This window comes from Schistocerca gregaria, chromosome 2 (assembly GCF_023897955.1).
Source record: "Schistocerca gregaria isolate iqSchGreg1 chromosome 2, iqSchGreg1.2, whole genome shotgun sequence".
In the NCBI taxonomy this organism is placed as follows: Eukaryota; Metazoa; Arthropoda; class Insecta; order Orthoptera; family Acrididae; genus Schistocerca; species Schistocerca gregaria.
Genome location: NC_064921.1, coordinates 693634641 through 694211356, shown reverse-complemented (window position 1 = coordinate 694211356; position 576716 = coordinate 693634641).

Below are 576716 nucleotides of genomic sequence, written 5' to 3'. Positions count from 1 at the left end.
ATATAACTAGTTCCCGGTTCTTCCTACAAAGTGAATCAAGAACCCTATCTAGCTTGGGCAGAAATGCTCTTAAGTCAGAGTTAGGGGACCTATAAACAACAACAACAATGAGAAGTTTAGCTTCACTAAATTCAACTACCGCTGCACAACATTCAACTACCTTCTCAGTGCAGTGTCGTGATATGTCTATGGACTCAAATGGAATACTGTTCTTTTACATACAAATTCACTCCCCCACCCCACAAGGAACTCCTTGAGAAACAGCCAGCTAATCTGTAGCCTGGTAGAGGAAGCCTCTGAATTGTCAGGTTATTTAAGTGGTTCTCTGATATACCAATTATTTCATAGTCAACATCTATAAGCAGTTCGCTACCATTATCTCTAATACCTCTTACATTTTGATGAAATATGCTAATTCTTTCTCTGCTTGGAAACATTACACCCTCGGAAGATGAGCCCTTAGTTAGAGGGACTTCCTTTAAGTAGGTATACTTATCAGCTGACTTCAGTCTAAAAATGGTGTACCTCTAACACCAACTACAACAGGAATTATTCCATGAGTGACACCACCACCGCCACCACCACCACCACCACCACCACCACCGCCCACTACACTGTCACCTATAAGCTTAGCCAGCATTCTCTCCCCATACCTATTGAGGTGCACGGCATGCCTAGTGAAACCCAATCTACTGATAGACCCAACTGGCACCACTGAGATGTGACCTATGCCCTCTGCCATCAGCGTCCTCCCCAGCCCCACATTAACGCGCGTAACAGCCGCATTATGGTGAGGTCGATCATAATGCTGAAACAGTTGCACGAAGTGCACATTAGTGCCACCAGCTTGAGTAGCTATCTTTACCGGGTCACCCTCTACATCGTATTCCCCACCCCTATCGAGACTGTTCCCTGCTCCACCCACTATCACTACCTGATCCTCCATCGTAAAATTCCTACATAACTCCCCTATGCTGTCAGTCACCTGAGCCAACCCTGCACTGGGCTCCACAATGCTGGTGACCTGGTACTCACTCCCAACACTTCCTGCAGCTGCTGGCCCACACCTCTACCGTCAAAACTACCTAGTAGCAGAACCTTCTTTCTGCGAGACTTTGCGACTAACCTAGGCCTCCTAATTTCTGAGGACTGCTGCATGTTCCCTACATCTACAGCTACACGAGGCTACCCTCTACTCAACTCTGACACTGGGTCATATATGTTGCATGTACGCAAAGTAAAACTGTCTGAATACGTCCTCTTCCTAGCTGCCTTCTTGCCAATTGCCAGTTCCTATTCCCCACCACCCTTCACCCTCCTCAACCTAGTTCCTCCTTTGCGCATTGTAACTTCACCTGAAGGGCACAGATCGTACCCTCCTGCTCCTCTAACAACTTATTTCTACTACAGATTCCGCATTCCCAGGAGAAGATCTCACTAAAATGACCACTGGCTTCCCCATTGCATTCCCCCCAGTGAAAATACTTCGAACAAATGCCACACCGTAACCCACTACTCACAACATTACGACAGAGCCCACACTTCTTACTCAAGGTAAAATTTTACGGTTTCGGAAAAAAACTATACTTCTACGTTACCAAAGTTCAGTTACATCAATAGAACTATTTATAGAACTAACAATTATAGTCTCGAAATTCTCTGCCTGTTAACAAAGCAACTACTCGTATTAATACTACTACACAACAGCTAATACTAATACCAACAAAATTTCACAAAATTATTAGCTAAAATAAAAAATTCAAGCGGCCACTGGAACACTAAGTGAAGTTAAAACACTGAATGAAAATTTTACTGAAATATTTCACTAGAAACAATAATAAACGTCAGTTAAAAACTAAAGCACAAAATTTACTAAACGACTTCGACGCACAGAAAACTCTAAAAAAACACAGCGAGCAAACGATTACAAAGGTATATTAAGTCGTTATTTCGCCACATACGGATGCAACTCGGCTGAAAATTATTAAGTTTAATAAGTGAATAACAGTGCAAAAATACGTTTGTCAGTACTTAGCTTTATAACCTCTACAACTGCTGTGCAAGCCGCAAAATGTAAACACACTACTGAGGCGCAACGCTTAGACGAACCATTGATGCATGCCTTACATTTAAGCGATCCTCGAACATGTGTTGTAATTTTAAGTTCGGTATTTAAATGACATATGCCATTACGTATCTATAGCATTAAAGATACTGAAATAGATTGAAGACAACAGCAAACAATAATTTTTATTAATTGTACTAATGAACAGCCTCAGTTGCACCGTTTGCTTAAAAATTTACCTAGGTTTCAGTCGGGATAACTCCACCTTCTTCAGAATAACAATATCTATCGTTTCTCCATAGTGGACTTCGTCAAGCTAGACTACAAGTCTATAAATTATCTTCAGAATATAAAACTTACCTGGCACTGCCTCGGACGCGCTTCGCGACCGCGATGCGGCAGCCACGAGAGCTGTACTGGAACTGACCATAGCGTCATGAGGCCAGCCTAGGCGAACACAATACCTTGCGCCTGCGCGTAAACTGTATGATAGTTACTTGTTGGGACAAGACATGAACTTAACTCCTGACCTTGAATTTACTAGTAAAGTGAAATAAAAGGTATAGCTGAGGAAAAGGACATATATGTTAATCTGTACAGAACGTACTTAGATCGACTGTCTTAACATTTATGAAGCATTCATGGGTCATGATATAAGGAAGACATTATGTGCTTACAAGGTATAGCCTATCTAGAAAAATTTTTGTGTATAAACATGAAGTTTAATCACCTAAATAGAACTTGGGTGTGGGAAGGTTAATATAAAGCCAACATCGTCATTATTACTACTAGGTCTAGAAATTTTTTAAAGATGTAATTGTCAAGCACTTGCTTAGCTATGGTTACAACGCATGACCATCCTATTGACATAGCACACAAATGGTCATGATTGAACTTATGAACAAGTCTATATAAAAACTGTTACATCCGGCAACATGGGCGTTATAAAGTTGATGGTCATTATTCAAGATTAGTATATTTGACATGAAATGGTCTAGAATCAAGTCAAAAACTAATGCACCTGCCTGATTGAGCTTCTTGGTGAACTTATGGTTATGAGTTGCAGAAAACACTATAGTAGGGGATAATGTGGTGGCGACGGGGTACTCAATTTGCCTTCAAGGAGGTGATCCAAACACATACTGTAAACACTGTGTGTGGACCACTGCCACTTAGGGAATGACAGTGGAACTATGCTTAAAGCAAAAGTGTCACTTGGCGAATATAGATCCAGCCAACACACTTAAAACTATTGACCGACATAGGTCAATTGTGCTCTAGGCTAAAGTGTGACTTGGCGAACATCGCTCTGGTCAACACACTTCATATAATTGACCGACATAGGTTAATATGTACTTAGAGAACTAGTCTTAATTGTAGGAGGATGACGAAAAATAGTTAAATTATGATGAGATTTGGCGAAAACGCTCCAAGGACACCTTTAAGCGTCATTAAGATCAAATGAAACTGATCCGGCTAGTCTGAACCAAAACTTCGTATCCAGTAGATTGTGGCAAGGTGACGTTACCCTCTCGTGATACTTATATGGATATTACTGCTATTAATTAAGTTAATACAATGTTGTGTATGATTAGGTCATAGCACCACTGCGGCCGAGGAAGTTATTATCCACTAATTGAATCAAGTGTTGAAACCGTTCTTAACTCTAGAACATGCCAACCGAATATCGGTTGACCATCTATGTGCATGTTCAAGGTGTTCAATACGCTAAGTATTAACCATTTGTGCTGTTACCCTTTATAATACTGAAATATTAATTAGGAAACAGAATATTCATATATAAATAATAGACAACTTCATAGATGTGTCCAGAAATGTATGGCAATTCTATTTATTAACAAGTGCAAACAAAACAGCGTCACTCCCTAATTCGTAAATGGATAATTAGGAAAATTGTGCTGTAAGTCGACGGTATTTAAAAAGAAGTTCATTGCGCAGATTCTCAATAGCAGAATTGTGGAATTGTATACAAGAAACATACGATAAATAAAAAGGCCTGTATTCTATTTCTCGAAGTAGCGCAATATTTTTCAGTACGCTATAACCATCAAATAGATGAATTTTGGGCACGAGCCAATGAATACATAGGTAAACAGAAAGAAGAAATCGCAGCACGACATATGAATATCTGTCACATTTGTGGAACTGGATTATTAGCGGTAGTCAACAACGAAGGAGCAGTAATACAGGTTTGACACCCACATTCTGCGAACGTATTATTAATAAAACTGACATCATGTCTACACCAGCTGATACCCAGTTACTTTCTAAAGGGCTCAAATTCAATGTTGTACCTGCGATCACAAAACCCTAAGTGGTAGAAGATCTTAAATTAGGTTTAGAACGTGCAAAAGCACCGAAGAATGTTCGAACACGATTAGCCTATGAATCCTGTAGATTCTTGGAAAACGAACTATCAGTTGCTTAATCAAAACCTTACATGTATAGAACAGTAGAAAGTATTAATCGTAAACTGCAGAAAAATAGCGCTTTAATTACAAAAGCCGATAAGGGGAATTCATTAGTCATAGCGTCCAAAGCTGAATATATGGAGAAAAGACAGGCATTTTTAGATCAAAATGATATTACGCCCATGGATTCTGATCCTACTCAAGCATTACAGAAGGAGATAAGAACAGGTTTACAGAATACTATTAAATTGATAGGAACGTTTCAAAAGAAATGGCTTCTGAATATGAACCCGAAGCCGCCCATACTAAGGAGCCAGTTTAAGGTTCATAAAAACTTCCACCCCATCCGTCCGCTTGTGGACAGTATGAATAGTGCGTCCCATTACTGGCCCGGTGTCTACACTATAAAATCAAAGACAATTTTGTCCTCGCGGAAAATTTACTCGATCAAAAATTCTGCCGAGTAGGTTAATAAATTAAATAATGTAATATGTCATGCCACATCAAAGCTGGCTTCCTTAGACATCACCAGCCCCTACACAAATATACCTGTAGATCAGTATTTAAAGTTTTTCAGTGCAACTGTAAGTAGGCTGTTTAAGTTTTTTATTGGTAACGCCGCCGCCACGTAGCGCTCTGTATGAAAATCACTGGCTGTGCCGTGTGCAGTCTGTGGCTGGTTTGCATTGTTGTCTGCCATTGTAGTGTTGGGCAGCGGCAGCTGGATGCTAACAGCGCGTAGCGTTGCGCAGTTGGAGGTGAGCCGCCAGCAGTGGTGGACGTGGGGAGAGAGATGGCGGAGTTTTGAAATTTGTAAGAATTGGTGTCATGAACTGATATATATATATATATTATGACTATAAAGGTAAATACATTGTTTGTTCTCTATCAAAATCTTTCATTCGCTAACTATGCCTATCAGTAGTTTGTGCCTTCAGTAGTTTGAATCTTTTATTTAGCTAGCAGTAGTGGTGCTCGCTGTATTGCAGTAGTTCGAGTAACGAAGATTTTTTGTGAGGTAAGTGATTTGTGAAAGGTATAGGTTAATGTTAGTCAGGGCCATTCTTTTGTAGGGATTATTGAAAGTCAGATTGCGTTGCGCTAAAAACTATTGTGTGTCAGTTTAAGCACAGTCTTGTACAATTTTTCTAAGGGGATGTTTCATATGTCGACCCTTAGCCAAGGATACCTCACTGGAATCTTCAGATTTTTTCTTGTAGTTTGTGTAATTAATGTAGATTTGGTTTATTGCTAGCACGTAATTGTAGAGAGAATCTCCTTTGTAGTTGTAGTCTGTCATTGTTGTACAGTACAACAGTTGTAGCATGCATGTAGAGTTGCACCAAGTATTTCGCAGCTGCGCTTGCAATTAACTAGATATTATTTTCTATGTTAATGTATTCTCTTATTTTTGCTCTTCAAATCGTTTTTTTTTTCTGTGTTGTCGTGTGAAATATTGTGAGGATAATGGAGTGTGAAAAACGTAATAGTAGGCTCCAAAGTAAACTGAGAAATGACAGTGAAGACGAAAGCAATGTGTTAGCGCCACCGAGTAATGAATTAACTAATGTTCAAAGTAGTAATTTGGTAATTGTACATAGGGAAATGGAGCGGGCTGCAAACAATGGTGTAGACAGTGAAATAAGTAGTGAACAGGGAACAATTATCGATCGATCAGTCGGCAACAGCTCGCCTCAGGATTCCGAAATGACAGGACACATTCTTGCAAATACTGTAGATTCAGGTTTTGAGTCCTCACCGCTTTCTCAAATAAGTCAAGACACATTTTCGGTTTTTCAAACTGCGAATATTGCCGGTTCAAATGCATTGCCGAATAGCACTAAAGAACATGTTTCAGACACCAGTGCATTGTTATTACAATTAATGCAACAAATGGGACAAAAGCTTCAAAACTTAGACACAATGGAACAAAATCTTCAAAAGTTAGACACAATGGAACAAAATCAGAGACAAACACAGCAAAAGCCTCAAAAGTTAGACACAATGGAACAAAATCTTCAAAAGTTAGACACAATGGAACAAAATCAGAGACAAACACAGCAAAAGTTAGACGCAATGGAGCAAAAGCTTCAAAAGTTAGACTCAGTGGAACATACGCTTGAACAAACACGTGAAGATTTAACTACTGAATTACATAAAATCAAATCTAAATGTCAAAAAGTCTGTAATGACGTAAAAACACAAATTTGTGAGCATTTCCAACCTATTTTTTCGCGGCATGAAAATGCATTACAGAATCACGAAGCAGCCATAAAAGAACTGCAAACAATTGTTCATGAAAATCATGAGACCTTGCAAGCTAAAATTGACTCAGTTGCATCTACCGATTCGGTTACGCAACTTGCAAAAACTCAAGAAAACTTAAAGGACACAGTAGATACTCTGAAAATTGGTTCAGAAAGACACATGGAGGACATTAGTTCATTATCAGAGAAAGTAGTTGAACTTTCGAATCAGCTAAATAATTTATCTACGAAGGTAGATGATAATCTGAATGACACAAAACCGGTAGTCTTTAATGACACAGAAGAGTTCGAACAAATTAGGAAATTCAAACAAAATCAGAATCAAATTAATACGCAACACCAAAGAGAAATCCGGGAAGTACAAGATCAGCTGACACAGGAAATACAAGAATTACGTATTTCAGAGGACACTCGCACTCCAATACGGGAAGAGGGACATAAAAATACGGAACTGCCACAAAATAACAACACAGGGCACATTGGAGATTATGGAACAAATTGGCAAAGTACACCGTATTTTGAGATGGAACCGCCGAAACGACGTAACAATGATCGATATGCGACCCGCCGACACGATGATTTTGACTATAAGCTGTTCATTACTAAACGTAAATTCAAAACATTTAAGAATTCTGTCAACGACATTCATCCACAAGCGTGGCTCCATCAAATCTCTCATTGTTTTCCTCCCAACTGGTCACTAGAGCACAGATTAGAATTTATGTGTGGCTATTTAGAGAATGAACCAGCTGTAAGAATGCGATCGGTCATTCACGATTGCCATAGTTAAGGAGAATTTTACCACGCCTTCCTCTCAGCATATTGGTCTCAAGCCACACAAGACCGAGTAAAACAAGGCATCATAATGATGAAAAATTTCGAACAATCTGAATTTTCAAGTCTTGTGAAATATTTTGAAGACATGTTACATAATAATCAGTATCTTTCAAACCCATGCAGCCCGTCAGAACTCATCCGCATTTGCTTAATCAAATTGCCTGAACATTTACGGCATATTATTTTGGCAGGCCGTTGCAAAGACGACATTGAAGCTTTTCAGGGACTCTTACAAGAATTAGAAATTGACACTGACAATCGCGGAACGCGAAAACAGGAACACAACAATTACAGGTCACATCCGTCGCAATTCCGCGATGAAAGAAATAATAACTGGACACGACAAGGCTATTCTCACAACACAAATCGTGACCAAAACAGACACCACCCATATGACAACCACTGGCAGAGTAATAGTTACAGAGAAAGATCGTATTTCCGTAGTAATGAACATGACAGAGACAATCATAGAAACAGACAATATGGCAACCAGAACTATTATTATCACGGGAGACAGAATAACTTCAGACGCAAAGGTCCACCGCGCAGTGATAATTCAGGGAGAAATTCTCCACCACATGACCGACAAACAAGAAATTACAGGAACTACCGACATGACGACAGACGATATAATCATAATGACAGACCGGAAATCCATCAGAACTGGCGTGCTTCGAACAGGGTAGGGCCCTCTCGGCAAAGTGAATTTGTAGAATTTAGGTCTCCTAATCCCCATAACGACGCGCGCCAACAAAGAGGTAACAGACAATGACTCGCACCGCAGGCAGCCACGTGCGCCGGCTGGCTCAGAGAAAAATAACATAAGACGCTAACCTTGAGAAAAATTTTAGCGTTCCTTACCGACGTACACAACATGATAATTGCTTTGAAGTTAAAACTCTGCGAACTAGAAAGGATAAATGATGGCACCACATTTCACATGTAAAACCGTTTATTGAAATATAATCTGCTTTTTAACTTTGTCTTTGCCATAAAACATTTCACTTCACATTTCTAGTATGCTTTGTCACACTGAGAAACTGTTAACATGCAACAATGTTTTGAAGTTAACTATACAGTCTAGAACCTAGGGAACATTTTTAAACAGAAATTACGAATGAATTTTATAGTGAACAGACGACACAGTGTTGTTATTTGTATATTCTTGCTTGTTAGTTGCACGATTACTTAACGACTATAAGGCTTACATACTTAGAACATATACTGTTAATGAGATTTTAATGCAACATTTTGGTTTACTTGAAAATAAATTCTGGATTTAAAGTACTTTCTGTGAGATACAAGATGACTCAGTGGTTACTTTATGTGACAGCTACACGATTTTATCACGACGCTACTAATGAGTGACAATTTACAATGTTGCTTTTGCGCTTTATCTGTTTTATATCTGCACAATTTTTCTGTATTATTCTGGAAAGTAAAACATGTTTTAGTAGTAACTTTGTGGTATAGCTACAATGAGACAGCCTTTTCTGTAGCACAACAATACGTTACAGTACAGTACTTACTTCATCACGGCAATAAGCGTAGTAACTACGATATCTATACGCAAAGCATTTCACTTTTGTTTATCATGAGGTAAGTACATTGACTTCTGTAGAACTTAGCTTTCGGAGGACGATAACTACGACACTTCCACAGAGATTATCTTACAACACGACGCACAGTTTAGCGCTACAGTACGCGTATTTGAGTGACTAATTTTGTACTTAAAACATTTAATTTTAAAGATATTTGAAGTACAATGATACAAAGGTTTTCTGTGATACATTTCATTCCATTGCTGTAATCTGTAACAGCTGAGGATATAATTATATTAATCCTCAGGGGGGTACACGCTTACTTTGTGTAGCATGTGTATGGCAAGCGCAAGGAGCCCTAGCTAATATGGTATTTGCTTATACAAATTTACACATTGGTACCATATTTCTCTAACACATAAATTACACAGCTATCTGATCATTTAACTGAGAGAAACAAACATTTATTATACTACATCAGTGACAGATGTTTACGTATTTACACAGTTGGATAACTTCACACTTACGAAATTGCATTTTGTCTGTCTATGTGAAATGTTCATATTTTTTCGGAACCATTGTGACACTATGAGAGCTTTGAATGATGTATTTGGTATGGGATCATGATTTTTAAATTACGTTTGAGGCAGATGACACTTATGACATGAGCAGAGAATTTTTTTTAGGTTTTGAAATTATTGCTGAAAGCTATGACGTTTTTGAGATTTGACTGAGGTGTTATGATGTTATTATTACGACGACGATGTGAATTATGCTGCTGAGGTATGTTTAAGCTGATGCTATGTGAGGAATTTGATTATACTATGTATTTCTTATGATTAAATATTGAAGAAGTGTCAACAAATATGTATATGTGTAATAAAGCAAGGAATAATGAGTACTGGTTAGGGACTCTGGTTTGTGCAAAAGGTTGTTGGAAACCAAGAATCGTACTTTAAGAGTTATGAAATGTATGTAAATGCGTGAATGTATTACAATGCCGCTGAAAATTTTTTGGACACTATTATATTGAAAGGATTTTGTTTCTACAGATTTGTAACGCAAGTTCTTGACCTGTGAAATTTTTTATATGTGACTGTCACTGTAGCGGAAATTGACGTCGTAAATTTTTCAGTAAGAAAGGTAAGTGACCACCTGCACGTAATGCGTCGTGGGCACCCAGCTGCGCGACAGGCGCCTGGAAAAAAAAGAGGCCATTATCCTCGCTATTGACATTCCTTTGTAGAAAGCATCGTAAATACGACACCCTCAAACTTGAAAACATTATTACACTGTAGAGTTCTTAATTTATGATATTTATTTAAATGAAATGATGAGAAACGTTTCATGTCTATTGTCTTGCTAGCTGGAAGATTGTTTACTGCATTATGAAGTGCCTTATGGCTAGCGAATGACGTTTCACGCCTTGCTTTGCCTATTTTGTTTAATATCTAGTTTCGTGTTGCAACGCAGCATTGTTTAAATTATAATTTAATACATGTATTAATATAACTACTTTCTGTCTACAGACCCAGTAAAGAATCATTTTATGATGTACTTCCTTAGAAAAGAGGGCACAAATATACATTTCCCTTCACAGGACTTGCAAAAATAATTTTTTTTACGATTTGGTAACTTATCTGCTAGCGTATGTTCTAGTGATGCATCACTCTAGTGTTAAGGTGTGACATAGGTATTACACATTTTTACTGTAATATTTTTTCTGCTTCAGCTTTGTCATGTTTAGGTATAAGTTATTACATTTATTGCTGCTTGCTTTGCTTACTTGCATTTTTTTATCATTGCTGTTTGTGTTAATTGTTTTGTGCTGCTGCATTGCCTCGTCCCTTAGTTTAGCATATGAGCTCAGTAGCTTTAAGTTAGCTTAAGAGGGGGTAGACTGTATAAGAAATTGTTTTGTGCTGCTGCATTGTCTCGTCCCTTAGTTTAGCATATGAGCTCAGTAGCTTTAAGTTAGCTTAAGAGGGGGTAGACTGTATAAGAAACTAACTATGATGAATTAGAAGAAAAGCATTGAGAAGCTATAAGGAAATGGTTTGGCCAAAAAAGTAGTGTACAGTGGAGAAAAACTAGTTTTGAAAGAGGATGTGAACAGAATACAGAAAGCAGGTTTAGATAGGACTTTTTGGGAATAATGATGAACTAAGGGAGATCTCTATGCAAAATACTGCAGTAAAACAAACCCTGTCCTTTCCTTTCGTACTATCCCTCTCTGTGTTTATGTACCCTTGTGTATTTTTCTTTTTCCGGTCTTTATGTGTTTAGCTAATAAGATTTATGTTATAGAATTTTTCAAATACTATGTTATTTTCTTTGTAAATATGTTCAGACATTATTTATTGTGTTTTGTTTTAATGCTCATGTGTGAAGTTGATGTTTCAAAAGTTATTCTGATCTTTTATGTATGTACTTATGTCGTAATTTTTGTAACACTGATGTATTTGCTATTCCGATTCTTTTGTAAAGCCTATACTACTGCAAATGTTATCTGTATTGTTATGTTCTTTAAAGATGTATTTTGTACCTTTGTTATTGCATTCTTATGTTATAAAATTGTAATTGACACCAGTTCATCAAATTAAGTAACTTGTAAATTACATTTCACTGCACACGTTTCTGTTGGTCATAGTATATGGACAATATGTGAGAAGTAGGGACTGATAGTGTTTGCACGTGTGTTAATAATTCAGTAAGGGACTGGATAACAGCATTGCTGGTTCTAAGGACATTTCAAAAACAATTTTTGTGAGTGCACAAGTGCTGGTTATGGACTTGCTATATTATCCGCAAGACTCTTCAATGGTGATTGTGCGCCTGCACAGTCAAACAGATGGCTGCTGGCCATCTCTACAAGGACTACAGTGGGTCTACACCTTTGATGACCCACCAATACCATTATTTCTACAAGGTCTATAGTGAGTTTGCATCTCTGGTGGCCCACCAATACCGTAATCTCTATCAGGACTACAAGGGGTCTACTCTGTGATGACCTACCTACCCATATTCTTCAAAACTTCGACTGACTCTGCTGTGGGTTTGCTCTGTTGTGGCCCATTACCTGTCTTCATGTCAAGAATCAGCACTGTTTTTCCATTGGAAGGACAACACTACTTCTTTAAGACTGCATGGAAATCAACTACTTCCGTGTGCATTTTCTTTTACTACACAGACTTTGAGAAAAACACTGCAATTTTACTTTGATGAATGATCAGTACTGTCTTTATGGACTGTGAGAAAATTTTAGCTTTTGACCAACATTGTATCGATAAGTGTGTGCATTTCACTTCCTTGTTATTCTAATTATGAAAAAAATTTTCAAATCTGTATTGGCCACTGCCCAAAACAATTTGTAAATTATTTTGTGGGGAGCATGGGGGCTATGTAAGTAGGCTGTTTAAGTTTTTTATTGGTAACGCCGCCGCCACGTAGCGCTCTGTATGAAAATCACTGGCTGTGCCGTGCGCAGTCTGCGGCTGGTTTGCATTGTTGTCTGCCATTGTAGTGTTGGGCAGCGGCAGCTGGCTGCTAACAGCGCGTAGCGTTGCGCAGTTGGAGGTGAGCCGCCAGCAGTGGTGGACGTGGGGAGAGAGATGACGGAGTTTTGAAATTTGTAAGAATTGGTGTCATGAACTGATATATATATTATGACTATAAAGGTAAATATATTGTTTGTTCTCTATTAAAATCTTTCATTCGCTAACTATGCCTATCAGTAGTTAGTGCCTTCAGCAGTTTGAATCTTTTATTTAGCTAGCAGTAGTTGTGCTCGCTGTATTGCAGTAGTTCGAGTAACGAAGATTTTTGTGAGGTAAGTGATTTGTGAAAGGTATAGGTTAATGTTAGTCAGGGCCATTCTTTTGTAGGGATTATTGAAAGTCAGATTGCGTTGCGCTAAAAACTATTGTGTGTCAGTTTAAGCACAGTCTTGACCAATTTTTCAAAGGGGACGTTTCACAACTTGCGTTTTTATAAGAAATTAAAAGATGTTGAATTTGAGGAGCTCATGAATCTCCTGCACATTGTTCTGAAATATAATTATTTTTCATTCAATGATAATTTATAATGCCAGCCATACAGGTTAGCAGGCATTCTTTCCGAGGTTTTTATGAACGCGATGGAATCTCAATTTTTTGCAGGTAATGTAGAAGTAGCCAAGAAAATACAGTTCTATGCAAGATACGTAGATGATATTCTATTGGTAACTGATGGGTTCCAAGAAGACATAAATCAGATATTTTTAGCCTTTAACGATCTCCATGAGAAAATTAATTTTACTTTTGAGAAGAAGTCACCCAATAGGACATCGAACTACTTAGATCTGATGGTATCTATAGCAGATAATCACATAGAATATGACTTGTTTAGGCAATGTACATTTTCGGATAATATTATATCTGCTGATTCAGTGCACCCGCTAGCGCATAAAATGGCATTTCTTTATTCTAGCGATGTTGCTTCCTTTCTCCGCAGAAGCCTTGGAACACGAATTGATAACTCTTGAAACAATAGCACGAAATAAAGGATATGAGGCCAAAATTGTGAGACGGCTCTATAACGAGACGTAAACAGTAACAGAACGATGACAGCTTCCACGTTAGGCACCGACCCAGATGTTATTCCGTCTGCCATAATACTTATTCCTTTTATAGGCAAAGTTTCGTATGAAATCGTGCGTCTTTTGAAAACCAGGCATTTAAGACAGTTTTTCCACTAATAATAGTCTCCAGAAGAATTTGATTCATAGTTTAAAAAAGCTTAAAGATAAATTGTCATTATCTGGAGTATACAAGATCATGTGTCGCGAATGCCCTAAATTTTATTTTGGCCAAAGCCTTATTAACAAGGTACAAGGAGAATATTCCAACTAAAACTCGAGATTGCACACGTGGTTCGACATTTGTAGGACATTCAGTGCAATGGGCTTATGCACCCAAACACCTCCCACCGACCCCCCCCCCCCCTCCCCCTCCCTGACCCCCACGATACTCAGCTCTTGCATAGTGAAGTAAAAGGTGAAAGGTTAGATATTTGAGAGGAAATGCTAATTTTTAAACATTCACTACATGACATAAACAACCTTCTTAACGAACAGCTGCAGCTGCGAAGCAGAAGCTTCTTTGAAGGTTTACAACCATTATTTCATCCACTGTGACGTTGATGCGGGGTATGCTTTACCATCGCCAATGTCTGTACTCCCGTAGGTTTAATAGATAGGTATATTAGATTGACACCGTAAAAATTTTTGGACCCATCTATGAAGTTGTCTATTAGTTATATTGGAATATTCTGTTACCTAATTAATGTTTGATTTTTATATAGAGTAACAGTGTAAATGGTTAATATTTAGCGTATTGAACACCTTGAACATGCACACAGATGGTCAACCAATATTCGGTTGGCACGTTCTAGAGTTAAGAACGGTTTCAACACTTGATTCAATTAGAGGATAATAACTTCCTTGGCCAATAGCATGTAGGTGTAGTAACCGGAATGACGATTACCAAGTCACTACCCCTTTACATAATATAGGTGCTACCACATAATCCTTCAATATGACCGATTGTAGTCAATACTATGTATATGCGACAGCAGTGGTGCTATCACCTAGTCATACACAACATTGTATTAACTTAATTAATAGTAGTCATATCCATATACGTACCACGAAAGGGTAACGTCACCTTGCCACAATCTACTGGATACGAAGTTTTGGTTCAGACTAGCCGAATCAGTTTCATTTGATGTTAATGACGTTTAAAGGTGTCCTTGGAGCGTTGCTCGCCAAATCACATCATAATTTAACTATTTCTCTTCATCCTCCTACAATTTAGACTAGATCTGTAAATACATATTGACCTATGCCGGCCAATTATATGAAGTGTTGACCAGAGCGATGTTTGCCAAGTCACACTTCAGCTTTAAGCATAGTTTCGCTGTCATTTCCTAAGTTTAATGGCAGTGGTCTCCAGGCTCGAATTATGATGGCAGTGGTCCACACACAGTTTTTACAGAATGTGTTGGATCATCTCCATGAAGGCAAATTGAGTACCCCGTCGCCACCACATTATCCCCTACTATAGTGTTTTCTGCAACCCATAACCATAACTTCGCCAAGAAGCTCAATCAGGCACTTGCGTTAGTTATTTACATGATTCTAGACCATTTCAGATCAAATATACTAATCTTGAATAATGACCATCTTCTTTATAACGTCCATATTGCCGGATGTTACAGATTATATATAGACTTGTTCATAAGTTCAATCATGACCATTTGTGTGCTATGTCAATAGGATGGTCATGCGTTGTAACCATAGCTAAGCAAGTGCTTAACAATTACGTCTTAAAATATTTTCTAGACCTAGTAGTAATAACGACAATGTTGGCTTTATATTAACCTTCCCACTCCCAAGTTCTATTTAGGTGATTAAATTTCATGCTTATGCGCAAAAATTTTCCTAGATAGGCTATACCTTGTAAGCACATGATGTCTTCCTTATATCACGACCAAAGAATGCTTCATAAATGTTAAGACAGTCGATCTAAGTACGTTCTGAACAGGTTAACATATATGTCCTTTTCCTCAGCTATACCTTTTATTTCACTTTACTAGTAAATTCAAGATCAGGAGTTAAGTTCACGTCTTGTCACAACAAGTAACTATCATACAGTTTACGGGAAGGTGCAAGGTATTGTGTCCGAATAGGCTGGCCTCATGACACTATGGTCAGTTTCAGTACAGCTCTCGTGGCTGCCGCATCGCGGTCGCGAAGCGCGTCCGAGGCAGTGCCAGGTAAGTTTTATATTCTGAAGGTAATGTATGGATCTGTACTTTTCGCTTGACGATGTCCACTATGAACAAACTCTAGACTGTTATTCCGAAGATTTTTTTTTATCCCGGCTGATACCTAGGTACATGTCTGGGTAAACGGTGCTACTGACGCTGTTCATTATTAAAATTAGAATTAATATTTATACAGTTGCTGACAGGGTCGCGAAATGTTGAAGATATTTAAATAATTTTTATATTTGTTCCGTTTTCACTTATGCTTTTCGTAACCGTGGGCACCGAGAGCAACGATTGAGCCCTAAAACAACAACAACAACTATAACAACAACTAACAGTTCGTCTCACAGAAATGAGGACAGTTGTATAGAAAAATAGAAAGTATTTATCCAGTTAGAAATGCCAGACGGCAAACGAATTTTCCACCATGTAAAGTCACACTTTCAGTTGTTTTTCAACTTCCTGCATTTTCATATTGTGAGCGCACTAGAACTACCTGATCTTTCATTTAGTGTTAGTTCAAAGTCAGATCAAAGACATGTGTGACGTTTCCAACCGCATAAGTATTACAAATTTGATTTATTTTATCGGACGGTTACTTTCCAATAGCAGGTTGCACTGCTTCAATAGAACGACTGAACGCCTTTATGTTAGCCTTAACTCCAGACATTCTCATGTCGGGGTAACAAGGTTACGGCTGGTTATTGTTATTGAGTACCAAACCATTTAACAGACTACCTGTAAACAGCTCTGTGTTGCAGCATGTTTTTAGAAAATGTTTTACTGAAATGACTTTTTTCTTCTTGTACGTAAATGTAAATATCGTGTGACTGGGGCCTACCACCGAGTAGACTATTCGCCGGGTTCAAGTCTTTCGATTTGACGCCACTTCGGCGACTTGCGCGTCGATGGGGACGAAATGATGATGATTAGGGCAACACAACACCCAGTCCCTTACCGGAGGAACTCTCCGACCCAGCCGGGAATCGAACCAGAGCCCTTAGGATTGACATTCTGTCGGCTGACCACTCAGCTACCGGGGACGGACTTTTCTTCTTATTATCCCTAGCGTTTATCCCGTCTATTGCGAGGTACGTTTACCCAGGATTTAACAAATTATTTTTCTATTTCTTAGGGGGAGACGGTGGCAGAAATAATGACAAATTTTCAAATTATTTTTATTTGCTTGTATGACAGTAAATTTAATTGAGATTATTATCCCAAATTTTTTCCTTGAAATTCGGACTATAAGTGGCATAAAAAATTAAAAATCTAAGCAGTGTAATGCGCCAGCGTACCAAATGGAGGAAATATTTTATTGCAGAATTTGGCTTGTGAACCTAGAAAATATCGCTTTAGAAGGCTGTGTTTTTTTGTATACATAACAGCAGTGTTGTAAGGAAGGCTGTGCGGCCATTTCTGTTCAAACAATGTGGTATAGAAGGCTGTGAAGTGTTGTAAACAAGTTTTGTGCTGTTCAGTGGAATTCGAGTGACACTTTATTTATTGTGCCATTCTTTGTGCAAGGTTGAATCTGATGTTCCCTTTTTACAATGCCTAGGCCTGGTAAAGTATTTAAAAAATATAATAGGTCCCATATTTTCAATATAAAGCGAAAAATCTAGATTGAGGTTTGGGTCTGACTTACAGATGCAAGCATTAGCTTGTCTCCAAGTGCATCTAAAATAAAACTTCAGACAGGGATTGGATCAGAATAAAAAAATGATGACCGTAATACAGTTTTCAAAATTGTGGATCTGGAAATGGTGGCAGAAGCACTTAGAAAAACCTGCAAGTGCTCTGTTTGTGGAGGACATGTGGATTTGGTTGATGATGGAAAGAGAGAAGGTTTGGTTTGGACATTGCACATTTTGTGTTAAAACTGTGATGCTGACAGACCATTCAAGATATCAAAGGTCAGTAATAGTAACTATGAAGCCAATGTGAGATTTGCTTATGGACTAAGATGTATTTGGGATTAGAAGAGATGGTGGAAACCTTTTTTGTGGTTTTATGAACATGCCTGGTCCTCCCCTAAAATATTCTGCAATGAATACTGCTCTCCTCAATGCAGTTGCAGAAATATGTGTTGAGAGCAGGAAAATGGCAGTCCAAGAACATTGTGAAGAAACTAATAGCAGCGATATAGCAGTTTCCTGTGACAGTTCCTGGATGAAGAGGGGGTATACTTCACTGCTTGGAGTTTCAACAGCCATTAGTGTCAGCACTGGAAAAGTATTAGACTTAGAGGTGATGTCTAAATATAGTTCTGCATGTTCCTTACACAATAAATATATTGATGCAGGTAAAGAAACAGAATGGCAAGAAGCCCATAAATCTGTTTGTAGCAGAAATTATGCAGGCTCCAGTGGTGGAATGGAAACTGCAGGTATGAAATTCATTTTCCATAGATCTTTGCAAAAGTGTGGAGTAAGATACATACAGTATTTAGGAAATGGAGAATCTAGTGCTTTCAAGAATGTAGTTGAAAGTCAGCCCTATGGAAAAGATTGTACTATTGAGAAACTGTAGTGCTTAGGCCATATTCAGAAGAGGATAGGTGGACGACTCCGAAGACTTCTTGCAGACAATAAAGGCAAACTACTAGAGGATGGGAAGCCACTGGGAGGTAAAAACAGACTAATGAAGAGTAGAATTGACAGTCTACTAGTCTATTATTGTGCTGCAATTAGGAGTAACTTAACAAGCTTGGACAGTATGAGGAAAGCAGTATGGGCCATTTGGTTTTGTTACTTGCCGACAGACACTACACCTCAACATGGCCTCTGTTCTAATGAACAGTGCAAATTTTTGAAAAGCAAGAAAAGTGGGGAAACTTCTACCCATAAAAATAACCTTCCTCATGAGGTTGCAATGGCCATTAAACGAACTTTTAGAGCGCTAGCTTCACCAAAACTGCTAGAAAAATGTCTACATGGGAAAACACAGAACCCAAATGAAAGTTTCAATGCTCTTATTTGGAAAAGATGTCCGAAGACTGCGTTTGTTTCCAATTTGGTGGTGAAGATTTCTGCTTTGGAAGCTGCAGTAGTGCTTAATGATAGGAATGTGGCAAGACTTCACATCCTCAGCAAGTTGGGCTTTCCACCTGGAGTCTTCACTGAGCAGATACTGCAGATCATTAATAAGCAAAGAATCACGAAGGCGGAGACTTCAATCCAGATCATACAAAACATTGCTAGGCAATGGATTAGAGAAGCTAAAAGAGCTGTAGAGGATGATGAGGAAGAAATGGAATATGGATATGGGCAGTTTTAGCTAAGGTATGATAGATTTTTTTTCACATTTCATCCAAACTTTAAAATGATTTCTCTGCAACTTAAGGTACACTGCTTTCAGGAAAACATATATCAGAAAGTACAGGAAAGTTTGCACTGATATTTGGCACACCTATTCTTTTACTTTGAAGCAATATTTAAGTGGAACTTAATTTTAATCGAGAAATTGTACACAGTTTTGTGGTTGATAATATATTGAAAAGTTTGCTTGCAATAAATGTTCGAATCCAAAATATCACAGAAAATAATAGCATTAATTTACTAAAAAGTTACTGTACTTAATTGTACACCTATTAGTGTAGATCGTTTTACCACTAAAAAAATTTGCCAAATTTGCCTCTAAATTATGAAAAAGTGTACCTTAAAATAATAATGCAATAAAAAATTCAAAATTATCTCACTGCATTCGATTGTTATTAAAAATTCTGATTTTTTTAAGAATCATATTAGATCTCTATCCATAAGTGTGCAAAATTTCAATGAGATTGAACAAAAAATGGCAAAGTTGTAGATTTACAAAAATATCAGTGGAAGACTGCCACGGTCTGCCTTAACTTTGTGGCTGCATGCCTTTCCTAATGGTACAGTCGTCACGTTAACCTAGGAAGGAGAGTCGTATGTGTCAGCGATCTATGACTCCTGTGAACTCTGCTCTGTGTCTTATTGTACTGACTAGCGGCGCGTACCTCCGCAGAAACTGCACGTGCCCTCAACAGACTGTAAGACAAAGTACACTCAGTTCTTCACTGCAGATGAGTAAAAGTTCTTCAGGTCACGGTCAGGCACTCTTCGGATGGTATTAAAGTGATAAGCTACTGGCGTATGATCTCCACAAACTCAGTGCACCTTTACTTTAGTATCTACAGGCTGACAATTATTGATCTATATGCAATAAAATCGCCATGACTTCTGAACGATTTGCGTTACGACATCCAACCTGCACGGTTGGCCGCGGGGCACGATGGGAATTAGTATGCTGGTTTAGCGACGAAGATGAGTTTCTTCTGAAATGGTTCCTCAATAAGTATAATTGGCGCATTTGGGGGACAGAGAATCCGCATTTCGCGTTCGAGCAGTCTCTTCACTCTCACCGGGTGACTGCGTGGTGAGCAGTGTCCAGTGACGGAATAATGGGTGCGATATTCCTTGATGGCACGGTGACTACTGAGCGGTACGCAAAGGTTTTGGAAGATGGTTTGATCCCCATTCTCCAAAGCGACCCTGATTTCGAGATGATGTGGTTCTTGTAAGATGGACCGCAACTCATCAGAGCAGGAGAATGATGTCCTGTAGGAGTATTTTGGGGACCGCATTCTGGCTCTGTGGTGCCCAGAGGTCACTGGCATGGTCGCCATATTCTGCGGATCTGAACACATGCAACCCCTTTGTGGGGCTGTATTAAAGACAAGATGTACAGTAATAACTCCAACAGCCATTGAGGAAGTCATCGACAGCATCGATGTTCCAGCGCTTCAGCGGGTCATGCAGAAGTTCGCTATTCGTCTGTGCCACGTCATCGCCAATGATGGCAGGCATATCTAACATGTCTGAAAATTCGAATATCTGTATTGACGTTTGCATGTTAAATAAAACGTGCGCACATCATAGGTTGTGACTAATTTGCATTTTTTTGTAGTTCAATAATTGTTACCCTGTAAATACTGAGGCCACATTATTCTTTCTTCGCCGCAGTGAAAACAAATTGGTTTTCAAATATTCTCTGATCCGCGCAATTTTTCGGAAGAAATACATTCTAAGACAAAAAAAGAAGAAAAGAACGCACCACTAAGGAATAATCCGAATGGGACGAAAATACACTGATACTCTTAGGTGACAGAAGTCATGGGATAGCGATATGCACATATACAGATGGCGGTAGTATTGCGGACATACGGTATAAAAGGGCAAAGCCCTAGCAGAGCTGTTATTCGTACTCCGGTAACTCATGTGAAATGGTTTCCGGCGTGATTATGACCACACAACGGGAATTAACAGACTTTGTAACCAGAACTGTAGTTGCTTTTAGAGGCATGCGACATTTGATTTCCGAAATCGATAGGAAATTCAATATTTCACGATCCATAGTGTCAGGAGTGTACCAAGAATACCAAATTCTGGCATTACCTCTCACCCCAGACAACGCAGTGGCCGATGGTCTTCACTTAACGACTGAGAGCAGCGGCGTTTGCATACAGTTGTCACTGCTAACAGACAAGTAACACTGCGTAAAATTACTGCAGAAATCTGTGAGAGACTTACGGTGAAAGTATCCATTAGGATAGTGCGGCGAAATTTGGCGTTAATGGGCTATGTAAGCACACGACCGACGTGAGTGCCTTAGATGCGCAGTCGGCTGGGAAAGCGTGGGGAGAGTGGCAGTGGCGAGGGATCGCTCAGAGCGCTGCAGGGGAAAGTGCCATCCTAAAGCTAAGCCCAAGCACCCAGTTTTCGTAAATATTAAGTGTGGCACCTCCACACCCAAACTTCCATGGTAACCGTAAATAAAGATCTACTGTCACCTTTGCTTTCGTTAGTATCTAAATAGGGTTCCGCAGAAAATGCACTGATTCTTTTCGCCCGGCTCATTAAACATTGGTAAATTTCAAAGAAGCGTCATGAGTGGCGAACTTTTAGTGAAACCTACACATTTCTCTTATTGCCATGTCAAAATTTACTTCTTTTGCCAAAACACAATGAACTTTACACTGTCCCACCTCACTAACATGTTATGCGTACACAATCGTGAGAGAACTGTGAAACAATGGTTTATTAAGTTTATTAAGTGAATATGCCAAACGTCAAGACTGGTAAACCAAAAACCAATAAGTGTACCCTCAACAAACGAGTAGTCCGACGCTTTTGAAGTCACACTGTTGGTGCAGTAAGAAACTCACCACAGGCTCCCCGTTCTAAACTACTCGCAAGTGAAGTGAGTCTCAGGAAAGGTCCCGAGTACCAACCACACACACCAGAGCTTCGGCCAGAAGTCTTCTTAAGAGACCATAGTCCAGCACCCGAGTCCCTTGTACCACTCCAGAAAAAAAATCCGTTTTCCCGCAAAGTGCATGATCGACACCGCCTTCACGCCGTCTTGAGCCAATCACAGCGCTCTAGAGGCGCTAAATATTGCCTCCCACACGATAACACAAACTCCTGTCGAACCAGGGCAAGAGTTAACAAACCTGCAACACTGGAAAAAAAAAATAAACCGCCAATTACTGGCTTTTTTAAGTTTTCGCAGAGGGGGAAGATGTTTATCTCCAAAGTAGTGTTGCGCAACAAGCAAACAAACACAACCTTAACGGTCTTGATCTGAATCAGCTGCGCCTTGGAGCTTGTTAGTCCTACCTATGAGATGTAATAAAGATTCTATCTCTAAACGTTTCTCAGACGCCAGACTTTTCTATACAATCGAGGCGGCCTATGGAAGTGGGTCACAGGCCTATTTGCTGTATTGGCCAACACGAAAACTAGTGAATTTTTATTACACGTGGCTCTGCACACAATGACTGGTTTACGACTCCACTGTGTAAATGCATTCCTTCAATCATTTGCTCCAAGCCCAGGCTTCGGCTGGCGCCAATGGTGATATCGTGGCATTGTTCTCCAGGAGACCTGTCTCAGTGAGGGGCTGCACTGTCTGTCCCGTATGGCTGTAGTTCTGTATGGCAAGATTTACTGAGAGATGGGCTCGCCGCCAATTGCTTCCAACTCCCAACATGTCGTTATTACACGCTAAGAACCATAAAAATACCTCATGATTTTAGTGCCCTAGTAGGCTCCATCAACGTCTGCTCAGGCTGTTAACTTTCTAGAGTCTCCCTCAACGTGCATCAGGTTGTAATGAAATCTGTAATAATTTTCCATATGCGAAAAAAGGTTGAAAGAGTAACTTGTCTTCCCTCAACCTCTATTTTTCATTACACGTTTCTCCATGCAGTGTCTTACTTTCACACAAATGTCACAGCAGTTATGAGCATTAACAAAATGAGGGGCACATCATCATGAACTTGACACATAAAGCTATAAGTAAAGCAAAAATTAAATTCTTTTTCGAATAGTTTCTGTATAATGGTTTGAGAAAAATTACAGGGGGTGCGCCACAATCCTGTCATCAGTGACCAGCCGAAAGGTGGGGAACACTTACTGGCTTCCCCTTCTGAACAAACTAATGAACTTACCCAGCACTTTGGACGAAAGCTGGTCACTGCACATTGGCCACCATATCTCGCATGTGCTATAACAGCACAACATCGCCTGCAACACCTCTCTTGGGCCCGTGCCCATATTGGTTGAATTCTAGACGACTGGATAACCATGGCCCAGTCAGATGAGTCCCTCCTTCAGTTGGTAGAGTCTGAGTGTAGAGCAGAGCCCATGAAGCCATGGACCCAAGTTGACAAGGAAGCACTGTGCATGCTGGTTTTGGACCCATCATGGAGTGGACTGTGTTTACATGGAAGGGAGTGAGTCCTTTGGTTCATCTGAACCTATCATTGACTGGAAATGGTTGCCTTCGGCTACTTGGAGACCGTTTGCAACCATTCATGGCCTTCATGTTCCAAAAGAACAATGTCATGTCACAGGGGCCACTTGAATCCCATGGAAAATTTATGGGACATAATCGAGAGGTCAACTTGTGCACAACATGGACAGCTATAGAGGCAGCATGACTTAGTTTTCTGCAGAGGCTCAATGGCTCTGAGCACCACGCAACTTAACTTCTGAGGTCATCAGTCGCCTAGAACTTAGAACCAATTAAACCTAACTAACATAAGAACATCACACACATTCATGCCCGTAGCGGTCCCCCGGATCCAGACTGTAGCGTCTAGAACCGCACGGCCACTCCGGCCGGCTTTCTGCAGAGGAATTTCAACAACTTGAGTCCATGCCACGTCGAGTTGTTGCACCACTGCAGGCCAAAGGAGGTCCAGCACAAAAGTGGAAGGTCTCCCATCAAACCTGGCGGCGCCGGCCGCGGTGGTCTAGCGGTTCTATGCGCTCAGTCCGGAATCGCGAGACTGCTGCGGTCGCAGGTTCGAATCCTTCCTCGGGCATGGATGTGTGTGATGTCCTTAGGTTAGTTAGGTTTAAGTAGTTCTAAGTTCTAGGGGACTGATGACCACAGATGTTAAGTCCCATAGTGCTCAGAGCCATTTGAACCAAACCTGGCGGCTTCCAGTCGGTGGGCGTGGGCCAGCTGCAGGATCACTTCAGCCACAGCGAACAATCTGTCTGCGTGGGGCTGCTAATGGCTAGTGTTGTGCAGCTGCTCAGCCACTTACAAGCTGGGGCGTCTTCGAGTGCAAGAACCACTGCGGATTCCCGCGCGCTCTGGCGCACCCTGTCTTGGTCTACACAGTCGTGCTCAGATGGTACACAAGCTGCTGCGGCCTCCGCCCGTCGGCACTCCTGCTCAACTGCCGGGGTCATGACAGGCCGCTGGCCGCCTGTTGCGTCAGCGCTGTCGCGCCCACTGTCGTCAGCATACGTCCAGGGGGGCATTGCCACTAGCGAGCGTTGCTACGAGTGTTGCACTCTGTTTGTCAATAAATGTGTGACTAATAATGAAGTTCTTATAAGCGGCCATCGGTCATCATACTGACAACAATCCACTCAACCTCAACATAACACTGCCACTGTAGAGGTCACCTGCCCAAGGCCTCTTCATACACGAACCGTGTTCTATTTGTTGAGTGGGAGCCTTTACAGGAGTGGATTGTTTTCTAACAGGAACTCACACTGCATTTGGCTAGCCCCATGTAAGCAACTGAAAGTCGTCATTTGTTAAGTATAGCTTTCTGTTTCTACAATTGGCTCAAATGGTTCAGATGGCTCTGAGAACTATGGGGCTTAACTTCTGAGGTCATCAGTCCCCTATAACTTAGAACTACTTAAACCTAACTATTCTTAAGGACATCACACACATCCATGCCCGAGGCAAGATTCGAACCTGCGACCGTAGCGGTCGCGCGGTTCTAAACTGTAGTGCTTAGAGCCGCTCGGCCACCACGGCCGGCTGTTTCTACAATTCCTTTCCGTTTTCGAGACACTTAGGTTTTATGCCAAGTTTGTTCTTCCAAATTTAGCTGAGAAAAATTGAACCGGCCGCGGTGGCCGTGCAGTTCTCGGCGCTTCAGTGCCGAACCGCGGGACTGCTATGGTCGCAGGTTCGAATCTTGCCTCGGGCATGGATATGTGTGATGTCCATAGGTTAGTTAGGTGTAAGTAATTCTAAGTTCTAGGGGATGATGACCTCATATGTTAAGTCCCATAGTGCTCAGAGCCTTTTGAACCATTTGAATTTTGAGAAGAATTGGAATTGATGTATGCTAAGGTGTTGTTTGGGGCGAGAAACAGTGACAATGACACCACTTTTGATCCATACGTGATTGTTTGTACTTATTGTAACACATCTCCCAAGTACACTTCTTCGTCAAATGCTCTTGACAAAGACGACAGTGAGGGAACGGGAAGTCACGTTTTTAAATATTATCTGTCACGTCAATTATAACTACATTTAACAGTAGATTAGCTCAATTTTTCCAGATAATTTCCTCTGTTCGTGATGTGTTGCATATACAGAGTGGTCGATTGATAGTGACCGAGCCAAATATCTCACGAAATAAGCATCAAACGAAAAAACTACAAAAAAGGAACTCGTCTAGCCTGAAGGAGGAAACCAGATGGCGCTACGGTTGGCCCGCTAAATGGCGCTGCCATAGGTCAAACGGATATGGTTCAAATGGCTCTGACCACTACGGGACTTAACATCTGTGGTCATAAGTCCCCTAGAACTGAGAACTACTTAAACCTAACTAACCTAAGGACATCACACACATCCATGCCAGAGGCAGGATTCGAACCTGCGACCGCAGCAGTCGCGCGGTTCCACACTGAGCGCCTAGAACCGCTAGACCACCGCGGCCGGCGTCAAACGGATATTAACTGCGTTTTTTCCAAGTAGGAACCCCCATTTTTATTACAGATTTGTGTAGTACGTAAAGAAATATGAATGTTTTAGTTGGACCACTTTTTTTCGCTTTGTGATAGATGGCGCTGTAATAGTCACAAACGTGTAAGTACATGGTATCACGTAACATTCCGCCAATGCGGACAGTATTTGCTTCGTGATACATTACCCGTGTTAAAACAGACAGTTTACCAATTGCGGAAAAGGTCGATATCATGTTGATGTATGATCAAAATGCCCAACGGGCGTCTGCTATGTATGCTGCTCGGTGTCCTGGACGACATCATCCAAGTGTCCGGACCGTTGGCCTGATAGTTACGTTATTTAAAGAAACAGGAAGTGTTCAGCCACATGTGAAACGTCAACGAAGACCTCCAACAAATGATGATGCCCAAGTAGGTGTTTTAGCTGCTGTCACGGCTAATCCGCACATCAGCAGCAGACAAACTGCGCGAGAATCGAGAATCTCAAAAATGTCGGTGTTGAGAATGCTACATCAACATCCATTGCACCCGTACCATGTTTCTATGCACCAGGAATTGCATGGCGACAACTTTGAACGTAGTATACAATTCTGCTACTGGGCGCAAGATAAATTACGGGACGACGACAATTTTTTTTTGCACGCGTTCTATTTAGTGACAAAGCGTCATTCACGAACAGCGGTAACGTAAACCGGCATACTATGCACTATCGGGTAACGGAAAATCCACGATGGCTGCGACATGTGGAACATCAGCGACCTTGGCGGGTTAATGTATGGTACGGCATTATGGGAGGAATGATAACTGGTCCCCATTTTATCGATGGCCATCTAAATGGTGCAATGTTTGCTACGTAATGTTCTACCTATGTTACTACAAGATGTTGCACTGTATGACAGAATGGCGATGTACTTCCAACATGATGGATGTCCGGCACATAGCTCGCGTGCGGTTGAAGCAGTATTGAATAGCATATTCCTTACAGGTGGAATGGCCGTCGAAGCGCCATACTATGGCCTGCACGGTCACCGGACCTGATGTCCCGGAATTCCTTTCTGTAGGGAAAGTTGAAGGATATTTGCTATCGTGATAAGTTCACAAAGGTACATGTATCACATTGAAACATCCGAAAGAAAATGTTCAAACGTACCTACGATTTGTACTTTAATTTAAAACACCTACCTGTTACCAACTGCTCGTCTGAAATTTTGAGATATATGTTTGTGACTATTACAGCACCATCTACACTCCTGGAAATGGAAAAAAGAACACTATGACACCGGTGTGTCAGACCCACCATACTTGCTCCGGACACTGCGAGAGGGCTGTACAAGCAACGATTACACGAACGGCACAGCGGACACACCAGGAACCGCGGTGTTGGCCGTCGAATGGCGCTAGCTGCGCAGCATTTGTGCACCGCCGCCGTCAGTGTCAGCCAGTTTGCCGTGGCATACGGAGCTCCATCGCACTCTTTAACACTGGTAGCATGCCGCGACAGCGTGGACATGAACCGTATGTGCAGTTGACGGACTCTGAGCGAGGGCGTATAGTGGGCATGCGGGAGGCCGGGTGGACGTACCGCCGAATTGCTCAACACGTGGGGCGTGAGGTCTCCACAGTACATCGATGTTGTCGCCAGTGGTCGGCGGAAGGTGCACGTGCCCGTCGACCTGGGACCGGACCGCACCGACGCACGGATGCACGCCAAGACCGTAGGATCCTACGCAGTGCCGTAGGGGACCGCACCGCCACTTCCCAGCAAATTAGGGACACTGTTGCTCCTGGGGTATCGGCGAGGACCATTCGCAACCGTCTCCATGAAGCTGGTCTACGGTCCCGCACACCATTAGGCCGTCTTCCGCTCACGCCCCAACATCGTGCAGCACGCCTCCAGTGGAATCGCGATAGGAGTGAATGGGGGACGAATGGAGACGTGTCGTCTTCAGCGATGAGAGTCGCTTCTGCCTTGGTGCCAATGATGGTCGTATGCGTGTTTGGCGCCGTGCAGGTGAGCGCAACAATAGGAACTGCATACGACCGAGGCACACAGGACCAACACCCGGCATCATGGTGTGGGGAGCGATCTCCTACACTGGCCGTACACCTCTGGTGATCGTCGACGGGACACTGAATAGTGCACGGTATATCCAAACCGTCATCGAACCCGTCGTTCTACCATTCCTAGACCGGCAAGGGAACTTGCTGTTCCAACAGGACAATGCACGTCCGCATGTATCCCGTGCCACCCAACGTGCTCTAGAAGGTGTAAGTCAACTACCCTGGCCAGCAAGATCTCCGGATCTGTCCCCCATTGAGCATGTTTGGGACTGGATGAAACGTCGTCTCACGCGGTCTGCACGTCCAGCACGAACGCTGGTCCAACTGAGGCGCAGGGTGGAAATGGCATGGCAAGTCGTTCCACAGGACTACATCCAGCATCTCTACGATCGTCTCCATGGGAGAATAGCAGCCTGCATTGCTGCGAAAGGTGGATATACACTGTACTAGTGCCGACATTGTGCATGCTCTGTTGCCTGTGTCTATGTGCCTGTGGTTCTGTCAGTGTGATCATGTGATGTATCTGACCCCAGGAATGTGTCAATAAAGTTTCCCCTTCCTGGGACAATGAATTCACGGTGTTCTTATTTCAATTTCCAGGAGTGTATCACAAAGCGAAAAAAGTGGCCTAACTAAAACATTCATATTTCTTTACGTACTACAAGAACATGTAATAAGCAATGAGGGTGCCTATTTAAAAAAGACAGTTGATTTCCGTTTGACCTATGGCAGCGCCATCTAGCGGGCCAACTATAGCGCCATCTGGTTTCCCCCTTCAAGCTAGACGAGTTGCATTCTTTGTAGTTTATCGTTTGACGCTTATTTCGTGAGATATTTGGCCCGGTCACGATCAATGGACCACACTGTATAATGGTGCATAGGATTTAACAGTGTACTACATGGTTATAATTAAAGTGCAGCTGCTCACAAAAGTGCATTGTGGACTATTATTATCGTTTGGCAGCATAACTTGCTAGATACGTTAAAGCGCCAATGCGGAACCGGTTTTTGCTCGAAAATTAGTCCCAATTTTGGCCATCAGATGCAAATAGAGCACTGTACACTGTATGAGGTCCACGCTCTCATTTGAAAAGCAGTAAAAGTTAATAATAAAAGCAAAATTAGGTCTTTCTCAATTTTTGACCTTTTCTGCGCTCGTGCCGTTCCTAATCCATTACGTATGGAAACATTTCTATACGGTTTTCTTTTTTTCTTGCATTCACAGCGCCAGATTTGCACCCGATGGCCGACGTTCAACTTTCTCCCCCCCCCCCTTCCCCTCTCTTTTCCTTTTTTTCTTTTTTCAGTGGGAATCAGTTCCGCGTTAAATCATGAGCGATAATTACAGCCACCCTTGCCTCTGTGACCCGGTAGAACCACTATTTACTGTTTGAATTTCCTGTAACACCATGCGAGACTTCATATTTCAGAAAAAATTGTTGCTACTAGGTATTGTTAGTTATTATTTTTGAAATAACATTTTGATACTTTACCATGCTTCCTAAGTTTCAAAAAAGAGCTTTAGTTCCGCTGCTTCATATACGATCTTCTAATTTAAATTTGGCACAACGATCGCGTTTTCGGCTTATTATACTATTCTCTCGTAAGGAATGCGTCAGTGAATCGTACCGTTTAAGAGAACACTGTCATCGAGTCACACATGTTTAAATATTCGTTGTGTATAATAAGGCAGGAAATTTCAGTACGCACACTATCTGACACAAAATGTGAAGTACTCGGAGAGGGAGGAAGAAACGAAATGAAACTTCACGGGTTCAGAGGGTACCTGACGTCATTTCCGTAATTACAGAAGCGTGTCATATTTACAAAGAAATTGACAGTATGGGTTTATATCAATATTAAGTTGCACCGCCTCTGGTATTCTCAGGAAAGCTGGCCAGTAGCTACTGAAACTGGTTCTTGATATAAAGGATATTGTTAGCGGAACACCTTTGATGACCGAGCTGGTCCTCAAAGTGTTCTGCCGGTGATAGATCTGCGGGATCTTACTGACCACGTTTAGAGACACGTGTCATGTGTGGAGGTGCATTGTCCTGTTGAAAAACGGCACCCCGATTCTGTCGCATGAAAGGTAATACGTGATGACGCTGCTTCTCCGTGACGTACTGTTGTGCTTTCAGAATTCAGTCAATGACTACCATCCGTGACCTGGAGTCGTACATGATGGCTCCCCGTACCATGACCCACGATTAGCCCCGCTGCGCCCCTCTGAAACACTAGACCAAAGAGACCCCTCCACAGCTCTCCACTATACTCGTCGACGATGGTTTTCCGGAGTAGTGCAGAACCGTGATCCATCACTGAGCACAATGGTACACCATTAATCAGCAGAGTATAATCCCCATCACAGCATCAGCCCTGAGTCTTTTGTGTTGCAGTGCCAACTGCAGCCCGCACACCGGACTGTAATTCCTTAGTCCGGCTGCTGGTTTTCATCCAGCATTGTGGAATGACACAGGATATTGCAGGAAATGCGTCACTTGTTCTCAGGTAGCAGGCGCAGATGCGAAGGTGCATTTATGTGTTTTGTGCACAAAACAGAGACCGCCCTTTGTGATTGTCAGTCGTGGTCGACCAGAACATAAGAGTAAGCCGGTCCTCACATTGGCACTGAGTCCAACATAGGGCCATTGTTACATATAAATGTGGATATTGCACGATTCGACCAACCACTCGAATGCATACCCACAACGAAGCCGCACTCAAATTCTGTCTGAGACGAGTTCACCCGTTTCCTTCACACTGGTTACTCAACCTCTGATACTGTTCACGCCCCTTTAAACCCTGTCAAGCATGATAACAATTCTGACTTTGTGAGATTTGAGTTTCTCCTGGCGTATACAATTTTCAAACAACTTACGGAAATTCAGCCAGGTAATATTTACAGCGACCGCCGATACTTCCGCCCGGGTACACCCCGTCATTTTCAAGGCACAAACTGCAACGGACGGGTTACGTACAGGAAAATTTAAAACCTCGGTTCTTGGGGTATTTCAGGAAAGGTAACGCACAAACACACACTGAACGCTAGTGCCACCAAAGATAACCAAAGTCAGAGGTACCGATAGGGAAAGTCTACGAACTAGCAAGTGAGCTAACACTGACTCTGTCCCTATGTTTTTTTGAGACGGGAGAGAGCAGGATTTCTAGCAGAGTTTAAATAGAAACCTCCACCCCTGTTTCAAGGTTACTCGCTAATTTAATCTCAACAGCCTCCTTAATAACACTGTCCCAATAGCTGGACGTGCATGCCAGTATCTCGGTATTGTTATATAACATAGGGTGACCAGTATCCAAACAATGCTCGGCAATAGTAGGTCCACTTAGCAGCTGCATCGTGTGTGCCGTTTATGCTCAGTACATCGATCCTCCACGGTCCTGATAGTGTGACCAATATATGGCATGCCACAGCTACAAGGAATGCGATACGCACCCAACTTACTCAAACCAAGATGATCCGTAACAGAACCCAAAAGCACTCTCATTTCAGAGGGAGGTCGGACAACACATTTCACATCGTAATTCCGTAAAATACTGTTGCAGGTGCTTCCTATGTAAGGCAAAAAGGCAGTAGAATTATTTGGCGACTCAGCATTATCATCAATCACCGATGCATAGTTCGTCGACAGGGTGACGTACGTTCAGTCTGTCTTTCCCTACAACCATTTTGACTAAATGTAGCTTCAAAATGGGCCAGATCAGCTAGCAAAGTCTCAGTGTCGGAAACGACATGTGCCCTGTGTACCAAGGTACGAAGTAACCGTTCACGCTGAGCTGGATGGTGACAACTACCTACCTTTAAATGTAAGTCTTTACTCACACTGAATTTTATTTACATTATATAACAATACCGACATATTGGTATGCATGTCTACCCATTCTTGTGAACAGGGATGGAGGTGTTTGTTTAACCCCTGCTTGGAATCCTGCTCTCTCCCTTGTCAAAAAACAGACGGACAGTATCACTGTTACTTCACTTGCTAGTTCGTAGATTTTCACAATCGATACTTCTGAGTCGGTCATCTTTGGTGGCATTAGTGTTCAGTGTGTGTTTGTGTGTTGTTTCCTGAGTTACTCCAAGAACCGAGGTTCTAAATTTGCCTGTACGTAGCCTGTCCAGTGCAGTTTGTGTCTAGAAAATGGTAAGGTGTTCACCCGCCAAAATATCGACCGTCGTTGTAAATATTACCTTTCTGAATTCCCGTAAGTTGCTTGAAAAGTCTAACGTTCTGTGGTGGCCGTTCTACATGCAACAGAGGAAGCAACTATCATTATACACATACCCGAGTGAGGTGTGTAAGAGAAGAAGTTGTACTGGCATCCGAACATGTCTCCTGATTGCTTGATTTTCTTTGTCAGTCTGTATATGTGATGTATATTAATATCAGCTTACGACATGTTTTCGATAGAACTTAGTACTTAAAGTTCTGCGTTATTATACAAAAATGACAAAGTACTCTGTCTTATTATACAGAAAGACTATTCAATTATGTATAAAATAAGGACAGTATTCTCTTGAACGATGCATAGCCGCGCTTCATAGTGAGCTATCATATAAACATGTCATAGAAAGTCGAAATAGCGATCGTGGTAAATAAATAAATTTTATAATACGGTGTCCTTTCTGGAGCAGTCCGTGTAGTTTTCACGCCGTTGTCCGATGCGCAGTTGCCTATTAATGGATGGAGATCGGTAACTGCTATTAATCTCTCTTCATTATTAACGAGACAGGTACTGTTTCGACTCCATATTTTGTGGAAATCAGCTAATATTAATTCATTCATCCACTATTTCAATTGTAAAAGTGTTACAGTTTTACAGTTTAGCTCAGGTAATGCACAACGCTTTCTCAACAATTTTCAAGTAGTTTGAACAATTCAAAACATTCTGACTTTCATAAAAAGCTATAATTAGAAAAGTGTCGCACAAAATTTTCAAAAATGCTTGTTCAAATTCAGGTTGTATTTCACCCAATAATACGGGTAAAGCACACCAAATTTTTAGCGAATGTGCATGACATGTTGGCTGAGATACCAGAACTATTTTATTTCGCTTATTATGTATACTAACCACAATATGCCTTAAAAGACCAGTTTTAACAATATGCTTCCTAATAAAAAAATTTATTTTTCTGTAATTTAGTTGAAAATTCAATAAAATTTCGGTCTGTTACATATGAAAAGACAATTATAAGTAATGTAAAAAAATTGTTCTTACCCAAATTCTGAAACGCACAACTTTCTGGTAAATTGTTAATCAAGATGTGCCTCCGAATATTACTGAAGGATGGTCGTAATAGTGCTGCGTTTCTTCATCCTCAAGCTTCCTCTTGGCATACTTTTTGGTACTTTCGTTTCATTGTTGAATGCATATTAATTATATTTACGTCCGTTTACTTCGGCGAAAGAAAAAATTAAAATATTTTTGTTGCATGAGATTACTAGGCAGATAAATACATTTTACACTGAGTCGCCAAAGAAACAGGTATAGGTATGTGTACTCAAATTCAGCGATATGTAAGCAGGTAGGATACAGCGCTGCGGTCGGCAATGCCTATGTAAGACAGCAAGCGTCTAGCGCAGTTGTTAGATCGGTTACTGCTGCTACAGTGACAGGTTATCAAGATTTAAGTGACTTTGAAGTGATGTAATAGCCGTCGCACAAACCATGGGACACAGCATCTCCGATGTAGCGATGAAGAGGGAATTTTTCGGTGCGCCATTTCACAAGTGTGCCGTGAATGTCAGGAATCCGGTAAAACATCAAACCTCCGAAATCGCTGCGACCGGAAAAAGATCCTGCAAGAACGTGACCAACGACGACTGAAGAGAATCGTTCAAAATGACAGAAGTGCAACCCTCTTGGAGTGTGCTACAGATTTCAGTCCTGTGCCACCAACAAGTGTGAGGGTGTGAACGATTCAACGAAACATTATCGATATGGAGCCGAAGGCCCATTCCTGTACTCTTGATACTACACAACACAAAGCTTTACACCTCTCCTGGGTCCATCAACACCGACATTGAACTGTTGACGACGGGAAACTTGTTTCCTGGTCGGACGTGTCTGGTTTCAAATTCTATCTAGCAGGTGGACGTGAAGGGGTAAGGAGACAACCCAATGAATCCATGGACCCTGCAATTCAGCAGGGAGGCTCTGTAATGGTGTGCGACGTGTGCAGTTGGAGTGATATGGTACACCTGACACGTCCAGGTCGACTCTGACAGATTATACGTACGTAAGAATCCGGTCTGATCATCTGCGTCCATTCATGTCGATTGTGCATTCCAACGGACTTGGACAGTTCGAGTAGGACAGTGCAACACCCCACATGTCCCGAATTCCTACAGAATGGCTCCAGGAACACTCTTCTGAATTTAAACACTTCCGCTGCCCACCAAACTCCCCAGAGATGAAGGTTATTGAGCATATCTGCGACGCTTTGCAACGTGATGTTCACAAGAGATCTCCACCTCCTCGTACTCTTACGGATTTATGGACAGCCCTGCAGGACCCATGGTGTCAATTCCCTCCAGCACTACTTGAGACCTTAGTCGAGTCCATTGGAACGTCTCTGTGAAATCGTTTCATAAGACGCTTGTCGAATTCGGTACAACTTATTCACTTTACTACCTGATTTTAGCTCAATTCATGAACTCTTCCAGAAAGACGGAGCACTCAAATTAGGCCTATTGACTATTAAATGTGTGTTTTAATGTGAGGTTTCGGTTTTGCTTTGTGGGAAACGCTGAGTTGGTCATCGTCTGGTGGGAGGAGACGATGTTGCTTCTCGTTCGAAGGAAAGCACAGGGTGAGCAATTTAGGTTTCCAATACCTGAACAGAGAAGTTTACCCATCTTAGTCGAAGGCTGTGTCGAAGACTGTTTTGGTGTGTGAGGTTGGTGACGGAGGGCTACCCCTGTGGTAGCTTCCGCTGTACGGGGAGCTAGGTAATTTCGAGAGAGAAAGGGGCACTTTTCGGTGAACGCTTGGTGAGTACGGATCGTAGCTCTTAAGGGGGGTTTCAGGTGATAGGAAGCAGGTTGAGTCAGGACTTCGTTATGTTTAACTGTTGAAATACTTAAAAACTTCAGCTTAACTAAAGCGTATGAAGTGAGTTATTTTTTCGAATGTGCCATAATTATATTACTTTAAATAGGCGATTTTTGGTTGTTTGAGTTAAAAGTGTGGCAGTTACTTTGTTCATTATGATCAACGATGAAGTAGAATTTCAAATGGTAAATCTGATTGGGAAAAGATGGTCAGGATCACTTCAACCGTACGTGCGTGTAATACTGTGTCGAAGCGAGTATGATTTTTAATAATTTTTAGCCTTACGTTTTGTGGAAGTTGCTTTTGTCTTTGTGTGTCGATTTTTTGCCACGTGTTTGGTAATCAGTGACCCTTCTGATCCACCGCGGCATCGCAATATGATTTATTTTAACGGTTTGCTTGTTTCATGAGCTATAATTTCTGCAAGAATATCTGTTCTTTCGTGTGCTTTCTACAAAGCAGCCCAACAGTTTGATTCGGAATGCACCAAGTGCTTTAGTCGGCCGCATGCAAGCAGCAGACGCAGTTAGTATGTTGAATAATTATCGCACAACCTGGTGCATTGGTTAAACCTCAGTCCAGAATAGTGCAAGCGTAAAATCGTAATGCGAATCTCACTGAGGCATTTTAAGGTATTAACGCAAAGAGGATGATAGTATCATTGTCTCTCATCCCCGTTTTCTGTGTTTCTTCTTGCTGTAGTAAAGTGTGCTCTGTTGCATTCTCACGTAATTCTTACTTAAATATTTCGAGTCAGGCACCAGTTATGTGTAGTCAGGATGTGCAACCAAGTACCTATATACAATAAATAATCTAAGTGAAAGATAAATTCTGTGGTGTTGATTTTACCCAATTACCCCGATTTCCAATCCTGAATTAATCAATGTGCTTCATGCACGATATAGAAATTTGCATACTTCTAATTAAATTGTTAAAGTAAATTATTAATTAAACTATTCATTTTCCAACTCCGTTATTTCTAAATGATTAGGAAGGGCTTGGGCTAGTGGCGACCCAGAATTTCTGAATTTTAATCATTATTTGTGTGAGAGAAGCAACTAGAAATGCGAGATAACGATATGGCTCGATGAGAAACGTCGTAAATATAGTAATACGTTACACCATGCCAGGTAGTGTTGCGTCAATGTTGCGTGCTCGCTGGGGCTCTACACGATATTAGGCAGGTGTACCAGTTTCTTTAGGTCTTGAGCGTACTTAACCGAGTATATAATTACTTATAACAAATTCTGTCTCCATAGCAATGCAATTCTATATTTAACTCATGATTTTGTGTGTAATTCGAGGGGGGGAGGTTAGGTTAGTAGGTGATTGTGATACGATTTCATAGTCAGTTATTGACTATCAGAACATCTTTTTTGATAAAGGGAGTCGGAAATGTAAACAGTGTGATGGTGCAGATTACCTGAAAGTAACTGCACAGCAAACTAGTATGAATAGTTTAGGATCCATTTGAAACAGCATAACTGCTGACGCAAAAATTTGAATCGTGTCTGAAGAACTGATAGATAAGTTCCTCTCACTAGTATGGATTGCTTTGTTTCTAAATTAGTTACTCTTCTATTTTCTTTTATCGAATTTCATGAATGTGTGTCACTTACAGTAATTTTTGCTGGTTAATCGGCATCTAGACTCACAAAAATCTGTAGGATTTAGGCGACAAACTTCCGGTAGGACATAAACAAAACACTTCACCAAAATAAAAAAAGAAAATAAAAAAGAAAAAGAAGGGGCAAAGTTGATCATTTACAGAAACTGCAAACTAGTATTGTTGATTTTCTGTGATTTTTTGTAGCCTGTATTAAATAACTGGATATTTGCTTTATACACGACATGGCCCTTAAGTTTAGTATATGGCAGTAATTTTTCTTTCTAATCTTAATAAAGTACACATAAGGAGAGAATGGTACAAGGACAATTCAAAGACGATAAGAATTGGAAGTGCAAAAGATGATATTAGCTTAAACTGCTTGGGATTCGCTAATGATATTGCTCTCCCGGCCAACACCGTTCAAGAAGCCAGGCAACAAGTGAAATCACTACAAGAAACAGCAGAGAAAGTAGGTCTTAGAATATCATTTGAAAAAACAGAGATTATGCTAACTGATCCACCACTTGCAAACAAAATTACAATAGGAGAACAGGAAATCAAAATTGTTGATAAATTTAAATATTTAGCGAAATAATAACATACAATCTAAATGAGAAACCATCATGGCAGAATAGAATAAAAAACTGAACTACGCAAATTACATTACCAAAACTACACACAACAATAAAAGCCTATCTATAGATGCAAAATTAAAACAGTACAAAACAGTTAACAGCCAGGAATAACGTATGCAGCTGAAACTATCTTCAAAACAACTAATACAGCAGAAATTGACAGAATACTGAAAATCGAAAGAAGAATAATTAGGACATGTATAAATAAACAGTATGAAATAAATGGACATCGGAGAATAGCATCAAATGAAACAGTAGATAAGAAAATAGAACAAGTCTTGAGCACGTTCAGGAAGAAACGCATCACATTCTTTGGACATCTGATCAGAACTCCAGAAAATAGAATTAGTAAAAAAAAAAAAAAATACAAAAATTGTGGAATAGCAAGAGCGATATTAAATGGATGACAGAAATTAAGGAATATATAAAAGATCTCCAAATTACAGTAGATGACCTAAAAAACAAGACAGAGAAAACCAGAATGCTGCAAGACCCGCAAACCAGACTACAAATGAAAATCAATAAAAGGAGTAGAGGAAGAGTGGTCCCAGATGACGAAAGAAAGAAAATATCTGAAAGAATGATGAAATATTGGGGAGACAGAAGAGCAAAACACCTTTCAAATAAGAATAGACTCTAATAATTATATTACCTAAATATCATATTAAATTATTATTGAGCCAAATTGTATCCCTATTTAACAACTTGTTTACAACTTTGTATTTTTGACCAGAGTGGTCCAATTAGGGCCATAAAATAAATAATAGTAAAAGTACACATTAGTGTAATCAGGAAAGACTACAGAGTAAGGTAATAAAAATGATTTTTCCTCTGTCCTTAAGTACTGTCAGGCATCCCGCCCCTGACAAATGAGTCGGCGACCAGCAGACGTGGCCAGAGTGTGGGCGGCCGACTCGAGGCCGCCTCTGCAGGTGGTCGCTCTGCACCACGGGCCGCCTCCCGCCACCCGTGGCCGTAGCCCTCCTTCTGTTCTCGGCGTTTCCCTTTGGGAATTTTATATTCAAATTAGCAGGCCCGCCCCTCCTCGCAGTTTAATTATACGCAGAATTTTTCACGGTCGGTTTGCACGGCCGGAACTCGGCCTAGGAGGGCCGTATCTCAGCGAAAGGGTCCGGACACACGCTGCGCTACTGCGTTCCGGTGCTAACCGTGCCCCACGGCCACGCAAGCGCTGAGCTTTTCTCGGCAAATAACAACACAAAAGAATACTCTATGCGATTCTACTTCGAAAACAGAACCAGTATCTAGTACGAAAATATGACAGGGAAAAAACAGTCAAACTGTAACGTCCCCTTAGAAAAATTAATGAATTACTGTGCTGATAAACTCCTTACGTTATTTGATTTTCAAACAGCTGAGCAAAACTGAACGTACTCAGACATTTCTCATTTCGCTCTTTACCAATTCTGATCAACACTAACATGACACACAATATTTTTTAGCGCAACGCAATCTGACTTTCAATAATCCCTACAAAAGAATGGCCCTGACTAACAATAACCTATACCTTTCATGAATTCTTACCTTACAAAAATCTTCGTTACTCGAAGTACTGCAATACAGCGAGCGCCAATATTGCCAGCTAAATAAAAGATTCAAACTACGGAAAGCACTAACTACTGATAGGCATAGTTAGCAAATGAAAGATTTTTATACAGAACAAACAATGTATTTACCTTAATAGTGTTCAAAAGTCATAATATATATATATAAGTTCAAATTTACTGTACAGATCATCCGTTCTCAAAACTCCGTCATCTCTCTCCCCACATCCACCACTGCTTGCGGCTCACGCGCGGCTACGCGCTGCTAACAGCCAACTGCCCAACACTACAATAGCAAATTCCAACAATGCCACCCAGCCACAGACTGCATACAGCACAGCCAGTGATTTTCATACAGAGCGCTACGTGGCGGTGGCGTTACCAATATAAGAACCTAAACAGCCTACTTACAAAACGTAATTATAACGAAAGATTTCCACATTGTCTTTGTTTTAGTTACAATTAAATATTAATAACAGAATTTCTATACCATTGCCAATTAGTACTTGCTCACGGCAAACATTTCAACCACATAAAATTTTTCTAAATATATGTACAGCTGTAATATCTCTAGCTTAAAACTGTCTATAATTTCTTTTTCGCTCATCATTTCAACTCAGCGTTGTTTAAATGAAATTATTTTCCGTCTCTAATTCAAGAAGTGCCTCTTGCTATGTGGATTATTATGAAGTGCGAGTACCCCATTTCCATTTAACGAATTATGCCCAACGCAGATTTTTACTATAGCAGAAATGTGGCCATTTGTCGGTCTACACCGGAACAGTGCAATTGTGAAACAGGCAAACTACTAGGATGTTCTAACATATGTTATGATAGCCAGTGTGACAGATGGCTGTCATTCGAAAAAATTATTTCGACAGTGACTATGGTGCGAATAAAATATTACAATTCTTTCCGTTCCTTTACAGCTCCTTCCTATTCTTTTTTACAAATTTTTCCTTTCACCGATTTTATGTACTGCTGAAAACTTCGTTTTGTGGACACGATTTGAAAATTCTCGTACGTGGACGTCCTCAGGCCACATATACTTTTTTATAAATGCTCCCATCTTAACTCAGGAATCATGTAACTGAGAAAAATAAACGTTTCTGTAATTAATTAAGCCTATGTTAGTGAAGAAAAATAGGATATTTATGAATCATGAATTAATCAATTTAGTATATATGCTGCTTGCTTTCATACTAAACATATTTAGTGTCCATCACATTATGATGGCAAGTAACTCAATTTATCACGTGACCAGGATAGATCATGCCCTGAAAAAATGTTAATGTGATGAACATTAACAAACGTAAAACAAGGGTAATCCAGTGCAATTGAATTTTGCCAACTGATTCTGACGCTGTTAGATTACAAAGTAACACACTAAAAGGGGTCGATTTTGCCAATAAAATAAATGTTGATGGCCGAAGTACAGAGGATATGAAATGTAGGCGAGAAAAAAAAAGAAAAAAGCATTTTAAATGAAACAAATTTTATTGACGTTCTTCATGTCTACATATTAATTTCTCAACATAGTCACCACCGCGACGACCACATTTCTCCTAATTAAAGACCAGTTTGTTGATACCGTCATTGTAGAATGTTTGACTTGTTGACGTACCAACAACTTCACATCTGCGGTCACCGCTTCATTACTATCAAAGTGATGTTCTCAAAGGTGTTCTTTAAGATTTGGAAACAGCTGAAAATCGGGTGGGGCCCAGTCGGGTCTGTATGGAGGATCAACGACGGCAGTGAACGCAAGGCCACTTATTGTTACAGATGCCGTAGCACCTGCATGTGGTCTGCCATTGTGATGCTGAAGGATAGGGTGCTCCGTGTAAGAACGAACTCTTCGAATTAGGAACTCGGTTCCAGCATGCTGTTTCTCACGCTCTAGCATAGTTACGTTACACTCCGCAATGTTACACGCTACAATTTGGAGCCCTCTAGCGGCAGAGTTCTGCAAATATGTAGACATGAAGAGTAAGTACGTAGAGTGATAATAAAGTTTGTTTTATGTAAAACACTGTAATGGTTTTCACATAAAAAATCAGAGGCATTACTTTTCAGCACGCTCTCTTAAGTCTTAGGACAATTTTCTCAACAAATTTGACTGAAGTGTAATCTTGTATGGAAGCGAAATGTGTAAGGTAAACGATGTCGACAGGAAGAGAAAAGAATCTATTGAAATGCAGTGCCACAGAACAATGCAGAAGACTTGATTGGTAGATCAATAACTAATGCGGAATTACTGAATCGTATTGATATGAAAACTAATCCATGGTCCAGTTTCAATACATTACAATAGAATGAGGTTTTGGGGTAGATCAAGGTTTCACTGCAGTAGTATGTTCAGTTAATGGATTTAGGCTGTAGTAGTTATATAGAGGTGAAGAGGTTTTGTTTGTGCAGGATAAACTAGCGTGTAGAGCTCCGTCAGTCCAGTCTTCCGACTCAAGAGAATACTGAGAGCAATACATACATACACACACACACACACAGACACACACACACATTGATGCACATGTTTTCACAGCACTAGAGACCCACTGATTCTGTTCTGTCGTTTAACATGCCACATCTGTGACAAATTCCAGGTTTTTCCTACATCCTCGGTCTGTTCCCCATTTCACCTTCAGGCATGGGTAATCTGATGATACGTTTCGAGTACCACTCAGTGTTTCAATTGTTCATTCATACGACCAGAAGCCAAAAAGTTTTAGAACTTTGTTCACTGAACCCTAGATCACTAAGCCCTCGTAAAATTTACGATTGAAGCTGGTACCGATTCGTAGTTTCCGCCAGTCTGGTATTGTGAACATGGGGAGTAAAGCAGGACACTTTGTACTTACTTTGTGTTTGTTGTACCATTGGAGAACTAATCATTCTAACGAACTAGCGCGTAAACTATAAATTATGACTTCTTTTGAATAAAATATGGAGTAGTAAACTTTATGAGGGTTTAGTAACAGTGTCACATTTCACCCCCTTTAGTGTTATAGGTTTAATGTGCTTGCAAGAAAGGATGTAACGGAGAAATGACAAGGCAAGAAAAAAAATGTTTCACTCTGCAGCCGAGTGTGTGCGGTTTCTGACAACCTACAATTTTCTCGTTAGCTCGAACATATAAACAAATCCAGAAATGTGGATGAAGCGAAACTATATTAGAATAATGAATTGAACCAGATTAGATTAAACATGTATGTCTGGTAACTGGGCTCACCCAATTTACGATCTCATGTCTGTAGTGTGTGTGTGTGTGTGTGTGTGTGTGTGTGTGTGTGTGTGTGTGTGTGTGTGTGAGTGTGAGTGTGTGTGTGTTTGTGTGTGTCTGTTCATTTTTGGGTATGTATGTCCACATATTCTGCTGTATTCACAGGAACTGTTATTTATTACACGCATTTATGTGACTGAGGTCAGTAAACTGCGTGAATTCAGAAGACACAAAGCCCACGCCTACTACAGTAGTACAAGTTTATATGCCAACTAGCTCAGCAGATGATGAAGAAATTGAGGAAATGTATGATGAAATAAAAGAAATTATTCAGGTAGTGAAGGGAGACGAAAATTTAATAGTCATAGGTGACTGGAATTCGTCAGTAGGAAAAGGGAGAGAAGGAAACATAGTAGGTGAATATGGATTGGGGGGAAGAAATGAAAGAGGAAGCCGTCTGGTAGAATTTTGCACAGAGCATAACTTAATCATAGCTAATACTTGGTTCAAGAATCATAAAAGAAGGTTGTATACATGGAAGAATCCTAGAGATACTAAAAGGTATCAGATAGATTATATAATGGTAAGATAAGAATTTAGGAATCAGGTTTTAAATTGTAAGACATTTCCAGGGACAGATGTGGACTCTGACCACAATCTATTGGTTATAAACTGTAGATTAAAACTGAAGAAACTGCAAAAGGGTGGGAACTTGAGGAGATGGGAGCTCGATGAACTGAAAGAACCATAGGTTGTAGAGTGCTTCAGGGAGAGCATTAGGGAACAATTGACAGGAATTGGGGAAAGAAAAACAGTAGAAGAATAATGGGTAGCTTTGAGAGATGAAACAGTGAGGGTATCAGAGGATCAAGTAGGTAAAAAGAAGAGGGCTAATAGAAATCCGTGGGTAAAAGAAGAAATATTGAATTTAAGTGATGAAAGGAGAAAATATAAAAACGCAGTAAATGAAGCAGGCAAAAAGGAATACAAACGTCTCAAAAATGAGATCGACAGGAAGTGCAAAATGGCTAAGCATGGATGGCTAGAGGACAAATGTAAGGGCGTAAGGGCTTATATCACTAGGGGTAAGATAGATACTGCCTACAGGAAAATTAAAGAGACCTTTGGAGTAAAGAGAGCCACTTGTATGAATATCAAGAGCTCAGATGGAAACCCAGTTCTAAGCAAAGAAGGGAAGGCGGAAAGGTGGAAGGAGTATATAGAAGGTTTATACAAGGGCGATTTACTGGAAATGGAAGACCATGCAGATGAAGATGAAATGGGACATACGATACTGCGGGAATAGTTTGACAGAGCACTGAAAGACCTGAGTCGAAACAAGGCCCCGGGAGTAGACAACATTCCATTAGAACTACTGACGGCCTTGGGAGAGCCTGTCATGACAAAACTCTACCATCTGGTGAGCAAGATGTATGAGACCGGCGAAATACCCTCAAACTTCAAGAAGAATATAATAATTCCAACCCCAAAGAAAACAGGTGTTGACACCAATCCCAAAGAAAACAGGTGTTGACAGATGTGAAAATTACCGAACTATCAGTTTAATAAGTCACAGCTGCAACATACTAACGCGAATTCTTTACAGACGAATGGAAAAACTGGTAGAAGCGGACCTTGGGGAGGATCAGTTTGGATTCCGCAGAAATGTTGGAACACGTGAGGCAATACTAACCTTACGTCTTGTCTTAGAAGAAAGATTAAGAAAAGGCAACCCTACGTTTCTAGCATTTGTAGACTTAGAGAAAGCTTTTGACAATGTTGACTGGAATACTCTCTTTCAAATTCTAAAGGTGGCAGGGGTAAAATACAGGGAGCGTAAGGCTATCTACAATTTGTACAGAAACCAGATGGCAATTATAAGATTCGAGGGGCATGAAAGGGAAGCAGTGGTTGGGAAGCGAGTGAGACAGGGTTGTAGCCTCTCCCCGATGTTATTCGATCTGTATATTGAGCATTCAATAAAGGAAACAAAAGACAAATTTGGAGTAGGTATTAAAATTCATGGAGAAGAAATAAATACTTTGAGGTTCGCCGATGCCATTATAATTCTGTCAGAGACAGCAAAGGACTTGGAAGAGCAGTTGAACGGAATGGACAGTGTCTTGAAAGGAGGATATAAGATGAACATCAACAAAAGCAAAACGAGGATAATGGAATGTAGTCAAATTAAATCGGGTGATGCTGATGGAATTAGATTAGGAAATGAGACACTTGAAGTAGCAAAGGAGTTTTGCTATTTGGGGAGAAAAATAACTGATGATGGTCGAAGTAGAGAGGATATAAAATGTAGACTGGCAATGGCAAGGAAAGCGTTTGTGGAGGGTAAAAATTGTAGAGGGAGACCAAGAGATGAATACACTAAGCAGATTCAGAAGGATGTAGGTTGCAGTAAGTACTGGGAGATGAAGAAGCTTGCACAGGATAGAGTAGCATGGAGAGCAGTGACAAACCAGTCTGAGGACTGAAGACCACAACAACAACAACAACAAACTCAAATTTATCTTCTTACATCTTGGTGAAAAATTTCATTATTATAAAGGGTGTAGCAAAAAGAATTATCCGATTTGTCACCTATGTCTTTCGGAAACTAATAAATATATACAATGAATTTTTATTATGAACGGGTAACTCAAAAATTCTTTTTCATACCTTTTCATAGGTGTTCAATATGCCCCCCTTGATATGCACGGCGTATGTCCGTGTGGTATTCAGATTATTCCCACACTGTAGTGAGCATGCGTTGAGTTACACCTTCCACAGCTGCTGTAATGCGATGCCTTTTATAAATCCTTACCAGAAATTATCACGTACAGTCAGGTCCGGTTACCATGGAGATCAATAATGTAAGGCTGAATCATTTGGTCCATTGCGACCGATCCACTGTTCAGTAATTCTTTGATTTAAAAATTCCCGCACTTCCAGATGGCGATGCCCCGTACGGTTGGTAAATGAAGTCTTTCGAATCAGTCTCTAACTGCGTGAAAAGAAACTTCTCAAGCATATGACGGATGCGTTCGACGTCTGTGTCAGACACTCCAGGACGGTCCGGCCATTTGCCTTTATACAAACAAGCTGTTTCTCGGAATTGTTCATGCCATCGTCTGATTTTCTATGCTATAGAAGGATCGACACCATACCTAGTAAGGAAGTCACACTGAACAGTTATTCCGCAAAACGTAGAACGCAAAACGCTTTCTGTTGTCCCGACACCATTTTTACTAGAAGTGAAGTGGGCGTACACTGCTGCTACCTAGCGCGAACCATGTAAAACTCGAGAGTTTGCTGTTTCCAACAGTGCGTTGTTGACGAACATAATAGATTGATTTTTTTTTAAGTCGGATGATTCTTCTTGATACATCCTATATAAGAATGATTCACTCCAAGAAGAAGGCAGGTTGCAAAGTGTAGCGCCTGATCAACACTCGATATACCTGCCATATCACGCTATGATTTGATTACTTTTACTTATTGATAATCAAATGTGTTGAAGTTCACATTGATATGCCGTTAATCAGTAACAGTGTAACATTTCATCCATCACGAAAGCAATGATTTTCCGCACGATGTACCATAAGAGGTACATACAGCTATTCGAGGAATGAAGAGAGGGTACAACGGAGAAATGACATGACTAGGAAGAAATCTTTCACTTTGCAGCGGAGTTTATGTTGTTTCTGACAACCCACGAGTTTCTCGTTGGCTCTCACATATAAACAACACGCTGACAATTATGTGAATGACAAAGACACTTTACGATCACTTTGTATTCGATTTCATTCACTTTCCTTACAAGTTATTCATTAATAACTACTTAACAATGCATCAATGCATCATAAACTAGAAAATGAAGGCCATTCAGACACAAAAGGAAGAAGAGAATATGTAACAAAAGGATTTACGTAAACAGCAAAATACGTTTTAGGTAGAAAATATTCAAAAAGAAATATAGCTCATATGTAACCCAGCAGCTTTTACAGAGGAGACCAGAATTTTAAGCAAACAATAAAAGTGGATTTATGGAAAATTTTGGGTTAAAACTGTCTGTAAATGTCTTCGAGAATATGAGAGAAGATATAATGAAAATTTATTTCTAGAAACATTAAAACGATGAAAATGTAACGAATACAACATTGAAACTCGTGTTGATAAGAACCGCGTTTTATGTGTTAATAAGTGTGATGTTCGCGGAAAAGTATCAGTAACGTAATATTTATACGTACAAAAATATTGGCTAAACTTGCTCTCAAAGAGTTAATTAATTTGGTTAATCTCTGCTGTGATCAAGTCCAGTAATGATATACGTATAATGAAATAGCAGTCAGTATCCTAAGCGAAGTATGCAGACAACGAATGTATTCGAGAGGACAAAAATCTTATCAAATTTGCCGTTAGTGACCTCTCTCACAGCAATATCATACGTAGAGAGCCACAAATATTTTGATTAAGAGTAACATGACTTCGACTCCAAGCGGAGCACTACAGTGGAGAGTTTGCTGTCGCTGTCGCTGTCGCTGCATTCACTGTGGGAACAAAGGAAAGGTGAAAATGCCCTACACGAAAGTGTAGCGCGCACTATCTCTTACCTTTGATCTCAAAAAAGCAAATAACAACTTGTCGTGTTTCTTAAACAGTTAGGCGAAATGATTTGGAAAGCCAAAACGTAGGGCTCTGTTAGTTATGGATTGTCGGAAGTCAGGCCCTGTCTGCGGACAGACCAGCCCGCGCTTCCAGCGCAAAGGCTCAAAAAGTAGGGGCAGATCTACACTCACACTAGGGCACAAAACTCAAATACGTGACCGACCTGTCGACTAACGCCAACACTTGCTACGAAACGGACTCGCATATCGTAATTACGACCGATTCAACACCGGGAATAATGACGCACATGCCCCCAGTACCAAACGCGACGACGCTTCCGACACTGTTACCTAAACCGACCAACGAACTGATGCCTCCGCCAATGCCAGCAACCACCGACGGCAATGTCCCTGACAAAATACAAGGCGGTACCACGGATGACGAAGGCAATCAGGACCCGAAACGCGAGCGCACACGCAAAGCAACAAACACGACCAGGCCTAAAACAAAAAGGAGCGAACCGAAAGCAAAAGCCCCAAAACCAACACACATAGCAAAGACGAAACCGGAACAAACCGAGGACACTCAAACGGAAAACACCGCACAAACACAGGACGACCATCCCACACAAACGAAAGGTGTTGTCGACATAGACGACAAAAACAAAGAAGAGGAGGACAATGGCGAATGGCAGACTGTGACAAACAGAAAACAAAGACGCAGTTCAGTAGCCAACACACAGGAAAACACGCAGACCACCACACAAAACTAAAAAGAACTGAAAATACGGTTAGAAAGCCTAAACAAGCAGGAAGCTCAAAAAACTCTATACAACGAATTAAAGAGACTAAACATTTTGCGATACGTAAATAACTTAGAAGTCTACAGAAACCAGACAGCCATAATTACGAGTAACTATCCAGACATCTTAACCGTAATTCAGAACACCATATGCACACACTACAGACCTGAGGCAAGAGTATCGCAATTGAACAAACCCAACAAGTAATCTGCACAAAAAACAAACAACGAGCCCTCACTGAGCGTAGTCATAACAAAAGTAGGCCACGAAATAACATAAGAGGACACTGAAAAAGAACTCAAAAACATGCAACTCGAATTCACAAAGGTGAAACGAATAACATCCCGAGAATATGGGAAACCTATTCAAAAGTTTCACGTCATATCTCGCAACAAAGAAACGATTGACTACCTACTAAGCAAATTGTTCTGCAAATTTCACCCAGTAGAACAATCACATGTTCCACCACCACAGCCAGCACAATGCGCCAAATGCCACACCTTCGAACATAGCACAGAAAATTGTAAAAGCAAACCACTGTGCAACAGATGCGGAGGAACACATCTGATCGCAGCTTGCGAACAAAAACCCGACAAACCAACCTGCACAAACTGTTCCGGAGAACATCTTGCCACAGACCTGAAGTGTCCAAAAAGACCCAAAGCACCCTTATCAATCGAAGCAACAGCGAAACTCACATGCACCGATGAACCGACAGGAGCAAACCTCACAGAAAAAGACAAACCACAACCTGTAGTCTGCGAAGATTTCTTGAGAGCAACAACACTAGCCCTAATAAACATATTACCAGACCGCAAAAACCTAGTCATAAGCGCAATGCGAGAGATATCCAAAACCTTCTTCAAGCGCAAGATTTGTGTGTCACAAGCATGGAATAAGATACATTTTAGTATATCACCAGTAAAGAGCACAAACGGTGGAAACACCGATATAATCAATCACGTTCGCAGGTCTAAACAAAATGGGGACGAAAATTGCGTTCGTTAACGCGAACGGAATCAACACAAAGAAACCACTCATAGAGCGGCAGATACTGAAAGAAGGTATTCAGATTTACGGTATCTTAGAAACAAGGGCAGGGCACGCCCCCATCAACATACTGGACTACGTGTGCTATTGAAAAGACGCGGTAAACGAGGCGAGAAACAAGGGGTGGGCACACGGAGGAGTAGCCTTACTACACCACAGGAAACTCGCAGCAATACAAATACCACTACCAGATGAACACGAAAACCAGCAAGCAATCATCATACAAATAGCATGCAAAAACAAGAAAAAACTATTCTTGGCAGTGCTATACGTCCCTCCCACAGAAGAGATACCGAAAAACCTGATACAGTACATCAGCAGCCTAGGACCATGTATAATTTTAGGGGACCTAAATGCCAGATCCACAAATCTCGGCGACCATAGGACAAATAGAAATGGGACACTGCTAGAGGAATTATTAGAAGAAAACCGCCAAATACTGAGACTATCTAATGAAGAACCAACCTTCATAAACCACGCCGGCTACTCCACACCAGACCATGTAATCATATCCGCCAACATATCAAAATGCGTAAGTGACATATAGATAGGGGAAGGGATCGGAAGTGACCACATACCAATCCACATAAATACAACACTAATAGCACCAGAAAAGACGAAACCATAAATAAAAAAGTACAAAGACAGAAGAAATATAGACAGGAGAAAATACCTAGACCTCATCAACCAGAACCTAAACATAACTAACGAAGAGATAGATAACTACAAAAAACTATAAAATCTAAACGCGCACATAACTAAGGTGATAGAAGACGCAGTGGAGACAAGTGCACCAATACGAAAAATAATCGAGGGAAAAGAAGCAATACCAACACATATCCTAACACTACTCAAACAAAAACGACAGGTATACACGCAATTCAGACGCACTAAAGACCCTACTATTAAAAATCAATGGAATAAGCTAAACGACCAAGTAAAACACCAACTTAAACAGTTTAGGGCAAGAAAACTGGACACAAAAATACGGAACCTAGACCCGCAAAACACAGTTGACTTCTGGAAGAAATTCAGACGACTGACGAACCAGAAAGAGGCACACGAAGCACCACTGATAATAAACGACGAAATCACGACGTGCAATAAGAAGAAAGCAGACGTCTTCCTAGGAGCGCTAAAAGACGTATATGCACATCCGCAAGATGACAAATTCGACAAAGAACACGAAATAAAAACGGAAATAGAAACAAAAACAGAACTGGAAAAAACAAATTATACGACCTACGATGAAGATCAGACAGCACTACTAGTAGACATAACCACACAGGAGGTATAGCAGGCCATAGCAGGTGGTAAAGTCACTGCCCCCGGCGCTGACGGCATCACCAGACAACACCTAAGAATGATACCACCACAAACAATAATACCACCAGTACAGAAACTCTTTAATGCCATAATAAGGCTCAAAAAGACACCACAACAGTGGAAAAAAGGGCAAATACGAATGCTACCGAAACCACAGAAACCGAAACACGATCCAAAATCATATAGGCCGATAACGTTACTGCCGGTGATAGGAAAAACATTCGAGGCGATCCTAACACAGAGAATTCAGAAATTCGTGGAGAAGAAAGGCATATTACCAGAAGAACAAGCGGGCTTTCGTAAAAATAGAAGCACAATTGACCCAATAATAAGATTAGTTAGTAACAGTGTCGAAGGAATAAACACGGGTATGGTCTCAACAGTACTGATGCTCGACATAGTACGAGCTTTTGATAAACTATGGCATGCAGGGCTACTAAAGAAACTATTACAACACAACATACCGAAAGAAATAGTGCAACTAATAAACAACATGATTACGGAACGACAGATCACAATAAAAGTCGGAAGCACTTACTCTGACACACTAATACCCAAAGCAGGGGTACCACAAGGGGCTATTAACTCACCCCTACTTTACAATCTCTATACAGCCGACATCCCAAAACCGACCGGAATCAACGAACAAATAGCCCTGTATGCCAACGATACGGCGTTCTGGTGTCAAGCGTCAACCACCGGGATGATAACGACAAAAACAAACAGATACGTCGAAATATTAGAAAAATGGCTAGCAACATGGAGGATCCGCCCAAATCCTACAAAAACGCAAGTACTGGTAATAAGACACAGATACCTGACCAGACACAGACCCCAAAACCCAGAAGATGTGAAAATATCGCTATGGGGACAAACGATAAAGCCAAGTCCAACCGCCAAATACCTAGGTTTGGACTGCGACAGCCTACTAAACTGAGAGAAAAATACAACGAAGAAAATAAACATAGCGAACTCCAAAGCAAACAGAATATAACTACTCAAACACAGGAACGGAGGAGCAAGCACAAGAACAGTCCTGCACTTGTACAAAATGTACGTAAGGCCAATACTGGAGTACGGAGCGCTAGTGTGGGGTGGCACAACCACACAGTGCAACAGGATAAAGGCCACAGACAGAAGAATGTTAAGGAAACTAGCGCAAATACAATACGAACCAACGACAACACTTCACAATACACTCCAAATAGACTCGATAAAAGACAGAATCAAAAAACAAATGGCAACATACGGAAATGACAGATTAACAACTAATCAAGACACTAATCACGACAATACCATACCATCTAAACGCACCGGCATATAAATACCCTTATCCACCTCACATTATAGCTATAGCAATTGAACAAGAATACCCAGACAAACATGAAGACACAAAAGCAATAACGGAAAACAGAGATCTGCCTCGACATCTAATAACAGAATAAAATAAGACATAGAAGGAAACTTTAAGGATTTTCATCCGACTCCAGCTGAGGTTTCCAAGGGTTTCCCTCAGCCGTAAGGCAAATGCCGGAGTTGTGTATTCTCCCCAAAACAAACAAAGAAGACAAATAAGAACACATATAACCAATAAAGGTAAACAACAAAAGATAAACAATAATTTAGATCCCTACCCCAAATTACAACAAATAAATTGTGCCACCACAGAAAAATGTAAGATAAACTAAGGCTCCAAACGGGCAGTAAGCCCTATATGAGCTCACCCCACCCTTCCGGTGGTGGAATGAAAATTTAAAAAAAAAAAACCTTGGAAAACCACAATTACACATTAGTATATTCGATATTGGATCAAACTATTCTATAATGTAACAAGAAATGTTAGTTTTACCTGGTTATTTAAAATTTCTTCCCGTAGGTCCTGTATACAGTAATTTTATACGTTGGTGCCTGTTCTCTTGACCTTGCAGGAAACTAAAGAGGGGTGTAAATGCAATACAATGAGAGCCACACGGAGTAAACGATGAATACGTGTCGTTTGTTCGGATGCCTTCGCCAGAAAGAGTGAAGACCGACACCAAAATATCTGCACATACAGTTAAAACTAACAATCGCATAGGTTGTTATACTACAGAAGGCAGACGGCTCTCTAACAATTAACAAACGGAAAACTGTCCAAGTATTAGAAGATTTCTTTAAATGTTCGTGTATGTCACGAGACGGATCACAAATCAAGAATGCAATGATTTCCCGCATGTAGTACCATAAGAGGTACATACGAGGAATGAAGAAAGAGAAGGCACCGGCAGACGATGGTATTTCGGTACAAATTATTATAGCTGAGGAAAAAGTTATACAAAAGACAATGTTCCAAAACCACAGTAATTATTCCTCTTACAAGAAAGAAGGACATGTCACCATGGACTGTAGTCCTATAACTACAAATTTCAATTGAAACGTTACAAAATTAACAAGCACACGTTGAACATAATAAGTAGCTATGGCACAGTGGACCACTTTCAAATTTGAAAGAAATGCTGTTTTTCAGTACGTGCTTGAGGAGACCAAACAGTTCAGTTCATCAGTCTCTTTCTCAGCCCCCTCCTCCCCCCCCCCCCTCTCAGGATAGAAGCAGTGTGCCCATCGTGCCAGTGTATAGAGCAAATTCTGAAAGCAAATGTGCGAAAGCGTTCTAAAGGTCTCCTAGTGTTTTTATAAGGTGGGACTTGTGAAGCATCACGGTATTCACCTAGCTGAATGTGGGAAAACGCGTTGTCTGTAATTTCTAATCAAGACACTCTTTCCAGCTCCAGTATCTACCTATTTTTTCCATTCAGTGTTTGTTTTGTGCTGATTGTGGCCAATGTAACGCGCAAACCGTCCGTAAGCCTAGGTCTGCAGTTGCAGCCCAGGAAATCGAAGAACTCCTTGGCGGAACGACTCAACTGATGCAGCTCCAAACCTGTCTATCGGCATCATCTGCAGCATTGCAAGCAACGCCACAGTAAGCAGCCGCGTGGGGTAGCCGCGCCATCTCAGGTGCCTCACGAGGCTCCCCCCCCCCCCCCCCCCCTTCCCCCACCCGTCGGAGGTTCGAGTCCTCCAGCGAGCATCGGTGTGTGTGCGTGTGTCTGTGTGTGTTATCTTTAACGTAACTTAGATTAAGCAGTGCGTAAACCTAGGGACTGATGACCTCAGCAGTTTGGTCCCATAGGAACTTGACACAAATTTTCAATTTTCCACAGTAAGCACCGTTGTTCGTGCACCATAGTTCTCGGCATTCGACGCACAGCAGGAAGACTGGTTTGAGTACTGTGCCTAGCTCGACGCCAGCTTCACAGCACATCATATTGTAAGTTCGGACAGAAAAAGCGCATTTCTAGCGACGGGAGGAGTCGCAGTATACAGACTGGTCTGCTACGTTTTTGCTGTCACCCGCCCAGAAGGTGTCCATTCATTCATTCATTAATCCTCGTTTCATAGATCATGAATACGACACTTCGCAGAGAAGTGGAACGTGTCACTTTAACATAAGTTTTCTTTACACAAAATAATCAACCTGTTTTTGTTTTTTCGTTTTTTTTTGTTTTTACAGTTACTACTTCATATCTAAGAATTCATCTATTGAGTGGAAGGAGTTGTCATTCAGAAATTGTGTAGTCACTTTGCAGCTTGCTTATCGCAACGCGAGAATGAAGATATATACAGGAGTTTCTGTGACAACAGAACCAAGTATGAACTGCAGGGAAAGCCTAAATTGCACAAGTCACAACAAATCTATCAGCTTATAAAGGTCATGATATCCTAGTTCTTGGTGTTTACAGCACTTTCTGCAACGGTATGTATACACTTTCATTCACAGTGTGGTATTCAAAGGACAGCCAAAACATCTTTGGCACTCAGGTATTCAATCTTTCTGGATTGCAAATGACAGCAATGTACTTTCTGTGAAAATTTCTTTACCAAAGGACAGTGTTTCAAGACTTTGTGCGGAATTCGGTGAAGTTTCTCGGGACGCTTTACCCAAAGAAACCAATTTTGACGCCATATTACAATTAAGGGAAAGGCATAACCTCCCTTTTATTGGGCGTGGACCACCCCTCAGGGAATTAGAGATCAACTGACACAAAACTTACTGAACTGACAGAAAAAGGCGTAATTCCTCCAGAAGCAGCTAGTCGATGGGCATCTCCTTTAGCAGCCATCGTGAAGCCTTGTGGTGAGTTAAGAATGTATCCTCATTTCAAGTTAAAGGTGAATCCCCAAACAGTGACTGGCCTATTTCCGTTATCACGGCCTGATGAACTGACAGAGAAGGTAGGACAAGGTCAATTCTTCTCTAAAATAGACTTGTGGAATGCCTATTTGCAGATTCCATTGGCCGAGCTGTGTCATATTGCTTTTTCAGTACATAAATGGAGTTACCTTCTTGGACTCGGGTAGGGGCGCTGGCACCGTATCGGATCAGCCCAGCGGATTACCGACGTCAGCCAGTGTGCTGCCCAGCCTGTATGTGATTTCTTAGGCGGTTTTCCACATCCCACTAGGTGAATACCGGGCTGGTCCCCACGTTCCGCCTCAGTAACACGACTCGCAGACATGTGATCACGTTCGCACTATTACATGGTTTACACGAGACACAGACAACTGGGGTACATTCATTCAATCCTGGAGGGTATAGGGTGACAGCAGAAAGGGCATCCAGCCACCCATTAAAATTAACCTTCCCAAATCCGACTCTAGCCGTGTCGACCCTGCGCAACCGTGAGATAAGGGACCAGGGAAATAAAGAATAAAGAAGATGAAGTTATTTAAGTTTTTACGTTTGCCTTCCCACGATTCCTCAGTGGCTGCTAGTTTTCAGCAGCAACGGTAGGTAACAGTTACAGCTGAATAGTTGCTCTTCCAAACAGCACTCAATACGAGCAAACCAGTAGCGCCTTTACCTGCGGTTACTCGTATTGTAGGTACTGCGGCTATGCAAGGCTGTGTTTAAAAAGTAACTCGATGTAGTCAACGGGTAGAGCAGCGCAGTCTGCTTTCGTGCGTCGCAGCTAATTCGCTTCAAATAATAACCTGTAGCTGTGATCCTGCAGTCAAATAGTCTATGCATTTCAGTCTGTCGAGCGCTGTTGGTGACGGGGTGCAAACTGCAGACTGAGGAGCTACTTGACTGAGAAGTAACGGCTCTGGCCTCGCAAACTGCCATGCGGCCGGAAGAGCGGTGTGCTGACCCTATGTCCATCCATATACGCATCCAGTGATATCTGTGGCCTGAGGATGACACGGCGGCCGGAGGGTAGCGTTGGGCTCGTATGGCCCGTTCGTTTAATTTAATAAAAGAGGTCCTAAGGTCTGTAATTGATGAAGACGACACCGAGTTGTGATGAATAATGTTTATTCAAGAAAAGACATCACAGACAAATGGGAAGTGGCCCTACAATATTAATTTAAAACACAGAGACAAAAGACCCTTATAGAATGCAGTAAAGTAACATTAAGAGCGTTTTGGGAATGACAGGAAAATTCCCAAACTAAATAATGACGAATGTTTGTTGTTGTGGTCTTCAATCCTGAGACTGGTTTGATGCAGCTCTCCATGCTATTCTATCCTGTGCAAGCTTCTTCATCTCCCAGTACCTACTGCAACCTACATCCTTCTGAATCTGTTTAGCGTATTCATCTCTTGGTCTCCCTCTACGATTTTTACCCTCCACGCTGCCCTCCAATACTAAATTGGTGATCCCTTGATGCCTCAGAACATGTTCTACCAACCGATCCCTTCTTCTAGTTAAGTTGTGCCACAAGCTCTTCTTCACCCCAATCCTATTCAGTACCTCCTCATTAGTTATATGATCTACCCATCTAATCTTCAGCATTCTTCTGAAGCACCACATTGCGAAAGCTTCTATTCTCTTCTTGTCCAAACTAGTTATCGTCCATGTTTCACTTCCATACATGGCTACGCTCCATACAAATCCTTTCAGAAACGACTTCCTGACACTTAAATCAATACTCGATGTTAACAAATTTCTCTTCTTCAGAAACGCTTTCCTTGCCATTGCCAATCTACATTTTATATCCTCTCTACTTCGACCATAATCAGTTAATTTGCTCCCCAAAATTAAAACTAATTTACTACTTTAAGTGTCTCATTTCCTAATATAATTCCCTCAGCATCACCCGACTTAATTCGACTACATTTCATTATCCTCGTTTTGCTTTTGTTGACGTTCATCTTATACCCTAGTTTCAAGACACTGTCCTTTGCGTTCAACTGCTCTTCCAAGTCCTTTGCTGTCTCTGACAGAATTACAATCTCATCGGCGAACCTCTAAGTTTTTATTTCTTCTCCCTGGATTTTAACACCTACTCCAAATTTTTCTTTTGTTTCCTTCACTGCTTGCTCAATATGCAGATTGAATAACATCGGGGATAGGCTACAACCGTGTCTCACTCCCTTAACAACCACTACTTCTCTTTCATGCCCCTCAACTCTTATAACTGTCGTCTGGTTTCTGTACAAATTGTAAATAGCCTTTCTCTCCCTGTATTTTACCCCTGCCACCTTCAGAATTTGAAAGAGAGTATTCCAGTCAACATTGTCAAGAGCTTTCTCTATATCTACAAATGCTAGAAACGTAGGTTTACCTTTCCTTAATCTAGCTTCTAAGATAAGTCGTAGGGTCAGTATTGCCTCACGTGTTCCAATATTTCTACGGAATCCAAACTGATATTGCCCAAGGTCGGCTTCTACCAGTTTCTCAATTCGTCTGTAGAGAATACGCGTTAGTATTTTGCATCCGTGACTTATTAAACTGATAATGACGGAGGACTAGCGTAAACCAAGTCTATTTCGTGATCACAATACACGAAAATTCACCATTTCAATGTAGTTCAGAGTTCAACATGATGATTCAGAAATTAACATACGCGGTACGAAGAATAGTAACTCATACTCTGCCTATTCTCAGTTCCCTACAAGAAAGCAGCAAAATTTGTCTTACTTTGAAGCACATTCAGACCTCTCGAAATAAAAATCCCTTCGAAAGATGGAGTGCTGTATCGGCCATTCACTGCCCAGGAACAATCACTTACACGACCGAATCATGCACTTGACACTAGAGAGATTTGAATTCTTGCAGAACCTGCCACGAAGTATCCAGAATCACTCCCTTGATCTCTTCACAAGAAAATTCACCGTCTCCATTTGACTCCCGTGATGTTTCACTACTAACTGCTCTTCTATTGGCTGAAGGACATCCCCATAAAAAAGACATCTTCATTAAGCTCTACACTCATGATTTGATTCAAGGTCATAACTTCCCGGATCAGACAAATATATTATAAAAATATTTGAATAATGTTGTTGTGGTCTTCAGTCCACAGACTGGTTTGATGCAGCTCTCCATGCTACTCTGTCCTGTGCAAGCTTCTTCATCTCCCAGTACTTACTGCAAACTACATCCTTTGAATCTGTTTAGTGTATTCATCTCTTGGTCTCCCTCTACGATTTTTATCCTCCACGCTGCCCTCCAATACTAAATTGGTGATCCTTAATGCCTCAGAACTTCCTCTACCAACCGATCCCTTCATCTAGTCAAGTTGCGCCACAAATTTCTCTTCTCTCCAATTCTATTCACTACCACCTCATTAGTTATGTGATCTACCCATCTAATCTACAGCATTCTTCTGTAGCACCACATTTCAAAAGCTTCTGTTCTCTTCTTGTCTAAACTATTTATCGTCCGCGTTTCACTTCCATACATGGCTACAATCCATACAAATCCTTTCAGAAACGACTTCCTGACACTTAAATCTATACTCGATGTTAACAAATTTCTCTTCTACACAAACGCTTTCCTTTCAATTGCCAGTCTATATTTTATATTCTCTCTACTTCGACCCTCATCGGTTATTTTGCTCCCCAAATGACAAAACTAATTTACTACTTTAAGCATCTCATTCCCTAATCTAAATCCCTCAGCATCACCCCCATTATCCTCGTTTTGCTTTTGTTGATGTTCATCTTATATCCTCCTTTCAAAACCATGTCAATTCCGTTCAGCTGCTCTTCCAAGTCCTTTGCTGTGTCTGACAGAATGACAAAGTCATCGGCGAACCTCAAAGTTTTTATTTCTTCTCTATGGATTTTAATTTCTACTCCGAATTTTTTTTGTTTCCTTCGCTGCTTGCTCAATATACAGATTAAATAACATCGGGGATAGGCTACAACCCTGTCTCACTCCTTTCCCAACCACTGCTTCCCTTTCATACCCCTCGACTCACTGCCATCCGTTTTCTGTACAAATTGTAAATAGTCCTTCGCTCCCCGTATTTTACTCCTGCCACCTTCCGAATTTGAAAGAGTGTATTCCAGTCAACATTGTCAAAAGCTTTCTCTAAATCTACAAAGACTAGAAACGTAGGTTTGCCTTTCCTTAACCTATTTTCTAAGATAAGTCGTAGGGTCAGTATTGTCTCTCGTGTTCCAAAATCTCTACGGAATCCAAACTGATCTTCCCCGAGGTCGGCTTCTACCAGTTTTTCCATTCGTCTGTAAAGAATTCATGTCAGTATTTTGTAGCCGTGGCTTATTAAACTGATAGTTCGGTATTATTTACATCTATCAACACCAGATTTCTTTGGGATTCGAATTATTATATTCTTCTTGAAATCAGAGGGTGTTCACCTGTATCGTACATCTTGCTCACTAGATGGTAGAGTTTTGTTAGGTCTGGCTCTCCCGAGGATGTCAGTAGTTCTAATGGAATGTGGTTTATTTTCGGAGCCTTGTTTCGACTCAGGTCTTTCAGTGCTCTGTCAAACTCTTCACGCAGTGTCATATCTCCTATTCCATATTCATCTAAATCCTCTTCCATTTCTATCATATTGTCCTCAAGAACATCGCCCTTGTATAGACCCTCTATATACTACTTCCACCTTTCTGCTTTCCCTTCTTGGCTTAGTACTGTGTTTCCATCTGAGCTCTTGATATTCGTGCAAGTGGTTCTCCTTTCTCCAAAGGTCTCTTTAATTTTCCTGTAGGCAGTATCTATCTTACCCCTAGTGAGATAAGCTTCTACATCCTTACATTTGTCCTCTAGCCATCCCTGCTTAGCCATTTTGCACTTCCTGTCGATCTCATTTTTGAGACGTTTGTATTGCATTTTGCCTGCTTCATTTACTGCATTTTTATATTTTCTCCTTTCATCAATTAAATTCAGTATCTCTTCTGTTACCCAAAGATTTCTATTAGCCCTCATCGTTTTACCTACTTGATCCTCTGATACCCTCACTATTTCATCTCTCAAAGCTACCCATTCTTCTTCTACTGTCTTTCTTTCCCCCATTCTTGTCAATCGTTCCCTAATGCTCTCCCTGAAGCACTGTACAACCTCTGGTTCTTTCAGTTTATCGAGGTCCCATCTCCTCAAGTTCCCACCCTTTTGCAGTTTCTTCAATTTTAATATACAGTTCATAGCCAATAGATTGTGGTCAGAGCCCACATCTGCCCCTGGAAATGTCTTACAATTTATCTGCATTTCCATTATATAATCTATCTGAGACCTTCCGGTATCTCCAGGCTTCTTCCGTGTATACAACCTTCTTTTATGATTCTTGAACCAACTGCTATGATTAAGTTACGCTCTGTGCAAAATTCTACCAGGCGGCTTTCTCTTTCATTCCATACTCCCATTCCATAATCACCTACTACGTTTCCTTCTCTTCCTTTTCCTACTATTGAGTTCCACTCACCCATGACTATTAAAGTTTCGTCTCCCTTCACTATCTGAATAATTTCTTTTACCTCATCAGACATTCCATCTCTTCATCATCGACAGAGCTAGTTGGCATATAAATTTGTACTACTGTAGTAGGCGTGGGCTTCGTATCTATCTTGGCCACAATAATGCTTTCACTATGCTGTTTGTAGTAGCTTACCCACACATCTGTTTTCCCATTCATTATTAAACCTACTTCTGCATTAGCCCTATTTGATTTTTTATTTATAACCCTGTATTCACCTGACCATAGGTCTTCTTCCTCCTGCCACCGAACTTCATTAATTCCCACTATATCTAACATTAACCAATCTATTTCCCTTTTTAAATTTTCTAATCTACCTGCCCGATTAAGGGATTTGGCCATCCACGCTCCGATACGTATAACACCAGTTTTCTTTCTCCTGATAACTCCTCGTGAATAGTCCTCGCCCGGAGATCCGAATGGATTATCTTCGGAACATTTTGCCCAAGAGGACGCCATCATCATTTTACCATACAGTAAAGCTGCATGCCCTCTGGAAAAATTACGGCTGTAGTCTCTCCTTGCTTTCAGCCGTTCGGAGTACCAGCACAACAAGGCCGTTTTGTTTAGTGTTACAGAGCCAGATCAGTCAATCATCCAGACTGTTGACCCTGCAACTACTGAAAAGGCTACTGCCCCTCTTCAGGAACCACACGTTTGTCTGGGCTCTAAACAGATACCCCTCCGTTGTGGTTGCACCTACGGTACGGCTGTCTGTATCGCTGACGCACGCAAGCCTCTCCACCAACGGCTAGGTCCATGGTCCATGCGGAGGGGAGAGGGATTTAAATAAATAAATATCATAATCACTCGGTTACACACAGATTTTTCACAATACTTACAAATAAAGGTGTGATCATGAATAAGTAAACCAGCATTCTTCCGCAAGAGGGCTCACGTTAAATTACAGCAGATTGTCGCCAAAAACTACTTCAGCCTTTATTTATGTCTGCTTGACAGAAGCGTCCTCTGACTCTCTTTTCAATTATGGTGTCCGCTAACACATGCGGCTGACCACTTTTAAATTATCACAATTTTTAAAAAGCACTTTCAGTCAGCATTTAAATAAGCCTACTGGCAAAATAGTAAACTGTTCATTAAATAAAAACACAAGTATAACAAAATGTGAGGTACTGATTCTGTGTTCATTTTCTGTATAAATGCAGAGAATACTATGTTGTGATGAACATTTGCATAATGAAAAATGTATAAAATACGTCGTAAATCAATAAATAAAATACATACAAATACGTAGCTTTCAGGGATGATAGCTATACTTCAGTAATATCAACTGAGATAACGTTTGTTGAAATCGCATAAGGCCATTAAAAGTGGTTAATTCAGAAGATCATTGTGAAAATGTTGATTCGCTGTAGGATATTAACTTGTATAGTTCTAAAGATTTTGTGATATTGTTGTGTCACTGGATGTGCCTCATTTTTCTGAGATCACAAATGTATTGATATTTACATTAATTTTGATGCAATTATCGTCGAATCTTGAAGAGCTGTAACTTGGCCATCTCTAAGTGTGTCTGACATTCCTCCATTTCGTGGAACATATTTTGCACAAAAGCAGTGCGAGTATCAACAGTCCAAATTCCCAGCTCTGTGGTTTACCCGTTTCTGGCTACGCGCGCATTCTCTCTTCGCCTGGAAACGTTTAGCTACCCAGGCTGGCCCTGCGTTCAACCATGCATCAAATTCACCTTACCTCGTAGCAGTTCTAGGCGGACGATTAGATCGCCTAGATTCGCTTGACGTTACAAAGCATTATCTTAAACAGCTGACTAGCTGCAATACCTTCATGCTTGAATTGCTGTATGATATTGTAGTTTTGGAATTATCTCGTCTGAGAAGTTTGTTTCAAGTTACCTCTACTGCTGGTGTCATGTACAACAAAGAACAGTGTTATTCTCAAACCGAAATTGAGGACTTTCGACACGTAAACAACGCTCAGTGCATCTTCGCAGCCTCATTTAACTACAATTCGTAATCTCCCAGCACACCTCATCGTAAGTGAACAAACTGCAGTAGGGAAACTCAGCTGCTACATTTGTCTCATTCCAAATGCAGCGCAAACTGCAGCTCCGTTCCTCAGATTATGTAGGAAACGTTTCTTTTGAACGTTCGCAGCAGTGTCAAAGTGACCTTCACTGTTTGAAGGAAGCTATGTTGAGCGGTACCTGCTTAAAACATTTTCATCCCACTAAGTCAGTCATGATCCCACTATTCCAGTCGTGCTGGTAGTCGATGCTTTTCATACGGAACTGGCGCAGTGGTTTCGCACAGAGCTGGATCTTGTAAGGTGCCTCTTACGTGAGGAAGACATTTTTACCAGTTTTAGTAAATTATTGTCTGTTATTGATGTATTCAGGAAGTAGTCCGTAGTCGGCCATGAGTCTGAGAGCATTTCCCACGCTGGCTGGCTAGGTGACGAAGCGACCATATGTCGCGCGTAGTGGGGTGGGGCTCGGCGCTGGACCGTAGCAACAAGCGTTAGCCTGGGAAATATACATGACGTTAAGTACCGCCATCTTGGCGCCAAAGTCACCGATTTTGTTTATTTATATTTAATAATTAAAGTCATTTATGACAACATGAATACAAGGAGAATCCTCTGGATGTTTAAAACTATGTCTATCTATCTATCTATATCCGAATCCCGCTCCAGCTACTGCCAGGTCTGGGTGCTGATGAGTCCTCTCCATTTGGTTGGGTCCTCCCACCACTTTTCTTCCTCCACTTGCTGCCAGGTCACACCTCTCCTTTCTACAGATATTCTCACTCCTATTTTCCACCGTGTTCTTGGGCGCCCTCTATGTCTTTTCCCACCCATCTCTAGTTCTTCCATAATTTTGGGGAGTCTCTACCCATGCATCCTCTTGTTATGCCCATACCATCTTAATCTCTTTCTCTCAATTTCTTCTGTCATACTTTCTTGTTTAAGGTCCTTTCCAATCTCTACACTCCTTACCCTGTCCATTCTTGTTTTTCCCTTAACTGCTCTGAGAAATTTCATTTCCCCTGCTTGCAGTCTGCTCCAGTACCTTTCTGTCAATGTCCATGTTTCTCCACCATAGATGACAATAGGGATGTAATAATTCTTATACATAAGGAGCTTTGCTCTTTCTAAAACTTCATTATCCCAAATCAGGTGTTTTATTGTTTAGTAGAAATTGCCTCCCTTCTGTAACCTCCTATGAATTTCGTTATTTATTGTTCCATCCCTAGATATTTCACTCCCTAAATAAGTGAAACTTTCTACCACTTTGAGGGGTTCTCCATTCAAGGTAATATTTCCGTTGATCCCTTTCTCTCTTCCTAATACCATTACTTCACATTTATCTCTTATTTATTTTTAATCCATACCTTTTCATTATTTCCTTCCACGTATCAAGCTGTAACTGTACATCTACCTCTTTATCAACCCATGTTACCATATCATCTGCAAAAATCATCTTTTTGTCTTTTTCTTTTACTATATCTGTAACTGCCCTAATCATTCCCTCCATCACAACATTACAGGAGATAGAATACTCCCCAATGGTGTTTCTAATTCTACAATTGTGTCCTCTGTACATTGTCTTTATAACATTAATGTTTCCATCTTCTATATCTATCTTCTACATTTCTTCCCAGAGTCTTTCCCTGTCAACTGAGTCATACGACTTTTCTATGTCTATAAAAACCATTATCACCCTTATCTATTAAATGGAAGAAATCCGACGGCACGACCCACCAAGGCGGATCAAGGAAGGTCCGACTTAACACTCACAAATTCCGGGTAGAAATGCTGACCAGTCATACTGTAAGTCACATATACCACACTCTACGGACTCGCGGCTAAGCTGAGTAATAACAGTATCAGTTTAGAAGCGAGGGGATCTTGCAATCTCCAGACAGAGTGATTGTCGTGATCAAGGCGTGTGTATTCCTGGTTATGACAGCGGCTGCAACTGGCACGCTGCATCTGTGCGGCGGGCTAAATATTGCACTGGCCTACGTCCAACGGAAGCAAGTAGTGCTGTGTTCGCCACGCACCCTAGTGGTGGCAGGGGCGCCGCCCGTAGGCGAAGCGCGCGCCGCTTGCCGTGGCAACAGCTGTCGGTGTTGCCCATGAAAACAGACTGGTGTTGTTGTTCTCTAGAGAAGTTGGTGAGTGGCTTCCGAAATCGAGTTGCCAGCAGACTGGCTCTTCGTCAATCCGCGGAACTTGAATTGTGCGTTGGTGGGCTAAGTATCCCAATACAGAAAATATTATTTTAACGTTCCTGTTCAATCGTTGTAGAATGAGCTGACAAAAGTCATGGGAAGCATTCTAATTACGCTTCGGGCCTCCTTTTTTCCCGGTGTAGAGCAGCAACTCGTCGTGGCAAGGACTTAACAAATCGTTGGAAGTCCTCTGCAGAAATATTGAGTCATGCTGCCTCGATAGACATCAGTGATTGAAAGTTTAACCAGTGCAGGATTTTGTGCACAAACTGATCTCTCGATTGTTGTTGTTGTTGTGGTCTTCAGTCCTGACACTGGTTTGATTCAGCTCTCCATTTTTACCCTCCACGCTGCCCTCCAATGGTAAATTTCTGATGCTTTGATGCCTCAGAAAATGGATGGCTCTGAGCACTATGGGACTTTACAGCTATGGTCATCAATCCCCTAGAACTTAGAACTACTTAAACCTAACTAACCTAAGGACATCACACAACACACTGTCATCAAGAGGCACATGCCTCAGAACATGTCCTACTAACCGGTCCCTTCTTCTTGTCAGGTTGTGCCACAAACTCCTTTTCTCCCCTATTCTATTCAATACCTCCTCATTAGTTATGTGATCTACCTACCTAATCTTCAGCATTCTTCTGTAGCACCACATTTCGAAACCTTGTATTCTCTTCTTATCTAAACTATTTATCGTCTACGTTTCACTTCCATACATGGCTACATTCCATACAAATACTTTCAGAAACGACTTCCTGGCATTTAAATCTAAACTCGATGTTAACAAATTTCTCTTCTTCAGAAACGCTTTCCTTGCCATTGCCAGTCTACGTTTTATATCCTCCCTACTTCGACCACCGTCAGTTATTTTGCTCTCCAAATAACAAAACTCATTTACTACTTTGAGTGTCTCATTTCGTAATCTAATTCCCTCAGCATCACTATATTCCATTATCCTTGGTGACAATTGTAATTTGTGACATGACACAATGTCGTCCATAAAAATTCCGTCGTTGTTTGGGAACAAGTTGTCCATGAATAGTTGCGAATTATCTCCAAGTAGCCGGACCTAACCGTTCCCAGTCAATGATCGGTTCATTTCGGCCAGAGAACTCAGTACATCCCATGTAAACACAGACGACGTCATTATGGAGCTACCACCAGCTTGCACTGTGTCTTGTTGACAGCAACATCCCATGGCTTCGTAGGATATGTGCGACACTTGAACTCTACCACCAGCTCTTGCCAACTGAAGTCGGTATTCATCTGACCAGGACACGTTTTCCAATCGTCTAGGGTCCAACCGATATGGTGACGAGAGCAGGAGAGGCGCTACAAGCAATGCCGTGCTGTTAACAAAGGCACTAACGTCGGTCGTCTGTTGCCATAACCCATTAACGTCAGACTGCGCAGCACTTCCCTAACGGATACGTTCGTCGAACGTCCCGTTTGATTTCTACCGTTATTTGACACAGTGTTGCTTGTCTGCCAGCACTGAGAACCCTACGCAAATGTCTCTCCTACCGCTCATTAAGTGAACGCCGTCGGTTACAGCGTTGTCTGTGATGAGGGGTAATGCCTGAAATGTGCTATTCTCAGACCACTCTTGCCACGGTGGGTCTCGGGATACTGAGTTCGCTAACGATTTCCCACATTAAATTTCCCATGCATCTAGGTCCAACTATCATTCATGGCCATTCCTGTCGTGCGGTCTTAATGAAGTGGGAAAACTTCCCACAAGAATCTCGAGATTACAAATGACAACTCCCCCAATAGCTTCTCTGTCCCACGGCTTTTATCACCTCATTACAAAGTCGTATCAGAGAGCGCTTTAGTGCCCCTGTTTCTTAAAAGCAGGAACGTAAGAGACAACGAGAGACCACTCTGTTTTTATCGTCACTGTAGAATGTTTGACTCTGTTGTCGGAGCCACAGCATCACCTCTGCTGGCACCACTTCATCACTATCCAAATGAAGCCCTCGAAGGTGTCTGTAAGTTTTGGAAATAAGTTAAGATAGGTTAATGACATCGTTCTTGAGAAAAACAAGTAGCTCTTTACCCACTGGAAGTGTTGAGTGCTATTGGCAAGGGATTTCAAATTTATTCCGTATTTCTAGATTTCTAAGAGGCTTTTGAAACTGTACCACACAAGTGGCTTGTAGTGAAATTGCTACCTTACGGAGTATCGTCTCAGTCATGTGACTGGATTTGTGATTTCCTGTCAGCAAGGTAGCAGTTTGTAGTAATTGACGAAAGTCATCGAGTAATACAGAAGTGCTTTCTTGAGTTCCCAAAAGTAGTGTCTGCCCTTTGCTGTTCCTTATCTATATAAACGATTTAGGAGACAATCTGAGCAGTGGTCATAGGTTGTTTGCAGATGACGCTGTGGTTTATCGTCTGGTAAAGTCATCGTAAGATCAAAATAAATTGAAAAACGATTTAGAAAAAGTATCTGTATGGTGTGAAAATTGCCAGTTGCCCTAAATATCGAAAAGTGTGTGGTCATCCTCATGAGTGTTAAAAGGAAGCCGTTAAACATCGGTTACACGACTAATTAGTCAAATCCAAAGGCCGTAAATTCAAATAAATATCTAGGAATTACAATTATGAACTGCTTAAATTGGAATTAAATGTTGTTGGGAAGGCTAACCAAAGACTGCGCTTTATAGGCAGCACACTTAGAAAATGTAACAGATTTACTAAAGAGACTGCCTACACTACTTTTCTCCGTCATCTTTTGAGATACAACTGCGCGGTGTGGGATCCTTGCCATATAAGATTGACGGAGTACATCGAGAAAGTTCGAAGAAGAGCAGCACGTTTTGCATTCTTACAAAATAAGGAAGAGAGTGCCACTGAAATGAATGAGGATTTGGAGTGGATATTATTGAAACAAAGACGTTTTTCGTTGCAGCAGAATCTTCTCACGAAATTTCAATCACCAGTTTTCTCCTCAGAATGCGAAAATGTTTTTTTGACGCCGACTTACACACGAAGGAACCGACCATCATAATGAAATAAGGGAAATCAGAGCTCGTACGGAAATACATAGGTGTTCGTTTTTCCCGTGCGCTGTACGAGATTGGAACTACAGAGAATTATTGTGAAGGTGGTCCGACGAACCCTCTGCCAGGCACTTAAATGTGATTTGCAGAATACCCATGTAGATGTAGATGTAGGAATAGTATGTAGAGAAATATTCAAAAAAGTTGGTATTCAGTGAAAGTAATAAAAAGAAGAGTGCCATTATAGTTTTAGTGGCTGATCAGACGCTAGACATTGTCCCAAATTTTCTCCTTGCTGTCATATCATACGATGAAAATATTCACAGAAATTCTAATAAATTAACTTAACTTCTGATGGCTCTGCATTAACGCAGTTTATTATCTGTTGCGTAGATGCGTCTGAGGTAGTAGCACTTTTTGCGAATACACCAAAAATGAGCACACATACGCTGTGCACGTGTGCTGTGGATCAGGTGAGCTCATTTGTCAGACATACATGTATCTGCCACTCTGAAGAGTACCCCTCGCTCTCCCTCCCGCCATTCTGGCTGGGCTTCTTTGCGGCGGCGGTCAGCTGCCGGCGGCTGCGTGCTGCAACCGCAGGGGAGGAGCCGCCGCTTTGTGGCTGCCCTGTCCGCTGTGCGCTGTCCGGGACACGGCTGTTTGACTTGGACGCCACGCTGTGTTTATAGAGCAGCGCAGTGCGGTGCGTCTGTGACTGCAGCGGAGTCCTGCAACACTCTACCTCTGCTGTCACACTACTGCCACAGGATCCGCAGATACTGCCTGCCTCTCCTCAACATGTTTACAAAAAGCACAAAATACCACCTCTTTCACTGTTTTAATTATGCGTGTATTACCTGTGAAGCCCACTGAAGCCATAGCCAAAATGGCCACAGAAAAGATGCGAAGAGATCAAAAAAGGAATGATCGTGGTAGGACTGTCTCAACACCTAGAAAAGTCGAAACAAACTTCGGTACAATTCAAATCAAGGGAATTTATGAAACCATTTAGGGAAATAGGCAATAAAACAGCTATTCAAGCTAGTTTGTAGAATCTATGTGACCGCCTACGTATCATCAACATGCTTTCGGAAAAACATCCACACTGTTTCGAAGATAGCAAAGGCAGATAAGTGTGAGAACTATCGCAGAATCAGCTTTACAGTTCATACATCCAAGTACTGACAAGAATTATACACAGAAGAATGGAAGAAAAAACTGAGGACCTGTTAGATGACGATCAGCTTGAATTTAGGAAAGGTAAAGGTATGAGGGACGCAGTTCTGATATGGCGCATGCTAATAGAAACAAGACAGCAAGAAAATAAACATACCTTCATAGGACTTACGTATTTAGGAAAAGCGTTCAACAATACGCAACGGTGCTAGGTGTTCAAAATTCTCAGAAAAAACGGAAGTAAGCTACAGTGAAAATCGGTTGATTTTAAATACGTACAAGAACCCAGAGGGATCAGTGAGATTTGAAGACCAAATGGAATGTGCTCGGATTGAAAAGGGAGCAACGCAGAAATGCAGCAATCATTCCTGCTGTTTAATACTGTACATCAAAGAAGCAATGATGATGATGAAATCCCATACTCCTTGACAGAGCATAGGAGAACGATACGGGAGACCCGCACCGCCATACCAGGCTAGGTCATGGAGGAGATGGTTTTCCATTGCCTCCCTCCGACCCTAATGGGGATGAATGATGATGATGATGAAGACGACACAACAACATCCAGTCATCTCGAGTCAGGTGAAAGGACAGCAATAAAAGAAACGTTTAATAGTGGGATTAAAATTCGGGGCGAAAGGATATTAGTGATAATATTTGCTGAGGACATTGTTAACCTCACTGAAACAGAATAAGATTAATAGGATCTATTGACTGGAATCAACAGTCTACTGAGCAAAAAATACTGACCCAGAGTATGTCGGGAAAAGACAAAAGCAATCAGTAGTAGCTCAAATAAGAAAAGCGAGAAACTTAATAACCAAATGTGCGAGCACGAAATAAGCAAAGCTAAGGAAATCTGCAACCATGGAAACAAAATAACCCCTGACAATGCAAGAATGGCAAAGGCGGCATTCCTGGCCTAGAGAAGTCTAATGATATCAAATATGTCATAAATTGAGGAAGAAATCTCTGAGAATGTAATTTTTAGTCCAGTACTGAAAGGTAGTGAATTACGGACAGTAGAAAAATCGGAACAGGCGACAATGGGAGCGTTTGAGATGTGCTGCTACAGACGAATGTTTAAAATTAGATGGACTGGTAAGGTAAGCAATGAAGAGGTTATTCGCAGACCCGGCGAAGAAAAGAATGTATAGGAAACATTGAGAAGATGGACATGTGTTAGGTATCAGGAAACAACTTCCATGGTACTAGAGGATGTTTTGATAACGTGCCACTGTAACAGCAGTAACCAATGTAACAAATGCGTCAGACACTTGTTGTCTTATATACGCGTTGCCGTATTCTGCCTGTTTACGTAACTCTGTATCTGAATACGCAAGCCTGTACGTGTTTCTTTGGCGCTTCAGTGTATATAGGGCGGAGAAAAGTTGTGTCACGAAATTTTAACCCTGGACAGCTGATGCCTGTAGGAATCAAAATTACTAATGTTGTGTAGGTCGACAACGCACAACTTTCGAACTGCGGATTGGCCGCGGGATTGCCCTATTGGCGGATGCTCTGGACAACACATGATCGCGAATGCTTTGCCGGAGATCGCGACGTATCCAAGACGGTGTGAAACGACAACCATAGCGTTGCCCATCAACCGACGAACGGCAAAAGAGAAATCCCACGGCCAATCGAAGCACGTGGCGCCAGGTTTGCTTTGTTTAAAAATTGTGCCTTGTCGACTTACACAACATTAGTAATTTTGGTTCCTACTGGCATCAGCTGTCCAGGGTTAAAATTTCTTGACACAATTTTTTTCCACCCTGTATATATACAGTTGTGAATGTTGCTTAGCTTTATTTCGTATCTCGATCATAAACCAAATCTCCGTATCGATCAGAAGTTCACAAGCAAGAAACGCTACTGAAAACATTTTCGTGGCAAAAGAGAGAAGTGGTTGGTATCTTCGGTCCGAAGACTGGTTTGATGCAATTCTGCATACTAATGTATTCCGTTGAAGTCTCTCCAACTTACTACAACCCACATGCATTTGAACCAGCTTTCTGTACTCATGCCCTGGGCTTCCCTATAGTTTTTACCCGTGACACTTCTCCATTACGAAATTGACGATTTCTTCATGTCTCATAATTAATTTCCACATCATATCTTGATTTAATTCGACTACATTACCCATGTTTCACTAACGTTGAAGTTCATCTTGTTATCTCTTTTCCAGGCAACACCATTTCAATTCCATCCTTTTCCATCTTTGACAGAATTACGAAGTCATCGACAAACCAGTAATTTTTAATTTCTTCTCGTTGAACCTTAATTAACTTTCCAAATTTTCCATGGACTTATTTGCAGCTTACTGCAGAGATAGATTGAAAAATGTTGGAGACAGGATACAACGCTATCTCATTCCATTCTGAACAACTGCTTCCAGTTGACTTTTGCGAAATATGTGAGAAAAGTAATGAGAGTGACAGCACTGAGAGCGACCTGCAACTCCGTGTTGTTCTACTTATGTAGACTGGTGTGTTCATCATCTCCAGATGCTCAGGTCGAGTTTCAGCTCCCTGCAGCCATCTCGTAACGTTTGTGAGCCTCGTCAGTGAAGTTGTGTGTTACGGAAATGGAACAGCGGATTTTAGAGCAATGTTATGCGGTTACGTTTTGTGTTAAACTTAGGGAATCCGCTAGTGTGATCTTAGAAAACCTGAAACAGGCCAATGGAGAATGTTGCTTATCAAGAGCAAAAGTTTTCTACTGGCAAAAATCAATTTTGGAAGGAACTTTAAAAACCGACAAAAAAGTTGAACAAGTTGAACGCGTGCGTGTTTTACAAAGAAATCCTCGGAATGTTCAAAGAATGGGTGAACCGAGTAAGTTCGAACATTGCAGACGAGTTGATAATAATAATAATAATAATAATAATAATAATGGCGTGTGACGAGGGCCTCCCGTCGGGTAGACCGCTCGCCTACTGCAAGTCTTTCGATTTGACGCAATTTCGGCGACTTGCGCGTCGATGGGGATGAAATGATGATGATTAGGACAACACAACACCCAGTCCCTGAGCGGAGAAAATCTCCGACTCAGCTGGGAATCGAACCCGGGCCCTTAGGATTGACAGTCTGTCGCGCTAAGCACTTAAAAAAAAATCTCATTTTGTTCGTGGCATCTGCTCGGGGCGGACGTCGTAAGACTACCGTTTAAGTTCGTTATTGATCGATTAACTCATTTTTCTTATTACAGAGAGTATCTAACCCTCTGACCAAACACGCTGAGCTACCGTGCCGGCTACCACTCAGCTACCATGGGCGGACAGACAAGTGGATGGTGCCTCATGACAATGTCCCATGTCACACTGCCTTTACCGTCACGGAATTTTTGACGTCTCATCTGATCTGAGTCGTTGTGGCTTTTTTCTTTTCGCGAAACTGAAAGATGTCTTAAAAGTACGCCATATTGGGACTCTGGAGAACAGTCAGCTGAATGTAACCGGCATGTCTGAGGCTGTAACAGTTGAAGCCATTCAGAGCTGCTACCGAGACTGGGAACGACTTCAACAGTGCATAGCTGCCGAAGGGAATTTCTTTGAAGCGGACAATATTGTTGTTTCAAAGGACATAGAAACCTCGGTAGGTAAAAAATCAGCCACTTTAATTTTCGCACACATCTTGTAGAACTTCTAAAATAAGTCGTATTGTCAGTACTGCCTCGTATGTTTCAGTATTAATCCGAAATCAGAACTTCTCTTCTCCGAGGTCTGCTTAAAATTCGTGCCTTTATTCTGTAGATAATTCGTTTCAATCTTTAGAAACCACGGCTTATTAAACTAATGGGTCGGTAGTATTTACAACTGTTATGAGTTCTTCGGAAATGGAATTACTACATTCTTGTTCAAGTATGAGGGTATTTTACCCTCTTCATAAATCTTGAATGACAGGTGGAATAGTTTTGCCATGGCAGGCTCTAACAAGGGTCTTAATACACACATCAAAAAAGGTTTTGCATCACCCCTGTTCCCAGAACTCCTGAAGATAGACGCTGACTGTGGATATTGTATGACAGGCACAGTCCCTTTTACCGTTCTGAAATCTCACTGAAGCCGCCTAGAGATGTAAACAACCATTCATGAACAGCGACCATTAGACGGAGGGGTTCTGACACCCGATCTGTTCCAGTCATTCCACCAGGAAGGAGGTACACGGCTCGTGTTGTCTGTAGTTCAACCATGGCTAGACGGTCAATACCGCGGTTCGATCGCGTCCGCATTGTTACTTTATGCCACGAAGGGCTCTCAGCAAGGGAAGTGTCCAAGTGTCTCGGAGTGAACCAAAGCGATGTTGTTCGTACATGGAGAAGATACAGAGAGACAGGAACTGTCGATGACATGCCTCGCTCAGGCCACTCAAGGGCTACTACTGCACTGAATGACCGCTACCAGCGGATTATGGCTTGGAGGAACCCTGACAGCAACGTCACCATGTTAAATAATGCTTTTCGTGCAGCCACAGGACGTCGTGTTATGACCCAAACTGTGCGCAGTAGGCTGCATGATGCGCAACTTTATTCCCGACGTCCATGGCGAGGTCGATCTTTCCAACCACGACATCATGGGCTCAAAAACATGCCGAATGGACCGCTTAGGATTGGCATCACGTTCTCTTCACCGATGAGTGACGCATATTGCTTCAAGCAGACAATCGTCTGAGACGTGTTTGAAGGCAACCCGGTCAGGCTGAACGCCTTAGACACACTGTCAAGCGAGTGCACCAAGGTGGAGGTTGCCTGCTATTTTTGGTTGGTATTATGTAGGGCCGATGTACGCCGCTAGTGGTCATGGAAGGCGCTGTAAGGGCAATACGATACGTAAATGCAGTCATATCAGCAGCATATTGGCGAGGTATTCCTCATCATGGCATGTTCTTCAGACATAAAACCTATCGTACATGCCTGGGATAGAATGAAAAGGACTGTTTATGGACGACGTGACCCACTAATCACTCTAAGGGATCTACACGGCCGTTGAGGAGTGGGACAATCTGGACCAACAATTCCTTGATGAATTATGCCACGACGAATACAGGCATGCATCAATGCAAGAGGACGGGCTACTGGGTATTATTGGTAACCGTGTGTAGAGCAGTCTGGACCACCATCTCTGAAGGTCTCGCTGTATGGTGGTACAACATGCAGTGTGTGGTTCTCACGAGCAATAAAAAGAGCGGAAACGATTTTATGTTGCTCTCTATTCCAATTTTTTGTACAGATTCCGGCACTCTCTGAATCGACGTGATGCAGAACTTTTTTTGATATGTGTAATTCTGAGGGAATGTTGCATACTACAGGAGGCTTGTTTCTACTCAGGTCTCATAGTGCTCTGTTAACCACACAAGGTGAATTATTCATCATTTTTATTCATGCGTGTGACTGAAACATCGCTCTGCACTGTACAAAAAGCACTCAAGAACATGGTATTTTTTCATAAATAGTTGGTTTGCTGAAGTGACGATATTGATTGTTGATGCTTGCGGACATACACGCCCACTACAAAGCTTCATTACTGTCAGAAAATACCTTTGAAACAAGAAACACTTTTTAACAGCTGTTACCCTCTCAGCCGTCGGTCTGAATGATGTGTCCCTCCTTCCCATTAGTCTCAAATTTACCCACATTTCATAACTAAGAGTTACCCTTTTCCCCCTGTTTTTAAATATATCAATCGGTAGTACTGGAATTTCGCCTCCTGAATGTAGCTTAAAATTTTCTAAAGAGCTTCTCCATACGGTGCCCTCTTTACTTCTGACTACGTCAACTACTTCGCTGGGCCACTAGTTTTGAAGTCTTATTTTGTAATAGCACCCCCTCAGCATGATCCATTTCAGTTCAACTCCATCCCATTACACCTATTTTAGTTTTGTTGATGTTCTTTTCATACATTTTTTTAGCACACATCCTGTTACGTCCAGTTAAATTTCCAGCCGTTTGTCGTCTCTCACATAATTATACTGTCATCTCCAAGAAATTTAATTTCTCTTCTAAATGTCTGCTCCATTTTTTCACTTTTCTCCAGCACCCACATTGAGCTTCCTCCAAGCTGACTTGTGCCATCGGTTTAATTCCTATATAGTACAGTGATCTTAGTGCTTCTGCAACAATACTTATGAAACTGATGGTAAGGTAATAGTCACAACTGTTAGCCGTTCTTTGGTATTGGATTTATTAGATTCTTCTTAACATCGGTGGTTTATTCGCCTGTCTGTTGTATTCTGCATGCCAAGTGAAACAGCTATACCATGGTTGGTTCACCCAAGTGTCTCGATAATTCCAAGGGGAAGTCATCTACTCGTCCTGTTTCGTCTTGCGTCATTCTGTGCCCTGACAGTTCTTCTTCCAATAACGTATTCCTTTTCCCATCTTCATTAACTTATTCTTCCCTTCTCATAATTTTGTTCTCAGTGTCTTTTTCCCTCAGATAGCGTTCCACCTCTAAGCCTTCAATTCTTTGTTTAGTCCTGGCTTGTTACCTGACATCTTGATGTCCAGGTGGCTGCTTCTCTTTTCTCTAAAAATGTCTTTAATTTTTCTATATGCGGTGTATGTCTTTCTTACAGTCATGCATACTTCTACAACTTTGTATTTATGCTCTACCCGTTCCCCTTTTGCTATTTGGATGACTAGACAAAATCATTCTTTAGAGGCTCATATACTTTTTCCTTGCTTCACTCTGTGCATTCTCTGCTTCCTTCAATTAAATTCGGTAACTCGTGTATAGTGCAAAGCTTTCTACTGTATCTTGTCTTTTCGCGTATTTTATCCTCGGATGCCTTCACTATTTCATCCCTCAAAGCTATCCATTCTTATACTGTATTCTTTTCCCGTCTCTCAGTCCAAAAAATGGTTCAAATGGCTCTGAGCACTATGGGACTTAACATTTATGGTCATCAGTCCGCTAGAACTTAGAAAAACTTAAACCTAACTAACCTAAGGACATCACACAACACCCAGCCATCACGAGGCAGAGAAAATCCCTCACCCCGCCGGGAATCGAACCCGGGAACCTGGGCGTGGAAAGCGAGAACGCTACCGCACGACTCTCTCAGTCCATTGTTGACTGATATTCGTTCCCGAATTCTCAACAGCCTCTTGTTATTTAAGCTTATCCTAGTCTCATCTCCTTAATTTCCCACCTTTCTGCAGTTTCTTCAGTGTAATGCCTTTTTATAACTAATGAAGTTTGATCTGAGTCCACATCTTCTTCCGAAAATGTTTTTCAGTTTATTATCGTCATATGATTTCTAAATCTCTGTCTTAGCATTATATAATCTACCTCAAACCTTCTGGTGTCTTCAAGTATCTTCTATTTGTGCCATTTCCTTTCATGATCATTACGCAAGTGTTAGAAATTTTCCGCTATTGAGCTCCAGACAATCATCACAGGGAAACTTAGGTTTCCTTTAACATAATGAGTAATTTTTTATGTCAGAATAGAGGATTCCAGTCTCTTCATCATCTCTGAAACAGTACCACTGTTGTGGTGTGTCGTTGTTTTATGTCTTTCTTGGCTATGGTAATACATTCATTGAACAGTTCATAGTATTATAATCGCGATGCTATTTCCTTGCTCGCTATCAGACTTACATTTTCCCTATTTATTTGTGAATCTTTTGATATACTTGCCTCCACTTGACCAGAAATCATGCCCTTCCTATCCCAGCACCTCACTAATTGCCACTAATCCTTAACTTTCCACTAACTTTCACCTACTTATACGTTTAAGGGATTTAACATTTCACACTATGCGCTCAAACCGTGAAATAGATTTTTTGTGATGACGATAATTTTATTCCTGAATAGCCCCCGTCTGAAAACTGTTTTACCTCTGAAATATTTCAGCCAGGATAATACGGTCATCATTAAACCACACACAAGTCCTGTGTCATATTTGTAATGCTTGTAGTTTCCTCTGCGTTTCAAACCAAATTACATACATATTATGGCCGTGATGGCTAATTTGCCGGACCACATCAGTTATCCAGATTTTACCGCGCTTACTACTACTGAGAAGGCTTCTGGTCATTTTTGCAATCATATTTTGTCTGATCTCTACACACATACTTAGAAGTGGTTTCACCTATAGTACGCCCATCTCTATCATTGAGGTGCACGCAATACCAAATCGTGACAGGGTCCATAGTTCGTAGGAGAACTTGTAGCAAATGTGGTGCAAAACACTTACATAATTACTTTTGTTGTTTAACTAAATAATTTTCGCTGTTAAGTGAACCCATCTGCAAATGATCCGCTCGCAGTCATATTTAAATACGAATTATGCTAAAAAGCCTGAAAATTGTGTAATTCTACGTTTCTTACGATTTATTACATGAAAAAGTTTATGTACTAGTGTTATGGATGTCAGAGATGTACGGGAATCATACGAAAGGTAGGCCTTTCATGAAAAGGAAACAAGATCAGCTAGCTGTTACAAAGTTGAAAAAAACCATAGGGTCCTTCTCACTGTACAATTTATCGAAACCATCGGAAGCCTAATTTACAGTGATTAAGTCCTGTACGTAGATTTGACTCCAGTATGGTTATAATTCTCCCACTTGGGTCATATGTGCATCATATTTAAAAATCGAGCTTCGAATTTGTTAAAGGGTTGCATTTATACGCTATTTAAATTAAATAAATTGGAGTTGAATTATTAAATACTGCTTTCTATCTCATAGCAAATCGATTTTGCACACATCACTTCTATCATATAATTTATGTAACACAGCTTTCTGTCGCTCTGCCGTCCATCCCCTCTGTCTTTCTCTTTCTTTCCCCCCCCCCCCCCTCTCTCTCACTCTCTCTCTCTCTCTCTCTCTCTCTCTCTCTCTCCCTGTCTTCAAATACAAACAAATGCCTTCCCCCTCCCCCTAGCTCCCACCTGCCTCACACACAAAGACAGAGAGAGGTGTATAATATTTTTTATCATCTAAATGAAGTGTATCATGTGTCTATGATTCTTTGCCTACAGCTGTCTTTTGCACGTGCCAAGTTGTCAGCATTTCATTACTTATACAGGAATATACCTTGATTGTAACTGCTCTGGCACAAATGTAAATTTCGTCATAGTTGTATACGGACGTAAATACTGCATTGAGGAAAGTGACTGACTACCTCTGACAAGCATTCTACATATCTCAAGTGGCTATTTTAACACAACTTCAATTGAGCGAGACATTTGTACTACAGTTTCTCTGTCAGTTTTGGAAACGGAAAAATTAATTTCTCTGCCAGGTCCTCCTCTAGCATTCTGCCCACCTCCTCCCTGTCCAGCTCCTCCCTCCTCTCTCTGTAGACTTCCTCTGCAACTTTTATCCACCTTCTCTCATCCCCTCTCTATTTCCAACACCATTGTCTCAGTCCATCTCTGTTATCCTCTCCCTCTCGTCCATCTGCTCCTCTCCGTCTTTTGTCCATCTCTTCCTCTCCATCTAACACTCCCATCCCTCTTCTTGTAAGGAGGCAGATTGAATGAATGTCATTTTTGCACCTTACACGAGAGATTTTGTAAGTCATAACAAGTAGGTGAATATGTCACCTGACATACTTCAGTGATAATGAGTAGATATGCCTACCAAAATGTACAGTATATAATGTAAAAGGATGACACTCAATTCTACAGTATTAATACACCAAAGTACAACACAACGCTTCTAAAATGGGCTGGTGACTCGCGGTGAGAGAGACAACGAACGCGCCGGGCGATACATCGAGGAGTGCAGGTAGAAGGCCATTGGTGCTTGCGATGTCGAAATTCCTTACAAAACTACATTGAGGGATTTTCAGACGAATACAAACAGACCAGCGACACAGTTGGTCATGTGAAATGCTCGTGGTATGCTAGTAATGTACGCGTGTAACACTTAGGCGTCAGGAGTGGGCACAAAATGTCCGATTGGCTGAAATAAACTCGGAAGGAGTAGAAATGGGCGATACTTCGACGCAATTCAAAAGTAGTCCATTTGCAATTGGCAGATGTAATTTAAACAAGATGAAAGGAACGCTCCCATTGGTCTGAAAAAGCCATGACGTGAAGCACGAATGGAAGCATGTGGGGGACAGTTTGCTATGAAAGACACAAGACTGGAAACTTCGTGGACTCTCCTCTGAACCAGCGTCAAGTGTTGAACAGGGCGCATCACGCTCTGTACGACACCGAAAGAGGAATTTTGTGTGAACACCGCGTTCACTTTGGCTGACATTCGGCTAGAAATTAGTTGAAAACTCCTTGAGCTCCGATAGCGGAGAAAAGAAACAGCCATGTAGTTAATTGTACTTGCGAGAACTGGGAGGGAATTTAAGTAGACACGCTGCACCAATTAGGCACACGTATATCGCCGTATTTTTCAGACTAGGGATGAGTCCATGTTTTCTCGTCCAGCGAGAAATATAGGACAGTTTCAGCTGATGAACTCCGTAGAGATTTTGATTAGCTTTTAACAGGATTTTCAGAGGTTGAGAGCAGCTATGCAGCCGACAGCTGCTGGCAAACGCATAAACTTGTTAATTCATCAGGTGGCGCCCAGTGTGAACTCGAGCAACCTTGAGCAATCTTTTGCTCATCCTGTCACAAAAACTAACCATCCTCCGTAGATTTGCTTGTCATCCTAAATAGTACCAAACTTAGAACTAGAATCGGATGATTTGTTGTAATCTTGGCCAATATCATGGTGTAGTATTAAGAATAATCTTGCAGAGAACGTTCTATTTAAATCTGATATTGTTGTGTTCAGGGTTATTTCTACGGAAAAGGAGGTAATGGGTTAGACTGGCAACTGTCCTGTTAGCGTCATGTCACAATGTAAAGTCGTGTACTTCTTTTAACATAATTGTGAAATTGAACAAATTGTTTACATCTAAATACCGACTAGCTCTGTCATAGAATAAGAGTTTACTGCTTGACCCAATAACTTCTTCTATAGACGCTAACGCACTCACAGGGTGTTTTTTCTGATGTCTGACGAATGTCAAAAGGAGTGGAGTGTCAGACTCTACACGTCAATATCCACCTCCCCTCTCTCCGTGCCATCCCCTCACCACTCCTCTCTCTGCCAACATCCTCCTCCCCACTTCTCTGCGCATTATCCTGTTGTTGGAGATTGGTGGTTTAACCCCAACAGTATTTCTTTGATGATAGTAGATGACGTATTAACCAAACGTGAAGGAAATCGATCCAGGGACTTAGGAGATGTTGAGCAAACTCATATGAAACATATATTGCACTTACGTGTCGGATTGTCTGCTGTTTTACTCCATACGACTCCTGAGGAAATGTTAATTTTTCTGTGGTATTCGGCTGTGTGGTGGCTTGATCATAGATTTCGAAACACGGTGACAACGTTACTGACTGGCTACGGTGCTCATTCTCGTGATATGATTCACACACTGTAAAACATAAATAAGAGACGAACATCAACAAAAGCAAAACGAGGATGATTAAATGTAGTCGAATTAAATCGGGTGACGCTGAGGGAATTAGGTTAGGAAATGAGACGCTTAAAGTAGTAAATAAGTTTTGCTATTTTGGGAGCAAAATAACTGATGACAGTCGAAGTAGATAGGATATAAAATGTAGACTAGCAATGGCAAGGAAAGCGTTTCTGAAGAAGAGAAATTTGTTAATAGTGTGATGTATGATTGTAAAGATTTAAGTGTCAGGAAGTCGCTTCGGAAAGTATTTGTAGGGAGTGTAGCCATGTATGGAAGTGAAACGTGGTCGAAATAGTTTAGACAATAAGAGAATAGAAGCTTTCGAAATGTGATGCTATAGACGAATGCTGAAGATTAGATGGTTGGTCACATAACTAATGAGGAGCTATTGTACAGAATTGAGGAGAAGAGAAATTTGTGGCACAACTTGACTAGAAGAAGGGATCGGTTGGTAGGACATATTCTGAGGCATCAAGGGATCGCCAATTTAGTATTGGAGGGCAGCATAGAGGGAAAAATAGTCGAGGGAGACCAAGAGATGAATATACTAAACAGATTCAGAAGGATGTAGGTTGCAGTAGGTAATGGGATATGAAAAAGCTTTCACAGGATAAAGTAGCATGGAGAGCTGCATCAAACCAGTCTCTGGACTGAAGACCACATCAACAACAACAACTTTTAAAAGTATTCCAACTTAACTAAATACAGCAAATAAATAACAACAGTTCGTCTTCGGGATGTTTTACTTCACCCCTTCTCCCCTACATCCTCACCTGTAGTCGTATTAGTGGATAATATTCTCACAGTTTTTGATACAAATTGTAACACTAGTACCTAGAACGTTTGGTTGAAATTGCTCCAGCTGTTCTTTTGGTATGCTTAAGCTCACAGTCCTTTTCAGATAGTATGTAACCAGTAAACACAGATTCTTCAAGGAACTGAACTGCCCAGTATAAAACAGCATTAAACTTCTGCTTACTTTACAAGTGAGTTAAGGCATTAAATATTTTACGTTAAGTATGTTAGCGAAAAAAATTGCAAAATATTGGAAATTATGATAGGGTAAGCAGAAAATAAATAATAAATGGAAATTTAATGCCTGATGCAGCCGTTTCACTGCATCAAGAACGAAATGTAAGCGATAAACTTGTTTCTTTCTTCATTTTGTGGGAGGTGTCACCGAAAAAATGTTTATTAAAGGTTTGAAATTAGGTGCCTGGCTTGTTGTAAATCGCTAAGTGCTCTATTCTAAAATGCTCGACGAATAAAATCTCGGTACTTGCGCACGGTATGCTACGCACATATTTGACCCCGAACCCAGCCCATTTCAAAGGTAGATGGTTCTTAACCCAGCAGTGCCTCTTTCCATATAACAAGTGATTTGTGTGCGAAGTTTGGTTGAACTTCATCCAGGAGTTTAGGATACATACATATGTTCATCGGAACATGTTATACTTTTATGATACACTTGCCTTTTAGCTGCCTCTTTGCCTGTACATGTGTGTGTCACATTTATTGCACGCATCTCCTTTTCCCTCCTTTCTCTAGCCATCTCCTCCCCATCTTTCTGTCTACTCTTCCTGCCCCTCTCTCTGTCCATCATCTCATCCTCACTCCCTCTGTATAACTGTATAACTCCTCCTCCATATCGCTGTTCATGTGCTCCTACCCCCTCTATATTCCTCCTTACCCATTCACTGCCCATCTCCCCCTCCCCCCTCTCTCTCTCACTCTCTCTCTCTCTGTCAGCCTGCTACTCAGTCTCTCTCTTCGCTACTCTTTCCATGAGTCCTTTTCCACTCCCTCTCTGCCTACCTCCTACCCCTCCCTCTATCTGTCCATCTTCATCTCCCCTCTTTCTCTGTACAGCTTCTTTTCCCTTCAAATGTCTATCTCTTTCCCTTCCCTCTCTCTGCCCATCTCATCTCACCTCTATCTGCGCATCTCCTCTGCGCCCCTCAGTCAGTCGACCTTCTCCACTCCCTATCTCTATGTTCATCTCCTACAGACCCCTATGACTATCTCCCCCTCTCCATCTACTGCTTCCTTCCCTTCGCACTGTCTATTTTCTCCTTCCCTGCAGTCAGCTCACCTGTGTCAATCTGCACAATACCCCTGTAACGCATTATAATCCACACACTTGACATGTCAATCATGCATTACAACCTAAATGTCAGACGTTACCAACCATTTTTCATCCCCCCCCCTTTGGAAGTGATACAGTACACCTCCCAGACAATAAATAGTACGGTAACCAAATTCGTTGAAATCGATCCTCTGATGCAGTAGGAGATGTGGAAAACACATACATACACACACAAGTTTATCAATCACTCACCTTTCCACGGTATATAGTCAGCAACCATTCACCATCCACGCTGCAACAGATCGTTCATAAAAGTATTACTGCATAGATAGCAAGGCGAGTTCTGACCAACGTACCACAAACTCATGGTGAATTTTCCTATATTCCGAAAATACTTCAATGAAGGTAATCAGTTGCACATTACATTTAGCAATAGTTAATCGTACGTGTGTGGCAAGAAGTAATGCTTGATTGTTCAGTATTCTAGGAGTATGTTCAGTATATTTGTTTCGATTTGTTACCATTGTAAAATTCGCAAGTATGAGCATCATGGTTGCCGGTAAACAAGTTTATATACAACAAGCAATGCTCAGTTTGGTAATTTTAGTGAAGTGTCTCAGCAATATATTCGCAAATATATCGATAGTAATTCATGTTCACAAGTATGTAAACACTATGGCACAGCAGTTTCCACTTGTTTGTAAATACGGTGCACTTCTGAAAAAATACTTTAGTCTCATTCTTCACAACATTCCAACAACATAGTAATACAGCATTACTAGAAACATTAACATTTTTCGCCTAACTCGATTTACATTACAATACAGCACTGTCCAACTCCTTACGTGGTTCATGATAAACGCTGGGATGCTGGTGACAATGACCCGCTCCGGTAAAAATGCCTCGAATCAAAGTACAAGCGCCAATGCGCTTCAAATATTGTGTAATGTAACATGACATTAAACTTACATCGTTTATTCTTCACCTTCCTCATGAGTATAATTCCAAGGTGAAAACAACCGTCTTCACAGGATTCCAGACTTACGCTTCTGGTTGTATTAACACTCCGGCACCTTATGGCATCTCCACTACTCACTAAATGTACTGATATTAATCCGATAATATATTTCCGGTACCATTGGGAGCAGAAAGTGACAAGTATGACTCAACATCCTTTCAGTTTGGTAGCTATGTGGGCTCTAATCATTAACAAGTGACTCAGCTCAGAATGACACACCTGAAGAATCTTTTGCACACACTCTGTCGCTGGACTGACGCTTATACCAAGGTTAAATGTGATTTTATACGGTACTCATGTGTCTCGTTGCTGGTACCTACGGATTTCTATTCTGCATAAATGCAAGCCAACTTGGTTGATTGTGTCATCGTCATCTCTTTCTCCTTGGCAGGAGACATCCGATCAGACTCTGCTGATGCTAGGGCTTCAGAACTAAAGAATTGTTCCTAAGTCATGATCTGTCGTGTATTTAACAAATAAATAGAACACTTTTACAATCCCGTTGCTTATTTTCAGGTGATCAGTGCTTTTTCACACAGTTAGTATCTCCACACAGTTAGTATCTCTTGTAGTGAACAAGACATGTGTCTGTCGACTTCAACAACCGAAATTCCAGTGAGTGATACATTAGTCTATGCATAACGTCGTCTGTTCGCAAAACAGTATAAGAGGAAATTCTTAAACGTCATTGCAGAATATCACGCTAATATCACAGCTGGAAGTTGCTGCACCCATGTCTCCGCTTTACAAATCGAGAAGGATTCGCCGCCTGGAGACGTCAGAGGTCATTCAGTGGTGTCTCCTGGAGTGACTAAGTTTTTTGTCCAGTGTTTTTGTGCCTTGATGCATTGCACGAAAATATTCTGAATCTGACTTACCTGACACATGACTTGTACAAGGGCAACCAGGAGCACGAAGGTGGGTCTTCCTAAGGACCAATAAAGAAATTGTAAGTCTGTGCTTATTTGTTTTCTTATGGTATTATTCTTGTCTGACAGGGATCCGCAAATGTTGAGCACATTTGAGCTATTTTAGCCTTACTTTATTTCTGTTTCATAAAATTAGCGTAAACTGAGCTAAAAGGAAAACACTAGACAGCCTACATTCTGTGAGATGGAAATTGTGTTCCACATGGCTGAAGTGGCTGTATGTTGGCTTTCCGAGGTGGCGTTAGAGAAGCATTATGCCATCAGCCACAACTAGTGTGACAAACGACCTGAAAACTGTTGCACATTAACTGCTGTGTGTACGGTTCTTCAGTTCGAACCAGATGAGTCTTGAAAGATAACACTCCACATACTACACTTTCCTAGCAACTTTTACGTCTTAGGTAACCTTCTGGAGCTTGTTGAAGTACAGAGTGTAAAGGCTAACAATAGAAAAGACACTTTAAAGCTTGTCATTCTGGAGCAAAGTAACTCCTTAGGGACACAGACCTAGAATCCAGGAACGCCTTTTCTCAAGGAGACAGACGTAGAGAACATAGCGCAACAAGAAACGGCCATACAGTCCGCAGAATCTGCACAAACAACACTCCTCGACTACTTTGGTAGTTTCCGGAGACGCAAAGATGAGCCTCTAGGAAAGCCGAACACGTTCGCAAGAAAAACGCGGGCCATTACGAGGCCAGCGGACGTAATAATGGCGACTTCGCGGACGGCTGATGAAGGGCTGGGCCGGCTCATTGCGTGCGTTCGGCACGCAGCCCGCAAGAGTCGGCGCCCCTCTGTGTCCTGCTCTGCTACCTGCCTCGCCTTGCCGTCGGACGTTCCCTCCTGTCGGATGTCGAACACTTGATTGGTGCGTGATATACCGGGTGATCAAAAAGTTATTATAAATTTTAAAACTGAATAAATCACGGAATAATGTAGATAGAGTGGCCAAAAAAATACAAAAGTTCAAAAACTGTCCGACAGATGGCGCTTCATCTGATCAGAATAGCAATAATTAGCATAACAGAGTAAGACAAAGCAAAGATGATGTTCTTTACAGGAAACCCTCAAAATGTCCACCATCATTCCTCAACAATAGCTGTAGTCAAGGAATAATGTTGTGAACAGCACTGTAAAGCATGCCCGGAGTTACGGTGAGGCATTGGCGTCAGATGTTGTCTTTCAGCATCCCTAGAAATGTCGGCCGATCACGACACACTTGCGACTTCAGGTAACCCCAAAGCCAATAATCGCACGGACTGAGGTCTGGGGACCTGGGAGGCCAAGCATGACGAAAGTGGCGGCTGAGCACACGATCATCACCAAACGACGCCCGCAAAAGATCTTTCACGCGTCTAGCAATATGCGGTGGAGCGCCCTCCTGTACAAACATCGTACGTTCCAGCAGGTGTTTAAGAGCCAGGCTGGGGATGATGCGATGCTGTAACGTATCGGCGTACCTCTCACCCGTCATGGTAGCAGTTAGAAGACCAGAATCACGTATTTCCTCGAAGAAAAAAGTTCCGATAACGGTAGATGTGGTAAATCCAACCCTACTGTGACTTTCTCGTCGTGCAATGGAGTTTCCACGACAGTTCTAGGATTTTCGGTAGTCCAAATTCTGCAGTTGTGGGCGTTGACAGACCCTCTTAGCGCGAAATGAGGTTCGTCCGTCCACAACACGTTACTCAACCAATTGTCATCTTCCGCCATCTTTTGAAACGTCCACTCCGCTCCACTAAATCGCCAGGTAATAGTTCATGATGCCGATGGATTTTTGTACGGATAGCATCGGAGGGTACTCCTAAGTGACAACCAAACAGTAGTGTTTGGAATGCCGGTGCGACTGCACGAGCGCTGACTTCCCCGTGCATAGACGAACCCGCTACAGTCTCCACTTCTTCCTGAACTGTCTTAGCAGCATTAAGCCCTGTGCTCGGTCGGCCACTACTGGGTCCATCATCTAAACAACCTGTGGCTTCGAACTTCGAAATCATTCTCGCCACAGCCGCATTTGTCAACGGACCTTTACTCGTTCGAATTCCTATGGCGATATTATCCTAAGGTTGAACTAGCACATTACCCATTCTGATAATACAGCTTCACTAAAAGCGCCTATTAAGGTAACATCAACAATCTGCGACTGCTGGCACATCTGATTCTCTCATTACAGCTTCTTTTATACACGATTGTCATGCGCAGTCACTGACGTTCTGCTGTCCAGCGCCATCTGCCGGACATTTTGTGAACTTAGTTTTTTTTTTTTGTTCCAATAAAACCCCATGTCTTTCTAAGCATGTGTGTCAATTTTTATCTCTCTATCTACATTATTCCGTGGATTATTAAGATTTCAAATTTATACTGACTTTTTGATCACCCGGTATGTTGACTCTGGTACAAATCGGTCTCAGAGAGAGCCAATAACGTGATTATGCCATTGTTTCTCCTTCACAATACAAGATAAGAAAATTGAGTCTGAGATAAAGAGAAGTAAAAACACAAGAGTTTGTCTTACAGTCATTGTGTTACCTACGGTATTTTTCGTTGATTTCTTATTGAAAATGCTTCACAGTTAATAATTTATGAAAGTCACATAACGTGATCTGTCTTACGTAGACCCGTTCCTACGCCACGGGTGGTAGCCGCATGGTTTTAGGCGTCACGTCATGGACTGCGCGGCCACTCCCGCCGGAGGTTCGAGTCCTCCCTCGGGCATGGGTGTTGGTGTTGTTCTCAACATAAGTTAATTTAAGTCAGTTTAAGCAGTGTAAGTCTAGGGAACGATCACCTAAGCAACTTGGTCCCTTACAAATTCACAAGGTAATGGCAAGGAAAGCGTTTCTGAAGAAGAGAAATTTGTTAACATCGAGTATAGATTTAAGTGTCAGGACGTCGTTTCTGAAAGTATTTGTATGGAGTGTAGCCATGTATGGAAGTGAAACAAGGACGATAATTAGTTTGGACAAGAAGAGAATAGAAGCTTTCGAAATGTGGTTTTACAAAAGAATGCTGAAGATTAGATGGGTAGATCATATAACTAATGACGAGATACTGAATAGAATTGGAGAGAAGAGAAGTTTGTGGCAATAAATTGACTAGAAGAAGGGATCGGTTGGTAGGACATGTTTTGAGGCATCAAGGGATCACCAATTCAGTATTGGAGGGCAGCGTGGAGGGTAAAAATCGTAGAGGGAGACTAAGAGATGAATACACTAAACAGATACAGAAGGATGCAGGTTGCAGTACGTACTGGGAGATGAAGAGGCTTGCACTGGATAAAGTAGCATGGAGAGCTGCATCAAACCAGCCTCAGGACTGAAGACCACAACAAGAAAAAATTCACACACACACCCGTTCGTAAATTTCCCTTTTAAAAAGATTCCAAAAATGGCCATGAACACTATGGAACTTCACTATGGGACTTAACGTCATCAGTCGCCTAGAACGTAGAACCACCTAAACCTAACTAACCTAAGGACATCACACACATTCGTGCCCGAGGCAGGACTCGAATCTTCGAACGTAGCGGTCGCGCGGTTCCAGATTGTAGCTCCTAGAACCGCTCGGCCAACCTGGCCGGCTAAAAAGATTCGTATATATAGTTATCTGCTTACTACTAACTGGCAATCAGTTTTATTGAAAATAAGCACTACTTCTGCCAGTGGGTGGGGCCATAACTAATGTGCAGTAGCAATCAATCTTACTGGTCATAGCCGCTCGGACTGGCCGTGCAGTTTGAAGCGCCATGTCACGGATTGCGTGGCCCCTCCCACCGGAGGTTCGAGTCCTGTCTCCGACATGGGTGTGGGTGTTGCACTTGGAATAAGTTAGTTTAAGTAGTGTGTAAGTCTAGGGACGGATGACTATAGCAGTTTGGTGCCTTAGGAACTCGCACACATTTGAACATTTTACTGGTCTTACCCCTGAAATGAATAGCCAAAAGCACGCAGTTGAATCTTTCTGACCGCCTGTCCCACATGTCGTAGACTCAAACGGCGTCAAACTTGAATCATAGACTGAAAGAAAACACATTTACGTAGTTGAATATGCAAAGGCATATAGCTCAGTCTGTTACCAAAATGCAAGGTTTCGACCATGGCACAGATACGACGAGGATTACAGAAGATTATGCAGAAGGCGACTAAAATCAGTAACAAAAATTTCAAATTAATCTCTATTGACATGAAAATATCATAAACATTGGGGTTGCCGATCACGGACAATGTAAGAATACACATGGCCGAAAAGTAAAGACAGGAATAGACTCAGAGGGCTATAGACACGGGTTCCCAGGTAGATGCCGTGTTTCTTGACTTCCGCAAGGCGTTTGATACAGTTCCCCACAGTCAATTAATGAACAAAGTAAGAACATATGGACTATCAGACCAATTGTGTGATTGGATTGAAGAGTTCCTAGATAACAGAGCGCATCATGTCATTCTCAATGGAGAAAAGTCTTCAGAAGTAAGAGGTATTTTCAGGTGTGCCGCAGGGGAGTGTCATAGGACCGTTGCCATTCACATTATACATAAATGACCTTGTGGATGACATCGGAAGTTCACTGAGGCTTTTTGCAGATGATGCTGTGGTACATCGAGAGGCTGTAACAATGGAAAATTGTACTGAAATGCAGCAGGATCTGCAGCGTCTTGACGCATGGTGCATGGAATGGCAATTGAATCTCAATGTAGATAAGTGTAATGTGCTGCGAATACATAGAAAGAAGGACCCCTTATCATTTAGCTACAATATAGCCGGTCAGCACCTGGAAGCAGTTAATTCCATAAATTATATGTGAGTAGGCATTAGGAGTGATTTAAAATGGATTGACCATATAAAATTAATCGTCGGTAAAGTAGATGCCATACGGACATACATTGGAAGTATCCTTAGGAAATGCAGTCCGAAAACAAAGGAAGTAGGCTACAGTACACTTGTTCGGCCACTGCCTGAATACTGGTCACCGGTGTGGGATCCGTACCTGATAGGGTTGATAGAAGAGATAAAGAAGATCCAACGGAGAGCAGCGCGCTTCGTTACAGGATAATTTAGTAATCGCGAAAGCGTTACGGAGATGATAGGTAAGCTCCAGTGGAAGACTTTGCAAAAGAGATGCGCAGTAGCTCGGTACGGGCCTCTGTTGAAGTTTCGAGAACCTACCTTCACCGAGGAGTCAAGTAGTATATTGTTCCCTCCTACGTATATCTCACGAAGAGGCCACGAAGATAAAATCAGAGAGATTAGAGCCCACACAGAGGCATACCGACAATCTTTCTTTCCATAAACAATACGAGAATGGAAAACCGCTATAGAGGTACTCAAGGTACCCTCCGCCACACACCGTCAGGTGGCTTGCGGAGTACGGATGTAGATGTAGATGTAGAATTATAATTACAAAATTGACTGGCCTGATTCGACCTGCCACGAATCACGAATTCCTGTCCTGTTCCAATATCTTTATCCCGGAGTATGACTTGCATCTACGTCCTTAAATGTGTGCTAGACGAATTGCAAACTCTGTCTTCCCCTACAGCTTTTTCTCTCTACAGTTCCCTTAGAGCCATGGAAGTTATTACCTCATATCGTAATACATGCCCTACAGTCCTGACCCTGCTTTTTGTCAATGTTTTCCATGTTATTTCTTTTCACCTTATCTACGGAGAATCTTATCATTCCTTATCTTCTCAGACCATCTAATTTCCATCGTTCTTCCGTGACATCACGTCGCAAACGCTATGCTTCTCTCCTGTTCCGGTTTTCCCACAGTCCGTGATTCCCTGCCATACAGTGCTGTGCTCCAGTGGTATATTGTCAGAAGTTTCTTCCCCAAATTAAGGCCAAGTTTGATTCTACTAGGCGGACGTTTAAATTTCAATTCTTCGACGCCGCCTCCCCTTCCTCCTGCTAGCCTCCTTCAGCTATGTTTGGAATTTTTTGGGGTTAACTAAAATCCTCGTCTGAAAATGAACTAAGTATTGTATTTCCTCTTAAGTGTAGGATATGATCTCAGCTCTGTGATGTCTTCTAAGTTCGTCTTCGCGGATATATATCGTCTGGTACATCTAAAATCTGGGATTGGTGTCTCGTAGTTGACAGTCTGATTCTTCTTCTCACAACTTCGAAAGCGCCACAAGCTGTAAGCTCTACACCGCCTTTAATTTCATTTTAGTTACCTGAAGAGCTTTTTCTGTTGGGTGTATTAGATATGGCAAGAAGTGCTAAATAGAATGAGACACAAAATATTCTTCTTGAGCGTAACTGAATTATTAATAATAAATAAATTTATTTTCTTCAGAAGTCTCATCCTGAATTCGTGCAGAGAGCGGATGTTGGTATTACAGACCTAAAATTTCTGAATATATCTTTTATCACGTTCCTGTTAATCCAGATCATTGTAACTTATTCAGTTCTCATCCCACAGCTTGAATAAGGAAGTTCTGGAAACACTGTTTTTATTTGTGGAATTTCTTCATTGTAATGTGTTCTCCTTCCACATAAACTATAAATTCTTCGAACGTTGCAACTTTATTCTAATTAATTTGTTTCCGAAATTTTACAAGCAGCCAAGAATAACCGTTATATTTCATGCTGGGTTAAAACTCCTGTAAGTCCATACATATTTTGGATTTCAAAGTTCTGCTGATAACAGATAGTCTTTCTCGAGTCGAGTTCATCTTAATGCGATTTCGGCAAACAATGATAAATGCTAGAACGTCAACCACTTTGTAGTCGCCACAATACGGGTCGGTCTTCAGTTTAAGCTTGTATAGATTTCTCTCGTTAAAACTTTCTCATTTACAATATCATAACATATAGTTTTTACGTCTGATGTGAGGATAGTGTTTATGTTCTGCCAGATATTTTCCCGTTTTTTATTGGATGTTTGAGCTATTTAGGATTTTTTAGATGACTCCTAGTCAGTGAGATCCATTGGATGATTATAATTAAAGTTTACCTATTTAACACGTCATAACACGGAAAATAATCACTGTATGAGTACCGGACTTCCTAGCATTAATGTTAAGAACACAGGGAACAGACGTAATGCAGAATCAAGTCGACAGAAACACTTTTAATGTGTTGCTACGGCACACAATACCATTACATACGGTAGTTTTGCTGCTACAAAAGGCGCTTAGTATGTTGCCGATCAGTGTCCAGAAGAGTCTGAAAGCTCAGGATTGCATTCTGCACAGCAGAAAGAAGCATGTCCAGAAGTATGCTGACTACATTCCTTGATATGCTACGCTTCAAATCAGCACATTTGTAAGTGTTCCCCTGGTAAATCCTGTCCTTCAGGTAGCCTCACAACCAGAAATCACACGGAGTGAGATCAGGTGATCGTGCTGGCCAAGCATTTCGGAACGATCCGCTGATAATTCGATCTTTTTCAACTGTTTCAGAGAAGCAGGTGAACTTCGCGAGCGATGTGCGGTGGGGCCCCATCTTGTATGAAAACTGTTGAGCTCAACACGTCTCTCTCCTGTAGGACAGGTATGACATGATGGCCAAGCATTTCGCAGCAATGTTGACCAGTCAAGCTGCACGTCTTTGGTCTTCGAGCGCAAAACTGTTCAAAAAAAAAAAAAAAAAGAATGGGCCGCTGATGAGCGTAGCCGTGAAGTAACACCATATGGTGACACGTTCATCACACAGGAAATTCATGCACAGTGATTGAAGGTGAAGATCACCACACCAGGCAATTCTGCGTATTCACCTCACCCGTCAGAGAAAAATGAGTTTCGACTGTCTATACGATGATCCAGGGTCAGCCCTCATCAAATTCAATCCTTGCGGGAAAGTGGGGAGCGAAGTCAACACGTCGTTGTGCATCCTCTGATGCAAGCTACTGTACGGTATGGATCTTGTACGGATACCATTTGAGAATGGTTCGAAGCACCTTCCGTACAGTGGAGCATGGGATGTTCAACTGTAATGACACAGAACGCGCACTGCCTGACGATCGGGAATTGCGTGCAGCGTTGTCTGCCATACCAACAGCGATTTCATCAGCCATCTATGGTGAAACCGGTCTTCAGCCTCTTCTCGGAGCGACACCCAGTTCTCCAGTTGATTCGAACTTTTTCATCATGCTCTGCACAGAAGATGCAGAAAAAGAACCCTTCCGTAATCCTTTGAGCTGGGGATATTCTCTAAGTGCAGGTGCAGCATTACTGTTGTTTTGATACCAGGGCTTCACCAATAATGCCCTGCTCTTTTTGTTCAAGCTCATGTTGACACATCAACAAGTGCACTGCGACTGGTCCGAAGTGTGAGACTACGAATTACGCTGACTGACCACGGCGCATGGTGGCCATAGTTGGAACCGGACGATGGCGTTGTGACGCATGGAAATCATGCACCGTATGCTCTGCACATTAATGCCACGAAATTTGGTACTCTTAGAGTTATTAGTTACCGTGTTATAAAGTGTTAAATATGGAAGTTTGGTTATAAGTACCTGGTATAACGCGGAATTGACATGTTGATGAGGGGTTTCTAGGAGATAACTCATTTCCGTACATTATTTATTAACATACTCTAGATGGGCATTAACGTGTCCCACGCTTAGTAGCACCGTATGGGTTTTCATGGTTAGGTCACTGAACAGGTGTCTGCTCATGCCTAAGTGCAACATTTTAGAAATATGTTTTATAAACATTGTAGTACACTGCGAACGGACATCCGTGCCGCCTAATTTACCGTTAGTACGAGCCAGAGTTATCGTATGATGTGAGATTTTGAATACTTGCCCCTCTATACTTAGCAATATACAACCGCCATATCTGATACGCAATGTGGGAAGGAATTGCTATCACAGCTGCAACGTTGTACGTCTTGCTGGCCATGTAAGTACTGATAAATATCTCTCTATGCAAACGATGTAGTGACCTGTTTGCATGGTGTTTCAGTACGGCTCTTAACGCATTGAACTTATACGCTCAGTTTAACTTAGTCATTGTAAAGTGTCGTTTGGGTTTGATTGGGTGGTTCAAAAGAGTCTAAGCACTATGGGACTTAACATCTGAGGTCATCAGTCCCCTAGACTTAGAACAATTTAAACCTAACTAACCTAAGGACATCACACACATCCATGCCCGAACCAGGATTCGAACCTGCGACCGTAGCAACAGCGTGGTTCCGGACTGAAGAGTCTAGACCGTCTCGGCCACAGCGACAGGCGTTTCATTGGAGGTGATGGCTTAAAAATATGAAATTTTAACAGGATACATATATACATTGACGTAAGTAAAGTCGTGGGATGATAATATGCACAACACAGAAGGCGATAGTGTCGTGTACAGAAGGTATCAAAGGACAGTGCATTAGCGGAGCTGTCATTTATACTCACGTGATTCATAATAAAAAGTTCGTGTCGTGATTATGTCTGCACATGGGAATTAGCAGACTTTCAGCACGGGACGTTAGTGGGAGCTAGATGTATGGGACACTGCATTTCCGAAATCGTTAGGGAACTCAATATTCCGACGCGCACAGTATGAAGAGTGTGCCAAGCACACTACATTTCAGTCATTACCTGTCAGCACGCACAACGCCGTGGGCGAAGGACTTCACTTAACGATAGAAAGTACTACAAAAGTGTATGGCCGGAGCCGAAAGCATGTTGAACCTTTAACTGAAAAAAACCTTCAAGTAAAGATGGAAATTTCTGAATATCGTGAAAAGTGATTCACCTTTCTGGCAGTTCGCATAGCTGTTGCGGCCAGATCTAAGCATTCTTATAATCTGAAAATGGTGGCTGAAGTGGGAGCAGATTCAGTAATTGGCGCTGTACCCGCGACTTGCATCTAATTTCAGGCGGATTTTAGCGTAATGAGAGCCCTTCGCTGCCGCAGTGAATTCCAGGCAGCTAAGTACTACTCGAGGTGGCGGCTGGCTGAAGGGTAACATTCTGCCGTCTGCTTCCAGTAGGGAAGACTCGGTTCCCTGCGTTTTTCTGGCGTCATGTAATTCTGTAAGATGGGCATGCTATTTTGATTTTTGTAAGTTATCGATGTGTACATCTCAGAGTGAGCAAGTTATGCTACTGTTAAACAGTCTCTGGTCTTGTTATGGCACAGTCTTTGCCTCTGCGCAGTCTGATACATTCTTAGTTGGTGTGGTAGACGATGGACGCATTGAGTGGTGCTATGTTGATTTGTGATCGTATATGTTATATGAAAACACATTTATTGTAAAGGACCAGGAGGATGAATAAGATCTATATGTTGAAGGCGGAAAGAATACAAATTTGGGATAATGTTGTTAATTTTTGAAGAAAAGAAGTCTGAGGTAAAACTGCAGCACTATGGAGCTAGTTTGTCGAATCGATTATTGTCAGCTAGTTTACTTTGATCACTTGCTCAGAGATGTGAGAAAGACCACCCCACTTCCCTGAGCAGTGCACTAACATGTTAACTGATTAAGCTGTTTGGCTTTTATAGAAACTCTCTGTTATTATTGTATACTTTTTAAATCACTGTTCACATTGTTAAGCATAGTATTGTTTAAACCAATGCTATGTGTAACAGCAAGTGAAATTTTACTCTGTATTTTTGAATACATACATCATTCTAAAATCGTTCTCTTGGAATATCATTTCATAGGAATAATTGCTCCGCCCATTTAGTTGTTTAAAGATGGTTTATAATTACCACATTGCTCCATATGGTATGCAACAGCTGAATACTGTTTGAAAATTTTACGTAAAAATAGTAATCTAGCTTAGCCGCTGCCTGCTTGCTGTCTGCTGTTGTGCTTTCGAGAAATCTGCAACAGCGTTGTCAAGACGAGAGGTAAATGGAAAATGTGATTAGGGCCAGATAATTGTTTTACTTCAATTGCGCACTTAGTATAAAGATAAGTTTTATTGAGACCAGTTACAGTTCAGCTCATTGTAGGTTCTGTTTAGTCAATGGTTAGCACATGATTTTGAGTTGGATGACAGTTTGTGGGTACACAGTTTTGGTAGTACATAGAATTTTTATAGAATGGGAGGTAAGTTTTGGCTACATTTTATACAGACACATACACAGTGCGGGAGTTTACAATTTTGATTGACAGAATGGTAAACATTGAGAGGTCCACCAGGCAAGAGGCTATCTTAAGAGACGCTGGTCCCCTTCCGTTATTCTAATTTTAGGTAGTTTATCAGTTGCGAAATTCATAATACTTGGCAATCCAAAACTGCGTCAAATTCTCTCCCTTTCAAAAAAAAAAAAAAAAAAAATGTGTGTGAAATCTTATGGGACTTAACTGCGAAAGTTATCAGTCCATAAGCTTACACACTACTTAACCTAAACTATCCTAAGGACAAACACAGACACCCATGCCCGAGGGAGCACTCGAACCTCCGCCGGGACCAGCCACACAGTTTATGACTGCAGCGCCTGAGATCGCTCAGTTAATCCCGCGCGGCTCTCTCCCATTCTCTGTGAATGTTTGCGTACTGGCCAATTAGGATGGATGTTTGTAAGCTCAGTCGCGTTACTTACTTCCACTTCTAAATTGTCCAGGTTAATCAAGGGCAGCTATTATTTTCATTTCGTTAAACGCTCGGTTTTCGCTGGGGCCTGAATGCAGTGGCCATGTCTTCATGATTTTCGGAGACGCTCTAAATTTTTCTGTCCCTACCTTCCACTGTTTCAGATGTTATCTTAGCTTCTTGTGTATTTCGACGAATTCTGCATGCGGTTATGTTCACAATAGCCTGTATTCCAGAAGTCCATCAGAACACCATGCATCCCCAGACCACGCAGATCGCTAGAAAACTCTCCGTTGTCTCCGCACAGCCTAGAGATACAATAGGCATTGTCACTTTTGTTTAATTTTGCGCAATATCGGATTACTTCAAAGCACTTTCCAGTTTGATGGCATACTATGGTTCCTTGCACATGTTCGTGCGCCTTTCCGGGGATTTTACTGGGGCTCTTTCCCCTGCTGGGTATATGACCAGCAGCGCATCCTCTCGCTTGCAACCAAGTGCAAGATGCTTTCATAGTGGCTTCTTACCTAAGCGTACTTGTAATTGAACATAGGAATATATATTGTGAGAGTTGATTTATATGTCCTGCTGCGTAGGTTGGCTACATTGGTTGCTGTGCTATGACTTCCTGTTTTTATTTTAGTGCAGTGCATGGTATCATCTAGGTTTTGTGAGGTGCATTAGAGCTTGCGTTGTGTATATTTGGACTTCTTACTAATTGAATTGTGTTTCTCTCAAATAACTCCACCAAAGGGAATATTTAAGAACAGAAGAAATAAGGGAAATAGATTCTACACAACATGTTCTGCTGGAAGTTTACATCCATAGAAAGAGGTTAGGGCAAGCAACATCGAACAAATTTCTTCGCCACCAAGTGCTTCCAAGAAAAGCTTGTGAACAGTGATGAAGTGTACATTGAAACCAGAGTAAGTGATATCAGTTTAATATTAGGTACGAGTGCACTAAAAACAATATTTGATGAAACTACATTCTGTATGTTGTGGAGAAATAATTTCTGAAAATGTGTTCAAAAGAAACATTTTCATTCTTAGTTTGTAATTGTCTTCTTCGAGTTGTGAGAGTAAGAAATAATTCTGGACATCTGAAAAAGTAAAAACAATAACCTTTTTGAGCTGAACGTCAGATATTACTAAGGGGCTTAGATGCATCGGTCAAGGCCCTAGGGCGGAAAAACTTTGTGTGCTCTTACGATCTGTCAGGCCACCCTGGCTGATGTTTCAAGAGACACAGATGCTTTTGGGGGAACAGTAAAAGTGACCGCAGAAGAATCAACGAAATATGCAACAGTGAAAGCAGTTGAAGAAAACGGTGGTAACAACGGTCTCTGTAGCATTTGACCGTTGATTGACATGGAGGCACAAAAGTGGTATCAGTTATGAAAATAAACAACTGTGTGAACGCAGCTGTCAGAAAACATATGAGGAATCCAGTGGAGATCGTAAGTGCCTCATCTGTGATGATCTTTCAGCGTCTCAAGAACAACGTGAAGTTCACTATGCTAAATTCATTGGTAATGGTGACTCCAGTTCACTCAAAACAGTAACTGACGGTAGGCCCTATGATGACCAAAACCGAAAAACTTAGAAACTGTTTGTAATGTGCAGAAACGAATTAGTACCCAACAGCGTAATATCAGGCAGAACGTTTCCAGGACAAATCTTGGAGATGTGAGACTATTAGAGGACGTTTGACTGACAAAACATTCAAGTAGATAAGTGAATACTATGACCAAGCGATTTAAAAGAATACCAAAAGCCTGGAAGAAATATAGTAAGCAGTATGCGCAACGTTTTTCCACAAGACATCAAGAGATGAGAAAGCACAACACAATTTGTGTTCACTTGACTGACGTAAATACCGCAAAGCTGGTGGCACAGGAACCGAATATACGCATAGAGACTTAATACTTGAAGTAGTTGGAGCTAGCACATTCAGATCTTCTGAAGGAATTCCTCACAGGAAAAACTCCAAATTAATCTTGCAGCAATGTATTTTTGGGCTTGGAAACGCTGAAGATTAGAGTCAATGATGCTGTGATCACACTCAGTGATGGAATTTCAGGCAGACGCCGAAAGCGACTGCATATGTTTGGTCCTCAAGAAGATAAATATTGGACAGATGGAGACATTTAGGCTCTCTCTTATTCAATAGAGAGTTTTCCTTTGCTTCAACTTTCAAGTGCGATTTCTGAAATACTATTTTTTTTAAATGTTTCCTATTATTTCAGAAACTACGTAAGCTCAGGTTATGAAATGCTTACCTCTTATTGACAGAGGTATTATGTTTATGTGGATCTACAATGGTAGAATTCGCAGTCATAGTTTGATCATTAAAACACTTTTTAAAAAAAATACATAAATTTTTATGACCTTAATTAAAAATTCAAATCTTGATTCCTGACAAAATTAGAAACTTGATGGTACATTAGTAAATATGTAAGACATGATTCTGTATCCTGTCAGAGTTTTGTTTTATTGTATTGAATGGTTCCTGTGATAGCGGGATACAAAGGTGTAAAAGTTAACATTATCTAGATAGATTACTGATATTTTCCTTAATTATAAAATGTTTTTATATTCACATCAAACATTCGTCACTGGTCGTTCTGTGCAAGCTCCCATTTGGTATGGCTCAAGTATCTTCCCGAAGAGTTGTTTTATACCGGTATTTATCACGTGGGTTAAGATTTTGAAGCCAGAGTTCAGCAGATTAATCGAGCTAAAGTCTCCCATTATGGTGCGTTTTGCCTTTTTGGTAATGAACACAATCATGCCTGCAGTGAATTCTCCTGGAAAGGCATAATCTGCCAACAGTTCGATACACATTGTTGTTAGTTCGTGGCCGTTAACGTTCGAAATTTCGTATGAAATTCGACTGGTAAGCCACTTACTCTGGCTGCTTTGCTTCATAGAGACTCCGTAATTATTGTTTTCATTTCTTTCAGAGGTGTTTTCTAGAAGCCCTTCGTTATCCTTGAGACAGACTTTGTCTTATATATCGGAGGGAAATGCATCATCCATAGTCACTGATTCAGAATAGAGATTGCCTAGTGCCACCTAAAATTGCTTACTTTCATTTTGGTCATCATAGCTCCTTGGTCATCGTGAAGGTGTTCATGGATTTTCTGTTTGCCACATTTGGCCTCCATTGTCATATGGTATACTGAAATATTTTCTTTATTTAATCAGTTGTGAAAGACGCTCCCAGTTTTTTGCCTTTCGATGAATGTTGTACCACAGCAGTAATTTATGCTTTGGTGCGTTTTATTCGAAGAATATTTGCGGCCAAATTTTTTAGTTCATTATATAAGTCGCGTGGGCATAAAAAATAGTACTCGCCCGTCTGTTTACTCAAGTAAGCTTTTATTCTACCAAATTGAACAATACATTTAACGCCTGAGGATTAGCAATTTGAATTTACCATATAATACGCCTTAAATACATTTACTGGCAACGGAGGCATTGTGTCAGTGTCGCTATGAATGCTTGACGCAATTCTTTGGCCTCCAAGAGCGACACGTTTAGTTCCCAGATACCTCGCCTCAGGGACCATTACTGTTTGATATAGTTAGCCATGATTTGATAGACACAAAGGTCCAAAAAATTAATATCTCGCAGTCAACCACACTATGTAGAAAGTTTGTAGTGTTGCAAATTTGTTTGGAGGTGCTGCTGACGTTCGTATAGCCTAAAAGACCATGGTAGGAGTCTGTTAAATCTAATACTGTCGTTAATACACCCAGGCCTTCAAAGAAATCAAAAGTAGGCCACTCACCTCTACGGCGCATGACTCGATTAAATTACATCGATTAACTTACATTAATTCGAATTTCCGTTACTGAATTCACTATTTCGATACGAAACAAAACGCTTGTGCCACGTATTCCTGCGGGGCTAGTCTGGGCACGTACATGTACTAAGAGCAGGTCGTGTAGTTTTACCGCAATCCCTCTGCCATTTTTGAGTATACTCAGTGGTGGCATGGTACTCCCACCGTATATGTATATTACTGCTGCCCGCAATCCAGATATGACCAATTTTATTTTTAACCGCTTCTTGAAGCACAGCTATGTCCACATCGGCTGCATGTAAATAATGTCGTAGGCATCTCACCTCGACATCTGATTAAAAATGTGTCAACATTAATAGTACCTGACTTATGTGCTTGCATGAATTTGGGTTGTCTGTTCCCGGTATCGTCGGACCAGTCGTTTTGTCAGGAAGGTTGGTGTCTCCCGAATCAATAATATTCACTGTCTTGTCTTCCACGCTCATATTAACATCTTCATCAACGGTGTGATGTTGTCTTATCCCGACAATCCATGTCGAAATTACTTGTGCTGTATTTCTTAAGCACCTTCTTTGTGTATCCCAGTTTCATCGCTGATTCCTGTGTTTCATCGAGCATTTGATTAGGCATCCCTTTTGATTTCGCGGGCTGCTGCCATTGATAATCTATGTCAGCAGTCGACTGTCCTGCTAAGTGTTGGATCTCCACTGGATCTTTTTTCTGGATTGGCGACTATACTTGATGGGATCACTGCCTCCGTTGTCGCATGAATACTCAAGGAATGTCCGTCTAATAGGTCTGCGTACGGTGTATCGTAGGCTCTTTCTCCCGGGTCTTCATTCCGAAATTGTTTTTTGTCGGATTCCTACGCCTGTCGACGTTGTATCGTCACTGAAATCAGCCAGTTAGGGATTTCCTGCTATGTTGTTTACCACTGCTTTGAGTGCAGCTGGACCATTGTATTCGGCCGAGGTAGTCCTTCGCTTGGCGCCGGCCGATCTATTAGTATTTGCGAGTATGTTATTCTCTCTGCTTCACTGACAAGTAACACTACCCATGTGTCAGTCGCCGTTTCCGATACACTTCGAACATGTTGCAGACTAGATCAAAATATGAAAGACGCATTTTTTTATACGTGCCCGTACGGCCGTTGAAGTGGTGAAAACCCTCCCAAAGAAAGCGCGGTTGTTATCTTTCTGAGTATCGTCGAAACAGTAGGAGATATACTAAAAATATTGAAACATAGTTTCCGTGGTCGCTACTGTACTTTGCAACAGTGCTATCACATCTTTAAATATTTTGATCAATTTCGAAATCCTCCCCTCGCCTCACAATTTTTGAAACGGTAAAAAGTTTATTTGTGGTAAATCTCTTAGTATATTTAACAAGAAATTCAACCATATATGATACAGTCACATCCAGAAGTCGCAGTAGTGAGATATAAGTTGGAAGTATCCCTACATACCTCTGTACGGGCGCTCTGCCCACCGTACGAACCTTGTCATACATGGCAATGCTGTTGTTTGGAATTTCACAGTGCAACCATGAAAGACGGGCTCCTGAAGAATTTAACTGAAACAGAAAGAATCGCTCTCTGTCCGAGTCCCGGAATAACCAATGTGGAGGGGGCGAGAGGCTATTCCTGTTTTTTTTTTTCATGGCCTTTGTTTCATTTTATTGCTATTTGATTTGTTTAGTTTCTTTGATTGTCTGGTTTTGGTATTACGTTTGACATCTACTTTGTCATTCTACAGTAAAGGTTGTGTTGCATTATCTTTGACAGTCAGTACAAAAATGAAGGGACGCCGTATTATCCATTGCAAAGAAGTGCTTCGTACAGATATACATTGTGCACACGCAGATCTGACTACTGCAACATTATTGCAAAATTTACAGAATGTATCATAATGTTTAAAGCAATAATTAACTGGAGGTTCACATTTATCAGATTTTTCTGCGGTGCATCCGCTCTTGAACCACGCATACCTAAACATGTTCACAAAGCGGGGGATGAAAACTGATTATTAATTTAAGATTGAATTTTCGGGATATTATTACTCAGGTGCAAATTTACATCTCAACCTTATAGTAGGATTACATCAAAGAACTGTTTTAGAACATTCTTCCGCGGTCTGAATGTGTAAACACCAAGTGGCTGGATTACATCTGTTGTTTCAGTAAGAATCGCTTCAATTTTTACTTACTAATTACCTTTGTCTCTGTTTGCTAATTTCTTTTCCGTTTGTCCTGTCCAGGAATCCAAACACAGAAAAGATTGTTCACCAACAGTAGGTAAGTAGACATCCGCAAACTATTTAATGGCGAGATCTGATGTTAATTTGCCAGATGTTGATGCAATGCAACAATATTATCGTCTTGGCACGTTGTTGAACAATGAGTCCAAAGTGACCACCTGTTTGCTGCAGGAATATGACTATCTGTCTCGCGTGTGTATAACACCACTTGTAGATAGGATTGGCTGTAACGTGCCGTTGTGGGCTAACAAGTTCAACGTTTGAGCGAGACACTCAATTTTTTGTGTTCCTTTAAAGGATAGGGTACAACCTGCGTGTGTCTGCAAATTAAATCTGGAATTGTCCGAATCGTCAACGCCGTCCTCTCCTAATGAAGCAATGTTCAACTTTACTTTCGCAACAAGTGCATTGGCTTGTTCTACTAATCGTTCTTTATTGGTTAATTGTTTTGAGTGAGAAATTTATTAATCTTTCTGCAAATAATTATATGCATTACTTTAAAATGGTGAATCCATTTCAACATTTTTGTTATATCTCCTATCTTTTCGACATTTGCTGAGAAAGATGACAGGAGAGTTATCACCTCTTCAACGACCGTGTGGACACGTATACAATAGTACGTGTCTCACATCTTGATGTATACTACAAGAAGTTCGAAACTATCGAAATTGGAGAGTGGCTTTTAGGTGAAGTTGCTTGTGAGTCGGCCTTGCAGTTGCAACGTGATACGGGGGCATCCGAGTTTTAGGCGTCCAGTAGAGCCGCAAATTGTGCACGTCCGCGATTACCGTCGCATATCACTAAGGCCTTGAAGTCTGTACTCATGAGAAAAGAGTGCAAATGATTGCCTAAATCGTTTTTAACATTCCTTCCTCCATTTCCAACGCCTAAGTTTTTGTAACCTAACAATTTTTCGGCTGTTATTTGTTTAACGTTGTCGAATGGTGATAAGGCCTGTCAAATATATTCGAACTCCCTTTAAAATGGTAGCTTAAACACTCGAACTGATTGGAGACTCAGTCCAGCTTATCAGATTGCACCACTGACAACTTCACCTTTAGAGTTTCGTGGAACCGCCTGCCTGAGTTTTTATTCGAATGCAAGTTTCATCGTTTATTTGCTTTGCATACACAGTATTGCAGAGAAAATCGTGATTTCAACCAACAACTTCCAAATTGTTTCATGGTTTTTAATATTATCCTGTGCACTATCAAAATGTGTTTGTTTATTACTTATGTCATTATCTACAATATTGGCACAAGAGCATATGTTAATTACTGTCTCTTAACTCTTCCTCTTTTTAACAATCTTACTTTTGTCGTGTTCTATTTCATTGCTGTTTATTATCGTAATGCATTTTGTACGTTATAATCTCATTACGAACTTCAACTATTGTATCCCCCTTTATTTTCGCTGTTCATTTATTTCAAAATTGGTTCAAATGGCTTTGAGCACTATGGGACTTAACATCTATGGTCATCAGTCCCCTAGAACTTAGAACTACTTAAACCTAACTAACCTAAGGACATCACACAACACCCAGTCATCACGAGGCAGAGAAAATCCTTGACCCCGCCGGGAATCGAACCCGAGAACCCGGGCGCGGGAAGCGAAAAACTACCGCACGACGACGAGCTGCGGACTTCAGTTATTTAAAACTTGTGTATGCCGACATTAGCGACATCTGGTCATCTTACAACACAAACATCTTGTACCTACTGTACAGCAGCTTGAACCGTTGTTATTCATATATATTTGACGATGCTGGTGCTGATGCTGCATTTAACATTTGGCGATACCACTATGGCTACAGTACATTAGGACTTTTATTTTATAAAACAGGTATGCCTCATCATACTTAAAGCGCACAAATGCATATATTTGTCAGTAGTACTTTTCATAATGCTCTATTTATTCTTTTTAAACTGTAGACAATCTGCGAGTGTATTTATGTTTTCCCATTGTTTGCTGCAGATCTGATGAAGGTCTTTATAGACCGAAAATGGTAATCTGTTAACAAAAAAGTTTGTGACCATAGAGGTAAATTAAAGGAAACTTCCTCATCTTTCAAAGCAAAGTTATTGTGGAACAAATCGACAATTTTCGATGTTCATTTCCATACGAAAAGAAAACTTTAAACAAAACTCCCTGTATTTCCTAACCATAATGTGAGTGTAAAGAGGATAATGACAGATTCCGTCTGTCAGCGTTCGCCAGCTCCAACGCGCGTTGCGAGCACGGCGAAGCGTCCGCCCACCACCCCTGCAAACGGCGGATACTTCTCGACCACTACCAGACTACTGAGAAAGAATGCGGTTAGCACGGACGTGCACGTGGGCCAGAGCACGTGTCGAATTCTCGATTACCCTTAACATTCGAGTGCAGGGCACGCGGTTATTAACTAACCGAACTCAGGAGACCATAACACTCCCAGAAAGTGTGCTTCATTCTGACATAAGTGCACTACTGGCAATTAAAATTGCTACACCATGAAGATGAGGTGCTACAGACGAGAAATGTAACCGACAGGAAAAGATGCTGTGGTATGCAAATGATTAGCTTTTCAGAGCATTCACACAACGATGGCGCCGGTGGCGACACCTACAACGTGCTGCCATAAGGAAAGTTTCCAACCGATTTCCCATACACAAACTGCAGTTTACCGGCGTTGCCTGGTGAAACGTTGTGATGCCTCGTGTAAGGAGGAGAAATGCGTACCATCACGTTTCTGACTCTGATAAAGGTCGGATTGTAGTCTATCGCGATTGCGGTTTATCGTATCGCGACATTGCTGCTCGCGTTGGTCGAGATCCAATGACTATTAGCAGAATATGGAGTCGGCGGGTTCAGGAGGGTAATACGGAAGGCTGTGCTGGATCCCAACGGCCTCGTATCACTAGCAGGCGAGATGACGGCCATCTTATCCGCATGGCTGTAACCGATCGTGCAGTCACGTCTCGATCCCTCAGTCAACAGATGGGGACGTTTGCAAGACAACAACCATCTGCACTAACAGTTCGACGACGTTTGCAGTAGCATGGATTATCAGCTCGGAGACCCTGACTGTGGTTACCCTTGACGCTGCATCACAGACAGGAGCGCCTGCGATGGTGTACTCAACGACGAACCTGGGTGCACGAATGGCAAAACGTCAATTTTTCGGATGAATCCAGGTTCTGTTTACAGCATCATGATGGTCGCATCTGCGTTTGGCGACAGCGCGGTGAACGCACATTGAAAGCGTGTATTCGTCATCGCCATACTGGCGTATCACCTGGCGTGATGGTATGGGGTGCCCTTGGTTACACGTCTCGGTCACCTCTTGTTCGCATTCTACATCTACATCCATACTCCGCAAGCCACCTGACGGTGTGTGTCGGAGGGTACCCTGAGTACCTCTATCGGTTCTCCCTTCTATTCCAGTCTCGTATTGTACGTGGAAAGAAGGATTGTCGGTATGCTTCTGTGTGGGCTCTAATCTCTCTGATTTTATCCTCATGGTCTCTTCGCGAGATATACGTAGGAGGGAGCAATATACTGCTTGACTCTTCGGTGAAGGTATGTTCTCGAAACTTTAACAAAAGCCCGTACCGAGCTACTGAGCGTCTCTCCTGCAGAGTCTTCCACTGGAGTTTATCTATCATCTCCGTAACGCTTTCGCAATTACTAAATGATCCTGTAACGAAGCGCGCTGCTCTCCGTTGGATCTTCTCTATCTCTTCTATCAACCCTACCTGGTGCGGATCCCACACTGCTGAGCAGTATTCAAGCATTGGGCGAACAAGCGTACTGTAACCTACTTCCTTTGTTGTCGGATTGCATTTCCTTAAGATTCTTCCAATGAATCTCAGTCTGGCATCTGCTTTACCGACGATCAACTTTATATGATCATTCCATTTTAAATCACTCCTAATTGACGGCATTTTGAACAGTGGACGCTACATTTCAGATGTGTTACGACGCGTGGCTCTACCCTTCATTCGATCCCTGCGAAACCCTACATTTCAGCAGGATAATGCACGACCGCATGTTTGAAGGTCCTGTACGGGGGTATCTGGATACAGAAAATGTACGACTGCTGCCCTGGCCACCACATTCTCCAGATCTCTCACCAATTGAAAACGTCTGGTCAATGGTGGCCGAGCAACTGTCTCGTCACAACACGCCAGTCACTACTCTTGATGAACTGTGGTATCTTGTTGAAGCTGCATGGGCAGCTGTACCTGTGCACGCAATCCAAGTTCTTTTTGACTCAATGCCCTATCGTATCAAGGCCCATATTACGGCCAGAGGTGGTTTTTCTGGGTACTGATTTCTCACGATCTATGCACCCAAATTGCGTTAAAATGTAATCACATGTCAGTTCTAGTATAATATATTTGTTCAATGAATAAAGGTTTATCTTCTGCATTTCTTCTTGGTGTAGCAATTTTAATGGTCAGTAGTGTAACACAAATAATATTGATAATCATAGGTCTTTCCAAAGACGTACAAGAAAATCAGAAAAAGGCTTGAAGTTGGCTCTTTGCAGTTGGTAGTAGATGCACTTGTGAATCAGAACTATAGTGTGGAAGTGGCCACACAAATTTGAGTCAGCACCCGGAGCTGCTGTGGGAGCGGGACATGTTGTTCATACTTGCCTTTGTTGTGAGAATGGCATCAGTCATCTGAGTGTGTTCATGCTCCCTGAAGAAGCAGACAGTTCCGTGCCGTCAGAGAGATCGGTGGAGGCAACAACTATGACAGGTTATGGTCGTCTGCCAAGTGCTCAGTTTACAGAGGTGAACAAAAATTTGTAAATAACATAAACACAACACATTGCTATAAGTAATAAGGCCTAGAAAACTTTCCGGCATTCAAGACAGCATCCAGTCGTCTCGGAATGGAGAAGTACAGGTCCTGTACGGTGTGCGAGGGATCTTGTACCATTCCTCTTTAAAACAATAATGGTAATTTCTGATAACGATGATAGAGGTAGATAGCGATCACAAAACCTGCTTCCCAAAATAGACCGCAGAAGCTCAAAATTGACACATGACAACCACTAGATGGCTGTGATGGCCAGACGAGATTCTGTAATCCATCCTCGTGCTCACAAAAGCACTCCTTGGCGATGCGAGCTCTGTCACGTCCTGCCTTCGTGAAATACAGCATTACCATTGGTGAACAAACATTTTACGACGGGATGGGCTTCACCGTGCAAAAGGATCACATAATCCGGAGCAGTAATGCGACATTGTAGAGTAACCATGAGGTTGCCCGCCCGACTAGCAGTGCGGTCCAAGGCGCTGCTTCCCGAACGGGATGCGCGTGTCGGTCCCCGGCACGAAACCGCCCGGTGGAGGTCTGGTGTGCCGGCCAGCCTGTGGGTGGTTTTTAAGGTGGTTTTCCATCTGCCTCGGCGAATGCGGGCTGGTTCCCCTTATTCTGCCTCAGTTATACTATGTCGGTGATTGCTGCGCAAACACTGTCTCCACGTACGCGTACACCATAATTAGTCTACCACGCAAACATCTGAAGTTACACTCGTCTGCTATGAGACGTTCCCAAAAGGGGGGCGGGGGGGGGGGGGGTGGCGCCGCCGAACCGCACAATAACCCTAGGTTCGGTGTGGGGAAGCGGTAGGGTGGGTCGCCTGTTGTGGGGTTATGAACCACTGAGGGCTCCAGCGGGACGAAGCCTCTAGGTCCCCGGCTTAATACACAATACACCCATGGGGTCAATGGAACACCGCAATATAGTTGCCTAAGTCGTCACCGCCCACCCGAAATGTTTCACTCTTGGAACGATGAATCGGCCATAAATTGTGGACGGCGTCCAATAAAATTCATCCGACCAAATGACTTTGTTCCACTGTTCCACCGTCCAGATTTTGTGTCTACTTTCCACGTTTTCCTGCCACAGTCTCTTGTATCACTGATGAGTACTTTTAGAATTCCAGCTTGTACTGAAATTCCGGGCTTATGAAGACCACTTCGGGCTATTTTGGTGCTGACAGGGTTCGCTAGTGTGACATTCAGTTCTTTTGCCTCCTTTTGCAGCTGTCCCCTCTTATTAATCGTCGCAATTCTCCTCAATAACCGTCCTCGGCGATGACTCGGCACACATTTTCCTCCGCGCTGACTTAGCGGATGATGTTTTTCTCACTTTTCCCTGTATGTGGTGTAAATCTTAGATTCTGTGCCTCTTGAAACACCAAACATTCGACTTCATTATTTTGTTATCGAAGCGACCACCGTACGAGCACGAAAAATTTATCGACGTTCGAATTTACTTACCTCCGACGTACTGTACTCACAACTATAGAATGCCGCTATGGCCGAGCTGTTCTAGGCGCTTCAGTCCGGAACCGAGCTGCTGCTAGGGTCGCAGGTTCGAGTCCTGCCTCGGGAATTGGTGTGTGTGTGATGACCTTAGGCTAGTTAGGTGATGACCTCAGATGTTAAGTCCCATAGTGCTTAGAGTCATTTGAAACATTTTTGAATCACAACTACACTCTGCACTAAGCAAGACTGACGCAACGCATTCAGCACAATGCACAAGTGTTGTTCGAAGTCAGACACCACAGCACAGCCTGCAGGCTCGGCTAGCATATGCACTTGTGTTCATGTATGTGTTTTTCACTGTGTTTCCATATGTTTGTCCAATGTGTGGTTGGATGTTAGCTTTTTGTTGCAGTGGAGGTTGTGTTGCTAGCATGTGTAGTCTGTCTGGTGTAGGGTTAAGATGGTGATTGAAGTTGGGTATTGTTGTATTTCATGGCAAGCTAGAGACTCTGTACGTCATTATTTTCTGTGCCCCTTGTAATGTTAGTTCTAGCTGATAAATTACTGTGTGTTCTTAGTATATCTTCTGAAGCTTTTACAATTTTATTACTGTTGGGTGAGTATATTTTTTAGAATTATAGTTTCATTTAAAGTTAACTGATTTAAAGATCGAGCTCGAGTGTTTGGATTTTTTTATTTACGCATGCGCTCTGGTATCGTAAATTGTTGGTAATAAAAAAAACATACAATCAGAAGCCTGCACTTACAGAATCCCCAACCAAATACCACTCCCACACCATGGTCCGCCACACTTTTACGACTTGATATTGTGTCTGAATGCTCCATCATGCCCCTCCCCTTCCACCCCTCAGTATTGTCTTTGGTCTCCACAGCAAGTTTAGGTAAGACGTAATTCCACCTATTTCGCCCATTACTCTATTGTTGGTGCTGTCCATTACGTATGTACTTTCCTGTTAACCCTCATTCAGAATTCGCGATTTTTCTCATGTTAATGTTGGATCACTTCTCATTTCACGCCCTTTTACGACACCTTTTTACTGTCATTTTACATTTCATTTTGATATGGAAAAGACGTTTTATGCATTTCCTGCGTCCTTAATGAAAACTATTTTATGTCTTTTCTGTCTTTAATAACAAAGCTCATTCTAGAATTGTCTACTCCTTATTTGGATTCACGTCTATAAAATTTTATGAGAGAAGCGTTCAAGTCTATAAAGAATCCATGCGCATGTGCTGTACAGTCGTTACTAAAGTATGCAAATGAAAATGTAAAACTATATATATTTATTGCAAATTCTACTAGGTCTAAAGCTTTGCTTCCGCCGTTTCTTCTTCAAGTTCGGGCCTTTATTATGAAAAACTTACAAACAAAATTACGATTCGTGGTATTGCCTATCGCTGGCCACTGCATTCTCGCATCTTTCGTATAGCATACGAATCTCGTGGCGGAAGAACTGGGAGTCTTTTGTGGTGGTCCATGAATCGATAAAGTCTTGCAAAAAAAAAAAAAAAAAAAGTTGAAATGGGTGTGAAATCTTACGGGACATAACTGTTAAGGTCACCAGTCCCTAAGCTTACACACTACTTAACTTAAATTATCCTAAGGACAAACACACACACCCATGCCAGAGGGAGGACTCGAACCTCCGCCCGGTCGAGCAGCACAGTCCATGACTGCAGCGCCCAAGACCGCTCGGCTAATCCCGCGCGGCTTCAGTTTTGCACTTGTTCATATGATTGGAAGTGCTGGTCAGTCAGACAGTACGCCACTGATCGAAAAAGGTGTTAGTCAGAGAGAGCAACGTGTGGAGAATATGGTGGGAGGGATAGGACTTATCATTCAAATTTTCCCTGTTGATTTTGACGGGTTTTGCTACATGGGGTCGAGCACTGACCTGTGAAAAAATACCTTTACGTGTCTATCGCTGTATCGTGGCCGTTTGTGTTTGAGTTCTGGGCTCGAACGCATCAATTGGTTTCGATAATGATATCCTGTGACTGACTTCGTCTGTTTCAGTAGCTATGAAAACGTCCTGTCTTCCACCGCCATGCCGGTTTTCGACATCAAAATAACCCTTCTTAAGGCGTTGAAAACATTATCTCCACGTTCATCCACTAATAGTTCCCTCAACATTGGTCTTACCAAGCATATTAACAGCCACAACCTTACGTTTCTTCATGTTAAAACAGAACATTAAAACTTCCCTCAAATGGCAAGAAATGGGTTCGTAAGTTGTACGTAATCTAGATTAACCTGATGATGTAATCACAAAACGACTAACATATTTATGCCACTATGTTTACAGATGCCAAAGCTTATTGTATTGCACCTATGATCAACCACCCGAACCGCACTTGTTGCTACTGCCGCCTATTGCTAAACGGTGGAAGCAAAGTTGTACACCTTATATGTTACCAAAGTCTGGGCCTGTCATATTACGAAGAGCGCGTTTATCTCATGGTAGGAACACCTTTTCACTGGCGTGATTGTAATCGCCAATATGCACGTATATGTGGTACGATTACGTGTTGTTTGATGTTATACAATGTAATGGTTTTCATATGGTTCAAATGGCTCTGAGCATTATGGGACTTAACAACTGAGGTCATCAGTCCCCTAGAACTTAGAACTACTTAAACCTAACTAACCTAAGGACATCACACACTTCCATGCACGAGGCAGGATTCGAACCTGCGACCGGAGCGTTCACGTGGTTCCAGACTGAGGCGCCCAGAACCGGTCGGCCACACTGACCGGCGTAGTGGTTTTCCCCTTGTGATCTGGTGTCTATATTTTCTATCTCTATTCATAGTGTTTTTTAGTATGTGTGTTGATTGTCGGATACTATATGAAAAACATTTATCCTATGTTTACTTTTTGTTCGTCTCGCGACAGATTCGATTATGGCACTCTGTGGAAACGCGGAATTTTTGTGAGTAAATAAAGTGCGATCGAGACATTTAGTTTTGCGTAAGTGCTTCAGTATAACGCAGACACCTATAATGACTTTATGTCTTCAATTATCATCGTGTATTAGTTCTCATATCAGCCTTTAAGTCAATTCGTGACCGATTTCCTAAATCAAGGTATGAATGGTATAGCCGTGAGTGAAAATATTCTGTACCGTCAACATTTAGTGACCAGATCTTACGATATAGCAACAATGTCATTTCCAGTGTAAACGTTGCGTCATGAAAATTATAGACTACAAACTCTGTTTCTCATATAACTTGCTGTACATTCTGTTTCCGCCGAAAAGCTGACTAATTAATATAATATCTTATTAAAATAATAGCGACGGTGGTTTCTTAGTATAACGAAATTTAAAGCCGGTGAGTAAGCGAAAGGTTCCTGGTATAAGCACATATAGCAGTTCCGTTGAGCACTTGAAGCTTCTGGAAAAGATACGAATTATTTACGTTCATCTAAAGAACTGACAAGGCAGTTAGTATTTTAACTTTTTGCTAAATTTAAATCAGGATACAATGAGCAAACGGCCCTAGCTTCTGCTCCGTTACGTCCCAGTTGTTGGCTACGATATGTGGACGACACATTCGTTATCTGGCCTCACGGTGAAGCGGAATTGGGCAACTTCCTCCAGCACTTAAATAGCCAGCACAAAAATATAAAGTTCACACATGAGACTGAAAACAATGGTACCTTGCCATTTCTGGATGTGGAAGTATATAGAGCTGCGGAAGGTAAACTGGGACACAGAGTGTACCGGAAACCAACTCAAACTAATCGGTACCTGCACGCTGAGAGCCACCACCACCCAGCTCAAAAGTATTCTGTTCTGCATACGTTAACTGCCCGAGCCTACCGGATAAGCGATGAAAATAATATCAAAGAAGAATTAAAGGAGCTACAAAACACGTTTCGTGCCAACGGCTATGATGACAACATCATAAGAAAGGTAGCTAAAACTAAAGGGAGCAGAACACGAGAAGAAGGCAAAGAAGAGAAGCTTCCACTGGTACACTTACCATATGTAAAAGGCGTCAGTGAACGGCTAGGCAACATCTTCCGCCGACGAGGTTTCAGACCGATTTTTCGAAGCAGTCACAGGATCCACGAAATGATAGGTTCCACCAAGGATGCAGTCAACCATCTTAACACTGCAGGTGTTTACGAACTACGGTGTGAATGCGGAGCTGCCTACATAGGAGAAACAGGAAGACCTATCAACTTACGAGTAGCAGAACACGAACGCTACGTACGACTACAACAACACAATAAATCGGCGATAGCGGAACACCACCGTGACTGTGGACAACCTATCAGGTTCCAGGAAGCACGAGGACTGGCGAAAGAATCGTGGATGCAAGAACGCAAAATTCGGGAGGCGATCGAAATTATTAAGCAGCCTGACAACATCAACAGAGAAGATGGCTACAAACTCCCAGCGTCCTGGCTGCCGGCCATCCCAGTCCAACGGGCCGCGAGCGGCCGCGGGGCAGAAGCTACACGGGACACGGACGTATCTACACAAACAGCTGTAGAGCAACTGTCAGTCCACTTCCGCGCACAACAGGAGGAAAACTTGCCGACCAGAAGCGGAACGCTGATTGGCGGTCAGCTACCAATCGTTGACGACATGGATATCCACGAATAGCCCCTTTCCTTCCATCTTCCCTTACGTCATGACGAGCCAATCATTTTAGAGGGCCAATTAAAATTCTACAACTGTGACGTCAGACATCGATAGTCTGTAATAAATAGTAGCACCTACCCCATGCAAAACCAGTCGTGCCCTGAGGAAGGCCGTTGCAATTCGGCCGAAACGTCGGTTTTAATTTATTATTGTTGTTAGTTTTTTAGAAATGACGCGGCATATTACCCAGAAGAATTTTAATCACAATTATTGTATTATTTATCCATCATACACATATTGATGTCCTGTATACTACGTATTTGTTCCGAAGTACCCGGACAGCTGTCCGTGGGATATGTTCATCCTTCTCCTTTGAGATCACCGGAACTCAGCTGGGGACACTTTCAGTGTCTGTGGAGGAATGGGAGCCCATTCAAGAGACGAAACCAGGGCAGATAGCGGTGCTGGGGGCTGGCTTCTGGAGCGAAGCCGACTTGATGACTCATGCAAAGGTGTTCCACTGGATTCAGGTCGGGACTCTGGGCCGGTCAATCTATTCCAGAAATGTTACTGTCCACAAACCACTGCCTCAAAGATGCTGCTTTATAACAGGATGCACTTCGTGCTGATACAAACCGTTATCGTCTCCGACCTGATACTGCACTGTACGCAAGGCACGTTCCTCTAACATGTGTTCATATCGTTCCTCATTTAGCGTTTTTTCTAGAGTAATTAGGGGAACACGCTCTAAACACGAAGAACACCACTGCACAAGGTTTTTCTGCGATGGGCTTACAAACTTTCACTAGTGGTGGAGAAGGGTGAATATATGAATCTGAGGTAAGAAACCGGGTTGAAAGTTATAAGCGGAATCGTTGTAATATCTCCGACTGTGTGTTATACACGTACCGGTTCTGTTGTTACTAACACTGGGCTGGCATCTCCGACGAGTACTTTGGTGTAAACGCTGGGATAATAACTCAACTAATCCAATACAGATGGTTTATAGTATACTTTTATGAGCGATCCTGGTATACCATATCTGTGTTGACGTGCTCTGCAATCTTTGTTTATAAGTTGAAGTAATAGCGTATCTGCCCTAACCAAATGGAGTTGTATCAGGTGACGAAACTTGCAAACATGACTTCCGCGTAGGGGAGAAGCAGAGATACGTGAAGGTTGTACATAACCAAATATCCACGTAGAGGATATCCTGTTCACAGCATGTGTTCCAAGACTGGTGCAACGATTAAGTGAAAGAGTACAATTGGTGCCACAATACTACAACCGAGGATGACGACGAGCTACATGGACTGCCGACTTAGAAGATGCAGTGATTGCTCGAGTGAATAAGATGGCTGTAATCATTATTGATCAGTTCCATGTGAATTGAGCGTTACGTGGAGTACTGTGTGCCAAGTTTTACGAGAAATGAAGCTGCACCAGTGCTATCCACAGAGAGTGCGCACTTTCACTGCGGCTGACGTGTTCAGCCAATGGTTCCTGCAGCGCCTTAGAGTAGACCCTCAATTCTCTGAGTATAAATGTTTCACGGACGAAGACTTTTCACAGGAAACGAAATGCTAAATAGTCACAATAGTTAAATTTGGGCAGATGAGAATCACCGTTGTGAAGAGCCATCAACACAGATTATCAGTCAACCTGTATGTAGGCAGGCATAGTCAGTGATTACCTAGTAGGCATGTTTCTTAATCCTTCCCGCTTTAATGGACCTGTGTACACTATGTTTATCAGAGACATACTACCGAGGTTTCTGGAATATATTCCACTCGATATACGCCAACGACTGTGGTTCCATCACAATGGCGCCACACATCACTTCGGAGGTTTAAGTAGTACTAAGTTCTATGAAACTGATGACCTCAGATGTTAAGTCCCATAGTGCTCAGAGCCATTTGAACCATTTTGAACGCCCGTTGAGAATAAAGAGGCTCACTTGGCAAGAATTCTCGCTGCGTGCGAGAATGTTCAAACAGCACAGGAGATATCAGAACGGATACGAAAAAAGTATGCGCGACGATGCCATGAGCATACTGACTCTGGGGAAAGCCGTTTTGAACAAATATTACAAATGTAGCAGCTTAAGGAACTTGTACAGATAAGAGGAATTACTGTATCGCATACTTAGGATCTGCTGTCCCTCTCACATCAAGCTACGAGCGTCGTTACAAGTCCATCAATAATGCAAATTATCTGGAAGTATTAAGTGGGAATTCTGTAAGTCATGATTAGTGTTCGGAAATTGGAGCTCCTACTTTGAGCACTGAACGAGGCTACGGCTGAACTAGGATCTGTTGCGTCAAACTGATGCATCTATCGTAATTACATGAAGTTGTCATAAGTTGTCGGTTTTTCAGTAGACGAGCTTTAAATGCTATGTTGCTGTCTTCTTGTGGAAAACTTTATATTTGCCTAGATCGCGAGGAAGGATACAACGATTACTAGTTGCGACGAGTTATATGGCGATCTTCAGATCATATAAGAGAATGCAGTGTCTACATTGGCCATTACAGCGAGACGCTTTGTCCCTGTCACATTTACAATTCTAAACACAAAAAATTATAGTTACGTGGTGTACATGTATTGTAATTACAATTCCTGGGTTTAGAGTTATAAACATGGTTGTGACAATGCTTTCCGCTTTAATACCCCATACCTTTAATACCTTGATAACAGCTTCCGCTCTCGCAGGCATACGTTTAATCAGGTGCCGGAAAGATTCTTGGGAAATGACAGACCATTCTTCACGTAGTGCTGCACTGAGGAGAGGTTTCGATCTCAGTCCGTGAGGCCTGGCACGAAGTCGGCGTTCCAAAACATCACAAACGTGTTCTATAGGATTCAGGTCAGGACGCTGTGAAGGCCAGTCCGTTACAGGGATGTTATTGTCGTGTAACCACTCCGCCACCGTTAGTGCATTATGAACAGGTGCTCGATAGTGTAGAAAGATGCAGTCTCCCTCCCCGAATTGCTCTTCAACAGTGGGAAGCCAAGAAGGTGCTTAAAACATCAATGTGATAGTGCCAAGCAAAACGACAAGGTGTGCAAGCCCCCTCCACGAAAAACACGACCACACCATAACATCACCGCCTCCAAATTTTACTATTGGCACTACACACGCTGGCAGATGACGTTTACCAGGCATTGGCCATACCCACACTCTGCCATCGGATTGCCACATTGTGTATCGTGATTCGTCACTCCATACAACTTTTCTCCACTGTTCAATCGTCCAATGTTTACGCTCCTTACCTCAAGCGAGAAGTCGTTTGACGTTTACTGGCGTGATATGTGCCTTATCAGCACTCGATCGACCATGAAATCCAAGTTTTCTCACCTCCCACCTAACTTTCATAGTACTTGCAGTACGTCCTGATGCTGTTTGCAATTCCTGTGAGATGGTCTGGATAGATGTCTGCCTATTACGCATTACGAGTCTCTTCAACTGTCGGCGGTCTCTGCCAGTCAACAGACGAGGTCGGCCTGTACGCTTTTGTGCTGTACATGTCCCTTCACGTTTACACTTCACTATCACACCGGAAACAGTGGATCTAGTGATGTTTAGGAGCGTGACAATGTCGCGTACATACGTATGACACAAGTGACACCCAGTCACATGACCACGTTCGAAGTCCGTGAGTTCCGCGGAACGCCCCATTCTGCTCTCTCGCGGGGTCTAATGACACTGAGGTTGCTGATATGGAGTACCTGGCATTAGGTGGCAGCTCAATGCACCTACTATGAAAAACGTATGTTTTTGGGCGTGTCTGGATACTATTCATCACATAGTGTATATGCAGTGAGCCCGCCTTTGACAGGGAGAGGATGATATATCAGAGGTAGGCATGTGGAAGGGAGACAAATGGAAAAATGTTGGTAAAATCTTTGTGACTTCAAAAGTAATCTTTATAGCTGTTAATTGGTTTATCCTACTTTAAGACAAGATGGTCAATGATCGCATGGAGAAATGTTTCCGGTTGCCTACAGAACCATGATTACACCCTTGCATGCAACCACACATTCCCTCCTGTACCAGCTACATGTTCACAAGTTCACTACCCTGCTGACGAGGCTACTTTTTGCCTCTTTAAAATTAAAGGCACTACTCCTGCTGTAAGTATGTAAACAGTCGTCTACGAGATAAGGAGAGCACGCCGCTCGTTAAAAGGGAGATGCGGGGAGTAACTTAAATATGCACAGACCCCACTGCATCGCAATCAGGTACCAAGCCACCCAGCTGCGGAGTTGTGCTGTCACAACACGTTATTGTTATGACTGTTTTTCTCCCGCTTGCTGTACCAGATGCATCAATACTTGTGCTGCATGGGATTTATTTCATAGGCCACATCCTTAGGCATCTAGGAGTAGTTGATTTGGAAATGAAGGGACATTGAGAGTAAAATATGCACATGGTGACCAAAGGCTACACACTGGAAGAATATTCAAATGGATCGGTGTTGTAGTAGTTACGTAAAGATCGAGAGACTTGCAGAGGATGGACTAGCGCGGAGAGCCCCGTTACACCGGTTCACAGTCTAGAATCTGCAACAAGTTTCCCATTAAGGTTGGTCATCTTTTCTTCCTGTTTCGCTGTATTTTATGATGTGATTATCTCCCACAGAGCTATAATAGCGACGTGACGACTGCGGGTTTGCTTCCACAATGTTTCTTTTTTCTGATGCACATGGCAGTTTTACTAAGAGCATCCCACGGTTCTTAGTGTCATAAATTACTGTATTGATACGTTCTATTTATTTGTAACTACAATCGGCCAAATAATTGTAACCAGATGAATACCAAGTGCTGCTAGATAACTATTTATTCCAATTCTATTATTGCCCCTTCTCCCCTGCCGGCCGCGGTGGTCTAGCGGTTCCGGCGCTCAGTCCGGAACCGCGCGACTGCTACGGTCGCAGGTTCGAATCCTGCCTCGGGCATGGATGTGTGTGATGTCCTTAGGCTAGTTAGGTTTAAGTAGTTCTAAGTTCTAGGGGGCTGATGACCACAGATGTTAAGTCCCATAGTGCTCAGAGCCATTTTAACCTTCTCCCCTACTCTGTCCATCTCCTGACCCCCTCTCTGTCCATCTCCTTCTCCCCCTGTCTCTGTCCACCTCCCCAACCCCCCACTCCTCCTGATCCACTGTCCTTCTGCTCTTCCCCACTCTCTCTGTCCATCTGCTCCTCCCCCTCTATACATTTGCTCCTCCCCTCCCTTCCTTTGCTCCTCCCCCATGTATCCGTCTGCTCCCCCCCCCCTCTCTCTCTGAACCCACCTCCTGGCAGCATCCTCTCCTTTCGCCTGCTCCATATTGTAAGTGGGTAACCTCTTTGACAATTAGTGCACTGAGGTTGTCTGCAGTTTTTTGCTATATGTCCCTGTCGATCGCACGTAAAACATCGTACTCCTGCTGAAAATACATTTCGGTTCTCCTTGTATCTGGTGGCAATGTCTATTTCTTCGAAAGCCGTCGTCACAGATACAGCTTCCTCAAAATTTTTAGGAAACTCTACCCTGACACAACGGGACGTTTTAGGAGGTAACCCACGCAAAAATCTATCCAGAGCTCTATCGTCTGCCTCTTGTAAAATAACTTTATTTGCTTCATCACTAGTTGTCAACTGATAGGTGTTAATATTAACTTTTCTAATCGGAACTACAAAACTTTCTAACGACTCGTTTTGCCTCTGAGTGATAGTGTTTAATTTTTCCCTATAAAATCTACAGCTGTTCTGTTTTTGAAAACGTTTAAGTAATCCTTTCTTCAATTCCTCAAATGTAGGAGCATTCTGTAATTCTTCATGGTAAAATACGTGTACTTTAGCCTCTCCTATTAATCTTAACTTTGTCATTTGTCAGAGCTGTTCATCTGACCATGATCCTAACTTTGCAGCTGTTATTAAATCATCAAAAAAGGCTGTTATGTCCTCGCCAGGTTTACCTGAGAAAGGAGTTACCAAAGCTGATGCTGAGGAATCTTGGGTGGGAGGGATAGAACTGGTTTGCCTAACCTAACACAACTGTTTAAATAATGCATTATTATCATTTTTAAGCTGTGCTATTTGATAAACTAAGCTCTGAATAGCTTCCTCAGTAGAAACCGCTTGTGGTGCTGACTCTGACTTAGTACGATTTCGTGTAATCACTTTACAAATTATTAGTTTCTAAACATTCATGGTGGTGTCTGTTTGTTCTATATCGTGTCTCCCTACCAATTTCGCGCAACGACGCTCTGAGCATGTTTTTTAGGGAATTAACGTGGGACCTGTTGCTGGTAAGGAGACGCCAGACCACACATGACATGTAGAATTCAGAAGAGTTCAGTGAGACTAGCGATGATATAACCAAATACTAAATGATCTCAGCGTCAGCTCCACTGCACTCCCTGTAAAAGAATCTTAATACTAACTAAATCTAGTGGAAGGGGTTCAAGGCTTTCCTATTTTTAGTTAGCTGGTAAAATAACGTCGAAAAAGCAGATAAGTTTACCATTGGAAATTTTATTCTACTCACAAAACATTGTTTACAAATTGCACTATTCATAAAAGCCGGCCGCGGTGGTCTCGCGGTTCTAGGCGCGCAGTCCGGAACCGTGCGACTGCTACGGTCGCAGGTTCGAATCCTGCCTCGGGCATGGATGTGTGTGATGTCCTTAGGTTAGTTAGGTTTAAGTAGTTCTAAGTTCTAGGAGACTAATGAAAACAGCAGTTGAGTCCCATAGTGCTCAGTGCCATTTGAACCATTTGATAAAAGGAAATGTTTTAATACAGGATGGTAAAAACCAACTGCGTTCAACAAAAATGTGAACTAATATTCCCTGAATGGGTTTCCCAGTTCTACAATCGAAGAATGACCTATGCCATATCACATCTATAATCTAGGTTTAATTTAAGTTTCACAAAAGGAAAAACTACCAAAATGGTCTACAGTGACCCTCAATTATCATTAATTAGTTATCTAACTTGTCGTAAATTACAGTGGCTGATGTGGCTTCTCAATACCTACACTCCTGGAAATTGAAATAACAACACCGTGAATTCATTGTCCCAGGAAGGGGAAACTTTATTGACACATTCCTGGGGTCAGATACATCACATGATCACACTGACAGAACCACAGGCACATAGACACAGGCAACAGAGCATGCACAATGTCGGCACTAGTACAGTGTATATCCACCTTTCGCAGCAATGCAGGCTGCTATTCTCCCATGGAGACGATCGTAGAGATGCTGGATGTAGTCCTGTGGAACGGATGCCATGCCATTTCCACCTGGCGCCTCAGTTGGACCAGCGTTCGTGCTGGACGCGCAGACCGCGTGAGACGACGCTTCATCCAGTCCCAAACATGCTCAGTGGGGGACAGATCCGGAGATCTTGCTGGCCAGGGTAGTTGACTTACACCTTCTAGAGCACGTTGGGTGGCACGGGATACATGCGGACGTGCATTGTCCTGTTGGAACAGCAAGTTCCCTTGCCGGTCTAGAAATGGTAGAACGATGGGTTCGATGACGGTTTGGATATACCGTGCAATATTCAGTGTCCCCTCGACGATCACCAGAGGTGTACGGCCAGTGTAGGAGATCGCTCCCCACACCATGATGCCGGGTGTTGGCCCTGTGTGCCTCGGTCGTATGCAGTCCTGATTGTGGCGCTCACCTGCACGGCGCCAAACACGCATACGACCATCATTGGCACCAAGGCAGAAGCGACTCTCATCGCTGAAGACGACACGTCTCCATTCGTCCCTCCATTCACGCCTGTCGCGACACCACTGGAGGCGGGCTGCACGATGTTGGGGCGTGAGCGGAAGACGGCCTAACGGTGTGCGGAACCGTAGCCCAGCTTCATGGAGACGGTTGCGAATGGTCCTCGCCGATACCCCAGGAGCAACAGTGTCCCTAATTTGCTGGGAAGTGGCGGTGCGGTCCCCTACGGCACTGCGTAGGATCCTACGGTCTTGGCGTGCATCCGTGCGTCGCTGCGGTCCGGTCCCAGGTCGACGGGCACGTGCACCTTCCGCCGGTCACTGGCGACAACATCGATGTACTGTGGAGACCTCACGCCCCACGTGTTGAGCAATTCGGCGGTACGTCCACCCGGCCTCCCGCATGCCCACTATACGCCCTCGCTCAAAGTCCGTCAACTGCACATACGGTTCACGTCCACGCTGTCGCGGCATGCTACCAGTGTTAAAGACTGCGATGGAGCTCCGTATGCCACGGCAAACTGGCTGACACTGACGGCGGCGGTGCACAAATGCTGCGCAGCTAGCGCCATTCGACGGTCAACACCGCGGTTCCTGGTGTGTCCGCTGTGCCGTGCTTGTGATCATTGCTTGTACAGCCCTCTCGCAGTGTCCGGAGCAAGTATGGTGGGTCTGACACACCGGTGTCAATGTGTTCTTTTTTCCATTTTCAGGAGTGTATATAAAGGAAAATCATCGCGTTTCAGATCTGTTCTTCAAGTGGCAAATTCGAATACCATGAGTGCGTTCATAACCTTTTCGGTGTTTAGGCAGCGTCAGGGCGACAGCGGCCGGCCCAGCAGCCATCCAGCTCGCCGTCTCGGAACTAACTCGCTCTAACTTCTCCTTACTACAATTTATCGAAGATAGTTTAAAAAACTATCTGGCTATGATTTCATCTGACCAATCATGGTCTCAATGTTAACCTTAAGTCCGCCTACAAAAATTCTGTCTATCCAATGAGAAACGTTATACTTTTTGTGGTGCGGATATGTTTTTAAAGTTTGCAACGTAACAGAGACGCTAAAAAGTCTCACGCTAAAACCTGCAGCTGGTGTGGTCCTTTTAGCGTTATTGTAAGATCTATACTGTTCTTCTGGAGGGATCTATCTTTTAACATGGGCTGGGGGGTGGACCTTGACGTACCTGAGACGTGAAAAAGTCTCACGCTAAAACTTGCGGGTGGTAGTGGCCCTTTTTGTGTTATCGTAAGATCTATACTGTTTTTCTGGAGGGCTCTAGCTTTTAACATGGGCTGGGGGGTGGTCCTTTACGTAACAGAGACACGACAAAGCCTTACGCTAAAACGTGCGGGTTGTGTAGTCGTACAGGTAGGCTGGCGGCGTGGGTGTCCAGCCCCTCCCTTATCGTAGGGCCTTCTAGCTTAACACGGTTCTGCTCTCGGCTTCTGTCGTCGTTTCTGCCCTCGGAACTGCGTCTGCCTCACGGTGGGAAGGTACGACATGCATTTAGGCATCCTTGTGTTAGTCTGTGGCATTCCATTTGCTCATTCGTTACTTGTATTACTTTGGTTAATTTAATGTCACGATTTATTCGGAGCTATGTGACATACTAGTAGATTTGCTTATTATGTCAATGTTTTCATGGAAGGTGTTGGATTTACCTGACACCTTACAAGTTAGACAACCTTTCTACACTGAATTGAAAAGATGTTTAAATATATTCGACAAACTATTCATATTATGGTAGAAAATACATTTCTAAATAAAGAAGATATTACGACTGCTATGCAAATCTCTATCCTTTCACACATTAAACAATACTAACTGTGGACCTTTAGTGACTGTCATTCACACCTCATATTGAACCAAGGGTTTTTCCTCTGACACCAAATGTGACTGGGTAACCTCTTTTGATGCTAGTCAATTGTCAGCATGAGCATTACTGCAAACGGCATTTGATTCTAAAGCATTATGTCAAGGTGAAAAACACTAAATAAGTAACTTTTTCTCTCTTAACAATATGTGGGCAGGGTGGGTTCTTCCTTGGCTCGGGTATGAGGTAGAATGAAACAGCATTTTTGCGTAAGGTAACTTTTATTTAAAGATTCGTACAATGGTTTCCTTGCTGGATTGTTCTGGCTGGGAGAGTGGCAACTGTGTCGTTTGCGAAGCCTTCTGCTGCGTGAGCGGCGGCGTCTGATTATGCCTGGCGGTGTGTATCTCGTGTCGCTGTTTCGACCAGTTGACTGGAGACGCGCATCGTGAGGTGGCCCGTTTACTTATTGAGAACGAAGTCGTGAATCGGGTGGTGATACCTTGGATGTGGCGTCCCAGTGTTTCTCTTCTCTAAGCGGCCGCGTGTGTTGTGCGTCGGCCAGCGGAGCGGCGCAGCGGGGGAAGACCAGCGTCCCGTACTCTAACTACGGACTCCAGCTTGCCAGTCTTCAGTTGTCAGATCTTCATCACCAGCGCACAGGTGACTGCTGATGTGTGGCCGTCACCTTCCTGTTCTCACGAGTCACCCGGGTACATAAAAATCAGTCTTCAAATACCTTCTCACTTCTGTCTTCTGGCGGCGAGGCTGCTGCTTGCTATCCCATTACAGCGGCGGACTTGGTGCTTCTGTGTACGATGTAGTCTCTTCCTGCATGACGGTCTTCAGCACTGACTGAACTGTACTGGAACTGAACTCGAACTGAACTGAAAACTACTGTCGGGCCCACTGCGTGTCGCGTATTTATTTACTCAATTTCACTGGAGGTGAACGACTTCACGGTCAGTGCCTCTTCTGTCACGTTGAAAATTTTCTCGAAGAATATTCTTAATGTCGGTCATTGGCTCTTGGAATGTAGGCGAGGGCTTTTGATCACGTGTGACAATTGAGAAACACGTGAGCCGGTCAGGAGGTCCCCTGACGGCTGAATCGACAGCTTCCGCTTATGTGGGGAGGGCGATGGCTTCTCTTGAACGTGCTGACTTGCAAGCGCCGGCCGTTGCCACTGCTGCTGTGCCCGCTGTTTGCCAGTGTGTAACTCTTCTAAACTAAACTAAGTTTTTTATTTATTTTCTAGTTTCTACTTTAGTTCACATTGATTTCACTAATTTATTTACCTATCTTAAGTACCACTTAACAATATCATCCTCCATCTCTCTCTGTCCATCTCATTCTGTCCCTCTCTTTTTCCCTTTCCGTGTCCATTTCTTCCTCTCCATCTCCCTCTCCATTTCCTCTCCCCCTCTCTCCTTCCTCTGTCTACCTGCTTCTCTCCCATTTCTCTGTCCATCTCTTCTCTCTTCATCTGTCCACCTCTCCTCTTTCCTTTCTCTGTCCATCTCTTACTCTCCTCTCTTTTTGTCCTTCTCCTCCTTCCACTGTCTGTGTCCATCTCTTCCTTCCCCACCTCTTTCAGTCAATCCCTTAACCCCTACTCCAATAGGAGGTTGTGGTTCTTACACCAACAGTATTTCTATCCAGATATGAAGTAATTTTGCACCTGTGGTCTAGGGGTAGCAGCGACGACTAGTAATAAAAACTTCCACAATCCCGGCTTCTGCACCCATCATTGCTTAAATTTTGAATAAAAATTGTCAGCAATGGCGACAGAAGACTCCAGCATAAGAATGCACCCTCATTCAGCCAACGCCTATATTAACAGCAGCAGAAAATAGTATAACGGGGTAGGATTCAAGAAATGGTTCAAATGGCTCTGAGCACTATGGGACTTAACTGCTGTGGTCTTCAGTCCCCTAGAACCTAGAACTACTTAAACCTAACTAATCTAAGTAAATCACACACATCCATGTTCGAGGCAGGATTCGAACCTGCGACCGTAGCGGTCGTGTGGATCCAGACTGTAACGCCTAGAACCGCTCGGCCACTACGGACGGCAAGGTAGGATTCGTTATGAATGGGAAGCTAGGGCAGATAATCGTTATTTGTGAATAGTTCAGTGACAAGGCTATTCTCGTCAGAGTGGACAACAAACTAACGCGCCGACAACAATAGTTCAGTTATGCATGCCGACGTCGCAAGCACAGAATGAAGGGGTAGAGAAAGTACCTGTGTAATTCAATATGTAAAGGGAAACATAAATCTAATAGTCACGGGGCATGGGAATGAGTTTGTGGGGAAAAGAGCAGAAGAAAGGGTTACAGGAGAATATAGGCTCAGTTTTAGGAATGAGAGAGGAGAAAAAGTAATTGAGTTCTGCAATAGGTTTCAGCTAGTTACTGCAAATACTCCGTTCAGGAATCTCAAGAGGAGGGGGTATACTTTGAAAAGGCCATGAGATTCGGGAAAATTTGTGTTAGGTTTTATCATTTTCAGGTAGATACCAATATCAGTTATTGGATTGTAATGTGAGGTAAGTGACAATACAAGGAGTATTCAAGTTTATGTGTAGGGTGAACGAGACTGGGGATATATCCTCACACTTTCAGAAAAACATCATACACAATTCCGAAGAGTGCAAGAGCAGTCAAGTGCAAGAAATATCGCACATTGAGCGTAACAACTCTTGAAGCTGTTGACAAGAAAAATGTACAGAAGCCTCTAAAACAAATATAGGATCTGTTAGGTGACAATCAGTTTGACTCTGAGAAAGGTAAAGGACCCAGAGAGGCAGATCTGAAGTTGCGGTTGGTAATGGAAGCAAAGCTGAAGAAAAATGGAGACACGTTCATAGGATTTGTCGGTCCCGAAAAAGCGTTCGACAAAAGTGACGTAATATGTTCGAATTTCTGAGAATAACAGGGAGATGCTATAGGAAAAGACAGGTAATATACAATATGAACGACAACCAAGAGAGATCAACAAGTGTGGGACACCAAGAACGAAGTGCTCGATTTAAAAAGTACGTAGTTTTTCACCCCTACTGTTCAATCTGTACATAGAAGAAGCAGTGACGGAATTTCAAAGAAGACTTCAAGTGTGAGATTAAAATTCTTGGTGAATCGATATCAATGATAAGATTCATTGATGACATTGCTTAAGCTGAGGAAGAAATTTCTGAAAATGTACATTAGGACCGCAGCATTGTGTGGCAGTGAAACATGAACTGTGGGAAAAGAGGAACAGAAGGGAATCGTAGCTTTGAGATGTGGGGCCACAGATGAATGCTGAAAATTAGAGTGACTGATAAAGTAAGCAGTATGGAGGTTCTCCGCAGAAACGGCGACGAAAGGAACGTATGGTAAACACTGACTAGAAGGTGGGACATGAAATAGGACCTGTGTTAAGACTTCAAGAAATAACTTTCACGGCACTATAGGGAGCTGTAGAGGGTAAAAACTGTAGCGGAAGACGGAGTAAATAATTGAGGATGTAGGTTGCATTTTCCACTTTGAGATGCAAATGTTGCCACACGAGAGGAATTCGTGGCGCGCCGCATCGAACCCTTCGAAAGAATGATGACTCCAGAAAAGTAATAGTGTACCATGTTTGGTTCAAATCGATCTAGGAGTTAGTAGGAGTGTTTTCATCCGCGGCTTTGCCCGCATACGTACATGTGACATAAATTTCACACATATTTGGCATGTTTCATATGCATTTGTACTCATACTCGTATTGCACTTCTATCTCTAGCGAATTTCACCTTGCAGTTTCGTCTTCATTCAGACCCTTGTTTATGTCTCTCTGATCATGATGCACAGATAGTCAGGATAAATGACATAGTGCTTTACAGTGTGGATACACCTCAGTGGGAGTCAGTTAGAATCACTACAGGGTAAATGTTATTAAGGGGTTTACAGGAAACAACCTGTGATGAAATTTATAAACAACCAAATGTTAACATAAAATTTAATCTATTCCATAATAAAGTCATATCATTATATGAAAGTAGCTTTCCGCATAAGCTAATCAAAAGGAACATTAAACAGCCACATAAGAAACAATGGGCTACTAAGAGGATAAAAGTATCTTGTGAAAGAAAAAGGGAGATGTATCTTTAGGCAAGAAAAAACAAAGACCCTGCAGTAGTTGAACACTACTAAAACTACTCAAAATTACTATGATTGGTTATTTAAACAATCAAGAAACATGCACATAATATCAGAAATCAGTGCGTATGACAACAGAGTTAAGACCATGTGGAATATAGTGAAGCAAGAGACAGGACAACCAACCACAGAGGAACGTAATATTACTATTGAATTGAATGGAAAGGTTATAAATGACAAGTCCCAGGTAGCAAATGTATTTAATAAACATATCTTAAACATAGTAGAAAGCATAGAGACCAACAGTTCAAGAGAAAGATCACAGCAATATGTTGAAGAAGTAACTACCATAAAATTATGTCATATGAATGTACCATCAAATTCTACTTCTGAAATTAAGAGGTCATACATTCTCTCAAGAGCGAAAGCTCTTCTGGTTTTACTAGTATTGCCAATAGAGTGTTCCCATATAATTGTAAGTATGGTATTGTTCGAAATATGTATTGCATCACTAACTGAAGGCATTTTTCCAGAGACACTAAAATATGCTGAAGTTGAATCCCTCTTCAAGAAATGTGATAAGAAAGACATAAGTAACTACGGAAATATTTCACTGCTGACATCATTTTCGAAAATGTTTGAGAAAGTGATGTGTTCTAGAATAGTATCTCACGTTGGTTACAATAATATATCCAGCAAACCACAGTTTGGGTGTCAGAAGGGTTGCTGTACTGACAATTCCATTTGCATGTTCACGCACCAGATATTACACGCATTAAATAACAAAATAGCACCGGTAGGTATTTTCTATGACCCATCCAAGGCATTTGATTGTGTGACTCATAGTATACTCCTAGATAAAATGAAGTTTTATGCGACCTAGGATATAGCCAACCAATGGACCATGTCATATCTAACCATAAAAATTCAGAAAGTTGTACTTAGTAGTAATTCAACCGACATAATCCAGCAACATAATTCTGACAGGGGAGAAATCACGTATGGGTTTCCATAAGGCTCAATCTTAGGTCCACTACTGTTTCTCATAAATGTAAATGATCTACCATTTAATGTACAACAAGCAACCTTACTTCTTTTTGCAGATGACAGTAGTATTGTAATCACTCCCAGTATAATCACAGAAATGGAAGAAATGGTGCACAAAGTTCTCAAAGGTATCACTGACTGGTTTTCTGTGAATCGTCTCACCTTGAATTTCACAAAGTCACGTCATGTTCAGTTCTGTACCTCTAGGGGTACTGTACCAATGATAAGAGTAACATATGATGATGAAATAACACATAGGGTGGAAACTTCAAAATTCTTAGGTGTAAAAATTCTTAGGTGTCCATTTGGATGAGAATTTAAATTGGAAGAAACATATTATGAAAATCCTAAAACAACTTAGTTCAGGCACATTTGTACTTAGAATCATAGCAATTTTTTTTTTGGGGGGGGGGGGGGGGTAGATAAATCAGTAAGTTGACAGATTTTGCTTATTTTCATTCAGTAATGTCATATAAAATAATATTCTGGGGTAATCTAGGGTAACTCATCTTTAAGAAAGAAGGTCTTGATCACCCAAACACGTGCTGTAAGAATAATATGCGGTGATCTCCCGTGGTGATCTTGTAGACATCTGTTTAAGGAGTTGGGCATTCTGACTACTGCTTCACAGTATATTTATTCCCTCATGAGCTTTGTTCTAAATAATCCACTTGCGTTCACAAGGAACAATGAGATACATAATTCTAATACTAGAAGAAAAAAATGACATTCATTACTCAATATTAAGTTTGTTTTTAGCACAGAAAGGGGTGCACAACGCTGCAACAAAAATCTTTGACCACCTATCCAGTGATATAAAATGTCTAACAGGCAGCAAGGTAAAATTTGAAAATAAATTGGAAAAGTTTCTCCTCGACAACTCCTTCTATTCTCTAGAACAATTTCTATGTTTGCAATGTGAAGAAGGTGGTAGCTAGGAATTGCTAACTCAAGCTGTACATCTTGTATTCATTTAGAACGAAAAAAATAATACTTATATGGTGATGTTTAGAGTACAAATTAATGTGCATTACGAATGTAAAATGACTCGTTACACATCATGACGATTTATCGTGAAAAATGATCCATGGAATATGAAAGTAACTAACTAACTGACGTCATACTTCCTGAACTATACGCCATATAATGATATAATTTAACAGGTGTATTGAATGGTATATGTGGATATCGTCTGCTGAGTATGTCGCGAATACTGTTGGAAGTACTGAAAAAATAAATTAAAACGTCATGCCTAATGCGGCAGTTTTACTGCATGACCAACGAAAATGTAGCAAGCGATAAAAGTGTTTCCTTTGATCATTTTTCGGGTGTTTTAAGCGAGAAAAAGTTTCATAAGGGTATATAATTGTGTGAAACGTTTGTTGCACATCACTAAGTGCTCTCATTCTGAAATACTGGTCAACAAAGTTTGGGTATTCGCGCGTCGTATTGCTACACATCGTTCCTACCCCCACCTCACCCTTTTGATAGTCAGGTGGATCTTAACCGTCCAACGATTCCTTCCAGACAGAAAGTGATTTGTGCAGCAAGTTTGGCTGAAATTAGTCTAGTGGTTTAGAAGATGTTGTGGAGCACACAAACGTATATAAACACATACATCCATTTTTACAATGTGTATAGATATCACATAATATAACTCGTTTTCCTAACCGTTAATTGTTGCGCAAAGCGTTTCATCTCATCATATGCTCCTGAAAATTTTAAGTGGTTTTTTTTTTTTTTTTTTTTTTTTTACCAAGCAGTAAAAGCAACTGGTAACCCGAGTGCCGTTCTTAATGTTTTACCGCTACAAAATCTACTGATCACTGACGACTGTTCTCATATGTTCACCAGAGTTTCACACTTTTTTAAAAAAATCTCCTCCGACGATAGGCCAAATAATGTTCCCAGACAGCAGTTGGTAGCGATGCGTTTCCCACTTTGAGCTAACCGCTTCGCCTGACGTCAATCTGTGTAGTAGCCATCGGTTGCTTATCTCAATAATTAAAACCAGTTTACGTAAAGAAGAAGAAAGAATACAACGGAAAATTTGTAACTCTTAATTTCAGAAACAGAATATAAACATTTTCTGCAGAATCACTGGTTTACTAGACTGGACTCTCATTCTGGAGGACGCGGTTCAAATCCCTTCCGGCCATTGAGATATAGGTTTTTCCATGACTTCCATAAATCACTCCAGGCAAAGGTCGGGAATGTTCCTATGAAAGGGCACGGCCGACCTCCTTCCACATCCTTGAATCATTCCGAGGTAGTGCTCCGTCTCTAATGACTGCGCCGTCGACAGGTACGTTGAACTCCAATTTTCCTTTCTGCAGGAACTAAGAACTTTCAGCAGCGACGCCTTCTCGGCACGGCAACCGATACGGCCTGCTAATATTTCGCCGTCAGCAACAAAACACCGACGTCTAATTATGTCAGGTACCGCGAATTAATCCAGCTGCAATGAAATCTTTAATGAGCGTGAGTAATAGTCCGGGCGGAGGGCGGAGCGTTCACTGACTTACGACCGGGCGCCGCCTTGCGCTCAGTCATTGCAGGCTCCAACATCTCCTCTTCGCTCTGCTTACGCCTTATATCCTCCTTTTTACACTCTTTCTATACCACATCCATTTCCTCCTGTCTGAAACTGTGTCTTCTTTTCTTGTTCAAATGTTCAAATGTGTGTGAAATCTTTCGGGACTTAGCTGCTAAGGTCATCAGTCCCTAAGCTTACACACTACTTAACCTAAATTATCCTAAGGACAAACACACACACCGATGCCCGAGGGAGGATTCTAACGTCCGCCGGGATCAGCTGCACAGTCCATGACTGCAGCGCCTTAGACCGCTCGGGTAATACCGTGAGGCTCTTCTTTTCTTTCTATTGCCTGTTTGTTTTAATTATTCCTCATAGCGGGTTTCTTATCTCATAATAACATACTCAATTACATGTAGTTATGTTTCTTATTTACCGGAATTACCAATAAACTTTCAGCATGTTGTGGAAAAGCATTAGCCACTATTATCATTGTCTTACGTCGGGAACGAAAATTTAAATATCTTAAAATATCTTCACATACAGCGTACTATTTTAATATTTCCTAATTAATAACATGGATCACTAAATATAATCGCTTACAGCGAAGGTACTACAATGGTACATCAATTCGCACATAACAATCTTCGTATTTATGCCGCTTTAATAAAATACAAGTCATGTAGCTTCCCTTAACAATTCACCTGTCAGTTTAATTAAATTACTTCCTCAAAATAGGTATTAATCGTTTGTTACAGCATGTATGCTGGTTTTAATCTGTTATTTGCCAGTTACCAACTGCGGTGTGTAGTAGCTCAATTTTCTTTAACTGTCTTCATCCAAAAAAATAGTGCTCAGAAACTGCTTGTAAAGACACAGATCTTCTTCTTTCTATTGGCGTCAGACTATTCAGATGCTCTTACCATGTCAGGAACTTAACACCAATTTTTACAGAATTTTGACTCAAATGTGTCAACACAAATTCATTTAACATATTGATTACCGTCATTACATGAGAGACATCCAGTTAATGTATTCAAAATTCTCTGACAAATAAAAAGATTGGGCCAGTCGCGTACTTTCGTTACATAATTTCTGTTTTCAAAAAGAACCAGCTTTCGTACAAAAAGAACTCCTATTGTATTTCAATTAGCATCTTATTGGACGAGAATTTCAATAACTTACGCGGTCAAAAGCCACTAAACAATGCCGGAGCCAACATTGCACATTGTCTTGATTCGGATTAAATTTTGCGATGGAAACGTATTTAAAAATTATGTTTGAAGTAAATTTCATATATTAGAATTAATTTTCAGATTTCCATAGCTTTTGAAGTATGATTTCACGATGAGAGCATTATAGGTACGATAACTTAAAGTAAAATTTATATTTTTTGCAGCTGCATTCTTTAGAGATAAAATCTAAGGTCAGTATAAATTATAAACGAGATGGTGAGCTTTAGTTGCATTCCATCGCTGATACAACGGTCAAAATTCTAATTATACATTTAGTATTTTTGCACTCGAATGCAGCGAGAACGAGAACAAGAAGAATGATCACTTGAACCCAAACTAAATCAAAGAATTTCTTAAAACTCAGAGATGGTCGTTAACTTATTTCCTAAAAGATGAATCGAGAAGATTCACATCGATGAATAGATGAACTAGAGACAAGTGCTGTGATGGAGGAAACAAACCTCAAACAAATTCTGTTCAAACGTAATGCCCGTCAGTGGCACCAACGTTACTGTCCGTACACTCATGGATGACACAGAAACTGAAATTGAAGGTAGAAAAACAAAAGTACAGATGATGAATTCCATTTTCAAATGTTCCTTTACAGTGAAAGACCGAGATGTATTGTCGCATTTTACTACTCGCACCGCTGCAAAGACGAGACAGTGGCTTTCAGAAGCAGCTGAAATCGTAAATGTTGAACAAAACTCCAGGACCCGATGAGATACCTGTCGGATTCAGTAAGGAATCTGCATATGAATAAGCCATGGACCAAGGCAGCCAGGAAGACTTTGAATTTCTTTATTTCCGAAAAGCGTTTGGTCCGGTGCCACACCTAGCTTCCTTGACAAAGATACGATTATATAGGGTATCACATAAAACAAACAAAACTTGTAAATGCGCTGATGCTCTCTTGGTTGGCAGGACATACGTCTTAACTCACATGGGATCTGTGACAGAGGTAGAAGTAACTCCAGATATGCTACAGAAAAGTGCGCTAAGACATTTGGTGAAACCGGAACCGTTAAAGGGTAACTTTGTTGTCCGTACGTCTATCTGTCTTTCTGTTTGTCCTACTGTTGAAAACCCTTTTCTTCATAAACGGTTATACATATATAGTTGAAATTTATGTCACTTACTAAGGTGTATGTTATATTGAAGTCAATGAAAGCAAAAGATATGATTATTTATGTGACATATTTTGATACTCGCGCCTTATTCATCAAATACATCATATGAATGCGTGGTGTCTGTTCTTTCGGACATGTCTGAAAGACCAGACACTACGTATTCATATAACTGATCCGCCTCGATGGGCAACGAATCGACAACCTTAAGTACAGATGCTCCTGGCGCAGCAGCACCTTTTGCTGCCATGGACCAGGACGTGGGTCTCCCTCCCGGCCTCACTTCTCAGAATCCACTGCCACCACCAACTAATATGGAGAAGATCCTTCCTACCGTTGTTTACAATCCCACGAAATACATTCAACTGAACACTGAACTACAATGCCTTATTGTGGAAAAACCATGAGCCATATAACAGAAAGATCACGTCAAGTACCCGCTTGAAACCATAGAGGATTATCTCCAAGTCCTCAAGTTTATAACGTCCAGGGCTATGGACTACTACACCCATCATGCTTCTGGCGACAGCCGAACAAAAATCGTCATCAAAGACCTTCCTTGAGAAGTTACAGAATCAGATGTCAGTTCCTGGGCCCTTTGGTCCACCAATAAAACAAGAGAGTCCCTGAGATCCAGAAATTAATACCTATGCCCACCCATGTTGCCTCCCTTATTATATGAGAGGACTTTGAACGCATTTACCAAATCAGATATCTCCTGTACACCAAGGTGCGTATTGACTCATATGAAAGCCGCAGCGGCACCACCATCTGCCATAGATGTCAACGTTTGTGCCACACTGGCAATTACTATTCACTGCCTTTTTGGTGTAGCAAGAGTACTGGTTGGCTTCCGTCAGAGGAGTGCAAATTCCCAGCCTCAGAAAAACCCACATGTGCCGGCTGTTTGGGCACCTCTCACAATCCCCACCATCTGGCTTCCTGGAAGGGTTGTCCTATATACCAGAGGGCTATAAAGTCTCCACGCCCTCCATGAACGAAACCAAGGACGAATCGACCGCCCACGCCATCACGGGACTGCGTCCATTTCCGTGTCTTATAGAGTAGATCCGACGACCATCCCACCACTGATGCTAATACCCCTGACGCTTCTGCGACACAGGAGCCCCATCCAACTCCATCACCTACGACCACAATCGCTGCTGCAGCTCAGTCTCCTCCTGCTCATTCGTCTTCTGTGACGCATACCAACGCCCACCAAGCTGAATGACTGTCTGTGGCCTCCTCCTGCCTATTTGCTGAACTGCCACAATCCTCCACTACAGCACCTTCTCCACCAGACACCACGCCCACCCCTGCCCAGCCTAGGGTCAACAGTCCACCCAGGATGTTCCTCCACTGGTGGAGACAGATACTTCTTTCCGGGATGACATGCAAAAGATGATCCAGGTCATCTCTCTGTTAACATGGCACCACGTCAGGGCTCTCATTCGTGAAACAGCTCAAAAGATCCGTCAGTTGGAGGATGGGCTCACTGAGGTCATCTCCCTTGTTGAAGGGCTGAGCCAGATTTTGTTATCATGGCAAATCGGACACCACAAAACTATCAGCCCCCTCGGGATCTAGTTGCCTGTATTTTTAATGCTAATGGCTGTAAAGGTTGGCGACTGAATTGAATGCTTTCCTCTAAGACCACTATATGGACACTTTACTTGTCTCAGAAACCCAACTGAAACCCACCAGTGATTTTCACCTCTGCAGCACGGTTTGCTATTGCACTGACTCCATCGCCAAGGTGGGGGCATCGCAAGTGTTTCTACATAAGTCACTCATCCATAATCGTGAGGTTCTCTAACCACTCGAACATATAGTGGCAATGGCAGTCACTTTTTTTGCCTGCCTTGATGCTATAACTTTTGCTGTGGCGCATTTGAGCCCTTACCTACCACTTCTTGAAGCTTTCCTCCGTACCTCCACATCATTTGACAAACTCATTGTTGGGGCAGATCTCAATGACAAGCATCTCTCGTTGCTAATCCCAATGGCAGACTCCTCCTTGACCTAGAAGATCCTCTGGCGCTGTCGGTCTATGGCCCCTACACTCTCAACCATATACCACTCTGCTCTGACTGCAGCTGGACGTCCTGGATGTGGCCATTTACAAGAATATTTAGATGCAGTCTTCGTTTGGAACGCTCCACGAACTGGCATCTGAGTGTGACCCCATGCTCATGCACCTAACTGATGTTACTCTGGCTTTACACATCTGTTCTAACTTGACCATCATGGACTGGGATAAATGTTCCAGGATGCTTAATAACGCCACTACGCAACATCCTGACCTAACAACACCTCCCAATTTGGTTAGTGCTGTTGATTACCTCACCACAAAAATCCAAAAGGCGATGAAAGCCTCTACTTCCATTGTGCCATGGGGTTTAAACCCACTCGAAAATGTGCCTCCCCTCTTTTGTGAACTCGGAATTCAGAAGAACAACTACTGGAGGTATTGGAAGCCATTTTGTGATCCTTAGGACAAGCATCACATGAATCATCTCCAACGTGAATGCTGCCACTGGCTCACTTATTGGAAAATGGAACAATGGGAGGACGAGACGTCCACCTTCCTCCTCCAACATAAATGTGAATGGGCTTTTGTCCAAGACCTGTGGTGCTCCACAGTGAAGACCAACCGCCCCATCTATGCAGTGGGTGGCTTAAATTATGATGCCCTCCATGTGGTAATTACTCTGGCCAATACATTTGAGGTCCAGTACCAATTGCTCATGCAGGACCTGACACCTGAAGTATTCAGACAAAGATCGCCTCTGACTGCCCCTCACCTTATCTCCGGCAGAAATCCAATGGATCCTCTGGCGGAAGCGTGGGCAGTCGGCTCCAGGTTTGGATGGCATCTTAAATGAACACCTCCACTGGCTTCTGCACAAGCCATTGGTATTATTTACCAGCATCCTGAACCACTGTCTCACAACTGACCTTTCTCCCCCACAGTTGAAGTAGGCCAAAATGATTGCATCGCCAAGTCCTCGAAGTATCCCACTGTACCTATTAATAACAGGCCCATTAGCCTTTTGAATACCATGTTGAAGGTTCTAGAATCATTGATCCTCCACACCATTTCCTAGCCTCTGGCGGTGGCTGGGACAATCAGTCTGGAACAGTTCGGATTCGCTTCCCACTTGTCAGCCAAACTCGAATTCCTAAGGATGATGGAACATGTCAGCAAGGGCTTTAACTGCACCATGTCGACGCCAATTGTTTTCTTGGATCTGCAAAACGCATATGACAAGATCTGGCAGGACAGTCTTGTGAAAAAAATGCTGACACATACGACCATCCTTGAGATCTATGTGAAGATTGTGAATAATTTCCTCCACAATAGGACTTCCTTGGTTACTCAGCAAGGTCAGCACTCCAGCTTACGTCATATGTCGATGGGTACCCACCAAGGCTCTGTGTTGGCTCTCATGCTTTTAACATTTATGTTGACAGCATGCCAGTCCTCACACACTGCCACCTGGTGCAATACGCCAATGATACGGCGCTCTCTACCAATGGCTGCAACAAACAACAGCTCACTGCTCTCCTCTAGGAGACAGGTGGACGCGATAGTGACCTGGTGTCATTCCAAAAAGATTGCCCTCAATGCCACCAAAACTATGGCAGTCTGTTGCACGAAACGGTGACCCATTTTCCACCACAACATCACTATTGCAGGCGTCCAGGTCCCATGGTCCCCTGATACCAAATACCTAGGTGTCTGGAAGGATAGAAAACTGCTCTTCCATTGCCTTGCAGAATATGTGATCTAGAAAGGACTCAGAGTGATAAAAGCATTGCACTCAATGTTCACCATCAGGGAACTGAACCTCGACACCAAGCTCCATCTGTTCCATATGGTTGTCCATCCTTTCCTCACCTATGGCTACAATGCAGGGCTATGATTAGTGTACACTGGATGCACACCCTCCAGCACCAGCGGAATAAGATGATTTGGTGGAGCCTGCATGCTCTTCCCCTCACGATGGTAGTTACCATTGAAACGTCCCCTTTATGAAACGTCCCCTTAGAAAAATTATCCAAGACTATGCTTAAACTGACACACAATATTTTTAGTGCAACGGAATCTGACTTTCAATAATCCATACAAAAGAATGGCCCTGACTAACATTAAAATATACCTTTCACAAATCACTTACCTCACAAAAATCTTCGTTACTCATGCTATTGCAATACATCGAGCGCCACTCCTGCCAGCTAAATAAAAGATTCAAAATACTGTAGGCACTAACTACTGATAGGCATAGTTAGCAAATGAAAGATTTTAATACAGATCAAACGATGTATTTACCTTAATAGTATCAAAAGTCAATATATATATATATATATATATATATATATATATATATATATATATATATATATATCAGTCCATGATATTCAATATTAGAAATTTACTATCTTTGTCCAAAACTCCGCCATCTCACTCCCCACATCCACCACTGCTGGCGGCTCACCTCCAACTGCGCAATGCTACGCGCTGTTAACATCCAGCTGCTCAGCACTACAATGGCAGACAACAATGCAAACTAGCCACAGACTGTACACAGCACAGCCAGTGATTTTCATACAGAGCGCTACGTGGCGTTACCAATAAGAAAACCTAAACAGCCTACTTACACCATCCACGAGGAAACTGACATGGTCACTCTCAGGATGTCCATGTGAGAGGAGGCAAGGCATCTCTATGCCAAAATATAAGCCATATACGACACAGTCGCTGACTTACAAAATTTTGGCACTATTCCTCCCCAGCAATGGCACCAACACCCTGTTCCTCTCACCCATCCTTGAGGGCTCTGAGTCTTACCATGGCTAACAATGGCAGTGTTATGACCATTAATGAAGCATTAGTGTTGACTTGACCACTCGATGGGTATCGACCTCCATAAACCACCACTGTTGATATCTGATGTAGTTCATAGGTAGTTAATATTTGCCTATGACCTCAACTTCCATTGTCGGAAGGTGGTATGGGACTTCAAGTGCCACCACCACACCTTCAATGTGCACTAATATGATGTCTTTGGAATAACATCATTGTCGAATGGCAGAGTTTTACTATCCACCAAGACAGTAAGGCCGTGAGGCACCAGTGAAGCTATATTTCAACCTCCCACGAAAGAAAGAGAGACGCCAGAAGGCAGTTCGACACGCCGTCCGGACTTGTAGGCATCTATCATCTCGGTCGTAACGTCCACGTGATTAGTCTGCTGGTAGTCCAGTATCGTCAGGAGTGGTAGCGTCGGACTGTGACTCAAGAGTGTCATATAAATGTGGTCTGGCCTCCCTGGACAGCTTTGTGGTAATGACGTACCGACCACCCTGTTGTAATTATGTTTCCGTCTTTTCTTTGGTGGGCTCTCCCGAGCGATGGACTTGGGAGGAAAACATTTCATTTTGTTGACCTTCTGTTATAAGATCCGAAGTGGGATCGACACTATGTTTCTTGCTGAAGTTGTGGTTTGTTTCGACTACTTTGTCGACATTAGCAACGTTCTCATTTAATGGTTTTTCTCAATAAAAAACGGATTGAGGATTATCGTTCGCATTTTATCTCTGCTACCGCAGATATAGCACTCCTGACGGAGCTTGTGGATCTCCAAGTTGACCTGCCTTAAATCGAAATGACCACATTGTGAAATTCATTTATCTTCTCACCTTGACAACTGTCCAAAGCTTTTTGTGTCACAGTGTGTATTGGATGCGATGCGTCGTCGTCACTGAGACGGAGCTGGGCGCTCAGTACTACGTTTTGTCCCGCCATCTCATCTCAGAGTAGCACTTTGAACCTACAGCCTCAGTTATTTTCTGGGTGTATTCCAGTCTTTGTCTACCTCTACTGTTTCTATCCTCTACTGCTCCTTCCAGTACGGTGGAAGTTATCCCCTGATCTTATCACATGCCCTTATCATCCTGTCCCTTGTTCTTGTCAGTGTTTTACAAGTGTTCGTTTCTTCACTGATTCTGCGAAGGTTTTCCACGTTCCTCACTTTATCAGTAAACCTAGGTTTTGGCATCCTTCTGCAGCATCACATCTTAAACTCTTGGATTCTCTTCTGTTCCGGAGTTCCCACGGTCCATGATTATCAACCGTTTATTACTGTGCTCCAAACGTACATTCTCACAAACTTCTTCCTCGAATTAAGAATTGCGTTTGATAGAAGATTTCTCTTGGCCAGGAATGTCCGCTTTTCCCCTAATATTCTGATTGTTATGTCCTCCTTGCTTCGTCTATCACAGGTTATTATGTTTTCAAGGTAGCAGAATTCCTTAACATTGTATACTTTGTGGTAACCAATTCCGATGTTCATTTTCTCTCTATTCTCATTTTTCCCTACTTTGTATTAATTTCATCTTTGTTCGTCTTACTCGCAATCCATATTCTGCATTCATTAGATTCAACATTCCATTCAGTATATCTTGCAACTCTTCTTTATATTCAATGAGGATAGCAACATCATCAGCGAATCTTATTATTGATATCCTTCCGTCCTGAATTTTAATCGCACATTTTAAAACTTGTTTTCTTTCCGTCATTGTTTTTTGGTCTATAGACTGAACTGTAGGGGCGAAAGACTGCAGCCCTGTTTTACCCTGTTATTAATCCGATCACTTCACTTTTGATGGATTTTACTGTTCTCTCTTAGTCCTTCTAACTATCGTATATAGCCCTCCTTTCCCTATAGATTACTCCGATTTTTCTAAGAATACCGAATATTTTGCACCATTTTACGTTGTCTAACTCTTTTAGTTCCACACACCAAAAATCCCATTATTAACAGCTACTTCAGCCCCGCCTCCTTGGTGCCCCTAACTTTCTAAAATAAAAGTGACCGTCATCGAAAAGTTCAACATTTTTTACGTTGTGCAGTATATTGTTCTTGTCAACAGCTCACATACAGGGTCTTTCAAAAAGGACTTTACAAATTACAAATTCATAATACACTCCTCGAAATGGAAAAAAGAACACATTGACACCGGTGTGTCAGACCCACCATACTTGCTCCGGACACTGCTAGAGGGCTGTACAAGCAATGATCACACGCACGGCAAAGCGGACACACCAGGAACCGCGGTGTTGGCCGTCGAATGGCGCTAGCTGCGCAGCATTTGTGCACCGCCGCCGTCAGTGTCAGCCAGTTTGCCGTGGCATACGGAGCTCCATCGCAGTCTTTAACACTGGTAGCATGCCGCGACAGCGTGGACGTGAACCGTATGTGCAGTTGACGGACTTTGAGCGAGGGCGTATAGTGGGCATGCGGGAGGCCGGGTGGACGTACCGCCGAATTGCTCAACACGTGGGGCGTGAGGTCTCCACAGTACATCGATGTTGTCGCCAGTGGTCGGCGGAAGGTGCACGTGCCCGTCGGCCTGGGACCGGACCGCAGCGACGCACGGATGCACGCCAAGACCGTAGGATCCTACGCAGTGCCGTAGGGGACCGCACCGCCACTTCCCAGCAAATTAGGGACACTGTTGCTCCTGGGGTATCGGCGAGGACCATTCGCAACCGTCTCCATGAAGCTGGGCTACGGTCCCGCACACCGTTAGGCCGTCTTCCGCTCACGCACCAACATCGTGCAGCCCACCTCCAGTGGTGTCGCGACAGGCGTGAATGGAGGGACGAATGGAGACGTGTCGTCTTCAGCGATGAGAGTCGCTTCTGCCTTGGTGCCAATGATGGTCGTATGGGTGTTTGGCGCCGTGCAGGTGAGTGCCACAATCAGGACTGCATACGACCGAGGCACACAGGGCCAACACCCGGCATCATGGTGTGGGGAGCGATCTCCTACACTGGCCGTACACCTCTGGCGATCGTCGAGGGGACACTGAATAGTGCACGGTACATCCAAACCGTCATCGAACCCATCGTTCTACCATTCTTAGACTGGCATGGGAACTTGCTGTTCCAACAGGACCCACCCAACGTGCTCTAGAAGGTGTAAGTCAACTACCCTGGCCAGCAAGATCTCCGGATCTGTCCCCCATTGAGCATGTTTGGGACTGGATGAAGCGTCGTCTCACGCGGTCTGCGCGTCCAGCACGAACGCTGGTCCAACTGAGGCGCCAGGTGGAAATGACATGGCAAGCCGTTCCACAGGACTACATCCAGCATCTCTACGATCGTCTCCATAGGAGAATAGCAGCCTGCATTGCTGCGAAAGGTGGATATACACTGTACTAGTGCCGACATTGTGCATGCTCTGTTGCCTGTGTCTATGTGCCTGTGGTTCTGTCAGTGTGATCATGTGATGTATCTGACCCCAGGAATGTGTCAATAAAGTTTCCCCTTCCTGGGACAATGAATTCACGGTCTTCTTATTTCAATTTCCAGGCATGTATTAAGGTAAATACATTGATTTTTCTCTATCAAAATCTTTCATTTGCTAACTATACCTGTCATTAGTTAGTGCCTTCAGTAGTTAGAATATTTTATTTAGATGGCAGCAGTGGCGCTCGCTGTATTGCAGTAGTTCGAGTAACGAAGATATTTGTGAGGTAAGTGATTTGTGAAAGGTATAGGTTATTGTTAGTCAGGGTCATTTTTTTGTAGGGATTATTAAAAGTCATATTGCGTTGCGCTTAAAGTATTGTGTGTCAGTTTAGTGTTGATCAGAATAAGTAAAGCGAGTAATGTCTGAGTACGTTCAGTTTTGCTCAGCTGATTGAAAATCAAAAAAATTAAGAGGATTATCAGCCAGCACAGTAATTCATTCATATGAAACGTCCCCTTAGAAAAATTAATGAATTACTGTGATGTTCAAAATAAGTAAAGTGTTGATCAGAATAAGTAAAGAGAGTAATATCTGAGTAGATTCAGTTTTGCTCAGCTGTTTGAAAATCAAAAAAATGTATGAGGTTTATCAGCATAGTAATTCATTCATTTGAAACGTCCGCTTAGAAATATTAATGAATTACTGTGCTGATAAACCTCTTACATTTTTTTTAATTTACTCAGCTGGTTGAAGTGGACGTTCAATCACTGGCACCAACAGCCTGCTTCTAAGACGACTGTAATTGACAAGGAGAGAATCTCGTCTCTGGTGACTACCGGTAAGCGTCTTTTTACAACCAACAGCATTTCACCGTGTTAAATTGCTGCCAATCCTTAAAGATACGTTGGAGGGTCCGCGTTATGATGAAACAAATCCAGCGCTGGTCATGGGAATGCCCAAACACGGTACCTTCTTTCCACCATATTATCGTAGCTCCTCGTGGACCTTGAACGCTGCGCTGTTTCCACACAACCAACAGCCACATTATGCACAACATTCCTGCAATGTCATGGTGAGCGGTGATGGATTATACGACAGCTTCGTACTAGTTCTTTGTAATCTACAGCGCTCCAGTGTGACCAGTGCTTTGTCCAATGTACTTTCAGGAAACACCTCGTAAACATGTAGTTTATGTTATTTGTCGGAAAAGTTATTTATTGCTATCGCCAGTCCGCATTCAGTACACTCTTTACTCCAACCGTTGCCGTTACTCTGCTGCTCGAGTAATAAAGCTTATGTGCTACTTATAATGTCTCATTTTTTCTAATATAATTCCCTTAGTTTCATTTGACCTAGTTCAACACCGTCCCATTACCTTCGTTTTAATTTCCTTTGTGACTACCTTTTTAAGGCACATTACTTTTAAATGATCTTCCACGTCCTTTGCTGTCTCTGACAAAGTTACAGCTTCAGGAAACTTCAAAGTTTTCACCTGCTTTCCCTGAGAATTAATTCCTTTCCCATTTTTCACCTTGCTACATCCTCTTCTCACTCGCTTCTAAGTTAGTACATCTGTTTTTTGACCTTTATCAGTCTTATTATTGTACTCCGGTGTCTGTTCAAGATATGGATATGCTTTCACTCCCTATGTTTTGTCCTTAATAATCTCAGACTTTTCAAGTGCTCTACTCAATATTGTCAACGTAAATGTGATCAAGCTTAATGACGCATCATATAAATAAATATCAAACATGAAATCATAGTTAGAAAACCCAACTCGATTTACTAGTAACTGTATTGCACCACAAACACCACAAGCACCACGATACGAGGGCGTGCAGCAAAGTAATGCATCCGAAACTTTTATGTGAAAACTCGTGTGTCTTTTTTTTAAAAAAAACGTAATTAATATTCTACATCTCTATATCACATGTATATATATTTATTTGTCAACATATTCACCCTGGCGACGAACACATTTCTCCCAACGGCAGACTAGATAGTTGATACCATCGCTGTAGAATGTTTGACTTTGTTGAAGAAGCCACAATCTCACCTCTGCTTGCACCGCTTCATCGCTGTGAAAGTAAGGTTTTGTTAAAATTTTGGAAACAGTAAAAACTCGGATGTGATCAAGTCGGGACTGTGTGGATGATGATGGATGGCAATGAACCCAGAGCGCTCGATTGTTATAGGTCGCGCAGGGTTTGTATGTAGTCTGGCATTGTTGTACTGAACTCTTCGAACTGGAAAATCGAATACAGCACGCCGTTTCTTACTCACAGACATAGTTACGTCACACGCCAGCATGTTACACGCTATGGTTCTTAGCCCTCTAGCAGCAGACGCTGCAACTTGCCTCAGCGGAGGCAAAAGGAAAACTCCCCATCGACTCCCCCCCCCCCCACCTCCTCAGATTTAGAGGTAAGATGACCCACTGGATAGCCCGTCAAAAAGTAAACACAGATCAAGCATGAAAATAGGAAAAAGGTCCACTAAACTGTGGAAAAAGAAGCAAAATACAAAGTGAACAGTCCAAGATTAACATGTGCAACATCTAGCGACCTTGACTGATATTGAGGTCACGGTTATGTGGTTACGCTCTTGGAGCGTGAATGGGAAGATCCGGGTTCAAACCTCGCTTATGCTCCAACTTCATCTTTTTTTCACAAAATTATAAACTGTCCGCCCGGTCATTGACTTGTCTGTTCTCTGTATTCAGTTTTGTGGCAGTGTCTTGGTGTGAATTTCGCTTGCAACAGGGACGTGTGACGGAAGGATCTCCGGACGTACGTATCTCCTATTTGTTTTACAGAAGTAACACATGCTGTGGCTCTTACGTACCGTTTTGGATGTTCTGACACTTGAATCCCTTCGTTTTAACATAGTTCATCCGCGTTTGCCTGTTGTTTTCATTTCTGTGAGAGGTCTATGAGGCATCTAGTCTGCTCTCACTATTCATCATATTTACTCGCACCGGTAATATAATCTCACCACATGACTCATATTCTATAACCAATTCATAGTATAACAGTTACCAACACTACAGAAGGATAGATACGTCAATGATCGGACGGACAGTTCATAAATTTGTGAAAAACGAGAAATGGGTCTCGAAGGAGGTTTGAACAAAGGTTTCCCTCCTTGAAGTTTAACATCGCGAGCAGACACCCACGACGCCATATTCTTGCAAGTCGCTCGATGTTGTACAGCTTGAGCTTGGACCGTTCGCTGCTTCTATTTTGCTTCTTTTTTCAAATGTCACTACACCTTCTTCTCGTTTGCACACTTTATCTGTATTCAGTTTTTGGGGGACTATCCACTGGGCCGTTTTACCTCTAAATCTGAGGGGGATGCCATGTGGAGTTCCCCCTGTGAGTAATACATATGACATGTAAAACTTCAAACGATATTCAGAAAAGGATATAATAATTCGAAGCCATTATTTTTCAGCACGCCCTCGTGGGTGCCGAGACTGCATCTCGTCTGGGGCGTGTATACCACGTTACATCTTCAGTGAAGTCCCAACCACACCATTGTCCTCAGCTGTGACCAACTAACTTCATCAGACTCTTGACCAGACGAAGGTTTTAAGGCAAAGTAAAACTCAAAACACCCCTCCTCTTTTCGCATCTAGTGGCGTCAGTAGCTTTTGTTTGAGTTTTTGCAACATTTCTGTTCTTTGACACTGTACGCGGCGATAAATCATGAAACGTTTTCGTAAACGAATTGCAATAATTCCAACTTGGCGATGGGGTGCACTGGCACCTTCATATAGGGTTAGTTCAGCCCACATGGCCAACCTGTCCCGCTGTTTTTCTGTAAGTAATCTTAGAAAACTTTGACGGATACAGACAGAATACACTTTAAGGTGAAATATGGACGCTCTCCATAAAAAAACTTAACTATAAAAACAGGTGGCCTTGGTGAAGCTAAATTACATTATAACACTCCACATATACAACGCAGAAAGAAAGTAGGCATTCCTTAGCAGATAAGGATGAAGACGATGAAGATGTCGTATCTGTTAGGTGTCTTAAACCATTTTCTCACAGCAATCCAGATAATGAACAGATTCAGTGCAGAAGCTGTAAGCGTTCACTTTGGTTGTATATTTAAAATGATGTGAAAGGACTCTTTTACGAGTATCTGAACATTCAGACATTCAGGCGAAGACTGATAAAATGTTGGACGTACTTTTCTGTCCGACTGTTATTATAATATTGATCACACAATTTATGACTGTAGGTTTTATTTTAAGCTGTAGGGAGCTGTATTAAAACAAACTATGAGCGTTAAAGATGATAAATTTTCAATTAAATCATTGACGTTAAGTGTTAAATGGTATGGACTGACTTTGCACAGTTGCTGGGCCAACACGCCCTAAGGGTGGACAGGGCTGGGCCAGGTGGTGTTACTGTATGACGAACAGTCAGACCCCTCTACAACTTAGTTGTAAAAGTGCTGCTAATATATCTACATGGACACTCTGCAAATCACACTGAAGAGCCCGTTTGAAGGTTTATCTAACCACCTTTACACTAATTCCCCATTATTCCGCTCTCGAACAGCGTCCGGAAAAAAACGAATACCTACATCTTTCCGCGCGAGTTCTGATTTCCCTTCTTTTATTATGATGATATATCCTCCCTTTATAGGTCGGCGTCAGTATAATATTTTCGTATTCGGAGGAGAATTTTGGCGATTGAAATTTGTTGAGAATATCCCGCCTCAACGACAAAGGCCTTTGTTTTAATGATGCTCACCGCAAATCATGTATCATGTCCATGACACCCTCTACCCTATTTGTCGATAATGCAAAACATGGTCCTCTTCTTTGAACTTTCTCGATGTACTTCGTTAATCCTATCTGGTTAGGATCCCACACCACGCAATATTAATCGAGTATAGGAAGGACAAGCGCAGTGTAGGCAGTTCCTTTAGTAGATGTGTTCATCTTCTAAGTGTTCTGCCAATAAATCGTAGTCAACAATTTGCATGTGTTCTTTCCAGTTTAATTTGTTCTTAAGTGAAATTCCTAGTTATTTAGTTGAATTTACGGCTTTTAAATTTGACTGATTTATCGTGGGATCGAATTTTAACAGATTCCTTTTAGCACTCATGTGGATGACCTTGAACATTTCATTATTTAGGGTCAATTGCCTAATTTCGCACCATACAGATATCTTATCTAAATCGTTTTGCATTTTTTTAACTCTTCTATTGACTTTACTAGATGGTACATGGCAGGATCATCTGTAAGCAACCTAAGACGGCTGTTCAGATTGTCTCCTAAATCATTCACATGGATAAGGAACAGCAGAAGGCCTATAACACTACCACTGGGAGCGTCAGAAAGCACTTCTGTTTTACTTGATGATTTTCTGTCGATTACTGCTAACTGTGACCTCTCTGACAGAAAATCACGTAGCCAGTCACATAACTGAGGCGTAAGCACGCAAATTGATTACAAGCCGCTTGTGAGGCGCTGAGTCAAAAGCCTTCGGAAATCTAGAAATACGGAAAAAATCTGACATCCCATTTCAATAGTACTCAACGCTTCATGTGAGTAAAGAGCTAGTTGTGTTTCACAAGACGGATGTTTTCTAAATCCGTGTTGACTGTGTGTCAATAAATTGCCTTCCAGGTAATGGTGTATTGACACACAGTCAACATTATGTTTGAAAACAATATACAAGTCTGTTCCAAAACCCTTCTGCGTATCGACTTTAATGATTTGGGCCTGTAATTTACTGGATAACTCCTATTGCTTTTCTTTAATATTGGTGGGACCTGTGAAACTTTGCAGTCCTTTGGTACTGATCTTTCGTCGATCGAGCCGTTGTATATGATTGTTAGGTATGGAGATATTACATTAGCATAATCTGAAAGGAACCTAATTAATATACAGTCTGGAGCGAATAACCTGCTTTCACTAAGTGATTTAAGTTGCTTCACTATTCCGAGGATATCTACTTATATGTTACTCGCAGCTGTTCGTGATTCGAATTATGGAATATTTACTTCGTCTTCTTTTGTAAAGGCATTGCGGAAAGCTACGTTTAGTAATTCATCTTTAGCAGCACCGTCATCGATAATATTTCCATCGCTTTCTGGTAAACAAGGCATAGATTTTGTCTTTCCGCTAACATATTGTACATAGCACCAGAATCTCTTTGGATGTTCTGTCAGGCTTCGAGATAAACTTTTGTTGTGGAAACTATTATAAACATCTCGCATTGAAGTCCGCTCTAAAGTACGAGCCTCTGTAAAAGATTGCCAGTCTTGGGGAGTTTGTGTTCACTGATTCTGCAACTGAGTTCTGACCTGTTTTGTGTATCAAGAAGGATCGATTCCCGACGTTTGTCAAATTTTTGTATAAATCTCTTACTCGTTGTCGATACTATTTCTTTGAATTCAAGCCACATCTCATCTAAACATTCTTAATTTGGAAGACGTGGTGACTGTCTCTAAGGAAGACGCGAAGCGAATTTTTATCAACTTTTTTGAACAGCTGTATTTTACGCTCACTTTTGGAGGATTTGTGAGTTACAATATTTAATCTCGCTACGACAACCCTGTGTTCAGTAAACAATGTATCCGTTTTGACGCTCGTTATTAGTTCAGGATTGTTTGTCGACGAGAAGTAAAGTGTGTTATCACAAGTGTTTATGATTCGAGTGGGATTATGATTTAACTGCTCGAAATAATTTTCAGAGATTGCGTTTAAAACCATTTTGAATGATGTTTAAGGCGCACCTTCGGATTTTAACATGTAATTGTGGCCGACATATCGAGGGTAAATTGAAGTCGCCTGTAATTATGATTGTATGAGATGGGTACATGTTTCAAATTAGACTCAAGTTTTCATCGAATCTTTCACCAACTGCATCATCTGAGTTGGGAGGTCGGCAAACGGAATGTATTACTATATTTTTGCAGTTGCCAGGATTGACTCTAACTCACCGAAACTCTTTACTACCCTTCCTGAATACCTTTACGTTCTTCGCAAAAATTACGGCTGAGCTTATCTCCGGCTTTAGCCAGCTTTCAGTGCCTATAACTACACTCCTGGAAAATGAAATAAGAATACCGTGAATTCACTGTCCCATGAAGGGTAAACTTTATTGACACATTCCTGGGGTCAGATACAGCACATGATCACACTGACAGAACCACAGGCACATAGACACAGGCAACAGAGCATGCACAATGTCGGCACTAGTACAGTGTATATCCACCTTTCGCAGCAATGCAGGCTGCTATTCTCCCATGGAGACGATCGTAGAGATGCTGGATGTAGTCCTGTGGAACGGCTTGCCATGCCATTTCCACCTGGCGCCTCAGTTGGACCAGCGTTCGTGCTGGACGTGCACACCGCGTGAGACGACGCTTCATCCAGTCCCAAACATGCTCAATGGGGGACAGATCCGGAGATCTTACTGGCCAGGGTAGTTGACTTACACCTTCTAGAGCACGTTGGGTGGCACGGGATACATGCGGACGTGCATTGTCCTGTTGGAACAGCAAGTTCCCTTGCCGATCTAGGAATGGTAGAACGATGGGTTCGATGACGGTTCGGATGTACCGTGCACTATTCAGTGTCCCCTCGACGATCACCAGAGGTGTACAGCCAGTATAGGAGATCGCTCCCCACACCATGATGCCGGGTGTTGGCCCTGTGTGCCTCGGTCGTATGCAGTCCTGATTGTGGCGCTCACCTGCACGGCGCCAAACACCCATACGACCATCATTGGCACCAAGGCAGAAGCGACTCTCATCGCTGAAGACGACACGTCTCCATTCGTCCCTCCATTCACGCCTGTCGCGACACCACTGGAGGCGGGCTGCGCAATGTTGGGGAGTGAGCGGAAGGCGGCCTAACGGTGTGCGGGATCGTAGCCCAGCTTCATGGAGACGGTTGCGAATGGTCCTAGCCGATACCCCAGGAGCAAACAGTGTCCCTAATTTGCTGGGAAGTGGCGGTGCGGTCCCCTACGGCACTGCGTAGGATCCTACGGTCTTGGCGTGCATCCGTGCGTCGCTGCGGTCCGGTCCCAGGTCGACAGGCACTTGCACCTTCCGCCGACCACTGGCGACAACATCGATGTACTGTGGAGACCTCACGCCCCACGTGTTGAGCAATTCGGCGGTACGTCCACCCGGCCTCCCGCATGCCCACTATACGCCCTCGCTCAAAGTCCGTCAACTGCACATACGGTTCACGTCCACGCTGTCGCGGCATGCTACCAATGTTAAAGACTGCGATGGAGCTCCGTATGCCACGGCAAACTGGCTGACACTGACGGCGGCGGTGCACAAATGCTGCGCAGCTAGCGCCATTCGACGGCCAACACCGCGGTTCCTGGTGTGTCCGCTGTGCCGTGCGTGTGATCATTGCTTGTACAGCCCTCTCGCAGTGTCCGGAGCAAGTATGGTGGGTCTGACACACCGGTGTCAATGTGTTCTTTTTTCCATCTCCAGGAGTGTATTTGAGCATCAGTGCTTTGTTTTATCATTTGGAGCTCTGGTGCTTTTCCAACATCGTTACGACAGTTTACAACTGTTCACAGACGGTTCCTAGGTCTACGTTATTCCTTTGTTCTACGTGCACCTTTTGAGACTGCTGCTATTTTGTGTTTCCCGAGAACCTCTAAACTAAAAAAAAAAAAAAAAAAAAAAAAAAAAACACCAGTCCACACCACACAGCTTTGGCGTGTAGTGGACCCCTGATCTGTTCAGCGGAACCCGAGACCTACCCACCCAATGGCGCAGAACGTCTGTGCCTCTGATTCAGACCGTCCGCCCGGCTCTGTAACACAGGTCCCCAATCAGTCCTGTCGACTATGCAGCAAATGGTGAGCTCTGCTTTCATCTCGCAAGCAAGACTGGCAGTCTTTACCGTTTCTGATAACCGATTGAAAGAAGAGAGAATAACTTCTGATCCAAAGCGACACACGTCATTGGTACCGACGTACCTAATTAACCTGACTTATCACTGGGGTAGGCCTGCCATCATTTAAATTACCGATCCCAGACAAAAACATCGAAAGCCTCGGACATGCGGATCGAATCGGATTATTTTTCCGGACACAAACTGTTTGTTGGCCAGCGGCTACGATGTTCCTCAGGTAACGGGGATATCAGGGTGGGGGGGGGGGGGAGGGGGAATGTTTCATTGCCTGCATTTCGGTGCTAATAATGCCAGCGGGTGCGACCATCCTACTGATCAACAGATATAAGTTACACATGAGAGTGAAAAGGATTTGCAAGGTGCATTATAGAGACGTTCATATTCGGACGTAGTGCTAAACTATGGAAACAAAAATTGATGTCAATGAAATCAGTTTTATGCAGTGCAATAAGTAGAAGGCAACTGACATTTAAGACATACAGCAGACTGGCGGGCGGGGCGGTGGTCGGGGTGTATGTGATCGCTCATTCTCGGAGGCTTCCCATTGTCTCAATAAAGCAGTATGGAAAATACAGGGTGTTCCAAAATTGTCTTTAAAACTCCGTTCGCACATATTTCAGACATGGAGATAGGCAGACAAAAAAATTTGTGCAAATGACTCTGAGCACTATGGGACTTAACTTCGGAGGTCATCAGTCCCCTAAAACTTAGAACTACTTAAACCTAACTAATCTAAGGACATTCACAATGCCATGCCCGAGGCAGGATTCGAACCTTTTTCTTTTCACCTCTTCCACTTCAGGCGTTGGCCCCTATCACCCATACTACCCCAAAAACCTATCTAGCCTAAAAAGAAAAACAAAGCAAGTGCCACCGCCACTTTCACCCTAATGCTAACTAGGACGGCCACTCACCACATTTCAGGTTCCGCCCACGAAGAACAAAAATGTTATATGCCTCTGAACATTTTATTAAAAAATAAAAGGAGAAAAGAAAGGGTATAATACTTTTTTATTTGTTGCTCATTTTGTTCTTTATTTGGTTCTTGCGTATTTATTTGGATTCATACGCAGGTCTCCTGTTCTTTTTTTATTTATTTTTATTTACATAGATATCAATGAGCGAACAGACATAGTTAATCAAGCCTGAAAAACTAAAACAGAATGAAGAGAGTAAACATAAATAATATGAAAATAAAGCTACCACTTCGTAGTTAGGCTTCCCAGCGACTGCGCCCACTCATCAAGATTGTTCAATATATGATCGTTTGCATTTCGTTCTGACCTCATCTGCCACTGCCTGTAACATTCCAGCTACACGGCGGGCTGTGAAGGGCACTCCATAGATAGTTTGCGATGCATTGTCAATATCTGGTATGCCCGGAAATAGCATGATGTCTTTCTTGCAAATAGAGCCAGAAGTCTAGGAAATTCTTGCGTCCATCACGACAGAGGTAATGGACCGCATGTCCCCGTATCCAGGTGACGGAGTTGGTTCGAGCCTTGGGGTAAAATGTCTCATCCGGAAACAATAACATGCCTGCAGATATATGCTGCGGCCTAACTCGCAAGAGATAAGCCAGCATCTGCCGCACGAGGTGGCAAACCCGTTCCGCCTCTCCACAGCTGAGGCGGTGCTCGTCAGAATCTACTGTATTACAACCCACACAATTGCGAAATTCTGCCATGTGGATATTGTAGAGACGTTCTTGCGTCACCAGCTTCCCATGAACGACTACGTACCATTGGGAAACAACTTCGGAATCAAGCATGGCATCGTGTACAGTCTTGCACACCACGCGCCACGTACGTAAGGATATTTTAGTTCGACCACATTTAGGGGGCGGCGTTGCAGAATGTCATGATACAGGCGTCGAGTTGTGGCCATTTGTGGTGTCGTGAGCGCTACACTGTAATAACATTGTTCTAAATTGAAATATCCTATATAAAAGAGGGGAGCTGGGGTGTCCTGTAGTGGCACCGGCACTCTTAGTGAAACAGGTCGTAGCGCCGTCAGAAGCAGACTCGTGAGGCCCGTAAGACAACGACGCAGCAGACATAAATGTGAACTAATATAGAGGGCAATGGCCCTATCATTGACGTTGACTAGGCCGAGACCACCTTTTTCCTTGACGAGGGTAAGAGACACGTATCTGATCTTCGGTAACATACCAGCGGTGACGAAGTATCCCAGCGCTGCCATAATGCTACGAGCCAAGGGTTTCGGAATGGGTAGCGTTTGGGCGACATGCGGTATGCGGGACGCAAGGTATACATTGGCATAATACACCCGCTGAACGATGTTGAGGGATCGCAAGCGCTGATTTGCAATTCCGGCCCAAATTTGGTGAAGAAGGCGTCGATAATTGGGCATCGTCGCGCGTCGCATGTCGTTCATGAAATCTAAGCCCAAGCAGCGGACAGTATCACTGAAGCGTAAGGGAGCAATGTGTTCCTGCGGTAGCCCAATCCCGATGCTCATGGCGACAGACTTGTCAACGTTGATTTGGCTACCAGAAGCTGTACCGTAGATTGCAATCCAGTCCAAAGCCGCGACCATACCGTCAGCTCCATGTATGACGATCATCAAGTCATCCGCATAGGCGGTGCAGCGACAGATGGAGCCGCCGAACTCTATCCCAGTGAGCCTGTCTCGGAGACCACACAACAAAGGTTCTAAGGCCAATGCAAATAACAATGTTGATAATGGACATCCCTGTCGTACTGATCGGCGGATCGGCATGGCTGCCGTCATTCTTCCATTAACAAGAACGCGAGAAGTAGCCCCATGCAGAAGGCGTGTCAACACTGTGACAAAGGGGTCGGGGTATTCCATGCGCCGTAGAACGGCCGTGAGGTAAGTGTGGCCCACACGGTCAAAAGCCTGGCTAAAGTCGATAGACGCCAGGGCTGCCGGCAAACGTCTCACCCGTGCAAGGGAGATGAGATCCCTGTAACGACGTAACGCAGTTCTGATGTTGTTGCCCCTCCCCCCCCCCCCCCCCCAAGGACGTCTGATCGATGGACAGGACGTGCAATAGTGTGCCGCGAAAAGATCTTGAACCTTCGATCGTAGCAGCAGCGCGGTTCCGGACTGCACCGCCTAGAACCGCGCGGCCACAACGGCCGGCGCTGTGTTGAAAGTTTCAATTGTCTAGCTTATAGGGAAACTAATTTAAAATCAACTGCAAAATTTGTACCGCAAAAACTAGACAATAACTGGCATACGTAAAATATCCTCGGTTTTCTTGCTGCGTCAATTCGGGATAAAGTCTCAAGCTTTCGACGATATCCTCCACCGTCATCGTCAGGAGCAACTGACTGTCTTCACTGCTGCTGTGGTAGCCTTTTTATATCCCGTGGACGGCTTCTGATTTGTCGGCTTGTGATTGGTCTGCGATTTCGTACTGCTGTCGCAGACGGTGTCAATGTGTGCGCCGGTCGCGCCACCGCTACCCTTGGAACGTAAATATATAAGTGCCGTTGCGAAAGACTTCGTTCCCACATAAGCGACATAAGAAAAACGCGTTAAAAAGTGATTGTTCATCTATATATACACACAAATTTACAGTGCGGCAGCTGATATTAGACTTTTAAAACCAACAAAAAATTGACATTTAATTCCACCGGTACAAAAATTAGTATGTCAGTAAGTAAATACATACTTTGAATGTGGTTTACTTTTATAAATAGACTTTTTATTCAAATCTCCTTGAAACTCTCCCGCCCCCACCCGCTGCCGCGCCTGTATTCCCACGTCCCACCCGGTCTCCACCTCTCCACCCTCCTCACCTTCTCCCAAGGTGGCTTCCACCAGCTCCCTCTCCCTGATGATGACCTCCTCCCCTCCATCTACCCCTCCTACCAACTTTGATCATCCCTCCCTCTTCCTGTGTTTGCTCCCTGGGCACCCTCCCACCCTTCTCTCCCTCTTCCCTCCCTCCTCCATTTCTCCCCACTCCTCCCCCAGGCTTCCCCTCCCCTGTCCCTCTCCTCCTCCCCCCATCTCCTCAGCCATTGGCATCATTGTCCTCCCCTCTCCCCCACCTCACCCTTCTTCCCCTCTCGGCATGTCCCCAGACTCACACACGCTACGTGGACATTCGCGCGCCGGAGATCATCGCCATCAGTGTCTCGTGTGTGCCGTCGTGTTTAGTGTTCAGTGTTCACCGTCACACTCCATCGTTCACCAGTGCCATCGACATCTTCACTGTTTGTCAACAGTTTGTAGTGTGGATTGTCATCGAGTGTGAACGGCTTCATGTTTTTTATGTTGATGTGTACTGCTTTTTCCCTGCCATTTTGTTCCAACCCATGTGTCTTCTCTGTTTTATCATTGTACTCTCTTTGGCTGAAGAGCGGCGTATTCTGGTATTAAAATCACAATAGAGGAAAAAAATCACCTTGAAATAAGGTACTTTATTAGACTTTAAAATGTTTTCAGTCTTAGTCATGTTCCATGCATAAGTGTGTAAATAAAATCACTCAAACCCGATGAGTGAGTGAAAACACTTATATAACTAGCATGGCCGCTGAGACTTGTTTTATTCAGTTGTTTCATTCAATTGAAAAAACCGACTGAACATAAAACAATCGACTGACCAATCGATTGTAAGAAACAGTCGAGTGTCTCATCAATAAATAATCTCACCCTCTGTTATTTCCCGGATCTCGGGAGGTTTCCTCTGAAACGGAACAAGGGACTTCATCTGGCTGAGGGACAGTGTCAGCCACAGACAAGTAACCGAACCTTTTTGCCAGGCTAACTGGGGAGGCTTTTCGTTCGGCCCGACACGGAGTCTTTTGCAGCCCGCCACTCCACGAGGTAATTTCCCACTCGGCCATGGGTGAGCAGTCAACCTCAATGTAAGCACAAACTGGGCTGGCCATCTGTGTTGACCGGTCGTCGAACTCGTGCGTCGTGCTGGCCATCCATTGGATACACAAGGCCGGCCCACAACAGCGGTACCCTCCACTACAGCGTCAAGTTGTAACAGAAGCCGTCACAGGCTGAAGCTGAGAGAAGAGTGTCACCAACTGAGCTCGCATCATCACATAGCAATGACAGTCCCTATCCACATTAAGGATCGTGGAGAACTACATTACCCAGCCGGCCGCTGTGGGCGAGCGGTTCTAGGCGTTTCAGGCCGGAACTGCGCTGTTGCTACGGTCGCAGGTTCGAATCCTGCCCTGAGCACGGATGTGTGTGATGTCCTTAGGTTAGTTAGGATTAAGTAGTGCTACGTCCAGGGGATTGATGGCCTCAGATGTTAAGTCCCGTAGTGCTCAGAGCCATATGAACCATTTTGAGAACTACATTACACAGACAAACAAAAGAGTATCGACACGGTCTACAGAAGTCTACTGCAGACACTGACGGAAACGCAAAAAGTGTGTCTGATAAATTAGATTAACTCTACTGTAGCACACACGTGAGACTAAAGAATTCACTCATTATTAGGGACTTGTAAAATGTCACACAATCCTTTTACTTTCCAACACAAACGAAAACGCGTGGACTCTGTGTATTAAGTGTTAAATTAACACGAAAAATTCAAAAACTGAACTACTAAAGTACACAGATGAAACTATATAATTCGCGCCTGGTTAAGAATTCTTTAAAATGCCCCAAAATTGGCTACCTCCTGAAAGTTCCCCTTAGAAAAATTGTACAAGACTGTGCTTAAACTGACACACAATATTTTTAGCGCAACGCAATCTGACTTTCAAAAATCCCTACAAAAGAACGGCCCTTACTAACATTAACCTATACGTTTCACAAATCACTTACCTCACAAAAATCTTCGTTACTCGAACTACTGCAATACAGCGAGAGCCACTACTGCCAGCTAAATAAAAGATTCAAACTACTGAAGGCACTAACTACTGACAGGCATAGTTAGGAAATGAAAGATTTTGATAGAGAACAAACAATGTATTTACCTTAATAGTGTTCAAAAGTCATAATATATATAGCAGTTCATGACATCCAGTCTTACAAATTTCAAAATTTCGCCATTTCTCTTCCCACATCCACCGCTGCTGGCGGCTCACCTCCAACTGCGCAACGCTACGCGCTGTTAACAGCCAACAGCCCAACACTACAATGGCAGACAACAATGAAAACTAGCCACAGACTGCACACAGCACAGCCAGTGATTTTTATACAGAGCGCTACGTGGCGTTACCAATAAGAAAACCTAAACAGCCTACTTACACTCCCTATTGCTGTTTGTGTCTCGGCCGGCGGCTGCTGGCTGAAATAATGAACCAATGTTTCCTCGTAAAAAGGTGAAAGGAAACATTTAAAATACAACTTGCAAAAATCAGGAGCTACCTGCCATAAATTATGCAGTCCAAATTTATCTAGATGTTTTACTGAAACTTTAGGAATGTGTGTGTTACGTAAAGCAGGCTCAGTGATCGGTGCCTTCCCAATGATTCCTCCAAGATCAACTTGATGTCATCAGCTAGAAACCAGAATTTTTTTCTGTCACTTATGAAATTACCACCATCTGACAGATATGCAAAGTCATAGATGTATGATAGTGGAAGAAGCACTTACAGGATTTCAATAATTAAAAAAAGATTACTTAGACGAGTCAATGGGACAGGAATTTATTGAAAATTTACAGATGGCTTAGCCTCTTTCGTAGCTCTTAATTGATTTTGAGAATTTCTCCCGCAGTGATGAAATGGGAAGATGGCGTGCCGCCTCTGGCTATGAGAAGAGTGAAAGAATGGTTGCACCGAACTGTATATCAAATACATCGAAGGAATTATGCTCTCTACCAATAACTAACTGCATTTTTCCTCCTAGGTGTCATATGGTATCAAAAGAGAGGGCTTGAACTTCAAACATACCTTTTAAGGTGGCAGTATTGTAACAGGTAGTGAGAATATGATCATCGGTAAGCGATCAGTTTTTGTGTAATTATTACACATCACTCTTCTAAAAAAGTAATTATTTGCTTAGTTGTTCCGAACACATACTATCACCATTTTATAAGAACTATAATAGCTCTAAATGCATTGTATGAGATTTAATCTTCAAGCGCTAGCAGAATTGAAGAAGTCTGCATGTGCAGAGCATTAATGAGCGTCATTATGGTTGTTCTGTAAACATAATAACTGATTAGATAAAGATGTACGTTCATAAACCCCTTCATCCGCCATGGAGCTACAACAAGAACTGCGTTATAGGCTGCTCTTTATGTTTCTCTGCAGCTTACCCATTTGAAGTTAATGCAGATAGAAATTTCACAGAGCAACGTATCATATCAAGACGAATAATAACTCGTAATATGGTAAATGTCAGAGTGAGTTACTGAGGGTTTAGTTACGTATCTCGGCGCTGAGTTGTAGAGAAGCCACTAAAGTAAGAACCTACTACCTTCTAGCGAGTAACATTCACCCCTCTTTTCAATTTACTTGCCTCGAGGCCTGTCGTAAAAAATACAGTTTCAGCTCTTACCACCAAGTGTATATTGCATTCTCTAAGAGCCCCTTGCAAGATATAGCAGCATATGAAGGCGAACAGACCACTCAGCGATCGGTTCACCTTCTGGCTGATTCTAAAAACGTGACATATTCTTATCTTAGACCAATAGGGGTATTATGCAATTAGGAATAGAAAATACAGGAGGAATAAGAAATGTTTCAGGAGCTGGTAGTATAGACTAATTCAAATCAAAAATTCAATGTAGCAGTTGATTAGTTTTTATTGACTTAAATATGCTGTTGATAACGGAGGTAATATTTAATTTGGAATGTTGGTACTACAGTTTCAAGAGGTTTAGTTAGCGACTGACATTTCTGTCTCAATGTTTGAGTTGTAAAGATTTGCTTGAATTTACAAACTGAATTTTAGAACTGTGACTGTGAGCTGTTGGCCACTTCCACGGTAACCTTCGAACACGACGCAAGTTTTCAAAATTGCTGGGTCTACCAATATGGTATTTGTATAGGGGTTTTGTAATGGTAGATAGTGCAGTACACGACTTCCTAATAGAAGACTACCAGGTTCAACAGTGTTTACTAGTTATTTCACAAAACTACGCGAGACTGATACGATAACTAATAGTCATATCTTATCTGAACGTGGATATCAAGAGAGTGTCTTTGAAGTGCAAGACAGTGTTCTGTAGACAGTCACTGAACAAACATACGTAGAATGTCTATACGTAAATAAGAATACGTCAGACATTCCGTGTGCATTGCTCCAGTCATTATCATTTACAGTGGATTCAACGCCTTCGAGAAGGTGATGAACGTAATCTATTGGAATATTGTTATTGGCTAATTGCAAATCGCCGAGAAATAACATAATCCTATTTATTAATGAAGCCACTTTGGGTCATAACAGAGTAAACGAAACTCGTAGCTCACATCAATGGTCCGACGGAAAATTATATGCCTTTGTGGAGACAGATTTTAGAAATTTCGATAAGGCTGTGGCGTGAGATGTTAGACAATCAGTTGAGTGGGCGTTTACTATTATCGCAACGTCCTAAATGAATTTTCAGCATTATAGGAAGAGGTTCTCTCGGCTACAAGGATGGGTATGTTCTCCCAGCATGGCAAGGACGCTGCACTTTCTAGTCGCCACACGACACAACTACTATATCTAACATTTCTCGGAAGGTGGATCGGCAAAAAGTTTCGTGGCCACCAAGGTCTCGGGCCGTCAACCCCATTCGACTTTTGCCTATGGGGATGGTTCAAAGACGTAGTAGACAAAAAAAAATGTGAACACGAGAGACAGTTACGAACAGTTCTGCTCTCATAAAAGAGCGTCAAGAAGCCCTCACGTGGTGTTACCAAATTTAGAAAGTAGCTTAAAGTTAAGGGTGATGTTTATAAAAATAAATTTTGACTTAATGATTTGCCTATGTTACAACTTCAGAGAGTATTTGTGTTAAATTCTAAGAGCAGTAGCTCCGTAGCCATTAAAAATTACAAATATCGTGAATGCTTCATTCGACTTTGTCTGTACTACGACCTTCAAAAACATTTAGAAGAGATCCGGGAAAAGTGGTCATGTCGAGCAAGGGGGCCATTGGGTTTCCTCTGGGATGGAAAATGGAATCGAGCGTTTGGCGTCATTGGCCGGGAGGCCCCTTGCGGGGCCGGTCTGGCTGCCTTGGTGCAGGTCGTATTACATTCGACGCCTTATTGGGCGACCTGCGCGCCGGGTGTGTATCAAATGGCGATGAAGACAGCACAACACCCACTCCATGAGCGGAGAAAATAGCCGACAAAACCGGGAATCGAACACGGGCCCGTAGGACGGAAATCCGTCACGCTGACCTCATTTATTTTTTCCTTCAAATTGGTCGTTGTGTTTCGTCGTTGCGTACGTCACATGACATCCGTTGAAGTTCATTGTTGATCCTTTCACTCAGTTTTTTTTATTACAGAAGCCAACCAGCTGTCTGACCGAACTTGCTGAGCTGCCGTGGCGGCGAGCACTCAGCTATCGGCGCGGACTCCTCGGGGATACAAGGTGTTGACATGATGCGAGAAATGGTTTAACGTGTTATCTCTGGAGGGCCGAGACACACCTTGTAGTCAAACGTGTTTCCTGTATCGCTCCTCGAAGTTATAATTAATATTTTTCGTGGATTTTAGTCATCCTGACGTAAGGTAAGTGGTAAGTTTGTACACTCCTGGAAATGGAAAAAAGAACACATTGACACCGGTGTGTCAGACCCACCATACTTGCTCCGGACATTGCGAGAGGGCTGTACAAGCAATGATCACACGCACGGCACAGCGGACACACCAGGAACCGCCGTGCTGGCCGTCGAATGGCGCTAGCTGCGCAGCATTTGTGCACCGCCGCCGTCAGTGTCAGCCAGTTTGCCGTGGCATACGGAGCTCCATCGCAGTCTTTAACATTGGCAGCATGCCGCGACAGCGTGGACGTGAACCGTATGTGCAGTTGACGGACTTTGAGCGAGGGCGTATAGTGGGCATGCGGGAGGCCGGGTGGACGTACCGCCGAATTGCTCAACACGTGGGGCGTGAGGTCTCCACAGTACATCGATGTGGTCGCCAGTGGTCGGCGGAAGGTGCACGTGCCCGTCGACCTGGGACCGGACCGCAGCGACGCACGGATGCACGCCAAGACCGTAGGATCCTACGCAGTGCCGTAGGGGACCGCACCGCCACTTCCCAGCAAATTAGGGACACTGTTGCTCCTGGGGTATCAGCGAGGACCATTCGCAACCGCCTCCATGAAGCTGGGCTACGGTCCCGCACACCGTTAGGCCGTCTTCCGCTCACGCCCCAACATCGTGCAGCCCACCTCCGGTGGTGTCGCAACAGGCGTGAATGGAGGGACGAATGGAGACGTGTCGTCGTCGCTTCTGCCTTGGTGCCAATGATGGTCGTATGCGTGTTTGGCGCCGTGCAGGTGAGCGCCACAATCAGGACTGCATACGACCGAGGCACACAGGGCCAACACCCGGCATCATGATGTGGGGAGCGATCTCCTACACAGGCCGTACACCTCTGGTGATCGTCGAGGGGACACTGAATAGTGCACGGTACATCCAAACCGTCATCGAACCCATCGTTCTACCATTCCTAGACCGGCAAGGGAACTTGCTGTTCCAACAGGACAATGCACGTCCGCATGTATCCCGTGCCACCCAACGTGCTCTAGAAGGTGTAAGTCAACTACCCTGGCCAGCAAGATCTCCGGATCTGTCCCCATTGAGCATGTTTGGGACTGGATGAAGCGTCGTCTCACGCGGTCTGCACGTCCAGCACGAACGCTGGTCCAACTGAGGCGCCAGGTGGAAATGGCATGGCAAGCCGTTCCACAGGACTACATCCAGCATCTCTACGATCGTCTCCATTGGAGAATAGCAGCCTGCATTGCTGCGAAAGGTGGATATACACTGTACTAGTGCCGACATTGTGCATGCTCTGTTGCCTGTGTCTATGTGCCTGTGGTTCTGTCAGTGTGATCATGTGATGTATGTGACCCCAGGAATGTGTCAATAATGTTTCCCCTTCCTGGGACAATGAATTCACGGTGTTTTTGTTTCAATTTCCGGGAGTGTATATTTATTGTGGACACGGATATGACTTTCCTTTTTAATGAAATTGTGTTGAAAGTGTCATATCCTGACTACATAATCCTACGTTAATTACTGAAATTTCGGCGATGCTGTTAGAGAGCATACGGGCAAAGTGGTCGTGTCGGCGGTGACTTGTGGCCACTTTGCACCCCCTCCCTTCCCCCCTTCCCCCCCTCCTCCCCCCACCGAAGGCACCGATAGTATAGGAGGAGAGAGAACGTTACTCACAGGAAGTCCTTACAAGAGTGATCTAGAAAAGAAAAAGGAAACACCAAGAAGGAAGAACGGAAACCAGTCGAAGAGAACAAAGTCAGAAGAAAGGAGGGTACAAAGTGCAGGAAACCCAACCCTAGAAGCGCTATTTTTAACGACAACGATGAAAACAGAGAGTGCATGTACTGCGAAGAAAAATTTTCAAATTTAAGGACAGAAGAGCAATGGACTTTTAGCCAGTTGAGTTGTCTCTGGGTCCACGAACACTGAACAGGAGGTGAGAAACACAGTTTAACTTTATTTGTGCAAAAATGTAGAAAATTTATTTCGAACCATGTTTTACAATAAAATATATTTTGTTCTTCATTAAACCGGTTTTTTATTCATTATTTTTGTGTTTAAAACTATGCATCGGGCAAGGTGGTCATTTTGCCACTTTGTGGAAGCTGAAAATTGTTTAAAGTACTTAATTTGATTTTAAGATAATTAAACTACTCAATATTTTACTTCAGTAGTTGCAGATTATAGTCACTCATTTGTATGCTTTTCGATGTGCTTCTGGTCAGCTTAAAAATTGGGAATTGTTTAGCCTGGCCATTTTGCCCAGTTGTCCCCTACTATTCGCTCTAAAACGCCTTGTACTGCTGCAATAAATTCAATCCAATATGAGTCAAATCGTCGCTTAAAACTATTAAGAATAATACAAAGTTATTTTAGACTTTGCTGTTACACTTAAAACGGGCTGATTAACTTCTGCATAGAAAACGAATGCATCACAGAAAACTTCAAGCTGATTCGATTTGTATACAAAAAATTTTCTTAACAAAAAGAAAAAGGATATAAAATGCAATGGCGCTGTTTTTCGTCCTCCATCTTGGATAAATTAAGAAACCTATATCACGAAAGTAGCATAATGAATGGCCTGAAAAACGTGGTAATGTAGACAGTCGTCCCGCTTTCCGTAGATTTGGGTACACTGTGTCCAACATAGTAACGAGCACTGAGATTTTTGAGATTACTCTTTTGACGGTGATGTATCAATGACAGTGTCTCACGTTTTCCGAAGAGTCAACGTACCAACCAGATTCATACTTTCTGACGCTGAGGTTAATATAATCCAAACAACACACCAAGATATAGGAACATCCTTTGAAGTGTCTCGTCTCAGTGATGTGAATTCAATGGAGGGCGAGGTAATCACAGCTGGACACAATCCAAAAACAAATTGAAACGTTGAAGTTTAATTTGAACCTTTTCATTGTTAACAAATGCGACATCATAGAATATTTTGGGATTACCGCCACCGATATTTCATGGATATCTTAAAAATTCTAAGTGCGCATTGACTATGTGCTACGACTGAAGCAACGATAGATGTTCTCTGAACGTGCTGTACAAGTGGCAGCCACTATGCCCGTACATCGCCAGGGCCGAGGCGACTTCGAGCCATGATCTGAGGTTACAAGATGTAAAAGTTGTGATTTCTTTTCTGCTTCTGAGGCCAGAGCAAATGCCTAATTACGCATGTCGTAGTTTTAAGTTATCTCAAAGCCAAAAATATCCTTAACAATTCGTAATGAACGTCGCATAGGTAAGAGGGTGTTGGCAGCAAGATACCATATCGGTTAATGGCGATATCATGGACATGAAAGAAGGACGGCGCCCTTGTGTGTGGGTAATCTACTGCACAACCATCCCGCCCAGAATTTGTGAAATGAGAAGCACATAATTCATCTAGGTAGTCCTACAATTGAATCACCCAATCACCCACCATAACTATGAATCTTCAATATTACATGTCAACAGGGAACTTTACAACTACTACGTCTTAGAGTCAGGATGCCCAAATTTGCAAGAGCTGAACAACATAAACTGTGTTGAACACGAAAAACAAACTACATTTTGAACATTTATATGTATTTACAGGAGCGTCAGAGTCGAATTTTGGTCTCAGTTATACTGAATGAAGTACGTTCAGTGAAGCAACTGATGTGTGTAATTGCTCGCAGATCTCCTCAGCACTTAGCTATGTCACAGCTATTGGTCATAGTAGTAGCCGTAGATTTATTCACCCGTAGATCTCTCTTTACAAGGTTATTGGACATGTCAAAATATCCACAAGGTTAGACTAATTTAAAAGAAACTGATTCGTATACATAAATATTTACAGACTTCTAGTTAGAGAAAATGACAATATTTACTCCTGGTATACAATATTTCTTTTACAAATAACTTATTGATTAATGTAATATCACATTGTTCAATGATATCTCACAAACAGTTGTAAGACGTCGTGGTCTCCTGACCTTCACTGCTTCCATATTCCGCACATAAAGACGCTTCATTCGAACACAAACTCGATAAGATAAAGTCAATGTTGTATGATTTCATGTAAACGATATGCTAATAACAAGTAAATCGCAGGTGCGCACCAAATTGCAATACTCGGGACTGGCGCACACACACACATTCAAGACATGACAGTCACCAAAGCTTTTAGTTCGGGAGAGGCAGACCACACGCCGGGGGGCCGGTCCATTCAGAGGCAGGATTCGAACCTGCGACCGTAGGAGTCACGACGTTCCGGACTGAAGTGCCTAGAACCGTACGGCCACCATGGCCGGCGTAGAGCAGACAGCATTTGCCTGAGTGAAACGGAGAACTGCCCCATGTTCGGCTTAAAAGCAAATTCCGCTACATTGTGTCGGAGCGCCCAGCATACGCATTCTTTCGAAACATAGCACGCAGTTTCATAGGTTTTCACAGAGAGACAGTAAACGTCAAACGCCGATGCTCCAGATATCCAGATTGGTCGCCTTAAACGAAACGTCATTCTCCCGTTTTAGAAGAGCAATGCTGATTGGCAGACGATATTCCTGATGCCTTGAGCTGAAGGATTAATGGAAGAGACCAATAGACATACCCCTCCACGTCTGGCCTGGAGAGAGGCCTTTCCACTGTTGCTCTCGGAGCGAGAACACATAATGAGAGCGTGTGCGCTCGTATGTGTACTTATAGAGCGAGGAACAAGTCTCTCCTCAGTACTTTACTAGGAGAGCACCTCTGTCGAGAGGGAATCAGAGTGCAACTCTATACTGAGTCCTTGCGATTAAGCGTTGTTCACTGTGTTGGCCACCAGACTTATTGAGCGGTGTGAACGGACAAAGTTATAGTTAAACACCTGCAAGCGAATTTTTAGTGGGATCGCGCTGGACTGGTTACCTGAGCGGTGTACCACGCCAATAGTTAGACTAGGGGCGAATAGAAGTCGTTGACTTCATCAATGCTTACGGTATTGTGCGCTACAGCTGTTGCGAGCCCCATATTTCCTCCACAAGTGTACACTTCACTGCATTTCACACACGACAGCCTCGACCGTACCTAGCAACATTCTAACGGATAATTATTCAAGTTGAGTAGGTGTGGCTCTCAGCCATTCTGCCAAGTCAATAACAATCTTAAACTTTATATAGAAATTTCATTAGCAAATACCATCCTTAAGAGGTAATTTCACATTCCGAAAAGAACCAGCAAATAACTTGTTAAATTCATAACTAAAAGTTCCATTGTGATTTCTCAGAATTTTTGCAAAACAAAAAATCGTTAGTTTCATGTTTTTCTTACACTAACTAGCACTACTCCCGTACCCAAGTATCTCACTAGTTACGTAAGAAATTTTGTGAATTTTCGTGTCATTTCCTTACAGCGAACGACTCCAGAAGATATTTATTGCTGGAAGATTTCAGGCATTTCTCTTTAGAACGTTAGGGGCGTCTGTCTGACTTCTGTAGTAGTGTGTGTGTGTGTGGGGGGGGGGGGGGGGGGGCAATTGCATCTTGCAGGTGCCACAGGGTAAAGGGTACACCTCACATTAATCCGTTGACAGAATAGCACACACACGTCGCTCACACAGTTAATGCATACTGCACACTGCACATTGAAGCCCATGAACATTTTTAAAATCATTGAACATGTTCAGAGTTACGATGGAGCTGTCGATTTTGCTGATCACTTGAATGTATTACAATCAAGAGTCATGAACACGTTCTTTACTGCAATGTTCGTAATACGTTTCGTTCACCAATTAAACCCTTGAAATTTCAAGCCATGTCACAGACCAAGCAGTTGGTGCATTAGATCGTCAAAACGTTCTCAACTGGAGAGAGATCCGACGACATTTCTGGTCAAAATAGTGTTTGTCAAACTCGAAGACAAGAAAAATGGAAACTGTCGCAGTGCGTGGCAGGGCATTATCTTGCTTAATTGTAAACCCAGAATCGCTTGCCGCGAAGGAAAACAAAACTGGGCATACCGCTATGATACAACGGTGCTGCGGATGACAACCAAAGGGATTCTGCTGTGATATGAAATGGCAACCACGACCATCATACCTGGTTGTCGAGCTGTATGGTGTGTTACAATCAAGTTCGGATCACACCGCAGTCGGGGGCGTCTCCAGAAATGTCTTCACTTGTCATCGGGGCTCATTTCGAAGCAGGACTCATCACCGAAGATAATTCGGCTCCAGTCAATGAGATTCCAGGTCGTAATGATAAGTGAAGGCGTGTCTGAGGACGTCCCGGCAGCAGGGACTGTGAATTGTCACTCGGCATGCAACCCTCACAACCAAGAGTGATGGTCTGGGGTGCCACTTCTCTTCATAACAGGACGCCTTTGGTTATTATCCGCGGCACGCTTACTGTACAGCGGTACGTCGACGACATTCTACGTCCCGTTTTGCTGACCTTCGTGGCAAGCCAGCCAGGACGTACATTCAGCAAAGTAACGCCCACTCGCACATGGCGAAAGTTTCCACTGCTTGTCTTCGTGGTTGCCAAACCCTACCTTGGCAAGCAAGGTCGCCGGATTTCTCCCCAACACTCGGAGCATTATCGGCACGGCCCACCAACCATATCGGGATTTTGATGATCCAAAGCGCCAATCCAGCACGATATCCATTAAACTCTATAAACCAATGACAAGCCAAGTAACTGCTATGATAAGGGCCAGAGGTGGAACAGCGCGTTATTGACTTCATCAGCTTGTCAAGCTCTTTGACTTGAAACAATCCAACTTTTCTGAAGTTGTAATTGTTAGTTTGACTGTGCATGTACGTCACACCTACCAATTTACGTCTGATTCGGATAACGAAACGTTCCGTACGCGCCAATGTCTCGTTTGTTCAAGTGCTCTGCAAACTATCGAACGCATTACCATACTCTTTCCTAAGTGATCATCTTTAAAACAGAAACAGTGAAAATATATATCTCATGATGATGATGAACAGCTTTTGGTAGGGAGTATGCCTTTACCGCACGCGGATGAGTTCTTCAATTCTGCGAGACATCCTCTGGAAAAGATCATCTCAGAGTATGAGGTCCCAGTCCTCAATGGCAGCTTCAGTGACGTCAGGTGGATTCGGACGCTGTGCAATGGCCACCTTTAACAGGTCCCATGCATGCTGAAGATTGCGCGGCTCAATACGTTCGGTTGATGCATCTTCGAATATACCGAGACACTGGTAGATTACGGTGCTGTCTTGCATTGTCATCGACTAGGATAAAGTGTCACCTTCTTCACGTCTATAGGGCGTTACAATCACTTGTAGGGTCAAATTGCCATAGACTGGAATTAGAGGGGTCCACCGTCCCATTATTATTGCCGCACAGAACGTTACACTTCCACCTGCGAAAGGACGGACTTCCTGAACATATTCGCGTTGCTGGTGTCGTCTGCCGCTTCTATAAGCCCTAACATGTCTAGTATCCGGTCGCAAACCGATTCTGATCTTGGCAGCAAACACGACATTACTCCATTGTGCAATGTTCCACTGTGCACGTGCAAGAGCACAGATCCTTCAATTGCGTCTTCTGAAAAGAAGACCACCCTGGTGCAATCTTCAACGCACTCTTTGATCTGAGATATGAATCCTTGTTGCCCGAGAGAAGTCATTTCCAATATTCCTGGCAGGTAATATTGGGAGCCTGCGAGCCGACAGTTAGAGGAAACGATTGTGCATTGGTGTTGTCATACGAGGATGGCTACTGCGAGGTCTATCGTTCGAAAAAAAAAAGGTTCAAATGGCTTTGAGTACTATGGGACTTAACTTCTGAGGTCATCACTCCCCTAGACCGTAGAACTGCTTAAACCTAACTAACCTAAGGACATCATACACATCCATGCCCGAGGCAGGATTCGAACCTGCAACCGTAGCGGTCGCGCGGTTCCAGACTAAAGCGCCTAGAACCGCTCGGCCACTCTGGCCGGCTCTATCGTTCGAATTTTCTGTCTCTCTGTACTTTATCCACACCTTAAGCACACCAATTTGGGTGACATGTAACAGATCGGCAACATTTTGCTGAGTATGACCTGATGAAAGTGGAGCCAATATTCTGGCTCTGTCAAAGTGTTGTATGCCTCTGCGTGGCATGTTACTGCAGTTCTGAACACAAAGTGAATGAAGCTACTGTTGATACTCGACTGCTCGTGATGTGTCGCTGCGGCAGCGGTATGTTCACGTGACTGGTAAATGGCCACAAAGCATGGCAATAGTAAACATTATTCAGGATATGTGTTCTAACTGGATAATGCATGAATTGCCTACGTCAGTGAAATCTCTAGTATCGTAGACTGCATTTTACGACAGTATTCCAAACTTTTGTTGTAGAGTGCATATATCAGTGTGCACTGTATTTCGTTTCTGCGATTAATCTTCATAATAATACTAGCTTCTGACAAAGTTATCAGCATTTAGTGTTGCTATACGAGTGAAAGTTTCGCCTGCTAAATGTGAGTCTTTGTTCACCCTCGTATTTGCTTCATAACGCGTGATCTTAGTAATATGTTTCAATGATGGGCATCTGTAATTTTAAGTGGCTTATAATTCAGTTCTTTCAACTTTAAATTATGTTTTATATACTGGGTGGTGTTAAGTATTTTGGCTTGGTTGTAAGACCTCGCAGTTCAGCCGTGGAACTCTAAATGTGGAAAAAAGTTACACTATTACAAAACCGTCGAAGATTTTACTACAAATTTTATTCGTGCTAATGGCCTTGTCACCGTACTAAGACCTGTTCACGTTAGATGACCGACGTTAAGCACTGTCGGGCTTGGCTAGACTTTGGATGGGTAACCGTCCGAGTCTACCGAGCGCTGTTGGGAAGCGGGGTGCATTCAGCCATTGTGGGGCCCCACAAAGGGGCTATCTGATTGACGAGTACCATCCCCAGTTACGAAAGCTGACAACGGCGAGAAGAGCTGTGTGCTAATCGTATGTTCCTCCATATTCGCATCCAGTGACACCTCTCGGTTGAGGATGACACGGAGGTTGGGTTTTCTGAGGCTTGCCCGGACGGACTTCAATTCATATTTTATTCAAAGTAAGTCATAATTTATAGTCTATCCACTAAGTAACTTCAGTTATAAGGTCTCCAGTGTTATTTCACATACAAAATAAGTACAAAATGCACCTATTACCGACAGTACTAGATAGGCGAGAACCGCGAATTGGTACCAGCTGCAATTGTGAATTTTACGAGGGTTTAGTAATCTAGCCTACCCCCATGAACCATGCACCTTGCCGTTGGTGGGGAGGCTTGCGTGCCTCAGCGATACAGATGGCCGTACCGTAGGTGCAACCACAACGGAGGGGTATCTGTTGAGAGGCCAGACAAACGTGTGGTTCCTGAAGAGGGGCAGCAGCCTTTTCAGTAGTTGCAGGGGCAACAGTCTGGATGATTGACTGATCTGGCCTTGCAACATTAACCAAAACGGCCTTGCTGTGCTGGTACTGCGAACGGCTAAAAGCAAGGGGAAACTACAGCCGTAATTTTTCCCGAGGACATGCAGCTTTACTGTATGATTAAATGATGATGGCATCCTCTTGGGTAAAATATTCCGGAGGTAAAATAGTCCCCCATTCGGATCTCCGGGCGGGGACTACTCAGGAGGATGTCGTTATCAGGAGAAAGAAAACTGGCGTTCTACGGATCGGAGCGTGGAATGTCAGATCCCTTAATCGGGCAGGTAGGTTAGAAAATTTAAAAAGGGAAATGGATAGGTTAAAGTTAGATATAATGGGAAATAGTGAAGTTCGGTGGCAGGAGGAACAAGACTTCTGGTCAGGTCACTACAGGGTTATAAACACAAAATCAAATAGGGGTAATGCAGGAGTAGGTTTAATAATGAATAGGAAAATAGGAATGCGGGTAAGCTACTACAAACAGCATAGTGAACGCATTATTGTGGCCAAGATAGATACGAAGCCCACACCTACTACAGTAGTACAAGTTTATATGCCAACTAGCTCTGCAGATGATGAAGAAATTGAAGAAATGTACGATGAAATAAAAGAAATTATTCAGATAGTGAAGGGAGACGAAAATTTAATAGTAATGGGTGACTGGAATTCGAGTGTAGGAAAAGGGAGAGAAGGAAACATAATAGGTGAATATGGATTGGGGCCAAAAAATGAAAGAGGAAGCCGCCTAGTAGAATTTTGCACAGAGCACATCTTAATCATAGCTAACACTTGGTTTAAGAATCATGAAAGAAGGTTGTATACGTGGAAGAACCCTGGTGATACTAAAAGGTATCAGATAGATTATATAATGGTAAGACAGAGACTTAGGAACCAGGTTTTAAGTTGTAAGACATTTCCAGGGTCAGATGTGGACTCTGACCACAATCTATTGTTTATGACCTGTAGATTAAAACTGAAGAAACTGCAAAAATGTGGGAAATTAAGGAGATGGGACCTGGATAAACTGAAAGAACCAGAGGATGTACAGAGTTTCAGGGAGAGCATAAGGGAACAATTGACATGAATAGGGGAAAGAAATACAGGAGAAGAAGAATGGGTAGCTCTGAGGGATGTAGTAGTGAAGGCAGCAGAGGATAAAGTAGGTACAAAGACGAGGGCTGCTAGAAATCCTTGGGTAACAGAAAAAATATTGAATTTAATTGATGAAAGGAGAAAATATAAAAATGCAGTAAATGAAGCAGGCAAAAAGGAATACAAACGTCTCAAAAATGAGATCGACAGGAAGTGCAAAATGGCTAAACAGGGATGGCTAGAGGACAAATGTAAGGATGTAGAAGCTTATCTCACTAGGGGTAAGATAGATACTGCCTATAGGAAAATTAAAGAGACCTTTGGAGAAAGGAGAACCACGTGTATGAATATCAAGAGCTCAGATGGCAGCCCAGTTCTAAGCAAAGAAGGGAAGGCAGAAAGGTGGAAGGAGTATATAGAAGGTTTATACAAGGGCGATGTACTTGACGACAATATTATGGAAATGGAAGAGGATGTAGATGAAGACGAAATGGGAGATACGATACTGCGTGAAGAGTTTGACAGAGCACTGAAAGACCTGAGTCGAAACAAGGCCCCCGGAGTAGACAACATTCCATTAGAACTACTAACGGCCTTGGGACAACCAGTCCTGACAAAACTCTACCAGCTGGTGAGCAAGATGTATGAGACAGGCGAAATACCCTCAGACTTCAAGAAGAATATAATAATTCTAACCCCAAAGAAAGCAGGTGCTGACAGATGTGAAAATTACCGAACTATCAGTTTAATAAGCCACGGCTGCAAAATACTAACGCGAATTCTTTACAGACGAATGGAAAAACTGGTAGATGCAGACCTCGGGGAGGATCAGTTTGGATTCCGTCGAAATGTTGGAACACGTGAGGCAATACTGACCTTACGACTTATCTTAGAAGAAAGATTAAGAAAAGGCAAACCTACGTTTCTAGCATTTGTAGACTTAGAGAAAGCTTTTGACAATGTTGACTGGAATACTCTTTTTCAAATTCTAAAGGGGGCAGGGGTAAAATACAGGGAGCGAAAGGCTATTTATAATTTGTACAGAAACCAGATGGCAGTCATAAGAGTCGAGGGGCATGAAAGGGAAGCAGTGGTTGGGAAAGGAGTGAGACAGAGTTGTAGCCTCTCCCCGATGTTATTCAATCTGTATATTGAGCAAGCAGTAAAGGAAACAAAAGAAAAATTTGGAGTAGGTATTAAAATTCATGGAGACGAAGTAAAAACTTTGAGGTTCGCCGATGACATTGTAATTCTGTCAAAGACGGCAAAGGACTTGGAAGAGCAGTTGAACGGAATGGACAGTGTCTTGAAAGGAGGATATAAGATGAACATCAACAAAAGCAAAACGAGGATAATGGAATGTAGTCAAATTAAATCGGGTGATGTTGAGGGAATTAGACTAGGAAATGACACACTTAAAGTAGTAAAGGAGTTTTGCTATTTAGGAAGTAAAATAACTGATGATGGTCGAAGTAGAGAGGATATAAAATGTAGACTGGCAATGGCAAGGAAATCGTTTCTGAAGAAGAGAAATTTGTTAACATCGAATATAGATTTATGTATCAGGAAGTCGTTTCTGAAAGTATTTGTTTGGAGTGTAGCCATGAAACATGGACGATAACTAGTTTGGACAAGAAGAGAATAGAAGCTTTCGAAATGTGGTGCTACAGAAGAATGCTGAAGATTAGATGGGTAGATCACGTAACTAATGAGGAGGTATTGAATAGGATTGGGGAGAAGAGACGTTTGTGGCACAACTTGACTAGAAGAAGGGATAGGTTGGTAGGACATGTTTTGAGACATCAAGGGATCACAAATTTAGCATTGGAGGGCAGCGTGGAGGGTAAAAGTCGCAGAGGGAGACCGAGAGATGAGTACACTAAGCAGATTCAGAAGGATGTAGGCTGCAGTAGATACTGGGAGATGAAGCAGCTTGCACAGGATAGAGTAGCATGGAGAGCTGCATCAAACCAGTCTCAGGACTGAAGACAACAACAACAACAACATAGTAATCTAGGGTTAAAGATAGTCCATTTCGACTGTGTATTCACAGCCACCACGGCTGAATAGTAAATCTTACTTCTTTTCTTCTTATATAGGGTTAGAATTAAGTTTGTCAATGATAATTCACTATCTTACAACATTTTTTCTAATTTCTTGAATCCATGTTGAAATTTCATAACTTTGTCCCGTAGAAAACGTATCAATTGAATATGTGCAGCACATCGCTCAAGAGTCACACTGCTCACGCATGTTTTAGAATTCACTTTTTGTAAGTAATTTTCAGCAGTTAATGTAAGTTTAATGTTCATCCAACACTCCAAGATCATCCGAAGGTGGAAACGTAAATTAGCATCTGGTTACTTCTGTCATTAGAAATTATTCTCTCATGTTACAAGAGGTAACTGCTAGTAAGATACTAGAGCTGGTTAGACCTATAATATGCACCATTATCACACTCTGAGGTCTTGTAGCGTGTGGGTTTACAGTTTCCTCTACATATTCAATGGTCAAGTGGTATTACGACAGAGCTACTTTCCTTCGTTGTTGCGCTGTGTAGAAGCTTTGTCATCTTATTACCAGTGAAATGTCAGATCGCGTTAACTATAAATCATATTCTCTGTTTGACGATTTACATCAGGGCACAAGCAGTGCTTATACTGTTGTATTAGTACTTCAAGTAGGAGTAGGAGCTTTCGAATGAAATATATTGATAAATGTTACCCTTTTCCAGGATGGCGACAAAGAGTTTCTCGGAGATCAGGAGAAGAAGGCGCGGAATATCGTTAGATGAGTACTACCACTCAATTACAAGAATGACTTTCATTAAAAAAAATCGTAAAAGGTTACAGTAAAGTAGAATTCCTATATAAATTAGTTAGTTACGTTAGTTAGTTAGTTACGTTTAAGTAGTTCTAAGTTCTAGGGGACTGGTGACCTCAGATGTTAAGTCCCATAGTACTCAGAGCCATTTGAACCACTTTTGAACCGGGGCATGAACTGTAATCACCTGAAATAGAAGGACACTGACAGGCTGACTCAAAAAAGACTGACTTTCTCAAGAAAAGACCAAATCTCACAATGCCTTAGTACACAAGAAACAAAGAAGATCTCTGATTATTAAAAATCAAGACCGACGAAAAATTGGAGAGAGATTCAGGGCTCAAATAGATATTGACAGACGGGATGAACTAGGAAGGAGAATCAAAAGCAACAAGAGCTGCTGCGTGGACAGAGAAGGGCAAACAAAGCCGCTCATAAAACTGAATGAAATTTCAGTGCAAGGGAGAGTTTTGGTTGCAGCCACAGGGAACACTATTAGTGTGGTTCGAGTCGCGCAATGAATAACTAAGTAACTAAAATAAGTACTTACTCCAGTCCAACTTCTCTCAATACATCCATTATTCCGTAAGGAGATGATTAAAATTAAATCTTTTATTATGACAACATTTCTTTCATATCCGTGAAAAGGGTCTCCGCCTGGTAATATCGAGAACCGCGAAAATGCAGCCGCCGGTTGCAGTAGCTAGCCCGGATACAGTGTACGAAGCAGTCATGCCTGAATAACAACACACGCGGACAAAGTTCGGTAATTAAAATGCGTACATATACACATTCTCGGAAAGTTGCCGTGCAAAGTAAACAGCGGCAGTTGGCTCATGAATGTTTCATGAAGCGGCGCCGCCTGCGGTGCACCCGACGGCCTGCTGTCTGCAACAAAGCGCGCCTCACCCACTGTGCTGTACTCCACTGTACTATGACGCAGCGAGGGGGGCGCGTAACTCCACTGTGTGTCTGTCATCACAGCCCGCGGGCAGACTTACGACGCCGCGCCAGCAGCATGGCGACTGCGACTCAGACTTGGTGGTCACGAGTAGCACAGCACCCGCAGATGGTGTGTTGCAAATAAAGGGCCACCGTTTGCGCAGTGCATAAAGGAACTACCTCAAAACCGGCATTTTCTAAAATACTGTATCTGGAGTAACAATCTACGGAGTCCGAAATAATGAACGTAACACCCCCTTAACTTAGCAAATAAGAAAAATCTTCACAAGGATTTAAAGTCACTTGGTTTTGTACAAAACGATGTGCAGTATTCAGGAACACACATTTTCAATAACTTGCCAGCAGACATGAAAAGCTTAACAACCAGTGAAATTCAGTTTAAGAGAAGCCTAAAGGATTTATTGGTGGCGAACTCCTTCTACTCCATTGATGAATTTCTCAGTAGAGCCAACTGATATATATATATATATATATATATATATATATATATATATATATATATATATATATATATATATATAACTTCGGCACAATTTCAATGCAGTAATTTCAATGCAGTAATGTGTTCATTGTAAATAAGTGTGTGTATGTGTGTGTGTGTGTGTGTGTGTGTGTGTGTGTGTGTGTGTGTGTGTAAGTCCAATCTAACTTCTGCATCAGTTCAGTGCAGTAATGTGTTCATTGTAAACAAGTAGTTACTAGTTGTATTACACGTTTATTACCTCATACATAAATAAAAACTTTTTTTATTTTAAATGCAATGCATTAGTATTTGTAAAAAGATCTTTCATATAGCGTTCATTAAAAAATGACGACCAGGCCACTTGGGACCTGTGGAATGGTACATTAGCTTTTTTGTTTGAGTTGTAAATATCTGTCATGTATTGTTGTTTTTCTGACATGTTCTACATCCTGGAGGACCTCCTCAGGACGGATCAATTGGAATAAAAGTAAAAGTAAATCTAATCTAATATAATATAATCAAACGACTGAAAAAAATAGAAACGATGATTTTGGCAAACTAACACGCAATTTAGTTTATTTTTAAGAGTGAAGTAAATTTTTTTCTTAGAAGAAGGGTGATACGTTTTAACAACTTCTATAACTCTCGCAAATACGAGTAGAGTGATGGAACGGTGGTTAATGTTCACTCTGAAATTTTTCACAAAAACGTCCATGAAATAGACTAAAATAGAAAGTGAAGGTGTCCAGAAGCGGTTGTTTCGCTATAAACAACCTCAAGGAGGCCTCACATACCAAGCTTCATCATTTATCAAGCTTTTATTTTTTACCTGTTTCCACAGTGGCTGTTCACTGACACATGAGTCCCTACATACATTTGAAATACTTAAGGTTGAATAGCAAGTACACTGTTTTTGTTCTATTGATCTTTACTTCAAATTAGTTTTCGCTGTATTGGGCCAGCTTCATTTGTTTCTTGAAGATGGAACAATACGCCGAAAATTAGTTCGAAATAAACAAAAATCTGTAGAACAAAAATAGTGTACCTGTTATTCAACCTCAATTGTGGAGTTGTTCTACTAAGAAGTAACGGAGTAATCCACATATAAGGCCTGAAATATTTTTAACCGTCTAGTAACACACTAGAAGTGAGCATACAGTTCCATTTACAGCAGTAGTAGGTAATAGTAGGTAGTCGCATAAAGCAGAGCATGTAGTAATTACGTTTGATCTTAGTAACGCAGGCTTATTTCGTTGCTGCATGTAACGACGTTGCTAACCGTGAATGCCAGACTAAGCGTTGTTTACAGTAGAACAGCGATTCGTATCGCCTTGCCATTCAGTTTTAGCATATTTCCCGTATACTTCTACGAAATGTTTCAACGCTAACAATCAGTGTACTCTTCTTTTCGTGATCTTTATATTACCCATCAAAAGTATATTGTTCAATTAAAAAAAACATATTTACATCAATATCTCCACTAACACAACAGTTGACAATATAACAAAATATATACTGATCGGTGTACTATCATTTTCAATAAAAGTGGTATTATGTATTTCGTGCCTCACTTAAGATCATTCACACAATACTGATAAATAATTGAAAAGTAAAAGTACAAGAAAAAAATTACTACAGTCTGTAAAAATGTGTAACACACAGTGGCGAAAAGGCTTCAAACAACTACGCGAAACTCGCCTTCACAATGAAAGGAGTGCACCAGAAAGAAGCCTTTAAACTTAGTTTTTAAAATTGTAGATTTATGTTGCATGTTTTTCTGTTATTCTGCAAGAATGCTGAAAATTGCATCACCTTTTTGTATAATTAGGAGAGAAATATTGACTCAGTCCTGATTTTTTCTTCTGTGTAGCCTTGTCAGGTGGTACCTGTCAGACTATTTGAAGATACGCGCCTCCACATGTTAAAGGCAAGGTATCAGTTAGCGCAGTTCTTCACAGACGCTTGGACATTAAAGCAATTCGTTGAGTAGTCACAGAGCTCGTGGAATCGACAACGAGTGAGCAGCCCTCGCCAGCGTAAGTAGGCGTCGCGGGCCCTCGTGGCCAGAGGTGAAATTCTGAGTGTTGTGTGTATGAAGTCTTATGTGAACGACCCATAGTGATCAAGTTTTTCCCCTAGTGAGCAAAGGCTTGAAACAGTGAGCAAGCGCACTGCTCTGTTCTGGCTTCAAGTTATGCATAGGCTGACCGTTTTCTGGGCGAATGTTGTAGTTCAGCAGGCTTGCTATCATTGGGATGAAATAGGGATGGAAAAACCTTCCGTTAAAAATGGTTCAAATGGCTCTAAGCACTATGGAACTTAACATCTGAGGTCATCAGTCCCCTAGACTCAGTCCTACTTGTACCTAAATAACCTAAGAACGTAACACACATCCATGCCCGAGGCAGGATTCGAGCCTACGACCGTAGCAGCAGCGCGGTTCCGGATTGAAGCGCCTAGAACCACTCGGCCACAACGCCCAACCCTTCCGTTAAAACCGTACCGGTATTTTAGTTCTGCCTAACTGGTATTTTTCGCTATTTGTTTGTTCTCGGTTATAGCAGGTACTTTTCTTTCTTACTGACAACCGGGTATGAGCCCGATATAACAATTTGTCATATCAGTGGTGCTACAATTTTGTTTTTTAAGTAAAGCTTTTATTTGTAAACGAATATCATAGGAAGTCCCGTGGCTTCTGAAAGATTTATGTTTTCCTTGAATGATATTGTTTCTGATGAAAGAAGTCAACTAACAGAACAAGGCTTTACAGAGCGAGTATTTTTGAACAGTTTGGACTATAAATATTGGCCAATACATTAATCCATTATTGAAATTTTAACTATTGTCAGATGATTGTTTCCTGGTAAATATCATATTTTCAGTGCTGTACAAACTGTCCATTTGAATTTTTTGAAATAGCATAACTTTTTGTTTTTTTTTTCAGTGAAAAATCTATTGTATTAAAATTACCATTAAAAATTAAAGATATCTAATATATCTGAGTAAAAACGGGTTTTTCATTCGAAATAATTAAAGAAGAAGAACAAATTATACGCCGTCCGCGGAGGCCGAGCGGTTCTAGGCGCTTCAGTCCGGAACCGCGTGACTATTACGGTCGCAGGTTCAAATCCAGCCTCGGGCGTGGATGTGTGTGATGTCCTTAGGTTTGTTAGGTTTACGTAGTTCTAAGTTATAGGGGACTGATGACCGTAGATGTTAAGTCCCATAGTGCTCATTGCCATTTTTGAATGAATTTAACACAAAAGCTAATTGTTTGTCTTTTCTACCAAATAATAAAGGAGAAAGAAGTTATGGCAACGATAATAAATTAAAAACTTAACAGTTCGTTCATTATTTACTATAAAAATAGAAAGTATCTGATGTGCTGCCTGTGTCTACATAATATGACTTTATCTGCTTGTAGCCTTGGAAATGGACAGCTTAACACGAAAAATAGAGTTCTCCAAACTTAGTTTTCACCATTTAACACTGACTACTCGAAATGCCCAAATAATGGTATGATTCTCAGTTGCAAGATGTTTTTTGAGCACAGATTTAAACAGTGGGAAAATGATGGTGAATATTGATAGTATTCAATCTCACATTATATTTTGAAACAAGATGCAAATATCTGACGGACCAAGTTTTCATTTATTTAGGTATTTGAAATTTTGATTCTATGTATATTCAAACACATAACGCAAAAGTCTGAGGGAACCTTAGAATTTTTCAGTCTTGTTATATGTTCAAGTTCGACAGTAATAAAAAACCAAAAACTGGTCATGCCAGCAACAGAATATTTTGAGCGGCTTCGACAGACGAGTTACACTATAGATGAAAAAAACGATATAACCGCAAATCAAGTGTTTCAGCGATAACCGCCAACACTAGGAGGAGACCGCATGATTGGGCGTGGAGCTGTTAGTTACCTCCGCGTTCTGTCCTTTCTGTAGGACCGTTATATCGTTTTCTTAACGGAGAGTTGTTAGAACCAGTTGAAATGGTGCAGTGACTGTCAGAAGTTTTCTTTTTCCAATCTACAAGTTGGATCTAAGTTCTTGAAAGTACTTAAATCGACATAAGACGTCTATTAGAGCTATAAGCGTAGCGAAAATTGGAACTAGGCCTCATGGGTCTAAGTGAGGCTGGCGATCCTTGTGTATATTACTAATCGGCTAACATGATGCAAGGTACACGGTTCACGACCTCAAACTAAGGTTGCCTAACTAAAGCCTTTCAGGACCAACCAAAATCTGATTTTTCAATATTTCATACAGTTATCTACCGAATTTCAAACTATAAAAGGCTGTGATAATCTACTCATTGAGACGTATTAACTGATGTTAAAACATAGTAGAACGAGCATTACAGTTTGTAACTGTGTCTACGTCATGTTGCATCACCCCGCATCTCGTGGTCGTGCTGTAGCTTTCTCGCTTCCCGCGCCCGGGTTCCCGGGTTAGATTCCCGGCGGGGTCAGGGATTTTCTCTGCCTCGTTATGGCTGGGTGTTGTGTGATGTCCTTAGTTAGGTTTAAGTAGTTCTAAGTTCTAGGGGACTGATGACCTTAGATGTTAAGTCCCATAGTGCTCAGAGCCATTTGAACCATTTTAATGTTGCATCGTATCTCACGGTGCGCAAATTCCGCAGACCAAATTCATCAACAGTTTCAGAATGAGACGACTTCCAACAAAGAATAGACGTAACTTCATACCTCTGCGAAAGACCTTTTCTTCCTGATAACCCTCACGTAATGGTGGATGGAAGAAAGTTTATCGCTTGCTTACAGAGCGTGCTGAAAAGTAATACCTCCGGATTTGTTATGGGAAAACTCTTTAACCTTTAAAATAAAACCAACGTTATTAACATTGTACATTTCTATTCTCCATGTCTACATATCTGCAGCCCTCTGCCGCTACAGAGCTTCTAATTGTAGTATGTGACATGGCGCTGTGAACGTAACTATGTCTGAGCGTGAGAAAGAGTGTGATGTAATCGAGTTTAGGAAGCGATTAGTCCGTCCACAAATGGACCAGCCTCTCCTTCTGCTTGACAATGTGAGACCACACAGCAGCGCTGCACATTTGCTACAGTTCAACGCCTACGTTTCACTGTTACCACTCATCCTTCATACAGCCCCGACTTGGCCCCATCCGATTTTCACCTGTTTCCTTCGAGAACTTTACCTTGGTAATGATGAAGCGGTGCAACGAGAGAAGAGGTTATGCCCCCGTCAACAAAATCAAACATTCTGCAGTGATGGTGTCAACAAACTGGTCTCTTGTTGGGAGAAATGTTTTCGTGGCGAGGGTGACTGTTGAGACATAAATATGGAGACGTGAAGAATAAAGAAGTAGAATGTTAATAACGTTTCCATTCTTTCAAAACCTTGAAGAGTTTTCACATAGAAAATTCGGAGGTATTACTTTACAGCCGGCCGCTGTGGCTGAGCAGTTCTAGGTGCCGAAGTCCGGTACCACGCTGCTGCTACGGTCGTAGATTCGAATCCTGCCTCGGGCATTGATGTGTGTGATGTCCTTAGGTTAGTTAGGTTTAAGTAGTTCTAAGTCTAGGGGACTAATGACCTCAGATGTTAAGTCCCATAGTGCTTAGAGCCATATGGGCAATTTTTTTTTCTTTTTGCAGCATGGCATTACATCGTCGCTATTCATGCTATAAAATTTCAGCATCAGGCATCAAGTTTTAGTTTATTTGTTCCTTAAAACTTTCTCTGTTAGCAATCACATCTTGCACACGGTATCCACATATGCCACTGATAATACCAGCGAAATTATATCATTATACCACACATACTTCTGTAGAAATGACGTGATAAGCATTGAAATGCGTGGGAAAAAAAGGGTTCAAATGGCTCTGAGCACTATGGGACTTAACTTCTGAGGTCATCAGTCTCCTAGAACTTAGAACCACTTAAACCTAACTAACCTAAGGACATCACACACATCCATGACCGAAGCAGGATTCGAACCTGCGGCCGTAGCGGTCGCGCGGTTCCAGACTGTAGCGCCTAGAACCGCTCGGCCACTCCGACCGGCATGCGTGGAAAACTAGCTGCTCCTTAAAACCGAGTGCAAATTACCCAGACTATAATTATCCAGTGTTTGAGAATGTGAGCCCTCTGCCACTTCCAATAAACTGTAAACATTATTACCAACCTTTCCTAAGCTTTCCTCGCTTACATGCTTAAGGTCAAATACTGACACTTTAATACATTTGCAAAGTAATCATACGTTTCAAGATGTTTGATACGGTTGAGGTTGACTGTTTGAAATACCTGGGTTGTGGGATTTACTGTTTGGACTAATTTGAGAGTGTAGCAATCCTCAAGATTAGTGCGGACTCGCCAATAAGGGCTGCTAGTAAATCACGAGAGCTAAACGTCACCTATGTTGCCTTATGCGCCTCACAATGATAATATTTTCGGAGCCTGTGGAGTCCAACCGCCGTCGTGTGTTGGACTTCGGAGAACTCCACTGAAGCTTCTCTTACTGTGTACGTTTTTTGAACAAGTTATTCTTCTTGCTTACTTTGTCCTGTACCTTTACATTTGCTCTTGTGTTCATTGGGGCTCTGCGTTACATCTCTGTTCAATAGTTTCCTCGTTTTCAGTATCTTGCTGAACTACATTGTCACAACTGCCTGCAGGCTATGACATTGTTCTGCAATATTCGAGACAATACGGAGAGCCTTGCCTCTGCGGATGGGAAGTTACGCAGCTGCTCCCGTAGAAGTGAATAGACTCACCTAATACTGGATCGCGAATGACGCAGGGGCGGGAGAATCAATTTCTGCCCGTGCCGCCGTGCTGCTAGGCTACTCTCGCGTCGCCGGTTCCTCTTTTCTCGAGCGTCGCGTTTGAATTGTTCCCGGCGGGCGCGACAGGCCACAACGGCCGTATGAAACATTCAGTTCGACGCCGTCGCCAGGTATTGATAACGCCTGCTGCTGGTAAGACGTGAGGCGTGGGGGAGAGAAGACGGGGGGGCGGGGAAGGGCAGACGAGAAGCAGAAGGCGGTCGGACGCCCGGCCGGTCGCTACGCTATCGCAGCCTTCACGCCTCCGTGGGCAGAGCGATGCTACGCGCCTTGCCTAAACATGAGCAGCCGCCGCAGCAAGCGCCATCTGGTCGCCTCCCTACAACGCCGCCGCCGACGCCGCCCGTGTCGTAGCTCCAGGACCGCTTCTGCCACCGCCTGTGTCACCGTTCCTTATTTCTGTTTCCATATGTTGTTGCTGCGGTCTTCAGTCCCAAGACTGGTTTGATGCCGCTCTAGATGCTGTGCGACCCTGCGCAAGCCTCTTCATTTCCGAATAACTACTGCAAACTACATTCTTGAATATGCTTACTGTATTAATCTCTTGGTCTCCCTCTACAGTTTTCTCCTCCCACACGCCCCTCGATTATTAAACTGGTGACCCCTAAGTGACTCAGAATGTGTTCTATCAAACGATCCCTTCTTTTAGTCAAATTGTCCCACAAATTGCGTTTCTTCCCAATTCCATTCAGCACCTCCTTATTAGTTACGTGACCTACCTATATAATCTACAGCATTCCATTTTCCACTTCCATAGATAGCTACACTCCATGCCAGTACTTTCACAAAACATTTCATAACACTTCCATCTATATTAGATGTTAACAACCTCTTTTTTCCTTTTCTTGGCATTGCCAGTCTACATTTTATATCCTCTCTACTTCGGCCATCACCAGTTATTTTGCTGCCCGAAGAACTAAAAGTGTCTCGTTTTCTAATCTGATTCCCTCAGCACCGTATGATTTAATTTGACTTCTTTTGATTTTGTGAATGTTCATCTTATATCTTCCTTTCAAGACACCGTCCATTCCGTTCAATTGGTCTTCCAAGTCGTTTGCTATAGCTGACAGATTTAAAATGTCATCGATAAACCTCAAAGTTGTTATCTCATCTCCATGAACTTCAGTTTCTACTCCTAATTTTTCTTTTGTTTCCTTTACTGTTTGCTCAATGTGCAGACTGAATAACATCGAGGATAGGCCACACTCCTGTCTCACTTCTTTCTCAACCAGCGCATCTGCTTCATGTTCCTCGACTCTTATAATTGCCGTCTGGTTTTTGTACAATCTTTAAATAGCCTTTCGCTGACTGGATTTTACCCCTGGTACCTTCATAATTTCGAAGAACGTTCTCCAGTCAATGTTGTCAACAGCCTTCTCTAAGTCTACTAATGCTATAATGTTGGTTTCTCTTTTCTTAATATAATTTCTAAGATAAGTCGTAGACGCTGTACTGTCTCGCGTGTTTTGACGTCTCTCCGGAATCCCAACTGTTCTTCCCCGAGATCGGCTTCTACCAGTTTCTTCCATTCTTCTGTAAAGAATTCGTGTTTGTATTTTGTAGCCAATACTTATCAAACTGATAGTTCGGTGATATTCACATCAGTCAACACTTGATTTCTTTGGAACTGAAATTATTACATTTTTTTTTTTTTTTTTTTTTGGAAGCTTGTGGGTATTTCGCTTGGCTAATATATCTTTCACACCAGACGTGAGAGTTTTGTCACGCCTGGCTCTCCCAAGGCCGTCAGTAGTTCTCACAGAATGTCGTCCACTCAAAGGGCCTTGTTTCGACTCAGGTCTTTCAGTACTCTGTCAAATTCCTTTCGCAGAATCATATCTGCTACCTCAGCTTCATCTACGTTCGCTGTGATTTCTATAATACTGCGTTGAAGTTCAACCCTCTTTTATAGACCCATTTCACCATTCAGCTTTACCTTACTTGCTTGGGACTGGTTTTCCATCTGAGCTTTTTAGCTACTCCTCTTTTGTCCAAATGTCTCTTTAATTTTTCGTAGGTGGCATCTATCCTTCGATGAGTGAAATATCCTTTTAAATCCTTTCATTTATACTTTTGCCATTCCTGATTAACAATTTTGCACTTTCGGTCTATCTCATTTTAAGACGTTTGTATTCCCTTTTTTTGCTTCATTTTCTGCATTTTTATGTTTTATAATTGTATCAGTTTAATTCAGTATATCCTGTGTTATCCAAGGATTTCTGTTAGGTCTAGTCTTTTTACACACCTAGTGCTCTGCTTTCTTCACTACTGCTTCTCTCAAAGCTACCAATTCGTCTTCTACTGTATTCCTCCTCCCTGTTCTAGTTAATCGTTGCCTTATGCTGCCTTTGAAATTTTCAACAACCTCTGGTACTTTCAACCATCTCCTTAATTTCCAACCTTTATGGATTTATTTAGTTTTAATCTACTGTTCATAAACAACAAACTGAGTCAGAGACCACATCTGCCCCTGAAGTTATTCAGATAGAGTGAATAATGATAAAAGATTGTGTTGTGGGAGGATGGTGGTCATTGCTTGTTACTGAATCACTTTCCGCCTTGCCGAAAACGCCGGTTTTAACATGCCACAATACAAATTTTTTTAATAATAACAACAATAAAATACACAGGGTGATTCAGCTGCCTCTACCTATGGATTTTATGCAACCTGCAACACCTTCAAAAACCAAGCACGAAATATTAATATTCTCTCGGTCGCTGTGTGCACACTATTAGGCTTACAGAAAAAATGAACAGGCCTTTTTATAGGATATTTAATTTAGTTAGATTTTATACTGGGATATATTTTCGCTGGAGGCCACAGTTCTCAAGTCACTAAAAAAAACTTCTTTGAACGTCACTTTTCTTAAGTATTTTAAAAACTACGTCCTCTAGGCAAAACGTACCTTGCTACAAAATTTAACTGCATTAAATTTTCTCCAAAATAGTCCAGTTCATTTTTCCCCTAGGACTAACAGTTCGCATGTAACGAACGTAAGGATATGAAATTCATGTGCCTGGAATTTGAAGGCATTTCGGGTTGCGTTAAACCCATAGGCAAGGGCAGCTGAATCACACTGCATAATATACTACAGAATCAGAATTTCAAAGGACTTAAGTCAGGCCAGAAACAGATAATGATAGATTTAATTTAACTAACGAAGAACAGTGGACACAGCATTACAAGAATCTATGGTGCTGTGGAACTACTGCAGTAAAGACAAAATGTATAACAACCTATTATAACAAGACAGTTCGTTCAACAACCATGTATGAGGTTCAACAGGTTAGACAAAGTCCATAAAATTGTTCTTGGTATGTGACCACATTGTCAATAAGTAAATTTCTTCCGACATGGCAAACGGCCTTCCTCTGAGCGTTTTGCTTATTGCTGAATGAGAAGAACTTTACTTCTTACGTACTTGTGGAAGGTATTTAAGATGAGAAGGAAGGGTTTCAGACGTCCTTTATTAATGCTGATTTGTTAGTAGACGTCTCTGGTTGGCATTTGCTTTATTTGTTGCAATCGGTGAATGCGGGCCAGTGGGAAACGGGTGGCGCTAGCGCTGTTTACTTGCTGCCAAGTGCCGACGGAGGCATGCGAGTAATCCTTGTGCCTATGGCTGCTGTGGTCTCCCACGTGACTGGGTGCGTTATAGATAGCTGTTATCGCTAAAACAACCGGTTTTCGGTTATTCTTGTACGGCAGTATAACCTGACCGTCAAAAGACTCAAAATAACAGCTTTCTGAAATAATACATTTTCGGTTCTTGAAAATTAGGTTCGGAGAGAATAAGCTGGATGGAAAGACTGAGTAATGTAGAAGTATTGGAAAGAGTTAGTGAGAGAAGGCTCTAAGAGAAAGGAAAAAGAACTGGTTGGGACATTCATTGAGAAGGGAGTGCTTGCTAGCAGATACTTTGGAAGGATTTGTTTATGGGAGAAGACTGAGAGGAAGAAGAAGATACAAGATGATAGACGACATAAAGGGAAGCGGAAACTATGCAGACCTGAAGAGGATGGCAGAAGACCGGACAGCCTGGAGACCTACCATGTGAAAACCTGCCTTTTGGCAGAACACTGATGATGATGACGGTTCCTAGAACAAACGTAGAAATCGAAAGAAGACTGAAAAATTTTTACTTTTTCGGTTTCACGATACATAGAATAAAAATACTGAATAAAACAGGCAAACGAAATAAAACTAATCCATCCACTTTTCACTGACTTTCTCAAAAAGTAATAAGTGTTTGAATAGTGCAAAAATCACTTAACTTCTGTTATTGATTGTAATTTTTGAAACTCTGCTCAAAAATAATATTGTAATCGAGGATCATACCACTATTTGGGCATTGGGAAGTCAATGATAAAGAATGAAAGGTGAGGTTGAAAACCGGTGTTTTATGATTTAATTCTTCTGTTTTCAATGGATAAGGCAGATAAAAGCGTATTATGTAGACACAGGCAGCAGATCAGTTGTTTCCTAATTGTATTGTAAACTAGACTCCCCCTTATATGACGTTGCAAGTTTGTTGTGGCATATCAAGTTTCTCATCTTTTAAATCAAATGGAGGATTACACTCCACTGTTACCAAGTTCTGCAATATATTTCCTGATCAGGTATAGTGCCTTTCTAGAATACAACTGACGCCCGAAGACGACAGAAAGAAACTGAAAGGTAAATTACGTGTTCAAATGTATTCGGACACCTGGCTGAAAATAACAAATACATGACCCCCTCCATCGGTAATGATGGAATTCCGTATGGTGTTGGCTCACCCTCAGCCTTGACGACAGCTCCCACTCTCGCAGGCATACATTCAATCAGGTGCTGAAAGTTTACTTGGGGAATGGCAGCCTAATCTCCACGGAGTGCTACACTGAGGAGAGGTATCGATGTCGGTCTCTGAGGCCTGGCAGGAAGTAGGTGTTCCAAACCATCCCAAAGGTGCTGTATAGTATTCAGGTTAGGACTCTGTGCAGGCCAGTCCATTCCAGGGATGTTATTGTCGTGTAACCACTCCGCCACAGGCCGTTGAATATGAACAGGTACTCGATCATGTTGAAAGATGCAATTGCCATCCCCGAATTGCTCTTCAACAGTGGGAAGCAAGAAGGTGCTTAAAACATTAATGTGGGCCTGTGCTGTGATAGTGCCACGCAAAACAACAAGGGGTGCAAACCCCCTCCATGAATAACACTATTACGCAATAACACCACTGCCTGCGAATTTTACTGTTGACACTATACACGATGACAAAAGACGTTCACCGGGCATTCGCCATACCCGCACCCTGCCACTGGATTGCCACATTGTTTGCCGTGATTCGTCACTCCTCACAATGTTTTTCCACAGTTCAATCGTCCAATTTTTACGCTCCTTACACCAAGCGAGGGGTCGTTTAGTATTTACCAGTGTGATGTGTGGCTTATGAGCAGCCGCTCGATCATGAGATCAAAGTTTTCGTACCTTCCGCCTAACTTTCATAGTACTTGCAGTGAATCCTGATGCTGTCTGGAATTCCTGTGTGATGGTCTGGATAGATGTTTGCCTATTACACATTCGACCCTCTGCAAAAATCGGCGGTCTCTGTCAGTCAACAGACGAGGTCGGCCTGTGCGCTTTTGTGCTGTACGTGTCCCTTCGCGTTTCCACTTCACTATCACATCGGAAATAGTGGACCTAGTGATGTCTGGTAGTGTCAAAATCTGGCGTGCAGACGTATGACACAAGTGACACCTAATTACCTGACCACGTTAGAAGTCCGTGAGTTCCACGGAGCGCCCCATTCTGCTCTCCCACGATGTCTAATGATCACCGAGGTCGCTGATATGGAGTACTTGGCAGTAGGTGGCAGCATAATGCATATAATATGAAAAACGTATGTTTTTGGAGGTGTCCGTATACTGTTGATCACATAGTGTAAGTGGCTGTGTCACCAATACGTGGCCTTCTCGAAACATTGTCTGTTTGACGCACTCGTCCTGGTGTTCCTCCACCGCTAATTGGTATGTTGTCTTAGATGAATGTATCAAACATGTTCAGACACCCGTGTTCTAATCAGCCGCCCTGTCTCACCTACATACACTAGTGCACACTCACAGCCGATTTCGTAGACTCCAGCAGTACGTAGCTTGTCGACTGCTTCTTTCGTTGTGCCCAGAACATCCTTTTCTTTGTTGCCGCATCGGAAAACTGGCTTCATACCCGCACGGCGGAGAATTTTGCCCGCACGTTCAGTGACCGCTTGTAGGCATGATATAGGGCACTGTTTTGTTCTTCCCTGTTGCTTTCGTCCTTTGTCACCATGGTTTGTCGATCATCTTCACCCCGTAACTCACCAAGTCAGGATTGGCAGTGCAACAAAATGTTTGGAGAAGCCGCGTACTGCCGAAGCAGGCACTTATTTAGCCGAGGAAAATTAGAGAGGAGACAGAAATAGCAGAGCGAACCGCCAGTATGAATAGAGAAGACGGGTAACAGACGATCAGCGTCTTTGCTGCCAGCAGTAACAGCGCTACGGGACGACAGCTTTCACTAAGCAACCCACACAGGCGCCTGCGAGACCGCAGGTACACAAGGGTACTCGTACGCCTCAGCCGGCACCAGGCAGATAGTAAACAGCGTTGCTGCCTCCAGTTTCTCATTTGCATATTCTCACCAGTGGCAATAGTTAGAGCAAACGTCTGTTTGCACCATTTGCGATAAATACAGAAGACACCAATAAAGGACGTCTGACAACCCCTTCTTCTCATTCTCAATGTCCTATCAGATTATGAAAACAGCTTTTTCCACTAGCATGCAAGAAGTAAAATTCTTCTCATTCAGCAGCAAACAAAACACCCTGAGGACGGCTATTTTTAACAGTGGCCGAGACTTTTGAGAAATGTTACGTGCTGACAGTTTGGTCACACACTCTGAAGAATTTCACAGGCAATGACAACGGCAGCAGAATCCTATTTTTATAGTTTGTGATCATGTTTGAAATCCCCCAGAAGCTGTGGCGCAGACAATAAATGCTGAACTTATTAAGTAAGAAGAGTCGTTGTACGATTAATACTGCTACATTTATTTAATGCATGCTGTTGAAGTTTAAAAATCTCTGATAATTGGAAAGTAGCTGAGGTAATTTCTATTTTTAAAAAGGGCGAAAGAAATGTGTGTGACAATTACAGTGATTTAAGTCTCACGAATATAAAACTCATTCAAAAGTAATAAATAATCTCTTGAAGCCAACGGCATATGTATGTTTGGATGAAGGGAATCCTGTAATGTCTGAATACTCCATTAGTAGTGTAGCGCTTGACACAGTCACGTCTATTATATATTTGGACGTAGCATTGCAGAGCGATATCAAGTGAGACAAGCATGTAATGGCAGTTGTGGGGAAGGCGGATAGTCGTCCTCGGTTCATTGGCAGAATTTTGGGAAGATGTGGTCCATCAGGTCGGACTGAGGGAGGACATAGAAGCAATTCAGAGGCGGGCTGCTAGATTTGTTGCTAGTAGGTTTGGTCATCAAGCGAGCGTTACGGAAATGCTTCAGGAACTCGGGTGGGAGTCTCTAGAGGAAAGGAGGCGTTCTTTTCGTGAATCTCTACTGAGGAAATTTAGAGAACCAGCATTTGAGGCTGACTGCAGCACAATTTTACTGCCGCCAACTTACATTTCGCGGAAAGACCACAAAGATAACATAAGAGAGATTAGGGCTCGTACAGTGGCATATAGGCAGTCATTTTTTCCTCGTTCTGTTTGGGAGTGGAGCAGGGAGAGAAGATGGTAGTTGTGGTACGAGGTACCCTCCGCCACGCACCGTATGGTGGATTGCGGAGTATGTATGTAGATGTAGATGTAGAAGGGAGAAGTGGGTTTGGTAAAGGACGCTCCTAGAGCGATACTGTTTTTAGCATAGAGATAATTGTGTCAGACAAGACGAGAGGTCAATTTGTTTTCAATGACTTCAAAATAGCCTCGGAAACAGTCATTAGGAATAAACTGTGGACAATAATGGACAAGCGAGGATACTCCACGCATCTTATGCAGGTAATAGTAAGCATATATGAAAACACGAAAATAATCGTTAACAACGGCACTTCAGAAAGAGATAAGTATGCCAACCGCAACAATGCTCCCTGGTGCATGTGACTTCTAGAAATCTGTTCAAGTGATCTAAAAGTGATTCAGATTTAGGAACACAAAATTCGTCACAGAGTTAGGTTTAGAAGGAAGGTTTTAGATTCACTTGTGCAGAGAGAAAGAATAAAGGAAACTGCAGCAAAGTTTTGGAAGTTCAGAAACAACAGCATCCTGATAGAATGAAATATTCTTGGTAAGACCGGAAATTAAATCAGAAGTAGTTATTTACGTGTGTCATAGCAGGCTAAAATAGACGAAAATAATATATCAAATATGTTAATATGGTAACAGTAATTGCTGGTCTTATCGGAAAGATGAAAAGGTACTAGTACACAGGATAGATAATTAAAGAAAGTAGCTTAGAAAATATGTCCTATCTGGAAGAGTTTACATAATGGAAAAGGTGTATGAAATAAGGAAAACATTTACAATAAAAAAGTAATGCTAAGAAAAACAAAAATGCAACCCAGTAGTGAAACCAGAATACCTCCACCCAAGTGACCCATTAGTACTTAATTATAGATAAGACAAATAAGAAATATTTGCGAGAAGATTCACGAGGCCCATAACCGCTTTACTGTAATTTTCTTTATACGTTCTTATTACTACTCAGCTTATTGAAAATGCCGCCTATTATGATATATGCATAGTTATGCGTTTCCTGAGTTCAGGAGACTTAAATACTATCGAAATTAAGAAATGGCCCTGAGCACTATGGGACTTAACATCTATGGTCGCCCGCATCTCGTGGTCGTGTGATAGCGTTCTCGCTTCCCACGCCCGGGTTCCCGGGTTCGATTCCTGGCAGGGTCAGCGATTTTCTCTGCCTCGTGATGGCTGGGTGTTGTGTGATGTCCTTAGGTTAGTTAGGTTTAAGTAGTTCTAAGTTCTAGGGGACTGACGACCATAGATGTTAAGTCCCATAGTGCTCAGAGCCATTTGAACCATTTGAACCATCTATGGTCATCAGTCCGCTAGAACTTAGAACCACTTAAACCTAACTAACCTAAGGACATCATTCAACACCCAGTCATCACGAGGTAGAGAAAATCCCTGACCCCGCCGGGAATCGAATCCGGGAACCCGGGCGCGGGAAGCAAGAACACTACCGTACGATCACGAACTGCGGACCATCGAAATTCAACGGCAGGTTAGTGAAGTACATAGAGGAACCGTTATGACCGCTGGGATGCTTCTAAAATGGCCTAGAGCATCTTTTGGAACACTGATATATTCGCTGTACAAGCTTGTGAATCGATAAGATGCAATACATCGATTTAGTTCTTGCTTCCTAAATAATTATCGACGTATTTGTGATTTCTGTATTACTCCTTCTTAAAATTGTGAAAGGCCAAATATAAAAAAAAAATTCCTTATTATATTTCATTAAATTTACAGAGTGATATGTAACATACATTTCTGCTTATAATGTTTGAGAAAACATTTCAGCCTAACCAAATTCACTTTCATTTTAAAGTGTATCATGTTGTTTGACGCACATTTTTGTAAGCTTAATATTTGTTACTAGTAATGGCATACGATCGTACATCATGGCGATACATTTCCTATTTATTTTAGCTTGCGTCCGACTATCGCGGATTCCATAATACTGCTAATCATTAATAGTTTTATTGATTCAGGTTTCATCTCTTAGGTAACCACTTGACGTCTTCTGAGCTGTCTTTGGACCATGACTAGCTGTTGCCACCTCCTACACAGCGCAGGCCACGTTGAAATAACGTGTGTGACGGGATATTTCTACCTTTCGATTCTCTATTATAAATAAAACTGATTTTCGTTGTATAATTCATGTATCGTCTCACATTTATGTTTTTTGCTGGTACATCCATAATAATTACAATTAATTGCACTCTTATTATTAACTTACGTCACACTCTATAACCATTGACTGCAAATGACGTTATGAGACATACGGTGGGTGTAGTCTCCGCTCCATACTTGCAAGCGTATCTATCGGCACTATATGGCGGGCTGCTCCTCGCCAGCTCTCTACAGCCATAATCGCGGATAGGTTTCGAAGCATACTTTAAATTAGTTGCATCACTTAAATTAATTTATACCCAAGTCTTGTCCTCTGAAACTGGGTATCACTCTTTTCACAGAGTTTTAATCGTCTGGATATGATCGCACCATGTTCGATCTCGTTCACATGATTAAGAAATTTTAATGTTTGGAAACTTACAAGCGATCCTAAATTATTTTTATTTAAAAACTTTTGTTGCCTAAAGTAGTTAAAGGTGGCAATTGTCACAATGAGAAACGAAGTGTTTGACCGTCGGCCATCGCTGATGATATGCTGGAGCCAGTCGCTAATAGATTTCATCGTTGTCTCGTGACTTTCCTCTCGTTTCAAGAAGTTTTCTGAATGAAACTGTGGCAGAACAATTACAATATCGGAAGTTGTGCACTCGCGTACGCGGCAGATTTCTATCAGGATGAATTTCAGTAGCTGGTAACACGATAACGTTAGAATCACAATAACGGTGGAAATTACGTTTAAAAGCAGTGAAGACCAAGGCGTTCATGTAGAAATGAGGCTGTTGCAATTACTTTTATTTTCTCATCTTACTTTACAAAGACACTTACTTCAAAACTGCTCCTAATTTATAGAGTAATGAAACGAAGAGAAATTATGATCATCATTTTTTGGACTCTATGCAGGCTAGATCGCTAAAAGTTGCACTTTGTACTGCCTAACAAAAAAATTGAAGTATGCAGAAGGAACTGAAGAAATAGCATAAAATCACGGATTGAGAGAGTACATGGTTTAAGTGGTTACAAAATCGAGTGAAATTTACAAAGGAGTTTCAAGTATGAGCCAGCACATCAATTTGACGTTGGCTCCACTCTGGCCTGGTTCCATGCTGAGATTTGGTTGGCAAGGTTGTCATAAAGCCACCGTATACTCTCCTGATGCGACCAAGCCGACAACTGTTGTAACGGATCCTTAAAATTTTGGACGCTCGAATTCGGACGGAGTCAAAATTCGAGCTGTTTCCACACAAGTTCTACCAGGGAAGGTTTTGGAAATATTGCTGGTCAACGGAGTACCTCAACAACACGCAGAGAGTTTATAAAATGACTTTTTTTAAATAATAATACCAATATTTATATATGTAGTTGGAGAGAGAGAGAGAGAGAGAGAGAGAGAGAGAGAGAGAGAGAGATTGATTTTTAATTGTTATTTTTTACTTTAAATCGTAACTGGTACCTCAATTTTGGTTGCTGCCTTCTTGAATGATCAGCTTCTGCACCAGTCGGTGACGTATTACAATTTGGAGGAAGTTATTGCTCTCTAAGGTTTTAAAATACAACTTGGCGGTATTGCGGATAGCTTTGAGCCCAAGTTTTCGTAGCTTTTCATTCCTAATGGATCACCGTTGTACGTAAATAAGATCAAACTTAACTATGCTTTTCGTGAGAAAAGGAGATGGCTTAGCACACAGACTTCCTTCAAACTACACGTCCTGCTACATCAAAATTGGTCAGTGGAGTTCAGCACCATACTATTGTACAAGAACATAATCCAATTACTGTAATTAAGAAATTATGAGAGGTTGTTACTTATTGAATCAAAACTATAGACAATCCATTTATTTAACTATATTTTAGTGAACTTTGTACATTTACAATTCTGTAGATTGATAGACGGCAACGATAGTGAAGTTTACCTCCTTTTCCAAAAACAAGATTTTTCTATTCTTCACTTCTAGAAAATTTGTATACATAGATGTTTGGCAACTCTTACACATAATTTACTCGGTTTCATCACTAAAATATCAATTTTCATTAAATGTAACAATACGTTCTGAGCGACGGTCTAGCAACACGTCCTCTTTCCACAAGATACAGATTAACAGTTCTCTTTTTTTTTATAAATAAATTGTCTTTTTTTAGAGTCCATACTAAAAGATTCGAAACTACTGTCGTTGCAGGGATTGCGCACTAAAGAGTTTCTTGCTGTCCAGCTGCGCTTCACTTCACTTCAAGTACGTTTTGAATCACATTTACATTTACGGTATTTACATACATTCCTGAGCTTCTCAGAGTAAAATCAGGCACAAATTAGTTAAAGACAAAAGCAGTGAGGCACACATAACATTACAAGTTCATAGAGATATACGTGTTATGGGGGGACGGGCATTACCCTGTTGGAAAATGAAGCCACAATATTGACGCATGAGAAGTAACACGTGAGGATGCAGGATGCTGGTGTCGTACCGTTGTGTCCCAACTGTTCCCTCATTCACTATCAATCGTGACCTGAAGTCATAGCCGGTGGCTCCCCAGACCATGACACCGGGAGAAACACCGCTGTGCCTCCCCCAAACACTGAAAAAGCGGGACTTACCATGAGGTCCCCACCATACTCGTCAACGATTGCCATCCGAGGTAGTGCAGAAACGCGATTCAACGCTGAACACAGTATGACTCCATTAATGAGCAGTCCATGCTTCCCGGACACGTGATCGCTTCAGACGTAGCCGTTTATGCTGTACTGTTAACGATAGCCTACACATTGGACGGTAAGTCCTAAGAGGTGTTGTTAGTCTCCCTGGAGGGGTGAGGAATGACACCGATTTCCAATGAGACCATTAGTTGTGCTGGGGTGGAGGGCACAAACGTATGGCTGTTACGATAAGATTGGTGCAGAATACTGAGATCCTAAGGGTGGTGGTCAGAAACGGTTGACCGTATCTTGATGGCGACTATGCCTGCCGTCTCGGTCCCATTCACTCCAACAACATCGAGCCACTGTCACATCCGAATGCTACAAATATCTGAATATTGTCTGATTGCACCAGGCAGGCGAATGAGGACCCACAAAGAGGCCCATTTCAGACTTTGTCAGGTGCCATTAATGCTGTCTGACACAAGGATGCGGCATCTCCATGTCCTCCACAGTGATCAATAAATATTCGACGTTGTTTACGCCCAGTATATAACCTATAAACACGAAAAACACTAATGCATTCATGTACCGTTCTACCTGCTGTAGGTAATTACAGTTCTAATGGTTGATACACTCATATCAGATATGTATGAGTACGAGGTTAATTGACATCCGGGTGCTTAACTCTTTTCGTCAGGCAGTGTACTTAGTAACATCCTTTCACAATTAAATCAGAAGCTGCTAATTGGAGTAATTTATAAACCTCCAAACGTCGGTGCCATGTCCTCCTTTCAGTCTGCCCTGTCCTCACTCGTGACACAGTATGAACACATAATCATTATGGGCGACACAAACATCGACTTACAGTTAAAATCTCCCTCTGCCGAAAAACTAAGGCAACTGTTCCACTCCGATGATATGAGTTTAACTCCGCTGGACCCAACTCATCACACGCCACACAGCCACACACTCATAGATATAATAGCAACAAAGCGACCAGATAAAATAATCCGCGCCAATCAGTCATCCGCTCAGGGACTCTCTGCTCAAGACGTGATATTCTTAAATTACTCAGTGCATACTATCAAAGAAAAATCTCACCTGGTAACCTACAGAAACTTAAAAAATGTTGACCATGACGCTCTTCAAAAGGACTGTTCAGACATCCCTTGGCATGATATAAGCAATGAACCGACTTTAGACGGAAAAATTCGGCAATTATGTCGAAAAATTATTGCACTGTATGATAAACATGCTCCTCAACGCACTGTCAAGGTAAAGAGAGCTCCCGCTCCGTGGCTCACCACTACATTACACCAGTTAATGAATAAACGTGATGATGCACATAGGGCCTTCAAGCGTAACCCAACTCCCGAGGCATACGAAGCTTATAGGAAACTCCGAAACAGAATCAAGCAAAGCGTGAGGAATGCCAAAATCAGACATGCCCGCTCTGTCGTATGCTGCATATCAAAACCTGCTGCACTGTGGAAAAAGCTGTGCAGTTTCGGTATAGGGAAGCGAAGATCTGACGCTGTTTATGAAGCATCTGCAGAAGAATTAAACGATTTCTTCTCAACAGCTGTAAACTGCCACGCAGCGACAAATTACCAGCCCCAAGATATCAATCTCTCGAGAGACAAGTTTTTTCTAAAACATGTCACTACCGGCACAGTACACAAGGCAATTATGAGAATCTCTTCCGAGGCAGTAGGAAATGATGGAGTGAGCATTGGCATGATTAAGAACGTCGTAGACACTATTATTCCGGTTATCACAGACATCTTCAACGCGTCTCTTGTCAGTAGTACATATCCTACTGAGTGGAAGCAAAGTTTAATTCAGCCTATACCCAAGACTGACAACCCTAAGTCGCCAGGAGACTACAGGCCGATCAGCATACTACCTGCAATATCTAAAGCCCTAGAATACATCGTCCATGAACAGCTGACGGATTACCTCAAAACTCATAACATCCATGACGAATATCAGTCAGGCTTTCGAAAGCACCATAGTACAGCAACTGCATTAATCAAAGTAACTGATGACATTAGACATGCTATGGACAGACGTGAAGCTACTATCCTAACACTGCTTGACTTTAGCAAGGCTTTTGACACAGTTGACTTCGATATATTACTAATTAAAATGAAACAGCTGAATTTCTCAAACAGCGCAATACACTGGTTCGACAGCTACCTCAAAAACAGAAGTCAACAAGTCATTTGTGGGTCGGAAAAGTCATCATGGAAAAGAGTGCGCTCTGGAGTTCCCCAAGGCTCCGTCCTTGGTCCACACCTCTTCTCACTGTACATTAATGATATTTCTTCAGTGATTCACTCCTGCACCTACCATCTATATGCCGACGACATCCAACTGTACATAAGTGCAAGCCCCAAAAACATTGCTGGCGCAGTAGCGAGTATGAACGCAGATCTTTGCTCTGTTTCTTGATGGGCACAGAACCTAGGTCTGAAACTAAACCCCAAGAAATCCCAGGTCATACTTATATCTCATCCAAAGTTAATCAGCCGGTACTTTCGCGAAACAGTCCCTACAATACTCCTCAACGGTACCCAACTACCATACCAAGAAACAGTAAAAGACCTTGGAATAATCTTGAATGAACACCTAAACTGGGAAGAACAAACAGTCACAGCTTGCCGGAAATCGCTCTCCTCCTTACATGCAATTCAAAAATTTAGAAAAATATTTCCAAGCCATGTTAAAGAAAAATTAGTCCAAACACTAGTCTTGCCTAATCTTTACTACTGCGATGTAGTTCAACACGGCACAAATAGTGAAAATTCTAGATGCCTCGAAATAGTGATGAATGCTTGCGTTAGATACGTGTGCAATATTCGGTTGTATGATCATATCAGTGCTTCATACTCCCAGCTAGGTTGGATACGCCCACATAAGGCACGCGATCTCCACACGATGTGCTTACTTCATCAATTTCTTAGCCACTGGTGCCCCCAATACTTATCTTCTCACATTAAACACCTATCATCATTCCACAATCGCAATACCAGATCGGATACATCTAGCATCTTGGTTGTACCTTTACATAACACAAAACCTTTCTCCGTGTCATTCTCCATCTCAGCCATACGACTATGGAACGCACTCCCTTGTGATCTGCGTCTTATCCAGAACTACTCAACATTCAAGAGGGAACTCAAAACTTACATATTAGGGACGGTACAGCCACCATTGTTGTGCCCCTCCCTTCTCTTTCTTTCTCCTCTCCATCACAGCTTAGAATTTTACCATTCTATTTCTCTTCCTCTAACCTATCTACCTCTTATATATCTCTTTCACCCCATTCTATCGTCTTATGTCTCTGCTCGATGAGAATAACTCACAAGCTGCAAGAATATAACGAGAAAATTCCCAACTAACAATGGAACTGATATTCACAAAAGAAAAGTATGTTTACTTTCATATACATAGTCACTATTATTATTATTATTATTATTCTTGATTGTTATAATTATTTTTTTATTGTCATAATTATCATTGTATTACTTTTATAATCTCTATTTTTTCTTTAACATCAATACTGCTTAATACGTTATATGACCTTAATGTTATGTAGAAACTGTAACTCGTTCAATCTGAGTATGCCTGGTTAGATGTAAGAAAGGGCCTGAAGGCCCTAATCTTGCCAGGTAAAATAAATGCATAAATTAAAAAAAATAACTACGTTTCCGTCTATACCTATACTCCAAAGGTACGTTCGCTTGTGTAATGAAGGGTAACGATGCCAATTTTTTTTTTTTTTGTCTCCTTCCCTGTAACAATCTCTGTAAGTCTACAAATGCTAGAAATGTAGGCTTGCCTTTCCTTAATCTATCTTCTAAGATAAGTCGTAGGGTCAGTATTACCTCACGTGTTCCAACATTTCTGCGAAATCCAAACTGATCTGCCCCGAGGTCAACATCTACCAGTTTTTCCATTTGTCTGTAAAGAATTCGCGTTAGTATTTTGCAGCGGTGACTTACTAAACTAATAGTTCGGTAATTTTCACATCTAGAAACACCTGCTTTCTTTGGGATTGGAATTATTATATTCTTCTTGAAGAGTATTTCACCTGTCTCATACATCTTGCTTACTAGATGGTAGAGTTTTGTTAGGCCTGGCTCGCCCAAGGCTTCCAGTAGTTCTAATGGAAGGTTGTCTAATGCCGGGGCCTTGTTTCCACTTACGTCTTTCAGTGCTCTGTCAAACTGTTCACTCAGTATCATATCTCCCATTTAATCTTCATCTACATCCCCTTCCATTTCCATAAATTGTCCTCAAGTACATCGCCCTTGTATAGACCCTCTATACACTCCCTCCACCTTTCTGCTTTCCCTTCTTTGCTTAGAACTATCTAGCTTACACAGATAATATCCTCGCAAAAGGACATTGCCGAAGCGTGTAACGTTCGTGTTGGAGCAAGAACATGGGGATAAGGATGAATATGATTAAGCAGATGACTGTAGACGACCATAAATTAAGTTTGCAATTATTATACCTATTGCAGTATACCTCGGCAACCTACTGCTATAGGTATTTCCTCTGATTTCGCATTCTACTCAAAATATGTCGGTACATTGTGAACTTAATTGCCGCACAGTTTTTGCGACCACTTTGCACAACAAATATTATTTTGATAGGGATGTTAGGTGCCGTAGTATGGTGTCCATGGGTTTCAGGCGTTTACTCGATGCGACACTAGTGCGAAATAGGAAGCGGGACACAAAATAAAAAAGTAAATATTTAAAGATGGTGCAAAAACTACAGGCTATGCACGATGTCCTCAACATAGCGAAGTTTTACGTAGGTGCTTGAAATGTTAATGTGCGTGATCACGCATTGGTATCTAGTCATACGTATCATGATACGAGGTCTTTGAATGATGCAGCAGTCTACATGGAACCGTTTGAGTTCCAAAATTGGCTGAGATATCACTAGTGACATATTAAGTTATTCATTGTGAGTTTCCCTGCTCTCTGCAGATCCGAAAGCGAGAAGGACGGCTCGTTCTTCTTCTGTCTCGTACAAGCGTAGTATGTGTGGGCCTTGGCAACTCTTTCCCTCCACGTTGGCTGTGTCTCCTTTCATTCGGTGCACTTGACATTGTACAGTTATGACACCAGTATCGACCACACGTTTCAGCAAGCAGCTACACGTAGTCCTAACACCTGGGCGCTTGTGAAACTGTTCATTGGCTGTTGTTAAAAGGGGGCTTCTCTCCGAAATATTTTGCACCTGCAGATGCTACCAGGACGTACGCTTCACTTCAAATGCAAGTCACAGATATGGACTAGAACAGACTCGTTAAATCAAACGCATTCTGATTACGTAAGGCGCATGATAAAATATAAACAAAGTATAGCCAGGATGATACCAGATGCAGAAATTAACGAGTTAGCGCAAAAAAATTTGCAACTCTTATACTGCACATTTTCATTCCTTTTCTGGTTTCGCCGTTGCGAAGTAGCTCTAGGATTTCCACTATGACGTATGCTTGATTACCTTACTGAACCTGTCACTACACACTTTTTAAATTGTTACGGATAACTTCAACATTTTCGTAATGTTTCTATTTTTTATTCCTAAGCTCGTATACAGCTGTTTTTACTTACACTAGGCTTTCAACGTGTCTCTGTATTCCTGGATAAATGGCAATCTAAATTCATAAGTTCTATGAATGCGGAATAACCCACCCCGCACATACAAATTCTCATTTTTGCGTATTCGTATAATGATACTACTTTCTCATTCTGACAATCGTCCGTTATATTCCTTCCATATCGATTCGTCGACTTGAAATTTTAACCGGAGTGTGTACTCTCTCTCCGTCGTTCATATTGCTTGCATCTCTTATTGAAGGACTGTGACAAGACGCTTCCGTTTAAAGTACTTGTGACGATGACTGTGGTCTACCGAGTCCTATTTTACGGTCTTTGCTGTTTTCTTTGTACGTAATCGATATTGAAATAAAACGTATTGTACCTTCTGAGTGCTGTCTTTTCGGAACATGGAAGCTATACTGGTGTGATAAACTGAATGAGAGTATCTTTCGCATGTAACATAGCTCAATGATACTTAGACTATATGTAGAAAGAACTGATACAGTACAAGGCAGAAGATAAATGAAAGAAAAACGCAGAGAGCCAACAGAAGCGACTTTAATTCACACAATAATTTTACTGAAGTCACCGTGATTCGAATTGGTCCCCTGGACATTGCAAGAGGCGGGACGTCGTTCTTCAAGGACTGCCAAAGACTTCTTGTGATAGGGCGTTCCATTAGTCCATCATCACGGTTGACAACCGTTGTACGGTCGTTGTTGCTTGTGGACTTGCTGCACAACGTCTTCCCAAAGCATCCCACGCGTGCTTGATGGGATTAAATCGTGGGAGAGCGCAGGCCAGTCCACTCACCGAATATCCTCTTGTTCCAAGAGCTCTTCCAACTGCACTGTTCGAAGCGCTCGTGTATTGTCATTCATACAAATGAAATCAGGACCGAATACAGACCTGAAAAGACGTACATGTGGGAAGAGTACAGTGTCACAATGCGAGGGGGGACCCAGAAGAAACCGGACTCCGAGGGTGCTGCCACTCGTAGACGTAGTGCAGGGTCCTCAGGCTAGATGGTGTTAGTTAAGACCTTCATGAAACAGCTGCGCAGACGGCGTCAGTGTAGAGCTGAACGTGCACGTATGGTATTGTGTTTCTCTGACTGTTGGCGGGTTACCTCTACGAAGTTGTTATGGCAACTTTAACCCTTCTAATACCGAGTATTTTTTGTTACACTGAGTACCATTGGGGTCTTTAGTGACCCCAACAGAATTTATTTTTTTATTAAGGGTAGCTTTAATAATGGTAGGATAAAATCACATTCCTTATTTTTCCACAATCTAAAACATGGTGTCAGTGACATTAAATTAAATTAAAATGCATATTTTTAAATTATTTGTTTCCGTGAAATTTACAAAATATTCTCATAAAACAACAAACACTTTTGATTAAATTCCGAACTGAAATTGATGACACATTACAATTACAGCAATAAATTACAGAGTCGTTTTTACACACAGAACATCCACATTTTGAACATTTATGGGTGAATTTTATATCCTCAGACCTTTTTTTTTTGTCTGTACTGTTGATGGAAGTACTGCAGAAATGATTTTGTCTGGCTTTCTCCCGACGAGCTGCTTTCCTAATTCTATGAGAAATGCCTGTCTCTTGTAGTTGGTCCTTTCTGACCAGTCTAGTGTAAGATGTAGCCATATGATAAATGCATTCCTTGCACTGATATCAATCATGTTGTTAAAATAATACCATTGGCCACCTTCTGCTCACCCTCTTTGTAGTGTACGTTCTAACTAGCTTGTCCATGGTATCTGCTCCTGATTTTATTTTATTATAATCCAGAATCATTGCTGGCTTGCATTCTTCACGAGCTTCCATTTCCTTCCTTGAATGCATTGTACTGAGCAAAGTTACAACTTTTCCCTTTTTCGGACTGTATGAAACATTTGAAGCATGCTCTTGGAATCCAAAAATAGATGAATATTTGACTCGACCTTTGGTCTGAGTGAAAGCTTGTGGTAGTTCTCCTTTATTTTTTCTAATTGTTCCTAAGAGTGTGAGATTGACTTTCAGAAGTTCTCTCGCCAAACAAAAGCTAGTGAAAAAATTGTCAGTTGTTACATTTCTGCCACTGTTTTCTAAGCCTTTCACCATACCTAAAGCAACTCTCTTGCCTTGACCAACTGCACGAGATTCATTTTCTTGTCGACCAGTGTAAACTTGGAAATTGAGAACGTAAGACGTTGCACTATCACATACAGCACATAATTTAAGCCATATTTTCCTGGTTTTGAAGGAATGTATTGCCGAAATGGACATCTACCATGAAATGCTACAAGTCAGAAATATGTGTTACTTCCTGTTCAGGCTTGACATCTGCGCTGTCCAAATCTTCTTCTGAACTTCCGTCTGATTGAGGAATATCATCTTCTAAGACGACAATTTCTCCATCGCTGCATGAGACATCAGAAACTATATCGCCGATATCACTACTTGATTCTCCACATAGAGGATTATCGTACAGTAATATTTCAAGCACTTCGTCTTCGGAAAGGTGACGAGACATTTTCAACTAAATGCAACACATACATTAGTAGTCTCCACGTGTATGGAACAAATAACTGTCGGCTTACAAAGTATTGACAACAATCACACATTAGAACAATATTTACAAGAATAAAACAAAGGAAATACAGCAACAGTTACGGGTTCAATGCAGCATTATTGGGTAATAATACAGCAAGAATCATGAAAGAAGGTTGTATACGTGGAAGAACCCTGGAGATACTAAAAGGTATCAAATAGATTATATAATGGTAAGACAGAGATTTAGGAACCAGGTTTTAAGTTGTAAGACATTTCCAGGGGCAGATGTGGACTCGGACCACAATCTATTGGTTATTGCCTGTAGATTAAAACTAAAGAAACTGCAAAAATGTGGGAAATTCAGGAGATGGGACCTGGATAAACTGAAAGAAGCAGAGATTGTACAGAGTTTCAGGGAGAGCATAAGGGGACAACTGACAGGAATAGGGGAAAGAAATACAGTAGAAGAAGAATGGGTAGCTCTGAGGGATGCAGTAGTGAAGGCAGCAGAGGATAAAGTAGGTAAAAAGACGAGGGCTGCTAGAAATCCTTGGGTAACAGAAGAAATATTGAATTTAATTGATGAAAGGAGAAAATATAAAAATGCAGTAAATGAAGCAGGCAAAAAGGAATACAGACGTCTCAAAAATGAGATCGACAGGAAGTGCAAAATGGCTAAACAGGGATGGCTAGAGGACAAATGTAAGGATGTAGAAGCTTATCTCACTAGGGGTAAGATAGATACTGCCTACATGAAAATTAAAGAGACCTTTGGAGAGAAGAGAACCATGTGTATGAATATCAAGAGCTCAGATGGCAACCCAGTTCTAAGCAAAGAAGGAAAGGCAGAAAGGTGGAAGGAGTATATAGAAGGTTTATACAAGGGTGATGTACTTGAGGACAATATTATGGAAATGGAAGAGGATGTAGATGAAGACGAAATGGGAGATACGATACTGCGTGAAGAGTTTGACAGAGCACTGGAAGACCTGAGTCGAAACAAGGCCCCCGGAGTAGACAACATTCCATTAGAACTACTGACGGCCTTGGGAGAGCCAGTCACGACAAAACTCTACCAGCTGGTGAGCAAGATGTATGAGACAGGCGAAATACCCTCAGACTTCAAGAAGAATATAATAATTCCAATCCCGAAGAAAGCAGGTGCTGACAGATGTGAAAATTACCGAACTATCAGTTTAATAAGTCACAGCTGCAAAATACTAACGCGAATTCTTTACAGACGAATGGAAAAACTGGTAGATGCGGACCTCGGGGAGGATCAGTTTGGATTCCGTCGAAATGTTGGAACACGTGAGGCAATACTGACCTTACGACTTATCTTAGAAGAAAGATTAAGAAAAGGCAAACCTACGTTTCTAGCACTTGTAGACTTAGAGAAAGCTTTTGACAATGTTGACTGGAATACTCTTTTTCAAATTCTAAAGGTGGCAGGGGTAAAATACAGGGAGCGAAAGGCTATTTACAATTTGTACAGAAACCAGATGGCAGTCATAAAAGTCGAGGGGCATGAAAGGGAAGCAGTGGTTGGGAAAGGAGTGAGACAGGGCTGTAGCCTCTCCCCGATGTTATTCAATCTGTATATTGAGCAAGCAGTAAAGGAAACAAAAGGAAAATTTGGAGTAGGTATTAAAATTCATGGAGACGAAGTAAAAACTTTGAGGTTCGCCGATGACATTGTAATTCTGTCAGAGACGGCAAAGGACTTGGAAGAGCAGTTGAAAGGAATGGACAGTGTCTTGAAAGGAGGATATAAGATGAACATCAACAAAAGCAAAACGAGGATAATGGAATGTAGTCAAATTAAATCGGATGATGCTGAGGGAATTAGATTAGGAAATGAGACACTTAAAGTAGTAAAGGAGTTTTGCTATTTAGGAAGTAAAATAACTGATGATGGTCGAAGTAGAGAGGATATAAAATGTAGACTGGCAATGGCAAGGAAAGCGTTTCTGAAGAAGAGAAATTTGTTAACATCGAATATAGATTTATGTATCAGGAAGTCGTTTCTGAAAGTATTTGTTTGGAGTGTAGCCATGTATGGAAGTGAAACATGGACGATAACTAGTTTGGACAAGAAGAGAATAGAAGCTTTCGAAATGTGGTGCTACAGAAGAATACTGAAGATAAGGTGGATAGATCACGTAACTAATGAGGAGGTATTGAATAGGATTGGGGAGAAGAGAAGTTTGTGGCACAACTTGACTAGAAGAAGGGATCGGTTGGTAGGACATGTTTTGAGGCATCAAGGGATCACAAATTTAGCGTTGGAGGGCAGCGTGGAGGGTAAAAATCGTAGAGGGAGACCGAGAGATGAGTACACTAAGCAGATTCAAAAGGATGTAGGTTGCAGTAGGTACTGGGAGATGAAGAAGCTTGCACAGGATAGAGTAGCATGGAGAGCTGCATCAAACCAGTCTCAGGACTGAAGACAACAACAACAACAATACAGCAAGAGAGCATAGGGGTCGCATTTGACCCCAATGGTATTCAGTGGTTCTTTCGTGATTTTCTGCCATACTAAAGATTTTCAAAAAGTTATAGTAGTGTATTATGAACCCATTACTTAATTCAAGAAAAGTCCGAATTTTTCATAATTTTTAGCAATAGGAAATAAGGCATATTTTACAGAAAATTACGGCCTGGGGTCATTACAAACCCCACGGTATTAGAAGGGTTAAAAGAACAAAGAGTGTGTGTGAAATTTTGTTTCCTGCTTAAAACAAATGCAACGGAGACACACCAAATGCTTCAGGAAGCTTTCCAAGAGGACGCTATGAACCGCACACGGTTTTTCGAGTGGTTTGGGCGCTTTAAACGTGGTAAGATGTGTGTTGAAGACCAAGCTCGTTCTGGACGCCATTCAACATCGCGAAATGAGGAGAACATTCAGAAGTTCCACCAAAAGGTCAACGAGGATCGTCGCCAAACGATCGGCCGAATTTCAGCAGAGACAGGAATCAGTTGGAGATCGTGCCAGCGGATTTTGTGTGAGGATTTGCACATGAGACGTGTTGCTGATAAATTTGTTCCGCGCCTTCTCACACAGGAGCAAAAAACCATCCGCATGAATGTGTGTCAGGACTTGAAAACAGAGATTGCACATGATCCAAACATCTTGAACAAAGTCATTACAGGGGACGAGAGTTGGTGTTACGGGTATGACCCAGAAACCAAGCAAGAGTGAAGCCAGACCAAAAAAAGCAAGGCAAGTGAGGTCAAATGTGGAGACGATGATGACTTTTCTGATGTTCGTGGAATTGTGTATCGGGAATTCCTACCCCCTGGCCAGACTGTTAACCAGCACTTTTACTTGGATGTTTTAAGGCGTTTGCGAGAGGATGTGAGGAGGAAACGCCCGGAACTTTGGCGATCAGGTGACTGGTTTATGCATCACGACAATGCTCCAGCACAAACGGCCTTACTAGTGACCCACTATTTGGCATCTCAGAGATGGTCTATCATTCCCCACGCTCCGTATTCGCCGGAACTAGCCCCGTGCGACTTTTTCCTGTTTCCACGAATGAAAAAAAACGCAAAAAGGGGTGCGTTATGATGATGAGGAGGGAGTAAAAACAGCTTCGCAAAGGGCACTGGACAATATCAAACTTGAAGAGTTCCAAACATGCTCCCAACAGTGGGAAAAGAGACTTGACAGGTGCATGTAATTGAGAGTATTTTGAAGGTGACTGAAGTAGTTTTGTAAAAAGGTTCACCAATGATTTGTTTATGAAAACAATCCGGTTTCTTTTGGGCCCCCCTCGTAACGTTGCCCATTGAGTGTATCGTGTTCAAAAATTTAGAGCTCAGTGCGACCATGCAACTTTATGCCTCCACACACCATAACACGTGCAGTAATAAAACAATCATCTTCGACAATGTGACCGGGAGAATTAATGTTCCCACCACTCACTATATGAGGGTATGTCTAGCATTGTCCAACATGATGGTTTTGATGGTGCAGGTGTTAAGTTGTAAGGAGTTATAATGTTGCAACGCGTACTGACCTCCAAATCACTGGACGAGGAACAGACACCTGTGAGCGTTATTATGACACTGTACTCGTTCTCGAAGTGCGTTGTTTCAGAGGAGCAGTCAGCACTGACTTGACTTTCGTGAATGGCAGTGCTGGACCGCGTCGAACTGCGCTGCTGCAGGAGCCTGCAACACTCCTGATTAGAATTACGTCGATTGTTATTAACCGAAATAACATCCCAGCTTTAATTTTTATTCGACGGCGACCTGAAAGATAAGAATTAATCAAATTTAACTGCTACAGGAGTTGTTGATAATCATAAGCCGAACAGTTGTGGGCCAACAGCCCAGTTGAGGGCCACCAGCCAACCTGTCTGTGTGTGTTAGACACAACGGACCTGCATCTGCAGTTACGGGCTTGGGAGCGATTTCGTGTGACAGCTGAGTCACACTGGTGGTTATTCCACGCACCCTGCCTTCAAATTTGTATATGAGTTTGGTGATTCGGTCTGTTGTGCTGCCATTCACTAGCAGCGTTCCGGAGCGTGTTTCCGAACAGGACAGAGCTGGCCCACGTACCGCTGTTATTACTCAACATGCTCTGCAGAGTGTTGACACGTACCCTTCACCAGCTCAATACCTGATCTGTCCACGATTAAGCACATATGGGACATCATCGTACTGTAAACATGAAATGATTTTATGGCGTTGGCAGGGATGCCCGATGTGGGGGAGTTCGGCCGCCGTATTGCAAGTCCTGTTTAGTTGACGCCACTTCGGCGACTTCCGAGACAATTGTTTTTTATTGTTATTATCGTGTGCATCAATTACAGTAATACACATTTAGCAAAAGAAAGAAATATGTATAAAAATGAACATGTAAAGTTATATATAGTGCAAAAGTTTTAAAACGGCTCAGACTGCAACTAAGATGTTGATGGACTCGATCCTGCGGAGTGCATTGTGGGATGTTTAATGGAGCTTCTCAATGCCACCAGGAAAGCGTCTGATTGGACAGTCATTCACAATGTGGCTCATTGTTTGGGTGTCACCACAGTCGCACACACTGTCACTTGAAAAGCCCGACTTGTGCATGTTGTATTCGCACCTACCCTCTTCAGTCCGATATCTGTTTAACTGCACCCACACCTCCCTTGGTTGCTGGAAGCCTGGAACTGGAACTGTTGGATTGTCTACAAGATCGTGGTTTCGGGTTCTTGTAGCTTGCCACTCACGTTTCCGCTCTGCGTCCTGGTCGAATCCTGTCGATAGCATTTGGACTCCGAGTTCATATGCTGGTCTTCTGGATTTGAGGCGTTTTCGGGGAAGTGGTAGGAAATCGTCATATAGAAGGATCGAGTTGTTTTCAGAAACCTTCTGACAGAGGTTGTAAAGAGCAGCCTTCCGTCGGAGGTCTGGTGGACAAATGTTTGAAAGCAATGGTAGCCAACAGGTAGGTGTAGAGCGGACTGTACCACTAATTACTCTCATAACTGAGTTCAGTTGGACATATACTTTCACATTGCGAGATAATGACGATTAAGAGCAGACAACACCCAGTCATCTCAATTCAGAGAAACTCCCTGAACCCGCGGGAATCGAACCCGTGACCCCGAGTGCGAGAAGCGAGAACGCTACCACAAGACCACGAGCTGCGTACTACTCCAACGTCATTCAAAGGAATATTAACCATCCCTGTATTAACCGACCAAATGCATCAGGTATGGAACTCCGTCTCATAAACTGACATCCGGCACCTGTACAAGATAATACATACACGTTTCCATGCTTGCATTCAACATTCTGGCGGTTATACCAGTTATTAATTTACAAGCGCTTCACATTTGCAATGGCGAACCTCGGGCATACAGCAACATGTGCTCTTGCAGTATTAATCAAATAAATACGTTAACTAGACAAATGTAAACCCGAAATTTCATTATTCTACATAAATTATTTTTTGATGATTTTATTTTTTGTTTGTCAGTGTATAAAGCCAAGGCGAAGAGACACATGATACTCATTTGTTCTACTAACTGTTTCGAATAGACTGAGGATATGCTCAGTTGTACTAAACCCTGTGTTAAACAAAGCTTGCAAGGTGGGTTGAACCAGGTCAAGTGTAGCAATTATACATCGATCAGCAACAAAATCGTCTTTCTTCACACATATACTGGAGCTACCGTCTGGACAAGAATGATGATAGCAGTTGACCTCTACACCATTGCAAAAATTTTACACACATTTATATTTCTATGTAGAAAAAGAGTTCCGCGGATGCGAACCGCACAGTTCTTTACGGCAGAAGTATGGGCCGTGACAAGAGAAAGCTGCGATTTATGATATACGCCCCAGCAGGCCACGTACAATTTCTGCGAGGTGATATATCTGCCTCGGCTATTTCCCCAGACACTCGTAACGGCGGACTGTCGGGCTCGCCGCGCGCCTTGTAGCGCGGTACGGACCTGGCCGGCCCTAGAACCACAGCTGTAGCCGAACTCCGCCCAATGACCCCATAAAAGTGATTTACATTACGGGTCAGTAATTCTGCACGTGCCAGCTCTCAGGATCCTAACAGCATAGAAGGTTGTGTCAATATTTTAAAGATCCTAGAGCTCAAAGCGGAACTTCTCTAAGATCCGATAAGTTTGCTCAACACTTCCATGCTTAGAGGCCGGTGCAATGTATAATCATATTCCCTGACGTTTCGACTCCGACTGCGACAGGAATCTTCGGGTACAATATGGCAACTGCAACAAGGGCTGGAGGGGCACCTGAATTTATGGAACTCTATAGAAGGCAGCACCATTCGTCACGTCAAGCCGAATGCTTAATTGTCTCTGGCTGACGTTATCATTCTCGATTAAAATTAATCATTAGTCATTCTGTTGGCACGAAGTTTCCGTGAAATTACTATTAACAAGTAATTACAACTGCAAATTATACTGTTGAGTGGTACTTAAGATAGGTAAATAAATCAGTGAAATCAGAGTGAAGTGAAGTAGAAATTAGAAAATAAATGAGAAACTTAGTTTAGTTCAGAAGAATTACACACTGGCAAACAGCGGGCAGAGCAGCAGTGACAGAAGAGCCAATGACCATGAAGTCAGCACGTCAGGAGAAGCCATCGCCCTCCGCACATAAGTGGAAGCTGTCGATTCAGCCGTCAGGGCATCGCCCGATCGGCTCACGTGTTTCTCCATTGTCACATTTGATCAGAGGTCCTCTCCTACATTGCAAGAGCCAATGACCGACGTTAAGAAGATTCTTCGAGTAGCTTTTCAACGTGACAGAAGAGGCAATGACCGTGAAGTCGTTCACCTCCAGTGAACTGAAGTGAATAAATACGCGAGACACAGTGGGCCCAACAAGAGGAGTAGCTTTCAGTTCAGTTCAGTTCCAGTACAGTTCAGTTGGTGCTGAAGATCGTCGTGCAGGAAAAGACTACATCGTACACAGAAGCACCAAGTCCGCCGCTGTAATGTAATAGCAAGCAGCAGCCACGCCGCCAGAATACAGAAGTCAGAGGGTATTTGAAGACTGATTTTTACGTACCCGGATGACTCGTGAGGACGGGATGGAGACGGCCTCACATCAGCAGTCACCTGTGAGCTGGTGATGAAGATCTGACAGCCGAAGACTGGCAAGCTGGAGTCCGTTGTTCGAGTCCGGGACGCTGGTCTTCCCCCGCCGCGCCGCTTCGCTGGCCAACGCACAACACACGCGGCCGCTTAGAGAAGAGAAACACTGGGACGCCACATACAAGGTATCACCATCCGATTCACGACTTCGTTCTCAATAATTAAACGGGCCACCTCGCGCTCGCGGCTCCAGTCAACTGGGCGAGACGGTGACACGAGATACACACCGCCAGGCGTAATCAGACGCCGCCGATCACGCAGAATGAAGGCTTCGCAAATGACACAGCTGCAGCTCTCCCAGCCAGAACAACCCAGTAAGAAAACTGTTGTACAAATCTTCAATAAAAGTTATCTTATGTAAAAATGCTGTTTCATTCTACCTCATACCCGAGCCAAGGAAGAACCCACCGTGCCCACATGTTGTTAAGAGAGAAAAAGTAATTTATTTAGTGTTTTTTCACCCTGTTATAAAGTTTTAGAATCAAATGCCCTTTGCAGTAATGCTCATCCAGACAATTGACTAGCATCAAAAGAGAAAACCCAGTTACAATACTATGGACCGTATCTTTTCCTATTTTCCATATAGATCTAACTATGTTCTCTCATTAATAGATTTACTGAGTATCCTTATAGATTTAAATAAAAGGTATCGGTAAAAATAACTTTAAAGTTTGTAGTGGTAACAATCATTAACTGATCTGATGATCGTTATTAGGTAACTGAACCAAACAGCCGATCAATTTAAGAAGGTTATCAGGGAATCCAAATTGATTATACCTAGAAATTCAAAGCCGTTTGATCGCACAACGAATCTTTAAGGGCCGCTAGTTACATAACTTGGAATTTTTGTTATATGGGCATTAGGACTTTTCCAAATGTATCTTTTTGTATGTAGCATTTTGTTTGTTAATTTGCTATCTCTGTAGACTTCCGCAGAGGCTATAAAGTCGCAGTTACAATTTTGGAACTTGAATGAGGTCAGCAACCAAAACTGTTAACACATACCTATGCAACGGTATGAGTGTGACGTCATCATACCGCTGATTATGATCGAGGAATCGCGGCCACTGGGTTTCGGAGCTTTTCCTTAGCACTAAGGATCAAATCTTGTCTGATCTTAAACGTCTTTCTTTCCTGTGAAATTTGTTTTTGTGTTTTTTAGTTTGTATAAGCTCACAGTAGATAGAAGCGAAGTATAATTAGACCTCGATAAAACCGTAACGTCGGAGGTAGCTATTTTTGCACAGAGGCAAGTAGCACACTACATCGTAAAAAATGTGAAATGTTTTCTGAAAGAACGCCAGCTGACTATCTGTCACACTCAGGAATCGCGAAAAAAAGGAATAAAAGCGAGAAAATCTGAGACAACATACGAAATCTACCGACTGACATGATACGTTTCGCATGTAATATAAGGTTCTGCTCAGCTTATCAGGTAAGTTTTGCATGTTTCTACATATTTTTCACATTTTCATTTAACATATAATCTTCTAATAACATAAACGCAACATGCTAAAGCATAATCGCCCTCAAGAACAAGAAAGGTCTTGTGACTACCTAGATACACCTCAAAATTGACTCACAGGACAGGGGGGCATAATGCACCGTAATAAAACTCAAATATTAGTGACCGAAGGGGTTGTTTCAAATCAGATATTCAAATGTGTGTGAAATCATATGGGACTTAACTGCTAAGGTCATCAGTCCCTAAGCTTACACACTATTCAACCTAAATTATCCTAAGGACAAACACACACACCCATGCTCGAGGGAGGACTCTAACCTCCGCCGGGACCAGCCACACAGTCCATGATTGCAGCGGAAGGCATTGTTTCAAGATACTTCCACGGTATAGTGATGTATGCAACTACAAAACACGATTAAAATGAACTTGTCATTTGAAAGCTGTTGAAGAAATTCCATTTCGTGTTAACGTAAGGCATTTATACCCACGCTAAGAAATAAGCGCAGCCGGGTCACTGGAAGCATATAAAATTAGATGGTGAGCCAAATAGTAGTATAATCTTGAATGTGCCAGCAGTCAGCAACATTGGGGGTTGGGTTGTTTTGGGGGAGGAGACCAGACAGCGAGGACATCGGTCTCATCGGATTGGGTAAGGACGGGGAAGGAAGTCGGCCGTACCCTTTCGAAGGGAACTATCCCGACATTTGCCAGAAGTGATTTAGGGAAATCACGGAAAACCTAAATGAGGATGGCCAGCAACAGTAGAATTATGGGTGCAACAGCCAACCACTTACAGTCTAAAAGTTTATTCGAACCTTTACCTCAGTTTTAACAGATATAAACCTGTCATCCTCAGAAGAAGAAACAAAACCTAAAACTAGGAAAAGATTACAACCAGTACATGAAATTCTCATGTATAGCAAAAAGGATATGAAAATTTACATACAGTTCAAACACAAAAAAACTTACATGTTGTAAATTGTATGAAAAGAGGAAAAAGCTATAAGGCTTAGTCAACAGTAAAATGATGGATATAAAATTTAAGGCAGACCTGCATCACACACACACACTCACACACACACACACACACACACAGACAACTAACAAGACAAAAGGGGCAAGCCAGCAGGAAACTTACACCCACGTGGCGTTCACATCAGAAGAGATGCCTAGCACAAAAGGTAGCTGACGTATTAATAAATATGAATTAAAATAACATTATATATATATTGGCCACGACATCTTGGTAGATGATGACTGCAGTGTCTGTGTGTTTATGGGTTGCATTTTTCCATATGACTTGTCAGGCCAATGGCAGCACGGCATCTCTTGCCGCAATTGTCACAAGTGTATCTGGCTGCTGAGGCAGGAGCAGTGGTAGCATTCCGAAGTTTTTTCTGCCTTAACCTGTCTAACAAGCCTTCATCCATACTTCGACATTCCAGATGATATATCATCACGCCACTCTGGTCTCGTGGTAGCCCGTGGCACCCATCTGTTTGTGTTAATTCCAAAGCTCTCCATATCTCGTTTACAGGAGTCCTTGAACCTCAATACAGGACGTCCTACAGGTCTTTTGGCTATAGAGATCTCTCCAAGCGTCGCCTCACGTGGTAATCTGTCAGTATCCATACGGTGGACGTGTCCCAGCCAGCGGAGTCGTCTCTGCCTTAAGATAGCTGAAATACTGTTGCAGATAGTTTTAGATAGCACTGCTTCGTTGGTCACTCGGTCCTTCCACGTTACTCCAAGGATGGATCTCAGGCAACGCACGTGGAAAGCATTAAGACGACGTTCTTGTTCGGCACAGGTAGTCCATGTTTCCTATGCATATACTAGAATTTTGGTGGTCAAAGAGAGTTTGTTGTTTTTCCAAACACTTGTAGAGAGTTTGCCCAAAGTTGTCGCAGCTCTTCCAATGCAGGCATCAATTTCCTTGTCAACAGACATGTAGATCCAATATAGCACAAGTTATCTACGACTTGCAGAGTAGTGCCATCTAGTGTGATATTCGGCTTTGTGTTAGTGCCCTGAACCATAATTACGGTCTTACTGCTGTTTACACTCGTCGAGAATAGGTGGCATGCGTGACTAACTCTTGATACTAGCTCCTGCAGCTCTTCTGCGGAGTTCGCAACAATTGCATCGTCATCAATATACAGGAGTTGACGAGCGGCTATCTCATAATGCTTTGTCTTACTCTTCAGGAGACTGACATTGAAAAGCCTTCCATCTTTCCTAGTATGCAGATGTACTCCAACATTGCAAATCTCGAAAGCCACTTGGAACAGACCCGAGAGGAAAATTCCAAAAAGTGTAGCAGTATGCCTAAGATTCCAAAACTGTAAAAAATCGTACGAACCTGTACAAATGGGGAACAAAATTATGACGCACGTTCAAGGAGGATGTTGACAGATAGCATCTGTGAGAAAAATAACATATCGAAAAAGCGCGGAAAACTCGGTAGATCTGCCATGCCAATGTAAGAACAAGCTGAAAATCATCGAAAAATTAGCTGTAATGGATTACTTATTCTTAATAATACATTAAAGTAGAATTGAAAACGTGCTTTAAAATTTGAAAATTCTTTAGCAAGTCCAGTTTCAAACACTTCTCTTCCATTGTCTTCCTGAAGCCGACCTTTGTGACCGAGTGGTTCTAGGAGCTTCAGTCCGGAACTGTGCTGCTGCTACGGTCGCAGGTTCGAATCCTGCCTCGGGCATGGATGTGTGTGATGTCCTTAGGTTAGTTAGGTTTAAGTAGTTCTAAGTCTAGGAAACTGATGACCTCAGATGTTAAGTCCCATACTGCTTAGGGCCATTTGAACCATTGTCTTCCAGTTTACAAGGGGAGTGTACACACTGTACGAGATGCTGAGCACAAGTAGAGTCGAAAACATCACCTCCTTCTTTACCCAACAAATATTCTTTGAATCTAACTTTGACTGCTCTTCCTGCCTGTCCTGCACAAAGAAACAGGGTCAATAAGTACACTTTATTTTATAGAAGCCAGAAAGAGAAAATGGTTCGTCATGTGCTTTAAGAAGTTAATTTGTTTCCGAGACTGTTGTGAGCAGGAAACGAAACTTTACAGCCATTTTCTTAGTTTTAGTATAACCGAATACGTGAAATTACTCACTGACACGAAAAGAAATTAGCAAAATTCTTAAAAAATTCGTCTGTGACAAATAATGGCATTACCACAAATTCTGTAATAGGATACAAGAATGATACTCTTTTTAAGCAGGAAGAAAAGGTCTTAAATATGATGTGAAGCGCAGACTTAATCATCGCATTGTTATTAAAAAACTGTATTGTAGACCTAAAAATTTGCCTTGATAATGCCAAAAAAGACGTCTCACCAAGTTAGGATTGCGAATGTGTGATGTAATATGTTGGCAAAAGAATGTTCTTTGAAAGACAGCACGCTGCTATAGAGCAGACGATAATTAGCAGTATAAATCCGAAAGTTAAGAACGATGATGCTTTAGTAATTAAATCGAATGTAGGGAGCGCTGCAATAGTTTCTCATAGGAACGAATATATAACTACAACTATTAGATATTTTCAGGAAAATAACATGGTAGAGATTTACAGGTAGTCGACCCGCTACACGGGTAATGTATCACGAAGCAAATACCGTCCGCACTGGCTGAATGTTACGTGATACTACGTACTTATGTGTTTGTGACTATTACAGATCCATCTATCACAAAACGAAAAAAGTGGTCCAACTAAAACATATATATTTCTTTACGTACCACAAGAATATGTAATAAAATGGCGGTTCCTATATTAAAAATAGTTGATGTCTGTTTGACCTATGGCAGCGCCATCTAGCGGGCCAACCGTAACACCATCTGGTTAGCCCCTTCAAGCTAGACGAGTTCCGTTCTCTGTAGTTTTTTCGTTTGATGCTTATTTCGTGAGATATTTGGCCCGGTAACTATCAATGGACCACCCTGTATAAGGTTGTAAGGCTGGTGACGTGGTTAAAAGCAGCCAACGCACTGATGTTTGTTCATATACAGGGTGTTACAAAAAGGTACGGCCAAACTTTCAGGAAATATTCCTCACACACAAAGAATGAAAATATGTTATGTGGACATGTGTCCGGAAACGCTTACTTTCCATGTTAGAGCTCATTTTATTACTTCTCTTCAAATCACATTAATCATGTAATGGAAACACACAGCAACAGAACGTACCATCGTGACATCAAACACTTTGTTACAGGAAATGTTCAAAATGTACTCCGTTAGCGAGGATACATGCATCCACCCTCCGTCGCATGGAATCCCTGATGCGCTGATGCAGCCCTGGTGAATGGCGTATTGTATGACAGCCGACCACAATACGAGCACGAAGAGTCTCTACATTTGGTACCGGGGTTGCGTAGACAAGAGCTTTCAAATGCCCCCATAAATGAAAGTCAAGAGGGTTGAGGTCAGGTGAGCGTGGAGGCCATGGTATTGGTCCGCCTCTGCCAATCCATCGGTCACCGAATCTGTTGTTGAGAAGCGTGCGAACACTTCGACTGAAACGTGCAGGAGCTCCATCGTGCATGAACCACATGTTGTGTCGTACTTGTAAAGGCACATGTTCTAGCAGCACAGGTAGAGTATCCCGTATGAAATCATAATAACGTGCTCCATTGAGCGTAGGTGGAAGAACATGGGGCCCAATCAAGACATCACCAACAATGCCTGCCCAAACGTTCACAGAAAATATGTGTTGATGATATGATTGCACAACTGCGTGCGGATTCTCGTCAGTCCACACATGTTAATTGTGAAAATTTACATTTGGATCACGTTGGAACGAAGCCTCATCCGTAAAGACAGCATTTGCACTGAAATGAGGATTGACACGTTGTTGGATGAACCATTCGCGGAAGTGTACCCGTGGAGGCCAATCAGCTGCTGATAGTGCCTGGACACGCTGCACATGGTACGGAAACAACTGATTCTCCCGTAGCACTTTCCATACAGTGACGTGGTCAACGTTAGCTTGTACAGCACCTACTTCTCTGACGCTGGCATTAGGGTTATCGTCAACTGCACGAAGAATTGCCTTGTCCATTGCAGGTGTCCTCGACGTTCTAGGTGTTCCTCAGTCGCGAGTCATAGGCTGGAATGTTCCGTGCTCCCTAAGACGCCGATCAATTGCTTCGAACGTCTTCCTGTCGGGACACCTTCGTTCTGGAAATCTGTCTCGATACAAACGTACCGCGCCACGGCTATTCCCCGTGCTAATCCATACATCAAATGGGCATCTGCCAACTCCGCATTTGTACATATTGCACTGACTGCAAAACCACGTTCGTGATGAACACTAACCTGTTGATGCTACGTACTGATGTGCTTGATGCTAGCACTGTAGAGCAATGAGTCGCATGTCAACACAAACACCGAAGTCAACACTATCTTCCTTCAATTGGGCCAACTGGCGGTGAATCGAGGAAGTATAGTAAATACTGACGAAACTAAAATGAGCTCTAACATGGAAATTAAGCGTTTCCGGACACATGTCCGCATAACATCTTTTCTTTATTTGTGTGTGAAGCATGTTTCCTGAAAGTTTGGCCGTACCTTTTTGGAACACCCTGTATATAGATATACAGACAAAAATATCTGCACTTACACCCGTTACGGCCTGTCTTGAGAATAGGGCGGTCCGGAGTGGCCGATCGGTTCTAGGCGCTACAGACTGGAACCGCGCGACCGCTACGGTCGCAGATTCGAATCCTGCTTCGGGCATGGAAGTGTGTGATGTCCTTAGGTTAGTTAGGTTTAAGTAGTTTTAAGATCTAGGGGACTGGTGACCTCAGAAGTTAAGTCCCATAGTGCTCAGAGCCATTAGAACCATTTTGTATTGAGAATGAGTTCGGTCCTATCACACTCCAATGCTGCAAACTACAAGATCAGCGTTTCCTTCCACGTGTAGGGTGACAACCATAGTATAACCGGCTCGCTGGTGGATGCAAAACGAAACTGTGAATCTGTTCGGCAGGACGTGTTCGTTGCTCTGCCCCGGTCTGCCTCGCCTCGCCTCGCTTTGCACACATAAGGCGGCAGTAACGTTTCATGGAGCGTCGCTACAGTCAATTTAACTTCAAACAGCAGGCGGGATGTTGCCGGAAACCATAAAAGCAGCCGCCGCAGGCCCTCTAAGTGCGCACTCCCAGCTTCGGGGCGCCATGCGCAGACCGCCCTCGTTCCGCGGAACGCCTCATACGTGAGCCCGGAATGCACGCCGTCTCGGCGATTCCTTCCGCTTCATAGGCGTCGACACACGTGTCGCTACACAGTGCCCGTATGCTTCGTAACCCGTTTCCCAAGTGAGCCCAGAAGCGAACTTCAAAGACAGGCATAAGCGAGGAACGATACTTCCAGCTGTGTAATGCAGCGGACTATGCGATAAATTGTTGTCAAAGCTGTTTTTTCCCCGGGAAGTATTCCGAAAGTAAATGAACGTGCTATGTCTTAAATCATCGCAGATCACCAAATACATATTGCCTTGAAAAGTCATTCTGCAAACAACATGCTGCAGACACTCATTGTACTCAGCAAGAGCACAAGACGTTATCCACAAGACGTTATCTCGATAGAAGTCTATGTTAGAATTCACAAAACTGCTATATTTTCTCTTATCTCATTCAACTGGCATCAACTTTTTCCTTAGAGGAGGTCTAATAACTGCGAAATTCCGGGTGCTTATAATTAAATTCTCTCTATTTAGCTCGTTATAACACGGAAGCTAATTACTGTACGAGTACCAAATTTGGCAGCATTAGTGTTCAAATCATGGGAAAGAGAAATGATGCAGAATCAGTTCAACTGAAACACTTTTAATAAGCTGCTACGGTACATCATACATTTACATACTGGTACCACCACAGCTACGAAAGGGGTCCAATATGGCGGCCATCATTGTTCAGGAGAGCCTGGAAATGCAGGATTGCATCCTGCACTTTTCGACCCTGTAAGCGCAGAACAGGGAATCGGTGATCATAAGGCCATTGCAGCATCCCTGAATATGGAAGTAAATAGGAATATAAACAAAGGGAAGAAGGTTTATCTGTTTAGCAAGAGTAATAGGAGGCATATTTCAGACTACCTAACAGATCAAAACAAAAATTTCTCTTGCGACACTAACAATGTTGAGTGTTAATGGAAAAGTTCAAGGCAATCGAAATATGCGTTTTAGACAGGTACGTGCCGAGTAAAACTGTGAGGGACGGGAAAAACCACCGTGGTTCAACAACAAAGTTACGAAACTACTGCGAAAGCAAAGAGAGCTTCACTGCAAATTTAAACGCAGCCAAAACCTCTCAGACAAACAGAAGGTTAACGATGTCAAAGTTAGGGTAAGGAGGGCTATGCGTGAAGCGTTCAATGAATTCGAAAGTAAAATTCTATGTACCGACTTGACAGAAAATCCTAGGAAGTTCTGGTCTTACGTTAAATCAGTAAGTGGATCGAAACAGCATATCCAGACACTCCGGGATGGTGATGGCATTGAAACAGAGGATGAAACGCGTAAAGCTGAAATACTAAACACCTTTTTCCAAAGCTGTTTCACAGATGAAGACCGCACTGCAGTTCCTTCTGTAAATCCTCGCACGAACGAAAAAATGGCTGACATCGAAATAAGTGCCCAACGAATAGAAAAGCAACTGAAATAACTCAACTGAGGAAAGCCCACTGGACCTGACGGGATACCAGTTCGATTCTACACAGAGTACGCGAAAGAACTTGCCCCCCTTCTAACAACCGTGTACAGCAAGTCTCTAGAGGAACGGAATGTTCCAAATGATTGGAAAAGAGCACAGGTAGTCTCAATCTTCAAGAAGGGTCGTCGTGCAGATGCGCAAAACTGACGTCGATCTGTTGTAGAATTTTAGAACATGTTTTTTGCTCGAGTATCATGTCGTTTTTGGAAACCCAGAATGTACTCTGTAGGAATCAGCATGGATTCCGGAAACAGCGATCGTGTGAGACCCAACTCGCTTTATTTGTTCATGAGACCCAGAAAATATTAGATCCTTTGCTGTATGATTATATGATAGCGGAACAAACATTTGTAGCAGTTACTTCTGAAGTGGAATGATAATATAAAATTAATTGTTGGTAAGGTGGGTGCCGGGTTGAGGTTCATTGGGAGAGTCCTTAGAAAATGTAGTCCATCAACAAAGGAGGTAGCTTACAAACCACTCGTTCGACCTATACTTGTTTATTGCTCATCGGTGTGGGATACGTACGGGATCGGGTTGACAGAAAAGATCCAAAGAAGAGCGGCGCATTTCGTCACAGGGTTATTTGGTAAGCGTGATAGCGTTACGGAGATGTTTAGCAAAGTCGAGTGGTAGACTGCAAAAGAGGCGCTCTGCATCGCGTTGCAGCTTGCTGTCCAGTTTTCGAGAGGGTGGGTTGCTGGATGAGGTATCGAAAATATTGCTTCCCCCTAGTTATACGTCCCGAGGAGATCACGATTGTAAAATTAGAGAGATTCGAGCGCGAACGGAGGCTTTCCTGCAGTCGTTCTTCCGCGAACCGTACGTGACTGCAACAGGAAAGGGAGGTAATGACAGTGGCACGTAAAGTGCCTTCCGCCACACACCGTTGGGTGGCTTGCGGAGTATAAATGTAGATGGAGATGTAGTGAACCCTGCCCTTCAGGTAGCCCCACAATCAGTAGTCACAGGGAGTGAGATCAATCGATAATGCCGGCCAAGCATTTGGAATCAATCGGCTGATAATTCGATCGTTTCCAAATGTGTTTAGGAGAAGCAGATGTACTTCATGATCGATGGGTTGTGGAGGCCCCATCTTGCATGTAAACAGTTGAATTCAGTGCCTCTCTCTCTCCTGTAGGGCGCGTATGATATGCTGGCGAGGCATATAGCAGTAACGCTAGCCGGTCACACTGCACGTCTTTGGCCCTTGAGCGCCAACTTGTTCAAAAAAAGAATGGGCCAATGATGAACGTAGCCGTGAAGCTATGCCATACGGTGGCACATTCACCGTACAGAGGAATTTCATGCACGGTGACTGGAGGAGAAGACTCCTACACTCGGCAGTTCTGTGGATTCACCTCACCCGTCGGAGGAAACGAACTTCGTCTGTCCATAGGATAGCCCAGAGCCAGACGTCGTCAACTTCAAACTTTACGAGAAAGTGAAGAGCGAAGTTAACAAGTGGTTGTGCGCCCTGTGGTGGAAGCTGCTGTACGATACGGATCTTGTACGGAACTTTTTGCGAATGGTTCGAAGCACCTTCCGTACAGTGGACCACGGGATGTTCAACTGTCGTGACACAGCACGCGCACTGCCTGACGATCGGGATTCCGCGCAGCGCTGTCTGCCATGGCGACAGCAATTTTATTAACCACCTGTGGTGAAACTGGTTGTCGGCCTCTACCCGGAGCGACGCCTATTTCTATATTTGATTCGAACTTCTTCATCGTGCTCCACACAGCAGGTGGAGAAAGAGGACCCTTCCATAATCCTTTCAGCCATCGAGATTCTCAAAGTGCTGCTGCGGCGTTACTGTTCTTTAGATAACAGAGCTTCACCAATAATGCCCTGCTCCTTTGGCCCAAACTCGTGTTGACACGTCAGCAAGTACACTGCGACTGGTCAGGTATGTGCGTCTATGAATCACGATGACTGATCACGGCACCTGGTGGCCATAGTTGGAACTGGACGGTGGCGCTGTGGGGCACGGAAATCATGCACCCCATACTCCGGACATTAATGCTATCAAATTTGGTACTCTTACAGTAATTAGTTTCCGTGTTGTAAAGAATTAAACGGTGAAAGTTTAATTATAACCACAGGTTATTAACAACTAATTCTGGCTCTTTGCTTCTTACCTACACACATGCGTGCAACATATCAGGGACACTCAAAAATTTTTACTTTCACCTCAGTAAAATAAATTTACTTCATTACCTTTAGCCGGCCGCTGTGGCGGAGCGGTTCTAGGCGCTTAAGTCTGGAACCGCACTGCTGCTACGGTCGCAGGTTCGAACCCTGCTTCGGGCATAGATGTGTGTGATGTCCTTAGGTTAGTTACATTTAAGTAGTTCTAAGTCTAGAGGACTGATGACCCGAGATGTTAAGTCCCGTAGTACTTAGAGCCATTTGAACCATTTGAATTATTGCCTTTCTGCTTGTTTGTATGTACACTGCCTAATCAAAAATTCCAAGCATCTATTAGTGGAAACTGATAACAGGTATATCTCTCATTCGCCTTTTTGACGGCATGAACTTTGTGCTGGGGACACTTTCAGTGAGGGGTCTGAATGCCTGTCGAGGAATGGTAGCCCGTTTTTCCTGAGGATTCGTAACCACAGAAGGTAGTAGTAAGAGATGCTAGTATCTGGAGATAAGTCGACGTTCTAACTCATCCTGAAGATGTTGCACAAAGGTTCAGGTCGGGACTCATGGCAGCCCAGTTTATTTTAGGAATGTAGTTGCCCATAAATGATTGTCTCACTGAAGCAGCTTTGTAACGGGATGTAGTGCCGTGTTGATCCATTAATCGGCTACTAGGTGTTCTACTACTGCATGCAGTTCACAACGCTGTGAAATGTGTACATGTCTTCCTGCATTTAGCGTTTTCTTAAACACAGTGAGTTCCACGCCCCAATCTCGGAAACCTGTGCCATACTGTAACACCACCTCCTCCATACTTTACAGATAGCGCTATATATGGTGGCAGGTAAAGTTCTTCAAGGACTCGTCAAACCTAAACCCTCTATCGAATTTCCACAGGCTATAGCCTGAGCCTTGATCCCAAATCACTCCATTCCTTTCATCCATTGTGCTAACACGTCGCTCTTTATACGACCTCAACGGTACAATCCTCCAAATTCTGGACGTACATACTGACGAAAACTTGAACTGGATGAAGCGGACTACCGAGTTTCTCAAACAATTACATTCAGCTACTTTGTAATCCGTATAACAGCTAGTCTTCGAAACAAACAAATTAACCTTATGACCCATTTTTCACATTTCGACTCAATAACGTCGTATGGAGTAATTTTCTAGGTTATCCTACAACTTAGAAAAAATAAAAAAATATTGACTGCACAAAAACAAGCAGTAGTAATAACAAGTTTTGTTCACACAAAGACGTCATGAGGATACACCTTCAAGCAGTTCTGCATTTCAACTGCGCCGTCACAATATACATATTCGCTATTGAAATTCGTCATAAATAATACAACCACAATTTGAAAACAAAAAATGATTCAAATGGCTCTGAGTACTATGGGACTTAACACCTGAGGTCATCAGTCCCCTAGAACTTGGTACTACTTAAACCTAACTAACCTAATGACATCGTACACATCGATGCCCGAGGCAGAATTCGCGGTTCGCGCGGTTCCAGACTGAAGCGCCTAGAACCGCTCGGCCACAGCGGCCGGCAATTTGAGAACAGTGATGTGTACTACACTACAGGGAAAATGACCTCTGTTAGCCATTTTATTTATTCATCCTTGTATCAGATACACCTTCAAGCATATGCACATCGGATGGTGGTAGTATCGCATATACAGCGTACGAAAGGGCAATGCACTGGTGAAGCTGTTATTTGCACCGAGACGATCCATTGAAAAGGTTTCCGACGTGATTATTATAGCATGACAGGCATTAACAGGCTTTTAACGAGGAATGGTAATTGGAGTTAGACGCATGGGACATTCCGTTTCGGAAATCATTGCGAATTTAACGACCGAGAGTAGCGGCGTTTGCGTAGAGCTGTCAGTGCTAACAGACAAGCAACACTTCGTTAAATAAACACATAAACGAATGTGGGACGTATGGCGAACGTATCCGTTAGGACAGGGCGGCGAAATTTGGCATTAATTGGCTATGGTAGCAAACGACAGACGCTAGTGCCTTTGCCAACAGCACGATATCGCCTGCAGCACCTCATATGGGCCCGTGATCATACCGGTTAGACCCCAGACGACTGGCAAACCCTGGCCTCGTCAGATGAGCCCCGATGTCAGTTCGTATGAACTGATCGTAGGCTTCGAGTGTGGCGCAGACCCTACGAAGCCTGGCTCAGGTTATCAACAAGGCACTGTGCAACCTGGTGGTGGCTCCAACTAAATCGATCATTGACTGCAAGTGATTATATTCGGCTACTTGATGACAAATTGGAGCCTTCATGTTGCCAAACAACGATGGAGTAATTATGGATGACAATGCGCCATGTCACCGGTTGGATTGAAGAACATTCTGGACCATTCGAGCGAATGATTTGGTCACATAGATCGCTCGACATGAGTCTCATCGAACATTAATGGGACATAATTGAGAGACCCGTTCGTGCGCAAACTCCTGGACCGACAGCACTCCTGCAATTGTGGACGGCTGTAGAGGTAGCATGGCTCCGTATGCTGTATCTGCAGGGAACTTTCAGCGACCTGTTGATTCCACGACACGCCAAGATGTTGGCATTCGCCAGGCAAGAGGGTACATGCATGTACGCAGGCATGTCCGAAAGACATCACAGGCACTTCAGGATAGTATACACTACTGGCCACTAAAATTGCTACACCGAGAAGATATGCAGATGATAAACGCGTATTCATTGGACAAATATATTATACTAGAACTGACATGTGATTACATATTCAACCAATTTGCGTCCATAGATCGTGAGAAATCAGTACCCAGAACAACCACCTCTGACCGTAATATCGGCCTTGATATGACTGGTCATTGTGTCAAACAGAGTTTCGATGGCATGTACAGGTGCAATTGCTCATGCAGGTTCAACACGATTCCGTAGTTCATCAAGAGTAGTGACTGTCGTATTGTGACGAGCCAGTTGCTCGGTCACCATTGACCAGACGGAATCAATTGGTGAGAGATCTGGCGAATACGCTGGCCAAGGCTGCAGCCGAACATTTTCTGTATCCAGAAAGGCCCGTACAAGACCTGCAACACGCGCTCGTGCATTATCCTGCTGAAATGTAGGGTTTCTCAGGGATCGAATGAAGAGTAGAGCCACGGGTCGTAACACATCTGAAATGTAACGTCCACTGTTCAAAGTGCCGTCAATGCGAACAAGAGGTGACCGAGACGTGTAACCAATGGCACCCCATACAATCATGCCTGGTGATACGCCAGTATGACGATGACAAATACGTGCTTCCAATGTGCGTTCACCGCGATGTCGCCAAACACGGATGCGACCATCAGGATGCTGTAAACAGAACCTGGATTCATCAGAAAAAATGACGGTTTGCCATTCGCGCACCCAGGTTCGTCGCTGAGTACACCATCGCAGGCGCTTTTGTCTCTGATGCAGCGTCAAGGGTAACCGCAGCCATGGTCTCCGAGCTGATAGTCCTTGTTGCTGCAAACGTCGTCGAACTGTTCGTGCAGATGGTTGTTGTCTTGCAAACGTCCCCGTCTGTTGAGTCAGGTATCGAGACGCGGCTGCACGATCCGTTAGTCTGTTGGGATCAAACACGGCGTTACGTATTACCCTCCTGAACCCAACGATTCCATATTCTTCTAACAGTCATTGGATCTCCACCAACGCGAGCAGCAATGTCGCGATACGATAAACCACAATTGCGATAGGCTGCAATCCGACCTTTACCAAAGTCGGAAACGTGATGGTACGCATTTCTCCTCCTTACACGAGGCATCACAACAACATTTCACCAGGCAACGCCGGTCAACTGCTGTTTGTTTATGAGAAATCGGTTTGAAACTACCCTCATGTCAGCACGTTGTAGGTGTCGCAACCGGCGCCAACTTTGTGTGAATGCTCTGAAAACCTTATCATTTGCATATCACAGCATCTTCTTCCTGTCGGTTAAATTTCGCCTCTGTAGCACGTCGTCTTCGTGGTATAGCAATTTTAATGGCCAGTAGTGTATATTGCTTTTGCCTATAAAGTAGCCACTGCCAACGCAGTTCGTCGTTGACTTTTATCTTTGGCGCAGAATGCTGTACACAGCATTGCAGCATGTGTTGAGCAGTTTGGTTCCCTCCACAATCACATGGACCATCAGCTTGATCAGTACAGCCCCGTCTTGCCAAATTAATCTTTGACCTGCTAACTCCGGATCGCAGTCTATTCAGGGTCTTCCAAGCAGTCCATTTCTCCGGTCAGGGTAAGACCGGTTGTAGCCCACCATAGTTCCAATCTAGCTTTTTAACAACGGTTCCATGTGGCATCGATGTTGCAAGAACACTCCTGACCTCAGTTTTAGCGGTTGCGGTTCGTGAGCATATAAAATATGCGTTCTCTTCTGCTTGACTGACTTTCTTTCTTTCGTCATTCATAGCTATTTCTGCACGTAATGCGATTCTTGTGAGGTCATAAAGCCAATCGACTGGAGTCTATTTCAGGAAACGTGTTACGATTCTCCAGGTGTCACTGAGAGTTATGTCCATTAGAGTTATGTCCATTATTAAAGGTGTCACTGGCTCAAAAAGAAGTTCAGTATACAGCAACGAAAGTTTTTAGTCATTTTCTCAATAACAGGTAGCAAAGCAAGTTTTAAATCTACCCTGGTATCATTTCCCGGCAACTCCTTCTGTTACTAGGACGAATTTATATTTAAAAATAGGTATCCTATAAAAGAAAAAAACAGCCCTACTTTTAAATGTATTTCTATGAGTATTTTTTTAAACTATTGTTTTCATTCATATTGACGCTAATAGTGTGTACATACACCGTACACTGGCTTGTGCCACAGCATTTCGATAAAAGATCTACGAAACATACTAACTGATGAACTCGTTTGGCATTGGCTATGGAAACGTGCGGCTTATGAAGAGCTATAGGAACACGTTTATCAGAGTTGGCACATTATTGAGCTAGCTAGACTGCTGGTAACAAGTTAGAAGTTACGATTGAGTCCTTCTTCTGATTTCTTGTAATTCTTTTACAGCCGTCCTTCGCAAAGCTCAACGACCCCACTTCGTTCGTCAGTACAAGAGGACTGCCTGTTATTGATTTAACCGTGGTTATTCCTTCATGTTTCCACTTTACAGTCACATCACCAGAGGTCGACGTGCACCGCTTTAGAAGAGTTGTCCCTGATGGATTTCTTACTCATGTGACGTCTAATGACTAGGCCACGGTCGAAGTCACTGAGCTCTCCCGATCCACTCATTCTGCTGCTACCGCTTCCCTACTGACAACACAGTAATCTCCTCCTCCCATTATACTGGAGGACCCACCTGTCGCGACATCCAGTTGTCGATTTCGAATTATGTAGGCGTGTTCTGATACTTTTGAACGGATAAGGAATTTTGGCGGAGCTTACACAAAATACACTCAGCTATAGTCCAACGTTTGCATTACGCCAACCAATGGCTGAGACATTCTCCATAGCGTCACTGGTAACAAGAGGCGTGATGTTAGAGCTACAATTCTCACTGTAAAATCACCACGCTAGACGAGGGTGTTGTATAGCTTGTCGAATGGTTAGAATATCTCCTGTTGTTGCGTATTCCTCCCGTCCTCTTTTATCTTCACAATTCTGCTACCTTACACTCCACGTTGTTCTCTTTGGCTCTTTAAATGTATAGGCGTTACTCTTCCTTTAAGTATGTAAAAAGTGGTCTCCAAGAGGAAAAGCGCTCGCTTCTCGTTAACAGAGAATATCTATGGAATACCGGTAATATGAGCGAAATTCCCGCCAAGGCTACGGTTACCAAGAAATAAAAATATGTCGCATTGGTGTATCGTGTAGTATAAGCAGCAATCAAATAGTTTCCGTTGAAGGAGTGTATCCAGTGTAGCGCGATTCCAACCTACATACAGGCAAGAGATTCGTGTAGTATTGGTTTCTTAATGAACTGCGTGCGGTAAAGGCGGAAACGTGAACTATAGCGACGTTATTATCAAATGCCCCTAAAAAAAGAAGCAACGTGCTGTTATTATTTTATTCTACATGGAATAATTTCTGTTTCAATATAGGTAGCTTGTGAAAGACAAAACACCGATAGGCATCCATCGGAGAATGAAGAATGTGTATGGGATAGCATGTCTGTCGACAACCACCGTTGTGGAAGGATTTGCGATGTTCCGTGGTGCTGGCCGGCCGTGTGGCGGAGCGGTTCTAGGCGCTTCAGTTCGGAACCGCGTGACTGCTACGGTCGCAGGTTCGATTCCTGCCTCGGGCATGGACGTGTGTGAGGTCCTTAGGTTAGTTACGTTTAAGTAGTTCCAAGTTCTAGGGGACTGATGTCCTCAGATGTTTAGTCCCATAGTGCTCAGAGCCATTTGAACTATTTCCGGGGTGCTGTTTCATAAAGCGCATGTCCCCATATGGCAAACGTCGTAATGCAGTAATTACGCCAAGTCAAGTGGAAGACACCCGGGTGCCAACCCTGTAGTCACGATCTCTAGCCGGCCGGAGTGGCCGTGCGGTTCTAGGAGCTACCATCTGAGGCCGAGCGACCACAACGGTCACAGGTTCGAATCCTGCCTCGGGCATGGATGTGTGTGATGTCCTTAGGTTAGTTAGTTTTAATTAGTTCTAAGTTCTAGGCGACTGATGACCTCAGAAGTTAAGTCGCAAAGTGCTCAGAGCCATTTGAACCACGATCTCTACCTATGCGATTATCACTCCTTCGTTCCCTTAAGAAGGAACCTTAAAGGTTGACGATTCCTTTCCCACGAAGATATGCTGCAGGCAGTTAAGGATTTCACGGTTTTTCACCAAAAGCGTATCTCCAACGTGGTGCATCGGTGGGATAATTGCCTCCACGATCACGGCGACTTCGTCTGATTGTGGGATACCGATTCCGGATTTACGGCATTCGAACGAAAACATGTTGATCACCCCCTGTAATCAGTTTTCTATGTTTGGAGGAGAAGAACGCTGCCATAATCTATGCAAAGTTGATGTAATTCTATGGCAATAATGAACCATCATATGATATGTAGGTCGCTGCTCGCTGGGTTCCGTAACTGTTGTCACCAGCTGAACAATGTTGCCGTGCCGAAACATCAGCGGAAATGTTGCAGCTGTATCGTCACGCCAATACAAATTACTTTTTTAGCAGCCTAGTCACCTTGAGCGAGTGCTGGTTGTATTACTTTGAAACAGAGAGAAAAGATACGATAACCAAGTGGAACATATGGATTCGGTATCGCTCAAACAGGCGATGTCACAATCATCACTGACCAAGTTGATGCTGAGTGTTCTACGGGACTACCGTAGTGTGATACTACCTTATTATGTTGATGAGGCACGAACTGTAGTAGGAGCACACTACCAGAATCTCTGTCGAGGTTACGGCAGGCTGTTAGAACGACGTGACGCGGGAAGATGTCCAAAAGCATGTTTCTGTTACACGACAACGTCCCAGCACGTTCAGTACAGGAGAAGTGCAAGACTTCAGCTACTTTTGCTATGAAGTTTGTCCTCACCCACCGTATTCACCAGCCATAGCACCAGTGCCTCTTTACTCTTTCTTCGGATGAAGTAATCATTGCGTGACCTGTATTTACGAGTAGATAACTTTCGAGGTCGAATGATTCCTGAACAACCGAAGTACAATCATTCACAGTCAAGATAAGCAAGAAGTCATTCGTTATTGGGAAAAGAAGCAGAAGGACTACACCAACTTTCACCAAGTTCCAATTTCGCAGATTAATTTTAACTTCAGGCCGTTCCTCGTACGTAAAGCGAGTCCATCTGAGAGCCTTACGTGGTGCGCATTGAAGCAATCACATGTGTAGCTAAAATACACGACCAGACACATTAACGTGACCATAGCCAATGTTCGACGACGACGTGATATAACCACTCACAGCACTAACTAGGCACCACTGGCAGCGTAGAATATCTAAAGCGTGTCGGTGGGGATTCGGAAAACAGTGGAGTCGTTGTCGTAATGCGGAAACGGAACGATACATGTAACATCCAAAAGGTCATGATCATTGGATTTCGGGCCAAAAGTGGAAACATTTCCGAATCGGCTACGTTTTTAGACTGTTCACGTGCTACTGTGATTGAAGTATATCGTGCTTGTCAAATTGGCGCAATCCAGAACCGGCGCCGAGGCAAGTGTGGTCCATCACGGGCAATGTAATAGACGGGTGGACGACGGCTGCGGAGAAATGTGCAGAGAATAGACGTGTAACTGAAGAGGAACTGACCGTCCAGACGAGCCAAGGGGCTACCATTACTGCCTCTTCAACGACCGTTCAGCAAACGTCTCTGTGTATGGGCCTCCGCAGCAGGCCTTTGGTTCGTGCACCTTCGAACAGACGGCCGTTGGCGTTGACGGCCTGGTAACAATCGTCTGATGGGTCCAGGCCGGAGGAGATAGCGATGTGGGCTGGGGATTGTTCTCGTGGCATTCCTAGGCTGATCTCGTCATTCTGGAGTGCACAATGGATCACCCCAAGTAGGCATCTATCCTTGAGGTCAATGTCTACCGCTACATGCAGGTTGTTTATCCTCGGCACGATGGCACCTACCAGCAGGACAGTACAGCGTATCACGCACGTTGCGTTGTGAGAAACGTGCTTCGAAGAGCATGAGGATGAGTTTACTGTGCTCCCTTGGCCACCAAATTCCCCGGTTTTAAACCCAATCGAGAATCTGTGTGACCACGTCGATCGGGCTGTTCGCGCTAAGCAGCCTCAACCGAGAAATCTAGCGGAACTGGCCACGGCACTGGCATCAGCATGGCTCCACATCCAAGTCGGTACTTCCAGAATGTCATTGACCTCTATCTGCAAGTCCTCACCGCAAAAGTTGCTATTCACATTAATATGACTGAGCAGTGTAAATATCCTTAACGTTCATGATCTAAAAGTAAGAGTGTAAAATTTTAATGTGAAACGTAACTTTCACATGATGTATCAATGTCAATTAAGATAGGTCGATGAATCTTGGACGATACACAGAAAGAGCAGCTGAGGTAAAGTGTAGAAATTGACAGAAATACGCAATGAGATGAACAGGAAATATACTTTTACTGAAAGACAGTAGTTACACTAACGTAACGGCAGTTCATTATAATACTCTAGATGGTATAAAAGGCTGTTAGTCGGGTGTGTGTTGTAATCCCCCGTTCGGATGTCCCAAAGAGGACTGCCAAGAGGGGGAAAGGGGGCGGGGGAGCACGACAAAAGATGAAACATACAACTTATCGACAACATTCTGCCACTCGGAGTTTGGGATGTCAGACGTCTGAAGGTAGTAGGAAAGCTGGAAAACCTGAAAAGGGAAACGCAAACGATCAATCTAGAACAATAGTGGTCAGTCAAGTGAAGTGGAAAGAATACAAGGATTCCTATTCAGACATGTATAGGATAATATCAACAGCAGCAGAAAATGTTATAACGGGTGTAAGATTCGTTATTAATAGGAAAGTAGGGCCGAGAGTGAGCTATTGTGAACAGTGAAAAGTTCAGTAATAGGGACGTTCTCATCGTATTCGACAGCAAACCATCGTCTACAAAGACAGTTCAGATATACAGGCCAACGTCGTCAGCAAGAAGTGAAGGAACAGTGACAGTATACAAGTACACTCCTGGAAATTGAAATAAGAACACCGTGAATTCATTGTCCCAGGAAGGGGAAACTTTATTGACACATTCCTGGGGTCAGATTCATCACATCATCACACTGACAGAACCACAGGCACATAGACACAGGCAACAGAGCATGCACAATGTCGGCACTAGTACAGTGTATATCCACCTTCCGCAGCAATGCAGGCTGCGATTCTCCCATGGAGACGATCGTAGAGATGCTGGATGTAGTCCTGTGGAACGGCTTGCCATGCCATTTCCACCTGACACCTCAGTTGGACCAGCGTTCGTGCTGGACATGCAGACCGCGTGAGACGACGCTTCATCCAGTCCCAAACATGCTCAATGGGGGACAGATCCGGAGATCTTGCTGGCCAGGGTAGTTGACTTACACCTTCTAGAGCACGTTGGGTGGCACGGGATACATGCGGACGTGCATTGTCCTGTTGGAACAGCAAGTTCCCTTGCCGGTCTAGGAATGGTAGAACGATGGGTTCGATGACGGTTTGGATGTACCGTGCACTATTGAGTGTCCCCTCGACGATCACCAGAGGTGTACGGCCAGTGTAGGAGATCGCTCCCCACACCATGATGCCGGGTGTTGGCCCTGTGTGCCTCGGTCGTATGCAGTCCTGATTGTGGCGCTCACCTGCACGGCGCCAAACACGCATACGACCATCATTGGCACCAAGGCAGAAGCGACTCTCATCGCTGAAGATGACACGTCTCCATTCGTCCTTCCATTCACGCCTGTCGCGACACCACTGGAGGCGGGCTGCGCGATGTTGGGGCGTGAGCGGAAGACGGCCTAACGGTGTGCGGGACCGTAGCCCAGCTTCATGGAGACGGTTGCGAATGGTCCTCGCCGATACCCCAGGAGCATCAGTGTCTCTAATTTGCTGGGAAGTGGCGGTGCGGTCCCCTACGGCACTGAGTAGGATCCTACGGTCTTGGTGTGCATCCGTGCGTCGCTGCGGTCCGGTTCCAGGTCGACGGGCACGTGCACCTTCCGCCGACCACTGGCGACAACATCGATGTACTGTGGAGACCTCACGCCCCACGTGTTGAGCAATTCGGCGGTACGTCCACCCGGCCTCCCGCATGCCCACTGTACTCCCTCGCTCAGAGTCCGTCAACTGCACATACGGTTCAAGTCCACGCTGTCGCGGCATGCTACCAGTGTTCAAGACTGCGATGGAGCTCCGTATGCCACGGCAAACTGGCTGACACTGACGGCGACGGTGCACAAATGCTGCGCAGCTAGCGCCATTCGACGGCCAACACCGCGGTTCCTGGTGTGTCCGCTGTGCCATGCGTGTGATCATTGCTTGTACAGCCCTCTCGCAGTGTCCGGAGCAAATATGGTGGTTCTGATACACCGGTGTCAATCTGTTCTTTTTTCCATTTCCAGGAGTGTATATTCTCGCATCTAGTTTAAGATAAAGCTTGAAATTTAATAAATGAATATTATGTTAAATGTAAAGTTCCTTTGAGACAATTATTGCGACGGTGGCAGTTGAAATGGCAAGGCACGAGAACAATTTGCTTTCTCCACAGTATCGTCAGTGCCAGCCGCCTTATTCTGTGAACGTGGAAATCTGAGTGGATTATTAGTGCCTATTAAATGATAAACAAAAAGCTGCGTTTAACATCTCTTTAATTTTCTTTAGAGGACTGAGGATTGTCGATTGCCATATCCACTCACATATGTTACTTCTTTGTGCTAAAGATGTTACAAACCGCCGTAATAATTAATCGTATTATGCTTCCACAAGATAGTGGCTAAGCATGTTACAAGAAACATCAGTCCGCTACGAACATTTAACGAGAACTAATCTCTGATACTACCCACGACTTCGCGGAAAGGAATATATTTGCTCGAACAGTGATTTTAAAAATTCACCTCGATGCCTTGCTGAGTGTCGCAGAGTGCCCCGTCTAAAATCTATCGTAATAAAATTACTTTTGGTACGTTTGAGTCTCTAAAATAATAATGAGATGTTACAGTATAGGACGGGTAGTTAATTTAGTAAAATGGTGTGTAATCTGATAGTCATGGGGGATAGAGGGAAAGGAACAGAGTACAGGGTTACGGGAGGATATGCGTTTGAGAGTAGAAATGCAAGAGCAGAGAGGCTAATTGAGTTTAACAATAGTTTAACAATACATAGTAATAGCGAATATTCTCTTGAAGAACCGCAGGAGAAGGAGATTCAATTGCAATACACTGGGAGATACGGCAAGAACCCAACCAGATTACATCATGGTGAGGCAGAGATTCCAAAATCAGATACTGGATTGTAAGGCGTATGCAGGAGCAGATACAGACTTAGATCAAAATTTGGTAATGATGAAGAGTAAATGAAATTTGAGAGACGAGTACGGAAAAATCAAGTAGAAGTAGATTACTAAAGTAATGAGGAATGTAGAGACGCATTTGAAGTTCGCTAGGGATGACACAAGGAATACCAAAATTTCCGTTTCAGTTGTAGAGAAGTGGACATTTCTGAAAGGGACAATCACAGATCTCTGGCAATTAAACGTAGGTACAAGGAAGGTAATTGGGAAGAACCGTTGGATAATAGAGGAAGTAAATTAAGGGACTAAGAACGATAGGGGCCCAAAGCACAGAAACGAAGTTTTGAGAGAAACAGATGTCATTGAAAATCAGATTTATAGAGAAATCACAATTTCGATAGATCGGAGCTGTTTTTTTAACTATGTCTCAACATACTATACTTCCTATGAAAAATAATTTTTAATGTTAATTCACTAATTTTCCATATGTAATCTAATGACAATAGCGTCTTCTGAAAGCTATAAAGTTTGTAATTAATGTGAAAAAAGAACAAGTACTAAATGCACCACACACACAATTACTACTTATTCCAACACTTCCTGGTTCTTGTCATTATCGTTTTCATTATCAGATTCAGTGACTTGAGATTCAGATAAAACTATCCATACCCCTCCGATTATGAGTCATAACTACAACGTACGTTATATAGAAACTAAATTATGTTGTCATCCCTAGATAACAACTGCACAAGACAGAGCAACAAAATTACTCTTAGTGCTTTGTGCTCATATCGAAATGAATATCCGAGAAATCGGCGAGGCAACTTCTCATGATTGTTTGTATACACATTTTGGGGCTGCAGATGTATATGAAATTGGTTCACCATCAGATTAGCACATGAAGGAGCATGCTACAACCACAGAAAAGATAACGGTATGCTTTAGATCCTTTTGGTTCTCAGCACCTAAATTAATCGACGAAAGAAAGAAGTACAAAAGTTGTTCAGGCAAAGACAGGAATGCAGTAATATAAATCCCTTAGGAATAAAATAAATGGAAAGTGCAGGGCAGCCAAGGTGGAATGGCAACAGGAAAGATGTCAAGCCATCGAAAAAGAAATGATCGTCGGAAGGACCAACTGGCCATATAGAAAAGTCAAAACAACCATCGGCGGATTTAAAAACAAGGGTGGTTACATTAGGAAATCGGTATCCAGCTGTTAAAATCAGACGAGAGAGCAAACAGCTGGAAAGAGTACATTGAAGTGCTCTATGAGGAGGAGGATTTGTCTGATGACGTGATAGATGAATAAATTAAAGGTGATATGGAAGAGATAGGGGAGCCTGTTTTGGGATCACAATTTTGAAAAAACGACTTGGAAGATTTGCAAATCCAAAAGGCACATAGGATAGCTAGCGCTTCATCGGAATTTCTAATATAGTTGGGCAAAGTGGCAACCTAACTATTCATGGTGGAAGGTAGAATTCATGAGACTTTCGGAGAAGTATCATCCACATAATTCTGAAGTTCAACAATGGCGAGAGCAGTCGCACAGTCAGTTTACCTGCTCATGCATCCAGGCTGCTAACAAGAATAAACTACAGAAGAATGGAAAAGAAAATGGAGAAACTGTTAGATAACCATAATTTTGGTTTTAGTAGAGGTAAAGGCACCAGAGAGGCATTTCGGACGTTGTGGTAGATAATGGAAGCGAGACTGAAGAAACACCGTTCATAGGATTTGTCGACTTTGAAAACCGTTCGACAATGTAAAACAGTGCAAGATGTTAAACATCCTGAGAAAAGTAGGAGTGAGCTACAGGGGAATACGGGTAATATACAAGAACCAAAAAGATATAATATGATTGAAAGACCAAGAACGAAGTGCTCGGATTATAAGGGATGTACAACAGGGATGTAGACTTTTGCCTCTTCTGTTCGAATTATATACATCGAAGAAGCAATGACGAAGATAAAATGAAGGGAATTAACATTCTGGGCAAAAGGATATCAGTGATAAGATTCGTTGATGACACTGTTATCCATAGCGAAGATGCAGAAGAATTGCCGGTTCTGCTGAATGCAAAGAATAGCTTCATGACCATAGAGTATGGACTGAGAGTAAATCGAAGCAAAATGAAACAGATGAAAAACAGCAGATATTAGAATAGTGAGATCACGAAGCAGACGGAGTAAAGAATTCTGCTGCCTTGGAAGTAAAATAACACATGATGGACGAAACAAGGAGACATAAAAAGGAGACTATCACACGCGAAGAGGGCATTCCTGGCCAAGAGAAATTTACTGTTATCAAACATAGGCCTTAATTTGAGGAAGCAGTGTCTGAGAATGTGGGTTTGGAGAACAGTATTGCACGGTAGTGAAGTATGGACTTTGGGAAAACCGAGACAGAATAGAATGTAACCATCTGAGATGTGGTCCTTCAGAAGAATGTTGAAACTTTGGTGGACTGATAAAGTAAGGAATAAGGAGGTTCTCCACAGAATCGGCGAAGAAGGGAATATATGGCAAACACTGACAAGACGGAGGTACACAAAGGTAGGATATGTGTTACTGCACCTGTGAATAACTTCTATGGTTCTAGAGGGAGCTGCAGAGTATAAAACTGTAGAAGAAGACAGACGTTGAAATATATCAAGCAAATAACTAACGACGTAGGTTGCAGGCGCCCCGCTGACATGAAGAGCTTGGCACAGCAGAGGAATTCGTGGCGGGCCGCGTAAAACCAGTCAGGAGACAGATTGAAAAAAAAAAAGACCTTGGTTGTTTGATAAGGCGTTGCATTCCTTCACCAGCGCAGGTAAAATCTGATGGACCGTCGTTGGTGCAGGTAAAGATGCTGCAGTACGTCTCCGCAATGCATCCATCAAGTGCCACACGTGCTGGATGGCTTTGAGTCGTGGGGCGTGGGGGACGGGCAGGCCAGTCCATTTGCCCACTATCCTCTTGTTTCCAGAGCTGCTCCACCTGCGCTGTTCGAACGGTTGCGCATAGTTTCTCAAAAAAACGAAGTCAGGCCCGAACGCGACCCTCAGAAGACGCACATGGGAAATGAGTACATTTTCACAGTAACGTTTATTGTGTGCGTATATTGTTCAAATATTTGGAGGTTAGTATAGCCTTGCAACGTTATACCTTCCTACAACATAACATACAGACTACCAAACCGAACATGTTCGAAAATGCTGGAATTGCCCTGATATGGCGAGAAGTTGAAGAACGACTACCCTCATATGAAGACAGGTGGAAACAAGTGATGCACTCAGAAAAACGGTCGGAAAATGTGCGTTTATTGGTCCAGATATTAGGGTGTGAGGAAGCATGGGGTACAGACCTGCAAGTCTTTGAACGCCGTATACTCAACAGTTACCGTTTTGGTGACACTGCATTCCTTCCCGAAGTGCATCTTTCCAGGGACGCATTCAACCCTGACTATATTTTTATGAATGGCTCATGGAGGCAGAGGGTATTAGGCAAACATGGCCTGACTTTTTTCCTCAACTTAAATCGCTACGAGCACTGGATGTGTGAGGAGAGATGGTGCGGCATGTCCACATGCACCATCGACCACCCAGCAGTTGTCGACCGCTGTGGTGGGGGCAGATCGACGACTTCTGAGGTGGATGAAGATATTAATCTAAATGGCGACGAAGGCTGATGCGTTATTTTCTCCTGACGGTGATACCTCAACGGTAGTAAAGGCGGAGAGGATGGACCTCATACGGCGGATCTAGCGGACGAGGAAACCCCCAAAGCAGAACAATAATCTACGTCATGTCTGACTTGTAAACAAGTTGCTTCGTGCTCATCGCCTGTATATATGTTGATGATTGCTCTAAAAATCAGTGGCGTCTGTCACCAAAGTGGTCGGCTACGAAAGGCTTCTGTTCTCATATCGGACTGCCTGTTAAGACCTACCTAGCGATTCGACCAGAGGTGTAACATCCAACCAAGGGGTTAACACCCGTTCCTAATTTACTTTAACCTAAGACACGACGGTACAGGCATACTCCAGCTATGAAACTATCCTTCAATCAATGGCACCAGTGTGCAACTAGGCCATCGGATTCTGGGTAGCCCAGAAGACCACGTAAGGAAGGGTCGAAGTTTCCTACAACTTGTCGCATCCATCTGCTAGGCACATTGAACATCACCACTTTTGTGAGGACTGGCAAATTTAAACAATTGACGGATGTATTAAACAGACGCAACATACTCATACTAATACTTTAGCAAACCTATTTCGGAGATGAGAAGGCATTTAAAGCAGAAGTCAACAGGATTTGCAAAGGAAAAGCGGCCATAAACAATAAACAGGAAGCCACTATGCTTGGAGCAGCTTTCATGGTCGACGGAATGTAACATAATCCATTAGAGCATGTATCACTTCTCTCGTTTAGATCAGCAAACAATGACTACACAATCATCAATCCATGTGGACCTACAAAAAATGACAAAAATTCGAACTATTTCTGGAAACATAGAAAACAAGATATAAAAAATTCCAAAACTAGACATACGACTACTCTTAAGAGACTTCAACGCACATATCGACAGAGAAGGGAAATACAAGACAACAGCAGTAAACCTTCCTACATACAAATACACCAATAAGACTGGAGAAAGCTTCATCAACTTCTGCAGACCATTTGACTTAAAACTAACGTCAACCTTTTCCAGAAAAAAGAGAGAGAAGACCTGGTCTTCTGCTAGTCCACATTTAGGCCCATATCAACTGGATCATGTTGCAATAGCAAAAAAAAACTTTTTAACAGAAATAAAAACCAAATTTCAAACAAAAACTTCAAAATTAAAAAATTCCGTAGAATTGAAAAAATTCCATCAAATGATAGGAACAAATTCGTCAAAAAGCTTCACACAAAGAACATAGAAAGTTGGGATGAGTACAGTGAATCAAAAATAGAAACGGTGAGAGAACTTGAACAACCACGAAGAAGATAGAAACACTGGTGTCGGCATCGGTATTTGACGGAGCGACAGAGCCTAGACTAAAAGCCTGGAAAACATGGAACTCCGGCAAAAGGGAAAGAGGCTGGAACAAATTAACTGATATCAGGAAACAGACATCAAAAATTATTCGAACAGAGAAACGAAAATGTGATAAAATAAGATTAGAGTAAACAGATACAAATTCAGACGGGACAACACTAGGGACTTCTACAAAGTTTTCAAAGGAAAAATAATGAGGTACAAGCCTGTGAGCCTACACTTCAAAGACTCAACAGTCTTACTGATTACCAACAAGGATGAACAACTGTGAGTTACTAGCAAAATACTTCAAAAAAACCTTCTCAACTGAGAAGAACACGACACAACGTCTACTTCACAGACAGCGTCAAAAGGAAAATGTACCTTCCGAACCACCGTCACTCCATCAGATTGAACAATACATATATCAGATGAAAAATAACAGAGCGCCAAACGAAGATGGCATATTAGCGAGATGTGAAAACTCGGAGGGAAGCCGGCAGCTGAGATCATTTAAGAGGTTATTAAAAATTCGTGGGAGAAAGGGAGAGAACTGGCCGACTGGAAGCAAGCCATAATCCAACCGCTACATAAAAAGGGTGACAGGACAGACCTCAACAGTTATCGAGGCATATCTCTGCTTTCAGTCACCTACAAAATTATATCCAAAGCTCTGCTGAATAAGATTGAAGACCAAGCAGAACCCACAACTTGCAGGTACAAACGAGATTCAGAGAAAGTAGATAGTTCCCATAGTAAATTTTTGACCTCTCAGGATCAGAACAATGCGGCTCTTAACACGATCATCACATTCAGTGATTTCAAAAAAAAAAAAAAAAAAAACTACGATTCTGTAGACAGACAGCATTCCTAACGCTGAAAGAAGCAGGTATCGAAAAAACCACCAGACAATTAACTGAACAGACACAAAAACAACTTCAAAAGTGACATTCCCAGAAAAAGTCTCCGAGCCTTTCAGAATAAACACACGCAAGGCTATCTTCAATCTGGTCTTAGACAAGATCATGAGAAAGTATGATAAAGAACTACAAGAGAAAAACATGGAAAGAATCCATCTAGGACAAAGAATAGTAAGATCTCGCTTTTATAGACTGTACAACAGTAATTTCTAAAGACAAAACAGATGAAAAATAATGATAGAAACACTTTACGGTATTTAAGCCAAAACCGCATTACAAATATAGTATGAGGAAACGGAATTCATTGAACATAACCACAGAGAAAAATATATACAAACACAACACGAAACCACAAAAAGGGTTGATACGTTTAAGTATTTGGAAGAATGGATATAATCAAATGGATTAAATAACACTACTAGCAAAGAAAGATCAAAGAACATAGAATTATCATACGAGCTCACCCAAAGTAATAAAGGATCATTATCATTCCAGGTCAGAATTAAACAGCACTATGTAACAGTAACTAAGCCGGAAGCACTTTACGGTTCTGAATGAGAAACACTGAATTGGAAAGGTGAACAAGCAGAACTAAAAACTAAATAAAGAAAAATATTCAGTAAAAATTTGGGACTACAAAAGAGTAAAGATAACAACTGGGAGAAGGAATAGAAATGAAGATCCATACAGAAACACAGAAACGAACACACACACAATAAGGAGGAGGAGATTTAATCCTGGTAGTTATATTTGTAGAATAAATGACAACGGGCAAACGAGGAAGATTTTTAATTTCACTTCAAAATTTAAAAAAAAAAACACCATGGGATGGCTGGAAGAGACAAGAAGGGCTTTGGGGCTACTGATCAGTACTGCAAAATTTCATGCCCAACAACAAAAAGCACAACCTAGGAGGTTGGTGTCAAATTAACAGAGGTAGGTCATCATCCAACACATCAAGAAGCTCTCGGAAGAAAAACGTACACTCCTGGAAATGGAAAACAGAACACATTGACACCGGTGTGTCAGACCCACCATACTTGCTCCGGACACTGCGAGAGGGCTGTACAAGCAATGATCACACGCACGGCACAGCTGACACACCAGGAACCGCGGTGTTGACCGTCGAATGGCGCTAGCTGCGCAGCATTTGTGCACCGCCGCCGTCAGTGTCAGCCAGTTTGCCGTGGCATACGGTGCTCCATCGCAGTCTTTAACACTGGTAGCATGCCGCGACAGGGAGGACGTGAACCGTATGTGCAGTTGACAGACTTTGAGGAAGGGCGTATAGTGGGCATGCGGGAGGCCGGATGGACGTACCGCCGAATTGCTCAACACGTGGGGCGTGAGGTCTCCACAATACATCGATGTTGTCGCCAGTGGTCGGCGGAAGGTGCACGTGCCCGTCGACCTGGGACCGCAGCGACGCACGGATGCCCACCAAGACCGTAGGATCCTACTCAGTGCCGTAGGGGACCGCACCGCCACTTCCCAGCAAATTAGGGACACTGTTGCTCCTGGGGTATCGGCGAGGACCATTCGCAACCGTCTCCATGAAGCTGGGCTACGGTCCCGCACACCGTTAGGCCGTCTTCCGCTCACGCCCCAACATTGTGCAGCCCGCCTCCAGTGGTGTTGCGACAGGCGTGAATGGAGGGACGAATGGAGACGTGTCGTCTTCAGCGATGAGAGTCGCTTCTGCCTTGGTGCCAATGATGGTCGTATGCGTGTTTGGCGCCGTGCAGGTGAGCGCCACAATCAGGACTGCATACGACCGAGGCACACAGGGCCAACACCCGGCATCATGGTGTGGGGAGCGATCTCCTACACTGGCTGTACACCTCTGGTGACCGTCGAGGGGACACTGCATAGTGCACGGTACATCCAAACCGTCATCGAACCCATCGTTCTACCATTCCTAGACCGGCAAGGGAACTTGCTGTACCAACAGGACAATGCACGTCCGCATGTATCCCGTGCCACCCAACGTGCTCTAGAAGGTGTAAGTCAACTACCCTGGCCAGCAAGATCTCCGGATCTGTCCCCCATTGAGCATGTTTGGGACTGGATGAAGCGACGTCTCACGCAGTCTGCACGTCCAGCACGAACGCTGGTCCAACTGAGGCGCCAGGTGGAAATGGCATGGCAAGCCGTTCCACAGGACTACATCCAGCATCTCTACGATCGTCTCCATGGGAGAATAGCAGCCTGCATTGGTGCGAAAGGTGGATATACACTGTACTAGTGCCGACATTGTGCATGCTCTGTTGCCTGTGTCTATGTGCCTGTGGTTCTGTCAGTATGATCATGTGATGTATCTGACCCCAGGAATGTGTCAATAAAGTTTCCCCTTCCTGGGACAATGAATTCATGGTGTTCTTATTTCAATTTCCAGGAGTGTATTTTAGCTTATACTGAAGTGACAGAAATCATGTAGTACCTCCTAATATGGGTCTCGAATCTCCTTTTGCCAGGCGCAATGCAGCCACTCGATGTGGCATTGACACAACAAGTTGTTGAAAGCCCCTGCAGAATTTTTGAGCCTTGGTGGCTCTACAGCCGTCCACAGTTGCGAAAGTGTTGCCGGTAGAGGGTTATGTGCACGAACTGACCTCTCCATTATGTCCCATGTTGGGCTCTCTAGGTGGCCAAATAATTCGCTCCAACTGTCCAAAAAGACCAATCATGACAGTTGTGGCCCCGTGACACGACCCGTGGTCACCCAAAAATATTCCATCGCTGTTTGGGAACATGAAGTCTATGAATGGCTGAAAATGGTCTCGAAGTATGCGAACATGACCAGGGTTGAATCCATTCCATGAAAACGCAACCCACACAATTATAGAGCCACCACCAGCTTGTACAGTGCATTGTTGACAATCTGGGTCCATGGCTTAGTGGGATCTACGCCACCTTCGAACCCTACCATCAGATTTTACCAAGTGAAATTGGAACTCATCTGACTAGGTCACGGTTTTCCAATCGTCTGGGGACCAACTGATATCGCCTCGAGTGCAGAGAGGCGCCGCAGGCAATGTCGTGTTGTTAGCAAAGGCACTCGCATCGGTCGTCTGCTACCATAGCCCATTAACGCCAAATTTCACCGCTTTGTTCTAATGGATACGTTTCACATGAATCACCTGAGTAAAATTACACAGCTGTGCCAATGCACTTTCCATTTACATCTTGTGTACTCGATTCTTCCACCAGCTGTTTATGTGGATATTGCTATCCCATTCCGAGCGGTCTAAGGCGCTACAGTCATGGACTGTGCGGCTGGTCCCGGCGGAGGTTCGAGTCCTCCCTCGGGCATGGGTGTGTGTGTGTGTTGGTCCTTAGGATAATTTAGGTTAAGTAGTGTGTAAGCTTAGGGACTGATGACCTTAGCAGTTAAGTCCCATAAGATTTCACATACATTTGAACATTATTTGCTACCCCATTACGTGTCTGTGCGTGTGTTTGTCAATAATGTTCTCATTCCACTTTATCTACAAATCCACAATGCAGTACTTTATGTAAATTTCTGTCTCATAAACATAATTACCACCTGTATGGTGAACTGAATTACGAGAACAGACAGCTGTTGTGCTAGGGGCAGGGCGCTCCTGATGTCAAGGCGATTGGAACGGTTGATGATATACATCACAGGGATGTATTCAGACATTGTATTATCCACATGTCTGAGATTAGAGTACAGCATGTGCCAAACATGCAATAGCAACGCATTTAATCATTGCCAGATCGAGGGTGCCCAATGTGTGAGACGCCTTCTCTGAATCAGGAGACGCAAATAACATTGCACGTGCCACTGTGTCACATGTGAATCATTAGCAACATGGTTCAGGGGCAGCCTCTACAGCCTATTCAACACAGGAGAATTACAGCTGATCTACAGTCAAACGAAAGCACGTCCTTGCCATGGGATCTGGAAGACACCTCCCCTTTCTGTATCTCTGGTCATCACTCGTTAAAACACAGACTGGTGTGAGTTCTAAAAAACCACCATTGGACAATGGAAATATAGAGAAACGTCTCCAGAAATGAGGAGAGTAAGTGTACGTGTCAACAAACACGCGGAACAACGGGTCTCACTTGTCAACATGGCATTATCAACTACATAACGTCAAAGTAATCGCGTGGCCGAGCGTGTCTAGGCGCTACAGTCTGGAACCACGCCACCGCGACGGTCGCAGTTTCGAATCTTGCCACGGGCATGGATGTGTGTGATGCCCTTAGGTTAGTTAGATTTAAGTAGTTCTAAGTTCTAGGGGACTGATGACCTCAGAAGTTAAGTCCCATAGTGCTCAGAGCCATTTAAACCAAAGTAACCGCAGTTTATTTGGTCAAACGTCACGTTCTCATGGCCCGATTGTACAATAACGCCGTACATGTATAGCATTACTGACTGACAATATAGCTGCTATATCAGTTGCTGAGCTTCACTGGAAACAACAGGCGATGGATAGTGTGATATAGATCCCTAAATACTTCTGTGAAGCCCAGTACTGCTATCTTGCATTGGGGTCGCTGACTGCGGCCTGTTCTGCAACAGAGTACGGTCAAGGCTTACCTTTCGGAGGAAGTTTATTTATACTGGTAGATACATCGTTCTCCGTCGAACCTGACGAGCCTCGTCGATTTCATGATACACGTAGCACTTGCACAGCCATCACAAACTGTTCATTGCCAAAAATCTCTAAAGTCAACAATTTTTTTCCTTTCCCTGAATAAGAAGTGCTACAGATAAGTCCTCTTTAACTTATCACCGATTATATTCGCCATGTACTGTAAAGAATCCCTCTCAGACCCTCAGAAAAGAAAGACATTGGTATTCATGCGGTACAGTGGTAGTTGTGGATGATAGTATGTATGTATGTATGTATGTATGTATTAAACCGGAGACCAAGAAACAAGGGAGAGGCTTCGTCCCGCCGTAGCCCTCAGTGGTCCACAACCCCACAACAGGCCACGGCAGTCCACCCACCCCACCGCCGCCCCACACTGAACCCAGCGTTATTGCGCGGTTCAGCCCCCAGTGGACCCGCCTGGGAACGTCTCACACCAGACAAGTGTTATCCCAAATGTTTGCGTGGTTGAGTGATTATAGTGTACGCATACGAGGAAACGGTGTCTGCGTAGCAATCACCGACACAGTGTAACTGAGGTGGAATAAGAGGAATTAGCCCCCATTCGCCAAGGTAGATGGAAAGCCGCCTCAAAAACTATCCACAGGCTTACCGGCACACTTGACTACGACATTAATCCGCCGTGCGGATTCGTGCTGGGGATCGGCACGCCTTCCCTCTCGGGAAGCAGCGCGTTAGGCCGCGAGGCTATCCGGGCGGGCTGTAAATGGTAGTAGAGGTTATTTCATTGTAAGTTTTTCATCCACGAGAAACTCTGGAACATTCATGATCTTTGCACATGCAATAAAAAGTGAAATAGTCCAATTATATAACTGCTGTGCCCGCCAGCGGGCATGGTAACATGTACGGAGCGGGCAACACATGGCAAAGCCAACTTTGAGAAAGGCGCGACATAGTTATCGTCAGATGCCATGGAGAGTGTACACAACGTGCACGACATTGAGCTTCTATCTTACGGCACGCAAGTATTTCACAAGTGCATATCTACGGGTACATATTGTCATTTGACCATCGCACATATTTCTGTGTGGGGGACATAGTGATAGGCATCGCTAGCATAGAGATGCAGTTGAAAGAATTGGAAACAAGTAAGTCGCAACGTCCGGATGGAATCCGAGGTCGGTTCTACAAAGAGTGTTCTACCGCATTGGCCCCTTACTTAGCTTTCATTTATCGCGAAACTGTCGCGCAGTGCAAAGTCCCAAGCCACTGCGTAGAAGCGCAGGTGACACCTTTACATGAGAAGCGTTCAACAACTGAACAGCAAAATTACATACCAGTGCCCTTTACATCAATTTGTTGCAGAATTCGTGGACACACAATGAAGTTCGTTGAGACGGAAAAACTTCACTCCACAAATAAGCGCGGTTTTACAAAGTATCGCTCGTTCGAAATTCAGCCTTTCACCACAGATCTTGTGAACCATGTATGAAGGACACCAAGAGAATTCCATACTCCTAGATTTCTGAAAGTGTCTGACACAACGCCCCATTGCAGACTGTTAATGAGCATACGAGCAATCGGAATTGGTTACCACATATGAAGGGCTTATTTAAATAGTGGTACAAGTCCATCTTCGTTCATATTGAGATACAGAGTCATAAAGTTAAATGAGATCTGAAAAATCTGCAGTTGAGATACCAGAAATATTCAATATGGCTTGTTGCTAGATGTGAACCTTTCTTTCTGTTTGTTTGGCTCATTAATTTCAGAAGCATTATAGACAAAAAAGTGGAGGTAATAGACTTGTATCAATATTGAAATAAGCCCTTCATATCTGACTGGGTCGAAAACCTCTTACGTAACAGGACCCAGTCAGTTGTCCTCGACGGCGAGTGTTCGTCAGAGACAAGATTATCGTCAATAGTGCCCCAGGGAGTTGTGACAGGACCGCTGTCATACTCTGTATACATAAATGATCTGACAGTCAGGATGAGCTGGTGTCTACGGTTGTTTGCTGATGGTATTGTGGTGCATGGGAAGGTATCACCGTTGAGTGACTGACGTTTGATACAAGATAACTTACACAAAATTTCTAATTATTGAGACGAACCGCAGCTACCTGTAATTGTAGGAGAGTTTAAATTAGTGCAGATGAATAGGAAAAACAATCTAGTAATGTTCGAATGCAGCATTATAAGTGTACTATTTGAGGCAGTCAGCTGAATTACATATCTAGGTGTAATGTTGCAAAGCCTTATGAAATGGGACGAAGACATAATTATTGTAGTAGGCAAGGCGAATGGTCGACTTCTTTTAATTGGAAGAATATTAGGACACTGTGGATAACCTGTGAATGAGACCGCATACAGAACACTAGAGCGACCCATTCTTCACTACTATTGAGGTGTCGGGATACCTAGATGACTGACTGAAGGAAGACATTGAAGCAATTTAGGGGCGGGGTGCTAGATTTGTTACAAGTAGGTTCTGTCAACTCACGGATATTACGAAGATGTTTCGGGAACTCAAATAGAAATCATTGTAGGGAATGTGATGACCTAAACCGTTAAGAAAAATAATTATCAAATCTGAACTGTGAAGTCATCCAAAATACTAGTTGGAAAACCACACTCTTTGTTATACTTCTCAATTGGTCACGATCCCACTTTGTTTATGAACTGAAAACTCTAATATTCACGAGAAACTGCCCTGAAATTAAACTGAACCAACAAAATTGTGTATATATTCTTTGAAACTTCAAAGGAATTAGAAAAAGTGACAAAATTTCGTGAATCACACACAATACTGTTAACAATCGCATGAACAATGGGGGGTTTCAACACACATGTACCCACTTTTGAGTACAGCCAGTGTCTCTTAATACTACGACTCGTAGCAATACAATATCAAAAAACTTTTATTACTCGGTAAAGAGTCACTACGTGATTTGACAGCTGACATTTATAATTCCCGCTCACGTCAGAAAAAGCGCCAATACGGCAATAGCAGCTTTTACATTATTGGTCAGAACGCAAGCAATTATGGCAGTTTCCGTAATTTTCGCGCGAAGCCATATTTCGCGACAAAATACTCTTATTAGTTACTGTCATATATCTAGTCTCATAACAATACATAAAACTACATAAAATAACTACAATAATTTTAACATGCAAGGAGAATTAGTCCTAATGAGAGGAAGAAGTTTATATTTACTGGTGTTTCAACAATGACTACCAGGTAACTTTTAATTCACTGATTGTAATTTTATTTTCGTTAGCAGAAAGAATACAAACTAAACAAAGAATTTAATTAAACATTCTGTAATTCTTATACTTTTAATACAGAAAGAAAGTTTCTAGGTCAGGTGATAGCGTTCAGCGAAATCCCTTAACTTTTGTTGCATACGAAGCGATGCGTTAGGCAGCACGATGTCGGCGGGTTGCGATGATGAGAGCAGGATACAGGCAGTTCCGCTGGTTAATCCTCTCCGGCGAAACGCAAATTAAGTTCCGGCACAACTGTATCATTAACCCTGTGCTGGTTAACAAACCACAAGACGCCAGTACACGAACGTTGTTGACATGTCCTCTCTTTCAAAGTACATGACGTAGACATCGCTCGTTTTTACACTTTATGCACTGTCCGTGTCGCTATCGTCCATAATTACGCGGTTCATCACATTCATATAGTCTTAGTCACAAATACACAGTTCTAAGAATTGTTCATGTATGTGAAGCACACCGTAAACAATGTCCACTCTGTTCTCGCATTTCAATCTTCGACAACATCACTGAAAGCCATTTATTTTGCACAGTTAATACAATGTGATATAAAACAGTTCCACCATCCAAAACCAATACCAGCAAAGTTCATTCGAATAAGGGCACAGTTCGTATCGGCCACAACAAAGTAATGTTAGCGGCACTTTCACAGTCCGGTTTATTTGCACTTAAAGTTCGCTGGCGATGGCATTACATACCGCAGTGGTAAAGAGAATTAACAATCTGCTAGTTCGGTATCACTGTCCATACAATTACGTATGCTTTTCATGGAACACAGTACTGTTTTTCCCGCGCACGCTTCACAGACACGCCATCCACCATCCCCTCTACTATGCAACAACCTTTCGACTCTCGATATCACTATCGCTGTCCCCTGTGTATAGATGTTATATCGATATCGTAAATTACATCAACCTTTATAAATGTTATTGACTGCTTTTTTCACAATTAGTAATATCCCAAAAGAGAACCTTAGAAACTTTACCACAGGTACAAAGCAATAAACATATTTATCCATTGGCAAACGAAATAATCACAATTACATCTTTACATTTAAAAACCACAGTAGAATGTTACATAATCACAATTAGAAATGCCCATATGAACAAAAGAAAAAGAATAGAAATCCAAAGAAAATCACGAAAAAAAAATTATATCCGTAATTAGCAATGCCCTCAACAGGAAGGCGACGTTATTGGCAAGGAACGCTGTTGAGAAAATTTGGAGAACCGGCATTTGAAGTTGAGTTTAGAAGAACTTACATTAAGGACCACAAACATTAGAAAATTACTGTTCGTACGGAGGCATACAGACAGTCTCTTATCCCTCGTTCTATTCGCGACTGGAACAGGCAGGGATATGACTAGTACCAGTACAATGTCCCCTCCGCTGCGCATCAGGTGGTGGCTTTCGGAGTATCAACACTGGTGTCCAAAATTAAATATACAAACGTAAATTTTGCAGGGTTGCCTTCATTTTACCATCAAAACAGCATAAACTGGTGGTAGTAAAGTAGAAACAACGTAAAGAATACAAACGTAATCAACTTATGGGTCCAGAAATCGTGGCCACGTGTCCTCCAGATGCGAATCCATCGAGAATCACTCTCCAGATCAAATCAGCATTCATCTGTGAAAAGAACATTGGCCCGACGTTCGATCGCACAGGTGGCATGTTGACGGCTCCACTCTAGACGTTCCCTGTGAAGACACGGCAGAGGCAAGCAAACCGCAGGTCTCCAAGAAAAAAGGCCACTCTGCTGAAGCCTTCTGTACACCGTTTACCTCGATACAACACGTCTAGGGGATGCTGCGTGGTCAGATTCCAGTTGCAGTGCGGTACAAAGGCTGTCTCGCCGTGCCCTTACAGCCAAATAATAGTCCACTCTTTCTCATGTCACACCTGGCCTGCCCTGTTCTGGTCTCTGGAATACAGTTCCGGTCTCTATAAACTGTCGTCTCATCGGAGAAACAGCAGAACGATCCACATTAAGCGATCGGCCCACCTCAGTTATGACTCTCCTGCTTCCATTCTTCCCATGGCCCTCCACAGCATAGAGTCTGTAGGCGTTTCCTATGTGCCATACTGCACAGTGTGTGACTTTGTACACAGCGATAGTGGGTGCGGGAACACCCTGCAGACACTAAGCCGATTGACAGATGCCTTGACGTTTTTTGTGGCGAGGTTGTACGTCGATCGGAATGCCATCTTCCGTGCAGAACACGATCGTTACGGCACCTGTTAACAGTTCCTATGATCATATCGTGAATTAGACACAGGACGGGGAAACAGTAGTTTGTTGCTTTGATTTTGGGCACCTGTGTACGTAGTTGTACATTTAGACAGACATAAAAGAGGAAGCTCGGCTCTACACAGAACGAGAGTGCGTAGCAGCAATTAGTACGATAGTATGAATACTGTGCTTCAAGACAGCATCAGGACATACCTACAGACACCACCGATAAGAGTCCAAGCTTACATTCAGCTAAATATACAGGTAATCATTCACTGGATTCAGGACTACACCAGTCTTCAAAATTAGATCATTGCAAATGAGGTTTTATGAACTTCGCCACGCATTATCTTGACACTCAAGATATCTAATGTATACTTCCTCTTATTAAGTTATTGTAATTCCAAAGTTGCAAGTTCAACTGCGCTCTCATTTTTTGCCCACAATACTTTTGTTTTCTACGATCGTGAGTTTATCTTTGCAATATCAAGAGTCTGCAGTATTATCCTGTATGGTCAGCTTCGATTAATCGAGGCAACCTCTTTGAGTTATCTCTCTGTGGCACCATGGAACCGACGTTTTATCGTTGATGTGCTACTGGGGTCCTCAGCCAATGATAAATGTGCAGCATTGTCTGACCACGAAGACGAGTAGTTTCGAATGGGCACTCGCACTTCGGAGTTCCGTTTCCTGTCTTCGGCGTTCTGGTTTCTGCTCGTCTGGTGTGTTACGGCTCAGAATGCTGCAGTATTGCAGACTTCACTTGAGGTCTTTACAATTAACTGGTGTGGTGGTTAACAGGCGATGTGTAGGACACTTCAGTCGTGTCATCAAAATATTCGCAGTTATTTTGCAATCATTCATCGTACAAAACTTGTGGTGAATTATACACTGTCCAGTCTCATTAATGTAACCACTGGCTATGTCGACCCCATCGTGCTAAGACCACTCATAGCTGGTAGGCGGTTTCACTAGCAGTGGAGGGTATATAGCTTGTCGGGGGGGGGGGATGGAACGAGGCGTGAACATCAGTGAAGTCATTGTCGTCATGCAGAATTATCTGACCTCCAAAAGGGTATGATCGCTAGCTTTAGGGTCAAAGGTGGAAGCATTTCCAAAAGAGCTAGGTTTGGTAAGCAGTTCGCTTGCTGTCGTGGTTAAAGTACACCGTGAATGGAAAACCGGCGTTATCCAAAATTGTTGCCGATACAATTGAGGTGCACCGCTGTCCATAGATGACAGGCGTGAACGTGGCCTGCGCGGATGTGTACGGCCGAACAGGCGAACAGACGAGCAACTTTCCGACAACTGACCGCCTAGATGAACCAAGGGGCTACCAACAGTGTCTCCTCAACGACCGTTCAGCGAACTTTGCCGCTTATGGGGTTCCGCAGCAGGTGCCTGTTTAACGTACCTATTCTGACTGTTGTTCCTCAGCGACTAAGGCTGGAATTTACTCTCCAAAACGGTAACTGGAAGTCCACTGAGAGGCGACAGATGACCTTTCCAGGTGAATTATGTTTTATGCTCCACCGGACATATGACCACCGGCACGTAAGGCGTGAAACGTCCGAAAGAAAACACCGTGTAACAGTCGTCGTTATGATCTCCAGAATATTTTCTTGGGATTCCCTAAGTGATCTCGCAATTGTAGAAGGCACAATGGATTAAGACAATTATAGATCATTTCCATCCCTACATGCAGTTTATTTTTCCTCGGAATGTTGGCATCTACCAGTAGGACAAGGCAATTTATCATAAAGCTCGCAATGTACGTACATGGTTCGAAGAGTACCAGAATGATTTTACCCTACTCCCCTGGCCACCAAACTCACCGGCTTTAAACCCAGTCCAGAATCTGTGGGACCACATCTACGTAGCTGCATGCGCCATAGATTCTCAGCAGAAAAACGTAGAGCAGTTGTCCATGGAACTGCACTCTGCGTAGCTCCACATACCTGGTGGTACCCTCCAGAACCTCACTGAATGTCCTGATGTTCGTCTAACACTGTTCCGTGTTGCGAAAGGTGGTTATTCAGGTTTCTGACAGGTGGTGGCATTAATGTTAGTGGACTGTGTAAAGGTGAACTAATATCTTTTCGCGTGGCGACCTATCACTCCCCTTTCGTAACCTCGAAGCTCATTCTTAATATCGAGCAATATCATTTCAATCCATTCCACTAGAAATTCAATCTTATCAACCCCCTCCTGCACTATTAATGGTTTACTGTCGTTTTGGAAGACGTACTATATCGAGAACTTGCAATATCATGGTTTTACTAGAACATCAGTTCATGTTACGTTTACTGATAATCCATGTTGTCTTTGTGATATGTCTGCACAGTTTGAGAACAATACCTGAGATAGTGGTAACGCTTTTGTTCATTATTTAGCTCAATCAATGTCTTTTCTTTATTACTGAAAACAGCATATGGCATGCTGGTATATCGCCACTTTTTATACACCATTTGTTACAGTTTTCGTCATATCAGTAATTATAAGTTTCCAAATAGCCAAATAAATGTAGCGCATGCTACTATTTCAGTCTATTAATAATAAACATCCCGTTCTTTTGCATGAGAGATTTACAGATGAAGAAAGGTAGATCATCGAACGCTGTACTGGATTGCAGATGCCTTTTGAATGATAGTAATATGTTTCGTGGAACACATGATAGACGTTGGCTATTTTTCAACAATATGTACAGATTTTGTTTTTAAATTACGTAATTATCTTATTGGTTTAACGAATAATTTCAGTACTAGTTCTTCTGGAGTCAAGATTCAGTGAATACAGATAAGAGGAAACATCCTCATAGCGTCGAGTTTGGCTATAAGCTTAAACTAAGCACATTATATAATTTTTGGATGGAATTTGATCAGATCAGTGATTACCTGCTATTTGATGTTCAGGTACATAGTTTGCAGAACTTTGGAACACGTATTATGTTCGAGTATAATGACTTTTCCGGAGACTAGAAATCTTCTCTGCTGGAATCAGCATGGGTTTCGAAAAAGACTATCGTGTGAAACCCAGCTCGCGCTATTCATCTACGAGACTCAGAGGGCCATAGACATGGTTTCCCAGGTAGATGCCGTGTTTCTTGACTTCCGCAAAGCATTTGATACAGTTCCCCACAGTCGCATAAGGAACAAAATAAGAGCGTATGGACTATCAGACCAATTGTGTAACTGCATATTGAAGAGTTCCTAGAGAGCAGAACGCAGCATGTCATTCTCAAGGAGAGAAGTCTTCCGAAGTAAGTGATTTCAGGTGTGCCGCCGGGGAGTGTCATAGGACCGTTGCTACTCACAATATACATAAATGGCCTTGTGGATAACATCGGAAGTTCACTGAAGTTTTTTTGCGGATGATGCTGTAGTATATCGAGAGGTTGTAGCAATGGAAAATTGTACTGAAATGCAGGAGGATCTGTAACGAATTGACGCATGGTGCAGGGAATGGCAACTGAATCTCACTGTAGACAAGTGTAATGCGCTGCGAATACACAGAAAGAAAGATCCTTTATCATTTATCTACAGTATAGCAGGTCAGCAACTGGAAGCAGTTAATTCCATAAATTATCGGGGAATAGGCAAGAGAAGTGATTTAAAATGGAATGATCATCTAAAGTTGATCGTTGGTAAAGCAGATGCGAGACTGTGATTCATTGGAAGAATCCTAAGGAAATGCAATCCGAAAACAAAGGAAGTAGGTTACAGTACACTTGTTCGTCCACTGCTTGAATATTGTTCACCAGTGTGGGATCCGTACCAGATAGTGTTGATAGAAGAGATAGAGAAGATCCAACGCAGAGCAGCGCACTTCGTTACAGGATCATTTAGTAATCGCGAAAGCGTTACGGAGATGATAGACAAACTCCAGTGGAAGACTCTCCAGGAGAGACGCTCAGTAGCTCAGTACGGGCTTTTGTTGAAGTTTCGAGAACCTACCTTCACAGAGGAGTCAAGCAGTATATTGCTTCCTCCTAAGTATATCTCGCGAAGAGACCACGAGGATAAAATCAGAGAGATTAGAGCCCACACAGAGACATACCGACAATCTTTCTTTCCACGAATATTACGAGACTGGAATAGAAGGGAGAACCGATAGAGGTACTCAAAGTACCCTCCGCCACACACCGTAAGGGGGCTTGCGGAGTATGGATGTAGATGTAGATGTAATTACAGAAATACATTAGCGTTGGGCATGAGTAACGTACGTGTGTGTGTGTTCTGTTAGTATTTCTTCAATTATTTGTTTTCTAATTACATTTTCAATTGTACTCAGCGGCAGGAAGATTCATGCAGCGTAGCTTAATAGGGTAGGGCTTTAATTATCTATTGGTGATAGCCTTTATTAACACAGTACAAAGCTCACAAATAGTTGCTGTTATGTGTTTACCATAGTCTGCCTAAACCTATTTGACCCCGTGCCGAGGCTATATAGTAGATGCACGCATGGAAAGCATCCCGTAACTGCAACAGTTTCCGGTGATAGGGGGTTCCCTTCCTCCCACATTTATGTTGGACACCAAGACTGTTTCCCAAACATAATGACTGTTTTAAGTGATGAATTCGTCGTGTCGGCGAAAGCAATTAGAAATCCTCGCTTCAGTGCCATTTAAACAGCTTGTCGATTGGTCTTGAAAGGGAGTGATCGTTTTCATAAACGGTGTTTTTAACCATATAAACTCAGTCGTCTGTGTTAAGTAACCGACCATATCCTGGGGGTGAGTAAAAAACAGATAAAAACTGGTAAGGTACGCACTGCTTTTATTGTTTCCGCAATCATCTTTTGTGAAAAAGACTCTGGAAAGCCTTCATTCACTTGCAATCACTAACATAAAAGCGCAGGCGAGGCGACACTTGGACATAAACCCGCTATTGGTGTACGAAATAACGATATAATTAACTGAAGAATGTAGCCAATACTGGCGGTTTTAATTGAGCTGTACTAGCTAAAGATAAATCTTTAATTGTTTCAAGCCTTCTTAATACCACGACAAAATGTAGAGTAGATCGTGTAATATTGTCTTATACTTTTCCAAAAAGAAATTAATTTCATCTGATTGTATTTACTGAGATAGATGAAGACAAATCAACCTCTTTTACAACAACCCGCGCTGTAGAGCGGTGCAGTGCTGTGTGCTTTTCATAACATCATGCTGTTTAGTTCCCTTTTACTGACATCACAGACAGTTTTTAAGAAAAATCTGCGAAAGCAACGAATATTAATCACCTACAATATAACTATAGTACCTGAGATAACCTGTTCTATTTCAGCTCACTAACAAACTTATTTGATACCGCTCCCCGGTACTGAATACATTCCTGGAGTTTCACCAGATTTTGCGGGAATAAATGTGTTTAAGGCAGAGCTTTCTGTAGTCCTAACTTTAAAGACAGTGCTGAATTAATTAAGTCCTCGTACCACCACTCGTACGAAGAAATTAAATCACATCAATCGTTAAACATGATGCTCTTTCCTGATGTCACTCACGTGACGTAATATATCCTCCATGGTGCCTCCATCCAAAATGTCAAGCAATATAGTGGACTAAAAAAGATAATTAGTCTCTTGATAGTTATTACCTTCTAAAGTAGACACCAAAATTCATTACCCAGCACCGCCGTCACAAAATGCACAGCCTGTACCAACGGACTCTGGATTCAGTGGTACAGGCCCTCAGAAATCAGAAGTATGTCGAGTAGCAACAGGTCTTGGTTCTAGCGTCCGTGGTTTTATACTGACACAAGACGGCCAGAGATCACCGTACCTTCAGCGTCAAGTTCATTAGGGGGAAACTACAAACTCGTACTACGGAAGCCTACGGGACGAGGTTGGCCGCAGGTTGATTGAAGTTATCCTGCGAAATCCATATTTCTAGTTCAGGGAAATCACATAAAATCCAAGTACGGATAGCTAGACAGGAAGTTGACCGCGATCCTTCCGAACACTAGACTAATGTCTCACGACTTTTACTGAATTTGAGACAGCTGAGGATACAGAAAACTTCCAGTGACCTTTGAAGAAGCTTTCTCTGATCACACTGCAGTTTTCCAAAAGTGACAGTTTTATCAGCAGCTACTTGGAAGACTTCACGGCAAGCAAGTGAAAGGCGTATATTGGAGACGCAGCTAGCTTCTGCAGACATCCTCGCATTCATTTATATCATTGTCGTGAATGGAATTTCCTATTAGGCATTTGAGGAGGAGTGAGTGTAGATGAGGAAGCTTTTGGGAATCTTAAATCTGGACAACCAATGGGGTGTGTATAAGAGTTGCGTAACCTTTGTTAATTTCATGAAAACGTGGTGTGTGTTCTTTCGGACATGTCCGAAAGAATAGTCCTTTGTTAATAGCAAAATGAACGTTCGAGTACGAAAGTGTAACGTAATAAGACTGATGCTGTTCACAATATGCGGGGCATCGGAAAATGAATTGCTGAAAGTGGTCACCTCTCACTAGTAGTTGAGCATAATTTATTGTGCCTTACAGAGCTGATGTGCATAACGCGGAATGTTTCAGCCCGATGAGCAGATATTAGTAGAACAACAGTACTAAATGGAGCTCTTTAATTACGTATGCACAGGTAGATAAAGAAAACGTTTTCAGTTCAAGAAACAGCGTAACATGTATTTTTTTCTAGTCAATGAGAAATCTTTCAGGTGTGTTCAACGCGGTTTTCAGATTTCATAAGGCAAAACTCTTACAAGAGGCAATGTTATTTTGCACCTGTATCTGTAATGTCAGTATAAAGAAACTGTTGAACGATAACGGAGAAAAATTGCGGAACCATGGATTACAGAGGATAATATCAAAATTGTAAAAGCGTATTTTATAATAACCCCGAAGAAGATCATTTCTAGCGCTGCAAAGCAGCTGGGTAAGCGCGAAAACCTTAGGTTGAATGTGCACCCTAGTTTGCGCTTCTTGTGTCAACCATTGGAATCGTTCATTGCTGCTCTAGCAAATAAAAACCTCATTGGAAACAGATTTTTGAACTATTGAGCTGTTCCGAGGATGTCTTCTCCAAGTGGGATTGAACGAGGATTCGTTTCTGGATGTCTAAAGTTTCTTTTTATTGCAGGATATTTCTACGAATGACACAAGCACCTTCGTTTGACTCAATCACCGATGTGCTTACTGCCTGACCATACAGACTTGAGTATTACCGGAAATCCAACACTGTTTGAAACTACGTCGCTCACTAAACTATTTGTTAGGCATTTGTTTCCCGGTGCCCGGGTCGTGGTTCTACGCAGGGTAGGCCTATATTTCAGCGACCTCGTAGCTGACGAGCGAGATGGCTGTCAAGATCTTGAGCTGACCGCCGAACCCCTATTCTAGTTTCAAATGAAAATTTCGTTTCTTGTTTATGAGGAATTTCAGCAGTCATATTTACGTTGTCCAGAAACTTGGAACTTGAGTCGCGATATTAGTATTGATCCATGTTTCGTGATTATATTGTAGGATGTGCTCAGCAAAAACTGATGTGATTGGTACACATGTAACTGATATTCACTGCATCTATTCTGCGCTCAGATGCGAACAGTGTCGAGTAAGCAGCTACTCATCACTGTATGACTGGAATCCAGGTATCGAGAGGAGGACCACAGTTCAGATACACGTCCAACCAACCAGATTTAGGTTTTCTGTGATCTCCTTAAATCACTGAAGGCAAATGCCGGGGATGGTCCTTTGATAAAGGTACGACGGATTTTCTTCCCCATCTTTATGTACTCCGAACTTGTGTTCCGTCTCTAATGACCTCATCGTCGACGGACCATTAAATAGTGATCTTCCTTCCTTCCTTCAGCTACATGTACATCTACATCTACGTGATTACTCTGCTATTCACAATGAAGTGCCTGGCAGAGGGTTCAATGAACCATCTTCATGCTGTCTGTCTACCGTTCCACTCTCGAACGGCACGCGGGAAAAACGAGCTCTTAAATATTTCTGTGCGAGCCCCGATTTCTCTTATTTTATCGTGATGATAATTTCTCCCTATGTAGGTAGGCGCCAACAGAATGTTTTCGCAATCGGAGGAGAAAACTGGTGATTGAAATTTCATCAGAAGATCCCGTCGCAACGAAAATCGTCGTTGTTTTAATGGTTGCCACTCCAATTCACCTATCATGTCTGTAACACTATCTGCCCTATTTCGCGGTAATACAAAACGAGCTGTACTTCTTTGTACTTTTTGGATATCATCCGTCAGTCCCACCTGATGCGGTTCCCACACCACACAGCAATATTTCAGAATAGGGCGGACAAGCGTGGTGTAAGCAGTCTCTTTGGTAGATCTGTTGCATGTTCCAATGTGCTGCCAATGAATCGCAGTCTTTGGTTTGCTCTACCCAAAATATTATCTATGTGATCGTTCCAATTGAGGTTATGCTTCTCGAAATCATCAGAACAGAATCATTCAACAGGATGTATAAAGTAGGTCAAAGAGAGGAATAAACAGGTAAAAAATGAAAGAAAGTAAATCTCGATATAGATTCGAAGTTTTGAGGGTCCATTAACTAAAGAAACACTGCGGTTTTATTTTTCTTTCTTCTCATGCAGCCTATTGTAACGTTTGTATCGCCTCCAGATGGAGTGCATTTACGCACAATATACTTAATAAATCATTTTTAGGTATTTGTCTTCCAGAAAACTGTTTTATTGTGTTCGCTCACATCGTTACACGATTTGGTGACTGATACTCTAGTGTGACACTAAAGAGCTACATGGCTTTTAATCCTTCTAATTATAGTAATCTTTCAGTTACCCACACATAAAGCAACCTGTCTGTCATTACATAAAAACATTATTTCAACAAAATAGTTTTAAATTACCTTTTAGATATTAAACGATGACAAACATGTTAGAAAACCATCAAAGTGTGCTTCTCACATTAACGCGCACTGATAATAACCAATGTCTCGCTTCTGAGAATCCATTGTATTGCGTTGCGGTTAGTAGAAAAGAGTAAATGGTCTTCATTCTTAGTGAGCCTCTTTCAGTGCAATGACATAGCATAGAAAACGTCTGGACCTAAAATGATTTCCTGCCACGCATTCGAAAGCATTAAATGTATGATAAACCCTGTCGCGTTTGTTGTGTAGGACGCAAATATGCAGATCCTGTCAAGATTTATCTTAAGACAGAAAAGAAGAAAATTAAATTTTACATTATCAAACATAAAGTTGGTGGTGGGCACGCCAAAGGCCAGCACGTATGACTCTAGCAGTCGCGATGTGTCGCATCATGACAGGGGAGTGTAATGGGGCCGAGGACAGTATAGGAACTGTCCTGTTCCCAAAAGGTTTCCGGTGGCAACTGTAAAATGATATAGTTTTCCATGATTTTTTTATCCTCAATTTTTAAAACATGTCTGTTTGCTGTCCCACAAACGTGTTAGATGGCTTTGCTCAAAAGGAACGTAACAATTGTACCCAAAACAGCAATTTTTTATCATCGGCTTCGTTCAGTGTAAATAAGTATTGTAGACATGACAGCAAGGTGTCGCTGAGAAAAGTTCCTACAATTAATTGGATTCCAGTAAGGAATATTGAACATTCGGAAGATTTAATACGTTGGAAGTGAACTAACCGTATATATATGATGGCTCTGGTAGACAAAGGAAGGTCCAGACATCTGTCCTCGTGGCTTCGGGTGGCAGCGGCGTATGCGTTCCCGCATGGTCGGAAACATCAGGCGAACAACAATTTCTCATTGTGCGGCGACCACAGCACAAATGAGGTTCAATGATGTGGGACTCTATGAAAGAACAGCACGCAGCCTTTGACAAATCCGCATGAAGAACAGACGGAAGCGTGTACATGTGGAAATTCCTACACCAACGGCCAATCAGACAGGGAGTAAAGAAGACTGCGTGTGACGTCGCATTAATCAGGTATATTCGATGATTCTCTGTATGGACGGCTTTATTTTTGTTTTGAAGCTCTCTCAGAGACGACTCTTGTTACGTCTGGCCCTCTCTGTGATGCTTTTACTTTGGATATCACACTCACACAAAGTGTTCCGAATTTGTAAATTAATACGAGGGTCAGTCTAAAACAAAACAACATGAGCTGCTGTTTCCTCCCCGCCCCTGTATCATAACCCTCCCTAATCGTTAAAAACCATGCAACGGCCAAGATCACATAAAATGTTTCTTTTCAGACAACCAGTTCCAACAAACGTCGCTGTCTTCTTCAGGTCTTAAAAATCTTTAGTTGTAAAACATGTTCATTTTACGCTGAATCTCACGCATAAAATGTCAAGTGGATGAAAATCAGCACGTTATAAAAGGTTCATCATCGCTAAAATACTTAAAAACGTAAAGCATTGTGCAAAAGGCCAAGCCCATATAGATATTACTCACAGATGCTTGTCACATCATGCAGATATGATACACAATAGCATATCTGTTTACACATGCTGGGCCATAAGTAGATGTGCTGCTGTGTACCGTGTTTGTGTGATGTAACAAGCATCTGTCAGCAGTGCGTATACGGACATGGCCTTTTGCACAAGGTGCTTTATGTTTTTGAATATTTTAGCGATGACAAACCTTTTATAATGTGCTGATCTTTATCCACTTCACATCCTGTGCGTCAGGTTCAGTGTAAAATGAACATAAATAAGTTACATAAAACAGCAACCAATCACTTTTTTGAATAATTATGTTTTATTCTATCAACAGGCTTTAGAACTTTTTCAGCTACGTCTTCAGATGTTTCTGGAAGTTACATTTTCATTTTTTAATATAGTTTTGGTTGTAAGCTACAGAAACCATCTGAAGATGAAAATGAAAAAGTTAGAAAACCGGTTCATGAAATAAAACATAATTATTCAAAAAAGTGACTGGTTCCTGGTTTAAGTAACTTATTTACATTCAAATAACATTCACGAATTCTAAAATATCCGTAATGGACAAGCTTAATATTTAAAATGAACATGTTCTGCAATAAAAATATTTTTAACACCAGGAGAAGGCAGCAACGACTGTTGAAACCGGTTGTCTTAAATAAATAAATATTTTATGTGACCTTGGCAGTTAAATGGTTTCTATCTATTAAAACAGAGCGCCCTTCAAATCCTCAAAATGAGAAAATTCAACCTTCCTAATCTTGGCACCTGTATGGCACTAAGGGCGAGCAGGAACAGTCATGTACTGTCTGTTTGTTTCATTTGAAATGTGTGACAAAATCAACGATCCCAGAAAGTGTGAGGTTCATAGAGTAATAATATTTCTGACTAGGAGAAAGAAAGTTCACAACGTTGAAACTTACTGACAGATCACCAGATTTTATGCGAATGGGATGACTTAAGTTTCACTTAGATGATTTTTAGCTGTGGCTAACGTACTCAAATGTATTGAAAAGCCTTGCACTTCCCTGAAATTTTTTAAAAAAATGGCTCTGAGCACTCTGCGACTGAACTTCTGAGGTCATCAGTCGTCTAGAACTTAGAACTAATTAAACCTAACTAATCTAAGGACATCACACACATCCATGCCCGAGGCAGGATTCGAACCTGCGACCGTAGCAGTCGCTCGGTGCCAGACTGTAGCGCCTAGAACAGCACAGACACTCAGGCCGGCTCTGAAATTTCAACGTCAGCTCATTATCAAATTGATATTGATGATCTTGGCTATAGGAAAGTGTGTGTCAAGTGGGTTCTAACTTTCGAGAGAATGAAAGGTGACAAGCCACTGGCCAGTTTATAGCACCGTCTACAGGACAGGTGAGACAGAAAGTCTCTGGTCCATAAGAAGGAACTCCGTCAGTGGGTGGTAGTGGCTAGAAGCTTGTCGAAAGAAGTTCTTTATCAGAAAAGTATGTTTTGCCTTACCTAAAAACGTGACAATACTGCCCTCACCTTTTTAATGTTCAGAAAAAGTAAATGACTAGCCTTCGTACAGTATTTTCACAGGCCCTGTAATATGAGGATACTTGGTGGCTGAATAAGCCCCGATCAGTCTCTTAGTATTGACATCATGAGGACGGAAAACTTACAGGGAGGGTTTTTTTTTCAGAAAAGAGAAGAAATTCAGTTCATTGGCTTGTTGACGTTTCACCTTTTCTTGGCCCAATATTTTGACAAAGAAACAATTACACCTATGGCAGGATTTAGTAAGTTTTGAGAGGACTAGTGGACGCGTTTTGTTGGCAACAAGAGGGGACCAAGAGAAAACCACATGGGGAAAAATCTCAGACAGAAAACAGTGCAAGAGTTGCAGGTGCGACATCTTGTGATAGTGGCACCTGGTGTCCAGTGTTAAGAGTCCTCAGGTGCCTGATCTTAACGCTGAACCTAAGACAACGGAGGAGTGGTGTTTCCACTCAGTTCACTTTAAATTCAGGGTTATGGGAAGGTGTCGTCTACAGCTCTGACATATTAGCAAGAACAAAAGCTTGTGGTTCAAATTCAAGACTGGTTTCACTGTCTCGTATTCGTCAATGCTTCCGCAGATCTTTGGTATTCTTGGGTTCCTGTTGCTGTCATACAGTCACGGTCAGATCCAAGATTATTATGTAACTCTACCTCATTTAGTAACTTTGCCATGCCAGAGTTCTGGTTTGCAATTCTCCTCGGAAAATACACCATTGTTAAGTTCAGATTCTCTCTCAGTGATAAATATTATGTAAATCCTACACCTCCCCCCCCCCCCCTAGATTCACTGCTAGGGCTTAATTAAATGGTATCATTAGTAAATATGTTCTGTACATTTAATTCAATACAGGGTATCAATGCTGTGACTCATTGAGTATTAATACAGATTCAGTTAAATTTCACTTTCAAACAAGGGAGTGTTTTGCAAGACGAACACAAAAGCTACAAGTGGGAACCGCACTGACTTTTCTCACTAAGTAGGAGGAGCTTTTTGAGCCACAATGTTGCTGATGCTGAGAGCTGGGCTTCTCTTTAAATTCCAGAAACAAACCACCAACCACTGGAGTGACGTTAATCACGAACTCCAATAGCACTAACGAAGAAAAATAAATTCTGACCACCATAAAAGTTGTGGCCGCAATGATGGAAAGATTTGAAGATAGAAACAGGTAGAACGTCCGTTCCGGGGTCACTCACACTGTCGGCCGGCCCAAGTGGCCGATCGGTTCTAGGCGCTACAGTCTGGAACCGCGCGACCGCTACGGTCGCAGGTTCGAATCCTGCCTCGAGCATGGATGTGTGTGATGTCCTTAGGTTAATGAGGTTTAAGTAGTTCTAAGTTCTAGGGGACAGATGACCTCAGAAGTTAAGTCCCATAGTGCTCAGAGCCATTTGAACCACTTTTTTTCACTCATACTGTAAGACAAACATTTTAATCTTATCATGCAGGTGATTTACGAAATCCAAACGGCACCACATGGAGCAGTCAGTTCCATAGCGCTGGACTCTTGACTCAGCAAAATGGAGATTAAAGATCTACAATGGAGCGCAAGGTTGGTCATTTCCAACAGAGAAACCCTGCAAAGAGAATTACTCGCACTTTCACAAGACATACACATTGCTGCCGCCTCAGAAACTTGGTTTGAACTTTATTCATTGTTTTCGCTCCCAGGCTTGCACATTTTTCGGGAAGATAGACATGAAGGAAAAGGTGGTGTTGCACTGTTTTTTCGACCATCAGTTCCTGCTTCACAAGATATTTCTAGCATACACACTTAAGAGTCTTTCAGGCTGTAGTTGTGCGCACTCGCTTCAGGACATCAGATCTCTCCTTGGTGGCGATATACTGTCATCCAAGGATCAAAATCGAAATTTATGAGTGGCATACGTTGTTTGCTCAGCTCGATGCCCCTTTCCTGTTCTGTGGAGACTTCAGTGCACGCCATACGTCCCGGGGTTATAAGACGAACGATCGATGTGGAGTAGCTGTTTTGTACACCATAGATGAATTCAGTTTATTTATTCTGAACAACTGTTGCCAAACTCACATCCCGGCGTGTGGAAGACATCACCCTGTGTTCTTCTAATATCTCCCAAGAATTTAAGTGGGAGGTCTGCCCCTACCCGCTAGGGTCTGATCATTTGCTGTTCGAATAACCACGATAAATGAGAGTGATCCACGTCCATATATGCCGTCATCAAAATTGATCATCGGCCAATAAAATTGGGTGTCAAATAAAACATGTATCAAGGATCAACTTCACGCAAGTTTACTTCATGAGCCACAGACGAACGTCACAATTCGTTCATTTCCATAGTAAATGAGACGGCTGTATTTCCCAAATACCAATTCAATACGATCTGGAGGCTGAAAGGTCTCTCAGTTCCATGGTGGACAATTTGATAAACGAAAGCTACCTTACATAATCTATAAACAAGAACGGATCTGTTCGAATTTTTACGAATACAGATACGTGGCCGCTACTGAACTGTTTTTGAAGCAGTGGAAAAGAATTCTTGGCAACAGCTTTGTGAGACACTCACCAGAGAAACTCCGTTTTCCCTGGTTTGGTCAACCATACGTAAATTCCGAAACAGGTCCCCGTTGAGTAAAGTTTTTTTGGCTGGCTGGATGACTTCGCATAAATCATGGCGCCCCAATCGGTCATCCCTGAATCACTGCCAACCTCTGATGGCGCTTCTCCGTCGTCCCTGGTATCGATGCAGTCCTTACTAACTCCATCCCAGTTCTCTTAAGAGATGCCAGCAATGCTGCTCCAGGATTTTACGACATACGTTACAAAATGCTGGCCGATTTGCTTAATGAAGCCTTTGGCATATTGCTCGACATCTATAATCATTTATGAGAACTAGGTAACTTCCCAGACGATTGGCGCACTTAAGTCCGGCAAAGACCCACATTTGGACAGTTCACACCGTCCCATCACTCTTTCTTCTTGCGTGTTTAAAACATTAGAAAGGATCATGAAGCTCCGTTTGGAACTGTGGTTTGAGAGGAAGTCCCTTCTGCCCCGCTGTCAATACGGGTTTCTGAAAGGAAGAGCGACCACAGACAGCCTGTCTCTTAACTATCGACTTAGAACGTGTTTCTAATGGTTAGCCTACGGCATTTTTTTTATATTTTCGGTGTGTATGACAGTGTGGACTCGATCGTCTTGATAAGGAAGCTCCAGTCAATGAGCGTGCCAGCTCTGACTGCCCGCAGCCTTTACTCTCTCCTACGGCCAAGTGTAATCTGTCAGACAATACTTCACATGGACCGCGTCTGATGTACAGAGAACTGCTGATAGGCTCCATCTTAAGTCCTATTTTTATGCAGTTTGCTCGTCAGACCTTAGCAGAATTTTCGTTCTTTCAGTAAAAGTCCTTACGTACGCCTATGACATCTGCATGTACACGTTTTCTCTCTGCTTGAGGATAACGCTAACATGGTTGGATCGAGAGGCGCACGTACTGCATTCGAGGACGTACAGCAGTGGACTGAATCTGGCACATGCCAAATCTTCGCCGGTTGTCTTAGCGCGACAGAGATCATCGACAACAAAGCCCGAGATACAGTTAGGGCCGTTTCTATTCTAGTAACCAGCTCAGTCAAGTGGCTTGGACTCTTTGTTGACAGCAGATTGACATGGGCAAGGTATTGGAATGTCTCCTTATGAAATTATGAATGACAGTGCTGGAAAACCTCTTACGTTATTTGATTTTCAAACAGCTGATCAAAACTCAACCTTCTCAAACAGTGTTCTCTTTACTTATTCTGGCCGTCACTAAACTGACACACAATATTTTAGCGCAACGCAATCAGGCTTTAAATAATCCCTACAAAAGAATGGCCCTGAATAACAATAACCTATACCTTTCATGAATCACTTACCTCACAAAAATCTTCGTTCCTCGAACTACTGCAATACAGCGAGCGCCAATACTGCCAGCTAAATAAAAGATTCTAACTAGGCACTAGGCACTAACTACGGATAGGCAAAGTTAGAAAATGAAAGATTTTGCTAGAGAACAAACAATGTATTTACCTTAATAGTGTTCAAAAGTCATCATATATATATATATATATATATATATATATATATATATATATATATATATATATAATCTTTACAAATTTCCTTTTTCTGGCCGATAGACGACCAGATCGTCCGCTTAGAGCAACCTCTCAAAACTCCGGCATCTCTCTCTCCACATCCACCACTGCTGGCGGCTCATCTCCAACTACCCAGCGCTATGTGCTGTTCACATCCAACTGCCCAACACTACAATAGCGAATATTTCAACAATGCCAACCAGCCACAGACTGCACACAGCACAGTCAGTGATTTTCATACAGAGCGCTACGTGGCGCTACCAACATAAAAACTTAAATAACCTATTTACACTATGCGGAATATCTGATTTCCAACGTTGGTCGATCCCTCAGTATCCTAGGTTCGGTATCTTGCGTATGGTGGGGAACCGATGTTACAGTTCTACTCAGTCTTTACAGTGACATAGTTCGGTCTATAATGGATTATGCATCACGTTACATGGCAATGCTTCGCTATCTCTACAAAGCAGGATCGATACTCTGCAGTATCATGCCATAGGCATCTATCTTTGGGCAATGAATTCTTCATCTGTGAATGCGTTTTGGAGGATGCAAGGGAGATGCCTCTTCAATTCCGAAGGACTTTCGTGGCTCAGAAATTCATCCTTAGCAGAGCAATGCAAACAGTTCATCCTCTTCTCCAAAATATTAACTGTTTCATTGAGGACAACCGGTACGTCGATCGGGTTCGAAGGAGGAGGGTACCCTTCCTAGTTCAACATTTCAGGCAGCACAGATATTTATACCCCTTGTCTTAAAAGACTATCTGCCTCCTGCATTTAGTTTGGAACATGACGTACTAAACTACCAGCCCACAGTCTTATATCAGCCCAGACGGTCGGATCGAAATTTCATTACTTCTACTGCGTTTCCCATTTGACAGCATCAACGTGACGCTCATCTGTCAAAATATTGACTGACAGCTCCTAAACAAGAGAGAACACCGGTTTTGCTTACTTCTGCGGCGATCAACTATCTTGGGCTATGTTTACGCTACCGATGGAAGTCAGAATCTTCGTGCAGGTGTCCTTGCAGTTAAGGAAGTCTTTTAATATGCGGCAAATCAGTTCCACGATATACTTTTCGTCTCGGATTCGAGGAGCGCAGTGGAAAACCTGGAAAAGCAGCAAGGGGGTTCCAAAACTAATCGTTGTGTACTATATGTAAGTAAGCAACTCTATCAGTGTGAATGTCCACATAAACGTGTCTGGTTATTATATATTATGGGATACTCTGGTAACTCATGTAACGAGATGGAGGACCACCTGGCAAAACAAAGTGTAACTGATGGCCAAACTTACTACAACTGCCTTCCACATATTGATTTTGTTGCTGACGTGAGGAAAAGGTTTATCAAGAAGGGTCACATACGTAGGAGATCTTACAAGAGTTCAAAGTAAGACTGTATGCCGCAATACAGCCGAGTATTCCGCGAACAATCTGGTTCTAGTAAATCAAGAAATCCAGACGTCATACCACTACCATAACGCGCATCCGTCTTTGTCACGGCTGTTAACTTTCACGTCTTTATGGGATGACGTTCAGCCATCTCCATACTGCAAAGACAGCCCAACTGAAATTGCAGACTTCAGCCATGTGATATTACGACGTTCACGCTATGACAAACAACGCCGCAAGTTTCTTAACGTCTTGATCAGAATAGGAATTCCCAACCCACATCTGTGACAGAGTTGTTTGAAAGCTGACCACAACAGACTATGTCAGTGTTGCCAAGAATCAGATTGCCTTTATAAGACTCAAAAACTCCAATTTAAGAAGTCGTGATCTATGGACTGCATTGAGTGCGTGAATAGATAGATTGTACCACGAAGTTTACCTGAAATTAATGTAATTTCTAATGTGTACGCTGAAAACGTGATATTGTGTACCAAATCTGTAATGACTCACTTCTCTGACTAAAAGGTTGATACTGAGGGCCACTAAATTATATAACTACTGCGACATACATCCTTCTGAATCTGTGTATTGTATTCATCGGTTGGTATCTCTCTAGAATTTTAGACCCTCTCCCCCCTCACACACACACACACACACACACACACACACACACACACACACACACACACACACACACTCTTCATTCCAATACTAAATTGGTTATCCCTTGATGCTTTAGAATGTTTGTAGTCGGACTGTGCCATTAATCTATTTTATCCCTAGTTCTATTCACTACCTCCTTACTAGTTACGTAGCCTACCCACCTAGTTTTCAGCATCCTTATGAAGCACAACATTTGAAGTGCCTGTATTTTCTTATTATCCAAAATGCTTACTGTTCATGTTTCAGTTACTACATGTTTCATGGCTACATTCTTTACAAATATTTCCGGAAAAGTTTTCCTAACACCTCAATCTATGTTCGATGTTAAGAAATTTCTCTTGTTCAGAAACGCTTCTCTTGGGATTGCCAGACTACGTTTTATATCCTCTCTATTTCGGCCTTCATTGTTTATTTCGCTGCCCAGGTAACGAAATTGACCCGCTGCTTTGTCTGTTTTCCTAATCTAATTCCCTCAGCATCGCCTCATTTAATTAGGTAACGTTCTATTATCCTTGTTTTGTTTTTGTTGTTGTTCATCTTACATCCTACTTTCAAGAATGTGTCCATTCCGATTAACTGCTCTTCCAAGTCCTTTGCTGTCTCTGACAGAATTACAGTATCTGCAAAAAACCGCAAATATTTTAGTTGTTCTCCTGAACTTTAATTCCTACTCCTAATTGTTCTTTTGTTTCATTTACTGATTGATTGCTCAATGTACAGAGCGTATAACATCGGTGATGGGCTACAACCCTGTCTCAGTCCCTTCTCAAGCACTGCTTCCCTTTCATGCCCCCCCCCCCTCCCACCGCTCTAGTAACTGCCGTCTGGTTTCTGTACAACTTGTAAATAGCCTTTCTCTCTTCTGCCTTTGCTACCTTCAGAATTTCAAAGAAAGTATTACAGTCAACACCGTCAGAAGTTTTCTCTAAGTCTCCAAATGCTATAAACGTAGGTTTTCCTTTCATCAACCTACCTTCTAACATACGTTGGAAGATCAGTATTGTCTTACATATTCCTGCACTTCTCCTGAATCCAGATTGATCCTCCCAGTGGTCGGCTTTTACCAGTTTTTCCATTCTTCTGTAAAGAATTCGTGTTAGTATTTTGGAACCATAACTTATTAGACAGATAGTTCGGATATACACTCCTGGAAATGGAAAAAAGAACACATTGACACCGGTGTGTCAGACCCACCATACTTGCTCCGGACACTGCGAGAGGGCTGTACAAGCAACGATCACACGCACGGCACAGCCGACACACCAGGAACCGCGGTGTTGGCCGTCGAATGGCGCTAGCTGCGCAGCATTTGTGCACCGCCGCCGTCAGTGTCAGCCAGTTTGCCGTGGCATACGGAGCTTCATCGCAGTCTTTTAACACTGGTAGCATGCCACGACAGCGTGGACGTGAACCGTATGTGCAGTTGACGGACTTTGAGCGAGGGCGTATAGTGGGCATGCGGGAGGCCGGGTGGACGTACCGCCGAATTGCTCAACACGTGGGGCGTGAGGTCTCCACAGTACATCGATGTTGTCGCCAGTGGTCGGCGGAAGGTGCACGTGCCCGTCGACATGGGACCGGACCGCAGAGACGCACGGATGCACGCCAAGACCGTAGGATCCTACGCAGTGCCGTAGGGGACCGCACCGCCACTTCCCAGCAAAGTAGGGACACTGTTGCTCCTGGGGTACCGGCGAGGACCATTCGCAACCGTCTCCATGAAGCTGGGCTACGGTCCCGCACACCGTTAGGCCGTCTTCCGCTCACGCCCCAACATCGTGCAGCCCGCCTCCAGTGGTGTCGCGACAGACGTGAATGGAGGGACGAATGGAGACGTGTCGTCTTCAGCGATGAGAGTCGCTTCTGCCTTTGTTGCCAATGATGGTTGTATGCGTGTTTGGCGCCGTGCAGGTGAGCGCCACAATCAGGACTGCATACGACCGAGGCACACAGGGCCAACACCCGGCATCATGGTGTGGGGAGCGATCTCCTACACTGGCCGTACACCTCTGGTGATCGTCGAGGGGACACTGAATAGTGCACGGTACATCCAAACCGTCATCGAACCCATCGTTCTACCATTCCTAGACCGGCAAGGGAACTTGCTGTTCCAACAGGACAATGCACGTCCGGATGTATCCCGTGCCACCCAACGTGCTCTAGAAGGTGTAAGTCAACTTCCATGGCCAGCAAGATCTCCGGATCTGTCCCCCATTGAGCATGTTTGGGACTGGATGAAGCGTCGTCTCACGCGGTCTGCACGTCCAGCACGAACGCTGGTCCAACTGAGGCGCCAGGTGGAAATGGCATGGCAAGCCGTTCCACAGGACTACATCCAGCATCTCTACGATCGTCTCCATGGGAGAATAGCAGCCTGCATTGGTGCGAAAGGTGGATATACACTGTACTAGTGCCGACATTGTGCATGCTCTGTTGCCTGTGTCTATGTGCCTGTGGTTCTGTCAGTGTGATCATGTGATGTATCTGACCCCAGGAATGTGTCAATAAAGTTTCCCCTTCCTGGGACAATGAATTCACGGTGTTGTTATTTCAATTTCCAGGAGTGTATTCACACCTGTTAGCAGCTGCTTTATTTTAAATTGGAATTATTACATTCTTACTGAAGTCTGAGGGTATTTCGTCTTTCTTTTACATCTTGCGCACCAATAGGAAGAATTTTGTCATGGTTGGCTGTGCCAAGGCCGTCAGTAGAAGTCTGAGGGTATTTCGTCTTTCTTTTACATCTTATACACCAGTAGGAAGAATTTTGTCATGGTTGGCTCTGCCAAGGCCGTCAGTAGTTCTGACGGAATGTCGTCTACTCCAGGGGCCTTGTTTCGACTTAACTATTTTACTTCTCTATAAGTTTCTTCCCGGAGTACGCTATATCCCACCTCCTCTTCATCTACGTCCTCTTCCATTTCCATATCATCGCGTTTACGTTCATCTAAAACACATGATGATATGATGAATGAAACGAAATCCACTGAGGAGTGCTTTCATTGGATCTCAGCACCAGCACTTTCTCATTCACACACAGAGTCCAAAAACCGAAGGTTACGCTTAATTGCTACAAATAATGAAACGTAAATTTGAAAATCGCAGCAAGTCTTGTTTTTAACCTACTCATCTGGCAGAGTTGGCCCTGCTGTCACGCTAGCGCCTGAATAGGTGGCGCGGTCTACAGCGTACGAGTGTGTGAAGTTGCTGGTGTCTCTCGGAGCCCGGACGGCACAGAGTGATATGGGATCAGAGAGTGCTGGGCTCACCGGTACTCGAGCCTCGGACTATCCGCGAGAGAGCCGGAAGGTGCAGCGGCGCGCGGGGGCTTGGGTCCGGTGATAGTAAGGGACAGCCTCTCGCGGTTGTCTTGCGGATAGCAGTGGCTGTTCCAGATGTCTCGCATGATGTAATCAGGTCCCTCCACGCTGTCTGGTGGTTGCTCGTGGAGCGGTTGGAGGCGTCATCGGTGGATCTAAGAATGAGAAGCCCTCTCTAAACTGGTATGTCAGTCAGCTGTCTACGGGTACTATTAAGGGTCAGGGCTAGACGTTGCCGCTGGGTGGACACAAACAATCCAATGGGGCGACTGACGCTTCCTCCTGGGTGGGAAGGCGGCGGTTGCAACAGGGACGTAGAAATCGGCTTCCAGATTACAGCAGACACACTAACTAGTGGCTTTGGTGGCCGATACCAGTAATTTGGAAAGTCGAATGATACAACTTAGTGTACAGCGAAGTATACAGCGTCTGCGTTGAGCGTAACGAATGATCAGTAATTTACACATTGAAGGTCCATAGGTACAGTGTGGCGCGTTATGGTTGTTGCGTGCTGGCACTTTGGGCGTGCGAATGTTTTTTTTACACGTAATAGCGATACAGATTTTTGCTAGTTACACGTCATTAGCGTGATTGATTTTGTATGTGCCATAGTACGGGAGGTGATTTTGTTATTATTAACTTGTGAGAGTGACTGATTTTGCTTGCGCCATTTCACCCAAATGTATCTTGTTATTTTATCCTGGGATCTATTTTTTACATAAAATTATGTTGAGAAACGTAGGTAGTCCTTGTAGATGGTTCGTAACAACTTCCCTCTAGCGACGTTTGGTTTTAACTGTTTGCGAAATTGTTAAAGCAGGAGTCGGATTACCTAGCTTCTTTATTTCTACTTTTTCTTCAAGTAAATTGAAAGATTCAGGGGGAAAAGAAATTATTTGATTCATTATTTCACCTCTTCACTCTTTCGTTGATCCTCAGAATTCGCTATATCACACGCTAAGATAATACGAAAAAAAATTGTTAGGTCACTCGCAGTTACACATGAACTATTACGGAGAAGGTCAGAATCCCGTTTTTTTGTTCGAAGATCTGACAGTTCTCGTAATCTTTGGAACAGTGTGGGCACTGTTTTGGTGGCTCGCAGGTTGGCTCGAATGCGATGTTTATGAATGCAAAGCCCGTACCAATCCCGTAAGTCGAACCATAACCGTTCCTGTGGAGAAGCACGATCCTGCAGTAGATGTGCCTGAAAAGGATACATCAGGTGATGCTGCGTTACAGAATAAGACGATGGCGCCAAGTGATTCAGAAGATAAAACGAAAAATCAAACGCTACTTGTAGACAGAGTACCTGAGAAAAAGACTGATGCTGAGCAGGATAAGAAAAATGATCACTGCAAAATCTGCAAACTTTGAAAGTAAACATAAGTCAGTGTTCGTCTTCCATTTGCAGAGACATATACAAAGTAGTTATAGGTGTGATATCTGTAATGCAGTACTGCCCCAAGGATTTAAAATACTGGATAGCACATGACATATAGAGTTCAGAAGAGTTCAGTGAGACTAGCAATGATATAACTAAATACTTGATGATTTCAGCGTCTGCTCCACTGCACTCCCTGTAAAAGAACCTTAATACTAACTAAATTTAGTGGAAGGGGTTCATGGCTTTCCTATTTTTAGTTAGCTAGTAAAATAACGTCGAAAAAGCAGTTAAGTTTACCAGTGGAAATTTTATTCTACTCACAAAACAGTGTTTATAAATAGCACTATTGATAAAAGGAAATGTTTTAATACAGGATGGTAAAAACCAACTGCGTTCAACAAAAATGTGAACGAGTATTCCCTTAATGAGTTTCCAAGTTCTATAATGGATCGAAGGATGACCTATGCCATATCACATCGATAATCTAGGTTTAAATTACGTTTCACAAAAGAGAAAACTGTCAAAATGGTCTAAAGTGACCCTCAACTATCTGTAATTACTTATCTAACTTGTCGTAAATTACAGTGGCTGATGTGACTTCTCAATAACTATATAACAGAAAAATCATCGCGTTTAAGATTTTTACTTCAAGTGGCAAATGTGAACATCATGAGCTGTAATTGACGATCGACACCAGTATTACGCAAAAAGGGGGTGTAACAGATGAGACCTCTGCAGTTCTGAGTGAAGCTTTATGCGCTGTTATGTGGCATCGTGTGCGTTCATTACCTTTTTCTAACCTAAGGATATCACACACATCCATGCCCGAGGCAGGATTCGAACCTTCGACAATAACGGTCGGTAGGCTGTGGTGATGACTATGTCTACCCAGTTATTAGTCCCCTGTTGTATTTACACCACCTCTTTTCACCTCTGGGGCACAAACCCTGTACCACATGTTCATCTGTGGGTGTGGTGTGGAAATACAAAGCCCATATAACTTTCCTCATTTTTTTTCAAAACTGCCTGTATTTTGCCTGATTAATAGGCCCTAGCAATTCTGAATGTTATCTGTCATGGGATCAGGTTTTTCCGTCATCTATTTTTTTTCTTTTTTTTACTTTCGTAATTGATTTAAACCTTTTTAGCTTGCCACCCATTCTCTTCTCCACATATCATATACATTGAAATTATCTTATAATTACACTGTTCCCACATGGTTTGCTTTCCAAAACTTCTTTAACACTTTATAGTGACCATCTCGCACATACTAGAGGTAGCGAGAAGTGTACCACTCAGAAGAGAGATGAAAAATATTTTTCACCCCAGCAACCTCCATGCCACCACTAGCACCACAATAATTAGCAACACAGTCATCAAGACGTTCAGTTTTTAGCCTATCTGCCGGCAGCGGTGGTCTCGCGGTTCTAGGCGCGCAGTCCGGAACAGTGCGACCGCTACGGTCGCAGGTTCGAATCCTGCCTCGGGCATGGATGTGTGTGATGTCCTTAGGTTAGTTAGGTTTAAGTAGTTCTAAGTTATAGGGGACTGATGACCACAGCAGTTGAGTCCCATTGTGCTCAGAGCCATTTTTTTTAGCCTATCTATGCCTCTACTGTGTTGCGACATTATTGCAACATCAATAATCTTACCAGTGTCTTGGAGGTGTGACTCCTTTAATGCAATGTGCCGTCAAATGCTACTGTGAGGTCACAGGTCATCATTTTCTTTCACTGTGTATTCCACATCTTCCTTCATTGACTTCCGTGCTACTTCTTCAAATGCCGATCCTAGTACTTGGTCGTATGCATCAAACTTTGAAGGTGCACTGGGAATATTTAGAACACCACATACCATATCACCTGCTGCTTTGCCTTTACCAATTGCTCGCAACCCATAGACTAATGCAACATTTGCCCTACAAAGTTCAGTTTTCTCAAATCCATTATCTATAGTTACCGAAGCAGAGCTTGGAAACCTAGAGTTGTATTTATAAAGACAGCATATTAAATCAAATTGGGTTGCCAGGCCAACATGAGGTTCTACTTTCAGAGAAACGTTACCATTTTTTGTAATACATCTTTTCTTTTACCGGGCCACACGGTTTTTAAACATGTTTGCCCTAGCTCTAGGCTTTTCACTGCGGAAAATGTATCACTACATACAAAAAAACTCGACACAATTACTTTCCTATAGCACTGTGTTTACAAACAATCCAGACTCAAAAATCAAAAATTAACTTCATGAAGCCAGAGACAAACAATTTCGAATAAACGGTGTATAAAGAGTCGCTGAAAATCGGGATATATCAATTCATGTCACGTGAATTTACTGCCGAAAATTTATGGGCACCCATGACAAGTGTACCACAAAAGCGTAATATCCGATCTCAAAACATAGAAAAATAAAATAGTCGTAATTCAAGGAAAGCCATCATTTGAAAGAAAAAACTTGGAGGAATCTAATAAGCCAATAAAGCCAAAATCGATTTTTCCACCGAAAATCCGAGCTTCTCTGGCTGTAATGTTTGATTTGAACAATCCCCCAATGTTTTGTTGCTGCTGGCTTCATCGTATATTCGATATAAAATTGCAACCTCCTTCGGCGTCGTAATTAACATGAATGTAACAAGTCGTCGTCTTCTGAATTTCGCCTTGTGTGAGGAAAATTGAAGACTGCCGTGAGTGGTAATCTATCGGATTAAAACCATGTCAGTTTCTAAAGGCGACACAAATTGCAGCAGACGGCGGAGGTGGCTTGAGGAAATTAAGAAGAAAAAAGGGAAAGTAAGTCCAAACACAATCCTCTTGAGGTTTCTTGGGTGCCGGACGTAACTGTAACCATTGTAAAATGCTTCTTCTTGTGGTAATGTTAAAATAAAAGATTTCTTCCACAATGAATCATTAGCTTCTGATTATAATATTGAGGAAAAACGTGTCTTCAAAATTACTACGGCAACTATAACTTATTGACGAAGATGAAAATGAACACCGTCCTTTCGGTGGCTTGCTAGAACCACGCGTTAGGTGGGAGCGTGACTCGGCCGTGTTACCCATTCTTAGGCCTGGCTGCCTAAATAACGTCGAATGCGCCGTTACCACACATCGCTCGTGCAAAAGAGAAGATAATGATTAGTTGTTCGGTGAAGTAGCGGAGGTATATGAAAAAAACCGGGAGAAATTTCCCAACGGCAGTACTCAAAAAAGAGAGGAGGAAAACATAAAAGTCGACTATGAAAAAAATGACCGGGTGGAGATGAAGTCCGGCGAGCGAGGCAATCTCCCGTCGCACTCCATAAGCTGCCTGCGAGACTTCATTACGTTGCGGCGGCCGTAGCCAGCCGCAGGACGGGCGCGCAAGAACGTGGCGCCGTGCCGCGCCGTGCCGTGTACCGCAGCGGGCCGCCGCCGCCGCCGCCGCCGGTGCTATTTGCCAGTTAATTAATATTCCGCAGTCGCCCCGGCGCGGCTCTTCCGCTCCAGATGGCTAAAGATTAATTACGACGCCGACGCCGAAGACGTCGCGGCGGCGCGAGCAGTGGAGCAGCGCGGCACGGCCCGGACCAGCCAATCGCGTCGCGTGATTGATGCGGCGCTCCTGGGGACACGCGGAGCGGGTGCAGGCGCGCTAAAAATGTGATAACAGCTGCCTGCCGCTGGCACCGGCGCCGGGGGGCGGCGGCGGCGGCGGATTGATGGTGGTGCCACCTCACCGCTGTCGTCCGATGTAATTAGACACAGCGCCCACAATATAACGACTCGTCCCCGGCCACTCTCTGCTCGCGCAAGTCTCGTCTGAAGCATCGGCGAGAACTCAGACACATCTGATCGCCTGATTCTGCACAATCGAACACTATTTTTTTTTCCTTTATTGTAATTTCAATGCCTGTACATCAGCTAGGCTGGCAGCAGCATCCTACGCTGCTCTTCAGCCTCAGAGTCGACAACGAGGAAACATCAAGAAGATACATAATAGACATATTGACGGACAAAAAACAGTAGACACAGAAATACAAAAACACGGAGCCGTTCACACTCGACGAAAAAAACACTGAAACACGTTAGCTTGGAGCACAAACACTGATGATTGCGACGGCAGAGGTGAACGTTGGAGAGTGACGGTCAACACTAAACACAAACACCATGGCACACACACGAGAAAACGGATGGCGATGATCTCTGGCGCGTAATGTGTGCGAGTCCGGGGACCTGCCAAGAGGGGAAGGGGAAAGGGGAGGGAGAGAGGGGAGAGCAAAGATGCCAATGGCAGAGGAGATGGGAGGAGGAATGGAGGTATGGGGGTAGGGGAAGTCTGGGGGAGGAGTGGGGAGAAAGGGAGGAGGGAGGGAAGGGGGAGAGAAGGGAGAGAGAGTGCCCAAAGGAAAAAACATAGGAAGAGGGAGAGAGGATCAACGTTGGTAGGAGGGGTAGATGGAAGGGAGGAGGGCATCATCAGGGAGGGGGAGCTGGCGGAAGCCATCTTGGAAGAGGGTCTGGAGAGTGGAGAGATGGAGAGCATATGGGACATGGTAGTACAGGCATGGCAGTGGACGGGGGCGGGAGAGGAAGGGAGAGACCAGCAGGTGAGGAGGATCGAGTTTGTGGGATGTGTAGAGGGTCTGTATCTGTTCGAGGAATAGGAGGAGGTGGGGGAAGGGAATAAGGTCATACAGGATCCGCGTGGGGGGAGGGGAGACGGATGTGATATGCGAGGCGAAGAGCATGGCGTTCTAGGATCTGAAGGGATTTGTAAAAGTTTGGGGGAGCGGAGATTCAGGCAGAGTGGGTGTAGCAAAGGATAGGGCGAATGAGGGATTTATAGGTATGGAGGATGCTGGAGGGGCCAGACTCCAAGTAAAGCCAGAAACGAGTTTGAGGAGACGTAGTCGGGAGTGTGCCTTGCCTTGGATCGTCTGGAGGTGGGGGGTCCATGAGAGGCGACGGTCGAAGGTGACACCAAGGTACTTAAGGGTGGGGGTAAGGGCGATAGGACGGCCATAGATGGTGATGTAGGAATCGAGGAGGCGGAAGGAAGGGGTGGTTTTACCCACTATGATCGCCTGATCAACCACTAAATTGAACAGAGTATTATCCTCCACAAGAAGCAGCATTTTAACACATATATGCGAGAGAAACGAGACAAGCTGCTATATCTGGTCCACTACCGGGTGATCAAAAAGTTAGTATAAATTTGAAAACTTAATAAACCACAGAACAATGTAGATAGAGAGGTAAAAATTGACGCTCATGCTTGGAATGATATGGGGTTTCATTAGATCCAAAAAAAGTTCAAAAAATGTCCGACAGATGGCGCTGCACAGCAAGGCGTCAGTGACTGCACATGACAATCGTGTATAAAAGGAGCTGTAACGAGAGAGAGAATCGGTAACTCGAGAGGGTTGCGCCCTTCGATATTATTGTCGTTAATATCAAAGTGCTAGGTGTTTCAGTGATCGCTGCAGCTGCCGTTGTCCCGAGCCTTTGCCGCCGTTTGTCCCAGCCGCCGCTGCCGCCGCCGCCGGTTCCCACCGCCGCCGCCGCCGCCGCCGCCGGTCTCCCGCCGACGCCGGTTGCCGCCATCGTATCCGGTTCCTGCCGCTGCTGCTGTTGCCGACCGCCGCCGACGCCGCCGCCGACGCCGCCGCCGCCGCCGCCGGCGCCGCATCTGGTTCCTGCCGCCGCTGCCGCTGCTCGCCGCCGACGCCGCCGCCGGTTCCCGCCGCCGCCGCTGGCTTCCGCCGCCGCCGCCGGTTCCCGCCACCGCCGCCGCCGCCACCGCCGCCGCCGCCGCTGCCGCCGCCGCCGCCGCCGGTCTCCCGCCGACGCCGCCGCCGGTTGCCGCCACCGTATCCGGTTCCTGCCGCTGCTGCTGTTGCCGACCGCCGCCGCCGCCGCCGCCGCCGCCGCTCCCTGCCCGTCTTTCGTTCTGTCGTCTCTGCTTACGTCTTACCCTTCCTCTTCGTCAGTCTCTTGTCCTTGTCCTTTGACTGTCCCCTGTTATTTTTCCTCTTTTCCCCTCTCCCACTTATCCTCTCACCATGACAACCCCCACAACTACCGCCACTACCACTGCAATCGTGTACACGTCCCCCTCACTTGCTGCCACCACCATCACGTGGTGTGCTCAATCACCGCCTCCCCCATATATTCCCCCCTCCTCACTCTTCCCACCCCCGCTCCTTTTGTTGCTCCCTCCCATGTTCCTACCCCCCATGCCTCACGTGACCCATTCCCTCCCCTCCCACATGTAACTCATGCCACCCCCGCCAGGGTTGTTGCCCGTCGGGCCACCACCCACGCCACACCATCATCATCGTCATCACCATCACCATCACCATCGCCCTCGCCATCGCCAGTGACAACCACTACCACTGCATCTTCTGTGGCGCCAGCTCCAGCTCCAGCGCCAGCACCAGCACCACCACCAGTGCCTGCACCGCCGGTGGGACCTGCCATCTCCCGCCATCTCCCGGTCGTCCCCATCCCCCACACCTCTTCCCATCCCTCTCCCGCTGTGAAACGTCCCAGCGGCACCCCAGCCTCTTCTGCTCCCAAGAAGTCGCAGACTCTCCCCCCTCCAACCCCCCAGGATGCCATGGATACCACCCCACCTTCGATATCTACTCCCTCCTCTACCTCCCCTCCTACAGGTACCTCCTTTCTCACCCTGATCCCTCTCTCCTGGAGGCCCGCAATCTTACCCTTCTCCTCCGCCAGCACTTCCCCGGAGCCCCGATCTCCCTTCTCACCCCCCGTCGGGACTCCGTCCTGATCACATCCCCCAGCCCCACCCTCCACTCCGACATCCTCTCCCGCATTCCCCTCACCCGGTTTGGTCCCCATGCCTCCCTTGCCCCTGCTCCCTCCCCCTCCTCATCCCGACAACCCCAGCCGCCCCGTCGCCCACCGACCCTCACTGCCGTGATCACTCGGCTTAGCCCGATGATCACGGAGGAGGAGGTGTTGGCGGAGCTGAAGGCCCATCCCTATCTAGAGGTTTGAGCTGTCCGCCGGATTCACAATCCAGCCGGCCCCACCCACCTCATGCGGGTGTTCTCCGAGCATGCTCCCTCCATAGACCTCCTCCTCAAGGAGGGTGCCCTCCTTTTCAACCGCCGTTATAAGGTCGACCCCTCCCGCTCCCCTCCACAGTCCATCTGCTGCCAGAGGTGCTTGCGCTATAATGCACATCCTACATCTGAGTGCCGCGAGGCCCCCGTCTGCCCGCACTGCAAAGAAGCACACTTCCTCCGGCAGTGCCCCAACCTTCAGTCCCCCCCCCCTCCTGTAACACCTGTAACCTCCAACACCCAACCTACTCCCAAAAGTGCAAGGCCCGACCCCCTCCCTCCGCTCCTGAACTCACTGTCCCTGTCCGCCCCTTGGATGCCCCCACCCCTCCCGGCAATTCCCTCCGTCCCCCCCCCACAGCTGAGGACATCATCCGCTTTGTAACCGTTGTCCTTCAGAACATCCACCCCTTTCAGCGCCCCCACACCCTCCAGCAGATATCCCTTGCCGCCCGTTCCGTCTTCCAGCTCAACACTTACGCCACCTACTCCCATAACCAGGCCCATTTTACCTTCTCCCGTCTCGACACCCTCGTCTAAATTCCCACTATGGCGCGACAGCAACGTATCCTGTTTAACAACATCCGTTCCCTTCCTGTCAACAAGAATCTCCTTATGCATACCCTCACCACCCACCGCGTGGATGCCTTCCTCCTAAACGAAACATTTCTCCAGCCCCACCATACTGTCCATACCTCGCCCTACCTCCTTCACTGCTCTGACAACCCCCTCCCGATAGCGCGTGGCGGAGTTGCCATTGGCCACCATCGCCAGATCCCTGTTCGGCTCCAACCCCTCCTTCCCAACCCCACGGAACACCTGATCCTTAGTCTATTCTTCCCCGGCCTCACCGTTACCTGCGCCACCATCTATGTCCGCCCCTCTGCCCCTATTCCTTTTGACTTCCTTTCCCACATCGACCGCACCTTCTCCTCCTACGTGATTGCCGCAGATCTCAATATCCATAGTCGCTCCGCCACCCAGTTACGGCGGTGGCATCGGTTCCTCGCCACCATCCAAGGAGATGTCCTTCCTCTTCCCCAACACACCCGCCCTGAATCCAATACCACACCCGATGTCGTCCTAGCCTCCCCCAACCTCCTTGGCTGCATAGCGGTGGACGTCCTCGACCCTATTGGCAGTGACCATCTCCCTGTCCTTCTTACCATATCAGACGGTCGTCGCCCCCGTCCCGATCCTCGCCTTGACCCTCCCCCCAAGTATGTCCATGATTACTCCCGTGCCGACTGGAATGCATACCGGGATACCCTTACTACAGGAGTCGATAGCCACCCCCTCACCTACCACCGCCCACATGACATAACCCATGCCGCATCCTTTCTCCAGCAGACCTTGTCTGAGGCCGTGGAGGCCCACATCCCTACCGTCGCCATCCACCCGCACCGTCCCACTTTACCCCCACAGGCCGTCCTCCTCCTTCGAGAATCCCGTCGTCTCTACCGTGCCTTCCTCCACACGCGTGACCGGGACACACTACAACGCCACCGGCAACTCCAGAGACACATCCGGAACTTGCTCGCGGCTAAGAAACGCCGGGACTGGCGACAGACATGCACCCGTCTTAATGCTACCCTACCTATTAACTCGTCCAAATACTGGTCAGCCTTCCGCCGCCTTACTGGATCAAACCCCCCCCCCCTTACTATCCTCTCCTTCATAATGACAATCCCTTTCCTGACAACCTTAGTAAGGCCAACCATTTTGCCTCCTACCTCACCGATGTCTTTACCATCCCTGACGATCCCCAGTTCGATTATTCCCTCTTCCCCGATGTCCGCGATCGAACTGACACCTCTATCCCTCCACTAGCTCCTGGCTTCCAGTACTTGGACAACATTACACACACTGAACTCAATAACCCTATAACTACTCAAGACATCATCGATATACTCCGCACCAAACGCAACACTGCTCCTGGTGACGACCGTGTTACTTACCGTCACCTCCGTGAAGCTCCCGCCCCCTTCCTCTCCACCCTGGCCAGGCTGTACAATGTGGTCTTGTCCACCGGCTTCTACCCCGACCTGTAGAAAACCTCCCGGATCCTGATGTTCCTCAAACCCGATAAACCACCTTCTGCTGTCTCCTCCTACCGTCCTATAAGCCTTACCTCGGTTTTCAGCAAGGTCCTGGAATCCATTCTAACCCGCCGCATCCACCAGCATCTCCACTGGCACCGCTTCCTTCCCTCCACCCAATGTGGCTTTCGACCATCCTTCTCTGCCGATGACCTTCTCCTTCACCTCACTCACCTCCTCTCCGAACAACTCAACTCCCGTCGCTCCGCCATATTCCTCTCCCTTGACCTTGAACGCGCCTATGACCGTGTGTGGCATTCTGGTCTCCTCTTCAAGCTCCAAACCTTTGCTCTTCCTATTAACTACGTCCGTCTGATCGCCTCCTTCATTTCCCACCGCCCTTCCTATGTCACTATCCACAACACTGATTCCTACACCTTCTACCCCTCTGCCGGTGTGCCCCAAGGTTCCGTCCTTTCCCCTCTTCTTTACCTTCTTTATACGGCGGACATGCCTCCACCTGCACCCCCCCTTCACCTTCTCCAGTACGCCGATGACACCGCCTTCCTTGCCCTTGCCCCCACCCTGCAACGCTCCCAACACCTTCTCCAATCCCATCTTGACCGGTTCACCTCTTGGTGTAACCAGTGGTTGCTCAAGGTCAATCCTTCCAAGACCCAGGCAATCATCGTAGGCAAAACCACCCCTTCCTTCCGTCTCCTTGATTTCTATCTTACCATTTATGGCCGTCCTATTAACCTCACACCCACCCTCAAGTACCTTGGCGTCACCCTTGACCGTCGCCTCTCCTGGACCCCTCATCTCCGGACAATCCAAGCCAAGGCACGCTCCCGACTCCACCTCCTGAAGCTCCTTTCTGGCCGCACATGGGGTCTGAACCCCTCCACCGTCCTCCACACCTATAAATCTCTCATCCGCCCTATCCTCTGTTATGCCCATCCCGCCTGGATCTCTGCCCCGCCTACCTTTTACAAATCCCTTCAAATCCTTGAACGGCATGCACTCTGCCTCGCCTATCGCATCCGCCTCCCTTCCCCCATGCGGCTCCTCTATGACCTCATCCCCTTCCCACACCTCCTCCTCTTCCTCCAACGGATACGGATCCTCTACACCTCCCGCAAGCTTGATCCTCCCCACCCGCTTGTCTCTTCCATCCTCTCCCACCCCAAACCACTGCCGCGCCTGTACTCCTGTATCCCACCTGCTCTCCATCTTCACACTCTCCACACCCTCTCCCAAGGTGGCTTCCGCCGACTCCCCCTCCCGGATGATGCCCTCCTCCCCTCCATCTACCCCTCCTACCAACTTTGAGCCTTGCCTTCCCCTCTCCTCTCATTTTTCTGTGGGCACCCTCTCTCCCTTCTCTCCCTCCCTCTCTCCCTCCTTCCATCCTTACCTCCCCTCCCCCTCTCCCTGGGCTTCCACCCCCCTCTTTTCGTTTCCTCCCCTCCTCCTCCCTGGCATCCTATCTCCCCCTCCCTCCTTCCCTCCCCCTGTTTTTTCCCTTGGCAGGCCCCCAGCTTTTCGGTGTGGACAGTGCCCCTGCAAGCGCCGAAGCCCATCTCCGCAGTGTCCGTGTCTTTCGTCCCGTCTGTGCCTCGAGTGTTTCTTCGTTTTCTGCTCCACCGTTCACCTGTGCTAGTGTTCTCTGTTCCGTGCTGTGCTGCCCGTTTTTTTTTTTTTAAACTGAAACAGTGCTGCGTCCGTGAACGACTTCAATTCTTTTTATTCTCTGTTGTCTTCTGATTTTTGTCCTCCATGTCTGTGTTTTGAGATTATGTCTTCCTGTTTTTATCTCTTGTATGTTTCTTGTGGCCGAAGAGCGGCATATTAGGCCGCTGCCGGCCTACCTTTGTAGGTATAAAATGACAATAAAGGAAAAAAAAAAAAAAGAGAGAGAATCAGATGCGCCAGCAGTCGCAGCATGTTGACGTTACCTGAAAAGGAGCTTTTAGTGAAGCTGTATTATCACAATGGGGAATGTACTACTTCAGCGTTACGAATCTATCGCCATAGGAAGGGAATTAGAACGGGTAAAGGTCCGTTGACAAACGCAGCTGTGGCGAGAACGATTTCGAAGTTCGAAGCCACGGGTTGTTTAGACGATAGACCCCCTAGTGGCCGACCGAGCACAAGGCGTAATGCTGCTGAGACAGTTCAGGAAGAAATGGAGACTGTATCGGGTCCGTCTATGCACGGGGAAGTAAGCGCTCGTGCAATCCATCGGCATCATGAACTGTTACCTGGCGATTTAGCGAAGCAGAGTGCATTTCCAGTGTGGGCATTTCAAAGGATGGCGGAACATGACGATTGGTTGCGTGACGTGTTGTGTACCGACGAAGCTCATTTCACGCTCCGAGGGTGTTTCAACGCCCACAAATGCAGAATTTGGGCTCCATTGCACGGTGAGAAAGTCACGGTATGGGTTGGATTTACCACATCTACCGTTATCGGGCCTTTTTTCTTCGAGAAAATGCGTGGTTCTGGTTTTGTAACTGCTACCGTGACAGGTGAGAGGTACGCCGGTGTGTTACAGAATCGCATCATCCCCAGCCTGGCTGATAAACACCTGCTGGAACGTAAGATGTTTATGCAGGATGGCGCTCCACCCCATATTGCTAGACGCGTGAAACATCTCTTCCGCGCGTCGTTTGGTGATGATCGTGTACTCAACCGCCACTTTCGTCATGCTTGGCGTCCCAGGTCCCCAGACCTCAGTCCGTGCGATTGTTGGCTTTGGGGTTACCTGAAGTCGCAAGTGTATCGTGATCGACGGATATCTCTAGGGATGCTGAAAGACAACACCCAACGCCAATGCCTCACCATAGCTCCGTACATGCTTTACAGTGCTGTTCATAACATTATTCCTCGACTACAGCTATTGTTCAGGAATAATGGTGGACATATTGAGCATTTTTTTCTCCATGACAACGTAAGAGATCACACAAGTCTGCGCACTGTATTGGAATGAAATTTTCATTCAGCAGTCGAGTGTGCGCTGGTACGAAACTTAGTGGCAAATTAAGACTTTGTACCGGATCAAGACTAGAACTATGACATTAAAGGAGAAGTGCTGTGTCATCTGAGCTACCTAACTGCGACCCACGACCCCTCCTCACAAGCTTCACCTGCTCCAGTACCTCGTCTCCTACTTTCCCAACATCACAGTCGTTCTCCTGCGAAACATGTGGCACTAACACTCCTGGAAGAAAGAATACTGCGAAGACATGGCTTAGCCACAGCCTGGGGAATGTTTCCAGAGGGAAAATTTTACTCTGCAGCTGAGTGAAAGCTTGTATGAAACTTCCTGGCAGAACTCCATGTCGATTCTCGGTCCAGTACACAGTTTGTCTTCCAGGAAGCTTCATTGGACTGTTGTTCCTCATCCACCCTACAGCCCGGATCTCGAACCTTCCGACGTCCATCTCTTTGCCCGAATGAAGAATACACTTAACCGAAAGCAGTTCGTGGATGACGGGGAAGTTACTGATGCAGCAAGACGTTGGCTCCGACGTAGACCAGTCGAGTGGTATCATGCAAGCTCACAGGGCCTTCCAAATGGCTCTTAGCACAATGGGACTTAACTTCTGACGTCATCAGTCCCCTAGAACTTAGAACTCCTTAAACCTAACGAATCTAAGGACATCACACACATCCATGTCCGAGGCAGGATTCGAACCTGCTACCGTAGCGGTCGCGCGGTTCCAGACTGTAGCGCCTAGTACCACTCGGCTACCTAGGCCGACTACAGGCCCTTCCAGTAAAGTGACATAAAATCGTCAGATTGTAGGGAGATTATGTTGAAAATAGGGTTTTGTAGGTGGAGAATAATATGGTGTATGAGTCCTGAATAACACCAACTCACTGACAGAAAAAAATTGTTTCATCACTTATCGAACGGCCCTCGTATTTCTCCCGATCCGCCACGTCTTCGCATTATGTAAAAGACTTCTTTCTCTCTGTCTCTCTCTCTGCCTTTTTTTTTAGTGTGTGTACGTGTGTGTGTGTGTGTGTGTGTGTGTGTGTGTGTGTGTGTGTGTGTGTGTGTGTTTGAAAAGTACTACCATCCATGTAGTTGAGCTTCTGGGATGGAGGTAAATGCACTCCGTCTTCAGGCCACAAGTGGTCCACCGGGACCATCCGACCGCCGTATCATCCTCAGATGAGGATGCGGATAGGAGATGCATGTGGTCAGCACACCGCTCTCCCGGTCGTTACGATGGTTTTCTTTGGCCGGAGCCGCTACTATTCGGTCGAGTAGCTCCTCTATTGGCATCACGAGGCTGAGTGCACCCCGAAAAATGGCAACAGCGCATGGCGGCTGGATGGTCACCCATCCAAGTGCCGAGCACGCCCGACAGCGCTTAACTTCAGTGACCTCCCGGGAACCGGTGTATCCACTACGGCACGGCTGTCGCCGATGAAGGTAAATGGATCACGTTAATCTTTATTAGTGTTAAGCACGGTCTTGGGAACTGGGTCCGTATACCCTACGGAGGTGGTTGTTCCTGATTTACTTATTTTAACTTTCTAGTTCTTAATTTTAATATTTTTTTTTATCTTCACTCGAGTTCAAGTCGACGTCATTATGGAAGACCTTGACCATTTGTCACCGAGCAGGTAACACAGAGCCGAGGTACTCACGGTGCCTTATTGAGGAGTTTCCTATTAGATATCCAAACCTATTGCGTGGGGAGCGGTGCGTCAAGTTTACAGTGGAGGTTGTGACGCTACAAACCCCCGTTACTAGATGAATATTTGTAGTACGCAAGGATTGCTTTGTGGAGAGCGAGCACGCTACATGGTGCGTGATTCGCGGAAGCGCGTGGCGCGCCCGTGCGAGATTTGCAACGGTCGGTGGGATATCTCCGCCCGGGGGACGGCCACGTGGTCCGTAGCTTGGGGCATTTTTTGTTTTTTCGCGCATTACGCGAAAACTATGGAACTTACAGTGAAGAGCGATGCGGCAGTGGATTGTGGTCACCAACAAGTATCTTCTGAGAGATCGAACTTAATTTCAAGTCACGAGACTCAAAAGTTAGAGTAACCTCAAAATCGGTTAATATCACGAATACTGAAAGATTAATAAAAATAGTAAATAATAACTTACAGGGATGAGCGAGCACTCATTAAAAACGTTTCGTCATAGTAGATCGAGTGCCATAGTCACATGTTATTATTCATAAATAATTAAGCCCGTAAAGAGCAATAAACAAAGTTTGAGGGAAAATTGTTTGTAACATTCAATAGAAAATTCATGACGTAAAGAACGGCACTATATTGTATTTGGGGTGGCATCACACTAGTTAAGGTTAAGTTATACTATAAACTTAACTTCAATAGTTTTCATTGTTTTGCAAATCATTATTAACATTTGTCGCCCATAATTAATTAAATTACTACAGATATGAAGATTTTGAGCAGCGCAATGTGTAGATCGCTATAGATTACGTCTAAAAACGGTGCTAAATGCAATTCTATGTTAAAACTTTGCAGCACAGATGTCAACAAAACAATTTGGGCTAAATGGCGAAATTTTGAAAAAACTATAACTTGATTCACGAGCGATAGAGTAATCCTAGAAAATAATGTAAATAAAATGCACTTTTTAGCGCGGTTCCGATGGTGTACTTATTTCTGTCGAGGGATGTATGTATGAAAATTTATAACCTTAACTGGTGAGACTGGTACTTGCATAACCAGCGCGTTGGACATCCGAGCCTATATAAGCGAGCGGCCATCTTGGCCAGGGCTCAGTCGTTGGTCAGTTGCTTTGGAGGGTGGGTGGCGAGCAAGACCCACTTCACGGTTGCCCATGTGGTCATTTGAGAATTCTTTTTCGCGCCGATTTATTTCGACAAAGAGCATTGTTTAATAGTGCAGGTGTGCAAACATATATTTGGTGAACTGGAAGTGCAACGATTATTTGTGTCAGTACGATTTACGAGGTATGTATCGTCGGAAGTGAACATGTGGCGAACTGTGATTTCGCGTCAAAACTGTTATAACAAAGAGGACAGTGGGACTTGGGGTTCTGTTCGAATTGATTGATTAATTTTCGTTTATAGCAGCCTAAATTATTGTTATTGGGGGATCGGAGTCAAATTATTATTAAAGAAAAACTGTAAACAGTCTCACCAGTGCTAACTTCATTGTGTGAAAGAAAAGGACAATGCCAATAAATAGTGATTGAACTGTGTCGTGAAAAACTGATTTTAGTATAATAATCGCCTAATTCTTGTTCCCTAGCATAAACTGTACTTATGTCTGAGTGAATAATTAATTCAAAAACTATAACAAATGCGCAGGTGTGGAAGTGTACTAATGCACCAAGTGTGGAAATCATCCCCTGAAACTTAAGTGAGAGCTATAATTTGCAATAACATTTTTTAACCAACATTTGTATATACTCATTCGTGAGAACGCTTCAACCGCACTTCTTTAATTTTACCGCCCAGTCGCAAGGTCCTGGATCCAGGTCCAACGCGTTACAGCGAGTGTGGCCCGAAAGCACCGATTGTGGACTGCGTAGGGGAGACGTAAGAATGAGGGACAAAAACAGTGCCCCACGTCGAGAGCAGAATAAAGGTGGAGCTTGGCTCTGGTCCGTAGTTCCGCGATGTCACAATTAACCTCGTATCGCGCCCTCAATTCCTCAGAGATGGTCCTTCGTTGATCTTTACGGTCTTCTGTCAGGCGGCAAGAAACCCATCGGTTACACACATCTGAGGAGCCCAACTGGTGGACGAGTGTGTCAGCCCCACCACTAACTAACGACGCGTCTGACTGTGATCGACCGCCTCGAATGAGAGCGTCAGCCTCTTCGAACTTTGCAGTAGTCCAAGCTATCTGCAGCTGGCCAGCACACGGGAGATCAAGCACGCTTGCGCGACCCTGTTGCAATAATTCCACACGCCCTACTACTCACCGTGCTTTTGTCCACTGCCATATCTCCTACGAACATCTGCAATGCTCTGGTTCTCCGCCAAAAGAAATTCTATTATAGTTCTCTACTTGGAATGCACCGCCATAAGAGATTCCATTTTGAAGACTAGGTACGGTGCCGTTCCCTATCGCAACTTCATGAAACTATGCAGGCTGAATCGTGTGTATTCCACGATGTCCCGCAACAAATTCTGCATATTTTGAACCGAACTTGACCGAGAAAGAAAAATGGGTTGAATTACTTACTGAACGCTCGTCACAGAGAAGCTCTGTTCCTCATACTCATATGGCGCTGACACAGTGCTGGTCATAAGAATTACAGTATCAGAAAGGATAACAAAAATGGTACTTTACTTTTTATGTGGCATGAGAAGTCCTTTCCGAAAATAAGTTCCGTCATTGATTTTCACACAGAAACGTCATTTCCCAATATGAAACGTCCCCTTAGAAAAATTATACACGACTGTGCTTAAACTCACACACAATATTTTTGGCGCAACGCAATCTGACTTTCAATAATTTCTATAAGAGAATGGCCCTGACTAAATTAACCTATACGTTTCACAAATCACTTAACTCACGAAAATCTTCGTTACTCAAACTACTGCAATACAGCGAGCGCCACTACTGCCAGCTAAATAAAAGATTCAAACTACGGAAGGCACTAACTACTGATAGGCATAGTTAGCGAATGAAAGATTTTAATACAGAACAAACAATGTATTTACCTTAAGAGTCATAATATATGTATCAGTTCATGACATCCAGTCTTACAAATTTCAAAACTCCACCATCTCTCTCCCCACATCCACCACTGCTGGCGGCTCACCTCCATCTGCGCAACGCTACGCACTTTTCACATCCAGCTGTCGCTGCCCAACACTACAATGGCGAGTATTACAACAATGCCAACCAGCCACTGACTGCACACGGCACAGCCAAGTGATTTTCATACAGAGCGCTACGTGGCGGCGGCGTTACCAATAAAAAAACCTAAACAGCCTACTTACACCAAAAACAAGTTCAAATGGTTCAAATGGCTCTAAGCTCTACGAGACTTACCATCTGAGCTCATCAGTCCCTTAGACATAGAACTACTTAAACTTAACTAACCTAAGGACAACACACACATCCATGCCTTAGGCAGAATTCGAACCTGCGACCATAGCATCAGCGCGGTTCCTGACTGAAGAGCCTAGAACCGCTCCTCCACAGCGGCCGGCCAAAAACAAGTAAATCAGGGCATCATGACGTTTACACCTTGGACTGTTTTTCGACATAGTCGCCACCAGCATTGAGACATTTTGTCGTAGCGTGCAATCAGTTTGAAGAAATCACTCCACTAAAAGTCTTCGCCCTGTGATGCAAGGAATTCTCGTACAGTCTGCTCTACTTCCGCACTGGTTTGCAAGTGACGTCCCTGGAGCGCCACTTTCAATGCTGGGGACGGGTTAAATTCCGATGGGGAAAGATCGGGGCTGTAGGCCGGGTGATACAGTCTCTCGCACCGGAAGCAATGAACCTGAACCAGTGCGAGCCTTTCAGTGTGTGGTTTTGCGTTGTCGTCCATGAGTGCAACACATTCACTCAAGAGCCCTGGTCTCTTTCATCGAATAGCGGCTATGTGCTTGGTGAGGATGTCGCAGTAGCGTGCCGGACTGACGCGGTGGTGGAGGAAATCAACGAAAACCCCACCTTTCTCCTCTCTGAAAACTGTGGCCATAAGCATGTAAGTAGGCTGTTTAGGTTTTTATGTTGGTAACGCCACGTAGCGCTCTGTATGAAAATCACTGACTGTGCTGTGTGCACTCTGTGGCCGGTTGGACTCATTGTTGGAATATTCGCTTGTGCAGTGTTGGGCAGTTGTATGTGAACAGCACGTAGCGTTGGGCAGTTGGAGGTGAGCCGCCAGCAGTGGTAGAAGGGGGTGAGAGAGATTGCCGGAGTTTTGAGAGGTTGCTATAAGAGGACGACCTGGATGTGTGTCGGCCAGAAAAACGAAAATTGTAAAGGTGGATGTCATGAATTGATATATATAAACTGACTTTTGAACACTATTAAGGTAAATAAATTGTTTTTTCTCTATCATAATCTTTCATTTGCTAACTTTGTCTACCCGTAGTTAGTGCCTTCAGTAGTTAGACTCTTTTATTTAGCTGGCAGTACTGGCGGTCGCTGTATTGCAGTAGTTCGAGTAACGAAGATTTTTGTGAGGTAAGTGATTCATGAAAGGTATATGTTATTGTTAGTCAGGGCCATTCTTTTGTAGGGATTATTGTAAGTTAGATTGCGTTGCGCTAATATTGTGTGTCAGTTAAGAGATGATCAGAATAAGTAAAGAGAGAAATGTCTGAGTACGTTCAGTTTTGCTCTGCTGTTTGAAAATCAAACAACGTAACAGGATTTCCAGCACTGTCATTTTAAATTTTTTCTAAGGGGACGTTTCATATGTCGACCCTTAGCTGAGGATAACTCACCAGAATTTTCTGATTTTCGCTTGTAGTTTGTGTAATTAGCGTAGTTGTTGTTTATTGCCAGCGCGTAATTGTAGTGAGAATCTCCTTTGTAGTTGTAGTTTTTCTTTGTTGTACTGTAAAACAGCTGTGGCATGCATGTAGATTTGCACCAGATATTTCGCAGCTGTGATTTCAGTTAATTAGATATTATTTTCAGTGTTATGTTAATGTGTTTTCTTATTTTTGCTCTTCAAATTGTGGTTTTCTGTGTTATCGTGTGATATATTGTGACAATTATGGCGTGTTAAAAGCGTAATACTAGGCTGCAAAGTAAACTGAGAAGTGATAGTGAAGGCGAGAGTAGTTTGTTCGCGCCACCGTGTAATGATTTAACTAATGTTCAAAGTAGTAATTTGGTAATAGTGCATAGGGGAGTGGACCAGGCAATACGTAATCGTGTAGACAATGAAACATCTAGTGAACAGGGTAGCATTGACGGTCGATCGGTCGGCAACAGCTCGACCCAGGAATCCGAAATGACAGGACACAATCTTGCAAATACCGTGGATTCAGGTTTTGCGTCCTCACCTTTTTCTCAATTAAGTCAAGACACATTTTCTGCCTTTCAAAATGCGAATGTTGTCGGTGCAAATTCACTGCCGAAAAGCATAGAGGAACAGATTCCAGACACTAATACATTATTATTTCAATTAATGCAACAAATGAAACAAAATCAAGAACAAACGGAACAAAATCAGAGACAAACACAGCAAAAGCTTCAAAAGTTAGACACCACGCTTGAACAAACACGTAAAGGTTTGACTGCTGAGTTACTTAAAATCGAATCGAAATGTCAAAAAGTTTGTAATGACGTAAAAACACAAATTTGTGAGCATTTTCAGCCTATTTTTCGCGGCATGAAAATGCATTACAGAATTACAAAGCAGCTACAAAAAACACTACAAACTGTTGTACATGAAAATTACGACATTTTGCAAGTTAACATTGACGAAGTTGCTTCTACCGATTCGGTTACGCAACTTGCAAAAATTCAGGAAAATTTAAAGGACGCAGTAGATGCTCTAATACGTGGTTCAGAAAAGCACACGGAGGAAATCAGTTCATTATCAGAGAAAGTAGCCGAACTTTCGGATCTGTTCGCTAATTTATCTACAAAGGCAAATGATGGTATGAATGACACAAGACCGGTAGTCTTCACTGACATTAAGAATTTTAAACAAAATCAGAATCAAATCAATACACAATACAAAAGAGAAATCCGGGAAGTACAAGATCAGTTGACACAGGTAATATAAGAATCACTTATGTCAGAGGAGACTCGCGATACAACACGGGAAGAGGGACTTAGAAATGTGGAATAAGCCACAGAATAATAACACAGGGCATTTCGGAAATTATGAAAGGAATTGGCAAGGTGCACCGAATTTTGAAATGGAACCACCGACACGACGTAACAATGACCGATAAGCGACTCCCCAACATGATTTTGACTATAAGCTGTTTGTTACTACAAGTAAATTCAAAACATTTAAACATTCTGGCAACGGCATTCACGCACAAGCGTGGCTTCATCAATTCTCTCATTGTTTTCCTCCCAACTGGTCATTAGAGCACAGATTGGAATTTATGTGTGTCAACTAGGAAAATGAACGAGCTGTGAGAATGCGATCGTTCATTCGCGACTGTCACAGTGAAGGAGAATTTTATCATGCCTTCCTCTCAGAATATTGATCTCAACCTACTCAAGATCAAGTAAGACATATCATCATACTGATGAAACCCTTTGAACAATCTGAGTTCTGCAGTCTTGTCAAATATTTTGAAGACGTGTTGCACAACAATCAGTACCTGTCAAACCCATACAGACCTTCAGTTTGCATGAAAATCCACTACTTCGGTGTGCGTTTTCTTTTACTGCTAACACTTTGTACTACTGTGACGAATGATCAGGACTGTCTTCATGGACTGTGAGGAAAACTTTTGATTTTCGACCAAAAGTGTATCAAAAAGTGAGTGCATTTGATATCTTTGTTATAGCAATAATAAAAAAAAATTCAAATCAGTTTTGTCCACTGCCCAAAACAATTTGTAAGACTTTTGTGGGGAGCATGCGGGCTATGTAAGTTGACTGTTTAGGTTTTTATTTCGGCAACGCCACGTAGATCTCTGTATGAAAATCACTGACTATGTATGCAGTGTGCGGTCTGTGGCTGGTTGGACTCATATCTGGAATATTCTCTTGTGTAGCGTTGGGCAGTTGAATGTGAACAATACATAGCGGTGCGCAGTTGGAGGTGAGCCGCCAGCAGTGGTGGATCTGGAGAGAGAGATGCCGGAGTTTTGAGAGGTTGCTATAAGGGGACGATCTTGGACGTGTGTCGGCCAGAAAAATGAAATTTGTAAAGATGGATGTTATGAATTGATATATATATATATATATATATATATATATATATATATATATATATATATATATATGATGACTTCTGAACACTATTAAGGTAAATACATTGTTTGTTCTCTAGCAAAAACTTTCATTTCTTAGCTTTGCCTATGCGTAGTTAGTGCCTTCAGTAGTTACAATCTTTTATTTAGCTAGCGTGAAGAGACAGATGCCGGAGTTTTGAGAGGTTGCTATAAGCGGACGATCTGGACGTGTGTCGGCCAAAAAAATGAAATTTGTAAAGATGGATATGATGACTTTTGAACACTATTAAGGTAAATACATTGTTTGTTCTCTAGAAAAATCTTTCATTTGCCAACTTTTACTGTCCGTAGTTACTGCCTTAAGTAGTTTGAATCTTTTATTTAGCTGACAGTATTGGCGGTCGCTGTATTACAGTAGTTCGAGTAACGAAAATTTTTGTGTGGTAAGTGATTTGTGAAAGGTATAGAGCGATTCTTTTGTAGGGATTATTGGAAGTCAGACTGTGTTGCGCTAAAAAATATTGTGTGTCAGTTTAGTGATGATCAAAAAATGGTTCAAATGGCTCTGAGCACTATGAGACTTAACTTGTGAGGTCATCAATCCCCTACACTTAAAACTACTTAAACCTAACTAACCTAAGGACATCACACACATCCACGCCCGAGGCAGAATTCGAACCTGCGACCGTAGCGGTCGCGAGGTTCGAGACTATAGCGCCTAGAACCGCTCGGCCACTCCGGCCGGCAGTGATGATCAGAATAAGTAAAGAGAGAAATGTCTGAGTAAGTTCAGTTTTGCTCAGCTGTTGTGAAATCAAATAGCGTAAGATGTTTTCCAGCACTGTCATTTTTAATGTTTTCTAAAGGGACGTTTCAAGCATTCCTGGGGGAGTGACACTTAATTTCTTCCTCACTGGTGATCGCCTGCGATGATTGAGAACAGAAACTCATTCCCTTCTGACGCGTAATGCATCAAGTGATCGGGGCTGATTCCCATTCTTGCACTCTTGAGATCTGGGGGGTCAGGTTTCTGACCACCCATCTTTGGGGCACGGTTCAGTAACCCATCACATCATGGGGCATATGATGGGTTTGAGTATGGAAAATACCGAATGTGGACGCAACGTCTGACACCGTTATGGGCCTGTCCGCTAACACCAGGTCCTATACTCTACCAACGTTCTTTTCTTTCTTGGACGTGGAGAAACTTGCTTCTGCACACTGCCTTCCTTCTCTCATGATGCAACACCAACAACCAACCATTCGATGAGACATGACCTTTTCATGATGTGTAGATGTTCGTTGACGACCAGCACACTAGTCCCACGTGCCCATTCATACCAGATATTAGCATGCACTTCCACTGGCAAGTAGGTCCGTCTGCCACCGTTATTTGTAATCTAATAAGCTCGGGCACGTTGGTCTACTGTTACTCTCCCTTCTTCCGCGCTCTGCGCATGCGTCATTCCTCTTCCGCTGACGCACCTTCCGTTGCTGAAGCAGCAATGAGCGGGGATTCATATGTCGTTTTCTTTGAGTCACCTGGCGTACCACCTTCTCTCTCAAAAAAAACAAAGAAACGTACTTTCGGAACATCCGTCGTACATTACAGCGGAACAAATTCACACTTGTGTTTTCCTATGCTTTCGAAGTATGCAGGCTGTAATATTTGTGCCGTAGCTGCCAGTTAAGGCAACAGCACTGACCCCACTGTCGTTGGTCGTGAATCGGAAAGGAGTTTGAACGGCAGATACGGTTACGTCTCTCCTTGTTGCTTCAACTCTTTGCACATATTTACCAGTCATAGTCGCTGAGTATGGTGGTGGTGTCGCACCTTCTCAGCAGCATCTGACCCGATTGTTTAGTGAGTGAGAGATCTGAAGTACATACTGGCCAGGACAACTGCCGAACGGCCTCCGTAGATCAGGATAACACTGCAACACACGGTCTTGCGTTATCTTGTCGAAAGATGAAGTCACAGAGATCTCTAAGATGTGGCACGGCACAGCCTCTGGCCTCAACAATCAGACATATAATCGTACTGTTACAGTTACGAGCAGTGTCAAACAGAAGAGATCGTGTTGGGTACCAATGACCCCATGCCATCACATTAATTGATGGTCCCATATGGTGATGACGAATGTAAACGCTCATTCTCTTCGTAGTGTCCACACTGGAATACGTCCTTCGTGACGTTCTATGCAGAACCGGGATTGTCTTAAAAGACGGCAGGGTGCCACTGCTGCATCTCGTGTTGTCGTTGACAGCACCACCGTCGGCTCACATCCGTTTGCTGCTGCGTAAAGGGAAGCCGCAACAATGACAGTCGGTGCCGCTTCCAGACGTCATTGCATTGTTCATGTGGGTACTCGTCTTGCTGCAAACAGACGAATTTACTGAATCAAGGTGTGAGTCGTGGCTGAAGATCTGTAAAGCTCTATAAACCACTGCATATTCTGCAGCGTAAGTGACACTGCGGTGTCCTGCTGACAAATTACATCAGAAGTTGCCTTCTGGCTTTAAAAATTTCCTCAGTTGCTAGTCGCTGCTCTGATTTCACTCAGCATCTAACAGTCATTCGTGTATATTTTTTAAGTGGCACATCAAAGCACCAGACAGCATTAAACAGTGGAGGATGACGCTTTGTAGTCATCATACCAGTTGCCTCCAAGTATGCGGCCATCATTATTGGACAGGTTAAAGCGATTAATCGCTGCTAATCAACTCAGCATGCCTGTGAGTGCGTTCGAGTGCCCGTTGCAAAAGGAGGTGCCTATGATTCCTGACCACTGGAACCCGCACATGTCTGTTACCTGTCGAGAAAGCAGCAGATGACACTGAACAGCCAACGCTGATAGAACCACACTCGCTGTAGTGGTCCAGTATGGAGTGAACACATACTATGTAGCTACGTATATGTCCACAAGATGATCGACACCTCTTGCTATCCTCACTTTTCATGGCTTATTACTTGCTACGCGTACGTCATAGCAGCTTGTCAGATAAGTGCCCGAGTATGATAAGCTCTATTTGCAGACACCGATTGTTGTGCCCCATGCCCGCATCTCGTGGTCGTGCGGTAGCGTTCTCGCTTCCCACGCCCGGGTTCCCGGGTTAGATTCCCGGCGGGGTCAGGGATTTTCTCTGCCTCGTGATGTCTGGGTGTTGTGTGATGTCCTTAGGTTAGTTAGGTTTAAGTAGTTCTAAGTTCTAGGGGACTGATGACCTCAGAAGTTAAGTCCCATAGTGCTCAGAGCCATTTTTTTTGTGCCCCATTCGACTACAATAGCCTGCTGATATATAACGCTTTGGTGTCGACGAGGCGTACTGGCAGTTCCATTGACGTTTCCATTGCCTTTGAAGACTGTTCAGTGGCTAATGTTCCTGTAAAACGTCTGTGACCCAAAATATCAGTCAAGCCGTCTAGCTTGCCTCCTTAAATTTGTACTAACTTTATCTGCCCATTATCACGACTGGCGAGAGGCAGACCACCTTAGCTGCATCTGCTTGAAGTCTCATCTCGTTGATTTATTTCGAGGAAATGTATTCTATAAAATTCCATTGGCCATGAGTAAAGGCGGTAATACACACATCAAAAAAAGTTTTCCATCAACCCAGTTACCAGAACTCCTGAAGATACACGTTGACTGTTGTATCACAGACACAGTCCCTTTGACTGATCACAGATGCACAGATGTCACTAAATCCGCCCAAAGATGTAAACAACCATGCATGAGCAGCGCCTATTAGACGGAGGGGGTCCGACAGACAACCGGTTCCAGTCACTCCACCAGGAAGGAGGTACATGGCTCGTGTTGTCTGTAGTTCAGTCATGCCTAGACGGTCAATATCGTAGTTCGATCGCGTCGGCATTGTTACCTTGTGCCAGGAAGGGCTCTCAACAGGGCAAGTGTCCAGGCGTGACGAAGTGAACCAAAGCTATGTTGTTCGGACATGGAGTAGATACAGGGAGAAAGGAACTGTCGATGACATGCCTCGCTCAGGCCGCCCAAGGGCTACTCCTGCAGCGGATGACCGCTATCTATGGATTATGGCTCGGAGAAACCCTGACAGCAACGCCACCATGTTGAATAATGCTTTTCGTGCATCCACAGGACGTCATGTTACGACTCAAACTGTGCGCATTAGGCTGCATGATGCGCAACTTCACTCCCAACGTCCATAGCGACGTCCACCTTTGCAATCACGACACCATCCAGTGGCGTATAGATGGGCCCAACAACATGTCGAATGGATCGCTCAGGTTTGCCACCATGTTCTCTTCACCGACGAGTGTCGCAGATGCCTTCAACCAGAAAATCGTCGGAGACATGCTTGGAAGCAACCCGGTCACGCTGAAAGCTTTAGATACACTGCCCAGTGAGTGCAGCAAGGTGGAGGGTTCCTCGTGGTTTGGGGTGGCATTATGTGGGGCCGATGTACGCCACAGGTGGTCATGGAAGGTGCTGTAATGGCTATACGATATGCAAATGCCATCCTCCGACCGATAGTGCAACCATATTGGCAAGGCATTCGTCTTCATGGACGACAATTCGTGTCCCCATCGTGCACATCTTGTGAATGACTAGAGTGGCCAGTATGTTCTCCATACGTGAACCCTATCGAACGTGCCTGGGATAGATTGAAAAGGGCTGTTTATGAACCATCAACCACTCTGAGGAGTCCACGCCGAATTGCCTTTGAGGAGTGGGACAGTTTGGACCAACAGTGCCTTGATGAACTTGTGGATAGTATTCCACGACAAATACAGGCATTCATCAATCCAAGAGGACTTGCTACTGGGTATTAGAGGTACCGGTGTGTACAGCAGTCTGGACCACCACCTCTGAAAGTCTCGTTGTATGGTGGTACAACATGCAATGTGTGATTTTCGTGAGCAATAAAAAGGACGTATATATATATATATATATATATATATATATATATATATATATATATATATATATAATTAATGAAGAAATTGGTCAGATATGTACTGTGTTTTAGAAAGCACATAGACATTAGGATACTGGCCAACTTTTGTTCCTATTCCTTTGATATGTATTTATTTGGTTTGTTTATGTATTTAACAAAATGTATGAGAGCGTGTTGAAGGTCCAGCTGTAGGAATATTTATTTAATTCCAAGATATTTAAATGTAAATGCAACATTTCGTATGTGTTTAAATATGTTGGTGAGTGTGCATTGGCTTGGAGACATGGCGGGAGTGCTCTAGCTAATCACAACGCTCGTTATTACGGTAGCCGACTACGGAAGTCAATGGAGAGACTGGATGGAAGTTGGGGAGGATCATCGGGTCGCACGGGACAGGGGAATTGTGGTATCACCGCCAGACACCACACTTGCTAGGTGGTAGCCTTTAAATCGGCCGCGGTCCATTAGTATACGTCGGACCCGCGTGTCGCCACTATCAGTGATTGCAGACCGAGCGGGGCCACACGGCAGGTCTAGTCTAGAGAGACTCTCTAGCACTCGCCCCAGTTGTACAGCGTACTTTGCATGCAATGGTGCACTGTCTACAGACGCTCTCATTTGCAGAGACGACAGTTTAGCATAGCCTTCAGCTACGTCATTTGCTACTACCTAGCAAGGCGCCATATTCAGTTACTAAAATTACTATTTTCAAGAATGTATTCTGAACAGATAATATTGTGAATCATGTACCGTCAAGAGCGACGTTAATCTTTAATGGATTAAAGTTAAGTAACAAACTAATTACGTCCGCTTTCTGAATTCTCATTCCTTGTCATGTTCCAGACCTCACGTCAGTATAGTTCTTCCCTCCTTACGCCCATCTACGTGAGCTAACACGCGTGCATTTCGGCCTCCCCTCGTAACACGGTGTTGGCTCTTCTGGTAACACAAAAGACCTACCGGACAGGTATGCGTTTGGAAGTGGATATCTCGCGAGCCATGTTGTTGTTCATAACTAATTATGTGAAGTAGGAGTCTATTGTTTCCCTCTTATTCAACTTATATTTTATTTAATTGCTGGACCATCGACACCAATAAGTGTTTTGCAGTAATAAACGGCATGCTTAAAGCTACTTCTGCTATCGTTCTCATCATTTAAAATCGTTAAAAATAGTACCTGCACATTTTATTTAATTGCCAACTTTCATTTATAAAATTCTATGTTACATTCAAAATTCGTAATTGCCGAGTGATAGGAAGCTTCGACCATTTGATTCATGTGTATATTCACATTGTATACTGTATACTCAACAGTATTTGTCTTGTAATATGGCAACTACGTATCCTAGTCCCTAGACAACGAAACCAGGCAAAAGTTGTAATATTTATACTCTGAGTCTGAGGGTACATAGTTGAGGGTCGCATTTTTTTTTTTTTTTTAAAGCCTGCATGTGGGGCACAGAGGAGGGTGGGTGTAAAAACAGCAAGAAATCAGCAGAATCAGTTACTCGTGAGTTCCAAAGTGCAACCAGCAGTACAGCTACCCACAACCACTGTAGTTACGGTGTTAAAACAGTGTGGTAAACCGGTCGAGTGGCTCCTCGTCGCTTACACATTTCTGTAATGATTGCTGAGCTCCACTTGAAGCGCTCTAAAGAGCGACGCTATAGGACAGTGAATGACTTCCAACGAGTGGTCTGCGGTGCTGAACCGCGCTGTTCCCTGTGGCTGCCCAAGGAAGGGTCTGAGTGTGGCAAATGCCTAGAGACAGTTACCTGTCATCATGTATAGTGCCAATAGCAAAGTGCGGAGAAGCTGGTATTACGGTAGGAGTGTTTTTCGCTGTTAGGGTGTGGTCCCCTTACCACACTAAAAAAAAACGCAAAATGCAGGAGTATTTGAAAAAATCTTACTGCATTGTGTAGTGCTTACAGCAGAGACAGAGTCCTGAGAAGATGATCATTTGTATCAGAGTAGAAGGGCAGCCCGTCATAAAACGGTATCTGAGGGGAAATGGACCACTAAAATCCCTCAAATGCACTGGCTTGCCTAGATTCCTGCCCTGAAACTAATGAATCACCCTTACAATCGAACATCTAGTGGTCTTTTTACCGTAGCGTCCAACATCACTAATTTCTCCGGCTTCTACACTCGAGAAAGAATGGGCTGCAATTCCTTCTAGGTATTTAAACATTTTGTTGGAAGTGTTGCCAGCATGTCACAGCCGTCTTAATGGTAGCTGTGGTCACCAATAGATGTCTCGATACTGCTCATCAGACAGCATCAATTTTAATATGCTATTCGCAACATAGATTAAGTTGGTATTTTTGGGATACGCAAAGCTTTACTAGACCTGCAAATGCCAGAGAAACTCTGGAACGTACCGATGACCGGACAACGCATTTGTGGAATATTATTTTGACAATTAATCCCAAAGCCACCACATCACATAAGAATTCCATTCGTTGTATAACTGACCTCGATTGTAGGAGAGACGTGGAATGACACCAAACAACAGTGAAACGACAGTAGTAGTAAAGCAGCAAAACATAACAATTAACAATTTTAATTATACAGGGTGAACCAAAACTTCACGGTCTAATTTTTAAGGTTGTTGAGAGATATTTTTGGAATACTTTGGCGTAGGGGACTCTTAATCTAGAGATTTGCATTTTATTTTGATTTCTTACCTCCATTTCCCTTTGCAGTGCTATTGCACTAAAAATATCTGTAAAAGAATGTAGATGTCGACGGTATGCACTATATGTCTTATTTGGAAATAAACATGTTACATTCACTCACGGTACTTCCTGTCGACAATAGTATTTCCCATGTCACTTTTCGCCCTCAAGTCTGCATCTAAGTTCTGCCCTCGATTATATCTCGCGTATGCTTTTCCGGCAGTGCTCACTGTACGTAAACAGTGATGAATTGCAGTGTGGATATGTTTACTGACGAAGAGTTGTAACACTACTGACGCGAATTTACTGTGATATGATTGCTGACATTGTGAAAAAAATGAAACATAATGTCGTTTGTGTTCATCTTTCATTGCTATCACATACAACTTACGGAGAAAGCCATATGTGCACAAACACTACATTTGGATAATCGAAATATGGAAAGCGATTCGCTAGAATATTCGTCCGGTACACGTTGATGTGTGCCGGTGGTGGGATACGAGTACGTGAGATGAAATATGAGGGTAGATCGAAAGCAAATTATGGCAGGCAAGGTACCTTATGTTGAAAGCTGCCCTACAATTCACAGTGACGCAGATACATGACACTATTTTTTAACATAATCAACAATTCTCTTTAAATAACAGTCAGAATGTTCCGTCTATCGTTCAGTTCCTCGAGGACAGAAATCCGCTCCTTTATCAGTGAACCATTAGAGGTCTAGTGTGTGAATATCCCGATCATTGGAAAATTTCTTCCCTCCCCCCTCCCCTCCCCCCAGCTGGAAATTGTCGACTGTGTTTCATGACCTTTGCTTTCCAACAAGCATGACACACGTCTGTGCGACCTTGCTCTGATTGTCGGCACCTTTTCACTGTGGCAGGATGCTACATTCCATTTGGTCCGCAGATTACCAGAAATTCGAGGTAAATCTGTGTGTAATTTAGGCGTTTTGCACCCAAGAATCCTACTACCCCTGAAACTTCAACTCTGGAGAAGCCGTTTTCTCACATTGACATGCACCTGCTATTCATTCGCCAGCAGAACTGTGCCAGCAGGAAACCAGGAACACATCCTCTCTTCTGACCGTGCGCCATTCCTGTTGCTCAACGGTCTTGAAATGGGACGACACGTGTAACTTACTTTCTAAGACCGCTACTTATATTACACGTTAAAACCGGTCGAGAGGACGACGGTTCAAATACGCGTCAGGTCATCCTGATTTAGGTTTCCCGTGATTCCCCTAAATCGCTTCAGGAAAATGCCGGAATGGTTTCGTTGGAAGGGGACGCCCGATTTCCTTCCCCATTCTTCCCTAATCCGATGGGACCAATGACCTGGAAAACCGAACGTTCCACGCCAGAGGCGTCCAATGTAGGTAAGTGTATCGCAGTTTCGGTCTCAGATATGTCTTGCGTTTTTTGATGATATTGTCAGGTGTCTCCCAGACCCTGCCAAGGTAAGTCGTTTTTGTCTGAGATGTTGCTACAGCACCTGTAACTATCATTTCCTTCAGTAAATGGCATGAATCTGAACTCTCTCTCCAATCATTTTGAGAATCTAGGTCCACTGGTATCCCGATCACATAGCGCTCTGTAATCTTTGCTGCACTGTTTACTAACTGATTATAGCACATAAGTAACAGAGCCAGCTCTTCACTACTAGGAGATACATGACACACGTCGATCGACGAGACCCCGCAGTCTCTGGCAGCTGTGTTATGTCACGACCCGACACTTCCGCGGATACGTATAAGGAATTCGGCTTGCTGGGACTGTTTTAGTGTGAAACTACGATCCGAGTCTGTATAGCCTCTGAAGATGTCTCTAGTATTAGTAGACCACATGTGAGACAGGGAAACATGCCTCTGATTACAGTCTAAAGTACATAAAGCAAATATCACCATGGGTGCACCTCCTTGTGTTGCAGCTACGGAAAGGCATCAAGCAGAGATGAGAGGAATTCTTATGGTAGTTAAGAGTCACACTTATCAGTGTTTGCAGTATAATCCTTCACCAAGTAATACGAACATAACCCACGCAGTAATAGCAAATAAAACAATTTCTGGATGCAAGACAAATTACCAAGAAATACAATTTTCATTATTTCCACAGTACGACCACAACGTGAAGACTGAAAGCAAAGACATTACTCGCACTTACCCCGCAGAGATGCTCGCCACAAACGCTGCCGTAACTCCTCTTCTATCGCCAACGTACGTTACCGTAGCATCGGGAGAGACAATTGACAGTGAGCTGGTCCACGGATCATGCACGGCTATCTCGAAGCATGCGACCTTCAGTTGTTCAAACAATTTGACAGACGCGCGGTATGTAGCGACTATAAAGGAATACCATGCACAGATGTACCATGTAATTCGATTCACATCATTGGTAACTTTCGGAGCAATTTCAGCTTCCACAGGCATTATTCCAAAAAGTACATTAGCAAGACTTTCTAGAATATTTTAAAACAGAAACACGCACCCCGAGATTGTTTCATTTTGAAAAGTGGTGATATACTCAGCACGTGATCGTTTTCATTCGTGAAGGTAGCGCTATACCTGAGACGCTGAAACTGATTTCTGTTATAGCGCATTTCACTTCATTATTTTTATTTACAAATGTTATTTAATTAAACGAGATCCCATATGACGTGTTTACGTCTGAGGAAGCCACGCCACCTAATATGTAATCTGTTACGAATAAAAGCAGTTTCACTAATCACGCAGATATTTAGCATTCAGAATCAATATCAGCTCTGTGGAAGGTCGAATCAGACCTATGAAGAGACAATTTCACCCCTCAACAAAATTGCAAAGTCTCGAAATGAATATTTGCCTTCACTTTAACGTTACATGTCTAAGATATCGGATTTCTTAAGACAGAACATTCATGCTGATATCCTGACCATGAACTCTGGCTTTGTGCCGATGTTCTGACCGAGGTTGAAGGAGTAGGTGTAGGCTTAACAAAAAGAAACAGAGTGAGTACCTGTCCCAAGTGTTGGCCAGTAAATGGTACGCGGCACGGTTTTTCAATACTCTCTCACTGTACAAACACTGAGAAAAAGTATCACCTTAAGTCAGAGCAATAGTAGATGCTACATTTAATTCAGACTGCTTTCAGATGGTAAAGCTGAGTCACTAACATAGAAATGTTCTCATCTCTGCTTGATGCGTTTTCGTAGTTGGCACTTTAGTAGGAGGACTCTAGCTTTCTGGGCATTGCTCTATGATGTGACGAATATTCTTAAACGTAAAATTTCGTCTCCTAATAGGCTATAAGAACTCAGTCAGTAGTTTCAAACTAGACAAAGCTCGGAAAACAGAACTCTTTATACGTATCCGCGTAAATGTCGGGTCATGACATTACACTGCTGCCTGAGACTGCAGAGTTTTGCCGAAGTGAGTCACCGTTCTTCTAGTAGGGATGAGTTGGCGCTGTTAAGTAACTGTAATGATCATTCCGTAAAATGCGAAGCCAAACTTACAGGCCAATATGTCATCGGGACAGAAACGGAAACGGGTTCTCAAAGTGATTGAGAGGCAGTTCACATTCATGCCGCCTATTAAATGAAGATGAAAGTTGCGTTTGATGTAGTCGTATTTGAGAGACATACTACTATTTCTTTGCTTCGAATGGTCTAGCCAGATACTTGCAAACAGCATCAAACATCGGAGAGAGGTATTTCAGATCGAAACTGTACGTCTGACTGCAGTTGAGTGATATGTTCGGTTTCCCCACGACGTCAGCAACGGGACGAGTGGCGGCGGCTTGGAACAACAGTTGAGAGCGAGAAGCAAATGAGAGGCGAATGAGCAAATCGGAATATGAGAAAGAATCGCTCGATGTGCCCGAGTTTTGTGTGCAACAAGTACCGGATACCGTAATTGATTCAGAACCACCGACTGGCTCGCTAATAGCTGCTACGCCAGAAAATCCAGCACCGACACGTTATGCAGCCTAACCCTACTCACACACATAACCTGGCCGGCACTTGGATGGGTTACAATCCTGGCCGCCACGAGCTGTTGCAATTTTTCGGGGTGCACCCAGCCTCGTGATGCCAACTGAGGAGCTACTCGGCCGAGTAGTAGCGACTCCGGTCAAAGAAAACCATCATAACGACTGGGAGAGCGGTGTGCTGACCACATGCCCCTCATATCTGCATCCTCAGTTGAGGATGACACGGCGGTAGGATGGTCCCGATGGGCCACTTGTGGCCTGAAGACGGAGTGCGTAATTAATCTAATGATGCAGTGACTAGGCATTCATCTACAACTTCGTCTGTACTCCGCAAGTCATCTTCGAAGTACCAGATGAGGATTCTTTATGTACCACTGAAACCTCCTGCCTCCTTACCTTCCCTTTCCTCTTCCAGTCGCGTATGTTTCGCGGGAAGTAAGATTGCTTATAAGCCTTCTTGGAAGCACGAGTCCCTCTAATTCAACCTTGATGGCCTTTTCACGAGATTTACGTCCTAGGAAGCAACGTGTTGGTTGACTCTTCTAGGAACATATGCTCTCAGAACTTCTAACAGTAAAGCACACATACGGCCGGGGCGGCCGAGCGTTTCTAGGCACTAAAGTCTGGAACCGCGCGACCGCTAAGGCCGCAGGTTCGAATCCTGCCTCGGGCATGGATGTGTGTGATGTCCTTAGGTTAGTTACGTTTAAGTAGTTCTATGTTCTAGGGGACTGATGACCTCAGAAGTTAAGTCCCATAATGCTCAGAGCCACTTGAACCAGTAAACCACACAGCGATGCTTATCGCCTCTCTTGTTACGTCTGGCACTACAGTTGGATGATCATCTCCGTGACGCTTGCGTGCTTGCTACTCGTAAACGCACAATAGCGAAACGCACAGTTCCTCTTTGGGTCTAATTTACGCTGATAGGCCAAAACATTACGACTACCTGCGTAATAGCCGGTATGTCCACTTCTGGCACGGATAACAGCGGGGACGCGTGGTGGCATGGAACCACGTTGGGTATTGGCACCAAACCTGCACACACAGGTCGCCAAATTCCCTTAAATTCCGGGGTTTGGGTCGACGACGATCTCAGACGCCACGTTCAATCACATTCCCGATGTGTTAGATCCGGTTCAGATCTGGAGAATTGGAGGGCTAGCACATCAACTGAATCTCACCACTGTGTTTCTCTAAGTATTCCATCAGTCTCCTTACTTTGTGACATGGCGCATTACCTTGCTGAAAAATGCCACTACCGTCGAAAACATTATCTTCATGAAGAGTTGTGCGTGGTCTGCAACTAGTGTACGAGGCTCCTTCGCCGTTATGGTGCCTTGCACGACCTCCATTGCACCCATGGATGCCCACGTCGAAGCTCCTCAGAGCATCAAGGAGCCGCCACCAACCTGTCTCCGTCCCGCAGTACAGGTGTCAAAGAGATGTTACCCCGGAAAACGATGGATTCACGCCGTCCCATCAGCATGACGAAAAAGGTAGAAGGATTCATCAGATAAAGCAATGCTCTGCCACAGCGCCAATGTCCAGTGTCGATGGTCACTTGCCTATTTCTGCTGTAGTTATCGATGGTGTGTGTTAACATTGGCACACGCATGCATTGTCGGCTGCGGGGGCCCAGCTTTAGGAAGTATTAAAGTCTGATTTTAGTTTTGCCATAGTTCCTCACCTGTCCTGTTTTAACAGTCTGCTCAGTCTACGACGTTCGACATCTGTAATGAGGTGTGGTCGCTCACCGGCACGACGTCTGGACTTTGTTTCACCTTCGTTTCGCCACGTTTTGAAAACATACACTACAACACTGCTCAAACATCCGACAACTCGTGCGGTTTCCGAAATGCTCGTGTCGAGCCTCCTGAGCATCACAATCTGTCCTTGGTGAAAGTCAAGTAGATCACGGGCCTTCCGCATTCTGCACACGGATGGCATGCTCACTAATGCTAAATGCACTGTGCGTGTACCTGACAAGAGGCCATTCCTCGCCAGGTGACACTGCTGTCGCCTGGACGGGTTTATATAGATAGTAGGTTAGTGGTCATAATGTTCCGGCGATCAGAGCATTTTCTTTATCAGCCCTGTTTCATACGGATTCCAGACTGAAAAAATATTCAAGTATAACTCGAACTCCTTCGTAGGTGGACGTCTTTTCCTCAGGATTCTTCCTATGAATCCCAGAGTTAACACATGCCTTACGTGCCATTAGTTTGAAGTGGTCGTTCCACATTACATCACTATTTACGTATACTACTGGATATTTTATGCACTGAAGCGTCAAGGAAACAGGTATAGGCATGGGTGTTCAAATACAGAGAAATTAAAACAGGCAGAATACGGCGCTGCCGTCGGCAACGCTTATATAAGACAAGTGTCCAGCGCAGTTGTTAGATCGGTTACTGCTGCTAAAATGGCAGGTTATCAAGATTTAAGTGAGTTTGAACGTGCTAACCTAATAGTCGCCTCACGAGCGATGGGACACAGGATCTCCAAGTTAGCTATGAAGTGCGAATTTTCCCGTACAACCATTAGTAGGGGACCAAAGTCGCCACCAGCGCATTTTGTTAGTGCGGGTTGCCTACATCAGGGGCAGGTATACATTCAGGGGGAAACCTATTGTTCTCCTTTGAATGACAGGTCCTTAACCTATTGTTCTGCTAAAAGGGTTCTTCATTTTGACTGACAGGTCCTTAACTTATTGTCTCCGCACCAACTCCCATTCCTCCCTCCCTCACACCTCAGAAAGCTTCCCGCCCTCCCTGCAACAGGTATACTTCCAGGTCAGAGTTACTGGAACAGCACCACTCACTCTTATCAGTTTGATTGACTACTTAATTAAATTCATCAATTAATTAACCTCTCCCCCTTTGGTAAATCCCCTCCCCTGATATGTATATCGGACGGTATTGCAGAGAACAGGGTAGTACACTGAGAAAAATAGGTTTCCCCTGCTTTAACATATCACTTCTGCGTAATACTTATATTGTCTTTGTTAGAGTCAGAGTTAAGAACCTCCACAGGTAGATAATTGAAACTGTATGCAGGCAGAGCATAACGTATAAGCTTTTCTCGGTCCTGAGAGTCCAGCAGACTTACTTGGACAGTCTATTCCAGCTGTTTTATCATTGTCCACAAGCACATTGCTGCTTCCCTGATGATCTTCCATTGAAAAGTCGTGGCTGACATTAGGTAGTCGCACATCTCCAGTTTATTAAAAATTCAGCAGAGTCTTACGTTATGTCTAAATCCAAAAGGTAATAATCATCTACAAGTAGCTGCTGCAATATTCCAGGGAACTCTTCCATTAGAATATCCAATTTAACACCGGCTAATTCCAGTTAATATGGTGTAGCCACAGGATTTTTATATTTCTTTGAAATCGTTTCCAGTGCTTCCTTGTCGATTTTATCCAATATTCCTCTTGCTGTCACACTGTCGCTTCCATGTAGGAGAAATGGTAGCTTCACCTTGACACTATGTCTTGCGGTGACGAACTTAGAGAATTAACTACATAGATCATATTTAAATGAGCCACACATCTCCTTCTTTAACATTACAGATCGTCTCTTGTGTTACTGCTTCTGACAGTCCCCTTGACCACAGATTTTAACTGCCGGAATATTATCGCAGAAGGATTCTGTAATAGTAGGAAGCGCATTTAAATTCTTCTTGCTAAGGAGTGTACCATTTTCGGTGTAATTTATGTTGCCAATGTTAAAAACAAGATTGTCCAGGTTGTCCAGTAGCAACCATAAAAAGCGTTCGTTCGTCTTGTCCTCCACCCAAATAACTAAGGCATGTTAACCAGATTGGAGGAATCCATGTTGACACTACCACAGAAGACTGATCGGTTGCGGCTGTCATGCAACCTTTTATACTCTAAATATCCACGATGGCGGCACTTCCGGTCACGTGACACTCCGGCCACACATTCTAAATTCAATTATATGTGCAATCCAACTGTAAACTACTATCTGAATTGAGCTATTTTGTGCGCAAGGTGTCTGTGGGAAGGAAGGCGACTACCCGTCGACAGTACCACCCTATTCTGCACCGCACAATACCGCTGTCACGCTCGGGTACTACGGTACACTAGTCCGTCCAGCTATTGCGCTGTACTATCTTACCGAAACCGAATTCAGGTGAAGCTCTATACCCTACTGCATGGATATTGCGCTATACTATACCGTCCAAAAACGCTTCCATGTACTCGCAAAGGGCAGTCGACTTTCCTCCCACGGACACCTTGGGCTCGTTAGTAACTTTCCTTTGCCGGATAAGTTTCCGATGCGTTAAAGATCCAGTTGTTCTCAATTTATCATACACATATTTAAATGTACGACTTGTAGGGTGAGTACTGTGAGGATATCTTTCAGCGTATAAGTCCCTAGCTCTCAATGAAATTCGTTGCCATTCTCCATAAATGAGAAGTATATCGACTTGCTCTTGGAAGGAATACATCATTCACGTTCACCTGATTCGACGATACTAGTCTTACCGTTCCTACTAGTGTTGTATTTCGAAACCGATGAATAGTGTTTAGGTCAGTGGCACGTTAGATGGATACGCAGTATTTTGCGAATATTTACTATTTGCATGACACACGAGAGAGAATTGTCAGAGAATGTGCTTCGATAAGTGCCGATGTGATAACGAGTACCACTCAGTCCATTATAAGAAGATTGCAGCACTGCATTGATACCAATGGTCATCCCTTCGAACGCCTTCTGTAAATGGACGTTCATGCCACCTTTTTGACCTTCGTTGACCTTGACGACTTTACTGTTACACATCATTGGATTCGTCCCGATAGCCGCCATCAGAAAGTAAAAACCAAATTCAGCCCATTAAAAAAAAAAAAAACGAAGTTGACCTTCATATCTCTGACACGAAACCGCCTAACAACAAAAAACCATCGTCATATTATGGCCACTATTGTCCCATGCAACTTTTGTCCCAGAAACGTTTAGCTCCTATCATTACCTCGGAGTTACTCTTGGTGGCAATAGTGACTCACCCTGTATACTCACCCAAATGATGATTTGTCGTGTTGCACATTCACTCAGCACAAAAACAGTCGACATAGTCACATGCTATGGTAACATTTTGAACTCGCAAATGCCACGAGAGCTGTGTCCTCTTGTGTAGCAACTACTCGCAGTTCACCTCGAAACTCTTATGTGGCTATGGTGAATAACAGATTGTTTGTAAGTCTAGGACTGATCGAGCGTGAAGTGCACAACTATTTACTTATGGTCTCAAATGCATTCAGTAGAGGATAGAGCCATGTCTTCAGTAACTTGTATAAAACATATTATAAAAATATGCAAAATCAATAGTAATCTGTTTATTTAAGAAGTAAGGGGCTAGTGGGACTGTGGAAATGTCTATTCTGGACAAGAATTACATGAGATTCAATCCTTGTTAGTGACCTTGTTTTTAACCAATTCCACAAGAAAAAAGAACCTATATCTTGAAATTTTACGAAAGATTAACGTTGATACAATTATAGGTTGGCTGGTGATAATGTAGGCAAATTCTCTGTCTCATTGTGAATCACACGGGTGTTCGATCATTCCTGACAAAGGAGAGTCCCGTCAATAAAGAGAAACCGTAATTTAGATATTCCGAGAGGAGTGTAGGCTAATCTAAAAATACAACACACAAACACACACACACACACACACACACACACATCGCACAACTGGAAATGTGGATGATAAAGCATTACTCAGTGGCTTTGAGAAACGACATAAATCGCTTTGAATGAACAAAGTTCCAGGGTCAGAGTGTCCACAAACAACTTAAGGCTGATCCAGCTTTTCTTTTATCGATAACACACCGTAAATCCTTAAAACGTAAAACTATCACCAGTGCCGCGCAGGATTAGCCGAGTGCCGGCACGGTAGCTCAGCGTATTCGGTCAGAGGGTTAGCAGCCCTCTGTAATAAAAAAACTGAGTTAACCGATCAAAGGCGAACTTAAACGGATGTCTTACGACGTCCGCCCCGAGCACATACAACGACAAAAAAAATTAAAAAAATAAAAAATAAAAAAAGCGGTCTAAGGCGCTGCACTCATGGACTCTGTGGCTGGTCCTGGGGGAGGTTCCAGTCCTCCCTCGGGCATGAGTGGGTATGTTTCTCCTTTGGATATTTTAGACTAAGTAGTGTGTAAGCTTAGGGACTGATGACCTTAGAAGTTAAGTCCCATAACATTTCACACACATTTCAACATTTTTGAACTATCACCAGTAGTTGGAAAAAAGCGCGTTTCACAAACGTCCACAAGGACAGTAAAAGTGATGCACGAAATTATCTACCAAGATCTTTGATATCTATCTGTTGTATAATCTTAGACCGTGTTATCAGCTCAAAAATAATGAGGTATCACGAACAGATTAATCTACTTTATGCCGAGGTAATTAGGTGTCTTTATTATTTCTCAGTTTCCGAACAGCATTTGACTCAGCATCACACAAAGCTTATTACAAAATGATTATATGGGATTTCAAACGCAATTTACAAATGGATTAAGTTTATCTTGGTAGATATGATCAGCACGTTATTCTGGATGGCGACTCATTGACATAAACAGAAGTAATTTCAGGCGAGCTCCAGGGAAGTGTGTTGTGAGCTTTGCTGTTCATGTCGTATTCCCCAACCTGCCAGACAATAATTGTTTTAGTAGCCTCAGACTTTATGCAAATGATGCAGTTGTCTAATGTAAAGTACAATGTGAATAAAGCTGCACGAATGTTTAGTAAGATCCCGATACCATTTTCTCTATTTTTGCAAAATATTGCATCCTACTTAAAATGTTCATCAACGTGAAACAGTTCACAAAACTGGAAAACCTAACTTTATGTGAGAAACGTATTACAGCTCTCTACGTACAGCTTCCTTAGGGGTGACGAGGTCAATATTACATTAATTACACTGCGAAATGATTAAGGATCATTCCTCCAACGATCGATGTATGATTTGTACTTGAGAAGCACCTAATAATTGATACAATGGGTAGTACTCACTGCAGCTTGATACGGCTTTTCGGGGTGTAGTTGTAAATGTAGATACAGATGAAGATGCAAGAACTTTCTAAACTGGAAAATCTCTACAAGACGCCTAACTATGGAAGCAAAAACAAGAAACCTTTGCGCGACGGACACTTCTTCGTCAGTCTTGGACCCGCAGCAGAAAGTGATAGGTAAGGCCCAACGAAGAGCAGAGCGTTTCGTCTCAGGTTGGCTGTGTATGTGCAAAGTTGTTCCCCAGATGCTCGTCAAACTCCAATGGCAAGCGTTATAAGAGTGGCATTATGTAACAAGATGCAGTTCACAGGTAATATTCAGTGAGTTTAGAAACCTAGAAAATTCAGCCACTGTGTTGTGTCCTCCTATGTAGATGGCGCCAGAAGACCACGAATGTTTAATCGATCTCATACGAAGGCTTGCTTACCAACAATTGTTCACGCACAACATTAGCAACGGCAAAAGGTAAATGGTCGAAGTGACAGTGGAAAATAACGTACCTTCTGTCATACACTACAAGTTGGAAAAATCGAAGGAATTGTTCCCACCGAATGGCTTCCGGTTGTTAAAAGATATTACAAGAGAAAAATCGATAACGGTGTCTTCTTCTTTGTAAGAATCAACCTACATACATTATTTACAACAAAAAACAAGTCTTTTGAGATAATACTTCTATCAAATTAATTAAATAAGACGGAGAATTTTTAAGAAAACAAAAGTGAAAAAAATTACTGGGGGATTATAACACAACTACTCCGTGGGCTACCAAATTTTTTCTTTGAAATTTAGCTTTCCAATGTGTTTTTTGTGTGAATCAGATTTTGTAAATAAGTGTATTAATAATTCTATCCAGAAATGGAATGTTTCCTCATTGCAAAGATAAATAAATGTGAGATGTAAGTAGGCACGACTGCTTAGTCAGGACGATGCGATATTGTCACAGTATAGTGAACTGGTAGTTGCATTATCGCTGAGCTCGCAAGCACGCCTGCAGTTGAGCACAGCACAGAGCAGAACGTAGTAACTACGTTACAGCTTTGACATGGGAGCAGTGCCTCCGTATATGGTATACATTGTCTACAAACTATCTTCAGATGTTATTATTTCATGTTCAATGTTTTCACTTCTTGTCGTCATTGCTGCAAGTACAAAGCAGTGGTAAGATTTTGTTGTTCTTTGATTATTACTGATTGATTTCCATGAGCAGCTACATAACTGAAACGTTATTTGTTCATTGTGACATATCCATTTGAAATCATATTCGTATATGACATTAAATAAGCACAGTATACAATTACCGCAAAATGATCCAAATTATCGCAAACTGTACTATGGGCCAATTTCCTTTGTTACAGAACTCGTATAAGAAGAAGAGCCTGTGCCACACAGTGTGCTCAAACACTGCCTTAAATTGCACCGACGACATCTAAACCTGAAGTAAGATCCAACTAATTACTTGGTTAGACTTGTATTTTGCCAGCCAGCGTCGTAATTCATTTCGTATTTGAATAATACTGAATTATACCCAACTTGTGGTTCAAATGGCTCTGAGCACTACGAGAATTAACTTCTGAGGTCATCAGTCCCCTAGAACTTAGAACTACTTAAACCTAAATAACCTAAGGACATCACAATATCCATGCCAGAGGACCCAACTTGTGACCTGTGCGTTTACTTAAGACAAAATACCTAAGTAAGATCCATCCTATCCATTACTAATAATCAGAGAGAGTCTTAATGACTGAAAAACTATTTTAGTGCTTTTATTGAAAAAATGCCCTGTCTCCGCTACTTTTTAATTTAGTCCTAGAATATATTGTACGAATGGCAGTAGATAATTCAGAGGTCGTGGAGTTAAGTGGAAATATTAAAAAAAATTTGGGTATGCAGATGATCTAAACGTCATTAGCGATAGGAAAGACTCTGTAACAGCAAATGCGAATGCGTTAATCAAGGCTAGTGAAGATGTAGGTCTAAGGATAAGTGAAGACAAAACTAAATACCTGGTTACTATTAGAATGCCACCAGCAGAAGATCAGAAAATGTTAAGAGTTGGAGACATGCAGTTTGAAAAAGCGAACACATTTAAGTATCTAGGCGTGGACATCACTTCGAGAAATGAGATTGAATCCGAACTGAAAAAGAGATTACGGGCAGAAAATGCGTGCTACTTCTCACTGAATAGATTACTTTCATCACGGATATTGTCTAGGAATTTAAAGATTAGAATATACAAAACTATTATTCTACCAGTTATGCTGTATGGGTGTGAGACTTGGTCTCTCACTGTGCAAAATGAGAAGCCGTTTCGAGTATTTGAAAACAAAATTTTGAGGAAAATTTTCGAAGCAAAAAGGGATGACATTGGCGGAGAGTGGCGAAAACTGCGTAACGAAGAGATTCACGAACTCTATTCAAGCCCTGACGTAATCAGTATTATTAAATCACGTAGGCTGCGATGGGCAGGTCACGTAGCTCGAATGGATGAGGGCAAGGCAGCGCGCAGAGTACTGGTAGGGCACTTAGAGGGAAAACGTCTTGAGGGGAGACCGAGGCGTAGATGGGAGGACAATGTGAAGGCTGATTTGAGGAGCCGGATATTGAAGGTGAATGGAAGAAAATAGCCCCAAGACAGAAACAGATGGCGAAAATACGTTTCTGCGGTAATGGACTCTCGAGTACGATATGACCAGTGAGCGAGTGTGAGTATTAAAAAAATAACAATAAATAAAAATTTCATTAGCTAATTTGTAAAATAATAACTAACGTTAAGTGGTTCAGTGCAGTGAACAGTAATTTGAAAGACAGTGTTTAACGAAGTATAATTCAGCAAAAAATACTTTTTTTTTTGTACTTTGTCAAGGACAAATAAGTTTTCATTTTTCCGAATCTGCAGTCAGACAGAAATGTGTTTTAACTTCTTGAGGCAATAATAGTAGTAATGTTAAGAAAGTGATTTGCAGTAATTGATAATGATTAGTAGTAAAAGATGTCAAGAACTCTGTCATTCTTTTACAATCGAAAGTTTGTCTTTGCAACTTATGTAACCGTAACTCACAGGAAAGAGATTATTGAGTGATGCTATATCATTACGATAAATTTTAAGTTCAACGACAGCATTCAATAATGAATAAACATAAATAACTTTCTGAGTGAAATTTAACTCAGTAAGCCTTCAAGTGACTGACATCACGAATTTTTTCATTTACGTAACCATTTAATAGTGAAGAGATTTTGTCGTTCTTTGATATTACTAATTGATTTCCAAGAACTGCTACACAATTGAAAGGTTATTTGTTCACTGTGATATAGCCATTTGAAATCACGCTAGAGCAGTATTTATGCTATTTCCACCTTGCAACAAAACTGATCATTGTTATGTAAGTTTTTCACTATTAAGAGACATCGATTATAATGACAGTAATTTTGCTCAAGTAGTGAGCTGGCGACTGTTAATTTTCTCTAATTCATTGACTAAACTTACAACATTTTCGAAATTTAACCAACTACTGTAATTCCATCCAGCCAAATTTTGCATTCATTTAACCTTAACCGAGTGTTTACTACTTGTCGTCATTGCTGAAAATACAAATCATCGGCGATTTGGTTGTAACTGCACCTACAATTCACGGCTTTCATTTATTCTTCTGAGTACATTCCTTTCCCACAAAACGTGGAACTTTAGGTACACGGTCCATTTTAATCCTAATTAGCAGGAAATGAACTGGGTTGTTATAAGCTAGACGCGAAGTTGTTACCTTTCTCTTCACAGCTCACGACGCTATCAGCTACGTTACAGTTTCGACATGGCAGCAGGGTCTCCATATATCGTATACACTGTCTACAGACTACCTTTAAATGTTGTTATTTGATATTTAATAGACAAATTGTACACTAAAGATACGCTTTTGATAGATCATCATCGTGCTGCATAATTGAAACAGCACACTTTTACAGCACAGAAGTTATAACACTAGAAACATCAACTACGGGTAGCCTTCTAGCTTCCTGTTATTTTAACAAATCGATGCTTTGAAACAGCTTGTGTTCATACCACTTGCTGGAGATGGGAAAAAACCGACCGGTTAAAAGCGATACCGGTATTAAAGTTAGGAATAACCGATTTTTGTTTCGTCTCGGTTATAATATGTTTTTTTTTAAATTTTTTTCTTAATATTCAAGACTCTGACACAATCTATTGGTTATGAACTGTAGATTAAAACTGAAGAAACTGCAAAAAGATGGGAATCTAAGGAGATGGGACCTGGATAAACTGAAAGAACCAGAGGTTCTACAGAGTTTCAAGAAGAGCATAAGGGAACAATTGACAGGAATGGGGGAAAGAAATACAGTACAAGAAGAATGGGTAGCTTTGAGAGATGAAGTAGTGAAGGCAGTAGAGGATAAAGTAGGTAAAAAGACGAGGGCTGCTAGAAATCCTTGGGTATCAGAAGAAATATTGAATTTAATTGATGAAAGCAGAAAATATCAAATTGCAGTAAATGAAGCAGGCAAAAAGGAATACAAATGTCTTAAAAATGAGATTGACAGGAAGTTCAAAATGTCTAAGCAGGGATGTCTAGGGGACATATGTAAGGATGTAGAGGCTTGTCTCACCAGGGGTAAGATAGATACTGCCTACAGGAAAATTAAACAGAACTTTAGAGAAAAGAGAACCACTTGTATGAATATCAAGAGCTCATATGAAAACGCAGTTCTAAGCAAAGAAGGGAAAGCAGAAAGGTTGAAGCAGTATATAGAGGGTCTATACAAGGGCGATGTAATTGAGGACAATATTATGGAAATGGAAGAGGATGTAGGTGAAGATGAAATGGGAGATATGATACTGCGTGAAGAGTTTGACAGAGTATTGGAAGACCTGAGTCGAAACAAGGCCCCGGGAGTGGAAAAGGTTCCATTAGAACTAGTGACAGCCTTGGGAGAGCCAGTCCTGACAAAACTCTACCATCTGGTGAGCAAGATATATACTACAGGCGAAATACCCTCAGACTTCAAGACGAATATAGTAATTCCAATCCCAAAGAAAGCAGGCGTTGACAGATGTGAAAATTACCGAACTATCAGTTTAATAAGTCACGACTGCAAAATACTAACGCGAATTCTTTACAGACGAATGGAAAAACTAGTAGAAGCCGACCTCGGGGAAGATCAGTTTGGATTCCGTAGAAATATTGGAACACGTGAAGCAGTACTGACCCTACGACTTATCTCAGAAGCTAGATTAAGGAAAGACAAACCTACGTTTCTGGCATTTGTAGACTTCGAAGGGAAGCAGTGGTTGGGAAGGGAGTGAGACAGGGTTGTAGCCTCTCCCCGATGTTATTCAATTTGTATATTGAGCAAGCTGTGAAGGAAACAAAAGAAAAAATTCGGAGTAGGTGTTAAAATCCATGGAGAAGAAATAAAAACTTTGAGGTTTGCCAACGACACTGTAATTCTGTCAGAGACAGCAAAGGACTTGGAAGAGCAGTTGAACGGAATGGACAGTGTAATGAAAGAAGGGTATAAGATGAACATAAACAAAAGCAAAACGAGGATAATGGAATGTAGTGTAATTAAGTCTGGTGATGATGAGGGAATTAGGTTAGGAAATCAGACACTTAAAGTAGTAAAGGAGTTTTGCTATTTGGGGAGCAAAATAACTGATGATGGTAGAAGTAGAGAGGATATAAAATGTAGACTGGCAATGGCAAGGAAAGCGTTTCTGAAGAAGAGAGATTTGTTAACATCGAGTATAGATTTAAGTGTCAGGAAGTCGTTTCTGAAAGTATTTCTATGGAGTGTAGCCATGTATGGAAGTGAAACATGGACGATAAATAGTTTGGACAAGAAGACAATAGAAGCTTTCGAAATGTGGTGCTACAGAAGAATGAATGGGTAGATCACATAACTAATGGGGAGGTACTGAATAGGATTGGGGAGAAGAGGAGTTTGTGACACAACTTGACTAGAAGAAGGGATCGGTTGGTAGGACATGTTCTGAGGCATCAACGTATCACCAATTTAGTATTGGAGGGCAGCGTGGAGGATAAAAATCGTAGAGGGAGACCAAGAGATGAATACACTAAGCAGATTCAGAAGGATGTAGATTGCAGTAGTTACTGGGAGATGAAGAAGCTTGCACAGGATAGAATGGCATGGAGAGTTGCATCAGGCCAGTCTCAGGACTGAAGACCACAACAACAACAATAACCACGTAAAAAATCCGGCATATGAATTTGCCATTTCAGCAGTGTAAGATATTTTGATATTAACTTTTTTTTCAAACGAGTAATGGTTACTCATGAAAGTGCCATTGCATTAAAATATTGAATGTTTATAGAAACTAGGAGAAGCGGTAAGCACTATTTTAATAACGACACCTGCAGTTAGAAACTAGCAACAAATACGTGACATATGAATCGGTAGGGCATTGCAGATAGAATGATGTAGCTGTTGCCGTATGACATTGCCTTTTAGACAGGACACGTGTACGTAAAGTGTCCAATACTGCAGTGAAGTAAAATGCTCCATTTGCTTCAAGAGATTAAAAACAGGAAGAGGCGCAACAAACTTGCCTCACTATATTAGGGGAAGGCGTCCACAGTGTTCCTTGAAAGAAAACGGAGATTTGATTGGTATACCTATGAATATATTGATTTCCTATAAACTTCTTGAATACTTAATAGTGTGGTTACTGCAGGGTGAAAAACTGATACCATACAAAAGTGAAGATGCAGGGAAATCACCAACTTGTGATCTTTCGTTCCTGTTGTTGCCGTGCGTATCTCCTTCATTCTCGAAACCTTTGCTGCGTTGAATGTGAGACTTCTGCTGCAGCCTCAGCCCCATACCGATTCTGATCTGGTTCTCTATCACCTTCATTAGAATTTTCCAGTCTTTGCTCGAAGTCTATGTTTATCACTGGAAATACAAAGAATTTCAGAAAGAATATACGTATCACAAAGTATTATTTTGTCCAAACTATCGATCGCTGCGCCTCGGCTCGGCTGTTGGAGAAACGAATACATAGTCTACTTTATATTAATAGCCACTAGATGTCAGTTGTCTTCTGTTTTGCTTGGTAACCGTCATATGTTTAAAATGGCTACTCCGCAGCAGAATTCATTTTGTGTTCCCGAGTCTGCGAAGTGCAGTTCTATGATTACAGTGCAAAGACGTTTCAGGTTGAGGTACCAAATCGATCCTCCTAATGGGTGGGACATTCACAGCTGGTATCGACAGTTTCCAGATACAGGATGTATATGTACAGGAAAGAGTCCTGGCCTCCCCCGTATTTCCTGAAGAAAATCTTGCACGTATCCAAACTGCTTTCCACTGTAGTCCTTCAAAATCAACTCGTCGTGCCTGTCGGTAGTTACAACTGTCTAAAACAACAATGTGGCATGTTTTGAGACGTCGTTTGGTTATGAAGCCTTTAAAGTTAAAGCTGTTAACAAGCTTTGGCAAGAAAGGAAGAATGAAATGATTGTTGGTGTTAATATACCTCCTTTGCATTACTGCCAGATGACGTGTCACTGAGCACATTTGTTCTGTGCATGCAGTACACGCGAGGCGCCATGTTGTTTCCACTGTACTGTGTGGAATTTGAAGGTTCTGTTATAGTTCACTAACCTGCTGTCTTCAAGTTGATGTGCCCAGCGCAGAAAACAGCACGCAGGTCGTAGGTTCTGTATCTTGAGGCTGAAACTGACTTTTAGCGAGGTTCTGTTCTGAAACAATGTGTCACTTCTTTGGGATGCCACTCGCGTATTTTAATATAGCCACACGAGAATACTACATGATCTTAATACAACACCTTTTGATACAGAAAAATACATGATCAAACACAATGTTTACGAAAATGTATCTTTACACTATTTGTGGCATGTGTCTGTGCCTCGTGACCACTGGAGTGAATCTTTTAATACTGAATACTGGCAAACACATCCTGCCACAGACAACGTGACTGTACATCTCGACTGCCTAATCCAGAGTGAGGAACAGGAACTTAAATAGAAATTGGAAACACATCCTACGACAGACAACATGTCTGTTCTTGTCGACTGTCTAATCCAGAGTGACGAATAGCCCAAAACACTTCGCGGGCCATACGAGAAAAGGCGTGACCCGAACGCTTCCGAAGTGCTTCGTCTGCAATTTCGTCAGTCTTTTGTTTGTGCTTAAATTGTTTTTAATAATTCTAAAATGACTGATTGATAGTCAGCTGTCGAGTTAAAAAGTGAAGTCATTCCACTGAGTAGTTTAACTAATAATAATAACTATACTTTAACGTTTTGGCGCCCTTGCTCCGAACACAGCAGCCAATCACAGAGGAGTAGCATTATGCAGGCGGTCTTTCTCACGGGAATGGTACCGAATCTAACATCTCTCACAGGTACCTCACACCACATTTCGTCATCTATATACTTCTTGCATCTCAACTGCTCTGGGAACAGCTTCTTGGAGCCTAATGTGATGGCTGACTGAGCCAGAAATATTACAAAGCTCTGCGTCCTGATGACAAGCGCAAACGTCTGGCATTTTGTAACGAGATTCTTGATGCTATAGGCAATGATAACACTTTCAGTGATGAAGCGACTTTCCATGTTAGTGGTCAGGTAAACAATGTTCGAAATTGGGGCATACAGAACCCACAAGCAGCCATTGAACATGTACGAGATCCGCCCAAAGTGAACGTGTTTTGTGCGATATCCCGATCGTTTGTTTACGGCCCGTTCTTCTTTGATGGAAACACGATTAACGGTCAGCAGTACCTTGCTATGTTACGAAACTAGTTGTTTCCGAGGCTGTAGGAAGACAACTTCATTTTTCAAGACGGGCACCCCCTCACTGGAGTCGCCAAGTGCGTGAATATCTGAATGGAACTCTACCGAACCGTTGCATTTGTCGTCAACGACCTGTCGACTTAAAGTGTCTCAGCTGGGCTCCACAGTCACCGGATTTGACACTCTTTGACTTCTTACTGTGCGGTTTCGTTAAAGACTACGCTTATGTACCACCACTCCCACAGAACCATGAAGAGTTGAAGAACCGGATCCATACTGCCATAACATCAGTGACGAAGGACATGACTGCCTGAGTATGGGAGGGATTTGAGTATCAATGTGATAGAGTTCGTGTCGCTGATGGAGGACATATTGAACGTATGAAACTTCCTGGCAGATTAAAACTGTGTGTCGGACCGAGATTCGAACTCGGGTTCTTTTCTTTTCGCGGGCAAGTGCTCTACCATCTGAGCAACCCAAGCACGACTCACGCCCCGTCCTCACAGCTGTACTTCTGCCAGTACCTCTTCTCCTTCCTTCCAAACTTTACAGAAGCTCTCCTCTGAACCTTGCAGAACTAGCACTCCTGAAAGAAAGGATATTGCGGACACATGACTTAGCCACAGCCTAGGGGATGTTTCGAGAGTAGAGATTTTCACTCTGCAGCGGAGTGTGCACTGATATGAAACTTCCTGGCAGATTAAAACTGCAAGGTTCACAGGAGAGCTTCTGTAAGGTTTGGAAGGTAGGAGACGAGGTACTGGCAGAAGTAGAGCTGTGAGGACGGGGCGTGAGTCGTGCTTGGGTAGCTCAGATGGTAGAGCACTTGCCCGCGAAAGGCAAAACTCCCGAGTTCGAGTCTCAGTCCGGCACACAGTTTTAATCTGCCAGGATGTTTCATATCAGCATACACTCCGTTGCAGAGTGAAAATCTCGTTCTGGATATTGAACATCTGTAATCTGAACTTGAGAGGTACCTAAATGTGTGTAAAGTTTCATATTCGTATGTCTCAAATTTTAATAAATGTATGCATTCGAAATAGGTACACTCTTGAATGAGATTTTCAAGTTTCATATCAGGTACACTCGTTTTGAAACACACTGTGACAGCAATAAAAACCAAAAATCTGTTATTTGAGATACCGGTTATTTTCAGCGGTTTTAACAGTCTGGTTGAACTGGAGGCCAAAAGAACCGATGTAACTGCAAAAACCTGTTGTTTCAGCAATAACCACCGTTTCTAGCCACACGAAAGAAAACCCACCAAATATGATGTTTAATGCCATACAATCTGAAGCTCCTATGTTCTGGTTCGGACATAAAAACGATGTCGCATCTCACTGCCCACTTTCCTCTGCCCGAGGCGAAAATCTATCATGTACGATCCTCTATTTCTCGCTCTGCATTGTAGTAGATAGAAGACCTCAACAGCTTCTGTTCCACGGGCGTTTTCACGTCCCGTGAGAGGACGAGTTAACTTATACACGAAAGGAGAGTAGAGTGAAAAGGACTATTTTCAAATTGTTGGTAATTTTCTAATAAATTTATTGACAAAGATGCAACATGCGTCGAGTGGTTAACCCGTACCGCGGCAGATGTTTACCTGCTGAGGTGTATCGGAGGATCCGGAGATGGGGGGCCCCGCGACGGCCGGCACGCACTGCTGCGCGAGAGACAATGGCGGCGTGATTGTGCAGCCGTAAATCACGGCCCGCTGCTGTCGCCGCTGATCCGCCACTGTGCCCCAAGCCACAGGCCGGGGGTGCCTCATCAGCATTGTCTCTGCACCTGTCGATGCCGGCGCCGAGTAACAGGCCTACGTTCGAGCGACGCTCGTTTCGGTGTTTGACACGTCGCACTAGAAAATCTCTTTCAGCGCAACCTGCGACGCCTCGCTGTGGATTAAATGCCCCGGCATCACTTCATGTTTTACTGAGGAAGCCGTATGTGGTCCGCACGGCGAGACGCATTGTCAGATTCACCCAATAGTCGCCCGCAAAGGTGTGTCCGTATTTACCCGCTCCAACCACCGCCACCACTGTGTCGCCACCGTCGCAGTTTCTCGTACCCATCTCATACACTGAAAGGCCAAAGAGGCTAGTATGGGCATACGTATTCAAATACAGAGTTATGTAAACGGGCAGAATTTCTATAGAGCAGCTTCAAGAACACTCTTCCGAGCTGCAGTCGGCAACGCCTATATAAGAAACAACAAATATCTGGCGCAGTTATTAGATTGGTTACTGCTGCTGCAGTGGAAGATTACCCAGATCTGAGTGAGTTTGAACGTGGTTACAGTCGGTGCACGAGCGATAGGACACAGCAGCTCCAAGGAAGCGACGAAGTGGGGATTTTTATTAAAAATGAAATACCTCCAGCTGTATTTAAGATTTTATATTTACTTCGCTACTAGTTCCGACTTTGGGTCAATGCCATATTCAGGCCCGTACACTTTGATGAAATCAGTTTGTGTGGCTCCGTCTAGAAGTCCGCGGTGAGACCAACACGTGCTCCACATGGATGGCGGGCAATAAAAATCATACCAGCTGTGTCCCCCATTCATCCAGTTTAAATATGGATGTACGAAGAAGTGGGGATTTTCCCCGTGCGACCATTTCGCAAGTGTACCGTGCATATCAGGATGCTTGTAAAACATCAAATCCCCGACAACGGTGCGGCCAGAAAAAGGTCTTACAAGAACGGGACCAACGAGATCTATAGAGAATCGTTCAGCGTGACAAAAGTGTAGTCCTTCCGCAAATTGCTGCAGATTTCAATGCTGGGCCATCAGTAAGTGTCAGCGTGCGACCAATTCAAGGGCCGCGCGAAATTAACCGAGCGGTCTGGGGCACTGCAGTCATGGACTGTGCGGCTGGTCCCGGCGGAGGTTCGAGTCCTCCCTCGGGCATGTATGTGTGTATGTGTGTGTGTGTGTGTGTGTGTGTGTGTGTGTGTCTGTCCTTAGGATAATTTAGGTTAAGTAGTGTGTAAGCTTAGGGACTGATGACCTCAGCAGTTAAGTCCCATAAGATTTCACACACATTTGAACTTCTTTTTTGGAGCCAATTCAACGAAATATCATCGTTATGGGCTCTCTCGTGTACCCTTCGTGACTACACGACACAAAGCCTTACGCCTCTCCTGGACCCGTCACAACAGACATTGGACTGCTGATGACTGGAAACATGTTGCCTGGTCGGACGAGTATCGTTTCAAATTGTATCGAGCGAATGGGCGTGTGCGGGTATGGAGACACTCATGAATCCATGGACCCTTCATATCAGCACAGGGCTGTTGAAGCTGGTGGAGCCTCTGCAGCTGTGTAGAGCGTGTGCAGTTGGAGTGATATGGGATGACACATACGTAAGCATCCTGTCTGATCACCTGCGTCCATACGTGTCCATTGTGCATTCCGACGGACTTCCTCAATTCCAGAAGGACAATGCGACACCCCACACGTCCGGAATTGCTATAGAGTGGCTCCAAGAACTCTCTTCCACTGGTCATCAAACATCACAGACGTGAACATTATTGAGGATACCTGGGATCCCTTGCAACGTGCTGTTCCGAGGAGATTTCACTTTCTCGTCCTCTTACGGATTTGTGGACAGCCCTACAAGATTCATGGCGTCAGTTCTCTCCAGCACTACTTCAGATATTATTCGAGTCCATGCCACGTCCTGTTGCGGCACTTCTGCGTATTCGCCGGGGTCCTACACGATGTTATGCAGGTGTAACAGTTTGTTTGGCTCTTCAGTGTATGTGTCTCTTATCTGGAATCAACCAATACTTTTAACGGAGAATTAATATCTGGGATGTTTACTAAATTCATTGTTTGATCACAGCTGTTTCCCATGCATAAAAAAAAAAATAGCTGACTTGGAACAGACGACTGACACAGTCGAATCTTTGAACCACTCAAACATAATGGCATAGTGAGGTAAATTACACAGAATGTTATGACATTCCTCGAACAATCTATCACAACTGAATATAACGATAAAAGCCTACTGAGAGCATTAAAAGGAATGCGTTATATTTCGGTTACAACATAAATCATACAAATACAAAGCCACTCAAATCAACTACTGTAAATAGCTAGGAATTACAATTCAAAAAACTTCAGAAGGAATGATCACATAGATAATGTTGTGAGGAAAGCAAACTAGACACTGCGTTATATTGGCAGAACACTTGGAAGATGCATGGAGTCTACTACAAAGACTGCCTATACAACACCTTGTCCGTCCTCTGATCATTATAATAAAATATGAGAAATCAGAGCGCGCACGGAAAGCTTTAAGTTTTCATATTCCCGCACGCTGTGGAACGATACACAAATAGTGTTAAAGTTGTTCGAAGAACCCTCTGCCTGGTACTTTGGTGTAACTCGCAGATCAGTGATGTAAATGTAGGTGCAGAAACTCAGTGTTTAGTGTGAGTGAGGTTACCTCTTCCGTGTTGCCACAGACTGCGCGTAACTGTGTCGATTTGTACTGGAGCAGAGGGGTGTGCCAGGGGCCTAATCGTGTCTTGCTGCCTCAAAGAAAAACACACAATTTCTAAAATTCCCGCCAACCTGGCTTCACAGCATAGAGTTAGCTCGTACATCTTGAGTCCGCCGCTTTTGCTGCGAGGCATTAATCGAACTGCGAAAAAACAGTCTAAGGATATCTCTTGCTGATATAATAAGATCCGTAGTTTGTGCGAATGAGAGCTATGTCTCATTTTGCACATTTCTTCAGTCAAAACAGCAAAGCGAAGAATAATTTTATGTAGTAATGAGTACGCCTAAATGAACCAATGCAAAGAAATCATTCTTACTGTTCAAAATACAATTATTTCTCACTTTCCAACACAGTAGCAAATACTAATATTTCATAAGCTAAAATAATCACACATTCATAAACTCAATTATAATTTCGACTGCTCGCAATTCGCGATCCATCCACTTTAACTGTCCACTTTCCAGGCTAATACTGAAGTAATTGTTGCGAACTATTTCGCTAATCGGTCATTCGGCGAGAAGCAGATGACAAACGAAGTGAAGATTCGAATTACTCAAATGTTTTATAAAAGCTAACAATAAAATGTTTTCATATGTAATGATATCGGAATGTTAAGAGGTACCCCGATATTGTCAGCAACGAAATGTGAACGTTAGTAATAATTAAGAAACGAAAATATGAATTTTGGCGCGGAGTCCATGCTGTAAATCCGCAATCTTTTATCACAGCATCCAAGAAGAACACAAGCAGATTCTGTTGGTGCAGTTTCGCTTCCTGTGGGAACGATTTCTTGTCAGTGAAATTTAAAAATTCTGCTCCTGTTTTGTTATCTTCAGCTGCCACACCGGGCTAGTCAACAACGGACAGCTTAGCGATTTTAAATATGGCCAAAATTTTCTCGACCTCTCTGCCAGATCTTTTGCTAAGAAATATCTGTGATAGTTTTTGTGTTCATCGCGCATAGATCCTTTCACAGACACATGAATGTCGACTAACCTTTGCTTGTCGTCGTTTGTGAGTCCTCTTGTGGACCGAGAGTGCAATAGGCTCTGCTTCCTCAGCATCCGCCGAATTTCGTTATTATACCACGGTGGGTCTTTTCCATCCTTTATCCAGTTACTACGCCCATAACTCTCCAGATCACGATTTACAATTTGCTTAAAGTTTCATCATAATTCCTCTACGTCCATCTTACTGGAACTAAGTGATGTCAGTTCACGGACTATGTGAGATGCTACCGACTGCTTATTTGCCCTATCTAGCAGCGATACTTTCCTAGCCTCCTTCACTGATTTATTAACTTTCGTAACCATAGTTTCTATAATGACGTCATGATCGCTAATCCCCGTTTCTTTACTGACACTATTTGTAGGTTCAAAGTCTGAGATATTTCCATTGCGTGTGGGCTGTCGAGCTAGCTGCTCAGGAAAATTTTCAGAAAACATGTTCCAAAGTATTTCACATGACTGTCTGTGCCTGTATCCCCCCGCAAGGACTCCAAAGACATCCCAGCCTACACTCCGTTGTTTGAAGTAGCCTTAAATTGGTACTGAATGATGGTATCTCCGCACCACTCACAGTAGAGTTTCTTTGAATGACTCTATATAACTCTTGCAGCGGATAGGATGGCCGGTAAAAACATTCCACAATTAACTTGGTTTTACCCACACCTATTACACGCGACCAGATAGCTTCACTAATACACTCAACTTCCAATTCAGTAGAGATAACATTTTTATCAATTAGAATGAACACTCCCCATCCTATGACCACTAATCTGTTTTTTGGATATATGTCCCACAATTCGCTAAGTATTTCAGAGATTTCCACTTCGGGTTTCATCCAGCTCTCGGTCCCAAGAATAATTTGAGTGTGAGAACTTTCCTAGAGAGCAGTAAATTCGGGAACTTTATTCCGAATATTTCGACAATTGACTGAAAACTGATAAAAATGTGACTGTCGAAGTGTCTTTACTCTGAACGCTGTCTGGCTTCCCTTGCTGGCGAGTGTTCATCAGAGTACCTCAAACTAACGTCTAGCCTAAAAAGTCTTCAAGTGCACTTCACATTCAGGGCAGCTTTACCTTTTATTTGTGTTGAAACAGTTGTCACATAAAGAGGCCTGAACAGGGTGCTCTAGGACTGAAGCCAGATAACTCAAAATATGCTTCGTTATCCGGGAACGCTGTTAATGGAAATAGACACATTAACTTATTAGTGAATGAAACTACTGTTACATATTGTAATACTTACACAACTGCATATTCTTTTCGTGGCACATGACCACATGTGCAGATTGGATGACAAGGTGATGATTGCTTCTACGTCGGCCTACGGCCGGCTGGTGTGGCCATGCGGTTCTAGGCGCTTCAGTCTGGAACCGCGTGACCGCTACGTTCGCGGGTTCGAATCCTGCCTCGGGAATGGATGTGTGTGATGTCCTTAGGTTAGTTAGGTTTAAGTAGTTCTAAGTTCTATGGGACTGATGACCACAGATGTTAAGTCCCATAGTGCTCAGAGCTATTTGAACCATTTTCTAGTCGGCCTACGACATTTCCTTAAATTTTCTAATTTTCCGGTAAGTACATGATTTCTTGTAAAGTGACTGGGAGAAATCATATAACCTTTATTTTCTGTATAACGCATATTAACTCGAGGCATTCCAAATAACGTTCCTGTGTTACTTTTTTTCCTTTCCAAATATTCGTAAGCATGTCTCCTCATTAATTGCATTTCAAATTTGAGGCATCATCAGAAGAGCCCAAATTTCCGACATTTTTTTCTGTACTTCATGTTATGGCATACATGGGCTGAAATAATCCCTGCAAAAATTTCGTACATGAAGAACTAGCTGATAGGCGAATGTGTCCGTTTCCGTAGCACTGCAAATGTAAGCTTACTTGATATTCGTCGAGTGGAACAAATGTAGTCTGAAGATACACTCTGCTCCAGTGGAGATATTCCTCGTTTGCAGTTCATTAATTCCGGCTGAATCGGCGCAGTGCAACAGTTTAAAAGGGTCTCTTACGGTCAGAGAGCAGTCAGAACATGGCTCGTTAAGGTCACAGGGTCGGTAGCCGGCCCTTTAATTAAGATGAACTTCCGGCCGGCATCCGAAACGTTACGGAGCCGCGGCTTCGCCAGTCGCATGCCGAGCAGTTTAAACTTGGCCGCTGTGATTGCTGCTTTGAGCCCTCGCCGCTTATGTAAATGTTTGACGTAAAAATTTCTGTCTTCTTAACCTAACTGGTGGGGCTTACTTTCAATTATGTCTCTCTCACTGGGCGTGTTTGGGTGGTGTGTGTGCGCGAGCGCGCTCGTGAGCTCCAAGGCGCGGGAAAGACGAGCGCTGCGACATAACATTCTTAATTAAATTGCGAACTCCAACCGGCAGATATCGTCTGAGACGTTCTCCGGAAGTTAGCTCCCGAGGGAATTTATTTTAATCCGCTGTCCCTTTGCTTTACACGGGGATATTCGCTGGTAATAAACTAGAAAAAATTTTAAGACTCCTTACATTTTATGTTCTATTATGAAGCATAAATGTTCAACAAGCGTTAAATTTCTACCATCCATTACGCCATGCCATTACAGAAAATTTCAATAATTATCAAGATTGCTAGTAAAAATCTCGTTATTGGGTTCAGTATCACTTCACCACCACCCACACTTTTATCAAAAATCGAACGTAGGCAATTTAATTCTGCATTTGTGAGAGTCCTACAGTGAACCAGGTATTGAGGTACTATAGTAACATAAGATGATACTAGAAAAGACGAAACTGAAAATAATTTACTGAGAGAAAATCAATCCTTACAACGCAAATTTTTGAGAGGGATATATAGATCCGAATATTATGTTCTGTGATGGTATCGTCTTCATACACATTGACCCTACTGTCCACTCTGTTCGCAGTAATAACTCATTTGCGGTACTAAGAATTTCGCTGTTCTTTAGGTTGCCACACAACATAAATATTGAAAGCACACAAAGCCGGATCCTTCTCCCACGGTCCTGCCCTCTCACATGCACTGGACAAAGATATGGAAACACCGAAAACATAACACATTGTCATACCTAATAAGGTGTAGGAGAACCAGCCTCCAGTCATTTCGGAACGAATAAATACAGGTCCTGTATGGTTTTCTAGGTAATCTTATACCATTATTCTTGCAAAACTGTGACAAGTTGAGGAAACGACAACGGGCGTGGATAGCACTCACCTTTCTCTACAAAGTAAACCACAAACGCTCAGTAATGTTGAGATGTAGTGGCTTTTGTGGCCAGCGAAGATCAGACAGTTTATCTTGAAGCATCGCCACTGGGGAACAAAAGTTACACAACGGTATCGAACTGATCATCCAAAATGGCCACATAATCGTTGGCAGTAAGGGGAACTGGCAGGGTACCAATGTGGCCCAAAATAGCATGACATGACTGCCCAACTCATCACCAAACCCCCGCTATTTTTTCACTACTGGCAGCAAGCAGCCAGCATCGTAGGCTCGGTATGGCATACACCAGAAGTCAGCCAAAAGTTGGAAACGAAGTGAAAGAACACTCACCCGAGTAAATGACTTTCTTTCATTACACCATAGTACAGGTTTTATGGCTTCGGAACCACATTGTCCTCTTACAAGTATTTGAATCACTGATGGATGCTTATCAAATTCCAGCTCGCCCTTCCTTTCCTAGCTTAAGGAGCTCCCTTCGAGTTGATTTTGCACTGACAGGGTTCGAAACTGTGACATTCAGTTCTGTAGTGACTTTTGTAAATGTCATCCAGTTTGCAGCAGAGTGCAAGGTCTAAACCAGGGGCTCACACGATTTAGCGACGGTATCCCATGTGAATTTCTCGACCTTCACTATCGGGTGGAGAATTGTGGTTCAAAATGGCTCTGAGCACTATGGGACTTAACATCTGAGGTCATCAGGCCCCTGTACTTAGAACTACTTAAACCTAACTAACCTAAGGACATCACACACATCCGTGCCTGAAGCAGGAATCGAACCTGCAACCGTAGCAGCAGCGCGGGTCCGGACTGAAGCGCCTAAAACCACTCGGTCACAGCGGCCGGTGGAGAATTGTGGGCTTCCCTTAATATGTCAGGTGTACACTACACACAGGGAGCTACTACTAGGGTTTTTTCTTCTTTTTTGGGTAAGAGAACACACGCCCCTTGCGATAGGGAACGAATTGTAAAACGTAAACTTTCACAACCAGAAATGTAATAATCAGTAAAATATCCTTGGCTGTTATCCCACGGCCGAATGAATTTCAGATTGAAATCCAACGTTTCGTCCCGATCTGCAGAGGGAATTTTCAAGGGTGATCGTCGCTTCTTTGTGTTTCCAGTTCACACTCTGGCTTGCTTCTGACTGCAGCAAAATTCTTTTTACACGTGACCCTACGCATCGCCGTGATATCACATGCTTTGAATACCTAAGCAAAATCGGCTGCCTTCGGAAGCCGTCGTCCGCATTGGTATCTCTCCATGGTGGCAAACTATAGCCCGATACACGAACGATGGCGGTTCGCCCATTTTGATGCACAGACGGGGATAGCATTATTAACGCGTGCAAGCGACTTACATGCGAGTGCTTTCCGCTTGAAGTAATCATATATCCTGCAAATTATGTCTCTGGCTTGCTTATACAGAATTATTCATTTATCACCAACATCATCAATGACAACTCGCAACAAATGAAATACAAATGCACTAAACAACTCGCTACGATCACGTGTAATGCTCGCATTAGCTACGGCATTCAGAGCAGAGCGCTCAGGACACTACTGGACGCTCACTGGCTGTCGGAATATGCGTGACGTAGGTGCACAGAACAAGCCTAAGCTCGACCGCCATTGTTCGTGACTGCAACTATAGTACACATCTTCTTCAGCACCGGGATCCAGATGTCACTCAGTTTGTCATCCTCTGTCTTCCTTTTGAAACCACTAGTGTGTTTAACAATTTCAATTGCCTCTGCGTATGAGCCTTTCGTGTTATCCGTTTGTGGCTGTCAGTATGAGTCCGATCAAAATGAGTATGGTGGTCTCCTGGTTGCAAAGTACGTTCATCAACAGTTGATTTGTCAATCTCCCCTGTGTTCTTCTGGTTGTTTTTTCATCTTTCATTCTGCAATACCCACGTACACATACTATACTGAACCATATATTCCTGTATTTACAGAGGTTTGCGAGCATTCTTGTCCACTTTCTGATGACCCTGTAACTTCCGGGTGAGTTTGTACATTACCGCGATGTTCCGTTTCTTCAAGATTTTTCCTATCCGGTCACTAACGTCCTGAATGAAAGGCAGGAAAACTTTCGAATTCACGGGCGCTTGTGCATCGCTGTCGTTTTTGTACGAGTGTCTAAAGTTCCTTTTACGTCAGTGGACGAATAGCAATAGTTGAGCAGTACACTGGTGATACATTTTATGCCGCATTAATTAGCTCTGGTTCTCGGGTGTTTCTTGGTCCATCCGCCAATGTTTTTATGTTGTCTCGCATTTGTTGCGGATGATGGCTCGAATACCGGTGTATGTAACGCTCTGTGTGCGTGGGTTTTCTGTAAACTGTGTGGCCTAAGCTACCACCATCTTTCTTGAAAACAAGCAGATCAAGAAAATTTAGTCTTGTATTTGCCTCCCCTTCCCTGGTAAACTGAATTTTCGGACGAATCCCATTGAGATGCTTGTGAAAACAACGTAGTCACTCTCTGTCACGCCTCCACAAAATGAGGAACCAAATATTCGGTTTCTTTGTTGGCATTTTACAACGCCTGCTCCTCGAATCTTTTAGCAAAAAAATAAGTTATCGCTGGGCTAACGGGTCTCCCCAAAGCCAACCATCCGTCTTTTCATAAAACTCATCGTTGCGAGCATTCTTGTCCACTTTCAGATGACCCTGTAACTTCCGGGTGAGTTTGTTCATTACCGCGATGTTCCGTTTCTTCAAGATTTTTCCTATCCTTATATCAAGAATTTGGAGCATTTTATCACTAAATTAAATGTCTGAGTGGTCCAACTGGAGCACATTTAGTTACTTTTGTTGTGGTATCGCTGTTTACTGTGGCATCCCAAAATCAGGCGTTGGAACAACTGAATCGGATTTTCCCTGCCGATGATTAGATTTTCTTGACGTGCTAGTTTTGAAAAAAGACGATGGTTGCTTAGGCTACACTGTCCACCGAAAACCCACGCACACAGAGCGTTACTTATGCTGCAGTGAATTCGCAACGAAGTATTGTAGTTCTTTGTATACTGACGCGTGGCTGTGGAAGTTTCTTAAGCCCAGTTATAGCAAATTTCACAAGCAACTCAACGGGATTAATCCGAAGATTCAGTCTGCCATGGAGAAAGAGGCAGGCGGATGATTAGATTTTCTTGACGTGCTAGTTTTAAAAAAAAGACGATGGTTGCTTAGGCTACACTGTTCCCCGAAAACCCACGCACACAGAAATACGTGGTTGTGAGGCTATACTTAAACACATGCCACGGTAAGTTCTTAACAACATTACGAAAGTATGTGGGCAGATCGGACTCCTATATCAAGAATTTGGAGCATTTTATCAGTAAATTAAATGTCTGAGTGGTCCAACCGGAGCACATTTAGTTATTTTTGGTGTGGTATCGCTGTTTACTGTGGTATCCCAAAATCAGGCGTTGGAACAACTGAATCGGATTTTCCCTGCAGATGTTGCGGAACTGTTCAAATATTGGCTTACGGCCACGTATTTCAAGTAGAACGATATGTTCAGTGAACAGACGGATGGTGTGGCTTGGAAGTTTCTTAAGCCCAGTTGTAGCTAATTTCGTCATCGAAAAAATTCAAGGTGCATGCATTGGAAAATGCAAATGAAATAAAACAAAATAAAATAAACGAGTATTTGTGTCCATATTTTGTGAAATCGTGGCGGAGAGGAACTACATCGTTTTCACAAGCATCACAACTGGATTAATCCGAAGATTCAGTCTGCCACGAGGAAGGAGGCAGGCGGATGATTAGATTTTCTTGACGTGCTAGTTTCGAAAAAAGACGGTGGTTGCTTAGGCTACACTGTTCATCAAAAACCCACGCACACAGAGCGTTACTTATGCTGCAGTGAAGTCGCAACGGAGTATTGTAGTTCTTTGCATACTGATGCGAAAGGCCATTCGTTGTGGCAAACTCATCCACTTTCGAAAACATAAAGTCCAATTGTACATCGCATCTTCATCTTGCAGCAGGGTACTTGGCGTTATGTTACCGTTTTAGGGTTGAGCTCCGTCAAGTAGCGATGACTCTGCTGGTTTATGTCACATAAAAGGGAATAACTTCTACAGTTTGCTACGATCGCAGGTTCGAATCCTGCCTCGGGCATGGATGTATGTGATGTCCTTAGGCTATTTAGGTTTAAATCGTTCTAAGTTCTAGGAGACTGATGACCTCAGATGTTAAGTCCCATAGTGCTCAGAGCCATTTGAACCATTTTTTCCACTGTTTGACCAAAACGGCAAAGAACCGTTTTCTGAGGGGTGTGAGGGGGGAGTTTTCAGTCGGCCTACTGGTTCGTTTTCCGGAACCGATCCAGTCTCTGCAGTTTTTAACTCACATTTTTATCATGTGATTCGTGGGCTTCAGAAAGTGTCACTATTAGCCGGAAAACAAATTGATTTTCCTTCCACCTATCTTCGAAACTAATGCTATTTGTCTACTTCATTTTAAAGATACTAATATAATATTACTCGTATAACTGCTTCTTGACAACTTAATGGTTACTCCACAATGCTGACAATTACACTATTCTGCCCCAATACATAGCTTTTGTGCCAGTCTGCATTTTCGTGGGGTAATGAGAATTTTTTTCGTTTATTGTAACAAACACATAGCTCACATTTGGCGTACAGCGCTTTTTAATGCTGTGCCCTTCCGACTTTAAATATAATTTCAAGCGCTTCTATTCCGTTAAATAAACTTATTTTGCTATTCAAACTGAGCAGAAGCTAAAATTAAAACATAAACTGGATGCAAAAGGTAGATGCAGCAACATGGTATTTCATTCTGTAACCTTTCCAAAGTTCATCCGCGCTTCGTATCACAATGAGAACCATTTTTATATAAAATTATCTCTTGACATGATCCGTGTTAAGTATTCAAAGGAACTGCTTCCGTTTCCTTTCCAAGAGTGTACTGTACTTAATGTGCAGTGTGCGCTGTTTCCTACATACAGAGGAAACAGTAACGACTAGGAAGCTTTCATTGTACTGTAATCAGGGTGTTTGGAAATTCCCGTTACAGGTATCTTGGACTTGTAGAAGAGACTAAGTTCGTGATATTTTGAACAGGAAGTCATGTCCGGAATCGTACCTTTTCCATTCTATAATGGTTTCAATGCAGATATTTAATTCATACACTTCTTCCTGAGGAAGTGAATTATGCGTAACGCGGTACGTAACAATTCGATAATGATGATGTTTGTTTTGTGGGGCTCTAAACTTCGCGGTCATCAGCGAACGTACACAGTCCAAATTTTTACACAGTCCAAGCGAGCCACCGTCACGAATGATGACAATGATGATGAAATGATGAGGACAACACAAACACCGAGTCCCCAGGCAGAGAAAATGCCAAGCCCGGCCGTGAATCTAACCCGGGACCCCGTGATCCAGAGGCAGCAGCTCTAGCCACTAGACCACGAGCCGCGGACGTAACAGTTCGAAACGTAACATATCGAAACATCAATTTATCACTTAAGTAGATTCGTTTTTATTAACACTTAAACATTATGTTTTTACACTATTCCAAAACAAAATTGGACCCAGCATACTGTGCGTACAGAAAAGTACTGATGCACTACAACAGCGGCTCGATGTGACGATCACCAACGTTGTCGCAGACATTGTACAAACTAAACATGTTCTGTTACACACGCACCATCCCACCTGGTGTCTCTTCAGTGTCCAGAGAAGCGGACTGAACTCAGGCCATCAGATCTTCGTCTGTTTCTACAGGAGTCCCGTAAATTGAGCTCTGCATACGACCTAACAAGAAGTAGTCCATAGGAGCCAAATCCTGCGCTCGCGAGGACCATGGGGTTGGACCTCCCCGGCCTATTCATCTTTCACCATGTATGCTGAGATGTCTCTGAACAGCGCTTGAGAACTGAAGTGGTGCTCCACAGGCTGAAACCACATTTCCTCACGGACAGTCAGTGGCACAGCTTCCAACAACGGGTCGATACGTTCTGAAGGAAGAACAAGTATGCAGGACCAGTTGGCTTGAGTGGAAGCAGACGTAAACTCGTTATGCATCTGAACTGAAACCGTCCTAGAACGGACACGGTACATGTGCGGACGTGGGCTGCTATACAAAGCATTATGTGCTCAGTCCCCGCTACAAGTCTTAGTTTGTAACGGGAATTTCCGAACACTCTGCATAGCTACAAGCCTATATTGCAGCGCGTCAGACTTGAAATAAGACTCACCGTTTGGAGTCTCCAAGTTGTCCTCTTAGTATGGATTAAAATGGAATCATATCCTGTTGGTCTAGGTGAAAGACAAGATGTGAAGCGTACTTTCAGTTATTTTGGAAATGCATATGTATGAACGGAAAAGAGGTAGGCCATTGCCGATATTTCTCTTTGCTTATACGTCAGCCCCTTCATGCTACCACATTATTACATTCCAAGATGTACGAGAAGTATGCAAACCGTTCACGCAAGTGGTCAGTGTCAGCAGGCATCACGCAGATACTGTGTAACACTCTATCTAGCCCTGATAACTCCTGCGGTGTGGTAAGGAAGGAATTCCACTAGTTTTTCCCAGGAATGCCACATCCAGATGACGTTACTCATTGACGACTGCATCCCGTAGAGGTACTAAAGAGCAGTATTGTTGATTTCCACGTTGCAAATAGTTCCAAGCATTTTCTGTAGTGCTGAGGTCGGGTGATTGAAAGGGCAAGTGGGGCACTATAAGGGTTTGATAACTCACCAAACCAGGAACTTATGCATGCAGCTAGGAAAACAGGGTTATTGCTGTCTTGGAAGACGGATGTTCCCACGGCATACTCCTCATGAAAACGTAGATGCAAGTAAATAAAATGCCGTGTGGCTAGGGCCTCCCGTTCAGTAGGCCGTTCGCTTGGTGCAAGTCTATCGAGTTGACGCCACTGCGGCGACTTACGTGTCGATGGCGATGAAATGATGATGGTGATAATGACAACACAACACCCAGTCCCTGAGCGGAGGAAATCTCCGACCCAGTCGGGAATCGAACCCGGGCCGATAGGTATGATCACGCAGCTACCAGAGGCGGGATCAGAAGCAAGTTCGTTTATCCGTAGACCTCTTTTACAAAGGTATTGGACGTATCTTCGTATTATAATTTTAGAACAACGAAAATGAAGAGTAGAATAAGTTTTTTTTTATTTCCGTCACTGACCACAAAATGTCCGATCTTTATACTGTCGTTTTTCTTCACCAATGACCATCTTAAGATCTGTATTATAACATGTACTAATATAATAAAGGTACAGTGGTGTCGTCACAAAATATAAGGAGCACGTCACTTGGAGGGTTCTTAAACGTTAATAAGAATGTTTCGGTTAAAAGATACTTTTTAGCTACCTTTTGAAATATATTTGTTTTATCAATTACATTAATCTTCTTTCGTAACTTCTTGTAGAGCCTTATTCTTTCGTAGAAAATGCTGTTTTCAGTTATATGTTTATTCTTACTTGGCTCCGTCGACAACATATTCCTTGGTCGTGGACAGAGCTGTTTGTGCAGAACCTACCAATGTCATTTTTTTTTTTTTTTGTAAAAATCTCCAGGGCTTTAACAGATCTTTACAATGAGCTCGACTACTATTTTTGATTATTTTTCTTATGACTCTTCTCCACAGTTTGGTAATCATGTTTATATTCCTTGTATTTCATCCCTAGACAAGAATGCCGCAACTAAGTATTGAGTGTCTAAACATTCATGGTGGTGTCGATTGTACTATATCGTATCTCCCTACCACTTTCGTGAAACGACGCTCTGAGCATGTTTTTTAGGGAATTAACTAGTTTGAACCTGGGACCTGTTGCTGATAAGGAGACGCCAGACCACACATGACATGTAGAATTCAGAAGAGTTCAGTGAGACTAGCGATAATATAACCAAATACTAAATGGTCTCAGCGTCAGCTCCACTGCACTCCCTGTAAAAGAATCTTAATTCTAACTAAATATAGTGGAAAGGGTTCAAGGCTCTCCTATTTTTAGTTAGTTGGTAAAATAACGTCGAAAAAGCAGTTAAGTTTACCATTGGAAATTTATTCTAATCACAAAACACCGTTTATAAATTGCACTATTGATAAAAGGAAATGTTTTAATACAGGATGGTAAAAACCAACTGCGTTCAACAAAAATGTGAACGAATATTCCCTGAATGGGTTTAAGAAGTTCTACAATCGACCGAAGGATGACCTATGCCATATCACATCTATAATCTAGGTTAAATTTAAGTTTCACAAAAGAAAAAACTATCAAAATGGTCTACAGTGACCCTCAATTATCTTTAATTACTTATCTAACCTGTCGTAAATTACAGTGGCTGATGTGGCTTATCAATAAGTATAAGATAGAAAAATCATCGCGTTTACTTCAAGTGCCAATGTGAACACCATGAGTTTTAATTAACGATCGACACTAGTATTACGCAAAAAGGGGGTGTAACAGATGAGGCTTCTGCAGTTCTGAGTGAAGCCTTATGCGCTCAAAAATGCGGCATCGCGTGCGTTCATTACCTTGTCGGTGTTTAGGCAGCGTCAGGGCGGCGGCGGCCGGCGCAGCAGCCATCCAGCTCGCCGTCTCGGAACCAACTCTACTCTAACTTCTCGTTACTACAATTTACCGAATTTGGTTTAAAAAAACTATCTGGCTGTGTTTTCATCTGACCAATCAGGGTCTCAATGTTAACCTTTAGCTCCGCCTACAAAATTTCTGTCTATCCAATGAGAAACGTTATACTTTTCGTGGTGGGGCAATGTTTTTTAAAGTTCGCAACGTAACAGAGACGCTAAAAAGTCTCACGCTAAAACCTGCAGCTAGTGTGGTCCTTTTAGCGTTATCGTAAGATCTATACTGCTCTTCTGGAGGGCTCTATCTTTTAACATGGGCTGGGGAGTGATCCTAATGTAACAGACACGCGAAAAAGTCTCACGCTAAAACTTGCGGGTGGTAGTGGCCCTTTTTGTGTTATCGTAAGATCTATACGGCTTTTCTGGAGGGCTCTAGCTTTTAACATGGGCTGGGGGTGGTCCTTGACATTCCTGAGACGCGAAAAAGCCTCACGCTAAAACGTGCGGGTTGTATAGTCGTACAGGTAGGCTCGCGGCGTGGGTGCCCAGCCCCTACCTTTTCTAGCTTAACACGGCTCTGCTCTCGGCTTCTGTCCTCGTTTCTCCCCTCGGAACTGCGTCTGCCTCACGGTGGGAAGGTACGACATGCATTTAGGCATTCTTGTGTTAGTCTGTGGTATTCCATTTGCTCACTCGTTACTTGTATTACTTTGGTTAATTTAATGTCACGATTTATTCCGAGCTATGTGACATACTAGTGGATTTGCTTATCATGTCAGGGTTTTCATGTAAGGTGTTGGATTTGCCTGACACCTTACAAGTGTGTGTATGAATAACATGTTGAATAAAAGACACTGACAGTTATACACTGATGACAGAAGTCTAAGAGCGTAACATGCTGATCAAACTCTATTTGCGAGTATCTTTGTGTGTTCACACCCATTCATCTGAGAATCATCCCTAGAAATTTTTAATTTGTTACGTTGTCTGTAGAGGTGCTATCTACATATAATTTAATAGTGTCGTTTTACCTCTTCAAACTGAAAGTCAAAGCAATTGTTGCCTTTATGTTCAGTGTCACTTTATTGCTTACTGATCAGTTTCAAACTTCCTTGAGGCTTTCATTTGCTTCCTTCGCAAGGAGTGCTCCTGTTTTTGTTTTTCAGTGACTATAGTACTGCTGTCATCAGCAAAGAGAATTTTCTGCTGATGACTAACACCAGTAGGAGAGTCATTGATGTACGAAGTGTGTCCGTAACGTAAGGTCTCCAAGACGCAGGACTAGTGGGGAACGCTTTTACGAGAGAACCACCAACTCTGGCTTGCAGCTTGGCTTTTCCCCTTCAAATCCCCACCAACCCCAGCCCACTGTCACAACTAGGTCTTGACAGAGGGGCCGTGCGCGATGGAGCTCCCCATTTCTGCACACGGCAGGTGCAAGTTGCGTACAGTGATCCATTTTTGAGTGCCCATTGACATTCATCGTCATATATGCGAAGTCTATGGGCCACAGGGTGTGGACTTCAAAAATGTGCGAAAGTGAGTCGGAGTGTTCAAGGATGGATGTACACATGAGCAGCGTTCTGGTCGGCATTCGTTTTCGGCGAAACAATTGCAAAATTGGAAAAAGAAATGCTTGAAGCCTGGAGTGTGACAGTTCCTGAAGTCAATAAGAACAAGGCTGAGGAGATTTTGTGCGATGGGGCTCCCCAAAATTCTTGCCGAAAGACCATAAACGGCAACGTATTGAAGCGGCCTGTGGATTCTTGGAGCGCTGTGCAGAACAGGGCGAGGAAGATTTGCATTCAGTTGTTACTGGCAGCGAAAATGTGAAAATTGTGTATTTCTAAAGGAGTGACGAATATTTTATTCGATTAGCTTCTCCTGGATTAAAAGTCAATTCTGTGAGGCAACTCCAAAGAATCAAGAACTACACAACTTATAGGAAGTGTCTAATTATGCGCATATAATCATGAGAAAGTCGTCGGCGTCTATGCACGTGGGGTACTATGCATTAAAAAAAAAAAAAAAAAAAAAAAAAAAAAAAAAAAAAAAAAGGAGCTCATACATTCGGCAGAAACAATACTGCCCTAAAACTTATTAAGACTACAAAATGTCTAGTAAATTACAATGTAAGATGGACAACGATATTGATCTTGTCACCATATTATACGCGAACGTCATGCAACAGCTTCAAAAGTGATCACTGAATACCGCAGTGGCCAGACTCTTAATACGGGTTAGTTGCATGAGGGGTGTAAAGTAAGAATCCTGATCACCATTCGGCAAAAGTAATTTTTTAAATATATTATTCAAGAAGCAATAAAAAAAGGCTTCATTTTCGCCTTTATTTTCTCATGCAACATAAGATAGGCATTGCGAGTGAGGTAAACCTCCTTACGGTAAAGAAATAATACTGCAATAACGATGTGTTGTACCAAGAAACATCAATAAATGTGAAATTATAATTATATTAATACCTTCAGCTGCTGACGGTCATTGATTACATCAACGGGGACAGGTGAAAATGTGTGCCCCGACCGGGACTCGAACCCGGGATCTACTGCTTACATGGCAGCCTCTCTATCCAGTTTATTTATTTTTTATAATTTTGTTAATGAAACGCTGCAGGAGCAGGACGACGGGTAGGGCAGGGGTCGACACCAGAAGCCTGGCCATTCCACCGCCACGCCCAAACAAAGTGTTCGAGGATCGAAGTGTAAGTAGGCTGTTTTGGTTTTTTTATTGGTAACGCCGCCGCCACGTAGCGCTCTGTATAAAAATCACTGGCTGTGCCGTGTGCAGTCTGTGGCAGGTTTGTATTGTTGTCTGCCATTGTAGTGTTGGGCAGCGGCAGCTGGATGTTAATAGCGCGTAGCGTTGCACAGTTGGAGGTGAGCCGCCAGCAGTGGTGGACGTGGGGAGAGAGATGGCGGAGTTTTGAAATTTGTAAGAATTGGTGTCATGAACTGATATATACATTATGACTGTAAAGGTAAATACATTGTTTGTTCTCTATTAAAATCTTTCATTTGCTAACTGTGCCTATCAGTAGTTAGTGACTTCCGTAGTTTGAATCTTTTGGTTAGCTGGCAGTAGTGGGGCTCGCTGTATTGCAGTAGTTCGAGTAACGAAGATTTTTGTGAGGTAAGTGATTTGTGAAACATATAGGTTAATGTTAGTCAGGGCCATTCTCTTGTAGGGATTATTGAAAGTCAGATTACGTTGCGCTAAAAACTATTGTGTGTCACTTTAAGCACAGTCTTGTATAATTTTTCAAAGGGGACGTTTCATATGTCGACCCTTAGCCGAGGATACCTCACTGGAATCTCCTGATTTTTTTTCTTGTAGTTTGTGTGATTAGTGTAGCTTTTGTTTATTGCTAGCGCGTAATCATAGAGAGAATTTCCTTTGTAGTAGCAGTCTTTCATTTTTGTACAGTAAAACAGTTTTGGCATGCATGTAGTTTTTGCACGAAGTATTTCGCAGCTGCGCTTGCAATTAACTAGTTATTATTTTCAGTGCTATGTTAATGTGTTTTCTTATTTTGCTCTTCAAATTGTGCTTTTCTGTGTTGTCGTGTGAAATATTGTGACTATAATGGCGTGTGAAAAACGTAATACTAGGCTCCAAAGTAAACTGAGAAATGATAGTGAAGACGAAAGCAGTGTGTTAGCGCCACCATGTAATGAATTAACTAATGTTCATAGTAGTAATTTGGTAATTGTACATAGGGAAATGGAGCGGGCTGCAAACAATGGTGTAGACAGTGAAACAATTAGTGAACAGGGAAGCATTATCGATCGATCGGTTGGCAACTGCTTGCCTCAGGAGTCCGAAATGACAGGACACATTCTTGCAAATACTGTAGATTCAGGTTTTGCGTCCTCACCGGTTTCTCAAATAAGTCAAGACACATTTTCTGTTTTTCAAACTGCGAATATTGCCGGTTCAAAAACATTGCCGAACAGCACTAAGGAACATGTTTCAGACACCAGTGCACTGTTATTACAATTAATGCAACAAATGGGACAAAGGCTTCAAAAGTTAGACACAATGGAACAAAATCAGAGACAAACACAGCAAAAGCTTCAAAAGTTAGACACAATGGAACAAACTCTTCAAAAGTTAGACACAATGGAACAAAATCAGAGACAAACACAGCAAAAGTTAGACGCAATGGAGCAAAAGCTTCAAAAATTAGACTCAGTGGAACATACACTTGAACAAACACGTGAAGATTTAACTACTGAGTTACATAACATTGAATCGAAATGTAAAAAATCTGTAATGAAGTAAAAACACAAATTTGTGAGCATTTTCAACCTATTTTTTCGCGGCATGAAAACGCATTACAGAATCACGAAGCAGACATAAAAGAATTGCAAACTGTAGTTCGTGAAAATCACGACACCTTGCAAGCTAAAATGGAGTCAGTAGCATCCACCGATTCGGTTACACAACTTGCAAGACTCAGGAAAACTTAAAGGACACAGTACATTCGATTTCAACACAAATGGACACTCAGAAACTTGGTTCAGAAAAACATACTGAGGAAATGTGTTCACTATCGGAGAAAGTAGCCGAACTTTCGGATCAGTTCACTAATTTATCTACGAAGGTAGATGATAATCTGAATGACACAAAACCGGTAGTCTTGAATGACACAGAAGAGTGCGAACAAATTAGGAAATTCAAATAAAGTCTGAATCAAATTAGTACGCAACACCAAAGGGAAATCCGGGAAGTACAAGATCAGCTGACACAGGTCATACAAGAATTACGTATTTCAGAGGACACTCGCACTCCAATACGGAAGAGGAACATAGGAATACGGAACAGACACAAAATAATAACACAGGGCACTTCGGAAATTATGAAGGAAATTGGCAAGGTACACCGAATTTTGAGATGGAACCGCCGAAACGACGTAACAATGACCGACATACGACTCGCCGACATGGTCATTTTGACTATAAGCTGTTCATTACTACACGTAAATTCAAAACATTTAAGCATTCTGGCAACGACATTCATCCACAAGCGTGGCTTCATCAATTCTCTCATGGTTTTCCTCCCAACTGGTCATTAGAACACAGATTAGAATTTATGTGTGGCTACTTTGAGAATGAACCAGCTGTAAGAATGCGATCGGTCATTCACGATTGTCACAGTGAAGGAGAATTTTATCATGCTTTCCTCTCAGCATATTGGTCTCAAGCTACACAAGACCGAGTAAAACATAGCATAATGATGATGAAACACTTTGAACAATCAGAATTTTCCAGTCTTGTCAAATATTTTGAAGACATGTTGCATAAGAACCAATATCTTTCAAACCCATATAGCCCTTCAGAACTCATCCGCATTTGCTTAATCAAATTGCCTGAACATTTACGGCATATTATTTTGGCAGGCCGTTGCAAAGCGACATTGAAGCTTTTCATGGGCTCTTACAAGAATTAGAAATTGACACAGACAGTCGCAGGATGCGAAAACAGGAAAACAATCACTACAGGTCACATCCGTCGCAATTCCGCGATGAAAGAAACAATAACTGGACACGACAAGGCCATTCTCACAACACAAATCGTGACGAAAACAGACACCACCCTTATGACAACCGTTGGCAGAGTAGTAATAGTTACAGGGACAGATCACCTCTCCGCAGTAGTGAATATAACAGAGACAATCAGAGAAACAGACAATACGGGAACCAAAATAATTATTATCAAGGGAGACAGAATAACTTATGATGCAACGGTCTAGCGTGCAGTTACGATTCAGAGAGAAATTCTCCACCACCTGACCGACAAGAAAGAAAGTATGGAATCTACCGACATGACGACAGACGATATGATCGTAACGACAGACCTGAATTGCATCAGAACTGGCGGGATTCAAACAGAGCAGGGCCCTCTCGGCAAGGTGAATTTTTAGAAGTTAGGTCTCCTAATCCCAATAACGACCGGCGCTAACAAAGAGTCAATGCCTCACACCGCAGGCAGCCGCGTGCCCCGGCTGGCTCAGAGAAAAATAACACAGACGCTAACCTTGAGAAAAGATTTAGCATTCCTTACCTACGTATAAAACATAATAGCTTTTCAGTTGACAGTCTGCGTACTAGGAAGAGTAAAGATTTACACCACATTTCACATGTAAAACCGTTTATTGAAAGATAATCTGCTTTTTAACTTAGTCTTTGCCATAAAATTTTTCACTTTACGTTACTAGTATGCTTTGTCAGACTTATAATCTGTTAACATGCAACAATGTTTGAAGTTAAATATCCAGTCAAGAACCAAGAGAACTTATTTAAACAGAAATTACGAATGCATTGTTATAGTGTACAGACGTCACAGTGTTATTGTGCATGTACATTCTTGCTTGTTAGTTGCACGATTACGTAACGACTATAAGGCTGACATATTTAGAACTGTTACCAGTACGGCTAATGAGATTTTAATGCAACATTTTGGTTTACTTGAAAATAAATTCTGGATTTAAAGTACTTTCTGTGAGATACCAGATGACTCAGTGGTTAGTTTATGTGACAGCTACACGATTTTATCACGACGCTACTAATGAGTGACAATTTACAATGTTGCTTTTGCACTGTATCTGTTTTATATCTGCACAGTTTTTCTGTATTATTCTGGAAAGTAAAACATGTTTTAGTAGTAACTTTGTGGTATAGCTACAATGAGACAGCCTTTTCTATAGCACAACAATACGTTACAGTACAGTACTTACTTCATCACGGCAATAAGCGTAGTAACTACGATATCTATACGCAATGCATTTCACTTTTGTTTATCATGAGGTAAGTACATGGACTTCTGTAGAACTTAGCTTTCGGAGGACGATAACTACGACACTTCCACAGAGATTATCTTACAACACGACGCACAGTTTAGCGCTACAGTACGCGTATTTGAGTGACTAATTTTGTACTTAAAAAATTTATTTTTAAAGATATTTGAAATACAATGATACAAAGGTTTTCCGTGATACATTTCATTCCATTGCTGTAATCTGTAACATCTGAGGATATAAATACATTAATCCTCAGGGGGGTACACGTCTACTTTGTGTACCATGTGTTTGGCAAGCACAAGGAGCCCTAGCTAATATGGTATTTGCTTATACAACTTTACACATCGGTACCATATTTCTCTAACACATAAATTACACAGCTATCTGGTCATTTAACTGAGAGAAACAAACATTTATTATACTACATCAGTGACAGATGTTTACGTAATTACACAGTTGGATAACTTCACACTTACGAAATTGTATTTTGTCTGTACTTTGTGAACTGTTCATACATTTTGGGAACCATTGTGATACTATGAGAGCTTTGAATGACATAATTGGGTATGAGATCATGATTTTTAAAGTACGGTTGAGGTAGATGACACTTTTGACATGAGCAGAGAATTTTTTTTAGGTTTTGAAATTATTGGAAGAAGGTAGGACGATTTTGAGATTTGGCTGAGGTTTTATGATGTTATGATAACGATGTGTATTACGCTGTTGCGGTATGTTTATGATCAATAAGCTGATGCTATATGAGTTATTTGATTATGCTACTTATCTGTTATGATGGAATATTGAAGAAGTGTCGACGAATAAGGTAAGAAATAATGAGTAGAGGTTAGGAACTCTGGTTTGTGAAAAAGGTTGTTGAAAACCAAGAATCGTACTTTAAGAGTTATGAAATGTATGTAAATACTTGAATGTATTAGAATGCCGACGAAAACTTTTTGGACACTGTTATATTAATAGAATTTTGTTTCTACAGATGTGTAACGCAAATTCTTGACCTGTGAAATTTTATATATGAGACTGCCACTGTAGCGAAAACTGGTGTCGTAAATATTTCGGTAAGACAGTTAAGTGACCACCTGCACGTAATGCGCCGTGGGCACCCAGCTGGGCGACAGCCACCTGGAAACAAGCCATTAGTGTGTGCCTTTCAGAGGTACAGGAAAAAAAAAAGGCCATTATGCTCGCTATTGACATTTCTTTGTAGAAAGCATCGCAAATACGACACGCTCAAACTTGAAAACATATGATTACACTTTGGAGTTCTTAATTTATGATATTTACTGAAATGAAATGATGAGAAACATTCCATGTCTATTGTCTTGCTAATTGGATAGTTGGAAGATTGTTTACTGCATTATGAAATGACTTATGGCTAGCGAACGACGTTTCACGCCTTGCTTTGCCTATTTTGTTTAATATCTAGTTTCTAGCTGCCCTGCAGCATTGGTTAAAGTACAATTTTATAGATGTACTAATATAAATATTTTATGCCTACAGACCCAGTAAAGAATAATTTCGTGATATACTTCCAAAAAAATGAGGGAGCACAAAAAGACATTGCCCTTCACAGGAACTGCATACATAATTTTCTTTTCAAGTACTTGGTAATTTATTTCATTGAATAAGTAGTGGTGCACCATTTTAATTACATAGACATTAAGATGTGAATATACATTTCCCTTATCTGCATTGTTGTCTTCAGTGTACTATTTTTTCTCCTTGTAGGTTTGTCATGTTTAGATATAAGTTATTACATTTATTGCTGCTTGCTTCGCTTACCTGCACCTTTTTTTATTGTTGTTTGTATTAATTGTTTTGATCTGCTGCATTGCCTCGTCCCTTAGTTAAGCATCTGAGCTCAGTAGATTTAAGTTAGCTTAAGAGGGGGTAGCCTACATAAGAGAATGAGTTGCGATGGATTTGAAGAAATGCACTGAGAGGTTATATGAGAAAAGTACAGAAAGCAGGTATAGGTAGGATTTTCTTGGAAATAAATGATGAGGTAAGATACTGGAAAATAAATGATGAAGTAAGAAATATGTGAACATATAAATACAGAAAGCATGCTTGGATAGGATTTTTTTGGTGGAAACAAATGTTGAAATAAGACGAAAGATCTAAGGAATGAAGTTTTGGGTTGGACTGCAGTACCAAATGTTACACTGAACACAAATCCTGGCCTTCCCTCTTGTGTTAACCCACTATGTGTTTGTGTACCCTTGGGTACTTGTGTTCTTCCTGTGTTTATGTGTTTATCTGATGAGAGTTAGGTAGTAGAATTTCTATGACAGTGTGTTATTTACTTTATTTTATTTATCTGTTCTGTTTTATTGCTCATTTGTGAAGTTGATGTTTCAAAAGTTATTCTGATCTTATATGTATGTACTTATGTCATAATTTTTGCAACACTGATGTATTGGTTATTTCGATTTTTTTGTAACGCCTGTACTACTACAAATGTTATCTGTATTGTTTTGTTCTTTAATGATATATTTTGTACCTTTGTTATTGTATTCTTATGTTATAAAATTGTAATTGACACCAGTTCATCAAATTAAGTAACTTGTAAATTACATTTCACTGCACATGTTTCTGTTGGTCATAGTATATGGACAATATGTGAGAAGTAGGGACTGATAGTGTTTGCACATGTGTTAATAATTCAGCAAGGGACTGGATAACAGCATTGCTGGTTCTAAGGACATTTCAAACAAATTCTTTGTGATTGGACAAGTGGTGGTTTATGGACTTGCTATATTCTTCGCAAGACTCTTCGAGGGTGATTGTGCACCTGCACATTCGCAACAGATGGCTGCTGGCCATCTCTACAAGGACTACAGTGGGTCTACACCTTTGATGACCCACCAATACCATTATTTCTGCAAGGACTACAGTGGGTCTACACCTTTGATGACCCACCAATAGCATTATTTCTACAAGGACTGCAGTGGGTCTGCACCTCTGGTGGCCCACCAATAGTAATCTCTACCAGGACTACAGTGGGTCTGCTCTGTGATGACCTACCTACCGATAGTCTTCAACGTCGACTGACTCTGCTGTGGCCCATTACCTGTTTGCATGTCGAGAGTCAGCACTTTCTTTCGTTGAAAGTACAACACTACTTCTTCAAGACTGCATGGAAATCCACTACTTCCGTGTGCATTTTCTTTTACTACTCAGACTTTGAGAAAAACACTGCAATTTTACTTTGATGAATGATCAGGACTGTCTTTATGGACTGTGAGAAAATTTTAGCTTTTGACCAACATTGTATCGATAAGTGTGTGCATTTCATTTCTTTGCCATTGTAATTATAAAAAAATTTTCAAATCTGCATTGGCCACTGCCCAAAACAATTTATAAATTTTTTTTGTGGGGAGCATGGGGGCTATGTAAGTAGGCTGTTTAGGTTTTTTTATTGGTAACGCCGCCGCGACGTAGCGCTCTGTATAAAAATCACTGGCTGTGCCGTGTGCAGTCTGTGGCTGGTTTGCATTGTTGTCTGCCATTGTAGTGTTGGGCAGCGGCAGCTGGATGTTAACAGCGAGTAGCGTTGCACAGTTGGAGGTGAGCCGCCAGCAGTGGTGGATGTGGGGAGAGAGATGGCGGAGTTTTGAAATTTGGAAGAATTGGTGTCATGAACTGATATATATATTATGACTATAAAGGTAAATACATTCTCTGTTCTCTATTAAAATCTTTCATTTGCAAACTGTACCTATCAGTAGTTAGTGAGTTCCGTAGTTTAAATCTTTTAGTTAGCTGGCATTAGTGGCGCTCGCTGTATTGCAGTAGTTCGAGTAACGAAGATTTTTGTGAGGTAAGTGATTTGTGAAACATATAGGTTAATGTTAGTCAGGGCCATTCTCTTGTAGGGATTATTGAAAGTCAGATTGCGTTGCGCTAAAAACTATTGTGTGTCACTTTAAGCACAGTCTTGTGTAATTTTTCAAAGGGGACGTTTCAGAAGGATCAGGAAAAGGATGTAGTGGGTTTGTCGATGCTGTTTTATTTATTTATGTCTTTAATTTTTAGAACAGTTTTAATTTTTTTAATATTTTCATTTTGAGTTGTATTTATAGATTTATTTTTGTTTTATGACAAAGAAAGATCCTACAACTGCTGTAGCCGAGCGTCCGAGTCGTCTCCTCGTCTGTTGGGAGGGGTTCCCCCCTATTCCGTCTGTAGAGGATCAATATGCTCCAGGATTCTTCTTCATTTTGAGCGTCTCATACCCAGAATGCCCCAGTGAGCAGGAGGATCCGCAAATAATGAACCTAAACAATTTGCGAAACGAGTTCTGTACTTCAGGTGGCGGCTGAAAGTTGCATGAGTTGTCATCAATAGGGACCAAAAGTCGAGTGTGCCTTTGGGAGCATCGCAAAATATGTAGTAAAGGGCCACGCCTTTTAGCCAGTTAATGGCATTCGTCCTGGTTGATGGAAAGGGTACTCCGTTGGGGCGCAATGTATCAACAGGGGAGATAGACTCCGGCAATCGCCGCAAGAGTAACGTTAGCATGCGCTGCGTCAGTAGACAGCACTCGCTGGTCGCGGCACACGTCAAACGGTGGGCATCTTAGTCAGCGACTGAGCATATCGCACAGAAGGGGTCGTCCGTCAGATGTATGGAATGTAGCCTCTGACGCGTAGTGAACTTCCCATTCACAACCACGTACCACAATGCACGCACCGTCGTAGGGAGAAAAGGCGTGTGTACCGCTCGTCACACCGTGTTCCAGGCAACTTCAGGATGCCTGTGGGCGACCGTATTTACATGTTGTTGCTGTTGATAGAGGCAATAATAGTCTTTTGTGCTGGGCATCCGTGTCTTCGGAAGTTCTGACTGTAAGTAGCTGAAGTCAATCAAGATCTGTCTGATGTGGGTGAGTGCTGGTGAAAAGTGTCCTACAGAAACCGGGGGACGCAGAGAGTGTGGTGCCACTTCCGCTATCAGGGTGCCGGTCAGAGTGGCGTGGGCAGAGGTCCATGTGCGACGCATAGTGTTGAGATAAAGCGTTCACGCACGTTTATATACATGAATTAAACCGATACCGCCCGCCCGCTGCGGCAGTGTCAGGGTGGCGTATCGGACTTTAAAAACCAGACCGGTGCTTACGAAATGTCCCTATGCTGCTTGAAATCTGTCTTCCATCGTAGCTGTCAAGAGAAGGATATGCGCAAAATAGTTCAGTTTTGAGACAAGATAGGTGTTGACATAACGTGTTATGAGGAGCATATCCAAGCAACGCAGTTTGTTGTCCTGCAGCAGAGCACGTGTCTGGTGTAGGAGCCGACGGTACGTAGCCGCCGTCGTGCGGCGGACATTGCTGTAGAATTGTACTTGAGTTCGGGCACTTTGTCAAAGGGCAGGGCCGTTATGTGGGAAAGCCCCTCTCCGACAGCCATGTATTTTGTCCTCTTCACGTTGATGACGCCCCCGGCGACCGCCCCGTACTGGCGTAGCCACTGTAGCGCCATATGCATTTCATCCTCTGATCTGGCTAGGAACACCATATCATCGGCGAATGCACCACAACGATAGGTCACGTCCTGCAAGGAGATACCAGTTAATCGCTGCCGAATACCATGTAAAGCTGGTTTAAGCGCTGCAGCAAATAATATACCCGACAGGGGGCACCCTTGTCGCACTGACCGTCCAACAACAATGTGACCAGACTGATAACTGTTTACCATCATGCCGGAGCGCGCTCCGTGGACCAGTCGAAGGACCATCTGTGCAGACTCCGGAGAGAGGTCCATGTGTAGCAAAACTAATCGTAAGAAGCCGTGGTAGACGCCGTCGAATGCGTGGTCAAAATCTACGGCGACAAGGGCGCCTCGTATTTTGCAGGCCGCCGTCAAAGCAATTACGTCGCGGTACGCTCCTAATGCTGTATGAATGTTGCTGACACCACCTAAACATGTCTGAACAGTGTGGATGGCTTTCCCGATAGCGATGTGGAGACGCGCGCGGAGGATACGGGCGAAGATCTTGTAGTCGTTGTTGAGGAGTGTGAGTGGGCGTAAGTCCTGCCACCTACAACCACCATTCGGTTTCGGTATTGGGATCAAGATGCCTACTGTGAATTCTGTGGGGACAGTGAAATCAGGGCGCATCAGGTCTTGAAACATTTGGAACCACTTGTCGCCCATAAGGTCGTAAAAAGTGCGGTAGAATTCCAGGCGACTTGTTCGGCGCTCCACGTGCCAAGGCCGATGTCAGCTAGTCGGGTGTAATGGGCATCAACAGACTATCATCGGGTGCTATGTCCCGATGGGCGGGAAAATCGTGCAACAGCTCGTCATAATAACGTACATTTCGCGGATCTTCCATATACATAGTCCCTTAGTGTCTGGTGAACGTGTGCGCGATGTCCGTTTGTGTCACTGCGCGGCCACCTTCTCCTTGTTTACCGCCGTAATGAGCTGGCGTTTGCGCTGGCGCCTCTCGCGCACAATGTGGTACACTGACGCCGTTTCGTTGGGGATACAGTCTTGCACTCGCTCACGGATGCGGTCACCTTCTAGCTGCTCTGTCCTGATGCGAAGTAGACGAGCTTTGATGCGTTGTACGGACATATGACGTTCGGGAGACAGCGGTTGCGTCGACAGCTCACGTAACGCTGTATAGTAAAATCCCGATGTTGCCCTTTGCCAGTTCGATCTGTCACGCCCGTAGGCCATCAAGGTCTTTTGGAGTGCAGGTTTGACACATCCCAGCCACCACAGCAACGTGGACGCATACATGGGCAGGCGCCTGATACATTGACGCCACATGTCAGTGACTGCTTGCCGACACGCTTCCTCGTCCACGGGCCCCTGCTGTATCTTTTGAGTTGTCGGGGTAAGGTGCCAGTGCAGATGTACGCGAGATGGTCCATGAAGGCCGTCGGCCAGAGTTCTGCATCACGGATTGCTGTGCGGAGGGCATGCGAGACGTATAATCGGTCGAGACGACTGGCAGAATGGCTGTTAAGTCCGTATATCCATTCTGGGTCCCATGATGTAAGAGCCATGTGTCGTGGAGCGCGAGGTCACGTATCAATGCTTGTAGACCCGGGCATGGGACGTAATGCGGTACCTGGTCCTCGGGCCGCAGAACACTGCTAAAATCGCCGCCAACTATGTAATGGTCCATATTTCGTTGCAAAAGTGGGGCTACCTCCTCCGAATAGAAGACATGCCTGTCACCACGGTGCGAATTACCGGAGGGAGCGTAGACGTTAATGAGGCGGACTGCGCCAAGTGAGAGTGCGATGGCTCGCCCGTTCGGCAAGTACGTCACGTCCGTCGCATCTATACCATCTCTGAGAAGGATGGCCGTTCCTCCTGCGCCATTACCAAAGGCTAGGCTGTAGTTGGTATAGCCATATAGGTCTAAACGCAGCTCGGGACGGACCTCCTGGAGAAGGGCAATGTCCAAATCTGCCACTCTGATCATGTCGTGTAACATGTGGGTCTTGACAGTGGTGTGGACACCATTTACATTGACTGTTCCCACACGGTATGACTGAGACATATCAAGTGGCGGAGGCAGTGTGCTGGTGAAAACTCACATCTGCATGCTGTGCATTACTGTGCCGTATGAGTACCTGACTGGCAGAACCCTCCGGCTTCAATGTCAGCCATGGGCTCTGGTGGAGATATCGATGTTTGGTGTGCATCATCTGCCTCCATATCGTCTGCCCAATCACCAAGAGATGATTGTGATGTCATTGGTGGCTGGTCGCTTTCACAGGAGCCAACATTTTGGGAGTCGACGCAATGCGCCTCGTTTTCTGGGCCACCAAATTTAGGAGAGTGTTCCTTGTCTTCAGGCACCTTCTGGTGAATGATGACACTGGAGTCCGTTGCAATTGTGGACGAGTCAACGAAGTCGATGTCTTCCGCTGGCTTCACATCCCTGTCCTGTTCTTCAACTGACAATCGCCTCTTCTTGTGTCGCTTTGGTGATTTTTGCTTTCGGGTCCGAGATTCGACATCCACTGGAAGGCGGGTCTCGACACAGTCTCGGTCGCTAGGAATCCCTGTGTCCGATCCCGACAGTGACGGTGGCTGGGTGCCCACGACGCTGCGGTGGACAGAGGCTGTAGGAACCTCTTCACCGTTGGGCTGCGGCGTCGTCGAAGGTGCTGACTCTCCAACGGAGCTGGCAGCGGCTTGAGGAGGTGGCAGGTATTGATCATCCATCACATCATGTTGTGCTTCCTCCACATATGTTAGCGGGAGAGAGATCATAGTGGATCGTTGTGGAAGTTCATTGCGAGGCACCTCAACGAGGTGGCGCTGCAGACACTCAGTTCTATCATGGCCCTCCTGGCCGCAGCCCAAGCAGGTCCTCGGTTGCCCATCATATATAACAATTGTGCGACAACCACCAACGAAATTATATGATGGAACGTGCTTCTTAAGTTCTATGCGCACGTGTCGTACCCAGTTAAGGACAGGGTACGTTTCGAATGTGTCCCATTTCTCCTTTGTGTGGCTCAGAACTGTGTCGTATGGCCGCAGCTCATCAATGGCTAGGTTGGCAAAAACTTCGAACGGTAGTTCAAAGATGCGCACGGTACGCACCCCCAGACCAGCATGGTCAACTCCTACCACGCTCACGTTACCGTTTGCGTGACAGAAGCGAAAGCCGTTTGCAGATCTTTGGAGTAATCTGTCGCAGGCCGCTTCGTCAATCAGTTTGAGGTACACTGTGCTGGTCACAACAGACAACTGAATGCCTATCAGTTCTTGTGGTTCTATGTGCATGATGTCTCGTAGAAACAGTTCTATTTCATGGGCTTTCGGTCTCGTGTACATGGGGGGTACAGCCTGGAATAGTGAGAACCACAGCTCTTGCTTTGTGCTATTCAACAGCGGAGTACGCCTGCCCAGTGTGGTACAATTATAGCCACGCCAAGCAAGTGGACATGCCGCTTAATGAATCCTGCCGCATCATCACAAGTTGTCTGAGACCAACCCCGACTGTTAAATTGTACTGCCTGGAAGGTGTGGCCCCACTAGATATTAGAAAGAAAGTAGCGGCCAGGAAGGAAAAGACAAAGGCGTTGACTTCACCTGCCCACCCGCTGCACAAACAGTAGCCAGCTCGCCGGCGACTAAAATCTAGAAAAAGCTTCCTGCACACAGCAGAAAACGTTGGGACACCGCAGCGAGGCTGGCAACGTGGCCAGAAGAGAACGCGCACCTTGGGGAATGGTTAGCCCCAAACGAAGAACTCCCTCCTGGCCATAAGGAAGAATGGACGACATGGGAATCTCTTAACAGGCTGCGCTCTGGTGTCACACGATCCAAACAGAATATGCGCAAATGGGGCCTCTCAAATGAACCGGCGCTGTGTGACTGTGGACACACTCAGACCACCACCCACCTCACGCAGTGTGTGCTGTGCCCAAGCACCTGCACCATGAAGGATTTGATGAATGCCACTCCGGAAGCGCTGGACGTGGCCAGGTTCTGGTCCAAGACTTAATAAAATAAAAAACTACTTGACCCTGCTTATATATATCTGTATACTTTTATACTCTTTTTGTATTTGTTATATACTTGATATGTAAGTGTTAAACATTCTGATTTTATGCACGATGCTTCTGACACGATTAAATAAAGAATTCATTATTTGTGTTAATTTCATCTTTTTGTTTTCATTATGCCACAATTTTGCAATTTGTTGAAATGTCTGTAAATGTTTTAATGAATCTCGTAATAGAGCCATCTTAAGTTGTACATTCTTTTTTGACAGTATTCAGAATTTAATTTTTCAGGAATGACTTTCTTTACAGTAAAGGTGTCCTCCACGATTATTAATAAAGTTTTAAATATTTTGAGATGTACTAAGTAAGCAGATTAATTTACAGTCAACAGTGTAGGTTATCTTAAACAGTTATTTTCTACTGCCTTGAGCAGTATTTTATTTTGTGGATATTTTATTTTAGATATTCCACTTCACGTATTGTAACTTTCAAAAATTGTTTCGGGATTGAACTTCATTTAAAGGGTTTTCAGTGAGTACGCAATTTTTTTCTTTTGGGATTTAGTTAGATTAGTTTTCATTATTTCAGATTCGGCATTTCAAGAAGATCTAAGTTTAGTTTCACTGCACTGTCCCCATGCGCAACACAGAGCCAACACACAGCCATCTTTGCTCACCATTATGTATACGTTATCTAAGCACATGTTACTAGAGGGGAAAATTAAAAAAAAAGTATATTCAGAATTTCACATATCAATAAATTACATAGAAAGCTCACAACAATGTTATAACTCTATTTGGCATAATCTCCAACATGAATGTAACACACGAAAGATATTTAATCTGGACGCAAACAACAACATTTCATGCAATAGTAATGTAAACTGTCTAGGTACAAGACATGCACAAATCTGTTATAATTTTATAGGTAAAGGGGCACTTGGACGTAGAATGGAAAATATTGCCGATAACTAGAGACAGACGTTACAGGCAAACACAGGCTGACGACAAGAAGTGTTTCAAGAAGGCTCCACACAATAATTAATTAGGTGAAATTTATCTATGAATGTTTCGAACAATACTTTGAGAGACGAAAAGTGGTACCTTGGCATATCGTTTTGGCTGTCACAATGATGAAGTCTGATTCGACCGCCTGAGAGACAGATCGCTCCGCATGGACTCAAATGTGGTATTGAACTGTGACGGAACCGAATAGTGTTATGAAAAGGGGTGGCCCTAGCAAATGAGTCCAGAGTGTTGGTCCTTCTCATAAAAATATTAAAGAATAGATAATTGAAAAGTGGTTCACCTAACTAATGACATGAAAATTCGGTCAAAAATTAACGCCGGTCTATTATAATACTTTCTGTTATCATAAAAATAAAGATAAACTAATAATGGAATGTTGTTAATATCGATAAAGCACATGGAGTATGAAAACTATCATTTAGAAACTTTTAACAAATATAAACTAACAATTGGCTGACAATGACTCTAAATGACCGTCGACTTGGTGGTCATCTATGTCAAAGTGAAACCACGATTGCTCCAGTTTCGCCATAAGGGCGTATGGCTACAACATGCAAACATCACAGCCATCCTGATCATAAGTGTGCCCTCAGCCACTGAAGCAAAAATATAAATCACTAGCCTAATCAGCCCAAAACAATGCGACTACAAATGGTTAATAATTGTCATTCCTCGCTTGCATATGCTGTAAATTCTCACCAGATTTATCATACTGGAAAATGTGGACCCACAGCAAGACAACAGCTGCTGAATCTCATACCGCCATCGGCAGATCAAGAGTGTCTTTCACCCAAGCTGAGTACCCAGAGTCGACTGTCTCCCAGAGACAAGTATTTCCTCTCTCTGCTCTCTGCAAAATCCCCGTAATTCTCCTTCACTAATGAAAAAGCTTCGCTGAATGTCTGCCAGGGTCATTATTCTTAACAAGCTATTTTTCCATCTGGAGACAGCCCTACAACGTTAGCTAATTGGCTGTGTCCCCACGTATAAACAATTTAATACCGTACTCCCAGTCTTCAGTTAAGTCTTAAGTGTAACCGATACGCTAATTTCCCGCACGTGAAACACTCAGAAACTGGCATGTTAGCTCCCACTCTCTGTTATTTCCTGTAAGATGACCCACTGAAATTTCTTTCCGCCATTTTTTAGTCATGAGGCTTTTCACCCCTTGTGGAGTGGCGTCCGGAAGTCGGCACACCGCCTTATAAAGAAAGGAAAGAATTCCTGATTAAGAAACAGCTATGTCCCTTCCCACGAGAGAACAGAGATCTGTATCTGCGACTGGCCTCCCACTCCTCTGTCTTCTTGAAAGCAGCCGCTCGGAGATAAATATATTCTTTGGAAACGTACTTTCACTAGACCGCTTTCCCTTTGAAACAGAAATATTCTGAACAGGGATAGGTTCCCTTCACAGCTTATTACTCGACTTCTGTACTTAAGGACTCTGACCCCACAGCCTGCTGGGCATAGCTACTGGGAAAACACCGCGGTCACCGTCCACCACGTGCACTGCTCGAATACACTTGTCCGAAGCGGCCTACTGCAGCGACTCTACGGAACCTGTCTCCCAGACTCACTGTGCTTTCTTCAGCTAAGGACTGCTCCCCTCAGGGAATTTCACGGGGCTCCACCTAAAATGTGCAGCTACAGAAATACGTAACATGTGAACTGGAGTAGGGAAAATAATAACATAGCGGTTATCGGCTTAATCCCTACTATCACTACTATTAACCATAAACAGCATTAAATATGTATTATTCGACAGGAGTATGACCCAGAGCTTAACTGAATGACACGTAATGAAATATGAGACTTGTCAGTCCAGCAATAGAGACTTATGTTTAAACTTGCACAGAACTAGTAGTAAAGTCTCCCCCATTGCTGAATGCGGAGACGAGATTTCTATTGGGGTACCCACTGAAAACATCATAGGCAGATAAACTCCTGAAGCAGCTGCACAGCTCATTAACAGTCACAACACTTTAAACGAGGAAAATTTTTGGTACTTCAGAACAATAGTAAATTTTTTAACGGCGTAGGTGTCTTTCTATAAAATCGGATAGATTGGTTTAATAAGAATTCTTCTTTAGGCTAGAGATTTATAGAGTTGTTCACAGATTTCATTGGATCCAATAGTAGTTGTTCATTGAAGATGTGAATCAATGGCTGTTGAACGTGCAACTTCTAGTGTTTCAGCTGCTATATAGACGTTGTATCTCAGATATCTGAATGCATGCGAAGTATAGAATAGTTGATTCGTCTTAAAAAATTGTAAACATTAATTGGAATGATGTCTCAGAAGAGAGAATTTTTGTCAGTGCCTGTACTGATCAAAAACGCCGAACAAAAAATAAATTCTAAAAAAGGATAACTACGTTAGATGTGAACTCAGCTTGTCAGATGAACTTTTAGCTCATTGCACATCTATAGTAACGTATCCATTTTTACTTTTATTGCACTTGGAAACGATATACACTTGAAACGACGAAAACAAAAACCAAACAGCGCAAACATCTGTCGGGAGCCTCCTCGGGCAATCAACACCCGAATGCACCGAGCTGCATATTGCACATGCAAATTCCATCTCTGCCAGCTCACTTCGACGAGTTCAAATATATACACTCCTGGAAATGGAAAAAAGAACACATTGACACCGGTGTGTCACACTCACCATACTTTCTCCGGACACTGCGAAAGGGCTGTACAAGCAATGATCACACGCACGGCACAGCGGACACACCAGGAACCGCGGTGTTGGCCGTCGAATGGCGCTAGCTACGCAGCATTTGTGCACCGCCGCCGTCAGGGTCAGCCAGTTTGCCGTGGCATACGGAGCTCCATACGGAGCTCTTTAACACTGGTAGCATGCCGCGACAGCGTGGACGTGAACCGTATGTGCAGTTGACGGACTTTGAGCGAGGGCGTATAGTGGGCATGCGGGAGGCCGGATGGACGTACCGCCGAGTTGCTCAACACGTGGGGCGTGAGATCTCCACAGTACATCGATGTTGTCGCCAGTGGTCGGCGGAAAGTGCACGTGCCCGTCGACCTGGGACCGGACCGCAGCGACGCACGGATGCACGCCAAGACCATAGGATCCTACGCAGTGCCGTAGGGGACCGCACCGCCACTTCCCAGCAAATTAGGGACACTGTTGCTCGTTCTACCATTCCTAGACCGGCAAGGGAACTTGCTGTTCCAACAGGACAATGCACGTCCGCATGTATCCCGTGCCACCCAACGTGCTCTAGAAGGTGTAAGTCAACTACCCTGGCCAGCAAGATCTTCGGATCTGTCCCCCATTGAGCATGTTTGGGACTGGATGAAGCGTCGTCTCACGCGGTCTGCACGTCCAGCACGAACGCTGGTCCAACTGAGGCGCCAGATGGAAATGGCATGGCAAGCCGTTCCACAGGACTACATCCAGCATCTCTACGATCGTCTCCATGGGAGAATAGCAGCCTGCATTGCTGAAAAAGGTGGATATACACTGTACTAGTGCCGACATTGTGCATGCTCTGTTGCCTGTGTCTATGTGCCTGTGATTCTGTCAGTGAGATCATGTGATGTATCTGACCCCAGGAATGTGTCAATAAAGTTTCCCCTTTCTGGGACAAAGAATTCACGGTGTTCTTATTTCAATTTCCAAGAGTGTATTTCAAACTACTGATATACACGTAATACGTTTGTCAGAGACTTGGCTCAAACCAAATATTCCTACAACTTCCGTAAACCTAGATGGCTATATCTTTCTCAGGCACGACAGATGCAATAGACCACGGGGCGGAGTAGGGGCGTACATAAGCTCTGGTTTGTCATCTACTGTATTACATACATCCGACAATAATGTAGATAAACAAGAGGAATATATGTTCATAGAGATAAAATCCCTTAACAGAATGTGCTTAATATGTGTCCTTTACAAACCTCCTAAAGTAGGTGGGGTCGCCTGCTTCGTAACTGCCCTCTCTAGTCTCGAATCGTCAAATGAACGTGTAATTATAGCACGAGACACTAACATTAATTTTCTGTGCAATAGTCCTTCCACTGGGAAATTTAAGAGGATGCTTTCTTCCTCTAATATGACTCTACGTCAGCTGATGCCTACTGATCACATGACTACCAGTCACATTTTCATAGATATATTCGCAACGATATCTCCAAACAGAAGAATCCGCACCTCTCAAATATCTGCGCCTGGCATGTCTGCCCATGACACCATTTTCATGACGTATTCACTAGAATGTCCTAGAAAGAAACAAAAACCGTCTACATACCGAGACTTCAAACGCGTAAATTTGCCTGAACTCGAAACTGAGGCACAAGAAATCGATTGGGGATGACCTCTACAACCCTCATGGACAAAAACGACAAACTCCAGGATTTCACTAACAAAATTACTCAACTATATGACAAATATGCTCCAATAAAGACCAGAAAAGTAAAAAGGAAACCTGCACCTTGGCTGACTGATGAACTAAAAAAGCGCATGAATCTCAGAGACGCTGCACATCGAGCATACAAGATACACCCTTCACCAGAAAATCATACTGTATACAAGCAGAAACAAAACATAGTTAGTCAAGCGGTGAGAAACGCTAAGCTCAGGCATGCCCGTACATTAGCTGACAATAGATGTAGACTAGCTATCCTGTGGAAAACTCTCCGTAGTCTCGGTTTAGGCAAAATAAATGTTGCAGAAAATCCCATGGTCCCAGCTAAAGAACTAAACCGATTCTTCACATTACCTGCAACCAACTACCACAACTGAACCGCAAAAAAAAACAAAAAAAAAAAACACAATCATTGATTACTTCACGGGGATCAGCATCTACTGCACATGATGGCATCACTAGCCACATGGTAAAACTTATTATTGATCAACTACTGCCCACTATAACAGACATTTTCAACGATTGATTAATCGCAAGTGTTTTCCCTGAGTCCTGGACACTGTGAAAAATTAAGCCACTGCCTAAAAAGGACATCGCCACAGCACCCTCTGACTACCGCCCCATCCACCTTCTTCCTGCACTATCAAAGGCCTTAGAATATATAGTCCATGACCAGCACACCAGCTACCTAACTACTAACAACCTACTAGACGAATACCAGTCAGGTTTCCGTAAACATTGAAGCACAACAGATGACCTGAAACTTGCCATAGACAGACAAGAAGCGGCTATCATTTGCTTCTTAGATTTCAGCAAAGCATTTGATACTGTCAACTTCGACATCTTACTAGCCAAACTTAGCGGTCTAAGTGCAGAGCAATGGTTTCGCTCATAAATGACGTCTCGTCAGCAACGCGTCCTGTCCGGGAATATAAAATCACAATGGCGGCAGGTAGTGTCAGGCGTTCCCCAAGGCAAAGTATTAGGTCCTATACTCTTCTCTCTGTATGTCAATGATGTGTCGTCGGTTCTGACCTATTGCAAGTATCATATCTAAGCTGATGACCTTCAGTTGTATCTAAGTGCGAAACCAAGCAATCTTAAGAAAGATATTGAAAATTTCAATACTGACCTCGATGCACTATCAAAATGGGAACAGGACATAGAACTAAAACTAAACCCATCTAAAACCCAAGCGGTACTTGTTGGTCACTCTAAGCTCATTAGCCCAAAACATCAGGAATCCGTACCATCTCTTATCCTAAATGGAACAAATATTAACTTTTCTCCCTCAGCCGGTCGTCGTGACCGAGCGGTTCTAGGCACTTCAGTCTGGAACCGCGCGACCGCTACGGTCGCAGGTTCGAATCCTGCCTCGGGCATGGATGTGTGTGATGTCGTTAGGTTAGTTAGGTTTAAGTAGTTCTAAGTTCTAGGGGACTGATGACCTCAGATGTAAAGTCCCATAGTGCTCAGAGCCCTTTGAACCATGGATGTGTGTGACGTCGTTAGGTTAGTTAGGTTTAAGTAGTTCTAAGTTCTAGGGGACTGGTGACCTCAGATGTAAAGTCCCATAGTGCTCAGAGCCCTTTGAACCATTTTTCTCCCTCCGCAAAGAGTTTGGGAGTAATAATAGATGAAAATCTAAATTGGACAGAGCACGTATCAGCGTCCCTTCATGTCCTACAGAAATATAAAAAACTCTTCCCTTTCGATCTAAAAAAGAAATTAGTACAAACGCTTATACTCCCAATCATATACTGCAGTGACATTATCCTACAATCCTCTCTCAGGAAAATTCGCGACGTCTGGAACTTGTCATGAATGCCTGCGTCTGATATATCTGAGACGTTCGACTTTTTGATCATATTTCACCAGCATATGCAAAATTGTCTTGGCTGCGTGCAGACAAACGCAGAGATTTCCATACATCTGTCTCATCTACTGCCGTATAAATGTACACTGTTCCTCATATCTCTCCTCGTCCTTAACGCTTATGTCGGAACAACATGACAGAAACACACGTTCCCATCATAATAAAATCCTCTCTGTTCCACTGCATTGCTCAGTCACCTTCTCCAAGTCCTTTACAGTAACGGGAAGCCGACTCTGGAATAGATAACTTAAAAACACGTCTGGCTTCAAAAAACAGTTAATGACATGTCTACTTAAGCAACAGTAATGCCTTCCTCTGTACATGAATGCACTTCACCTCATTACTTCCCTCTTTCCCCTTCCTGATATCTCCCTTCCCTAAAACTCGCTATACTAGTAAACACCTACTTTACACACCAAGATATTAATGTACATCTGCACAAATCTTCATTACTATCGCCAATTTTTCTCATGTTTGTCATTATTATTATTTTTTTACTGTTATTATTATTGCTTTTATCATAATTTGTACATATAGCACCTGTTGTAAAAACACTGTCATCATTTACTTTATTATGTCTTAGTCATTACTCTTTATTCATATTGTCACTAGAGTAATCTAATTTTCTTATTTAAAGTATTGTCATAATGTAACTCTGATGTGTGAAATGCTGCATGTGTGGAACACTGGTCCGATGTAAGAGAGGGCCTGATGGCCCTAATGTGATCAGGTTAAATAAATAAATAAAGTACAGACCCTGATGGACCATTCATTACTGACTGACCACCATATCATCGACTGCCAATAATAACATTCAGATAGGCTTTGGAGGGGTGGTGGGGTTAGAATATCCTCAACCAGCCATTATCAGCTTTCCAGGCCTTAAAGCCGCTACCCTCAAATAGCTCCTCAATTGATATCACTAGGTCAAGTGTGTGCAGTTCACTCCTTCAACCACGCAAACTCCATGACAGTGATGAGAATCGAAATGGAAGCCTCTCCAAAGTAATCAGACATGCTAACCACACAACTATTGAGATGGAAACTCGAAAGTATCACGGCACATAAACAAAAGACTTACCGTAAACATGATGCAGGAAGTGTCTGTCAGTGTGACTAGGAGATTTCTCGCATTAAGATTGTCAGATTCTTCATGTGAACAAAACTGCGTAAGTTCAACAGAGCAAAATCACATAATGGGGGAGAGAGTGTGGCAGATATGATACGCGAGTTGGGATGGAAGTCATTACAGCAAAGACGTTCATCGTCGCGGCGAGATCTATTTACGAAAATTTCAGACACCAACTTTCTCTTCGGAATGCGAAAATATTTTGTTGAGCCCAACCTACATAGGTAGGAATGATCATCAAAATAAAATAAGAGAAATCAGAGCTCGAACAGAAAGGTTTAGGTGTTCGTTTTTCCCGCACGATTTTCGGGAGTGGAAAGATAGGGAGATAGTATGATTGTGGTTCGATGAAACCTCTGCCAAGCACTTAAATGTGAATTACAGAGTAATTATGTAGGTGTAGATGTAGATGGATCACACTAACACAGCCGCTAGCCTTGACAGTGCCATAAATTTGAAGAGAACGGTGGTCTATGCGTTTCTTCAGGTATATTGACACCACTCATTGTGATTAGATCTCACAGAGCTACCGCCATTCACTGCTACTTTACAACTGCTGTTCCTAAAAACCGCACTATTTTTATAGGAATAAAATCTGGTGATTTAGGGAGCCAGTCAAGGTGGGACATGATACCTAAGTGTCCAACCAACCACGAACGTATGCACACAGCCCTTTGGACATGGTTGTTGTCTCTGGGAAAAACAGTTGTGTATCATTGCCTCCAGTCCCAGCTGGCTACGATACTTTTATGACCACTGTTTTCCGTGCGTTACATGGCTATGAGTGTACATCACTCCTTAAAGACATACTGGACAGTCACTGTTGATTCACCAACAAAATAGGCGACTTCATTCGCTATGTCATCATGTGTAAATCTAAATGCAATATATTGTAAGGTGGCGTGGTCTCCTGACCTTCATTTCTTACATATTCCGTCCTCACAATTGTATTCTGCACTTCAAGATGCTTCATTTCACCCCAAACTCCATAAGGTAGAGTCAATTTTGTATGACTTCATGTAAGCGATATTTAAATCGCAAGTGTGTACTGAGGTTAAAAAGTCACGGCTGGCATACACAACATTATGGCAGCAGGAATTTTTCGTTCTAAAGAGGCAACCAACCCGCTGGGGGGGGGGGGGGGGGCGTCCCTTCAGAGGGGTGAGTCAACACACGCCTACTTCGGCCAGAGTGACCACCCAGAGAGAGAGAGGACAGCTTTTGCCAGAGCGAAGGAATAACGACCCCTGTATTCGACTTAAAAGCAAATTCCGCTACATTGTGTTGGAACGCATTTTTTGACGGACCGACTGCGTAGTTATGGAGTTCTCACAGGAGGACAGTATACGCCTAACAGAGATGCTACATATTTCGCATTGGTCGACTTAAACGAAAAGTCGCTCTCCCATTTAAAAGAGCAACGCTGATTGGCGGAATATTTCTGACGCAAAGAGCTAGAGGAGTGAGAGAAGACAGCGAATGATGTACCGTTGCAATTTATCCAGAAAAAGTAGCCATTCTGTTGTCGCTTTTGGAGGAGGAACACATAACAAGAGCGAGTGTGCTCGTACGTGTATGCAAAGAGCAAGGAACAAAGTCTCTCCTCAGCACTTCACTGGGAGAGCACCTCTGTCATTAGCAAATCAGTGTAATACTCTACAGGGTGTTACAAAAAGGTAGGGCCAAACTTTCAGGAAACACTCCTCACACACAAATAAAGAAAAGATGTTATGTGGACATGTGTCCGGAAACGCTTAATTTCCATGTTAGAGCTCATTTTAGTTTCGTCAGTATGTACTGTACTTCCTCGATTCACCGCCAGTTGGCCCAATTGAAGGAAGGTAATGTAGACTTTGGTGCTTGTGTTGACATGCGACTCATTGCTCTACAGTACTAGCATCAAAATGGTTCAAATGGCTCTGAGCACTATGGGCCTTAACATCTGTGGTCATTAGTCCCCTAGAACTTAGAACTACTTAAACCTTACAAACCTAAGAACATCACACACATTCATGCTCGAGGCAGGATTCGAACCTGCGACTGTAGCAGTCCCGTGGTTCCGGACTAATCGCCTAGAACCGCTAGACCACCATGGCCGGCAGTACTGGCATCAAGCACACTAGTACATAGTATCAACAGGTTAGTGTTCATCACGAAAGTGCTTTTGCAGTCAGTGCAATGTTTACAAATGCGGATTTGGCAGATGCCCATTTGATGTATAGATTAGCACGGGGCAATAGCCGCGGCGCGTTACGTTTGTATCGAGACAGATTTCCAGAATGAATGTGTCCCGACAGGAAGACGTTCGAAGCAATTGATCGGCATCTTAGGGAGCACGTAACATTCCAGCCTATGACTCGTGACTGGGGAAGACCTAGAACGATGAGGACACATGCAATGGACGAGGCAATTCTTCGTGCAGTTGACGATAACCCTAATGTCAGCGTCAGAAAGGTTGCTGCTGTACAAGGTAACGTTGACCACGTCACTGTATGGAGTGTGCTACGGGAGAACCAGTTGTTTCCGTACCATGTACAGCTTGTGCAGGCACTATCAGCAGCTGATTGGCCTCCACAGGTACACTTCTGTGAATGGTTCATCCAACAACGTGTCAATCCTCATTTCAGTGCAAATGACCTCTTTACGGATGAGGCTTCATTCCAACGTGATCAAATTGTAAATTTTCATAATCAACGTGTATGGGCTGACGAGAATCGGCACGCAATTGTGCAGTCACGTCATCAACACAGATTTTCTGTGAACGTTTGGGCAGGCATTGTTGGTGATGTCTTGATTGGGCCCCATGTTCTTCCACCTACGCTCAATGGAGCACGTTATCATGATTTCATACGGGATACTCTACCTGTGCTGCTAGAACATGTGCCTTTACAAGTACGACACAACATGTGATTCATGCACGATGGAGCTCCTGCACATTTCAGTCGAAGTGTTCGTACGCTTCTCAACAACAGATTCGGTGACCGCTGTATTGGTAGAGGCGGACCAATTCCATGGCCTCCGCGCTCTCCTGACCTCAACCCTCTTGACTTTCATTTATGAGGGCATTTGAAAGCTCTCGTCTACGCAACCCCGGTACCAAATGTACCGTAGAGGCACTTCGTGCTCGTATTGTGGACGGCTGTGACACAATACGCCATTCTCCAGGGCTGCATCAGCGCATCAGGGATTCCATGCAACGGAGGATGGATGCATGTCTCCTCGCTAACGGAGGACGTTTTGAACAGTTCCTGTAACGCTGGTACGTTCTGTTGCTGTGTGTTTCCATTCCATGATTAATGTGATTTGAAGAGAAGTAATAAAATGAGCTCTAACATGGAAAGTAAGCGTTTCCGGACACATGTCCACATAACATATTTTCTTTCTTTCTGTGTGAGGTATGTTTCCTTTTTATACCACCCTGTAAATTACGTCACTCACGATTAGTACTGTTCTCTGTGTTGGCCGCCACACTTATTGTGAGGTGTGAACACGGACAGAGTACTAATTAAACGATTGCGACCAAATACTGAGTGGCATCGCAGTGGGCTGGTTATCTGACCAGTGTACCACACCAATAGTTAGACTAGCGGTGGATAGGAGTACTTGACTTCATCAAGGCATAGGGAGAGTTTGATTGGCGGAGGTTGTGTTATTTGTAAGCAGCGAGCGACGCAGGCAGCAGTCGTCGCAGCTCACGGTATTCTGTGCTACAGCGTATGCGAGCCCCATCTTTCCTCCCTAACAGTAGCAGTAGTAGAGGGGTTTTGGGTGCACGACAGTAAGGTCTTCAGCGCCCCCTAACAGTACACACAATTTCATTTCCCACGCCACAGCCTTGATCGTACCTAGAAAAGTTATTCAACCTGTGTAGGCGCGGCTCTCAGCCATTCTGCCGAGTAAATAACATTGTTAAAGAAAAGAGAGAAAAGAACACTTCCATACTTCATAAAATAATAGCATTCCTATCCATAAGAGGCAATTTATTAATTTATAAGAAGAAGTTTCACTTGAGTTCTCAGAATTTTTTGCAATAAATGATATTGTTCGTTCGTTTAATGTTCTTCTTACACTAACTAACAATATTCCAATACCCAAGTATTCCAGTAGTTACCTAAGAATATAGAAATATTTTTTGTTTCTTTTCCTTACAGCGGACGACTGCAGAAGATATTTGTTGCTGAATGTTTTCCAAGCACTTCTTGTCGGTACATTAGGAGCGTCTGTCTTGCTTCTGTAGTAGTGTGAAGTGAAATTGTTTCTTGCAGCAGCCAAAGGGTACTTGCTGGATCAATCCATTGCGCAACTTGACAAAATGAAACCCACACACTCACAAGATGCTATCTGACATTCTGACTCAGCTTTAAGTCGATCATTCTTAATGAGCTTGTTACAAGCGCCAGAATAATATCTGTACGCTACTTCACTGTTATGACTCACGGAATTACTTTCAGCAGTAGACGAATGGGAAGATCGTCACATCTGAGATGAAAAAGGTAGAGTACTTTCAAATAAACATCGCTGTGCACATTCACGGTTACCCGAATTATGGGTCCTAGTCATGATAGAAAATTTGAAACTTTCACTCGAATACTGATGGAGACATTCGTTCCCTGACAACAGATATTCCTGTCTGGTTTGAAACCGATTGCTACCATAAGGGCCGATACATGTTGCTAGGATAAATTCATGTGGTATAAGACTGGAGATGTGGAAATTTGGTGCTGTATTTAACATACGTTAATTATCCTCCCTACAAAATAATGAATTAGCAGTTAAATGACTATTAAATGTGACAAGATAAACAAGTAATTTGGTTTATTCCGTTAAAGAAAGCATTTGAAAGCAATGATAACATGATACTGTAAAACACTCATAATTAATGAAATGTCTGGGGTAAGATTCTGATAATGGTATAAATGAAAGAACTGCAGCCGCAAAATGTACCGTGATTATCGTTATTTTAGTAGAAAAGACAGATAGTAGTCTTCCAACTGGTTTGATGCGGCCCGCCACGGATTCCTTTCCTGTGCCAACCTCTTCATCTCAGAGTAGCACTTGAACCTAAATCTTCGATTATTTGCTGCATGTATTGCAGCCTCTGTCTTCCTCCATAGTTTTTGCCCTCTACACCTTCGTCTAGTACCGTGGAAGTCATAGCCCGATGTCTTAACAGATGTCCTATCATCCTGTCCCTTCTTCTTGTCAGTGTTTTCCACATATTCCTTTCCTCTCCGATTCAGCGTAGAACCCCCTCATTCCTTACCTTATAAGTCTACCTAATTTTCAACATTCGTCTGCAGAATCACATCTCAGATGCTTCGATTCTCTTCTGTTCCGGTTTTCCCATTGTTCATGTTTCACTACCATACAATGCTGTGCTCCACATGTACATTCTCAGAAATTTCTTCCTTAAATTAAAACCTACGTTTGCTACTAGTAGACTTTTCTTGGCCATGAATGCCCTTTTCTTCAGTGCTAGTCTGCTTTTGATGTCCTCTTTGCTCTTTCCTTCATTGGTTTTTTCACTACCTAGGTAGTAGAATTCCTTAACTTCGTCGGCTTCTTGACCATCCATCCTGATGTAAGTTTCTCGCTGTTCTCATTTCTGCTATTTCTCATTGCTTTCGTCTTCCTTCGATTTAGTTTCAGTCCATATCCTGTAATCATTAGACTGTTCATTCCATTCAGCAGATCATGCATTTCTTCTTCACTTTCACTTAGGATAGCAATGTCATCAGCGAATCGCATCATTGACGTCCTTTCACCTTGAATTTTAATTTCACTCCTGAATCTTTCTTTTAGTACCATTACTGCTTCTTTAAATTACAGATTGAACCGTAGAGGCGAAATACTACATCCCTGTCACAAGTAATAGTGATATTTTGGTAGGAGTATAGATCCCAGACCCGAACACTAATGAACCTTTTTTTTGTATACCGCTCAGGAAATTTCATTTTTCGCCTCAGGATGTAATAATCCTCAGGTTGGGAACCATTGGTCTGTGGTCTAAGGTGAATTTCAAGGAAACAACTTACTTCCTTCTTGTGTGGAAATACAGTATCGCGTGCGGGAACAAAATAATACCGTGTTTCCGTGCTATAACGAGCAATGGGCGTTTTGGTGCTTCAGTTCTTATAAAAAAACGAGTACCCAATCTGTATTACGGCGTACAGCCCGGCAGCTCCGCTGGAGCGCCGGCTGAATTAAAAAGCGCGCGTGACCAGGAGTCGCCCTCGTTCTAGCGGCCCCAGGCAGCGGCGCGCGAACGTTCAGATATTCCATCACGGGCAGCTACAATTTCTCGTCCGTATTTACGCAGCGGCTGAGCTTGCTGCCCGCGGCACCCCCGGTAATTGCTGCCCAGACGTCGAAACTATGAGGATGCTCGATCTCAGTTCCCACATGCCCCGCTCCCCAGACAATGCGGCCTCTGAGACGACCGGCATGTCTTTCTATCTGTTTCATCTCAGATATGACGATCTACCCACTCTTCTACTGCTGAAAGTAATACAGGAATCGTTTTCTGTAGGATAAGCTCATCGAAAAAAAAATCGGGCTTCCCTTGAAAAGAGCACCCTGGTCATTTTGGAGATCTGAAGTTGCCATGGAACTGCTACTAGGCAGTGATGCCGACATTGACCACTAACGTAAGTCATAACGGTAAACTGGCGTATATCTTTTATTTGGGTGTCTGTAACAGGCAGTAAGACCGACCGACTTACAGACGTGCCAGCATGGCATCCATCACATTTGGATTTACTCGTGACAACATAGCGAATGAGGTCACCTGTTTTGCTGGTGCATCAACAGTGACAGTCCAGCGTAATGTACACTCATAGCCATGTAACACGATATAAAGCAGTGGTCGTAAAGGTAACCTAGCCAGCTGGGACTGGAGAAAATGATACATGACTTTTTTTTCGAAAACAGTTCCGTATCATATGTAAAATCATACTGCAAAGTCCTATTGGATCAGAAAAATTAAACCCCATCGAGAAATGTGAAACATAACAATACTATTGACTGTCAGTGGCCAGCTATTGTAATTTGCTTTTCATTTACTCTTTTATACGAATTTGCATACCTTTTATAAATGAGAGGATGCTGAAAGCAGATTGTGATGAGACGACACCACTGTGGACTCACATAGGTCACCAACCAGCAGTTCTCGAAAGGGCGTGCCAGGAGGTACGCAGGTCAATGGCTCAGAGGCTACTGGACAGTCTTTTGGAGCGTCGTTGCAGGGGCACCGCAGGGAAACACGGATGAGATCTCCAGTGATGCAAGGCCCTCAACGACGACCATTTACACAACTCAGAAGTGAAACGAGAAAGACGGCTATTTTAGTGAAGTCCAAGAACGCTCTATTGTGCACCAAAGTCGAAATCTGAGTTTTATATAGAACGTGCCTGATACTACAGGCACTATCTCGAAAATGGAATGGTGACCTGCAGTTTTGGCAGACTCTGCAGGGTTCAGATGCTACAGAACGGCGTCTTCACAAAAACCAATTATTTACACCACATAAGAAATGCCAGGGTTGGCTAATATGAAAAAACTACAGGTTAAGCAGAGACACTCGACTCTGCCGATGAGGACCCACTTCATTGGCTACAGCTAGAGGAGGAAAGAGAATGAGATTCCTTATTTTCGGGAATAAGTATTAGGATGCGTGCTACAGGTTAACTGCTTGTAGAATAATCAGGGGAAGGGGAGTAGCATTTTCTCGGAGACATTTTTACTTGTCAGTGCTTGGGAGATCCGTAACACAGCCAGTGTGAGTAGAGAAAATATCAATAATGCGGAAATGGGAGTTCACCTTTTAGCGAACACTCAATACAAAATACCTTCTTTTTTGAGAGCGTCTGCCACCCGTCTTCAACTCCGCCGTGCTGTGGCGCCACCAGAGGACATGTATCGAGGGAGATATTGGACTGATTCATACTTAGCTACTAAGGAGGGTTAGCAGTGTGCCACCAGTGACTGATTCTGCACCAACTTTATCCTCAACCTACAATTTACTATGGTGAAATGCAGCCGCAACTGCAAGATGATGTTTAGGAATATTACAGAGGTTTCATAGGATTCCTCATGCACCCGTAGTTTAGGAGTAGCATCTCTGATTAGCAATCAAAACGGCCTTAGTCCCAGGTTCGAAACCTGCCAGCGTTTACATTCTTATTAATAATCAGCATCGACAGCCTAACACTTCCGACATAAGAAGTCACCCTTATTCTGGTAACGGCCTTGTCAAAATGGGCAGAGGAGCGGACAGAGGTTCAGCGCACTCTCTTGTCCACGGGGTGGGAAATTCCACTAAAGAATCAACAATGATCAACGGCATGAGAATGCAAAACTCAATGGAAACCACTGCATTAAAGACACATAACGAGTATCACAGGGCATGCGCTCTGTAATTGAAAAAGTGTCTCTCCATTAGCAAAAGATTACGGAGTAGTCCCCCATTAGGATCTCCGGGAGGGGACTGTCAAGGGGCGATGAAAATGAGAAAAAGATTTAATAACCAACGATAGGATAATACTCTATGAGTCTGGGCGTGGACTGTCAGAATGAAAGTGGTAGGGAAACCCGAAAACCTAAACAGGGAAATGCAAATGCTCAATCTAGATACAGTAGGAGTCAGTGAAGTGAAATTGAAAGAAGACAAAGATCTCAGATGAGATGAGTATAAGGTAATATCAACAGCAGCAGGAAGTGGTATAGCGGGAGTGAAATTCATTATGAATAGAAAGATAGGGCAGAGAGTATGTTACTGTGAACTGTTAAGTGATAGTGTTGTTCTTATGAGAATCGACAGCAAACCAACACTGACAGCTATAGTCCAGGTATACATGCAGAAGCCGCAAGCTGAATATGAAGAGATTGTGAAAGTATACCGAAATGTTAAAACGGTAAACTCAGTACCTAAAGGGAGATGAAAATCTAATTGTCATGAGGCACTGGAATGCAGTTTTAGGGGAAGGAGTAGAAGAAAACTTTACAGGAGAATATGGCCTTGGGCAAGGATTGATAGAGAAGAAAGACTAAATGAATTCTGTAATAAATTTCAGCTTATAACAGCAAAACTCTGTTCAAGAACCACAAGAAGAAATGGAAATTTGTGGTAAGGCCTTTTGGGACCAAACTGCTGCGGTCATCGTTCCCTAATCTTACACACTAATTAATCTAACTTAAACTAACTTACGCAAAGGACGACACACACACCCATTCCCGAGGGAGGACTCAAACCTCAGACCGCTAGGTTATCCCGCACGGCCACAAGAAGAGAAGGTTTGCTTAGAAAAGGCCAAGTGATTAGGGAAGATCTCAGTTAGATTACAGCATGGTCAGGCAGAGATTCTGAAATCAGATACTCGATTGTAAGGCGTATCCAGGAGCTGATTTAGACTCAAATCAAATGTAATAGTGCTGAAGAGTAGTTTAAGAGATTAGTCAGGAAGAATCAATATGCAAAGAAGTGGAATACGGATGTACTAAGGGATGACGAGACATTCTTCAAGTTCTCTGAAGCTATAGATACAGCAATAGCGAATAGCTCAGTAGGCAATGCAGTTGAAGAGAAATGGCCATATATAAAAAGGGCAATCACAGAAGTTGAAAAGCAAAGAGTAGATGCAAAGAAAATAACTGCGAAAAAACCATGGGTAACAGAAAAAAGGAAGTGCAAAAATTACCCAAAACATTTCATTAATTATGAGAGTGTTTTACTAGTATCATGTTATCATTGCTTTCAAATGTTTTCTTTAAGGGAATAAACCGAATTACTTGTTTATCTTGTCGCTTTTAATAGTCATTTAACTGCTAATTCATTATTTTGTAGGGAGGATAATTAACGTATGTCAAATACAGCACCAAATTTCCACATCTCCAATCTTTAACCACATGATTGTATCCTAGCAACAAGTGTCAGCGCAGTTACGTTCGTATACGTAAATTTCAAAATGCCCCCTATTAGCAAGAATATGTGCATCAACCTGCTGTCGCATTGGATCCCTTACGCGCTGGTGCATACCTGGATAATTGTGTATTGTTTTACGGCCTTTCACAGTACAGCAACGAAGACTATGCTCAACTTGTACCGGGGTTTCGCGTACAAGCACTTTCAAATGCCCCCATTAATTAAAGTCGAAAGGGCTAGGTCCGGAGAGCGAGGGGCCAAGGAATTCGTCCGCCTCTACCTATCCATCTATCACGGAATCTGTTATTTAGAACCCTACGAACATCAGCCCTGAAATGGGGAGGAGGTCCACCATTAATGAAGTACATGTTTTGTCACAAGTCAACACAAGCAATAATTTGAATCACCTGTCAACATTACCTTCCATCAATTGGAACTGGCGGTGAACCTAAGAATTATAAACTACTCTACAATCCGAACAAAAGTAACCAAGAGGATATTTTGAATATTTCATGTAATGCGGTTACGTTTTGTTTCTGTGTGTTTCCATGACTAATGTGATTGTGAACACAAGTAAAAAATGAACTCTAACAGGGAAATAAAGCTTTCTTCCTCCTTATGTGAAGAATGTTCCTGAAAGGTTTGATCATACCTTTTTCTTACACCCAGTACTACCACGTTTTCGATAGGCTGAGTAGTGCCTGCAGACGACGTTTGGAATATTGTTCAATTTATTATGGTCGAAATATTTTACTAAATGTTGCTTTATTACAATGATGAAATATTGTAGAGTACAGAGTCTGGTTTCATCGAGGGACCTGCTACGGTCGCAGGTTCGAATCCTGCCTCGGGCATGGATGTGTGTGATGTCCTTAGGTTAGTTAGGTTTACGTAGTTCTAAGTACTAGGGGACTGATGACCTCAGATGTTGAGTCCCATACTGCTCAGAGCCATTTGAACCATTTTTCAATATGTGAAAGCAAGTAATGTTTCGTTCCACGGGTTCCTTCAAACGGATGAAAAAATTGCGAACGCGTTTTTACAGATTTAAGCCAGATGATTTACAGGCTCATGGTAAGGAGAGTCATGCTCACCAAGCAAGTATGAATGCCCCTCTGCTCAAGAACGCTTATATTTATCTAAAGAACACGTACTGATTGGTCCTCAGATCTAAACCTCGCTCAACGGCAATGATTTTGAGAAGACACAATTTTAATATCCAACTTAATAGAAGAATTTTCTCTACAATCAGAATTTTCTAATGTATTGTGTTTCTTACTTTGAAACTGTACCGGCCTCTCCACTGGATTAAGCAAAGCTTATAAAACGTACGAGTAGATAATTGTTTTGTGTAAAAAAAGGGTATTATAGATAGAAACGAATGCCATTACTAGAATTTTCACAAAACTGAATGCTCCTGCCAAACTGATATTTTGTCGTCTACTATTTTGGAAGTGGTCGACTAAACTAGACGCAACGTCACAAATACTGGAATTCGCTGAAGATCTGTAATTCTGTCAGAAGTTAACAGAGAAAACTCTTTGTTACTCTTTCAGCTGGCCAAATGTGAAAACTGTAACCATACCATTAACATCGAGAATTTCGGAGGAATTAGTACAGTTACATGTGTAATACTTATAAAAGTCATTAAGCACTCCGTCTTCAGGCCAGTAGCGGCTCATCGGGACCATCCAACCACCGTGTCACCCTCAGCTGAGGATGCTGGTACGAGGGGCGTGTGGTCAGTTATGATGGTTTTATTTGACCGGAGCCGCTACTATTCAGTCTAGTAGCTCCTTAATTGGCATCTCGAGGCTGAGTGCTCCCCTAAAAATGATAACAGCGCATGTCGGCCCGGGTGGTCACCCTTCCAAGTGCAGGCCACGCCCGACAGCGCTTAACTTCGGTGATCTGACGGGAACCGTTGTATCCACTGCGGCAAGGCCATTGCCCCATAAAATTCATTGAAATGTTAAAATTAATAGAGTACTTGGTATCGATTTCACCAAAAAGAACTGTAACTGTCGAGTGCTCTTCGGACAGTGTGTAATGACAGAAAAACGATTTTTTACCTTAAATCACGGGACGTAGATGTCGCTTCCAAATCTTAATGCAGCAGAGTCCGTTACATTTTACAGTAAATTTAACGCCAAAATAAGCAGCAGAAAATCTTGAACGACACTGCTTTCTGAATAGTATCAATCAATGTGATGGTAGTAGCAGTAAGCTACAGCTGGTGTGTAGTCGTAGTCCGATACACCCATAGATAATCTCTTTTTGTGTAAATGGCAGCAGAACAATCCTTGCGCTCAAACAGCATATTTATAAATTTCGCTTGATATCGAATTCTGTGTGAGAATAAATATGTGGGTGGGGCGATTTTGAAGATATCATGGAGACATCATAGATATCTGTCACAGTGTACTCCTAGGAAGAATGGCACAAGCTGATGTTTTGTGAATAACGCCACCTACATCACTCAGTATGCTTCTCTATTTATAACGTCGTTTCGGCTGTTCCATCACTATTTCTGTATTTAAGATTAAAGGAACATAAGAACGAAAGGTATTTGTGCTACATTATCAGACTAAAAAATATGAAAGAACATTGGAGGGTTTCCTGTGCATACTGTCGCATCCTGCAACTCATCATCCATGTTAATCTTCTTTTTGTCTCCAAAGTTTAGATTTCTATTGGTCGTTCTCCTTTCTATACCCTGAATCCACTTACTACGCAGTGTTCCTCTGTGTCTTCTGTTTATTGGTTACATTGAAATATATTTTTGGATATTCTTTCTTGTTCTATTCCCGTTAAGTGTTGTGTTCAAAGAAAAAAGAAGTCTGTGTTCAATTGCACCCTTTATGGTGTCATTCTTGTGTGTTATTTCCCTTACATCCTCTTTTGTTGTATCTTTCAAACGTGGGATTCTTGATGCTCGCTAAGAAAGTCCGTTTATAGAGCTTCGACTTCCTTCAGGGTCTTCAGCGTAATCGTCCAGCTCTCCAAATCACAGATGGTAACTGGCTTAATAATGGCTTTGTCTGCATTAGATTTCATTTTTAAACCGGTTTGTGAACGACAACACGGAGTTAAGTATTTTATTGCTCGTCTTTCTGGGCACAACCTCCACTCGCTCCGTACTGAACTGCTCTTCCAACGTTTGTGCGCATTGAATGTGATAACTCCGCAGACGTACTTCTTTCAAAGTGGGATGAAAGACAGTGTGCTATGCACCCACTTGACAGACGATGCTTCTAGTATTCCGTGTAGGATCTTCGTGATGCGGTCCACAATTTGTTTCTCAGCTTCCGATGTACGTTCATCGCGTTGTGGACCTCTGCCTCCTGCATGGGGCAGTAACGAGCCAGTATCTCTCAATGTATACTCGTAAGCTGTATTCTGTCATCATTTATTTCATAATAAAATGAAATACAATACAGGATTAACTGTAAAAAGATAAAGATAACTGCTGATTTCGTTAGGAATGAGTTGCAAAATAATCGAATAATAGACGAGAACTATGATGATACAAACTTTTGGCGAACAGCCGCAAATGTCGATCCTCCAGAAAGCCTTCGTGAAACTAATCGTTCTCGATAAATTCTTACCGCTGCCCATGCAGCACCTTTTAACTCATCATAAGTTAGGTGAATATCGCATAGTTCAGCGACAGTATATTTCCGTTCCATTCTAACGCTTAACCGAGTTGCAATGACATCTGCACAGGTAATTCGACGACTGTCGACGGTTGGTGTATTGCAATGACTCAACCACGCAGGCCATAGTTGCCTATCTGTTTGCGACACACTCTCGCGACGTCAATACGCCCAGCGGTGAATAACTCGTACCGATTGCTTACGTAAGTTGTGGGAGGGGACAGATCGGTTACCCGGTAATGTTCTGATCCTGTTTAATGAATTCTGCTGTGTATAATATTTACACAAGTCACGTCTAATCCGGGTGCTCTGTCCAGTATCCAGTTGTCCAAAAATAGTGTCCCGTGGTGAAATGTTTATTATCTTTTTTTTATGGGACAACCGGAGAAAATAGATAAACATATTAGTAGACGTTTTAAATCAGTTACTTGTGTTCTGAAACTTCCTGGCAGATTAAAACTGTGTGCCCGACCGAGACTTGAACTCGAGACCATTGCCTTTCGCGGATAAGTGCTCTACCATATTTTTTTTTCATTTTTGTTTATTATCAGATTGACTTGGTATATTTCACGAGAATTCAGACAACCATAGTCAAATCATCATTTAATATTAGCTGCAAAAAGAAAATCAACAAATTAGTGGAAACACAAATAAAACATTTCTTCTGAAGGGGAAGACCAACCCGTTATCCCACCCGTATGAATTTTGGGTGTATATATATACATGCAAAAGAGAAAAAAAAATTACGAAAAAATACAACAAGGGAGGGGACTCAAGCTCAGGGAAGAAACAGGAATCACAGGGGAACTTAACCAACCCCTTGACGGTTAAACACAAGAAAAAGCATATTCGCAAAAAGCGTTCGGTATTGTGGTAACCGCTGCCATTTCCAATGCGCATTTGACAAATAATGGTGAAAAACGCGGGGATCTGGGTCATTACCGCCTTCAATGACGTAGTGGACATAGTAACCCAAGAGCCAGACAATCGTGTTCGTTTTCGTCTGAGGAAAATAAGAGATGTCCGGATGTAAGAAGATGTCGTCTGGGAATGCGGTTTCAGGCCCTCTAGTAAGAAAAGCTAATTGACGGCGGACCCAGAGCCAATGATCCCGTCCGCAAGCAACTAGCCTGTGAAGTAAGGTGTCAGTTTGATGACATTCCTCACACTGATCAGTCGGACGAAGGCCAATACGAAAAAGACGATCACCAGTAGGTATCAGACGGTAAATAACCTTATACCACGTTGAAACAATCTCCATCGGCAAAATGCGAAGACTAAGATGAGACCAGACCGTTTTCCATGACGTTGACGGGGAAGCAAGTTCAACAGAAGAAGGGAAACATGCTGTACCCCAACGGATTTGTAGCATGTTGGTAGTAATATGCGTCATAGAAAGTATATCAGCACCCAGAATACCGACAAGTACAAAGTATTCACGAATGTGCCGCAATTTAGGATTAATCCGTCCAACATCAACAGGAGGGGTCAGACTGGCCGGCCGGAGGCGGGAAAGTAAACGAGAGGTGACTGAATGCGGAGCCCGCGTACAGGTTAAAACATTGCGGCGGGCAAATAAGATGGACGTCTTCACTTTGATATCTGAAAGACCCAATCCTCCAAGCTTCCGAGGCCTGGCCACAACTTCATACCGGACACGGAAGACATGGCGGCGCCACAGAAATCGACTAGACAGCTGTTTCAGCCTGCGGGCCATCATCGCGGGAAGCGGGAAGACCTGCGCAACGTAGTATATTTTACTGAAGACATAGGTCTCTAAAACCCGTGCCTTGTGAAGGCGGCTAAGGGAACGGCGGTCATGTTCAAGGATCGCCCCGTGAACACGACTCGTAACCTCACGCCAATTTAGTGCCGCCATTTTGATCGGATTACGATCCACTATGATCCCCAAGGTCTTATGGCGATCGACAACCGTCGCCCAAGGAATGACGACATGATCAAAGCCTCTCAACGGCAGGAACGTGCATTTGCGATCATTAATGCGAACACCAGCAAGACCACAAAATGAATCCAAGGTATCCTTAAGCCGCGGTATGTCCTCGGCATGTCGTACTAAAACCATGACGTCATCGGCGTATGCACGGACTGCAAAAATTTCCCCCAATATATTCCAGCCACGTAATTGCATGGTGAGATGGCAAAGTAAGGTCTCTAAGGATAGAACAAAAAGTGACATGGATAAGGGGCTTCCCTGGGGTAACCCTCGTCTGATCGATATCCGGGGGGTAGGGTGACCGTTCACAATCACCGAGACACTGATACCGGTAAAAAGATTAGTTAAGACTTGTCGAGCATCATTATTAAAGCCGACAGCGGTGAGCACTCTCGATAAAAAATCATGGCTGACGCGATCGAACGCTTTTTGGAAATCAAGAAAAAGCAAAGCTCCTGGGATATTAGCGGCAGCCGCCACCTAGATTACATCGCGACATTCGAGAACGGAAGTCAGTATCGTGCGTACAGGCACACAGGTTTGGTGGGCGGCAATAATGGTATCGAGCAGCTTAGAGAGACGGATATTAATTGCTCGAGCGACAAGTTTATAATCAAAGTTAAGGAGAGTAATAGGACGGAGGGAATCACTGGTCTGGTATTAGACGTTAACAGGGGGGTGGGGGGGGGGGGGGAGGGGAGGGGGTCCACTGGGGTCCGAACCGTACCATAACCCTGGGTTCGGTGTGGGGCGACGGTAGAGTGGGCGGACTGCTGTGGCTTGTTGTGGGGTTGTGAACCACTGAGGGCTTCGGCGGGACGAAGCCTCTCCATCTTTTCTACATCCCCAGTTCAATGCACAATACACAAGTTAAATTATGATAATATTTCGTTATCAGCGCCCGTACAGATTCCAAATCATTTCACTGTCGAATCTCGCCACTTTCCCGAATGATGAAGATAACACAAACACCTAGTCCCTGGGCGGAGGAATTCCCCATCCTTTCCGCGAATCGAACACGGGATTCAGCGATCCTGAGACAGCAATGCAAGCCACTAGACCACGAGCTGCGTGCTAAGGTGGTACCTGTTGCAGGTTTATAGTCATTTACGATATATCGTATTGTGAAAAGTTTCCACACTGACACTTGTGTCATGCAACCCTCGTAGTTGCTAGGCACGATGTTGTTATGTTTGCTTTCAGTGTGGTTGTGTGTTCTTTGAGTGCATTGCGACTTGCTAGTCAGTTAGTGTGTGACAATCCAAGTAGTAGGTCGTGAATGGACGATGGAATCTACCAATGAAGAAAAGCCGATATGCTCATGGTGTATGTAGTGTGCAGGAAGAATGCATTTCGTTCTTGTACTGTGTATGAGATATCTCATTAGACGTCAACCATCTTAGCAGTTACTTAGCAACCTCTTCAACTACTTATGTGAAAGTGGTAGTGTAACACCTAGACCACGTAACGGAAGAAAATAAGTGACGACAGAAGAGGGGAAATTAACAAGTATTGTTGGTGCTGTTGCAGCTGATCAGCACGTTAGCTGCCATGCAATCGCACGTGGAAGTGGCATGAGTCAGGCACGTGTCCTACGCATTCTCCATCGACAGAAGTTCAATCACTATGCATGGAAATGATTACAAGAATTGTGTTAACTTCTGTATATGGAAATTAAGGCAGGATACTCCAGATGTATCAGGTATCTCGTTCAGTGACGAGGCCACATTTACCAATCAAGGTCAGATAAACCGCAGAAAGATGCATTATTGATATTTCGACAATCCGATTGATTTCGTCAGGTGGAACGTCATCGTAGTGGAGTATGAGCGGGTAGTGTGGTATAGTAAACCATCAGCTCATGGCCCGTTTTTCATAGACAGTAGACTGAACCTGCACAAGTAACGCAACCTCGAAACAGACTATCTTCCACGGATGCCAGCAGACGTTCCTCTGCAGACTGGGAGGAACCTATGGTACCAATATGATAGCTGTCCAGCCCATAGCGTACGAAGTACTACGTAAGTCTTCGCGAATTGATTCCAAATCATTGGACTGGACGTAGAGGACCCATACATTGGCCAGCCCGGTCCCCGGATTTGACGCTTGTAGACTTTTTTGTGTGGGGAAAGCATATGCTGTCTACGAGATCGTACCAGCTACACCTGATGATATGCAACGACATATTACTGCAGCTCGCTCAGAAATCTCAGCTGAAATGCTAGCACGTGTGCAGGAGTCGTTCCATACCAGACTGGAAGTGTGTATTGCACCTACCGGTGATCACTTTGCACACAACCTGTGACTGTCAGTTGTCCCGTTACTGGTCAGAACCTACATAAATGCTGTATGCACTTGCATTGTTCTTTAGTGAGAGCTACCACAAGCATTGCACAAGTGTCGGTGTGGGGCTTTTCACAATACGATAACTCGTAAGCGACTCGCAGTAGAATCCTGAAACAAATACCACTGACATTCTAATTTACTCTACTTTTAGTTTGTTAACGTCAGTAGGCATTTTTCCATTTAAAAATTGTATATTTGCACAAAAAATTAAAATTTCTCAGTTGATTGGCTAACAATAAGAGCCACTGACTACCGATTCATTCTGTGAAAACCTTACATCAATAGCACTTCCCATTTCCGCAATATAAGCGGTGCAAGTTTTACGTGATTCACCCGGCATGTGTATCATTCCCCTGAAAATTTCTAAATCACTTTTAAGGGGAATTTGTTTTGTCCCTACTCATGCGAAAATATGCGGACTCCCCGCTTAGATGTAAGGACAAAAGAATGTTAACGTCCGTCAACAACAAGATCGTAAGAGACGAAGCGCATGTTCGGATTAGAGGAAAATGTCGTAGGAAATTAGCACTGTCAGTTTCACAGGAACAATCGAGACAAACAACTAAGGAAAACCATGGAGATTTGTACCTTTCCATTCCTGAACACGAATCCCTTGTTTTGACCGATGCACCATCTCATTCTATGGATACACTATGAGTGGGCAGGTGTTGTACCATAAAAAGTGAGTTATTCCTGGTTAATTTTACACGATCTGACTGTATGCAGCCAAATATCAAGCAGCAGCGACCTGTCGAGGAGACGGTGGCGGCGGTAATGCTTGTAAGAATAGAAGAGATTTCGCGGATAGAGGCGGCGCCTCCATCCAACATCACATCCGCTGCGAGGCCGTTCGTGATTACACAGTTACTGCTCGTAGTAGCAACGCTTACTGTAATGTGAATGCTCTGTGCAAACGATCGGCGTTACAGGAGGGCGATAACTGTTATTAACTGCCTCTGGTGGCGATGCAGGATCACGTGACGAGCTGCTTCTGAATACCTTGGCAGCTACCGGTGCTAACCGCAGCTTTACTCGACTACTGCTACCCAATCATTTCGTCAAGCGTGCGGAATTGTCTTGTGCCGGACAAATTGGCACTCGTCTTCACAATGGTGGTTTCTTAGATCTACTTCTGGAGCAGGCCGAATTGATACTATAAAACTTACAATATACTATATCACTTTATCATAATTTGAACGAGATGAAATACTCAAATTTGTAACAACTCGCTCTCATAAGAATGCGACGTGTATTTTTTACTGTCACGTAACAGTAACACATCACTTGATACTTGTAATTTCAAAGTGCAATTGACTATAAATTTTGCTACAAGGTTCTGTCTAATACAACTCTCTCGCTGCTGGCTATAATGATACGATGCTGTTGTCTACGGCGATGATTGCACGGGCACTCTACTCTGTGTAAGTGTGCTGCAGCTTTGGCGTATGGAACTCACTGATGGCGTGTCTACGGCAGAGCCCCTCATTCTTCATTGCATCTGCCAGCGGCTATGATCACTTGTTTTTCCGTCGTTAGGTACCAAACTTCCTTTGGGACCTCGTTCTTTGGACGACACCACAAACTGCATTCACCGAGCGAGGTGGCGCAGTGATCAACACACTGGACTCACATTCGAGAGGACGATAGCTAAAATCAGCGTCCAGTCATCCTGATTTAGGTTTTCCGTGATTTCCCTAAATCGTAAATGTCGGGATGGTTCCTCTGAAAGGCCACGGCCTCTTTCCTTCCCCATCCTTTCCACCAGCCGGCCTGGGTGGCCGAGCGGTTATAGAGGATACAGTCTGGAACCGTGCGATCGCTTCGGTCGCAGGTTCGAATCCTGCCTCGGGCATGGATGTGTGTAATGTCCTTAGGTTAGTTAGGTTTAAGTTGTTCTAGGGGACTGATGACCTTAGAAGTTTTAAGTCCCATAGTGCTCAGAGCGATTTGAACCATTTTAACCATTTGAAATTTCCGCTTCCGATGGGACCGATGACCTCGCTGTTAGCTCCCCTCCTCCAAACAGCCAACCATGCATGAAGAGACACAATCATTTACTGTTAACTTCCAAACTGCAAATCGTCAGTGGTTTTCACCTTCTGGGTAAACAAAATAGACAGACGCGTTATAATGAACATCGACTTTAGTCAAGAATATACCTGATATATTGTATCATAACTACGGAATGAGGTGGTACAGTGGTAGGGAATTCGACTCATATTCGGGAGGACGGCGGTTCAAAGGCCTGTCTGGCCTTCCAGGTTTACGTTTCCCGAGATTTCCCTAAATGTCTCAATCTTTCACTAACATTGGCAGGTAAATTTTCCACGATAGGTTATCAGAGAATTAGATGAATTTGCTGGGCATTATTGCCATGGGTCAGTGTTCCACTGGTGAAGAGGAGCCTTCAAACAGTTGCACCTATTGGCTTCATTGTACTCATTTTTCATTTTTAATTCTCTGCTCGACTTTTCTCCGTATTATCGCATCGAAACAGTTCGTGCCTATAAGAGGCAACCCAATGAACAGACGTGCAACGCAAGTTACTATCGCGCATTACCAGACAATTCGTGTCAATGAACTGTAAGCACGTATTGACGTTTGCCGCGTCACAAAGGGTGCCCATATTGAGCACTGTAAGGTAAGTTAGGAAACTTGGGGAGATGTTTTCTCCACTGATGTGTGTTTGTTTCCCGAATACCTTGTAGTTTTTGCACGTTCCTGTTGTTGAATCTTGGGGGTACTTATGAATAACAATGTACGTCTTGCCGCGCGGAGTGGCCACGAGTTTGAGGCGCCTTGTCACGGATTTCGCGGCCCCTCCCGCCGGAGGTTCGAGTCCTCCCTCTGGCATGGATGTGTGTGTCGTTCTTAGCATAAGTTAGTTTAAGATAGTTTAACTAGTGTGTAAGTCTAGAGACCGATGACTTCAGCAGTTTGGTCCCTCAGCAATTCACACACACGTTTATGTATGTCTTACCATCTCACTTTGGGAAACGAAGCCGCAGGAAATATTCTTTTTCGGTTTGTTACATCTGGCTATTAGAGTCATTAAAATAACCATACACTAACGTCTTTCACTTCGAAAAATAGTAGTGGAAGGATTACGGCGAATGGTGGGACAGTTATTCCCAAATGAAAAGGTTGATTTTTTCCTTTTTCCCTATCAAAGATAGTGCTCTGTCTCTAACGACATCGTTGTCGAAGGAACGTTAAAATCAAATCTTCCTTCCTTACTTTATAATATGCATTTCGACAATTGGAATTACATCTTCATGCATAATATGCTTTCTGTATAGTTTGAAAGACAACATTTTCGCCATGGACTGCATGTATTTATTGCAACCCGCCAATTACAATTTCAGATTTAAGCCATTATCAAGTGGTTTGTTGCTGAAGGATAGCAGCTGTCAAAACGGCTAAAAGAAATGTGAGCTTCTATGGTTGTTGAAAGAGTTCGTTATACACACCCAGACGAACGCTGACAAAAGCCAAGCTAGCTTACATACATCTTTCTTTTTCTCAAGTTACGGTTACATGCGTGTCAGCAACTAAACCATTCTATAATGATTTAAAGTTGAAACAGTAATTGTAAGATTTGCAATAAATACATGCATTCAATGCAGAAAATGCTGCCTTTCAAGAAATTCAACGACACTGCGAACCTGAATCAAATACTGTTACTGTTTTCACAGTAATCTCCCTGTTGTTTGGTTAGAAGAGTCCGTCGGCAAGTACATTTCGCTATGAGAAGTATATGTATTGAGTTTTGGAAAGAGCAAATTAAAGAAAATGGAAAGAAAGGAAAATAATATGAACAGACACATGATAATCTTCTGGAGAAGATGCTACTACTATAACTGCGTATACTTCCACGACCAGAATCAGTTAACCTAAGAGTTTTCTGGATACTGTACCGTGCCATATTGTGAAACCGACGTTCCAGTCACGTCGACAGCGGCCTCCTTCTGGCTCTAGTGCTGTAGTTTGTTTCCCGTAGTCCCTTATATATCGACATGGCTCCTCTAAGGAGCATAACATTACGACAAAATTACGAAGGACAGTTAATATTTCTGGTCTTTTGTGGCAGAAGGAGCAGCGAACTTTATTGTAATTCATTTGCTGTAGTCGAAGGAGTGGAGACCTACTGTTGTCTGTTGGCCCTTACTGTATGTGCCATGATTCATAGTCTTCGGCGACTGGTGCTGTGTGGCGCAGAGGCGGTGAAGATCAACAGGCTGTTGGAGTTCTAATACCGATAGTCCGTTCGATCTCCGACCGGGTGAGCCGTTGCAGGGGGTCCTTGATTAGTATGGAGACTAATGCAACGGAACGAGCCTAGGAGATGGGCACGACGCCTTAAAGCGGGCCACTTACGCCAAACGTTGAGACCCAGCGCAGTCGCTGCACGCCACTCACCGGGTGTCGCCGTCCTCCCGCCGGTCTCTGCCCTGGAGGTTAATGAAACCAAAGACACTTTGGCACGTTGCATTCGTGACTCATCCAGCCACAATATCGCAACAAAGCCGTTTTGTTGTGAATAAATGTTGGTCATCTGCCCAGGCTGGGCCTAAATCGACGCAGCGAGTCAACGAGTCTTCATTTGTCACCGTATCGGCTTCCTCCGAGAGGTTACCACCACTTTGTGGTCATCTTTACAGGACTGCTTGCCAAAGGGGTCTAGCTGCCCCCTAATGGACCGAGGGTCGAACTGAGCATCTCCCCTCCCCCTAGCCACCGAACCACTTACCACCGCTGGAAGCCACTCCGCGTCACACACTTAGCAGGCAGTATCAACATGTCGCATCAGCCCTGATGCAGTCTAGCCGCTCCCCGAGATTCCCTACGACGCAAGATCGCTCTACGCCTGGACCGCTCCGAGCGTTGAAGAGGCTGTGTCTTACCACGAAGTTTAGCTGACACTGGGTCCGTGGGCCGAGAGCCACCTTCTTGCCGCCGCCAGGTGACAGCCTGAGCTCCTAAAAATTTGATAAAGGAGTTCTACTAGCCGAAACTGGCTTTTGACACATCCTAATCCTGCATCCTCTGCTGGATCATGCTCACGTCCTCTGCACTAAGGAAGACTGGTCGTGGGTAGGGAGAGGGAGAATCAGACCTAAAAAGTAAACATTAGCAGGTGAAAGATGGATTTATTGAATAATTATAGATTAATAATGCTCAAACGAGGGGAGGCTTTGCTAAAGAAGAATACATGAATAGAAAACTTAGCTAAACTGGACAGGAAGTATACAACTAGGTATAAATTTACTCGCTCTATACAAAGACTAGCACTGTGATAGAAAATTTTGAAGAGAGCTTGAGCCAGAAAGAATACCGGCCCACAAGATACAGATACAGCGACAAAAGAGGGTTAACGGTAAAAGTTTACGGCATGATTGACTCCATCATTATGTGACAATAGTGCGAGAGAGCCGCGCTTGCAGTGTGAACCAAGTAGCGTGCTTATGCAAGAGACATTGTCGAGTGCTGCCAAGGTGCTCAACAGCTACACAGTTAATAAATTCAAAGCGACAAATGCCTGTAACAAAACGCTCACGCTACTACACGAATCTGAATTTGTTGGTCTGTGTCGACGCTGCAAGTGAATCTACGATGAGGTGGCAACTGTCACATCTTTTATGACTTTCCATGTGCACCGTCTAGTGAGCTTCAGACCTCAAGAAACAAGACATTTTCCATCTTACGTGGTGAGGCAAGGGCCATTCGCTCCTGCCGTGGGAAGGTTCAGTCCAACAGTCGGGAAAACGATCTTCGCTGTGTTCCCACAATTCCACATGGGTTAAAAAGGACTAATTCAGAAGCTGAGGAATTTTTACAATTGTCGCCATTTTGATTACATTTACAACTTTGCTAAAAATGACAGCAACCAAAATCCGTTTCCAGGTTTTTATCCCTCCATACCTTAGGAAAATTTATAATAATGTCACTTTCCTATCTGAATTTTTATTAGAGATTTAAACAGAAGATTAGAATTAAAGAAATTCGAAATTAATTTGATATCCATTAAATGATTACATGGCGTGATTTTTCATTATAAAGAGTCCTGAAATTACAATTAAATGAAAACCCTTAGCTGCTTACAGGCCATGAAATGCGTCAACGGGGCAGATGAAAATGTGTGCCCCGACCGTTACTTGAACCCGGGATCTCCTGCTTAAATGGCAGATGCTCTATCCATCCTTTTTTTTTTAATAATTTGTACTGAACGAACTAAACGTACATATATATTCACTATGCAAGAGTTCTTCAAGGTACCATACCATTTGGACGTGTATGAGTCGTAGCAGTAGACTGGTGGTATTGTGGCAACGCGTACTTCCTTAAGAAGGGCGACGTCGACGTCAGAGGCCCGAAGCATGTCGCGTAGGAGTTGCAGCTTGGGTGCAGTGCCGATCATGTTGATGTTCAGTGTGGCAAACCGGTACGTTTGTTTCAGCGGTGGTGGACGCGCATCTACCATCACCAAATGAAGTATGAGGAGGGCACCGACAGGAAGTCCCGTCCCATCAGCTGCAGTGCCTTGCTTTTGATGTTAACAGGCAGCCTTGTCCGGCGGAGGCAACTCATCCGGAGGAGGGGGCGTATCTTCCTCAATCTCGTCGGCCCATGCTCCTGTGCCGTGGGTCTGTCCAATGTCCATGGGAATTGCGTCGTGGTGAGAGAGATCTGGAGTTGTCGGCGGGGAGACAGCCGTCTCAACCGGCGCACCGATCGTTACATTGTGCATGGCGACCTCCATAGTGGTCCCGTCCTGCGAAACGTCTTGTTCAACGTGAAAGTTGTCCGCCGACCTCTGCGTGAAAATGTCGGCTGGTTGGGTGTCGTCTTCGTCGTCGCGGGTGGCGACGCTTTGAGAGCCCGTGGGTGAACGGCGACGGCGTTTGCGCCTACGTGGCGAGCGTTGTTTGCGCACGTGTTCCTCAGTGTCGAACGACGGCAAGAAAGAGCGTCGACCTCGTTCGAAGGCGTCGGTGGGTACAATGAAATTCTCAAACAGGTATTGTGAAGAAGTACTGTTCTCCTCAGCGTCCGGTGCGGGAGCCTGTTCGGCGGCAAGGTCATCTGCGTGATCGACAGTAACGGGTCCGACGTTGCCGTCGGAATGACAGAAGCGCAGTCCACTTTTGCCTCTTGAAGCACCTTGTCGCACGCCACATCGTTGATCGTTTTGACGTAGACGGTACTGATAACTATCGACAAGTGGATACCAATTAGATCTGTTGGTGGTATTTTAACTTCATCGCGAATAAATCGTTCTACCTCCAGGGCATTGGGTCGGGCGAAGTCGGAACAAAAGTTGAAACGTAATGTCTTCATCCGATAGTTGTGCGCCATGGTGGTCTACAAGGGAAAACGGCACTTACAGCGGCCGAAGTAAACACAAACACACTGTGCGCGCCTAGCCCGCAGCGCTCTGGCGCGTGACCGCCGAGGAGCACTGCCGGCGGCAGACTGATCCATCTGAGCCACCGAGGACACAGAGTATAGTGTGACTGCAGAGATTTATCTCTGGCACGCCTCCCGCGAAACCCACATTCTCAACGTATTGTCCCGCACTACATTCGTAGTGCCGCCGCCCATTATAGTCATTACTCGCGGCGCGTTGCCGATTCCCGTAAGAGTTCGGGCACTGTTTGTCCATTCGCACAGAAGAAGAAGATGGTCAAGTGGCCGGTGAGCGTTAACTATATATATACTAAAATGTATCTGTTCTTTCGGACATTATATATATATACAGGGTGTTTCAAAAATGACCGGTATATTTGAAACGGCAATACAAACTAAACGAGCAGCGATAGAAATACACCGTTTGTTGCATTATGCTTGGGACAACAGTACATTTTCAGGCAGACAAACTTTCGAAATTACAGTAGTTACAATTGTCAACAATAGATGGCGCTGCGGTCTGGGAAACTCTATAGTACGATATTTTCCACATATCCACCATGCGTAGCAATAATATGGCGTAGTCTCTGAATGAAATTACCCGAAACCTTTGACAATGTGTCTGGCGGAATGGCTTCACATGCAGATGACATGTACTGCTTCAGCTGTTCAATTGTTTCTGGATTCTGGCGGTTCACCTGGTCTTTCAAGTGTCCCCACAGAAAGAAGTCACAGGGGTTCATGTCTGGCGAATAGGGAGGCCAATTCACGCCGCCTCCTGTATGTTTCGGATAGGCCAAAGCAATCACACGATCATCGACAGACTACGTTGTCTTCTATATCTTTCACATCACTTGCAGCGCCATCTGTTGTTGACAATTGTAACTACTGTAATTTCGAAAGTTTGTCTGCCTGAAAATGTACTGTTGTCCCAAGCATATTGCAACAAACGGTGTATTTCTATCGCTGCTCGTTTAGTTTTTATTGCCGTTTCAAATATATATATATATATATATATATATATATATATATATTTGAAGGCGAGAAATATGGTGGATGTCCATCGATTCTATCTGGTAATGGAATGGGAGACACTGTGGGACGGTATGTTTAAATGACATTCGCTGTCTTTCCGTATTAGTCCTATTATACACAAATATCACGGACTCAACTCTAGGGCATTAGCATATATATATATATATATATATATATATATATATATATATATATATATATGGTGAATCACCTAACATTACCGCTGGATATATTTCGTAAACCACATAATATACTGAAGAATCGATTCCACAGACCGAACGTGAGGAGAGGGGCTAGTGCAATTAGTCAATACAAACCATAAAAAAATAAACCGAAATATGTTTTCAGTGCCGTTTGTTGCAATGTAAAATGGTACTTACATCCGGAGATATTGTAACCTAAAGTTGACGCTTGAGTACCACTACTCCGCCGTTCGATCGTGTGTATCTGAGAGCACCGAATTACGTAGGCATCCAGAGGGAACGGTGATGGACCTTGGGTACAGAAGAGACTGGAACAGCACATTACGTCCACATGATAACACCGTTTTATTGGTCTTTTTCACTGACGCACATGTACACTACTATGAGGGGTGAGGTACACGTACACACGTGGTTTCCGTTTTGAATTACGGAGTGGAATAGAGTGTGTCCCGACATGTCAGGACAATAGATGTTCAATGTGGTGGCCATCATTTGCTGTACATAATTGCAATCTCTGGCGTAATGAATGTCGTACACGCCGCAGTACATCTGGTGTAATGTCGCCGCAGGCTGCCACAATACGTTGTTTCATATCCTCTGGGGTTGTAGGCACATCACGGTACACATTCTCCTTTAACGTACCCCACAGAAAGATGTGCAGAGGTGTAAGATCAGGAGAACGGGCTGGCCAATTTATGCGTCCTCCACGTCCTATGAAACGCCCGTCGAACATCCTGTCAAGGGTCAGCCTAGTGTTAATTGTGGAATGTGCAGGTGCACCATCATGCATACGTCGACGCGTTTCCAGTGGGATATTTTCGAGCAACGTTGGCAGATCATTTTGTAGAATCGCGATGTATGTTGCAGCTGTTTGGGCCCCTGCTATGAAGTGAGGACCAATGAGGTGGTCGCCAATGATTCCGCACCATACATTTACAGTCCACGGTCGCTGTCGCTCCACCTGTCTGAGCCAGCGAGGATTGTCCACGAACCATTAATGCTTGTTCCGTAGATTCACTGCCCCGTGGTTTGTGAAACCCGCTTCATCGGTAAACAGGTAGAACTGCAACGCATTCTCTGTTAATGCCCACAGACATAATTGCACTCGATGATTAAAGTCATCACCATGTAATTGCCGATGTAGCGACACATGAAACGGGTGAAAGCGGCGACGATGCAGTAAGCGCATGACACTACTTTGACTCAGTCCACCGGCTCTCGCAATGTCCCGTGTACTCATGTGTGGGTTCATGGCAACAGCAGCTAACACACCAACTGCACCCGCTCCTCCTGTGACGGGCCTGTTACGGACCCGTTTGCGTGCTATGACCATACCTGTTGCATACAGTTGGCGGTAGATGTTTTGCAGTGTGCGGTACGTTGGATGCTCTCTGTCCGGGTACCGTTCTGCATACACCCTGCAGGTTTCAGCTGCAATTCGTCGACACTCGCCACAGATGAGTATCATCTCCGCCTTTTCAGAGTTCGAATACACCATGGTCACAGTTCCTACAACACTACACTATCACAGACGTCTGGTAACACGGTGTACTACAGTTGGTCTGCGTGCGGAGACAAATGCAGAATAACAATAGCAGCAAGCGCTACATGCGGACACTGCGACAGCTAGACCAAACCACAACAGTGCACTACAGCCACACTCGTAAACACGGTCATCATCGTAAACATGTCCCTGCAGATGCAGCTCGCCGACCGTGGCCCGTGCTTGTTACAACACGCAACTGAACGTCGGAGGTTTCAAGCGTTTACTTTAGGTTACAATATCTCCGGATGTAAGTAACATTTTACAATGCAACAAACGGCACTGATTACGTATCTGTTTATGTGTACTAACAAAACTAACGTGGTTCAATTTAAAAAATGTAGGTTTGTGTTAAAAAACATACTTCCGTGCATTTTTGTATGGTTTGTATTAAACAATTACACTAGCCCCTCGCCTCACGTTCGGTCTGTGGAATCGGTTCGTCAGTATTTGATGTGGTTTACTAAATGTATCCAGCGGCTCACCCTGCATATATATGCTAATGCCCTAGAGTTGAGCCCGTGATGTTTGTGTGTAATAGGACTAATACGGAAAGACAGCGAATGTCATTGAAACATACCATCCCACAGTGTCTCCCATTCTATTACCAGATAGATTCGATGGACATCCACCATATTTCTCACCTTCAAAAAATGTTCAAATGTGTGTGAAGTCTTACGGGACTTAACTGCTAAGGTCATCAGTCCCTCATCTTACACTCTACTTATCCTAAGGACAAACACACACACCCATGCCCGAGGGAGGACTCGAAGCTCCGCCGGAATCAGCCGCACAGTCCATGACGGCGGCGCTTGAGACCGCTCGGCTAATCCCGCGCGGCTTTTCGCCTTTAGATCAAGGCAGTAGCACGTACGAATTGATTGAAGAAGGATGACTATATTTATGACCCAATAGAAAATGTACTTTCAGAAATCTTGGCAAACTGAACATTACTCAAACACATGCAGGAATATACACTGTTGATAATGTCAGCGCGGAGGCGATCTGTAGAATTATGAACACTGAAAAACAAAAATTCAACTGCCAAGATCGCTAAAATCATTGATTCATATAGCTTTGCGATTTCGGAAATTCTCTGTTGCCATCTTCGGATTTACAAAAGATGGGACAGAAAATGCTAGAATACAGGAACTAACATAATAATGTCACACATATTTTCAAGTTTTGCAATAAACGGAAAAAGCAACATAATTATGATTGCATCATTACACAATCTTTTCCTTCAGTATAGTACGTGCTGTTACGCGATGCATGTTCATGTTGGTATCGTGAACTACATTAAAAGTTAGCATGTCAGTTTTAAAATCAAAGCCGGCCGGTGTGGCCGAGCGGTTCTAGGCGCTACAGTCTGGAACCGCACGAGCGCTACGGTCGCAGCTTCGAATCCTGCCTCGGGCATGGATGTGTGTAATGTCCTTAGGTTAGTTAGGTTTAAGTAGTTCTAAGTTCTAGGGGACTCATGACCTTAGAAGTTGAGTCCCATAGTGCTCAGAGCCATTTTGAACCATTTTTAAAATCGAAGTGCACACATATTATTTCGCCGATTACAAGGTTTTACATTTTTCAGCATTTTACAACTGACAGATCCCTGTGCAAACATTCTTAGTAATACATAAGGACATCAGACGGCGTATTAGTAGTAGGACTCGATACTATCATCTCGCATTAGATTAGGGCTTGGACCTGCTATAACATATACTTACGTATGGCTAAATTATTATCGTAGCTTACACGGAAGCACCAAAGAAACTGGTGTAGGCATGCCTATTCAAATACAGAGATATGAAAAAAGATAGAATACGGAGATGCAGTGAGCAATCCCTGTATAAGACAATGTGTCCGGCGCAGTTGTTAGATCGGTTACTGCTGCTACAATGGCAGGTTATCGAGATTTAAGTAAGTTTGAACGTGGTGTAATAGTCGGCGCACGAGCGATGTGACACAGCATCTCCGAGGTAGCGATGGAGTGGTGATTTTCCCGTACGACCATTTCACGAGTGTATCGTGAACCTCAGGAATCCGGTAAAATATCAAATGAACATCGCTGCGGCAGGAAAAAGATCCTGCAAGAACGGAACCAATGACGGCTGAAGAGAATCGTTCAACGTGATAGAAGTGCAACTCTTCCCCGAAATAGCTACATATTCAATGCTGGGCCATCAACAAGTGCCAGAGTGCGAAGCATTCTACAATACATCATCGATATGGGCTTTCCGAGTCGAAGGGCCACTAGTGTACCCTTGATGCCTGCACGACACAAAGCTTTACGCCTAACCTGAGCCCGTCAACGCCAACATTGGACTGTTGATGACTGAAAACATGTTGCCTGGACGAAAGAGCCTCGTTTCAATGTGTACAAAGCGGAAGGACGTATATGGGTATGGAAACAACTTCAATCCATGGACCCTGTATGTCAGCAGGGCACTGTTCAAGCTGGTGGAGGCTTTGTAATGGTGTGGGGCGTGTGAAGTTAGAGTGATACGAGACCCCTGACACGTCTAGATACGATTCTGACGGGTGACACATACAAAAGCATCCTGTCTGTTCACCTGCGTCCATTCATGTCTATTGTGCATTCCAACGAACTTGGGAAATTCCAGCAGGACAATGCGATTCCCCACACGTCCAGAATTGCTACAGAGTGGCTCCAGGAACACTCTTCTGAGTTTAAACACTTCTGCTCGCCACCAAATTCCCCAGACATGAACATTACTGAGCATATCTGTGATGCCTTGCAACGTGCTGTTCAAAAGAGATCTCGATCCCCCCGTACTCTTATGGATTTTATGGACAGTCTTGTAACATCATGGTGTCAGTTCCTTCCAGCACTAGTTCAGACATTAGGTGAGGCCATGCCGCGTAGTACTGCGGCACTACTGCGTGCTCGATGTGGCATTACACTATATTATACAGGTGCACCAGTTTGTTTGACTCTTCACTGTAGAATCGGAGCTGCTGTTACATGTTTTGATCCCGCTCCATAAAGCTGTGATATGCATCTGTTTCTAACTTGTGCGGCATCCTTTACGTGTGGCAACGAGTAAGGAACACAGTTGACAGATACCTGGGGATTTTTATGTTTATAATATGTTGTTGTTGGTGATGGTGGTGGTGGCGTCTTGAGCCAAGACACTGGTTTGATGCAGCTCTCCTTGCTACTCTATCCTGCACAAGCTTCTTCATCTCGCAGTACCTACTGCAAGCCCGCATCTCGTGGTCGTGCGGTAGCGTTCTCGTTTCCCACGCCCGGGTTCGATTCCCGGTGGGGTCAAGGATTTTCTCTGCCTCGTGATGGCTGGGTGTTTTGTGATGTCCTTAGGTTAGTTATGTTTAAGTAGTTCTAAGTTCTAGGGGACTGATGACCATAGCTGTTAAGTCCCATAGTGCTCAGAGCCATTTGAACCTACGGCAACCTACATCCGTCTGAAGCTGTTTAATGTATTCATCTCTTGGTCTCCCTCTACGATTTTTACCATCCACCCACTCCGCCAATACTAAATTGGTGATCCATTGATGTCTCAGAATATGTCCTACCAAGCGACCCCTTCTTCCAGTCAAGTTGTGCAAAAAATTTCTCTTCTCCCCAATTCTGTTCGATACCTGCTCATTAGTTATGCGATCTAATCTTCAGGATTCTTCTGTAGCACCACATATCGAAAGCTTCTTTCCTCTTCTGTTTATTCTCTCTATTCTCTTCTCTGTATAATGTCCCAGTTACATTTTTCAGTGCATTCGCATCGTGTAATCGTTTTACGGACGACGTGTGCTATGACCAGTTTCCATAATCTGAAGATACCTACCATGGGCGAAACGCGTTATTGAAATATGAAAATAAAAACCTCCGGAACCAGGACTGTACTTTTGTTTCAAATTTTGCGCTGGTTGCTGTCTCAACCGAGGTGATAACAAGGAAAAGACCGAACGGTTCTAGGTGCTACAGTCTGGAACCACGCGACCGCTATGATCGCAGGTTCAAATCCTGCCTCGCGCATGGATGTGTGTGATGTGTGTGATGTCCTCAGGTTAGTTGGGTTAAATTAGTTCTAAGTTCTAGGGGACTGATGACTCAGAAGTTAAGCCCCATAGTGCTTAGAGTCATTTGAACCATAGAAAGGAAAAAACTTTATATCAATAACATGCCGAAGCTTGAAGTTTGGTGTGGCCTATTGTACGATAGGGTGATAACCCCAATTTTCTTCGCAGAGAAAACCATACCGAGAAATATTTACTTGAACATGCTCAAACAGTTATCGAAGAGTTCAGTCTAATATGACCTTCCAGCATTTTGCTACATGCCAACAATTGAAGTCAGATTTGCAGGATATGTAGAATTACAGAGTTTCTGAGAGGTGAAAGGATCGAGAAGGTCCCATCGCGTGGCAACTATGGCTTTCTGATGTCACGCGATTAGACTTCTTTGTGTGGGGTTACGTGAAAAAAACGCGTCTACACAACACAATTTAATGACACTCTATTGGTTGAAAACAGTCTTGGTTGCAATTTTAGTTTTTTTATTATTCAGCTACGCGTTTCACTTTATTTAGGCATCTTCAGGTTGATCCTAATTTGATATTTCTTAGAAAGATCCTTTAGACAGTGACGCCAAAGGGCATCGTCGAATACATCAGGCCAACATTACCTTCGCTAAACTCAGTAAAACACGTTTTAAGACCAACCTGAAGATGCCTAAGTAAGGTGGAACGTGTAGTTGAAAACTAAAAAACTAAAATTGCAACCAAGACTGTTTTCAACCAGTACTGTGAAACACTAGTTTGCTGTATGCCACACATGGATTGGAAGCATTTCTTAATGACACTCCTCCCCCTCGTGCACGTATCAATGAAGGATTCCAAACTGGAGACGTAATATGAAGGTGGTAGGGGAGAAGGGAAAGGAAAGAGAAAAAACTAATGATGTCAGCTGCATCAGGACTTGATATGGAGTTAGCATCGGCAAAGTGAAAATGTGTATCGGACCGGGCCTCGAACTCGAGATCACGTGCTTACTAGGCAGTTGCCTTAAGCACTGCTCCACCCGGCCACGGTGTTTATCATTAACGCGCGAAGTATTTCGGCAGGCCCCACGGCGGACTCAGATTCCCACCTAGCGCCACGTATCCGCAGTCCCAGATCACGTCCTCCATCCTCACTATATTTTGATTCCCGCTGGAGGTCCCGGGTTCCGATACAGGTGGGACGATCAGTTTCTTTCACCTCTTTTTCTTTCTTTTTCTCCACCTTCAGGTTTCATAATACGTATCACTGATGCGATTTAACGTGGTGTCTTTTCTTTCGAATGCAATGTCTGAAAAAACAGACACCATCCATTCATAGAACTATTGATGCTACAAAGCTGACCCGTGCATGGACAGAATTCGAATATTGTATTGATGTTCTACAAGCGATGAGTGAAGCACACTGATAAATTCGAGAATTAAAGAAGAAAATACTCTGAGAGTTGCTAAACGTACAAAAATCCACGATGCTCCATCTCTAATAATTTCCAAGTTTTGTCTTTCTGATCTGATAGCTGTACTTTATGGGCACCATATACACTGAGGTGTTGACCGTATCGGATTTACCCTCGGTGACTGGAAAACTGTGGCCTGCTCAGATGAGTCCTGAGATCAGTTTTAAGATCTGATGCTAGGGTTCGAGTGTGGCGCAGACCCCACAAAGCCACGGAGCCAAGTTGTCAACAGGGCACTGTGCAAACTGGTGGTGCCTCCAGAATAGTGTGGGCTGGGTTTGCGTAGCATGGATTGGGTCCCCTGGTCCAACTGAACCGATAATAGACTGTAAATGGTTATGTTCGGTTACCAGGACACCATTTTCAGCCATTCATGGACTTTATGTTCCCAAATAATGATAGGACTCATATGAATGGCAATGGGCGATGTCACTGGGTCCCAACTGTTCCTGATTGATTTGAGGAACATTTAGGAGAATTAGAGAGAATGATATGGTCTTCCAGCTCGACTGATGCGAACCCCACTGAAAGTTTATGGGACATAATTGAAAGGTCAGCTCGTGCACGAAATTCTGCACCAGCATTAGTTTTGCCATATGGATGGATTTAGAGGCAGCGTGGCTGAATATTTCAGGAGAGCACTTCCGATGACTTCTTGAGTCCATGACACGTAGAGTAGCTGCGCTACGTCGGATGTCACCGACACGTTATTATGTGATATCCCACGACATATGTACTAAACTACTCATATGCAACTGGAGATGTGCTTTTTATTTGTGATAGTGTATCTGTAATTGTAAAGGACTGTAATTGTTTCCAGTATTTTTGAGGATCTCACGCAACTGCGTTGATAGTCTACGATTGTGGAAGTATTGGAGAGAAAGCACCGCGAGCGCTAACGCTACCCGAGACAGCAGCTCCCGATGCGTCAGACTGTGGCCACTGCAGGTCGCCGCGGAGGTGCCTCTGGCCTCCTTTCGGCTGGCCACGCATCTGCAGTGCAGCCAGCCACTTAGTATGAATTACAATTTCAATATCTCGCTGGCGCTTGTCACTGGGGCGCGCTGGATAATGTATCGAGGGCGATATTGAATCTGATAGCAGGCCGCCGCTCTTAACTCAATACACCGTCTGCCGGGGCGCCGATAAATTGCGCCCTCCGCTAATGTACTTTGGCGCCGCATTCTGATTAAAATGGAAAACGTTCCGCTGCCTCCGTATACCGCCACCGCGCAGCTGTTAAATCGAACGAGCGCTCTGCAGTACTGCTCAGCCTCTCTTGAAAACAACTTGTTTATCCGACCGGAATCACTGGGGTGTTGAATTGACCAATCGAAAAATAGAATTCCAGCGTAAGATATACATCTATATTATAACTTGTGCTAACATTTTTCTACTTCATTTTTCGTTACTTCGAAGCCAATTTGCTATTACAATATCACTTTCTCCGAATTGTTAGCAAATTATCGATTATATTTTGAAGTTTAATGAAAACTATATGCACCTTGGACGAGCCTGTATCAATACTAACGTGCGTTCTACATCTAAATCTACATAAATACCTCTCAAACCACTGTATAGTTGATAGTGGAGAGTTCATAGTACCAACATTAGAAAATTCATCCCCTACTAGCTGAAAGACCCAACACTGCCTAGGTATTTATAGACTGAAGATCCAAAGAAACAGGTACACCAGGGTAATACCGTGTAAGGCCCCCAAGAGCACGCAGAAGTGCCGCAAAACGACGTGGCGTGCACTCGACTAATGTCTGAAGTAGTGCTGGAGGGAACTGACACCATGAATCTTGAAGGGCTGTCCATAAATCCGTAAGAGTAGTACGGGGTGGAGACATCTTCTGAACAGCAAGCTACAAGGCATCCCAGATATATGGTCAATAATGTTCATGTCTGGGAAGTTTGGAGGCCAGCGGAAGCATTTAAACTCAGAAGAGTGTTCCTGGAGCCACTCTGTAGCAATTCTGTGCGTGTGGAATGTCGCATTGTCCTGCTGGAACTGCTCAAGTCGGTCGGAATGCTCAATAGACACGTATTTACGCAGGTGATCAGACAGGATAATTACGTCCGTGACACTTGTCAGAGTCGTATCTTGGTGTATCAGAGGTTCTGCATCACCCCAACTGCACACGCCTCACACCATTACAGAGCCTCCACCAGCCTGAACTGTCCCCTGTTGACATACTGACGAGGCGTAAAGCTTTTTGCAGCGTAGTCATCTTGAGTACACGAGTGGTCCTTTGGCTCTGAGAACCCATATCGATGATGTCTCGTTGAATGGTTCGCAGACTGACACTTGTTGATGGACCGGAACTGATATCTGCAGAAATTTGCGCAAGGGTTACACTTCTGTCGCGTTGAACGATTCTCTTCAATTGCCGTTCATTCCATTCTCGCAGGACCTTTTTCCAGCCGCAGCGTTGTTGGAGATTTGATGTTTTACTTGATTCCTGATATTCACGGTACACTCGTGAAATGGCCGTACTGGAAAATTCCGATTTCATCGCTACCTCGGAGATGTGTACAAGCACTCGTGCGCCGACTGTAATACCACGTTTAAACTCACTTAAATCTTCATAACCTGCAATTGTAGCAGCAGTAACCGATGCAACAACTGCGCCAGATCCTTGCTGTCTTAGACGTTGCCGACCGCAGCGCCGTTTTCTGCCTGTTCACATATCACTATATATTGTAGTTGGGAGCTCCAATGTTAGGCGCGTAATGGGGCCCCTTAGGGATATGGCGGCTAAGGAGGGGAAGAAATCCAGTGTGCACTCCGTGTGCATTCCGGGAGGAGTCATTCCTGATGTGGAAAGGGTCCTTCCGGATGCCATGAAGAGCACAGGGTGCAGCCAGCTGCAGGTAGTGGCACATGTCGGCACTAATGACGTGTGTCGGTTTGGATCTGAGGAAATTCTCTCTGGATTCCAGCGGCTATCTGATTTGGTGAAGGCTGCCGGTCTTGCTTACGAGATGAAGGCAGAGCTCACCATCTGCAGCATCGTTGACAGAACCGACTGCGGACCTTTGGTGCAGAGCCGGGTGGAGGGTCTGAATCAGAGGCTCAGACGGTTTTGCGACCGTATTGGCTGCAGATTCCTTGACTTGCGCCATAGGGTGGTGGGGTTTCGGGTTCCGCTGAATAGGTCAGGAGTTCACTACACTCAGCTGGCGGCTACACGGGTAGCGGAGGCTGTGTGGTGTGGACTGGGCGGTTTTTTAGGTTAGAAGGCCTCGGGAAAGTGCGGGATGGGCTGCAATGTCAAAGGGTGCTTGGCAATTACAGGACGTGCTTGGATCAAGGAACAGTCGGAATTATAGTTGTAAACTGTTGTAGTTGCGCTGGAAAAGTCCCTGAGCTTCACGCGCTAATAGAAAGCACAGAAGCTGATATCGTTATAGGTACAGAAAGCTGGCTAAAGCCTGAAATAAGTTCTGCAGAAATTTTTACGAAGTCTCAGACGGTGTTCAGGAAAGATAGATTAAGCAGAATTGGTGGTGGAGTGTTGGTGTCTGTCAGTAGTGGTTTATCTTGTAGTGAAGTCGACATAGATACTCTGTGCGAATTGGTGTGGGTGGAGGTTATACTTAACAGCCGAATTAAGTTAATAATTGGCTCCTTCTACCGACCCCCAGACTCCGATGATACAGTTGCGGAACAGTTCAGAGAAAGTTTGAGTCTCGTAACAAATAAATACCCCACTCATACGGTTATAGTTGGTGGGGACTTCAACCTACCCTCGGTATGTTGGCAAAAATACTTGTTCAAAACCGGTGGTAGGCACAAAACGTCTTCCGAGATTGTCCTAAATGCATTCTCCGAAAATTATTTAGAGCAGTTAGTCCACGAACCCACGCGAATTGTAAATGGTTGCGAAAACACACTTGACCTCTTGGCCACAAACAATCCAGAGCTGATAGAGAGCATCATGACTGATACAGGGATTAGTGATCACAAGGTCATTGTAGCTAGGCTCAATACCATTTCTTCCAAATCCATCAGAAACAAACGCAAAATAATTTTATTTAAAAAAGCGGATAAAGTGCCACTAGAAGCCTTCCTAAAAGACAATTTCCATTCCTTCCGAACTGACTATGCGAATGTAGACGAGATGTGGCTCAAATTCAAAGATATAGTAGCAACAGCAATTGAGATATTCATACCTCATAAATTGGTAAGAGATGGAACGGATCCCCCGTGGTACACAAAAAAGGTCCGAACGCTGTTGCAGAGGCAACGGAAAAAGCATGCGAAGTTCAGAAGAACGCGAAATCCTGAAGATGGGCTAAAATTTACAGACGGGCGAAATTTGGCACGTAATTCGATGCGAGATGCCTTTAATAGGTTCCACAACGAAACATTGTCTCGAAATTTGGTAGAAAATCCGAAGAAATTCTGGTCGTATGTAAAGTACACAAGCGGCAAGACGCAGTCAATACCTTCGCTGCGCAGTGCCGATGGTACTGTTATCGACGACTGCGCCGCTAAAGCGGAGTTATTGAACGCAGTTTTCCGAAATTCCTTCACCAGGGAAGACGAATGGAATATTCCAGAATTTGAAACACGAACATCTGCTAGCATGAGTTTCTTAGAATTAGATACCTTAGGGGTTGCGAAGCAACTCAAATCGCTTGATACGGGCAAGTCTTCAGGTCCAGATTGTATACCGATTAGGTTCCTTTCAGATTACGTTGATACTATAGCTCCCTACTTAGCACTCATATACAACCGCTCGCTCACCGATAGATCTGTACCTACAGATTGGAAAATTGCGCAGGTCGCACCAGTGTTCAAGAAGGGTAGTAGGAGTAATCTATTTAACTACAGACCTATATCATTGACGTCGGTTTGCAGTAGGGTTTTGGAGCATATACTGTATTCAAACATTATGAATCACCTCGAAGGGAACGATCTATTGACACGTAATCAGCATGGCTTCAGAAAACATCGCTCTTGTGCAACGCAGCTAGCTCTTTATTCGCACGAAGTAATGGCCGCTATCGACAGGGGATCTCAAGTTGATTCCGTATTTCTAGATTTCCGGAAAGCTTTTGACACCGTTCCTCACAAGCGACTTCTAATCAAGCTGCGGAGCTATGGGGTATCGTCTCCGTTGTGCGACTGGATTCGTGATTTCCTGTCAGGAAGGTCGCAGTTCGTAGTAATAGACGGCAAATCATCGAGTAAAACTGAAGTGATATCAGGTGTTCCCCAGGGAAGCGTCCTGGGACCTCTACTGTTCCTGATCTATATAAATGACCTGGGTGACAATCTGAGCAGTTCTCTTAGGTTGTTCGCAGATGCTGCTGTAATTTACCGTCTAGTAAGGTCATCCGAAGACCAGTATCAGCTGCAAAGCGATTTAGAAAAGATTGCTGTATGGTGTGTCAGGTGGCAGTTGACGCTAAATAACGAAAAGTGTGAGATGATCAACATGAGTTCCAAAAGAAATCCGTTGGAATTCGATTACTCGATAAATAGTACAATTCTCAAGGCTGTCAACTCAACTAAGTACCTGGGTGTTAAAATTACAAACAACTTCAGTTGGAAGGACCACATAGACAATATTGTGGGGAAGGCGAGCCAAAGGTTGCGTTTCATTGGCAGGACACTTAGAAGATGCAACAAGTCCACTAAAGAGACAGCTTACACTACACTCGTTCGTCCTCTGTTAGAATATTGCTGCGCGGTGTGGGATCCTTACCAGGTGGGATTGACGGAGGACATCGAGAGGGTGCAAAGAAGGGCAGCTCGTTTTGTATTATCGCGTTATAGGGGAGAGAGTGTGGCAGATATGATACACGAGTTGGGATGGAAGTCATTACAGCATAGACGTTTTTCGTCGCGGCGAGACCTTTTTACGAAATTTCAGTCACCAACTTTCTCTTCCGAATGCGAAAATATTTTGTTGAGCCCAACCTACATAGGTAGGAATGATCATCAAAATAAAATAAGAGAAATCAGAGCTCGAACAGAAAGGTTTAGGTGTTCGTTTTTCCCGCTCGCTGTTCGGGAGTGGAATAGTAGAGAGTTAGTATGATTGTGGTTCGATGAACCCTCTGCCAAGCACTTAAATGTGAATTGCAGAGTAGTCATGTAGATGTAGATATTTGAATACGCATGCTCATACTAGTTTCTTTGCCGCTTCAGTGTAGCTGTGCCTGATACTTCGAATGTGTGGATTTTTTTATTTATAAAGCTTCTTTTTATACAAAATCAGCACTTACATCTACATCTACATGGCTACTCGCTAATAGTACTTAAGTGCCTGGCAGATGGTTCATCGAATCACCTTCGCAATAATTCTCTGTTATTCCACTCTCGAACAGCGCACGGAGAAAAAGAACACCTTTATCTTGGGCATTCGGAGGAAAAAGATGGCGATTGAAATTTCTTGAGAAGATCCCGGCGCAATGAGAAACGCCTTTGTTTTAATGATGTTCAGATGGTTCAAATGGCTCTATAGGACTTAACTGCTGAGAACTTAGAACTACTTAATCCTAACTAACCTAAGGACATCACACACATCCATGACCGAGGCAGGATTCGAACCTGCCACCGCAGCGGTCTCGTGGTTCCAGACCGACCGGCTAACAATGTTTGCTCGAAATCCTGTATTATGTCCGTGACACTCTCTCCCCTATTTCTCGATAATACAGAACTTGCAGCCGTTCTTTGAAGTTTCTGGATGTACTCCGTCAATCCTACCCAGTAAGTATCGTGCACTGGGCAGCAGTACTCCAAAAGAGGAGTATATACACTCCTGGAAATGGAAAAAAGAACACATTGACACCGGTGTGTCAGACCCACCATACTTGCTCCGGACACTGCGAGAGGGGTGTACAAGCAATGATCACACGCACGGTACAGCGGACACACCAGGAAACGCGGTGTTGGCCGTCGAATGGCGCTAGCTGCGCAGCATTTGTGCACCGCCGCCGTCAGTGTCAGCCAGTTTGCCGTGGCATACGGAGCTCCATCGCAGTCTTTAACACTGGTAGCATGCCGCGACAGCGTGGACGTGAACCGTATGTGCAGTTGACGGACTTTGAGCGAGGGCGTATAGTGGGCATGCGGGAGGCCGGGTGGACGTACCGCCGAATTGCTCAACACGTGGGGCGTGAGGTCTCCACAGTACATCGATGTTGTCGCCAGTGGTCGGCGGAAGGTGCACGTGCCCGTCGACCTGGGACCGGACTGCAGCGACGCACGGATGCCCGCCAAGACCGTAGGATCCTACGCAGTGCCGTAGGGGACCGCACCGCCACTTCCCAGCAAATTAGGGACACTATTGCTCCTGGGGTATCGGCGAGGACCATTCGCAACCGTCTCCATGAAGCTGGGCTACGGTCCCGCACACCGTTAGGCCGTCTTCTGCTCACGCCCCAACATCGTGCAGCCCGCCTCCAGTGGCGTCGCGACAGGCGTGAATGGAGGGACGAATGGAGACGTGTCGTCTTCAGCGATGAGAGTCGCTTCTGCCTTGGTGCCAATGATGGTCGTATGCGTGTTTGGAGCCGTGCAGGTGAGCGCCACAATCATGACTGCATACGACCGAGGCACACAGGACCAACACCCGGCATCATGATGTGGGGAGCGATCTCCTACACTGGCCGTACACCTCTGGTGATCGTCGAGGGGACACTGAATAGTGCACGGTACATCCAAACTGTCATCGAACCCATCGTTCTACCATTCCTAGACCGGTAAGGGAACTTGCTGTTCCAACAGGACAATGCACGTCCGCATGTATCCCGTGCCACCCAACGTGCTCTAGAAGGTGTAAGTCAACTACCCTGGCCAGCAAGATCTCCGGATCTGTACCCCATTAAGCATGTTTGGGACTGGACGAAGCGTCGTCTCACGCGGTCTGCACGTCCAGCACGAACGCTGGTCCAACTGAGGCGCCAGGTGGAAATGGCATGGCAAGCCGTTCCACAGGACTACATCCAGCATCTCTACGATCGTCTCCATGGGAGAATAGCAGCCTGCATTGCTGCAAAAGGTGGATATACACTGTACTAGTGCCGACATTGTGCATGCTCTGTTGCCTGTGTCTATTTGCGTGTGGTTCTGTCGGTGTGATCATGTGATGTATCTGACCCCAGGAATGTTTCAATAAAGTTTCCCCTTCCTGGGACAATGAATTCACGGTGTTCTTACTTCAATTTCCAGGAGTGTATTTTCTACGTGTTCTTTCCTATTTAAGTTGTTCGTAATTGTAATTTCTAGATATTTGGTTGTATTTACGGTCTTAGTTTCGATTGATTTATCCTGTAACTGAAGTTTAATGATTACTTTTAACACGCATGTCGATGACCTTATACTTCTCATTATTTAGTTTCAATTGCCAATTTTCGTACCATATAGATATCTAAATCTTATTTCGGTTGGTTGTGACCTTCTGGTGACTTTACTACACGATAAACGATAGCATCTTCTGCAAAGAACTTAAGACGGCTGCTCAGATGGTCTCCTAAATCGTTTATGTAGATAAGGAACAGCAGAGGATCGAGAACACTACATTAGAGAACGCCAGAAATCACTTGTATTTTATTCGATAACTTTCTGTCAACTGATACGAACTGTGACCTCCCTCACAGAAAATTACCGAGACGCTAATCCATAAGCAAGCAATTTGATTATTACCGTTTGTGAGACACTGTGTCGAAAACCTTCTGGAAACTAGAAATAGTGAAATCAATTTGAAATCCTTTGTCGATAGCACTCAACATTTCGTGTGAGTAAAGAACTAGTTGTGTCTCACAAGAACGACATTTTCTAAATCTGTACTGAGTAAGTGTCAATAGACCGTTTTCTTCTAGGTAATTCTAATGTTCGAACACGATATATGTTCCAGAAGCCTACTGTACATCAACGTAAATGATATGGTCCTATTTGCAATCTTCAGTATTGTTCAGTAACAAGCCGCGAGGGGTAGCCTTGCAGTCTCAGGCATTTGTCACGGTCCGCGCGGCTTTCCCCCTCGGAGGTTCGAATCGTCCCTCGGTCATGGGTGTGTGTTTCGTCCTTAGCGTAAATTAGTTTAAGTTAGATAAAGTAGTGTATAAGCTTAGTGAGCGATGATCTCAGCAGTTTGGTCCCATCAAATTTCATCACAAATTACCTTTTTGTTCAGGAACTCTGCCTTGGAGAAACTGTTGTAAACATCTCGCACTGAAATCCGCTCTAAATTTCGAGCTTCTTTAAAAGATCGGCCAGTCTTGGCGGTTTGCATTCGTTAGAATATGGCATACTTTTTTCTTTTTACTTTTATTTTTTTGTTCCTGCAACAGTGTTCTGACTCTTTTTTGTGTACTATGGGGGACGAGCTCCGTCATTTGTTAATTTGTTTGGAATAAATCTCTCAACAGCTGTAGAAAATATTTCATTGAAATCAGCCCTTGCCTGGTCTACACTGCAACATTTGAAATAAAGGATGTGTCAAAAGAATCATCCGATTAAAAAAAATTATAACTATTATGTTATTTGAGAACATACTGTTGGAAAGAGCAAACTTAAGATTTGTAGATGGTTACCGCTAGGTAGCAGCAATGTGCGCCCACTTCAGTTCTAGTAAAAATGGTGTCGGGACAACAGAAAGCGTTTTGTGTTCAACGTTTTGCGCAGTGCGGGTCATTAATAACTGTTCAGTCTAATTTTCGCACTAGGTATAGTGTGGATCCTCCTACAGCACAGAGCATTAGACGATGGCATGACCAGTTCGGAGAAACGGGTTGTTTCTGTAAAGGCAAATCGCCGGTCCGCCCCCGAGTGTCTGACACAGACGTCGAACGCATTCGCCATCGTTTCACAAGTAGCCCGCAGAAATCCATTCGCCGTGCTTCTCAACATGTCCCCGATGTCCGTTGGGCGTGTGTTACGTCGTCGTTTACATATGAAACCATACAAAATTCAGCTACTGCAAGCTCTCCGTGAAGGTGACAAACAACGTGTGGAGCTCTTTAGTTTCGGTCTTGGCGAGATGTAGGATGCTTCTCGGACTACCCCAGCAGACAACCGAGCGGCAAAGACCGTATGAGTTTGACGAAGATCGTTTAAACCCATGAATCCACAACGATCCATGTCAGTGTACTCAAGAAGAAGGAAAATATGATAAACTGTGGTCATTCAACAGCCGACATTTGCATGCAATGAGGAAGGCTGAATCATCGGGTGTATGGTTATCGTATGCTCTAAGCCAAAATCACATAAATCAGCGGGTGGCAATATGTGCATCTCTGTTTGCGCATCATCAGTTGACTCGTGGACAACACCGACCATTCACACCCTGTATCGTTCGTTGCTGTTGACGAGAAATGGTTTCGTTATGGTAACATAAGTAAAAGAGGGGAATGGTTGAGCCCAAACAAAACAGCAACCCCCCGTACAAAGAACTAAGCGAATCCGCAAAAGATAGTGTTGTGCATGTAGTGGAAAAGTGAAGGCTTGATTTACTGCGAATAGCTTCCCCGGCGTGTAATCATCACTGCTCACATTTATTGTCACAAACTGAGCGACTACAAAGACTGCGTGAAGTGGTGCTATTCCACGATAAAGCCCGCCCACATTATGCTAGATTGACCAAAACCACTTTACAGAATTTGTGTATCCACCTTTCCACCTGATCTTGCGCTTTCCACTCTCTATCGAACAACCTTCAAGGAACTTCCTTTCCGGACGAAAATGCGGTCCATAGGTGCCTCGACTATTATTTCGCCTTAAAAGCACGTGTTTCTACAGTCGCGGAACCGAAAAGCTACCGAGGCGTTTGTAGATCGTAGTATATAGTGAATGAGAACATACTATTATGCGTTTCCGTCGTGTATATTAAACTTATGGGAAAACTCTACGAACTTCTGCACTAACCCAACAGCATCATATCTGCAGGTGATATACTGTAGCACAGCAGCCTTCGTTAATCAGAACACACCCTTGTGTCCGCCTAGGCTTGTGGCGGTCCTCTAGGTCATGGGAGAGGACGCAGGGCGTAACCGTAGGTCGACTGCGTTCGGGAAGAGCAGAGCGGCGCTAACAAGGCTGGAGGCCAGAGCAGGGGAGTTCCGCGACCGGCCTTTGCGGACGACCAGGCGGAAGGCGCTGCGGAAGGATTAGCAGAGGAGGCCGGCGGCCGCCGAGGGGTGGAGGCGGAGGCGGAGGCGGCTCTGCGGGGGCGGAAAGCCGACCGGAGGCGGCGCGATTAGCGGATCACAGCCGGCGCCCCCTGCGGCCGCAGCCGCCATCATTTCCTGAGCTCGTTTTCAGTTTCGTGGAGATTTCCGGCCGCTTTTGAGAAAGCCATAGACTAATCCTAAGTTGGCGGCAATACTCAGAAATGATGCGCCTTTCTAGATATCGGAAGAACCAAGAGTCGGGACTCTGGAACCAATTGACTCTGCCGTCAGCTCTCATAATACTCCCTCGTCCATGAGAGCTTCCGGCTGTGCTGGAATTACGTCTGGAAACGTCAGCAGCACGCTCTGAAGCCCTAGATAAGCAGAATATCTCCGTAGTACGTATAACAAGCACACTGAACCGCCAAAAATAGTGGCATAGGCATGCATATTGAAATACAGACATATGTAAACAGACAGAATACGCCGCTGTGGTCGGCAACTCCTATATAAGACAAGTATCTGACGCAGTTGTTAGATGCGTTATTGCTACTACAATGGCATGTTATCACGATTTAAGTGCGTTTGAACGTGGTGCTACAGTTGGAGCACGAGCGATAGGACACAGCATTTCCGAGGTAGCGATGAAGTGGGGTTTTCCCCCTACGACTATTTCTCGAGTGTACCGTGAATATCAGGAATCCGGTAAGACATCAAATTTCCGACATCGCTGATGCCAGAAAATTGTCCTGCTGGTGTAGCGGTAGCCGCCGAGCCCAGAGGGCGCGCAGCACAGCAGCAGCAGCAATTATGTGATAACCTAGAAGTTAATTTAGTCTTTGTTTCTTGTTCATGTGCTTCTGCAAAGAAGTGAACTGTAAGTGTGTATTTCACTATGTAGACCAGTGGCTAGACAATTAACCATATCTTTTGTCTTTTGCGTAAGTCTTGTGAATATCCTTGTGTAGGCCGATTTCCTAGTGTTAACTTTTCTTGTAGAGAACTTTATTTCTATTTAATAGTTTGCGGTCTCAGAGTTCAGTGAGAAATCTGCACACCGACTTTTAGTGTTCCTTTAATCTCCTTTGGTATATTTTCAAACTCAGTAGCGACATTTGAGACCATGTATTTATTTTATACACACTACGATATGGCTAGGGTCTATGGTTGTTGTTAGCGGACACAAGGAGAGTTGGCTGCTGTCCGTAAACAGCTGGAAGCTGCGTTGGCTACCGCCGACAAGCTTCTAGCTATTGCCCGAAGTTGCGGTGACGTCGAGGCGCCAGTGACGAGACCTGCGACACCTTTGGGGTCACTGGAATACCTTGGTGGTCCGGACGTCACAACGGCTTCCGATACGCCACATCTGACCGGTCCGTCCTCACTCCAGAGTGGGTGGCAGACAGTGGTGGGTTCGCGCGTCACTGGGCGGAAGGCAAAGAGGGAGCAGGCCGTGCTGCTGGCTATCTGGCAACAGGTACGAGGTGCTTCCCAGTGCTGATGATAACTCTGAGTCAGCACGGGATGCCTCTCCTGTTGGGCCAGCGGTCGATTTTACTGCCCAGTCCGGACAGGTACAGAGGGTGGGTTTACTAGTCATTGGGAGCTCCAAGGTTACGCGGGTGATGGAACCCTTCAGGGAGACAGCGGGCAAGGCGGGAAAGAATTCCAGTGTGCATTCGGTATGTTTGCCTGGAGGTCTCATCCGTCATGCGGAGGAGGTCCTGCCGGCGGCTATCGAGCGCACTGGGTGCAACCAGCACACGGCGGCAGGAATGACGCCTGCCGCTTGGGTTCTGCGGCCATCCTCGGCTCCTTTCGGCTGCTGGCTGATTTGGTGAAGACAACCAGCAACGCACGTTGGGTGCAGGCTAAGCTGTCTATTTGTAGCATCGTACCCACAGTTCATCCGGGAGGACGACTGTTCAATCCTGCGTCCGGCCATCCTGATTTCGGTTTTCCGTGATTTCCCTAAATCGCACCAGGCAAATGCCGGGATGGTTCCTTCGAAATGGCACGGCCGACTTCCTTCCCCATCCTTCCCTAATCGGATGAGACCGATGACCTCGCTGTCTGGTCTCCTTCCCCAAAAAAACAAACCAACCCCCACAGTTCATCGTGGTCCTCTGGTTTGAAGCAAGGTGGAAGGTCTAAACCAGAGGTTCAGACGGCTCTGCGACGGTATCGGATGCGAATTTCTCGACCTCCGCTATCGGGTGCATAATTTTATGGTTTTCCTTAATAGGTCAGGAGTGCACTACACGCAGGAAGCGGCTACTATGGTAGTGGACTACGCGTGGCGTGCACATTGGGCTTTATTAGGGCAGGGGACCCCTCCCTGGGAGCAAACACGATTTGTCTGTTAAATCAGCCACAGCGACCTTAAAGAATCTAGGTCCTTGCAGATCAGAAATAGAAAAGATTAATATGATTTGGGAACATTGTAGGAGCATCCAAGGAAAGATCTCAGAATTAGTATCGCTTATTGAACGTTATAATGCACAGATATTACTGGGTACATAAAGCTGGTTGAAGCCAGGCGTCAATGACAGAGTAATCCTAAGTTCAGATTGGAATATTTATCGTAAGGATAGGTTAGTCGCCAATGGTAGCGGCGTGTTTATTGCAGCAAAAATTTGATAAAATCTAGCGATTCCGAATGTGAATTAATCTGGGTGAAATTGAGTATCAAAGAACAATCAAGAATGTTGATCGGATGCTTTTATAGATCACGTGCGTCAGGATCTGTAGTTGTAGAGATTCAGACAGAGCTTGCAGAATATCATTAGTAATTTTCCTCATCATTCCGCTGTAATAGGAGGTGACTTCAACTTTCCAGGTATAGATTGGGAGTGTTATGCCATCAAAACTGGTGCCAGAGACAGGGAATCGTGTGGCTTTGTTGTGAATGTTTTGTCCGAAAATTACCTTGAGCAGATAATTAGAGAACCAACTCGTGAAGGTAACGTCTTTGACCTGCCAACAAACAGACCTGAACTTATGGAATCAGTTAACGTAGAGGAAGGTATCAGTGATCACAAGCCTGTGACAACATCTATGCCGACGGGTCCTACAAGGTATGTTAAGAAAGGTAGGAAGGTATATTTGCTCAGCAAGTGTGACAAGACACAAATTTTAGAATATCTTAGGAGCCAGCATTAAATATTCTGTGATGAGGACGAAGATGTGGAGAACAAATGGAAAAAATTCAAAGGCGTCGTTCAATATGCCTTAGACAATTATGTTCCGAGTAAGGTTATAAGGGATGGGAAATATCCACCAAGGTTTAATATCCGTGCTAGGAAAGCGCTACTTTAACAAAGGGCATTTCATCACAGATTCAAGAGAAGTAAAAACATAGGTGAGAAACAAAAGCTAAACGAAGCGAAAATGAGCGAAAGGAGAGCAATGAGAGAAGCGTTCAATGATTTCAAAAGTAGGACGTTGTCAATCGACCTGAGTAAAACCCCTAAGAGATTTTGGTCGCATGTAAAATCGGTAAGTGGGTCAAAATCGTCTATTCATTCTCTCAGCGTCCACACCGGCGCAGAAACGGAAGATAACAGAGAAAAAGCCGAAATACTGAATACGATCTTCCGAAGCTGTTTCACCGCGGAAGATTGTAACACTGTCCTTCCTTTCAATCGTCGTGTGCATGTCGAAATGGCAGATATTGAGATAACCGATAGCGGAATTGAAAAGCAACACCAATCGCTTAGTAATGGAGAGGCTTCAGGAACAGATGAGATTCCTATAAGAGTCTATGAAGATTATGCGAATGGACTTGCTCCCCTTCTAGCAGTAATTTATCGTAGGTCGCTTGAGCAACGAAAGGTACTTAACGACTGTAAAAAAGGCTGTCATTCCCGTTCTTAAGTAGGCCGTAAGATAGATCCACACAATTATAGACCTATATCGTTGACGTCAATCTGTTGTAGAATTATTGAACATGTTTTATGCTCAAGAATTATGACGTTCTTGGTAAATGAACAGCTCCTCCATAAAAATCAACATGGCTTCCTCAAACAGAGACCCTGAGAAACTCAGCTCGTTTTGTTCCTCCATGAGATCCACAGCGCAGTGGACAACGGCGCTGAGGCTGATGCCGCGTACCTTGATTTCAGTAAGGCATTTGACACCGTCCCGAATTGCCGTTTAGTGAAAAATATACGAGCTTACGGAATATCGAAGCAGACCTGTGCTTTGATACAAGACTTTTGTGCAGATAGAACTCAACATGTCGCTCTTAACGGAACTAAATCGACAGATGTAAAGGCAATATTCGGAGTACCACAAGGAAGTGTAATAGGGCAGCTGCTGTTCACAATATGTATATTAATCGTCTAGTAGAAAGCTTCGGATGCTCTTTAAGGCTATTCGCAGATGATGCAGTTGTTTATGTCAAAGTAGCAACTCCAGAAGATACTACGAATTTGCAGAACGACCTGCAGAGAACTGATGAATTGTGCAGACTCTGGCAGTGACCCTGAACGTAAATAAATGTATCATATTGCTCATAAACAGGAAAAGAAATCCACTACTGTACAGCTACACTATTGATGACAAATAGCTGGAGACAACGGTTGCCGTATGATGTATGTCTAGATGAACGGAATCAACGACGACTGAAGAGAATCTTTCAGTGTGACAGAAGTGCCACCCTTTTGCAAATTGCTACAGATTTCAATTCTAGGCCATCAACATGTTGAAACGTTCCCTTAGAAAAATTAATGAATTACTGTACTGATAAACCTCTTACATTATTTGCTTTTCAAACAGTTGAGCAGAACTGAACGTACTCACACATTTCGCTCTTTACCTATTCTGATCAACACTAAATTGACACACAATATTTTTAGCGAAACGCAATCTGACTTTCAATAATCCCTTCAAAAGAATGGCCCTGAGTAACATTAACCTATACCTTTCACAAACCACTTACCTCACAAAACACTTCGTTACTCGAACTACTGCAATACAGCTAGCACCACTACTGCCAGCTAAATAAAAGATTTTAACTACTGAAGGAACTAACTACTGATAGGCATAGTTAGAAAATGAAAGATTTTGATAAAGAACAATCAAATATTTACCTTAATAGTGTTTAAAAGTCATAATATATATGTCAGTTTATGATATCCATCCTTACAAATTTACTGTCTCTGATGGACACACGTCCAGATCATCCGCTCTCAAAACTCCACCATCTCTCTGCCCACATTCACCACTGCTGGCAGCTCACCTCCAACTGAGCAACGCTACGCGATGTTTAACAGGCAACTTCCCAACACAACGACAGCAAATAAGCAACAATGGAAAGCACACAGCACAGTCAGTGATTTTCATACAGTGCGCTACGTGGCGTTACCAATATAATAACCTAAACAGCCTACTTACAATGCGTCAACGAAACATCATCGATATGGGTTTGCGGAGCTGAAGCCTGACTCGTGTATCCTTGATGACACAAAGCTTTAAGCCTTACCTTGGCCCATCAACATCGACAATAGATTATCGATGACTAGAAACATGTTGCCTCGTCGGACGAGTTTCGTTTCAGATTGTACCGAGTGAAATGACTTGTACAGGTATGTGGACAACCTCATGAATCCATGGGTCCTACATGTCAGCAGGGGACTGTTCAGGCTGGTGGCGTCTCTGCAATGGTGTGGGGTGTGTGCGGTTAGAGAGATATTGGGCCCTGATACGTCTAGTTACGACTCTGACAGGTGACACGTGTGTAAGCGTCGTATCTGATCATCTCCATCCATTCTTGTCCATTGTGCATTCCGACGACCTTGGTCAATTCGCGCAGGGCAGTGCGATACTTCACACATTCAGAATGGATACAGAGTGGCTCCAGGAACACTCTCCTGATTTTACACACTTCCACTGGCCACCAAACTCCACAGGCATGAACATTATTGAGCATATCTGGAATTCCTTGCAACGTGCTGTTCAGAAGAGATCTCCACCCGCTCGTTCTCTTTCGGATTTATGGACAGCCCTAAGGATTCACGGTGTCAATTCCCTCCAGAACTACTTCAGTCATTAGTCGAGTCCATGCCAACTCGTATTGGGGCACTTGTGCGTTCCCAATGGCGCCCTACTCGATATTAGGCAGGCGTACCAGTTTTTTGGCTCTTCATTGTATTTTCTTATCTGCTATTTATGGAAACCAAATCTACCCCTAGGGAAATTCATACCTAGGGAATGGTTCAAAAAATGGTTCAAATGGCTCTGAGCACTATGGGACTTAACATCTTAGGTCATCAGTCCCCTAGCACTTAGAACTACTTAAACCTAACTAACCTAAGGACATCACACAACACTCAGCCATCATGAGGCACAGAAAATCCCTGACCCCGCCGGGAATCGAACCCGGAAATCCGGGCGTGGGAAGTGAGAACGCTACCGCACCCCCTAGGGAATGGCTCAAATGGTTCAAATGCCTCTGGGCACTATAGGACTTAACATCTTAGGTCATCAGTCCCCTAGAACTTAGAACTACTTAAACCTAACTAACCTAAGGTCATCACCCACATCCATGCCCGAGGCAGGATTCGAACCTGCGACCGTAGCAGTACAGCGGTTCCGGACTGCAGCGCCTAGAACCGCAAGACCACCGCGGCCGGCGCCGTAGGGAATGGCTCCCAGTAATGATCGATATACCATCGCAAAATTTGTGCCGTATAAACGCCCTCACGAGAAGTACAAGACCTTCTTAAGCAAAAATAGCGTACAAATACATGAGAACATTGAGTACACCACCCATAGCCGCCATCGATCCAGAAAGTCGCCTATCAATGCGGCAATTACAGCCACAGAGGACAAATTCAGTTTGACTTACGCCTGGCATCAACAATGGACCACAAAGCAGAGTAACGAAGTTCCATGTATTCCCCGAAAGCCTCTGAGCACAATCGGTCCCAGCATGGTATATTTGTGTGTTTCCTGCATAATAGGGCAAGAAATCGATGCCCTTCTGCGAATGTGGCGAATACCTGACCATAAAACGCATCATAGAAAAATGCCCTCGGAGAGCTTATGAAGGAAATCTGAAGATTTCGTGATGGCTACGCCAGAAGCAATAGCTAATATTAATATGTCAGATGTTTGTTTATAACTGTAATTATTTCAGTTTTCACTATCTGTTTTGTAATTTGTGTCTTACTGCCATACGCTAAGTAAATATATCTCAAAATTTCTTTGGAAATTTTATTTAAATCTTCCTTGCAAAAAGGGACCTGTATGGATTGTGGGAAGACATAGAATTTGCAACAATATCTGTTGGAACAGTGTTTCCATTCGGTTTATTTGAACACAAACGTATGTACAGGCGAAGCGTTTGGCGCATAACAAAAGCTTCTGGTGGGCTGTGGTTACACCAAGAATGAACACTATGAAATACGGCAAGTCTTTGTATGTGGCCCAAGTACGTCGAAACCGTACGATGAATGCAGCCAAACTACAAACATAGTCCGAAGTGGCATTGTAGGTGCCGTAGGTGTATATAATACATAAAATTGTAGTTATTTTGTGCTCAAAATAATGTTTTGCACCGTTATGAAAGTCAAGAGTTTCCTGTTATTACTATAAATGAGGGATTTGATTATGAAAAACAGATACCTGTTGTATATAATTCTGATGAAGTACTGAAACAATGTTTGATATATTTTTGTTTTTTCACTTTTTTATTTTACATTTTTATTAAGGAAATTGGGCCTCCTAGCGCTGTATGATAAATCTGTATTGTTTTCTTTACTTTTACTACAACATCGCTCTGTACCACGATACAAAACAAGAATTTTAAAATAACATCTCCATTGACAAATTCAGTTCTGTTATTAATAATGTTTAGTCTTAATTAACAGACAGGAGGATAACTATGTAGAACAAAAGTGTTCCTTAGGTTACCCGAACATTTATATACCCTCACTCAATTTCTAAACGGTTATATACTTCCGGTTTTTAGGGGACTCTAGTAGGACACATATCACATACGTAAACAAAGTGATCATTAAGAGCTAACGCCCGAACAGTATGCAACACATTCATCATACAGGTAACACAGCTACGACTCTGACAAAAGCTACTGGGAAAAGTGTCATAGTCTACGCTTGGTTATGGTAATCTACAGTAGTTTTACAAGGCAAATCAGAAGTAATCGTTTGATGGAAAGACAAGCCCAACAATTCGTGTTCCACTAATTAAACTCCAGCCTCTTCTTTTCACATCATGCAAAGACTTTTGATGTAACTGATAGGACTTTTTCAGGACTTCAGCCATGGTGGTTCCCCGAGTTCACCTTTCCTGCTAAGTGTAGCCATGTTTCCTCAGAAAAACAGGACACGTCCGGTTTAACATCTCTGTTGTATACAGACTACGAAACTAGTTGCAGTACTGATGTTGAGTAACAGTATCTCCACTGATAACTGTATACTCTACCGTTACTCTTTAAGTTTTCAGCTTGACTTCCTGCGTGATTTTGTGAGCAGAAGCTACAGACACACTGCTCTGATGTGCTGCAACAATTTTCAATTTTCTTGCATTTCTTTCCAGACTTGCTGCTAAGCTGCATAATATATTCTCAGTTATTGCACTTCGTTTTCTGGAGTATCCAGTCCCTGAAATTTCATTACCAATTTGTGTGTCTTCCAGTTTTTTTGAATGTATTCATGGGAAAATATTTGTATTAAGTCTAGCTGATGTTTCACAACAACATTCCTCTTACATAGCTCAATACAATAAAAGCGCGACTACCTGTTATGTTTCATCTAATAATGCATAGCACTTATGCGTCCAGTATTAATCAACTGAAAACATTTCCCTTGTATAAAATTTGTCCCATGAATGAATAACAACACAGTATGACAAATTTTAAGAGAATAATGAAATAATAAGTACACAAGCATAGCGCAATGGAACATGTAAAGGTGGTCTTCAACATAAATTGAAGGAAATCAACACACAACAAAGAACTTCAACGACTGTATAATACTCGTATGCATAAATGTGTATCTTCTTGTAGAAAAGACCTGTGCAGTGTAGGCGTGACGGCACCTTGTATGGTCTAATACCTACTGACAAGAAGTACAAATCACAAAATGCGAATTCTCAATAAGACTGCATCACATATCTTGAATATCTCTACAACTCACATCTGCGTTTGAAACGCGGCAAGCATTTTAAATGCCGGTCTCATCAATAATTAGAATATATTTACAATTCGGAGTCTGGTAACAGAGAAAATCGGTATTCGTATTATAAAGCATGATGACTAGCAGTAAGGTGTCCTCTGCCATTTTCATGGCTCTCTTTATTGACTCGGTGACAGTTTTCAATGTATTCTGAATGTTTATGGGGCATATATGAATATGCAGCCCATTGGAGTCGAGAGAGAGCAACAGCAAACCCTTTAGCCAAGCAGGTCGGTAACCAGAGGATGGGAGCGCGACCTGGGTGGCGCAGGATTCTTGGAAGTGAAGTCGGGAAGTAGGCCCGGTGCCCACAGGGAGCAGCAAGCGTTGTCGTCCCACACGACTGCTTGCAGCTGATGTCCAGCGAGAGGGCAGTACGGTGCCTTGTATAGGAGTCGCGGACCCGTCACTTGTAGAAAGCGAGGGCCACAGGAAAAAAAAACTATAATCTCATACCGGTACTTCCTGAATTTCTCAAACCAAGTTCCAAGGTAAAGGAAATTGGTAGGAGAGTGTGCACTACACGTAAAGATGTGAGATAACAGTGCTGAAATGAATGATTTTTGATAGCAGGGGAGAGTTTCATGCCGGCTGGGGTGGCCGAGCGGTTCTAGGCGCTTCAGTCGGGAACCGCGACCACTACAGTCGCAGGTTCGAATCCAACCTCGGGCACAGAAGTGTGTGATGTCCCTAGGTTACTTAGGTTTAAGTAGTTCTATGTTCTAGGGGACTGATGCCCTCAGAAGTTAAATCCTATAGTTCTCAGAACCATTTGAACCATTTTTTGAGAGTTTCATGGTCACTGGAGATTGAAAAAAGAGGCTCTATTTCTGGCGGTTTCCGTGTGGAGAGAAGTCTCGTAATTGGACAGCCCTTGTTCGTATTTCTGCGATTGGTGTCTGGCACCTCTTGGCGGTAGGATGGGTCAATGTCCGCATTGAGAGTGTAGTAAGACTCCAGAAGGTCTGCATCAGATTTGTGTTAGGACTTCGTGGTGTCCTGATAGACATGGCGCAAAAGCGCAGTAGAAGATACCACATCCTGGAGTCCCGAAAATGCGTTGATGACTCCGTTTTCGTGAAGTGGCAACCACATCTGCAGCACACAGCTCGGCGCAGAATATCATACTTATGGTGATACATCGCAGCACCGGCAGTCTGGTTCAACTTGATTTTCTAATTGAGGAATCAGGGGCAGTTGCCTGTCTTATCTACTTTAACACTGGTAAGAACTTCAAGGTTTCAGTCACCAGCGTCCAGCCACTGCTTCGATCGAGAGTTACAGGATTAAATTGTTGTCAGTTATCGTTAAATTTTGGGAAAGAGTAAATTCTTAAAAGGGTAAGAAGTAATTTAACTGACTGGGGAGTGACGCAGCTTTCCATTTAATCTTCATGCAAATATCGATAGATGTACTTTTCACATGCCTTTGGCTGTTTATTTTGTATGTTCATCCCATAAATCTGTTTATGAACAAATGTGAGTATTGAATTTAACGATTGTTCCTGTTCCACCCCTTCACTTACTTTATGTTGTAGGCTTTCTATCTATGTCCGAGAAGATATTAACCATAAGCTCAAAATGATAACCAAGATAATACTCCAGTCAGACGTCATTAGTCAAAGTGAAATGTTGTGCAAATTTCCCACTTTAACAGTTGTGTCTGGGCATTAATTTTCGCTTTATCTATTTAACTTCGCGCGACAAAATTTAATGGTTTGTTCTTAAATAGGTGACCTGCCCACAATCAGTTTTGGAGTGTTGAAGAAAATTCTACACATCGGGGTTTTGCACTTCAAAATGGTTCAAATGGCTCTATGAGACTTAACATCTGAGGCCATCAGTCACATACATTTAGAACTAATTACACCTAACTAACCTAAGAACATCACACACATCCATACCCGAGGCAGGAGCCGAACCTGCGACCGTAGCAGCAGCGTAGTTCCGGACTAAAGCGCCTAGAACCCCTCGGCCACATCGACTGGCTTTTGCACTTCTTTAAGCTGAAAAATTTTGTGTTGTGAAGAGGATGCTTTGTCTGATGAAGGCAGCCTACAGTACTCTTAACTCTGCAGTAATTTGTGTTCGTGTCGACTACTAACGTGAACAAGGTCTATACCAGTACACATTCAACTGAACATAAAATGTAATATGAATGAGAAATGACAAATGGTTCTCATGGCTCTGAGCACTATTAGACTTAACATCTGAGGTCATCAGTCCCATAGAACTTAGAACTACTTAAATCTAACTAACCTAAGGACATTACACACATCCATGGCCGAGGCAGGATTCGAACCTGCGACCGTTACGGTTTTGAACTGAAGCGCCTAGAACCGCTCGACCACCGCGGCCAGCGAGACATGACATTAGGAGGAAAATAATTCATGATAGATTTGAAATTAACTTCAATTGTTATTCAATACATAGGAATTAAAGTTCGGGATCAGTATGTATAAATGTTCTCGAAGCGTCTATGTGCAAATACAATACCACACATTCACAAAACAAGAAAATAAACTAAAATTCCTTGTAATATTATTTAGTGAGTGGGAAAGTAAAAAGGAAAAAAAGACTGATATACCCAGATGACTGAAGCAAAAGTAGATACTAATCCTCCCTAAATCAGGCAAAGACATCAAGTGCAGATAACCAAGACCAGACAGACCCAATGTGCTGACAGATAGCGATTGTCGAGCAATCGTGAGGGTGATTGCAAAAAGTCGCATCAATCACTCGTCAGTTCCAAAATTACTACCAGTAGTCCAGCTAACACGCTGGCTGTGCGTAGAAAATTAATGGATTGGACTACAATGATCGAGTAGTTCCTCATAAGCCACACATTTCTGTAGTCAAGTGGCTCTTTAGGTAGTATGAACAGCAACGCCATTGACCAATGGAGGACTCAAAATGAGTTATTCGGAGTGATGAATCACGCTGTAAAGTGTGGAAACCCGTTGAGAAGGTATGGGTTTGGTGAAAGTCTCGACAATCATCATGTGTATTGCCAACAGCAGTATGGACGACGTAATATTTCGGTACGAGGGTCGTTTTCTTGATTACGACGTGGTGCCCTTACTGCGCTTAACAAAACGCTAAAAGCAGAAGGATATGATTTTATACTATTGTGTAGTGCGTTCAGATACAGGAATAATTCGGATAAGATGACTATTAGCATGACAAAGCATCCTGTCATCAAGCAACATTAGCGAGGCAATAGTTTGTGGACAGTAACATTCCTGAAATGGTCTGCCCTCCCAAGGGTTTCTAGCTGTTGCCAATTGAACATTTCTAGGATGATCTGTACTGTCGTCTTCAAACAATAAACGGTACAAGAAAGGAATTAAGAGTAGCATATGGAACGGAACAGAATTATGCAAGGAGTGAAATTACAAATGCAGAGGTAAAGTAATCGGAAACGAACAGAATGATGGTGCTCAGGGATATGGCTCACTAGCAGCATAGTTAAAACTCATATCAGTGCTCGAATCAGGTTGCGAAAGTAGTACCAGAGTCAAGACGGAAAAAGGCGTCAGAAATGGAATCAGTGGCTGAAATGCTCGTCAAGATGAGCATGGCAATGGATTGAAATCCTGCATAGCCAGCAATGCGGATCAGTATTGTATGGAATAGTCTGAAATCAGCACTGTACCGTGTCAGTACGAAGAGTAAGTGTGCACCAAATCCTTATCCCAACTCTGTACATGAAGTCCTGGTACAGAGCTTCCCTTCCACTTTAACACTACCGACCCTTACCAAATTGGAAATCGCCGATAATGTGTTGATATTCTGTAAAGAGTTTTGTCTGATCGTGACAGTACCTAATCACAAGGAATCTGACTTTAATACCGTAGTCGCGAAATTAGTGAAACATTAACAACAGCAAAGTAAATGGTTTTGAACTGACATTCTACTAATACGAAAGTAAACTGTAATTATATATACATGCGGCCGCCAGACTACTTAGGCAATGTGGTATCAAGTTTTATGGCAAAGCGGAAATAAACTTCACTTAAGAAAACTAACCTCACTTGATATCCCAGCTTATCTATTCCAACACAGTTTCAACATTATAGAGTAACCTGCTGTAGCAAACAATACAAAATCTAATCCTTATGGTGAACTTAGAATGGCCAATAAATGCAACAGTACACACTGTCTCACAAATAACGTCCCCTTTTGGCAAAAAAAAAAATACTATGCAGAATATTGAACAAATTCAGAAGGTCATATGAACCTCTAAACAAGTCTGACGATCAATTGCATGAACTACTGTTATTTTAATTAACTGTTACAAAAGACATCTTGATTTTAAGCAGCACTGATTACTATGGGCTTTAAAAAATTGCAGATGAAGTTACTTTATACAAATGGACAGAACAGTTATTATTTAGAAGATAAATTTTGGTACAGAATAAATAATTGTGATGGTTGCTGCAATTCCTCAGAAAGACCTTTTACTTTCACTTATCATATAAGTTAGGTAGGTTATGGGGCCTCTTGAACTGATATGATTTGAAGAACCATCATCAGTTGTAAATGGTAACACACAAAGTTAAGAAAATGCCAAATATCTATAGTAATAATTTTAAGTGTAATGAATAATGTAAAATTAGTTCAACAATTAACAAGGTGAGCTAGCAACTAGCCTCTCATTGGACTCAAAGTCTGACTTTATAAATGACTGCGCAGCTTTACAAACCACTTAAAATAGACATATAAAAAGAAACAAATAATTACAACTTTACAACCCTGGTCAAAGTGAAATAATACTGCTGTCTTTTTGTAACTTATACTTACAGAGAGCTATAAGAACTTTGTATTTATGTCATTGATTGTTTTAATGGCAGCTTCATATTTCAAAAATGGTTCAAACGGCTCTGAGCACTATGGGACTTAACATCTTAGGTCATCAGTCTCCTAGAACTTAGAACTACTTAAACCTAACTAACCTAAGTACACCACACACATCCATGCCCGAGGCAGGATTCGAACCTGCGAGCGTAGCAGTCCCGCGGTTCCGGACTGCAGCGCCCAAAACCGCACGACCACCGCGGCCGGCAGCTTCATATTTAATGACAAGCTTTCTTTATGAACATACTTTAGGAAGATTTCACATGAAAAATTATTAGGAGTAAATCATTTACTAGTATACAGAAAACAAACCGCACTTCATACTCCGCAAAGTTATTGAAACTGCAATATGTTTTGCTACCAAAATTTTCAGGATATTTGGAATTCAAAAAGACTTGGAAAGGACTCTGTCTTTGAATGTGACTGGGCATACGAGTGTGCACACTTAACATAGAAGTTCAACAAAAAGTTATTATTCAATACATGATACCTGGTTCCTTAGATGTACATACTTAGATAACTATCCTTTTGAAGGTGGTAGTGCTTGTGGCAAATTATAGTGGCTATGAAACTGACGGTAAAGTAATCGTGGTTCTTGACGTTAGCAACGTTCTGATATAACTCTTCTTGGCGTCGTAAATTTAACCAAACAGTACCAATAATGATACCATGGTCGATAAACCACGTTACGTTCCTTTTGAGGATAATTTACAAGCTCGCAAGCTCTCCTTGCCTCAGTTTATAAATCAAAAGGAATCATAATAGTTGCCCAAGGCTTCCGCTGGCCACTCAGTATCACAGTCAGAACTCGAATATGCCACTCGCCACAAAGCAATCAAACGCCTTGCGCGCAAGGTCCACCTTTTCCAGTCCCACCAAACTACTTCCGGAGCGGCGGGGCCATACTAAAGGCTTTACATTTAGCTTCGCTACCTATGGGCATCGCACACATCCATGTCCGAGGCAGGATTCGAACCTACGACCGTAGCGGTCGCGCGGTTCCAGACTGTAGCGCCTAGAGCCGCTTGGCCACCCTAGCCGGCCAAATTATTTCATTCACAGAATATTACATATACAATCAGAAATAGAGTTACAATATGATTTCTTAAAACGCCAAAATAATTAACATAATTATAACATATAGCATAAAAGATCCTGACTATACAGATACACTAGTGTGCAATGCCAGCAAAGCACTTATACGAAATATACATAACTCTATGCATCTTGTGAAGTTTTGTTTATATTGGTATTAGCTGTGGTGTAGTAGTGTTAATACAAGTCGTTGCTTTCTTAGTAGTCAGAGAATTTCGATACTGCTGTTGTTAGTTCTATAAATAGTTCTACTGGTATACCTGAAATAAGGTAACTTAGACGTATAGTTTGTTTTCAGTAACTGTAAAATTTTACCATGAGAGAGAAGTATGAGCCGGACGGTGCGGTCGAGCGGTTGTAGGCGCTTCAGTCTGGAACCGCGTGACCTAAGATGTTAAGTCCCATAGTGCTCAGAGTCATTTGTTTTTGCCAACTAGGGAGCAGGGGAACAGTAGAAGTCATAGACAATATTATTATTCATTCTTCATTACTAGATGGGCACTATATCAGTAAAAGCGTGAATGGCCTTTCAGGCCACCATGGACAAATTTGAACACTAAAAAGCCTTTGTACTCAAACAAATGTCACATGTAATTACAAGCTATGTAGGAAAGTTAATCCAGCAGCAACAGAGAGTATTTTAAACCTTGTCAAGGAACGAGAGTGGCAGGATGCTTATAGTGCCGATAGCATAGATGATAAATATAATGCTTCCCTCATTTCTCATGCTCTTTGAAATTTCTTTCCATTACAACGTTCTTAACATGGGTACTAGCAGTAATAGGCAGACGGGGTAGCTGATTAGTGGGACAAGAATATCATGCAGAACAAAGCGGAAATCATATCAAAATGTTAGAAGTAGTCACATTCAAGCTGCAGTAGCCCGTTACAAACAGTATTGTAAGGTGCTTAAAATGTTATAAGGAAGGTAAAGAGAATGTGGATGTGAAGAGAATAGCTAATTCACAGGACAAAATAAAAACCATATGTTCAGTTGTGAAGGAAGTGTCCGGTTAGTAGCATAGTGTCGACGATATAAACACATATTGCAGTAAAAATATTTCTGTTGCTGATAAATCAGATATATGTACTGTATTTAAAAATCATTTTCTGATCGTTGCTGGTGAATTAAATAAAAATTCAGCTCCTACAGGGAATCATATAACTCTCTTGGCAAGTGCCTTTCCGAGATTGATGTCTGAAATACTCCTCTATAATACAGACAAGAGTGAGATTGAGTCAATAATTAAATCACTGAAGACTAAAGCCTCTAGCAGAATATTAAAGTACTGTGCTGCACATATTAGCCCTGTATTTATCCATATTTGTAATTTTTCCTTTACGAATGGTCAGTTTCCTGAACTATTAAAGTATTCAGAAGTACAACCGCTTTATAAAAAGGGAAAAAAGGATAATGTAGACAATTTTAGATCGATTTCTATGCCATCAGTGTTTGCTAAAGTTATTGAAAAGACTGTGTATGTAAGGATAATTGATCATTTTATATCACACGATTTGTTATCAAATGTACAAGTCGGCTTTAGAAGTCGCTTAACGACTGAAAATTCTATCCTTTCTTTTCTCTGTGAGGTACTGGATAGCTTAAACAAAAGGTTTCGAACACTAGGCATATTTTTTGATTTAATAAGGCTTTTGGTTGAGTGGATAACCAAATATTGCCTCAGAAGTTGGACCATTATGGAATACAGGGAGTAGCTCACAATTGGTTCACCTCTTACTTTAGCAACAGAGAGCAAAAGGTCATTATTCACATTGTTGAGAATGGCTGTGATGTAGGGTCTGAGTGGGATACAGTCAAGTGGGGTGTGCCCCATGGATCATATACAGGGTGTTACAAAAAGGTACGGCCAAACTTCCTGGAAACATTCTTCACACACAAAGCTAGAAAATATGTTATATGGACATGTGTCCGGAAACGCTTACTTTCCATGTTAGAGCTCATTTTATTATTTCTCTTCAAATGACATTAATCATGGAATGGAAACACACAGCAACAGAACGTACCAGCGTGGCTTCAAACACTTTGTTACAGGAAATGTTCAAAATGTCCTCCGTTAGCGAGGATACATGCATCCATCCTCCGTCGCATGGAATCCCTGATGCGCTGATGCAGACTGGAGAATGGCGTATTGTATCACAGCCGTCCACAATACGAGCACGAAGAGTCTCTACATTTGGTACCGGGGTTGCGTGGACAAGAGCTTTCAAATCCGCCCATAAATGAAAGTCAAGAGGGTTGAGGTCAGGAGAGCGTGGAGGCCATGGAATTAGTCCGCCTCTACCAATCCATCGGTCACCGAATCTATTGTTGAGAAGCGTACGAACACTTCGACTGAAATGTGCAGGAGCTCCATCGTGCATGAACCACATGTTGTGTCGTACTTGTAAAGGCACGTGTTCTAGCAGCACAGCTAGAGTATCTCGTATGAAATCATAATAACATGCTCCATTGAGCGTAGGTCGAAGAACATACTGACGAAACTAAAATGAGCTCTAACATGGAAATTAAGCGTTTCCGGACACATGTCCACACAACATCTTTTCTTTATTTGTAACACCCTGTATATAATATGCCCTCTAGTACCTCGTGGTCATGCGGTAGCGTACTCGCTTCCCACGCCCGGGTTCCCGGCTTCGATTCCCGGCGGGGTCAGGGATTTTCTCTGCCTCATGATGGCTGGTTGTTGTGTGATGTCCTTAGGTTAGTTAGGTTTAAGTAGTTCTAAGTTCTAGGAGACTGATGACCATAGATGTTAAGTCCCATAGTGCTCAAAGACGTGCTCAGAGCCATTTGAACCATTATTAAGGGTAACTCTAAAAGGTTTCAGTTTGCCGATGACAGTAGCTTGGTAGTAAAGAATGTTCGTGCAACATTGGCTCGGTTTTAAATAGTGCACTTCATAACCTAAGTTCCTGGCTTGCAAGAAATAAACTAACGCTAAATCACAGTAAGAATCAGTTTTTACACTTTCTGACACACAATTCAACAAAACCTAACGTTTTAATTTCTCAGAGTTGGCACACGATTAGTGAAACTGAACAGTTCAGATTTCTAGGTGTTCAGATACATAGTAAACATTCGTGGAAAGCCTACGTTCAGGATATTGTTCAAAGGCTTAATGCTGCCATTTTTACTATTCGAGCGGTATCTGAAGTCAGTGTTCGTTCGACACGAAAATTAGTCTACTTTCATTCATTTATGTCGTATATTATATTTCGGGGTAACTCTTTCCATTCTAAAGGGTTATTTTTAGCCCATAAACGCGCGGTTCGAGCAATAAGTGGTGTAAGTTCGCTATCGACCCCTGCTTCACTCGCGGTTAATATTCGGCAGAAATCAAACCTGCATTTCGATGCGTCTTCCTTAACTCTTGTGCAGAAAGGTATGAAGTATATTGCTGTATCCAATTTTAATAAGCTACCACTCGATTTCAAACATCTTAGCAGTAACCTACGCGCTTTCAAATCGAAACTGTAGAGTTTCCTAATGGGTCACTCCTTCTATTCTGTAGACGAGTTCCTTGAACAAGTAAGCTGATTCTTGCTGTACTGTTGATTGCGTTTACTTAACCTTACGGATTGACTTTGTTCGGGTTCATAAGCACTTTATTTTAATCTGTTATTACTTTTATGGTGTAATTTATTGTACTGACATGTTCCATGACTTTGGAGATTTGATCCTGTATGTGGTCCTACGGAACTTGACGTGTAAATAAAATAAAAATAAGTATTGATGTTACATACTCTACGACTCTGTGATTTTTAATGCGTATCTTCCTCCTCCTGTGCTTCCAGAGCGCTGAAATTTTTCGATCTTATCCTAGTCAATAGATACTTCCTCCTGGGTAGTCTCTTCATTGCTCGTTCCAGTGTGTCAAACGTCTGTTGGATTACCGCGAAAGCCCCTAACACCCTGTATTTGCGCCCATTTGTGGACTCTTCCCGTTCTCGCGTTTCACTAACGTTCTCACTGTGCAGAATTCCCTGAACAGCTCTTCTTTGGTGTCAGACTGACGACTCGTTGCGTGTCTTTAACAAGCTTACACACGTGAATGGTCGTGAGGGGCTGTTGCGTAATCGAACAGCTGCTGGAGAGTACGGCGCTCGTTATATTTTTTCCAGGAGGTTCTAAGCTGGCAGTACGTCCCTTCCATCAATCGCCAGCTTTTCACGAAAATATCTCTACTGAAATCAGGAAGCATTCTATGCGTACACCCTGTCCGCTACTCGAATTTCAAAGAAGGTTATCCCAATGTCAACAAAAGTGTTTGCGGCCCTTTTTGTAACACAGGTGCGTTTCAGTAACTCGCTATCTACCAATCTTTCACATTCACTACAGCAAGTAAACATAAATGTATACATGTTTGTATGTACGCATGTTGGTCCCAGTTGATGTTTGGAGGCAAGTTCTTAAAAGAGACAGTACACCCTTCTTTTATTTACATGTCACGATGTCGAATTTCATTGGCTATTCTCTTGGTTCTATTAATTTCTTGAGGAGCTCTCCTGCTCTCTTAGATACATAAAGTGCCTTCATCTATAGCACTCTTAACGTCCCACCTGCTTTTCAAAATATGGGCAGTAGTGTGAAAATGGACTACTGTCTATGTTACGTAACACACTACTGGCCATTAAAATTGCTACACCGAGAAGAAAAGCAGATGATAAACGGGTATTCATTGGACAAATATATTATACTAGAACTGACATGTGATTACATTTTCATCCAATTTTTGTGCTTAGATCCTGAGAAATCAGTACCCAGAACAACCACTTCTGACCGTAATAACGGCCTTGATACGCCTGGGCATTGAGTCAAACAGAGCTTGGATTGCGTGTACAGGTACAACTGCCATGCAGCTCCAACACGATACCACAGTTCATCAAGAATAGTGACTGGCGCAATTTGACGAGCCAGTTGCTCGGCCACCGTTGACCAGACGTTTTCAATTGGTGAGCGATCTGGAGAATGTGCTGGCCAGGGCAGCAGCCGAACATTTTCTGTATCCAGAAAGGCCCGTACAGAACCTGCAACATCCTGTGAAATGTAGGGTTTCGCAGGGATCGAATGAAGGGTAGAGCCACGGGTGGTAAGATATCTGAAATGTAGCGTCCACAGTTCAAAGTACCGTCAATGCGAACAAGTGATGACCGAGACGTGTAACCAATGGCACCCCATACCATTACGCCGAGTGATACGCCAGTATGGCGAAGACGAATACACGCTTCCAATGTGCATTCACCGCGATGTCGCCAAACACGGATGCGGCCATCATGATGCTGTAAACAGAACCTGGATTCATCCGAAAAAATGTTGTTTTGCCATTCGTGCACCAAGGTTCGTCGTTGAGCACACCACAGCGGGCGGTCCTGTCTGTGATGCAGCGTCAAGGGTAACCGCAGCCATGATCTCCGAGCTGATAGTTCATGCTGCTGCAAACGTCGTCGAACTGTTGGTGCAGATGATTGTTGTCTTGCAAACGTCCCCATCGGTTGGCTCATGGATCGAGACGTGGCTGCACTATGCGTTACAGCCATGCGGATAAGATGCCTGTCATCTCGACTGCTAACGATACGAAGCCGTTGGGACCCAGTACGGCGTTCCGTATTACCCTCCTGAACCCACCGATTCCGTATTCTGCTAACAGTCATTGGATCTCGACCAATGCCAGCAGCAATGTCGCGATAAGATAAATCTCAATCGCGATGGGCTACAAACCTTTATCATAGTCGGAAACGTGATAGTACTCATTTCTCCTCCTTACACGAGGCATCACAACAACGTTTCTGCAGGAAACGCCGGTCAACTGCTGTTTGTGTATGAGAAATCGGTTGGAAACTTTCCTCATCTCAGCACGTTGTACGTGTCGCCACCGGCACCAACCTTGTGTGAATGCTGTGTGAAGCTAATTATATGCATATCATAGCATCTTCTTCCTGTCGGTTAAATTTCGCGTCTCTAGCAAGACATCTTCGTGATGTAGGAATTTTAATGGCCAGTAGTGTAGTTTTCTCGATTCTTAATTTTGAAGGCGAAGGAGGTTATAATGCAGATCGAAAAATGAGGGGCCGTTGTTCAGTAATGATGAAGAAAGAGAGATATCTCGACTGGAACTCAAGAACAGTCTAATTATGGGGTGTATGTATCTACCGAGAAATGACGAATCCATGCAAGACGGGTAACACTACTTTTGTTAGTTTAAGAACTGATGACAGCGAATTCTGTAAACCAGACTGACAGGTGAAATATGAATTTGGGAAAAAGGGCCGAGACTACGTGTCCAGTGATATCAGATTCACCAACTGTTCTGGTTTCTTGTTACCAATGCATGGCTTCCGCTGTGCTCACACATAACCTTGGAGTGTTAAGATGTCTGGCAAGTTTACGGCGTACCGTTTCCCCTTTAAAATGCATTCGACTTACAAGGCGATTAGTGGAGATGAATATTCATGAGGGAGGAGCGAGCGAGAAAGGAATTTACAGGCGAGTAAGGTAATGAAAAAGTAAAGCCATCTGCCCAGTACAGCCCCAGATGGAAAACATAAAAGAGCTCCTTAATACCTGGATAAGCCAAATGATTACCGCATCTCGTCACGGAAATATTACACGGTTTCATCTGCTTGAGTGCACAGAACCATTTCCGATTGCATTTTCGGGGGAAAAGCCTGCTTATAAAAGCGTTGAGACCCCCTTCTGCAAAATCATGTGACAAATTTAAAACTAACGTTTTCGTGAAGTAACGCAGGGATTCGGCCGTCACGCTACTGGTATAACGGCAATCACCCGATTAACGTTACACACCTCAGAGTTGAAAGTCAAGCGTTGACGTTGTTTCCAGTGTATTCTGAACGTTTGCAGCAAAGAATGGTCCACGTGAGCTTGAAAAAATATCGAGATCTAGAGGAAGCCGAGTCATCTCATGTAGAGAATTTAGAGAGCTAAGGGTCATCAAATCCGTCATTCTTATGTATTCTACAGATCCTTAGGTGCTTCTATATTATTATTATTATTATTATTATCTCCTCAGACTGTGAACGTCTACGCAACTGTATGAAAGACCGTTTATATTGCGCTTCCTGTCACTTATTAAGTATCTTCAGTACCCATTAAGACATATTTGTTGTATGTGCACAAAAAGTGTATTGTGTTTCTAGATATTTTACTATATTAAAGTTTTTCCGTTGGTCTCTCGTGAAGCGCAAGTTTCTTAAAGTTAAATTTGTGTTTGGTTCCACTTACTATTGTTTGAGATACTGTTATCAGAAACATGTAGCCGTGGAAAAAAATGTATCTTGCTGTACTGCGTGTAACATGACGTCCGACTTCAGCATTTACTGACATATTTCATTTAACTACTTCACTTTCTGAGTGTATTTTTCTTAAACGTGTGTTAAATGAGAATATTTACTGTTTACAATGTTGCCACGTGTCACTGTGTATCTATATGACGTCTGATATATGTGTGTTTGTTAGGTAGCTATTTCTGTTATAGTGTGTGGTGGGAGAAGATTTGGCAGAAGGGGAATTCAAGTGAAGGAAGTCACAAATATTGGGTTTGTGTTTCTACAATATGTAAGGGCAATCGTTGGTAGGAAGACTGAATAGGTTACGATTGAGTCTGATTTAAGTTCTACGTCATAATTTGTTACTGTTTTGGTGGTTAATACGATCAGTGGGTTGTAAATCCTATCAATTTGGTCATTTCTTACCTTTCTCTTTGTTGGAAGTCCTCTGTACATGAGTCGCTGAGAACCAAAGTCGTCTAAGTAAAAAAAAACTGTAGATTTAAGTTACACCACTCATTTTACTCACAATGAACGGAAATGTCTTCTGGAGAAGTGGTACAACGATAGTTCCTACCGGAGCCACTTGAGAGCTCCAAATGCATTCTTCCTCTCACGCCAGAGTGAAGCAAACAGCAAGACCACGTGGTCGTGTTATTCTGTGTTGTTTTGCGTTTTTATCTACGTTCTAAAACCAAAAAGGCACTGTAACAGTGCTTGTAAGTATTAACATTATTTTCTTTCTTCAGATTTCTAATATCCAGATGTTATTAAAGCAGAAACTGTCCTTACAAGGGTAGTTTGCACTACATGTTGAAGTCTAGGTTAAAGACTACACACATAAAGCAGTGATGTCTCACATTAAATACATAAACCATAGAAAGGAAAGAGGGGATGACACTTCTCCCACACATCCCTCTGATGTACCACGCTTTCTTCAACCAACTGACAACTGCATGTTCGGCTCAGCAATCTGGACTTGGACATGTTGACCCTTTGGCAAAAGAAAATGATGTGGATAGTGGAATCGAGCAAACAGGCATACACCATTATAAAACCTCTTGAAACATCAGCATTTCGACATTTAGAAACGACAATTTATTTACAATCCGTAGATGAACGCACTGTTGAATTATTTAACATACTCAGTAGATAGCATCCTAGTAATTAACAGCAATAATACAATTATTTTATCTCAGTTTCTGAAAAATTAATGCATAATGGGACTAATAAGTGCAGACTGACATTTACTATATCACGTCATGTTTATGGTTTATAAATAAATTACAATTATGGAGATTAAAAGACAACGTACTCCTCCTTAGGTATTCAACTTCCCAAAACGTTTATAAGAACAGTGGTACAACTCTCGATTTATACTACTTTACCTTTCACTATACATAAATTTCTGAGTGGAAAAATGGTACTTCAACTTCCAGGGAATACAAAAAGGAATTTAATATAGAAATAACTAAAATGTCTGTAATAAAGGTAATTATATCTCATTTGTACATTTCATCAAATGAACCACGAAATGTTGCCGAGTATGAATTTATGTTAAACGAAACCCAAATCCTTTCATTTCTCAGAAGTGGGAACAATTGAGTTATACCAATTTGGCTCTCAGCGGCTCATATCAAATTGCAGTCTTAGGAATTCCTGTCCAGTTTGATCATTCTAGTAATTTTCATATCTTGTTCCATGTTAGATGGTTCATCCACACGTTTTATTAGGTGCTCAGCAAATGTCGAATGGCTGTTTCCACGCCTCCAGCTACTTATTTCTTCCTTGTATTTGCTTATAATACTTCTACTTTGTCAGATACCCTTAGTTGTAATCTTGACATTCTATCTGGAATACAGTAACATATCTAGGACATTACGTAACCCGCTTACTATATACAATGAAGTGGGAAAAGTCATGCGATAGTGATATGCACGTACACAGGTGGCACTGGCACTTCGTCCACAAGTTATAAAAGGGCAGTGCGTTGGCGGAGCTAGAATTTGTGCTCAGGTGATTCATGTGGAAAAGTTTTCAGACGTGATTATGGCCTCAGAACGGTAATTAATAGACTTTAAACGCTCAATGGTAGTTGGAGCTAGACACATGGGACGTTCCAAGGGCAGCGACGTTTGAGTATAGTGGTCAGTGGTAACAGACAAGAAACACCGTGTGAAATAATGTGGAAGTCAATGTGGGACGTAGACGAACGTAACCGTTAAGACAGTCAGGCGACATTTGATGTTAATGGGCTATGGCAGCAGACTAGCGACGCGAGTGCCTTTGCTAACAGCACGATATCGACTGTAGAGCATCTCCTGGGCTCGTGGCCATACTGGTTGGTCTCTAGGCGACTAGAAAACGACGGCTTGCTCGGACGAGTCCCGATTTCAGTTGGTAAGAGCTGATAGTAGGGTTCGAGTGTGACGCAGATCACACGAAGCCATGTACCCAGGTTGTCAACAACTGTCCTGGCTTGTGGTGGCTCCATATTACTGTGGACTTTGTTCACATCGAACAGACTGGGTCCTCTGGTCCAACTGAACTGACAAATGACTTGGATAACATTTGCCGCCATTCATTAACTTCACGTTCCTAAATAGCGAAGCAATTTTTTATGGATGACAATGCGCCATGTCACTGCCATAACCGGCATGGAAGAGTTAAAGGATATGATGAGTGGCTGGCAGGAAATGTTGTCAGCTTACTGCAAGAGGTACATTGGTGGTGGCGGTTTGGGAATGTTTGCACTGTACAGGACGTAAAGAGGACCGAGTCTTGAGGTACGCCTGCAGCGGGAGCAGGCATGGTTGATCGTGATATGTGTAGGACAAGGTTGAAGGAAGGTTGCTGTAAGGTGGACATAGTTAACTGGGGGTGCATCAGATTTAGCATGAAGTGAGATCCGGAATGCCATACTCGGTCGAAGGCTTTCTGGATACCAAGAGATACCAATATTGTGGACTTACATTTATTCAGTTGAAGGGGGATTAGGTGCGCAAGTTGAAGAAGTTGATCGTCTATGGAATAGATGGGACGAAACCGACACTGGGCATTGGTAAGGTAGGTCGGTTGCAAGGTGCTCGTGGATTCGTCGACCAAGAATGGTTTCAACGATTTTTCTGAAATCTGAGATGAAGCTGATAGGTCGATATGACGAAGTTTCAGGAATAGGAGGACTTTGGGCGTCTTCCACTGCCCTGGGTAATAACCTGTGTACAGGGTGGTACCGTCACTCATGGCAAGATATTCGTGATAAGCTCTTGGACTTTCGGCAGGTGATTGTGCTGTGACTGGATGCAGTGTTTCGCTTTTTAGTGAATGTTTGTGTAATGTCATCAGCTGTTATTGGAGTTTTAGTCCTCTTCGTGGAGTACTGTATAAGTACTGGAAGTTTGGTGCGAGAAGTGGATGGTTGTGCTGGTACGTTCATACACATCATGTAATCAAAGTGGGCGTCATGTGGGATGGTGAATGTGTCTCCTAGGTAGGACGCCAAGTGATTGGCTTTGGCGAAGTCGTAGCAATGGATGGATGGAAGTGAGGTTGTTTCCAGAGAGCCTATATAATGCTTTCCGATACTTTGTAGAGTATATAGATTTTTCGTTTAGTTTAGTGTACGTCATGCCCCACTCCCAACGGCTTTTGGCTTGTAAGTAAAGGCGAACGTGTGGCTGGAGCTGTGGGTGACAAGTTAGCGTGTCTCGGTTGCTAGTACAAAGGAATCCTCTGTATGTACAAGGGTAGTCTTCGAGGAGGGCAAGAGTATGTGGAGGAAGAGTATCACAGTCGTAGTAGAGAGTTTGGAGTGGGATATGGTTGGAAATGGCTTTCCGGTTGGTGTGTCGTAAGAAGTCAGTCTCACAATGGATCTCAGGATATTGGAGATTGGAATGTTAGCTTTCGATAACGGTATGAATTTTGGCACAGTATGAATTCCAGTCTGCACGGGAATAATCATGGATACGTTAGGGTAGATGATTATGAACGGTGTGGGTTGGATTGGCATGAGATCTGGAGGACAGGTAAGATATTCCCAGAAACAGACTTCTACTGTAGTGCACCACAAGATGTTGGGGGAGACAGTAATGTCATCAGCGGAGGTACCTGTGTCAGGAAGTGAGTGGAAAGGGAGATAGATACTGTGGCCGCTGAGGATTTTGGTAAACTGACGCCACCGCGGTTTTTTCTACGGAAGTGTAGGAGTGAAGGTTAAGGTCAGCTGCGATTATGTATGTGTTAAAAGTTTGGTGTACATGGGTCAGGAAATCGTAAGGGATGGGATGGTAGGGAGGATTTAAAAAGTGGCAAGGAAAAATGAGAGTTTTTAGAGAAAGATAGCGAGGCTGATGTGCTGAGTTGGATCACTGAGGAGGGGTTGGGGAGCGGAGGGGTTTTTCGGAGATGAGCGATGGCCACTCTATCACAGGCAATAAGAGGGGTTTATCAATTGGATGTAATACGTAAGGAGACATGCAGATAGAAAGGTGAGGTTTGAGAAAGGTTTTGTTGAGGAGGAGGTATGAGTTCCTGCAATATTCCTCCACGGCGGTACTGACCCTACGGATCAGAGATGCTTGTCGGTGGCCAAGAGGTGCACTTGCACCTGTAGTTAAAGCGTTCAGACATTCAGTTCGTCTATAGATGTATGTTCGGCGGCTGTAAAACACTGAAGACATCACTGCAATTTAATTACACCAAAGGCCGGATTTCATATCTTGTCCAAACTAAAACCGTTATCTCTATTTATTAGGTTATTGGCTGACATAATTTCTTTGGTTTCCTTGGAAATAGAATCTCAAAAGGTAGAGGTGGATGTTAAAATCATCACGTGACTTTAGTTCTTCGAATGACCCGTATCCATACAATGTTCCGCCACAGCTGACTTGTCTCGCTGTAGTAAATGTGTGTATCTTCGGTGTTCCACGCACATTACCAACGCGTACTAATCTGTATTTACATGCCAACAGCTGACATCACCCATCACAAACAGTAGGTGTCTTTAAGACCTTAGTGCAGAGAGCTCGCTGTATATCCGATAATAATATTTTGAAAGATGAGCTCACACACCTCAAGACCATTTTTATAGCGAATGGATATTCCCAGATACAAATTCACAGATAATTGAATGTGGATCTTGGACTGAAATTGCGTGATCTGGAAGAAGAAAGTAACATCTTTAGCTCAAGAGCGTTTTCGCTTGATGTAAGTTCTCTTTCCTGGAAGATAAGCCGCATTCTCGAGAAGCACCGTGTTAAGGTGAACTTCCGGCCTCTTACGAAGACTGCAGTCTTGCTCAGTTCTGTGAAGGATGTTTAGTTGCTTTGTAAAGTGGATGTATACCAGATTCCTCACGTGAATTGCGATATGTCAAAAATAGGTCAGACAGCGCTCACTGTTCTTGAGAGATGCGTGCAACACCAAAAATACAGACGCTTGCTACGCCCAGGCAAGTCAGCAGTGGCAGAGTATTGTTTGTATAGATACGGGTCATTCGATGAACTACAGTGACGTGAAGATTTTAGCATCCACCTCTCCCTTTTGGGATTCTAGAAATTAGATTAACCAATAAATAGAGATAATGGTTTTAATTTGGTTAGGGTATGGAATACGGCTCTTGGTGTAATTAAATTGCAGGGAAGTCGTCTAGGTGTTACCGCGGTCGAACACACATCGATAAGCGACTCGAACGCTTTGACCACAAGTGGCCCTCTTTCTCTTCAACCAGCATCTGTGACCAGCATGCGCAGTTTTTTTTTTTTTAAAGAAGTGGAGCCCCTTCACGCCCACACCGGCATGATGGCCAACACAAAAGGTCTACTGCCATCTCTGCATGAGGGTTAGTATTCACTAAAGTGAGGTGTCGCAGGATGTGGGTACTGCGATGTTTGCGTACGTCTCGTTAAGATTAACCATTAATACGCGCTCATCTGGAGATAGATTGGTCGAAATCTGACGAAGGGTAGCGGTTTTAAGGGCAGAGGAAAAAAAGTGCCAAGGCAAGAGCCAAGGGAAAAAAAACCTCTGCGATAGTTAGGTCGGGTGGTAAGAGCAGTAGCGGTTTTCTTGCTGCCTGCGATAGGTTGTGCAAAGATAGGCTTTGTTAGTAGTGGGTATCACGCTTGTCGATACCTTGGCGTTGTGCGTTGTGCTGCTCGGCGGCTGGCGCTGGGTGCTGGTATAGAGTCCTCGTTCAGCGTCAGCAACCAGCAACAGTTAGGTTTGTTATCGATCTTGTGTCCTATAGGTCATATACCGGGAGCACAGTGTGAGGGAATGTTGGCAGCTTGTTTGTGGTCCTGTGGGCGAGCTCGTCGGTGTCCCTGCTGTGGCCTGTTGGTCGGCTCTAGTAGCAGCTGGTAGTTGCCAGTCAGTGTTGCTGATATGCAGGGGCTTACCGACGTTTGTCGCTTTTTGCGTATGTTAGTTTACCACAGGTGGCTATGCCCTAGCTAGCAGTGTCTTTGGCCACTTGTGTTTCCACCTGTGGTTGTGAGCATGCGCAGTATCCCCGTGAAGGAATATATAAGGCCTTGCGGGTTTATGTAGACTTTCCCTATATGTCCGGTTCAGAATAATGCTACGTATTGTCGTGTAAAGACTTTGACATTTGTCATAATGCAAATAATTCACAAAATGTACAAATCCCGGATAGGGAGATAATTCGTAGTAAGTGTTCCGTTTTATGATTACGTTCTCTACTGTTAAATTGTGCTGTGTTCTGTTAGCCACTTCTAAAGCCTATTTGCTCTTTTGCCTTCTCTAAGTGATTGTTGAAATTCCACATAAATTTCTTGTCCATTAGACGGAGAAACCTTAGAAGTTTATAAGTGTTTTTATTTCTTGTCCGCTTCCTCTCTTTTGAACTGGATCAAGTCCTTTCTCTTTGTGGTTTTTGGTAAACTCATTACGCAGCAGTAAAACTCTTTTCACGTCCCTGTGGATTGTATTGCCTCCACCATTAGCCATTTCCATATAAACACCACATTCACCTTGTGTCATTGCTTTCGTCTTACGACGAATGCCTTTACCCATTTTTTTCTTTTACTAAAACACAAGGTGTTAACTTTTTGTCTTTGTAAAATAAAAATGAAAAAAACTTTTGCAGCTGCGTGCATTGTTTTCATACAACAAGATGTTAAATTTTTTTTATTTTATAAAATAAAAATAAGAAAAATTTTAGCTGTATGTGTGGTTTGTCATAGCAAAGTGACTTTTATGAAAGTTATGAAGAACGATTTTTATGGGGCTTTACATACTTACTCTGGAATTACGACTTAAACTGTATTATTTTCAAGCGTCTCTGATTCATTTCATGAACTTTTCCTTGTCTTGTATTGTTAGTCAAAGTACATTCTTAACTAATAGAACCACCCCAGTGTAAGTTTCTGTTCTATTTTCTACAAGCCATTCTTGATTTTGTGCCATATCGCCTTGTTGAAATGCCATCACCTGCTGTGCATGGCGCTGCTGACAAAGTGTCGCTTCTTCGCGGCTGTTTTCGCAAGTTGTTTCGTGCTGCTGGCGGAAACCACGTCTTCTCTCGAGTAACGTGGGATCTATAGTCGGGTTTCATTCAACTCTCTGACACACACACTTCATAAACATGGAACTTGAAAATAGGATAAAACAATATGGAAGAGCTACATTATGTGTTAATATTACTTTCATGTGCCGCCGGAGTGGCCGTGCGGTTCTAGGCGCTACAGTCTGGAACCGAGCGACCGCTACGGTCGCAGGTTCGATTCCTGCCTCGGGCATGGATGTGTGTGTGATGTCCTTAGGTTAGTTAGGTTTAATTAGTTCTAAGTTCTAGGCGACTGATGACCTCAGAAGTTAAGTCGCATAGTGCTCAGAACCATTTGAACCATTTTTTGAACTTTCATGTGCGTCAACAAATTATTGAGACGATAAACAAACAGTTTATGAAAATGCCTTTTCTGATCAGGTTATCGAATTTTTGGCCTGCGAGAAACTTTTTTTGTGGAAGTTAGATGAAAAAATTAGCAGAATGAAATATTAAGAATACTTCAAAATCTCATCTACTCCAAACCGGAACTCTGTGAGTTTTCTAACAGGAAGCAATGTCAGTTCAATACGACGCGCAATGGTCAGCTCGCGTGGCAATTATTAAGGCTTCTAATTAACTGTATAGCCTTATAATTAACCTGTTATTAAGTTTTCTGAACAACCTCCTTGTTTGTAACATAGCAAAATATAAGATTTATGTGTGAGGGAACGTACCTTAAACTGTCCCGCCAGTACTGGGAGAAAATCAAAAGCGATAGAGACACAATATTTTAATCGTGCAGTTATTATTTTGTGTGATATAGGCCGAATTCTTGATACGAACTCCAATTGGTGTTAGTTGCTGAAAAGGCCTTCTTATTTAAAATGTCAAAACTTACGAACTCATAATTATGTAATGTAGCTATTTACCGTTGTAGATGCGCACATCAAAGATGCCGGTAAACCTTCTGATGCAGTACTTCATTCCTTTCGTGGGAATGCAAGAACTCCACTGACATCACTTTCGTCGCTGTGGAATGTGTTTTAACTGTCATTATAACTGTCGCTGTTGTTACTTAGTGAAATGAAAAACTGTGTGCGACTAACTTAAAAGAAAAAAAGAAACATAACTATAATCACACATCGACAACTAGAATGAATATCCTACATATTGCTTGAATAATAGTAGTATGGAAGCTTCACATCAGTTATCCTGCAGCCTAGTGGTCAATTCTCCGATCTGAAATGGAAACCTAGTTTAATCTATAGTGACTAGTAATACGCTGAGTGCGACGACTCGCATCCTTAGGAAATGAATCTCTATTGGTAATCTTATTATGTATGAAATGTTTATTTTTTCTCCAAGAGTTGCGAATTTTGATGTTATTCCAGCTTCATTTTATTTCACGAAATTTTCCTTGCCATCGTCAGAGCTGTAATACTGTTTATATCTAGTGCTACAGCACTTCTATCGATTGCGTTTTTTAACGAAGAGCAGCGGGCGGCCATTACATTTTTCAGTCTTACAGTAGACACGAAACGCGCAAGACATTATCTCGACTCACCTCATACATCAATCCGCCGCAGGCCGCCTCTTGCCGTTGTGATACAATAACTTTTCCCCGTTGCGTGGGCGAGGTGTGAGGTCACGTATGTACAGGTGGTTGTTACTGGCTTTCCATACTGCCGTCATGAGCTGCGTACTGTTAAATATTCTTTCGTGTAGCTAAAGTCCGCCAGGTATTTGGTGCTGTTTGATCGTGGTTACTCATTCATCGAGTGTTGGTACCATCGGATTGTGTTCATACGTTCTACCATCTGTAGTGAGAGCGGTTTCTTGTAGGGACCGGCAGCCTGACGTCCCTCTAGTTTTCGGTGAATGTTGAGTGTGTTTTGTGTTCCCAGTCCGTAATTATAAACATTGTGTGTGTGTTTGTGTGTGTGTGTGTGTGTGTGTGCGTGTGTGCGTGTGTGTATGTGTGTGAGTGAGTGTACGTAACCGACTCATCTGGACGGCTGCCCGACCTTGGACAACGGCCAGAGCGCTATGACACAGATGGGTACGGTGTCGTAGCGTACGCGTAATCGCTGCGTATATACGTCTTCAAAGTGTTCCAGAACGAACATAGACATACTACTGATGAAGTCCCCGTTCTAAATTGAAAGCCTAGTAATATATAGGATATTCAGCCAAGTTGTCGATCGTGTGGCTATAGCCGCAAAATGGTTCAAGACGACATTATCACATTTTCAAATGCTTAAATTTTTTATTTCATTAGGCCATAAGAAGACATAATGTTGTTCCGAAACATGTTGGGTCTATAATCACACATCGACAACTAGAATGAATATCCTACATATTGCCTGAATAATAGTAGTATGGAAGCTTCACATCAGTTATCCTGCAGCCTAGTGGTCAATTCTCCGATCTGAAATGGAAACCTAGTTTAATCTATAGGTAGTGCAGATTACTTCAGTCGCGTTTTCCCATAATGGCCAACTGTCATAGTTTTATGTGACCGCTACGGTCGCAGGTTCGAATCCTGCCTCGGGCATGGATATGTGTGATGTCCTTAGGTTAGTTAGGTTTAAGTAGTTCTAACTTCTAGGGGACTGATGACCTCAGATGTTGAATCCCATAGTGCTCAGAGCCATTTGAACCATTTTTTTAAGTGACGTGAAGCTCAGTAAAGTTAGTAAGTCAGCGCTCTAGCCCGGTGCAGCTTAGTGAGCACCCACTACATTACTACTAACATCTAGTAACTTTTATTGCTAACAGGGCGTGTAGAAAAATTTATTTACGATGAGTGTTAGTTGCTATCACGTTTAATGTTTATTGAGACCAGAGCTTATATTTAATGGAATTTTGATAAAATTTTAGGACACGCTTAGCAGAATGTTTTGCTGTGATTTTAAGTGTCGTCAGCCTGTGGAGTTGTTGCTCGAAGTGTGATCATTTTGCTTTCTTAGATCTTCGTTTGGAGTAAGAGTGCTTCCGTTTTTCGTTCATGCTACACTCTCAGTTGCGTTAGGGTGCGTTCGTCCTCACTACCGGCTGCACGTTGATTCAGATGGGATGGTTCTCACATCTGGCACCCACCTCACACAGAGGGCGTCTGATCCGAAGAAGTTCTTTTAATGAAAATTGGTAGTTTACCCTGAATAATTAAATAAAGGATGGTAAAACAAATGTGTCATTCAAACCACCTTCAGGCGCAAACAACCTAGCGCTCCATTCACCCATCCCGTTCCTTGCCGTGTCAGATTTCAATTTACCTTCTTAACGAATTTTTATTGTACCTTATCACATTCTCTCGAATATATATGTACGAATAGTTTTCTTTCATTCATCGTTTTCTGTCACATTCCTATCATCATTTGGCAGTAGCTCCCATCGTCTCTCTTTGTATAGTCTAAAATAAAGCAGAATGTTTGGCTGAATCAACAGTAAAACTAGAGAATAGAAGCTACATTGATACTGATATGAAAGCAACCGAATCAGTCGACTAAACAACGATATCAACAAGCAAAACAAACAAAACCTTACAGTCAAAGATAAAACTAATGCAACGACGGCGTAACTCTCACTGTGTAATGCAGCGTCAAACCCATTATGTGATGTACAGTGTTTTAATAACTATAACGCTAACAAAAGAGAAGTAATTAATTCCATAACGTTTTGAGCTGAGTAGTGTTTTTCATGCTAAATTATCGGAAAATTTAATGACTGTGACATATTGCCTAAAGCTTTGATGGGTATGACAGTGCTCTGGGCTGAATGCAACAACGCATCCAATTCTACGCTTTTGTGAACCTGTAATGAATTTATCGAGTCAGTTCAACACACTGTGAACAAAGTGTCCGGAGGCAATTCTAATAGCGTCGTATTCACAAGCGCGTGTGGAACTCTCTACACCGGCAGCATATTCATTACGAAGCTTAGCTTTTGAGTTTATATTTTTAAACTTAAAGTTCGCAAAGCGTAACATCCTTAACGGCTAACCCTAGAAGACTGATGACATCAGATGTTAAGTCCCATAGTGCTCGAGCCAGGTAACCCTAGAATGTGTGAGGCGAAATAGTACCGTACAATTCAGCAGAAAAATCACTGTTTTAGTCGCCTCTATACATTCCGCTTCTCATACTTTTATTTAAATTGTCATGTTGAAAGTATTTTACTTCATAGAACACGCGTGTTCATTGTCAGGTGTTCTGTAGCCTCTCTACAAGATTTTTCGTGTACTTTCTTTCTTTAGATACTTCTGGTTACAACTAATATTTCTCTTTCTCTTCTACGGCCATAAGATTGTAATTTTAACACAATTAAATTTTGTTTAACAACAATCACTTATTTAATTGTACAGTGCTATGATGTGTCATTAACATACCATGAAGCTTACAGATGTTAGTTTTACCTATTTCTGATTTTTACCGATAGAACGTTGATTTGAATATATATTATTAACCGTCGCCATATGTTTAGAGGCTGCGAAAATTTGAAACAACGATTTGTGGTGAATCTTTCCGAGAGGAAACAAAATAAGGATGTATAAAACTATAACCAGAGCAGTATTAATATTTGTGTCAGAAATATGGTGATTAGATAAGTATAAACAGAAAAAGTCGAAGGTTTTTGAAAATACAATACTATGGAAAGATATTTGGACGAATCTGCGAGCGAAAGAGAACGGCGAAGAATAAAGGATAGGAAGCTCAGGAAATATATAGTGAAACAGATGTTGTTGCGGAAGCCGAGACAAGGAGGCCGAGATGTACGGGGCATGTCTGCAGAAGAGAGGAGGGATCGATATTATTCGAAGGTCAGAAAAAAAATCCGAAGGACCAAAATCTTTAGGCAGTCGAAAATCAGATGGAAAAACTTCGTGGCCAAGTATATTCCGATACATGGAGCAATGGAAAAAGAGGCCACTTGACAAGGCAAAATACAGATTGTGTGCACAGAATAGCAAGTAAGTGTAATTACGTAATAAAAACATGGAAGTAATATTTAAACTAATTTATAAGCCCAAAATTCCTCAGTGGTCTTAAGCCAGTTCTGATAGATTTTAAACGTGCTGGTGTGAGACAAACTACTACCTAACTACCTAACTATGAGTATCGCTAACGTCGATGTGGAAGTATCGATAGCCGATAAGAGGCCACCCCCTGGAAGACCACCACTTTCTTATAATTGTGTAATATTTACAGTCACTTAAAAAGGCGGTTCTGCAGTGAAATATTTCGAAGCCAGTGCCAGAACTGCAGTGCGTTGTTGTGTAACAGTCAGTGAACAACCGACATGCTGAAAGTATATAGCTCCAGCACTGCACTGTAGCAACTGATATGAATCATCTGTATGTATTCTACAAAAGATGTGTTGTGCAGTTGTCCTCTCCCACCCCCCCTCCCCCCCTCTCACGTCAACCCAACAGCCATTCCATCAGCAGAACAGTACATAAAATTCTAGCTTGAATATTCGTGTGCTAATTTACATTAGTTCAGAAGCTTTATGATTTAAAAACCTTATGTCTGTTTGTGTACACGACTGAACATCTACATCTACAAAGATAGTCTGCAGATCACACTTGAGTGCCTGGTAACAGATTCATCCAACCATCTTCATAATAATTCTCTGTTACTCCAATCTCGAACAGTGTGAGGAAAATAACAACACTTCTATCTTTCCGTGCAAGCTTTGATTTAAATTATTTTCTTATGATGATCGTTTCTTCCTTTGTAGGTCGGTGCCAACAAAATATTTTCGTATTCGGAGGAGAAAGTTGGTGACTGAAATTTCATGAGAAGATGCCGCCGCAACGCAAAACACCTTTGATGGAATGATGTCCACCCCAAATCCTGTATCATGTCAGTGATATTCCTCGGTATTAAAAAACGTGCTGCTCTTCTTTGTACTTTCTCGATGCTCACTGCGCATCAGTACTCCGAAAGAGCACGGACAGTAATAGTGTAGGCAGTTTCTTTAGTAGGTCTGTTGCATCTTCCAAGTATACTGACAATAAAGAGCAGTCTTTGGTTTGCCTTCGCCACGATATTTTCTACGTGTTCCTTAAAATTTAAGATGTTAGTAATCGTAATTCCGAGGTATTTGATTGAGTTTACGGCCTTTAGATTTGACTAATTCATCGTGTACGGATTTCTTTTAGCACTAATGTGGACAACCTCATACTTTTCATTATTCAGGGTAAACTACCAATTTTCACAGCATATAGATGTATTACCTAAATCGTTTTGCAATTTGTTATGATCATATGATGACTGTACTAGAATATAAACAACAGCATCATCTGCAAACAACTGAAGACGGCTGTTCAGATTGTCTCCTAAAACGTTTATATAAACAAGGAACAGCAGAGGGCTATAAGACAACCTTGGGGAACGCCAAAAATCACTTCTGTTTTACTCGTTGACTTTCCGTCAAGTACTACGAACTGTGGCCTCTCCGGCAGGGAACAACGAATCCAGTCGCGTAATTGAGACGATATACCATAAGCACGTGATTCGACTACAAGCGGCTTGTGAGGTAAAGTATCAAAAGCCTTATGGAAATCTAGAAACACGGAATCAACTTAAAATCCTTATCAATAGCACTCAACACTTCGTGTGAGTAAAGAGCTAGTTGCGTTTCACAAGAACTATGTCTTCTGAATCCGTGTTGACTCTGTGTCAATAGACCGTTTTATTCGAGGTAATTTAAATGTTCGAACACAATATATATTCCAAAATCCTGCTGCATGTCGACGTTAATTATATGGGCCTGTAACTTAATAAGTTACTCCTACTACCTTTCTTGAATATTTGTGTGACCTGTGCAACTTTCCAGTCTTTGGGTACGGATATTCCATCGAGCCAGAGGTTGTACAAGATTGTTAAATTTGGAGCTACTGCATCGCCATTATCTGAAAAGAACCTAATCCTTATGCAGTCTGAACCTGAAGATATACTGTTATTAAATGATTTAAATTGCTTCACTACTCCGATAATATCTTCCTATAAATTACCCATGTTGTCATCTGTTCTTGATTCGAATTCTGGAATATTCACTTCGTCTTCTTTCGTGAAAGAAGTTTGAAAGCTGTGTTTAGCAACTCTTCTCTAGCAGCTCTCTGATAGATAGTATTTCCATTGCTATCGTGCAGACAACGCAATGATTATGTCTTGCCGCTAGCATGCTTTATGTACGACAAGAACCTCTTTGGATTCTCTGCCAGTCTTTCACACAAAGTTTCGTTCTGGAAACTGTTACAAGTATCTCGCATTGAATTCCGCGCTAAATTTATAGCTTCTCTAAAAGATCGACAACCTTGGAGATTTTGCGTTCGTTTTAGTTTGGTATGCTCTTTTCGTTATTTCTGCAACAGTATTCTGACCCGTTTTGCATACCAAGGGGGATCAGCTCCGTCGTCTGTTAATTTATTTGATCTAAATCTTTCAGGTGCTATCGATGCTATTTCCTATTTCTATGTATTCAAGCCCCATCTGGTCTACACTCACCTGTATATTGTTAATTTGGAAGGAGTGGGTGTATTTTTTTTTTTTTTTTTTTTTTTTTTTTTTTTTTTTTTTTTTTTTTTTTTTTTTTTTTTGGAGGATTTGGTTGTTACAATACTGAGTCTCTCTACGACAACCCTGCGCTCACTAATCCCTATATCCGTTTTGATGCTCGTTATTAGCTCAGGATTATTTGTTATAAACAGGTCAATTGTGTTTCCACAACCGTGTCTATTTGAGTGGGCTCATGAACTAACTGCTCTAAATAATTTTCAGAGAACGCGTTTAGCACAACATGCTATACTGTGTTAAATATAAAGTAAATGCAAATGTGCCCGGTAGCAGTTTACCACATGTAATGACTAGTTATTTATTTTACATGACAGCCCATAGCCTAGTATTCACGCTCATTCCGTGTGATATTGGTATTACTTTTATTTCTGCATTGATACCTTTTTAATTCCTTTATTACGCTAACAATATATCGTTACTTATTAATATTATTACTAGACTAGTGTACCTCCTACTATTGCTACTTATCTGTATAGTCATTATTTCTAAACAATTTTGACCTCTGCTGTCTTCCTCCAAGGAAACGAAAAGAATGAACAAACGCAGAGTAGATTCTGACTTAACAGTGTCGGTATTGTATAGTATGTGTTGTGTGCTATTATACCCAGTGGTAAGGAGAGTCGGGCTGTACAGTGGTGCAACAGCTGTCCTCGTATGGAAACTGTACCGGAGGAGGAATGATAAGCAAACACGCTAATACAATAAACAAAACTGTTATATAACTTATAGCTTTCTCCAAGCATTGTGAAGAAAGTTTACGAAAGAACGAACACGAATAAAGTCCAGCTGTTACAAGAGCATTATGCAGGATGAGGCTACCACTACTAACGAATGAGTGAACTGTCCAAGGCTGACTAAAACTGAAGACGGTTAAGGACTGTGAATGAGACTGGGCCGTGTAGCTGCCGCCGACCATCTTTTGTCGTGGTGGCAGAGGGTACTCGAGGTCGGAGCCGCCGGGACCCCGCGCGACCGCTATCGGTGTCTGCGTTTCAGTTGCATACTGCGAGGCGCTGGTGAGGGTGGGATCAAACGATGATACTATAGTAGGAATGGCTATGAATGACGCCTAATCGGTGTTTCTTTTGTCATTGTAATAAAACGAAAGAAAGAAACAGGGTGTAGGCCAACACCAGCACATAACCTGTTGCTCTCGAGTACCATCACGTCGTACACCTAGCCTAAGGTTGGGATCCAGCCCCTGGATCAGTGTGGGTAATGTGTTTCATTCTTCCAAGAAACGCTGAGAAGAAGGTAATAGTTTAATCCAGGACTCAGACGTGCAGTCTCCGATAAGAAGTTGTGTATCACCGCCTCTCCCCCAAATAAGAGCCAAACATCCATACTACGCAAACCACCAGACGGTATGTGTCGGAGGGTACCTTGAGTACCTCTATCGGTTCTCCCTTCTATTCCAGTCTCGTATTGTACGTGGAAAGAAGGATTGTCGGTATGCTTCTGTGTGGGCTCTAATCTCTCTGATTTTATCCTCATGGTCTCTTCGAGAGATATACGTACGAGGGACCAATATACTGCTTGACTTTTCGGTGAAGGTATGTCCTCGAAACTTCAACAAAAGCCCGTACCGAGCTACCGAGCGTCTCTCCTGCAGTCTTCCACTGGAACTTATCTATCAACTCCGTAACGCTTTCGCGATTACTAAATGATCCCGTAATGGAGCGCGCTGCTCTCCGTTGGATCTTCTCTATCTCTTCTATCAACCCTATCTGGTACGGATCCCACACTGCTGAGCAGTATTCAAGCAGTGGGCGAGCAAGCGTACTGTAACCTACTTCCTTTGTTTTCGGATTGCATTTCCTTAGGATTCTTCCAATGAATCTCAGTCTGGCATCTGCTTTACCGACGATCAACTTGATATGATCATTCCATTTTAAATCGCTCCTAATGCGTACTCCCAGATAATTTATGGAATTAACTGCTTCCAGTTGCTGACCTGCTATATTGTAGCTAAATGATAATGGATCTTTCTTTCTATGTATTCGCAGCACATTACACTTGTCTACATTGAGATTCAATTGCCATTCCCTGCACGATGCGTCAATTCGGTGCAGATTCTCCTGCATTGCAGTACAATTTTCCATTGTTACAAACTCTCGATGTACCACAGCATCATCCGCAAAAAGCCTCTTACTTCGGAAGACTTCTCTCCATTGAGAATGACATTTTCCGTTCTGTTATCTAGGAACTCTTCAATCCACACAATTGGTCTGATAGTCCATATGTTCATTAAACGACTGTGGGGAACTGTATCGAACACCTTGCGGAAGTCAAGAAACACGGCATCTACCTGTGAACCCGTGTCTATGGCCCTCTGAGTCTCGTGGACGAATAGCACGAGCTGGGTTTCACACGACCGTCTTTTTCGAAACCCATGTTGATTCCTATTTCTAGTCTGCAGAAACGACATACTCGAACATAATACGTGTTCCAAAATTCTACAACTGATCGACGTTAGAGATATAGGTCTGTAGTTCTGCACATCTGTTCGACGTCCTTGCTTGAAAACGGGGATGAGCTGTGCCCTTTTCCAATCCTTTGGAACGCTACGCTCTTCTAGAGACCTACGGTACACCGCTGCAAGAAGGGGGGCAAGTTCCTTCGCGTACTCTGTGTAAAATCGAACTGGTATCCCGTCAGGTCCAGCGGCCTTTCCTCCTTTGAGCGATTTTAATTGTTTCACTATCCCTCTGTCTATTTCTATATACCATTTTGTCATCTATGCGACAATATAGAGAAGGAACTACAGTGCAGTCTTCCTCTGTGAAACAGCTTTGGAAAAAGACATTTAGTATTTCGGCTTTTAGTCTGTCATCCTCTGTTTCAGTGCCATTTTGGTCACAGAGTGTCTGGATATTTTGTTTTGATCCACCTACCGCTTTGACATAAGACCAAAATTTCTTAGGATTTTCTGCCAAGTCAGTACATAGAACTTTAATTTCTAATTCATTGAACACCTCTCGCATAGCCCTCCTCACACTACATTTCGCTTCGCGTAATTTTTGTTTGTCTGCAAGGCTTTGGCTATGTTTATGTTTTCTGTGAAGTTCTCTTCGCTTCCGCAGCAGTTTTCTAACTCGGTTGTTGTACCACAGTGGCTCTTTTCCATCTCTTACGATCTTGCTAGGCACATACTCGTCTAACGCATATTGTACGATGGTTTTGAACTTTGTCCATTGATCTTCAACACTATCTGTACTTGAGACACAACTTTTGTGTTGAGCCGTCAGGTACTCTGAAATCTATTTTTTGTCACTTTTGATAAACAGAAAAATCTTCCTACCTTTTTTTATTATTTCTATTTATGGCTGAAATCATCGCTGCAATAACCGCTTTATGATCGCTGATTCCCTGTTCTGCGTTAATTGTTTCAAATAGTTCGGGTCTGTTTGTCACGAGAAGGTCTAATATATTTTCGCCACGAGTCGATTCTCTGTTTAACTGCTCAAGGTAGTTTTCAGATAAAGCACTTTAAAAAAATGTCACTAGATTATTTGTCCCTGCCACCCGTTATGAACGTTTGAGTCTCCCAGTCTATATTCGGCAAATTAAAATCTCCACCCAGATCTATAACATGGTTGGGAAATCTACTCGAAATATTTTCCAAATTATCCTTCAGATGCTCAGCCACAACAGCTGCTGAGCCAAGGGGCATATAGAGACATCCAATTACCATGTCTGAGCCTGCTTTAACAGTGATCTTCACCGAAATTATTTCCCATTTTGGATCTCCGTCAATTTCCTTCGATACTACTGCGCTTCTTATCGCTTTAAACACGCCTCCCCCTTCACTGTCCAGACTGTCTCTGCGGTGTACATTCCAATCTGAGTTTAGGATTTCATTAGTGTCTACTTCTGGTTTCAGCCAACTTTCTGTTCCTAGTACTATGTTGGCATTGTGACCGTTTATTAATGAGAGTAGTTCTGGGACCTTTCTATTAACGCTCCTGCAGTTTGCTATTAGCACATTAATATTGTTATTACCTGTTGTATTTTGCCTACTCCTACCTTGCCGCGTCTCAGGAGGCGTCTTGTCGGGCCTAGGGAGGGAATTCTCTAACCTAAATATTACTAAAGTTGCCACTGTTATCATTGATGGGGTATAGAAGAACAGAAATAGTAACCACTGGGGAACACGCTCACCATCATCAGTGGTATAATTACCTCCTGCATCTACACTAGATGTGTTTATGCAAGACTTTCAGACAAGTAGCATCGCTTCTTCTCAGCTTGTTTTTGACTACATAATAGCTAGTGTCTTTTTCGGGTCCTGTTCTCAAAAATCCTCACCACTGTTCTTCAATAATCCTTACCGTTTAACTTTATGTTACTGTTGTCTTTGGTATTATACTGCGGTCAGAACGATTGGAAATAACTATTTCGGAATAGCAATTGTCTCAACAGTTGCAAGTGACCTGTAGGTTATAAAGAAAATGGTACATTTTTTAAGAATATGGTCAGAAGAAAATGCTCACCCATCGGTTACTCCGCATTAAAATCTTTTTGAGAGTATTGCCGTGTCACCTTATGCTATGTCCTGAGTAAGGCTGCCACAACACAGCCGAAACAACAGTTTCTTTAATACTTCAGTATTTTAATTTATATAAGATACAGTACTCCCAGAGGTTAAGGTAGAGAGCAGCCGTAGAATCCAGTGCATAGTTTATATAAATGCAAGAATCCTGCCCTCTAAGGGTTAGCACGAATCATTGCATTAGGTCTCACAATTTCAGCCGTGGTTATTGCAATATCTGCAATATAATATGGATCAAATATTTATAGGAGGGCGAGGCTACCAAATAACGTATGCCAACATAATCTTTGCGAGTTAAAAGAATAGACTCATGTGCTCTTCAACAGCAAATGACACCTGTCAGTAGCTAAAATATTGTTACCATTGCTCATCATGCAATGACAAACGCCCATAACTGATTATAACAGTTCAGACAACACTTTTCGCTGAATCACTTTTTTGAATACGTCGTCTCAGTTTGCCGCTTTTCTAGCACACGTATCACCATCGGCCACTGGCATTCCCAAAAAGCCCCACATCCTGTATACAGGCGCCTGCCTATAACCCAGAAAAACCGTCCATTCCAACCACCGACACTCACTCGTTTACCAGAAACAGGCTTTCAGCCTCTTTCACATGAACGACTTTTTTGCCTTAATCGAACGCTCGTGGCTTGTGAGTCTAGTGCAGCGTTCGTGTTGTTTCATTCCTGTACCCTGTCCCGCCTGTGACTCATGATCGCTTTCTTTTACACGTCAGGGTCGAGTCTGCGTGATTTGCGAAATCTGCTTGCTACGCAATTTTGCATCCCGACGGTAAAATTGACCTACTGAGGGACTATCTTGATTACGAAAAAATCTAAATGTATTTACTGAATGTTGGAACAAGCATTGGTAACAGAGTTTATTGTTAAAAACTGAAATACATAGTATTAATCCCGACTGCTTGTCTTAGTGGATGGTGGGAACGCATTCGTTTTATGGTTTGCATTTATAAATTAATTTACCTTGTAAGTAGGCTGTTTAGGTTTTTTTATTGGTAACGCCACGTAGCGCTCTGTATAAACATCACTGGCTGTGCTGTGTGCAGTCTGTGGCTGGTTGGCATTGTTGTAATACTCGCCATTGTAGCGTTGGGCAGCTGGCTGTTAACAGCGCGTAGCGTTGCGCAGTTGGAGGTGAGCCGCCAGAAGTGGTGGATGTGGGGAGAGAGATGGCGGAGTTTTGAAATTTGTAAGACTGGATGTCATGAACTGCTATATACATTATGACTTTTGATCACTATTGAGGTAAATACATTGTTTATTCTGTATCAAAATCTTTCATTTGCTACTATGCCTATCAGTAGTTAGTGCCTTCCGTAGTTTGAATCTTTTATTTAGCTGGCAGTAGTGGCGCTTGCTGTATTGCAGTAGTTCGAGGTACGAAGATTTTTGTGAGGTAAGTGATTTGTGAAAGGTATAGGTTAATGTTAGTCAGGGCCATTTTTTTGTAGGATTTTTGAAAGTCTCTGGGTGGTCGTCGATCTTAAGTAAAAAAGCCAAAATCATAAAAACATAAAATATAAAATAATAAGGACCAAAATCAAACAATAAAGGAAAATATAAAGTATTAGAAAAATCATAAACCCTAAATAAAACTAACAAAAAAGTCGATCTATTATTCTACGTGCTTTGAGACAACATAACACTTACTAAACTCCATGTGTTTTTTGTTACCCTCTGCGACAGCAGCACGCCAAGAGTTAAGTATGCGACACTTTTGAATGCATGTAGTGCAATAAAAACCGTCAATAACAAAAAAAATGAGGACAAATTTGTCATTCTCTTGTTTGCTAAAGATCCTGGGATATATGAAACGGCATTTATTTACTGAAGAATGTCTTACTACTTTAATAACAACAGAAGACCTATTGGTGTGCAGAAAGATAGCGTATATCTACCCAACAACTCCAAGTTTTGTTCGGTACACTTTCATCCAAATCAGTGAATGCAAAATGCAGGAGGTTTATACGGAACGAAATACTACGTTATTTAACGTATAAAATAAGCCAACGTACCTCTATCTGGAGGGAAATATAACTGTTTCCCACCAAGAAGTAACCAGTTCCGCGACAGTTTCTACATCAGAACCGCAAACGGCAAGAATCTGCAGTGTATTCGCTTTTGAAGCAAAAGTAATTACTTTCTAAAATATTCATGTAATTTGAAAATGAATGAAGGGTAAGAACGGACGAATCATTAGACTCCACAACATTTTTTTACATGTCGAGGAAAGTCCGTATCGTAATAAGAACAAACAACACAAATATACGCCTCTCAGACGGGAGATTTGTAGTTATATCCTTTTGCTTTTAGTGGAGTAAGCTGCAGTTATACAGATATTCCAAAGACTTTCTTTATGAGTGATTTGTAGATTATATCATTGAATCATTGGAATCTGGCTGTTTTTACTTTTCTTTTACGGTAATTTATGTCTTTCAGTAATTTACTAATGCATGGAATGCAGAACGTAACGACTAATTCGTAAATTAAGTATAAAATTAATTAAAAACGAATATTGTTCTTACGATACGGGTGACTGTTTGCTTTTCACCCTTGGAGAGCTAGTGTCGCTCCAGTTGTCAAACGGTAACTTTAGCACCAGAGAGTGTTGTGACAGCATGTACTAGACTGTGGTACAATTATGCACGTTCGGGATGTTCAAGTAAACACATATAGCAAAATACATATAATATGGCAAATACTGAGAAATCAGAAGAGGAGGTGGGGCCACTATGAAATAATTAATTTAACCCTGCATCAGAAGGAATCATGAAGAAAACTAAAGTTATTTATCTTCCATTGAATAACGAAGTCCACGGCAACAATCCAGCTAAGCCCCATATTTTATGTAGAGTGCAGTTTCTCAATGACTCGTATCGTCCACTATCTGCAGTTTGAGAATTAAATACGATGTAGAGAAGTTACTTCTTTTATTGACTATTTTACAATTCGTCATCATAGATATGTAGGCCTCCCCCCATGAACCATGGACCTTGCTGTTGGTGGGGAGGCTTGCGTGCCTCAGCGATACAGATGGCCGTACCGTAGGTGCAACCACAACGGAGGGGTATCTGTTGAGAGGCCAGACAAACGTGTGGTTCCTGAAGAGGGGCAGCAGCCTTTTCAGTAGTTGCAGGGGCAACAGTCTGGATGATTGACTGAGATGGCCTTGTAACAATAACCAAAACGGCCTTGCTGTGCTGGTACTGCGAACAGCTGAAAGCAAGGGGAAACTACGGCCGTAATTTTTCCCGAGGGCATGCAGCTTTACTGTATGGTTAAATGATGATGGCGTCCTCTTGGGTAAAATATTCCGGAGGTAAAATAGTCCCCCATTCCGATCTCCGGGCGGGGACTACACAATAGGATCTCGTTATCAGGAGAAAGAAAACTGGCGTTCTACGTTTCGGAGCGTGGAATGTCAGATCCCTTAATCGGGTAGGTAGGTTAGAAAATTTAAAAAGGAAAAAGGATAGGGTCAAGTTAGATATAGTGGGAATTAGTGAAGTTTGGTGGCAGGAGGAACAAGACTTCTGGTCAGGTGACTACAGGGTTATAAGCACAAAATCGAATAGGGGTAATGCAGGAGTAGGTTTAATAATGAACAGGAAAATAGGAATGTGGGTAAGCTACTACACACAGCATAGTGAACGCATTATTGTGGCCAAGACAGATACGAAGCCCACACCTACTACAGTAGTACAAGTTTATATGACAACTAGCTCTGCAGGTGACGAAGAAATTGAAGAAATGTATGATGAAATAAGAGAAATTATTCAGATAGTGAAGGGTGACGAAAATTTAATAGTCATGGGTGACTGGAATTCTGTAGTAGGAAAAGGCAGAGAAGGAAACGTAGTAGGTGAATATGGAGTGGGGCGAAGAAATGAAAGAAGAAGCCGCCTGGTAGAATTTTGCACAGAGTATAACTTAATCGTAGCTAACACTTGTTTCAAGAATCATAAAAGAAGGCTGTATACATGGAAGAAGCCTGGGGATACTGACAGGTTTCAGATAGATTATATAATGGTAAGACAGAGATTTAGGAACCAGGTTTTAAATTGTAAGACATTTCCAGGGGCAGATATAGACTCTGACCACAATCTATTGGTTATGCCCTGTAGATTAAAACTGAAGAAACTGCAAAAAGGTGGGAATTTAAGGAGATGGGACCTGGATAAACTGTAAGAACCAGAGGTTGTACAGAGTTTCAGGGAGAGCATAAGGGAGCAATTGACAGGAATGGGGGAAAGAAATACAGTAGAAGAAGACTGGGTGGCTTTGAGGGATGAAATAGTGAAGGCAGCAGACGATCAAGTACGTAAAAAGACGAGGGCTAGTAGAAATCCTTGGGTAACAGAAGAAATATTGAATTTAATTGAAGAAAGGAGAAAGTATAAAAATAGAGTAAATGAAGCAGGCAAAAAGGAATACAAACGTCTCAAAATGAAATCGACAGGAAGTGCAAAATGGCTAAGCAGGGATGGCTACAGGACAAATGTAAGGATATAGAGGCTTATCTCACTAGGGGTAAGATAGATACTGCCTACAGGAAAATTAAAGAGACCTTTGGAGATAAGAGAACCACTTGTATGAACATCAAGAGCTCAGATGGAAACCCAGTTCTAAGCAAAGAAGGGAAAGCAGAAAGGTGGAAGGAGTATATAGAGGGTGTATACAAGGACGATGTACTTGAGGACAATATTATGGAAATGGAAGAGGATGTAGATGAAGATGACATGGGAGATACGATACTGCGTGAAGAGTTTGACAGACAACATTCATTGGAACTACTGACGGCCTTGGGAGAGCCAGTCGTGACAAACCTCTACCATCTGGTGAGCAAGATGTATGAAACAGGCGAAATACCCTCAGACTTCATGAAGAATATAATAATTCCAATCCCAAAGAAATCAGGTGTTGACAGATGTGAAAATTACCGAACAATCAGTTTAATAAGCCACAGCTGCAAAATACTAACACGAATTCTTTACAGACGAATGGAATAACTGATAGAAGCCGACCTCGTGGAAGGTCAGTTTGGATTCCGTAGAAATGTTGGAACACGTGAGGCAATACTGACCCTACGACTTATCTTAGAAGAAAGATTAAGGAAAGGCAAATCTACGTTTCTAGCATTTGTAGACTTAGAGAAAGCTTTTGACAATGTTGACTGGAATACTCTCTTTCAAATTCTGAAGGTGGCAGGGGTAAAATACAGGGAGCGAAAGGCTATTTACAATTTGTACAGAAACCAGATGGCAGTTGTAATAGTCGAGGGGCACGAAACGGAAGCAGTGGTTGGGAAGGAAGTGAGACAAGGTTCTAGCCTCTCCCCGATGTTATTCAATCTGTATATTGAGCAGGCAGTGAAGGAAACAAAAGAAAAATTCGGAGTAGGTATTAAAGTCCATGGAGAAGAAATAAAAACTTTGAGTTTCGCCGATGAGTTTGTAATTGTGTCAGAGACAGCAAATGACTTGGATGAGCAGTTCAACGAAATGGACAGTGTCATGAAAGGAGGGTATAAGATGAACATCAACAACAGCAAAACGAGGATAATGGAATGTAGTCGAATTAAGTCGGGTGATGCTGAGGGAATTAGATTAGGTAATGAGACACTTAAAGTAGCAAAGGAGTTTTGCTATTTGGGGAGCAAAAAACTGATGATGGTCGAAGTAGAGAGGATATAAAATGTAGACTGGCAATGGCAAGGAAAGCGTTTCTGAAGAAGAGAAATTTGTTATCATCGAGTATAGATTTAAGTGTCAGGAAGCCATTTCTGAAAGTATTTGTATGGAGTGTAGCCATGTGTGGAAGTGAATCATGGACTGCAACTAGTTTGGACAAGAAGAGAATCGAAGCTTTCGAAATGTTGTGCTACAGAAGAATGTTGAAGATCAAATGGGGGAGATCACATAACTAATATGCAAGTATTGGATAGGGTTGGGGAGAAGAGAAGTTTTGGCACAGCTTGACCAGAAGAGGGGATCGGTTGGTAGGACATGTTCTGAGGCATCAAGGGATCACCAATTTAGTATAAGAGGGCAGCGTGGAGGGTAAAAATCGTAGAGGGAGACCAAGAGATGACTACACTAAGCAGATTCAGAAGGATGTAGACTGCAGTAGGTACTGGGAGATGAAGAAGCTTGCACAGGATAGAGTAGCATGGAGAGCTGCATCAAACCAGTCTCAGGACTGAAGACCACAACAACAACAACAGTTACGTAGGGTCTATCAAAACGGACGGAAGTTTTGGCACAGATTGACCAGAAGAGGGGATCGGTTGGTAGGACATGTTCTGAGGCATCAAGGGATCACCAATTTAGTATAAGAGGGCCGCGTGGAGGGTAAAAATCGTAGAGGGAGACCAAGAGATGACTACACTAAGCAGATTCAGAAGGATGTAGACTGCAGTAGGTACTGGGAGATGAAGATGCTTGCACAGGATAGAGTAGCATGGAGAGCTGCATCAAACCAGTCTCAGGACTGAAGACCACAACAACAACAACAGTTACGTAGGGTCTATCAAAACGGACTTTACTACTTTGGAAAAATGATATTGATTTATTGATTTAACCTACGGACATGGTTTTGGTGTTATTTTATAACAATGTACACCACGTTGTTCACCAGACACCTAAGAAAGTTGAAAACGACTTCCATTGCTTGTGTAGCGCACATCTATTCAAAGTTGATTTCTTGCCAGACTCGCTGCAGCATGTCAGACGTGACGTGATCAACTGCGATAAAGATTCTAGCTCTGAACTCAGATAGAGATGCTGATAAATGTGGAACAAACAAGGTAGCCTTGACTACTCTCCAAAAGAAAAAACGAAGATACCAGGTCCAGCGAACGTGATGGCCATGCAATTGATCTTTTCACTTACGCGAAAAGTGGACATTTAAGAAAAACCGGACTTTACCGAACAGTTAACATATTATTTATATTATGACCCCAAGACTAAGTCTGTAAATCGTACGAATTTTCAAGGTTGTTAAGTTCTTTTTGATACATCCTACATGCTAGTTAATCGAAGCTTGATGCTGTTTTATAAACATACTGTTGCGCCATTGCAATAAAATAAGATATTTTTTAGCTCCACATTATCATCTGTAATAATATCAATAGTGCTTAGTTCGTGATTAGTAGTACAGTTTCCTCGTGGGATTGTGTGAGTGATTATCATGTTTTTATGACGCTATATTACTATACTATTCTGTGCTATTGTAACTCCATCATTAGACACATCTAAGTCAGTTTTCCAATTATTGTCAATGTTTTCCTTCTTTCTAGTACTAAGTTATATCATGCATGAAAAAGTAAATTATTCTTACAACTTGTATTTAAAATTTTGCATAACGCGGCGTTGGGTAGTCAGATACTCATGGACATATTTTTAATAAAGCGGGGTAATTAAATAGTAAAACTCGACGATCGAATTATGGAGTTAACCAATATACAGGACGTCCCTAATCAAAGTTCCAGTTTGAAGACATTGTAGAAAGAGGCCCACAGCTCAGAATGACGCCCAATTTGAACAACATATTACTGCCGCAGGCGAAAACGTCACGGAACAAATAAGTAAATAAATAAATAAGAACTAGAGTTTTACCAATAGATGACGCTTGTAATGTTGTTGCATTAATTTGTTATGAAGACGGTGCTGATAGACAATAAAAGCGGGTTAAAAGCTGTGAGCTATGTGGGGAAGTTAACCTTGCATTACTGCGCAACTGTTTCACCAGGTATCCATTGTCTAGTTTACCAAATTCCCAACCACACTAACATTAATTGTAATCTTTTAATCGTCATACGATAAGCGGTGATATATATATATATATATATATATATATAAAGAGAATTTAAATAAAAAGAAATAAAGCAGTTTATATTTGGAAATTTATTTTAACATTGACCATTGAAATTTCAGTATAATAAACTTGATTCATAACTGAACTGGTGCCTTATTTAGGATTGTCAAAATGTGAGTTTGTAATCTTACAGAACACATCAAATATGGAGCCAAGATTGGGAGACTGCATACAACACTGCGTTCATAAAATAACACACGAAGAACGTTGAAACATATGCAAGAGGAAATTAACCGCTACCAACCGATTCAATTTTCACCCAAAGACGTTACATTCGTAGCGCAATCCTGTCCGTCATGTAATTAACGCACACTGGTATACTAAATTCATACTAACTCTCTGTGAAATCTTCCCGAAAAGAATAGCTGAGGGCTACTTTGTTGATTACACCACACGCTTCACGTGGTCAACTTGGTTTACACAAAGAGTGTAACTCCACAATAATTTTGATAATTAAAATAAATTAGATCGAAAGGCAATTTACAAAAGAAGAATCTCGAACTGGTTACTATCGTCTTACTATTAACCTGATGGGTCAAACTATTGTATAAGCACGTGGTACTGGTCTCACAAAGCACACCCCACGTCGGTTGAACATAAAGAAAAGTTGCTATATTGAAAAACATTGTCATGACGAGACGTTATAATCTCATGCACATTCGCATTTAAGATTGATGATCTTAGTTAGAGTTACTGATCAACACGTGGTTCCACTTTACTCACAAAGTAGTGACAAAGCAACTACTGGAAGATCTTCTGAACTTCACACTCGAAACATACTGCGTTGCAATTTAAGATAACATTAGATATTTTAGAGCTAAACCTGAAATAAAGGTGATTAGATTTTCAGTTAGGCTGAACTTGAGAAATCCATTGTCCTACGGACTTAGCAGACACGCGCTTAGCCGGAGATCTTACTTCTGACGCTCGCTACGGACAGACTGCTGTGGGCCCCTACAGAGGGTGCTTCCAGATACAAAACGGAAGTGACCAGTGAGGCAGCTTCCTATACCAACATGACAAGGGACAGACAGGACTCAGGACTATACTAAGGATAGAAACCTCTTTGCTTTTAGAAAGCGTAGCTACCTGTTCCGACGTTGGTCCTACTGTTCTCTAGCAGACAGGCTTGTGTGCTACCATCCAGCATGCAACTAGAAATACATTTGCTCATTCATCCTCTCACACAGAAGGGAAGGGGGATGACAGTATCTTGTCATATACAGTATATAAATGTAGGATGTAGGTTCCGTATGAGACTGTGTGACATGAATTACATATAAACTGTGTTTTAAAGTGTAGTAGTGTGACAGATCGTTCTTGTTTATGTGTAAAAGTAACACGTTCCACTACTCAGTCTCCTCCCATATAGTCAGAAACGCCACAGTAAATTTAGAAGAGGAATTTATGCCGTAAATGGCAGCGGATTTAAGAAATTAACATGAAAGGAATCCAACAGAGACATTTCACGCTGTAACGTAAATGGGGTCAGCTACAAACGACAGACGAATCACAATACGAGGGCTACGTTTGTGGTGTACATTACGCCATCCACACTGTTCAATGTGCGTAATTGCACAAGTTCTGCGGTCAACCGTTGTGGCACTGTCAGGTAAGCCCGTCCATCGCGCCCAGGACGGCGCACATCCGATGGAAAATCGGTTTTTAATTGTCCTGTGGCCAAAAGCCGCATAAAGAGCAAACTGAGATCGGTTTCTAACTGTCGTGAAACTGGAACAACGCGTGTTCAATATCCTATCCTTCGTTTTCTGCCATAAGCTGAAGTCTGGAAACAGCAGGTTCCACAACAGATGATAGTCGCGGGGGTCACATTCAGTATGCATTGCGCAATATGTGCCTTCAATTCAGCTACGTTCGTGGTTGGAGTAATCAGGACAACATCTATCAGATAATCCCACAGCCAGAAGCCACAAGGATTACGATCAGGTGATCTGGACGGCCAGGCTGTAGGAAAAAATTCTAGCATTTCCGAAATGCCTCTGCAGCAGCCGCTTCACTGCCTGTTCAATGCGCGGAGGAGCGCCATGTTGCATAACATGTTCCGACCCATACATGCACGCTGTTGAAGGGTTGCAATTACTTCATTGTGCAAAAGACTCCCACAGCGTTTACCAGTGACGGTACAGGTAACAGGTCTCGCTTGACTCATCTCCTCGAAAAAATGTTGCCCTGCGACAAATGGTACCTTCAACCCGTACCACACAGTCACCCTCGTAGACTGAAGTGATACGGAAAGTTCCCGGCAGATTAAAACTGTGTGCCGGATCGAGACACGAACTAGGGACCTTTGCCTTTAGCGGGCAAGTGCTCTACCAAGACGAGATACTGCCGGAATTAAATCTGTGAGGACGGGTCGTGAGTCGTGTTTGGGTAGCTCAGTTGGTAGAGCACTTGCCTGCGAAAGTCAAAAGTCTCGAGTTCGAGTCTCGGTCCGGCACAAAGTTTTAATCTGCCAGGAAGTTTCATATCAGCAGCACACTCCGCAGCAGAGTGAAAATCTCATTCTGGTAACATCCCCCAGGCTGCGGCTAAGACACGTCTCCGTAATATCCTTTCTTCCAGGAGTGCTGGTTCAGCAAGGTTCGCAGAAGAGCTTCTGTGAAGTTTGGAAGGTAGGAGACGAGGTACCGACGCAATTAAAGCTGTGGGGACAGGTCGTGAGTCGTGCTTGGGTAGCTCAATTGGCAGAGCACTTGTCCGCGAAAGGCAAAGGTCCCCGAGTTCGAGTGTTGGTCCGGCATATAGTTTCAAGCTGCCAGGAAGTTTCATATCAGCGCACACTCCTCTGCAGAGTGAAAATCTCATCCTTAAGTGGTGCGGTTGGAAGTGCATATGGATTTTCCGTTGCCCGTATTCTTGAATTCTAAGGTCTTACATGCTCATGGAAATGGGCCTTGTCTGTCCCCAGAGCGTTCCATGGCCACGAATTGCGCACTTCAATGCGAGCTAGAAATTCCAGAGCAAAAGTTTGTCTTGTTGATAGGTCAGCAGAAAGTAACTTCTGGATATGGGTGATTTTTTGTGAATAGTAATGAAGGATATTTCGTAGGATTTTATCCACCATACTCACAAGCATGTCCAACGTTCAGGCAATTCTCAGGTCACTGCGTGTTTACGTACCGCCACTTGACCCGTACGTCACTGCTGTAGCCACATCTTCGACAGACGTCGGATCAACTGTTTTCCTCCCTCTGCTACACTGTACGTGTCTTTTCGAATTTTATAATCGTATTTTCCATTCCCCTGGGAGATTTTGGGCCAATATCTTTTCTCACACCCTTGATTTTTCGGCACTTCGGCAGCGCTGCTGGCGCACAGCCACCGTTCACCGTTCTTGTAAAACAGTTTTATCAGCAGCGCGCTACCCTTTACGGAGACAGCTATGTTGGGCTTCTCGGACGCAAACTGAGGAAAAGCACCATATATTGGTCAAATTTTTGTTTATTTTCTTTTTTTTCGTGACGTGTCCCCTGCATCAATAATATGCTGTTCAAATCTGACGTCATTATGAGTAGTGGTTCTCTTTCTACAGTGTTCTGAAACCTGAACTTAAATTACGGACACTCTGTATTGTTTCCTCCTACATATGTATCATGTATCTCGCCAAAACACCGTTAAAGTAAAATTAGAAAGTTTCGAGCTCATACTGCGAAACTCAGCTTACCCATTTCTCACTTGAGATCCTGCGAACCATGGCTGAAGAGCAACAGGCGGATTCCACAATCCTATATTTCCATGAAGCATCTGACACAATGCCTCACTGCCGACTGTTAACGAAGGTACAAGCACATGGAATAGGTTCCCAGGTGAGTGAGTGGCTCGAGCACTTCTTAAGTGACAGAAAAACCAGCATGTTGTCCTCGACGGCGAGTGTTCATCAGAGACAAGAGTATCGTCAGCTGCGTCGCCAGGGACGTGTGACAGGCCACTGTTATTTTCGATGTTCATAAAAGATCTGGAGGACAAGGTAAGCAGCTGTCTGCGGCTGTTTCCAGATGATGCTGTGGTGTACCAGAAGGTGTCGTCGTTGAGTGACTGAGGGAGGGCACCAGATGACTTAGACATATTTTCTTGTTGGTGTGCTGAATGGCAGCTGGCTCACAATGTAGAAAAATGTAAGTTAATAGAGATGAGTAGGAAAAACAAACCCATAGCGTTCGAGTGCGGTATTAGTAGTGTGCTGAAAGTCTCTTCAGGGTTGCTGCCGGATGCTAAAATCAACTTGAGTTCGGTTCCTACAGCAAACCCGAAGATACTTTCCAGACTTATTACACCACGGTCACCGGACGTATGTTCTCGTGGGAGACAAGTAGCTTGTTTCCGAGGCACCTCTGACAGTTAATTTTAACCCTCGCACCCTCGTAATAACGATGGAACACACAAATTGCGTCGCGATTCAGTACTTCAATCTCCAGCCGACTTCTCTCCAAGCGACTAACGCTGCTACGGTCATCGGATTTATGGTCACCTGGGAGTCAAGTTACTTGTTTCATACGCACAACTGATAGTTAATTGTAACCCTCGCACCCTTGTAATGACGATGGAACACACAAATTGCGTCGCGATTCAATACTTAAATCTCTAGCCCACTTTTCTGACTGTGGGAGGACACAAGACGACTCAGACATATTTTCTATTTGGTGTGTCCAATGGCAGCTGGCTCTCAATGTAGAAAAATCAAAGTTAATACAGATGGGTAGGAAAAACAAAGCCATAGCTTTGGAGTGCGGTATTAGTAGTGTGCTGGAAGTCTCTTCGGGGTTGCTGCCGGATGCAAAAATCAACTCGATTTAGGTTCCTACAGCAAACCCGAACAGACTTTCAAGACTTATTACGCCGGGATGCCTACAATGTCACAGTAGTGTGCTGCCTGAAGCAGTTATGTCGATTAAATATGGAAGCGTAACGCTGCTAAGCGATATGTAATGGAATGAGAAATATGATGATTGCAGTACGGAAGGCGAATTGTCCAGTTTCGGTTTATTGGGACGATTTTAGAAAAGTGAGGTTCATCTGTAAAGGAGACTGCGTGTAGGTTACTAGTGCAACCCGTTGTTGGCTACTGTTCGAGTGTTTCGGATCTACACCAGGTCGGATTAAAGGAAGACATCGAAGCAATTCAGAGGTGGGCTGCCAGTTTCGTTGCCGCTAGGTTCGAACAACAAGCAAGTATTGCGGAGATGCTTCAGGAACTCAAATCGGAATCAGTGGAGGGAAAGGACGTTCTTTTCGAGGAGCGCTATTGAGAAAATTTAGGGAATTAGCATTTGAGGATGACTGCAAAACAGTTCTACTGGCGTCAATATGCGTTTCGTGTAAGTACATTGAAGATAATCTTAGAGAGGTAAGGGTTCGTTCAGAGTCATAAAGAATCAATTTTACTTCACTCTATTTCCGAGTGCAAAACGAAACAAAATGACCAGTAGTGGTACAGGGTACCCTCCTCCAAGCACCATACAGTGATTGGCGGAGTAGCTATGTACATGTACCCAGAATGAGATTTTCACTCTGCAGCGGAGTGTACGCTGATATGAAACTTCCCGGCAGATTAAAACTGTATACCGGACCGAGACTCGAACTCGCGACCTTTGCCTTTCGCGGGCAAGTGCTCTACCAACTGAGACCAAGCACGACTCACGGCCCGTCCTCACAGCTTTACTTATGCCAGTACCTCGTCTGATACTTTCCAGACTTTACTCCTGTGAAGGAGAGCTTCTGTAAAGTTTGGGAAGTAGGAGACGAGGTACTGGCAGAAGTAAAGCTTTGAGGACGGGGCGTGAGTCGTGCTTGGGTAGCTCAGTTGGTAGAGCACTTGCCCGCGAAAGGCAAATGTCCCGAGTTCGAGTCTCGGTTCGGAATACAGTTTTAATCTGCCAAGAAGTTTCATATGTACATGTAGACTTACACACGTAGGCTTACCAACAGCCTGCTTTACGCGAACCACGTTCGACTGGAACAGAATGGAAGTGACAGTAGTAGAGAAAGTGTACTCTGCCATATACCGTATGGTAGCTTCCGGACTACAAATGTAGAGATAGTAAGTGTAGATGTAGGTCTGTGTGCACATTTGGTGCTCCTTGCGCTGACTGTCTCGGCTGAAAAGAGAGGGTCAGTAGTTACGGTAGTTATGATGCGCTTTCTGGTGTCTATTGAGGAGGCGCGTGCCGGCATAGAGGCTTGACTTCTGGGCGGTACGGCGCTCCTCGACTGATTGATTGCCCGTCGAGCCCTGGACACACCCCTTCCGGTTTTTCTCGGCGGCCGGCAGCCGGCGGTGGCAGCGGCGCCCCGGGTGTCCTCGGCATCAATCAGGGCGAGCGCTCTGCGGAGGCGCCGCAGAAAAAGATGAAGAGCAGACGGAGTGAAGAAGGACGAGGAGGAGGGGGGGGGGTGGTAGGAGGGATGGAGGAGGAGAAGGAGAGGGAGGGGCTCTCCGGAAGGCTCCTCTGCAGTTCCAACCCCCCCCCCCCCCCCCCCCCAAGGCTTACTGCCTTTCCTCAGCCGTCCAGACACGGGCAGCCTGTGGGCAGGGCTTTCCAGTACGGTCACCAGAGTTTCGACAGGGAGACAAAATAATAGAGAAGAGATCATAGAGATTCTCATTGTGAAAAATACAGCTACACCAAGTCACTTAGACGCCGTACGCATCAGTCTGTACCACAACAACCGCAGCCACACGTCGAGACAGATATACGTGTATTTGCATGAGGCCGCTAACTAACAACAATTAACATTCCACACATATCATTGCAGATTCCGGACCCATTTTTATTGCCTGACTCGTTGGTGAAATTATTATCTTCACCCACAACTACGTGATTATTCTGCAATTCAAAATTAAGTGCCTGGCAGAGAATTCATCGAGCCACCTTCAAGCTACTACTCTACCGTCTCACTCTCGAAGATCGCGCGGAAGAAACGAACATTTAAATCTTTCCGTGCGAGCTCTGATTTCTCTTATTTTATTATGATAATTCCTCGCTATTTAGGTGGGTCCCAACAAAATATTTTCACGTTCTGAGGAGAAAGTTGGTGACTGATATTTCATGAAAAGATCCTGACGCAACGAAAAACCCCGCTGTTGAGTGCTACACGAATTCACGTATCATGTTCACGGCACTCTCTGTGCCCTTCTATGAAGTTTTTGGATGTTCTCCGTGGACCCCATCTGATGACGATCCCACATCGCGCAACAGCACTCCAGAAAGGGACGCAATTCATAATGCAGGCCGTCTCTTTTAGTAGACCTGTTGCATTTTCTCAATGTTCAGCCAGTAAATCGTAGTCTGGTTTGTTTTACCCACAATATTATATGTGCCATCGTTCCAACTTAAGTTATTGGTAAATGTTATCACTAAGAGTTTAGGAATTTACAGCCTTTAAATTTGCGTGATTTTATCGTGTAACCGAAATTTAGTGGATTCCTTTTGGCACTCACGTGGCTATTTTCACAATTTTTATTATTTAGTGTCAACTGCCACTTATCTTTCCATACAGAAATCTTGTCTGAATCGAACCTCAACTTTTTTTTATAATCAGGTGACTTTATAAGAGCGTAAATGGCAGCATTATCTGCAAACAGTCTAAGTACTACTTAGATTATCCCCTAAATTGTTTATGTGGATCAGAAATACCAAGAGCGTACAACATTTCCTTGGGAACGCCAGATATTACTTCTATTTTACTCGATGACTTTCAGTCACTGAGAACTGTGACCTTTATGATATTTTTTCAATTTCATTTCGACCTTCCCTACAATTTAGACGCAAATTAACCCCTTCTTAGAAATTTTGAGAGACAGTGGCCTTGCCTCAGTGATAATAAAGATTCCCATCGAATTACTCTAAGTTAAGCGCTGGCGGGATTGGTTAGTACATGGATGGATGAACGTCAGCCAAATTGGCAAGCAGACTGCACCCACCCCTTGTAAGGCCAATTGGGCAGCTATTTGATTGAGAAGTAGAGGATCCGATCACGAAAACTGACAATGGCCCAGAGAGCGATGTGCTGACCACCTGCCCCTGCATATACGCATCCAGTAACGCCTATGGGCTGACAATGACAAGGCATTCAGTCAGTACCATTGGGATTCCCGAGGCCTGTTCGAAGTTTTCAGAAATTTTGACAGAAAAGAGACCATGAAAGAAATATTTCAACCTACTGAGGAATAGATTACAGAATCTGCTTTGGGGTGTGGTCATTTGGAGAGATTAATTACTTACTCAAGATTTTGGCGACTGGTGAATTCAGATAACGATTTAAACTGGTCGAGACATTGTGACTAGTATTTTGGCCGAAAGGCTAGATTTATGAAGGCGGCAACTAAAGGAATCTTTATATGGCTGGCCCCCATCTCAGCATAGGCGGAACTGTTCCAACTTGGAGAAATATTGCAAAGAGCGATGTGTAATTGTGGGACTGGATTGTCTCAGCAAATTCCAACCAAAAATGTTGAGACGTCCCTATGGACGTACCGCAAACTCCTTTCTGTTTCCTCCATGTGGTGCAGCAACACACAGAGGATTTGGTTTCGATAGTTGGAGCCAAGGCAGGGTGTGAAACAACTGTGGATGGGCAACGTTGTTTGTCCTCCAAGCTACAGCCATGTGCGGCTTGGCCTCTACTCCTCCCAGAAGTTGGTATTGCGGCTATTTGTAGAGGTCGGAAGCTTACTATAAGGTGGTCACCCCAGGGTCATAAAACATCGGAACGCAACAACCTCAACATCACGTTTTGCCGATTTCTCTTATATTGTAAACTCTCTTTAGACAGTGAACTACAGAAAAGGGTATTAGATTAAATTCTGTAATGCGAAATGACCTAAGAGCCAAAAAAAAAGGTAGTAGTATTTCGAAGTAATAGTTAGTTAAAATTTTACAAAGAGTATATATTCGAAATCGAATAACCCAAAGTAGTGCAAAGGGAATCCAAGGAAGACATAACAGAGGTGCGTTTTGTTTTGAATGTAATATATAAACCAATGCGCAAAATTGTTAGGTCTCTTGAGTTTTTCTTTTCAGCGGTGGCGATTGCGTTCGCAGTCCTTCCGTGGTAGTCGGAATTTTGAGATTAGAAGCCTAATTAAATTGCATTCTGAGAAATAGATTAGACATTGGGGTGGTGGAGAATAGATTATTTTGGGACAAATTCAGAGATAGAATTAGTTAGAGGTGATATGGTGTGCGAATATTGATATTCAAGTGAATGGTTATTGTATGTGTTAAACGAAACGCTACGATCGTATACTTACGACTGTGAAGAGATTTATTGATAATATGGAAACTTTTATGTTGAATTAGGACTTTATTCGCTGTAGGCGAATTATTAAAGAGTATTGGGACCGAAAATCGTTTGGACGTTATCATACTAGTATCTTTTCCGCTCGTTGTCAAGGTGATTCCATTAATAAACTAAAAGTGAAAAATAGTGCCCGTTAAAAGACTAAACTTGTGCTGAGCAAACATTGAAAGGATTCGAACCCATAATTAATATCGTGTCGTAGAATTGAGAAGCTTAGACATTGTAAGGCCGAGAGTCATATTTATAATTTACCGGACATTAATGGCAAAGGACAGTTTCATGGGAAAAGATATCTTTGGTGATAAGTACACGAAGGGACGTGTCCGGCCTGAGTGGCCGAGCGGTTCTAGGCACTAAGGTCTGGAATCGCGCGACCGCTACGGTCGCAGGTTCGAATCCTGCCTCGGGCATGGATGTGTGTAATGTCCTTAGGTTGGTTAGGTTTACGTAGTTCTACGTTCTAGGGGACTGATGACCTCAGAAGTTAAGTCCCATAGTGCTCAGAGCTATTTGAACCATTTGATGGAATGTAGCACTGACTGAGTGTTATCATACCGAAACAATACACACTAAGATTAACTCTCCTTTCATTGCTCCCCCAATGCCATCTCTCGTTAATTTGAAAACTTAATTGGTCAATAAAACAGAAAGATACGAGACATTCCCAGTGTTTACTACATTCCGTAATCAGCTCATACCTAGATAATAATATCTGTAAACATTCAAGTGTTATTGAAGGAAGCTGATAAACCTTTTACAAACATATTTAATATGATTCAATGAATGCACAGAGACTGCTAAAGTAACTCAAACAAATTACTCAGGGAAACAAATTAGTAAAAATAGACTGGAACTCAATTTGATATCCTACTGTAGAGTAATGAAAAACAAAACTGTCTTTGGATCCGTCATGGTTGAAAGTGTATGAATTATCTCTGGAAAAACACATCAATTTTCAACTACTAGTTCACACGACTAGACTCACAACGTGATTCAGAGATGTTTTATGCCAGACCCACAAGGTAGGGGGTGGTTCTTAACTAGCCGGGACAATATATACACAAACTTTTGAGGGAGGAAACAGCGAAGCGATATCTGTGTAATCGCGACGACGCTGAGGGTGCGGGCATAAGATGAACAGGCCATAAGATTTTGACGAAAACGCGTTCCAGATCACGGTTTCCGTGTCGGATACCATGATCAGAAGGTGGTAGCAATATTACACGCGTATAACCGTCATCGGTTTCACTCGGCGTCTGTGACAATGTTGCGCTATTGCTGTCAGACGGCATCTTCAGACATGTGAGAAGAGGTCGCCGCAGATACCCGTCCTTGTCACCTCGATCAGTATCTTATTGGCCCAGCTCTCTCTCTGGGATATTTGGATTACCACATGTATTCAACTGGTAGTGCAAACGGCGTTTAAACCACTATCCAATTTCACATATTGATTCCTGTATGCGTTACTTGTTTTCTTTTTTTTATGGTCAGTGGAAGTAACCTTAGCACGCCAATAGTGAGTGTTCTCGGCTCTGTGTTTATATATTCTGATAGAACACACCTGGTTGTTAATGTGTAGTCTGTTTTATTAGCAAGGAACTTCCTACCCACTTTTATCAGACCCAAGGTAGGGACTAAGTAAATTGCTGCTGCCTAAGAATTCTGAGACGAGTTATTTTGATACAGTTTAGAGGCATGGTGGAGAGGGGTGGGGTTGGGGGAGGGAGAGTTAAAAATCATCTATTTGATGCTAATAAAAATAGGTGATACTGTTCCAGCAGCATTCAATGACTTTCAGGTGAATGGGCTAGTTAGGTAAGTAATCCACTACAGTTTCCCTTCTTTTAGAATACCCCTGATCATATACGAGTACATATATACTCCGAAAGCCACCTTACGGTTTGTGGCAGAGGGTACTTCAGGCATCACAATCTACTCACCCCTCACCTGTTCGATTCATGAATGGCTTGTGGGAGGAATGACTGTTTCTAAATTGAGCAAAAGGCTTTTCAATGTTAGCAAGGCATCTTGTGAAAAATTTTCAACATATTCTGTTTAATTACGGACAGTTCCCTCGCAATAATGGCAGTTTGCTGTTTTAATCGAGATATACGAGTAGGGCGCTGTACCAGTTCGTAGACCAGGGTCCATTGTCCATGTAAAGAAAACAGTAATAGCATAAGTAAGGCTCTTCTCCACACCCACACAGTGGGCTTAAAAGACAAAGACTCATTGTGCGACCTGCTAAGCCTTGTTACTGTCGGCTGCGAGTAGAGCCCTCCCCTCGCTCACGTAGCACCTAGAGGCAGGTAACCGAGCCGACGTGCCTCTGTCCAGCCCTGCGGCCAAATGTTTATGAGATCATTCCGTGTGTATCATGATAAAACCAGTAATGTTGGCTTCTACCACTTCCTTATGTAATTCATTTGAAAAATCATCTTTCTTTTTCTCTACACATATAATGCGCAATGCATATAAAACAGATATTATAGTACATCTACCATACGCAAGATTTTTGAGCTGCAGGATGATTTTTCAACTTTGGTCATAGAATTTGATCAGTGAGCTGACAACGCTAATTTCGTCTGCCTATTAAGTGGTTATTCCATCAATTAAGACTGAATTCTCACGGACGAAAGTACACTGTCACTCAAAAAGTCTCTCAAAATTTATTTACTAGAGACGTACAGTAAATCATGCAACACTTCTCTTTCTCAAAGCAGGTTGATTTTATTCAGGATTTCAACACACCTTACTATTATTCCCCGTTCCTCTGTGTATAAGACCCATTTATTTAACATTGTCTCCGTTCAATACGACGGCCATACGCCAACTTAGTTGGTAGGCCTGTGTGCCCACATGTTACCTCTCTACTGGTCAACCCATGTACCTAGGCCTTCCTACATCATCGCCCACATACTGCTACCCGCGGAGTACATTCTTCATTGAACCAAACAGATGCAAGTCGGAAGGCGTTAGACCTGGGCTGTAGCGTGCACGAGGAAGAACACTCCAATGCTGTTGCGATGTTGACAGACGCCTCGCCCAACGACTCACCGTGCTTTCGTTCACTGCCAGGTCTCCTTAGACATTCTGCAAGTGCCTTTGAATATCAATGATGTTTTGATATTCCACCAAAAGAAACCCAATGACTGCTCTCTGCATGGAACGAACGCCCGCTACAGACGCCATTTTCAAGGCTACATATAGCACCAATACATACCCGAACTTCATGAAACTATAGGGGCTGAAGCAAGGACGTTTCACGATGTCCCACAACATATGTTTCATTGTTTCAATAGAAATAAAGTGTAATGCTTTAATTATTCAACGTCTCGTGTACTTTACATCAACTAAGAGCATTTGACAATCATTGTTGAAATAACGTAATTGACTGAGAGGCTCAAAGAAGATGCTGAATTACAAGTCAACCTTGATTACGTTGGTGATGTTTAACATCTTCTTCCATAAGTCAAAAACTTGGAAAACTTCTTCTGTTTAAATTGCCGCTGCGTATCCCTTGCTGCTTCACGCTGCTTATCCAGCGTCATTTATTTCGTGATCGTTATTTAATGGCTTTTAAATAGATTACAATAATCAGAATCTTTACAAAGGATCTGGCGATATTCAGAAAGGCCGGCCGGAGTGGCCGTGCGGTTCTAGGTGCTACAGTCAGGAGCCGGGCGACTGCTCCCGTCGCAGGTATAAATCCTGCTTTGGGCATGGATGTATGTGATATCTCTAGGTTAGTTCGGTTTAAGTAGTTCTAAGTTCTGGCGATTCATAACCTCAGAAGTTAAGTCTCATAGTGCTCAGAGCCATTTGATATTCAGAAAGGAAAGATTAAACACAGTTGGTGGTGGGTTGTTTGTTGCTGGTAGAGTAAGCCTACCTTCTAGCGAAATCAAGTAGATGATTCCTGTGAGCTAGCATGAGTAGAGGTTATACGGGACACCGGGAAAAATTTAATAATTGGCTCCTTTTACCTAACCTCCGACTCAGACGATACGGTTGCTGAACAGTTCAAAGAAAGCTTGTCTCATTTTTAAGTAGGAATCTCAGTCATGCAATTGTACTTGGTGGTAGCTTTAATCTACCCTCGATATGTTGGCGGTATGACTTGTTTGAGGTCGGTAGTAGACATAAAACGTCAGCCGAGATCGTAGTAAAAGCTTTCTCCGAAAATTGTTTTGAAGAATTAGTTCAGGAACCCACTCGAAGAGCAATTTTTTTGGAGAAGCATACTCGACCTGTTAGGAAGCAATTAGACAGTGCTATAACGGATACATGGATTAGTGACCACAAGATCATAGAAACGAGACTGAATATCACAGCACCGCAACACACCAAAAAGGAGACACAAATTCGCTTGAGGCCTTCCCAACAGACAGCCTGCATTTGTTCCGAACTATGTAACTGTAGACCACATGTGGCTTAAATTGAAAGACACAGCATGGAAAACAATCGAGAGATTTACGCCAAATAGGTTAATAACTGACGTAATTAACCCCTGATGGTACACAAAACAGGTAGAACAGTGTTGCAGAAACAAGGAAAAAGAACGCAAAATACCCCAGGATTAGAAAAGTTCTACAGAAGCTCGAAATGTTGCGCCATCTTCAGTGCCAAATACCTTCAATAGTTTCTGCAATGATGCTCTGTCTCTACATCTGGCAGAAAATCCAAATAAATTCTGGTCGTCTGTGAAGTTCTCAAGCACAAAGACACAATCAATGCCTTCACTACATGACAGCAAGGAGATGTTACCGGTGACGGTACCACCAAAGCGGAGTTATTAAATTCGGTTTTCTGGAAGTCCTCCGCCAAAGAACATGAGGTAACCGATTTCGAATCAAGAACTGCTCCCAAAATGAGTAACTTAATAGTAGATATCCTCGGTGCAGCAAAGCAGCTTCAGTAATTTAATAAAGCGAAATCCTCCGGTCTAGACTTTATACAAATTAGATTCCCTTCATAATATGCCGATATAACAGCTCCGCAGTTAATAACCGCTTGCTCGGCAAAAGATCAGTACCGAAACAGTGCAAAGTGGCATAAGTCACACCAGTATTCAAGAAAGCGAACAGCAGTAAACCGATGATTTATCGAACCATATCATTGACGTCGATTGCAGTAGGAATTTGAATATATGCCCTGTGTCGAAAATTAAGAATTACGTAGAGGAAAACGACATGGCGACACACAGTACGGATTTTGTACAGAACAGCCAGCGCTTTAGTAATGAATGATATTGACCGGGCATGTCACATTGATTCGATATTTCTAGATTTCCAGAAGGCTTTTGACATCCTCCCTCCCAAGCGGCTTATAAATAAGTTGCGTTCCTATGGAGTAGCCTCTCACTTGTCGTGATTTCTTGTCGGAAAGATCACAGATAGTAATAATTGATGGAAAGTCAAGCAGAAAGGACATCTGACGCCGGCCGCTGTGACCGAGCTTTCTATGCGCTTCAGTCCGAAACCGCGCTGCTTCTACGGTCGTGGGTTGGAATCCTGCCTCGGGCGTGGATGTATGTGATGTCCTTAGATTAGTTACGTTTAAGTAGTTCTAAGTCTATGGCACTGGTGACCTCAGATGTTAAGTCCCATATTGCTTAGAGCCATTTTAAGATCTGACGCTCCCCATACAATTGTTATAGGCCTTCTGCTTTCCTAATTTGTACAAACGAGTTAGAAGGCATCTGAGCAGTCATCTTAGATTATTTGCGGATGAACCTGTCATTTACCGTCTCGTAAAGTCTTCAGGGAATCGAAAAAAGTTGTAAATTATTTAGACAAAATATGTGTATGGTGCTAAAAGTGGCATTTTACCCTAAATAAAGAAAAGTGTTAAGTCATCCACACGAGTGCCCGAATGAAACCGTTAAATTTCGATTACCGGATAAAGGCCGTAATCCCAAAATCTGACGGATGTCAATTCAACTAAATACATACGAATTACAATTACGACCAACTTACAAGCGAACGATCATATACGTAACGAAGGCAAAAAGATTGCATCGTTTTATTGCCAGAACACTTAGAACGTGCAACAGGTGTAGCAAAGAGACTTCATACACTACACTTGTCCGAATTCTGCTAGAATACTGCTGTGCAGTATGAGGTCCGCACCAGGTAGGATTGGCAAAGAATATCAAATAGTGCAAACAAGGGCACGTCGTTTTTTATTATCGTTGATATGGTAGACAAGTTGGGGTGGAAATCTTTAAAACAAAGGTGTTCTTCGTTGAGGTGAGATCTTTTTAAGGAATTTCAACTTCCAACATTCCCCCCCCCCCCCCCCCCCCCGAATGCGAAACAGTTTGTTGACACATCATGACTGTAACAAAATAAGAGACTTGTAGGGGAAATCAGTACTCGCACGGAAAGGTTTAATTGTTCGCTTCTCCCGCGCTGTGTTAGAGAGTGGAACGATAAGAAAATAGCGTTAAAGTGATTCGATGAACCCTCTGCTAGCCACTTAATTGTGAACTGAAGAGTAGTCATGTAGATGTAGAAGTAGATGCTTTCGTTGCTGATTCGAATGGCTGGTACATTCATTTGCTTCTTTTATATATCTATTCTTTACCCTGTCCCAAATTCATTTCTAAATACTTCCTCTCTCCTGTTTCTTCTTCAGTGGTATGTAACACGCACAAAAAATAAATGATTTGAAAGACGTTTAATGCATAGCTTTCACTGCTTTGCACTTTGCAGCACAAATGTTTATAGTATGTTCTGTGTGCCTTGTTTGGAAACAAACATTTTCCGTTCACTCACAGTGATTGATGTTTGCAACAGTAATGCCCACTTTACTCTTCTCCCTAAAGCTTGTATTCAGTACTGCTGCGTCCTGTTTCGGACTTTTTTCGGCAGTGCTGTACGTTAACAATGGTGCACAGTAGCGTAGACAGGTTTCCAGACTCACGTTGTGTATAGCTTCATTAAATGCTATCGAAAAGCTGCAGGAAGGAGCTGTGCTGACCGCTTATGGAATTCCCTGGGCGATTTCTCAACGCTCTGCATTATAAACTATATTTTATGCATTTTAATTGCATTGTGATATTTTCGATGATTCCTATCACGAGCAACACCACCATTCCATTAGATCCAAAACTGTTTCGACCGCCAACCTGTCACTAGCTACGTAAGATTGTTATCACAGCGAGAAAAATTAGCCGTTAAAAGCTCTGCAAATCGCTACACATTACTGCTGTTGCTGCCCTCCTTTATATAAGACCTTATATCTAAACTATTACTCCACAACCCACTGCACAGGGCACGCTTGGAGGTGCACTGATTTTGAAATGTAAAGTTGCTTATTGTCGTCAGCACTTAGATATTATTACTTTTCTTCGACAGTTATCAACGTTTATAATTTGAGGTAAAGCAGGTAAAGTGCTAGAGATTTTATTGGTGACAGGGAAGAGTAGTTGACTGTTCTACCTCCTATCAGGAGTTTTGTGGTATAGATGGATGGAATAACATCATACAACGCAGCATTAGTTAGTGTTGTCGACTTATAGATATAATACTACGCTTAACGTTATTAAAATCACCCTGCCATTCAAAAACAATTGGATGTGGCTGGTGCTCCCTACTATCTATGTATTGCACATTAGGTGCGAGTTGTGTTGAGAAAAAACAAAACAAAAAAAGAAAAAATATATATATTTTTTTCAGGGGGATTACACAAGGTAGTGATCGAAGCCAAGCCATCGTTATTTGCTTAATCGTGATAAGTACAAAATGATCTCATAGAGGTGTGGCTGGAAGCACATGGGCACTCTCATATGCCTTACACTGGGAAAAAGGAGGGCAACCAAATGCTACAAGTATGAGCAGGTCGCACAATGAATCTCTGTGTTTACTGCCCCTTTGGGGATGGGGAGCTAGACATTACTTGCTTTATTTCAGATGAGCATGTGCTAGTGGCCCTTGTCCAAGACAGCTTCTCATACACACAAGTGAGGCGGGAGCCTACGTGATATCAATGCACAAGCACAGTGTAGTGAGCGGTCCAACCAAGACAGGTGCAACTGTAGGATGGCAAGTAGGAAACGAGATAGCCTTGATCCTAACTGAGAGGTCATTCTAGGAAATCTCAAGCAACTGCGCGTGACATTTTTCACTGGCCTTAGCATCAGCACTTCCTTATCCCCAAGACAGTACATGTGGTGAAGTCAAAAACTGGAGGGGACGGGTACCTCCGCCCCCCTCACCCCTACCCACATCCTCCGCGGCGCTACACTCCCATCGCCACACCATACTGCTGCAGTTTGCATGATGCACCCTGCTCTGCATCCAATGTCCTCCGTGTTAATAACAAGAAATGCAGTGCTGCGTTCACACTTATGTGGGAGTGCATGTCACATTTTGCTGGCATCAGCATCCAGCCACGACCACCGTCTGCTCCCTCTGCTCCACTTTTCTGCACTGTGCATTAAGCAAACCCTCAACCCTCAGCGTCAGGCACAGTGTACCCCAAATGTGTGCTAATTTTGTGGATGATTTCGTATCTGGAAGATCATACCGACAACACCGACTCTGGACACATGATCTGTTTCGCATAAACCAGCATCAGTCCTTTTGCATCACTTTGGATATACTTCTTGCCTTGCGCCCATGTTCGGTTGACTACCTGGTGATGTCATGACACTACAAATATACACGTAATGGTGAAATTTAAATTTTGAATCCGGTCGTGCCTTTAATACAACAGTTGCCGTGGTTTTTGTTCTACACGCAAAAGTTGGTTGTAGATACACATCCAATACACTTTTAATAAGTTTGTAATGCTGATTATGTTGGATTTGTTTAAAATATCTGTCCACGCAAGAAGTGTATGCAATTACAGTAAACATTCATCTACCTAAAATTGTTGTTGTTTGTATGACACTATACTTGGCTTTTTTTTATTATTACACCAGCAGCAGGTTGTACTTTTTTTTAAAATATTTATATATAGTGCGCTCTCGCTGTATTTTCGTCTTGACAACGACAGCTATTGATGAAGATGTCGGCTGTAACTACACTTCAAGAAAAAAATTATCCAATGGACGAAAGTCGGTAAATATGATGTAAATTAAAGAAGGTCATTTAGATCCACTTTCATTTAATTGTAGCTTTTGCCGCCTCACAACATGTTTAATTTGTGTAATAATGTAACGTACAGCTACCAGTGGCGTTAGTATCTTTAATAATTGTGTTTTCTTTCGTTCTTTTCAGTGACCACTCAGAGACCTGGGCAAGGGAGAACACAAACTTAGTGTTATTTATTTAATTATGATGCAGATCCGTCCCCTTTCCTTATCTTTTCACTTCGTGGTATGAATCCCGTGTAACTGTGGCACTCTGATATAAAAAACGCTCCTACTTAGGAAGAGACAGTTGGTTTTCCCGAGGGCATGCAGCTTTACTGTATGGTTAAATGATGATGGCGTCCTCTTGGGTAAAATATTCCGGAGGTAAAATAGTCCCCATTCGGATCTCCTGGCGAGAACTACTCAGGAGGACGTCGTTATTAGGAGAAAGAAAACTGGCGTTCTACGGATCGGAGAGTGGAATGTCAGATCCCTTAATCGAGCAGGTAGAATAGAAAATTTAAAAAGGGAAATGAATAGGTTAAAGTTAGATATAGGAGGAATTAGTGAAGTTCGCTGGCAGGAGGAACAAGACTTTTGGTCAGGCGGATACAGGGTTACAAGTACAAAATCAAATAGGGGTAATGCAGGAGTCGGTTTAATAGTGAATAAAAAATAGGAGTGCGGCTAAGCTACTACAGACAGCATAGTGAACGCATTATTTTGGCCAAGATAGACACGAAGCCCACGCCTACTTCAGTAGTACAAGTTTATATGCCAATTAGCAATACACATGACGAAGAAATTGAAGAAACGTATGATGAAATAAAAGAAATTTTTCAGATAGTGAAGGGAGACGAAAATTTAATAGTCATGGGTGACTGGAATTCGGTAGTAGGAAAAGGGAGAGAAGGAAACGTAGTAGGTGAATATGGATTGGGGCTAAGAAATGAATGGTTCAAGAATCATAAAACAAGGTTGTACACATGGAAGAGGCCGGGAGATACTGACAGGTTTCAGATAGGTGATATAATGGTAAGACAGATATGTAGGAACCAGATTTCAAATTGTAAGAAATTTCCAGGGGCAGATGTACACTCTGACCACAATCTATTGGTTATGAACTGCAGATTAAAACTGAAGAATCTGCAAAAAGGTGGGAATTTAGGGAGATGGGACCTGGATAAACTGAAAGAAACTTAGGGAGATGGAACCTGGATAAACTGAAAGAAACAGAGATTGTACAGAGTTTCAGGGAGAGCATAAGGGAACAATTGACACGAATGGTGGAAAGAAATACAGTAGAAGAAGAATGGGTAGTTTTGAGGGATGAAATAGTGAAGGCAGCAGAGGATCAAATAGGTAAAAAGACGAGGCGTAGTAAAAACTATTGGGTAACAGAAGAAATATCGAATTTAACTGATGATTGGAGGAAATATAAAAATGCAGTAAATGAAGCAGGCAAAAAGGAATACAACCGTCTCAAACATGAGATCGACATGAAGAGCAAAATGGCTAAGCAGGGATGGCTAGAGGAGAAATGTAAGGATGTAGAGGCTTATCTCACTAGGGGTAAGATAGATACTGCCTACAGGAGTCCTTTCGGGGAAATGAGAACAACTAGTATGAATATCAAGAGCTCAGATGGAAGCCCAGTTCTAAGCAAAGAAGGCAAAGCAGAGAGGTGGAAGGTGTATATAGAGAGTCTATACAAGGGTAATGTACTCGAGGACAATATTATGGAAATGGAAGAGGATGTAGATGAAGATGAAATGGGAGATACGATACTGCGTGAAGAGTTTGACAGAGCACTGAAAGACCTGAGTCGAAACAAGGCCCCGGGAGTAGACAACATTCCATTAGAACTACTGCCAGCCTTGGGAGAGCCAGTCCTGACAAAACTCTACCATCTGGTGAGCAAGATGTATGAGACAGGCAAAATACCCTCAGACTTCAAGAAGAATATAATTATTCCAATTCCAAAGAAAGCAGGTGATGACAGATGTGAAAATTACCGAAGTATCAGTTTAATAAGTCACGGATGCAAAATACTAACGCGAATTCTTTACAGACGAATGGAATAACTGGTAGAAGCCAACCTCGGGGAAGATCAGTTTGGATTCCGTAGAAATATTGGAACACGTGAGGCAATACTGACCCTACGACTTATCTTAGAAGAAAGATTAAGGAAAGGCAAATCTACGTTTCTAGCATTTGTAGACTTAGAGAAAGCTTTTGACAATGTTGACTGGAATACTCTTTTTCAAATTCTGAAAGTGGCAGGGGTAAAATACAGGGAGCGAAAGGCTATTTACAATTTGTACAGAAACCAGATGGCAGTCATAATATTCGAGGGGCACGAAACGGAAGCAGTGGTTGGGAAGGAAGTGAGACAAGGTTCTAGCCTCTCCCCGATGTTATTCAATCTGTATATTGAGCAGGCAGTGAAGGAAACAAAAGAAAAATTCGGAGTAGGTATTAAAGTCCATGGAGAAGAAATAAAAACTTTGAGTTTCGCCGATGAGTTTGTAATTGTGTCAGAGACAGCAAATGACTTGGATGAGCAGTTCAACGAAATGGACAGTGTCATGAAAGGAGGGTATAAGATGAACATCAACAAAAGCAAAACGAGGGTAATGGAATGTAGTCGAATTAAGTCGGGTGATGCTGAGGGAATTAGATTAGGAAATGAGACACTTAAAGTAGCAAAGGAGTTTTGCTATTTGGGGAGCAAAAAACTGATGATGGTCGAAGTAGAGAGGATATAAAATGTAGACTGGCAATGGCAAGGAAAGCATTTCTGAAGAAGAGAAATTTGTTAACATCGAGTATTGATTTAAGTATTAGGAAGTCATTTCTGAAAGTATTTATGTGGAGCGTAGCCATGTATGGAAGTGAAACATGGACGATAACTAGTTTGGACAAGAAGAGAATAGAAGCTTTCGAAATGTGGTGCTACAGAAGAATGCTGAAGATTAGATGGGTAGATCATATAACTAATGAGGAGGCATTGAATAGGATTAGGGAGAAGAGAAGTTTATGAAACAACTTGACTAGAAGAAGGGATCGGTTGGTAGGACATGTTCTAAGGCATCAAGGGATCACCAATTTAGAATTGGAGGGCAGCGTGGAGGGTAAAAATCGTGGAGGGAGACCAAGAGATGAATACAGTAAACCAATTGAGAAGGATGTAGGTTGCACTAGGTATTGGGAGATGATGGAGCTTGCACAGGATAGTGTAGCATGAAGAGCTGCATCAAACCACTCTCAGGACTGAAGACCACAACAACAACGACAACAACAGAATTGGTGGGTTGTGCTCCCAGCTTAGTTGCTTCATTACTACATTACGAATGTGCAACATCGCAAAAACAGGTGATGCGATGCAGAATTGGTAATAGGATGGGCATAATCGGTTGTTTAATTGTCCCGAGGCCAAAATCTGGACAAAAAGCAAAATGACATCATTTTCTGATTTGTATCGTACCACAAATCACATAACAAACTAAATGACATCAGTTAGTAATTGTCCACCGTCTTCCTTCACAAACTGAAGTCGATAAACAACATGTTCCGCAACATACTGGCATGTCTTGGGGGTCATGTGTTGCGCAATGCCTACCTTCAGTTCAGCTACATTAGTAATTAGAGCACTGAACGCAATATTTTTCAGATAACACCACAGCCAGAAAATACACGGGATAGAATCAGGTGACAGCCGCTTCACTGGCAGTGCACTGTGCTGACGAGCGCCATCTTACATAAAAATGACACATGTTCATGCTGCTGAACGGTCAGAGTGACACTGGTGTACAAAGCATTCACCAGAGATGGTACAGGTAACAGGACCCACAGGACGCATATCCTAGAAGAAATACAGCCCTATGATAAAGGAGTCCACCAACCTGCACCACAGTCACCTTTGCAGAATGAAGTGGTATTAGTTGACATGCTTGCGGATTTTCCATTACCCTTAATCTGAAATTCTGTTTCTGTCTTCGAGATGGAAATAGGCTTAAATTAGAATTATACCTTCCACTGCTGACGGGCGTTGATATATATCAACGGGGACAGGTGAAAATGTGTGCCCCAACTGGGAGTCGAACCCGGGACCCCCTGCTTAAATGACAGACGCTCTATCCATCTGAACCACCGAGGTGACAGACTATAGTGCGACCGCACGCCTCTCGCGAGACCCACATTCTCTGCTCGTCTGTCCACTCACTTAGATTAGATTAGATTAGATTAGTTTTCGTTCCATAGATCCGTGTTGAGGAGATCCTCGTGGATGTGGAACATGTCACCTTTTTTTATTTTTTACTTTTTTAAGCTGAAATAATAATACTAATAGTATAAAAATATACAACACATCATTTGTTTCTATTAAAAAATTCATCAATGGAGTAGAAGAAGTTGGCCACTTGTAAGCCTTTCAGGCTCCTTTCCAAATGATCTCTATTTGTAACTAAATTTTTTATGTTTGCTGGCAAATTATTGAAGATGAGTGTTCCTGAGTAGTGGACCCCTTTTTGAACTAAAGTAAGTACTTTTAAGTCCTTGTGCAGATCATTTTTGTTCCTGGTATTGTATGTATGAACTGAGCTGTTTGTTGGAAAAAGAGATATATTATTTAGGACAAATTTCATTAAGGAGTAAATATACTGTGAGGCAGTAGTTAGTATACCCAGTTCTTTGAAGAGGTTTGTACAAGACGTCCGTGAGTTTACTCCACAAATAATACGTATTACACGCTTTTGGACTCTGAAAACTTTAGTTTGACTTGAAGAGTTACCCCAAAATATTATACCATATGACATTATGGAATGAAAGTAGGCAAAGTATGCAAGCTTTTTCACTTTTATGTCGCCTATGTCTGCTAACACTCGAATTCCAAATACAGATTTGTTAAGGAGTTTCTGTAGTTCTGTGGTGTGCTCCTCCCAACTAAATTTATTATCAAGTTGTAATCCCAGGAATTTAAGACTGTCAACCTCTTCTATCTGCTCTTCTTCGTACTTTATGCATATACTGGGTGGAAAGCTCTTACAGGTTGTGAATTGCATATAGTGAGTCTTTTCGAAGTTTAATGTCAGTGAGTTGGCTTTAAACCATTTATTAATATCCATGAACATATCATTAGCAGATCTTTCTAGAACTACACTCGACATACTGTTTATTGCAATACTTGTGTCATCTGCAAACAAAATGAACTCTGCTTCTGGCAGTGTAACTGATGAGAGATCATTTATGTACACAAGAAAAAGCAATGGCCCTAAAATGGATTCTTGTGGGACACCACATGTAATTTCTTCCCATTCTGATGATTACTGATGACTTAATTCACTAGTCTCTTGCACTGACACCCTTTGTTTCCTGTTAGCGAGGTATGACTCGAACCATTTTGCAGCACTGAATTCTAATTTATTTAAAAGGATGTTGTGGTTTACACAATCGAATGCCTTTGACAAATCACAGAAAATACCTGCTGCTTGTAACTTGTTATTTAATGAATTAAGTACATTTTCACTGTATGTGTAAATAGCCTTTTCGATATCAGAACCCTTCAGAAATCCAAACTGTGTTCTTGATAATATGTTATTTGTGGTCAGATGGTTGAGAAGCTGCCTGTAGATTACATTTTCTAAAATTTTTGAGAATGCTGGCAAAAGTGAAATCGGTCTGTAGTTTGATGGCATCTCTTTATCCCCTTTCTTGAGTAGAGGCTTTCCTCCCTCTGCCACATTGCACTTCAAAAGGACCTGGCTTTTCGCATTCTGAAATTATTTTCTCCAGACCCTTAGCAGACGCTGGACCAATGCCTTCTTTCATACGATTGAGTGTCCAGAATGTCTGCAGAGCTACTGGCATACACTATATCGTAAGAGACATTGCTAGCAGTGCACGATCATTCATAGAGACAGGCATGTTAGGTGTCTCAGACATAAACTGGGGAACAGCCGTATGCTACATATATTTTGATGTGCATATTCTGACATTAACAAAGCAATCTGCTGGTAAGATTTTCGTTAACTTTTTTCTATGGCATTTCCCCCAGTATCAATAATATGCTTTTCAAATTTGACATTATTATTGGTTATTGTTCTCTTTCAACAGTGTTTTGATATTGGAGCTTTCATTATGGACACCCAGTACATTCTAATTGTCACAATTACATATCCCAAATTCGCTTAGGTTCTTTCTGTGTTTCTGAGGATGGAAAAGGAGGTTTTAGATGTTTTTGAATAACTGCTGCAGACTACAGAAACCTGTGCCCCAGCATCCTTCAAACTGACCATGGAGGTGAATTTTACAACAGACATTTCAAAGTATTAATGGAACGGTATGAGACAAATCACTACATAACATTCTTCCATTTGGAAACTAGCATTGTTAAACAGTTGAACAGGACAATCGAATAGTGAATCTGAAAGCAATTGAATCTTGAGCGGACTTACAAATGGCTAAACAGTATATTATAAATCACTGACGAGTATAATCACACTGTTCCCCGTACAACTAACAAGACGTCTGCTCATGTCCATGATAGCGGAGTTCTAAATGCAGCAAACAACCGTATTTAGATGGTGGGTCAATACAAGCAGAAGTTCAGCGTAGGTGATTTGGTGTGTATTTCGAAATACAAAACTACGCTTGAAAAATTTTACTTGCCGAACTGGTCAACAGATATACATTTACAGTTTCCCATCTTAACAAATAGTGATGGGAATTAACAGCAGGGAGCTTTGACACAGAAAAATTACAGAAATACTCTGAACCAGGTGTGTTGCTCATAAAGTGGGTCATATGAATTCAAGGGAACAAGGCATTAGAGAAATGACTCAGTTTCTTAACAGAGCACAACAGTTGAGTGAACGGTCAAGTTTTGCTATGTCATAGGACACACAAACCTCAGACCTCACAGTAGTGTCACAAAAGTGCTGGGAAATGTATCAGAAAATGTGGCGGTGCTATACTCAAGAATATATCATTCGAACTTCACATCCCAGTATACAGTTTTTGCAGACACGTAAAGAAATTGAAACTGCACCCAGCTAGTGGTGATCAGATAATTAATGTGCTAGACGATGCATGCAACAAGTATCTCGATGACCCGTGTACTCCGGGGGAGATCATCAGAGTTTGTTACATGAAGTTGCCGTTGTCTTACAAACAGACATTGGCAGGACGATGCGGGAATGACGTGGAGATTTTTAAAAGCATTGTACGGGAATTGGAATTTGCATTTAGTGAGCAGCAAGTTCGGGAGAAAAAAGAACAGCAAAGGAGGCACAAAAAGAGAGAAGAAATGAAAACGAAAATAATAATCAAAGCCATAATTGGCCAGCCAGTGCAGGAAACAGGCACAACAACTGTGGAGGAAACAGAAACGGAAATAGTCAAAATCAGGACTGGAGGAATAATAATAGATGGAGAAATCAAGAGCCACAGAACCGTGGGTGGTAGCAACAAAATAATTTCCCATCACGAAACATCCACAGAGAGGGTAGGCCGCAAGTCGAGCAGAATTGGAGTGTGCGGAGAAAGGCACACCAGAATGCATATGAAGTGGAAGCAATCAAAAATGGTAAATCACTAGGGGTGAATCATGTGAGTCATCTGAAGCCGTTTTTGGGATAGGTTCGGATGAAAAGACACTGGGACAAATGTACATATAGAGTAATTAAGTTAAGTACAATAAGATATTATGTGTAGATTTCTTTAAAATAATATGGTATAGAATAATATTATATGTTTTGCTGAGGGGAATTCTTAATAAACATTTTGAATTGAGTCATAATTTAACATAAAATTTACTGGAATTGTAGCGTAACATATGCTAACCATTTAAATTTCAGGTACTGTGTCATGTATTCCAAGATTGTAACTCTTAGAGTATTGTTAGTCATGTGGTGAATCGAGGTAGTGGGATGACTGTTAATTGTGGTTGGTGTGCATTGCGTCTCACCGTAGTTGTGGGTTTGATTTGCGTCTGTAGATGTGATATTAGGTGGTCTGTCTTACCGCTGTGTAATGACGCACCAGTTCGAGGATGTTCGTTTGATTTATGTTTCCGTCCTTAGAGACGAAGGGGGCCGGTTTCTAGCAGCAGCGAAGAAACTCACCATTTTCGAGGATATTTTGAGTGTGTTGTTGCGTCCACAGAGACGTGCGGTGATCTGTCTAGCACGGAATGTCTGGACGCACCGAATTCGAGGCTTTTAATGTAGCGATGTGGGTTGTAGCGCCCGGTGGTTTATTTGTATTTGTCTGGTATGTTCCGCGTGTGCTCGAGTGAAAGCCGACAAGGTTGAAAGAGTAGGTTATCGAGATAATCACAAGACAAACATTCTCAAGGATGCGCAAGGCTCGAGAACTTGATTACAAATATGTAACAACTGTAAACATGAATACTAAAAAAATTTATTGCAATTTTTCAGGAATCATCGTTATTAAAATTTAATACTAAATACTAAGGAAGATTGGGCATGAAGAAAATAAGCAAAGGAAAGGTATCTGGACGAAAAACAGAGATGTCGGTAATTGATAACTATAACTAATCTGGGAAAGAATCTGTTTTTTCTTTTTTTTCTGTTCACAGGAAATGTGGGGTGTCCAACGTTGATAGCAAGGATGGAACGAAAGATAACTTCCCTTCCTTTTTCCTTAGTCCTAGTTGGCCAACAATTCCCCAAAAAATCCTAGAAACATTATATTATGTCTGCATGATGAACTATTGAAGTAGAAACTACAAGTCCTTTATATAGCATCCATAGTAGTTCTAAGGCCTCCGATTTTTTTCTAATTAACTACTCACCCGAAATCGATGAAACTGGCGTTATCTCTCGACGTAATCACCCTGCAGACGTACACAGTTATTACAACGCTGACGCCATGATTCCATGACAGCGGCGAAGGCTTCTTTAGGAGTCTGTTTTGACCACTGGAAAATCGCTGAGGCCATAGCAGCACAGCTGGTGAATGTGCGGCCACAGAGAGTGTCTTTCATTGTTGGAAAAAGCCAAAAGTCACTAGGAGCCAGGTCAGGTGAGTAGGGAGCATGAGGAATCACTTCAAAGTTGTTATCACGAAGAAACTGTTGCGTAACGTTAGCTCGATGTGCGGGTGCATTGTCTTGGTGAAACAGCACACGCGCAGCCCTTCCCGGACTTTTTTGTTGTAGTGCAGGAAGGAATTTGTTCTTCAAAACGTTTTCGTAGGATGCACCTGTTACCGTAGTGCCCTTTGGAACGCAATGGGTAATGATTACGTCCTCGCTGTCCCAGAACATGGACACCATCATTTTTTCAGCACTGGCGGTTACCCGAAATTTTTTTGGTGGCGGTGCATCTGTGTGCTTCCATTGAGCTGATGGGCGCTTTTTTTCTGGATTGAAAAATGGCATCCACGTCTCATCCATTGTCACAACCGACGAAAAGAAAGTCCCATTCATTCTGTAGTTGCACGTCAACATCGCTCAGCAACATGCCACACGGACAGCCATGTTGTCGTCCGTCAGCATTCGTGGCACCCATCTAGATGACACTTTTCGCATTTTCAGGTCGTCATGCAGGACTGTGTGCACAGAACCCACAGAAATGCCAACTCTGGAGTCGATCTGTTCAACAGTCATTCGGCGATCCCCCAAAACAATTGTCTGCATTTTCTCGATCATCTCGTCAGACCGGCGTGTGCGAGCCCGAGGTTGTTTCGGTTTGTTGTCACACGATGGTCTGCCTTCATTAAACTGTCGCACCCACGAACGCACTTTAGATACATCCATAAGTCCATCACCACATGTCTCCTTCAACTGCCGATGAACTTCAATTGGTTTCACACCACGCAAATTCAGAAAACGAATGATTGCACGCTGTTCAAGTAAGAAAAACGTCGCCATTTTAAGTATTTAAACAGTTCTCATTCTCGCCGCTGGCGGTAAAATTCCATCTGCCGTACGGTGCTGCCATCTCTGGGACGTATTGACAATGAATGCGGCCTCATTTTAAGACAATGCGCATGTTTCTATCTCTTTCCAGTCCGGAGAAAAAAAAATCGGAGACCTTAGAACTTGAATGCACCTTGTAGAAAGCGAAACATTGCAGTAAGAATTGGTGGTGGTAAATATTCTAACGAAATGTTTTCTTTCCCAAAAAGAAAAAAGGAGAATGATGTTATTTTGTATAAATGAGTTAAATTGTTAAAATTGCCAGATATTAATATTATTGACAAGAGTAAATATATGTAATTTATGTCTTGAGTAGAGAGAGTAAATTTTGTAAAGGATCTTACAAAATATAATGTTTTACTTTGTATAAAACTAAAAAGGATTGAAACTGTTGTAAACAGATGGACGTGGATGTTTGGTCTCAGGGGACTGGCACGCAGAAGAGGGAGAGTGTTTGGCATAAGTGGAGTACGGGCCGCAGTGGGACGACAACGAGGAGAAATCACTGTCGCTTTCCGTGGCTGAGGGTACAGGGAAGGCACCCCTTCCACCGGAGCGCTCCAGCTGACCGTGAAAGTGCCGGCGTGGCGAGAAGTAGGACCAGTGCGGCGGCCTGCCGTCACAACAAGCGGCGGACGACACAACATCTGTCTGTCATAGTTGGGAGTCCAAAGCTTGAATGGCCCAGCGGAGAGGACGGCGGCTCAAAGCCGACTGCCCATTATCTCGCTGCAGACAACGAGGTTGTAGTGGACGAACACTGACTGAGAGGCAACAGTACACACAGCTCGTGTGGATGCATCCAAAGCCTTCTACACTATCGTATTGCAGCTGTGTACATAAGCATATTAACATCTCCTGATCCTAACTGTCACAAAATTTCCCTTTCCAAAAAAAAAAATAGCTGATGAAACGTAACGCGAAGGAAGAAGCCTAGGTACACATTTGAGATTGGAAGAACACGAAGAATGAAATAGGAAACAGTGACACAAGTCCTTAGTCGACGAAGAAGAGTATAGGTTCCTAAAGCCCTGTCAGTACACAGCACAACATCTGTGCACTACCAATTAAATCGTCATCTTACACCTCTTGTACCAGCCATAGTTCTGGCAGTCCTGCAGCTAATTGAAGAGGCCTATTGTACGTCGAAGGAGATTCCTGAATGATTAGCATTGTTGCTGAACCACCATCGAGCCGTGGGTCCGGGGGTCCATCAGCACCTTTCGACAGCGCAACAAATGCGTTAATCTACAAGTGTCAAGTGTTGTGATAGGGCCAGTGAAAACAACATGGTTAGGTCGGTGAATATCAACTTCTTTCTGTAACTAAATTTAACTGATGTGTGTTCTAAAACTTTTTCAGGATCAGCCATGGACATTATAAAAACGACAATAATTTATCCAAGAAATAACATATTTATGTCTTATTGTATTTTGTATTTTATCTTTTGCCTTCATATTATTATAGATGTATTTTTCTATTATGTTTTGTGTCTTAATTTTTATTATGCAGTGTCTATGTATCTTTTATATGTTTATTTTTGCGTGATTCTGTGATATGTTTTAATGATATGATTGTTTCATGATAGTAGAGCGGCCACGAAGTAATAAATTGATATTTATGTTGTATTTCACATGTCTACACATGATACAGGTACTGGGCCCTTTTCAGACCATATGAAAAAGTATTGTATGTTTGAATTTCAACACAAACATCAGAACAGAAAAACGCTCAGAAACAATAATACGTTTTCTTAAAGTTAATTCAAATGATAATGTAATTACTTGTTTGAAATAATTAAATGTAGGTGGCCACTCTAGAAAATTAACTTACATAGGGAAGAATAAATGGAGAGTGAGAGGACCTTAAGTCAAATGCTAAGATCTGCCGTTTCATAAGGAATTAAATTTCGTAAATATTGTTTGCTTGCTTTTTCTTGATCATTTTTGTAAGGACATGAGGCAGTGTTTGATGCAAGTCGTAACTCGATATTGTGAAAGAAAGAGAGGCGAGATTAAATGTAAATGTTCTCGTGCCAAATATTAAAATCTAAGGCAGTACTCATGATTGAATGGAGGAATGAATGAGATTAGGAATGAGATGGCCTTTGCTCGGGAAAATGAGAATTTTACACTGCACATGATGAGAATATGAGAATCATCCTGCTTGTATAAAATTTCCAGGAAGGAAGGGGTTATGACAGGTGGCTTTCATTTGTGACAGTCATTTCGCAGATTATTCTGCATATTTGGAGTAAACAAACCCACATAATGGTTAATTAGTCTTATTAGGTGGATTAGAAAGAGAGATACGTGATGATTAAACTCATGTCTGAAATAATACTGGCTTTGGTAATGATTATATTTAGTTGCATGCTGTAGGTGTAAGCAAAGTAAATTTGCCATTGGAGGTGAGGAGTGGTCGGGCACAGCCGGGGAAGCGAAGGCCGGTGAGCGCCGGAAGAGCATTCTGCAGGGGCCGGGGTCCCAGGGGATGCGGCCGCTGACCTGCAACCATCAAAAGGAACGCCGCCGGGCGCCAGGTGGGAGAGAGAGGGGAATGTCGAGCAGAGAGCGTCCAACGTACGCGCTGGCGCCGCCCGGTCGCGAGCTGTTTTAGCGGAAAATGGGCTGAGCTCTGATTGGGCAGTTCATAAGAAAGTGCGGAAAACGCTGAGGGTCAACGCCCGCTGTTTGAACAGTGAAATTTTTGGATATGTGGAGAAATAGTATAACTCCGCGAGGTAGATGTGGGAGGCCTTTGCAGCGTCGGGATTCGCCGATTAAGAGTTTGGCGGCAAGATTGTCACAAGGGCATCGGGCAGAGAGCGACAGGGACGAGAGCGTCTTGTGCCGTGAAAGCGGACAGTCGCAAAGTTCGGTAGCTCTGAGATAGGGACTTAGATTCTGAATACTGTACTGTGTATGATCTAGAGTCTGCAGCTACAGTAGGACTTTAGAGTCCACGATAGGCATTGCATTGACTACTAGTATAATTGCAGTTGATTCCGCCTTGTAGGCTGGCAGTCACCACTGAACGTAGTCAACCAGTGCACAGAGCTATCATACTGGTATTGCACGTTAGTACAAGGCACACTGAGCTGCACCTTAAAGCTTGTTGAGCCAGTCTTGAAAGCGTTGTATACCATTTAGAGGAAATATAGGGCTGGTGGTATTAGTAGTTTCTGAGTAGTTTATTCTGCTCAAGATATTTCAGAGACTTCTCTTAATTGAGCGACTACGCAGCTGCAGTCATCGCCCCAGCAGTATCGACGGAGCCAGCATGCTGGTAGACGGTATAGTAAAACTTTGCAGCAGCGGCAGTAAAGTTCAGAAGTAGTTGTTGGATCGTGTTCTTGCCATCCACTGAGCATCCGTGCAGTTTTGCTTACGATTCGTTATTGGTCATTTTGCATGTTGTTTGGTTTGTTTCTTGGTGGTGGTGTCCGAAGGGCGTATTATTTCAGGCACAAAAGAGGTTATAGGAACGCAGTCAGATCGGATTTACCATATGCTTATCCAGAGACATAATTAAATCTCGCTTCGCATCAACTTAACATTGAGATTATAGGAATGCAGTCAGGTCGCATTTACCATTTGCTAATCCAAGGGCATAATTAAATTTAACTTCGCATCAACTTAATATTAAGAACTGAGAGCCAATCTTACCAGTGTAGTATATCTAAGAACGGTGTACAATTTGTTTAATTTGTTTTCATTCATGATTTGTTCAATATGATCTAATTTCTATAGTGAGATAATTTACAATAAATACAAGTTATTTACAATATCGCTTTTGATTCAGTAGTAGCTGGTAGTTAGCCATCACTGTAATATATTTTATTCAAGTTTAATGTCGTCTTCTACCCCATAAGAAACCCTTTACACACCCACGAAGATCAAAATGGTCAAATGTGTGTGAAATCTTATGGGACTTAACTGCTAAAGTCATCAGTGCCTAAGCTTACACACTACTTAACCTAAATTATCCTGAGGACAAACACACACACCCATGCCCGAGGGAGGACTCGAACCTCCGCTGGGACCAGCCGCACAGTCCATGACTGCAGCGCCCCAGACTGCTCGGCTAATCCCGCGCGGCCACACGAAGATCACATGACGATAGTAAATGATGGCTGATATGAAGGCAGTCGTAAGGGAAAACTGAATTAACTGTTAGTATAGTGATAAATGTTTTATGGCCGTTCACCAAGTATTTAAATTCTTTATGTGCCTTAATACGAGAGGAGACTTATTTGGATCAAAACGGTTCAAATGGCTCTGAGCACTATAGGACTCAACATCTGAGGTCATCAGTCCCCTAGAACTCAGAACTACTTAAACCTAACTAACCTAAAGACATCACACACATCCATGCCCGAGGCAGAATTCGAACCAGCGGCCGCAGCGGTCACGCGGTTCTAGACTGTAGCGCCTAGAACCGCATGGCCACACCAGCCAGCTAATTATTTGGCAACAGTTATTGCGATTAATACTGATGCTATCAAAAACATGGTATGGAACGTGTGCTGTAACTCAAGACAGCCATTGGTGGACCAGTCAGTACTGAGTACGTTGTGAGGTAACGAGAGAGTTGCGGCGCCCTGGAAATATTCTGAGTTCAGAGTTGGCGGCCACCGCTCGGGCCGCTCGGAAAGGCGCAGCTCGTTAGCAACCGCGTGCTGCCGCACAATCACAACGGCCGGAGCGCGTGGTCTATGGAGCACGTGGGTGGGAATTCCTTGGTGATGCTGTGCGCTGGTAGGGCAAAAGATGGCGGATTTCGTGAAACCTTAATGGCAGACTTTTCACAGTTCGTATAGAAATTAGTAGCAGCCAAATGAATCATGATACCTCAAAAAGAAACATGTACACTACCATTATTTGCACGACGATTCTGGTGGTGTAATCACATTTTCAATATCTTTATTAGTTTAAAGTTTAGTATCTGACGGTAAATTATACAAGTAACACCTAGCAATGAGTTTCCAAAATTTTAACGCCTTATCCTATTTCGTCAATCGACATGTCTTTAGAAAGCTGTTAGTACAAACCTAAATTGGTATAAATTACAGGTATGTAACGTGAATAGCACATTACTCATTGGAGGTCAAAGTGGTCAATTACTATCGGTGGCGTCAAGCCATAACTACTCCACAGTTACACGAAAAAGAAAGACCGTAGCAGCATGCTTATAAATACATTTATTCATCTATGTCTTTGTTTATATACGATATATACTATTCATGAAGAAATTGATGTATACTGTGTTTTAGAAAGCACAGAGACATTATGCTACTGGCCTACCTTTTGTTGCCATTTCTTTGATATATATTTATATAATATATGTTTATGTATTTAATAATGTGTGTTAGAGCGTGTTTATGGTCCAGCCGTAGGAATATTTATTTGGCTTCAAGTTGTTTAAATGTGTATCCAGCATTTCGTATGTGTTTCGATACGTTTGTGGGTAAGCGTTGGTTTGGAGACGTGGTGGGAGCGCTCTTGCCAGTGACAGCGCTCGTGAATGGGGAGGCTGGATGTAAGTAGGAGAAGAGCATCGGTTCCGGAGAGGTCACGTGGTAGTTCTGTCGGTACGGCTGTGCTGGGAGTGCGGCACAGGACACGGGAGTGAGTGCTGGGCGCGACGGCCCGAGGAAGGTACGATCGAGAGAGGGACTTGAAGTGTGAAGCTGTTTGCACATGGTAGCGGCAGATAGAAATACTTCGGAGTGCCGACTTGTGCACTTGTGAGATTTCCGAGGCATCTACAGTGAAGGGGTAGTGTGCGTTTGGAAGTGAATATCTCGCGAGCTGTGTTGTTGTTCATAACTAATTACGTGCAGTTTGAATCTATTGTTTCTCTGTTATTCAACTTATACACTCCTGGAAATTGAAATAAGAACACCGTGAATTCATTGTCCCAGGAAGGGGAAACTTTATTCACACATTCCTGGGGTCAGATACATCACATGATCACACTGACAGAACCACAGGCACATAGACACAGGCAACAGAGCATGCACAATGTCGGCACTAGTACAGTGTATATCCACCTTTCGCAGCAATGCAGGCTGCTATTCTCCCATGGAGACGATCGTAGAGATGCTGGAAGTAGTCCTGTGGAAAGGCTTGCCATGCCATTTCCACCAGGCGCCTCAGTTGGACCAGCGTTCGTGCTGGACGTGCAGACCGCGTGAGACGACGCTTCATCCAGTCCCAAACATGCTCAATGGGGGACAGATCCGGAGATCTTGCTGACCAGGATAGTTGACTTACACCTTCTAGAGCACGTTGGGTGGCACGGGATACATGCGGACGTTCATTGTCCTGTTGGAACAGCAAGTTCCCTTGCCGGTCTAGGAATGGTTGAACGATGGGTTCGATGACGGTTTGGATGTACCGTGCACTATTCAGTGTCCCCTCGACGATCACCACAGGTGTACGGCCAGTGTAGGAGATCGCTCCCCACACCATGATGCCGGGTGTTGGCCCTGTGTGCCTCGGTCGTATGCAGTCCTGATTGTGGCGCTCACCTGCACGGCGCCAAACACGCATACGACCATCATTGGCACCAAGGCAGAAGCGACTGTCATCGCTGAAGACGACACGTCTCCATTCGTCCCTCCATTCACGCCTGTCGCGACACCACTGGAGGCGGGCTGCACGATGTTGGGGCGTGAGCGGAAGACGGCCTAACGGTGTGCGGGACCGTAGCCAAGCTTCATGGAGACGGTTGCGAATGGTCCTCGCCGATACCCCAGCAGCAACAGTGTCCCTAATTTGCTGGGAAGTGGCGGTGCGGTCCCCCACGGCACTGCGTAGGATCCTACGGTCTTGGCGTGCATCCGTGCGTCGCTGTGGTCAGGTCCCAGGTCGACGGGCACGTGCACCTTCCGCCGACCACTGGCGACAACATCGATGTACTGTGGAGACCTCACGCCCCACGTGTTGAGCAATTCGGCGGTACGTCCACCCGGCCTCCCGCATGCCCACTATACGCCCTCGCTCAAAGTCCGTCAACGGCACATACGGTTCACGTCGACGCTGTCGCGGCATGCTACCAGTGTTAAAGACTGCGATGGAGCTCCGTATGCCACGGCAAACTGGCTGACACTGACGGCGGCGGTGCACAAATGGTGCGCAGCTAGCGCCATTCGACGGCCAACACCGCGGTTCCTGGTGTGTCCGCTGTGCCGTGCGTGTGATCATTGCTTGTACAGCCCTCTCGCAGTGTCCGGAGCAAGTATGGTGGGTCTGACACACCGGTGTCAATGTGTTCTTTTTTCCATTTCCAGGAGTGTATCAATATAAGGAAAACATTGGCAGGTAAGGTAGTGGGAAACAGAGTATGTAGGGAGACTCTGCAAGGAGTGCTATTTAGATAGAAAATAATTTAGGGCAGCAGAAATAAAGGTGATTTGAAATTTAGAGTACCAACGGTAAGAAAACATTTTATGGAAAAGAGGAATATATTAACCACAATAATTTTATGCGTTATCTGTTTACTTATTTACCAAGTTCCACGGGACCACGCGAGTCAAAGCTGTTTTATCATGAAACAAGTCTGTACATAAAAGATGAAACTTATCTAGGTTTAGTCCCGCGTCATATTGTAAATTACTTTCATTGATGAAACCAACGTTTCAGCCACAGTTACAGTGGCCTTATTATGAGAGTGAGCTGGAGTGATATTTCCCTCATTACATTGTTAAAGCGAGGTGAAAGGAAGTAATATTGGGAAGTTTGCAAAAAAGGTAGACAAAAGTCAGCGTTACATGCAATACGAGAAGTGAAGTCGCTTACGTTACTAAGGAAGTGTTTATGTTAGGGTATTAATACAGAACTATTTTTCGAAGTCCAACTTTGCCCTATGTTTGTGACTATTTTCACAAAAATCAATAACGTCACTGTCCTCCATAAAATACCGTGGACGACATCTGTCACAAAAAAATGAGACTGAAGTTGTCACTTTGAGTTTTTGCCAAATATGTGGCAATAATTATGATCTTCTTCAATATAGGGTCCATTCGTTCCTTCAGATGCTAAGAACATTTCTGATTATTGTTGCACACAGGATTCGCTGTTTTTGCCTACATTCAGAGAGCAAAAAGACATGTGGTACACTGTTCGTCCACAAGGGCCGAAATAATCATACTAATTAGCCACGACAGATAGTGACGAGACCAGTTTTTGTTTTCTTAGTTCCCGTACGTAATTTAGATACTTGCCAACCACCCTTCTGCCCCTTCACACTTCTCCTCCTAGGTTCCTTAGCTCCACAGTGTTCTTCTGGAAAAATTTTGCGAAATTCGTCGAATTCAATAGCATGACTTTTCATTTACTTTTGTTTCATCAACACACCACTGGACTTTCTCAGATTTAAGTACAATGAGCAGTTCTCCTTTCGCTCGCATGCTATTCCATAAACTCCACACCAAACGGTACTCCAGTAAGATATTAACATTTCCAACGATTGCTGACTGTTGCTTCACGTAAGGTAGCCGGCTTTAAAGCAAAGGCAATACAATTAATATAATCACATTTTTAATCATTCTATCATATCAAACTCAGTATCTCTATACCGACAGTAAACGTCTTGTTCATTGTTGTACAGCGAACATCCCGTATATTTCATTACCTACATACCCACCCTGAATAAAGACCTTCCAGATGCTAGAAATTCGTTCGAAATAACTGAATCTTCACACATTCACTGTCACATCGTTTGCGGCAAATTCGGAGGAAACTTACCAGCTGAACACCTTTGAGTGGGATGGGGTTTTGCCAAAAACTTAGAAGTATAGCCGCATTTAACATACGCCGCGTAATACAATAATGTAGCACATTTCCATTACTGAATATCTCACATTGTGAAGGGCGAAGAGACCAATAATAATCTAACAAGTAACAAGCCGTAAATCTGTGTGCAAAATCACACATTTAACGTTGGGCTCTTGTAAGTCATGGTACTCACGTTGCCGCAATGTGTGTCTCCAAGCTGCGACAGGGTGCTATGAAACACGGCGAGTAACGTCAGCGGGTATTCACGTTGATCGAACACATTTATTCGAAAGAAAGGCTAACACAAATGGAGTTTCTTTTTAAGAAGCTTTATCACATTAGCACCACAATACAGTTTATCCTAAAGGGAATACTGCTATTCCTGGAATGTTACTGTGGCTCGGACCTCCATCCATCCTCCATTACGGATCGAACAGAAGCTGGTGTTTACGTTAAAACGTCGTTCTTATCTCTGGTCACCTGACATTTTCTGTTCGGCACGCACGGTGGTATCTGGCATTTGCTGCGTAGACTTTCTCACTGACAACAAATCCGAGAATAAAGTACTGTTCTGACACGCACATGCTATCTTGTATGTGAGGCGGTAAAATGGAATTTATGTTCCCGTTATGCATTTACTGTGTACTGATGATACTCTCTAACAAAGATATCGAGTTATGTACACTTCCGTCCATGACAGCAGATGGCAGATACATAACAAAGAATACAGGCTTGCATTCGGATTTGGGGATTTTGACATTCATTCAACTTTTAAAATGTTAACGATACTTTGCCATTGTATTTCTCGAACCTGGCTATGGTGTCAGTCCAAAAGCTTTCGAGATGGGATTCCTAAATAACAGAGAAAATTTAAGATAGTAGTTTTAATGCTTCAAGTATTGTACGTAGTCTCCTAGCACTCGGGTGCTACCCACAGAACGTTCATACAACCACGCGAAGCTGTCAGAAACGTCTTTCTGCGGTATTTTGTTCAAATTGCGCATCATAATGACCTGAATGTCAGTTAGAGAACAAATGTTGACCACTGACGTGAATTTCTGCAATTTCTCGTTTTGTGGTAGGTTAGTACTGATAACATCAAGTCTCGTCACCTATGATGATGATTTGTTCCAGAAAAGAACTGTCCAGGTTCCTCACTTCAATCAAGTTGTGGAAGGCGTGGAACCGCCATTATTTTTGTTCGTGGGTTAAGCTGTCCGGAACAAACTTTGTACACACATTAGTCGTCTTGAAAACATTCTGCAGATTGATTCGAACACTGGATTTAAAGATATTGGTTCATTGTGATTTGTGATACAACAACGCTGACACACTGCCTACTCACAGCTGACAGTCTGAGAGCACATCTCTTGTTTAAGTTGTTAGTTCAAGCTGACGTCTCCTATACGCGAGGAACAAAATCAGCTTCGGAAATTTTTGGACGGACTGTGTATATTTTAAGTGTAAATGTTTACCCAGTGTGGTGTGGGTGGTGTTGTGAGTCTTCATGAACTGTGAGAGTTGGAGAGTGTTTTCTGTGGCATACAGAATAAGGCGACAAAATTAATGAGATAAAATCTAACGTCGTGTCGGACCTCATTTTGTGGGTTTAGAGCAGCAATTGGACGTGGCATGGACTTAAAAAGTCGTTGCAAATCCCCTGCAGAAATGGTGAGTCCATAATTACGAAACTGTTGCCGGTGTAGCATTTTGTGCACGAACTTAACTCTCGATTATGTCCCATAAATACTCGATGGGAACCATTTTGGGCAATCTGGGTGGGCAAACCATAGTCCAGAATTTTCTCACGCCAATCGCGATCAATGGTGGCCCGGGGATGTAGCGCATTGTAATCCATAAAAACTCTATTATTATTAGGGAACAAGAACTCCATGAATGGCTGTAAATGGTCTCCAAGTAGCCTAAAATAACATTTCCAATCAATGATAGGTTCAGTTTGACCAGAGGCCTCAGCCCATTCTAAGTGAGAACAGCTCACATCATTATGGGGTCACCGCCAGCTTGCATAATGCGTTGTTGACAACTTGGGTCCATGGCTTCGTTTGTATGCGCCACACTCAAACAATGCCATCAGCTCTTACTAACTGAAATCGGGACTATCTGACCAGTTCATACTTTTCCAGTAGTCTGGGTTCCAATCAATACGGTCACGGGCCCAGGAGAAGCACTGCAGGCCATGTCGTGCTGTTAACAAAGGCACTCGCGAAGGTCGTCTGCTGCCATAGCACATCAATGTCAAATTTCGCCGCCTTGTCTTAACGGATACGTTCATCGTACGTCCCACATTGATTTTTGCGGTTATTTCAAGCAGTATTTCTGTCTGTTAGCGCGGACAACTCTAAGCAAACGCGACTGCTTCCGGTTGTTAAGTGAAGGCCGTCGGCCAAGGTACTGTCCATGGTGAGAGGTAATGCCTGAAGTATAGTATTCTCAGCACACTCTTCACGCTGTCGTTCTCTGAATATTGAATTCCTCCCAAAATAAGGTAGGTAAGCAGGTAACAGAACAGAATCCTCCGAAACTCACACATGGTATGTTGTATTATAGACAATAATATAATTATCCCCCCCCCCATAACCATAGACCTTGATGTTGGTGTGGAGGTTTGCGTGCCTCAGCAATACAGACAACCGTACCATAGATGCAACTACAACGGAGGGGTATCGGTTGCGAAGTCAGACAAACGTGTGGTTCCTGAAGAGGGGCAGCAGCCTTTTCAGTAGTTGCAGGGGCAACAGTCTGGATGATTGACTGATATAGCCTTGTAACACTAACCAAAACGACCTTGCTGTGCTGGTGCTGCGAACTGCTGAAAGCAGGGGGAAACTACAGTCCTAATTTTTCCCGAGGGCATGCAGCTTTACTGTATGGTTAGTTGATAATGGCGTCTTCTTAGGTAAAATATACCGGAGGTAAAATAGTCCCCCATTCGGATCTCCGGGCGGGGACTACTCAAGAGGACGTCGTTATCAGGAGAAAGAAAACTGGCGCTCTACGGATCGGAGCGTGGAATGTCCGATCCCTTAATCGGGCAGAGAGGTTAGCAAATTTAAAAAGGGAAATGGATAGGTTAAGGTTAGATATACTGGGAATTAGCGAAGTTTGGTGGCAGGAAGAAAACGACTTATGGTCAGGTGAGTACAGTGCTATAAATATAAAATCAAATAGGGGTAATGCAGGAGTAGGTTTAATAATGAATAATAAATATGAGTGCGGGAAAGCTACTACAAACAGCATAGTGAACGCATTATTGTGGCCAAGACAGATACGAAGCCCACACCTACTACAGTAGTACAAGGTTATATGCCAACTAGCTCTGCAGATGACGAAGAAATTGAAGAAATGTACGATGAAATAAAAGAAATTATTCAGATAGGGAAGGGTGACGAAAATTTAATAGTCATGGGTGACTGGAATTCGGTAGTAGGAAAAGGGAGAGAAGGAAACGTAGTAGGTGAATATGGAGTGGGACGAAGAAATGAAAGAGGAAGCGGCCTGGTAGAATTTTGCACAGAGTATAACTTAATCGTAGCTAACACTTGGTTCAAGAATCATAAAAGATGGCTGTATACATGGAAGAAGCCTGGGGATACTGACAGATTTCAGATAGAATATATATCGGTAAGACAGAGATTTAGGAACCAGGCTACTACAAACAGCGTAGTGAGCGCATCATTGTGGCCACGATGGACACGAGGCCCACGCATACTTCGATTAGTACAAGTTTATATGCCAACTAACTCTGCAGATGACGAAGATATTGAAGAAATGTATGATGAGATAAAAGAAATTATTCAGCTAGAGAAGGGAGCCGAAAATTTAATAGTCATGAGTGACTGGAATTCGATAGTAGGAAAAGGAAGAGAGGGAAACGTAATAGGTGAATATGGATTGCGGGGAAGAAATGAAAGAGGAAGCCGCCTTGTAAAATTTTGCACAGAGCATAACTTAATCATAGCTAACACTTGGTTCAAGAATTATAAACGAAGATTGTATACATGGAAGAAGCCTGGAGATACTGACAGATTTCAGATAGATTATATAATAGTAAGAGAGAGATTTAGGAACCAGTTTTAAAATTGTAAGACATTTTCAGGGGCAGATGTGGACTCTGATCACTATCTGTTGGTTATGAACTATACATTAAAACTGAATAAACTGTAAAAAGGTGAGAATTTAAAGAGATGGGACCTGGATAAACTGACAAATGTAAGGGCGTAAAGGTATATGTCACTAAGGGTAAGATAGATACTGCCTACAGGAAAATTAAAGAGACCTTTGGCGGAATGAGAACCACTTACATCAATATCAAGAGCTCAGATGCAAACCCAGTTCTAAGCAAAGAAGGGAAAGCAGAAAGGTGGAACGAGTATATAGACGGTCTACATAAGGCTGATGTACTTGAGGACAATATTATTGAAATGGAAGAGGATGAAGATGAAATGGGAGATATGATACTGCGTGAAGAGTTTGACAGAGCACTGAAAGACCTGACTCGACACAAGGCCCCGGGAGTAGACAACATTTCATTACTACTATTGACAGCCTTGGGAGAGCCCGTCATGACAAAACTCTACCATATGGTGAGCAAGACATATGAGACGGACGAAGTACCCTCGGACTTCATGACGAATATAATAAATCCAATTCCAAAGAAAGCGGTTTTGACAGATGTGAAAATTACCGAACTATCAGTTTAATAAGTCACGCCTGAAAAATACTAACACGAATTCCTTACAGACGAATAGAATAACTGGTAGAAGCCGACCTCGGGGAAAATGAGTTTGGATTTCGTAGAAATATTGGAACACGTGAGGCAATACTGACCCTACGACTTATCTTACAGGCTAGATTAAGAAAAGGCAAACCTATGTTTCTAGCATTTGTACACTCAGAGAAAGCTTTTGACAATGTTGACTGGAATACTCTCTTTCAAATTCTGAAGGTGGCAGGGGCAAAATACAAGGAGCGGAAGACTATTTGAGATTTGTACAGGAACCAGATGGCAGTTATAAGAGTCGAGGGGCACGAAAGGGAAGCAGTAGATGGGAAGGGAGTGAGACACGGTTGTAGCCTCTCCCCAATATTATTCAATCTGTATATTGAGCAAGAAGTAAAGGAAACAAAAGAAAAATTCAGAGTAGGAATCAAAGTCCATGGAGAAGAAATAAAAACTTTGAGGTTCACCGATGACATTGTAATTCTGTCAGAGAAGGAAAGGACTTGGAAGAGCAGTTGAATGGAATGGATAGTGTCTTGAAAGGAGGGTATAAGATGAACATCAACAAAAGCAAAACGAGGGATATGGCATGTAGTCGAATTAAGTCGAGTGATGCTGAGGGAATTAGATTAGGAAATGAGACACTTGAAGCAGTAAAGGAGTTTTGCTATTTGGGGAGCAAAATAACTGATGAGGGTCGAAGTAGAGAGGATATAAAATGTAGACTGGCAATGGCAAGGAACGCGTTTCTGAAGAAGAGAAATTTGTTAACATCGAGCATAGATTTAAGTGTTTGGAAGTCGTTTCTCAAAGTATTTGTATGGAATGTAGCAATGTATGGAAGTGAAACATGGACGATAAATAGTTTGGACAAGAAGAGAATAGAAGATTTCGAAATGTGGTGCTACAGAAGAACGCTGAGGATTAGATGGGTAGATCACGTAACTAATGAGGATTTACTGAATAGAATTGGGGAGAAGGGGAGTTTGTGGCACAAGTTGACTAGAAGAAGGGATCGGTTGGTAGGACATATTCTGAGGTAGCAAGGGATCACCAATTTAGTGCTGGAGGGGAGCGTGGAAGGTAAAAACCGTAGACGGAGACCAAGAGATGAATACACTCAGCAGATTCAGAAGGATGTAGGTTTCAGTAGGTACTGGGAGATGAAGAAGCTTGCACAGGATAGAGTAGCATGGAGAGCTTCATCAAACCAGTCTCAGGACTGAAGACCACAACAAAAAAACAACAATATAATTATCTCTACCATGTTCCTTATGTCCTTCCTCTTCCCCTCCCATGTTTTCTACAAAAAAGACGGATTCATTTATGCACGCTTTGACCGTGACCTTGAGCGGGACATAGTCGCTGGTGCTGTGCCGGCTGGACTTTATCTCAATAAGATAAAAGATAAAACTTTTAAACATACAATAGAGGCGAAAAAATTTTATATCTTCTACTGTAACTTCATATCCATTCCTTTGCGTGCCTGGAGTATTCATAACGTTTAGAACTGCTACCTGCTTCAAACGGGAGGATTCGGTCCCATCGTTTTTCAGACCCTTGCGGGCTTGGGATGATCCGGTACCATTTTTATGACGGTGGAAGGATTTTGTGGTGCGCCTCGGTTCAAATCTGTTAATTCCTGTCGTGCGGCCATAATCACGTCGGACACTCTTTCACATGAATCACCTGAGAGCAAATTACAGCACAGACAATGCAGTGCCCTTTAAACCTCCCAACGCAATACTACCGCCATCTTTGTATGTCTACATCGCTATCCCATGACTTTTGTCACCTCTGTGTATTGCGCCTCTCCAATAACGCCAAGGGGGCTGCAGCCATGTTGGTATCCCACTGATGTCGGCCGCGGTGGTTTATCGGTTCTAGGCGCTCAGTCCGGAACCACGAGACTGCTACGGTCGCAGATTCGAATCCTGCCACGGGCATGGGTGTGTGTGTTGTCCTTTGGTTAGTTAGGCTTAATTAGTTCTAAGTTCTAGGGGACTGATGACCACAGATGTTAAGTCCCCTAGTGCTCAGAGCCATTTCTATCCCACTGATGTCCGATGCGTCTCGGTACATGTCTTCTGCCTGCGATCTCACTGACTGGACTAGAATTGTCCCCAGTGATGAGCCATTTTTCGAACTGAGCCCCGATGTCTAACGAAGACGAGTCTGGAGACGGCCTGCACAACAGTGCGAAACCAAGATGAACGTAGCACGCCTTAGGTCCGGCTACCAGGACTGACGGGTTGGGACGCCGTATCTTTTTATAGCAGGACACTTTCAGACGTGAACTGTGGCACCATTACTTGACAGCGGTACGTCAGCGATATTCTACGCCCCGCTTTGTTGCCTTACCAGCGACCGTCTGCACACTGCGAGGGTTTCTGTTGCCTGTCGTCGTGCTTTCCAAACCGTACCTTGGCCAGAAAGGTCACATGATCTCTCCTCAACCTTGAATATTTGGAGAATTATTGGAAGAGCCCTCCAACAAAGTTGTGGTTTGTACAATTTAACGCGTTATTAGGACATAATTTAGCGCGATATCGTTTAGGAGGACAACCAGCAACTCTATGAGTCAATGCTAAGTCGAATAACAACCTGCGTAAGGGCCAGAGGTGGATCAATACTTTATTGTCGTCCTCCATTTGTGAAGCACTTCAATAAATGGTTCAAATGGCTCTGAGCACTACGGGACTCAACTTCTGAGGTCATTAGTCCTCTAGAACTTATAACTATTTAAACCTAACTAACCTAAGGACATAACACACATCCATGCCCGAGATAGGATTCGAACCTGCGACCGTAGCTGTCTCGCGGTTCCAGACTGCAGCGCCTAAACTGCACGGCCACTACGGCCGGCACTTAAATAAATTATCCATTTTTTTGAAACTCATTTACGTGACTGTACATGTTTGTACATCACATCAACCTATTTCCGTCCCATTCGGGTAATTACGTCTTGGTGCTTGGTTTTTGCATAATTTATTTTTTGATAATGAGTGAAGAAGGTGTAGACTGCATTTGTGTGGCAGCACTGGCCTGTATATATGTAGAAATTTGTTCTGGCGTGCGGTCAAGACACTTCGTAACACTAACACTAAATCATTTTAATTGAATATATTGTGGGTTCTTGGTGAAACATGGTAATTTAAATAAACAAACGCTGTTTGTTACTTTGTTCCACATATTTTGTTATGGTTACTGCACAACCTAGCTTTCGGGTTGCTAGCTCGTTTTCAGTTACATTACTGATCCCAAAGATGATAAAACTTAGATAAACATGATGATAAGGCAAAGATAAGCACCTAAACAACTTAAGGCATGGTTAGTTATCTTAATGTAAAATTACTTCAGTGAACATTTTTTGACAAATTGCATGTGAATTATACAATTCAGCAATTACACTAACATGACTATACACACCTAGAAATAAAGCTGGACTTTTTTTATCTAATCGTGGATTGAGGCCCATAGTTTTAATTCTAACTAGTAGTTGCGACATCATCTAAAAGAAAAAGATGCCTGAGTCAGCCTTTGCGGAACATTTCCTTGATAAAAACTACAAGTACATAAAAGTTGTATAAATCCTAGACACAGAAGAAAACGTAGCAAAACTCAGCCAGTTAGTAATTCTATAAATTAAAAATCAGGTATTCATATCCCCACACCTATTATTAAATGAGAAAACCTAATTCAATTATTCACCTCTTTTATATGATTTCACAAGTCATACGTAGAAGTGAAACTGTGGGCCTCAATTCATGAGTAGATAAAACTTTCTAGGCTGATGTATAACTTTATTCCTAGCTATGTGCTGAATTGTGTATTCCAGAGGTAATTTTTCAAAAATGATTATTGAAGAAATTTAGCCATAAGCAAGGATCGATAAATTAAGAGTTTCAGATGTTTATCTTCGCCTTATCATCACGTTTATCTCTGCTTTATCATTTTAGGTATCAGTAATGTATATGGGCTCATCACCTGAAATCTAGGTTGTGCAGTAAGCATTATAAAATTTGTGAAACACGGCAAAAGACAGTTTTTGTTTAGTTAACTAACAATAAAGTTCAGTTATTTGTTCTTCGACCAAACGTGACCGCCTAGAGTTTCAAATGAAGAAGATGGACAGAGATTGCTTTGTTCACGATTATAACCATGAATTATGGTGCTAGCTAGAGCTGAGACATAGAGGTAATAATGTAATGAATCTGCAACCAGTATTGCCCTTTCTTACTAAAATGGACAGAGCTGTCTTCCAGCTTCCTGTACTGATAGTGTCCCTGTTATCAGCATCGTCTCGTACATACAGTAAAATTGCTGTTAAAATTCCTAAAATTGATTGCGCTATCAGCATCTTCCTACACTGACAGTGTCTTTCCCATTCCATCCGTCCACTGATAACTATCGATCGCCTCATAATAATAGACTGACACCACTTGTCTGAAACAGAGAGAGCTTTATTTCGCAATTTCAACTCCATCCAAAGTCACAGCAGAATTTTTCCCAATTTCTGTATCTTCGCTAAACCACCAGTCCATTACTCTGCAAGTGCCATATACTGGATCGATGACTATGCACTATGTATTGAAGTATACTAGACTGCGTCCTATACCGATGGAATTTGATTACCGACATATTTTTAGCGCATAGCTCATAGTACAGAATTACGATTACGACGGCCATCTTTCCCTGTGTGGATGGTAGTCACAGAGTATTCTCTCACTCATGGGATAAAGTCGGAGATTTAGAGATTCCCCTGCATTGTCTTTGACCAAGCCTCCCTGCAACATGGTCGCTCATATAATATGCAACTGGCCAGACGCAGGGGGAGGGGGCGGGGGGGGGGGGGTTACTGTACCCACTACATTCCATACCTCATGAAGGAACAGAGTGAGCTGATAACCTTACCCACAGCACCCATCAAAGTGTAGTAGATCTCTCCAGAAGCGTGCATGTCGAGGAGATAAGCACCATTTATCGGTGTATGGTAGGCATAAGAGTAGCATAACAGATAGTTAACCAGAACCCGGTGGGTTATACTTGATGGAGCTCAAGACGGATGGAGTTTGAAACATTTTACATAAATTAACAGTGCTACCGCTTCTGGAGTATTATTCTATTGTCTGGAGTCAGTACCAAAAGGATACCCGCACAAGATAAATGAACATTGCACATAAAGATACACTCCTACGGCTACAAGGTTCTGCACCTTGGACATATATGTCCAACATCTGACATAGAACCACCGTACAAGTTTCCAGCCCCAGTCACTACAATGACGAACTTTAAAATGATAAAACTACTTCCTTCTACACTACTCTGGTGTCCTAGGAAATGATCAAGCTGTTTCTCACTACGAAGGTATCGACGGTGTACATCTGCTGCTCGAGCAGCGTATAGACCAACTGCAACAAAGTCGGAGAATGCAACGCCCTTAACACTCTAATGCAGGACGTATATGACGCAATCACTACGGTGACAAACTTTTAAATGATAAAACTACTTCCTTCTACACTATTCTGGTGCCTTACGAAGTGGCCAAGCTATTCCTCTCTATGAAGGCATCGTCAGTACACATCCACTGCTCAAGTTGCTTTTATACCAAATAGCACGAATCGGGAGGCTGCTGTTCTGTCTTTTGGGAAATCGATGGGCTTTATACATCTTTTTAAGTTGGAAACTATGTACTATCAAACACATTTTCCTCATTATTCTTACTTATTGTTATTAGTAGCAGTTTTGACAGATGCGACTATGCCTCACTATGGAACAGAGCGAAAGAAACCACAGGAATATTTTCGATAGCAAATACATTGAGTCACCACCCACGCCCTGCTGCACGAAAATGCACACGAAGAAATAGCAACTTCTGACGTGGGAATAAGCTACACGATCAGCAGACAAAGGAGACTTAACAGTCTTGCTGCTGCTTACTGTAGCACCACCACGCCCCAGTTGCATTCCTCTTGCGAGTAGAAGTTCTAATCTGATGTTTGTTTGCCTTGCTCATGTTTACGATAATAAAGTAATTTCGCACTAACACCACGTCTCTAGAGTACACTCTCCACAGACTATTAAGGCTAACATTTGTATCATCAGTCTACTCTCCTGGCTTAAATCTGATAAACACACTGATCCTTCTCCTTAATACTTATGGAATATCATTGCTTTTGAGAACAAGCCGTAATGCAGTAATATCTTTATTCCACTGTACTTTCAGAAGAAAGCTCTGGACTGGGATACAAATGCATCACCTGCTTTAATACAGCGGCTCTATGTAAGATTGAACGGAATGTACAGTTCTTGAAAGGAGGATATAAGATGAACATCAACAAAAGCAAAACGAGGATAATGGAATGTAGTCGAATTAAGTCGGGTGATGCTGAGGGAATTAGATTAGGAAATGAGACACTTAAAGTAGTAAAGAAGTTTTGCTATTTGGGGAGCATAATACTTACGATGGTCGAAGTAGAGAAGATATAAAATGTAGACTGGCAATGGCAAGGAACGCGTTTCTGAAGAAGAGAAATTTGTTAACATCGAGTATAGATTTAAATGTCAGGAAGTCATTTCTGAAAGTATTTGTATGGAGTGTAGCAATGTATGGAAGTGAAACGTGAACGATAAATAGTTTGGACAAGAAGAGAATAGAAGCTTTCAAAATGTGGTGCTACAGAAGAATGCTGAAGATTAGATGGGTAGATCACATAACTAATGAGGAAGTGTTGAATAGGATTGGGCAGAAGAGAAGTTTGTGGCACAACTTGACCAGAAGAAGGGATCGGTTGGTAGGACATGTTCTGAGGCATCAAGGGATCACCAATTTAGTATTGGAGGGCAGCGTGGAGGGTAAAAATCGTAGAGGGAGACCAAGAGATGAATACAGTAAGCAGATTCAGAAAGATGTAGGTTGCAGTATATACTGGGAGATGAAGTAGCTTGCACAGGATAGAGTAGCATGGAGAGCTGCATCAAACCAGTCTCAGGACTGAAGACCACAACAACAACAATGTAATATTTATATCGCCTTTGTTGAAATGTGTGATATGAAAACCCGCGTAGCTTACGGGAGGAGCGGAAGGTTAAAACTGAAAGCAGACACAGCGTAGTTCTTAAGCTTTCTCGGTCCTGAGTGGCCGGATACACTGAACCGAGCATGGGTATACCAGCTATATGACCATACACATACGGAAAACTATCGGAAAAATATGTAAAATGACATAAAATCGATAAAAACCGAGAAAAATCTTGCATAATTACGACAGATAGATGGAAAATATGTAAAATTGAGGGAAACACGACAAAATACTTATAATCAATAAAAATATGTAAAATTACGTAAACTGACTGAGAATATACAAAATTAGAGAAAAAGTACCATTAAATCGGGGCAATTAAAGTGGTTTCGAGGTAACTGGACACTCAAGACCGGGAAAAGCTTAAAAACTATGTTCTGTTTGCATTCACTTTTAAACCTTACACCCCGTCCCTGTAAGCTACGTGGTTTTTCATAACACATACTTCAACAAAGGTGATATCAATATTACATAGAGTCGCTTTATTAAAGTAGGTGAAACACATATAGCCCAATCTAGAACTGTGTTCTCATACATACCATCTAATATAGATATCACCGAATTATAGTTAGTTCTCACAAGCAATATTATTATTCCGTAAGCGTTAAGAAGAAGAATCAATACGTTTATTAGACTGAAGTCATTCCCTAGTGTGTTCTGTAGGAGAGTGGACTGATGTTACCTATGTCAGCCGTAATAGTGCGAGGAAAGTGTATTCTAGAGACGTGATATTAGGACTAAATTACTTTATTATCCTACACATGAGCAAAACTATCTAACAACAGATCAGGACTTCTGTGTGCAGGAGGAATGCAATCAGGAACGTGGTGATGCTACTGTAAACGGTAATAAGACTGTTACGTGTCCTTTGGCTACTGACAGTGTTGATGTCTCTAGAAGTTGGTGTTTCTTACTGTGAATTTTCATGCAGCAGTTCAATGTATCAACTACCGAAAATATTGGTGTCGTATTTTCCTCAGCGTGGCACGCTTCCGTGTGAATAACTTGCGCAATGATTGGGATTAACTGTATCCAATTTTATGGCGCTATACGATAAGCTCGTTGTTTCGAAAAAAGCGTATGGCGCCTGAAGATGGCAAAATAATTGCCGAAACTGTTTGAGTTTGAAATAAAATTAAATAACCTAAAGTATACATACGGCTGTTGGTAAAGTTTATTGAATTGAAAAAATGGTTTTTCTGGTTGCAAACATAGTAGTATCACTAGAGGAAATGTTTCTTCATATCGCACGTTAGAAGGTATCTAAAAGCATTGTGTGATAGGTCGCGCTCTGCTGTTACACAAGCACTTCCTTCTTTTTCTCATCGACTCCTACGACAACATCGAATATATACCGGTCAATATATCTGGTCAAACGATCGCCTGCTGTCTGCTCAGGAGTCCTCCAGCCGGATTCCTCCTTGCTCGTCGCCTCCTATGATAGCAACGGAGATAAGCAGAGCGGACGCATTGGTCAGAAACTTCAACTCGCCAGTTAAGCGCAAACGCTGGCTAGTTCTGCAGCATTTGATAGTTTGATGACGCAAATGTAGAACTTAATCCCGAAGTTAAAGCCATCTGAGAGCACCCAAATTAACTTAATATGTGATCTCGACTTTGACAAGACGGGAAACCGCGAGTGAAGCAGAAAGATACTAAATTCGTAATACTGAGCAAACCTTGTATTTTCGATTCGTCGCATATTATACGTTCGATATGAGAAATGATTAGTACCGTAACTCGTAACTATGGTTTAGCAAGATGCAACCTTTGAAAGTAAAGCGGTTGCACCTAAATATCTTCACCTATAAGGATTACTTACAAATTCACATCTATATCTCAGTCTTTCCACTGTCGCATAGCGCCTGATAAAAACAAAACCCCAACCTTGACCCTTGACGCACGAACTTTGATTTCTCTTATTTCCTCACCATTGTCATTTCTGTTTTTGTAGGCAGAAGTCAGCGAAATATTTGGGCACTCAGAAGAGAAAGTTAGTGACTGATATTTCTGGAAATGCTCTCATCAAAACGAAAAAGTCTTTGTTTTAATGGTTGCCATTCTTGACTCGCTTATTATGTCCATGACACTCTCTACCCTATCTTTTGATAATACAAAACGAGCTACCCGTTTCTGAACTTTTTCGATGTCCACCGCCAGTCGTATCTAGTAAAATACCATACCACGTAGTGATATTTCAGATAAGTACAGTGAAGCGAAGTGCAGAGAGTCTCTTCAGTAGATTTGTTGCATCTTGTAAGCGGTTGGCCAGAAAAACGCAGCAGGCCGGAGTGGTAGTGCGGTTCTAGGCGCTACAGTCTGGAACCGAGCGACCGCTACGGTCGCAGGTTCGAATCCTGCCTCGGGTATGGATGTGTGTGGTGTTCTTAGGTTAGTTAGGTTTAATTAGTTCTATGTTCTAGGCGACTGATGACCTCACAATTTAAGTCGCATAGTGCTCAGAACCATTTGAACCAAGAAAAACGCAGTCTTTAGTTCACCTTCATCATAATATTTTCTGTACGTTGGTTTCAATTTAAGTTGTTCGTAACTTCAACAGTCTACGTTTATGTAATCTACCTCCTAACCGAAACTTAACGGTATTTGTTTTTAGTACTGAACGCACAGCTTTTACTGATTTGTGTCAATTGTCAGTTCTCACACCACGCAGAACTCTGAATCAGTTTACAATTAGTTTTGATCTTCTGACAGTTTTAATAAACGGTATGCGGTACCAACATCTGCAAGATATCTAAAAGGGCTGCTCAGACTGCCTCCTAAATTATTGATATAGATTAAGAAGAGAAGAGACACTTTATAGAGAACCCAAATGTCACTACAGTTTTACTAGATGACTTCCCTTCCAATTACTACGAACTCTGACATCATCACCAGCAGATAAACGTGCACGCAAAACAGTCGTAGTATTTTGTTATCCTATCTATCACACATAAACCACACATACATCCACACATTCTCTTTCTCTCTCTCTCTCTCTGTCTCTCCCTCACTGTCTCTCGTTTAGATAAATTAGGTTTGAAAGTCATCACTCGAGAGAGAAAAACGCTGGCAGAAAGACGCCTTTCTTCTTAAACTGAAGGAAAACCACTTTTCTCTTCATGACAAGAACTAAAAATCATGCACCTCGTACCAAATCAGCAGAACCTTTGATTGAAAGATTTGTACCGAGCACAATAAAGTTAAGCGCCGTTATTCATAAATACTGATTTGGTTCTAACTGAATTCTGGATTATTTTGCGAATCCAATATACGAAAACACTAAATCTTGTGAAGAATATTTGCATCTATATCGGTTTCCTTCCATCACACAGTTGATTATACACCATGTCACAGAAAGTTATTTTCCTGATGCTCACTTCTGTCGCAATATAGCAACATCGATTCTGAAGACCTCACTGTATATATATATATATATATATATATATATATATATATATATATATATATATAGGGGGAATTCGCTCTGAAAAAAATATATGCGAGTTTCAACGAGAAACTGAACAGCACTGTGTCTTCTGCCAGATGCTGCTGTGCAGCAGAACAAATAATTTGTAGACTTTTCTTCAACTTATGATAATATACTCGTACATTGCCGGGAAAAATTAGTACACCCTTTTAGAGGTTTCCGATTCACTCAGATATTTTTTGTTACAAGTGCATATGGAGTACATGAAATGATTACATTTACAGATCAATGGGACAAGCGTTCCAGCCGGCCGGTGTGGCCGAGCGGTTCTAGGCGAGAAAAACGAAATTTATGTCTTTCCGCGCGAGCTCTTATTTCCCTTATTTTATTATGATGATCGTTTTTCCCTGTGTACGTCGGCGTCAGAAAGGTGTTTTCATATTCGGAGGGGAAAGTTGGTGATTGACATTTCGTGAGAAGATTCCGCCGCAATGAGAAACGCTGATGTCCACCCCAAATCTGGTATCCTGTCCGTGTCACTCTCTCCTCTATTTCTCAATAATACAAAACGTGCAACCCTTCTTTGAACTTTCTCAAAGTACTCTGATAATTCTACCTGGTAAGCATCCCACACTAAACAGCAGTACTCCAAAAGAGGACGGGCAAGTGAAGTGTAGGCAATTTCTTCAGTAGATTTGTTGCATCTTCTAAGTGTTTTGCCAATAAAAGACAGTTTTTGGTTCGCCTTCCCCACAATACTTTCTATATGTTCTCTCTCATTGAAGTTGTTCCTAGGTATGTAGTTGAATTTACTGCCTTCAGATTTGGTTAATTTATCGTCTAATCGAAATTTAACGCATTCCTTTTAGCACTCATGTGGATGATCTCATACGTTTCTTTATTTAGGGTCAATTGCCAGTTTTCGTCCCATATAGATATCTTATCTGAAGCGTTTTACAATTGGTTTGATCTCCTAATGACTTCACAAGACGATAAGCGACAGCATCATCTGCAAACAGCCTAAGACGGCTGTTCAGATTGTCTCCTAAATCGTTTATAAACATGAAAAACAGCAAAAGGCCTATAACACTACCTTGGGGAAAGCCAGAAATTTCTTCTCTCTTTTCCCGTCAATTTCTACAAACTGTGAACTCTCTGACAGGAAATCGAGAGACCAGTGGAGTAACTCAGACGATATTCCATAAGCATGCAGTTTTATTATAAGTCGCTAGTGGGGTACAGCGTCAAAAGGATTCTGGAAATCTAGAAATACGGAATCAATTTGAAATTTTTCGATAGCACCCAACTCTTCGTGCAAGTAAAGAGCTAGTTCTGTATCACAAGAACGATGTTTTCTACATCTCTGTTGATTATGTGTCAACAGACTCTTCTCTTCGAGGTAATTCAATTTTCGAACACAATATATATTCCATAACCGTTCTGAATATCGACGTTAATGATATGGGCCTGTAATTTAGTGAATTACTCCTATTGCTTTTCTTGAGCATTGATGTGACCTGTGCAACTTTCAGTCTTTGGTTATGGATCTTCTGTCGCGCGAGAGGTTGTATAGGATTTCAAAGTATGGAGCTATTGCATCAGCATACTCTGAAAAGAACCTAACTGGTTAAAGTCAGGAGCGGAAGACTTCCTTTTATCAAACAATTTAAGTTTCTTCACTATGCCAAGGATATCTATTCTACTCGGCAGTCCGATTTGTCTTCGTTTATTTGAAAGTATCGAAGATGGTGATTCTCGTCCGTGCACTTGCTCACAAACAATAATCTGCTTCATCTGGTGTACGCTCGTCGATATGTAATGTTTCCTCTTCGAAGCCTTCTACTGATCAACTATGACTAGTAGAAATGCTGTGCACACTTTCTCTCATCTTTAGTGGGTACACAACCGCCGCTATGCAACAATTCGACTGAGAATGTCAGTAACATCCATATCGCAAAACAGCACTGTCAGCTGAAGCAGTGTGCGGACTGAAGAGCAATTTCAGTGACCCTTGTCCTTGTGTGCACAGACACGAGATTTTAGATACAACACGCACATCTCATGCCCGGTCATTCTATCATCTAGTAGTGAGTTCTCTACCCTATATGTTTGTTACTTTCAAATAAACGAAGCGGAAGAGGACCATTGCTACAAACTCCGAACAGCCCTTTTATATGTTGGGAACATGTTGTCCCATATGACAGTTTCAGACAGACTATAGTACAAAAACTGGAACAGCCAGGGCTCGAACCTTGGACCCTTGGTACGATAAAGGAACGCTCTAGCGACTTCGGCACGACAGCTCTTCGCAAGAGACGCTAACAGTTATGCTTTTTCCATGTTCCGTGGGTCAGATGTTACTCGTTACTTACCGTTTACGTAAGGTCTCCTAGACGACAGAATATATCTGAAACCACATCGGAGTTTTGCTTTATCCTGTGTCTATGCACAGCTTTTGGACCCGTCTTACTATCTGACATCTGGAGGTCTGACGCCCGGCCTTAGCACTGGGCAGTTCTTCCGTGAATGCACTATACACAAATCTTTCACCTAGACGTTTCTGGCGCCCCTCTCTTAGCCGCAAGCGTTAGTCTGCATCGTTTGGGTCTTAACCGGTCCTGGGTTTACAGTATGATGTAGTGAACAATGTCCTTTACGCATCGCTGGTTTTCTGGAACTTTCGGAGCTGATGATACCATTCCCAGCAGCTGCAGTGCCTTAGTATTACGTTAAAGAATGGAACAATGCACAAGCGCTATCGGCCACGTGGTGGAACGCCTCGTAGGAGGAGTCTTTGTTCGGGTTTCTCGCGGAACGGTCACGGACAGTTCAATTGAATCAAACATCATCATCATCATCATTTAAGACTGATTATGCCTTTCAGCGTTCAGTCTGGAGCATAGACCACCCCCCCCCCCTTATAAACCTCCTCCATGATCCCCTATTCAGTGTTAACATTGGTGCCTCTTCTGATGTTAAACCTATTACCTCAAAATCATTCTTAACCGAATCCAGGTACCTTCTCCTTGGTCTGCCCCGACTCCTCCTATCCTCTACTGCTGAACCCATGAGTCTCTTGGGTAACCTTGCTTCTCCCATGCGTGTAACATGACCCCACCATCTAAGCCTGTTCGCCCTGATTGCTACATCTATAGAGTTCATTCCCAGTTTTTCTTTGATTTCCTCATTGTGCACAACCTCCTGTCATTGTTCCCACCTACTAGTACCTGCAATCATCCTATCTACTTTCATACCGTAACCTCAACCTTATTGATAAGGTAACCTGAATCTACCCAGCTTTCATTCCCATACAACAAAGTTGGTAGAAAGATTGAACGGTGCACAGATAACTTAATCTTGGTGCTGACTTCCTTCTTGCAGAAGAGAGATCGTAGCTGAGCACTCACTGGATTAGCTTTGTTACACCTCGCTTCCAGTTCTTTCAGCATGTTGCCATTCTGTGAGAACATGCATCCTAAGTACTTGAAACCATCCACCTGTTCTAACTTTGTTCCTCCTATTTGGCACTCAATCCGTTTATATTTCTTTCTCACTGACATTACTTTCGTTTTGGAGATGCTAATCTTCATACCATAGTCCTTACATTTCTGATCTAGCTCTGAAATATTACTTTGCAAACTTTCAATCGAACTAAGTCATCCGCATATGCAAGACTGCTTATTTTGTGTTCACATATCTTAATCTCACCCGGCCAGTCCATTGTTTTCAACATATGATCCATAAATAATATGGACAACAGTGGACACAGGTTGCAGCCTTGTCTTACCCCTGAAACTACTTTGAACCATGAACTCAATTTACTGTCAACTCTAAGTGCTGCCTGACTATCCATGTAAAGACCTTTAATTGCTTGCAAAAGTTTGCCTCATATTCCATAATCTCGTAGAACAGCCAATAACTTCCTCCTAGGAAACTGGTCATATGCCTTTTGTAGATCTATAAAGCATAGATACAATTCCCTGTTCCACTCATAACACTTCTCCATTACTTGCCGTAAGCTAAAGATCTGGTCCTGAGAACCTCTAAGAGGCTTAAATCCACACTGATTTTCGTCCAATTGGTCCTCAACTATTACTCGCACTTTCCTTTCAACAATACCTGAGAAGATTTTACCCAAGACGCTGATTAAAGAGATACCTCTGTAGTTGTTACAATTTTTCTGTTTCCATGTTTAAATATCTGTGTGATTACTGCTTTTGTCCAGTCTGATGGAACCTGTCCGGACTCCCAAGCCAATTCAATTATCCTGTGTAGCCATTTAAGACCTGACATTCCACTGTATTTGATGAGAACCGACTTAATTTCATCCACCCCGGCTGCTTTATTGCACTGCAATCTATTGACCATTTTCTCCACTTCCTCAAATGTGTTCCTATTTCCATCATCATTACTATCCCATTCTACCTCGAAATCTGAAACATTACTGATCGTATTTTCACATACATTGAGCAACTTTTCAAAATATTCCCTCCATCTGCCCAAGGCATCCACAGGATTCACCAGCAGTTTTCCTGACCTGTCCAAAATACTTGTCATTTCCTTCTTACCTCCCTTTCGAAGACTGCTAATTACACTCCAGAATGATTTTCCAGCAGCTTGACCAATAGTCTCCAACCTGTTTCCAAAGTCTTCCCAAGACTTCTTCTTGGATGCTGCAATTATCTGTTTGGCTTTGTTTCTTTCTTCAACATAACTTTCTCTGTCTACCTGAGTTCTTGTATGTAGCCATTTGTGATACGCCTTCTTTTTCCTTTTACAGGCTGCCTTGACTGTGTCATTCCACCAAGCTGTTTGCTTCATCTTACTGTTACACACTACTGTTCCAAGGCATTCTTTAGCCACTTCTAGTACTGCGTCCCTGTACCTTGTCCATTCCTTTTCCAGAGGCTGTAATTGACTACATTCAACTAACTGGTACCTTTCTGAGATCGCTGTTATGTACTTGTGTCTGATTTCCTTATCCTGAAGCTTCTCCACTCTTATCGTCCTACATATGGACCTGACCTCCTGCACTTTCGGCCTCAGAATCCCAATTTAACTGCAGATTAAATAATGATCAGTGTCATCAAAGAATCCCCTGAATACACGTGTGTCCCTCACAGCCTTTCTGAATTCCTGATCTGTTATTATATAGTCATTGACAGATCTGGTTCCCCTGCCTTCCCAAGTACACTGGTGAATGTTCTTATGTTTTAAAAAGGAATTTGTGATTACTAAGCCCATACTGGCACAGAAATCCAAGAGTTGTTTCCCGTTCCTGTTGGCCTCCATATCCTCTTCAAATTTACCCATAACCTTTTCATACCCTTCTGTTCGATTTCCAATCCTGGCGTTAAAATCACCCATGAGCAGAACACTGTTCTTGTCCTTTACTCTAACAACTACATCACTCAGTGCCTCATAAAAACTATCCATCTTATATTGATCTGTCCCTTCACAATGTGAATATACTGACACAATCCTAATTTTCTTGCTAGACACTGTCAACTCTATCCACATCAGTCGTTCGTTTACATACTTTATTGCAACTACGCTGTGTTCCATTTCTTTCCTGATGTAAAGCCCTACACCACATTGTGCTATTCCTGCTTTGACTCCTGACAGGTAGACCTTGTATTCTCCCACTTCCTCTTCTTTCTCACCCGTTACGCGAATGTCACTAACAGCTAAAACGTCCAGCCCCATCTTACTTGCAGCCTCTGCCAGCTCTACCTTCTTCCCAGAGTACCCCCCATTGATATTAACAGCTCCCCTTCTCATTACCATTTGTTTGCCAAGTCGTATCTTAGGAGTCCCTGGTTTGTCAGTTAGAGGTGGGACTCTGTCGTCTCCAAAGGTCCGAGGCATTTTGCTCTGATTGTTGCCAGCATCATATTTAAATTACCAGGGAAGCAGATTGCTAGCCTTACTTGCCCCGACTCCCATTGGGTTTTACCCCTAACGGCTGAGGGACTAACCGGTGGATTTGGTAGTCTTTGCCGTATGAGCAAAAAGATGACCACGACTCAGAATATGTCCGAGTTGCCCAGCCTTATTACAAAGTAACTGGTATCCCGACTGTCGGGACCACTTACTTGGCCACTCATACGTTGCCCGTGGTTCATGAACTAGGACATGACTACAGGAACCCACTCCATGAACCACTGCATCAAACATATTTTTAAAAAAAGCTTTCTGATTGATATGATGAAATATGAGTTTGGAAGTTGCCCATTGACGGTACAGCAACATTGAGTAACTATTGGATGTACTTACGAAGGGTGCGAGTAATTGCACATGAAATCAGTGGACTAATGCGTGTCGTCATTCTTAATCAACAAGACCCGTTGACGAGACGTAGCATTACATGGACAGTTCACCGGTTACAGTGCAATGTTATAACATGAAAGCAATACGGCAGAGGAATAATTCACTATCAAAGAGGAACAAATTAAATGCTCAAATGTGTCTGAAATCTTATGGGACTTAAGTGCTAAGGTCATCAGTCCCTAAGCGTACACACTACTTAACCCAAATTATCCTAAGAACAAACACACACACCCATGCTCGAGAGAGGACTCGAACCTCCGCTGGGACCAGTCGCACAGAGAGGAACAAAAATTTAACTCTTAATATGAACGTAGTTGGGTTTAGGCGTTGTTAAGAACTGTTAAAATTGCTCAAATGGCTTTAAGAACTATGGGACATAACATCTGAGGTCATCAGTCCCCTAGACTTAGAACTAACCAAACTAAGGATATCACACATATCCATGCCCGAGGCAGGATTAGAACCTGCGACCGTATCAGTCGCGTGGTTCAGGACTTAAGCGCCTAGAACCGCTCGACCACAGTGGCCGGCTGTTACGAACTGTGCTACTGAAGAAATCAGTTACCCTTTCTAAGCAACATGTTTTCTACATGAAGTTTGAGGGACTTGAATATTCGTAGAGCAGACAGACATGTTTTCGTTTTAGGAAGCAGGCCGCGGTGGTCTAGCGGTTCTAGGCGCTACAGTCCGGAACCGCGTGACTGCTACGGTCGCAGGTTCGAATCCTGCCTCGGGCATGGATGTTTGTGATGTTCTTAGGTTGGTTAGGTTTAAGTAGTTCTAAGTTCTAGGGGACTGATGACCTCAGAAGTTAAATCCCATAGTGCTCAGAGCCATTTGAACCATCGTTTTAGGCAATACGGTCAGACCTCGCAGTGCAGGACGTTCTCATTATTAACCATTCCTTACCTACGTCCAACTACCGCACGCTAAACAGTTGCCATGAAACATGAGCAAAGGAATTCACGAGTGCTTCACTTCGGCATATCTACGATCTGTATCGCGTCGATATAGGCGTCGTGGTTATTGAAAGACTAACAGAGAAAACGGACGCCAACTACAAGGAAAATGAGTTGACTGAGCGTCGAACTGTACTACAGCTTATCTTCTGGCTGAAATCAGATGTTTTTAACAACGGCATTCTAAATGTCGAGTGGCATGTACTCGTATATTCCAAAGATATGTTGAACGTTGTTCGTGGATTCATCTCTATAGCAGTAAATAATACACTCCTGGAAATTGAAATAAGAACACCGTGAATTCATTGTCCCAGGAAGGGGAAACTTTATTGACACATTCCTGGGGTCAGATACATCACATGATCACACTTACAGAACCACAGGCACATAGACACAGGCAACAGAGCATGCACAATGTCGGCACTAGTACAGTGTATATCCACCTTTCGCAGCAATGCAGGCTGCTATTCTCCCATGGAGACGATCGTAGAGATGCTGGATGTACTCCTGTGGAACGGCTTGCCATGCCATTTCCACCTGGCGCCTCAGTTGGACCAGCGTTCGTGCTGGACGTGCAGACCGCGTGAGACGACGCTTCATCCAGTCCCAAACATGCTCAATGGGGGACAGATCCGGAGATCTTGCTGGCCAGGGTAGCTGACTTACACATTCTAGAGCACGTTGGGTGGCGCGGGATACATGCGGACGTGCATTGTCCTGTCGGAACAGCAAGTTCCCTTGCCGGTCTAGGAATGGTAGAACGATTGGTTCGATGACGGTTTGGATGTACCGTGCACTATTCAGTGTCCCCTCGACGATCACCAGAGGTGTACGGCCAGTGTAGGAGATCGCTCCCCACACCATGATGCCGGGTGTTGGCCCTGTGTGCCTCGGTCGTATGCAGTCCTGATTTTGGCGCTCACCTGCACGGCGCCAAACGCGCATACGACCATCATTGGCACCAAGGCAGAAGCGACTCTCATCGCTGAAGACTACACGTCTCCATTCGTCCCTCCATTCACGCCTGTCGCGACACCACTGGAGGCGGGCTGCACGATGTTGGGGCGTGAGCGGAAGATGGCCTAATGGTGTGCGGGACCGTAGCCCAGCTTCATGGAGACGGTTGCAAATGGTCCTCGCCGATACCTCAGGAGCAACAGTGTCCCTAATTTGCTGGGAAGTGGCGGTGGGGTCCCCTACGGCACTACGTAGAATCCTACGGTCTTGGCGTGCATCCGTGCGTCGCTGCGGTCCGGTCCCAGGTCGACGGGCACGTGCACCTTCCGCCGACCACTGGCGACAACATCGATGTACTGTGGAGACCTCACGCCCCACGTGTTGAGCAATTCGGCGGTACGTCCACCTGGCCTCCCGCATGCCCACTATACGCCCTCGCTCAAAGTCCGTCAACTGCACGTACGGTTCACGTCCACGCTGTCGCGGCATGCTACCAGTGTTAAAGACTGCGATGGAGCTCCGTATGCCACGGCAAACTGGCTGACACTGACGGCGGCTGTGCACAAATGCTGCGCAGCTAGCGCCATTCGACGGCCAACACCGCGGTTCCTGGTGTGTCTGCTGTGCCGTGCGTGTGATCATTGCTTGTACAGCCCTCTCGCAGTGTCCGGAGCAAGTATGGTGGGTCTGACACACCGGTGTGAATGTGTTCTTTTTTTCCATTTCCAGGAGTGTACAGTAATATCTAGCGAGGTTAATACAGAATACGAATGCAAAATATTTAGAGTAAATATAAGTATTAAACTTACGTTCGCTGCGCAGTGCCGATGGTACTGTTATCGACGACTGTGCCGCTAAAGCGGAGTTATTGAACGCAGTTTTCCGAAATTCCTTCACCAGGGAAGACGAATGGAATATTCCAGAATTTGAAACACGAACATCTGCTAGCATGAGTTTCTTAGAAGTAGATACCTTAGGGGTTGCGAAGCAACTCAAATCGCTTGATACGGGCAAGTCTTCAGGTCCAGATTGTATACCGATTAGGTTCCTTTCAGATTACGCTGATACTATAGCTCCCTACTTAGCACTCATATACAACCGCTCGCTCACCGATAGATCTGTACCTACAGATTGGAAAATTGCGCAGGTCGCACCAGTGTTCAAGAAGGGTAGTAGGAGTAATCCATTTAACTACAGACCTATATGATTGACGTCGGTTTGCAGTAGGGTTTTGGAGCATATACTGTATTCAAACATTATGAATCACCTCGAAGAGAACGATCTATTGACACGTAATTCGCATGGCTTCAGAAAATATCGCTCTTGTGCAACGCAGCTAGCTCTTTATTCGCACGAAGTAATGGCCGCTATCGACAGGGGATCTCAAGTTGATTCCGTATTTCTAGATTTCCGGAAAGCTTTTGACACCGTTCCTCACAAGCGACTTCTAATCAAGCTGCGGAGCTATGGGGTATCGTCTCAGTTGTGCGACTGGATTCGTGATTTCCTGTCAGGAAAGTCGCAGTTCGTAGTAATAGACGGCAAATCATCGAGTAAAACTGAAGTGATATCAGGTGTTCCCCAGGGAAGTGTCCTGGGACTTCTACTGTTCCTGATCTATATAAATGACCTGGGTGACAATCTGAGCAGTTCTCTTAGGTTGTTCGCAGATGATGCTGTAATTTACCGTCTAGTAAGGTCATCCGAAGACCAGTATCAGCTGCAAAGCGATTTAGAAAAGATTGCTGTATGGTGTGTCAGGTGGCAGTTGACGCTAAATAACGAAAAGTGTGAGATGATCCACATGAGTTCCAAAAGAAATCCGTTGGAATTCGATTACTCGATAAATAGTACAATTCTCAAGGCTGTCAATTCAACTAAGTACCTGGGTGTTAAAATTACGAACAACTTCAGTTGGAAGGACCACATAGATAATATTGTCGGGAAGGCGAGCCAAAGGTTGCGTTTCATTGGCAGGACACTTAGAAGATGCAACAAGTCCACTAAAGAGACAGCTTACACTACACTCGTTCGTCCTCTGTTAGAATATTGCTGCGCGGTGTGGGATCCTTACCAGGTGGGATTGACGGAGGACATCGAGAGGGTGCAAAGAAGGGCAGCTCGTTTTGTATTATCGCGTTATAGAGGAGAGAGAGTGGCAGATATGATACACGAGTTGGGATGGAAGTCATTACAGCATAGACGTTTTTCGTCGCGGCGAGAGCTTTTTACGAAATTTCAGTGACCAACTTTCTCTTCCGAATGCGAAAATATTTTGTTGAGCCCAACCTACATAGGTAGGAATGATCATCAAAATAAAATAAGAGAAATCAGAGCTCGAACAGAAAGGTTTAGGTGTTCGTTTTTCCCGCTCGCTGTTCGGGAGTGGAATAGTAGAGAGATAGTATGATTGTGGTTCGATGAACCCCCTGCCAAGCACTTAAATGTGAATTGCAGAGTAGTCATGTAGATGTAGATGTAGATGTAGATCAGTTACCGATTGCGAAGCGCGAGTGGTTATGGCGAGTAGTAGAAGCAGGTAAATTGCTGTAAATATCTTATCCGAAAATTACCTTAGACAATTAATTAGAGAACTGACCTGTGAGGGTAGCATCTTAGTTTCCTGGTTGTGAGGCAAAGCGCGAGTTGTGACGCCCTAAATATATTCCAAGTTCGGAGTTGGCATGACCGCACGCGCCGTTCGGCAAGCGTGGCCCTGGCAGCAACGATGTGGTGGCGAACGTTTGCTGAACAAGACGGGCAGCCCCAGCACATGGTCCAGCCGACGCATGGCTGGGAATTACATGGTGACGCTGTGTCGATGAAGGAGGCATGCTGGGAGTGCCGAAGATGGCGCACTTTGTGAAACCTTAGTGGCAGACATTTCACGGTTTGAATAGAAATTAATAGTAGCCTGGCGAATCATGATACCTCAAAAACAAACATTTTAACTACCATTATTTGCACAACGATTCTGATTGTGTAATCAGAGTTTCAATATCTTTATTTGTTTCAAGATTAGTATCTGACGATAAATTACGCAAGTAACACCCAGCAACGAATTTCCAAAATCTAAACAGTTCATCCGATTTTATCGAAAGACTTGTCTTTAGAAAGCTATTAGCGTAAATCTAAATTAGTATATGTTACAGGCATGTAACTTGAATAGTACATGAGTAATTGGAGGTCAAAGTGGCCGATTACTATCGATCACGTCAGGCCATAAGTACTCCACAGTTACAAGAAAAAAAGGTAGTGGAATGCTTATATATACACTCCTGGAAATTGAAATAAGAACACCGTGAATTCATTGTCCCAAGAAGGGGAAACTTTATTGACACATTCCTGGGGTCAGATACATCACATGGTCACACTGACAGAACCACAGGCACATAGACACAGGCAACAGAGCATGCACAATGTCGGCACTAGTACAGTGTATATCCACCTTTCGCAGCAATGCAGGCTTCTATTCTCCCATGGAGACGATCGTACAGATGCTGGATGTACTCCTGTGGAACGGCTTGCCATGCCATTTCCACCTGGCGCCTCAGTTGGACCGGCGTTCGTGCTGGACGTGCAGACCGCGTGAGACGACGCTTCATCCAGTCCCAAACATGCTCAATGGGGGACATATCCGGAGATCTTGCTGGCCAGGGTAGGTGACTTACACCTTCTAGAGCACGTTGGGTGGCACGGGATACATGCGGACGTGCATTGTCCTGTTGGAACAGCAAGTTCCCTTGCCGGTCTAGGAATGGTAGAACGATGGATTCGATGACGGTTTGGATGTACGGTGCACTATTCAGTGTCCCCTCGACAACCACCAGAGGTGTACAGCCAGTGTAGAAGATCGCGACCCACACCATGATGCCGGGTGTTGGCCCTGTGTGCCTCGGTCGAATGCAGTCCTGATTGTGGCGCTCACCTGCACGGCGCCAAACACGCATACGACCATCATTGGCACCAAGGCAGAAGCGACTCTCATCGCTGAAGACGACACGTCTCCATTCGTCCCTCCATTCACGCCTGTCGCGACACCACTGGAGGCTGGCTGCACGATGTTGGGGCGTGAGCGGAAGACGGCCTAACGGTGTGCGGGACCGTAGCCCAGCTTCATGGAGACGGTTGCGAATGGTCCTCGCCGATACCCCAGGAGCAAGAGTGTCCCTAATTTGCTGGGAAGTGGCGGTGCTGTCCCCTACGGCACTGCGTAGGATCCTACGGTCTTGGCGTGCATCCGTGCGTCGCTGCGGTCCGGTCCCAGGTCGACGGGCACGTGCACCTTCCGCCGACCACTGGTGACAACATCGATGTACTGTGGAGACCTCACGCCCCACGTGTTGAGCAATTCGGCGGTACGTCCACCCGGCCTCCCGCATGCCCACTTTACGCCCTCGCTCAAAGTCCGTGAACTGCACATACGGTTCACGTCCACGCTGTCGCGGCATGCTACCAGTGTTAAAGACTGCGATGGAGCTCCGTATGCCACGGCAAACTGGCTGACACTGACGGCGGCGGTGCACAAATGCTGCGCAGCTAGCGCCATTCGACGGGCAACACCGCGGTTCCTGGTGTGTCCGCTGTGCCGTGCATGTGATCATTGCTTGTACAGCCCTCTCGCAGTGTCCGGAGCAAGTATGGTGGGTCTGACACACCGGTGTCAATGTGTTCTTTTTTCCATTTCCAGGAGTATATATATATATATATATATATATATATATATATATATATATATATATATATATGTGTGTGTGTGTGTGTGTGTGTGTGTGTGTCTTTGTTTATATCCGAATATCCGACGTATACTATTCATGAAGAAAATGGTCAATTATTTACTGGGTTTAGAAAGCACAGAATCATTAGACTATGTATTTAATAATGTGTGTTAGAGTGTGTTTATGGCCCAGCCGTAGGAACATATATTTAAGTTATTTAAACGTAAATCCAGTATTTCGAATGTGTTTCATTATGTCTGCGAGTGTGTGTTGGCTTGGAGACAGTGTGGGAGCGCTCTAGCCAATCACAGCGATCGTTTCCAAAAAGAACACGTGGAGAGACTGCTTAGAAGTTGGGGAGAGGGTGTGCTGGACAGTGCAGCACAAGGGACTCACGGTCGCAGGATTGCCGACTTGTGCACTTGTGACATTTCCGTGGCTTCTGCAGTGAAGAAATAGTATGCGTTTAGAAGTAAGCATCTAGCGAGCTATGATGTTGTTCGTAACTAATTACGTGAAGTTGGACTCTATTGTTTCCCTGTTATTCAACTTATATTTTATTTAATTGCTGGACCATCAAGAGCAATACGTGTTTTGGAGAAATGTACGGCATTCTCAAAAGTACTTCTGCTCTCGTACTCATTATTAAAAGTCATTAAAATAGTACCTACAGATTTTACTTAATTGCAATCTTTCATTTATAAATGTTATGTTACGATCAAAATTCGCACCTGCCTAGTGGTAGGAACCTTCGACCATTCGGTTCATGTTGTATACTGTGAAATCAGCAATATCTCAGCCCCTAGACAACGGAACCATTTAAAACTTTTAACGTTTCATCTCTGATTCTGAGGTTACGTAGTTGATGCGCACCACACCACATTATTTAACTTGTAAGCCATCATGGTTATAAGCTAACTGCCGGAAAGGCAGATTGATTGGATAAGTACTCAGAAAGCGTAGTGCACCCACGAAGGAGGCAGCTAGCAAAACCCTCATTCGACCGACAATTTTCGTGCTACTCGTCGGTTTAGGACCCTTACAGAAATAGAGAAGCTCCAAAGAAAAGCAGTGCGTTTCGTCACAGGTTCATTTAGGGCGCAGGAACCAGTCACTGAAACGCTGATCCAACTAATGTGGCGCACATTACAAGAGATGCGTTGTGGTTTGCTATTGAAATTCCTACTACAGTCGACCCATACAGGGTGTACCAAAAATGTACGGCATAAAGTGGAGGACACATTCCTCATATGTACACGAAGAAATTGTATTATACGAAAATGCATCTGGAAACGCTTTGTTTCCGTGTGACAGCTCATTTTCTCCAACGAGTTTCACATAGCTCATATAGCAAATTTACACATCCTTGATGTACGAGCAGACGTCAGTCCTCGCGCAGCTGTTGCAGCAAGTCATAGACGAAAATTTTCTACCAATGTTTGGGTCAGCATTGTTGGTCAGTGATTGGTAGGGCCTCCGTTTCTTCCACAAAAGCTCAACGGGCAAAGTTATCATAATATCGTAGAGAATGTTCTACCTGATCTGATAGCAGATATGCCTTTAGTTGTGTGAAAAAACATGTGCTTCATGCACGATGGAGCGCCTCCTCCTTTTAGTGGCAATGTCCGTCGGCTTCTAAGTAACAGATTCAGATGGATACGAAGAGATAAATCAATTGCCTGGCCTCCACGCTCTTCGGACCTAAACCCACTGGACTTTTATTTGTTGGGGTGCATTTCAAAGCTCTTGTATATGGAACACCAGTACAGGACTTTCACAGTCTCCGTTCCGCTTTTATGGAAGGCTGCGAAACCGTACGCAATGCTCCAGGGATACATCAGCGCATCTAAGATACACTACGACTGCTGGTTGATCCATGTAACAGTGCCCAAGTAGAGCACATTGAACATCTGTGAGGAAGCGTTGCATGCGGTATCCTGATGCCTTCCGTTCGTGTGTGTTTTCCATGATTAACGAGTTGGAGAAAATGAGTTGCAGAATGGAAACAAAGGGTTTTAGTGCCAAGTTCATAAAAAATATAGGCTTACCGATATTCGTTCTTTCCGTGAACGATTCGCGACTGTAGCAGGAAAGGCGGCAAGTGCGAGTGGTAAACAGACAGACAAAAGCTCCATCACATACTCTATGGTAGTTAGGGTAGTATAAATGGTTCAAATGGCTCTGAGCACTATGGGACTTAACTGCTGCGGTCATCAGTCGCCTAGAACTTATTACTAGTTAAACCTAACTAACCTAAGGACACCACACACAGCCATGCCCGAGGCAGCATTCGAACCTGCGACCGTAGCATTCGCGCGGTTCCAGACTGTAGCGCCTAGAACCGCTCGGCCACTGCGGCCGGCTAGCGTAGTATAAATGTAGAGGCAGATATAAATGAAAATTTCACACAAAATTCTGCACCTATCCCAAGCGTAGTTCGCTACACCGCTTCGTTTCTGTATAGCAAAGGCTCTGCAGAAAAATGATATCAGTGCAGTGTCTAGGATTTTGAAACTGTGGTGTAAGCAGGATAACATTTAATGCACCTATAAAATCGAACGAAGGCATTTTCACTTTCAGCTGCAGAAAATCGTCGGTGTATGTTTAATTTCTGTTTTGAAAGAGATCTGACGTTATTTCGTACGTCGGGGAGAACCACAGCCGTATTACTTGATCAATGAAGTGAGTACTTTAACTAATATTGTATGACTCTTATACAGCTTGAAAAACGTGCCCTACAATCTCTACTCTATTCTTCCACGCAATCTGTAGTTTTACAACATTTTTACAAGTTTTCAAAGAGACCAAGCATATGTCAGCTGCCGATCTGCTGAACTATAGCTTGGTCGAAGAAAACCAAAGAAATCGTGTCGTCGCAATTTTTGCACATTTCTGAGAGGCAGTGTCCTGAACAGCATACTAAAAATCCTGACCGGTTGGGGCGAAGAGGCGTTTGCAGGTCATTTTTTTATGTTTTCCTTGTGTAACTCTAAAGCCGCTGCTCCTGGCGAAAATGATTCCCAGTACAAAAGTAAACAAAATACAATGTACTACAAAACGGTTCCTATTATTTTTCCCTTTGACTAATAGTTTCTGCGTTGAAGGAGGTTGAAATATCGCTGATAATTAAAAATATTGTTATAACGGTATAAAATTAACGTTATCTTTAAATGAAATGCATTAGAAACAATTAAATGTTTTTATCACATGTGAGTACAGCAGAGACGTATTAAGGGATTAGTTGTGTTGCAGGCGGAGTCAGGGTGATATGGGGGAGATGTATAGGGTAGAAGAGCAAGCGAAGGTAGATCGCCGGACTTCCACGCACCTCCCTCCTTCATGAGTCTGCAAATTCAAGACCGAGCAGGTGGTTCCCACTACATCCATCTACTACGTCATAAGAAGCAACTGCAGAGAGTTTCACAGAGATATGCCACCCCTCCACGGGGAGCATTATGAAGTGTACAGACATTCCCGATGTCTGTTTATTTGCCACAAACTACGTTGACACTACACGGTATGGAAGTATGAGGTACTAATGACGCGCAAAAAAACGCTTGTGGGCAGAATCTCCGCAAGTCTCTGCTTACTATTCTACACTGCTAGAGCGGAAACTGATTCTTAGTTATCACGTATGGCAGCTGTAGTATTCTTCGGGTAAATGTAACTTCCACCACTAAGGGCGCTGCTACATACAGACCATATTTCACTAGAATTCCATGTCCAGCTTTCTTACCTAAGTAGAAAAATTAAATTAACCGAGTTCCTCTTTATGTAACTGAGTTATTTTCAGTTTATTAAGTGAGTTGTTTATTAAGTGAGCTGTTAAATGAGCTATGATGTAAGGAAGTTCAACAGCTGGAGCACAGTAAAGAGCATGTCCCAAGTGTAACTAGCTGTCAGTATGTATTCGACAATGTCGATTTCATTGTCTCTACTATCACTGTCTGGAACACTTTTCACAATATGGGGGAAGGGGTAGGAAATGCATTACCACAGGCTCAGCTCTTACAACATCTGGAGAGAACTAGAGGCTTAAACTGCATCAACATCACTAACGTCATAACCTTCATGGACTTCAAGAGCGGAAACGGTGCACGTTTGACATTTTTTCACTTCAAAAAGTGTTTTTTTCTATGTCCTGTACACACAGTAACATTATGTGTACGCAGTTTTTTTCTTACCCGCACACCCTATGTACACACAACGTAACGCACAGGAGTACTTTGTATTTCACTCAAGAATTGTTGTAAGGTGCACGAGTGAAAAACGTACCTGTCAGCGGCAGACCAAACAGAACACTTCTTCTTAGTGTTACTGTTCCCGCAGAGTAATGTACAACATTAAAATTGATGAAAATCGGTAAAATACAAAATATTTCACGTATGTAATTGTCGAGACATTTTCGTAGCAAACAAAATAATGGGGCTCACGTTTTGTGTCTCATATGCCACACCCAGTACAAAAAAAATTGTTCATAATCATCAGTGAAACTAACAACAGTTACTCGTTTAAAATCCACCGTAAGTCTAACATGGGGCTATTCATGAAGTTTTTATCGTTTAGCTAGAGATACTGAATGTCGTCTTAAGAGGAACAACACATACTTGTAAGTCATAACCTGTTTCCGGCAACTTTTACCAAGGCTTAACATTTCTGTTTCCATACTACAGAGTTTTGGTTCGCCACCACGTTTATTTACAACTTGGGATCAGCGCCACTGGACAAGGACACGCTCGTGATGAGGTGTGGGACACAAGCGAACTTTATTCATCTTTATTAATATTCATTACAGCCGTCAATATCCCGTCGGATTTCCGTGTACGGTCATATTTCGCTGTACCTGGGCAGTACGACAAAAAGTATTACCTCTGTGATATATGGATGTGATTCTCCGTGATCCAGCTTCCGCTATATTAAACACATAAACTCTGGCTGTTGGCTGACTACCCACTGAAGCCTGGTGCAAAACTCTGGGCGTAAGCCCGCTCCACGCGGACAAAGGAGACTACGAAATAACATAATATTATTAACACGGATGACGGTATAAAGTCCGTATTACTGTCAGTAGTATAAGCCCTTTCGAAATCCTCCCGACAAACCTCTGTTTTTTCACGCGTTGTGTGCTTCCTTTGCGGTTATTTGTCACAAAAAAATAGAAAAATTTGAAAGGAAATCTTTGATGTAAAACTGGCTGAAACTTACTTCCAGACTAGAACTGGTTGCCGGGTTGTGACTCGAATCGGGAACCTCGTGTACTACGGGCTATGTTCTTGTCAGCTGAGCTCTCCAAACTCATCCCACAGCGTCATTTGGATCGGGAAGAGCCTCGCACAAAAACTAAAGCTGTGAGAGAAAGATGTGACACATGCATGGATAGCTTAGGCAATGAAAAGCAAGGTACCGGGTTGGACTCCCGGTGCGTTGCACAGCTTTAACCTGCAATGAGCTATCGAAACAGCGCACGCTCCACTGTAAGCCGAAGGACTAGTTCTAGAACTGAGGTGATTCTTCACTTTCTCCCGGCGTATAGTTGATCGAACAGTCCACGGCTGTACCTCCGGATTGTAATGTTCTAAGGACAGCATGAGCCAGCAGTACAGCCGTGACATTTAGAATTCAAGAACCGCTTGAATTTGTCAGGAAAAAATGACGTATAGATGAATAGTATGTGTCAAAACACGTCGTAAGTTTGTAACTCACTAGCAGTACATTTACATTTTCCGTAAAGTGTTGTTGGTAATATAAAGCCTATAGCGATTACATTGATACGCCATTTCTGTGAAACCAATGACGTTCGATTGCTGTTTGAAGACTTTGTACTTAACAGCTAATTGCATTACAACTTGATTGTACATACACTATTGTGCAAAGCTTAAGGACAAAAGTAACTTTCGTGTGATGTATCACTGCCAAGTAACACAGCTCGATGAAACCTGGACAATTCATAGAAAGAACCAGTACAGTACAAATGACACATGAAAGAAATATTCAGTGACAAAAACAGAAATGGCACTTCCATTCCAAAATAATACACTGATATTCACGAAAAACAGAACACTTTCAACTGACTTGGGATAGGAAGTTCATATTCACAGGACATGTACTTAGTACGTACAGAAATACACTACTGGCATTAAAATTGCTACACCAAGAACAAATGCAGATGATAAACGGGTATTCTTTGGACAAATATATTATACTAGAACTGACATGTCATTACCTTTTCACGCAGTTTGGGTGCATAGACCCTGAGAACTCAGTACCCATAACAACCACCTCTGGAAGTAATAACTGTCTTGATACGCCTGGGCATTGAGTCAAACAGAGCTTGGATGGCGTCTAAAGGTACATCTGCCCATGCATATTCAACGCGATATCATATTTCATCAAGATTAGTGACTGGAGTATTGTGAGAAGCCAGTTGCTCGGCCACCATTGACCAGACGTTTTCAGTTGGTGAGAGATCTGGAGAATGTGCTGGCCAGGGCAGCAGTCGAACATTTTCGGTATCCAGAATGGCCCATACAGGACCTGCAACATGCAGTCGTGCATTATTATGCTGAAATGTAGTGTTTCGCAGGGATCGAATGAAGTGTGGAGCGAGGGGTCGTAACACATCTGAAATGTAACGTAGACTGTTCAAAGTGCCGTCAATACGAACAAGAGGTGACCGAGACGTGTAACCAATGGCACCCCATACCATCACGTCGGGTGATACGCTAGTATGGCGATGACGAATACAAGCTTCCAATGTGCGTTCACCGCGATGTCGCCAAACACGAATGGGACCATCATGATGCTGTAAACAGGACCTGGATTCATCCGAAAAAATGCCGTTTTGCTATCGTGCACCCAGGTTCGTCGTTGAGTCCACCATCGCAGGCGCTCCTGTCTGTGATGCAGCGTCAAGGGTAACCGCCGACACTGCCTCCGAGCTGACAGTCCACGCTGTTGCAAACGTCGTCGAACTGTTCGTGCAGATGGTTGTTGTCTTGCAAACGTCTCCATCTGTTGACTCAGGGATCGATACGTGGCTGCACGATCCGTTACAGCCATGCGGATAAGATGCCTGTCATGTCGACTGCTAGTGATACGAGGCCGTTGGGACCCAGCATGGCGTTCCGTATTACCCTCCTGAACCCACCGATTCCATATTCTGCTAACAGTCGTTGGATCTCGCCCAGCGCGAGCAGTAATGTTACGATATGATAAACCGCAATGGCGATAGACTACAATCCGACCTTTATCAAAGTCGGAAACGTGATGGTACGCATTTCTCCTCCTTACATGAGGCATCACATCAACGTTTCACCAGGCAACGCAGGTCAACTGCTGTTTGTGTATGAGAACTCGGTTCGAAACCTTCCACATGTCAGCACTTTGTAGGTGTCGCCACCGGCGCCAACCTTGTGTGAATGCTCTGAAAAGCTAATCGTTTGCATATCACAGCATCTTCTTCCTGTCTGTTAAATTTCGCGTCTGTAGCAAGTCATCGTCGTCTTGTAGCAATTTTAATGGCCAGTAGTGTTATTGGCAAATGAACCATGTCGGTTCTTCAGTTCAAGGTCAACATCAATATCGTGACGCATCACCTACGGTAAAGTGTGCCTGCCGCTCTCGTTGTCGCTATATACCGAAGGTAATGGATCAGTGTGGTTTTTAGCAGATGTACAGGATGCCACGTAGACGTGTACGTCAAATCAGTAAATTTGAAAGAGGGCACGTTATTATCATGGTAAAATGTGATGCATCCATCCAGGAAATTGCTGCTCATGTGGGACGAAGTGTTTCAGCAGTACAACGGTTGTGTGCAGAACGGTCTTCGGAAGCCAGTAGAGCACGACGAGATGGGTCATGTTACACTGCACACGATGTCCCACAGCAAGTTCCGCATCTTTTCAATCGCAATTTCCAGAAGAAAAAAAGTCTTTCATTACTTACTGAACGCCCTTCGTAGCTGTAAGTTCCATCAGAAATTTTCATACCTATTGTTAGAGGGGTGGGCTATTTCATGTTCAGATTGTATACTTGCTTATGTTTGGTTCACCACTGCAGAAAATATTGGATATCAAAAACATTCTTTATCACAAATTATTTATTCCGGTGACCGGTTTCGACCACAACTGTGCTCATCTTCAGACCAATGAGTAAGAAAGAGGTTCTACTCATTGATCTGAAGATGAGCACAGTTGTGGTCGAAAGCGATCACCGGAATAAATAATTTGTGATAAAGACTGTTTTTGACATCTCGTGGAAATCGGGTTTTCTGCCGGATATCAGCGTCTTCCAAACACGATATTTCGACGTCATAACTTGACGTCTTCATCAGGTGATTAACCGGGAAGCAGGATACCAGCTAAGCACTGCATGGAACCCGGCATTTGAACTGCTGAAGCACCAACACCAACAACGAGCCTCAGACATCCGCACACTGCGGGCATGAACCAAGAAGGGAACACCAGGAAGCCTCAGCCGCAGTCGGAGACGGCCAGAGCGGGAGCGGACGGAATAGGGAACGTCCAGAGCGGCATTGGACCGCCACTCGCGGGTGCGGACCGAGAAGGGAACACCAGGAGGCCACGACCGCTGTTGGAGACGGCCAGAGCGGGCGCGGACGGAATAGGGAACACCTAGAGCGGCAGGATAGCGCGACTAGCGGGCGCGGACCGACTAGGGAACGGCAAACAGAACACCAGCCACCGGGCAGGCATAAATATGAGACCCGGTCCAGCAAGCAGCCAGTCTCAGGGAACAGCTGATGAAGACGTCAAGTAATGACGTCGAAATATCGTGTTTGGAAGACGCTGATATCCGGCAGAAAACCCGATTTCCACGAGATGTCATCAAATCGCCGGGAAAGTCTAAGAAACTACATCACAAAGACTGTTTTTGATAGCAAATATTTGTAATATCACTGATCACTGCATACTCCCACGATGTATACAAAAGTAACTGTAGTAAATTTATTACCTTCGGGAGTGCGATTCTGTCTTTATGTGCGTGATGATGGATCCATCATCCTTCGAAAACTGTTGCAAGTAAAGTGAAAAGAAATACGTTTAGTTGTTCAGATTCTGAAATAGAAAGATAACAAATAGCATTTATTTTACGCCGCGAAAATTTCGGTATGGGTTTCAAGTATTGCACAACAGTATCTGCTGCAGTAACGATAAGCATACAATGCAGAATTTTTCCAAATGATTATTTAGTTAATGTAAGTGAGCAGATTTTAAAAGATAGAGAATGACAAGCGCCAATGAAGGATGTGCGTTTATAGAAGGCAGTTTCTGCCTGTTTGGAGACGAAGAAAATACGCTTTGGCTGCTGCTGCTGCTCTTTCTCTCGACTCCTTACAAAGCTGCAGTTCCCTCGCTGGCAGAAAATTTTTCCGACCGACAATGACAGTCGCGAAGCGAGCCTCAATCTTTCGGAAAGCAGAACCAATCGACGAGTTCTTTTTGTGTCCTCTGCCGGCGGAAATGGGCAGCGGCCTGGACGGAAATGTTCATCTTGTTCCTACGGGTCAGCTGCTGCTTTACTTGTGCGGAAGACGTTTCACGAGGAAAGCAACAACAACGCACGCCTCTCTCGTCAGATATACGTCCTCATCACTTTGAAAGGGGCTGCGAAAGTTGAGCTCGGGAAAGGTTCGTCTTCAAATCCGAAGAAATTACCAATAAAATGTAACGTTTGCGTGACTTTTTTTACAACCAGTTTCAGAAAAACCCTAAAATCGTCATTGCTAATGCAATAATATCAGTGCCAGACAACAAACGAAAGTAGCAATAGTTCAATGGAGATGATTTATAGTCTAGATAAATAATTCAGTCGTCGAAAACTCCTTAGAAGAACGTCATCGGAAAAAGCAGTCATTCAAAAGAAAATTAAAACTATTAAGCCACAACAGAATCTCATAACTAAATTACAAGTATTTATTGCCATGGCGAATGACAAGGACTTGCTTTATATAGTTTTCTTTAAAACTTAACGTTCGTGGGAGTAATATATATTTCTTAATTGTTGTTAAGAAGTTCTCAGTATAAATCACATTAGCATTTCTCATGGAAGCGTTTTATAATCGCGGAAACGTCTTAGACCACAAACGGACGGCGACCGTATTCTCTTGAAAAGTATCAACAGAATTCCGGAAGTTGTTCATGGACATTTTCTAACTACTTTGCTGTAAGAGACACATAGCGTCAGGTTGTTCATTACATAGTAATAATTTAATTACGAATTATTTGTTACCGTAACTGGATTCGGGTCTGTGATGATGATGATGATGATTGGTTTTTGGGGCGCTCAATTGCGCGGTTATCAGCTCCCACACAGATTTTCAACCTTTGCTCAGACCAATCTCGCCACTTCCATGAGTGATGATGAAATGATGAGAACAACACAAACACTCAGTGATCTCGAGGCAAGTGACAGTCCCTGACCCCGCTGGGAATCGAACCCAGATTCGGTTCCGTGAAAAACCCATCCCAACAGTGAAAAAGTATGTAACATATAGTCACTAAAACATACAGTACAAGAAAAAAAACAGTGTAATGCTCAAACCTTAAACGCAAAACTACGGTAATGTGGTTGGCATCGCTGCCGAACAGCTGGTCACAGCGCCGTTGTCTCACTCTTTCATTAGATTTAGAGAAGCCATACAAAAGGTAAATATCAACAAACTCTCCATTACGAAACCTAACCATACTACTATCACTGAAGCTGACAGAAGGAAATAAACAGATCAGAAACGTGTGGTAAGCCTATTATTGAATGCAAGGTGAGCGAAGTGTAAAGCAGGCATGACTTTTGTGTACAGCAAACATGATCAACGAATGGTAAATATTCGTAGTATGTTTACAAACCAGACACTCAGCACATGCTATTGACATTTCCATTGTTCTTCAGATGGTTTCAGTTCAATACAATAAATTAGGAGGAGGAGGAGGGAGGAGGAGAGTAGTGTTTAACGTCCCGTCGACAACGAGGTCGTTAGAGACGCAATAAATTAGGACAAGATATAAAATGCAATTCTTCTGTCACGAGATACAGGTAACCAAGGACTGTAATAAATGTTATGTGGCTAGAATAAAATTTCTTAAAGTCAGTATTGTTGTGCAACGTGGCTTCAAGGGGCAAAGAAACACGCATCAGTAACTTCTGCGTCTTGAACCGAAGCAGAGAGAGACAAGCGCCCGAGGCAATTACCAAGATGCCTGTCATTGATGGTGAGGTAGAGAGGGAGTTGAAACAGCACATTTCTGGAGTGACCAAGGAGTACTTATAATGTTAAATCTAAGACTGAAAAAAAGGCTAACGGTAGATATTAATCTAAGATTGTAAATTGTTGTAGTTGTGGTCTTCAGTCCTGAGACTGGTTTGATGCAGCTCTCCATGCTACTCTATCCTCTGCAAGCTTCTTCATCTCCCAGTACCTACTGCAACTTACATCCTTCTGAATCTGCTTAGTGTATTCATCTCTTGGTCTCCCTCTACAATTTTTACTCTCCACGCTGTCCTCTAATACTAAATTGGTGATCCCTTGATGCCTCACAACATGTACTACCAATCGATCCCATCTTATAGTCAAGTTGTGTCACAAACTCCTCTTCTCCCCATTTCTGTTCAGTACCTCCTCATTAGTTATGTGACCTACCCATCTAATCTTCAGCATTCTTCTGTAGCACAACATTGCGAAAGCTTCTATTCTCTTCTTGTACAAACTATTAATCGTTCATGTTTCACTTCCGTACATGGCTACACTCCATAGAAATATTTTCAGAAACGACTTCCTGACTCTTAAATCTCTACTCGATGTTAATAAATTTCTCTTCTTCAGAAATGCTTTCCTTTCCATTGCTAGTCTACATTTTATATCCTTTCTACTTCGACCATCATCAGCTATTTTGCTCCCCTAATAGCAAAACTCCTTTACTTCTTTAAGTGTCTCATTTCCTAATCTAATTCCCTCAGCATCACCCGACTTAATTCGACTACATTCCATTATCCTTGTTTTGCTTTTGTTGATGTTCATCTTATATCCTCCTTTCAAGACACTGCCCATTCCGATCAACTGTTCTTCCAAGTCTTTTGCTGTCTCTGACAGAATTACAATGTCATCGGCGAACCTCAAAGTTTTTATTTCTTCTCCATGGATTTTAACACCTACTCCGAATTTTTGTTTCGTTTCCTTTACTACTTGCTCAATATACAGATTGAATAACATCGGGGAGAGGCTACAACCCTGTCTCACCGTTAGTCACGATGTTTTGTATTTACGGCAGGTCGCAGTTTCTGAAAAGTGTTTTCATAGTGATTGTGGTTCCACGCTTGAGGATATCGACAAGCAGGGGGCTCCTTGCAGTCGAAGAAGCAGGTCACCATTACCTTACTGGAACTTGCGTGAACACTTTGGATTTCTTTGACGGGGGAGATGTGGGATGTTTACACTTTTGGTTTTGCTGTTTGATCTCGGTCTCTGCCATTCGTGCACACACGTCAGGGACATTCGGAGGTGAACCTCACGTACTCCAGCACCCTCAATCACCATAAAACGAACCACATCTCTCCGCTCCTCTTTGACTGGAAATTTGTGGTAAGGTCTTATGGTCCCAAACTGCTGAGGTCATCGGTCCCTAAGCCTGTACACTATCTCATCCAACTTATACTAAGCTACGCTAAGGACGCCACACACACCTTTGCCCAAGGGATGACTCGGGGGGAGCCGCGCGGACCATGACAAAACGTCCCAGACCTGTTCGGTTTTCACTTGAGTGCCTCTAACTGGGAACGTGCCTAGATGGGAGATTTTTTTGGGGGGCGGGGGAGGAGGGGAGGATGGAGGCCTAGAGGAAGCGACGCTACGGTCGTCCATCTGCAAAACCGCCAGCACTTTATTGCAACGTAGCTTGTTTTTAAAGTAACTTCACGGAATTGCAGAGACAACATTTAGTTGCAGTCACTAACGATGTAACACCATCGTTCAGAATTGTTTTTGTTGATTTATGCGGGATATAGTGTTCAGAATTGCTGTGTTGAACTACTAACTTTTATTTCACCGAACCCTTAAATATTTCAGACCCTAATTTTACTACTTACTTGTTGAACTGTGAGTGCGGGAAAAGATAGGATCAGCTATGGCACAGTCTGATGTTTTCGTCGAGAGCTGCGTCCTCAAGCAAATACAGAGGAAGTGAACTATAACATTACCTCCAATTGCAGGCATGTTCTTTCACTTGAACAGTTATCCTTCTGATGTGCCTTAGTGCTAGTGTCATCTTATCTCAGCATTAACAGCAGTGGAAAACTCAGCAAAAGCTTTAGTAAATTTTATCCTTACAGTATATGTTTGGGCTGACTGTCTTCACTCCTCAGTGAGTGATGACAGGTATTTCAGGGTTGCTGTTCTGTCAACTGCACGCTGAGTTATTGGTGAAAGCGAGAAGCGGCTCTTTTGTACATAAGATGTTACATTTCGAATATTAGCAACATCCGGAGGCACGGTACTTTCAAGCTGTCGAAAAATTTTGAGTCAATTGCCTGACGTATTGACTGTGGGCACACAGCGCAATAGCTATTTTCTTTTGTCCATTTTGGGTCCACAGTGGTCTACCGGCTGGCGTTTTCGTGGACTACTAATGGGAGTCATTTTGTTGACGACAAAAGCGACATGACATGAAATTTAAATGTACTGAAATATTCAGAGTAAAGATCCAAACCGGTCAGGGAAGCTGATAGGATTGTTGACACGCCATCGAGATCTTAGCATGGGTCAAGAGAAAAAATACAAAGTTTCAGTCGATAGAATGGTGATACGCTTGATCAACCACAACGTAGGAAGCGGAAGGACCCAAAAATAATGTGAAAATATTCCTGAATAACCTCCAAAATTTTGTCAGAGATTAGATTCGCGTTGTGTATATAATTGTTGCAGCGCTTGTTTTACAGCATCGTTGGCTACAGTGATTCACCTATTCACCTGAGTACCGGCCAATCAAATACTTTCTAATAAAGTAGCACTCTCCCTTTCATACTCTGTGTTAACATAATTAACCGATAGTGGTTGTTTTTAGTGCTGCATCTCAGAGAGAGGCAACCTCTGATATCCACTATCTGTTCTATTATACATTTTCGGCAGTAAGGCCATTTTCACTTGCGTATAAGCGAGTTCTGTTCTCCAACTCCAATATTAATTTATGTTAGCTGACGGTAGCTGCTATTACTGTTTCTTTGTTATGTTAACAACAATTCAGTTAGCTTGGCCCCAGACTGATGGCTGCGAGTGCCTCGCTCTCAAGGGTAAAAGAGCCGAATCGTCTGTACTCGCTACACCTTCCCGAAATACGGGCTTGCTGAAGGCGCACAATACTACAAAATGGCATGCACTGGCACATCTAACTCACGACATGGCTCTCTGGCGCCATTTGGCGTGCCACATTTAAAACTTTAATAACAGAATAGCTTTCCATCATTTAGGACGCAAGCAGAACGGTGGCTGCCCATCTGAGGTAGGTACAAGACGCAATAAACTGCGTCCATGGCATCTACTGGCTTCTACTTTCACCTCTGTGGCGGTGCTTGTATTTTGATAAGGACAGCAGCCTTCCTAACAGCCTGACGCTGCCTCTGTTCCCTGTTCTGCTCAACATGTACTGAACAGCAGTTCCAAATACTCATTTAAACGTTCCTGACCGGAAAATTAAAATGGATATTTAGTAGTTTAGTTCGTAGGTAGACATGGCAGTCACTGACTTTAACTTATAACCTCATTCATACTCTCATTTCTAACTTGTAATTTAGGAAAGTTGGGTTTATTAGTTTAATGGAGTTTCATTGTTGTACATGGGAGGTATGGCAAAGACGGTCGTAAAGTATGAGAGGAACACCAGCATAATCTTCCTCTGTGAGAAAGATTTGGAAAAAGGTGTTATTTCCGCTCTCGATCCAATTACTGATTTAATATAAGACCAAAACTCCTTAGGATTTTCTGTCTGGTGAGTAGATAGAATTTTACTTTTGGATTTACTGAACGCGTCACATAAGGCTCTCCAGTCGCTAATTTTGGCTTCTTTCGGTTTTTATTTTTCTGTAAAGTTTTGGCTACGTTTAAATTCGCATTCGAGCTCTACTTTCTTAGCAGCTTTCTAATAGGACTGTTCATTACCAGAAAGAAAAATAAATGTGAACACAGTGCACGCTGCAAAATTCTACACCAAATTCACTTCAGTAATGGCTCAGGGACACAACTAGTGAAATACATAGTTGTGGCATATTTAAGGAAGAAAGCAACTTCTGCATGATGTATCACTGCGAAGCAACATAGCTAGATGAAACTTGGACCATGCGTAGATGGGACTGTTACCGTGTATTTGAGAAGGTAGCTGAAAGATACATGCAATGAAACAGAAATGACACTCTTGTTCAAATACAATAATAACACAGAATTCAGAGCTATTTATGGTGCTCTACTGAACACTACAAAAGGTGGGACATGATCCTTAACAGAATGTTTGACCGCTATTTACAGCTATGCGTGCTCTGCAATGTACTACCCACGCTGGCCGCAAGGGCGGTTAGGATTTCTTGTGGTAGGATTGCCATTCCCGCACCATCGCGTTCTTCAACTGTTGGATGGTCATTGGTGCATGAGGAAGTCAAGCCACAGGTCTCATACGTGCTCGATGGGATTTGAATCGGGACAAACGTCAGGCAAATCCATTCACTGATTATCCTCACATTCCTAGACCTCCTCCTGCTGTGTTGTTTGATCAGTCGTCATTCATAAAATGAGGTCAGAGCCAAATGCACCCTTGATAAGACACATACGGGGAAGGTGTAGAGATTCACAGTAGCACTGATCAGTGAGTGTACTGTGTTCAGGGATGAAGAGGCCAGTACGTACGTGCAAAGTTGTACCTCTCAACTGCACGACGCCGGACCACCATAACGATTACGTCCGACATCGGTTTGTAGGAGCATCACACGCTCTCATTTCAGAAGAGCTCGTAACCCCACTCCTCGTTGGTCCAGTTCCAATGCTCCTGGCACATTCTCAAACGGTGCCGCTGATGTCTTGGTATCAACAGAACGCTACATACTAGTCTTCGAGCAAAGAGATGACCCCACGCTGGTATTGGCCACTGTGGAGCGTAAGACTGCATGGCTTCCAGTGACTTCGAGTTCCTACGCTCTTGGAGACTGGGTGACTTCCAGTGGCCTCCAGTTCCTATACTGTCAGCACAATCGCGAACGGTGCTACCGATGTACTGGTGTCAAGAGAACGCAACATACTAGTCTTCAGCGAAAGAGACGACCCGAGGCATATGATTGCCACTGTAGAGCGTGGGACTGCGTGGCTTGCAATCCCGTTAAATTTGGGTGCATTTGACATCTTTCTTGCTTGTTGCACAGTGCAGCGGTCATTTACTGTTGTAGTTGACCGTGGCCGACCACCTCCTCTGCTTCACTCCTTCGAGCAGGAGTACCTATCGTTCGGAATTCTCCCTATGTGCACGTAAGAACGCTGTGAGCAACACCAAATTCCTGTGCTTCTCGTGTCACACTTCTTCCTTCTTCCAGTTTCCCTATAATTCTTTCCCGTGTGAAGTCATCCAAACGTCGTTTCTGGGCCGTGTTGAAATGGACAACACCACCACACTGCACAGTAATGGCTCCCTGACTAACACACACTGTCTTTTCCCACTTTGCGGCATAATCAAGCTAATTTCACACCTTTTGACGTCAAACACTGTGAATGACAGGGAGTCTTCTAACAACATGAGCCCGGACCTTCTTTCTTTTACGTTGATTAGTTATTATGTTATGTAACTCTATATATGTCGTCCTTGAGTTTTCAAGAACAATGGGACTGTAGTCTCGGATTAGTAGTTACCAATGTTATCGAGAGAAACGTCTCGACTGAGAAACTGGGACTCTACTTGCCATACCTCAGGATGCTGAGCGACGGAACTGAGACGTTAGCGCTACGAGGGAAATTTCGTGTACTTCACAGTCGGATTGAGATGCAGCAGGAGGAGCAGCGTGAGCAATTTGTCAGCCAACCGTAAAGGAGCTGCGGTATTAGCGGAGGCGACGCAAAGGAGCAAAGCGCCACGGGTGGTGTGGGTTGCAGCCTCGCAGGGCGTCCGTGTGCGGCGGGGCTGCCGCCTGGCTGCGCCGCTTCGCCGTGTCTCATTATTCACGAGCCGCGCCTGCCGGCAGGTGTTTGGGATGCCGGCGGCGAATTGTGTCGCAACCGTCTGCGGCGAGGAGCTGCCGTCTCGTCTGTACGGAGACCTGCCGTACGTCTGAGGCGAGACCTCGTTACCTGACCTCCATTAAGAGATTACTAAATTACGAAGTATTCTCGCCGATAACTACGAAGTGGAACTGAGAAGTCAGTCACAGTAAAACAGAGACAGACACTCCAGCCTTACCTCTTCTTTCTGAGTTGTTCCAGAATGGTTATTATTTGTGGCGTTAAAATCTTTCCCAGTTGACACATAGAAGAAGAAAATCCTTGCTCATCGCGCAAGGTGTGAACGTCGAAGTTGCATGGAGTTTAGACCTCGAACCCAGACGCCGTCACCACATAATCTCCCCGGTTTTGAACTTATGTCGTGTCGTCCGTTCCGTATAAACCCATTACTCCTGGAGCGTGACATGGGGCAAAGTGAGACGCCCTGCTAAAACCTGCAGGACAGTACAGGTAGTTTAAGTTGTGGAAACGAGCCAAAATAAGCGGCTATCAGTTACACTCGAACATGCTACCTTTCATTTGATCGAACATTACAAGAGCCAAGAAATTAAAAAAAAAAAAAAACATAGCCTTAGTTTTGGAACTCAATTAGTGGCTGAATGAGCCGTACAATCTCATGCCTTAAGGGCAAGACCACTTTTATTTAAGACGGCCGAAAGTCAGTAACTTAAAGCTCAACTGAAATCAGGAATTTAAAAGTGAAAGCCTTATCTTAAAACAGTTCCTTAATTAGGTTGAAGGCCCAAAGAATCTGACATGTTAAGAACAAACAACTTAAATTCAAAATCGGCTGAAGGCCCAACACTTAAGACTCAATTTCATTAATTTTAAAGGTGCCAAAGGTTTTATGTAAAACAGTTCTTAAATTAGGCTGAAGGCACAAACCATCTAATACCTTAAGAACAAAACAACTTTAATTGAAAATAGGCTGAACGCTCCAAGAATCTGACATTTTAAGAGCAAAACAACTTAAATTCAAAATCGGCTGAAGGCTCAACACTTATGACTCAATAACGTTACTTTTGATAATGCCAAAGGCTTTACGTAAAACAGTTCTTCAGTTAGGCTGAAGGCCCAAACCATCTGACACCTTAAGGGCAAAACAACCGTAATTAAAAAATCGGCTAGAAGCCATACAAGTACAAAAATAAGAACAAACAAGAAAAAGGCAGTACAGGGCGCTCAGACGTTCCGAAGGACGGCCTGGAATCCAGACACTAACACACAGGCAGTCGGAACAACGATTGTCGGTCCTACGACAACCCAACCGATGGCAGTCAGCGGACCCACCGACAAGATAAGCTCTGTTTCACCCGACCAGCACACAACAACGTAGAAGGTATTGGTGCACAGAACTAATTATACATTGAGCTGTCAAACTACAAACCATGCTGGACAGCAACAACATGATGGGGAAAATACGCCGCCTGAATTTACGTCATTGGCCAGGGCAGGTAGCTGGAACATTAACGGCCACAAGGCAGAAGATTCCGCTGCTGCACTTCAATTTAAATAACCAAGTACAATTAAACTCCACCAGAGGGTGGCTAAAATTTGCCAACTTGAAAACACACGTTGTTACTCACGGGAGTATCCTAACAGCCGACAACGAACTCCAAACGACACAATGTCAACAGTCGTGACTTGCTGGTGGATTAAGTCAAAACTCAACTTTCATGTCCAGGATCAGTGAGCCACGAACCTCGTAGCAATGGGAACAGCACCACACTCTCCGACACCGCATAGAGGCCGCCAGCGAGCCCGACCAAACTACACGCCACGAGGGTTTCCTCGCTACTCCACGCCAACCGACCAACTGCCCGCACACAGCCAAGCCGGAAACTACAAGCGCCAGGGCAAAGATAGTCCAAGCTGCGAATATCGACACACACCGCTGCTGCCACCCACGGAAAGAGAGGATAACCGCATAATGGCCATAACCGCGGGAGACTAAACACAGAATAACAACCAAGGTTTAATCCAACGCATAGCATGAGCCAGTTACAGCTCACAAAGGTGGCTCCCAGAGGAAGTGCGCGTCTGCAGACGCTCCGCTCGGTCTCCACGACCGCCTGCGGATTGCAGTAGGTTGCACACTGGCGCAAAATACGCTCACCAGACTAAGTACACTGGTGTGAAAAACTGACAGACGAAAGTACTTCCCGCATGATGTGTCGCTGCCAAGATCATACATAGAAAGAAACCGATACAGCATAGTGCAGGAAGCATCCGACAGAAGTACGTAGTGAGACGAACAGAAATGACGCTTTTACTCAAAACCAGTGACTACACTAAAGATACCACGATTTATGACGGTGACCTGGACATTACAAATGGCGAGACAAGATTCTTGATAAGGTGTGTGATCACCAGGGCCAGCAAAGCACTGCAATGGGCCGTCGTGCTGGGTACAGTGTTGGTAAGAAGTTATTGTGGCAGGGCGTACCATGCCTCCAACAGCACGGCTGATAACTGCTCCATTGTCACTTGTGTATGCGGACGAGGTTCAACATGTCTTCCCATGCACTCCACACCTGCTGGACGGGATTTAAGTCGGGGGGAGGGTGGGAGGGGTGTTATGGTCAGAGTTGTCCATTCCCAAAGTATACTTCCCTCCAATAGCTCCTCTACTCGTGCAGCTGGATGCACTCGAGCATTATCATCCATTAAAATCAAGTCAGCGCCAAATGCACCACTGAAAAGACGCGCATGGGGAACTGATGAAGAAAACAGCCGAAGTTGCGAAACCCAGTTCTCTTCTATTTAACTGATGACCGGTTTCGAGTATGAGAACCCTTTGTCAAATCTTTCAAACAGAAGAAATGGTGTATTCCGTGACAGCATGCAGACCATCTTAATATTGTAGATACGTGTGTCTAAGTCAAGCTTTTCTTGACTTAGACGCAAGTACGTACAGTATTAACATGGTTTATGTACTATCAGGGAATGAACCTATTTTCTGTTTAAATTATTTGAGAATCAGTTCTGATACCCAAAAACGATTATCATTTAAATAAAAAAGAACTGAATTTCTCAACTTTGGCTGTTTTACTCATCAAACTGGTTAATAAAGTAGCTGTTCTATTGCCAGTTCAGCGTGTGGAAATCCGGAAAACAGTGTAGTGTTGAAATATTTGGAAGTTACTATGCCCTTTCAACACTGTGTCCACATACCAAGGATCAAGGTGTGCTGCATTCCTGGGTGAATTATGTGTTCCCATCTCTCGTTGTATCTTGATATGAAGTGCCCCAAGGAACATTGTCCACCATGATCGTTTTGGTGGTCCAGGCATAATGTTGCATGGTGTACTTACCTCTAACGTAATCTTACTGCCTAGCAATATTGCAACACTGTACTGCTTCCACATGTCCGTCTTTTGAGGGGTGCTTTCGACCCTGACTACATTTTGAGAGATAACAATTCGCAAACTAATCAAACTGCACAGGCGGAGGAGCTCTTGAAACGAGAGGATATTCGAGGAGTAGACTGGCTTAAATCTTATAGAGAATGTGTGGGATGCGTTGCAGACCATGTGGCAGCACGTCCGCATGCACCAACGATGGGTCCAGCATTTGTCAACCGCAGTGGTGGAGGAATGGAGTGGCCTTCCACAGAAACTCCTTACCAGTCTTGAGCCTAACTTGGTATCTCACTGTATAGCAGGCAATGTGTCAATGGTGATCACACGCCCTATTAAGATCCACGTCCTGTCTTTCGTAATGTCCAGGTGAGCATAACACATCGCAGTGACTTACGCGTAATTATAGTCAGTGAATAAAACTGACATTTCTATTCACCTCATTCCGTGTTTCAATACCTTCTGTAGTATACTGGTGTAGTCCTTTGTACACTGATCGGGCAGAGCCCTATGACCACCTCCATAATAGCCGGTCCACTTTTGGCACAGATAATAGTGGTGGCACGTCATGGCACGCAGGCATTGAGGCCTTGGTAGGTCGACAGAGGTAGTTGGCACCACGTCTGTAGACACAGTTGCTGTAAATTACGTGGAGGAGGGCGATGAGCTCTGACACCATGTTCAATCACGTCTCAGATGTGATCGATAGGGTTCAGATATGGCGAGCTTGGGGGCCAGCACATGCAGTGGAACTTATCACTCTGTTCCTCGAACCAATCCGTTACACTCCTGGCCTTGTGAGATGGCGCATTATCTCGACATTTGCTATTGAGAAACATGATGGTAAAGAAAGGCTGAACGTGGTCTGAAGTCAGTGTACGATACCTCTTGGCGATCATGGTGAATTGCACGAGCTCCACCGAACCCATGGAGGTCCACGTGAATGTTCCCCAGAGCATGGTGGAGCCGCCGTTAGCTCGTCTGTCCCGCAATACACTTGCCAAGGAGCTGATGCCATGAAAGACGACGGAATCGCGTGCATGGTGAAGAAGGTATCGGGATTCATCAGCCCACATGGTGAAGAAGGTACCGGGATTCATCAGCCCATGCAATGCTCTGCCACTGCGCCAACGTCCAGTGCCGACGTCACGTGATTCCATTCGTAATTGCCGATGTCGGTATGTTAACATTGACATATGCGTGGGTCGACGGCTGTGGAGACCGATCGTTAGGAGCGTCCGGAGCACTATGTGCTCAGTAACACTTGTACTCTGCGCAGCATTAAATTCTAATGTTCGTTCTTGTTTTACTAGTGTGCTCAGCCTACGACGTCTGACATCTGTAACGAGGGGTGGCACCCAACTCCATGATGTCTAGACGTGGTTTCACTTTGGTTTCGCTACGTGTTGACGAGACTCACTACAGTACTGCTTGAACACCCGAGAAGTCGTGTAGTTTCCGAAATGCTAGTGCGGAGTCTCTTGACCAGCACAATCTACTCTCGTACATAACTTAGATACGAGGAGGAATAAAAAAATTTTCTGGGCTAGTGCTGCCATCTGGAAAATAGTAGTTGTAGATCTTTGCACCGCTAGGTGGCGAGAGCTGATATCTGATGAGCCAGTGTGCGGTGTGGCATTCAGCTGGGAGGACGTGTTACGTGTCCATAGTAATTTCCGTAATACTCTGTGTTTCGTGTGTGGCGATTTATGGTGGATCCGCCAACAGAACAGCGCGTGTGTATCAAATTCTGAGCGAATCTCGGGAAAAGTGCTACGGAGACCCTTGCAATGATTCAACTGGATTTACGCTTCTGACTCAGGGTGTTTATCACTGCCAGCGATGCTTCTTGAATCCTCTCTAGAGTGGGGAACCGACGGCCTTTCAACTTGAGTTTCAGTTTTGGGAATAGCGCGAAGTCACAAGGTGCCAGACCTGGCAAGTACGGTGGGCGGGGTACAACCGCCATGTTGTTTTTTGCGGAAAACGTCCGGGTGAGGAAGGATGTGTGACGAGGCGCGTTGTCGTGGTGCAGCAGCCAGTTTCCTTGATGCCAAAGTTTGGGCCGTCGTCGCCGCACGTTTTCACGGGACCGTCGCAAAACGTCACAGTAGTATGCGGTATTCACTGCTTGGTTGGGTGGGACGAATTCTTTGTGCACAATTTCCTTGGTATAAAAAAACTATGATCATGCTCTTCACTTTGGTCTTCACCTGTCTCGCTTTTTTGAGTCTTGGAGAGCCCGGACTCTTCCACTGGGACGATTGTTGCTTTGTCTCTGGGTCATAACTGTACATCCAGTTGAATCATTGCAAGGTCCCCTGTATCACTTTTCTCGAGATCGTACAGAATTTATACACACGCCCTGTTCTTTTCGCGGATCCTTCGCAAAATTGCCACACCCCAGACGCAGAGTATTACGGAAATCACAGTGGACACGCAACACGTCCCTCCAGCTGAATGCCACACCGCACACTGGCTCATCAGACATGCAGCTCTCGCCACCTAGCGGTGCTAAGATCTGCTACTCCTTCTCCTCAGGTGGTAGCACCAGTGCAGAAAATTTGGATTCCACCCCGTACATCGCGCGCCTTCCTCATTCTACACACGGACAGAACGTTCACTGATACTACATGCCCCGTGAGCGTGTCTGACTAGCAGTCATTGCTTGCCAGGTGACACTGCTTGCGCCCAGATGATTTTATATGAACAATAGGTCGGTGATCATAATGTGATATACGTATACGTGTATAAGTGGCGCAAGATTCGTCGAGATGAGTTACGTGGAAGTGGTGCGTCATGCGGGGGTTATCTTCGGCTCTATGTTTTACACACCAGTGCATAATTCATCCACCTGAAAGAGCAAATTGGTCACTTTGGTGCGTTGTAGGTAGGATTAACTAGTACCAGGCGATCATGTGATCCCCACTTCTGTAAACAGTGATGACACTGGAATAACGTCTATGTGCCAGTCGGTTGTTGACATCAACGCGGTAAGAAGCGGTTACGTCAGTGAATGGTAGAGGACCTGTCGTGTTTGGATCTGCCCATGCCCACATAGTGAATGAAGTTGCCTGATGTTTTGGTTTATCAAACCTGATATTTCAACGTGTCTACAAGGAATAGTGCTCAACTCGCAGCCATGTAATTCTGCATAAGTATGCTGGTCACAAAATGATCCCAATCGATGGCGAATCACACCATGTCTGTGACAACTGGTTCCCAAACCGTCAGTAATTCTTGGTTGTCTGTATATCCATCTTCAGACAGATAGTGGAACAGCAGCTAGTAAATATATGTGAATCGGTGAATAACTCTGTCAACTGTGAATTTGAATATATTATTATTATTATTATTATTATTATTATTATTATTATTATGATTATTTACGCAATTGCGACCGATTTCAGCGGTCGACACCACTGTCGTCAGACCCCTAGATACAGTAAATATAATATTAGTGTGAACCAATTAAAAATGCAACATCATAGTGTCAGTAGCAGCTGTCACAAATTTACGTTAACTAGTATTATTCTGTACCAAATGAAATTATTTACAACAATAATTACTGATGCTGCTCCATTGTAACATTCGTATTTACTGTTGAAAACCAAACTGCTGAAACAAGAGGTGTGGGCCCCGAAAAGAACAGTGTATCACATATCATATGGTAGAAGAATCCAAATAGAATGGAACTAATTACTGTGTGGGTGGGATTCTTCGTTCAGTTCATGTCTGCCTGTAGTGGACAGAATGTCGCAGATTTAATTGCACTGATTTAATATTGGATTAAGATATTATTTCTACTCTATTTCGATGTTTCTACTATGTGATTCACTGTGTTTGACTGAACTATACATGTTTTTTATAAATTGGTATTTTACTGAATATATGTCACATGCAGCTCTTATTGAGGAACACGTCTGTTGTTTCAGCCGTTTGCCCTTCAACAGTGAATAAGAACGTTACGATTGAACAGCATCAGTAATTATTGTTCTAAGATTTTTCTGGTAATACAAAGAGAAGTAATTTCATTTGGTTCAGTATAATTTTAGCTAACATAAGTTTTTTTCATAACTATTGCTAGTGACACTGTGATGGTGAATTTTTTTACGTGGTTGGCGCTAATGTTATATTTCTTTACCTAGGAATCCTTTGAGGGTCGAGTGGACCGCCAAAATTGGCAGCACTTAAGTAAATAATAAATACCGACATACAGCTGACACTGTCATTCGTCGGCTAGCATGGAAGCACTCCTGTCTTTGAATGCATATCCATCACAGAAAGATTTTAAGTGAACGCTGTGAAAGATATTTGGGGTTAGGTACCTTGCAAAAGTCCATTGGTCACAGCTGCATGTGAACCTAAACATCTCAGTGGACCAAACAAAACAGAAAATGGGGACAGTAGCTTTCTGGAGAGATGTAACATGTTCCGAAGACTCGCTATTTCTTAACTTTTCAGTTAAGATTTGTAGACCATACAGTGAAACGTTTGAGCCCGCGATATGTTGGAGATGTAGATCCGGTCAGTGGCGGTTGTGTAATATTTTGAATGTTGTTTGTCACATCATGGTTCGAGTTTTTCGTATTCAGGTTACCCTGAACGTAAACCAAGAAGATTATTGGAACATTCTCGGTGACCAAGTGCTGCGTTTCCTTCTACATCTTAATGTTGGGTATGCTGTGGACAGTTCCGTATTCCTGGAAGACAGTTGTTGTTTTAGAATGACGCTTAAGTTCTGTGACAAGTATATGGTTTAAGGAGTGGACGCCTGGGTTTATTTGACGGCCACAATTGAGATGAACTTTGTTTATTTAAATTTCTTAAGAACATGTACGTCGAATCTTCTGGCGCATCTTACTCCTAGCAGCGGGGGCGTAACTGCACTGCACCATATGCAGTCAGATGTAGTAGACTTTGACAACAACGACCAATGGTGTATTCTGAAACAGAGACCATATAAGTCGTAGGCCCTTAACTGGCAGAATCAACACAGATTATTTCCTGGCGCCTACCATAAAAGGTAGGATGCAGGCTAGAGTCATCTACCAAAGACGCTGTGATTTGGAAGCTCTCGATTATTTGGCAACAGTCTTCTCTTCAGCTTAAAATAACTCACGACTGATACATCCGTACTGATACTCGCGCCAAGAGTTTGTCTCTACGAGGCGTTCAGTTCCTGGTTCCGGTACGGGGAGACGGGAGAGAGGACGTCTCAGACGCTGGTGAGGAAAGTGAAGGTCCAGCGCATTCGCGCCGTGGGCAGTGGTGCTACGAAAGACGACACCGGTGGACGGATGGCCAATGGAAGACGAAGAGCAGCATACAGGGACGTGTAAAGAGCTGCTTCTGTTTTCTTACATGGGGAAGGTGTGACAGAAAATCACACGAAGGCTGTCGCTGATGGTGGTCCCTCTTGGTGCGACTGAGTGTATGTGACGTTACCGGGGTGCTTCCCGTTGCTCGTGAACGGGTGCGCTTGCATACACGGACGTCAGTCTTGAAAACAAGGAACACCTTTCTGCCATCTTGTGCTCCGGATTCTTGGACATTGTGGTATGTGGTTACTGATTACATATGATAGTGATCCGTTGTGCCAAAGGGTCCTGAAGCCGTTTTGTACTTGCCTAAAGTTAAAACTATGCTAGGGAAGGGAGAAGCCACAGCGGTTGCTATGTTATTCTTGCTTCTAAAAGTGGTTTCTTTACGACGCCCGTACACTAGCGTCGTTCTCATAGTAAATTAACGATGCAGCAATTCTCGTCGGGATGCCGAATAACGTTGTCGGTCTTCCTAAGTAAAGGATAAGTGTGACTAAACGGCAAGGTGTGTGCAGTTAAGAATTTAACTGTCCGCTAACTTTTGCGTTTGCTAATTAATGGTCAAGTTCTTAAATAGGCAAGTAACTGCTGCTCGCTAATGTAACTCCACAGTCTTTTTTATCGGTGCACCAAATAACTGTTGTTTTAGTTAATGGCCATGTTTTTAATACGCAAGGTGTTTGCCGTGAGCAAAGTAAACTGTTCACCGCCTTTCCCTCGTGTACGCCATAACATTGCCTCATGTTTTGTAAAATGATTCTCATAATGTGCTTCGCTTGTCTTTAGTTCTTTCTAAGAGCGTTTTACAAAGTTTTATTGTGACGTACCCTTTTTGCGGGCGTGACTGGAGGTGTGTTCAGTGAACGCCTTGTGGAAGCATAACGTACGTGGTTTCTGATATCGTTGAGATGGATTCCTCTTCTTAAAAGTGTCCTTGTTTTTAAATGTGAATTGATTTCGTCATGATGCCATTGGGTCTGATATTTGATTATGTTTTTTAGAGGCGTTTTTAAGAAAAGTTAATTTCAAGGGTTGGAATTTTCTTAAGACATTCTTATTTCTTTCTTTTTTTTTAAGCTGGGCTTTTCCTTAAAGTAAATCATGATAGCGGTCTCGGTTTAAAATATTATTCAGTTTCAGTAAAAGATAACTAGTTATTCGTAGTAGTGAACCCACTGTTCTTGATCACTCATTTAATACCCAGAGCGCAACAGAATTAAAGATCTCTATTCTGAAACACCTTACTTCCCAAACGTTACGACACATAAGTTTCAAATTTGGCTCGAAGGTGCGTAAAGCATCCTCTCTAATGGTACAAAAGCTTGGAACCCTGCCACGGCACCCTCCGGTTGGATGCCGCTTCAAACAGAAAGGTGTCGACAAGTGCAAAGGCACAGCTCAAAAACTGATGTGTCGTTTAAGATGGACTAATAATGTCACGTTGGCACCGAACTTCACCATAATTCGTGGCTTTGAGCACTGTGGGATTTAACATCTGAGGTCATCAGTCCGCTAGAACTTAGAACTACTTAAACCTAACTAAGATAAGGACATCAGACACATCCATGCCGGAGGCAGGATTCGAACCTGCGACCGTAGCTGTCACGAGGTTCCAGACCGAAGCGCCTAGAACCGGTCGGCCAAATCGGCCGTCTTCACCACAATTCCGCCCAGCGCCATTGTGGACGTGTCACAGTTTGGGAAGGTCATGCAGCCACTCTTACCCGCATTTAACCGCTTCTTTTGACGCCTCGGCCGTGGAGGTTAGAACCACGACACGCCAAGCTTTGAAATCACGTCGTTATCTAATGAGTGACCGAGGAAAGCGTTTAATACAAACAGCCCCTCAGAATTGGCATGAAAAGGACTCAGGGGTTGGCATACGAGGTTTTACGAAACTGACTTACACATGCGCTGCATCAGGCTGCTCCAGCCCGTCACTTCACCCACTGCTCATCATCTACTCGCATCTAAACGCGCTGCACACTATTGGAGCAGCTTCGTCAGAGAGGCTGTTGAAATCCCTCTCTCCCGTAATCACTTGAAAAGCGACAATTTCTGCAACCTCAGTTAAGCACGAGACTCTCTAATGAAACTGTAACATACTTGGTGACAGCATGCTCCCTACTGGCTTCCACAGGTGGACGTGGAGACCATGTGGCCCTCCTACAGACACTACCCAGTGGTGGAGTAATTGTGGCTAGCGATTTGGCAGCTAGAGTTGGTAGGAGGAAACATGAATTTGCTTATGCGGACCTTGGACTCAGAGCACGACGTGGACGCCTCAACCAAAGCGCCATTGCTAGAAAGGACGCAACAACTGGTACGGGCAAAACAGGGGCAGAGTTGAGCACCAGGGCCGGGTAAATCCCAGTATGAGGCATTCTGAATTGTTGACGGCTCAAGAGGACAGACAATGACCCAAGAAACAGCATGGTGTCAGAACAAACTGGGATATGGCTTCTTACAGTTCTTACCAATTGAGGTAGCGCAGTGGTTAGTACAATGGACTCGCATTCGGGAGGACAGCAGTTCAAACCCACATCCACCCATCCTGATTTAAGTGTTCCGTGATTCCCCTAATCGCTAATGCAAATGCCGGGATGGTTCCTTCGAAAAGTCATGGCCGCTCTCGTTCTCCATTCTTCCCTACTCCGAACTTGTGTTTCATCTCTAATGATCTCTTTATAAACAATAATCTCCTCCGTCCTCCTCCTTCTCCTCTCTACAGCTCTTCAAGAATCTATAATAATTCACACTCAAGGATTAAGGCAAATCTGAATAGATCTGCGATCTCAGAAAAACGAGTCGCATCCAGTGTCACAACAATATTTTCAATATCTTTAAAATTACAGAAGTTATTATTTCACAGTGAACGAACGTTTTCACAGTGAACCTCTCAGCTAACAAGTTTTAAACACTTCATTCGATTACAACAAACGATACCCCAGACGACAGTATTGTGCTATAGCTGTCACCTCTGAAATCCAAACATCTGCATTTACTTAATTTCTCGATTTATTATGTTTTTATATATTTTATAATTTATGTCTTTTTAGGAAACAGACTTTTGCCATGCATGCATGTCCAAAGGAACTTAGCATTGTAATCAGAATAACACAGGCATTGCAATATCGTATTTATCTGCAGATAGCGGGCAAACGACTTTCAAGTACAACGTCTGACCTGTACGGGAATATACATAACGAATGACCGAGTACAGGTCGTAGACGCATGGTTGACGATATATGGGAGGTTGGGTGTGGCCGTGAGTCGTGCATGGATAGCGAAATGGGAGGGCGATGGCGCGATAAGGAGTCCTGGTCCGGCACAAATTGTCATTGTCTTCATTCCATTCTAGCCCTGATGGTTGTCCTTGTTCGCAACTATGCATTCATTTCAAACACTTGTGGAGTTATTTAATCAACAGTTCACAACATTCCCAGTAAGTTCAGTTAAATATTTATTGCAAATTGTGCTAATTTAAAGGTGGAAAGTCTGATGTGTTACATGCCATCACAACTGAAAACAGAACCAAAAGATGCTTCTGTAAGGCAAGCGTAACTAATTTTAAACAATATTTAACAACAGTCTATTGACATTTATCATGAGCGCACTTGTCCAAAAACTGTAGCTTATTAATTTATGAACCAACTATTACATGTATTTGTTTTAAATCATCTGAATGTAACTCAATGTTTATGACAGTTCTTTATTTAAATTTTGTTGTAATATATACATCAAAAAAAGTTTTCCGTCATCTCAGTTCCGAGAGCCCCGGCACCTGTACAGAAAATTGGAATAGAGATCAACATAAACATAATTTCCGCCCTTTTTATTGCTCATGGAAACCACACATTGCATGTTGTACCACCATACAGTGAGTCATTCAGATGTGGTAGTCCAGATTGCTGAACACACCGGTACCTCTAATACCCAGTAGCACGTCCTCTTGCATTGAAGCATGCCTGTATTCGTCGTGGCATACAAGTTCATCAAGTCACTGTTGGTCCAGATTGTCCCACTCCTCAACGGCGATTCGACGTACATCCCTCAGAGTGGTTGGTGGGTCACGTCGTCCATGAACAGTTCTTTTCAATCTATCATAGCGTTCATGTCTGGAGAACATGTGGCCATTCTAGTCAAACGATGTCGTTATCCTGAAGGAAGTCATTCACAAGATGTGCTCGATGAGGGGCGAATTGTCTTCCATGAAGACGAATGCCTCGCCAATATGCCGCTGATATGGTTGCACTATCGTTCGGAGGATGGCATTCACGTATCGTACAGCCGTTACGGCGCCTTCCATGACCACCAGCGGCGTACGTCGACCCCTCATAATGCCACCCCAAAACAGAAGGGAACCTCCACTTAGCTGCACTCGTTTGAAAGTGTGTCTGAGGCGTTCTGCCTAACGAGATTGCCTCCAAACACGTCTTCGACGATTGTCTGGTTGAAGGCATATGCAACACTCATCGGTGAAGAGAAAGCGATGCCAATCCTGAGCGTTCCATTCGGCATGTTGTTGAGCCCATCTGCGGTGCATGGTGTCGTGGTTGCAAAGATGGACCTCGCCATGGACGTCGGGAGTGAAGTTGCACATCATGCAGCCTACTGCGCAGCTTGATTCGTAACACGACGTCCTGTGGCTGCACGAAAAGCATTATTCAACATGGTGGCGTTGCTGTCAGGGTTCCTCCGAGTCATGATCCGTAGGTAGCGGTCATCCACTGCAGTAGTAGCCCTTGGGCGCCCTGAGCGAGCACGTCATCGACGGTTCCTGTCCCTCTGTATCTCCTCCATGTCTGAACAACATCGCTTTGGTTCACTCCGAGACGTCCGGACACTTCCCTTGTTGAGAGCGCTTCCTGGCACAAAGTAATAAAGCGGTCGGGATGGAACGCGCTATTGACTACGTTATAGTAGATGCGTTATAATTATGTCAAACGCTGACAGTGTTACTGGATTACCAGCAGATGTCTGTCTGCTTTCAGTAATAGAGGGACCAGTCCAGGACACGAGTGCAATCCTATACGCAGTACAATATTTGAGATAACACATCGAGCATCTACCACGTTAAGGACGTAGTTGTACATTCAGTGAAACTTGGAGGAGTAAATAGATAAAAAGATACAGAAATAAATATACACTGCACTTTTCACATTTTCATGACACAAAAAATTTTTCTACTCAGTTGTAAACTCATCATTACGTATATTCTAATAAACTGTCATTTTTGACCAATTTATTACTAAAAGACACATTCACACATCCTCTGATTATTAACCGTAAGTCCTCCGCTTAAATATCCGGAAATCGCAGCGGCAGAATCAGGAGCAGGTGCACTTTTAGACTTGATTATCCAAAGATTTTCATTTGTAGGCATTATCGAAAGCCTTACGCGAGATTTCGAGAGGGTGGCTACACCAATTTGCGTACGAATTGATGTCTACGAAACTTTTTCAGTTCCATATTTCATCATCTCGACAGTTCAATTCAATTTATTGTCACGAAGTTTAGACCTGCTGTGTGGAAACTCTAAATGGGTTGTACATATTCAGTAATAATGGTGACATTCAATGTTTTATATTATGTGTATACTAATAAATTACGTTAATAGCAACCACTGTTAATATCAATGTGGAAATAAAGCAGAATATTGAAAAAATCAATAAAACAGAAAACAAAATAAAAGCAGTTAATTTAAGTTTCAAGTGCACAACATCCTCCATATATTATAAGATATGTTACTGACAGCCTCGGAACAACTCGAGCTTTTCCGACTAAATTACAACTATACCTTCATCTGGACCTATTGTAGCTATTCTACATTGTCCACACTGGTATGTGCGTACCTCAGCAATCCTCGAGTTTACGCATATCTTTGCAGCTGCGTCTTGCGATTAATAATATTTTGCGTTGCTGTCAAAGTGCAGAGCCGATGAAAACAGCCACAGTTGTTGTTTATTTTGGCAAATGTTTGTCACATTATGCAGCTCATAGAATGACTGTTCTCGAAATTTGTTGAACGTCAAAATATCTTGCATGCAATCAATATATTGGAGAGAATGTGAAAAGTAACATCTCACCAGCAATCAAAGCGCGCTTCCTACCAGCTACACGTGTTACATGTTAGCCATGTCAACATTGTCCGGTCCAGTATTCAAGAACATGCCTTTTTGATGATGCTGTACCATATTCTAAAGCAATAAGAGCTGTCTAAGATTCCCTTGCAGCTGTTAAAACGACTGTCGGTGAGGATGGGCAACATATGGAGGCTTCAGACAAACTAAGAAATCGATTTTGATTTAAAGAGCGAACTTTTCTAAAATAACACAAGGAAAATACAATTCGCAACTGGAATACAAAAGAACACATTCATACGTTCAGGAAAACAGAAAAAGAGGTTTTCCTTTAAGCATTGTATCTTTTAAAATAGAACAAGATAAGAACAATTTACAACTGGAACAGAAATGACACTACCGTAACAGGTCAGTTACTACCTGAGATACCGCCTTCTATACCTCTAAACATCGTCCACTAGAGGTATGCACAAACATCATCAATACCACATATACAAAACTACAAAAAGTTATACTTCAGTTTGTGCTGTATAGCCACATTATCAGCTGTGTTCTGACTGTTTTCAATGGCAGTATTCGGTCTCGTAAGCAATGAAATAAAGTCCAAGGCAATTTGTGGGATATGTAGTGTTAATACTTGCAATATTTACTGATAAATAAATGACAGTAGATGTATTTGTATTTTGCTTTCTTCGCCATTCTGTATATTCAATAATTAACATTGATGTTCAAAGCATTGATGTTTTGGGATCGATTATTATTGGCCATCAGTGTTTATGCAACATTGTTTAAATCTAAATTAGCACCGACTCCTTCGTTTCTCGTCTGGGCTTCTTGGCCAATCGGCACTCATCTCGATCGACACCCCTCACTTTACTGACTACATTTACAGTCCTTAAAAAATAACCTTTTACAGGAAAAATTACTGGAAATGAATGCTACACAACCAGTCCCCCAGGGGTTCTGAAGGAAGTAATATCAATATCGATTATAAGTATTACTACGTATTTGATGTACTTATAATTTTGCATCATGAAAGCGAAGATTACCTGTGGTGAATAATGAACATTCAAAAAGTAATGTGCTTGTATATAGAGCTGACTGTGAGAACCAAACTAGCATTCTGTTTCGATGTGAAAGCAAGAAGCCATTATCAGATTATCTTATGTTCTGAGATGTCATGTCGCACTTTCCGCACAAACCCGTTACCCCACTACTGGACTGCGTCGAATGGCGACAGTCGCTGCCCACTGCGACGCTCCCTACTGGTACCTACGAGAATCAAACACCTTCATCATCGAATGCCACTCTTACCACAGGCAAGTCTGTCTACACCAAGAACTTGAGTAAAAGTGCCCAGAATCATTCCCTCGAGCTCTTCAGTAAAAAAGCCCCAGTCTCCAATTGACTCCTGTAGTATTCTGCTCCTGCCTGCTTTACCATTGTATGAAGGCCGTCTCCAGCAAAAATAATTTGTCCTTAAGATCTACAGACGTCATATGACTCAACTTGATCACTTCTCAGACGAAACTAATACACACATAAAAAAAAAAAAATGTTTGCATCATCCCAGTTCCCAGCACTCCTAAAGATAGACGTTGTCTGTGGATATTGTATCACAGACACAGTCCCTTTAACTGTTCAGCGATGTCACTAAACCTGGCCAAAGATGTAAACAACGATGCATGAGCAGCGCCTATTAGACGGAGGGGGTCCGACAGCCCATCAGTTCCAGTCATTCCACGTTAGTAGTAGATGCGTTATAATTATGACCATCTACAATCAGAAATACACTAACAGTCCACTGAAGAATCTATACATTAATTTATCCACTTACGCATGTCATCCAGGCTAGCAGGTTGAGCTGTTATATTTGACCACTGAGTGTGCTGCAAGCACTCCACAAGGCAGGGTATTGAAGTTCTCATGTTAATGCCTGGTGCACAGTATAGTGACGAGTGGCTGCAGGACACGTGATATCCTGCTGCTGCACAGTCTCTCTAATTTAATTTACAGTATGTGTTCAGACGTGGTGATGACAAGCATATGGATGGATGGCGTACGTTTTTAGAGGATCCTTTATTAAGGTGATATAGCTGTGATTTACTGCCACCAGCAGTCAGCTGCACTTCTGTTACATAGCATCTCTCGAATTGTTTTGTGAGAACTCTGATAGAGTATTATTTTATGACTAAATATTGTCTTTGGCTCGCAAATTATGACCTTACATACGTAAGCTGCATCTAGTTCACGTCGGGTCAGTCATTACACTTCTATCCTGTGTCGTGGACGTAGCCTCCAGTGATCATTTGTAGTTTTTGAAATGGGAGATCAACATCCACCAGAGCGCTACGTACTGTACTTTTAATTGTTAGAGTTTTAATGCGAATTCGCTAATGCAACAATCTGATAGGTCACACATTTCGAGCTGGGTAAGTCTGATCGAAGAATGAGTGGCACTCAATAGCGAAACATACGATCAAAATTGAGCTTAAGATCTCTAACTTGGTAGAAACAACGTTCACACTGTTCTACCAGACAGTAATGTAAACCTTTTTTTAAGGAAGTATTATGTCACTGGAGTGGAAATGAGTGAGAAACAGCATAAAAGAAGAAAATACTGGCAACTAAAATAGCTTCTAATAAGTGTTTGCATTTTGATTACGGTTCGTTGAAACGATTGCTCTGTAATAGATGATGCTGCATAGATGGCATCAAGCTACATACGGATTTCAATGACTTCTTGATGCAAAGTTTTAAGCTTCACTTGCTGCATGGTGACAGTGATGAACAGGTGGACAGTATACTTCATGCTTCTGTAACCACGTTAAAATATGACATCCAATTGACAGATCTCACATTAATGCCCAGGCCACACATAGTTTATCCTATCTTGCAAACAGCGCAAAAGCAGAAGAAGATTTGTGGTGCTGTGCCTATTGTTCTATGAATCAATCAGAAGATACCATTAGTCCGTTGGCTACACATCTGTTCGTTGACACGAGTGCAACTGTGGTATCTATGCATCGATGTGAAAGTACTGTGACGTAGTTAACTTTGCTGTGAGAGCAGTTACACAACTTGCATCTTTACAACTGCGCATCACCGTTAATGTAAAGCACTGAATATAGGCTTGAGGGGGTGAAGAGTATATAAGCTGACTGCATTTCCCCCATTCAGTAATTCATTTATTTACTATATTGCACGATATTCTAATGGCTGCTATTTATAGTAATAGTTTTACTACTGCTGCGTCCTGTGGCTATTGTATTTTAACCTATAATCGTTATATAGTAAATGGCATGTAGGTAATGCATTTGGTTGTGCGGTAATATGAAAAGACGGAGCTTTTATGGAAGGTGAATTATGCTTACACCGAAACTAACCTCATTTTTTTATTAGTGCCCTCTATTAGATGACTAGTGGTGACAGGAGCCAAGTTGTACAAGAATTTTTTCTCACTGGCACACAGAACCGCAGCTGACAGAACGTTGAGCGTGACATGAGACAGCAGCGTGGTGGTCAGCAAGATGCAATGTTCATCTGCGTTTTAGCAAGAAAGTATTTTCTGTAGTTGTATGCTCCACGCTTCCAGGAGCTGCCACTCCTGATGCTCTATGTTCCCGTGCCTCATCTACGAGTCTCACAGACGTCACGTCAGTGTGCTGCTGGCGTCGCACTTCCGTCATGTTGCTGTGCCTCTACCATAACATATAAAACTATTGATACATCGTCACAAGCTACAAACCCATGGCGCTGTGTGTGTCTAGCATTAATCATATGTATGAGTCGACACAGCCTATGTTGCAGCTACTGAATCTACTACCACCTGAAGTTACAGTTACAGCAAGTAGCAGAGCCTTTCCCCACACCCACACATGAACATTACGTTCCAGTATCGTCAAAAAGAGTTTTAATATGAGCTCCTCATTGACAGTCTAGTTAATGCAATGCATATCACTCTGCAGTGTCATCTGTGCCATTAATTTTAACACAGTATCGCCAAACACATCGACTATTGATGTGATGCATCTGCTACTTTCCTGAATGTTGGTTCTAGGATAGATACACCAAGATGGGTGTTATATTATAGTGTCTGTGTTAGTCTTAATTACGATGCAACGTTACTTTGGACGTGCATGCATGTCCAAACGAACAGGCACTGCGGTGACTACAGCCTCATGCATCTCCAAAGGAATATTGCATCGTAATTCAGAATAACACGGATGCCACAATATAGTCGATCCGCTGACATTGGGCAAGCAACGTTCAACTAAAATGTCTCCTCTTTAAGCGATGTAAATGTACAGGTACAGGTAGTAAACATATGGTTGAGGATGTGTGAAAGTTTCGGACTGTAAGTCGTGCATGGATAACCTAATGGTAGCTCAACGTGTTCGGTCAGGTGGACAGTTGCCCTCTAATAACAAAATTGAGTGAATGGATCAACGATGAATTTGAACAAGCGTCATGAGACGTCCGGCCCGAACAAATACAACGGCCAATAACGAACGAAATGTGAGAAAACAATGGTAAGGTGACTTCTTGTGATAAGGTGGAAGTACGGGTTCGTGTCTTAGGTAAAAAGTTTCATTGTTCTCATTGCATTCTACAGCTGATGGTTGCCCATATTAGCAACTGCCAATACACTTAATCTATTTCATGAAGATAGCGGCAGATACTGTGCTGTGGGAAATGGTATTCATCCTCTATTCGAATATGTAATAGAAAAAAAGGAAAAATGGAATACTTCTTTTTCTACTCCCTCAGTACGTGATAATGATAGGACAAGTTAAATCTCAGTGGACCACCGGGAATATGACAAAAACTTAACGAGCAGGAGAAAGGCGCAGGCGCAGTTTACGGAAGGCCATTTGTTGATTTACCGCAGTTGGTAATCCTTTATTTAACAAGATATACTTAAACACATCAATAACACATAAATAAACAGTAACTGCCAGATTGCTTTCAAAAATGTTCAAATGTGTGTGAAATCTTAAGGGACTTAACTGCTAAGGCCATCAGTCCCTAAGCTTGCACACTTCTTAACCTAATTATCCTAAGGACAAACACACACACTCATGCCCGAGGGAGGACTCGAACCTCCGACGGGACCAGCCGCACAGCCCATGACTGCAGCGCCTCAGACCGCTCGGCTAATCCCGCACGGCCCAGATAGCTTTCAGGGAGGCGAACCCGAAGGACAAAACTTACAGTGTTTTCTTTGTGAGGGCAAGTAATACCTCTTCAATATAACAAGTTTAACATTCATAAAAATACAGCTCGAGAGATCTTTAGGCATCTGTAAGATTTCATATACATTGAAAGCCTCTATGAGGGTGTAGTTTTGTCTGATGTGATAGAAGAAGGAACAGGAGTCGATTTAGAAGAGATAGGGGATCCAGTATTAGAATCGGAATTTAAAAGAGCTTTTGAGGACTTACGGTCAAATAAGGCAGAAGGGATGGATAACATTCCATCAGGGGAAGTGGCAACAAAGCGACTATTCACGTTGGTGTGTAGAATATATGAGTCTGGCGACATACCATCTGACTTTCGGAAAAGCATCATCCACACAATTCCGAAGACGGCAAGAGATGACAAGTGCGAGAATTATCGCACAATCAGCTTAACAGCTCATGCATCGAAGCTGCTTACAAGAATAATATACAGAAGAATGGAAAAGAAAATTGAGAATGAGCTAGGTGACGATCAGTTTGGCTTTAGGAAAAGTAAAGGCACGAGAGGGGCAATTCTGACGTTACGGCTAACAATGGAAGCAAGGCTAAAGAAAAATCAAGACACGTTCAAAGGATTTGTCGACCTGGAAAAAGCCTTCGACAATATAAAATGGTGCAAGCTGTTCGAGATACTGAACAAAGTAGTGGTAAGCTATAGGGAGAGACGGGTCATATACAATACGTACAACAACCAAGAGGGAATAATAAGAGTGGACGATCAAGAACGAAGTGCTCGTATTAAGAACGGTGTAAGACAAGGCTGTAGTCTTTCGCCCCTACTCTTCAATCTGCACATCGAGGAAGCAATGATGGAAATAAAAGAAAGGTTCAGGAGTGGAATTAAAATATAAGGTGAAAGGATATCAATGATACGATTCGCTGATGACATTGCTATCCTGAGTGAAAGAGAAGAAGAATTAAATGATCTGCTGAACGGAATGAACAGTCTAATGAGTACACAGTATGGTTTGAGAATAAATCGGAGAAAGACGAAGGTAATGAGAAGTAGTAGAAATGAGAACAGCGAGAAACTTAACATCAGGATTGATGGTCACGAAGTCAATGAAGTTAAGGAATTCTGCTACCTTCGCAGTAAAATAACCAATGACGGACGGAGCAAGGAAGACATCAAAAGCAGACTCGCTATGGCAAAAAAGGCATTTCTGGCCAAGAGAAGTCTACTAATATCAAATACCGCCCTTAATTTGAGGAAGAAATTTCTGAGGATGTACGTCTGGAGCACAGCATTGTATAGTAGTGAAACATGGACTGTGGAAAAACCGGAACAGAAGAGAATCGAAGCATTTGAGATGTGGTGCTATAGGCGAATGTTGAAAATTAGGTGGACTGATAAGTTAAGGAATGAGCAGGTTCTACGCAGAATCGGAGAGGAAAGGAATATTTGGAAAACACTGACAAGGAGAAGGGACAGGATGATAGGACATCTGCTAATACATGAGGGAATGACTTCCATGGTACTAGAGGGAACTGTAGAGGGCAAAAACTGTAGAGGAAAACAGAGACTGGAATACGTCAAGCAAATAATTGAGGACATAGGTTGCAAGTGCTACTCTGAGATGAAGAGGTTAGCACAGGAAAGTAATTCGTGGCGGGCCGCATCAAACCAGTCAGTAGACTGATGACAAAAAAAATAAATATAAAAATAAAATAAAAATTCAAACCGGCAGACTACAATTACAGAAAGAGCATTACCATAACAATTTGAAAACCACTCATTAGATAGTAAACTTGAAAAAAAGGAAGGTGACCCTTACTTAGAAAAAATTTAGAAGTTCAGGTTTACTCTTAAAGTAACTTGAGGGCGCTTTGGGCACTGGGAATTAACCTACTTTTCAAACAGGAAAGGAATAACATTAAAAATTTTACAAATACAGCATTTAACAATATTTTAAAATTTGCAGGCCCAGGGTTACTACAAAGGTATCGAAGGCCCTTTGGTCATTAACAGATTTTGCAACAATCCGCAATTAAGAATTTAAAGATCCTCAAATCAAGCGTCAATACAAGACAAGGCTGGCGGAGACAAGGCTTGGTTAAGATGGCTCAGGGCAATGGACATCTGTATTTAAAGGTGCCATAAGATTAAGAACTTGACCTATGCAGAGATGTCACTGTAATAGAGGAGGCCACGCCGCCTCAGTGGCTGCTGCAAAACGGGATGTGGAACATCACGACGTACACACGTACACAGCCGACGTGCACTGGTCCGGCGAATCGGCCGATAGTGGATAACACCCCGGGGCCAACAGCTCCAACGTTACGACCAACACGGGAAGCCGAGTGCAAACAGACTCATAATTTATGTAAGACTGAGCATGAAGTAAGTACATTCCTAAGGTACGACACAAGACTACATAATGCAAACCCCGTCCAAGACACGGACCAAAATGTTAAGTGCCACAATGATTGCACAATTAAAACAAAAATTAACCGGTTAACCGTTTAACACTAATGCCGAGGCGCAGGAATTAATTTGATTAAACAGCCAACTATTAATAAGACTCCTAAAGAACAAATTCACTTAAGTAAGCTTAAAAGTAAACGCAAATAATTAAGCACGACGTTACAGTAGTAATAAATTTATAACATTAAATTCCTTCTTTTAAGAGAAGTGCAGGATCTCACCAAGACCTTCCAATGTGCGTGCGGGAAACGAGCCAACATTCGTCGGGCCATTAGCTTGTGCTAGTCACAACCACGCCCGATGTTACAATTCATGCACTAGTCAGGCAAGCAAGAATTAGCAGCCTTCAAGGTCAGGCTGATATTCGATCTCAGTCGACACTAATACATGTCCTAGAACGTAATACAAACACATTAATTTCACATTCAAGAAATAAAAGGAAAACAATTTAAACACTCTCAATCATATCATGTAAAGGGGGTTCGCACGGACAGGGGGCAGTGCGAATTTAGTAGCTTGAGGATGGAGAGATGAAGAACAGACGGCAAACCAGCCTAACGACAGCAAATACAGTACCGGAGCACACGTGCCAAACTCTACAAACAGAAGTACCTTACCCAACAATAAGGTAGGACGGGTGTTTACCAGGGAAAATCAACGTGACCACGACGCCCACATCAGTAGACGGTCACTCGTAAGTACAGATAGTCAATCCGGCGCAACTACATAGAACCCAACAATCCACACTGACATGGCCCCGTACAAATAGTCGTCCACTTGGACGAGCGACCGCCGATCATGCCCCACAATTGCACACTAACCATTCATCACCCGCTCCTCTTTCTCAGGCGGCCGCTGTGGCCGAGCAGTTCTCGGTGCTTCAGTTCGGAACCTCGCTGCTGCTACGGTCGCAGGTTCGAATCCTGCCTCGGGCATGGATGTGTGTGATGTACTTAGGTTAGTTGGATTTAAGTAGTTCTAAGTCTAGGGGACTGATGAGCTCAGATGTTGTCCCATAATGCTTAGAGCCATTTGAACCATTTGAACCTCTTCCTCACTGCCTCAGCGGTTCTAGGCGCTGCAGTCTGGAACCGCGCGACCGCTGCGGTCGCAGGTTAGAATCCTGCCTTGCGTATGGATGTGTGTGATGTCCTTAGGTTACTTAGGTTCAAGTAGTTCTACGTTCTAGGGGACTGATGACCTCAGAAGTTAAGTCCCATAGTGGTCAGTGCCATTTGAACCATTTGAATCTCACTACCTCACCGTCCGTCAAAAATCTGCCCTTAACTTCCTCTAACCAAAGACACAACTACAAGAAGATCGTTGTACCACCCAGTGACGCGACAGGTAAACGGATCGCGTCAGTAAGCAACGATATAACAGCTCGGAGAACGAGCCCAGATACCTCAAGAGGTTAATCGAGAATACTGGTACAATACACCCTGTTTGTATAGATGTATGATATTTGCTGGCAATGAAGTTGTCTGCTAGAAGTCAGCAGCGAAGTGCAGGGAGACCTGAACATAAATAAATCTATTACCCATAAATAGAACCAGAAATACTGCACACTGTCGTTGAAGACATTAACAGAAGTGAAAATACGTAGCCGTAAGCACGTGGACTAAGCGTATGTTGCGCTCACAGTAATTTGTAGGTATCGTAACAAGAGTAATGGGTAAGTGCGAACTTCACCACCTTGATATTATATCCAGTTACTCTGGTGGAACTCTCAGACTGCTAACTAGTATGGATTGCGCAAATAGTGGGGAGAATGATACGAGTGGCGACGATGGAATCTGTAGTCTGGGAAACATTTTGCCTACCGTTTTGGAGTACTTTGTTAAACATTTTGATACAGTTTGGGAGTATTTTGATACAATGTTTTTGCTGTGATATGTATTGGGGTGAAGTGTACTATAGTCTCCGCAGTTCAGTTTCTTGCTATGTACAAGCCTGACATATTTCAGATAATCATACAATGAGCTTTTACCATGGGGTGATGTAACAACCGATCACAATTAGAACTTTTGACAATTTGTGCTACTTTTCTAATTATGCTTGCCCCTGTCCCGTTTAAATGCCAACAATCATTGTTTTCATTATGCTCACTATACTCTGTACTGGTGATACCCATGTGTCAATGAGTATGTCAGTAAACAGGACTGCAGGATTTGAGGTAACGAAATTCCGCGTGTGAGTGTGGAAGATAAGAGGCATCCACAATGCACAACTGTATGGAGTGGGTTCTGGGCAAGAGGAGTGGTTGGTCCATACCTTTTTGAGATGACGAGGAAGCAGCTGTCACTGTGAATGGCGAACATTACTGAACATGTTTTCGGATTGGTTTTCACGTCTAATTAATGAAAATCGCGATTTTTGGTTTCAGCATATCGTGCGACGTGTCACACATCCCATGAAATGATTGGTCTGCTCAATGAAAAGTCTTCTCAAAAGTTATCTCTTTGTGTGGCAACCAGCAATCGGCTGCCAGATAATGCAGTCTTATGCCTTGTGACTTTTTTTTTGTGGGTATTTGTGAAATCAAAAGTGTACGTGAACAAACCACAAACAGTTCACCAACTGAAACATGAAAAAAAGGGTCATTAGCAGCATCTCACCAGATGTCTAAGAATGCATCATCGAAGGCTTCAATGAATGCATCGCTTGTTCCCGCGCGGTCTTGGATGGTCATATAGGGGATATAATTTTTCATACATAAATGACAGAAATTACTTAATGTGCATGTAAAGAAAACATTACATTTTCAATAAATTTTGTATGTTCTATAGCACTTAAATGTTCGTGGACACATCCTGTTTTAATGTTACACAGCTGGCAGTTACAAGACTCTGTTTGATGTGCAGTCCCTAGAATCTTTTCTTTTTCTACGAATTCAGCTAGATATTGCCACTGCAAATTTGCGAACTTTGTAAACATCACACACACACACACACACACACACACACACGCACACACACACATATCTCACGAAATAAGCGTCAAACTAAAAAACTACACAGACCGAAACTCGTCTAGCTTGATGGGGGAAACGAGATGGCGCTATGGCTGGCCCGCTACATGGCGCTGCCATTGGTCAAACGGATATCAACTGCATTTTTTAAAAATAGGAACCCCCATTTTTATTACATATTCGTGTAGTACCTAAAGAAATATGAATGTTTTAGTTGGACCACTTTTTTCGCTTTGTGATAGACAACGCTGTAGTAGTCACAAACGTATGAGTACGTGGCATCACGTTAACATTCCGCCAGTGCCGACGGTATTTACTACGTGATACATTATCCGTGTTAAAATGGACCGTTTAACAATTGCGGAAAAGGTCGATATCGTGTTGATGTATGGCTATTGTGATCAAAATGCCCAACGGGCGTGTGCTATGTACGCTGCTCGGTATCCTGGACGACATCACCCAAGTGTCCGGACCGTTCGCCGGATATTTACGCTATTTAAGGAAATAGGAAGTGTTCAGCCACATGTGAAACGTCAACCACGACCTGCAAGAAATGATGATGCCCAAGTAGGTGTTTTAGCTGCTGTCGCGGGTAATCCGCACATCAGTCGCAGACAAATTGCGCGAGACTCGGGAATCTCAAAAACGTCGGTGTTGAGAATGCTACATCAACATCGACTGCATCCGTACCATATTTCTATGCACCAGAAATCGAATGGCGACGACTTTGAACGTCGTTTACAGTTCTGCCATTGGGCACAAGAGAAATTACGGGACGATGACAGATTTTTTGCACGCGTTCTATTTAGCGACAAAGCGTCATTCACCAACAGCGGTAAAGTAAATCGGTATAATATGGACTACTGGGAAACGGAAAATCCACGATGGCTGCGACAAGTTGAACATCAGCGACCTTGGTGGGTTAATGTATGGTGCGGCATTATGGGAGGAAGGATAATTGGCCCCCATTTTATCGATGCAATCTAAATAGTGCAATGTATGCTGATTTCCTACGTAATGTTCTACCGATGTTACTACAAGATGTTTCACTGCATGACAGAATGGCGATGTATTTCCAACATGATGGATGTCCGGCATATAGCTCGCGTGCGGCTGAAACGGAATTGAATAGCATATTCCATGACAGATGGATTGGTCGTCGTTACCGAATCTGACGTCCCTCGATTTCTTTCTATGGGGAAAGTAGAAGGATATTTTCTATCGTGATCCACCGACAACGCCTGACAACATGCATCAGCGCATTGTCAATGCATGTGCGAACATTACGGAAGGCGAACTACTCGCTGTTGAGAGGAATGTCGATACACGCATTGCCAAATGCATTGAGGTTGACGGACGTCATTTTGGCCATTTATTGCATTAATGTGTTATTTCAGGTAATCACGCTGTAACAGCATGCGTTCTCAGAAATGATAAGTTCACAAAGGTACATGTATCACATTGGAACAACCGAAATAAAATGTTCAAACGTACCTACTTTCTGTATTTTAATTTAAAAATCTACCTCTTACCAACTGTTAGTCTAAAATTGTGAGCCATATGTTTGTGACTAACAGCGCCATCTATCACAAAGCGCAAAAAATGGTCCAACTAAAACTACACGAATATGTAATAAAAATGGGGGTTCCTATTTTAAAAAACGCAGTTGATATCCGTTTGACCTATGGCAGCGCCATCCAGCGGGCCAATCATAGCGCCATCTGGTTTCCCCCTTCAAGCTAGACAAGTTTCGTTCTTTGTTGTTTTTTCGTTTGACGCTTATTTCATGAGATATTTGGTCCGATCACGATCAATGGACCACCTTGTATAAGGAATAAATTCATATCTTAAGCCTGTAAGCTAATTAATGGTCATTCACGACGCGTAACACATTATTTAATGACAAAGAACAGTCCAACACTTTCTGGCAATAACATTTCAAGCCCACATTTTATTTCTCCATTGTCCAGGGAAAAATATACGCTTCTAACTGGTGAGATAGGAACAACGGTGCGTAAAGAAGGTATGCGAAAAATTACAGCTCAGGCTTGTTTTAGATCGATTTCAAGACATACTTCGGTTAGAATGAAATGTGTGGCCGCTAAGCAGATGAGATAACTGTTAAACCTCCTATCGTCCCTCCTTACAAATGATTCAATGACTGGAGAAGAAACAGGGGAATAAATACGATGGTGTTCAAAGGACGGGAGCGGCGGTGCCAGCCCCGCTTTCCTTCCAGGAGGAAACACTTTATCTCACAGCGAGTCTCTTGCAGGCGTCCTCCATAAAACGGGCAGAGCACGCTCTGTCGGCCGTTCACAGAGGTGCAGTTCTCTTCGCCGGGATTCTTTTGTTCTCTCACTTTAGCCGCGGAGGCGAACAAAGACAGAGAATGTCCAGACGCTGAGTAATAAGTAGACAGACACTGCAGGCGAGCGGGGCCTTGGGCCGTATGTAGAAGAGCTGCTACTTCTGAATGAGAAGGAAGCGCTATTCAGAATACCAAAGCAGTCCAAGCTGTGACGCTTTAATCATCTTTTCCCACCGCCATAAACGCAAGAAACGTAGATTAATAAACTTATTGCATTTTCGTATGAATTCAGAATCAGGTACGGCAGTTGAACAAGGTACAACAAAAGCGGATATAGTACGGCGTAGGAGCGGATTTGGAATCAAAAACAATTTGAATGTTACTGATGATACAATGCTGGCCATTCAGATTGCTACACCAAGAAGAAACGCAGATGATAAACAGGTATTCATTGGACAAATATATTATACTACAACTGACATGTCATTACATTTTCACGCAATTTGGGTGCATAGATCCTGCGAAATCACTACCCAGGATAGCCAACTCTGGCCGTAGTAACGGGCTTGATACGCCTCGACATTGAGTCAAACAGAGCTTAGATGGCGTGTACAGGTACAGCTGCCCATGCAGCTTCAACACAATACCACAGTTCATCAAGAGTAGTGACTGGCGTATTGCGACGAGCCAGTTGCTCGGCCACCATTGACCACAGGTTTTCAATTGGTGAGAGATCTGGAGAATGTGCTGCCCAGGGCAGCAGTCGAACATTTTCTGTATCCAGTAAGGCCCGTACAGGACATACAATATGCGGTTGTGCATTACCCTGCTGAAATGTAGAGTTTCACAGGGATCGAATGAAGAGTAGAGCCACGGGTCGTAACACATCTGAAATGTAACGTCCACTGTTTAAACTGCCGTCAATGCGAACAAGAGGTGACCGAGACGTATAACCAATGGCACCCCATACCATCACGCCAGGTGATACGCCAGTATGGCGATGACGAATACACGCTTCCAATGTGCGTTCACGGCGATGTCGCCAAACACGAATGCGACCATCATGATTCTGTAAACAGAACCTGGGTTCATCCGAAAAAATGACGTTTTGCCATTCGTGCACCCAGGTTTGTCGTTGAGTACACCATCGCAGGCACTCCTGTCTGTGATGCAGCGTCAAGGGTAACCGCAGCCATGGTCTCCGAGCTGATAGTCCATGCTTCTGCAAACGTCGTCGAACTGTTCGTTGAGATGGTTGTTTTCTTGCAAACGTCCCCATCTGTTGGCTGATGGATTGAGACGTGGCTGCACGATCCGTTACAGCCATGCGGATAAGATGCCTGTCATCTCGACTGCTAGTGATACGAGCCCGTTGGGATCCAGCACGGCGTTTCGTATTACCCTCCTGAACCCACCGATTCCATATTCTGCTAACAGTCTGGATCTCGACCAACGCGAGCAGCAATGTCGCGATACGATAAACCGCAATCGCGATAGGTTACAATCCAACCTTCATCAAAGTCGGAAACGTGATGGAACGCATTTCTCCTTCTTACACGAGGCATCCCATCAATGTTTCACCTGGCAACGGAGGTCAACTGGTGTTTGTGTATGAGAAATCGGTTGGAAACTTTCCTCATGTCAGCACGTTGTAGGTGTCGCCAACGGCGCCAGTCTTGTGTGAATGCTCTGAAAAGCTAATCGTTTGCATATCACAGCGTCTTTTTCCTGTCGGTTAAATTTCGCGTCTGTACCACGTCATATTCGTGGTGTAGCAATTTTTATGGCCAGTAGTGTAGATACATTCAAATGCAGATTTATTAATTCTATGCAATGTCTTTTTTTTCATCATAGATCCCACTGGATGGATAATATTCAAATCCGGGAATTTTGGAGTCTTGGGAGGGTCCTATATTTCGTCCTGTTTATAATTTTGGGAATTCCCATCAATGGGAAATAGAATCCGTCCTGCTAACAACAACTCTACTGCTGAATGAACATGTCCACTCCTTTCAATATAACCACAGCATTCAGAAAAATCACTATACGACCGTCTAATCTGTTATTAAACCTCCAACACGTAATCACAGGTGGACAGTTCGTTTACCTGTCATTTTTCACGTGTCAACGCTGCCTGCGGTAAAATCGAACGAGATGCCGCATTGGTTAAGCACTGGACAGGCACCCATGTCAAGTCATGCTCAGATTCTCGTGTAGTCACACAGGTTTTGCCTTGCCTACATCATTTAGCCAAGTATGAGATGGTTTCTGTGTAAAGGATACGCCCTCTTATTTTATCATTGCCCCACACGTGCTCCACTGCCTTTCTAATGACCTGCCCCTGTACAAAACTTCATGAATTTTTTCAGTCGAAGTAGTAATAGCCAAAAAAGAAAATATGGACACATACATATATCTGGGAAGCCATGTTTATATAATTACTTTTATAACTTGCCAATCACGCTGTTAAATACAGAAGCAATTTATTCACTACCACATTTGGCACTATACTAACCAACAGAGTGATGCAGCGCTTAGTATACAACGATAAGTCATTAATTCAAAGCAGAATCCAAAGGAATTTGAATACATGAATCAAAGAACAGATGTCATTTACAATATTGTAATCTGTGTGTCTGAGTTAATAACAGATCTGCCATCTTGAGTATTTAGACAATGTCCTGGTCTACAAAGCTATGCTCCGTATTGTGAATGTTTATGTTCAAATCTTTAACTTGTAAACACAATCTCATCATGAGCAAATAAATGGACTTATCACAGTACACATACTTACATAAATCTGCATAACACAATAGAAGAATACATATACCTTATGTCAATAAACTTATAAAATCTTACCAAAATTATTCAGTGGGAACATGTTCTTCTTGTGGCCAAACACAGTGCAATACAGAAGGTTCCTCCTTCCTGCAATTAGGAAAATTTCGTTCAAAAAGATTTATCGTTGTAAAGCCTCATCAAATCATGAAGCAATTCAAGGCATAGTTGAAAACAGTATTGGAAAGAAATGAAGGCATTGCAACCATGTACAACATAAGATGACGTGTTATATGAATCTACACACTGCAAATCCTGTCACAGCAGGCTGGCCAAAGTGGCTGTGCGGTTCTAGGCGCTGCAGTCTGGAGCCGCGGGACCGCTACGGTCGCAGGTTCGAATCCTACCTCAGGCATGGATGTGTGTGATGTCCTTAGGTTAGTTAGGTTTAACTAGTTCTAAGTTCTAAGGGACTAATGACCTCAGAAGTTGAGTCCCATAGTGCTCAGAGCCATTTTTTTGTCACAGCAGACTGTATTCTGGACACTGCATCCAAACTTAGCTTTCTCTACTTAAAAATGTTCAAATGCGTGTGAAATCGTATGGGACATAACTGTTAAGGTCATCAGTCCCTAAGCTTACACCCTATTTAATCTAAATTATCCTAAGGACAAACACACACACCCATGCCCGCCGGCACCAGAGGAACAATCCATGAATGCAGAGCCTTAGGTGCCTCGGCTAATCCTTCGCGGCTTCTGTACTTATAAATTACTATTGCACAAAGTGAGATATCTATCATTAATGAACTGGAAAGCATGTAAAATTGTACTGTTTGCTTATTCACCTATAACTCAGGATTAAAAAGACAAAAGGAGGACCGTGGCGACTGACGTCGACAAGATGGTGTCACATGACGAATGTCTCTATCTACTCACAAGTATGAAATTAGATTAGATTACAGATCGGTCCAATAGGTCCACAGTGAGGAGATCCTCCAGGATATAGAACTTGTCACAAAACTGATAAATGGTTTAGGGAGCGCAAAAAAAGGAGTTGCAGTAATACTGAATTAAGACGCTCTATTCATCTCAAATGGTTCGGACCAGTCATGTAATCACATGGGTGTCTCATTACAAGAGACCGAATCGGAGTTCATTGAAGTCAAAAACTACATATTCTCTGTATTTGCTGTCCAACACAGTAGTAAATTAATTAAAGAGCAGCAGATTATGATAAGGTTGAATGTCTAACGTATCGGATTAAGTAAATGGTTTAAATAAGTGTCACTTTATCTTGTGGTGAGCTTCCAGTTTGCGAAAACCGAGCGATTTATGAGCTTTTGTGATGCTACATGAATGAATATCAAATCATGCTGAGATTCACTACAATTTCTGCTTGCAGAATGGTTGCAAAAAAATAACTGTGAAAATTATCACATGGCTGAAATAGTCTAAAGTTTGCCTAAGAACAAACTGAAGCGGTGTCACCAAAATCTCCAACACTGCAATCGACATCTCCAAACTGTTATGGTTGGAATCCAAAGAAAGGAAATGCTTTCAAATACTTTTGGTTAAATGGTTCAGAAAGCTTTTCATCACCTTGATTGGCTAAGAAACTGGGAGTCTCATCAAAAGTGACAAATACGGTACGGCAATGTCACAATAAACTCAAAGAGTTTGCATTACTAACCGATACTGATTACTGTATGGTTGGTTGATTGATTTGAGGGGGAGGAGGATTAAACAGCGACATCATCGGTCTCATCGGATTAAGGAAAGATGGGGAAGGAAATCGGCTGTGCCCTTTCAAAGGAACAATCCGAGCATTTGCCTGAAGCGATTTAGAGCCGGTAGCGGGTTTGAACTGTCATACTCCGAAATGCGAGCCAGGTGTATTAACCTATGTGCCACCTAGCTCGGTTTACTGGATGTTCTTGCTGAATACAGCAAAGACTTTTTTGAGACGTAAAGAACATTAACAATTAATAGTAAAAATGCAAGTGCAGTTTAATATGCCTGTAACTTTCATCGCCCCCTTCTAGTGAAATGAAATAGATTTGCATGGTGTTCTGGACAAGGCTTCCAGAAGACATTACAAACTGGTGCAAAAAGTCATACTAATTTTTTAAGGAAATTATCTGGTAATAGTAATTTAACTTACAATCAGCATTTCGCAGTTTAAATTTAAATTATTGTAAATAGATATACAATGATTATACAATGTTAAATCATAAGTTCCATACTACAGTTTCAATGACCCTAGAGTGAGCTACATAATACAGAAAATCAATAAACAAATCATTTTAATCCTACTGTTGAAAGATAATAATCGTTGCATTACTCCATAATTAGCTGTGAGGTATTACATAAAAAACGTAACTAGTTTAGGTGAATCAGTGATTTATACTCTGTATTGACTGATATTTTATATTGGGACACAAATAATAATGTAATAAAATTATCACTTATTCTCTGATAAAGAACCTAAATATTTTAGGTGAAACAATGGTTTATATTCTATATTCAGCGATATCTTATTCTAAGACTTATGTAGGAATGCAATAAAAAGTTACTGTATGATAACATTAAAACTGACTAAAAATGTAGAAAATATCTTGTCCAAAACTGTTAAATGATAGCTAAGGCACAGTGATTCTCAAAATATTGATAAAGTTATATGCACTGCTCCAACTAAATAACTGTATTTACACAGAAAAATCATTATCACAAAATGTAATGCAAACACATTAAATGTAGGTATTAGACTGCCCAACATTATTTTCACCAAAGACCTGGTGGAGACAAACTATCTTATGAAACAGATAAATTTTAATAATAAATATTGATGATTTTGAATTCATCTATGAAAAAAGTATTCCAATAGCAAAAAATAACAAAACAATATCACACATGAAATAAGTTATACATATAAAACAGTATTCATCTAAAAGCATGAGAAATTAAAAATGTTACACATTCAGTTAAGTTCGCTGGCCACTGTGGGCAAGCATTTCTAGGCGTTTCAGTCCGGAACAGTGCTGCTGCTACAGTTGCAGGTTCGAATCCTGCCTCGGGCATGGATGTGTGTGATGTCCTTAGGTTAGTTAGGTTTAAGTAGTGCTAAGTCTAGGGGAAAGATGTTAAGTCCCATAGTGTGTAGAGCTATGAGTTAAGTTTCATGTAACATAATGAATATAATTATGATACGCTTTCATTACAGTTCAAGAGACAATAATTATGCTAAACAACATAGATTAACATATGTTAATTCCTAACTGCAAGTTTTGTAATAACAATGAACTTTGCATTTTTACTAGATCTTTCCTATGACATTAATGTAAAAATTTAGTGAAATAATGTGTTATGCGAATGAAACAGAAATCCTTTCGACACCAAGGTGACGCTTTTGAATTTATACTGTCATACCTATATGGGTCACACTCTAAATTTTTCATTAAACAGTTTGGCAGTTGAGGAGGTAATTCACGAAAACTTCTTGAGTTTCCTTCTACAGTATACTGCTGGTTGACATGCAGATGCTGCTTTAATGGTATGTGACATCCTCCAAATGATGAAAGTGTATTTATCTCGAGCAGTACAAGGACGTCATCCTCCACTAATATGTGTCACTTTCGCAACTAGCAGAATCTTCTGGGTTTGTGACTGATCTCAGTACTGGAATGAGTGCCATTTTGCCCAGGAGCAACATTTCCCTCTGTGTACCTCTTAACCTAAAAGATCATGTAGTCAAGTATAAAGCTGACACATTAACCTGTACCTTGTGCATCATGGTGTCAACATCTGCCATGCCATTCATAGCTCACAACTTTGTCAGTGTCATGTGACATACTTTAATGCACATATGTACACACACCTAATTAACAATACTTCTTTCTATGAATCACAGTCTCCTCTTTGGGAGATAATTTGTTATAGAGTCTCATAATTTGTTAGATACTGAAGCTTTACAAATACCTTAGAATCTGTAGAAGTAGACCCAGGATATATCATAATGTTCGTAACTACAGAAAAAAGCATGTTACACATGTGGACATTATATAAGTCGCAAGGATTGAATGAAATGTACATGATCAAACTTTATGATGAACTGTGTGTGTATATCATATCATACATATTAGCATAATGGGTGAAATCTGTAATGAGAAAGAAAATGGAATTGTATCGATCCACAGCCACAATAAATATGAATATATACATTTCCCATAATCCATTACATCCACAAATACACTCCTGGAAATGGAAAAAAGAACAGATTGACACCGGTGTATCAGACCAACATACTTGCTCCGGACACTGCGAGAGGGCTGTAAAAGCAATGATCACACGCACGGCACAGCGGACACACCAGGAACCGCGGTGTTGGCCGTCGAATGGCGCTAGCTGCGCAGCATTTGTACACCGCCGCCGTCAGTGTCAGCCAGTTTGCCGTGGCATACGGCGTTCCATCGCAGTCTTTAACACTGGTAGCATGCCGCGACAGCGTGGACGTGAACCGTATGTGCAGTTGACGGACTTTGAGCAAGGGCGTATAGTGGGCATGCGGGTGGCCGGGTGGACGTACCGCCGAATTGCTCAACACGTGGGGCGTGAGGTCTCCACAGTACATCGATGTTGTCGCCAGTGGTCGGCGGAAGGTGCACGTGCCCGTCGACCTGGGACCGAACCGCAGCGACGCACGGATGCACGCCAAGACCGTAGGATCCTACGCAGTGCCGTAGGGGACCGCACTGCCACTTCCCAGGAAATTAGGGACACTGTTGCTCCTGGGGTATCGGCGAGGACCATTCGCAACCGTCTCCATGAAGCTGGGCTACGGTCCCGCACACCGTTAGGCCGTCTTCCGCTCACGCCCTAACATCGTGCAGCCCGCCTCCAGTGGTGTCGCGACAGGCGTGAATGGAGGCACGAATGGAGACGTGTCGACTTCAGCGATGAGAGTCGCTTCTGCCTTGGTGCCAATGATGGCCGTATGCGTGTTTGGCGCCGTGCAGGTGAGCGCACAATCAGGGCTGCATACGACTGAGGCACACAGGGCCAACACCCGGCATCATGGTGTGGGGAGCGATCTCCTACACTGGCCGTACACCTCTGGTGATCGTCAAGGGGACACTGAATAGTGCACGGTACATCCAAACCGTCATCGAACCCATCGTTCTACCATTCCTAAACCGGCAAGGGAACTTGCTGTTCCAACAGGACAATGCACGTCCGCATGTATCCCGTGCTACCCAACGTGCTCTAGAAGGTGTAAGTCAAATACCCTGGCCAGCAAGATCTCCGGATCTGTCCCCCATTGAGCATGTTTGGGACTGGATGAAGCGTCGTCTCACGTGGCCTGCACGTCCAGCACGAACGCTGGTCCAACTGAGGCGCCAGGTGGAAATGGCATGGCAAGCCGTTCCACAGGACTACATCCAGCATCTCTACGATCGTCTCCATGGGGGAATAGCAGCCTGCATTGCTGCGATAGGTGGATATACACTGTACTAGTGCCGACATTGTGCATGCTCTGTTGCCTGTGTCTATGTGCCTGTGGTTCTGTCAGTGTGATCATGTGATGTATCTGACCCCAGGAATGTGTCAATAAAGTTTCCCCTTCCTGGGACAATGAATTCAAGGTGTTCTTATTTCAATTTCCAGGAGTGTAGTATGCGTTTAGAAGTAAACATCTAGCGAGCTATGATGTTGTTCATAACTAATTACGTGAAGTTGGACTGTATTGTTTCCCTGTTATTCAACTTATATTTTATTTAATTGCTGGACCATCGAGAGCAATAAGTGTTTTGGAGAAATGTACGGCATTCTCAAAAGTACTTCTGCTCTCGTACTCATTATTAAAAGTCATTAAAATAGTACCTACAGATTTTACTTAATTGCAATCTTTCATTTATAAATGTTATGTTACGATCAAAATAGACAAATAAGAAATTAAAAAAACTAGTTTCTTACATATGATCAACAACACTCCCCCATTTCCATATTCAGTTACTCTGGTTCCCATATATTACACCCATAGTTGGTCCATTAGTTCCTGTTTATATCATATCGTGCCTTAAGGTCTCAATAATATCTCTAATTGCCTGTAAGTTCTGTATAATATCTTTATACTTCACATCTTTGTATGAGTTTCCATAGTTCCTTGATATAAATAGGTGTAGCATCATAATACCCATAAAATCTCACCCATCATGGAGAAAACGATTAAGCAATGTTCAGCCTGGCTAGTAACCCTATTCAATGGCATGATTGACATGAACGTGGCTGTCAGCCACGACAAAAATGTAAGAATGACCTTTGACTAGTTCTTGGAAAATGACCAAAAAAGTCTACTGCAGCAAGTTATCTCAGCTTTGAGGGAATAATAGGAAAGAATGGATCATGATGAGACAGCATTGGCGGTTGCAGACTAAGAGAAGATATGCATGTAGCCGAGAGCTGCTCTATATGTTTCTCCATGCTTAGTAAGTAGCAGAAAATAGCATTTCCTTCAACAAATATGCATTTCAAATGGTTCAAATAGCTCTGAGCACTATGGGACTTAACTTATGAGGTCATCAGTCCCCTAGAACTTAGAACTACTTAAACCTAAATTGCCTATGGACATCACACACATCCATGCCCGAGGCAGGATTCGAACCTGCGACCATAGCGGTCGCGCGGTTCCAGACTGTAGCGTCTAGAACAGCTCGGCCACTCCGACCGACAAATATGCGTTTGTCAGGAATACACACAACAGACTGTGAAATATCCATGTCTCTTCTCCAAAACAAAATCCGATTTAATTACATAAAATTGTCCAATTGAAACATTGTTCTGATCGTTCTAGTTTACCTTCATCTCTTTCTGTGATGGACGTTTATACTGTTCCTTGGCAGTATTCTCAAGTGAACTTCTTACGAAATGATGAAAAACTACACCTTTGAAGAAAAAACACTGATTATTTTCATTATGATAACGCCAGTCCTGTTATTCAACCATACATGATATCTTCAAATGGCACAATCAGTGAAATTAAACATACCAGCAATGTAGAAAACAGTGAAGCTAAACTCTTTTCAATGCACTGCACATCTGGCTAAATCAACATGAGTCAATTTTGCATTCACCAAAAATTTCAAAGTTTCATGATATGTGTAAACATTTGACACCCATCCAAACAAATGGCAATGAAACTTCACAAAACCCCACACAACAGCCAGACATTCTAGCTCAGTAACCAAATATTTATATTCACAATTACTGCTTGCAAAATCAATGGTATGATGTCTTGTAACTCCATCCATTTCAAATTCTTGGAAGAGCTCCACAGCAGGACCACCCATACAACTGTCTGATCAAAGAAAAAATCAGTCCCCTATAACTTAGAAGTACTTAAACCTAACGAACCTAAGGACATCAAACACATCCATGCCCGAGGCAGGATTCGAACCTGCGACCATAGCAGTCACGCGGTTCCTGACTGTAGCTCCTAGAACCGCTCGGCCAACTGGGCTGGCTAATTCTTGAAAATCTAGTATCATGAGTGTATAATTTCTATGTGTTAAGCTCCTTCTGAGCAGTATTCAGACAAGAATAAGTAATGAAATTCTTCATATGAACTACATTTTTTACTTAATCTACACATGTGCATAGAGGGTTCATCTTCTAAAGTACTCATACACAAACTCAATCCTATGACCAGTGGGCCAATTTGAAGGAAGTAAATTATCATACT